General features: G+C 43.0%; 4 protein-coding genes and 2 long non-coding RNA genes across 18 annotated transcripts; 3 read left to right on the top strand and 3 right to left on the bottom strand.

Annotated features, from left to right (window-relative positions):
• Positions 1-46,623: 46,623 nt before the first annotated feature.
• Positions 46,624-84,758, bottom strand: LOC143832098 (uncharacterized). Its single transcript, XR_013229089.1, has 4 exons — positions 84,454-84,758; positions 49,845-49,874; positions 47,897-48,045; positions 46,624-47,764 (listed from the first exon to the last, which is right to left on the bottom strand). It is a non-coding gene; the product is annotated as an uncharacterized LOC143832098 (long non-coding RNA).
• Positions 84,759-84,800: 42 nt separating this feature from the next.
• On the top strand, positions 84,801-377,300 carry DOCK3 (dedicator of cytokinesis 3). Of its 11 annotated transcripts, none has more exons than XM_077325925.1 (56): positions 84,801-85,274; positions 114,568-114,651; positions 122,110-122,150; positions 128,510-128,565; positions 132,760-132,856; positions 147,920-148,068; positions 157,326-157,410; positions 162,281-162,322; positions 166,872-167,026; positions 168,077-168,158; positions 171,942-172,002; positions 176,585-176,732; positions 185,369-185,457; positions 193,707-193,832; positions 216,174-216,298; positions 218,265-218,427; positions 225,556-225,662; positions 234,391-234,562; positions 237,033-237,130; positions 239,201-239,284; positions 246,112-246,212; positions 251,062-251,143; positions 257,203-257,373; positions 259,577-259,663; positions 267,152-267,344; positions 273,827-273,954; positions 275,343-275,447; positions 277,596-277,694; positions 280,999-281,093; positions 283,216-283,291; positions 290,152-290,252; positions 292,369-292,427; positions 295,150-295,298; positions 299,034-299,119; positions 300,906-300,932; positions 301,054-301,149; positions 301,780-301,840; positions 307,806-307,899; positions 311,003-311,151; positions 313,920-314,006; positions 316,115-316,219; positions 318,513-318,654; positions 323,962-324,128; positions 324,781-324,867; positions 328,455-328,634; positions 331,112-331,195; positions 333,357-333,473; positions 334,032-334,153; positions 335,695-335,830; positions 338,930-339,011; positions 352,149-352,301; positions 356,583-356,701; positions 360,381-360,468; positions 367,903-368,025; positions 369,757-369,839; positions 370,739-377,300. In XM_077325925.1, exons 1-56 carry the CDS (start codon positions 85,238-85,240, stop codon positions 371,243-371,245), a joined length of 6,342 nt encoding a protein of 2,113 aa, XP_077182040.1. In that variant the 5' UTR covers positions 84,801-85,237; the 3' UTR covers positions 371,246-377,300. The 11 variants fall into 11 exon arrangements, with proteins under 11 accessions (XP_077182040.1, XP_077182038.1, XP_077182039.1 ...); XM_077325923.1 differs by having other exon boundaries at positions 275,343-275,489; positions 356,601-356,701; positions 370,739-377,299; XM_077325933.1 differs by having other exon boundaries at positions 84,933-85,274; positions 275,343-275,489.
• LOC143832097 (uncharacterized) lies at positions 321,818-332,413 on the bottom strand. The gene is made up of 3 exons (XR_013229088.1): positions 332,206-332,413; positions 324,365-324,464; positions 321,818-323,248 (listed from the first exon to the last, which is right to left on the bottom strand). It is a non-coding gene; the product is annotated as an uncharacterized LOC143832097 (long non-coding RNA).
• A 5,272-nt stretch (positions 377,301-382,572) lies between the features above and the next one.
• Positions 382,573-392,905, top strand: MANF (mesencephalic astrocyte derived neurotrophic factor). Its single transcript, XM_077325922.1, has 4 exons — positions 382,573-382,819; positions 386,304-386,431; positions 388,157-388,298; positions 392,487-392,905. Exons 1-4 carry the CDS (start codon positions 382,588-382,590, stop codon positions 392,669-392,671), a joined length of 687 nt encoding a protein of 228 aa, XP_077182037.1. The 5' UTR covers positions 382,573-382,587; the 3' UTR covers positions 392,672-392,905.
• A 1,535-nt stretch (positions 392,906-394,440) lies between these two features.
• Positions 394,441-397,815, top strand: RBM15B (RNA binding motif protein 15B). The gene has a single exon (XM_077325921.1). The coding sequence runs from the start codon at positions 394,755-394,757 to the stop codon at positions 397,548-397,550; it is 2,796 nt and encodes a 931-aa protein (XP_077182036.1). The 5' UTR covers positions 394,441-394,754; the 3' UTR covers positions 397,551-397,815.
• A 4,663-nt stretch (positions 397,816-402,478) lies between these two features.
• On the bottom strand, positions 402,479-458,320 carry DCAF1 (DDB1 and CUL4 associated factor 1). Of its 3 annotated transcripts, none has more exons than XM_077325920.1 (24): positions 458,129-458,320; positions 448,577-448,694; positions 447,653-447,729; positions 446,272-446,345; positions 444,065-444,178; positions 442,819-442,956; positions 442,101-442,574; positions 441,557-441,658; positions 439,166-439,324; positions 438,095-438,274; positions 436,788-436,997; positions 436,368-436,537; positions 434,089-434,213; positions 431,492-432,752; positions 430,949-431,147; positions 429,051-429,133; positions 428,450-428,534; positions 424,571-424,804; positions 423,598-423,691; positions 422,619-422,723; positions 422,393-422,466; positions 422,068-422,172; positions 410,260-410,383; positions 402,479-403,447 (listed from the first exon to the last, which is right to left on the bottom strand). In XM_077325920.1, exons 2-24 carry the CDS (start codon positions 448,684-448,686, stop codon positions 403,389-403,391), a joined length of 4,356 nt encoding a protein of 1,451 aa, XP_077182035.1. In that variant the 5' UTR covers positions 448,687-448,694; positions 458,129-458,320; the 3' UTR covers positions 402,479-403,388. The 3 variants fall into 3 exon arrangements, with proteins under 3 accessions (XP_077182035.1, XP_077182034.1, XP_077182033.1); XM_077325919.1 differs by having other exon boundaries at positions 410,131-410,383; positions 458,129-458,317; XM_077325918.1 differs by lacking the exon at positions 402,479-403,447 and adding an exon at positions 403,454-406,872 and having other exon boundaries at positions 410,131-410,383; positions 458,129-458,319.
• Positions 458,321-463,316: the final 4,996 nt, after the last annotated feature.

Here is a 463,316-nt window from a genome sequence, read left to right as displayed (position 1 = left end):
GAAGCCACAACAGAGAATGCAGTAGAATGCAGGAGCATTCAGAGTGAACCAGACTGGGACAGTATCCATTAAAGGGATACACACTGTGTGTGTATAATTTCCATAATGTTTTAGTACTTTGAGAAAAAGTAGTAGTCTTGGAAACAACCATTGAATAATTTAAATACATGATGTTCGGTGGTTTTTGCTTTTCAAAGATGCTAGTTCCCCCCCCCCCTTTAAAAATCATCTGTGTGGCTTACTAAAGCTCTCAAGGTGTGTGGTGTGTATGTGTGTGGGTCTCTGGCCTCATCAGAGGTATGGTTCAAACTGATGTTTAAAACTGTGCTTCCCAAATGCATTTTCAGTGGATCCCTGAAGTTTCCACAAAACTAATACAAGGAAATGATAAATACCCAGATATTTCTTTCTGAAGATTTATCAGACTACTTTAACAGTGCAAATAGCTACAATGAAATAAAACAACAAAATGGCTGCTTGCCATAGATACGCAGCATTTTTAATTCCTGAAATCTCTGAACACACTCGTGTGGTCCAAACTGTGATGTTCTATAAACAAGCAAAACAAAATAACCTCAACACAATTTTAAAAACGTTTTGACCAATTACACACATGCCACTTTGAGTGCTTTTAAGCCTCTCTCCCACAGTGATATTCAAGTACGAAAGACAGAAATGAAGTTATAAATGAGCTTGTATCGATTTATAAATCGATCAATGGCCATGAACAAAGAAAGATTTACAGCTGCATATCAAATTCCCTGCATTTTTGGAGTAGCTTGTACTGAAACTTGATGGAAAGGTCAGTCCCAAATGCTTTGCATAAAGTTCATCTGTGGGCTTTTTCGCATGTTCTTCTCCTTGTACAGAACTATCTCCTTAATGAGAATTCACAGGTGCAGCATAATTCCCACACCCAGTTTTTTCTCCTTTTTCATGACTGTGCACATCTGCCACAAAAAATACAGCACCCACTCTCTGCCAATTTCATTTACAGAAATTACAGCAAAAAGTATGAAAAAAGTTATTGGCTCCAGAGGATCTAAATAACTACAGGGCAACTGCTGATATCCTCTTAAGGCAAAGGTGCTTGAGTGGGTGTGGTTATTTAAACCAATTTGGATGGAACCAATTAGCCAGACCCATTTCAACATTCAAGCCTGGCTTTGGGATTGAAACGGATTTGGACCCCTTGAGGGATAACCTCTGTGGAGAGTTTTATGTTGCCTGTGATACACCTTGACTAACAGACTTGTTGCTATAGGTAGACTAATCCTCTTCAAGGACAGCCTCTCATATTGTGGATCACAGCAAACCATTGAACCTCATATGAGTGAGGGGAAGGGAAATGACATATTTTCAGTGACTTGGAGGAGGAGCATGTCTTAAGTGCTACTCAGCGTTTAACACCCACTCAGGGTAGCTGTCCCGCCCCTGAGTGCCTCCTCCTCCAACCGGCTTTCTTGTCTGTCCAACAGCCAGCCAATCACCTTCCATCCCTCAGCCGTGACCACCCCCTCCTCCTTCCACTTCCCTCTGAGGCTACAGGTCCCTGCCGCATGAGAGCTGCCCCTGCCGGTGAGTTCCGTTCTCGGGGGCCCTCCAGCCTGCAGCCTTTTCAGGTCCTGGGCGGAGGGAGAGGCCATCCACAGAGTTCTTCCACACACCCCACCCCCCATCTAACGCCCCTTGTATTCCCTAGTTAAATATATGTTCAGATCCATGACTGGGAAGAGAGTGTCATCACATTAGCTCACAGGAACATTCATGCCCAGGCCACTAGGCCTAAACTGTGTACCACTGAGAACCCTGGCAAACACATCTGCGACAGACTTTCTCCTCCAAATGCATTCAAACTCTGATGAAGATGGTGGGCACATAACTGAGCTCCATCTCAAAAAATATGCTATAGATATCATGAAGATAACTCTTCCAAGCAGGTCTTGGTGGTACAAACCATGTCGGCCCCTTCATCCCAGACCAAACATAAGGTAAGAATAGATTTAGATTTAGCTAACCTGCTATTTAGTGGCAGCATCTCTTGACTTACTTGTGGCAAAAACATAGTTGTCAGGATATGGAAGAGGAAGACCAGAATAAGAGACAAGCACCAAACTTTGTTTCCCCACTGCCTTGTCCCCATTCTACCTCAATATAACCATCTGCCCTGGATAACTGCAACAGAGATGCCACAACCTCCTATTCCTAAACCCAAATACATTCAGTAACCCCCCCCACACACACACACACACAATATTATGCTGTGCTAATTCTATTTCTGGGGACCACCCTTCCACTCTGGGACCTGTTATTCCAGTCCCAGAGCAGTTCATCTGGGCCCAGAGACATTAATTGAAAATCCACTCTGCATTTTCATTGCAATTATTTTGGACTGTAATGTATTTCAATTGAGCCCACACACATCTCAAGCCTCTCCCATGGTTTCCAGTGAGCAATTGTGTCATTACTTTTAGTACATCCCTCTTCTGGGCACTAGTACATTGCAAGAATTACATCAGGCCTGCAAAAACCTTGTGTCTACTGAGAAATTCACTGGTTTGACCCTAATCTATTGGAAACAATGGGGGACGTGATGCCTTCTTGGGGGGAGGTATCAGTCCAATCCTCACTAAACTTGGAGGGCAGGTAGAGAAGAATCAGTTGGAGATCCCCTGAGGGTTTGGTGCCTCTAGCATGCTGATGGGGTTCTACCACATCACAAACGATGCCAGCTAGTTTTGCAAACCGAGCACGCCATGAACCGAAACAAGCCACACTTTCCTGGTCCATGCCTATCCCGAAACACACAGCCTGGCTGACTAGCTTTTTAATTTATGGGGAAATTTCCCAGCTGGCCTCTGCTGTGCCCAGACACAACCAGACCCAAGGCCCAGGAGCTTTCCCAGTGCTAGGTTGCCGGGAGGGAGAGGGGGCACTTGCCTTGGACCTTTAAGCAGTAATGGGAAGCATTATCAGCTTGCCAGCTACCAATGGCAGGTGATCTGAAGCCTGTTGCTTATGTTTATGTGGTGCTGATTTATGACAATGAAGGGTCACTCAGTCTGGCTGGCTCCAGAGCCAGTTGAACTCTCCTGAATACACATTACATTCAGTGAGTAAGAGCAAAATGGCCCGTGGGTTAGCATCACAATATACACCCAATATAGATATAATTGTACCTATAATGCAACGTGATGATATTCCTTATTTGCCTTTGCTGCAGAAATGAAGCCCTGTGTGTATAATTCTCTTGCCAGGGCCTGTTCTAATGACTGCGGAGCCTTGGAGACACCTGCCTTCCCTCCTGCCGCTCTCCACTCCTGTGTCTCTGCTGAGCAGCCTCCAGCTTGGTCACAATTCGTTGCTCCCTCAGCTTTCTTCCTATACCTCACATCTATGAAAAATACACTATGACAACCCTTTCTCTTGACATGGTACACTTCAAATCTAGTTTTAATTATAAACCACTGTCTTGCTGCTTCATTTCCTAATTGAGGAAGCGCAGCAGGCAGTCATGAGACTAGATTTCTCTTAACTCCTTATTGCCCCAGGGGTCGGCTGTCCAATTAAAGAACCACTCCTGACTTGCCCAGATACTGAAATAATAGGATGATCATACTGCCTGTTCTGTGTTAGTTTAACATCCTGTCCTCATTTCAGGGAGGGGAAAAATTAATTTAGTGTTACATCAACCCTTGATGGAGAGATGCCTTCAGAAAGTGGGTAGTTATGGAATGATACTAGACTGATATTTAAAAATCTGCTGGACGGTTTCATAGTGTCCTATTTACTGGTGATTTGAGTCTTTATGCGCCAAGCTATTTTAATGTATTTGAAAAGGTTTGTGTCATTCAGAAGTTCAGCATGGTCATTTGTAACTCCTGCAGAGCATAAGCTTGGTCTATGCTCCAAGGAAGAAACACCCCTTTGGGGCTACATTGTGAAATCCCTGGGGTTTATAATCCCAAACCTGATCTGAGACTTCTGTGACTTGCAAGCTTGATGAGTCAGGAAACAACAATTGCCCAAGAGCTATCTCACACCCATTGTCCCTTTAGTCACAACACTTTCCACATGGATAAGTACCCAGTAAGTCTCAAGGTAGGTAGTTAATCTTTTCCTGTCACATTTGCCTTGTGACAACTTGCGACAACTTGTGACATGTGCACCAATTAAAATTGATCTCCAGCTTTGCTCATACAAAGACAACCACATTCTTCCACTGCTCTCAGCCTTTGAAGGTTTCTGTGGGTCCTATGTGACATTAGAGAGAGGTTTAATTGATCGCTGATTTCTGTATTTTAATGGAATTTTCCCTCCTTGTCAGCATGTCAGGGATGTGTATCTGATAGGAACTAGCCCCACCCTATACCTATTAAAGCCTATCAAGCTTCCTATAAAATAAAAGCCAAAAGGCCTTAATACCATGGCCTGAAATATGTGGTTCTCTTCCCACTTTGGGGTATGTGTGTGTTAAAATCAAAACTGATGAAGAGTTCACAATAAGTCAAAAGCACACACTGTACTGTGTCATATAGGTTGACCTTCATAAATTGTATTATAGGCCTTTGTTTATGGCTTTTGCTCTGAACCAATGCAACTGCTCAAAATCTTGTTCTACAAATTTAGAGTCCAGTGGCACCTTTAAGACCAACCAAGTTAAAGGTATGGGCTTTCGTGTGCACACACAGTCCCTCAGATACACACACACGAAAGCTCATAACTTGAACAAAACTTGGTTGGTCTTAAAGGTGCCACTGAATTCTAAATGGTGATCCCAGAGACCCTAGCTAGATTCACAGTGGTTCCTACAACTAAAAGAAAATGTTTTCATTTCAGTCAGGTAGGCAAGGTAATCAAATACATGTATTCTTGTGGAAATTTCATCCTTCAGGCCCATCATTCATTCTCAGTCCTGCCCACTTCCTTATTTCTGCTTCCTCTGTGTAGTAAGGAGGAAATGTTTAGCAAAAACAGCAACATAAAATGTTGGTTTGAATCCAATCATCTAAGTCCAGAAGCATAGCTTCTGCTTCTCAGAAAGATAATTCCTGGAGTTATGGGATCCATGCAGAGGATGGATCATACAATTCTCTAGGAATTCCCCAAATTTCTATGATAAAAGGGAATTTTTAGAACATCTCCAGACACTGGATTTTCCCCCTATTTTTGTTCCAACTGTTCCATAGACCAGTAGCAGGAGGCCAAAAGTTGAATGTTGCCCACTATAGCAGACAACATGACCTGCAATCTACATGCTCTGTCCTATGACCCTAAGAATGATATTTCAGGATTTGTAAGGGGCTACAGAAAAACAGAAACGCAAGGAAGTGTCATGTTTCATGCATTAGAAGTGAATGACAGTGAAATGCCTCTGTGAACCAACAACACCAGTCCTATACAGGTGGCAGTAGAGTTCATAAGTTGAAAAGGGTGCTTTCTGAATTCACAGCTTAATGTTGAATCTCACTGAATGAATAGGTTCACATGCATGCAGGTGATGCCAAAAATGAAAGTATTTTTTTCCAAATTTGTGACACAAAGCATGCCACTCTAAAGTCCCCCCTCCCCAAAAAAATCAGGAACAAGATTAATGTTTAAAAGTATGTAAAAACTCCTGATTCCATAAGGGGTGGCGTTCAAAAAGCACTATGAACCTATGATTAGATGCATAGGTGTTTAAATGGAGAAGTGTTATTTTTTAAAAAAATTAGTGGACATCGCAGGATCTTTAAAAAATGTTAGCTAAATTCAGCTGGCATAATGATATTTTTACTGATGTGCGGAAATGCCCTCAGAGGTATAACTCTGAATGCTAATGAGACAAAATGGATTGCTGTCTTTCTTTCTTTCTTTCTTTCTTTCTTTCTTTCTTTCTTTCTTTCTTTCTTTCTTTCTTTCTTTCTTTCTTTTTTCTTTCTTTCTTTCTTAAGCTTTCCTTACAATTTCAAAAGGCACCCCTACCTGAAATTGACCAATGAGCAGAGACTGTGGCTCAATGTCAGTGGGGGAGGTTGGCTTCTTGCAAGGAGTTGTTACTGTCCCATGGAGTTGTTACTGCATTTGCTCTAGGAGGACTATGTGATGAGCATGCATTTTTCGGGGGGGGGGGACTGGTAAAATCTACTCAGATGTTCCAGGGGTGGGGGAGAGGGCTGACTCTGTGGTAGAGTTTGAAATTCAGGAAAACAGTGCAGATTTTTTTAAAAAGCAAAACACATCCAAGTAGAAAGTGGCATCAGATGCAGACCAACACAAAAAATCAACTTTTAACCAAGGTAGAATTCCTATGGAACCTTCCTCTTATCTATTCTGCTATATCTTTGACCTCATATTGCTATTCTTAGGTATTTCCTTCCTTCTGGCTACCTCTCTCTCTCTTTGTCCTCTCTCTCCAGCCTCAAAAGGAACAACTTGTGCTCTCTGAATCTCTCTCCACCCTCAAGCTAGATTGATAGCCTGAATGCCTATCTTTCTTTCCCTGTCACAGTATGTATTTCTTTAACAATAAAGAATACCCAAGCTTCCTGTTTATCCTAAAATATCCCCCCCGCCATACACACACACTACTGCACAGAATGGTTGGGTCTATGGCATCCAGCTGACTTTCTAATTATGACCTTTAGGGAGACTCCCTGCCCTTTCCCTGTCTTAGCTTGCAATCTTATACACACACACAAACACACCCACCTACCCAAGCTGCACAAGATTGCTGTTTAAGTCCTATCAGTACAACACTGGTGAAGCAAACTCAAAATGTTACTTATTTATGTAGTTATTAATTTTTGTTTTTATGCCTCCGCTAAGAGCTCAGGATAGCTTACATCATAAGCACTGGCAATAGAAATAAAAGCTGCCCACTGGGGGGCATTGCCAGCAGCAGCTGAGCAGTGCCACGCCAAGGGGGAGCCCCAGCCATGGCAGCCTCTGGAGAGCACCAAAGGTGAGCCAGCGGCAGAGTGGCAGGGCAGCCCCAGCCATGGCAGCCAGGGAGGAGGACGGGGAGAAGCCACGGCCCGGTACCGACTGATCCACGGTCCAGTACTGGTCTCCAGACCGGGGGTTGGGGACCACTGATTTATAGGACATTAACCTGGCTGTGATCCAGTCTGTGCCCAGTCATGAATTTGATAGGTGGCCTCAGTTATCATTTTTGTTCTAAGAATCAGCACACCTAGTTATTGGAAGGCTAAATAATAAAAAGATCACAAAACACTTTGAATTCCATTAAGGGAATAAAACTGAACCTTCCCAAAACTGAACAGAAGGAGAAGCAAGAAGCATCAGAAATTGACCAAACTTGGCATAGATGAGGGAGGCAGAGCACATCTCCCTTCTGTCCTCATTCACTTCCTGGTTAATTGTGTCCTACCTACTAATCTGCTTTGCCTTCTCAAGGGGCACAAAGCTGCCCAGAAACCAGCTTAAGTAGCTTGCTAAGGTTTTGTCTCTAATGGGTGGGTATTCCCACAGGTCACAGAGGCTTCAGCAGCAGAAATTACCTTTCTATCTACCTCACATGGGAATTGTTTTGGTCTTCAAAAAGGACACCATCATCTTCTGTTAGAAGCTCTAATGACCCCAGAGAGCCTCAGGAAGAACTCTGTGCTGTTTTAAGAACAACCCAAGGGCCCAACACCACGATTAATTGATCCCTGGTGGGAAAAGCCCCCCTGTGCCTTTCTCTTCCCAGGCCTTCAACCAAGCCCAGTTGCAAACTGCTTAATGTATTTGCAGCAGGCAAGGAATCTTTCTCTTCTTGCCTGGGTTTTGTCCAGGGGTTGCCAATTACAGGAGAGCTGGAGGTTGAAATAACTAAATCAATGAGCTTAAAAAGCTTTCTTGTAATGTGTGCAATTGAAAAATTGATTTCTGCTAAATCCCATTAATTAGATGGGTTTTATTTCTTTTGTGATAATTGCCACTCTGAACTGTCTTTGCATATGACATCTCTTTATTTGTCAAGAGAGTCATGGAAGCTCTCCAGTTGTTTCCATAGCTCACCAGTTTTATGCAGGTCCATTCAATTAAATAGAATGTGTGTTTAGTTCACAGCAGATTTCCTAAAATTCTCTTCCTTGTGTCTCTGGGAAGCTTGGAAGGCTGTTCACAGAGGGGGTGTTGCTTGGTATTGCTTAGCGACCAAAATGCCTGCTGTCTTAAAACCTGGAATGTAATTTAAATGTGAAAAGGGGTGGGTAAACCTGGAAAAGATGCTTCTTGAAAGGCTAAAATTAGACTATAGTGTGTTAGAGGAAACATGTAGCTGAAGCAAGTTAATTTTTTTTCCAGTGAAAAGGTACTGTTAGAACCAATTTATAAAGAAAAAACTGTCTGCAACCCCCCTAATGCTTGTATTTAATAAACATGTGTTCTAAGAATACATGTGCTTTCGAACACACACATGAGAATTCAAATGCTTTTCATTTCTTTAACAATCCTTCCTGTTGTCCAAGGTTTGTCTAAAATGTGTTTCCAGTAACATCTGCCAACTCTCATTTTAACATTAGAACTTTATTGTTGGGCTACATATTTATGACGATTTATTTTCATTTATTGGATTTTAGCCAGAATATTTTATGCCCCCCCCCCGCAAAGAGCAACCCCACTCCCCCAATAAAAACTGGCTGGTGATCCTGGCCCTATAGAGAAGTATGTCTGGCCCCAACCAGGGCCAGGACCTTTTCAGTCCTGGTCCCTACCTGGTGAAATGAGTTTCCGGAAGAGCTGCAGGCCCTACAAGAAATTTCTCAGTTTCATAGGGCCTGCAAAATGGAGCTCTTCCACTAGGCTTATCATTGGGGCCAGTGAATGACTGAATTTGATACCATCACCTGGGGCCCTCCTTAAAGCAACCCACCTCCTTAGAGAAAGATGGGGAAGTAGAAGCCAAGGCCCATAGCTGGGGCAATTATGGATTTTTCATCTTTTAACTGGTTTTATTTGTAATGTGTACATGGCAGTGAAGCGTCCCAATGGCAGTGAAGCGTCCCAGGATTGGAAATCCTGAAAGGGGCATTATATAAATTAAATAAATTAAAATGATAATCACCCGTTTCCAAAGTATATATAGAACACATCCACATAATATCAGAGAAGAGTCCTCTTTTAAATACAAGGAACTTTACCTATCTTTTGTTCCTGAATGCTATTATTGTAAACTTTGCATTTCCCCAAGCTGTGAGAACTTCTAGGGTCAACATTTCCTGGGTTTACTCTTCTTCAGACAATAAATTACTAGAGACAAATAATGTCTGCTTTTTCAGGTAAAGCATCCACAGAAGTAAAAGTACTTGTACAGGCAGCAGATCCAGTATTCCACATTTCTAGAATCAGAGAAATCTTGCACTCCAAACTGCTTGATTTTCAACCAACTGATTCTGAGATTGCCATTCCTAATTCAATCTCATGTTCCTTCACCTGAATATTTACTCCTTCCCTTTACCTTCTCAATGCTATGATTCAGAAAGAAAAGTTGATCATTATCATCACTGTCACTAAAAATAATAAAGCTCAAGTTGACGACTCATTCCCTACCTGATTAGCCCTCCCACCAATAGAGAGAGAGCACTCTGCCAATGAGGGCTAATCAGTTCAAATTGCACTATGCCAATGAGGGTCAATCAGATCAAATTGCACTCTGCCAAGGAGAGTCAATCAGCTCAAATTGCATGGAGACAACTCACTCCCTGATTGGCCTCCCCTGGAAATATTCCCCCAATAGGAGATGGCCCTCATCAAGGAATGGCCTACCCTGGTACCCAATCAGGAGGGAGTACTCAGCCAGGAAGGGCTAATAAGGAGCAACTCTCTTCCTTCAACTTCCTGCCAGTTTCAGAAGTTTGCTGGGTGAAAGAGGAGACAACCTCAGAGCATGCCCTACTGCAATAGGTTGCCCTGGCCTCTTTCAAATCAGAGTACGTAGGCAGAGAGCAAGCCACCTCCTGGTACAGCCTCTGTGTGCCTTCTGGAGGGGGGAGGCTGTGGGAGGCCCAGAAACACCCCCCTGCTGGCCCTTTGGGACTCAGGACAGACAGAAAAACCTCTGCCTTGGGAATATCTACTCATGAGTAAGTAATGTGAGGCTTGCAATTTGTAATCTGAGAAGGGTGGGACGCTTTGGGAGTAACCATCACAGGCAATTGCAGCAAGGAAAATAATGCTGATGTGGGTGGGACTGGGAAGATGTAGACTTTTCCATTCAATATGGATACTACCTTGGTCTTGCTGGAATCTTTCCAAGACCATCACAACAAGCAAATTTGAGGCCAATGGCATGGAAGATAGGGAAACTGTAGATGAGGCACAGAAGCACCATGAGGCCATAGGGACATGTGGAGGGATGGAGACACTGTTTCTGTGGTTTTCACTGATCAAAAAGACTCTCAGAGTGGCTTATAATAGCCTTGTCTTCCTCTTCCCACAACAGACACCCTATGAGGTAGGTGCGGCTGAGAGAGATCTGAGAGACACTGCTCTGTGATAAAAATTTCTAAGAGGACCATGACTATTTCAAGGTTATCCAGCATGTGGAGGAACAGGGAATCAAATCCAATTTGCCACATTAGAAGCCACTGTTTTAACCACAACACCAAGCTGTACAAATTGCCATTGCCTTAAAGAGATGTAGCTAGAACACAGGCAGAAGAAGCTGTTGCAGAAGGATGGTGACTTGCTCATTGACTGTTATGGGATTCTTTTCTTTTAAATTTGGACCTTCTATCCAACTCTGACATGTTTATGAATTATTTGTTGTTTATTGTTATCAGCAATTACTGCCACACAGCATTTCTTTTTGTTTCCCACTTGGAGACTGGCATCCCTGCACCTCCATGGAACGATGAGTTGTCATTGCAGAGCCCCGCCAAAACACCCTTTTTTCCCCCTGGAGTGTGATATTTTAGGCCTTAAACCCTGAATCACCTGTTTGCCCACACCTCCTTTCCTGACATTCTGTGTTGCTTTGGTTAGTCCTAATATATGGCTTTTATATTGGGACTCTACTTTGGACCATCACGGCTTTCTAAAAATTCTGCCCAAGCACTGATGGGTCTTTGACAGTGCTATCAGAAGTCTATCTCAAGTATTACCACCAGGACCCATTATGCACGGGGGTTTTAGCGCACATTCGGGGTGGAATGGCGGCGACTAAAATCACGGATAACGCACGGAGCCGGCTGCAACCGGCTGCAGCTTCGGTGCATGCCGCCGAAAAAGCCGCGTCAGTGAAACGCGGAAGAAAGCGCAGCTTCCGGGTGAGCGGGGCGCAACCAGAAGCGGCGCCCGGATCGGCGCGTGCATAATCGGTTACTCTGGGTTTTGCCGCCGTCGCGCCCCGCCCCGTGTATAACCGGTATGCGTCGCGTCTTCCCCCTCCGCGTTTTCCATGTGACCCGAAATCGCCGTTGCGGCGGCCGTGCATAATGGGCCCAGCTGAGGAAACATGTATAGCCATTATAGAACATTCTTTTGTCAAACGACTTGACTGGTATCATGCAAGTTTAGGAACTTATCGTAAGTACATAGAAAAACCATAATGCTACCTTTGTATACAGTTGAGCAGAACCCAAACATCAAGCATGGCTATTTGGTATCTAGACTAAGCATGATGGATGTAACCCAAAATTGACATCTAGAAGGGAAAAGAAGTGTGATGCATGCTGTCCTTAGGTATAGCCAGTAGTATCAATAATGCAGGATAATTTTTTAAATCGTGTTTTTCTCCAATCTGTCTTCTAAGTTGCATAGGACAGCAGACATGGAATTATCCCATGTTTACCCTAATAAAAGAATGCAGAGAGCTCATGGTCCTGGAAATAAATTCCCTTTGCTTTAGCCAAACTTATTTACCAGTGCTTTGCTTTATTCATAAAAGTATCGATTTAGAGGTTCCAGCACAGCTTTCCTGCAGAAGAATGGAAAAGACTTCCCAAACTCAGGAACAAGGTTGTGCAGCAAATCCACGTCTTGACCTCATTCCATTATATTAGAAATATGTGGTGTAACATAAAGGAATAATGTTTATTTTCCTCCCTGGGATTTTTCATTTTTTTCTCCTAGTTTCTAATCATCCTCTTGAGCCCATTTCATCTAACCTTCTCGTGCTTTCACCTAATTAGATCTTCACATTTGCTACATTGCATCTGAGGAATAATCAGACATTAAGCTGCCTACGCCCAACCAATTTCTAAACCAGCATCTTGGCACTGAGCTTTCTTAATGTATCCCAGTCTGAATGAAGCTCCTAAGCATTGCATCACTGAATGAAGATATGTTTTTATGTATCTCAGAATTAATTCCACTTGTTTTCTCTTTTGGGATCCATAATTTTTGAAAAATGTACTTGTAAGAGCTAAAAACAACATCAGAGGCTGATCTACAGTATATCCAAAAAGGCTGCAGAGGGGGTTTTTTTGGTCCATTTCAGGATTTAAATAGTCACAGATGCACCTACATCTTTGTTACATAATGGACTGTCTGTACCCCAGATACATCAGTCGTTGGCTCTATATAGACTCTCCAAGTATTTTCTTGATTAATTTGTCATTCTTACTCTCCCTCAATTCCTAAGCTGTTTCTCAAGAGGACACAAACCAGCTAACAAAACTCCAGCACTGGAGGCAAATGCCTTCCTGTCAGGAGGCATCTGGAGACCTCCCTCCTCTCCCATTATGAAGCCAATATGTATTCAGCTGACAGGCATTTCAGAGTAATAACAACAGGAACCTGTTGTAGTTTGTATTTCATTTGGGCTTTTCTTCCAATTGCCCCAGATTCAAATAAAATCATGTATTATTGCTGCAGAAGTGCCAAGTTACTATTTACTGCAGAAAAGCAAGTTCATTATAGCTACAGGACTGGCCCCACCCTGTCACACAGACTGAGCGTGCTCTAGCAGCACTTCTTGAGCTGCAGCATAGAATCTGTCCCTTTGTAGTTACACAAAAGCATAACATTTGATTAAGTGTCTTGGAAAGGAAACATCACTGAATCTGTTACTCCATCCAGGCAGCTGAATGACACAGACTTTGTTGGGAATGTTAATCACCCTCTTATACAAACACTTGCTGTTCAGTTCTAAAGCACATTTTTCGCAGCCAAAAAAATGTGGCATAGGCCTCGACATTGCCTGTGCAAGAGTGGCACTATGACATTTTACAACATGGCAGTCAGGTTTCATTATCAAAAATACAACTTTGCAACTGATGGCATGGTTACTGGGAGCTCTTCGGCACATGTACATCTACAGCCCTAATCTGTCCCCTCTTAATAAAACAGTAAGGGGTGTTGGGGTGGGCTCAGTCTGTGATGGGGGGGCCAACAATTGGCCCCTTGGCCCTGGACTGACAAGCGGAGGGACCAATCGGAAGGCGCGAAGCACCTTCCGATTGGTCCCTCACCAGGACAGACCAAAATTCCATCCAGCCACGGGCAATCAGGAGACATGGCTGCCAGTCTGCTCCTGACCACCAAAGGGAGAGGGGGGTCAGTCGGGCTGCCGAAGGGGGTGAGGCTTGGACAGGCTGTGCCAGCCCTTTTCGCCCCAAGGCTGTCCTAACTGTCCTGTCCAACTGTAAATTACCTCAGAACCCTGACAGAGCTGGCAGGAGGCTGCAGAGTGCTCCCCCTCCCCCCTCCCTCCAGGCCTGCTGCGAAGGAGCCTCTGACAGGCCCTGACTGAGGGGAGGGGGAGGCATTTTCCTTCAGAGAGCAACGCAGGGGAGCCTGAGGGCCTTCCTTTTGAGGCGGGGGGGGGAAGTATTCCTTTCTGCCGAACAGTTGGCTGACAGGGAGGTCACAGAAAAGCCCCTTCTCACTTAAAATACTGCTCTGGCCGGGGGTTAGACACAGCCAAGCCATGTGTCTTTCTTCTTTGCAACTCTCTGCAGATTTGAGGCCACTGCACAGCGCTATTCTACAGACAAAACTGGTTCTTTTGTCTCCTGTTTCATCTGCACAACAACCCTGTGCAGTAGGCCTCAAGTATTTCAATTCAACAACAACCTGTGTGGGAAGCCTTAAATGTTTCTTCTCTACCACAACCCTGTCCAAAGTAGCCCTTTCTGCCTGGGGAGCTGATCTTTATACTCTGCAGTAGAGCTGTTATTCCAGGAGCTCTCTAGGCCCCACCTGGAGGTTGGCTACCCCTGGGTTGGAAATATTCCTGGAGGTTTGGAGGTGGGACTTCAAAATTGTACAATGCCTCAGAGTCCAGCCTTCAAAGGAGCCATTTTTGCCTGCAGTTGGCAGGAGGTGGTGCAGGTGTGTCCCTCCTGGGCTATGGCCAGCCCTTACCAGCAACTGTTTTTATTCTGGGGCACAGACAAGCAGACCAGCATCAGTCCTGTGAGTCTGGAAAGTGCATGAAGATCTAAATACATATTTACAGCCTGAAACTGTAAATAGTGAACAAGTAAATGACTTTTTTTCAACCTTGGCCTGGCAAACAAAAAACCAGTATAAAAAACCTTACTAAGGTCAAGACTGCTGTGCACAGAGAGTCTTCCTCTTATGGTTGCCAGCTTCTCTGTGAGGCTCTCTACCCCACCTCCCTCATGGGGAGTCTGCTATGGGGAGAGAAAGGGAAGACGATTGGAAAATGCTTTGAGACACCTGAGGCCTGCTGGGTCGCTGTGGCCCATTCCCAGTTCTCTCAGATCTCTCACAACCCCACATACCTCACAGGTTGACTGTTGTGGGGAGACAAATGGAAAAGGTGTTTGCGACTCCTTTGGGTAGTAACAACAGGATACAAAAATCTGTTCTTCTAAGGAGCAACCATGAAAGTAGCATGTGGGCACATAACATTTTATCAACAGTGAAAACATGAAAAAGAAGGAACAGGGTGGACACCTGTGTACTATGACTACCCGATGTGTATTAGGGCAGAGGGGCATTTCTGTGTCTGTGGCCTAATTCCCACAAGAAGGGAAATGACACAGAACTGGGGGGAATTGGTTGCCATGTAATCTTCCCCTAAGAAGAGTCTCCAGTCTGATTTTCCCTTCACATATCTGAAGACATGGCTCTGGAAAGCTCATCTGTAACCACTATGCCACAATTCCCAAAGGTCAGTCCTCTTCCACACTCAACGAACATTCCAAACCACAGGTTCCTGACACTGATATCTCCACACCCATGCCCTCATTTGCCACCACAACCTCCCACACAACACACACATTCAACCCCATGCTCTTACAGACTGGACAACTCCTCCCCTTCCTCTTCCCACTGCCAAGCTCTAGCACCTGTTGTATACTTGGACACAACAGCTTTGCCCCTAGTTAGTACATAAGAACGCAAATGCATGCAGTTTGACACATTCCATGTAGAGATGGGCATGAATCAGCTCATGAACTAAAGTTTGTGGTGAATTTTGGCCAGTTCATGAAGTCAAATTTGTGGCAGGTCAACTGGCATGAGTTTTACTTGGATTTTAGTAAAGCTTTTGATAAGGTTCCCCATGATGTTCTGATGGATAAGTTGAAGGACTGCAATCTGGATTTTCAGATAGTTAGGTGGATAGGGAATTGGTTAGAGAACCGCACTCAAAGAGTTGTTGTCAATGGTGTTTCATCAGACTGGAGAGAGGTGAGTAGCGGGGTACCTCAGGGCTCGGTGCTCGGCCCGGTACTTTTTAACATATTTATTAATGATCTAGATGAGGGGGTAGAGGGACTACTCATCAAGTTTACAGATGACACAAAATTGGGAGGACTGACAAATACTCCAGAAGATAGAGACAGAGTTCAATGAGATCTGAACACAATAGAAAAATGGGCAAATGAGAACAAGATGCAGTTTAATAAAGATAAGTGTAAAGTTCTGCATCTGGGTCAGAAAAATGAAAAGCATGCCTACTGGATGGAGGATACGCTTCTAGGTAACACTGTGTGTGAACGAGACCTTGGGGTACTTGTGGATTGTAAACTAAACATAAGCAGGCAGTGTGATGCAGTGGTAAAAAAGGCAAATGCCATTTTGGGCTGTATCAACAGGGGCATCACATCAAAATCACAAGATGTCATAGTCCCATTGTATACGGCACTGGTCAGACCACACCTGGAGTTCTGTGTGCAGTTCTGGAGGCCTCACTTCAAGAAGGACGTAGATAAAATTGAAAGGGTACAGAGGAGAGCGACGAGGATGATCTGGGGCCAAGGGACCAAGCCCTATGAAGATAGGTTGAGGGACTTGGGAATGTTCAGCCTGGAGAAAAGGAGGTTGAGAGGGGACATGATAGCCCTCTTTAAGTATTTGAAAGGTTGTCACTTGGAGGAGGGCAGGATGCTGTTTCTGTTGGCTGCAGAGGAGAGGACACGCAGTAATGGGTTTAAACTACAAGTACAATGATACAGGCTAGATATCAGGAAAAAAATTTTCACAGTCAGTGTAGTTCAGCAGTGGAATAGGCTGCCTAAGGAGGTGGTGAACTCCCCCTCACTGGCAGTCTTCAAGCAAAGGTTGGATACACACTTTTCTTGGATGGTTTAGGACAGTGGTCCCCAACCTTTCTGAGGCTGGGGACCGGCAGGGCATCGGGCCGTGCCCGCGCGGGCCGCACCCGTTCATCGGACTGCGCCCGCGGGCTCCGCCCGCGCATTGGGCCGCGCCCACGGGCCCGCATTGGGCCGCGCCCGCACAGGCCTGATTCCCTCTCCCAGCCCTCCCGCAGTAAGAAGCTTCCCAGGCCGCAAGCTTGCCGCGCGGCCCAGCCCTGATTCCCTCTCCCCGCCCTCCCGCAGTAAGAAGCTTCCCGGGCCGCAAGCTTGCGGCCTGGGAAGTTTTTTACTGCGGGGGGGGGGGAGAGGGAGCCGCGGCCCGGCGCCATGGCCTTCGCGGCCCGCAGGTTGGGAACCACTGGTTTAGGATGCTTAGGGCTGATCCTGCGTTGAGCAGGGGGTTGAACTAGATGGCCTGTATGGCCCCTTCCTGCTCTATGATTCTATGATTCCATGGACTTTCAAGCTGATCCTGGTAGATTGTGCCATTTGTGAGAAGAGACTTTTATAGACAATCTCTGGTCAAGCAAAATGTTTACAAAACCAAAGCATGTAGAGGAGCAGGGGGGGTCTGCTGCATGTAGAGGAGCAGGGGGGTCTGCTGCATGTTGGGGTAGCAGGGTGGAATCTGTTGCATCTAGAGGGGCAGGGAGCATCTGCTGCATGAATTATTATTATTATTGTTGTTGTTGTTGTTATTGTTATTATTATTATTATTATTTGGTTTATTTCCCGCCACTCCCTACAGGCTCGTGGCGGGTAACAGTAGTCTTAAAATCCCCCGTTAAAACCACCGCTAAAAGACTATAAAAATACCCAACACGATGGAAAATACCACTCTCCCCTACCCAAACAAGGGCATTGGGGGATGGAGGGTAATGATGACTACTTCAAACCCCCAGGGGGGGCAATGTTCTTCCTCGCCAATCCCAGCCTCAACCATAGACCTGGCGGAAGAGCTCCGTTTTACAGGCCCTGTGGAACGCTGACAGCTCCCGCTGGGCCTGCAGCTCATCTGGGAGCTCATTCCACCAGGTAGGGGCCAGGCAGAGAAAGCCCTGGCCCTGGTTGAGGCTAGGCACACTTCTCTGGGGCTGGAAATGACCAGTAGGTTTTCTCCCGCAGAGCGTAAAGGCCTGCGGGGCACATAGGGTGATAGGCGGTCCCTCAGGTATGTGGGTCCCAACCCTTGTAAAGCCTTAAAGGTTAGAACCAAAACCTTGAACAGGATCCGGACAGCAATTGGCAACCAGTGCAGCTGCCTCAGCACCGGCTGGATGTGGGCCCTCCAAGGTGTGCCAGTGAGAACCCTTGAAGCTGCATTTTGCACTAGCTGAAGTTGCTGGATCAAGGACAAGGGCAAGTTACAGAAATCTAATCTGGAGTTGACTGTCGCATGGATCACTGTGGCCAAGTGGTCAGGGGACAGGTAGGGCGCTAGTAGCTGGGCCTGGCGAAGGTGGAAGAATGCCTGGCCCGCTACTCTCTTGACCTGTGCCTCCATAGTCAGGGAGGCGTCGATGGTCACCCCCAAATTCCTGGCTTGGGGCATGATGGTGAGTTGCGCTCCCGCCAAGGTGGGTAAACACACTTCCTGTTCCTGCCCCCTTCTTCCCAGCCACAGGACCTCCGACTTGGAGGGGTTGAGTTTCAGGCGACTCTGCTCAAACCATTCTGTCACTACTTCCAAACATTTGGCAAATGGTTCTGGGGGAGAGTTTGGGTGGCTGTCCATTAGGAGATAGAGCTGTGTGTCATCAACGTACTGATGGCAACCCAGCCCGAAGCTCCACACCAGCTGGGCCAGAGGGCGCATAAAGATGTTGAACAAGGTGGGGGAGAGAACCGCGCCCTGAGGGACCCCGCAAGGAAGTCTATAAGGACACGAGAACTCTTCCCCCACTGCAACCCTCTGGGTCCGGTCTTGGAGGAAGGAGCGTATCTTGCGCAAGGCTGTGCTCCCTATCCCTGTGCTGGCAAGGCGGTGGACCAGGATCTCATGGTCCACGATGTCAAAGGCCGCTGACAGGTCCAAGAGGACTAGCACAGCCAACCCGCCTCTATCCAGCTGGCGACGGAAAACATCCAGCAGGGTGACCAATACCATCTCCACCCTGTGGCCAAGATGGAAGCCAGACTAATATGGATCGAGTGCCGAAGTTTCTTCCCAGAAAGCCAGGAGCTGGTCTGCTGCGGCCCTTTCCACCACCTTCCCCAGGAACGCTAGGTGCGATATTGGACGGTAGTTGGCAGGGTCCCGCAGGTCCAGCTTTGGTTTTTTCAGGAGAGGGCGAACCACTGCCTCCTTCAGCCTCTCAGGGAACTCCCCGGAACTCAGGGAGCAGTTGATAATGTCTCTGAGTTGGCCTCCTAGAATATCCGGGGTAGTCTGCTGCATACAGAGGAGGGGGGGGGAGAGTTGATGTAAGTTTGATGTCTCTAGCTTGCTGAGGATCTATTCTATACACTCCTGATTTCTTCCCTCTGATAGTATAGAAATAATGCAGGGTGAGTAAATTCTTGTATTGAAAATATTTTTATTACGTCCTTCTCAAAGGCTAATCATGGCAAAGAAGACCTTAAAGACAAGCATCATAAGTTAAACATTTACACATACCCATTTATTATCACAGATTTAAAAGCCTCAACTACCACGAATAAATACAAAACATGTGAGACAAAATGATTTGAATCGGAAATGTAATGGTTTAATATTGGATATTGATTTTGGATAAAACACTGTGGAATAACTAAGTGTGCAGGCCTTACCAGAGGACAACAGAGAAGGGAACTGGTTGTCTGCTTCTTCAGGCAATTTGATTCACAAGAAGAGGACTAAGTTTGAGAAAACCCAGTTGTTTATAGACATTAACCAGGCTTATCAAGAAATGGGGTCATTAACAGGAAATGTGAGCAGATATAAACAAGTGTATGGGTCTGTGCCAGGATAGGTGGTCATTAAGGTAGGTGAACCTCATGTCATGAGAAGCTTTAAAAATGAGAGTGGATAATATGTCCTGTAAAGGTGTCAATGGTGGCGACACTGTGCCCCCTCCAGAAATACATCTTCCTTTGCCATCCTCCTTTCACCTGCTCCATGCTATGAGGGAGCCTTTGAGAGGAACCAGCCCATGAACTGTTCTTTCTTTCCACTCTTCCTCCACTTCCTCCCAATCCCTTCTCTCCTCAGCCACTCCAACAAAGCTTGCTATGGCAGCAGAGTTTGGGATGTTCTTCAGAAAGAGCAGGAAAGGAAAGAGAATGTGGAAACAGGGAGGCCAATGGCAAGAGTGCTTAGGGAACACAAGGAATTCTGAGCTGACAAGAGGTTCATCCACTTGGTTCAGAATCCTGGCCAACCAGCACTGGCCAACCTGTTGCCATGAATGGTCAACACACAGGGCACAGAGGGGTGTGGCCAAGATGTCGTCCTGAGAGGATTGCATCGCAATCACTGAAGCCTGACAGGGGCCAATTGTGGAAGCAATTGGCAGAAAAGAGGAGGGGTACGCAAACCTCACCTCACCTTTCTACCCAGGAAGTCCTAGGGAACTCTTGGGGCCGTTTCCAATCCTTTAGGGAGTTTATCTCCCCAGATTACAGGCTGTCAGCGTTTTGGGTCAAGAGGACGACCGCCATATTTTATCTTGGACTAATTTTCTTTTCTTTTTTTATCAATTTTTTAATTGTTATTTGTTCTTATAAAAAGCATTTACAGAAAAATAAAAAACAAAAAAGCGACCAGCTGATAAGTATCATCAATACACGTATATCATACTTAATGTAGTCTGATATTATCTCAAGAGATATATAGTCAGTTTGGACTAATTTTCTAAGCTTTGAACGACCAGCTAATAAAAGCCTGCATTTTTCCTAGAGCATCTTTTTTTTTTCTTCTCCAGCTTGAAGAGAGCAGAAGTCTGAGGAACGCAAAAAATGTGAGTGTTTTGCTTGGTCTCCACTCCTTCAAAGATAGGCATTCCAATCCCCTCCCCCCCGCTTTTCGCCTAAACTAGTTTACAAGAGAATTCTTTCTTCAGCCGGGAGGCAAGCCAGCTAAATACACTCGCTAAAACGGACAATGAAAGAGCTTGAGAATTTGTTAATGAGAGCTCAGGGGAAGTTTCTGAAAGAACACGGAGATTTTGCAAATTGATAACGTCTAAGCATCCGAACTCTCGCGAGACGAGACTTTATTACATACTGCGTACAGAAATGGAAAATCTAACACACACACAGAGGTTTTATTTGTTAAACAAAAGCAACTTAGAGATACTGAAATCAGTTAAAAAGATTGAAAAAGAAATTCAAGATACCAGGAAAGAGCTCTCAGATAGAATCGACAGTTTGAAGAAAACAGCTGATGAAAACACAAATCAGCTGGCTACATACCAAAATCCAGATGCCAGACAACAGAAGTGGGAGACAACATTGGAAGCAGAACCACAAGCTAGGAGCACTAAAATTAAAGACGTCCCAGAAGAACTTGGGAAAACAGATCTAAGGAAGGAAATTACAAAAAGCCTGGAACACTACATACAGGAGGAAGAGATCCGGACTGATAAAGTATACAGAGCATATTCAAAGGCGACTGCAAGCAAGAATCAAGCAAGAGACTTTTTTGGCCCTGACAGAAAGGCGACCAGAAATACTCTATACAGGAACCATCAGGTGACACTGCTGAGTGGGGTGGATCAAGAAACACAAATACTTTGAGACCCGCAAGCAGATATATCATGGAAAAGAACACAATTTCATTTTCTGCGACCACCTGAAGAATGTGATGAACAGTGGAGCATCCACTTGGTTTCCTGTGGGAAAGACAGCAGCAGTAACTCTTAGGTCAGGGCCAACATATGAAGGGAACTGACTTTATACTACCTAAGACAATAATAGAATATATTCTTATAATATAATATATTCTTATAACAGATTATACTCTCATATGTATCAACAATTACTTTGTTAAGAAAGATGGTAATAACTTCTAGATTAGAAGAAGAAGAAGAAGAGTTGGTTCTTATATGCCGCTTTTCCCTACCTGAAGGAGGCTCAAAGCGGCTTACAGTCGCCTTCCCATTCCTCTCCCCACAACAGACACCCTGTGAGGTGGGTGAGGCTGAGAGAGCCCTGATATCACTGCCCGGTCAGAACAGTTTTATCAGTGCCGTGGCGAGCCCAAGGTCACCCAGCTGGCTGCATGTGGGGGAGTGCAGAATCGAACCCGGCATGCCAGATTAGAAGTCCGCACTCCTAACCACTACACCAAACTGGATTAATATGTGATGGGAACTGAATATGTATGTTAAAAGAGGATGGCAAACTATACTTTCATATGTATCAATAATTATTGGGTTAGTTGATTGTCTTTTTTTCTTTATAATTTAAGCAATGGGAATTGAGCACGTACGTTTCAAGATAAGAATGGATTGTGTTTTTATATAGATTAATGATTACTCTGCTAGACGGCTGTTTCCTTTTTTTCCTCTCCATTTTTTTGTAAACTTAAGAAAGACAGCAGTAACTTAGGTTAGGACTAACAAGCAATAGGTGACTATATATTTTTTGAGATAATATCAGAATATACTATGTATGGTATACACGCATAGACGATGTATAGACTGTGTACTAATAATTATTTATTAGCTGGTCGTTTTTCTTTTTCTCTCTTTTACCTTTCTGTAAATGCTTTACATAATAACAAACAATAAAATTTCAGAAACATCAAAAAAAAAAAAAAAAGACGGAGGGAGGGAGCTGTGAAGGAGCCTTTTACTCTGCCGCGACCTCCTTGGAGCAAGTGTGAGATTTTTTATCAATCAATCAACCTTTATTTACAGTCATTTAGACCAAAATTTCAGATGCAGTGAGATTTTTTTAAAAAATGAATAATATGAGGCAGGTTTTTATGCTTCACTAGAATGTGAAAATGCCCATGGGAAAAAAACCCTAGCTCTGAAATCTGCCTGGGATTCTCCCTCTAAGGCCCAGCTGAGTAAGAAAGGCATCCCTTTGCACATGTCCAGAGACCCTGTCTTCCTTTTATTGCTTACTGCAAGCTGTAAACTGACCTTGAAAAGATCTTCTGAAATAAAGGCCTGGCTCAGAAAAAAAAAAAACACACACACACACACACAGGGCACAGACGTCAAAGTCTTTTCCTGATGTTGTGTCTGTATAGTGATAGTCAGAGGCTTTCTGCCTCCGCTGCCAACTGCTGGTTGATACATGTTTAACAGCGGTGACAGGTCTAACTTGCCATGATGCTTGCTTGTTCTATTACCCAAATCAGTCGCCTGTCATATATGGAGTATTCCCTACACATATAGAATCACACAGGAGTTCTAAGGTGAACAGTTGCACCCAATTGTATACATGGATCCCTCCCTACCACAATACTCTTAGAAACACAGAGGGAGAGAATTTTGAAGAATCTTTATTCAATAACAACATGCAAAGCTAGAAAAATGAAATGCAAGGGGAATCAAAAGCAGCAGATAGGTTTGGGCTGGTTCAACAATGAACAGTAGCTTGATTATACCGTATAGGATTGGGATTGAGTTACCTGAAGCAGGTGTCACCCAAATTAGATTACACTAAGCATTCACACAAGAGGAAAGAGGTGAGATGGTGCGACAGGAGAGTATTAAGGGGGGGGGAAGAGAAAACTATAGCTGCCTTCATGTCATGCAGAAGTCCAAGGAGATATCTGCAAAATGACCAGAAAGAGGAGACAGGTCCACACAGATGAAGTGTGCAAAGAATCCCAGAGAACACACACAGAGAGTGGGGTTCTGCTGTTATGTCTTAAATAGCCAGATTGGTCTATGGAGGTTAAGGTTGTGCTCTGTAGCTCCTAGAATTAGGTGACCAGATTTTATCATTGGTAAAGTGGGACACAATTGACCGGGGGGGCGGGGGTCTTGATTAAAAATTTGGTCTATATGGAGCAACCAAAAGGTGCATAGAACACAAAAATAGTATTGTAATATATATATATTTAATTTCAACATAAGTACAATTTGCCTGATATCCCTCCAAAAGTGGGACAATCTGGACACCTTATCCTAGGACAAAGGGGTTCATGATTGCCTGTGCACAATAAAGAAATCTAGAAGGTAGGTGATATTCTTGTCTGGTGTAGACAAAACATGGGGCAAGGTCCCGGAGGTATTCCAGAACAGAGATAATACCTGTGATTTTTCTGGGTAGTCCCTTGATATGTTTCTCAGGCAAGGATGTGGCTATATCAACTGAACAGGCAAAATGAAAATAGTGTCTTGACAATCCTGGGATTAGAGGACAGGAAATGGATGGGATGTGGTAGGTATGTTAATTTTGACTAATGATATTCTGTAGGTGTGGTGAGAAGGAAAAAGCACTTAAGGGGTGATAAGAATAAGCTACACTCTTAGGTACACCATTGACCTGCAAACAACATTGTTTCTAGATAGGGGAGAGAAAAGCCAGTGGTTGAGTACCCTGGAGGACCCATAAAGATGTCACTCAAGGAAGCCAGGCAACTCCTGGAAAACATGGCCTTCTGGCTGGAGAGTACATTTATTGTTTCCTGAGGGAATACAGATATTGCTGGTCAGCCTTTAGTGAAACGGACACACATTTATACATTTCCAGCACAGAGATGGGATTGCAGAAAATATAATTGTGAGGTGCAAGCAACATTGACGAAGGGTGTTTGCGGGCAGACTCCCCCTCAAAGCAAGGAGGGGTCTGAGTGCTAACATAGGATGTATTGTGAAAAAAGCTTGAGGGCCTCAAGTTCTTGTCAAGCAAGCGGGAGTCAATTACTCAGCTATGGCCATGAGGGAGATATGGAGGCTTTAGGCAAAAGGCCTTTAATCCAGGTCCTCTCTGGAGCATTCCCTACTTGAGCTACTCTAATGAGTGTATCCAGTGACAGTCTTACTATTTTCAGGGGGTCCTCCTTTCATATTAAACTAGGTATTTTATCCAAACCTTTGGCAGTCAAGTCATATCTTTTTTAGGAGAGGAACACACATAAAAGAAAAGCATAAGTTGTTAGTCCCCGAGAGGCTGCTGTAAACTTATAAAATATAACAGCTTCAAAATTATAGTTAAGCTGATTTCTCCCATTCAATGAAAAATTCCATTTGTACACAACGCCTTTCGACAATAATCACTATAGCTGTGCCACATCCTATTTCAATGGGGATATAGTTTCAGGAAGCTCTCAGACTTGATTAGGGAGGTGCCATAGCTGCGCCATAGCTAATGGTGAGATTTACACTTTAAGCAGGGATTAAACCACTTGTTATGTATAGCGTCTGTCTGCTCTTCAGGCTTATAGCATTTACTCAGAGTGCAGAATAAATTTTCTGGGAATGTTGAAGTAAATCTTTTAATTAGGTTATGAGCTAAAAGCATTTAACATGTGAGCACTTCTTACATATTTTAGAGTTTAATCTTTATTTTCCTCAATATCCTTTTAGCAAATAAAGGTCTTATCTTTTCCATAGAGTCCCAAGTTGACATACTGTTTAGCATGTTATTGCTAAATACATTATGCCATTTTACAATAGTTTAAGATCACTAAAATGGTTTTCATATTTTGCATTAATTAAATTTACTATGAAGTTTGACTACCACTGTGATGGGGGTGCGCATGCTGTATCTTGTGTGAAGCCGTAGATTGCGCAGTATGTTGCCTAAAGCGGCAAACGACAACCTGGAAATCAGTTCCTCTATCTCCACTCAGCTAGCTAGTCCATCTGCACTACTGATTAATCTGTTTAAGGGTTCTGATAGGATTATTTTGCAACACAGGAATGAATTACAAGAGTGTTAGTGCGACTTTGAACTGTAACAAGAACAAAAGCTTTCTGTGGAAATAACTTAGACCACAATCCTATGCATACCTGCCTGGGAGTCTATTGAAATCCATGGGGTTTATTTCCAAGATGACCTGCTTAGTGTTTCTTCTTTGAAGTGCAATCCTAAACAGCTCTACTCCAAAACTTATTCAGGCATATTCAAGCAGGGTTTTCATTCATGAAGGTATTCTTATTGGGAATGTCCACTGTGGGGTGCTTATTTCCAACCCTACAGTTATGGCCATCAAAAGTTGTCACAACTGGCACAGAAGCTATAGTCCATTGTTGCATTAATCTTGCAGATGGAATGATTTTCCTATTACTATGCTCCCCCCTCCCCTTTTTGGCTTCATTCTATCTATTACTTTTTGTACTAAATGTGACAAAAATATTTGTCTCTGTTACAGCAATTTTGAAATATTTTGAAACATCCAGTTCTGCCATTGTCTAGAGTTCATTCTTGCATTCTTTTTTTGTTCATTTCTTCTCATAGAATCATAGAGTTGGAAGGGGCCATACAGGCCATCTAGTCCAACCCCCTGCTCAACCCAGGATCAGCCCAAAGCATCCAAGAAAAGTGTGTATCCAACCTTTGCTTGAGGACTGCCAGTGAGGGGAAGTTCACCACCTCCTTAGGCAGCCTATTCCACTGCTGAACTACTCTAACTGTGAAAATTTTTTTCCTGATATCTAGCCTATATCGTTGTTTTTTAAACCCATTACTACATGTCCTTTCCTTTGCAGTCAACAGGAACAGCATCCTGCCCTCCTCCAAATGACAACCTTTCAAATACTTAAAGAGGGCTATCATGTCCCTTCTCTACCTCCTTTTCTCCAGGCTGAACATTCCCAAGTCCCTCAACCTATCTTTATAGGGCTTGGTTCCTTGGCCCCAGATCATCCTCGTCACTCTCCTCTGTACCTTTTCAATTTTATCTACGTCCTTCTTGAAGTGAGGCCTCCAGAACTGCACACAGTACTCCAGGTGTGGCCTGACCAGTATACAATGGGACTATGACATCTTGTGATTTTGATGTGATGCCCCTGTTGATATAGCCCAAAATGGCATTTGCCTTTTTTACCGCTGCATCACACTGCCTGCTCATGTTTAGCTTACAATCCACAAATACCCCAAGGTCTCGTTCACACACCGTGTTACCTAGAAGCGTATCCCCCATCCAGTAGGTATGCTTTTCATTTTTCTGACCCAGATGCAGAACTTTACACTTTATGTTAAAAAGTACTGGGCTGAGCACCAAGCCCTGAGGTACCCCGCTACTCACCTCCCTCCAGTCTGATGAAACACCATTGACAACAACTCTTTGAGTGCGGTTCTCTAACCAATTCCCTATCCACCTAACTATCTGAAAATCCAGATTGCAGTCCTTCAATTTATCCATCAGAACATCATGGGGAACCTTATCAAAAGCTTTACTAAAATCCAAGTAAACGACATCAACCAAATTTCCACAATCCAGCAAACCTGTTATTTGGTCAAAAAAGGAAACCAGGTTGGTCTGACAGGACCTGTTGGAGACAAATCCATGCTGACTTCCTTGGATCACCAAATTGTCCTCCAGATGTTTGCAGATTGCTCCCTTTAATATCTGCTCCATTATCTTCCCCACAACAGAGGTCAGACTCACTGGTCTGTAGTTTCCCGGGTCATCCTTCCTCCCTTTTTTGAAGATTGGAATAACATTTGCTCTCTTCCAGTCCTCCGGGACATCTCCAGTTCTTAAAGAGGTCCCGAAGATGATGGACAAGGGTTCTGCAAGTTCTCCAGAAAGTTCTTTGAGCACTCTCAGGTGCATTTCATCCGGCCCAGGGGATGAACTCATCCAGTGCAGCTAAATGCCTCTCGACAACCTCTCTGTCCATGTCAATCTGCCACCCAGACACTATCTCTTGGCTACAGCCATCTCTAGATGTGCCTAAACCCTTTGACAGATGTAAAATAGGCGCTGAGCCTTTCTGCTCTCTCTGCATCCTCCGTTAGAGTCCGCACCCAACAGTGGGCCTATTGCCTCCTTTACTTTATGTTTGCACCTCACATAACTGAAAAATCTTTTCTTGTTACAGTGGGCTTCCATGGCCAATCTTAGCTCACTCAGCTTTGGCCTTTATGATGATTGATCTACAGTGCCTAGTAACCTGTAGGTACTCTTCTTTAGAGCTCTGTCCTTCCCTCCATTTCCTGAACATTTCCCTTTTCTTTCTTAGTTCCTCTTGAAGTTCTCTGTTTATCCAAATAGGTTTCTTAGAGCTCCTGCAGTGTTTTCATCTTTCTGGGATAGTCATTGATTGAGCATGCAATAGCTCTTGTTTGAGTAGTGCCCACGCTTCACATGCTCCCTTCCCTTCCAGCATTCTCGTCCATGGTATGACACTCATCATGTCTCTGAGTTTATTAAAGTTTGCCCTACGAAAATCCAATATCTGCGTCTGGCTACAAGCTTCCTTGGCTCCCCATCTCAAAAGGAATTCTATGAGGACATGGTCACTTCCTCCTAGGATCCCCACCTCCTTCATCTCATCCACCAACTCTTGCCTGTTAGTCAGTATTAAGTTCAGTATGGCTCATATCTGTCACTCTACCAAGATGGAGATGTTGATGATGATGATGAGTTTGATTTATTCCCCGCCACTTCCAAATCAGCTCGTGGTGGGTTACAAAGTCTTATAAAATCCCCATGAAGAACCCCATTAAAAAGATTAAAAAGATTCCAACATGGCAGAACCCCCCCCCCCGCCCTTACTACAAGAAGGGTGAGGAAGGAGGTAGATGAGGGAATGAGGGCTCAGGTCCCGCTGGGCAGGGCTCTGTGTGTCTCTCTCTGTCTCTAGTATGTCTGAGAGGAAGGTGGCTAGCATCCAGGGAGGGAGAGCGGGAGCTGTAGCGGCAGAGCCAATGATTGGCTCTGTTCCATCTTGGACAGACACATTCCACCCCCCAGGCTGTTTCACAAATATATAGAGGAACCATGGATAAGGATATGTATGTATGTATGTATGTATGTATGTATATTTCACAAATATACAACAGAATAACATATAATCAAAAATTCCAATTTGTCCAAGTTTTGGAAAAGGAAGAAAAAAAACTGGTTGTTTTTCCCCCTGTTATCGTCTTTGTATGACACTGTTGATTGAAGACTCAGTGAAATAAAGGTATGCTGAGCAAATGCAACACACCGTATTCGTTACAACTGGATTTGTGCAGAACCGGTGAGCAGATTCTCTCAAACTCTTGACTAGTCTTCTTGTTGACTTTTCAGTGGTTTCCCCCCTTTTAAAAATGTCCCAAACCTGCCCCTATAATTTTCAGTGATTCATAGCCAAATCAATTGAATATTCAAAGCAACCCAAAACTAACATTTCTGTGTCACATCTTTGAGCTGTGATGTACAATCTTTTGTTTTTTTGTTTTATATTTTGTTTTATATTTTTTGTTTTATATTTTGTTTGTCTTTTGTTTTATATTTTAACAGCTTTACAAGTTTTATTGCTTTTATGGCTCATTTTATCCTTGTAAAATAGTCAACGGCAGTTAATTCTTCTAAATGTTGGCTTTTATGGTGGAGAAGTTTTAAGTTTTATTGTTGATGCATTTTTAACCTTTTAATGTATTACCTTCCCTTTTACAAACTGCTATTGTATAGTAGTGCATCTAAAATTTTGGTCTAAATGATCGTAAATAAAGATAAAGAAGAGCTGTGATGTATTTTTGATCTGCTTGTAACACTAACTCTTTCTGACAGCACAATTGTCCAGCTAATTAACCTCCCATTTGTATTTTATAGTTTTTTTCCCATGGATACCTGCTACATAATAATTATCTTGCCCAAATTCCATTTAAAAGTTATTTGTAGCATAAAGCATTTGACAGCCCCATTCTTCTACCTTCTGTCCTCTTGGCCTCATCCTTTTAACTCTTGGGTATTCCTTTATGTAACTGAGATCCTTCCACAAAGACACAGGATTTGAATGGCACAGTGAACTTGGCAAATTTCCCTTTTGATTGGGGACCCTTACCATATTCCTGCCATTATGCTGGAAAGAGGAATGAGACTAGACTGTCCACACGAATATGATTCCAACGAACCACTTTTGTACCTAACTTCCAGATGACTCCTAGTACAGCTGAAATGTTCTGATCTTATTATGTACAGCTGTTGAAGGAATTCTATGGTTCTTATGATGATCATGCTGGGAGTAACTATTAATTTACTAAATCAATATTAACTATATTATAAATATAAAATATATTTTGCACATTCCCTGAAAGACAGATGCTGGAGGTGCTCAGGTAACAGTTTGTCAGCTGCAACCATCCCTGAAGAAAATAGACTTCACCATTCTTACAGATGCTTCAATGCAATCTACATGGAGTTGTCTTTGAATACAAGTTATGGAATTTACTTTTCCTGGTGCTGTGTTCTGGAAAGCCACTGAAAACATGCCAGTGATTTATAGCTGTATAATCTGTGAGACACTAAGACAATCCATATGCCATATCATACTGAAAATGTCTGTAGAAAACAGTTGGGCATTGATTCCATGCCAACACAATCCCTTTTTGAAGGACAGCAACATTGGCAGGGGAAATGACCACATCAGATACCTCATCTACAGAATGGCTTCCTGCAGGTGTGACTAGAGTGGTGTTTGTGGTTCTGTTAATGATTCTGCCAAGGACCCAAATTGAGGTTTGAGGCAAGATTGAAGCAGGCAATGGAATTGACCAATGTGGTGCTAGATCCCTGTTTCAGGATCTGGTCCATTTAAGCTGAACTTGGCCAATAGTGAGCACTAACAGGAAGATCCATTGTTTGTACATAAATTGTGGTTCTTGAGGGGCTTCTCAGTTCAGTTTTGCCTCTTATAACATCATGCTAAGATCACAATAAAGAGCTGATTGAACTCCCTGTCATCCTAGCTTCCTTAGACACAGCAGAATTCTTGCAGAAAACTCCATATTGCTTTGATAACATATAAACTGGCTCAGTTATCTCAACTAGTCAAGCCAATGTAGCCTGTGGCTCCTTTGACTAGTTCAGTCAAAGTTGTGGATTTAGGGCTCTTCCAAAGTATCCTATTTCTTTAACTTGGCTCTGCCCATTTATGACCTTTATCTTGCCGTCTGCTAATGGATTAGCTCATCCTAGTGAATTTCCATGTAGAATTCTACTTCCATCTGTGTCTCTGTTTCACTGTTTTAAGAAAGGCTATTTTACTAGGCAACCCTTTATCTTCTAAGGCACAGACCTTGTTTATAATCCCATCTCCTTACACCAAGTAGTGTTCAGAATCACATGACTAGTACTATGCACTGCTTACAGGTTTAGTGTACTGGTGAACATCAGCGAAAAGGGTCTGTAGTCTCCTGCCATGTCTGTGGGCTTCTCTGAATCATCTGGCTAGTCACTGTTAGGAACAAAATGCTGGGCCAAAGGGACTTTACTCTAATGTAGCAGCTCCCTGACTTAAGAGCATCCCTGGACTGTTCGATTTAATCTCTAGCAGGATCATGAAATCTGTTCTTGGCCAGAGTTAGATAATGTTTCATTCTGAAGCAGCAATTAGAATGAATTAGATCTGCAATAGCCATGGTGGCTAATGTTTGGTCCGCTTAACATGACAGGCGTGCATTTTGAAAAGGGTCAAACCCCATCAGAAGACAGGCAGCCCCCCAAAAATGCGTCTCCTAGGCAATTTCTCTGTCTATCACCTAGGCAACAACTGAGGGTACTGGTCAGACTCCTCCAGAGAAGTGCCAGGTAGATATTCTATCCATCCAGTTGAGATTCTAACGATCTTGTTGCCAGGTGGAGATAAGTTTGCTCAGCCTGGATGTACTATGTCACTCATGTCTTGTCCCACTCAAACTGGCTTTTCATAAGCCTTGCTTCTGGCATGTTTGTAAGCTACTGACTGGTGCAGGAACCAGTCTGTGTGGGTGACCTTCCTTGAAAAAAAGGACAGGAGGGAAGCCATCATTTGCACTTCCTTCTTTCTCTCCCTGTTGACTGAGCAGAAGTAGCTTTACTGAAGTTGCTATAAAATAGGAGGTAGCCTGACAGCCACATAGCTGAAGCATTTAGAAAGAACGAAATCAAGGAAGTTTGGAACACATCAGATCTGGTAGTTCTATGCTAAGCAGAACTGCATCCTTCTAAGCCCATAGTCATCAGGATGGCACTGTAAACATGGACAAATGGATTTAAATTATGCACTTACCTGTTTAACTGCCCTGCCAGGATACATATATACTATCACTACATATGGGTTTTATGAAAGGTGAGCACACATCCCAAGTACTTAAGAGAAGGAACAAAAGGATTCTAAAGGACTGTAGATGTCAGTTGAAACCTGTGTCAACAGGTTTTGACCTTTAATGGAACTAGCAGGGGGCACATGGTTGAGATCTCCCCCCAAAAAACACTCTTTGATCATGTACTATCCCCCAAAAATGTTGTACATTCACTAGGAAAGTAAATAGTGAAGGCAGAAATAAAAAGGATTCACCTTTGTTAGAATATGCAAGATCTGAAGTATGCATGGTTCAAAAGCATATGAAAAATATTCTACAAGGAGCATCAGAGAGGTGTATTTAGCAGTTAGAATACGAACTTCCTGATGTTTTTCAAATAATCTTTTCCAGGGTCCTAATAGGATTATTTGGAGATTCTTCGATCCTTAGAGCATACTTCCTCCCTGCTTGGTTACAGAAAGAATGGATGTAGAACAATAGTTAGACAGTTAATTGGGTCTCTCTCTCTCTCTCTCTACAAAGTTGTTTCTCTTCTAAATAAAACTATTTTATTTTTTGAAGCAACTTGGTGTTTTGCCCCTGCTTTGTATATTTATACTCTGCCAACAATCTTAAGTAGGAAGTACAACCAAATGTTGCAGATGGTTCCAGAAGCCCAGGGGGTTTCCTGCAAAGCTAATCCTTATTTCCCTGTTTTGCAAGCATTCTTGAGCCAAGGGCACATGGGAGCCATTCTCCTGCATCCATCGTGTAGCACCCCTGTCACTTCCACAATTCATCCACAAAAATATTTAAGACTGAGTACTGTGGCTTTGAGATACCATTTAATGTTCTGGTCATCTAGAAATTTGGGGGATTTTTGTTCTCCCTTTCAGCTTTGAGCAGAAGGGAAGCAAATAGTTTTTCAAATAGTTTTGTCAGCCCATTTCTGGAACATATTTCATACACATCAGGGTCTTTCTTGAAGTCCCCCTACCTTTTTGGTTAATTTCTGTATATTTCTTGGGTTCGCAGATAACCCTTTCTTGACTGTGAGTGTCCCTCTCAACATGTGCACCAGAGAGAAGGACTTAGCCACATTACTGTTTTTCTTTTGGTTAATTTCCAAACTCACATATTTCTGCACTCTCAGAAAGTTCTCTGAGTAGGTATGGACACCTATCTTGTATATGAATGGGTCCTTCGAGTGGCTTACAATATCAGTTCAAGGCCAGCCACTATACCATTCAATACAGCGATGATTAACTTGTTTTCTCTCTTTTCTGAATTAATGAAATGACTCATCAGTATAATTAATGCATATGAGAAGCAAAAAACTGGATGTGGGATGCATACTCAGGACATTGTTTTCCCCTCCTTCCAATCTTGCATATACTTATCATCATATTATTTCTTATATAATGTGGTAGAATATGATTTTATGCCAATTAAATTTTAACACCTCAATAATTTCTTTCATTTGTTACACAGAAACTTGGTATTAGCTACACAGAAAAACTCCCTCAGATTCTGAGATTGACGCAACTCAAGAATCTTCATTTCTAGGAAACATGTAAAACTGACTGGCAAAAAGAAATAATCTATGAGTTGCTTCCACACTGAACAAAAATGTGTGTTTGTGTGCCCCCCCCCAACAACAAGCAGTGTGAAAGTGGGCAGGAACAGCATTCACACACCCTGTCTCCACAGCATTTGCTCTTTTTACCTTCCCCACCTCACAGATACACCCCTTTTCTTCATTATTTCAGCACAGAAGCACCACTATAACAACCATTATGCCATGGGCCACATGGCCCAGCAGTCCCCCCTTCCCCCCCTTTCTTCTTCACAGATGAGCCACTGTATAAAAGTACAGCATAGCTCAGCTGGAAAAGTTGGCATTTTATATAAGTAGTAAACTACAGTCCTTGATCTTAATTGTAACTGTTATGTGCTGAAAGAACATAAAGGATAAGTGATATAGATATTATGTTCCTGCGCTAAAATTCAAGCATACTGGAAGGAAATAAGGAGGATCCTAATCTCAGCTAAATTGATAGCAGGGGTTCTACATGATAAAGCTGCAGAATGGCCATTGCAGTAGTGAGAGCAAAATGCACAATACTGGGGAATGAATCCTTGTGCCCACAGTAACCTCCAGCCCCTCTAAGTTAACCTCCAGCTGAGAGACTGAGGGATGAGACCTCCAGCCCTACCAGGTATTAATCAAGAAGTCAGTCCTGCAAGGTAGGACACGTGCAGGTTGAGTTCCACAAACAAGTACTTAGTAGCTGTAGACAAAATAGGTCAAGGCACTGGGTTTTGATTGAAGCCCCAAACCCAAAATAATGTCACAGGAGTTTAACTAATAATATTTCTTAAAAGAAATGTGTAAAAGTATATAAATATAAACAAGTGTGAAGCAGGGAAGAAAATGGTAAAACTAAATGTCTATACTAGAATACTTATTCCGGCTTTAGACCTCCAGCCCAGATGTCACCAAGTCTGATTGGAGAGTGAACAAAATCTAATAAACAGTTGTTCTGGCTGCACAAGGCCTAACCTAAAATCAAAAGAAGAGCAAGAAGGACCTCAGACCTGAAGGAACATCCAAACTAGCATGGATGGTGTTGTTTTGTGCCAGACTGCATATAGCTGGCCTGATCCTGTTTAGTCACTCAGGTGTGTTGCTAAGACAGGTGATCATGTACCTCTGCAGCTGGTACAAACTCATAGTCAAGCAATTTACCCACTCCCAGGGTTCCTTGTGTTAAGGACATGGAATGTGAGTGTGAAAGGCCCTTTAGGTCTCTGGCCTTGAAGCTCCCAGGCCCATGAGCTCATTTGCACCTGTACCTGATTACCTCTTATCCCTTATCTCTCTTGAAACTGTCAGTCATTTTGACCTTAATTCCCCAGTAAGGAGCCATCAGTAACATGACTAGGCTGAAAAGCCTGAACCAAAATTTGAAAGACCAAGAAAACTTTTTCATACTTGAGGTCGGGTATACATAGTTGCTAGTAGACTAAAGTGCAGAGTTGGAAGGATAGACATTTATATTTTCCAAGGAAGGAGATGTTTTTCACAGGGAACAGAACATCTGACATATCTAAAGCAGGTTGGATATAGCAGATCTGATATCCTTAGGTAATATTTTATCCCTTTGCTACTGAGGTATAGTGACGAGATCTACAGCTTTTGGCAGGACAGCCCCGACTTTGGGGCATCTGCCCCACATCTCTTGATGTTCTCCAAATGTCCCAATTTTTATTTTTGGGTCGCTGCGCACTGCGCGGCAGTTCAGCAGGCAGGCTGGGCTCAAGAGGCCGCCGTGCAGGTGCCCGGGCTTCAGGGTGGGGCTTGTGCACACCGCCTTTCCTGCCGGCTGCAGAGATAGGCTGGTGATGGAGGCGGCTGCGGGGCCCTAGAGGGCAGCGCAGAGGGTCAAGTGGGCAATGGCGCTACCTCATGGCCTCCCTGAAGCTGTCCTGTTGGGCTGGCCCCCGAGGCACAAGCACAGACCCGCATCAAAGACCCCCCCTCTGCCGCCCATTGGTAGAGGTGCGGTGCTGCTGGGAAGGGGTGAAGAAGCCATGGGGTCAGCCCGTCGGCACAGGTTTGAGCGCTCCCGCTCTGGTGCTCTGAGGCTTGTGGGGCTCGCTGGGTTTGTGCCGAGTGCGCCCTGGCCAAGCCTGGCCTCGGCCAGACGGGACCTGCCTCAGCTGCCAGCAAGCCTCTTGTGGCGCTTGGGACGGGCAGCTCCAGATGGGTCCCGCAAGCCACTCTTTCCCCTTCACCGCCGCCAGCAGCTGCCCTGTATGAAGGGCCCGCGACAGCCCGGACTGGCCCGCACCAACTTAACCCGAATGGCCGGCGTCCCGCAACCAGGGAACTTGCTGGGGGGGTGCTGCTGCTGCCGTGGTGCATCCCACCTTTTGGTGGGGAAATCCGGGTCACATTATACTGAGGGGTAACCTACAAAGTTATTATGTGAATAAGACTTCTTTCTCTCCCACTTCAGCCTTCTCATTCCACTCCCTCCCCTTTCTTGTTTCTATTTAATAGGGGACAGAAACCCATTAATGAAGAGTATATGTAAAGGTTGTTAGCCCTTAAATTGCCAAAAGACTATTTTTGTTTAAAGGTTTCAGTATGGATCTTTGATACAATTGAGATAACTAATGGCTGAGGAAACCAATGATTAGAGAAAAATATGTACAATATTATATCAGTTGATTTTGCCATTTTAACTCAAAAAATCAATACATAAAGTTGCTGTGGGGATTAGTTTATTCTAAAAGTGAAATGCAGAATAGAGGCGCACAGGGAAAGGTTAGAAAGAATTAAATTAATTTAGTGAAATGTAAACAAACATGAAAATAAAGGGAGAGGGTATCTGGATTCTGTTGAAATACTGCTGTGGCTGACCTCTTAATATAACTTGTTACAGTCAAATCAAAATTTGACATTGTTAAGGTGTAAGCCTGAATAAAGCAATGTTATCCTTTCAATGCAATGCTATCCTTTCAACTCAAAAGACCAAAAGACAGTTTCTAAAATTAGGCATGAATGAGCTGAATATCTGTTGTTAGCTTCAATAGCAGTAATCAGGCTCACTTTAGACACATGCTGCACTCTTAAGGAAACTTTTCTTGGAGTAAGGTCCATTGAATAAAATGGAGCTTACTTCTGCTTAGGGTTGCTGTGATTTTGATGTGATGCCTCTATAAAGGTAAAGGTATCCCCTGTGCAAGCACCGAATCATGTCTGACCCTCTAGTGTTTTCATGGCAGACTCAATACGGGGTGGTTTGCCAGTGCCTTCCCCAATCATTACCATTTACCCCCCAGCAAGCTGAGTACTCATTTCACTGACCTCGGAAGGATGGAAGGCTGAGTCAACCTTGAGCCGGCTGCTGGGATCGAACTCCCAGCCTCATGGGCAGAGCTTTCAGACTGCATATCTGCTGCCTTACCACTCTGCGCCACAAGAGGCTCTGATGCAGTCTAAGACTGCATTTGCATTACCACCACATCACACTATCTGCTCATATTTAGCAAGTGCCACAGGATTGGATTCTCACACACAAATACCCAGAAATGTATCTCCCATCCAATATGCATGCATCTCATTTGTGTGACCCAGATGTAGAACTCTGCACTTCTCCTTACTGAATTGTGATTTGCAAATTTAATGACTCAACAAAAATGTTGAAAAGTACTGGACCGAGTACATCTGGCATCCAACTGCTCACCTCCCTCCAATCTGATGAAATAGCACTGACAACTGCTCTTGGGTATAATTTTCTAGCCAGTTCCTATCCACCTAACCATCCAAAAATTCAGTCTACAACCCCACAGTTTACCCATCAGAACCTTGTCAAAAGCCCTAACGGTAAAGGTAAAGGTATCCCCTGTGCAAGCACCGAGTCATGTCTGACCCTTGGGGTGACGCCCTCTAGCGTTTTCTTGGCAGACTCAATACGGGGTGGTTTGCCAGTGCCTTCCCCAGTCATTACCGTTTACCCCCCAGCAAGCTGGGTACTCATTTTACCGACCTCGGAAGGATGGAAGGCTGAGTCAACCTTGAGCCGGCTGCTGGGATTGAACTCCCAGCCTTATGGGCAAAGCTGTCAGACGGCTGCCTTACCACTCTGCGCCACAAGAGGCTCATTTCAAAAGCCCTACTGAAATCCAAATAAACATCAGCTGAGTTTCCGTGATTTAATAAGCCCATCACTCAGTCAAAGAAGGAAAACAGGTTGGTCTGGCAGAACCTGTTGGAGACAAATCCGTGATGACTTCCCTGGATCAGCAAATTGTTCTTTAGCTGTTTACAGATAGCCCCTTTAAAATCTGCTCCATTATCTTCCTTACACTTGTGGTCAGATTCACTGGTCTGTAGTTTCCCAGGTCATCTCTCCTCCCTTTTTTTAAGATTGGGATAATATTCGTTCTCCTTTAGTCTTCTAGAATCATAGAGTTGGGACCTCCTGAGTCATCTAGTCCAACCCCCTGCAATGTGCAGGACAGTCACAACCCTATTGCTCATCCACTGTAACCTGCCACCTCCCTAAGCCTTCACAGAATCAGTCTCCATCAGATGGCTATCCTGCCTCTGTTCAGAAATTTCCAAAGATGGAGAACCCACCAACTTCCTAGGAAGCCAGTTCCACTGAGAAACTGCTATATACCGAATTTCTTTTGAATTAATTTTATCCCATTGGTTCAGGTCCGTCCCTCCAGGGCAAGAGATTCTGTCCATCCTCTACCAGGCAGCCTTTTAAATACCTGAAGATGGTTATCAGATCCTGATATGGTTATCAGAATTTGACACCTTTCCAGTCCTCCAAAAAGTCCTAAAGATGATGGCAAGGGTTCCACAAGTTCTTCAGAAAGTTATTTGAGAGTTTTCAAAATAAATGGAATAGAGCGGAAGATGACCCTATTTATTATTTATTTATATTTATATACCACTTTCCCCTGAGGCTCAGCTGAAGGTTAACTTAGAGAGGCTGTAGGTGGTTCATTACTCTGGGCATCAGGATTCACTCTCCAGTATTGTGCTTTTCTTTTCTTTTTTTTTACCCAAGCAATGGAAGCTAGCCTTAAAGACTGTAACTGCTCTGTCTATGGAATTTAAGATGAGACTTATTCAGCAAAATAATTATTTTAGGATATCCTGGATATCACAGTGACTCTTTAGCAAAGGATTGAATAGTGTTGTTGTTGTTGCTATTATTATTATTATTTATATACCGCCCTCCCTGAGGGCTCAGACCTATGGGCCCAGGGAGGTGGCAGGCAACAAAAGGGGCGGTGTGGGCGTACCAGTGACCCTCTCAGGCGCAAAGGGAGGGAACGGGCAAAAGGAAGGGACCCCCCTCAACAGCACCGCTGAAGAGGCAGTGGCCCCCTCAGGCACACTGCAGGGAGAGGGCTTTGCGTCGGAAAGGGAGAGAAGGGACCCCCCAGTACTTTGGCTGAAGCGGCAGCATCCCTTGCGGGTCATAGAATCATAGAGTTGGAAGGGGCCATACAGGCCATCTAGTCCTACCACCTGCTCAACGTAGAATCAGCCCTAAGCAACCTAAAGCATCCAAGAAAAGTGTGTATCCAACCTTTGCTTGAAGACTGCCAGTGAGGGGGGAGCTCACCACCTCCTTAGGCAGCCTATTCCACTGCTGAACTACTCTGACTGTGAACATTTTTTTCCTGATATCTAGCCTATATTGTTGTACTTGTAGTTTAAACCCATTACTGCGTGTCCTTTCCTCTGCAGCCAACGGGAACAGCATCCTGCCCCCCTCCAAGTGACAACCTTTCAAATACTTAAAGAGGGCTATCATGTCCCCTCTCAACCTCCTTTTCTCCAGGCTGAATATTCCCAAGTCCCTCAACCTATCTTCATAGGGCTCAGTCCCTTGGCCCCAGATCATCTTCATCGCTCTCCTCTGTACCCTTTCAATTTTATCTACGTCCTTCTTGAAGTGAGGCCTCCAGAACTGCACACAGTACTCCAGGTGTGGCCTGACCAGTGCCGTATACAATGGGACTATGACATCTTGTGATTTTGTTGTGATGCCCCTGTTGATACAGCCCAAAATGGCATTCGCCTTTTTTACCGCTGCATCACACTGCCTGCTCATGTTTAGTTTACAATCCACAAGTATCCCAAGGTCTCGTTCATCTAGATCATTAATAAATATGTTAAAAAATACCGGGCCTGAGATACCCCACTACTCACCTCCCTCCAGTCTGATGAAACACCACTGACAACAATTCTTTGAGTGCGGTTCTCTAACCAATTCCCTATCCACCTAACTATCTGAAAATCCAGATTGCAGTCCTTCAACTTATCCATCAGAACATCATGGGAAATCTTATCAAAAGCTTTACTAAAATCCAAGTAAACAACATCAACCAAATTTCCACAATCCAGCAAACCTGTTACTTGGTCAAAAAAGGAAACCAGGTTGGTCTGACAGGATCTGTTGGAGACAAATCCATGCTGACTTCCTTGGATCACCAAATTGTCCTCCAGATGTTTGCAGATCGCTCCCTTTAATATCTGCTCCATTATCTTCCCCACAGTTCTAGTACTGACCTTTAAGGTCATTCATGGTCTGGGCTCCACACACTTGTGGTAACACCTAGAAGAAGAAGAGTTGGTTCTTATATGCCGCTTTTCTCTATCAGATGGAGTCTCTACCACTCACCTTCCCTTTCCACTCCCCACAACAAATACCCTGTGAGTTGTTGAGGCTGATATCACTCTGATATTACTGCTCAGTCAGAGCAATATCAGAGCTATGATAAGCCCAAGGTCACCCAGCTGGCTGCATGTGGAAGAGCAGGGAATCCAACCTGGCTCACCAGTTTAGATGCTGCCACTGTTAACCAAGCTAGCCTATTTTCTTATGCTCTTCACTCTGCATGTGCAAACTTGTCCTGGCCTGTGGGAAGTACACCTAGCCTCAACCCGGGCCAGGGCCTTTTCGGTCCTGGCCCTGATCTGGTTGAAAGAGTTCCTGGGAATGCTGATGGCCCTGTCAGAGCTTTCTCAGTTCTGCAGGGGCTGGAAGATGGAGCTCTTCCACCAGGTCTTTGGTTAAGGCCATGGCAGTTAAGATCTGGGCACCCCAAAGGGGCTAGAACAACTGCCCACCCCTTTCCAACTGTTCCCCTGAGGCACAAAGTTATTAGGAGTCCATAAAACTGGGGTGAGGGGATTTTTTTTCACTGGGGAGGAATAACTGTTTTATTCTTTTATGAGGAGTTTTATTGTGGGGATTTTGTGTTACTAGCCACGAGCCAGCTTGTCTGGGAGTGTCGGGCTATCAGAGGGAAGGCAGGAAGGAAGGAAGGAAGGAAGGAAGGGCCATGTTACTAAATAAATCTTAACATGACTAAGGCTACATGTACATCTTTGCACCAGATGACAGCCAACTATGTGTATGATTCCACTGAACTGCCTCTGAGGTCACCTGAACATTTTACCTGTGGGTGCTATGGTTGATTAACACATGTAGTTCATCAGGCATGGAGTATGTTTAAATGACATATAAATAGAAGATGAGTCAGAATCCAACCTGAACATACTCGGGAAGTCATTCTTCTGTCAGCATCTCAGCCCTATCGCCCAAGGGAAAGAATGCCAATTATTTTCTCACAATTCTAAAAGAGCCAGCTCAGAAATAAAGTATTCACAGTACGTCATGATTTCCCAGTCCTACAGGCTGCTGATGTCATGCACTTGTTACTAATTTGTTTATATAAGAAATATGAATAAAACACATAATATATTATAAATATGCTGGCCCACCTTTTTTCTTGAAGGAAAGCTCTAAACCATTTCCTAATGGTATATTAAATTAGTGAAGTAAAAGATTTAAGGTTGTTGAGAATGATTAATGTGATGGACAGTTTCAAGCTGTGCCCTTCAGGAGCCTTCACTAAATGCTGCTACTGCCCTTAACAAATGGCAGCCATTGCTGGGTGGAGGGGCGAGGCGGCAAAGGAACCCAGCAGCACCTGAAATGGGAGTATGCGGTTGGAGTGCAAGCACCAGCCAGGTGCTGCAGAGGGGGCGGTGCAAGGTGGCAGATTGAAAGGGAGGCCAGCCGACCACACAGTCTGTTTGCTGCCCACCACCTCGGCATTGTTTTTCAAGTTGAGGCCCTGTTTAGGCCACATGGAGTTCATCTGTCAGATTGGGGTCTGGATATTTGGCTGAGTGATGTCAGGACAGCCTTGTTGAGGCTTAAGTGGGTATAAGCATTGGCAGGAGTGGGGTCAGGGTCAAAGGCGCCTCCCCTGCAGCTGGCAGTTGGCAATGGGGGGATCCTATGGAGGAACAACCTGTACCTACGAGCCAGGTTTTGCAAAATTTGGGAGCTTCTTTAAGAAGTGCCTCATGTGATAAGATGATAAGGCTGGACTCTGAGGCATTGTACAATTTTGAAGTTCCACCTCCAAACTTCCAGGAATATTTCCAACCCAGGGGTAGACAACCTCCAGGTGGGGCCTGGAGAACTCCTGGAATTACAGCTCATCTGCAGAGTATAAAGATCAGCTCCCCAGGCAGAAAGGGCTACCTTGGACAGGGTTGTGGTAGAGGAGAAACATTTAAGGCCTCTCATACAAGTTGTTGAATTGAAAGACTTGAGGCCCACTGCACAGCGTTGTTGTGCAGATGAAACAGGAAACAAAAGATCCTCCGCAACAACATCCAGTTTCATCTGCAGAATAACGCTGTGCAGTAGGCCTCAAATCTGCAGAGAGTTGCGAAGAAGAAATACACATGGCTTCGCTGTGTCTAACCCCCCGGACAGAGCAGTATTTTAAGTGGGAAGGGGCTTTTCTGTGGCCTCCCTGTCAGCCAACTGTTAGGCAGAATGGGAAAGGTCACCACCCTCAAAAGGAAGGCCCTCAGACTCCCCTGGGTTGCTCTCAGAAATACCTCCTTCCCCTCATCCAAGGGCTGTTAAAGGCTCCTTTGCAGCAGGCCTGAAGGGAGGTGGGGAGGGAGCGCACTCACCAGCCTCCTGCCAGCTCTCTCAGGGTTCTGAGGCAAAGGGAGGGAAGTTACAGTTGGACATGACAGTTAGGGCTGCCTTGGGGTGAAAAGGGCTGTCCAAGCCTCTGTTCTCACCCCCCTTGGCAGCCCTACTGGCCTCCTCTCTCTGCAGTGGTCAGGGGCAGACCGGCAGCGATGTCTCCAGATTGCCCCTGGCTGGGCTGGGTGGGTGGGCCCTTTCAGAATTTTGACCAAATGACTGGGCCAAAGTCCTGAGTGGGCGTGACCTGTCTGAGGCAGGGCCCAATCGGGATGTGCTTCATGTGCCCCAATTGGGCCCTGCCTCTGACTGGCCACGCCCACTCTCCGCCAACTTAGCCCTTAGCAAATTATTATAAACAGCTCCCGCTGTTACAGATTTTATGAATATTATACTGTCAACCACAGTGAGACAGCTTGTTGGGAGCGGCGGTATACACATTCAATTACAAAGAAATAAATTACATAATTTCATAGTATGGTGCAGGCAAAAGTGATTTAAAAATTAGACCAGATTTACCACTCAAGTGAAATTTCATTTGTTCTTATACTAAAGTAAATTCTTTGCTGATTCACATAAAAACAGTTTGTTCAGATGATTCCTGAGAAGGATACATTTGTAGAGAAAGTGGTTGAAACAATAGAAAGAGAAGGCCAAGGACAGTGTTAATCCAAATCAGGAACCTGGAAATTTAAATTGGTATTGGTCAGAACATAAAAGGAGGCCACTGTTAAGAGAAAAATGAATTGGACAAAGAGACTGCTTTCGGAGCAAAGGAACTGGAACTAACCCAAAAAGAAAGGGGAAAGGATCAGGCAATTGAGCTCCAGAAATTAAAACTTGAGGAATTAAGATTTAGGCGTGAAAGGGGACAGAGAATGCCACAAGATTTATCTCAGACTGACACAAAATTTGGGAAGTATGGAAAAGGAGATGATATAAGGAATTTCTTCATTAGTTTTAAAAGGGCATGTAAGGATTTTGGTGTGTCTGAAGATAAGAGAATGCTTTACCTCAGATATGCTCTGGGTTAAATGAACTTTACTTAGCAACTAGTCTTCAGGAGTCTGCAGATTATGATTTATTTAAAGAAAGGGCAAAGAAGCATTATGGCCTCTCAGCAGAACTGTACAGAAGCGATTTTAGAGGTTTACATAAATTGCCTGGAGAATCTTACAGTGAAGCTGGCTGTAAATTACTTAAGCTTCTTAATAGATGGCTAGAAGGGAATAAAGTTAAATCTCAAGCAAATCTGGAGCCACTCATAGATTTGAAACAATTTTATAAATTGCTGCCAAAAATACATTTGAATAATTAAATATAAGAAACCTATAGTATATATCGGGGGTCATCAACCCCCGATCCGCAGCCCGCTGGCGGGCCACGAGAGCTTCGGCAGTGGGCTGCGGCTCTCTCTATCCGTCCCCCCGCAGCGAGAAGCTTGCCAGGCCCGGCGAGCTTCTTGCTTAGGGAGGGCAGGGACAGGGAAGCACGGCCACCGGCACACAGCCTCTCGCAAAGCGCATGCACGGAGCTGCTGTGCATGCACGTTTGCATCCACCGGTTGTGTGCATGCGCGGAACTGCCGTGCGCGTGTGTTTGCGCCCCCGCCGGGATACGGAAAAGTCCAATATGGAAAAGTCCGGTATGCAAATGTTGTCGCTAGAAGCTATAGTGAAGCAGAGGCAAATCTCTAGCCCTAGGTCGCAGCAGAAGCAGAGACTTGGCACACCTTGCCAATGGAAATTCTGCTACCAAGCCAACAAGAACACCCAGAGAAAGCAAGAAACACATGTGGAAGCAGATGATATGTTGTAGCCACCACTGGAATAAGCATAAAGGGAAACTCAAGAAGCTATTCCACAACAGCATCTTTAATTTTTATTATAAAAGCAGAGACTGTGCAGTCAGAGGGTTAGATGAATATATGGGTATATATGGAAGAGAAGTGAACAGTTAGTAGCACTCTCCCTGTACAGAATGTAACTGCTTCAGTCAGCCCATGAAAGTGATGGGGAGTCACCTTTACATCCTGTGCCTGTCATCTTAACACCTTTCTCACAAGTAGCCCTGGACATCATGAGACCTCTTCCACAGACAATGAACAGAAAGAATAAATATCTTCTGATGTTGATGCACGGCAAGGTATGCAGAGGCGATTCCCAACACTGGGGGAAGCACTACAGCAAATGCATTTTTGCCATGTGGGATTCCCAGCTGAAGTCATCATGGATTTGGGCAGCAACTTTATGACACCACTAAAGCAAAGACTAAGCTAGTGTGTAGCATGAAGCATTTAACTGTGTCAGCATACCATCAATAGATAAATAGCTTGCTGGAGAGATTTTATTATACCTTAAGTCACATATTGAGCACTCACATCATTGGGCATCCAGGTGACTTGGGTGTAAACATCCAGTACCTTTTCTTTGCTTATTGAAAAATGTCTCAAGGAAGTACAGGTTTTATTTCTTTTGAGTGCCTTATGGCAGAACAGCTTGGGGGCTACCAGACATCATTAAAAAAGGACTGGCAGGAGACAACTCAAAATGACACCTATGAACATCATGGAGTTCATACAATAGTTGCAGAACACTCTGAGGAAAACCTTGGAAGCAAAGCACTCGAAGTTAATAGAAATTCGGTTATGACCCCAAAGTGAGGAAGATAATCTATGCGCTGGGAGATAAGGAGTTAGTCCTCAATCCTTAAGAAAGGACAGACATTCCATACAACACAGGAAGAACCTTTCCCAATTGTGACTGTGTTTGTATCTGAAGAAGTGTGCATGCACCTTGACTCAAACTTTGCTGGTCTTAAAGGTACCACTGGACTAAAACCTTGTTCTGGGTTATCCAGTGTAATGTACAAGGTAGAGATCAACCCAGTGGACTATGTGAGGAAGATCCTTCCATTATAACATGCCTAAGGCTTTCCATGACAGGAACAAATTCATAATACATAGGTGTGAGAAACAAACTGAGTACATGTTGGAAGGACAAGGAGATTATATGTGTAAATGGCATTGTGATTCCACCTAAAGTAACTGAATATGAGATGAGAGAGATGACAGAATTATTTAAAAGGGATAGCTAAGTATTGTCTGCTGTGTTAAGGAAAATCAAATTAGCAACATATATAATGGACCTGGGTGATTCCTCTCCATAGACAATAGACCCTATGGAGTGACTGGAGATATGGCAGATGCAATGGACAGGGAATGAAGAAAAATGCTGGAAATGGAAGCCACAATATACACAGAGAGTTCCTGGGTTGCACTCATGGTTCTTGTTAATAAACAGTCAATCAAGGTCTGTATTGGCTACAGGGTGCTGAACCACGTGGCAATACCTGTATCTCCATGGTTTATAAACAACTACTAAATTAGACACCCAAGAGAGCCAGCGTGGTTTAGTGGTTAAGAGAGGTGGCTTCTAATCTGGCAAACTGAGTTTGATTCCCTGCTTCTCCACATGCAGCCATCTGGGTGACCTTGGCCTAATCACAGTCCTGATAGAGCTGTTCTCACAGAGTAGTCTTATCAGAGCCCTCTCAGCCCCACCTACCTCACAGAGTATCTGTTGCAGAGAGAGGAAGGGAAGGCAACTCCTGGTAGTGGAAAGTGGGGCATAAAAACCAACTGTTTAAGAATAAGACCCATGAAAGTCAGTTTAGTATAGTGAATAGTGGGTGGAACTTGGATCAGGGAAAGCTGTGTTTAGACTCCTATTCAACCTTAAAGTTCATTGACTGACCTTGAGTCAAACGCTCTCTTTCTGTTGGCCTAACCTGTCTCACAAGCTTACTGTGAGACAAAAGGGATAACTCCCACACATGCCAGTCTGATCTCTCTGGAGCTCATGCAAGATAGAAATATGAATCAATAAATGCCTTAATATCCAGCTAATAGTTCCCCCAACAAACGCATGTGGAGTTTCACAAACAGCTTTTATATCAAATTCATTAAGAACAAAATTATCTGTTTTGTAACTTACACAAGTAACACAAACCTTTGGCATAGATCTGCTGCTAGATATCTCCTTAGCCTGCAAGGGGATGATAGTGTTCTCTATCCTCCTCTTTTTTGCTGCAATGTACTGCTCATCACCACATTTTTTCCCATTGCCCAAATGTTGCAAAGCATAGTACACTCTTCATGTTCCAGCCTCCACTTCCCTCCCACAAAGAAATCCACAAAGCAAATTCAGTTTCCACTTTCCCCTGCCTGTTTAGTAATTTTAAATGTTCATTTGATTTAGCTGCTAGTGGCAAGAATCTTTTGAATCATTAAAAGCAAGATCAAAGTGTTAAAAAATTACTGCCCAAATTTTGTTGGCTTTTGGCTGCTACTTTTTTCTCTCTACATTCAAAATCAAAAAGTTGGAAATCAACACTTCTAGCAAACAAGGACCTTTCCAATTTTTTTGTCCACTAACAGTTATTTAAAATTTTATTCAAGGTGTAAGCTTTTGTGTGAATGCACATACAAAGAAATAGGAATTACAAGTCTACACATGCAGGCAGAGTGAGCAATACATTAGTACCCAGCATAATGAAGATGTTTAACAAATTCAAGGGCCTTACAGACTTGGATTCAACTGTAGGGGAGAAACATGGCAAGGAAATAAACGTCAAGATTGGAGACTACTGGACAGATGCATTTCAAATTGTGGAAGGATAATTAGCTGAGGCCACCTTTTGAACTCTGCTGAATATTGTACAACTTATTTTACTCTTTATTGTTCCTTTTCTCTCCTGGAGGATGTGGCATGTTTATCATGCAATTCTAAGGAATTAATGGTGGTGGGCATGGCTCTCATCCCTTCCACTGTATGCTCACAAAAGAGATTAGGCTGAGAGGTTAGGCTGAGAGATAGTATTAGTGACTGCCCCAAAATCACCTGACAAGCTTGATGGAGACCTGGGAATTTGAACATGGGTCTCATTGATACTAATCTAGCATTACACTACCCTGGCTCATGCCACCTTCCTCAATTATTACTAACCCAACTGTGCTGTCTGAAGTACTAGCTGTTCACTGCTGAACACAATCTCATACCATTTAATCTTTCTCCATCATGTATGTACTAAGTCAGGGAAGATATACACACCTATAAAAGCAATACTATATTAGATGGTTGTTGATTCAACAAGACCTGTCTCTCTGTACAGGTCCTGTGCCAGGTGTCATGCCTTCAGTCATTGTAGAGGTGCCAGCAAGTTCATCAGTTGCTGATTCATTTCCATGGGGAAGAGGATGGCAGCTATAGTATTCCATTAATCCCAGAGGAAACAGTGCTGGAATTGGGGAAATCACAAAGCTTAATAATTGCACAGCTGCACATTGTGTCATGCAAGCGTTGATTTTCTTTGTTTCTCTGATTTCCTGTGTACTTCTTTAACAAGGACATAGCCCGCCAAAGTGGATGTTTTTTATACTTGCCGATGTACAAGACTGCATTCATCTACAAAACTGGCAATTTGGGCCAGTCATTATGTCGCAATCCAACCTTATTCACAGGGAGGCTGGGAAAACAGAATTGGGATTATCCAACAAAATATGCCACCATGATAAGGTGCAATGTCCACTGTGAGCAACTGGAAGGAGGAGAAGATTATAAATAAATTAATCAAATAAACTGCTAACCAATATACAGTTGAGAGCAGATATCATTTTTGCCTCTCATTATTCTTGAAATCCTATGGAACCCAAAACTTCAAAACTCTTACCTATAGAAGTTATCATTCTCAGCATAAGTTGTTGACTTAAGCCTTCCTTCTCATAATAGCTTTCACATCCTTTAAGACACTTTTAATCAAAGGTGGGTGGGTGTTTATAAATAGGCATATAGGCTGAATCTGCTGAGTCATCCTGGAAACTAGAATAGGTAGATATCATTAATTCTCATCCAGCAGAGATAAAAGATTTGAGGATTTCTCTGGAAAAAGTAATATAGAATGTGAGCCAGGAAAATTCACTGAATAAAGGTCTAGCAGTAACAGCCAAGAAGAAAAAGACTTTCAGGGTCTCTCAACCTATCCTTTAGAACAGTTATCTGCAAAGAAAGTTAAACCAGTCACACCAAAAGAGGACTAAAGCTTTTAAAAATGCAGACTTTTTGGTTCTTATTATATTGCCTATCTTTCTTTGCTGTATTGAGAGCATCTATATTTCACAAGAAAATCTTTTGTAGAAACAATGCACTTGGCTGACAATTCCTCCAGCCTATTCAAAGGTGAAAAAGGGAAGTTGCTCAGTTGTATCATGTGCTATGTATCCCTATTAAAATTAATTGGGGCATGTCTGGAGCCTAAGGACAGCCAGCAACTAGTTCAAGATTAATTCCAGTTTCCCATGTCCTTGCCACTGTTTCAGAAGTAGAAATGAGAACTATATCTAAGACAGATTTGAAAGCATTATGTGTAGTGCTTTCCTGCTTTCTTTTTTGGAAGGAAAGTTGTGCCTTCATTATTATCTCTCCAGTAACATTCTAAAATCAGAGAAAAGGCCAGCTAAAGCCTTGAAGTACAATTCAGAGGCTTCATATTGTGGACAACTGAAGGCTGGCTCCCTGCATGAGAGCCTTATCCTCCCCTCTCTAAGTACTGCAGTAGGTCTTTTCAGGTCTGGACTCACAATGTTGCTCAGTCAAGATGTTCTCAGGAATAAGTAGAAACCTCTAAGAAAGGTACGGTTGCCAACTTCCAGGTGGTGGCTGGAAGTGACCTACCTAGCCTATTTGGTACCTGGGGCAGATAATTTGTAATGCTCCCTTCTGCTATTTTTTTTTATTTTGCTGTTAAGTCAATTGATTTATGGCAACCCATAGGGCAGTGGCACGCCTAGTATATTTAACATCCAGAGCAGATCATTTTTAAACAACCCCCTCCTCTATATAACAAAAATGTTTTCAGTAATAACCATGAAATAAATACACCTGTATTAAATTTTACTAACACTACCCGCAGCATCACAAAATAGTGATCACAAGCTTCATCTGACTGGATGTTAAAAAACATACCAAACTGCAAAGAAGGTGCTCCCATCCTCCATTTTTCCAAAGGACTAAACTCAAACCAGATAATAAAGGGATGAGGATATTGAAAAATTAGGTGAAGGAAGACAGAAATAAATGAGAAATATGTGAAAAAGAGGGGGAGAAAATAAGAGAGATAAAGGTTGGTTTATCTTGCTGCAACACTCTACTGTTTTGCAAGCTCTAGTTGAGTGGAGTGCAAGTAAAGGAAGAAAAAAAGGCAAGACTATTGGAGAAAATTACCTGCAGGCTGACAATTACTGTAACAACTCTCAGCATGTATGATCTCTTAAGCAAGTTTGCTTCAGACTTGGAGAAAGGGAAGTCTGACGGATCCTAGAGTACTTTTGCTATACACAGACTTTCCTGAACTCCTAGAAGCTCCAGCAAGAACTGCACTTTAAAATAAGGTGGCCAGATTTTAAATGTGTTAAAGAGGGGGTTGCCAACCTCCAGGCATGGCCTGGAGACTAGCTTCAAAGCCCATTTATGGGGGTTGCCAACCTCCAGGCATGGCCTGGAGACCAGCATCAAAGCCCATTTATGGGGTTGCCCATTTATGGGATAGCTTCAAAGCCCATTTATGGAAAATGGGCTTTGAAAGGGAATAAGGGGTAAGGAGCCCCCCCCCCGCAGCTTACCTGGCAGGTCCTGGCAGCTGGAGAGGCAGCCTGGAGAAAAACCCAGAAACAGGAGGAGTAAAGGTCAATGCCATGTGAATGGTCTCAAAAATAGCACTGTGCAACAGAACCCTAAGACAGAGCAAAAGATCCCAGTCAGGAGTGGCACTCGGCTCAAGGCAGCGGTGGCAAGGCAGGCATCAGGTGCTGCCACAGCCGGCCGGTCCCAACCATGTATGGAGCAGCAGCGCGTCCTCCTCGAAGAGATCAGTCTGAGCACCTGCCTAAGCTTCCCAGGCCACCGCCACCGCCACCCTTGGGCCTCTGGGCCACTGCCTCTGCGCCACTTCTGACGCGCTCCCCATCGGCCATGAGGCTGGCTTGACGCTGCCGTTGGGAGCTGCCACCAGAGGAGACCGGGAGCTGGACAAAAAGTGGTGCGGGATCGAGAAGTGGATGCCGCCAAGCCAAGCCAATCGGCTCCGAGCCGGGTCACCGGTCGTCACCTGCCTTTGTTTGCGCTGCTGCAGTCGCAGCGGGCACACTCGCAGTGCCCCTGCTTGCCTTCGCCTCCCAGAGGACGCCACAGGACATTCTTGCAACAGCCCGGGATGCGGGACTTTGGGGGGAGGGGGAATCCCGGGGAGGTCCCGCCATTTGCTGGAAGTATGGCCACTATACTTTAAAAATGAAAAATGGATGTAGCATGATACTAGCTTCAAGGCCCCCCCCCCCTTCAAGAGCTTTCCTCAAGCTCTTTCCTCAACCTCCCCACCCACCCTTGGTAGATCGCTGGTAGATAGATATCTTCTGGGATTAGAACTAATCTCAAGAAGACAGAGATCAGTTCACCTGAAGAAAATGGCTGCTTTGGAAGGTGGACTGCATGGTATTATACCCCATTGAAACCCCTAGCCTCACAAATCCCATCCTCCTCAACCTAAAATCTCCATGTATTTCTCAGCCCAGAGCTAGCAACTCTAAAGGGAGGGATAATGGTGAGTCAGGACCCCTCTGCAGACAGCTTGGTTAATCGTTATCACTTCATCTATGAGTCTTGATATTTAACTAATGTTTAATAAAATTTTATTCAAAGGGTAGTTCATATGCATATATGACTAATGCTAGAAATTGAAGCCTGTCTCCAACCAGCTACCTTAAAGCAGTAAGCAAAGGAAGACAAGGACAGAAATAATCCATCTTTCAGGTTATTCTAGAAAAATATAAACAAAATATTTTAATGCATATCTAAAAAATGTAGTTAAGAAGATGCCCCTATAAGGTAAATGTGTCCATGATACAATCTCTAATTACATTTTCAAGTGAGGCAATACTTCCTGCCTCCCCAGAGCTGATCTGCTTATTTGCTATTATGAGAAGTTGTCAAAGATCCAGTATCGGTTGCCAGATTTCCAGATAATTCACCAGTAAATGCCACTAGCTACCTAGATTGAAGGCAGAAAAACCAGACACAATTTTTCTAACTGTGGAATTCTAAAAACACTTAACTGGGAGACCAGCCCATTCATTCATTCATTCAATTATATTTATTTAATTATTATATTTATATAATAATATTTATATAATAATTTATATTAATATAATAGTTTAACAGGCCTGAGTAGGATTCTGAGTAGACCTGCTTAGAATTGTTCTGTAAAATGTAAAGCTGGGATTGTGGCCATTTTATTACACTGCATAAATGAACAAACAACATGAAAAATACAAGAGAAATATGTGTGACTGGAAGAAGTACTAGCTTGAAAAGATTTAGCTGGTTTGGTGTGATTCCCAGACTTCATATTACAGAACATGTCTTAAAGTGGGCTGATGGTACCAATCATGTTCTTTCCATATAAAGAAAATGTTGTCAAATGAAAGTGTCTGTAATCTCATGGCAAATTCCTTCTTCAATAAATTAGCTTTAAAGCTAGAGCAATAAATTATGTATTTGTGCTGAAGTTGTTAAACTAAATGACATACTTAAAAAGCCTCACCACTGTTACATGTGTGTGTGTGTTCCACTTAATATTTCTGGTAAGGCCTAGGAGGAGAAGCTGGCCTCATGGCTTAAGTGCCACTCAGTGCTTAACACCCACTCGGGGCAGCTGTCCCACCCCTGAGTGCCTCTTCCTCCAACGGCTTGCATGTCTGTACAGTGGCCAGTCAATCGCCTTCCATCCCCCACCCCTGACCACCTCTTTCTATTTCCTTCTGAGGCTCAGAGGTTGTAGATCCCTGTTGGTGAGTTCTCTGCCTTCCATGTCCTGGGGGTAGGGAGAGGCCATCTGCAGAGTTCTTCCACCCTACCCCCCTCCCCAATCTAGCACCCATTGTATTTCTGAATGCAACGGGCTTTGTCTATCTGTCTATCTCTCTATCTACACACATACATAGATACATAGATACATAGATACATACATACATACATACATACATACATACATACATACATACATACATACATACATACATACATACCTTTCAATGCATCTGAGAAACAAAAAGAAGCTAGTCAAGCATAATAATTGCATAAAATTTTGAATTTTTATCTCTCCCAATGCTTAAATGACCAAGAGGATATACATAAGGTAACAGTCCATATTGTGTGACGATAAAAGATACTCCTTTCTGAAATGCATGTTATTTTCCAGCTGAATTTGGACTGGACTAATCACCGAGGATAAGGTCATATGTTTATCCTTTCACTGGTACTCCAATTCATCCAATTTGTTCATCACATTTTTAAAGTTTTATTTGATTTATCTGGACTGAGTATTCACCTTACAGTTTATAGCATTATGAATGTGCCATTGTCACAGCTGATTCAACTAACTACTGACCTATAACTATGTTAAGACACTGAAAATTTCTCTATGGAAAGTTTTGTATGCTGCTTTAGATTAGGATTCTGTTTCATAATGATGGGTGTCTGTTGTGGGGAGAGGGATGGGAAGGCGACTGTGAGCCACTTTGAGCCTCCTTTGGGTAGGGAAAAGCGGCATATAAGAACCAAGTCTTCTTCTTCATATGCCAGAGTGGAAGAGCAAACATTCCTTCCTATTATCATCAAACATGTTGAATCAGGTACCCATGTTAAATCCATAGTCACGATCACCATATGTTGCCCATAATGGTCTGTCCATTTGCCTCACTTGAAGCTGACCAGAAGCTGACCAGAAGCTGACCAGGAAACTCACTTTGGTTAATTGTCTGAGTACAAAGCTAGACCCATTCTACCAATTTGTTTATCAGAGGTAGGGAGTGTCTGTTCTTGATTGTGATTTGATTTTAGGTTCTGTAAGCATGACAAAGTTGAAGCTTCCCTCCTTTCTTCTTTACAGAGGACAGGGGTGGATGTAGGAGCTGTGGATAGTCATATGGAGCTGCATTGCAAGTTTTTGTCCAAAAACTCCTGAAGCACCTGATGTTCTGGTTCCAAAAGTGCATACAGTCACTTAACCAGAAGAGAGGCACCTGGATTCAAGTTGATGTGGTAATCATACTCTCAGTGAGGGGAAACCCGATCTGCCCCCTTTTCTTCAGACACATTTCAGAAGTCAACATATGGTGCTAGAAGGCTGGGTATAGAAGCTCCCTGACTGCTTGACAATTCCCCTTCCATTGTTGATTCATGGCAGCCCTTGGGGAAACGAAGTTCCAGATGCACCCAGTACCAGTTGGTTGTGGCACAGTCAATTCATTGAAGGGGAACCTGGGGCATGAGAGCAACATCCAATATCAGGGACTTAGTAGGTTGCTGGATCTTTACCATGAGTGGCTCCATTTCCCACTTTACTGAACCACATGGAAGGAGCCAGCCATCAATGACCTCCACTTGTACTGGCTTCACTCCTTCTCAGTGGGGGTGAGCCTTGGAACTGACGTGTCAGTCTCCTCAGATGCAGGAACCTAGACAGATCTGGATTCCAGTCCTCATCCAATTCATGGTTCTGAGCTCAGGACTGGTGGTGCTCCTCTAGGTGCATGTTGATGTGCAGACAGAGTTGTTCCATGTCCATGAGAACTTGAGGCTGATTCATTCAAGCCAGCTCAACTAGCACCTCCTCGGGTAACCCGGTCACATACTGCTTGATGGGGCCCAGCTCATTCTAGTCCAGGGAATGCACTAGGAACTGAAATTTGGCAGTGTAATCTGCCATCGGATGAGACCCTTGTCAGAGGTGATGGATCCAGCACCCTGCTTGCACTACTTTTCACTTTCTCACTTTCTCAAACTCACCTTGGTGCATATTGTTAGGAAACTCTCTTGCACAATTAATAATTTTACTGGGCCAGGAAAGTTGGGTAGTCTTCCTGGTGCCCATCAAACTTTTCCAGAGCCTTGAGGGGACAGGGCAGCAGAGCAGGCAGCAGCACATTAGGGTATTCCCAGTACTGTTGAAGCATGGCCACAGCTGCCATTGGTTGTTGCACCTGTGCAGCCAGCACCTGGTTTTGGGTCACCAGATCCACCAGCATTTGCTCCATAGTGGCCAGAAAGATATGGGTATTGGTAGGTTCAAACGGTGCTACCCTGCTGGGCTTCACTTAATCAGAATCTCTGCACTTGTGGCCAAGGAGCCGCAATCCAAATCACAAACCACTTGTCGTAGTCGAGCAGGTCAAGGTTGTACAGGGAGAACCGACAGTTCAGGTCTGGTTAGAGAGTACAGAGACTTAAAGCCAAGCCAAGTCATCACTGGGAACTCCATCCAACAGTGGTGGTGGTGGGAGAGGTGAGGATGTGGAAGAGGAACAGCGAGGCAGGTGGGGAACTGGAGTAGAGCAGAAGAGCCAGGAAGCAAGGAGCCAGGTCAAGAGAGCAGTTTACTGGAACAAGTCAGCGGGAGTCCAGAGAACAAGCTGAGGTCAGAACTGTTAGTCAATCCAGCAGAGTTTCATTGACATGAACCAGGTGGATGGGCAGGGAATGTGTAGGTTGCACCTACAAATGTCCACAGCTCATGTTCTTCCTTAAGTATAACTAAAACAATCTTACCTAGCCACACCCCAAACTACCTGCAGCAGGGCTTAATCCTAAATGGAGGGAGGACCTGCAGCTGTGTCTGATCTTGCCTGACAGCAAGCTGTCAAATGCGCACTCCACCAGCACGTTGTCATTCCAGCTTGCCATCATTGCCTCCAGTGAGCCCTTGGGACTGAACAAGTCCTCCTGGATGGGTTCTGGTATATTGAACACAAGGTCTGGGACTGGCATGTGGCATGTGCCTGGCAGCTCCAAATCCATGGGTCCTGGATGCACGTCTCCTTCAGAATCAGTGTCTGTGCTCAACCGTTCTGGCTCTAGAGGCAAGGTACTTGGTCCCACCTCATCACAGAGTCCTGTTCCAGAGTCTGGTGACTCTTCTGACTGGGGCATGACAATAGAGCTTGTACTTTATGGATTAGTTGATCCAATATTCTTGTTTTCCCAGGCTTCAGCCTAAACAGGCAGAGAGGTAATTGACCCAGCTGTACTGCAAGGAGATGCTGGAGATCCTGTGGCAGCACTGTGTTCAGGCCAGGATCCTGAAAGGGAGTGTTATCATCCAGACATTTTTCTAGCTGGGTTGCATGCCTCCTCTGTATAACCTCATCTGGGCCCTTTTGTTACCACTGTTCCTGTGGGGTAGGAGAGGATCCTGGAAAGGCTACAGGGCCATGTTCAAGTTTTGCATGGTGATGGTTTGTTGGATGCTCAGGGCCTGGTGGTGACGTTTCTCTTGCAAGCACTGGCAGGGTGGTTCTTGGTGCTGATTGTTCATTGTTAGCTAGGGGCTCTGTAGTGCTGGACCCTCCCTGGTTCCTCTGAATGTCCTCAGCCAAAAACCTTGGTTCCTATGACTCAGAAGACTCTGGGTTATAGTTGCTCAACTGGTCTGAGTCATGACAATAATAAGTTAGCAACACATACCAGCTTCAAATCGGGAAATACCTGGGAATTTGGGGGATGGAGCTTGAGGAAGGTGCAGTTTAGTAATGCTCCCTGCTTTCATTCTGAATAAGTGCATATTTTAGTAACATTTTATAAACATGTCCCCCATTAATGAGAGGAGTTGATGTTCTCACAAAACATTATGGGTATTTGGGTTCAACCAACAAAACACCAGAAGTAAATAAATATATAAGTTCAAAAATAAATAAATACATACATACATAAATAAATATATAAATAAATAAATATAATTAAGGGCAATAGGCATAATTTCAATGCTGACGTCTGTTTCTGATCATGCACAATAATACAGTTATAATTCTATCAAGCCACTTAATACTATTCAGCTGCCTTTACCGACTTAGCAGGCTGTTTCTGTATCAATGATACAGGCAACTAGTGGGTTGCAAGTTATGATGTTGATGTTCTCAAACTGTTAAAATGCTGATGTTGTTAAAATCTGTTCTCTCTGTTATCACTGTTACTACCAAGATATACTGTATTATTCTTTGTTGTCCCATGTAAACCACCCTGAGCCATAGAGGAGGGCAGTTTATAAATAAACAAACAAACAAACAAACAAACAAATGATGGACTGCACTTTAAAATCTTAGTAAAAGTACTAAGAAGGTTGGCAGAAGGAGTGGGTAGTTAGGTGAAGACTTCCATTTTAGCCAGAATAGGGTATAGATCTTATAGACCCATTATGCATGGGCCAGAACACCCGTGCTGGCGTCAGCAAGGTATTGGGGAAAATTTCCAATTATACACGCCCCCACCGCCAGCGTGGGCATGGCCCAGCCCAGGGCCACAGAAGGCCTGCATTATCGGAATGCGGGAACTTCCGCAGTCCTTGGGATACTGCAGGCGCCAGCAGGGGATGGGGCGGGCCAGCGCTGAGCAAAATTGCCAGCACCGGGTCTTTTGGCCTGCCTGGACCACGCCCCTGTGAGCTCTGGTGTCCCCCTGCCTCCACCGTAGTGTGTAGTGGAAGCCCAGCCCCTCCCCGCTCCCCCCAGCCCCTCTCCACTCCTCCCCCCTGCACCTGCCACTTACACCGCCCAGCACCGTCATGGGCTTCCTGGCCCTGGCGTACAGCTTGTGTGCGTGCGCTACGCTGGGGCATCCCCATATGCCGGGGGAGCCCCGCCTCCGTGTGTAGACGGGGAATGACGGGGCATCCTACTCCGCCGCAATGGCACAGTGGCAGCACAGAGTAGCTGCCATCGTGCATAATGGGTCTTAGTGAGAGAAGAATTTCCCTACCCAGTTAATAGGGAAATTGAATAATGGAGAGATCCCTTGTCAGATGTCTTTGGAAACTGCCTTTTAAATCCTGAGAAGTCAGTTAAAACTCAAGAAGAATACTGGTGTGTGTTTAGGGAAGGAGAACTGGGCAGAGTATCCCTGCCTTTTGGAAGCCAAAAGAGTCAAATTCACCCAAATTATAATGTAAGTATACTGGAGTATTTAAGAAACACTGAAACAAAAGCTTCTCATCTAAGTAACTAAGTAACTATGAAAAGGTTAAGAAATTCTTAGCTGCTTAAAAGATATGAACTGTAGTCTTACACTGATTTACCTCAGAAATTTTACCCTTGATTTCACCTGATGGCTCCCCTCTACATTGAATAAAATATTTTATTTTTGAACTTTTAAAAAGCCTCAAATGCCATTTCAGTGAGTTAAGGGGGATCCTGACCCTTCCCTCAGGTTACTAGGCTGAGCCAATAGCAAAATATCATTCTGTGACAGCTATACTTCTTCAGAAAAGAAGGAATTAAATAAATGGGGCTGCTCAGTCAGAAAGGGGGAGGAAATCTTGCCTCTGAGGAAAGTGGATAAGGTTGCCATACAAATCTCCAGAATACAATGTGTGCTGGAGCCCAAATAAGAATTAAAAAGTAATGTCCAGCCCCATTATCTTTCCAAGTAATACTGTTTTCATGATATTGTGACATTATCAGAGGATTCTGGCTAGCTATTCTTAGAAACAGGATGTTGGATTAGGTGGAGCTTTGTTCTTACCTACAAGTATTCATTACATTTTCTTCTTAAGATGTCTGGTAAAAGAAGACATCCAGATGTATAAAGGCTTAAGTTTCTTGTTTGCCAAATATTTGTTGATAGTGGGTTAGACTATGGATATAACCCTTCTCTTAAAAATCTTACCAAGGAAAGGGTATATGGGAAACGTTTGTGGACAATTTTGCTTACGCCAGGAAAAAATATGTTCTTACTGTTGCATTACTCTGCAAAATGATGTAAGAAAAAACTCTGAGTAGTGCATGGCTGCTCAGCAACAGAATATGTAATAGACAGGGCACTGGGGCAATATTTCTCTTATATAGTTGTCTTAGAGGAAATAGTGCCACCTGCTGAATCACAACCATGTTTTACCTGAGTGCAACTACTATCCAGGTGTTAACCAGTTTAGCTAATAAAATTGTAATGGCAGCAGAAAATGAGACTCATTCACCCCATTCATGTCTCCTGGACCCCTACAATCTGTACACATATTGGTATAATAATGAATGGATTTCATTGTTCTGCACTGATCATGATGGAATAAAGGTGTCCTTGGCTTAACGTACTCCAAATTTACAACACGTCAGAAGATGAAGATCTTTTTAAAATCTGTATTATTCTGGCCAGTGACAAGACATGGATGATGGGCACTCTTTCTAGCATTTCAGTTGCCAAACATGCTAGTCCAGAAATAAGCTCTGAGAATAATGTGTCTCATGAGTGCAATTTCACCTGCCATGCCATCACAATATCAAAGGCAGGGATGTTATGATGATGTGACATGTACACTGAAAACTGTTAGCATCAGAGTGTAAATGTGGCAAATTATCACTTGCTGAAACACTTTTCAAATTATTACTTACAACAGGAATTTTGGTCATAGAAAAAATAAATTATGTATCATTAAATTATATATTTCAATCTACCTAAAGATCAATTTGAATCCAGTTGTAGATAGCTGTTTATGAATTCAAAAAAATGGTCTTATACTGAATCAGACTATTGATCCGTCAAGGCCAGTATTGTCAACTTTGACAGACAGTGGTTTTCCAGGGCTTCAGAAAGATACCTTTCATATACTACCAGATTCTTTTAACAAGAGATTGTTAAACCTAAGACCAAACAAGGATACAATCTACATGCAAAGCAGAATCACTCCCCATGAACATTATGAAATTTTAAATTTGAAAACACGTAAACATGCCATATAACCCATGAAAGAACCTAGCACTCATGTCTTAGTTGGGGATACCTGGCTTGGCAGTACATAGGAAAAGAATATTGGTTACAAGATGTTATAGTTCCATTCTAATTTGCACCAGTCAGACTTTATCAGAAGCACTCTGTCCATTTCTGGGAGATGCAACTTAAGATTACACAAGGAACAGGTTCAGAGAAGGGCAATAAAGGGGGTCTAGAAAGTTTGAAGGAACTGGATATTTTTAGCCTGAAAAAGTCTAAAGGGCAACATGACTATAATCTTCAAATACCTGTAGGACTGTCACATGGAAGAAGGCAAACACATATTATCTCCTGCTTTACAGCACAGGACTGTAGCGAAAAGACTTAAGTTACAGGACAGCCGATTTTGGTTTAAAACTAGGAAAAACTTGCTACTGGTGGTTCTGTTGACTTCACCACAATACTTCTTCAGGTGAACAGTAGATGCTTATACAAAGAGAAATGTCATTCAATACCTGAATTGAAATGGAAGTTTTTACTCCAATACTGTTTAGCTTAAAGCTTTTAACTTATGGGTTAGTTCTTTGAGACCATTAAATGACTGCAGAATTCACTGCAGTGCAATCCTAAACAGAGTTATACCTTTTAAAGCCCACTGACTTTGAAGGATTAAAAAGAGCATAACACTGCTTCAGACTAATTATCTAGGAATCATTTCCCTTGCCTTCTTAGTTTTTCTGATCAACTATTCACCTTTCCAAACTTTTCAAAGCTGGCATCCTTGAAATTATTTAAAGAGATTGAAGGGCATATGAACACTGTTGTTATTGTTGTTGTTGTTAATTCAATTTATTAACCGTCACTCCCAGGTAGCTCGTGGCAGTTTACAAAAGTCCAGCTAAAAACCCATTAAAACCCCCATTAAAATCGACTATCACAACATCCACAACACAACAATCACAGCAGCAAAATGGCAGAACTCTCAACCCCCCCCCCCCCACCCTTCTATGAGAGGGAGGAGAAAGGAGAGACAAGTCAGAAATGATATTCGTTGTTGGCATTAGGGGGAACCCAATTGCTCTTCTTGCACTAACCCGGCCTCAACCATAGACCTGGTGGAAGACTATGCTGTGGACTATGCTGCCTGGGAACACACAATCCCTGCTCTGCATCTGTGCTTCTCTATACAGTTGCAGTGAGCTTTTATAATAAAATGAAATATATTGCCTTAATTAGGCTGTCAGTTAGTATGTATGTTTTGTGCGTGTTCTGTTTATTAAAAATCTTCCATTAAAGTGTTTTAGTGAATAAATGCATAAATGAACATCAGATAAATTTTTCAATAATTATATTTAGAAATCTTAAAAATACAAAACTATAAATATTTTAATGAATACTGGAAGTTTTATAAAATTCGTAACCAGTTTTTAAAATGATGATAGCATAAGTAATAGCTATATATCCATTCATCAAAACCATAAAAGATACAAATAATATCCACTGCTGCTCATAAACTCTGATACTATAAACAGAATTAGCTAAAATAATTAGCATTAAATATTCAGATTCAGACACAATAAAATGCTGTTAAGTGTTTTATGCTACAGCATTAAATGCCTAATTCTGCTCTCAGGCAACATTGATCTCACTGGCTTTTGTTTTTGGTTTGAAGTTCTTGTCCTTTATACCTTCCTATTCTTTGCTTGTCAGATGTGCCTTTATCATTTTACATCACTGCAATAGGCAATATAAATGAATTTCAATCACTATCTATAACAGCTTTGTAGAATATAATTTTGCAACATGTATAACTACAGAAATGTTTTTGCATGAACTACCGCATCTGTTCCACCTGGTCTTTCACATTCAAGAAAGATACCCAAAGATAAGGAACTGAAAAATTCCCCTTGTAATAGCAATCATTGCAACATTTGTTTTCAGTGCATGTGTAAAAATCACACTGATGAATACTAATTTGACTAGAGCATTCCCAGATGCTGATATTGTGGCATGTCTCTTGGCTTATATTTTTGCCTCCATTCCTCTCCATTTTGGTTCAGATTCTCTCATCCATTTCAACAGCAAGTGTGAAATGAAATTAAAAGGGAAGTTCTTTAAAACAGAAGGTTAGTTCATGCTACTGTTCACACTAGCTTGCCTTAATTAAGGGTGAGACTTCTGGGGAGCTCTTTAATTCAAGCAAGCTTTGTATGCTTCCATTGGGTTAACTTCTGTGATTGCCTAACCCTGCCAGGAAATCCTGGCTCTGTCTTTAGAGCAGTGATGCAAAAAAGAAATTGGCCAGAACTTCCCCGTACTGATGGCAGTCCCACAAAGAACGCCTGTAGATTTAATGATGTACCATGTTAAGAATGACCCTCAACAGCAATGTTTGATTTTGCCACCATAAAAGAATTGTCATTGGGTTTGGAAAGGGAGAGTTGGTGCAAGGGCATTAAACCTTGGTGTTGTTCCATTCTTCAAAATATGTATTGTGGGTTTTTAAAGCAATGTTTAGAAGAGGAAATACATCATCATCATATAATAATGTCCACTATGCATTATGCCATCATACAGCAGTTCACCCTCAGCACTGTGAATGGCCAATACAGCACATTTAATAGAGTTTTGATAACAGACTTTTGGGAGAGTGACATGAGACCAGGGCGGATTCTGCACTTACTTTGTTCTTTCCTTTGTGGCTCCTGCTGAGTTCAGATCGATTTGAACTTGGGTCTTCCTCAATCCCCCATAATTTAAGCAGAACATGTTCTGCATCCAATTGGGGAAGCTCAGAAAGGGGGGAGGAGCCAAGCACAACAGGAGCCTCTTTCTTTTCTTGAATGGGAGGGGGGAGAGAATTGGAGACAGCAAAGGAGGGGGGAAAAACCAAGAGGCAAATCTCTGCTGAGAGAAGTTCGGGCTTCTGGAGCGCAGTCACTTTAAGAAAAGGCTTGCAACCAGGACCCAGGTAGACTTTGCACTGCTGCCCTAGCCAATCAGGGAAGACTGCTTTGCTACTGCATTGGAGTCACAAGGCAGCAAGTTAATTCACAAAAAGCAGAGAGTTGCACATTTACTCATGGCGGTTTTTGAAATATCAAGGCCTATATCCACTCCAGGCGGAAAAGGTATGGTCACCATGAATCAGTGATGCATGTTGCAGAGGGAAAATTTAAAGTGCCCCAAATCAAAATGCAAATTGAATTCAGTGTAGACAGGAGGGATTCATTCAAACTGGGATTGGGTAAAAAGCCCTGTGCAGATTACACCCAGGATACCTATTAGAAGCATGTCAAAAAGAGGAAATCTGGGGATTGAGGACACATGTGGGAGAACTATGGTTCCTTTTCTCACATTGTCTCTTTTGTTTAATATAGAGGGATGATAGTGTTATCAGCAGCAGCAGAGAGTTTGATCACTGCCCCCAAACCATCTAAAGGAGTGGATATAATAGGGGAAGTCAGAGTCAGAGATTTCATCTTCCCCCGAAAGCATCTTTTTCAAGAGAAAATGATTCATCTGCAGATTTTAATCTCAGATGTACATAATAATTCAGAAGCAACTGTACAAATGTACGGTCCAACATTATAAAATGGGTCCCAGGATTTAGTTAGTGTCTTGCTGGCTGATTCCACATGGTGATGGCTGCACTGCCAGCTGCCAGTGCAGTGCTGTGGAGCATAAAATTCTGCAATTTACTCTGTCCCCGCAGGGGACACATTTCAGTGGCAAATCCGCTCCGGTGCCAAAATGTGTACTTGCAGGGGACACATTTCCATGGGGCACCTGGCATCCCATGGAAATGTGTCCCACTGGGAAAAGCAGCAGCAGAATGGTTCTGCCACATGGCGGGGAGGGAGGTTATTTTTCAAGAAGGTGGGACATGGGACAGGCCCTGTTGGCCCCTGCAGCAGGCTAAGGGAACTCGGAAGAATCTGTGTCCCCTTAGTCCAGGGCAACTGAGGGCCCAATCCACGGCAGGCCCCGGAGGTGCCTGCCAGGCAACTAAGTCATATAGAAGCAGGGATAAGTCCTGCTTCCATATGACTGCCCTCTCGTCCTTTTCTGTCTGCCCTCTCCCAGTCAATGGGAGACTACTTGAGAAGCCCATATATTATGCCTTGAGCTCCATAGAGCAAGGAAGGTAAAGCACAAATGTAATAATAAATAATACATTAAAAATAATAAATTTGGCATTATATCCTTCAGGTTTTTTTTGTTGTTGCATGTATATTTCCTTGTTTAACTTGAAAGCCAAGATGGGATATTAAGCAGGTGATGAAGGAATTATTTAGCGGTGTTAAGTAGAGATGTAATACTAATTGACTAGAGTATTTAACACACAAAATGGAAAGCTGTAATACTGATTGGTAATTAGTTCCAAATCAGGTTAGAGATAAAAATATCAAGCTAATTGGCTTGCTGAACCATGTATAGAGGGATGGCCCTGTTGGATACCTCAAGTACTGGATTCCTGGGGTTTTGCAGCATGACAGTGAGGCATTCATTTATATGAAAAATACCAGTAGGAATTCTGATTTTAAAAATGGGGTATAGAAGATAGAAAGAAATCAATCAAAAAAGCAATATGATATGTACAGTTTATGACAAGGTAAGAATTATCTTCAGCACAACGATGTAGTGGGAATTATTTTAGCAAAGGCATAAGTTTTATGACACAAAAAGTATCAGAGGGGAAATTCCATAAAATAAATCACTTGTTGAGACTTCAGGCTTATGCTGAAATATGGACTCCGAAGAAAAAAGCAAATCACGAGGCACAATGATGTAGTAGTCTTCTCTATGTTTATAAGTGAAAAGGTTATAACATAAAGTCTAAATGGTCAAACATATGATCAAACATAAAGAGTCAACCAAAACGGGATCCTAGGTTAAGTAGCCCGCTTTCTGTTCTATCTTGGTCAGTGGTTGCTCTGCAAAATGGATAGACAAGTAGAAAATATATGCATGTAAAATTTCCAAAACATAGTTCATAATTTTACAAAGCAGCGCTGCTTTGTAAAATTATGAACTATGTTTTAGAAATTTTACATGCATATTATTTTCTACTTGTCTATCCATTTTGCAGAGCAACCACTGACCAAGATAGAACAGAAAGCAGGCTACTTAACCTAGGATCCCGTTTTGGTTGACTCTTTATGTTTGATCATATGTTTGACCATTTAGACTTTATGTTATAACCTTTTCACTTATAAACGTAGAGAAGACTACTACATCATTGTGCCTCGTGATTTGCTTTTTTCTTCGGAGTCCACATTGAGGAATCCACGGTTCCATACTTGATTTTATGCTGAAATATGACCTGAGGTTCCATGCTCTAGAAAGGAAAGACTCATGGTCAACCTAGATGTGATAGTGCTCTTATGTCCATTACAAGGACACCATTGTCATTTTTAAGTGATTTTGAAATGTCACAAGTGCCCACGACACAGTATTTTTGTTTTCCATTGGACCTTTTCAAATTCTATAAAAACTGGGGTGTTCAGCCCTTTCTAAGGGAGGGGGCCAAGATTGTCTCAGCCTGTTGTGCCTTCGGCCCAATCCTGATTAGTCCCTCACAGCAATTTAAAATGCCTTTATAATGGTGGCCTCATCTAGTTTGGCACTCAGACACTAAGACAATACTAAAATTTTGCAAGCCTTCAGAATGAGGATGCACATGGCTGAATATCTGAGTGTTTTGACATCTAAAACTTCAAAATACCTTTCTCTCCATGCAATTTATTTTTTTCATTTTGACAGCTTTATTCCACCCCAGGGATGCATTGACAGAGGACAAACAATTGCCCTGCAGCCCCCAGCTTCATCCTCTCTCCCATGGCTGTACACTCTATTAACTGCTCCCTTCCCTAGAACAACTTTAAAAAGAAATCTGTCCATAGAGCCTATAATCTGAGTAGCTTTGTTTCCTGCTAAGGCAGAAAAGCAGCACAAAAATGGTGGGGATGGTGGCTGTGAAATTGTTAGGCCCTCTCTCCCTGTGGTAATTTCTTAGTTCACACTAAAATTCTAACGCAGAGCAAATTCAGAATAGCAGTAGTGAGGATGTTATAGTAACACAGCCGAAGAGACTTTTGTGGATGTAGTCTGAGCATTTTTTAGTGGGAGCTCACTTTGACTCCGTGTCTGGTGTTTTCAAGCAGTTCAAGTTTTATTTTATTCCCCCAAGGATAGTCATACACTGAAGCCTCCAGATTCAGATTAACTGAGATTTTGCATGTTTGAATCATAGAGTCTTATTAGCTAAATTTCTATCTATTAACTGAGGCAAAATACCAAATTTCCAGCAATCGGCATTCCAATGACTGAACACTTCCATCTGTTCTTCCCCAACCCTCTGTACGTGGGACTTTCAGAACTACCATTAAACAGGAGCAGCCCCTGGTGTCTCTGAAAACTGAAATCTTTAAATTCTTCATATCTACTTAACGGAGTCATCCTCTAACAAAGGAGGAATTTCCACTTAACTGACTCCTTCCTCCATCTCTTCCCCTCTCTTTTTTCCTGTTGGTCCAGTATTGATTTCTGTTATTATATATTTTTCTCACCTTTCATCATAAACCAGGACTATGTTAAATCCCTCTCTGAATCCACCAAATACAACAAAACCTACAACTAAACAAATCTCTGGAGATAATGGCTTAATATGAAACTGCTACAGACCAGCAGAAGGAGTCCCAAAGGATGGAGCTACCTCCAGCCTCTACTCCCAACGATGCAACCCTTCCCTTATGCTTTGAATCAGCACCATCAGCAGTCCAGGAGGATACTTCTCCCTGTGACCAGCAATCCTAGCAGCAGCAAGAGGCATTTTGAACCCACCGCAGTACATTGATCAGGAGCACTTCCCCTTTAGCATTTATTTCTGGGGGAGCAAGGCCTGAAGATACTCACTTCACATAAAACTATTTAAGCTTTCTTTCTATTCCAGTCTTCTGCTTGTACATCACACCAGGTTCCCTGCATGTGGTACCTGGAGATCTCCTGAGATTAAAATCGTTCTCCAGGTGTCAGAGATCAGGTAACATGGATAAAATGGCCAATTTGGAAGTTAAACTCTATGGCATTCTACCCCACTGAAGTCTCTCCCCTCCCCAAACTCTGCCCTTGTCAAGCTCCATGCCCATAATGTCAGGTATTTCCCAACCTGGAGCTGGCAACTTTGTAACATGAGTGCACTTCCTAAATTTCTGATTGGCTGTGAATTCACTTGAGCTCTTGCCTTTCCTCTCTGGGTGTCAGTCCTAGACAGGACATCTTCCTGATGGTCTGGACTCTTCCAGGAATCACATGGAGAGCCGCACTCCTGGAGAGACAGAGATTGCTAAAGAAATGGATAGAGCTGAGACTATAAGCCACCCAGAGTTTGCAAGAATGAAAAGAGTAGCTCATTTAGCATGCATTCAGGGACATGTTTGCTTCTTATTCTAACTGGGAAAGGTTGACTAAAGTGGGAAAGAATAGAAAAATTGCTCCTGTAATGTCCTGGGAGAAATCCAGTACTCTGTATGATTGTGCCAGGAGTCTGAATGGCTTTGAAATACTGGGCAATCACCCAAGCATTATCACTGTGCATCCCGGATTCAACCTAACTGGGGTTGTACAAGAACAGCACTTGATGGATTGCACCTATAATGTACTGAACTATCTCATGGGATGGTTGTGTGGAACCGTTAAAATGTAAATAATGTTTAACCAACCTTGTGAGAGTAAAAGGAAGAAAACAAACATTCATTATGTTTGTCAGTTGTTGGCCTACTTTCATTAGATATTTAGAAAATTCAAAATAGTACATCATTTAATGTGCTCTGCATATTTAAATTATTTAAATTTATTTTTTATATTTTTGTTTCCATATTTATATACTTGAAAATGAACAATTGTTTGGTATATGTGTGTGTGTATGTGCATGTGTGTATATGTACACAAATACACCTGGAATTGTAACAACATTTATTTATTTATTTATTTAATTAATTTCTATACCGCTGTTCCATATGGCTCAGGTTGGTTTACAACATCATAGGGGGATACATGAAATGAGTCAACATACAACATAACAATAACAATCCAACAGTGGTTCTAAACAACACAACTTCAGTGATCCCAACAATAACAACATAACAAGAACAGAAACATAGCTAAACCCCCTAGAGAGGTCAAACTGCTTCAGGCCATGGAAATGATATTCCAACATTAGGGATAATTTTCAGGTAGATAAGTAGCTTATTGGTACCCACATTGTGGTCTTTTGAGACAGTAATTCAATGCATACCCTTGGCTTGTAGTCTAAGTACCATATCTGCCGCAGAAGGGCATATAGGAAGAGTCCTTGAGATATGTGAGTCCTAGGCCGTGGGTCTTTAGAGGTTATAACCAGAACCATGAATTGAACTTGTAAACAAATTGGCAGTCAAAGTAGCTGTTTTAAGACAGCCATGATAAGTCATGATTCCCCTCCAACTAGCTCAGAGTCCTCAGAGGAAGCACTGGCAGAGCCAAGGCTACCAGACAAGGAGGATCAGCAGGACCAGGGAAAGCCTAAAATGGCCAAAGTGTTTGCTGACAATAGTCCTGCAGCACCAGAAGCCATCCTCCCTGAAATAGCAGCCTTGCCATTGACCCCTGAAATAGTCCTCAGGCCTCCATTGGACATGGATCCAGGGGCATAGCTGCACAGGGGGCACTCTTAAACAGTGGGAATAATGGTAACAGAAAGCCTGGCCCAAGGAAGTAAAACACTCATCTGATTCCATGCAACCCCATCCCAGAGCCAGGCAGTAAGAACTCAGCCAAAGCATGGAGTAGCCTCAGAAACTCAACATCTGAATTTAACACCTGGAGATCAGCATAAAATCTTAATCCAAATTTAAGGTTAAAAGCATGGATCTATAGTCTGGGCAGCTGGATCCTAAGCAAAGAGTTGGTGAACCAAATGCTGCTGACAGAAACACTTTCAGTGGCAACACCAACCTGCTTTTCAAACAACAAGGCTGAGTCCATGAGCAGCCTCAGCTCTGAACCTGGTCTGCAAATGCTACATTACTCTGAATGCTACAAAGGGGTCTGCTTCTTCTGAAATACCAGTTTTTCTGAAAAGCATAACCTCTTATCATGCATGTAGGACTGTCACAATTTGTATATCTCAATACATCCGGGTTCTAATAAAACAAATGTACTTCTAAGCATATTGAAGTAGGAACTTCAGCTATTGTGTCCTTCCGCTCTGTTTCCATAATAGCTCTGGACACAAGCTTCTCTGTCCTAGGCTCATTTAAACCTTAGAAAATTACTCTCTTGAACTGCCAGCTACTCTGGATTCATACTGGCTGCATATTCCAGGAGATTACTATGCTTGCTGCTGTATAAAAATGTATTCTAGTGTCCTTTTAGTGATCTAATTTAATCTATTTGAAGCTTCTGTAGAAATGCAGATAATCCTAGCAAATAACTCAGGGACCATAATACAGCCTACACTGTTTGAAAACAGAACACCTGTCATCTTCCCTTTGTTGATGCATTGAAGCTACAACTTCACTGCTATGGATTAGCTCTCCTTCGAGAACTGCACAAGGGAATGTTCTTTGTGCAGGGAAGGTTTATTTTTTTAAAATTTGTACAAATTAGTGAATGCACACCATGTGCCACTTCTTGAAGCAGATACACCTCATAAGGACAATTAATGTACTGTTTCTTTTCCCCGTGCAAACAAATCAGAGGGAAATATTCAGTCCCTCCTGTACAGTCCCTATATGCTATAAAATTGCCATACATTCTGTCAGGAAATGTCTAGTCACCTTCCTGCTCATGGGTAATGTTTGATGCAGGTCCAAAAATAGTAGGAAGTGGAGGTGGGGCTTCTGTTCATAGTTGATAAAGTGGTGAAAAAGGTGCTAGAACTAGGGATTGGCTCATGTTGTCTGACAGACACATCTTAATGCACTATTTCTTAAAATATTTAGACCCAGTCTTTCCTGCTGTCATCTACATTGGTACAAAAGAGGTGCAAGAAAGAGCATGTGTAAGGATATGTGGCCCTGTTATTATGTAAATAAAAGCGTTAAGCAGGTTTTCTGAAGATAATTTATTACGGCTGACAAATCACAGATCAAACCTGGGTGGCTGGATTACAGAACAATTACACTTCTGGGTCCATTAGTCCATGATCATAGAAGGTTTTAATTCTATTCAGGATCGCACTGTAGTTCACAAAGAAACACTGGGGAACATATTCTTTTACCCTGTATTCTGAAGTACGGTTGACCCTGTTAGAATGGTCCCATCCTCAGTACTCACTCCGTTTTGGTTTTCTCATATTTTTACAAAATCACATTTCATTGGCTATGTAATAATGCTATGAAGCCAAAACAAAGACAGCTCAATGTGTGTTTTTTGCCATCATTTTGTTCTGGCTTTGTCATAACCTTTAATATGTTAGAACATGCAAGTTCTGTAGAATGCATGATTCAAAAGTTAGAATAAGAACTTCCAGGTATTTTTCAAATAATCTCCTCCAGTGTCCTGAATGGCTCCCTTGGAGACTTCTTGCTCCTTTGAGCACCCTTCCTCCCTGCTTGCCCACAAAAAGAATGCATGCAGAACAAGAGTTAGGCAGCTCTCCATCCTCTTTCTAAACAACATTCTTCCTCTTCTAAATAAAACTATTTGCATATTTAAACCCTTCCAACATACTAGCCAGTGAGATTCAGTGATATTACGCAGCCAGTGGAATTTAGCTAAATTAGGAAATCTGAAGGTAAAACACAGTGAGGGCAGTGCTGCCTGTGCTTCTTTGGTAAAACATAAGGGAAAATTTTATGCTCAGCACAACTAAGAATAAGACTGCAGCTATTAATAACTGGACTGAATACTGTGGTGAATATTTTGTCCTTGTTCTGTGATCACTGTAAAAATTGCACTGGGTTTGCAAATTGCAAGCAGGGCAGATAAGCTGGGAGGGGGGGATTTTGCCTTAACACTGAAGCACATTTCTGTACACAGGGGAAACTGGCTGAAGCTAATTAACTCCTTCTTGCTTGGAATTGCTCTGCTTCATATAAGCTTCCACCACACTGTGAGGAATGAGGAAGCCAACAGTAATATAGTGAACTTGTATAATAACAATGACTATAATAACCACAAAACTGCAATGGTAGTTATAGGAAAGGATGACATGGTCACGTGGAACTATCCAGGGCCATGTCTTGGGCAAAATGAAATATATGGCCCATGAACAGCAAATGTTGCCTGGGTGTGATTCCCATTCCATGAATGGCAATCTTGTCTTCTTCCCTCCCTCACACTTTCCCTTTCTCCCTTCTTTCTTGCTAAGCAGCCCCTATATCTATTTTCTTAATATTTGTTGCTTTATGGTTATCCCATCCTGTATTTGTTGCTTTATGGTTGTCCCATGCTGCCACATTATTATGTATTTTGATGCTGGCCCAAAGACTTGAGAGAAGAGACAAAATCACCTGCCAATATTCTACTTGTGTAATGGCACACAAGAGGTTTTTGGTAAATGTAAGGAAGAATGGATATATTTTCACTAAATAATAATATAGATATCTTAGCCTTTGGTTTAAAAAGAGGAATTATTATGACTGTTCATAATGACTAGTAGTTACAGCCTGTCCCCTGATTGCAGAAAAACTGAACAGCAATTTCTGCACATGTGACAATTGACACATACTGCAAACTGTTCTCTAAGGACAACTAGCTTCTCTTGAGGTAAATTAAAGTTTGACAGGATGAAACATGTTTAAGATTTGTGAAAGATTACCTATCAGCTAAAATAATTCTTAGAACTGCCCCCAATCATCTGTTTTATATTTCAAACCTCACATTTCCCTTGAATGATGGAATTGTGGATGGCCTTCTTTACAAGGTGACAAGGACCAGCTGTTACAAGTTGGACTCAGGCTAATAAGGTCAAGTAATCTCCCGAACAAACTGACATCTTCACCTTGCTCCAAGGGCCAAGTTGTTTTAGACACAGGGAAAATCTAACAAGGAAATCTAATGTTCTTTTTTAGCAATGAAATCTCTGCTGTTATGTTTCCCCCCCCCCCCCCATTTTTTTATGTTTCTCTATGGCCCATTATGCACGGCCGCCGAAACGGCGATTTCGGGTCACGTGGAAAACGCGGAGGGGGAAGACGCGACGCATACCGGTTATGCACGGGGCGGGGCGCGACGGCGGCAAAACCCAGAGTAACCGATTATGCACGCGCCGATCCGGGCGCCGCTTCTGGTTGCGCCCCGCTCACCCGGAAGCTGCGCTTTCTTCCGCGTTTCACTGACGCGGCTTTTTCGGCGGCATGCACCGAAGCTGCAGCCGGTTGCAGCCGGCTCCGTGCGTTATCCGTGATTTTAGTCGCCACCATTCCACCCCGAATGTGCGCTAAACCCCCCGTGCATAATGGGAGTTCGACAAACGTTGAGCTGAATCCAATTAACAAGCTTGCAATATGGGACTTGCTTGATTTCCTCTATTTGCTAAAATTTTGCTATTGGGGTCCAAGGGACACTCATGAAAAGGATGGGGCCATAGTGGAAGTCTACACTAAGAAGAAAAATTGGCAAAAAACTATATAAGGCTGCTACAGCAAAAAGGAGAAAAAAGTAGTAACTTCACACATTTTGTCAGAGTTACCAAAGCCAAGGTAGTTTTACAAAGTCATTTCAATCCAAAGTCACGGTCTCAGAGGTCAGTCAAAGCACAGGGTCCAGTCCAAGGGTCAAGATTCTTTGAATTCAGGCAAAAGGTGTCGGCGAGTCAGTGTCTACTGCTTACATTGTATCTATGTCCCACAGTTTTTCTCAGGAGGTTTTATATCTCAATGCCAACTTGTCAGGTACAGTTCTTCAATGACTATCATAGTCAGCAGGTAGCTGGCATCTAGCCAGGAGGTGTGCACTTCTTCTTTTAGCTTGGAGCCCTGCTTGAAGCCTCCTCCTGAATTTCTCTAATGGTGCAGGAAATCTCAGAGGGCTGGAAACAGGCAACCAGCTTTCAGCTGCTGGATCAGAGCTGGGAGGTGGAGGTGATTCTCTACCTCTACCTTGCTAAACTTTGGCTGAACTATGACATAGTCCAAGGGGATGGGGGTAACCCATGGGCAGAATCTCAGGCTCAGTCATAACATACATGCTTTGCATGCAGTGGGTCCCAGGACAGGTTCTGTTCCTGATATCTCCATTTGAGATAGCCCAGGTAGTAGGCGTTGTAAATTTTTTTTCCTGCAGGGTGGTGGCTACAGAAGGCCCTGTTCAGATTAGCAGAATTGTCATGGAAGAGCACATGGTAGTCCATCAGATAAGAACAATTGATTTTTATATCCCCCTTTTCACTATCTGATGGTCTCAAAGTGGCTTACAATTCCCTTTCCTTCCTCTTCCCACAACAGCCATCCTGTGAGGTAGCTGGGGCTGAGAGAACTCTGAAAGAGCTTCTCTAATAGGACTGACTAGTCCAAGGTCTGGCTGCATGTGGAAGAGTAGGGAATCAAACCCAGCTCTCCAGATTAGAAACCACCACTCCTAATCACTACACCAAGCTAGCTATTTATGAGAGCTCAAGGCCATGTCATTATGTAATATCTCATACCTTGAACTGAACCAAATAACTGATGAGTAGCTGAGGGAATAACTGTAGAATGGGTGTGATATGCATGTGTTGCCTAGCTCATGATAATAACTGAGCTGCAACATTCTGTCACAACTGGGGTTTATGAATTTACTTCAGGCACAGACTCATATAGAGAGCATTAAAATTAATATTATTGTATCATAAATCAAGTTTAGGTAGCCTTCTGAGCTAAATAAAGCCAAGTCAAGGTAGCCTTCTGGGCTAAGTAAAATGTGAAGAAAGGTTTTTTTTCTGGGTGCATATGCTGCTGGTTTCCCCACAAACTCTTATTTAATTATTTTGTCTTATGTAATCCCACGTTCTCTGTGTCTGAGATGATGTGCATGTAAATATGCTATTATAAACAAGAATTAAAGAACAAGGACTTGTTTTTACTTTCAGTTTCTTGTCACTAAAGTCTGCAAGCCAAAGTTTTCAAATGTCAACTTTTCACACCACAGATGGTGCAAATGAATGCTCATCACAGTTGAAATAAAATTGAGCAGAAATTAATATTCTGCAGCATTTCATTTCAGAGCTTAACTTAGAATTTCAAACCTTTTCAGATTTTGAAATTTGAGATGTACTTTTTAAAAACCTACCTTAAGTGAAAGCCACACTGTCAAAACCTCAAGCTGTCTCTTTTTAAAATTTCCTTTCTCCATAAAATCTGTGAAATATAAATTTCCATAATTGATTGTGTTGAAGGAAATTCAAATTCAGGAAAAAAATTCAAGTATTTACAGACAGATTTGAAGTAGTTTGAAATTTTTTAATCAAATGTTTCAGCTCTGGTACTAAAATACACTTAGAATCATAGAATCATAGAGTTGGAAGGGGCCATGCAGGCCATCTAGTCCAACCACCTGCTCAACACAGGATTAGCCCAAAGCTTCCTGAGCCCCTGTTGATACAGCCCAAAATGGGCATTTGCCTTTTTTACTGCTGCTCATGTTTAGCTTACAATCCACAAGTACCCCAAGGTCTCATTCACACACAGCGTTACGTAGAAGCGTATCCCCCATCCAGTAGGCATGCTTTTCATTTTTCTGACCCAGATGTAGAACTTTACACTTATCTTTATTAAATTGCATCTTGTTCTCATTTTCCCATTTTCCCACTGTGTTCAGATCTTGTTGAACTCTGTCTCTGTCTTCTGGGGTATTTGCCAGTCCTCCCAATTTGGTGTCATCTGCAAACTTAATGAGTAATCCCTCCACCCCCTCATCTAGATCATTAATAAATATGTTAAAAAGTACCGGACCAAGCACCGAGCCCTGAGGTACCCCGCTACTTACCTCCCTCCAGTCTGATGAAACACCATTGACAACAACTCTTTGAGTGCGGTTCTCTAACCAATTCCCTATCCACCTAACTATCTGAAAATCCAGATTGTAGTCCTTCAACTTATCCATCAGGACATCATGGGGAACATTATCAAAAGCTTTACTAAAATCCAAGTAAACGACATCAACTGAATTTCCACAATCCAGCAAACCTGTCACTTGGTCAAAGAAGGAAAACAGGTTGGTCTGACAGGACCTGTTGGAGACAAATCCATGCTGACTTCCCTGGATCACCAAATTGTCCTCCAGATGTTTGCAGATCACTCCCTTTAATATCTGCTCCATTATCTTTCCCACAATAGAGGTCAGACTCACTGGTCTGTAGTTTCCCGGTCATCCTTTCTCCTGTTTTTTGAAGATCAGAATAACGTTCGCTCTCTTCCAGTCCTCCAGTCCTTAAAGAGGTCCCAAAGATGATGGACAAAGGTTCTGCAAGTTCTCCAGAAAGTTCTTTAAGCACTCTTGGGTGCATTTCATCCGGCCCTGGATTTGAACTCATCCAGTGCAGCTAAATGCCTCTCGACAACCTCTCTGTCCATGTTAACCTGCCACCCAGACGCTATCCCTTGACTACTGCCATCTCTAGATGTGCCTAAACCCTTTGACCTGTGGGGAAAAACAGCTGTAAAATAGGTGCTGTGCCTTTCTGCTTTCTCTGCATCCTCCGTTAGAGTTTGTCCATCTGCACCCAACAGTGGGCCTATTGCCTCCTTTACTTTACATTTGCTCCTCACATAACTGAAAGAACTTTTCTTGTTACAATGGGCTTCCCTGGCCAATTTTAGCTCACTCTCAGCTTTGGCCGTTCTGATGATTGAAAGCAGTCTTGTAAAAAGAGGCGTATGATTGTACAACAAAGTTTCTAAAATCTGTTATTTGGACTGTGCAAAATAGGGATGACTTCTAGGTAGTGTAGTGAGTCAAATGACATCCCAGGAGTGGAGAAACAGTACTCCACCCCACACTACACAGCCATGAAGCTCCTTTGCCAAATGTCACAACTATGTCACAAGAACATTTCTACAATTCCTGTTGATATTTCCAGACTAAAGTCTGGTTATCTGTAATTTCAAGTTTTGTGTTCAAGGATTACATAAATATTTTGCTGACAAATGGTGACACTGAGGCTGCATTATTATATTACCTCCTCCTGTTGACTGATGGATCAGTTATGTGTACTATTGTTGCATGCTTTATGGTTTGGTTGAGGTAAACTATAGCTTCCCTATCTTTCTGTGTTAAAGATAAAGGACAAACGAACTATCAAATAGCATGTGCCATTTCTAAGGAAAGGGTGAATTGGTGGATGAGTGTTTCCCCATGAGTGTTATTAATCAGTAGGACTCCAAGTACAGTATTTGCTGGCGTATAAGACTACTTTTGCCCCCTGAAAAACATGCCTCCAAATGGGGGGTCGTCTTATATGCCGGGTGCAAATCAGCTGGGATAGACATAGTTGCCCATAGTGGCCCATAGTACTGTATTTTGAGTGGAAATGTTGAGGGGTCGTCTTATACGCCCAGTCGTCTTATACGCCGGCAAATATAGTACATCTGTTTTTCCCCACTGGACAGGTGTTAAGTGCCATCTTGATTGTATATTGAAAATTCAATCTGATTAGTTTATAATTCACAGGGAGAGGGAATCCCATGTCCCTACCCCATCAATTAGCCATTGTGTCTAGGCCTCATCTTGGAATTCAGCCAGAGTAGCAGTGGTGCCTGGGAGCTGCTCATAGCCTGGAGCAGCTCCCAGCATCTACCACTACTATGGCAGGGGCCAGAGTGGGTCCCAGCATCTGCCTGCAGCCAGCATCACTGCTGTTGACTGCTAGAGTTATGTGTGTTCTCTGCACTCACTGCTACAGTTTGGAGGGATTTCACCCCACTGTGTATTTTTTTAAACATTTCACCTGTATACCTGAGGACTCCCCCAAGGATGCAGAAAAATCTGTTTCACCTCTGTGTGGTCCCAAACTGTGGATTTAGCTATGATGGGGGCCACATGCAGCTAGCAGAATATAAGATCATACAAGGATTTGGAAGATGGTATAGCTGGAGACAAAAGCACTCAGTAAATACTTGTTTAATATTTTATTATTACTTATTCTTATTGTGAGTTCCTTATATTCTTCTGTGGATAATTCTTTTTAAAAAATCTAAATCTATGATCCCCATCTTTCCTGTTATCAGTTTCTACCTGTTTCTCCTTTTCTCTCCTTTTGGTCAACTGTGTGCTGACTTAGATGGAGAAAACCTACAGGGCTGATATGTGAATTGTCCTGTCTCATAACAGAGGGTTGACTATAATGCCCCTTTGGTCTTTTTCAAGCCCTTGGTCCTATTACATTCTGTACAATAATATTAAATGAGTGATTGCTTATTATGTATGCTACAAAACCAGACTGGGCTGGATTATATGAAAACACTACTGGAAGCAGGCATCTCCTGCCTTTCTCATACACTAGCATCCCCTTGTAACAGCCCCCCCCCCAACCTGATGCTGTGGGATGCAAGAGGCTGAGTGAAGAGGTGAGAAAACTGGAAAAAATAACCCCTTACGGCCTTCTTCCACCAATGGATCCTCTTGTAAAAGTGAAAGTTCTGCAGGAGGAAGAAGCTGGGTAAACTCTGTGGATTCTGAGCAGTTGTTTTTAGGAATCAAAATGGGCTTCTGGATGAAAGGGAAGGAGGAAAGAATCCATTTCCAGGAGTGCCCTTGCACTTATAGTATGGATATATGAAAACAGCAGAGGAATACTTATGTCGGTGTTTGGCATTTAAACAAAAAAGTAATTTTCCTAATTATAGGTTTATGTACCCTACTTATTGCACTTTGCCAGTTCATTAATAGTTGGGATGGAATGGCCTACACTCCCTCTGCCTTGATGGTCTGACTGGATCTTGTTTTCATCTGTGGTATGCTATGTAATGTAACTTAACTATGCTTCATAAGGCAAGAACATCTGGCCTCTCTTTGTCATAACTCTCCCTATGTTGCAATTTGTAGTACTGGATATAAATCTTACTGCCACTTGATTGAAACATATCTTACATCCAGCAAAGTACGATCTGGGTCATAAAAGCTTATGCCACAGTACAGTAATTGTTAAGGTGGCACAAAAGCTTTTAAAATATATTTATGCATATATATTTAGACCATTTAACAGTAGTTTGCATATGACAGGATATAGAAAAACACGAGAGGATTGTAGGAATACATTGATAATTGTTACACACTTCTATTTAATAACAAAAATAATATATAGGAGAATTTCATTTTACTAACTGTATTTTCATTAATGAGGTCATTAACGAGCACAGCACAGATCTGTAACATGGGTAAGTTATGGGCACATGAAAAAAGCTAGAAGTTTATTTCATCCCAGAACCATGGACAGCTCCTTGCCATTTCTCTTATATTGCTCTATAGAGAACAATTGCACATCTCTTTCAGAAAAAGCATGTGAAGTTACTGTAATACCCTGCAAAGATTTATGCAAGGACAGTTTTCTTTTAGTAGTCTAGCACATGCCTTATAGAGTGGTTTCTGTGTTCACTGTATCAGCTAGAATAATGAAGGATCTCTCTAAAAATAACTCCCATGGAATGTTTAATTTGATAGCAAGGCTGCTGTGACTAACACATGAAACAGAGAAGCACTGTGGTGTGGTAGCACAATACTGGGGAAGTATTATTATATGACCTTTGCACCCATTGCAAAGTGAAATACACCTGCAGCATCTTTGCAGAACAGCTCAGTGCTGTCTTTCTAAATAACAAAATGCTAGGCTACACAGCTCAGAGTCCTTTGAGATGAGTTGATTCTGTGCTGACAGCCAAATTAATTTCTGTGCTCTCTCTTGTGATTCACATGTGTTGCATGCTCCTGAATCAATATGAAAGAATTGTGATAGAACTTCCCCTCATTTTAACTGATCCTCTAACCCGTGGAAACAGGACTAATGAAAACACTTTCAGAACACATTCTGTTTTAAATGATAGAAAGTGATGACAGAATTAGAAACAGGTATCAAGTGACCTTGTGGAATGTGCACATTCATTGACTTTTTCACAAGCCTGAAACCAACAGCATAAGGCTTGCTTCCAACTAAATGGATTTCAAGAAACTGCAACCTTTTAGAACAGCAAACAGTGCATGAGGAGTTAACAAAAATTAATATTCCATGGTCATTTCTAAACCTTGGACAAACAAGAAAAGAGCCATACCCCCAGCAACTTTCTAGAATGTAGAGAGTATCTCCAGAATGGTAGAAAACCATTCATATCAAAAATAAGAAAAATAATGTATTGTTTTGGTGAAAATTGGATAATAAAATCATAATAACAGAAATATAAAATAAAGCCTTGGAAATTCAGGGTTCGTCATAATGAGAGTACATTTCAATCAACAGAAAAGCTGCATCACTATGGGACTATGAGTTTTACTACTTATCTCTATTGGATAATACTCAAAACCTTAATGCTATAAGGGCATCATAGACTGTGGAATCAGAGTAGCACAAAGATTCAGAATAGGTTTCCACAGCAACCTGACTGAGCTCTGCAACCTTCATTCTGCTTCATTACATAAACACAGAACATATATGCAGTGAAAATAAAAGGCGATGTCTATACACCCAAGTGCCTTATGAAATAGCTGCTGCACAAATGTTTCAGTATTACAACATTGAGAAGGAGAAGCTAAGTAGGGAACACACCTGTTAGAACTGTCGGGGTCCTGGACTATAATATTAACTATAAAGTCTAACTCAAATGCCAATAACCACTTACAGTCTAACTCTGCATTTTTATAGGAAATAAAGAATTCAAATAGGTTAAAAATTAAATTAGGAGTCAGCATTCAAAGCTGACATTTATTATTAAATGGGTACTTTGTCTTTTCTCAATGAAGTAACTATTGAGAATTTAAGATCCTTTTCCTTGTGCCTAACCCCAGTTAAATAATTTCTAAAATAATTTAAATAATAAATCATACGAGAGGACTTTCCGGATTGCAGTTTTGGAATTCAAGTCAGACTGCCTAGTGCTCTGGCCATATGCCTGTTCAATAGCTATTTATTAAATGTGTGTTCTGCCTTTCTTCAGCAAAACTCATGGTTGCTTACACGGGGTTCCCATCTAGATGGTGATCCATACTTCTCCAGCATCAACAATGTGCAATACCAAAACATCGAATTGCATTTTTATACTTTTGAAATAACACATTTTCAGGCTTAGTGCTAAAATTAGGCTTTTACAGATGATGTGAAAAATACAAATGTATCGCAGAAATGAACACAGAACTTTTAAAGTAATTTTCATCATCAGTCAAATTAGTTTATTTTGTTAAATAGCACTAGTATTTGTATTGAATCAAGTTTGGCAATAGCTGCAATTCAAAGAAAAAGAAAAGCAAGATTAATAAAAACATTGCCTGTAATGCCCTTATATACATTGAGATACATGAGATAACATATAGTAACAAATTAAACTGGAGTGAATACTTCAAATCACTTCAAATGGGTAGCCGTGTTGGTCTGAAGTAGCACAATAAAATCAGAGTCCAGTAGCACTTTTAAGACCAAGAAAGATTTATTCCAGGCGTGAGCTTTGAAGTGCAAGTATTCTTTCCTCATACTATGAACTTCCATCATGACAGTGGCAATATAAAGCAAAAATTAATTCTGCTAAATTAGTAAAATGTGTCACACATCCAAATACAGCCATAGGATAATTCTTTGCCAAAACAATCAGTCCCTTCGAATTCAGTTGTAGTTAACAAAAACATAGGAGAAATAAAACTGTCAGTGATCAATGGCTCTCACCTCACCATATGAGGAATGTGGACACAAGAGTTAAACAAGGTTAGCATGCATAGTGAGATTAAAAATCTATGTCCTTGTTGAGTCCAGGGTATGTCATAGTTTTGAGTGTTGTAATAACTTGCATTTCTGCAATCTCCCTCTCTAGCCTGTTCTTGGTTCCTTTGTAATAAAAACAGCTACTTTCAAGTCCCTCATTGAATGTCCTGGAAGGTTGAAGTGTTCCCCTACAGGTTTTTCAATGTTGTGGTTTTTGATGTCAGAACTTCAAGAACAGGCTAGAAAGGAAACCGCTCTGGCATCAACCATATGCCTGGCAGAAAAGCTCTGCCTTGCAGGTCCTGCAGAAAGCTAACAAATCCCGCAGGGCCTGTAGCTCTTCCGGGAGCTCATTCAATCAGATTGGGGTCAGGGCCGAAAAAGCCCTGGCCCTGGGCGAGGCCAGGCGTATATCCCAGGGGAAGAGCCCTGTGGTGGTGGGGGGGGCATAAGCAGCTAAGCAGGACCCAGGCTGCGTATAGCCTTAAAGGTTAAAACCCAAACCTTAAACTTGATCCAGAAGCAGACTGGTAACCAGTACAGATGACATAGCACTGGCTGAATATGTACCCTCCATGATGTTCCAGTGAGGACCCTTGCAGCCGTGTTCTGTACCAGCTGCAATTTCCAGGTCAGAGCCAAGGGTAGGCCTGCATTGAGCAAGTTACAGTAGTAACTAGTCTGAAAGTGACCGTTGCATGGATTACTGTCGCCAAGTGTTTGGAGGGCAGGTAGGGCACTAGTAGCCGTGCTTGGCGCAAATGAAAGAACGCTGTTTGGGCTACTTTCATGGCCTGAACCTCCATGGAAAGGGAGGCATCAAGGTCACATCCAAGTTCTTGGTTTCCGGTACCGGTGTTAATTGCACCCCATCCAGGCATGGGAGATGCGCTTCCTGATCCTGCCCCCTTCTACCCAGCCATAGGACCTCTGCCTTGGAGGGGTTGAGTTTCAGGCAACTCTGCTTGAGCCATCCAACCACTGCCTCTCAACATCTGGGAAATGTATCTGTGGGGGGGGGAGTCTAGCCGGCCATCCATTAGGAAGTAGACTGTCCATTAGGAAGTATCAGGACGGTGACTAGCTCAAAGTTACTCAGCTGGCTGCATGTGGAGGAGGAGTTGAGAATCAACCCCTCTCCAGATTAGAGGCCACTGCTATTAATCACTGCACCAAGCTGGCTCTATAATTATAATTCTAAACACAGTTAGGAAGCAAGTACCATTGAACTCAGGGGGACTAATTTTCGACATGCATATGGTGTAAGGAAACATATGTTCAAATTTGCATTACTTGGATAAATTGCCCATGCTGTTTGCTTATGTAAGGTGAAACAGCTCAGAAACTATGGTGCAAAATCTCTGTGGGTTGCTGCTTGTCCAGTCAACTAATGCAGTCAGCACACGTCTTTGATTCGCTTCTTCCCCATCAGCAGTATTGTACGGCCGCTATTTGCAATGTTAGGCTGCAGCTAAAGAGACAGAAAAAGGCTGCTGCAAGGATGCCATGTGGCTTTTCATCTGGAGAAACCATTTGGGGAAATGTATACCTGTCCATATTGTGCCCTTGTAAGGGTATATACCTGCCCTAGTGTGGAAATGAAAGCCATTGCTGAGGAACATTGATGTTCCTCAACACTCCATTATTCCTAATGCTTCCACGGTGCCCTCTATATACCACAAGAGAAAATAAATGAGGCAATAGTGTTTTTCTCTCCTCTGTTTCCCCATAAAATGCATTCAGCATATGTCTCCTTCACTAGGCAAGATCTGTTTTTCTTTGTTGTGCACTCTCAAAGATGGCAAACAACATCCAAGAAATATTGATGCTGACCTTGTGAAAATGCTCAGCAACTCTTAAACTGAGCCAACCTACAAGAAGAGCAACAATCATTATAATCTGGTAAATGTGATGGTGATTTGATGCCAAATGTTGAGAGCTATTCTGGACAGATTATCAAAGTACTCAGCTCTGGGAGTGTTGATTAACTGTTTGGGGGTGGGGTGGACTGATAAAATTCAGCATATTCACATACACTTCCAGGAACTGATCAATGTTACAGGATCTCAGCATCAGCACCAAAATTTCTGTTGATAAACTGAAATCTGAATATTCATAGTCTACTAGATATGAGAAAATATTTCAGTTTCCTCCTCTCAAAAAATCTATTAATGTTTTCCTTCCTGCCTTTATAATTTTTGGAAATTGTAAGCTGTGGATACACTCTAGAAAACTGAATAGGTCATACGTTCATATGTATGAGTCTGATTACAACTGGATTTTGACATACGTAACTTTCTCCATATTATGCCCAATTAATGTTTCATTCACACATACACCCCAGAATGGCATGCACTGACAACTGCAGCTAAATTTGTTTTCAGATGTTTATGTTTTTAGGATTTCATGTGGAGGTAGGAAAGAGCCTTCTTCCACAATCCCCTATGTAGTTGCATTAATAAGAACCATGATATAAGTTACAGCTTAGAAGCACATCAAGACAATTTCTCTGTAATCATACTTGTAAAGTATATGAAGCTTTTAATGCAAGCAACAACTCATGCCGTATCTGACAGGTGATCACAGTAAAAGGTCCTTTAGTTGTTTTCCCTGCATTTTTACTTATTACTACAGAATTCCGCTAGGAAATATGCAACAGCAAGGGGGAATAATTACGAAGGTGATATTACAGCCAAGAATCATTGTGAGAGCCTGCTCAGAGCTTCCAAAAGTGAATTGCTTTAGTCCTAAGTATTTTTACTTCAGTGTGTACTTCTAATTCAGGCTTCTTCAATTAGGGTTTTGTGAAACCCTGGGGTTTCTTGATGGCACTGGAAGGGTTTCCTGAATGGATAGGAGGTAATTAATTTTTTTCTGTATTCTTTTGAGTTTGTTAAGCATTTATCAGGTGATATCACCATATATGGTCATATTGACTTGCCCCCCCCCTCCAAAAATGGCCAATGAGGGGTCAATGATGGCCTGGAGGGGGTGGGGAGGGGAGGGGCCCTGGATCGGCATGTCAACACGACTATGCTTCCCAACCATATTCTGCACTATTGTGCCACTTCTGGGGTTTCTCAATGGTAAAAAAGTTGAGAAAGGCTCTTCTGACTAAATAAAGATGTATATGACAAACCAGCATGGATATTATCCTTCAGCACCACAACCCAAGAGGCACATAAAAGAGTAGTTGTCTAAAATTTTAGTTATTTTAAATGTTATGTTTTCTAAATCTACTCAAAATTCAACATCAGTTCCCATCATTCTGTTCTACAACTCATTCTACAGCTGTTTCTCCTGACCTTGTCAATCTACTTATGATCCTTTCCACTTATTGCTGTCCAATTAATAATTTCTAAATCATGCCATTCCATTGCAGCCATTGTTACTGTGGTATCATTCTACTTTGCGTTATTCTACTCTACTCGTTTCTTTTGTGTGCTGTCGGCCACTATTCTTATTTCATGCTAAGCATTCACATTCTGCTGATAGTCAGTCTCTTCATATTGATGTAGATATTGGCCAGTCAGGTTTGCAGTCTCAGTTTTCAATGGCATTCCGATCAGTAGCATTATGTCATTTCCTTCTGTTGAAGGATATCTACCTACATGTAGAAAGAGCTATTTCATATCTTACAGGCAATGTTTCATGGTACAGCTTGTTAGCATAGCAAAGTTATTTCATTGATATGCAGACGCTGTTTAGCTTAGAAAGGAAAGTTTTATTTACGGAAGGACATTCCGGATAGGAAAGGTGAGGCGGAGGATAGAGCTCCTACATCTAGCTGGCTCAAGAGAAGAAGGCAGACTGGAAGCATCCGGGAAGAAAGAGGAAATTGCCCTAAGAGTAGCAATCTAGGGACAGACAAAAGGCACACTTAAAAGATAGAAAGGTCCTGAACTCTCTGATCTATCTAACAGCCTTCTTGCTGCCCCCATCAGGGTCTTCCTCTTCCTGGTTAACTTTGTACACCAGACATTGCATACTCCAACACAGCTATGGTTCATTTATTTATTTAATCAATTTGTATGCTGCTTTTTCACCTGATCAGAGTCCCTAGGGAGGTGCACATAATTCAATAAAAACACATAAACAGAACCAGGGAAGATGGTCAATAACTGTTATTGGGGGTGTACTAACTGAAATAAAAGAGATGAAAGGCACTGATGGAGGGAGTCAGATTAATATCCCTGGGGAGGAAGGTCCTAGGTTTTGGTGTCAGGACAGGGAAAACCCTTCCTTCACCCAACTAGCATTATATGGCAGGGGCAACTGAAGATGACTAAAATGAATGTGTAGGTTCATATAGGAGAAGACAGTCCTTAAGGCATGTTGGTCTCAGGCCATAGCGGGCTTTAAAGGTCAATAACAACACCTCAAACTGAGCCCAGAAGAAAATGGGAAGCCAGTGAAGGTAGTACAAGACTGGGGTGATATGGTCCCTACAACTCATTCCCCTCCACATCTAGACTGCCGCATTCTTCACCAAAGGAAGTTTCGGAACACCTTTTAAGGATGGCCCCACCTACAGTGCACTGCAGTAATCTAGTCGAGATGTAATCAGGGCATACGCCGCAACGAAATCGAGCTGAGCTTAGATCTCTGGATGAACTCACCCAGCAGTTTCATGTCGACGATGAAAAGCACGTCTTATGGAAGTTCTTTCACACACCCCTGGCTCTAAAGGCTGTCCCTTTGCCTCCACGCTTTCGAGCGTAAGGAAGAAGGGCAGAAGCAGAGACATCTTAACGCACTATCCACTTCGCAGATGAAGGTAGGCGCCATAAGGAAAGAGGCTCCAGCAACCCCGGCGCCTTCTTTGCCCTCCCGCCCCGGCTGAGCCTCGGCAATACGTGTTCATCGGGTTGGCCGACGAGGCCGCGCGGGAAGGCTAGGAGCGAAGATCGTTCGCGCATGCGCCGGACCGCTAAGTGGGTGGGCGCGCGAGTCCTTCAGCAGCAGCAGCAGCGGCGACAACAACAGCAGCGGCGGCGGCTGAAGAAGGGCTGTCGGGGTTACTACTTCGGTCCCCGTCGGGGAGACGGCCGGGAACAGGCCCTGGCGGCTGGATTAAGGCGAGCACTTTGAGGCAGCTGGGAGGGCTGCGGGGACGCCTCGCTCGACGCTGGGGAACCTGCCGCTGCTTCTGCTGCTGCTGCTCTCCGGGGGAAGGAAGCCTCGTCTCTCCGTCCTCCCGCTACCCAGCTCACCTGTCGGCCTCGGCAAGCGGGGAAGACGTCGCCGCCGCCGCAACCGCGGTGCCCGGGGGGCTGTGCGGAGCAGCGGCCCCGGGCTCACCCGGACAAGCCTCCTCCGCTCGCCCATGAGCACCATGGCTCCAGCGCGCCCCACTGGCAGGGGCCGGCCGGCTGCAGAAGCGGCGCCGGCGGCGGGAGCAGCATGTGGACCCCCACCGAGGAGGAGAAATACGGCGTGGGTAAGTCGGCCCATCTCTTCCCCGGGCGCGCAGGCATGGCCGGCGAAGGGGAGGGCTGCACCCCAGGGCGTGTGTGTGTGTGTGAATTTTTTTTGGGGGGGGGTCTTCTTGTGGCGCATGTTGCCGGTGCCTCTCACTTTGAGAGGGTCTCCCGGCGAGCCACAACTTGCTTCTTTGTCAGAAAATGGCGTTTTGGAATGCTGTCATATTTTTTGCAGGAGGGTGTTTGGGGGAAGTGCGGGGGGCGGTGATGTTGCTGCTGTTGGGTGGTGAACTGCAAGCCGCCTCTTCTTTTCGGGAACCGTGGCGTGCGCAATGTTGTTAGCATCGCTGCTGCTGCTGCAGCCCAGCCCTCCCCCTCCCCGTTAGCCTCCTTTCCTCGCCCATCGCAGGAGAGAAAGCGAAGGAGGTGGGGGGCGCGGGGAGGCCGGTGTTGATTTTTAACAGGTTGTGTCCCTGAAATTAAATTGTGTGCTTAGCCAATGCAAGGATTCTATTCGTCTTTTGGATCCCGGACTGTGGATCGCTAGGGCGGATTTGAAATCTATCTAAGCGAATAATATTTTGATCAATATATTTGTTGAGAGGTTGAAGCACGGTTTTCCGGAGCCCGCGTACCGGATCGGCCTACGCAAATAGATAGAAATCGAGTCTCATCGTTTTAATCTACTTATTTGTGCAGTGCCTTTCTCTCAGTCTGTCGTCTATGATGATCTTGTTGTGGTTGAAGAGATGAAATCATTGCTGTAGCATCGTTAGGGGGCGTCAGTGATGCACATGCTTTCGGTCAGTATCTTTCCAAGAAGAAGAGTAATCAAAACGCAACGTGATTGCCTGGAGTCACTACACCGTTCAACAAAACATTTGTGGCAATCTACAGGAATCAGAGCTATAAATAATACAATATTTGTGTCTTGTCTCATCAGCCAGCATGAATTTCCATTTCTCTGTAAAATTATGCAACTGTCGGATTCTTATTTAGGTGCAAATTTAATTTTAGAAGTTAGTGTGGCCAGTCCCAGTTATTTGCCTTTTAGTTAATATTTTAGTTATGTAGCTGACTTTTCATTATATTTGTGTTCCAAATACAAAAGGTTAAAAAGTATCAAAGCTGTTAAAACAGAGATAACAGTAAGCCACTAATCTCTTTGTACTATGTTACTTTTCAAAATGATCAGAGCTATAGTCTGGGTTAATTTTCCTTTTTCCCAATAATTTTGTTTTACTTTTTCTGAATGGTTTAAAACAGCTTAGATAAATTATGAATTGTGACACTACATTCATTGCCCAATCGGTGTTTGTTCTCAGGTAGTGTAGTCTTTTATATATATAAAATATTTATATTTAAATATCATTTTTGTAATAATTGAAAAATGCAGGCTATAGACATATCAGTGGAAGATATTACGGAGCTTTATTATAGCAGTATGCATTTCACAGTGTGGCAATATGGAATTAGTCAGCATTCTAATATCTCATTGGAGAAAAAACCTGTCTGTGAATTAAAGACTGAAAACAAAGGAAATGTGAGTGAGCAGTTGCTATATTTAATAGTCAGCTTAGCTTTTACTGCCCTGACATCATCATCTCCAACTGAATTAAAGGTCTGTACATCCAGCCTCATAATCAACCCATACATTGAATTCCGTAACTGATAGTGGCTAATTTAAATGTATGCAACTTATTTCCAACCCAGATGAATACACCTCAAATATAAAATGTTAGTCCAGTTGGCTATATGAACAGTTTGCTCATCTTTGATGTGCAGATGTCTTCTGAATTTTGGTGTCCATTCTTTTTTCTACATCATGTTGCAGTGCAGTGTTGATGTTTCATGGCGGCCTGAAATTCTCAATTTTGCATTTCCTTGGTTTTAATCTTTAAAAAGGTAAAGGTATCCCCTGTGCAAGCACCAGGTCATGTCTGACCTTGGGGTGATGCCCTCTAGCGTTTTCATGGCAGACTCAATACGGGGTGGTTTGCCAGTGCCTTCCCCAGTCATTACCGTTTACCCCCCCCCCCCCCGCCAGCTGGGTACTCATTTCACCGACCTCGGAAGGATGGAAGGCTGAGTCAACCTTGAGCCGGCTGCTGGAATTGAACTCCCAGCCTCGTGGGCAGAGCTTTCAGACTGCATGTCTGCTGTCTTACCAATCTTTACGTGACCTCAAATTGGTGTCTAAGGATAACATTAGTTATCCAGATAGAATTTTAATTCCTTCACACCCTTTCCCTATTTACAAAGCATTTACTTACCCTAAGAAATTTCTGTTTTGAAACAGCATTAAAATGGCCAATAATTTTGAAAATTACTACCATAAGCAAGGAGAGTACAGTAAAATGTGTATATTCTATATGAATTAACTGCTTCTGATTTTTTTCATAGTAAAGTTAACTTGATTGGTTGTTCTACTCATCTCTGTCCATGGTCATGATTAGCCTGGAACTTTAACACTTGGCTTTTTCATTATAAGTATATCTGTTGACAGTACCTTATAAAGAACAGTGTTAAAAATAAACATAAATATTATGTTGTGAAACATAAAAGTATAAACAAGAAATCTCCAAACACAATTTTCTACTGCTAACAAAGAACTGGCTGGCACAATTGGCAAACTTAAATGGTGCAACTTTTACTGGACTGTATTATTTGAGACTGCAGATGTGGAAACCACATGGTTAAATGATATGCTATGTTAAAAGATCCACTGTGTACATTTTTATATCATAAAGCATGTACATTTCACATGGACTGAAGAAAGGTTTGCACACAATGTCTATAAAGAGGGGTTGTCTAAGATTTTTCTCTGTGGTACTAGGAAATTACTGGAACCTTAGGTGTAGCTCAGGGACACAGATCCCTTGGCCAGGATCCAAGGAGTCACTTAGTATCATGCAGAAAGCTTGCAGTAGCCCAGTCATTAAAAAAAACTTTTATATATATATATATATATATATATATATATATATATATATATATATATATATATATATATATATATATATATATATATATTATAATGTTCACAAGGGGACATACGGAAACATGGAACTGATTGGATGTCTTGATTGTGACCTTTGTTCTGAATGCTCATGAACTAGATTAAAATGTATGCAATAAGGTAAAGGTAAAGGTATCCCCTGTGCAAGCACCGAGTCATGTCTGACCCTTGGGGTGACGCCCTCTAGCGTTTTCATGGCAGACTCAATACAGGGTGGTTTGCCAGTGCCTTCCCCAGTCATGACAGTTTACCCCCCAGCAAGCTGGGTACTCATTTTACCGACCTCGGAAGGATGGAAGGCTGAGTCAACCTTGAGCCGGCTGCTGGGATTGAACTCCCAACCTCATGGGCAAAGCTTTCAGGCGGCTGCCTTACCACTCTGCGCCACAAGAGGCTCTTATGTATGCAATACTGATGCCTTAAAGACAGCTCTTTGGGTTTTCTGGCAGAGTTCATTTTGAGTAGGGTAGAAACTGTGTAGAAACTGGATAGAAAAATCACTCAAACTTTGATTTTTACATCATTTGCATACCTGTACAGGAAATGCATTTTTCCATAACCACTTGTTTGATTCTAGGAATATATTGCTTGGGGTATATATACCCATTTATGTTTACTGCTTCATATAATTATAATTGAATGGGCTAGTGATTGAGCAACTTGCAAAAGAGCAATTATTGGCACTTCTGGATGAAACATCTATCCTTGACCCTTTCCAGTCTTGTTTCAGGCCAGGGTTTGATACAGCATTATTGGCCTTGGTAGATAATCTATAGGTACAATTGAATCACTTGCTGTTGATATTATGGACCCTTATTAGGTAGAAAGTGTCATAAAATGTTTTAACACCGGTTCACATATAAACCGACCAGCATATAAGCCGAGGCACCTAATTTTACCACAAAATCTGGGCAAATTTATTGACTCTCATTTAAGCCGAAGGTGGGAAATGCTGCAGTTACTGGTAAATTTACATTAATTGAGGCACCGTAGGTTAAATGTTTTTGAATACTTATTTCAAAGAAAAAACAGTAAACTACTTCTGTAAGTGCAAAAGAGGGCCAGCAAACCAGAGCAGAACAACAGTACCCAAAGTTGGCAACCTCCTACAACAAATACTACAGCTACCAAACTTGGAGAATGGACTACTCTAACTACCACTACAGTGCCCCCCCCCCCCCGGACGAAACACTGAAATAAAGAACTGTAAAACTCAACGCTGGAAAAAAGAAATGTAAAAATCAACTATTAAAAGAAACACCCCAAGAAGAAAAGGTAAACAATGCTGCCCCTCAGAAAAAGAAAATAAATAAACATTAGGAGAAACAGTAAATCCCAAAGCACCGCCAAAACCCACCTCACACACAGAAACCAAAAGAATAGTTAGGAAGAAGTGAAGGCAAAAGGAAAAAAAAGATCAGAGTCCCTCAGTCAAACCGTTGCTGTCCTACAAGCAGCCACAGCAATCAAGCTTCAGGTTGCAGGAGGTTTGCAGAAGCAATGTAAGGATTGGCTGGCTGGAGCAGGCTGTTATTTCAATTACCGTATATACCCACGTATAAACCGATGAGCACTCTTTCAGTGTGAATACTGTGCTTATACACAAGTATATATGGTAAATAAATATTATTGGATTAATCAGCAACATTTTATATGGTCAACCATATAAATGACAATTAAAATATTTTAAATAAGAGTCAGTCTTCGGTTGACTTCATTGTTTTCTTTTTGCAGGAAACAGAGTTTCTATAGGAGATAGTTTGCACCTGATGTCTCGAGTGGCCTGGGGTTTATTTTAACCCCAGTGTTCTTTAAACTTTAGGTTAAACCTATGGTTGAGGTCAAGAGCCTCTTGTGGCGCAGAGTGGTAAGGCAGCCATCTGAAAGCTTTGCCCATGACGCTGGGAGTTCAATCCCAGCAGCCGGCTCAAGGTTGACTCAGCCTTCCATCCTTCCGAGGTCGGTAAAATGAGTACCCAGCTTGCTGGGGGGTAAACGGTAATGACTGGGGAAGGCACTGGCAAACCACCCCATATTGAGTCTGCCATGAAAACGCTGGAGGGCGTCACCCCAAGGGTCAGACATGACTCGGTGCTTGCACAGGGAATACCTTTACCTTTTATGGTTGAGGTCAGGAGCTTCAAGGGGGTTGTCTCCATTATGCAGATGACGTCCAGATTTACATCTGAATATCTAAACTTCTAGAGTCAGCTATGAAGCTCCTGAGTCAGTAACTTAAGTCTGGTACAGTGACCAAAGGCAAACCAAGGCAAGACTGGTTAGGAAGTCAGAATGTTTGGATGGCACTGATCTACCAGACCTAGATGGAGTAAAATTCTCTATAGCAGAGCAAATTAAGATCTTGTGTGCTCTTAGATCCTGCATTGTTGATGGATAAATAGGTTGATGCTGTAGCTAGGAGTGCCTTCATTTAGTTGCATCTTGCTTGTAAGCTGGTCCCTTAACTTTATTTTCAGTCTTGGGTTTACTACTCAGAACATGTAATATCAGTGCTGTATCTATTGCAGAAATTACCTATTTCTTTCCAGGCCCAGTTCAAAGTACTTGTACCTTTGTAGCTCTTCATAGCCTGTCTTTCATAATTATTAATCTGCATCTCCCAGTATACTGTCAGCCATGGTTTACATTATTCAGACAGCTTTCTCCTTTAAGAACATAAGAAGAACTGTACTGGATTAGACCAATGGTCTATCTAGTCCATCATCCTTCCTCACACAATAGCCAACCAGTTCCTCTGGAGGGCCAACCACAGGGCACAGATTCTGAGATCTTCCCCTGATGTTGCTACATGGCTCCAGGATTCAGAATTTTAGTGCCTTTGAATATGGAGGTTCCCCTCAGTCAGCATGGCTGGTAGCTACTGATAAGACTTATTCTCCATGAATCTATCTAATCCTCCTTTAAAGCTGTTTATTCCTATTCCACTATATCCACTGGCTGTGAATTCCACAGTCTTAATCATTCTCTGTATAAAGTATGTACTTTTGTCCATCCTGCATCTTCTGCCCATCATCTTAAATGGATGCCCTCAAGTTCTAGTATTTTGGGAGTGCAAGAAAATTTTATCTTTGTCAATTCTACCCCATGCATAATTTTATAAACCTTTATCATGTCCCCCCTTATTCTTCTTATTGATAAAAAGAAAAGTCCCAGACTCTTCAGCATTTCCTCATAGGGAAAGTGTTTCAGTTCCCTAATCATCTTGGTCTCCCTCCCTTGTACTTTTTCTAGCTCTGCAATGTCTTTTTGAGATAGTGACCTTATGATGCCCTCCCTCAGGATTGTCTATACAACAGTGGTTAGGTCAAGGGATTTTTATCCATGTTAGACCTAGTGCTTTAGAACTGCCTATAAGAATGAGTACAGAAAGTGCACTGACTTGCTGCATTTTCAAAGGTTTTGTTGAATTTTTATTTATTTACATTTAATTTAATTTCTTTTTGAATCTGTGTTTTTTTTAAACTTGGTAATCAACCGTTAAGTTGTTCTTGTGTTCTTTAAACTTATTGTTTTCCTAACGATTTTGAGTCCAAGGAGAAACGTGGATGAAAACATTTAAAATAAATAAACTTGTGGAATGTATTGCAACAAAATGTGGTGATGGTCATTAAGACAGCTTTAAAAGCTGGTTAACACCCCACGTTTACCTTTTCCTAAGGTCACAGATGGTAGGACTCTTGAATTGCTGCTTATTGATAATTGCTCGGAGACCACTGAACGGGTAGCCAAGTTTTTATCTCTAGTAATGACCCACAGACCAAAGAAGTAAAGGTCACTGGTTTTAGTTTTTTGTATTTGCTGCTCCCTTGCCTGCTGTAATTATTCTTACAGCTTTATAGATCTGTATTTGCAGAACTGTTTTGTATACTGTTTTATTATGGATGCCATTAAAGCTTTTTGTGTTGTATTGTTGTAAGCTGATTAAAACATTCATGGAAGATGGGTGTTTTAGTCACTATAGGTGTATTAGTGACTTCCTAATGACTATGAAGAGCCTCTTGTGGCGCAGAGTGGCAAGGCAGCAGACATGCAGTCTGAAAGCTCTGCCCATGAGGCTGGGAGTTCGATCTCAGCAGCTGGCTGAAGGTTGACTCAGCCTTCCATCCTTCCGAGGTCGGTAAAATGAGTACCCAGCTTGCTGGGGGGTAAATGGTAATGACTGGGGAAGGCACTGGCAAACCACCCCAGTAAGAAAAAACTCAGCGGTGCTGGGGAGAGAACTGTAAGGGTTGGGAGAACCCCTTACAGGCGGGATCTCACCCTTGCAGCATAGCCTGTACCCACTAGCTGCGAGTTAGAGTAGGGTGGGGGGAGGGAGGGTTGGGTGGTGATAGTTAAATAGGGTAGGGAGGGTTAGGGTGGGTTAGTGCAGCCAGGTGGGGGAGTAGATAGGATATTAGTGGTTATTCTCTCTGGGGAGCAGGACTATGGAGAGGGAGGCCCAAACAGGGGGGGGGCTTGTGCTGGGGCCGGGATTCAAACGATCATGGGCCAGGGGCGTTATGGTCGGGGGAGGAGGTTGGACAAGAGAAGGGGTGGGAGCACTAGTGCCCCGTATAGGGCCCGGCCGTGGAGACACGGCCGACGTCCTGGGTGTGCTCGATCCCCTTCTAACCTCCGGCCCATCCCCAGGAATGTGAGGGTGGAGGCTAGGGTACAGGGTCCAACATTGGTCTTGTGCAATGCAAGGTCGATTAAGAACAAGGCCTCGACTCTGCAACATTTCATCGCAGAGTCGAAGGCGGACCTTGCTTGTGTGACCGAGACCTGGGTGAGGGAAGGCGAGACAGCGGCCTTGAAAGAACTGGCCCCACCAGGTTACTCGGACCTTCACCAATCTTGGACCCACAAGAGGGGAGGGGGGGTGGCTATTGTGGTCCGGGAGGTCCTCACCCACAGGGCTCTCCCGGCGCCGGGAATCGAGGGGGTGGAGTGTGTCGGTATTGGTTGGGACTCGGTCGAGAGTGTGGCTATCTGGTTGGTATACTGTCCGCCTAACGCGCCGCCAGATGTCCTGCCCCGCTTGCTGGAGGCGGCGGCCGCCTGGGCGTTGCAGTACCCCAGGCTTCTGATCCTGGGCGACTTCAACGTTCACGCGGACGCGCCCTCTCCAGTCCATGGTGGAGACCTGGTGTCATCCATGGCGACACTAGGACTCTCGCAATTTGTTGCTGGGCCCACCCATCACGCCGGCCACACACTCGACTTGATTTTCAGCACTGGGATAGAAGTGGAGCTGGATACAGCATTAGCTGTGCCGTGGTCAGACCACTACGCCCTGCGGGCCCGGCTCAAGATGCCACCCCCTCCGCAGTTGGGCGGCGGGGCGTATTTTAGCCCGCCCGCGGAGACTCATGGATCCAATTGGATTCCGGAAAGCTCTGCGGGACCCGATGCCTCCTGGCGACTCACTAGCGGCCTTGGTGGCGGACTGGCAGTCACGCCTATCGGCTACTATAGATGAGATCGCCCCTAAATGTCCTCTCTGCCCTCGAGTCAAACGGGCTCCCTGGTGTACCAGGGAGCTCCGGGAGAGGAAAAGGGAAGTGAGACGACTGGAGCAAGTGTGGCGGAAGACTCGTGACGAAGCTACGAGAACATCTCATTGCACGCTTATGAGGGCGTATGAGATGGCGGTGAAAGTGGCAAACCGGGAGTATTTTGCCGCGGAAATCGCGTCCGCAAGCTCTCGCCCGGCCCAACTATTTAGGACAGTTAGATCTCTTACCGCCCTTGAGGGGCGCCAAAATAGTAGTAAATTGGAACTAGGCTGCGAGGCTTTAGCGAGCCATTTTGCGGACAAAGTCTCGTTACTCCGCCGCGCTCTTCCCGCCACAGTTAATACAGTAAATGAACTGGAGACCCATTGGCCACCTTTGGAGGTGACGTTCGATGGCTTCAGATGGCTCTCTTTACCCGAAGTGGACAAGTTGCTAGGTTTGGTTAGGGCGACCACTTGCCCCCTTGATCCCTGTCCATCCTGGCTCCTCAAGGGAGGTGGCCAGAGGATAGGAGGCCAGCTCAGGGATATCATCAATCTCTCCCTGGATTCCGGGGAGTTCCCTGGGCAGCTGAAGGGGGCAGTGGTTCACCCTCTCCTGAAAAGATCCACGCTGGACCCGCGGGACCCAGACAGCTACCGCCCGGTGTCGCATTTGGCATTCCTGGGCAAGGTAGTTGAAAGGGCCGTGGCAGACCAGCTCCTGGCATTCTTGGAAGAAACTTTGGCACTCGATCCATATCAGTCTGGCTTCCGACCTGGCCACGGGGTGGAGACGGTGTTGGTCGCCCTGTTGGATGACCTCCGTCGCCAGCTGGATAGAGGCGGGTCGGCAGTGCTGGTTCTTCTGGACCTGTCGGCCGCTTTTGACACCGTGGACCACGAACTACTGGTCCACCGCCTCGCCGAAACGGGGATACGGGGCACAGCTTTACGCTGGATACGCTCCTTTCTCCAGGACCGGACCCAGAGGGTAGCAGTGGGAGATGAGCTCTCACGCCCCTACAGACTTCCTTGTGGAGTCCCACAGGGCGCGGTCCTCTCTCCCACATTGTTCAACGTCTTTATGCGCCCTCTGGCCCAGCTGGTGCGAAGTGTTGGGCTGGGTTGCCACCAGTACGCTGATGACACCCAGCTCTATCTCCTCATGGACGGCTGCCCGGACTCTCCCCCGGAACCATTTGCCAGATGTTTGGAAGCGGTGACAGAATGGTTCGAGCAGAGTCGCCTTAAATTCAACCCCTCCAAGACGGAGGTCCTGTGGTTGGGACGTAGGGGGCGGGAACAGGAAGCGCGTTTACCCACACTGGGAGGGACGCACCTTACCATCGCGTCCCAGGCCAGGAATTTGGGTGTGATCATTGACACCTCCCTGACCTTGGAGGCGCAGGTCAAAAGAGTAGCGGGCCAGGCATTTTTCCAGCTTCACCAGGCCCAACTACTAGCGCCCTACCTGTCCCCTGAACACCTAGCCACAGTGATCCATGCAACGGTCACCTCCAGAATAGATTTCTGTAACTCGCTCTACGCGGGCCTTCCCTTGTCCTTTGTCCGGAAACTCCAGCTAGTGCAAAATGCAGCTGCCAGGGTCCTCACTGGTACACCTTGGAGGGCCCACATTCAGCCAGTGCTGAGGCAGCTGCACTGGTTGCCAATTGCTGCCCGGATCCGGTTCAAGGTTTTGGTTTTAACCTTCAAGGCTTTACGCGAGTTGGGACCCACATACCTGAGGGACCGCCTATCGCCCTATGCCCCCCGCAGAGCCTTACGTTCTGCGGGAGAAAATCTGCTGGTCGTTCCCGGCCCCAGGGAAGCACGCCTGGCCTCGACCAGGGCCAGGGCCTTTTCGGTCCTGGCCCCTACCTGGTGGAATGAGCTCCCGGGAGAGCTGCGGGCCCTGCGAGATCTTCCATCATTCCGCAGGGCCTGCAAGACGGAGCTCTTCCGCCAGGTTTACGGTTGAGGACGAGGCTAACATCTATGCCCCCCCCCAGGGACCCGGGACCCGGGACCTGGGATTGAGATTGGGGATTAGTACCATCAGTATCCCCTCTCCACCTGCTTGTAGTAGGAGGGGGAGGTTGATTAGCCTATCTTGCCAGGTTAGCTTGCTAACCGATAATGTTATATTGTAATTGTTGCTGAGGGTTTTTAATGGATTTTATTGGGGGTTTTAAGATGTTGTAACCCGTCACGAGCCGTAAGGGAGTGGCGGGCAATAAATCGAAAGATAATAATAATAATAATAATAATAATAATAATAATAATAATAATAATAATAATAATAATAATAATAATAATAATAATGAGTCTGCCATGAAAATGCTAGAGGGCGTCACCCCAAGGGTCAGAAATGACTTGGTGCTTGCACAGGGGATATCTTTACCTTTACCTTTTAATGACTATGAAGGGAACTTCTTCGATTCAGAATCAATACATAGACTACTGAGAGCACGCAAGTAGCAGTGTGTGGGAGGGTACTGTCTCCATGGTCTGCTTGTGGGAAACAACTGGTTGGCTAGTATTAGAAGCAGCATGTTGGCTGCGTGACTATGTGGGTTCCAGAAGGGGTCTGTGTATGCAAAGCAAAAGTATTTTCTAGAAATTTGCAACATTAGTGTATAATATACTATTATTCATCAAGCCTAAATTTCCTAGCCTTATCTTTGTTGAAATTGTGTAAATTCATTTATCTTAGATTCTGCTCTCTGAAAAGTAGGGAAAATAAATGTTACAATATAAACTATTGTGTAGTGCACACACTATTTCTTATCTAGATTTGTAAACAACAGTGGTATAGTGAATTTTATGCACTAAATATAGTTTTAGACATTGAATTAAACTCAATAACACAGATACAGACCTTTTAATTTGCACTAGGGGTGATCTGTTATGAGATCTGAATTGGCTTGTGTAAGTCATCTGAGCCAAGTGTATCATAAATTAGTGCAAGAAACATACTGATTTAATATTAACCTAGTATTAATTTGTATTAATCATTTTACTAGCATCACTTAATTAACCATGCTGAGTCAAGGGCAAAGGCAGGAATTAAATATTTTAATATATAAATAAATCCTATATTTTCTGTCTTTATTCTGGAACTTCGCTGCACCATCTTTTTAATAAACATATAAATTTTATATAGAATTTTGCTACCCCAGCATTTGTTTTTAAGTGTTGCAAAACATTTAATTTAAACTTTTACTTAAGGTTACTAGCTGCTCTGTCAATAGACTGAGGGGGGAGGTCAAATGGGCAGTTAGCAGGAAACATGAAAAGGTCTTTCCAGATTTTTATTCTGTTATAATTAAGCTACCATCCTAAGCACCTCTGCAGAAGATCCTTACTGAGAAGCATATGCCCTTCAAAAAAACAATTCCAGATGACCATGTGCCCCCCCCCTCTCAGCAGGGAGAGCAGATTCAGCTCCATTAGAGCTCAGCCTGCTGGTGATTCCTTTCTTGTTTCTGCATTTATCTCTCCAGACCTCCCTTTCTCCATCTGCACTAATGCCCTGCTTCTGACTGGATTCTTCTTCACTTTACCTGAACTAGAGAGCATCTCACTACCCCACTCACAAGCACTCCTGCCTGTCCTTTGAGGAGTGTATGCTCTTGTTGCACCATCACCAAGGAGACTGCATACCACCAAGGAGTAGCCCGAGTACTGGGGCAAGGGGTATCTTATTAGTTATGAACACTGTTGGCTTGTTTGACACCCCCCATATAAACTGTGGCGCAGGGTGGTAAGGCAGCAGAAATGCTGTCTGAAGCTGTCTGCCCATGAGGCTGGGAGTTCAATCCCAGTAGATTCCATCCTTCTGAGGTCGGTGAAATGAGTACCCAGCTTGCTGCTGGGGGGTAAACGGTAATGACTGGGGAAGGCACTGGCAAACCACCCCGTATTGAGTCTGCCATGAAAACGCTAGAGGGTGTCACCCCAAGGGTCAGGCATGACCTGATGCTTGCAACAGGGGATACCTTTATCTTTTTTAATATAAACTGATGATGGTGGAAAATGCCATCTATTAGCCACATTTAAACAGTAATTACACCCTTTAAATTGTATGTGTTATACAAAGAAAAGTATTTATTTATTTATTATATTTATATACCGCCCTCCCTGGAGGCTCAGGGCGTTTTACATAAAATGTAGAAATGATACATGAAACAATCCATAATTGATTGGAGGTGGGCAAATGTTGTCCCCATCATCAAGAAAGAGTGACAAGTGGAGTGCTCTGTCCTGGATCTGACCTGGGCCTGTGTTGTTCAACATATTTATAAATGATGATTTGGATAAGGGACTAAAGGGGGTACTTATTAAATTTGCAGACGATACTAAATTCGGAGGGATAGAAAACACAACAGAAGACCAAAGCAGAATACAGGATGATCTTGATAGGCTCGAGAAGTGGCCTAAAGTAAATAAAATGAAATTCAGTAGGGACAAATGTGAAATTCTGCATTTAGGTAGGAAAAACCAACACCAGTATAGGATGGGGGAGACCTCTTGGCAGTAGTAAATGCAAAAAGGATATTAGTAGTCCATACATTAAACATGAGTCAGCAGTGTGACTCAGTGGCTAAAAAGGCAAATGATATTTGGGGCTGTATCATTTGGGGAGTATCATTTATAGATCACGGGAGGTGATGGTACCACTTTACTCTGCTCTGGTTCGGCCTCATTTGAAGTGCATTTCAGTTTTGTCCTTCCCAGTTGAAAAGGGATGTAGACAAACTTGAGCGTGTCCAGAGGAGGGCAACAAAAATGGTAAGAGGTTTTGGAGACCAAGATGTATGAGAGAAGGTAGGGGGAGCTTGGTCTGTTTAGCCTGGAGAGGAGACAACTTCGAGGGGAACTGATAACCATCTTCACGTATTTAAAAGGCTGCCATGTAGAGGATGGAGCAGAGTTGTTCTCTCTTGCCCCGGAGGGATGGACCAGAACCAGTGGGATGAAATTAATTCAAAAGAAATTCCATCTAATCATCCGGAAGAAGTTCCTGACAGTTAGAGCGGTTTCTCAGTGGGACAGGCTTCCTTTGGAAGTGGTGGATTCTCCACCTTTGGAAATTTTTAAACAGAGGCTGGATAGCCATCTGATAGAGAGGCTGATTTTGTGAAGGTGCAAGGGGGTGGCAGGTTACAGTAGATCAGCGATTGGGATGTGAGTGTCCTGCAGAGTGGGAGTGAGTGTCCTGCAGGGTTGGACTAGATGACCCAGGATGTACCTTCCAACTCTATGATTCTAGGTGTTTTTACTGATTTAATTCAGACTGTATTTTAAATATGCTGTATTGACTGTACTGTTTTAATGTTGAAATGTTTTCATGGTTTGATGTTTGCCACCAGAAGACCCTATTTGGAGGTAGAAGTGGCAAAGAAATGTTTTAAATAAATATAAAAATATATTTGTTCAATAGACTCCTTTTGACTCCTTTATTTCTCTAAAATAAAATTTAAAAATGAAAGTGCTTATAGATCACCAATATTCTTACTGCAGTTACAACTACTACCACCACCACCTTTCCTGGCATGTAAAATATATACAGAATATATAATAAGACAACCAGGATAGAACCAGTCAGGTCTGAAGCTTCCGAAGCCTAATAGCTAACTGCAAGAATTTTGCCACCGTATTGATTATATAAGGATCCTGATTGGGGAGAAAAAGTGATCTTGTGATTATCGAAGAAACCATTCCATTTAAATGGAGCTACATTGAGGACTTCGGCCCAGATAGTACATAGGGCTGCATAGAAAAATAAGTTGTTCTTGTAGCCATATTATTCTTATGGACAATGTTTTTTCTTTTAAAAAACAGAATAAAGAGCAAGGGGAAAACATTTAAAATCCAGGAAATAAGGTTTATAAAATGAAAGAAAAAGAAAAAATACATAAAGACAAGACAAAATTATTACAGTAGTGGTGGATCTATGTCAAATTTTCTATAAACGTTTTCCAGATATCATCTATGGGTGCCTCGTAATATTTGGGAAACTGGCCAGGTGGGTGGGTCATGTACAGCCCCTGGCAAGTGTCCAGACTGAAATCCAGCTGAACCCTGATTGGGCCGGCCCCTACTGAGACTGCCCTCCATGGCCGGCTGCTCACCGCTCAGCCACGGTGCCCCATAGATGCACCTGGCCCCCAGAGCCTCTGCGTCTCTACCTCTCTACCGCTCCACCCAGGCAGTGGCGCCAGCGGAGCACAGCAGCCAGCTGCTGCGGCGAGGAGGGGCCCTCTGCAGTAGTGCCACCGAGGAGGCGCCCGCACTGCCATTGATGAGCTGCCTGTGGCAGAGAGCGCCACCATGCACCACTGCTGGCGAGGAGGCAGCAGCAGCGAACCCACTGCACCACCCAGCACAGCCACAAGGTGCCGCCAATGCCGGCTAATGGTCGCTGCCACTGCTGCGCAGTGCATGTGGGAGGAGCCACCATTCTCGGAAAGCCCTTCAAGGGGGCACTGCCACCCCCAATAATGAGGACACAGCAGGCCCACTGTCACCTTACAGGTGAGATGATAGCTCCCCAAAGCTGGCACAGCGCCCACCAGCCCAGAGGCTGAGGTGCCCCTGCCCCACCACAGTTGGGAGGGAGGTGTGCGACGGCCCAGGAGGACTCTCTGCGCCTCCGAAAGACTGTCTCCCTCCCCCCCTTTCTGATGCTAGCATCCATTGCATTTTTAGCCTGGGCTTTAAGATTAGTCTAAATATAAGTCCATACCTCTTTGACATCTATGAGTTCAGATGTAGATAGAATTGTAAGTTCCTCAATCCATTGATTTACTGGTGGTGGACATTTAATTTTTCCAATATGTAATATGTATCTTTAAGGTCCATTTATGTTGACTATCAGTTAACCTACATGAGACTGGCAGATAGTTCAAGAATCCTCAGAAATTAACATTCCAATACGTAACTGACATGCATAATAAGTCCCCCCCCCCAAACCAACTGATTGGACATGTCCAAAGCCTATGATTAGGTCTCTCCTTAAAATCCATAGACATAGCAGTTACAGTCTTTAAGGCTATCTTCCATTTCTTTGGTTAAAAAAGGGAGTCATCTACCTCCCTATTCCATTTATTTTGAAAACTCTCAAAGAACTTTCTTGAGAGCTTGTGGAACACTTGCCATCAACTTTAGGAATTCTTGGAGGACTGGAGAGTTGTCAGAAGACTGGAGGAGAACAAATATTATCCTAATCTTCAAAAAAAGGGAGGAGAGATGACCAGGGAAACTACAGACCAGTGAGTCTTACCTCAATTGCAGCGAAGATAATGGAGCAGATTTTAAAGGGGCGATCTGTAAACATCTAAAGGACAATTTGCTGATCCAGGGAAGTTAGCACGATTTGTCTCCAACAGGTTCTGCCAGACCAACCTGTTTTCCTTCCTTGACTGAGTGATGGGCTTATTAGATCACAGAAACTCAGTTGATGTTGTTTATTTGGATTTCAGTAAGGCTTTTGACAAGGTTCCCCATGATGTTCTGATGGGTAAACTGGGGGGTTGTAGACTGATTTTTTGGATGGTTAGGTGGATAGGAACTGGCTAGAAAATCACACCCAAGAGAAGTTGTCAGTGCTATTTCATTAGATTGGAGGGAGGTGAGCACTTAGGTGCCAAAGGTACTTGGTCCAGTACTTTTCAACATTTTTGTTGACTCATTAAATTTGCAGATGACACCAAATTGGGAGGAGTAGCAAACATCCCAGAAGATATAGAGTTCAACGAGATCTGAACATGCTGGAAAAGTGGGCAAATGAGAACAAGATTCAATTCAGTAAGGAGGAGTGCAGAGTTCTACATCTGGGTCACACAAATGAGATGCATGCATACTGGATGGGAGATACCTCTGGGTATCTGTGTGAGAATCTTGGGGTACTTGCTAAATGTAGTCTTGGACTGTATCTATAGAGGCATCACATCAAAATCACAAGATGTCAGAGTCCCATTGCATTCCACATTGGTCAGACCCCACCTGGAGGACTGTGTGCAGTTCTGGAGGCCTCACTTCTGGAGGCCTCACTTCACACACACACACACACCTTCCATAAGAAGGAGGAGTTTAGTGGAGTTGGCTGCTGATTCTTGCTGTTCCCTTTCTTCTTCCCAAGAAATGAGTTGGCCATGTCCAAGCGTTGCAGTGAAGGAGAGAATGTAAATGAGGGCTGGGAGACAGTTACTGCACCTAGATGCCACTTACCTGTAGGCCACTTGAGCAAGTGGCAAATAACACCAGCCATGACAGCACTGATGCTCTTTTTTGCCATCTGCAACTTTTTCATTCACTCTCTGGGTGGTTCTCCAGTCAGGGGCCTGCAGAACTAAGCTCCTTACAGCTCTGCCAGTACTGATGGGACCTAAATTAGCATGAAAGTCATGCTTTGTTGCCTCTTGTAGAGACTATGGTCTGGCTTCCCTGGGGATTTTTGTGGATGGAAGAGTTTTCTCTTTGCATAATAGAACCTCCCTGCCTCCCACTTCCTGCAGTGGCTGAAAAATCTCTTGAAATGTTGCTCCTAGGAATAAGACTCCCCATCCCCAGTAATAGCTTAGAGGTTTATCCCCAGCTCTGCAGTGTGTGTGTGTGTGGGGGGGGATGAATATTTACCACCTCTTCTGTTCACAGAAATCTCTCTGCTGCATCCAAAGTCCTGTGTTCATATATTAGTAGGCATACTGTGCATAAGGAAACAGTGCACTGTACGGGGCTAGAAGGCAATTTGCCCAATCCCCCAAGCCTAGGACTGGCTCTGATTTCCACAGAATGTTGACTTATATGTAGGCAGTATTGTCAACATTTTCTGCAGGATCCAATCCAAGTTCTTCATTCTACAATGTTATTTAGTTGACAAATTTATGATATATAGAGTTTATGTCAGGGGTAGTCAAACTGCAGCCCTCCAGATGTCCATGGACTACAATTCCCATGAGCACCTGCATTTGTTGGCCGGGGCTCATGGGAATTGTAGTTCATGGACATCTTCAGGGCTGCAGTTTGACTACCCCTGGTCTATGTAGTGATGTTTTGGTATGCAGAATTCCTAGTATTTATAATCAGAAATATTTAGACTTGTGTAGTTCAAAAAGTCCATTTGAGTTTTGCACCAGCTGTAGAACAGTGCTGTGATTGAGTGCCAGGGAGAGGGTTTGGCTAATATATCTACAGACTGATCCTAATGCATGTCCTAAAGTATTACAAGCTTTTTGTTTTTATCGCTTATGTTTCTGTACCCTGACCTATGACCGTACAATTAAATAAATAAAATTTTGAAACCACAAAAATTATTTTAAGATTGTCTATAAAATTATATATATATCCCCTCTCTTTTCCATTCTTTCAGTACTGCCAATTATAATACCCACTAATCTTTGGAATAGATAATCTGACTTCCTCTTTCTTTCCAATCATTACTTTATTAGATTCTCTGGGGTGTTTATTATGTCATATAAACCCACAGGTTAATTTCTGCAGTGAATTTATCTGTGAATTATTTATTTCAAAGTGTAGTTCATAAATAAAAATGAAATGTTTGGTAATATATTCATTTTTGATATGTGCGTTTGCTCCTAAACATAATAGTTTAAATAATTTCCAAAGGCTAGGATTTTTTTCAAGTTCTTCATACAGTTTCTTATAATTCACATTCTCTATAAATTCAGTATTCTGATAAATCAAGATATTTGATCAAAAGAGTTTTAATCCGATGAAAGGAAAGGAAATTTTACAAAGTATCCCACAGAAGTTTGTGAATTAAATAGATATGGAGAGATTAATTTCCAACCACCCAGATTTTTTAAAATATTGATTTTAGAACCCAGATACCTTATTATACTTGTGAATGGTTCTTATTAGTCTTAGTATTTAGTAGTGTTAATGTTGTAGCATCTGCATAAAATAAAATGTGTGATTCAATGGACCCAAAGTTGTTGTTTTGGTTGACCACTGGAGTGAGAAAATGACCCAGGTGGTTACCTGATTGCTCCCAGATGTCCTCTCTCAAGTGTTTGAGTCCAGATAGCATCTTGGTTTGCTGAGGGGTGGAGGGAGGGCAATGGAGACTGCAAGAGCAACCGTGAAAGAAGATTCAGAATGAATCCAATAAGACATTGGCAAAATGTACTTTGAAGTCAGCAACACCTTTGCATTACTGTTGCAACTGTACACTATAGGCCTGCAAAACCATTCTGGGATCTGGCCAGCTGGAGGAGATGGACTGCTCAGTGGCTCACTATGCCCTTTTTGCTCAGACTTTGCAGATAAATCTCCTGTATTCATTCCCATATGTATGTTAGCAGTGACAGGATCAGATGGTGCCAAGGTGGGTGCTGACTTGTGCAATTACTTGAGATACTAGATTGGGCCTGCCAGTTGGGTGGCATGGTAGCTGAGTTTAGCTGTACTCCAGGAAGAGCACTTCTGTCTTATTTTAACTTTTATTTTAATTATTCTTTTTAGTAGTAGTTTATATCAGAGAAGATTCATCTTATCTGAAGGTGATTAAACTCCATTTTTGAAAGTACCCGAACTGCCTGAGAGCATGCAGATACCTGGAAAAGAAGTTTTGGTTTAAGGAGAAAAATAATTGCAGTGTTTTGAAGAGTTGAAAGAGTATACATGGATATGAGGCTGTAAACCTCTTGGAAAGTTAGTATGTCAGAGCAAAATAAGGCAAAATAAAGCTTCAATTGAAACCTCTACATGCAGCAAAATTGATGAGAGCTATTTACTTACCATTTATATATACTGATATTATGGGGAATAAAAATGTACTCATATATGCTCTGGTTCTTCCTCCTAGCTAAAAGCTGCTAGGCAACTTAAGTTAGACAAAAAGAGGACTCCAGAGACTTGGTAGATATATTTTCATCCACAGATGCCAGACAAATATCACTGTAGTTTGAAGAACTCTCCTCAGTTGCTAGTGTTTTTTCACAGGGATAATTCTTTCTGTCTGGAGTCCTTTAGGGATAAATTGGAGAGTCTGTTAAATGAAAATGTTGGGTCAACAGCAGCTGCCTCCTGTGACAGAAACTGTTACTGATTTTATGGCAAAACAGTGCTTATTAACAGCCAAAACAGTAATACAAATTTATGAACAATTCTGTAAACAATAGAGTTGCTACTGTTAGCTTTTAAAATTGTCAAGCAGAAATATTTCGAGGAATTATTTCTGCAATTAAATCCTTGGCTTCCAATCCTAAGAGTAAAAGGCACATGGTCTGGCTGGTCCTGTTAAATCACAAAAGCAGACACCTGTGCCCTTGAGAGTTAGTCACAGCTGGGGCTGAAGAACTAGTTACACAAAACAATAATCAAATTTTAAAATTAAATCAGGCTACATTTCGTATCAATCTGATTTATGACAATACATAACTTCAGCAATCCTGCAGATTCATTAAGCCAACAACTTAAGCCAACTGTTAAAAATTGAGCCTCAGTTTGTTGATCTTCTATTAATTGGTTACCCACCATATTGGCTGTAAAGTATTATTGACTTTTAAATATCCTACTCTGCCATTTATGCTGTTTACATCATTCTACGGAGCAAGGGTGCGTGTGTGTGGAAGGGACTGCACATCCATGTGGATGGATGGTCCATCCATGGTGCATGTCCTTGACCAACCTATAGGCAGGTGGATGATCCTACTTCTGTGGCTCTGGGATGGTTTCAGGTGGTTGGGACCTGTCTTGGCACACATAGTGATGGTGTTAACCTTCATAGTAGCCATCAAGCAGGCAAGTAATTTGATGGAGTGATGCACATATTGACCATAGGGCCTTTTATTTTTGCTATTGACAGCTATGGTTGCCCAGTAGATGCTGCTATGTGCCTGGAACAGCCAGGATCCAGATAGTCATGTGAAGACTATTTTTGCTCAGCTGCACAGTATGCTATTTACAAAGCCTTAAACCAACAGTATAATTTCCACAGTGGTTCCTGCATGAGTCATCAGTGATTGGGGACCACCACCAGGACCAATCCATTAGCGGGCACCCATGGTATTTACATCTGTGTTCACTGCCATGGCAGTATGTCTTCCCCTGAGTTGACCCCCCATCCACTCTTGGGGGTGATGGTTGGGGGGGGTGGAGTTGGTTGTGATTTCTTCCGTCGCTATATCTTGGTCTTATATGGATTTGTATGGATTGATGTACATTTGATAGTGAGTTTTAGAGGTAATTTTTATTGGGGATTTTATGTACCTGTGTAACACGCCACAAGCCTTTTAGGGAGTGGTGGGCTAGAAATTTAATAATAATAATATTAATAAACTTATTTGACATGGTTCATGGGGTGGCCCTGCAGCTTCCATGTGGTCTGTGCTTCTGGCTGGGAGAATAGTTGTCTGCCCAACTCTTGCTGGGCAAAAACTCCACCTAACCCCACCCATTTTCTAAAAATACTTGGCAGGTGCCCGGAAATATGTCAGTGGACACAATAGCATCCATGGACACCATGTTGGGGACCCCTGCCCTAGGCTCGTCACAGAATTAGCTTGACCTAGTGCAGGGGTTGTCATACTGTGGTTCTCCAAATGTCCATCGACTACAATTTCCATGAGCCTCTGCCAGCATCTGAAGAGCCACAGTTTGGCCATCCCTGAACCCCATCAAATGTAGGTAGTGTTATCTCATCTTTTTCCCTAGGGATGGGCATGATGGGATGGAAACATAAAAATCCCAGCCCCCAAACTGAATCCTGAATCAAAACAAGCCCTATATGCCCCAAACGAAACCAGCCAGTTTACACAAAACATTGTGCAAACCTAAACTCACTATAACATTTAATTAAGCTAGATATTAAAATAATTAAAAGATAGAAAGCCTGTTAAAGGGCAGTTTCTACTATTAACACAGAGCCAGTTTGGTGTAGTGGTTAGGAGTGTGGACTTCCAATCTGGCGAGCTTAGTTCGATTCTGTGCTCCCCCATATGCAGTCAGCTGGGTGACCTTGGGCTCACCACAGCACTGATAAATCTTTTCTGACTGAACAGTAATATCAGGGCTCTCTCAGTCTCATCTACCTCACAGGGTGGCACATGTTGTGGGGAGAGGAAAGGGAAGGCTACAGTAAGGTGCTTTGAGACTAGGGTTGTGCAGGGAGGCCCCAATTTGGACCGTTTCGTATCCGAATCGGCCGATTCGGACCGATCTGAATCGATTCGGGGCCAATGCAAGTCAATGGAGGCCATTGACTTGCATTGGAAAGGCTCCCAAATCGATTCGGAGCTGTCCGAGTCGATTCGGTGCCAATGCAAGTCAATGGAGGCCATTGACTTGCATTGGAAGCCTCCCGAATCATTTCGGACGATTCGGGGCCAATGCAAGTCAATGTCTCCATTGACTTGCATTGGAAATCCATCCCCCTTCAGAACAAGGAAATTGGCAATTTACCTGCTGAAATCATTTATTTCTCACACTTTTGGGAGCCCCTAGGTCCCATCCCCTTGGTCCAATCTTCTTGAAACATGCAGGGGAGCTCTGGGGGGACTTCCCTCAGGGACTTCCCTGAAAGTTTCAGGAAGATTGCACCAGGGGGTCCCATCCTGGGGGCTCCCAAGGAACATTCCCCATAGAAGTCTATGGAGAAACATATTCAGCCTAAAGAATCTGACACTCCATTGTAACCAATGGAGCGGATAGGGGCACCCTCTTTGGGAGCCCCTAGGATTGGACCCCTTGGTCCAATCTTCTTGAAACTTTTAGGGAACTCAGGGAAGACCCTCCCTGGGCTTCCCAAGAAGTTTCAGGGGTGCAACTTACACCCCCTTCCCCCAACCCCCGGGGAAGGCAGGGGAAGGATTTCCAATGCAAGTCAATGGAGACATTGACTTGCATTGGCTCCAAACAGAGCAGGCCAGGAAAGGACTCTCTCTCCCAGGTTCAGGGGAACCTGTGGCTGGCAGCCTAAGCAGCCTCCAGGTGAGAACTGCAGAACCAATGTCCACTGAGTTCTCACCTGGGTTCTTCTGAAGAGCAGAGGGGGGCCCTGCACTGGCCTGTGGGGGGGGGGGAATATCCCTGCACCACTAGGAACACTAGTGGTTCAGGGATGTCAACCTCCAGGGGAGACCTGGAGATCCCCCCAGAAACCCCCAGTGAACCTGTAAAGCTTCACGGCGCCTACGCACTAACCCGGGAGAGCCTCAGAAAGCAAATGGAGGAGCTCAGAGGCGAATCTGGATGCTCCATCCATGCTGTGGACTCATCACTGGCTCTCCCATCCAGCCTCCCCCCTCTAACAAATACAAAGCAAGAGGAAGACTTGCTTTTCACAACCCAAAGGTGTATCAAAGCAGTTTCCAGTCACCTTTCCCTTCCTACGCTTGGGCCACTGCCCTCAAACACCACAAATCCAACCGCTCTACTCAGGCCACATCCTGAGAGAGCCCTGACAGAGCTGTTCTGGCAGCAACAAAAAGACAGATCCCCCCCCCCCAGAAGTCCACACACAGCGCAGTGGACACTGGTGGGGAATCCAACAGCCTAACAGGCCACTGCCTTCAACCACCTCTAATCCAACCGCTCTACTCAGGCCACATACTGAGAGAGCCCTGACAGAGCTGTTCTGGGAGAACAGCCCTGGCAGCAGCAAAAAGACAAATTGGCGTGTGCACAACAACAAACTCCTCCTGGGCATCCACTGAGAAATGCTCAGTTACTTCTTGGGTTTAACATGAGCTCTAAGGCTCACTTTGGGACTGGGAAAAGTTTTCCAAATGGGTGGCATGACTGAGGGACCCAGATTTAATCTCTGGTGATTGCAGAATTTCTGTGTGTGGGGTGGGGGAGCAATTTAGATTGGCTAGGGAACTGGTCCTGTCTGAATTTTTACCTTGGGTGAGCGTTTTTCATCTCCGCCACCCAGAACAGACTCAGAGAGGATGCAGTCACAGCAATTCTGTGCTCACCTCAGTTCTCCTCCAAGAATAGTTCTGGATGGCCAAGAGCCGGCAAGTTGACCTTGAGGAAGACCAATTGCTGGACTCTTTCGGGAGCCAGGTGGGAGCGATACTTGCAGACAGTGCTGCTTGCATGAGAAAATGCCCACTCGCTCTGGACACTCGTTGGCGGGGTAGACATGGGCCAGGCAGGAGAGGGCCAGCCAGACCGCTTCCATCCTGGCCCAGTATCTCAAGGGACAGGCGTTTTCGGACTCCTGGGGCTCACCGAGGTAAGCCCTCACTATCCCAGATGCACTGTCCTCCCTCGGGCACCCGCTGCCCTCAAGAGAAGGAGTGGGCTGGAGGAACCCCAGCAAGAAGTTGCCCTGCTCAGCTCAGTCTTCTCGCTGGGGTGGCCCACAGTGGCTGATGTGCCAGCAGAGGCGGGGGGGGGAGGAGCAGCGGACATGCTGGCTCCTTCCTCCCCTGCCTGGCCTGACACCTCAGCCTCCTTGGACTTCCACCAGGCAAGCCTCTGAATGAGCAGCTCGCGCCATTCAGGAAGGCCCCTCTCCCTCTCTGCTAAGCTGCCCTTGATGCGCGTATCACACATGGCGGTGAACCTGTATGTCACAGACTTGCAGAGGGGTTCAAAGTGGCTGTCAAGCCCTCTCAGAAGCCTCCTAACAAGCGCGCGCATGGCTGGTACAGTGTCTGCACGTCCTCGAGCCGGGTCCAGGAAGGGGGCCAGCACCACACGGGCCTTGTGGACCATGGGTACGACCAGACCCAAACTCGCCATGTCAGACGAGAGCATCTCCGTGAAAGTCTTGAAGGGCCCAAGCACTTCCACGGTCTGAGAAATGAATTCCCACTCTCGGTGGGTGAGCCACTCCCCAGGCATAAACATCCTCGTCTCCTGGACAAGGGCGTCTAAGGCTCTCCTCTGCTCCACCAAGCGCTCAAGCGTGGCGCGGGTGGATTTCCAGCGCGTGCTGACGTCTCTGATAAGGCAGTGCTGCAGCACGCCCATCAGGACCTGCCTTCTCTCCAGCCTCGAGACGTCGTACGAGCTGTGAGAGAAATGCGCCACGAGGTGGAGGTCCCAGGTAGACTCTCCAGCCCCGTGCTGGTAGGTTGTGCCTGTGCAGGCACCCCACTGCCAGCCTGTCTCTCCCCCTGAAGCAGGACAGCCTGGTGGTGCCTCTTCAGGTGGTTCATGAGGCCGCTAGTCATGTAGTGACGCTCTTGCCTTCCACAACTAACCCTCTGCCTACAGAGCTGACACTGTGCTAGGTGGGTTCCCTCCACTGTCTGGAAGTAATTCCAGACTTTGGAGCCTTTGGATGACGCAGGCTGGCTTGCAGACTGCAAAGTCCTCTGAGCTGCCTCCTGTGAGGAGTTCGGGCCGGACACACTGTGTCCTGAGGTGGGGACAGAAGGAGGTGAGAGAGGTGGAAGGGGTCGAGATGGTGGGGCAGGGGGTGCCACCTCCATCTCTCCCTCTTGCACCACCTCTACCATCTGCTCCTGTTCCCCCCCCCCAACTGAAGCCTGCTGGATCCTGGAGGAGAAAGGGGAGTAGACTGGCGGGCCAGTCCCTCACCCATCTCCTCCAGGGCTCTCTGCACCCCCGAGGTGATGCCTGGGGAGATGAAGGACAAGTCACTCATGTCCCCAAGGCTCACCCCTTGGGAGAGATCAGGCAACTCCTCCTGACGCCCCCATGCCTCGCTAGCAAAAGGAGCGACACGAGGGGCTGCCTGATCAGCAGGCCCCGCAGAAGTACCAGCAAAGACCCCTGCCTGATGCACCTTAGAAGGGGGCGCCCCAGCAGTCGCCTCAATAAAGAGACCCTTGCGGACACTCTTTATTGCACCACTCCGGCCAGAGGTCAGAGTGGTGGAAGGTCGACCCAAGACAGGCCTCTTCTCAGGTGGGGGGAAGGACGCTTCCTTCCCCCTCTCACTCCCCTCCACCCCTCTAGTTTTCTGTAGGGCCTTTTCCCCAGGGCCCCTAGCCTGACCTTCTTTCTTCCCACTCATGTTCCCTTGGACAAACTTTTCCTACTAACTGTCTGTAATCTAAGAGACAGGGAAATTTGAGGCCCTACCACTAATTGTCCTAACACCTTTTTCCAAATAAACCTTGAAACTTATAAAACCCTCCCACCAGCTACCTGTTTAGTTTTTTTAGACCCTAAGCTGACCTAACTTCTATGGAGTTTTCCTGTTCTCTCTCTCTCTCTCTCTCTCTTTTGTTAAACTAAAGGAACCTGTCTGGTCCTAGCTAAGTTTAACTGGCCCTACCTAACCTACAGCAGGGAAAAATTAGAAAAAAAAATCTTTTTAGACTTTTAAAGTGTTTTAAACTACCTGAGTGTTACTAGCTAGAAGGAAGGTTGGAGCAGATTTGTGCACCGAGCCCCCACCTGATCTGCTAAGAAGAACCCCTAAACCTGTTGGCCTCTAAATCAATTCCTGTCTCTACCAGGAAAGCTGGCCTTCAATAAGGCACAGCCCCTGCTGGTTTAAAGTTTTTTATATTAAGAAAGTACTACTATTTTAACCTAAAAGCCAAATCACTGTTCTCTTATAAAAATCCTATCTGGCTACTTAGGAAAGAAACTATCTATTCTAAAAAATTATTTGCACTTTATAATTTCTCCTAACACTATGGATTTTACTGCCTATTTAAAGGGTCACTAATTGGGCACCCCAAGAAGAACGCAGCAATTCCCCCCAGGAAGGAAACAAACAATCTCTAAAACACCAACCAGCTGCCAGCCACCCAGGGCACTCCCCCAAAGGTGGCAACCAAGCAAAAGTGGCCCTGCAAGGCCCAAACTGCCAAACCAAGCCTAGCCTAGCCTAGGCCAACCAAACAGTTTCTACAAACAAACAACCAGCAGCCACCCCAAAGGTGGCTACCAAGAAAAACTTGCCCTGCAGGGCCCTAACCAAACAAGCTAACTCTACCTAGGCTAACCAAAGAGACAGCTTCAACAAACAAGCAGCAGCCATCCAGGGCACTCCCCCAAAGGTGGCTGGCAAAACCTGGCCGTGCAAGGCCCTAAGCTAAACCAACCTAAGAACAAACACAACCCCCCTAAACTGAAACTAGCCCCCCACCAAAAAACACCTACAACTATCAAACAACCAGCTGCCACCCAGGGCACGAAGCCCAAAGTTGGCAACTGAGGAAACCCGCTAAAAAGAAAACAAAACAATCAAACAACCCCCCCCCAAAAAACAACAACAACCAGAAACAGAACAACTTCAAACCCCCACCCCCAAAATAGATAATAATAAATAATAAATAATTAAAACACAAACAATAAACTTAAACACACTAAAAAGCAAATATAGTTCCCTAACCCCCCCACCTCCAGGCCCCCACCCCCAGAAACCCAAAGGCACATTAAACTTTTGAAAAGAGGAGGGAGAGAGAGGGAGAAGAGGGAGGGGAAAAAGAGAAAAATAGGAAAGAAGAGAGAAAAAAACCCTAAAACAAACTTTTGCAGGCAGGCAAGCGGCTCTACCAAGCAGGGAGCTTAGGAGCAGCACAGCCAGCCAGACAGAGCTCAAAGTGAGCTCCAGCAAGTAGCCCCTTGCTTTAAGTAGCCTCCTCCTGGGCAGGCTACAAAGCAAGGGGATTTAAAAAATAAAAACCCTTCTGTGAGTGGCCAGAATGCCTGAGCTGAAAAGCTACAGGCATTCTGGTTGGCCACTCACTCCCCCCCTCCCCCCCGCTGCCATTTTAGGTGGCAAAAAGTAAAGTAAAAAAAAAAAAAGGCAGCCAGAGAGTCTTCAGGCAACGGCTGCCTGAAGCCTCCAACTCAGTCGAATCGATTTGGTCCTGAATTGATTCGGCAGTCCGAATCGCCGAATCTCAGCGATTTGGACCGCTAGAGGGAGCCAGAGGGCCCATTTGGACCGTTTCCTGCTCGGAAACGTCCGAATCGGCCCCGATTCGGGTGATTCGGGCGTTTCGGGCGTTTCCGAACCCGAATCGCCCATCCCCATTTGAGACTCCCTTCGGGTAGAGAAACACAGCATATAAGAACCAACCGTCTTCTTCTTCTTAAAATCATGTCAGTATTTTAGCAACTGAATCACACTGCTAACATGTTTAGCTTGTGATCTGTTGAAATTTTTAAAAACTTTTTCCTAAGGGTCCAATTTTAAAGTATCACAAGAAAGCTGATTTATTATGTAAATAATGACTTCTAATAGGTACAGTATAATAGGCCTTAACAAATCTTCTATGACTTTAGGAGCCAACTTGAAATTTAGGACTCAAATTTATTTTTGTTTTAATGATTATATTCTAATTATTGCTAAAAGCCTAATTCTAATATCTTAATAGTTGCTCATAATTTTATTAGTTTTCACAGAACCACTTCTGTGCGAAGACCATCACTTTGGTTTTTTCGAAGGTGATTGATAGATGTTAGGTTTTTAAATGTGCATGTCTAGATGGAATAGAATTTGTTAAAGCTTTAATAAAGTAAGGGTTTGATTCTTACTATCAAAGCCCTAAATGGTCTGGGACCCTTGTATCTACAAGATCGCCTCTTCTCATATATCCCCTGATATATGAGCCCTGAATAAGGAAAACTAGCCCTGAATAAGGAAAACTAGCCTTGACCAGGGCTAGCTTTTTTGGACTTGGCTTCAATCTGGTAGAATGCTCTTTCTGATGAGATCAGTGTCCTCCAGGACTTTAAACAGGTCTGGAAGACAGAACTATTCCACCAGACCTATAGTTGAGGTCATGAAATAAGATAAAATAGATGCTGGTTTCCCTATGTGGAAATCCATCCACCTAAAGCAGTTTTTCTCAACCTTTTTATTGTTCAGATACCCCTGAAACACTCCAAGAGACTCTAGAAGTTGTGCCATCATGCAGAATATGGTTGAGAAGCACAGCTGTGTACACGTCCACCAGGACCCCCTACAGGCTCATCATTGGCCGTTTTGGTGGGGGTCAACATGACCATATATGGTCATATCATCTGATAAATACATTAAAAATTAATCAACCCCCACCCATTTGGGAAATCTTCCAGGGCCATCATGAAACTCTGCCCTAAAAGAAAACTTCAACATAGTGTTCACCACCACGATGCACTTAATTGAATAAAAAGCGACTTAAAGATTTTAAAACCTAAATTTAATCTGATTTCTGATTTTACTATATGATTATTTTTATATAAATCTGTATTGATTGTTTTAAACTCTATTATTATCTGAGCCATTTAGTGGAGGACAGTTTATAAAAATAAAATAATAATAATTATTATTATTACTGCTGTTCAATTGTGTGTGACATCTCATTGGAACAGTCTGAACTGTTGCTTTAATTAATCAACCAACAATGTATGGAGTAATGTTGTTTACATATTATTTTTATTTATTCATTTGATTTCTATACCACCCTTCCATATGTCTCAGAGCGGTTTACATACAACATACAATATACAACATACAAATTAATATTACTTATTAATAAATAATTAAAAGAATTTCAAAGTGTCATACAACAAAATTCTGATGTGAAATGACAAAGAAGACTTCTACTTCCACTGAGAATTTATGAGACATGCTGCAGTAAAAACACTGCTGAAACTAGGTACCACAATTAAACTTTTAGGTATTGTGGTGACCTGATTTGTTGAGTCTTGCATTATCCTTACCATTTTTGTCTTTTCATAAACAGCTGGTGATTTATATAACTTTAGCTTTCTTTTTGTTTTTATGCATATACAGTAGGATAAGTTTACAGGTTGTTTTACATTCAGTTTTTATGTAACTTTTATGAATTGGATATATTCTCTGACTTTTTAATTTGATATTTTCCTCTAGTTATATGCAGCTTCCGAGGGACTGTGGTACAAGGCTTGGCACTAGAACTAGGAGAAACTGTCCAAATTCTGGAAAAATGTGAAGGTGAGTATGATGTACTGAGATTTGTTTTTTTGGGGGTATGGTTTTTACCAACTTTTTGAGTCCTCCCCCTTACACTTACTTTGCTATTTGGAACGTTTCAATCTAGTAGTAACATCTGTGTGGTGGCATGAGTGCATGAATAGGTTATTTCAGTGTTCTCTAAAATTATCTGTTTTTCCATTGGAAATAAAATAGGGAAAGATCTCTTTTTCAGGCTTTCACATATAGGCTGCAAACTGTTCAGATATTATCAGCATCTTTAATGTAGCATTGAACTGTTCACAAATATTCATAAAGTAATTGATGGATGAAATTATGTGTGGTATGATTATTTTTATTTAATCATGCAACATTAGACGATAGTAATTTCTGTACACACTGTATGTGTTTCAGGACATTCTTAGGGTTTAAATATGACTAATTTTGTCATTAATATAACATGATGTATATTATGATAGAACCAAACTGAAAAATTCAGTATTTTCATTAATATAAAGTTTACCTTATGATGGTAGTCCTATTGTAGCTCTTTGAGCCTGTGTCTGTCAAAGCAAACTCATTCATTTACTAAAAAAAATTATATCTGTTTTCAGCTTCTGTTTTTTCCTGCCTTGCATATGGCAAAAACTAAGGCACCATATATACTTGCATATAAGCTGGCCTGCATATAAGCCAAGGCACCTCATTTTACCACAAAATCTGTATGAAGTTATTGACTTGCATATAAGCCAAGGGTGGGAAATGCTCCATCATCACAGGCTCTCCCATCCAGTCTCCCCCCCAACAAATACAGAAAAGTCAATAGCTGCTGGTTTTTGTACCCCGCTTTTCATTAACCAAAGGAGTCTCAAAGCAGTTTACAATTGCATTCCCTTACTCTCTTGATGCCAGACACCCCGAGAGAGCTCTGACCGAACTAGCAGGAAAACCAAACAGTGCCCCCTAGGCCAGCAAACCAGAGCAGAACAACAGTACCCAAAGTTGGCAACTTACTACAAGTACAACAGCTACCAAACTGGGAGAATGGACTACTCTAACTACAGCTACAGTGCCCCCCAGAACAAAACACTGGAAGAAAGAACTGTAAAATCAACTTTTAAAAGAAACACAAACCCAAGAAGAAAAGGCAAGCTGCCCCTCAGATAAAAGAACAAAGAAGCACTAGGAGAAAAAAACAATAAACCCCAAAGCACCCCAAAACCCTTCCCACCCTCACTGCGGGAGGGCGGGGAGAGGGAATCAGGGCCAGGCCGCGCATTGCGCGGGCGCGGCATGATGCGCGGTCCTGGCCCGCGCGGGCGCGGCCCGATGCCCTGCCGGTCCCCAGCCTCAGAAAGGTTGGGGACCACTGTGTTAAATGATAGTTTTATTTGCTAATGTATAAATTATGTATTTTATATTGCTGAAGTAGTAAACTAAATAATTTTGATAAATAAAAAGTGCTGCATATATTTCGGTTTTCCCCAAAGTTTCTAGATTCCCCTCCCCCTGAAAAATGCTTCCCCCCATGGAATCATAATTTCCTGAATTTTACATCTAATCTTATGCGTACTTACTGTTCAAGGGGAGTGCCATTAAATAAGCACATGTACAGGGATAGGGAAGAAATATTAATTTAATTGTTGCTTGGATTCTGTTTGAGAAGATCAAGGAGAAAGAACAGTGGTAGCTACTGCTGCCTGAATTTAGCCTCATTTCATATTGATAAACCTTGTTATAGTTCAGCGCCAGTGCCCCACATGGAAGCACAACCATGGGGGTATGGGATTTTTCCAGCTCTACATGCATAACTCTGGGGGGGGGGTAGAGTAAAAAGAGGCTTGTAGCTTGGCATTATAAGGTGTAACCATTTGGCCTTCTGTAAATGTAGAAGTTATCTATGATCATATTTCTTAATTCCATTAACATCTGCTTCTGCTTTTCTTGAAAGATCTTTCCCTCTAGCACCCCTCATCATACATCACTTTTCTCTGGCTGCAGTGAAAGTCATGAACTAAAAGGAAGTTCAAATTTCTCTTGTTTCCCCTATTACTTATTCCTTTTCTCTATAAAGCTGAACAGAGAAGAGGATGTCAAAATGGAAGATAAATGCATAAAGATCTATTTAATGATTCCTGATCTTGGCTAACACCTAAACCAGAAAAGCAGATACTTTGTGATGCCTTATCAGGAGAAGCTTCCATGTCCCTAGGTTTGTTCTACTGCATCCTCTTGAAGTCCCTTCCTCCAACATACATTTTAATCTGTAGGTAGAAAAGGAAACAGAATCTGCTTTTGTTTTCCAGTAGGAAGGGAGAAGCTAGTGCTCACCGGTAACCCTGTTGTACCCTATTGGAGATGTTATCGCTCAACCCCCCTTCCCCAGGGAAAAGAGGGATCCCACAGATGGGGAACCTATATTGTAATTAATCATTTGGGAACTTTGATGATTCAAATGCTTGCTAAAACCTAATCTAACCTAGTTTCTGTAAGAGTGACTGTAGCATTATTGGAAGTAATCCACTCAGAAAGGGGGTCAGCATGTTTATTAACCATCTGTCTAGAAATATGTGAACCTTGACCTCATTATCTTCTGGTAACGGTGTTTCATAAATATATTTTCCAAAAAGTTAACCTGAAAAAGCTAGCCACATTAATTACTGAAGTATGTTACATTTTTGGTAGTCACATGCTGTATTTTCCGGTAACACATCACCTTATAAATTCTTCTAAATTCCTGAAAAAAATTAAATGAGGTCTAGTAGGGTCAATGATTAACAGAGCATGTTGATATTTCTCCTCCTATTTCCCCTATATGCAGTTTACTTATATAGTAAAATTTCATAAAATATATTTACTTTATTGCATTTTAAAGCCCCTACAAAAATTTTATAAATACATTTCATAATCTGTTAAACTGAATCTAAAAGTTTTTTCTTTAGGTGTAAATGATTTCTGCCAGAATTTTTGCTGTTTTTGCTGTTTTTCCCCATTTATCTTAATAAGAGAAGTTTCTTGTGAGTTTATGGAACTAACTATACGAGGAGAAAACTAGCAGCCCACTTGCAAGTTGGGAAAAACTCTGCTTCACAATAGCATCCAATCAGTGCAAGCTACTATTGTATAAGTTACCTCTATTTTTGAATGAAGGTGGCTAATTATCCAGGAAATTTCACCCACAGAAAGAAAAGGAACAGAATAATGAATACACATCTTCATTTCGCATTTGTTATTGACTTGCATATCTCATTCTGCATTTAGTGAAAGTTTCTTTGGTGGGAGGGTAATTTTTTTTCTTTTTTGGAAGGTAGTAAGGGCGAGTAAATGGACAATGCTGGGTACATGGTTAGAAGACAATATGGCAGAAACATATAGATTTGGGGATATATATTTCAACCAGAGCTTTTGTCTGTATTGCATTCCAGTGCTTGGAGCCCACCATAGCCAGCATGAAAGGAGTTTGCCTGCTCCTTCCAAAGAAACCTAGTTTTCACTGTCTATTTTCCTGTAAAGTTAACTACACTTGAAATTCTGTGCCACTTATGCCTTTGAGTTCGTTGTTGTTGTTGTTGTTGTTGTTATTGTTGTTGTTAGGTGCAAAGTCACGTCCAACCCATCGCGACCCCATGGACAATGATCCTCCAGGCCTTCCTGTCTTTTACCATTCCCCGGAGTCCATTTAAGTTTGCACCTACTGCTTCAGTGACTCCATCCAGCCACCTCATTCTCTGTCGTCCCCTTCTTCTTTTGCCCTCAATTGCTCCCAGCATTAGGCTCTTCTCCAGGGAGTCCTTCCTTCTCTGAGGTGGCCAAAGTATTTGAGTTTCATCTTCAGGATCTGGCCTTCTAACGAGCAGTCAGGGCTGATCTCCTCTAGGACTGACCGGTTTGTTCGCCTTGCAGTCCAAGGCAGTGGTCCCCAACCCCTGGTCCAGGGACCGGGACCGGTCCGTGGATCAGTCGGTACCGGGCCGCAGCTCCTCCTCGTTCTCCTCCCCGGCTGCCGCCTCGGGGGCTGCCCTGCCACTTTGCTGCCAGCTCACCTTTGGTGCTCTCCAGCGGCCACCATGGCTGGGGCTCCCCTTCAGTGTGGCACTATGCGGCTATTACTGGCAGCGCCCCCCAGAGGGTGGCAGGAAGTCAGGGGTGCTAGCAGGAAAGCAAGTGGAGCAGGGGCTCAGGCAGTGGCGGTGACTGATTACCACCCCCGGGCCTCAGTAAAATTGTCAAGCATTGACAAAAAGGTTGGGGACCACTGGTCCAAGGGACTCGCAAGAGTCTTCTCCAGCACCAGAGTTCAAAAGCCTCAATTCTTTGATGCTTGGCCTTCCTTGTGGTCCAACTTTCACAGCCATACATTGCAGCTGGGAAGACCATAGCCTTGACTAGACGCACTTTCGTTGGCAGAGTGATGTGTCTGCTTTTTGAGGATGCTGTCTAGATTTGCCATAGCTTTCCTCCCCAGGAGCAAGCGTCTTTTAATTTCTTTGCTGCAGTCCCCATCTGCAGTGATCTTGGAGCCCAGGAAAATAAAATCTGTCACTACTCCCATTTCTTCCCCACCTATTTGCCAGGAATTGAGAGGGCTGGATGCCATGATCTTTGTTTTCTTGATAGTTAGTTTCAAGCCAACTTTTGGACTCTCCTCCTTCACCCGCATCAAAAGGGTCTTAAGTTCCTCTTCACTTTCTGCCATTAGCGTGGTATCATCTGCATATCTGAGGTTGTTGATATTTCTCCCTGCAATCTTGATCCCAATTTGTGACTCATCTAACCCAGCCTTTCTCATGATGTGCTCCGCATACAAGTTAAATAGGTATACAGTTAAATAGGTATACAGCCTTGCCATACTCCTTTCTCAATTTTGAACCAATTAATGATTCTATTCCCGGTTCTCACTGTTGCCTCTTGACTTGCATATAGGTTTCTCAAGAGACAGATAAGATGCTCTGGTATTCCCATCTCTTTAAGAACTTGCCACAATTTGTTGTGCTCCACACAATCAAAGGCTTTAGCATAGTCAATGAAGCAGAAGTAGATGTTTTTCTGGAACTCCCTAACTTTCTCCATGATCCAGCGTATGGTGGCAATTTGATCTCTAGTTCCTCTGCCTCTTCGAAATCCTGCCTGTACTTCTGGAAATTCACGGTCCACATATTGCTGGAGCCTAGCTTGTAGGATTTTGAGCATAACTTTACTAGCATGAGAAATGAGTGCAGTGGTGCGGTAATTTGAACATTCTTTGCCATTGCCCTTCTTTGGGATTGGAATGTAAACTGACCTTTTCCAATCCTGTGGCCATTGCTGAGTTTTCCAATTTTGAGTCTGCGTTCATAGGAGTCTTTATTTACCAGGCCAAGCATGAAAAAAGTCACTTCAATTCCCATGTCAATCCAGCCATTTACTTGTTCACTATTTACAGTTTCAGCCTGTAAATATTCTTTATTTAGATCTTCCTGAACTTTCCAGGATGGATATTGGTCTCTCTGTCTGTCTCTCTGCACCCCAAAATTCAAACATTTGCTGGTAAGGGCTAGCCAAAGCCCATAGCCCAGGAGGGACACACCCATAACCACTCCACCCCATCCACAGTCTGTGAACCTCTACCTTCCTCTTTAGATCGATGCTCATCTCTAGATTATAATGATCAGCTCTGCAGGCAAAAATGGCTACTTTGGAGGCCGGACTCTGAGGCATTGTACGATTTTAAGGCCCTCCTCCAAATCTACCTGCGGGGGACCGCTTGGTTGCTTATGCCCCCCGCAGGGCACTCCGCTCTGTTGGTATGAATTTACTGGTTGTCCCGGGCCCACGGGATGTTTGCCTGGCCTCGACCCGGGCCAGGGCCTTTTCAGTTCTGGCCCCAACCTGGTGGAATGAGCTCCCAGAAGAGCTAAGGGCCCTGCAGGATCTACCAGCTTTCCGCAGGGCCTGTAAAAAGGAGCTCTTCCGCCAGGCATATGGTTGAGGCCATGGCAGCTCTCCCACAAATCCATCAGAGGATCCCCTCCAATATTGAGATCTCTAACATTGAGATCATTGTTAGATCTATTGTATTGGTGCCACCCTCTTCTGAATATTATTCTCCCCACCAGGCTGAACTTGGGGGGAAGTCGGGTAACTAGGATCAGAATTGTGACCACCGCTGCTTATATGTAACTTGTTGTTAATGTTAATTGGGGTTTTTATGGGGATTTTATTGTGTTTTAACTGTTTATATTGTAAACCGCCCTGAGACCTATTTGGAGAAGGGCGGTCTAAAATTAAATAATAATAATAATAATCTCCAGGAATATCTCAAACCCAGGGCTAGCCAACCTCCAGGTGGAACTTGGAGAGCTCCTGGAATTACAGCTTATTTGTAGAGTATAAAGATCAGCTCCCCAGGCAGAAAGGGCTCCTATGGAGTTTGGACACGGTTGAGGAGAAGAAACATTTAAGGCCTCCTACACAGGTTGTTGGGGAGTTGAAACACTTGAGGCCTACTGCACATGGTTGTTGTGCAGATGAAACAGGAGGCAAGAGAACCTCTGCAACAGCTTCCAGTTTCACCTGCACAACAACCCTGTGTTGTAGGTCTCAAATCTGCAGAGAGTTGCTTAGCTGTTTCTTCCCTCCAGCAGCATGGCCGTCCACAGCAGTATTTTAAGTGGGAAGAAGCTTTTCTGTGGCCTCCTTGTCATTCCACTGTTTGGCAGAAGGGGAAAGTTCCCCCCCCCCAAAAAAAAGAAGGCCCTCACCCATGCCCTCAGACTCCCTTGCGTTGCTCTAGGAAACACCTCCCACCCCTCAGTCAGGGGCTGTCAGAGGCTCCTTCCCAGCAGGCCTGAAGAGAGGGGAGAGGGAGCGCACTCACCAGCCTCCTGCCAGCTCTGTCAGCTCTGAGGCAAGTTGCAGTTGGGCGAAGAGGGCTGGCGCAGGCTGTCCAAGCCTGTGTTCTCATCCCCCTTGGCAGCCCTACTGACCTCCTCCTTCCTGCAGTGGTCAGAGGCTGACTGGCAGTGATGTCTCCAGATTACCCATGGCTGGGCCGGGTGGGCAGGCCCTGTCAGAACTTTGGCCCAGTGTTTGGGCCAAAGTCCTGAGTGCACATGACCTGTCTGAGGCTTTGTGCGTCCTGACTGGGTAGAGCTCTGGCCTGTCCTGGTGAGGGCCCTCACCTGGACCAGCCCCGCCTACTCTCCACCCACTTAGCCCTTAACCAATTATGTGTACTGCTTCCCGAGCGGTTACAGAACTGCAGCCTGCCACTGCTCCCCAGCAGGAAGGGCTACAATATCCCCTGTCTGACAATATTACTGCAGCAATTTATTTTTCCTTTGTGCAAATCTTAGTAGTAATTTCAGAACTTTATTTTAAACACAGAAATGCATACAGGAAGGTAGACAGCCACAAATCTACAGGCTCGAACAGCCTTCTAGCAGCAGTAAACAAGAAAAGGGCCTGAATCTGCTACTCATTTTGATTCTTGTATTTCAGGATGGTACAGAGGAATATCACTTAAGAAGCCCAATATAAAGGTAAAGAAGAATTCTCTGCTTAATAACTATCTTTACAGTTATGCTGCTTTGCAATTGACTACACAAAAATATTTAAACATGCTAACACATATACTTTCAAGGTATTCATGGCATCTATCTATCAATTAACTACCGTATTTGCCGGCGTATAAGACTACTGGGCCTATAAGACGACCCCCCCAACATTTCCACTCAAAATATAGAGTTTGTTATATACCCGGCCCACCCCTGCATCTTCCTGTGACCGGCACTAGTGCGCAAGTGTGCATGTGTGAGCTCTGCGTAGACAAGGGGCGGGCCGGAGCGCCGCTGCTTCCCGTTGAGCAGAACGGCCCGGTCACACCGTAAAGGCTGGCACCCCTGTCTCGCTGCTGATGCTCACCGCAGCCATGCTGATGACCCGCCACAGCCGCGCTGGATGCCGCGCGATACTGGATGGTATGTAGAATGAGGTGGGAGGCCACTATGGGCACCAGGCGAGCATCGGGAGGCCCCTATGGGCAGCTATGTCTATCCCAACTGAAGTGCACCCTGCGTATAGGATGACCCCCCCCCCCACTTGGAGGCATGTTTTTCAGGGGGGGGGAAGTAATCTTATACGCCAGCAAATACAGTAACTAACTAACTAACTAGTGGGGTGATTCTTCTTAGCTGCATGCTATCAGTCAGCAGTTACAGGCATGGATTGATGGTTTTCTGTTATGCTATAGAAACTCTGATATATCTCCATACTTTTATATCTAACTCTTGCAGTACTTTTTTAGTTTACAAGTCTGGATTATTTCACTTCTGAATTGAGCAAATTTGAACATGTGGGAATAAATAACTAATACTTTACATTAAAAAAATCCTTTGAACCTTATGTTCAGCATTCTAGAATTTTTTCATAGTTTTAAAGTAAGATATTGAATTATTAAAATATTACACCAGTTTTTAAGAACAATTTCTTGGTTTATTGTATACTAGTAATATAGCCCGCTGCACTTGAAATACAGCGGGCGCTAGCGGGCGTCAGGCCGCTCGCGGTGCGGCTTGGATCCCTACCGCAGCAACTTGCAGGCAGAAGTGCAACAGGGGTGGCTTCCCATGCCACACCGGCTGCCTAGAGAAGGGACCTCAGGCAGCTTCTCCTCTGGCCAGATCACCTGCCCGTGATAGCCTTGGGGGGGTGCCCCAAGAACTCGGCAAGCTCTGCTCCTCTTTGGGTGGGTAATGGTGCTCAGCCGTGGGATCCTGGGGGAAGGGAGGGGGGCCTGGCACAGAAAACACAGAGGGAGGCAGGTCACAGTTGTAGGGATCACAGTACCGTGGGTAGGCTGCGTCCCGTTGTTGGTGGAGCGGCTGGTGGGCGTCCAGTGGCCGGGGCCGCATCTTGCTGCGCCGCATCTTCCTGCAGCGTGTACCCCGAGGCAAAAAATGGCGGCGGGTGGCTGGCAGTTGTCGAGCTGGTGCGTCCTGTCGGCTGGGGGGCCACCGCTTGTCTCAGCGTCGAGTTAAGTGAAGCGGCAAGTCCAAGGCTAGGCAAGGGAGCCCCCGGCAGTCGTGCGGAGCCGGCTGGCGGGGGCTCCCTCGGGCGGCGGCCTGACGCAGCGAGAGGTGCTTTGCGCCTCTCGCCACATCAGGCCGCCGGGCAGGGAGCCCCCGGCAGCCGCACTCTGCGCGACTGCCGGGGGCTTCCTCGGGCGGCAGCCTGACGCGGCGAGAGGGGCTTTGCGCCTCTCCCCGCGTCAGGTTGCTGGGCAGGGAGTCTGCGCGGCTGCCGGGGGCTCCCTTGTGGGTGGCCTGACACGTCAGGCCGGTGGCAAAGGAGCAACTGCGAGCCGCGCTGCGCACGGTTCGCAGTTGCTGGGGCTGGGAATCGGAGGGACCAATCGGCAGGCACTGTGCGCCTGCCGATTGGTCCCTCCGATTGTCTGTCCGGAGGAAGGGTCCAATCCGGACCCTTCCTCATCCCGGACACATCCCGCCCCAGAACGCCTTATCCTTTTATTTAGTCCGGTGTAAAGATTTAAGGAACAATATATTGTGGTAATAACTAGCATTGCTTACTTTTATTCAGTTGCGAGGCATGTTGCTATCTTGTGATGTTAATGTTTTTATTTGACATGGGGTTTTATTCTGTAATCCTGCATGAGATGTTTTACGAGAGCAGCAGGTAAAAAATCTAATAAATAACAATAATAATGTGTTTTATACTGTTACTAGATTCAAAGCCCATTGTATGTGGAAATACAATAGGTGCTAGCTTCCCGCGGCCTGGGACCAGGCAGCTTGCAGGCCTCCCGTCCCCCCCGGTGCCCCCCCCTCCCCACGAATGCTTCCCAAGTGGCGTTCAGGGCAACAGGAAGGGGAAAAAAGAGGAGAAAATGACGGCAGCAAAGGCCGACAGAAACAATCAGGAGCGGGCTCTCCAGAAGGAAATGGCAAGGACCAGCGGGCACGAAAATGCCACGGCCTCCACCTGCATGGACAGGGGAAGGCAATACGGTCAAAGTGAAGAAGCAGAAGCCAAACACAGTAAACCCAGGAAGAAGATCCCCAGTGGCCGCGACAGGGGCCACGGCCGCGAAAAAGCCTCAGCCTGCACCTGGCCCTGAAGCACGGGGCGACGGCAGGGGAATGGCAAAAAGGGACAGTGGGCTGCCCGTGTCAGGAGTGTTCCCAGAGCTGCAGGTAGCCTATCGTGGCCGCCCCCCTTCCCGGCAGTGAAGGTTGGGGGGTGGGCAGCTTCGCATCTCCCAACTGGTCAGACCTGGGCCAAAGGGGCCAATCGTTGGCCCCCCCCATGCTGGACAATGCTCACCCCCACAGCCCTTACTGCTTTATTTATGCTGCTTCCGGAGCAGTGTAAAGATTAGTATCAATACCTAGTCACAAAGTCCCTCCCGCTGCAACCAGGCCCCTGGCATGGGATGGATTGGTGAACAACCTACCTACCCCAGATCTCCCCCACGGCAGCAAGCTTGGCAGCAAAATGCCTCCAGCCCTGCTGCCTTTCTGCCATGGAGGACAGGCAGTGGTCTGAGCTTCAGCCAGGAGGAGGTGGAAGCAGAAGGTGCGAAACACCCCAACCCAGCCCACCCATGGAACCAGGCCTCAAAGAAGACCCAGATCCTAATCCACCTTCTGGGGCCAGACCTCTCCCCCCCTTATCAGCTGCAGCACAGTGGCAAAGCACCTCCAGCTCCCACCACCTTTCTGGCCAAAGAGGATAGGCAGAGGTCTGAGTCATGGCCAGAAAGAAGAGGCAGAGGGCACTTAACACCCCAGTCTACCCCACCCCCATGAACAGGCCTCAAGGAGAGTTGGTGCGGGATGGATTGTGGTATAAGCTGCCTCCCAGGACTAGACCTCGCCCCCTACCCCTTACCAGTGACTGCTTGGGGATGGGATGGATAGAAAGAGTTGGGTCCAGGCCCCAATGGGTGTTTCTGCATGGAGCAGGGCCACAGAGTGGGGACAGCCGTCTTCCCGCTCTCCTGTGGCCATGTTGGGCTCTGAGAAGTGGGCCAGCGGTGTGATGACAGCTGATAAGAAGGCAGGAATCTGGGGCCAATCCTCCTCCCACTCACATGCCTTACCAGCAACTGCTTGGGGTTGGGGTAGGCAGAGAGAGCCGCCTCCAGGCCCTGACAGGCATTCAGCATGTAACAGAGTTGTCAGTTCTATTGCATTTCCTACAATGTCAGGAAGGAGGGGAAGAGGGAAAGGAAGGGCCAAGGAATGAACAGCCGTGATTGATCCCGAGTGGGGCCTCTCCCTATTGAGTGCATGTCTTCCACTGAGGGCCAATCGGGGCGAGTTTTACCTAGTGCATTGTCTGTCCAACAAACTGGGCATTAGTAGGGAGAGATTAGTGTTACAATGAAACAATAAGGGTTTAAATAACTACTGTTGTCATGTATGCATGTATGTACCTTGTGTCCACGAAAATAAGACATTCCCATAAAATAAGCCATAGCAGAATTTCTAAGCATTGCGCAATATACACCATAGAAGTAAAGCTGCTATTTTACTGTTGATTATATTGATCCAGAAATTTTAAATTGATTAGTCATTGGAATTAGCCAGCTGTAAACTGCACTGCGGGAGCGGTAGTAATAATGCAGTAAGGGCAATGTGCGAGGAGAAAGGGGTGGGGTGAGTCCAGGATAAACACTTGAGGGGCCAAGGCCAAGGAGCCAGTCGGGAGCTGCTCAGCGCATGGCTCCCGATTGGCCCCTTGGCCCGTCCCGTACTCGAAGGTGAGGGGGCCAGGGAAGAGCCTTCACTGCCAGGAAAGGATCAGGGCTGCTGCGTTGAAGACGCGGCGGCCCTGCTCCTTTCCCGGTGCCAAAGCCGGGACCTGGGGGGGTAGGGGAAAGACTTCGGCGCAGCGAAAGCAGCACGCGTGCTCCTTTCGCCGCGCCGAAGACGGGACCTTGGGTGGGGGAGGGGGGAAAGGCTTTGCCGCGGCAAGACGAGCAGAGCCTGCTACTTTTGCCGCGCCGAAGCTGGGACCTTGGGGGGGGGATGGGGGAAGGGCTTCGGCATAGCGACAGGAGCAGGTCCGCCGCATCAGGGACGCGGTGGGGCTGCTCCTTTCGCTGTGGCGAAGCCGGGACCTCGGGGGAGGGGTGTGTGGGAAAGGCTTCGCTGTGGCGATACGAGCAGAGCCTGCTCCTTTCACCGTGCCGAAGCCAGGCCCTCAGGGGGGAGTCAACGCAGCCAGTGCGGTGGAAGGGATCCACCAGGAGCCCTGCAAGGCCGCTGGGGCCAGCAGCGCCCAGGCTAGCGCCCATTGTATTAGAAAATACCTCTAGTAATGTACATATTACACATATTACACTGTATCAGTTGTCTGTTTGCTTCTGGGTCAATTTCAAGATGCTGGTTATTACATATATAGCTCTTCATGCTCTGAGACTCACATGTCTGGAAGACTGCTTCTCTTAGGATGGTTCTACACAGAAGCTCCATTCCTCAGTCATGCAGGTTGAAAGCCAGTCATGTGTGGAGAGTATGTATTTATGGCTGTGTGGATGAGATGGTGGTGCTGGAAGGAAAAGTTTGGATATTTTAAGCACTGGTGAATGTTTTGTGACAGAGACACCACTTAAACTAAAATGCAACCTGAATGCTGGCACAATATCATAAAGTGGCCAAGTAGCTTTTTGGCGAACTCCTGAGGAAAGTTGGCAGGAATTGTAAGACATCTTATTTCAGAAACATGTTGGTTTTGGTAAAATCAGAAGAATCCCACTCTAGATGTAAGTTATCTAGTAATGATGGGGAAGGATACATTAGGGGTCGAGTGGCCACATGTCAGAGTGTACATGTTGCAATGAGGGATATTTATAACAGTTTATACTTAAAGCAAGATGATGGGGAAGGATACATTAGGGGTCGAGTGGCCACATGTCAGAGTGTACATGTTGCAATGAGGGATATTTATAACAGTTTATACTTAAAGCAAGATTCTCCTTTTTGTTCTGACTTTCTATCACTGAAGTCTTCCATTAATGTTCTAAATTGTGCAAAATGAGGACTACAGAGGTGTAACCTCATAAAACAATGTATTCTGAGATATAGTGGTCTAGCTGATTTTATATAGTGCTTTGGAGTTTTATATATTGCTTTGAAGAGCTATGATTGATTATAGATGTAATTATACATTAAGCTGTACTATAGGTTTGTAGGCAGAAGAGGGAGGGGGTATTTGTCACTCTCATTGTGTTCAGTGGGAATTTTCGTATTTATTGCTCTTTTTTTAGTATTGTAACCTATGGGGACTTGATGGGACTTCTAATGCCCGTACAGTGTCGCTTCTTCCCTAGTTGGGAAATCCATTTATAAATTGTAGTGGAAGTGGGCAGGGTGATGATTCTTTCATGTCTCTATCCAGTTTCTGATCCAACAAGGGAATTAGTGCATGAAAGTTGCTTCCATGTGTTGATCAACCATGCCAATACTGATCAAGTGTGCCATAAATGATAAGGCTGCTGTTTTAACTGGCAAACTAGATTATATGTATTAAGTTCCCAGTGCTGATTCTGCATTTAAAAAAAATGTCCAGTTTACATATTAAAAAAAAGCAAAAGTGAATATAAAACTCCATGTTCAAACAGTTTGGCTATTGAACAGAACAGTGATTGTTATGGTAAATATTTGGTCACATTTTTAGCCATTTTAAATTATGAGAGGTCATAATTTTAATGTTTGTTAAAGTGATTATTACTTTCATAAAAGAAACTTGAAGTACATGTGTTGATTTCAGAGTTTTTGATCGGTTATCAGCTAGCATATTTTTACTTGAATATCTGCTGCTAAGCTACACTTGTACTGTGTGTCCAGGATTAAAATTGTTTTTTTTTTTACAGGGGATCTTTCCTGCTAACTATATTCACCTGAAAAAGGCTGTTGTCAATAACAGAGGGTGAGTATCCCCTTTGGTTTTTAAGAACTTGTGATGTTTGCAATAGATAAAAGAATTGTTTAAATATAGTCCTGACTGAATGATATCTTTGGATGGAATTAAGAAATATGTTCTATCTGATATGAAGAAATGCGACAGGAAGAAAGTTAAATTAATTTGAAATGTGGCGTTAGAGGAAATTTTTATGAATATCATGTACCTCTAAAAAGACAAATAAATGGTTTGTAGGTCAAAACAAGCTTGAATTCTCCCTATAAGAATAAAACCGAGACTATCGTACTTTGGTCACATTATGATAAGACTTACTGGAAAAAACAATAATGCTAGGAAAAGTTTAACAGAGCAGTAAAAGAAGAAGACCTAGCATGAGATGGATTGACTCACTAAAGAAAGCCTTGTCCTTTGGTTTACAAGAGGGGAGCAAGGTTATTAACAATAGGACATTTTGGAGTTCATAATTTCATAGGATGTCCATAAATTGGAAGCATTTTTGTTGTCATTTACCACAGAGCAAGACTCTTGACACTTGTGGGATTTCTGTACCCTTTAAAAATGGTGAAATGCTTACCTTAAGGAGTTGTTATATTCTGGCCCCTCCACATGATATCGCCAACATGCAGCATCTGGGCAGTATCTGGCTGGCTACATCCTCCATTTTAAATCTAAAAAGTGGATTCACCAACATATGTAGCACTATCTAATGGAGAGCAGCCAGCAGCCTACCAGCCAAATGAAGGTATGGAGGCAAAGAAGCTCTGTCTCTGCCTCCAATATCCTGCCCTTTCACCTGCCTCCCTCTCCCTTCTCCTAGGGACAGGAGTTTTTTTTTTAAAGCAAACTGCCTGGAGCAACAAATAGACATACAAGCATGCAGGCAAAGGCAAAAAAAAATTCCCCAAATCATGTGGCACAAAGCATGGCTTTTTAAGCCCCCCTCCCTCCAATCAGGAATGAGATTCATTTTTAAAAAAAGCAAGACTGGTAATTCCATAAGGGGCGGCAATATAGGAGCATTATGCATCTATGATTAGATGCATAGGCATTTCAATGGAGAAGTATTGAATTAAAAAAAAATTAGTGGGCATCGCAGGCCCTTTAAAACTTGGAGAAAGGGGACTGGCTGCCTGGCTTGATTGACAGATGGAAGAGCATCACATATAAACCACGTTGCTCTCTTCCGCCATTTCAAGCAGCACATTTGGAGGGGGAGAAGCGCAAAATGGCGGCAGAGAAGAGCGAGACAGCAAAAAAGGTGAGGAGGGGCCGGGAGGTGAGATTATATGTAGTGTTACACCACTCAGCTGGCATAATGCTATTTTTGACAATGTGTGGAAATGACCTTGGTTCTCATGGCTAATCGTATCAATAGTAAAAAAAAATTAAATAAAACTCCTGTGTGGGGGAAAAAAAGACCTATAGCCAGCCTTGAACTCATAAAGTTGTGGTTGCAAGGCAAATAGCTTACTAACTGTATTCACATTATCTACTGCTTTTTTTTTTAAGAATGAAATGAAGTGCCTCTATACAGTTGTTTTTTAAACAAGGAAATCCCAGTGTAAAACATCCCCTTCACTTTTTAAAAAAAGACCAAGAAGGTAGATAGCCCAATCTCCTTGGTAGTACTGCTACCACCTCTGAATGGGTCCCTAAGGTGTCCAAGACTCAGAGGCAGTCTTGAAGTCTATCAGGGGTTTACCAGGGAACCTGTCCCACAAATCAAAAGGCTTAGTTGGTAGTATGGTACGAGTTAGGTAGGCGAGGCTTCGACTTAGCTTGTCCCAAAATCAAATCACAAGGTTCTAAAACATTAATTTATATTTATTAAGGTGCACAAATATAAGTTATACACTAGCAGTGAGAAAATAAGAATGTTGTGCAACATTTCTTGCTAACACACGATACTCACAAGAATGGTAGGATGACAAGACAGAATTTCAATGTTGTAGGTTCACAAGGCACAGACAAGGGTTCCCCCAAAATTTGAACAACAATATGTTACAATAGAAAACCTTTATGGTTTATTCCCACATGGGTCTTTGGTACAGAAACCAATCGTATCCAAATTAACAATTTATCAATTAACCAATGGGGTTACTAATGTCAGGGTAGATGAGCCAATTCTGAAACAGATGATGTAATGCCGACTCATCTAAATCAAGGCCAGTTCTCATAACAAGCTAATTGGGAACATCTGAAGCCAATTGTCTTATCTGTAGGTGTGGACAGTGTTTGGCTTCTCAAGGGCACAGGTGCAACTAATTGGTGCTACATTCTTACACTATGAGGAGCAAAACACTTTTTTAGCGGCCCACTAAAGATTTTGCAGGGCCAATGCCTGGACCAAAGTTTCATGAACAAGATTTGAAGCCACTATTTCACTACAGTAAAATCAGAGTCCAGTAGCACCTTTAAGACCAACATAGATTTATTCAGGGTTTGAGCTTTCGAGTGCAAGCACTCTTCGTCAGACTATGAACTCCTTACACGCCCTGAATAAATCTTTGTTGGTCTTTAAGGTGCTACTGGACTCTGATTTTCTTGTGCTACTTCAGACCAACACAGCTACCCATTTGAATATTTCACTACAGGGGACTGAAAAAAGTCTCTGTGATCAGCTTCTGTGAAAACTGGGGGCCATTCCGCACAAGGAAAATGTAACACAATTATCACCTGATGCTGATGCTTTAAATTCAGGGTTTCAGACGACACCGTCAGCCTCCCACTCCCTCCCAGCACTAATGTCGTTACATCTGCCGATTTGTAGCAATAGCAGTGTAATTGGGAAAAGTGCATTCACCTGGCATAAATCCCATCAGATGCCTCAAGTACCCGGCAAGTTAAAAAGTGAAGAGGCGACAACAGTATTCGTAACGCTAGGGAGTTGTCCCTCCCCTCCTCCATTGTTTCCGGGGATGGGACTGTTTTTTAAAAATGGGGAATGCCTTGTAGCAACGAATACTTGCTAGTAACTGCTGGAGGAGGGCAGAGACCTCGGGTAGAATGCCACTAAATCAACTCTCCAAGGTATAACTTTTTCCCAGGGGAAACAATCCCTCTAGTCAGCAAGTGAGCTGTAATTCCAGGGGATGAGGGAGATGATTTCCACCTGGAGGCTGCCATCCCTAATTCCTTCACATTGTGTGGATATGAGAGAGATTAAGGTATTGGGAGAAAAAAGCAAAAGTGGATTTTTTAAAGATTATCTGTGCAATTGTGAATGAATGAATATTTGTTGTAACGATTAATTCTGGTTTTAAAAAAATTAAGGGGGGTTGCCACTAGTCTGTGCGCACACAAGTGATGCTGATTGGTTGTCAGAAGTGATTGGCATGCTCAAGCTGGGGGCGGCACTGCAAGTTTGTAGCGTACTCATTGTTCCTTGGCCATAAACTGGAAGCAGGTGAGGAATGCTAGAAAATTAACGATAACACTACTAAAACGGAGATAAACGTTAGGTGTGAAATGACGGTAAGACGCTACAAAGAATAGTGCTGGACCAAACAGCTCTGATCACGGTTTTCTCCCAGCTGTGTGGAATGGCCCTGAGTTTTCCAGTTTCCAGGAAGAAGAGTCTATTTGGGTGCAGATTATAGCACCTGGGTTAACGCTCTTTTCAGTCAGGGGAAATGGTTGTTATAGACCTCTGGCGAAATCAGAGTCTGAATTGAACAGAAATCAGCAAGACCGAGAATGAAAAAAACATGCGAGTGCAGACTCAGCCCTGGTTAACTGGTAAGCCATCCTTGATCATAAGTTCTCTTTAATGTGGTATAATGAAGATTATTCTTTCTGTCTCAGTAGAAACTGAAGCCCCCCAGAATACAGTTGTGAGCAGAGCATATGTAGAGGAGCACATTGCTCTCCCAGTCAAGACAAATGCAAATGCTGACTCATTATGAAGATGTGACTGATTGGTTTCTTTTCAGAGAGAACGCCTCTGATCCTCCTTGATATAAGTTAACTAGACAGGGGAAATTATTTAGGAATGACATTTCTCTTCTGACTTACATGTTCTACATTGAAGTAAGTAAGTCTGTGTTCAGTAAAGGAGTCCTTATATAAATGACTGGATCATCCTGGTTACTCATCAAATCCAGGGGACAATAAATGTAATTTTGTACCTTTTCCTGTCAAAATGTCGTTTAGCCTTCTAAAAATATCATGAAGATTTTAAAGAAAATTTTCATTTTACAGGCAGTATGAAACAGTTGTTCCACTTGAAGATTCTGTTATCACTGAAGTTACAGCAACCCTCCAGGAATGGGCTGGCCTCTGGAAGCAGTTATATGTGGTAGGTTCATTGAAAATAAGGATAACATTTATAGAAGTAGTAATGGCATAGTAATTACATGCAGTTTACTGTCTTATGTGTGAGGGTTGTAAATGTTACAGAAGATCAGCTGCCAGGTATTGAGCTAGTGTGATGTAACGTTTAGCATGTTGAGCTTGGACTGGGAAGGCTTGAATGTAAATCCTCATTCAAGCTGTGAAATATAGTGGGTTGCTGTGTGCTAGTTAGTTTCTTTCAGTTTAACTTAGCTCACAGTGTTATTGTGTGGTGAAAAATGAGAGCACCCAACTATGTAATACTGTTCAGAGCTCCTTAGAGGAAGTATGGGACATAAATGTGAAGGATAAGTGATCCATGTTGATACATTTAGATCATTTGTAACTTTTGTGAAAAGACCAATATAAATGCAGTTATACAGAAGTATCCTAAAATGTTTGTCTTACGTGTGACGAAATGCCCCCTTGCTATTTCAAAAGGACAGTTTTTCCCCCCTCTGTGCTGGGAAGAGAGGTAGAGGGGCTGCGATCCCCTGTTCACCTCCCCCTTCACATGTTAATTGACCTGGCCAGGAAGGAAATACCTGGGGGGGGGGGGAAAGAGCTTCTTCTCCCCAGAATTCCTAGGTGAAGGGCTTCCTGTAGGAGGGGACAGAGGAGTATATCTGATCCTGAGCACAGGAAGGAAGGGGCTTTGTCTTTGGGGCTTTTGGCTGGTGGTCTTTGCCTGCTGATCATGAGAGAAGGAGTCTGCTCTTGGAAGAAGAGGTGAGCAGCCATCTTGGACATGTGAGCAAGTCAAGGAGACTTTGGAACCTCTATAAGTGAAGGTACCTGCCAACACCTGATAGGGTATGTTTAGCAGGCGGACAGAAGGACTGTGTTTCATCCAGTTTCTTTTGGTCTCGTTTGCTTAATTCTGTGCTCTACTAAAGATCTGCTGTTTAAACGTTGCTGTTTAAACGTTGAGAGAGCCAGTTTGGTGTAGTGGTTAGGAGTGCGGACTTCTAATCTGGCATGCCAGGTTCGATTCTGCACTCCCCCACATGCAACCAGCTGGGTGACCTTGGGCTCGCCATGGCACTGATAAAACTCTTCTGACCAGGCAGTGATATCAGGGCTCTCTCAGCCTCACCCACCCCACAGGGTGTCTGTTGTGGGGAGAGGAATGGGAAGGGGAATGTAAGCCGCTTTGAGCCTCCTTTGGGTAGGGAAAAGCGGCATATAAGAACCAACTCTTCTTCTTCTTCTTCTTTTAATTGTTGTTGTTGTTGTTGTTGTTGTTGTTGTTGTTGTTGTTATTATTATTATTATTATTAATTAGATTTATTTCCCGCCTCTCCCGACAGGCTCAAGGCGGGTCACAACAACTAACCCCATTAAAATTCCCATTAAAACTTCAATCTACTAACATGACGGCTAAAAATTCCATCCCTCCCCCAATTATTAAAGAGGTGAAGAGGAAAGGATAGGGGAGTAGCGTACACTCCAACTCCTAGGGGGGGAGCGATATCCCTGATTCGCTGACCCCAGCTTCAACCATAGACCTGGTGGAAGAGCTCCGTTTTACAGGCCCTGCGGAAAGCTGACAAATCCCGCAGGGCCTGCAGATCACCCGGGAGCTCATTCCACCAGGTAGGGGCCAGGACTGAAAAAGCCCTGGCCCTGGTCGAGGCTAGGCGCGCTACCTTTGGGCCGGGGACGACCAACAGGTTCTCACCCGCAGAGCATAAGGCCCTGCAGGGGGCATAGAGCGGTAGGCGGTCCCTCAGGTATGTGGGTCCCAACCCGCGTGTGGCCTTGAAGGTTAAAACCAAAACCTTGAACCGGATCCGGGCAGCAATTGGCAGCCAATGCAGCTGCCTCAGCACCAGCTGGATGTGGGCCCTCCAAGATGTTCCAGTGAGGACCCTCGCAGCTGCATTTTGCACCAGCTGTAGTTTCCGGGTCAGGGACAAGGGTAGGCCTGTGTAGAGCGAGTTACAGAAATCTATTCTGGAGGTGACTGTCACATGGATCACTGTGGCCAAGTGGTCAGGGGACAGGTAGGGCGCTAGTAGCCGAGCCTGGTAAAGTTAGAAAAATGCCTGTCCCGCTACTCTCTTGACCTGAGCCCCCATAGTCAGGGAGGCATCAATGGTCACACCCAAATTCCTAGCTTGGGGCACGATGGTAAGTTGCACCCCTGCCAGGGTGGGTAAACGCGCTGCCTGTTCCCGCCCCTTTCCCCCAGCCACAGGACCTCCGTCTTGGAGGGGTTGAGTTTCAGGCGACTCTGCTCGAACCATTCAGACACTGCTTTGCCAGACAAACATCTGGCAAATGGTTCTGGGGGGGAGTTCGGGTGACCGTCCATTAGGAGATAGAGCTGGGTGTCATCAACGTACTGATGGCAACCCAGCCCAAAGCTCCGTACCAGCTGAGCCAGAGGGAGCATAAAGATGTTAAACAATGTGGGGGAGAGGACCCCGCAAGGGAGACTATAGGGCCGCAAGAGCTCTTCCCCCACAGCAACCCTCTGGGACCAGTTCTGGAGGAAGGAGCGTATCCAGCACAAGGCTGTGCCCCGTATCCCCGTACCGGCCAGGCGATGGACCAACAGTTCGTGGTCCACGATGTCAAAGGCCACCGATAGGTCTAAAAGGACCAACACGGCTGACTGTACCAATGGCAGCCAACAGGTCTCTAGTTCATTCACTGTATTAATTGTGGCGGGAAGGTCGCGGCGGAGTGACAAGACTTTATCTGCAAAATAGCTCGCAAATGCCTCGCAGCCGATTTCCAATTGTCAAGTATTTTGGTGCCCCTCTAGGGCGGTGAGTGATCTAACTACCCTGAATAATTGTGCCGGGTGAGAGCTTGCGGATGCGATTTCCATGGCAAAAAACTCACGTTTAGCCACTTTCACTGCCATCTCATACGCCCTCATAAGCGTGCGATAAGATGTTCTTGTAGCCTCGTCACAAGTCTTCCGCCACACTTGCTCCAGTCGTCTCACTTCCCTTTTCTTCTCCCGAAGCACCCCCGTGTACCAGGGGGCCCATTTGAGTTGAGGGCAGAGAGGACGTTTAGGGGTGATCTTATCTATGGCGGCCATCAGGCGGGACTGCCAATCCCCCACCATGGCTGCAAGTGAGTCGCCAGGAGGCATCGGGTCCCGCAGAACATTCTGGAAACGAGCAGATCCATGAGTCTCCGCGGGCAGGTGAAAATATGCCCGCCGCCCAACTGGGGAGGGAGTGGTATCTCGAGCCGGGCCCACAGGACATAGTGGTCTAACCACGGCACAGCCAAAGCTATGTCCAGATCCACCTCTATCCTGGCGCCAAAAATCAAGTCGAGCGTGTGGCCGGCATAATGGGTGGGCCCAGTAACAAATTGCGAGAGCCCCAGTGTCGCCATGGATGACACCAGGTCCCCGTCAACGTCCACGTGGACGTTGAAGTCATCCAGGATTAGAAGCCTGGGGAACTGCAACACCCAGGTGGCTGCCACCTCCAGCAGGCAGGCGGGCGATATACCAGCCAGATAGCCAAGCTCTCGACTGAGCCCAACTCAATACTGACACACTCCACCCCACCGATTTCTGGCCCCGGGAGAGCCCTGTAGGAGAAAGCCTCCTGGACCAAGATTGCCACCCCCCCTCCTCTCTTGTGAGTCTGGGATTGGTGAAGAACGGAGTAACCTGCTGGGGCCTGTTCTCTCAAGGCGACCTACTCTCCATCTCTCAGCCAGGTCTCCGTTATTCATGCAAGGTCAGCCTTCGACTCCGCAAAGTGTTGCAGAGTCACAACCTTGTTCTTGATTGACCTTGCATTGCACAAGACCAATGTCTTTCCCCTTAGCCTCCACCTTCACATCCCTGGGGATGGGACGGAGGTTAGAAGGGAATCGAGCACACCCAGAGCGCCGGTCGTGTTTCCACGGCCGGGCCCTATATGGGACACCAGTGCTCCCAACCTTTCTCTTGTCCAACCTCCTCCCCCAGCCATAGCGCCCCTGGCCCGTGATCGTCGGGATCCCAGCCCCTCTATATGCTCCCCCCCTGACCAGAACTCCCCCTCCATAATCCCTCCCACCTACCCCCCCAGGAGAGGGCACTAATACACCTAAGCTAGGTCCTTCTCCGTACAACTACATCCCACCCTGGCCCGCCCAGCCCACTTACACTATCACCCGCCCAACCCCACCTCCCCCCCACCCACCAATTCTAGCAGCTAGTGAGAGGGGTCCGATCGCAGGTCGAGATCCCGCCTATCTCAGGGGTTCTCTCTGTCCTCCGGCCAATCCTCTCTACTTAGCTGACCTAACCTAATCTCAAGCCTTTCTTGGTGAAGATCTCAGAAATCACCCCTCCATCCACAGCAAGTCAGTATTGACAGCAATAAGAAAGGAGCAGGTCCAAATGATGGCCAGAGCTACTGGGTGGAAACCAAGAGGGCAAAGCTAAACCCAGAGACCAAGCTCTGGGAGATATTCCGGTTGTTTCTGGGTGGCAGTCTGGGGACCAAATTCTCCTCTCCTCGAGTCTTGGCTTCGCTCTTAAAGTGAAAGCACCAAAGGCTTTCCCATCCTCCAGGTCGTACTTCCACCGGTGAGGGATCTCCTTAATGACCGCGCAGGGCCCTGGGCAAGCAGAACTCCGCCAGGGAGCCTCCTCCCGTTCCTGCGCTGGTCCAAGGACTGAGGCACGACCCCCGACTCTTACAGCAGGCTCCCCAGACTCCAAAATGCTCCGCCGCTGCCGCATTCTGCCGCTACGCCAGCCAGAAACCAAGCCGGAGCCCAGAGAGACCTGCCGCGAGTAGTTCTTTCATCGTGTTACCCTCCTCTCCCAGCAAGCACCGATTTTCCTCTTCTCCCCCACTGCAGCTGGATGGGGGGGGATACTCTGGGGGCTCCAAGCTTAGGGAAAGGGGTGTGCAGCCCAACAGATGGAGAGAAGATCTTTCGCAGGGCCCCGTACCGTCCTGGGACCCTGTGCTGCAGTCTGGCACTAGCTCGAATCGCCCCCCAAGGCTCGCGTCGGTCCCCTTCCCCCAGCACAGCTGACTCACGCTGGGGTGGCCTCCGATGCGAGCTCGGTGATGTAATTGGCGTGCTAGGCCGCTGTTATCTCCTTCTTTGCGCCGCTGCCTCCTTGAGGTTGCTGCCAAGCCAACTCCGCGAAAGGGAAAGGGGGGGGAAACTAACCCCAGTCCCCCAAAAATTGCCAGGGGGAGAGTGTCTGGTAGTTTCCAGGCACTCATAACCAGTGGTGCCGGGTGGAGCTCTAAACTCCTGCATCCGGCATGGCCGCCACGTTAATAAATCTTTAATAATTTTGAAGTGGGCCATGGTTCTCTTTTCCATGTAAAGCTCCCCTGCCTCAGAAACGCAAAGGGAAAACCCAGAGGGGTGGACCCTTGCAGTATCTCATCCCTCACAGCAGTGGTCCCCAACCTTTTTATCACCGGGGACCACTCAACGCTGGGGACCACTCACCGGGGACCATTCAACGCCTGTTACTGAGGCCTGGTGGGGGGCTAGTTTACTCCTCTACTCTCAACCACTGCCCTAGCGCTCTCTGATCACTATTGCTCAGGAGCTGGGGCTGTGGGAGACCACAGTGGCAAGGCCTCAGGTGTGTAAGGGGCAGCTGGGGGCCCTGGCTCCCCCAGCTGTGACCCTGTACTTTAGCCAGGTGGTGGTAGAGTTTTACCACCTGCCTGGAGTTGGCAACTGGCCGCATCAGGAGGCGGGCAAGGACGAAACTGGGTCTGCGAGGCAGAATTGGGCCTGTTCCACCACATTAAGTTAAAGCAAATAATTTTTAGGTTTAAAGGTAAAGGTAAAGGTATCCCCTGTGCAAGCACCGAGTCATGAGTCATGTTTGACCCTTGGGGTGACGCTCTCAAGCGTTTTCATGGCAGACTCAATACAGGGTGGTTTGCCAGTGCCTTCCCCAGTCATTACCATTTACCCCTCAGCAGCAATCTGGGTACTCATTTTACCGACCTCAGAAGGATGGAAGGCTGAGTCAACCTTGAGCCGGCTGCTGGGATTGAACTCCCAGCCTCATGGGCGGAGCTTTCAGACTGCATGTCTGCTGCCTTACCACTCTGCACCACAGGAGGCTCTTTTTTTAGGTTTATGTTCTCTTATCTCCTTAATGGAATATCATTTTAGATAACATGAACCCTTTAACTTCTTTATAGTTAGATGGAAGCTATTGTTATTTCACAGGTTGAATCGCACATCCCATCCCAAATACTCTGTTATAATAGACTAATTTTGGTAGGAAGGCAATATTGCAGTATATTGTGCTTCATAATTCTGTTATCTTATTGCTTAGATTTTATAACTAACTAAGGTTGCTGGGGGCCTTGTCTTTCAACAACAGAGAGGTATTATAAACTTAAGGGCGTGGGATACTTCTGTATCTATTCTTGCACCTTTTCTACTATTGCACCCTTTCTAATTTTCATCCCAACCCACAGTATGAAGGTGGGGGGGGGGGGGGACAAGCAAGACTAATCTTTCTCTAACATTTCTCTGTGGGATCTGATGCTTCCCAGTGATTCAGTCGATACGCTGGTGGAGGATTAGCATTGCCCATATAAAGCCATTGCTGAAATCACCCCTGGTGCCCTCTTCGCTTCCAAACCAAGTGAGCTCATTGGTATACCTAGGAGTTGTTGAATGGAAACAGTAACTGAGATGGCTACAGTGAGTTTGGCAAAAAAACCTGTGATGAAGCTGCAAAAATAGCTTACAGGATGCTTACAAATGCTTATGAGAGGGCAGTGAAAGCCATAAAAAATGAGTACTTTGCAGCCTCTATTGCCTCTGTTAGCTCTCGCCCAGCACAATTATTCAAAACAGTTCAGTCTTCTCTAGTGAGTGGACTGTCAGAAATTTCCAAATTGGTTATCAGCTGTGAGGCATTTGTGAGCTTATTTGCAGAGAAAATCTTGATGCTATGCCAGGACTTTCTCACTGACATTGATGCAGTTAGTAAACTTGGCCATCACAAGGTCTTATTTTGGACCGCTTCAGTATGCTCTCCTTAACCAATGTGGACAGAGCTCTGACAGCTGTTTGGTCAACCACTTGTCCCTTGGACCTATGCCCCTCCTGGTTGGTGAAGTCTGGCAATGAGAGGGAGTGGGCCCCTCTCCAGGACATTATCAACTTATCCCTGATTTCAAGGACTTTCTCAGAGAAGCTGAAATATTCCTTGAAGGAATCTGTCATCCTTTTATTTCTATTCTTATCTGTTAATATATTTCCATATTGATCTTTCAACATGCCTAACCATGCTTTAGATGTCTTTTAGACTTCTTGGATCTTGTAGAACAGATTTCTTGTTTGTTGTTCTCTTCTTTCTTTACCCTGGTAATAATAATAGGAAAGCTGGAAAGCTGAGTTAAGCTTTTGATTCTGTCACCTTTTATTTGTGCTTCTCATCTATCTTTAGCTGTGTTAAGAGTTTCATCAGTCATATGCTGAGCTTTTTATTTTGGTTGAAGGAATAGTCTTTATGCATGCTTCCTTGATAATGCATAGCTCTTTGGGTTCATGTTGACTTGAATTTAGGAATGCATGGTCTTTAAACTTTTCAGGAATGTTGTTTAAAAATCAATATTGACTGCCTGACAAGGTCTAAAGGCCAGAGAAGGAAGGTTGCAGGCCTAACATGTCTGAGGAATGATAGATGTTTATATACAAATGCTAGAAGTGTCTAAGGTAAAATGGGGACGCTGGAATGCTAAGTGTCAGAGGAGAAAATAGACTTTGTATGGATTTCAGAAACCTCAGGGAAAGGTGCATCAGTGGGATGCAGTGATTCCAGGATAAAATATACTGGAAGGATAGGGAGGGATGAGTCAAAGATGGAGAGAGTGGTTCTAGATGTCAGAAAGGATAAACAGTCCAGCAAGTGCCCAGCAGATTATACTATGTCGTCTACTCAGGGCAGAAGGGCTGAGGGACCATTGTACTAGTACTTGGCTGCAGATCTATGTTTAGCTTCTCAGGGACCACTTCCTCAGAAGAGTCCTCTGTATCACTTTGTTCTGCTGGAGCTGGCTGGTCCATGACATGGGGATGAAGTGCCTCCCAGGGGCATTTCACCCCCTCCTTTCTGCTGGCTGTGACTTTCCCCAAAGCCAGCAGAAAGGAGGGAGTGAAATGTCCCCTGGAAGGCAGTTAACCCTTCCTATCTTGTACCTGTGGTTAGCCGCAACCAGCAGAAAGATAGTTATGAAGGAGTTATGAGGAGGGGACTTAATCTCTTCCTTTGTGTTGGCCTAGTTGTCTTGGCCCTGCTTCATCAGTCCATTTCAGTGGGCTGTACTAGGCAACCAAGCTGGCAGGTAAAGACTTCTCCACACACCAGCTGTGTGGTCCCTCCGATCGGTCCCTCCGATTCCCAGCCGATTGCCCGCGGAGCGCGGCTGCCGGGGGCTCCCTGCCCGGCGGCCTGACGCGGCGAGAGGCGCTTCGCGCTTCTTGCCGCATCAGGCCGCCGCCCGAGGGAGCCCCATGCAGTCACACGGAGCGTGGCTGCCAGGGGCTCCCTTGCCTAGCACCCGCTGTATTTATTTTACAGCGGGTTTGATCACTAGTATATAAAATTAGAAGCCTGTACTATAAAAACTGAGTTGTCTCCAACATGAGACTAGATTCGAATTTAGCTCTTCTCCTGCATCCCAACTCCTGCAAATTTAAAATAATAGTCATTGTACTATGACTCACCATTCTATAGAAGTAGGATAATTATGTAACTGCTGCCCCCTTCATGTATTTTTCCCACCACTGAAGGGGAAATCATATCAACGTTTAACTTGTTAAACATTTTATGTTTCTTTTGTGAATCTTTGATTTTAATATTTTGTACCATATGGCAGTAGAGAATGTATGTTTTACTTTGCTCCATTGGTTGTTTCACTAAAGGTAAAGGTAAAGGTATCCCCTGTGCAAGCACCGAGTCATGTCTGACCCTTGGGGTGACGCCCTCCAGCGTTTTCTTGGCAGACTCAATACGGGGTGGTTTGCCAGTGCCTTCCCCAGTCATTACCGTTTACCCCCCAGCAAGCTGGGTACTCATTTTACCGACCTCGGAAGGATGGAAGGCTGAGTCAACCTTGAGCCGGCTGCTGGGATTGAACTCCCAGCCTCATGGGCAAAGCTTTCAGACAGCTGCCTTACCACTCTGCGCCACAAGAGGCTCTGCTTGTTTCACTAAATGTTTATTAATAGAAAAATATTTTTCTTGCATCTTGCTTGCTATCCAGATTTCCTTAGCTTTATAGGAGATTATATAATTCATCTTTAAGACTATTCTCATGGCCTTTCTTAGGAGCTGTTCATATAAATCTGAGCATGTCATGTCAAACCTGGATGTAAGATTCCCTAGGAGCAATATTTGTTCTATTCAGGGAGTAAGAAGATTCAAAGGCAACAAATGATATGCAAATAAGGACTGATATCAGAAAGGTTGGTGAATTGTGTAATACCACAAGCTTCTGAGTAGTTCTCAAGGCAGCCTCATATAGAATGACTGCAGAAAATTAGAAAGAAATAGATGTAGATTATCAAGTGAAAGAACCTCAACAGAATGCTTCTGGTCATTGCCATGTCTTCATTAGTTTGTAAATCACTATTAGATACTTATTAAAGACCACATGTTGTTTACAGATTACCACCACTTCCAACTTCGATTAAAAGCATTAATACAAATCTTGGACACCCACGTCCCACATGAATTCATGGTATTATCCAGGATTATAGGGATGTCACTGGTTTTAACCCCAAACTTCCTGAATAGTGGAAGAACAAAAGCTGTGTTAGATCTTATCTATTTTACTCTGTATGCTTTTCCCTCCCCCCAGTCAACATGGTTCATATTATCTTACAGTACTAAATCATTATCTATCTATACAAACTTCTCACAATGTGCTGAATGTTCGAAAGGCTCCAGAGTGAGCCTCGCCCACCAGCTCCCTGGCCCCAGCGCCACCCTCACAAGGTACAGACAGGTTTCTTTCTGCACCCCACAGGAGCCAGGAAGCACCTCTCCCGATGAGGAAATATGCTGCCCGGCTCCTTGAGTCCCCCACCACCTAAGGGAGAAGCCTTTCTGTACCTCGTGGGGATGGTGCTGGAGCCAGGGAGCCGGGCTGGCCCTCTCCCAATGGGGAGACACACTGCCTGGTTCCTTGACTCCCCTGACCCATCTGGGTTTAGAGAGAATGCTCTCTGCACCCACCCAAGCCCCTAGCTAGTGCCTGGTGCATTTCCTTCTAGTTTTAAATATTATCTGTTGACTGGCATGTTTGTTCCAATCAGAAACACAACCAGTGAGGTTTCTGAAGGGAGCAGAAAAACTATTCAAACAAATGGGAACCCTCAAAAGCCTGAATCCCAAAGAACAAGTGAAGTCACAAGCTTTTTATAATCATGCCCAAACAACCTTGATGGAGCATTATTAAATAAACCATGGGATGATGCTTTCTTTATCCCGTGCTGTGCTTAAGCAGTTCAGAGAATAAGATAAAACTGAATTCTGACCAGACAGAAGTGATACTGGTCAGTAAGGTGTTTGCACTGGCTGGGATTTAGCATTAGCTGATTGACATTGTGAAGAGCATAGGTGTTCCACTGTATTCAGCTCTGTTATTCAAGAAGCGGGCAATTGCAGTGACCAAGAGAAGTATTAACTAATTATATTTGGCCTGTAAACCCTTCCCCTTACCTGAAATGATCATCCATCCATCCATCAATTCTACAGCATGGGTGTAATATAGCCAGGAGTTCCTAAAATTGTCTGGCTGTCAGGCAAGGGATGTTCTGAGGTGAATTCGCCTTTGTTTGTCCCTCTGTCATGACCCTGGTATTTCTTTGAGGTTACCCATTCAAGTTTTGGCCAGGACTGACCCTGCTTAGCTTCTGAGATCTGATGGGATTGGCTTTGCCTGGACTATCCAGAGCCCATTCTGCAGTAAAATGCACTTTTAGTGTGCTTTTGCAGCTGGATTTCCCTATGCAGAACAGGAAAATCTGTTTCTAAAGTGCATTGAAAGCACATTTTTGAATGTGTGCAGAAAGGTCAAGTTGCCTACCTGGAGACTACTGTTGCCAATAAATGCAAAAGTAACCTTGAGACTAACTATTATAACATGATTTATTTGGGGCGCCCTTGAAGATGATTCAGAAATTGCAGTTTGCACAAAATGCTGCAACGCATTCCTTGACAGGAGGTGGCTGCATTGCTCATTAGCTGCTTTTGAGCCCCAAATGGAGGGATATAAAAAGTATAAAGGTAAAGGTAAAGGTAAAGGTATCCCCTGTGCAAAGCACCGAGTCATGTCTGACCCTTGGGGTGACGCCCTCTAGCATTTTCATGGCAGACTCAATACGGGGTGGTTTGCCAGTGCCTTCCCCAGTCATTACCGTTTACCCCCCAGCAAGCTGGGTACTCATTTTACCGACCTCGGAAGGATGGAAGGCTGAGTCAACCTTGAGCCGGCTGCTGGGATTGAACTCCCAGCCTCATGGGCAAAGTTTTCAGACGGCTGCCTTACCACTCTGCGCCACAAGAGGTTCTTATAAAAAGTATATAAATACATAATGTTATGCTTATTTTATTATCATTGGCTGCGTGTTGGTTTCCAAGTCCATTTGAAAGTCTTTAAAATGGTCCACGGACCTGAAAGATCATTTTTCCCAGTATACCCCTGCAATGCCTTCTAAATTATTCTGTCCGCTGTGAGTGTACTAGCAGGCCTTTTCAGTAGCTACTCTCATGCTTTGGAACAATCTCACAGAGGACATTGGGACATATACATCATTTCCATAGTTTCAAAGTAGATGCATAAACTTTAGGAGGGATCTGGCTTACCTGGATAAGTGCTTGTATCACAACTTTGTATTTTGCAACTGCTTGGATTTTGTTTCATATTCATTATTGTTGCTTTGTTTTATGGTTATTTTGATGTTCATGAAATTGTTTTTAGAATTGTTACCTGTCTTCAGTCTCAGGTGTCTAGGAGAAAGGTGATTGATAAATGTCTTAAATAAATAATGTGTGTGTGTATAGAAAAATATTTGTAAAGCTTCTCTTCCCCTGCTCAAGTGGAGTAAGCTCTAAAGACTGAACAAAAACTAGTGCAAAGAGTGAATGAAAAAACAGTGCATTTATTTTGTCAAGATTAGAAAGAACATGCCAATCTGAGTAAGAATATTGTATGTGAAGGTCTGACTCTGAAGTCATTGGATGTGTCCATTATGTTCAGACAGATTCACACAGTGGCAGAGAATATAAAACCTCAGTTGTCTGAATCTACATATCTATATTTCTTGGTGGCTAAAGAACTATATGTGTAGTTCCTCAAACTGATAAGTTGATTCCATGCTAAATATTGTGTGTGCTGCATTTAGACTGAGAACATTACCACTAAATTTTGTATTCAGATGATGTGGGCAAACAGTCAATACCTCTGCTCTGTCTTGCCTCCCTACGACAGGCAATCAATGCTGTTGGTGGTGACATGGCTGGGATTTCATACATGTAGTCCTGGCTCCTGGATTGGGGTTTTCACCCCAAGAAGATGCATACCTTGCGCTGTACTGCTTTCAAACTGTTGCATTTATCTATTTCTCAATTTTATATCCCTATTTTTTGCTGTCATCAGAGTCATCAAGATGGCCCTGAACCCTTATGTCATTGTGCTTTGAAGCTCCTTATCTAAAAATACATAAAAAGAAAAAAGAAATTGACAGTTCAGTTGTCATGTCCCATCACTAACGCTTTGGAATGGATGAGAAAAACAAGCCAAGGTGATCCGGGGATACAAATCTAAGCATTTATTACACATCCATAGGAGAGTATAGGAAGGGTTAAACATGAGCAGACATTATATTGAAGACAAAGAGCAAGGCTATTACACTATTTCTTATACCATAGGAAGCCCCACCCAGGAGCACAATTGAACACATCAGAGTTACATTAAGAATAAGGTGGTGCAAAAGGCCTTCGTACCTAATATGCAGATGAGTATGGCTAGAGCATTCTGGGATCAAAGCATTCTCACCCTTTGTAAAACAATTGTCCATAAGACATAACACGTCCTGGAAACCATGGCAGAGACTTAATCATATCAAAGACTTAGTTTCAAAGTAAGCAGGCAGCTGGCATTTCTAGGATTAATATAAGACTTTAGCAAAAGTTAGCAACTTATACATAATGACAGGAATCCAAGCAATAGGCACTTACCTAAGGGCCATGAGAAATTAAGACACTGTTTAGCTACAGTGTCCAGTCCTGGAGATTTCCAGGGGAAACCTGGAGATTCCAAGATCTCTCTGTTCCAATCCTTTGAGGCTCTCTCTGTTCATGGGCAAACAAACAGGCTCATTTGCCTTAAGGCAAGATTTACAACTTGCATGCAGTTCCTTCAAGAGGGCAATTAGCACAAAAACCAGAGTACACTTCGAAGAAAAACCAACAGGCACTCCACAGAATATGGCTTGAGAACCAAATGTCACAGGAAATACATCACGCGCACATTTCAGAATGCCGCCAAGATTGCTACAGTGCAAGATGGCCTTGCACACACTCCAATAGACAATAGGCTTGTTGAGTGAACTTGAGTCAGTCACACACTCTCATTCTAGCCAACCTCATAAGAACAAAGTTTGAGTCTAATGGTACCTTTAAGACCTACAAAGTTTAATTCTGGGTATAAGCTTTTGTGTGTACACATACCTTGAGAAGTGTGTAGGCACATGAAACCTTATAACCAGAACAAAATTTTGTTGATCTTAAGGGTACCATGGAATTCAAACTTTGTTCTGTTGCTTCACACCAACAAGGTTATCCACTTGAATCTACTCCATAGGGTCACTGACAGGATAAAATGGAAAACAGAATGATGAAAGCTACTTTGGCTTCCCATTGCCTTAAAAAGTTGGGGTATTGGTGGTGTAAATGAATACAATAAAAAGGAGAGTAAGTCAAACTTTAGGACTTCTGTAGGATTCTGAGTAGACTGCTTAGAATTGTAACAGATGGATAGTTAGAACAATGGATTAAAGCTACATTGGCCCATTATTGGAAATTGCTGCATAGAGCTCATTGGCAACTGGACTTTCTTGTATAGACAAGACAATTAAGGATTTGCCAATGATCTTAGAGTAGTGTTAATGCAACATCCAATCATGTATGAGTGCAGTCCAAATGTGTCAAAATATTTTGCGGCTTTGTTTATTTGAATAAAGGTAAAAGGTAAAGGTATCCCCTGTGCAAGCACCGAGTCATGTCTGACCCTTGGGGTGACGCCCTCTAGCGTTTTCATGGCAGACTCAATATGGGGTGGTTTGCCAGTGCCTTCCCCAGTCATTACCGTTTACCCCCCAGCAAGCTGGGTACTCATTTTACTGACCTCGGAAGGATGGAAGGCTGAGTCAACCTTGAGCTGGCTGCTGGGATTGAACTCCCAGCCTCATGGGCAAAGCTTTCAGATGGCTGCCTTACCACTCTGCGCCACAAGAGGCTCTGTTTATTTGAATACTGGGTTCAAAATCTTTGTCTAAAGATAAGTAACAAGAATTGAAGGCTTGGTCAGGTTATTAATTCAGACAGTTTTTAATCCCTCTGTATTCTGCAAAAACACCAAAAATCTCAGTTGCTTGCTGCATCGAATAGAAGGTGAACAGCAAAATCAATTCACTCCTCAAAATAAATCCCTTTTGATCCAGTTGATTTCCAGTTTCAGGTGCTATTGAATATGCTTTTACCTGATCTGTTTTCCTGAACTGACATTTTTGTGTGTTTTATCTATATTTTATTATAGATTTAGCTGGAAACTAGCTTTACTTGGGAACTTAATGATAGGCTTTCTTCACAGCATATCTTTAAGTGATTTAACTAAGATATAAATAGGTGCTCCATTTATATAGAAATTCTTAGATAGGATAAATTTTGCTTCAACAGGTATCAGGTAATTCAACAGTTTAAATTAATGTAACTAAATTTTTCAATTCTTTCCCCTCATTCTCTCTACTCCTAAATAAAACTTCACAGAAACATAAAGTAGATCTTTTCTACAAACTGCGTCATGTGATGAATGAACTAATTGATCTCCGCAGACAGCTACTGTCAGGCCATTTGACCCAAGACCAAGTGAGAGAGGTTAAGAGGCACCTCACTGTACGATTGGATTGGGGTAATGAGTAAGTATGCGTTTGTTTAATTTATGAAGTCATCATAACTGCTGCTGAACACAACTGGAACCTGCTTGCTGATATCCAATTATGGATTTTAATAATAATTTCCCTATTTCTAAGTTTATAGGTGAAGAAAAGATATTATTAAAAATGTTAATACTGTACATCTGCTTGTTTTACCCTAAACTGAAGATTGGTGAGTCCAAAAACTTGAGTACAGCAGATGCATACTCAGGGTGTGTAAAATTGGGTTTCTTTCCTGGTTTGGGTCTATTGGACCCGGTATTTCCAAAAACTCCCAGATCCCAATGGTATTTGGATCTAGGATTTTTGAGAAACTTCATTTTTGGGAGAGTCTGAGAAGAAAAAGAAAAGTAAAAATTGCCAGCCTGACCTGGGGCTGATTTGGCTTCTCCTCTCAGGATGGTTCCTCTTGTAGTAGTAGGAGTAACCCAGCCCCAGCCAAGGCAGTGCAAAGCTCTCCTGCTGCTCCAGCTGATCCTAGCAAAGAGCTGCAGGGAGATCTTTGTTGGGCAGCCTGATTTAAACTAGACAGCCTAACAGAACCTGTCCAAGAGCTGATCCTGTGGGGAGAGTTCTCCTTGCAGGCTCTGCTGTGTTTCTGCTAGGCAGCCAGTTTCAGACTGGAATATCCAATAGAGCTCTCCAAGCAACTGTTCCTTCCAGAAGAGTTGTCCCTGCGGGCTTTGCTGGGCAGCCCAGTTTAAACTGAGCCAGCCAAGTGAACTCCACAGGCATTTAAAGGGTTTAAATAACTTCTGCAAGCAGCAAGTTTAATCAGAAGGCATGTAAAGTGACAGCAATCCCTAAATGGCTTTTAAATCCAACTATCTGGCCATCCCAAAAATCATGCATATTTTTCGGCTATCTTGGGAGGGCATCCATTTCAGATAGGTAAAATTCAACCCCAATGTACATCTGCCTGAAAGAATAGCCAGAAAATATTTTTGGCTATTTTTTCATCTTGGATATACTAAGTGCATACCCCTACTATACACAAAGAATGAATCTTCTAATCTTAATTGAAATAAATGTGAGTTTAAAGATAACTAAACTGTCACAGGAATTTTTCTAATACCTGTGTAATGGTTATAAAAAATCATAACCTTCTCATTGAAAATTTAAAAGATTATTGACAAAGTAGCTGTGTAATAGTGTTGCTGTGGAACGTTAGAAATGATGGCAGGAAATTAGAGCTAATTTATTCCCCAAAACTGTACTTTTTCATATCTGTTATTTATTTCACTTTGCCTTTGATTTTCTCCACAAAATTGTGATCTCAAAAGCAGTGTACAAATAAATAAAGCTATGTACAACTTTACCTTAAAAAGTAACTACCATAAGTAATTTTAATTGTCCCTCTTCTGTATATGCTAATAAAGGTATTGAATTTGAATTCATTTTAATAACCCAGAATTCATTACTGTACATCTGCATTGCTACAGTTTCTCAAAGCGAGTTTACTTTTGAGCAATAAATAGGTTGTGCTCCATTTTAGAACTCAGGTGTGATCTGAGACAAATCATTCAGTCAAGTTTCATAATGTGACTACATTTGATATCCTTTAACTGTTTGTTTCTGTCCACACTCATTCTGGTTTATTTAATTAAAAAGTTGGCATGGATCCTACCCCTATACCCCACAATTCAGTTTGTATCAAATTTGAAACCTTTCTCCAGTCGAAGACAGGCTTTCTTGACAGCCTGGGAAGGTTTCCTGAATAGGTGGGAGTTAATTTGTACATATATATATATATGTACTGTGTGTATGTGTGTATATATATATATCTTTAACCCGCGGAGCGGATTAAATGTTTCGTTAAGGGCCCCGAGGGTGGGCCCTGTCCGTGATGGGGAAGGGTGCCCATAGGCCCCTTCCCCCAGACTGACAATTGCAGGGCCCAATCGGCAGGCGCGAAGTGCCTGCCGATTAGGCCCTCCAATTGTCAGTCCGGCGCCAAGGAACCAATTGCGAGCCGCGCGCAGCGCACCTCGCAATTGGCCCCTTGCTGCTGGACTGCCTAATCCGGAGGTACGAAGCACCTCCCAATCCGCCCCTCTTCCACCTTGCCTCCAGCCGCACGCACGCCACCATTACCTACGTCGCCTCACCCATGGCTGGTTGCTCCCTCGCCACGCCGCCGCCTCCTCCTCTGTGACAACTGTCCCCGCCACACGCGCCTGGGAGCGGCCCACGCAGCCACCCACCGCTGCAGCGCCTGCCCGTGGTGCTCCGAAGACGCCCCCTTGACTGCACAGACATGCCCCGCCTGGTCATGGCAACCCCCGCCGCATCACGCTCCTCCAGGAGGAACCCCCTGGGGGGGTCCGGCCCGAGCCTCACCCCGATGACTCCGGCCGCTGGGGGGAAGGGGCCAAGGAGAGCCTCCCCCCCCACACAGTAAGCCGCTACGCGCCCAGCCCCTGAAGGGGGGAGGGGGGACGGGGATACACACACACGTAGATATTGATGCACAGGGACAGAGCACCAGACAGAAAGACAACACCAGCGGACACGGATTAAAACAAACAAGCAAGGCTGCCTGGGAGGATACAAGAAGATATGCCAGGAACTCACCAAGACACACACACCGATTGAGAGATACAGGCGGTCTGAGCGACACAGAGACAGACACCAGAGACAGAAGGACAGGGAACATGCAAGGAAAATACGAAGGAAGGAAGGAGACAGAGGGAGATACCGGGCCGGGGGAAATACAGGCGGGAGGACAGACAGTACGCCACTTAGCACGCATTGCCATGGATGGGAGACACACAGGACATACAGGCATGGCTGGGTGACTGGGTCGAAGGATCAGGGGCAGCCAGACAGACAGACCGGGAGCGCTGAAACTTTGCAAGATCAAAGCCGAAACCGACAGACACAGACAGAAAGGAGATTCCGGTAGACGACAAGGGAGACACACTACAAACTCACTTGCTACCCCACCCTTCCTAGCACCTCTGCTCTGTACACATCGCTGTCCCTGCTCCCAGGGCTGGAGGAAGCCATGCCCACTCCCCGCCCCCCATACCTGCTGGGGCAACAGAGCCCAGGAGGCTTTCTTCTAGCGCCCGCTGTCTGGCAGCCACAGCGGGCTTAAGTTCTAGTATATATATACATTTGATAAACATTTAGTGGATGATATGACCATATATGGTCATACTGAACTGCCCATCCTCCCAAAATGGCCAGTGATGGACCCGGAGAAGGTGGGAAGGGGAGAGGGGGCATGTACGCACCTATGCTTCCCAACCATATTCTGCATGATCGTACCACTTCTGGGATTTCTCAACAGTAAAAAAGTTGTGAAAAGCTGGTCTAAGGAGCTTACTTCCACCTTAAGTGGCTCTTTGTTCAGCAGGAGGAACGCTAGAGGAAAGCTAATTATCCTGTTATTTTGAAAAGTGCAAGATTTTTCCTACTTGGAGGGGAAAGCTTGCATTGTCCCTATGATTTTCTGTCCTTGTCTTTCTAACCATCTTTTTAAATGTCAGCACTGAATTTGACCTGCTGCACCCTTGCATTCACTGTTTTATATAGGTTGGATGGATGGGTAGATTCTATAGTGTTCGAATGGGAAATGTTCAAAATATTATTACTGGGACACTGAGGTGTAGAAGTGAAGTGAAATGTGACAATAGTGCTGGTTTGTGCAGAACCATTGCTGCCTCTTGTTAAATTTAAATAGCATTCTTGGTGGAAAGAACAAGGCTCTTGAGAAATAAGCTGACAGATTGGTGCTAAGTGATTTTCAGTGCCATCCTTACTAAAGTCACACCCTTCTATGGCAGTTGAAGTCAGTACACTACAACTCAGGATGGCTGTGTTTTTATATCTGCTGCTTAGATAAATAGCTGGTGCTTAACTTCTACTAACATAATCAATGTCTGCTAGGGCAGAAATCCAATATATTACTATAGTTGAATAAAATTTGTCTGTAGAAATAGAGTTATTATTGCACCTAAACTTAAGAAGCAAATACCAACTTGAATCCAAAATAGATGCACAGTCAACAGTGTGTCACTTATAGCTGGTGAGATGCTGATCATCTCTTGGAAGAGGACAAAAAGATTAGCAGCCCTGTCAAAAGTGACAAAACTGGAACTTGTATGTACCTTTGGCTGCTGGATGTGGTTGCCCAGCCTTGGGAACCAAATTCATATTTGTGTTTTTTTTGCAGTCTAGTTCATCAGGGATATATGTTCCACTTGTGCACTGTTCTGCTTACACTAGGACAACTAGGTAATATTTTAAAAAATAGCTTTGCTAAAATTCTATAGACTGTAAAGAAAAATTAAGTACATAATTAAGTTAACATTTCATTTATTAGGATTTGTTCAGTCTTGTTTTGAGTGGATTTTATATTCATGGTTTGATTAGAATTAAGAGACCTCTTAGAAAGATTTATACTGAACAACTGATGACAGGATAGGGTTGGATTCATTGCTAATTATGAAAATAAGGATTGCAACTCTGTCTTCTCTTTGATTCCCTGGGGTCTCAGGACTCATGTGGGCTAATAGCTATGCTGACTTGGGGGGAGGGGGTTAAATGGCCTTCAATTGATGGAAGAGTAGGAAAGGTGTTTCTCACTCTTTCTACTAGTCATTGTGACTATCTCATTTATGTAGCTGCCTACACTAGGACAACTAGGTCCTACAACCTCAGGAATCAATTTTTATTGGGTAGGAAAGATGGTAGGAGATGACAGGTTGCTTTATATGTTTCTGTTTGCTGTGTGGGAACACCTTAGGGATTGTTTAGTGTCATCCCCTTCAAACTGGATTAGGAATATTGCCCAAGAGTCAACTTACAATACAATTTCATGACTACTCTGAAAGTCCGAACTAGAGAAGGAACCTAATGAGTACATGCAGTAACTAAAGGAGAGGCTACTTTCATCATCTCTAGATTAAGCCCCCATCCACCTACAGCAAGCCTAGGGATGCCAAAACACTTTCTATGACTAGGGGACATGGAAGAGAAAGTTCAAGATTGGGAACTAGATGCTGGTGCTAACAATTATTCTGTTTAATGCACTTTTTTAGCTGAAAAGAATTTGAGGCTCTATGAAATTTGAATGGAGAAGGCACTCAGGATCATGGCAGCCAAATAAAAACTGCCTGAAAGGAATGCAACCTTCAGTTTCTGAGGTTTGTGAGGTGGTGGAATGCCCCCCTGATGAATTAAAGACACTGAACTTGCATGGGATCTCTGACTGACATGTCCCCCTCCCTGCTTAGATCTTGAAGACATTTTGTTCCACAGGGAATCTGGCACCTGGGAGGAGAAAGCATGCCCCCCCCACTCAGATCATGAATGTGACTTCTTCTTCTGGGCACCAGGCACTCCGGGAGAGGAAGGCTCATGCCAGCCAGGATCTAAGCAGGGAGGATGATATGCTCATCTCAGATACTGAAGGGACCTTCTTCCCAGGTTCCTTGCAGGGTCTCTCCCCCCCCCCCCCCCACCACACACACACATACACACAGAGACCAAGGGGATAGCTTCTGCTCCCAGGTGGCTCACAGTGCCTGGGAATAGAAACCTCCTAGGAACTGGGTTGGAGTGGGGAGGGGGACATATCTTCTCCCCCACTTAGATTGGGGAGACGGGTTCTGCTCCTGGAAGCTATTCTGGTGCATCATTTCACTTCCCCTTACATTTAAGCAGAGAGAAGTAAAAAGGACTTGTTCTTTTTTGGGGGATTGAGTAACTGAGGTTCAGGATTCAGAAATATCCAAAATCTTGAATCAAACTTGAATTTTCTGGTCTATGCCCATCCCTAGTTATGAAGGTAAAATTAAAGAAAGGTGAATAATGTAAGGTGCTTTGAGTGCCTACTGGAATAAAGGTAGGATATAAAGGATTTAAATAAATAAATAAAAGTGGTTTTCTCTGTTTTTGCTCCTGTTTTTATCTTATTTTACTCTAAGAATGTTTATTATCGTAAGCCAAGTTACACATTTATATGAAGTGGCAGGATTTAGATGTTATAAATATTAATATTAGCATGGGTAGAGAAGCTAATTAGCTTGTGCTTCTGCATGCAAAATACCCTGGATCTATAATTTCCTACAAATGTGTATTTAGATATTCCTTTTTTTAATGACAAGGGGATTCTACATACTATGTAATCAGTATGTTGTATAACTATTGAATCTTGTTTTTTGGTATGACATCCAAACAGGTAGGATGCCTGGGGTTAGTTATTATGAAAGATTAAGAGGGAATTAGCAAATGAGAGCTGGAAATCCATGGTGTTAGAGGATTTTAACTAAATTTAGTATATCAGATTAGGTTCAAAAGTAATCATTGCTGAGTGTTTTCCTGACCTTTGGCACTGAATGCTATTAATTTGTGGATATCATTCCACATAAACCATAATATTACTGAGAATCATCATATAATATAACTGAGAATCTTTAAAACAACGAGATGTGCAAGCTGATTTTCATAAGTATTTCTTTTTCCACACTAATTCTCAGTGTCCAGGATAGAGTGCCTTACGATTTTCCATGAAGCAACCTCTTCTGTACTAGTAGTAGTTTTCATATGCTCACCAAAAAACACTCACCAGTAATTATAGCATTAAGATTACAGTTATGTACCCATTAATTTGTAATATGTCTTAAAGATGAACTTGCTTCTGTGTGGGGCTGAGATGTAAATGTTGGATTACTAGAAGATTACTGGAAGATTGATGTCAAAAATAGATATTAAATTGTACTAGAATTAATTGAAAAACTAAATAGTAAGGGATATTCACCCGAGAGTTCTGGAGAATCTCAAATGTGAGCTTATAAAACTTTAAAATATAGCCTGGGAAAAAATCTGCTTTCTGTCCCATTTTAAAAGGCAAAGTAGCAGCAAATGTATTTGTGTGTGTGTGTGTGGGGGGGGAATTAAAAATATGGCTTTTGTAATGGGGAATCAGGCCTTCCCAGAATACTGGAATTCTTTGGAGGCATCTATAGTCACAATCTATTGGTTATAACATGCCTGGAGTTTTTTTTTTTATGCTGCTGTGTTAGAGGCTCTTGCAGGAATTCATCAGCCATTCCATAAGATAATTATTTTATTTCTTTATTATATGACATTTATATCCCTTCTTTCCTCTTGGTTTAAGTTAGGAAGTGAAATCTCTTTTACATTTAGATTTAGTAATAAACAAAGTAAATAAATGTATGGCTTTCTAAAGGCAGATAGGTTAATAAAAAGTTATAGTAGCAATGTATTGCCAGCAGGTTTAGGACAATTTAAGGGAACAAATGAAGAAGTCTTGATTCTAGAGCTCCTAACACTGGGTGCGAAAATTGTCATAATGCCAAACAGATGATTCTAGAAGCTAGTCTACTTATTGTCTTGCATGGCTATTTGCCTGTTGTCTTTTACAGCAGTACAACAGAGCAACAATACAGAGCAACAATACTTGTGTTGTGCTGTGCTTCAGTAAGAGGGTTGTAAAATTGTGGATCTTCTGCTTTATTCACCATATTTTTGGCAATTTGCCTGTTCAGATCCCTAGAAGTCATTATAGTCTTACATGTTCCAAATTAAATTGTTTATAAGACAATTTGTGTATCATAGTATCTGCATTTTATGCCCCCAAAAGCAGTGGTCCCCAACCGCGGTACCGGGCCGTGGCTCCTCCTCGTCCTCCTCCCCGGCTGCTGCCTCGGGGGCTGCCCTGCCACTCTGCTGCCGGCTCACCTTTGGTGTTCTCCAGCGGCTGCCATGGCTGGGGCTCCCCCTCAGCGTGGCACTGCGCAGCAGGAAGTGGGCAGCAGGAAGTCAGGGGTGCGGGTGGGGAAGCAAGTGGAGCAGGCGGTGGCAAAGACTACTCTCCCCCCCCCTCCGGGCCTCAGTAAAATTGTCAAGCGTTGACCGGTCCCTGGTGATAAAAAGGTTGGGGACCATTGCCCAAAAGGATCAGACTTAGGATCAGGCTGTTAGCTTGATTTTCATCTGTTTCTCACACATGACTGTGCTTTTGTGAACTATTCTTCATATTGATTTAAGCAGGGCCATGTGGAAATGTCCATAGAGGTGGTCCATGTAGCTGTCATCAAGAAACTTCTTTCATGAATTAGTATTAAGCCCTTCATACATTGCTTTTAAAGAATTCTATTAACATGGATTTACATGGCCTAGTGCATGGCAAATGCTTTTTAAACGAAAGAGTACCCACAAGGAACACTTCTCCAGATAAGTACTTTTCCGTGTAGCACTATGTTTTTTTTCCAATTAGAACTCATTTCTCATTCAGACTAACAGTGGTGGGTGGCAGTTCTTTCTTTTTCTGGAGAAGAATGTATTGGGACTAAAACCCATACCATAGAATTGTAATGGCTTGTGCCCTCTTCATTTTGACTTCTAGACAGTGCACTCCCATGAAGAATTACACCTAAGCAGAGTTAATAGGATGAGGTGGTACAACAGTGTTTTAGGTCACTCTACAGGTGTGCTGGAATGGGCACGAACTGGAAAATTCCAGTTCTGTTTGAGATGCACCTGAACTGCATTCCTGAACCAAAAACTCCAAAATGAACTGGTTAGTTCAGGTTAATCCCTCCTTGCTTAGAAGCAGGGAGAAGGCAAACAGATCACTGAAATGGCTGACAGCCATTTAAATCTAACAGTTTGGCAGGGCCACTCATTAGCTGTTATGTTTAAATGGCTAGCAGCTACTTCACCACTCGATTTTACTGGCAGCCATTTGAACCTAACAGCTGATTGGCAGACTGTCTTGCTCAGCTGCTAGATTTAAATGACTTGAATTCCCAAACTGAACTGGACAGAAGTCCAGGTAATGTTCAGGGAAGACACCTCCCCTGAGCCTTGCTTCAAGGGGCATAACCCAGGCTAAATTTATAATGAATTTTGACTTGTGAACAGGTTTGTGCCCATCCCTGATGCTGTTATCTGATAATTTGTTATATTTGTGGCATATTTTAAATGTCATGTCACTGGCTGTATTGGATGCTATACTTATGGTAGAAAACTGGAGTATAATATACTTCATAACTGAATATTTTTGTTAATTTAAAATCCAAGGAGGAAGGCAATAGATTGTCTCAGAACATATTGTTTTGGTGAGAAAAGTCTGTATCTTCTTTGCTCCTTGAGTCCTACGGTTTTCCAGTCTTTCTCAAACTAAGTGTGACCTTTACTCACAATGCAATGTGACAATGCAAAATGTGTTTTACTGTTGATCAAAACATACTTTTCTCCCACAGACATCTAGGTTTGGATCTTGTTCCACGGAAAGACTTTGAGGTGGTGGATTCAGATCAAATCAGTGTCTCTGATCTATACAAAATGGTAAGATGTCTTGAGGTAAATCCCTGCAATAAATGGAGGTGCTTTTATATTCTATTGATGCCAATCTCAGTTAACTGTAGTCCAGTATTCTGTACTTTAAACACAACTATAGGTATAATCTAACTAGTTAGAGACTATTTTGCAGATGTGATAGATGAACTGCAGATTTTTTTTCCTACTCATTTACCCATTGAGTGTGGGGACAATTTCTAATCACATAGGAAGATTTCTGCACACAAAGATTGTGGCCATGTTTCAATATTTACTGATTTGAAATGTCTGTGCTTACATTTGACTGTATCTACAACTAGTATCAAAGCCAGTTTTAATTGTGATAGATATTTATTATATAGTAAGTCTTTTTTTTTAATGGGATTTGAAAGGGGCAGCAGGCAGGAGGGTGCCCACGGAGTGTGGCAGCCCAGCCAGTGAGCCAGCTGCCCAGGCTGGTGTGGTGCTGCGGAGTGCAGCTGTCTAGGCTCCCCTAGGAGGCCTGGGAGCATGGTGGCTCAGCCACAGGGGCAGGGCTGTCAGGGTGGGCTCTGTGCCTGCAGTGCTGTGGTGCATGGCCACCCAACCTCTCCCACTCACCAACAGGCAAGAGGCTTTGGAGTGTGGTGGCCCTGCCATGGGAGCTGGGCTGCCAGGTGGCCACTGTGCTTCTGGTGCCATGACATGCAGGGACCTGGACTCCCCCATTCACCAGTGGGCAAGAGGCCAGCATGGTTGGCCTCCTCCTCCCTGGCTTACCTGCTGCTAGCTTTTTCTCCTTCCAAGTGTCCAGAAGGTGTAAGGAGGGAAGACATGCAGTTGGCCCCTATTGGGGGCATATTCCTCATTGAGGGCCAATCAGGTTGGATGTGTGTTGTCTACACACCAATCAAACATTTTCTTGGCTAAAGATGATTTCAATCCAAAGTTGATTAGATACCACCCCACAAAAACGAATCAGGTTGCTCACCTGTAACTGTTGATCTTTAAGAGAAGAGGTCTTTTGTGCATTTACACTGATGGAATTCACCTGTACAAAGAGCAATGATCTGGAAACCTATATAGAGAACTTTCAGGTATGAAGTCTCTCCTTATAACCTTCGACTGCACATATCCCAAGGGAATAAGTCTCTACTTCATCCAGCTTTCAAAACATAAAAGCCAGTCAAAGAACCTAGCATACTGTTTTATGAAAGCTATTGGTTGTGCCCCAGTAGCCACTTTGATCATGGTGTGCTTGTGGCAGAGACTAAACATGTTTCTATTACCCTCATTTCTATTGCCCTCATAGTGAATCTCTTAAGAGAGCCTTTTTTTGCAATTTGTAATGAAATTGATAGTTTGAACCACCTATTGACTGAATCTCTCAGAGGAAACCGGTTCACCTTTGTTTCAGCTGGAATATCAAATAAACTATCTGTTACCTTGTTTGTAGAAAGTTGTTCTTTTTCTGAATTTAAAAGGCAAGAATTTGTTGGACCTTTTCCACACCGGGGGGGGGGTGGGGGACCAAGCCAGTACTCATGTGGTGATGGGGCTCATCCCTGCTTCCACATGATGTTAACGCTGTCCCAGGTCTGGCCTGAATCAGCCCCCCCCCCATTGCTCTTTGTTTCGCTGTGGGCACCAGCAGGGCCAATCTCATGCTGTGTAGAAGGATACGAATTGGGCCTTCCAGGCCTGGCTCCTCCCCCTCCTACCACATCCCAGAAGGGATAAACAGTGCCCCAGTCAGCTCCACTGCACTTCGCAGTGGCGCAGAGTCAACTGGGGCATTAAATTTTTTTTCATGAAGGTGGCATTGTGTTGTAACACAATCCCACCTTCATGATTAGAATCATAGAGTTGGAAGGGACCATAGAGGCCATCTAGTCTAACCCCCTGCTCAACGCAGGATCAGCCCAAAGCTTCCTAAAGCATCCAAGTGTGTATCCAACCTTTGCTTGAAGACTGCCAGTGGGAAAAGAAAAATCCACAGCCATGAAGTGCAGCGGAATCTTTCCACCCTGGCTGCCCATGTCAAGGCAGTAATCCAGGGGAGACCAGGTCTGGTGGGGAAAATCTTCTACTGTGAGGACCTGAGAAACAACAGGGCAAGGTGCCCTGTTGCAGACCCCTGGCATCAGCCCAGCTTGGCCACCACCATGCAGAAAAGTTATTAGGGACTTTTCCCCTGATGTTTTCTAACTTATTGGGTTCGACTCCTTCTTTGTTGTACAATGCAACACCAACAACAACCTGATCCTCTTTGTCCTGCCTATAATTTATACCCAGGAATGACTGTATCCCATAGATTTTCCCTGTTCTACCATATTTCTGAAGTACCTATTATATCTAAACTAGTAATCAAGCCCGCTGTACCTGGAATACAGCAGGCGCTAGCGGGGCCGCATGTGGCCCCCGAGTCGGCAGGCCGCAATTGCTGGCGTGGCGGCAGCCTGACGCGTTGGAGGCGCGAAGCACCTCCCGACGCGTCAGGCTGCCAGCATGGGAGCAACTGCGAGCCACGTGGCTTGCAATTGCTCCCTTGGCGGCGGGGTGGCAATCGGAGAGCCCAATCGGCAGGCTCTTCGCTCCTGCCGATTGGGCCCTCCCATTGTCAGTCCGGAGGAAGGGGCCAATCGGCACTCTTCCTCATCCCGGACAGAGCCCGCCCTAACTCCTCCCCCCAAGGCCTTATTGCATTATTTATTCTGCGGCGCCTGTGGCACTGCGGGCGGTGTTAAGATTGTCATTGAACACCAAGCACTTCTGTTCCCCCACTGGCTTGGATACTTTTAGCATCAGCATATAGACACTACATCCCTTTGGACTGACTTGTCCGAAACTGGAGATTCCCCAGCTCCTGTTCACTTTCCCACTGGGATTTTACCAATGTTTCATCAGGGGAATCTGTAATATATAATAATAACATTTGAGTTTACATAAATGCAGTTAAAATAATACAAAAGATTATATTAAAAGTTAAAATCCAATACAAATTTAAAAAATGAAAGGGTTTTTAAACCCCTCAGAAGACCTTTATCAGTACTGCAGTTACTCCAAGAACAACTCCATTAGCCCAACCTCATCCCTCCTTCTCAGGGCTGGCATTTGTGAGAGATGAAGGGGGGAGCCATGGCCACTGCACAAGACAGGCAAGTAGAGACAGTGATACTGCATGTGAGTGGGAGAACAGTAATTCCCATCATATGAGCCAGACAGGTGGCAGCAGTGGTGTTGCAGGCAGGCAGGCTGGTGGCCAATGAGTCAGCAGGCCAGTGATGCTGTGTGTGGGAGAGGAAAAGCTAATGGGACCGCCCCCCATCAAGTCTTACAAGTCTTACAAGTCTCAGGCATGTTAGTCTAAATTTCTCAGAAATGTATTACTATTTTGAGATATCTCTCTCTTTTCTTTTTACCGCTAGTACTGCCTGCCAGTCAATAACAGCTTGTACTCGATGTTTGAGAGTTTTATGACACATGTAGCTTTTTTAAAGCCCTTCTTGCATTTAAGGCATAAGATTGACAACCTAAATATTCAAGATGGCTCTAACAGCTGCACACTTATTGTATGAAGCTCTGAAGTATATATTCAATAGAATCCATTGTAATACCTTTTCCAATTATGTTTTTGTATAATTGTTACTTTGTTTTGAAAAAAATATTTTTTTGGAAAACTAACCATTTATGGAACAACAAACTCCAACTACACCCATTTATGTACAGAATATAGTATTGATACTGGAGTGGCACTACTATAAATATACCAGTAAGAGAAAGATGGTATATGAAAAGTTTGTTATATATAATCTTGCATTTCTGATTTATAAATAACAAAATAATGTGGCTTAGATCTTGAGATCCCTTCCTCCAACAGAGGAGAGGAAGGAGATTTTTGCTAGTGTCCCCTACACTGTTCCTGGGAGTCTATTGATCCTTAGGAGTACAACCGGGAGGGGAGACATAGATGGCTGCAGTGAGAGAGGGAGGCAGGGAATCCTGTGGCATGGCTTTGTTGGGGTTGTCAACTTCCAGATAATTCTGGAGTTTTTCCAGAATTACTTGATCTCCCAGGAACAGAGATCAGTTTCCCTTGACGATGGACTTTACAGTATCTAGGGGTATGCATTCAGGTCTACCTGAACCAAAAATATATCTTCTGAAAAATGGTTCTCCTCACAGGATCAGCTGGCTTTAAAGGGATTGCCCAAAAGAACCCCAGCTGAGCCGCTTCTCAGTGGCTTTTTGCAGCTTTGCTGCTGCTTTTCTCTCTCTCTTTCTTTTGATTTGGTCTATTGAGAGGAAGATCCTGAATTTTTTTTTTAGTCCTGAAGATCTGAACCGAAAAATATTGAGAAAAAATTGCACACTCCTAACAGCCTGACATCCTCATGGAACTCCCTTCCCAGGTGCCACATGCAAATTTGCAGGAGTTTCCCAATCTGTAGTCAGATAACCCTATATTCATACTTCTTAGAATCCATGCTTGTATTATAAAATGTCATTCTAAATATTATGCCTATGCCAGTTTTGTCCTAGTCAACTCTGGTGGCTGAAATGCTTTTCAGGATGCTTTACTTTGTGTAAGATTGGTGTTCCAAATTTGAATTGAGATGGCAGTTCCTGGCATAGCAATACTTTTCATGGCGCTTACTCTAGTGTTCTATCCTAGTATGTAACACCTGCACGGTGCTATATTTTGATGTGACAAGAAGCTGGTATCAATATTTAGGTCATTTTCATGTCAAATAATGTCAAATAATAAAACAAAGTGTTTAGGAAAAGTACATTGCTATTTAAATGAGAATAGTTTGAAAATCCAAATTATGTTCACTACTATGAGCAAACAGTTAAAAAGCATCCTTATACATTAACAACTTTTTTTTAATCTTTGCAGCATTTATCCAGTAGGCATAGTGTACAGCAGAGCACATCACAGGTAAGAAGCTACAGGAGCCTTGTTCTGTTCTCACTGAAGCAACTCATAACTGAAGAAATGATAAATTGTGTCTTACAATTAGAGTAGCTACTTTTGCATCTTGCACTCTTTGCATTAGAATGATATGTTCAGTGTTGTCATGTTGCAAGTTTTGTTTTGCCTTTTGCTTGAAGCAGTTTAATAAAGGGATCGTTGTATTTTTAAAATGAGGCCGCTATAATGCCTTTTGTACTGAATGTGGCTCTGTTCAGATGAAGCAATAGGGAGTTGTGTGCATTTCATTTTCCTACCTCCTTCCAGAATATATAAATACTAGAAAATAAGCTCGCTGCAGGAAAAATGCAGCGGGCACTAGCAGGGCGCGCTATGAGGGTGGCGGGGCTGTGCGGCGGGGCTTGGGAAGTCCGGGGTCGTCCGGGAGTGGTGGGACCTCGCGGCTTACCTGGTGTCCTGGGGGGCAAGCGGCGGGCGAGCTGGAGGGCAGGAGGAAGTGGACGGGCTGTAGTGACTTGCGCAGGATTCCCGAGCTGCGGCTGGAAAGCTGGCTGGGCACTCCGGCTGTGTCCCATGGGTGGCGGCGCGGGCGGCGCTTGGGTGGCAGGCGTGAGCGGCTGCGTGTGGCGCTGCTGGAGGTGGGCAGGTTGGGCCGCATGGTGGAGTGCGGCGCCGCCGCTGCCAGGTGCCCCGAAGCTTCCTCCGCCGGCCGCTGCTGGTGGGCTGTTCCGGCGGGCGAGTAGTTATGGGCGGCAGCAGGGCGTCCTGCCCGTGCACGGCAGGCGGGAGCAGCCTCAGCCGGCGTCGCGGGAGCTGGCTGGCTGGCACTCCGTGGTGGGTCGCCTCAGCGGCGGAGGCGGCCCCGAAGCATCCCCCGGCGGCTGCTGCTGGCTTGCTGGGCCAGGGGGGGGGTGATGTGTTGGCAGCGGCAGCGGCGACCTGCGGCCTTGCAAGGCTTGCAGATAATGGCGGCGGTCGAACGGCTGTTTCGGAGTGCGGAGGGGGGCGGATCGGGAGGCGCTTCAGTCTGGGGGAAGGGGCCAACCAGCACCCTTCCTCATCCCGGACAGGGCCTGCCGACGGAGCCCTTACTCTTTTATTTAATCTTTTATTTAAAGTTAAAGATGTTTACAAGTGTAGATTTGAGAACGAGGAAATATCTGAAATGTTAGATGAAGTCTAGTTTGATGACCTGTGTTGTTCCTGGCTATGGTACTCATTAGTTGATGCTCTGTCTACACTACATTCTTCATGTACAGTGCTTTTTCTTCCTTGTCATCTCTTTTCATCCACGCATATGGATTTATTTGGATTCCTCTAGATCTAAATGCTTATAAGTGGCACCAAGAATCCCATTCTTGTATATAAGGTACTTCCTTTTGTTTCTGTTCCTGCTTGGTTTCCTTTTCACCACTACAGTAGCTCCATTGCTGGAAATTGTCTCTTTATCAAGAGAAGATTAGATCTTTTCTTTCTTTCTTACTGCTCCGATCAGGATTGCTCCAATTCTATCACATTTCTGAATGCATGACAACTATTGGGCCTTGGTACTAGTCTCCCAAAAGGTCAACATCAGAACCATATCTACAAGTTCTGCATGGATCAACACCAGTATTTTTAGGGATGGAAATCTGCCACTGAATACTTTTAGATTTTTATTTCTCTGGTTTCACATTCTCAAGAAAGATGATGGTTTAGGTCTCATAATTAACCTCCATTGTCAACATCTATATCACTTCCATTAGGTTTTATGTGATGTTTTTGTAAACTGTCTTTCTAGTCTTGAGCAAAGGAGCCTGGTTTGCCACAAGAGATCTGAACAATGCATACTTCCATATATCCATATGACCCCATCATAATGAATACTTCCACTTAGTAATAGTCTACATATACTTCTTATACGTCTTATTCTTCAGCTTTTCAATAACTGAGTGTTTGTAAAGATACATATGTGCTTTCAGTTGGTGACTGGGAAACAAAGATGGCCCTGGAAAGGGTCCTGACCACTATCCTGATCAAATACATGTACCTTCAGTTGAGGTCAGGAAAGAACAAAAGGCTCTCTTGTTGTTGATTCATGTAAGCCAGCTGCCCATCCCCATGCAGGGTGGACAAGCCATCACTGCTATGAGCAAGTTGGCTGACCAGTACCTATGCAGCTTGCTGCCCTGAATAGAACCGGAGCAGCTAGTTTCCTTGTGGTGACAGCAGTTCCTCAGCTCTGCATGGGACCATTCCTGTCTGCTCACCACAGCAGTTGCTGTGGGAACTTTCGGCATTCTGCAGGGCCTGCAAAATGGATCTCTTCCGCCAGGTTTATGGTTGAGGCTGGGGTCGGTGAGGTAGATCAATGCCCTCCCCCCACCATGGATATGAGTAGTACATCGTTGACCTCCTTCCTCACCCCTCCTGTAGTAAGGGATGGGGGGGGGGTTCTGCCATGTTGGAATGTATCGGGGTTTTATAAGACTTTGTAACCTGCCACAAGCCGATTCAGAAGTGGCGGGGAATAAATCAAGATGATGATGATGATGATAATGGCTGCCTAGGATTTTCCTGGTGGCCTTAATGGGCCATCCATCCCTGAGGGTATTGCCTTTAAATATTTTTTCCACATTCAGACACATTTTCTGTGGAATCCAAACCCAACATTCAGCATTGTTTGTTTGTTTGTTTATTTATTATATTTATATACCGCCCGCCCCGAGGGCTCAGGGTGGTTTACAGAAAACAGGGAGGATACAATTAACACATGGTAACAGGTAACAATGCCAGCAGTAATATTATAACAATAATAATTTAACATGATAATAACAATGATACATAAAATAGAAATTGTAAGAGCCTCAGCTCAATGGGACCCTGTGGGCAACGATTAATGTTGGTCGTAGAGGGGGGGGGGAGCTTGAGGGCCAACTGGAAGCGGTGGTTTGGTTGATCTCAACCAAATGCCTGGCGGAGGAGCTCCCTTTTGCAGGCCCTGTGGAACTGTTTAGGTTCTGCATTTTAAAAGTACATATTTAAGATTAATTAGGATTAATAAAATTTGTATTTTGTAGTTTTCACACACTGGATAAAAGAGATGTTAACATTTATGTTTTTAAAAAAGTGAGAATTTATCTGTACCAAGGAGTTTTGATTAATCTGGATCAAGTCATCTGGAGTACTTCTTTAGTAAATGAATTAACATATATTGCCTGATTTGTTTCTTACCCAATTTGGAACTTACTAGATTTCATCACCCTATATCCTGAGTTTGATCACTGCATGCTTGAGAGGAGACAGCAATTCCTCTTCTGTAGTGGTTTCTCAGTACTATTAAATGGATCCTAATTATAGCCAGCCAAGATGGACCATCTTGAAGAAAGCAAGAAATTTTGCTTCTTGACCCATGTATTTTGTTCTTATTGAAAGACCTGAATTAGCTGTAGTGCTGAGGCTGGCGAGATGCAGGTTAATTTATTACCAGAACATGTCTCAAACATGTCTCAGTGGTCCTTGATTAGTGCCTCTGCCTAGATTCAGACAAATTGTTACAGGCCATTTACTAGACAGAACAATGTTTCAATATGTGTTGCATTGATAAAGTGTTTTTAAAAAAGAGCTTCAAGCTGTTTTCACTGTCACCTATTCAACCTTCAAACAGAGATCTCTGGGGTATTTTTATTAAACAGGTCATCTGTCCTCAAACGTGTGACTGTGTGTCATTTTGGTCTTTGAACCAAACAGGCTTGTGGTCAGAGCCAGGGGGAAGGTGGTGGCTAGGTTGCTGAACCACTGTATGGATTAAAGAGAATGGATATGTTCATTGGAAGCTTCTCTCTGAGAGAACCTACAGGCAGTTGTGGAATGCAAACTGCAGCAGATGGTCAAATACTGTTTTTTTCATGGGAAAAATCTGGAAACTATGGGACTATAAACTTGCTGATAACAGGGAATAGGAAAAATGCGATAGACTAGTTTGCAACCCTGTTCTGTTTACGTGAGATTGCCATAGTGCATAAGATATGCACATCTTTTATAACGAGTTGTTAACAGTGTATCCTTCTACTAGATGGTAGGTGATTTCTTAAAGAATGCTTTATTTTAACAAATAAATGTAGTCACCCTTCTGTCAGATAGAATCATGTAGATATTAGCTTAGCAATTGTAAAGGAGACATGAATCTTTACACTTTATGACATGGTCAAAAGTATATTTTCCCATTTCTAAATAAATGGATATATAGATATATAATGTATATAATGGGGAGAGGGAGGGAGGGAGGAAATTCTATGATATCTAGCAGAGAATCTAAATATGAAATATTTCCACACAAAAATAAAGCATTTGGGTTAGATTACACACAAAAAAAGTCTTTCACTTAAAGAGATTTCCATCAGTGGAGTATTATTTCTCCCCTTCCCCAAATGCTGCAGCTCAAAATGTCCTCCATGCTGCTCCTGATGACAGGGAGGAGGCAATAGTCTGCTGTGGGAAGAGGAAACTGACCAAAAAATTACCTCCCTTTCTATCAATAGAAATTTCTACTGAATCCAATCCTATATCTTTTTAGGTAGATACAATTCGCCCACGACATGGAGAAGCCTGCCGTTTACCAATTCCTCACCACTTCTTTTTGAGTCTAAAGAGTTTCACTTATAATACAATTGGAGAAGATGCAGATGTCTTCTTTTTTTTATATGATGTTCGAGAAGGCAAGCAGATCAGGTAAGTCCAAATCAGCCTTTTTCATTTTGCAGATTAGAGTACTGTATTCACAGTTTACAGTAGTCAGAATAAAGTGCCTCTATATTACAGCTCCATGGCATTTTGTCTATTAGCTTGGTTCAGATAATTACATGCCCCTAGTGCGGCCTTAAAAATGCTTTCCTAGGAGTAAGGCCACTGAGTACAGCTGAAAAGGTTTCTAAGTAGACCTGCTTGGGATCTCACTGTTCTTTATATAAGACATCAGAGAATACAGGAATGTATATGAGCAGAACTCTCAACAGCCCTTTGGAAGGGGCCATACAGGCCATCTAGTCTAACCCCCTACTCAATGCAGGATCAGCTTATGGACTTTTGATAGGTCAGTCTTTAAATCTAAATAAAATAGTTGATAAGTAGAACACATTGCCTAAAACTATGGTGGGAATCTTCTTCAGAACTTTGAAAAGTAGTTAGATAAATTATTACAAATGTTTAAATTAGTGTCTGAGCACAAAAGATATGGTTATGTGAATTGTTTTTTATCTCTGTTGTTCTGTCATCAGACCAAGATAATTTTATTAACCAAAATGTGCACAGAGCCAGAGATATTATGCTTGCTGTTGTCAGGTTTGGACTCTTGTCTAACTCATCATGTAGCTTTATTCACCTTAGCTGAAATGAAATTTAGGAATAGATTTGCAACAGATTTGATTTTATTTGATTTGGTTAATTTTTTTCTAACTGATAATACTGATTTTATATTGTATCTTGAAACTGTATTGTTTGCTTAGTTGTTCAGATGATCAGTTGCTTGTGTATTTATTTTAAGTGGCCTTTGGCTATACGCAATAAATTTGACTGACTGAAGAAAAATGTGTAATTTCAAATGATAAATAATTATATGTGCACTAATATCATGTATTAATTCATCCTCTTTATCTGTAGGGAGCAGGTAGGGGAGAGTATTGGCTGAACTAGTCCCAATATCTTATGAACGTAGCTATAATTTCCATATTTCCATATTTCTTGTGTTTAAGTCATTTTTGTTGTTGTTCTTTTGCCTTTCAGTGAAAGGTTTCTGGTAAGGTTAAACAAGAATGGGGGCCCCAAAAATCCAGACAAGATTGACCGAATGTGTGCAGTTTTCACAGTATGTAACACACATGATTTTTTTGAAACAAAACTTTTCCAATGAGAATTCTTTTTTTAGGTGAAAATTTGCAGTTCTGTTGTGTTCTGAGAATCATTTCTGTCTGCTTGATTTGAACAAATCACTGACACAAAGGGTCTTTCTAGGGTTACTTGTATTGTACTAGAGGAGAGTAATAATTAAAGTGGATGTGGAAATACTGTTTCCTGCCACATTTGTCTTTCATTAGGCATTTGTTTTGTCCATTGCTTCCAATGAAGCATAAAATTTGAATTGTCTTTTGGTTTGCTGCATATGTTTGTAGACAAACACCATTTGAAAATGCCAGCATGGTGATGGGAGTAATTTGTTAGCCCATATTTACTGCAGAGCAAGTACTAGTACCAGTATTTGGATTTGGGTCTCATATACATTTAAGGATTGTCTGTGTGTTTGGTGTCTTATAGTGTCTAAGGCTCAGGAATAGGCAGGGTTATGCAGCTTGTCTTGCTGATATGTATAACTCAATCCTTCTGAATGGTGTCTCAATCTATAACTCAATCCTTCTGAATGGTGTCCATACAATAAATCAAATAAGATAAAATTGAAGCAGACATGTTGCTGATACTAGAATGCTAAAGATAGCTTTGGTATTGACCTTTAAAGCCAAAGATATTCTCCAGAGAGCACCATGACCCTTAAATGGCAAGTTGTTGGTGATCTCTGGCCCCAAAGATGTCTGTCTTGCCTTGACAAGAGCCAGGGTCTTTTCAGCCCTGGCCCCAACCTGGTGGAATGAGTTGCCAGTTGAAATACAGGCCCTGACAGAGCTGTCAAAGTTATGGTTGAGGCCATGGTAGACAGAAATAATAGGGGCCTTCCTCCTCTCCTTGGCTCCCCACCCCCAGAAGGTGACAGAGGATTAGTTCAGTAGTTTATTCTTTTAATTTTTAACCGTGTTTTTATTCCTTTATTTATTTATAAATCAAATTATAAATAAATAAGTTCTGATCAGGTTCAGGAATTTCTTTATCAAATGAATGATAAAGCTATTTTTAAAGAGGATTCTAACTGAAAAATAATTTTCTGCAGAAATGTCAGTAGTGATGTTTAAAGAAGTGATATCCAACATTACTTCTTAGAAGGACAAAATGTTCCATTTATGTAAGAGAAATTTGTCTAAGGTGTTGCTCACTTTTATCATAGCTAGGTTAATACTTTACCTATTGATTTCTACAATGTCTACTCTTTCTCAGCTAGTGTAGTGTAGAGAGGAAATCCTGAAGTTTGCTGAGTAATCACTCTCCCTTTATCAGCCTAATATACTTTACAGGGTTGTTTGGAAGATAAAAAGTAAGAGGGAAAGCACATGGATATTGTTCTGAGCTTCTTGGATAAAGAGTGGAACAAAATGGTTAAAAGATCCTTCAGTAGCTCATGGATGGACACTGAGGACTTTTCTGCATTCTCATTTTTCATGCTTGTGTATGCTAGTTGCTTCAGGGTCCCCCCCCGTCCCCCCCGTTTTGCATATATTTTGCTCCCTCTAGTGGTTTATTTGATACTACATTGCTTTATGTCTGGCATGAAAACCTGCAGGTTTAAACTGCAGGTTTTTATGCTGGAAATAAGGTGATATAATAATATCAAATAAACTGCTAGAGGGAACAAAACATGCAGAACAAAAAAAAGTCCTCTGATGTAGCAGGTACACACAAGCAAGGAAAATAAGAATGTGGAAAAAATCTGTTGTTCTATACCAGCTGAATTTGTTTATTCCAACAGATTTGTATTCTCAGTTACAGGGCAGAACAGGATGGAAAGGGTTGGCTCCGTTCTCCGGATGATGGCACAGCCATCTTATAGTGCCAGCATTTTGATTGAGGACAACTTATTAAAATTCAGTTGTTTTCGTATATCTTCCTCTGAAAAGCAAGATCCCATTACTTTTCTTGTGCTTCTCATGAGTGAAGTCACAAACTCATCTCAGGATATGCTATTTCCTCTAAATATCTTGCCTCTTTTGAGTTAGTAAGGGAGGATGAGATAAAAGTCTCCTACAGCCATGATGACTGCTTTTACAAAGTCCCACTTTTTCGCTGTGAGGAACTCCTGTATTTGTGGGGGGGGGGGGCTTCTTTTTATCTAATAGTAGGAAAGGAGCAGAGCATCTGAAGAAATTTTCTAAAATCCTCCCATTCAATTTACTTGCACCTATCTAGCCCTTAGCCTAGTAAAGGAAGCATAGTTACTTACTGTGATGGAGTCTCATATGAGTATTGATGTAATGGTTCCTGCTGAAGTGATCACTGATGGCCTCATGGAATGAGCTCATTTGGCTCTCCCTTATTTTTAAAAAAGTTATGCCCTTTAGCTGCTGTGCAGCTGCAGGGAATCTGAGTTCAGTCTGGGGACCTGGACCCAACTTGTTAAAAACCTGTATAGTCCTGTATAGTAATCAAAATGGAAACAGTTTCCGCTTCATTTATTAACATCCTTACCAAACATGACTGCCACCTCTATCAGTTTGATACAGAAGATTTTATTTATTTATTTATTTATTTATTCATAAACATTTATACTGCTGTTCTGCACAGTGTGCATATTGCACAATGTGCATTCTCAAAGCAATTTACAGTGATATGTATCACTGTAAATTGCTTTGAGAATGTATCATTCTCATGTATCATTTGAGAATGTATCACCACGGCAGTGGCAAAGGAAAAAATAAAGGAAATCTATCTAGAAATGGGTGATATGAGGTGAATACCACTGTTAACAGCCATTCTCTTTCCAGGCACAAGGGATCACTGTTACTAATGTGACCCATCAGAGAAGATCTTCAGAGTATATAGTGCTGAACAGGATTACCAGCAAACAGCCATAGGCCAAAGGCCTTTTGACTTTGACCTTCTGATATGCAAAATGTCCATGCCTCTGGCATGGTCTGGATTTTTCACATTACCTGGAAAAGGGTAGGTCAGTGGTTCTCAACCTGGGGGTCGTGATCCCTTTGAGGGTTGAACGACCCTTTCACAGAGGTCACAGCAGGGCAAGCAGCTTGCCAGGGGGTGCCATCCACACAACAGCCTTGCGGGGTAGATCGAGATAGAGTGTTCATCTGTCTGGAGCAGTGGAAAAGAGCGAGATTGGCATGGTAGGACAAGAGGCAGAACTGAACTGAGAAACCCTGGAAAAAAACCCAATCTATATACAGTCATGAATAATGGATCTTCACGGCATTGGTCCGTTTTGGTTTAATTTCTGTGAAAGAACAGTTGCATAATTTTATGGTTGGGTGTCACCACAACATAAGGAACTGTATTAAAGGGTTACGGCATTAGGAAGGTTGAGAACCACTGGCTTAGGTGAACCTTTCCTCTCTCGATCAGGGTCCCAAACTCCTTTTATTTTCACCAACTGAAACATTACTGATGAGCAAGTTTTCCAGTTGTATTGTATTTTATCTTCATAAGCTAGGAAAGGGTGTATTTATTCAGGACCACGTTAATATATCCTAATATTCTTTCAGACTATGCAGCCATATATTTCTTTCCTTCTGCCTCTTAGGATCTGTATTTATGAATAGGAAGGAGAAAGAAACATATGAAATAAGTTAGAACTAAACAAGTCTTACTTGTTTAAAACATAGGTGATGCCTCTTTCTAAATAAATGATAAACATATGAAATTATATTATTGCTTGAGATTGTTATATGTGATGAGACACATAGGGATGACTTTATATTTTAATGCACAGTAAACATAAATAATTTTTACTTAATTTTTTTCTCTGTTCTGTTAGGACCTCAGTAGCAAGGACATGAAGAAAGATCTGTACATTGTTGCTCATGTAATCCGGATAGGTACAGTATCTTTTACTGAATATGAACTCAATCAAACTAAAGAGTATTTCTATATATCTTATACTATTCTGTATACCATTAGGAAGCCAGAAGGGCTGTGGCTTAGTTGTAGTGAATCTGTTTGGCACACAAAATGCCCCACTCTCAGTCCCTGGAATCTCCAGCTAAAAGGATCAGATAGCAGGTGATATGAAAGCCCTCTGCCTGGGACCCAGTCTGAGTGGATAATACAGGCCTTGATATACAAGTGGTCTGATGCAGGAATGCAACTTACGATCATGCCCCCGTCCAGGAACTTGGGGGTGACCATTGATGCTTGACTAAGTTTGGAGGCACAGGTTGAGAGGGTAGCTGGCCAGGCATTTTTCCACCTAGCCAGGCATGGATAAAAGTGCCCTACCTGTCCTCTGAACACTTGGCCACGGTGATCCATGTGATTGTAACCTCCAGAATATATTTCTGTAACTCGCTCTATGAGGACCTGCCCTTGAGCTTGATCCAGAAATTGGAGCTGGTTCAAAATGCAACTGCTAGGGTCCTCACAGAAACATCTTGGAGGGCCCACATCCAGCTTGTTCTCAAGCAGCTGCATTGGCTGCCAGTTCCTGCCCAGACCTGGTTCAAGGTCTTGACCTTTAAGGCCCTACACGGTCTAGGACCACATAACTGATGGACTGCCTATCGCTCTATGCCCCCCGCAGAGCCTTATGCTCTGTGGATACCAACTTGTTGGTCATTCTTGGCCTGAAAGATGTGTGCCTGGCCTTAGCCAGGGCCTTTTCGGTCCTGGCCCCCAACTGATGGAATGAGCTTCCAGAAGAGCTGCAGACCCTGCAGGAACTTTCAATGTTCTGCAGGGCCTGCAAAATGAAGCTATTCCGCCAGGTCTATGGTTGAGGCCAGTGTGGCAAGGAAGATCTGATTGGTCCCCTTGGTGTTAAATGGTGTTAAGCAGCAGCTTGGCTATATGTCATCTGTGCCCCCTAATCCCACTTCCTCCATTAAATATTGTGGGGGGGGGGCGATAGGAGATTGTGTTACACCAACTATGTTTTCTGGGATTGTTGTTCTTGTTGTATGTTTTTTATGTCCTGATCGGTTTAAATGGGGTTTTATTGGGGTTTTTTATTATGGACAATTGTACCCCACCACGAGCCAGTTCAGGAGTGGTGGGAAATAAATCAAAATAATAAATAAGGCAGCTTCATGAGAAGTTTAGCTTAAGAGAGCACTAGGTAACTTTGTATCATTACATATAAATGTAATCTGAACACAGTCCACGGTGCCGCGGACTAAATAAAGCTGTAAAGGCTTTGTGGGAGGAGTTAGAGCGGGCTCGGTCCGGGATGAGGAAGGATGCCGATTGGCCCCTTCCTCCGGACTGACCATCGTCCGGGCCAATCGCGCCTGCCGATTGGCCTGGCCGATTCCCGCCCTGCTAACAAGGAAGCAACTGCGAGCCGCGCAGAGCGCAGCTCACAGTTGCTCCTTTGCCGGCAGCCTGACGCGTCAGGCCGCTGCCCAAGGGTGCCCCCAGCAGCCCCGCTCCGTGCGACTGCCGGGGGCTCCCATGCCTAGCGCCCGCTGTATTTTAGGTACAGCGGGCTTGATTATTAGTTTCTATATAATTTAAAGCCTTGTCCACTCCAAATAGCAAAGTCGCAGTTTGTAGTGAACTGTGTACTCATGGAGGTGAAAAAACCCAACATTCCCAAATATTTAATATATCAAAATATTGTGTTGGGATTCGGGAATATCAGGAAATACCGAAAAATATTGGGTTTGTTAGAGCGGGCTCGGTCCCTATTGATAAATTCAAATGAGTGGGAACTGGGATGATTACAGATTGAAACCAGAGATTTTATCAAGAAAGAATACAGAAAGATTATTCCCATAATCCAGCCATTCTCAACCTTTTTACCTTTGAGAAACCCCTGAAACATTCTTCAGGCTTCGAGAAACTACCGAAGTGATGTCAGCAGGCCACACAGATTGGAACAATACATTGTAAAACCATACAGAAGAGAAGAAAGGCTGAAAGATCCCTTCCAACATAATGAATCCGTTGGAGAAAAAACTGCAGTTTTAGAAAGTGAAGTAACAATTGGGAGAAATAAATAATCAGGAATATATAGGATATCAGTAGAGCTATTCCAAGCCACAAAAAAGGGAGTCCATCAAAATCTTAACAAGATTGTGCCAAAAATGTAGAAAATAAAACAATAGCTCACAAACAGAAAGCACTGAGTCTACATTTGCATTCTAAAAAAGGAGACTGTGAAGACTGCAGCAACTTTTGAACCATTGCATTAATTTCTCACATGAGTAAATTAACGGTCAAAATCTTATAACAAACATTCTTACCATCTAGAGAATGATAAGGGCCAGAAGTTCAAGCTGCATTAAGAAGAGGAGGCACAAAAGTTCATATTGCAAATTAACATTAGTTACTGGAGCATATGAAAAAATAAGCTTCTATTTCATATTTTACAACCAAAATTTTGTCTGAGAATCATTAAAAATTATAATTGTTTGTAAAAAGAAATTGGTTTGCCAGAATGTGATTGCTTTGATGTGCAATCTGTACTCTAGAAAGAGGCTACTCTTAGGACAGAATCTGAATACATCATAAGGAAAGATGGATTAGTTTTAGATGAAGGACAAGTGAAAATTTGCAAAAGGAATATAAACAATTTGACATATATAAATGATACCACATTACTGGCAGAATAGAGTGAAAACTTGAAACAACTACTGATGGTTAAAGCAGGAAATACCAAATTAGGATTATATCTGAACATCAAGAAGTCAAAAGTAATGTCTGCTGAAAAGTTTATACAACTTTAAGGTTGATGATTAAGAAAAATTGAAATTGTTCAATATTTTCTATTCCTTGGTTCCATCATCAACTAAAAGGGAGACTGCAACTAAGAAATCAGAACAAGATTGAGTCTAGGAAGGGCAGCCATAAAGAAACTAGATAAGATTCTTAGGTGCAAGGCTGTGTTGCTGGCAACCAAGATCAAGATAACTCATACTACAGTATTCTTTATTACAGTATTACTTTATTACTATATCATGGGTGTGAAAGTTGAAGAAAGTAAATTAATTTTCAATGTGACGTTGGAGGAAAATTTTACCAATATCGTGTACGGCTAAAACGACAAATAAATGGTTTCTAGATCAAAACAAGCTTGAATTCTCCCTGGAAGCTGAAATGACTGAGGCTATCATACTTTGGTCACATTATAAGAAGACAAGAGTTACTGGAAAAAACAATAATGCTAGGTAAAGTTTAAGGCAGCAGGAAAAGAGAAAGACCCAACATGAGATGGACTAACTCAATAAAGGAAGCCATGTCCTTTAGTTTACAAGATGGAAGGAAGGTAATTAACAATAGGACATTTTGGAGGTCATTAATTCATAGGATGTCCATAAGTTGTAAGCACATGTCACATAACACAGAGAGACACACTATCACCCAGATAGTGATTCTGTTCATTGAGGAAAGGGGTTGGGGCAAGTGAACATTGTCATTGAAGGAAGATAATATAATGAATCATGCTTATAATCTTGGGGTGATCCTGTGTAATCTCTTTGCCTGGAATTTCAAATGGAGGAGAGAAATATTTTTAACAGATTCAGAAACCATAGGAACATATAACCTGGATCCAAGATATGTCCTTGTTAGAAATCATTCTTACCTTCTTTGTGGCTTGGCCTCTGCTTTAAAAATCCTTCATAATAAGAATTAATCTATTCCCTTGTAGCTATCAACATTTTCCAAAGCAAACTATTAGGACCTATAGACTCAATCCTATCAATTTTTGCAAGTGGGTCATAGCATTAAGAATTCCAGTTGCAGATAATCCTTGTATTCTACAGGGACCATCAGTGAAATTAATTTGTGGAACCAACTGTCATCTCTTGTGAAGGAAAGATTTTTTTAAAAAGAGAAAATTATTCATGATTTTTTTAAATTTTAGGGTTTAAAAAAAGATTTTAGGACCATAAGCCTAATTTTTGCAAAATTGTCCTAGAAAAATATTCCAAAATTGCTGACATAGTTGCTAAATTTGATTTAACTGTCTCTCAGAGAAAATTCTCAAATGATGGTCCAATATTTATAATTGTACCCTTTGTGTGATAAAGGTTTAAGGTATAGTGTAGTAGTGTAGTGTTTGTGCTAGAGTAAGGAGGTCATGTTTTATGGCAAATGAGTTAACAAAGATCTTAATGTAACCAAAGGGTTTTGTGACACCTTAAATGTATTATGGCATCAGCTTTTAAAATCAGTACTTACTTTGTCATACTTCTGCCAAAGTAGATTGTGGCTCACAAAAATGTCTTAATATATGTCATAATAATTTTGTCAATTTTATGTAGCAAGACTCTTGTTGTTTTGGCTGCAGCAGGCTGACATGCCTCTCCCTTTGGAATTAGCTCTTTATGGACTTAGTTATTTATGAACCAGAAGAGCAAGGTTAATTTTTATATTTGTTTTATGCCAAATACATTTATACATGCATGACAGATGTTTAGGAGAAGCTAAATTGTAATTATAATAACTCTTTGTTTTTAGGACGCATGTTATTAAATGATTCAAGGAAGGGTCCTTCTCATCTGCATTATCGACGTCCGTATGGTTGTGCTGTATTGAGTATCATGGATGTTATTCCATCAATCTCTGAATTAAAAGAAGAAAAAGATTTTGTTCTCAAAGTTTACACGTAAGTTATTTATTATGCCAACATAGGAAAAACCGCCCAAATTGTTTGTAAGGTCAGATAACTGAATGTTATATAAAATATATATGGGTGAAGTCTTCTTGACCTAATGAACAATGTAGAGTCATTCACAGTTAAGTGTTTTTGTATCTCTTGACAGGCTATGCCAATGGATTTTCCTTTCATTTTCTCCAAGTAACTAAATAGATATTCTTCAGGGGTGTGCACCTCTATTCTTTGCACTCAGTCTCCTACGTTCTTTGCTTCGGTTTGACAGTGCCAATGCACAGTTCTTTAAATAAAATTTGTGACTTGACAATTCTGTGGGAAAGCAAAGCACAGGGTAGAAGCTACAGCTGTCACTAACATTTTTCAGCAGTTCTAAGCAGCTTGAGAGCCTCATTTGTAATCACTTACAGAGTTGTGATTTCCAGCTGACTATATGTGAGCCAAGCTATTTAGAAGCTTACTGAGTATCAGATCACTGGTTAGGATTTATAGGCTTCTTTTTTATTATTGATGGCACAGATAGTGCTGCTGTGCTTGGCTTTTAAAATTTTGAAAATTGAATAAAATACTGTTCCCCAACTTAGGGTGGGTTCCCTGAGAAGGCAGCAAAGGAAAGCAGCAGTGGGCCTAGAGAAGCTGAATGGCCCTGCAACTACTCTTGATTCCATTTGCAATGGTGTAGCTGTGAGTGAAGCAGCAGGTGAGAAAAACCACCTTCCTCCATTGCCTCCATTAGCTCTCACCAGGCACAATTATTCAACACAAATCCATCTTTGATCTCCCTAGTTAGTGGAACAACAAAAATTCCATGACTGGCTTTTAGTGGTGAGGTGTTTGCAAGCTCATTTGCAGAGAAAATTTTGTTACTCCACCACAAATTTCCTGCTGAGATTGATGCACTCAGTGAACTGGAGGCCCCTTGGCCATCTCAAGGTCTGAATTTGGACTACTTCAGCACACTCCTTGACTGATGCGGACATAACTATGACCGATCACTTGCCCCCTGGAACCATGTCCCTCTTGGATAGTGAAAGCTGGCGAAAGAGGGTAAGGGCTCTTTGCCAGAGAGACTGAAGGAGGTGGTGGTCAAGCTGCTTTTGGAAACACCAACACTGGATTCAGCCACCCCAGCCAACTGCAGACTGGTTTTGCATTTGTCGTTCCTGGGTAAGGTGGTTGAGCATCTGGTCATGGTACATCTACAGAGTTTTCTGGAGGAAACCTCAGCCCTGTATCCTTTCCATTCTAGCTTAAGACCTGGCCATGGGGTGAGGGTGGCTCTGGTCACCCTCAGAGATGATATCCAGAGGAAGCTGGACCTAGGCAAGTCAGTGCTGCTGATTCTATTAGATCTTACAGCAGCATTAGACACTGTAGACCAGGGGTAGTCAACCTGTGATCCTCCACATGTCCATGGACTACAATTCCCATGAGCTCCTGCCAGCATTTTCTGGCAGGGGCTCGTGGGAATTGTAGTCCATGAACATCTGGAGGATCACAGGTTGACTACCCCTGCTGTAGACAATTGGCTACTTGCCAAAGGCTAGCCAATGCAGGGATATAGGGCACAGCCCTAAAATGGCTGCAGTCCTTTCTCCAGGGTTGTAGAATGAGGGTGGTAATAGGGCAGAATACCTCCCAGCAATATGCCCTAACTTGTTGGGTCCCACAAGGAGAAATTTTCTCCCCAGTGCTGTTCAACATTTATATGTGCCACTTCATCCAGCTAATCTGGAGTTTCAGGATGGAATACAATCAAAATCTGATGACACCCAGCTATATCTGTTGGTGGACAGCCGTCCATCCCCCCCCCCCAAGTGTACTGACCAGTTGCCTAGAAGTGGTGGTGAGTTGACTGAAGCTGAATCCAGTTAAGACAGAAGTCCTCTGGCTAGGTTGGTGAGCCCCAGATGTGGTGCTTCAACTTCCAGCTCTTGATGAGATCCAGCTAGCAAATTTGACCGCCATCAGAAGTCTGGATGTGATCTTGGACTTCTCCTTATTGATGGAGGCCCAAGTCACAAATGCCGCCCACCAGACTTTTAACCATCTTCACCAGGGATGGCAGCTACTGCTATCTATTGGCATCCAACCTGATCACTGAGATCCATGCAATGGACACTCTGTGCAGGGCTACCATTCTCTCTGATCTGGAAACTTCACCTGGTCCAGAATGTAGTGGTCAGGTTCCTTACAGGAACCAGATAGAGAGAGCCATTTGACCAGTGCTCACACAATTGCATTAGCTCCAGATTTAAAGACCAAATCTGGTTTAAGGCCCTAAAAGGTCTGGGACCTTCATACGTGCAGGACAGCCTCCCCCCCATTATTCCACTCAGTGAAGCTTATGATAGAGTACACAAAATCTGCTCAAGATCTCAAGCCTCAAATAACTTAAATTAGCTTTGACCAGAGCCAGGGCTTTCTGAGCTCTGGCACTGGCCTGGTGGAATGATCTCCCAAGTGAGATCAGGGCCTTGTGGAAACTAAAACGGTTCCACAGGACCTGTAAGACAGAGCTGTTCCACCGGTCCTAAGGTTGAGGCCTATAGAATACCATCAATAGCTGGCCTCCCTATGAACAAACAAACTTAGGGATATGTGGAAATAACCACCTGTATGCCACTTATGGGCAACACTGCAGCACTCCCTCACTCCTAACTGGCATGGAAAATGAAATTATATGAGCTCCTAGAATTTAAATGTTAACTGCTTTTAATGTGAGATGTTAACTACTTTTAATGTGAAAACCACATGCCCCCTAGACCCTTGTCCTTCTTGATTACTCAAATCAGGTGACAGAAGGATAGAAGATTTCCTCCTGGAGGTTGTTAACCTCTCCTTGACTTCAGGAGAAAGCGGTGGTTTGCCTCATACAGAAGAAGAATTATTATTTTTAAATGCCATTTTTCTCTACCAGGAGTCTCAAAGTGGCTTATAATCGTCTTCCCTTTCCTCTCCCCACAACACTCTGTGAGGTAGATGAGGCTACGAGAGCCTTGATATTACTGCTTGGTCAGAACAGCTTTATCATGGCCATGATGAGCCCAAGGTCACCCAGGTGGCTGCATGTAGGGGAGTGGGGAATCAAATCCGGATCACCAGATTAGAAGCCACTGCTATTAACAACTACACCAAGCTGGCTCTCTGGGGGGAAAAAATCTCTTGATCCACGTGACCTGGCCAGTTATTGCCCCATCTGAGGCGGAAGGGGAAGATGATTGAAAGGGCCAGGGTGGGTCAGTTCTTAGCATACTTGGAGGAAACTTTGGTCCTTGATCCATTCCATTTGGGCTTTTGTCCTGGCCATGGAGTGGAGACAGTCCTGGTCGCCCTGGTGAATGACCTCCAGCGCCAGCTGGATAGAGGTGGTTCAGCATTCCTTCAGATGTTAGAACTGTCAACAGCATTTTATGTTGTTGACCACATGTTGTTAGCTCATTGCCTTTCTGGGGATGGAATTTGGAGGACAGCTCTTCAATGGCTGGTCTCTCTCCTCCAGAACCAGAGCCAGAGAGTCACAGTGGGGAAGAATTAATATCAGCTTCCTTGTGATTGGTCCAAGGGGTCCATGTCTTGGGTACTGAAGAGGATGCCCCCATCCTTCCATCATATCCAATGGGAGAGTCGTCTCCATTGGATATAATGGAGGGATGGGGCACTCTCTTCGGGAGCCCCTAGACATGGACTGCTTGGACCAAAAATTTTGAAATTTGGAGGGGAGTCAGGGAAGAGCTTCCCAGAGCTACCCTGGATGTTTGGAGGCTGTACTTCAAACCCCCACTCCCTCAGGCCACGGGAAAGGCAGGAATGCCAATATTCCCATTATAGTCTATAGCGCCATTGACTTCATGGGTACCAGTGCTGGTGCTGAAGCCGAAGTGGCCAAGTCCTTTGATAAATTAGTAAATTGGTAAAGAAAACTTTCGAGAGGCATGCTCTTATTTCTGGCATTGCCTACATGCGTGTCCACCTATTCGCTCCAGGAATATTGCCATTTAAAAAAAAGGAATTCTTGTCCCCGGGAACAAGGGAGTGGGAAGCAGGAGCAAGACCAGGATGCTGCAGACGACTTTAGTTTGTTTGAGCCTCCATAGCTTCCTTCTGCTGGTTGCCTGCTGGTTCCTCTCCGGTTGCTAGCTAGCGCTTTTTAGGGTGGTGAATCCACTTTTTGGCATTCCCAGAGAAGTGCTTAAAAATGGAGGATGCAGTGAGCAGTCAGCGGGCCAGACGCTGGATGTGGGCGATGTCATGTGAAGGGGCCAGAATATTCAGCTTGCATTTGACTGGCATGACGCTACATTTAAAGGGTACTGAAATCCCTGAAAGCTGTGGAATTACCATGGCATGGCCTAGGAATAACCATAAAGGGCATCCATTTCTTAAAACTGCAGATTCTGCTTGTGTTATTTTGTGATTTTAAAATCCCCCATGTATTTATTTATTGGTTTTCAATTTTGTGCTGCAAACCTTGGGGCATTTTTCAGGTTCATGGAAAGATCTGTCTTGTCTGTTCCTGGCTTCAGTCTCCAGTTGTTGTTGTTTTAAAGTATTCTTTAGTTTCATCATAACAGGCTTTCCAAGTCATTTTGATAAGTTGATTCTGTAAATGAGAGGAAAGCTGAAAATGTATTGTATTGTTGTTGATCTGTGGATTGATAGGTCTTTGAAAAGCACTGTTTGCTAAAAGACTTATCACATAGAGTGACAGATTGATAGTCATGAGAGCAAACAAGTTAAAGTGTTCAGATATTTTGGAGTTGTGCTCAATAAGGAAATGAAACAATTTGTGGTACCCAAGCCAGCTGGACCAGGAAGAAACGAGATTGAAACAAGAATCTACTTTTGAAGTCCATGGGAAAGTCTGTGAAAAGAGATTTGTCTTAGCCTGTTGTAACCTGCTTCATATGAATGCTCTCAGAATCTAATGATGCTCTATAGATAAGAACCAATTAATGTGTTATATGTCATCTGCAGCCATTAGATGACCAATAGAAAGTGCCAAAGAGCAGGAAGTAGTATAAAACTCTGTGCCAACATTGCTGGACACAGATCAGTAAGAGTCATGTTCCTGTTGGTCTTTCTGTTTGCACAAATAAAATAATGTTTTGCTTTATCTTTTGACCTCATGTCTAATTCTTGGACTGGATGTTGAATTGGACAAGGTGTTTGGCCCCTTAGATTGGTTTAGTATTTTAATAATTTTATCCTATCCTTAGTTGTAGGAATTCTGTATATGTTTATGTATCCAATGTGGGTTTTTTTGATAGCTGATTGTGGATCATAATAATAATAAACTATGGATAAAAGGCACAATGGTACAGGCTTCTTATAACTTTTTTTTTACACCATGCAGAGAATTTACAGAGCTGTCTTGTATTGTCAGATCCTTGGCTCATCTTGTCCAGTATGGTCTCCTCTCACTGTTAGCAATTTTTTAGATCCTGTTCGGAAGTTTTCCAGCCCTGTTTCCTGAGATAGTTTAACTAAAAGTGCCAGGAATTGTACTTCTAATCATAAGCATGCCGTCTGTTAGATGGCTTTGAATATCTCTGTGCAAGGGAAGGCTTGAGGACAGAATGTGTGCTGCTTTCTGTGATTTTTTAAGAGGCCTGGAACACTTCCCCTTACACAGGTAGCAAGTGGATATGTGGATGTCAACTCCTATTTGAATATCCAGCATTCCAGTAGTTAAGTAAGCTTGATGAATAAGATAAGAAACAGACACACACTTTGCAGAAGCAGATGAGATGGGCTAATTTTAAAATGTCTGTGTTGTTCTATCAGTGTTCTATAACGACAGACCCAAACTAGGCCTTTATTGCCATTTCTGTACTACTTCAGTGTTTGCTGAGTTCAGCCTTTAGACAGATCTGATTGGTTAGGTTCTTATACCAATGCCTTTGCTTTAGTCAATGAGTTCTTCTTTCTCAAGACTGTGGAGGTGGTCCTCTACTGTGAAATTTGCTTTAGTTAATTTTGCTTGCACAAGTCTGGTGCTTTTTCAAGAAACTCTAAGGTACCTAGTATAAGAGAAACGTGCCCCACAGTGGAGGACTATGTCCACATCACTCAGAGAGAGAGACACATGGAACAAGGGCATAGGTTATAGAAATCTATATCTTCTCTATATATTTATATTTAGACTAGATTAATAGCCCGTTGTAGTCCAAAATACAACGGGCGCTAGCATTGGGGGAGGTCAGAGAAATGAGTGAGAGAAAGGAAAGTAGTTAAGATAAAAAGGAAGCAAGAATGGGAGGAAAAAGGAGAAAGACAGGAGAGAAAGTGAAATATGGGGAGAAAGAGAGGGTGAGAAAGGCAGGGAGAGAATGACATGGAAAGAGAGAAATGGAGAGAGGGAGAGAGAGAGAGAGAGCAATGCCCCCCACCCCCAGTGACCCAAGCAGGGGCAGGGAGAGTTGGAGAGGAGGTGGCATGTTTTCTTCGAGCAGGGGTGAGGGTTGGCATTTGTTGGAGGGAGGGTAGTCCCTGCAGGCAGTTCCTAGTGGCAGGAGAAGGCGTGGCTCGCCATCTCCAAGCCTGCCTTCCCTGCATGACTTGCCCTCTCCATAGGCTGCTTGTCTTTGAGCAAAGTGAAAGCAAATTTCTCCTCCCATGCCTGGTGGTCTGTCTGTGTACCTGTCTTGTCCTGTGTGAGGTTTGTGTCTTTCTCTCTCTGTTGAACTGAGCTGTGCCTGTGTAGCTGGGTGAAAATCCCTGTCTCCCGGCAGCCCTCTCTTTCTCCTGCCCCCACCAGTAAGTGTCCCCTGGGTCTTAAAGCCCCGCGAGTTCTGCAGTTGGTGTAAATATGTCCTGCTCTCTCGCTTTCTGCGTGCAGCTCAGCCTTGTGCCTCTGAAGCAGGGTGAGTCATGCTGTGGATCTCTGGGCACGGATCTCTGCCTCGAGGGGGGGGGGGATTCTAGCAGCCCTGCCTGTCTGGGAAGTCGGACAGCAGGGGCTGGGCATGGCTTTCCAAGAGAGTATCTCCCCCCCCCGTCTCCTGGGTCTGACAGCCCATCCTCGTCAGGCATGGGGCCACGTGCGTTCTGTCGCTGCGCACCTCAGGCTGGAGCCTGTGGAGCAGGGGAAATAAACGGGCGTGAAAAGGGCCCTCCCTCGGCACGGAGCACACCTAGGGAGGGGGCGGTTGTGCTGTGGGAGCATGGGGAAGCTATCCCCGGGACTCTCCCCCCCCCCCCCCGGGAAGCAGTGTCGCGTCTCTTGCCGCCTCAGGGCACCGGGCAGGGAGCCCCCGCCAGCCACAGGAACCACAGGCAGCCGAGCTGGAGGGCAGGAGAGAGCTGGTTGGTGGAGTGTTGAGGCGCTCAGCGCAGCTCCCCCGGCGCGGCTGGGGCAGGTTCGGACGTCGGGTGGACAGGGTGGGCGGAGGCGCCGCTCCAGCGCGATGTCGAGGCTGCCACTTGCAGCTCGGTGGGACGGGGTGAGCTGAGCGTTGCGCAGCCGGCATGGCTCCTCTCGCGCGGCTTCGGCAGCTTGTGGTGTCAGGTGGGCGTCGCCGCTGCCCCACGGTACTCAGGCTGGCTGTCCCGGCTCCGTGCAGGCGGGGCGGGCGGCGGCTGCAGCGAGGCGGGGGGGGCGTCTTGTGGCGGCGGGTGGCGGCGCAGGCTGGCGGGGGCTCCCTTGCAGCTGGCCTGCTCCAGGCCAGCCCCAGCAACTGCGAGCCGCGCTGCGCGCGGCTCACAGTTGCTGGGGCTGGGAATCGGAGGGACCAATCGGCAGGCGCTGCGCGCCTGCCGATTGATCCCTCCGATTGTCTGTCAGGAGGAAGGTTCCAATCCGGACCCTTCCTCATCACGGACACATCCCGCCCTAGAACCCCTTACCCTTTTATTTAGTCCGTGGCGCCCGCGGCGCCACGGGCGGTTTAAAGATATAAAATGTGATATTATGTATGCTCAGCAAAGAACTATTTTCCAGTATGGCCCATTATGCACGGCCGCCGAAATGGCGATTTCAGGTCACATGGAAAACGTGGAGGGGGAAGAAGCGAAGCAAACCGCTTATGCACGGGACGGGACGCAACAGCAACGAAACCCAGAGTATAACCGATTATGTACGAGGCGACCCTGGCGCCGCTTCTGGTTGCGCCCCGGTCACCCTGAAGCTGCGCTTTCTTCCGCGTTTCGCTAACGCGGCTTTTTCAGCGGCATGCACCGAATCTGCGGCCGGTTGCAGCCAGCTCCATGCATTATCAATGATTTTAGTCGCCGCCATTCCACCCCGAATGCGCGCTATCCCCCTCGTGCATAATGGGCCAAAGAGACAATATTTTTCTACACCCCTGCATTTCACATGTCACAGCAATTTTTCTATTGATTTATACTACTAGTATGTTAGTATATGCTGCCTAAGCAAGTAGAATTTAAAAGAGAGAGGTGCATATCCAAGTAAACAGTTCACCAAGGTGTTATCATCATTGCAGATAGTATTTCAGAGATTCTTAATTTGAAAAGGCCTGTCTTATTTTATATAACATTTCAGATTTCACTGTTCTTAAACAGAATTTGTCAAACATGCACATTTTTTCTTCTTTGTTGTGTGTGTGGTGAACACATGCACTTAAGTCTATGTAAAGCAGCAAGTAAAGTTGGTTATATTTTTGCAGGTGCAACAATGAGAATGAATGGTATCAGATCCATGAAAACATCATTCGCAAGTCCAGCACCAAATATACAGCACCCAGCTCAAACTATGGTAATATTTAATTTTGCCTATATTAAAAACTTGCATAGTTTCTCTGTGGTAGGGAATTGGATGTACAGCATAATACATTTGTTTCTGGACTGTTCAGTACATGTCAAGTGAATAGCCTGTACATAGGTTTTGCTTTGCTTTTCATTTGCTTCAATGGAGCACTAAAGGGCCAATCTTGATGTCTCCGTGTCTTTGTGGGCACTGCAGGGATACAGTGATGTTACAGTGATTTAAAAATCCTATGAGTGTTGCAGGCTCAGGCGCTCTTAAGTTGCTACCCTCACCAGCCCCTTATCAAGTTCCACAGTGGCTACACACAAACACAGCTATTCTGTCTCTTGAAAGGGCATCAGGGGACAGAAGTGCTACACTGTGAGCCCACTCAGCGTCAGGCCCTCAGAAACACTTTACAATGGCAGCAGTGTCCTCAGGACAGCTGTTAAGGATGCATTTAGTTTGGCCATTACGGGACAGTCTTAAATACAGTTACATGTTTCTAAAACCGTTGACTTCATAGGTTTAGGATTATACTCTGAGTCTGTCTGTCTGTTTGATGTTTGTGAGAGCTCTGAGCTACAATTGTAAGAGCATTAAAATGTTGTCCCCAAATATGCATATAAACACACCTTTTAGAAAATCCTACTATATTAGTTTCTTAACACAGACGGCTAATAAAAAGGTGAATGGAAGAATAATCTAACACCAGATCTCATTTCTCCATCTTTTATGATAGAATGAAAAAAAGACAGCAGTCCCTTGCACATTCTTGAAAAGGGTAAATCTCACTATTCTGCCTTTATTTCTAAACACACAGACATAATACATAGCCCATCCCCTTTTCAAGTTTTACACAGTACATTGGTATTAAAGGCCTTAGTTAAAGGATGTATCTAGTACATTTTTGCTGTAATTTGAGGAACAAAAAGAATAACATCATTTATGAGCTTCTATGGATTTGCAATTTAAAATTTATACTTATATTGTATGCACTTGCTTAGCATTACAGTAAAGGTATGAATTGCCATTGGGGCAAATATAAACTGCAAAAAAATCAAACTGATCATACATGTCAAAAAAGGTTCTTTGTTCCAAACATAAAAATATATATTTCATTGGAAGCAATATCGAGGTGGCCATGATCAAAGCACTCTCCTATATTCAGATGAGCATCAAGTGGTTATTTGAGAAACGGAGGGACTGATTCTTTCAGATCTCAATTACCATTATAATAATACGACAAACATTATCGAAAACCCATAAAAGTGAAACTATATGTTTAAATGAAGTTTGCAGTCTTTATGCCACAACATGATAAAATTGGAGGATATTAATTACAAAATATGTTTTATGTACATATTTTGAGATTTTATTTCACTTTAGAGAAAGAAATTACAATTGATGTAGCTGTATAAGAGAAAATCTATGATCACAAGAACTGCACAGTAACCAACTGCAGTGGATTCATAGCTCTATTGCCCGTGGCTATTACAAAAAAGAGGATTTAGAGATTCTGAATGAAGTATGAAAAACTATTAATATAATAAAAAGTTGCAGCTTCTTTGCCAAGTGGGTGAAATGGACCCTGAAGCCAAATGAGACCAATCACATAATTCAGAATTAGGATTAGAAATGGAGGAAGGGAAAAAAGAGGAAGAGGAAATCTCTTGACTCTGATGCTGCCAGAATATTTTTTGTGTGGTTCCTGTGCTTATAAGGCATTGCCATCCAGATAGCAACAACTAGGAACAATTGGATACGTGGTCCCAAACATTACAATAACATCATATCATTCCTCTGAATGTATCTTACATTTGGATAGCCTTATACATGTTGCCCAAAAAAGAGAAATATTATTTATTAAACTCTTTAATTGAAAGGTCAACTGGTTTCCTTGCATACACAAGGAGCCTCTTCCCTTGGAATGGAGTTTCAGAAGTGGAAAGTGCCATTAAAATATGTCTGCTGAATTAGTAGTCAGCTTTACTTTGATTATTGCCACTCTCACTGATCTAAAAGAAGAAATGCATTCTGTCATGTGTGGTCATTCAGAAGAGACAGGCATTAGCTACGATTCTGGCATAGCAGGGATGAGTTTATGCCATAGTAAAAATGTTGTTTTTACATTGATAGAACTGGAAATATTATAGAAGTTGTCAAGACTTTAAATATTATAGAAATCAGTCATAAACTCTTCCTTTAAAGACTGCTGTAACTGAAGGTAGCTGAAGGCAAAAATATTGACATATGAGTTAGTTACTTAATGTATCAGCATGGCTGCAAAATATAATAAAAGGAGCTGTTATTGTTGGATGCATTAATATTAGTTTAGGTTTCTGCTTTATTTTGACACTAGGGGCAAAGCCCGTTGTATCCAAGAATACAACGGGCGCTAGAGCTTGGCAGTGGGAAGAGGAAGGGGAGGAGTTGTCCAGTCTGTAAGGGCATGGGGTTGAATGTGTGTGTTGTGTGGGAGGTTGTGGTGGCACGGTGGCAAATGAGGGCATGGGTGTGGAGATATGGGTGTCAAGAACCTGTGGTGTGGAATGTTCGTTGAGTGTGGGAGAGGACTGACCTTTGGGAATTTTGGCGTAGTGGTTACAGATGAGCTTTCCAGAGCCATGTCCTCAGATATGTGAAGAGAAAATCAGACTGGAGACTCTTCTTAGGGGAAGATTACATGGCAACCAATTCCCCCCAGTTCTGCATCATTTCCCTTCTTGTGTGAATTAGGCCACATTCACCGAAATGCCCCTCTGCCCTAATACACATGGGGTAGTCACAGCACACATGTGTCCACCCTGTTCCTTCCTTTCCATTTTTTCACTGTTGATAAAATGTTATGTACCCACATGCTTCTTTCATGAGAGAACTGGGAATGGGCCGCAGTGACCCAGCAGGCTTCAGATGTCTCAAAGCATTTTCCAGTCGTCTTCCCTTTCTATCCCCATAGCAGACTCCCCATGAGGGAGGTGGGGTAGCGAGCCTCACAGGGAAGCTGGCAACCCTAAGAGGAAGACTCTCTGTGCACAGCAGTCTTGACCTTAGTAAGGTTTTTTATACTGTTTTTTTTTATTTGCAAGGCCAAGGTTATTTGCCAGGCCAATAAGTCATTTCAATTACTATGTGTCTCCAGACATTTACTTGTTCTCTATTTACAGTTTCAGGCTGTAAATATTTATTTAGATCTTCCTGCACTTTTCAGACTCACAGGACTGATGCTGGTCTGCCTGTCTATGCCCCAGAATACAAACAGTTGCTGGTAAGGGCTGGCCATAATCCATAGGCCAGAAGGGACACCCCTGCACCACTCCCTACCAACTGCAGGCAAAAATGGCTCCTTTGAAGGCTGGACTCTGAAGGCATTGTACGATTTTGAAGTCCCACCTCCAAGCCTCCAGGAATATTTCCATCCCACAGGTAGCCAACCTCCAGGTGGGGCCTGAAGAACTCCTGGAATTACAGCTCACCTGCAGAGTATAAAGATCAGCTCCCGAGGCAGAAAGGGCTACTTTGGACAGGGTTGTGGTAGAGAAGAAACATTTAAGGCCTCCCACACAGGTTGTTGTTGAATTGAAATACTTGAGGCCTACTGCACAGGGTTGTTGTGCAGATGAAACAGGAGACAAAAGAGCCAGTTTCTTCTGCAGAATAATGCTGTGCAGTGACCTCAAATCTGCAGAGAGTTGCAAAGAAGAAAGACACATGGTTTGGCTGTGTCTAACCTCTGGGCAGAGCAGTATTTTAAGTAAGAAGGGGCTTTTCTGTGGCCTCCCAGTCAGGCAGCTGTTTGGCAGAAGGGGAAAGTCCCCCCTCAAAAGGAAGGCCCTCAGGCTCCCCTGCATTGCTCTCTGAAGGAAAATGCCTTCCTCCTTTCAGTCAGGGGCTGTCAGAGGCTCATTCACAGCAGGCCTGAAGGGAGGGGGGAGGGGGAGCACTCTGCAGCCTCCTGCCAGCTCTGTCAGGGTTCTGAGGCAATTTGCAGTTGGACATGACAGTTAGGACAGCCTTGGGGAAAAAAGGGCTGGCGCAGCCTCTGTTCTCATCCCCCTTGGCAGCCCTACTGACCTCCTCTCCCTGAGGTGGTTAGGAGCAGACTGGCAGCCAGACTGGGCTGGGTGAATGGAATTTTGGTCTGTCCTGGCGAGGGGCCAATTGGAAAGCGCTTTGTGCGCCTCCCCATTGGCCGCTTGGCCCTTATCACGGACAGAGCCCGCCCTAACTCCTCCCCAATAGCCCTTAGGGCTTTATTTAACCGCAGGAGTGGTTAAAGATGTGTGGAACCTGTTCTATCATGATTTCTCAACCTTCTAGTCATTTTATAATACAAAGGCATGAGAGACCTCTGGATCCCTCTGGAAAATATGTATTTTATAATTTTAATTATCTCATGCTCAGAAGGGGAGGGGATGTTTGATTGCATAGCAAAGGGAGAGTTCCTGGGGCAGAATGATGACACACACAACCATACTTTGGCAACAAATTGGCTGCAACCTTTACTGATATGCAAAGAAATGTGGGCAGAATCATGGGCAGATCCAGCCGCCTTGCAGCCAGCTGACTGCATGGAAGCCACACCACCAGCTGCTGGGCCTGGAAACACATAGACATATGCATGTGCCATCCCACAAACCTAAAGCTTGCTGGGCCCCTGGAAGGCAACAGGTAAGGTGATGTCCTGTGGGCATCTGCCTCCAGTAGGAAACCCTGCTACCTGCCAGAAGCCATACCACTCTCCAGCAATACAGGGTATTCCATGTTTGCTCTGCTGCTTTCCCCATCATCCATCCTGCTGCCAGCCACCAGATTAGATTTGCCCGCCCTCCAACAAGCCCACCACAACCTCCCCTGCCTGCCACCACCCTCTGCGGCCTCCCCAATGCCTTTCCTTTCCCTTCAAACAGGCCACTGCCGACTTCCTCTACCACTTTGCTGGCAGTGAGGCTGGGATGGACAGCTACCTCCTCCACAGATGCCCACCTGGCCTTTCCATCCCCAGCAGCCGCCAGGAGGTAGTGGGGCATGCATGCATGAGGCACCCCCTCCTTCCAAGCCACTTGTGAGAATCACTCGGCACACCTCATCCGACACATCACCTGCCTCCTCCTTGCCATTGATGGTGGTACAAGCAGCCCACTTCCCTGCTGAAGCTCCACCAATCTTTACTGCTTCAGTGCCACTGATGGAGGCTGGGGCCATGACTTCTACCCCACTCCTGCCATGTCCTCCAGGCTCATGCAGCAAGAGCTTGGGGGCAAAAATGCCACCCCACTTTTTAAGTGGACTAAGCAGCTATGTTTGCCAATCATTTCCAAATATATTTGGGATTTTTTTCCATTTTTCCCATGGGAAAAAAAGATTCAAGCTAGCCTTGGGATATTTTCCAGCATCACACTTAACAACATATAGTCAGGATACATAGGAAATTTTATATTCAGGATTGTGTGTAATATAGAATGAATCTTAATCCAAAATTTCCTTTTTTTTTTTACAATTACACCACACGTGATAGAAAGATCCAATACTTTCTTTGCACCTCCAGCACTTAGGATCATATTCTTTAGACATTTTACTGATAACTTTAGGTATAATATACCATCTATAAAACAACATCTGTGATTTTTTAAAGTTTTAGATCATAACCATTCCCACACATCAAAAGTAATATTTACGCCCCAAGTTCTACATCTATTTAATCATACACACCTTAACTTGTTCATCATTAGTTTAATTTTTTAACAGTAACTTATAAAGTTGCCTCTGTAAATGAGGAATTTGTTTTGGAAAAAAAACATATTTTTTAACTCTGTTAACGTGTGTCCCGTATCTACATATCTTGGTAGCTCAGCTTTGAATCTTGATATAATCTGATAATACCCCAACCAATGAATGTCTATACCCATGCTCATAAGGTCCACAAAAGAATTTAATTTCCAGGTTGGGAAATATTTGAGACAACCCAGTCTTCTCTGTTGGGATTTATCAAAATAAGCCTCTATTGGAGATTTCAATAAAGATGAATCAGCTGTTATTCTTGATTTGTACTTTTTTCATATAGTTAACAAATTAGAGGACCATGAATTGAGTTCTATTGACCACTTTATTTTCGATCCTGGACATAAAAAACTGTGACAACTTTAATCCATACCATTTTTTCTAAAATACTAAATCCCTTGAATTTGGATCAGAAATCCAATCAGCTAAGATAGAGCTGCCGCATATATGTAAAGTTTTAGGTTCAGAACACCCTGGCCATCTCTTTTCTTTTCATCTTGTAAAGTTTTAAAAGCAATTCTTGGCTTTTTATAGTTCCATATGAATTTGTTGATTTCAGCTTGCCATTTTTGTAAAATCTTATCCTTAACTCCCAATGGAATTACTTGAAATAAAAAGTTGAACTTAGGTAATATGACAATGGCCAGCCTAGCTGACCAAGAACATTTCATTTTAGTCCATCCTTTGTAGATCCTGCTGGATTTTAGACCATAGTAAAGTATAATTACTTTAATATAATTTAGTCTGGTCCTTATCTGTGGTCACACCAACATACTTGACTCAATCTGGGTTAATTTCACATCCAGAATTATTCCTTACATTTGTCACAGCTTGATCTGAAGCTCCAAAAAACATTATCTTAATTTTTTGTCTGTTTATTTTATAACCTGAATAATGACCAAAGCCAGAACAAAATCAGAGTCCTATGGCACCAACAAAGATTCATTCAAGACGTGAGCTTTCAAGTGTTCTGCTACTTCAGACCAACATGGCTACACACTTGAAAGTAACCAAAGTTCTTCAGGATATCTAACAATATTGGCAGCTTAACTTCAGGTTTTATTAATATCACAACAACATCATCAGCATAACTTCTCAACTTGACCTCCTCACCGTCCACCGACAGCCCAGAAAGTTCGGCTATAGACCTGATCTTTGAGGCTAGTGTTTCCAAAACCAGATTAAACAAAAGTGGACATAATGGGCATCCTTGCCTATAATTCTTCTTGATATTAATCGTATTGCCTGTAAGCATACAATTAACCAACATTCTGACTTCCTTGCAAAAGTAGATTTATAGGATTGAGTTCAGAAACTTTTCACCACATTCCATAGTTTCTAATGTTGTTCGTAAAAAATTCCAAGAAACATTATTAAAAACTTTCTCAGCATCTAGGAACATAAAGGCTACAGATTGCTGCGATCTGTGTACATGTTCCATTACATTTAAAACAACACGTATAGCTTCATATAGCTTTTATGCAGAAAACATGATTGGTCAGAGACTAAGTAATTTCTTATCTGTTCCATAATATGACAGGGACCAACTACTGTCAACTACTATCAATCTTGTTTTGTGAACATTTCAGTCATTTTGACAGTTTTTAAACTCTGTCTTAAAATTTGGTATGTGTTTTAAATTTTGTCCTGTTACAGACAAATGGGTATGCTACACCTTCCTAAGGTTCAGAAATGCAGGGGATTCCTCCTGATTATCAGTGAGCTACCCACTTATTATTTCTGTTTAATAACAGTGGTAGTCCCAGTGCCAATCACAGTTCTCTGGCAGCTATTAATAATTAAAGGAGGAATTAGCTTCCCAAAATCCTAGAGAATTTATAAAAGGAGGGTGTTCACTAATTCTTGCCTCCTGTGCTTGTTTGTGGGCATCCAATTTGTTACTATATGGGCTAACAATATAATCAATAGGCCCATGTTAATTCTATAATCAGGCCACACTCTTGGGAGAATTCCCAGAAAAATATGGCTTTGTAAATTAACCAAAAAGAGGTGTGGTGGGAAATTGACCTGATGAGGACTACATCTGCTCCAGGAGTACAAAATGTTGACAATCTGTCAAATGAGGAATGGCTGAGGGGAAATCAGCCAGGTCAATCCTCCAAAGCTTTATGGAACCTGGAAGGGAGAAACAGAAGTGAGATTATTTTTCAAATTCTTCCCCTCTTCTGCTGTTTCTCATGCCTCTCTATATTATTTGCTCAAATTCAGGTTGGTATTTCAGGTTGGTATTTGATATTTAGGTAAATTTGGAGGTTTCAGCTTCTCTGCCACCAAAAGGTTAGGTTAGGTTAGAAATGAAACTGTATGCCATATTACTATCCCAGAAATAAATTCATATAATAAGAATTTCCAGTGTTTAACAATAGTATACTTTCCCCATATAAACTAGCAAACAGGTTTTTTTATCAACCAGAGGCTGATGTTTTCAGAAAAATAGTTGTATTTCTTTCTTGTAGGACTTATAATTTCTCTTCAGCTACTTCGTGGAGAAATGGAGCAAATTCGCAGGGAATATCCCATGATCTTCAACAGAGGGGTGGCTATTACGAGGAAAATAGGTTTCCCAGATGTCATCATGCCTGGTAAGTAGATTACCACTAACTGGGGGGTTGAATGCTCCATCCAGCTGTTCACTCAGCTTTTTAATAATGATAATTGTAATTCATGATAGGTAAGCAATAAGCAATATTTTCCTTCTGTATTTCCTGATAACAATTCAGTGATTTAACTGCAAATCATGTTTACTTTTAATGAATAAGAATACTTTGACAAAAGCAATATTTTTTAAAAGGCTCTTTTTAAAAATTCAAGTTTCATTTAAGATCTTAGGTCTAGCAGTACCAACTCCAATTATTTTGACTCTCCAGAGGTGCTTCCAATACAGAAACTCCAGGGTTTCCAGACATAATAACATTCCTGAATAGATCCAGATTCAACACCAGGCCATCACCAGCATAGGAAGGTGGCCGGGCGCCAGCCGGGCGCAGGGCAGCTGGCGGGGGCTCATTGGGCTGTGGCCTGACGCGGCGGGCTGCCGAGCAGGGAGCAGCTGCGCTACGCGAAGCGCCTCCTGATGCGTCAGCCTGCCAGCAAAGGAGCAACTACGAGCCGCGCTGCGTGCGGCTCGCAGTTGCTCTGGGGCAGAAATCAGAGGGACCAATCGGCAGGCGCTTTGCGCCTACCAATTGGTTCCTCCGATGGTCTGTCCGGAGGAAGGGTCCAATCCGGACCCTTCCTCATCCCGGACACATCCCGCCCCTAAAGCCCTTACACTTTTATTTAGTCCGTAGTGCCCGCGGCGCTGTGGGCGGTGTTCAGATACCATTGCCACCCATCCAAAGAATGTGAGTTGTTCCAAGAATCTATGCCATCTTGTCTGTTGTGCTCAGGGATAACGCTGACTACAGAGCAATCATAGATTTATAGCAGCTCAATAAACTAGGAGAGGGAGATTCTTCACTGAGACTCTCCAGTCAATTATCTCCAAGCAGGAGATGTTTGGACTTCCAATGATCTAAAGTACCCATCTACCTGCTCACTTCAGCTCCAAGCCGTACATGCGTCCCCTATTTGGATATCCTCCTAATCAGATCAATGAATCTTTTAGTCTCCCAAATGATTATGCACGTCTTCCAGGCCCATGGGTTCCTGGTGATTTGCCAGAAGAGCAGCCACCTTTGGAGAAACAATTACTACAATCCTACATGTGACTTCAACAGCCCTGAGGATCCAGAAATGCGTCCTGGGTCTCATAATCTCCTGTATGGACACTGTTTCTCCTCTTGTCCTCTCCAGTGACTCTTGTCATTATATCTGAGGGTTATTCTTTAGCATGATCACAGGCAGATACCTATACCATGCAGGGTACTTTCTTCCTGTTGTTGGTAGTTCAGGGACTCCAATCTGCAGAGAGGCATCCCCTTTTCCAGAGCCATGCGAAGGTTCAGAAATGGAAACCTTTTTCTGAGGTGATAAGAAATGAGGTGATAAGTGCTGGCTTTGTCATGTTCCCTGCCATTTTAAGGGCTAGACCAGGGCACAGCCTGGTAAGGGGGTTCCTCACGTGAGTGTTCCTATCAAACTTCCATTCAACACTATTTCCCATCTTTAGACTTACATAAAGTTTTGTGAGTTATCCAGGAACCCCCTTTGGATCTTTATAAGAATCCTTCCCTTGAGAATACTGTCCCCCAGTTAACCTTCCTCATAAACACCACTTATCAAGAAGGGTCCCAGAATTCTTGCTTCTCTTGGTTAGGGAGCATCTTCTTTCTTCCAGAAACTTGTTATTTTGAGGGCAGCCTGTATCCCAGTAAGCACTGAACTGCTTTTCAGTTCTTGGAATCCTTATTGTTTCCTTTCCCCCTACTGACAGAGGAGGAAGGCATTCAAAACAACCATAACCATCTGATCGAAGCATGCATATGCCTGGCATATGAGGTAAAGTACCTCCCATTGCCCTCAAGAGTCATCACACACTCCACCTGAATTACTGCTATGTCAGCAGCACTCTCCATCAATGCCTCTATTGAAGAAGTCCTTTGGGCAGAAAATCAGGGATCAGACTTAGACTTCATGAGGCATTACCAGCTACTTTTATTTGTTGCAGCCACAGCGGCATTTGACAGCAGAATTCTTCAGTGGACGGTTCCCAGATGCTTGGCCCATCTTGGATAGTAGAGCTTTTCAATATTGCACTATAACAATACCTTCCTCCACTGATAAAGAATGAAACATTGTAAGTGTTTCTTCTCATAAGTGGCTTAAAAGGTATCCTTCCCAACTCTTGTGTCAAAGAAGGAACTGTGGAACTCACCCATACCTCTGGGTGGGGTACTGACAGCATACTCATTTGTCTTTTAGTTCTTAGGCTATCTGTAATTACAAGTCTTAATTTGAGTATCCTCCTCTTATTTGTGGCTACAACGCTGCGGGACTGCCTGCCCACCCCCCAAAAAATTTAGGATCCCCAACCTGAAAGAGATCAGACTGACCTCAACAAGAACCACTTTTGGCCCTGACTCCAGCTTGGTGGAATGCTCTTCCAAAGGAGATCAGAGCCCTGCTGAAACTTAAATGGTTCTGCAGGGCTTATAATACTATTCCACCAGGCCTATGGTTGAGGCTTATAACATGTCTGAGTTAAGCTGGCCTGTCTATCAAAGCCCCAACTGCACATCACCTGGGGCCAGTAAGACTCCTCTTCCCCCTCTCTCCTTACTTTCCACTGAAATTTAGAATAGGCAATTATGAATGGAACTGTTTTTAGATGTTTTAGACTTTTAATTATTTATTGTACGCATTTATGTTTTATTATTCTGTATGTTTTTATTATGATGTACCCTGCCCTGAGTCCAAAGAGAAAGGGCAAGTAATAAATATTATTATTATTATTATTATTATTATTATTATTATTATTATTATTATTATTATTATTATTATTATTGATAATAAAGATGGACATCTTCCTTGGTAGCTTGGCAAGACATGAACTGGGAAGCTGCCTCCTAAAATAGTGTAAGTCTTTGCAAAAAAATAAAATTGCATATGCCCTGCTCATTGTAAGAAACCTTCCAGTCCACTGATGAGAAGAACGTTACCAATAATGTTTCATTCTAAATTTTAATACAGTTTTTCCCCATAAAGGACAAAGTGACTTTACCATAAGCCTAACTGATAATCTGTGTCTTTTTAGGAGGATCTTGTATGTATTTAAAAGATTAATGAAACATGTGAGCTATTGACAACTGGACTTTAAATATGGAGTATAAAGTTGTTTATTTCTTTTAAAAACCTGATAAACCCTGGTTCTATCCATCTTCTCTGGAATTTAATAAGTAATAGATGAAAATATTCCTGTGGCATCTCAAAACTGTCTGCTCAAGCTACATGTTGTGGAATGGAATTGAAAGATAATATTGTGGATTTAACATTTTTGATGGTATTTTGCACAAAATAACAGTATTTCTACTTCAAAATTGTAAACTACTACTTTAAATCCCAATTTCATAGTTTAAAAAGTCAAAATATTTTGGGTACTTTTGACAATATTGCTTCCTTCTGAAAGAATTGGTGTGAGAAGATTATACTTCCTAACAATTTGGATGGAGATTATTTTGGTTTGCAACAATTGAGAATAGTATGTTATGTTAACATATATTTCAAACTAAATCTCCCCCCCCTATAGTATCTTAGTTTGAAAAGTTTAACAATGTTTTTTGTTAAATATAGAAATTCTAAGATTATCATTATTTTCATTGTGATGGGTCAATAAAAGAAGGCCCAAAATAAATTGACAATATTATTGGTAATACTGAGCAGTTGTGACATAGTAAGCACAGTTCTCGGGTGAGCATTTCTCCTTTTGTGGCATGCCTGGTCTAGACACCTAAGGATGCAATTCTGTATATAGCTGTTTATACCCTTTTGAATTCAGTATGGGTTGAACAGCCCTAACTGTGCACAGAATAAATAATTAGAAACTTTATGCACAGAGCTCTGCAGAAACCTCTTAGAAATAAACCCCTTTGGCAACTTTTAAATCTCAAAAATTTATTTATTGTTGTTTAGTAATCAATGAAGACCATGATAAGGGTAATGTTGTTCTTTTCATGTTTAGGATTCATTTTTTTCCTTTTAAAATCCTAATAAATAAGAGTATATTTGTTATTTAAAACAACTGGGAAAGATGCATGTTCTGCTTGCTTCCAAACTCTGCATTGAATCAAAGAAATCTTGCAGCTGGTTCTCTGTGTGGAAGGGTATATTTTACGTTTGTGTTTAGGACAGAATCAGCCCTTGCTGCATGGAAAATTACTTTAAAAATGAGAGACATTTATAAACATCTTTGTCATGTGACACAGTAATCTACTATTCAAAGAAAATAAAGGGAGAAAACTCCTCAAGGAATGAGTCTAAGCTCATGGGGTTGCCTAAAGCAATGCTTTGGTTCTGGGTCTATGCTAAATGAATAGCAGTCTGCTAAGCTAGCAAGTTTGTCTGTTGTCTCAAAAACATCCCTTCTTTTTACCTCATTCTGAGTATTCAGTCTTTTATTTTGAGTGTCTGATGAAAAGTGCATTTATCATCTTTTAACTGTGAGTTTTATTTCTTGTCTAAATTTTTCTGGCTGTTTGTTTACTTTCCCTTCATTCTCTCTCCTTCCTTAATGGCTCAGAGACGAAGATAGTTGGGTGTAAGTTTTTGCTTTACTGTGTTCTGTCCATTTATTGCTTGCTTGATTGCTCATCCGTGTGTCATGTTTTTCATGGAATGTTGGAGGTTAATAAAGACAATAAGTCATACAATGAGGGTACTTTAGGTACCACTCTCTGAGGGGAAGCGGGGTTAGGATAGCATTGAACAAGCATCTCTCTCTTCAGCTTGCCTCTATCCACTGCATGTAGATGAGTAACATACAGTGCTGGTAGGCACACATAGTAACATGGAACTTGCAGCAGTAAAAACTGTATGGAGCATTTCAATCAGTACATCTATTTTTAATGATAAACCACAGGGAGAAATAGGCATTAAACAGTCAGATCAGAAAGACAGCGAACAGGCAAAATCTACTGTACTTGAGCTCTATGTTTATATAGTACTGTCTATAGTTTATAGTACTGTCCTGAGCTGGTTCTCAGTTTTAAAAAGCTGTTGCTAGATGGGATTTATTTATTTAAATTTTTTATTAACCACCTTTCTCCCTCTTGGAACTAGGGAGGGCAGTTTATAATATAATACTAATAAAATATAAAAACAAAATAAACTGTTCTAAAAACCATAAAGCACTGAAAACTCCAATTAGGACTGCCAGTAATAAAAACTAAATCAATCAAATGCTGGCCTAAATAAAACTGCCTTTAACTGCCTCCTGAAGATTGACAGGGGAAATTATTCCATAATTTAGGGAAATTGTTCCATAATTGTGGGAAAGGCATAGCCACCAAACAAGCATCTTTAATTGGTGGGACCGTCAGTGGGGCATCTCTTCACTATTTTTATTCAGGTTTAGAAACATATGGAATAAGGTGGTCCTTCAGTTATCCCAGTCTCAAACTATGTAAGGATTTAAAATACTAACTCAGAGAACCTCTGTCTTGTCAGGATTCAGTTTCACCTTGTTCATCCTCATCCAGCCCAACAGCATCCTCATAATTTGGTGGAAAACAATGGCAGAGCTATCATTTGCATATTGGTGACATTGGAGCCCATATCTCCTGATGACCTCTCCCAGTGGTTTCATATAGATATTAAACGGCATGGTGGATAAGATGTAAACCTGCAGCACCCCATGGGTTAAGGGATATTTGGCAAAGCAGGAATATCTCAACAGTATCTTCTGAGACCCTCCCTCCATAGGACTCAAACCACCATAATACGATGTCCTTTAGTTCCAGTGCTGAGAAGTAGCTCAGTGGGATGCTGTGGTCGATAGTATCAAAGGCCATTGAGAAATACAGCAGACCTAGTAGAGTTACACCTCCCCTTTCTTATTCTTGATAGAGGTCATCAACCAGATTGAAATGGGTCCATAGTCTTTTGCAAAAAACCCTGGAGCTGAGAAGCTGCAACCCATTCTAGCACCTTGCCCAAGAATGGAAGATCAGAGATTGGAAATTTTCTAACATAGTAGAGTTCAGGGTTTTTTGGGTTAGGCTCGTCATTATTTTAAAAATTGAATTATTATTCCAATAAAGGAATTTTATCTGTCTGGGTTAGACACCGTATAATCTGTACCTTAGATAAAAGGCCTTTTCTCCCTCCCCCCCAAAAAGATGCTAGAATATTTTAAAGTTGGAATTTTGGCCTAATTTACAACTCAGGGTAGAAGTGACACCAAGGGTCCCATGTCAATCTCAGATCAACCAATGATTTCCTATGATCAAATAAGTATTAATGTTTTTTTTTTGTATTTCCTGTTAAGCTGTGATTTGATGGGCTCACAATTCCCCAATTTAATTTTTTGTACAACATTATACCTAGCAGGCAGCTGGATACCACTTCAAATAAACAGATGACATATCAAAATAATTATTCCTAAAATGTAATGGTCATTTGCTGTTGGCAAAACATCTGAAACAAATAATATCACAGATAAAGGGAACATTTACAGCTAAGAGGAATTCATATTCCCTTAGGATCTGTCACTGATCAGATGGTAATAGACAATAGATATTGTTTGCTTTGAAACAGTTATTTACCATAAAGTGTGCTTATAGAAGGACATTTATAGCTTCTTGCTTACATCTTTCATACAGCACTTTTAAGAGTATGATAGAATTTTATATTTCAATATTTGTAAAGTTCGCAACTTTAATTACTTATTAACTTGTTCTTTTTTAGTTACAGTCTTTCTCATTGAGACTCCAGGCAGATTATACTGTGTTAATTAATGTTGCTAATAGGATGGAACACCCAATGAGCACTGTATTAGGATCAGGATTGCAGCAATCTGAAAGAAAGCTCAGACAAAACTGAAACAAAACATACATGTTTTGGATGTATTAAATAATGCAGAAATTACATAATTTCCTCATTGCAAATAACATTTAAGCCATTGAAAGTATGGCATAAATAATTATCTGCTTGCAGGCATATTATTTAAGGAGTGTTTACAACAGTGAGAGAACACATCATTTCCTAATTCTTTTTACAACAAATAAGTAAACCAAATTGTTAGCAATGAACAACTAAGACTCTTTATTTGTATTTAGCTTCCTGTATCCTAAGTATTCACAACTTTTTCAGTGTAAAAGATAAATGAAAAATTTTCAGGGAAAGTTTTACAATTATAAAAATTAGTTTTCATGTTCAAAGTCAATCACTCATGTCAAAGATAGTTTAGGATTTAAGATGATTGATTTGCATTCTAGATTGCAGTTGTAGTAAACTCAGATTTTCATAATCTACAGCAGGGGTAGTCAACCTGTGGTCCTTCAGATGTTCATGGACTACAATTCCCATGAGCCATTGCCACAGGTTGACCACCCCTGACCTACAGTACTACAGTACTTATCATTTTGCTATCATTATTGTTCTTCAAGGGTTCTTTGAATCTCCCTTATGCGCTTTCTTCTTGCACAAAAGTTAGATTCCGGAAAAGCAGGAGCCAATTTTTAAGTGTGAAAGTCCTCTCCCCTCAGAGGTTCAGTCTGTACTGTGCAAGCATGCTCAAGCAGTATGAGTCTCCTTCCTACTCAGTTCTTCCTCATCTGCTATGACAGCATTTTAGAAGACACTCTTCAATGCATTAACACATGAAGCTGTCTTATACTGAATCAGGCCATCAATGTCAGTCCATCAAGGTCAGTATTGTGTACTCAGACTGACAGCAGCTCTCCAGGTTCTCAGGTGGAGGTTTTTCACATCACCAACTTCCCAATTATTTTAACTGGAGATGGAGATGGATGGAGATCCCAAGGACTGAATGTAGGACCTTCTGCATTCTAGGTAGATGCTCTGCCAATGAGCCAAGGACCATCCCCTTCAGAAACTCTCTTATGCAATAGTTGGTGGATCAGAATCCTATCTTTCAGTATCTACATTCTGATGCCAGAGCTGTCAGTACTAAATTCTTCAGTACCAAGTCAACAATATGCCAATTACAATATGCCAATAACAATTACTTTACCCTAAAGTAAAGTTATCAGGCATTATTAGACCCGAAGAAGAAGAATCATGAAAAAAATACAACATCAACCCAACCTATCCCATCATTCATAGCCCTAAACTATAGGGTAGATTTTCATAATTCTGATCCCAGAACAACTAGAACTGATCTTGCAGATGATTCAAGAACACCACTGACTTACTTTTTAGTTTAGGATTATAATGATCTTTGGGCACTTGCAAATACTACTACTGCTTACAAGATACAAACTTCAAACATCCAACAATTAGGTTCCTTTTCTGTTGCCATGAGGATCACCTCATGTCAGGTGCCCACTAATGATATCCAGACTTCCTAATGCATGTCATCAAATTCTTGGTGCCAGCATTGACTTTCTTGTTATCATAAATACAGTTAAGATTGATGGTATTGAGTTCAAGCCATTTCCTCTTGCTTCTTACTACTTGGGAGCATGAGCAGTGCTATTACAGAGAGTAACTACACTGGCTTCTTACAGGCTTCATTCAGCACATACCACCATGAACTATTTATGAACTTGCAATGAGCCCCAGTGAATGACATCAACAAATGGTCCCATTAGCTGTAGTCACCACAACTTTCTACATTTGGCCAAGGAGACCCTGGTTCTCATAATGGGTGCTGAAGGTGCAGCAACCACTATGGATCATCATAACTGTCTATGATATCCTCCTACAAGTTCCTCTTCCTCTCTATCCAGGATGGCTCAGTCTCTACATGGAGTCAAAAGGAGAAGGACAGCAACATGTCTATCCAAAAAATAATTGGCAAGGAACTCCTTTGGACAAGAAGTGAGACTGTCAGATTTGTTTCCTCACCTTTTCTTCAGCCTTACAGTATCTCCAGTTGCATGTTTCCAGAGAGAATTCCATATTCATCTGTGATAGCTACGCTAGAGGTGAATAGGTGGATTTGTCTTCCGCTGAAGCTTGACAAGAGATGAACGGGGATAGCAAAAGGATAGCAATTTGCAAAACAAATTGCATATGCCTTGCCTATAGAACGAGGAGGAGTCAGAACCCATTCATGGATATTTTCTAATCCACTGATGAGAAGATTCTGTCTTTAGCCAATTCAAATAGGGACAAAGAATAGATGCTACTTTTCTGCACTTACTACCTCTATAAATATCCTCTAGCTCTAATCAAGCTGATTACATTTTGCACTGAACCTATGCATCCTGACTCCAACTGGCCATTCTTTACAATAATCCTTCCATCTTCTGACCTGGATATAGGGTTGATGGCATGCCATTATTATTATTATTATTAGTATTATTATTAGTATTAGTATTAGTATTAGTATTAGTATTATTAGTACTACTACTACTACTACTACTACTACTACTACTATTATTATTATTATTATTATTATTATTATTATTATTATTATTATTATTATTATTATAGCCCGCCACTCCCTTGCGGCTCGTGGCAGGTAACAATATCACAAATACCCATTAAAACCCCATAAAAACAATAATAACATTGCCAATATTGCCGGCATGGCAAGAACGGCAGCTCAACTTCCCCCCCCCCCCCACTACTAGCGGGTGGAGAGGAGGTCCTGATGATGTTTTGCTTCGGGTCCAGAACCTGAGTCCCCGGGGGAGGCATAGATGTATTATCAGCCCCGGCCTCAACCATAAACCTGGTGGAAGAGCTCCGTCTTGCAGGCCCTGCGGAATGTTGAAAGATCCCGCAGGGCCCGCAGCTCTCCCGGGAGCTCATTCCACCAGGTCGGGGCCAGGACCGAAAAGGCCCTGGCCCTGGTCGAGGCCAGGCGTGCTTCCCTAGGGCCGGGAACGACCAACAGGTTTTCACCCGCAGAGCGCAAGGCCTTCGAGGGGCATAGGGCGATAGGCGGTCCCTCAGGTATGTGGGTCCCAACTCGTGTAAAGCCTTGAAGGTTAGAACCAGAACCTTGAACCGGATCCGGGCAGCAATTGGCAACCAGTGCAGCTGCCTCAGCACTGGCTGGATGTGGGCCCTCCAAGATGTGCCAGTGAGGACCCTAGCAGCTGCGTTTTGCACTAGCTGAAGTTTCCGGATCAAGGACAAGGGAAGGCCCGCGTAGAGCGAGTTACAGAAATGTATTCTGGAGGTGACCGTTGCATGGATCACTGTGGCTAAGTGTTCGGGGGACAGGTAGGGTGCTAGTAGTCGGGCCTGGCGAAGGTGGGAAAACGCCTGGCCCACTTTTTTGACCTGCGTCTCCAAAGTCAGGGAGGCGTCAATGGTCACACCCAAGTTCCTGGCCTGGGACGTGATGGTGAGTTGCGTCCCTGCCATGGTGGGTAAGCGCGCTTCCTGGTCCTGCCCCCTACGTCCCAGCCACAGGACCTCCGTCTTGGAGGGGTTGAGTTTCAGGCGACTCTGCTCGAACCATTCTGTCACCGCTTCCAAACATCTGGCAAATGGTTCCGGGGGAGAGTCCGGGCGGCCGTCCATGAGGAGATAGAGCTGGGTGTCATCAGCGTACTGATGGCAACCCAGTCCAAAACTCCATACCAGCTGGGCCAGAGGGCGCATAAAGTTGTTGAATAATGTGTGGGAGAGGACCGCGCCCTGAGGGACCCCACAAGGGAGTCTATAGGAAAGCGAGAACTCATCTCCCACTGCAACCCTCTGGGTCCGGTCCTGGAGAAAGGAGCGTATGCAGCGTAACGCTGTGCTCTGTATCCCCGTGCCGGCAAGGCGGTGGACCAACAGCTTGTGGTCCACAATGTCGAAAGCGGCCGACAAGTCCAGAAGAACCAGCACTGCCGACCTGCCCCTATCCAGCTGGCGACGGAGGTCATCTAACAGGGCGACCAGCACCGTCTCCACCCCGTGGCCAGGTCGAAAGCCAGACTGATATGGATCAAGTGCCGAAGTTTCTTCCAAGAATGCCAGGAGCTGGTCTGCCGCGGCCCTTTCAACCATCTTGCCCAGGAACGCCAAGTGCGACACTGGGCGATAGCTGGCGGGGTCCCGCGGATCCAGCGTAGATTTCTTCAGGAGAGGGTGAACCACTGCCCCCTTCAGCTGCTCAGGGAACTCCCCGGGCTCCAGGGAGAGGTTGATAATGTCCCTGAGCTGGCCTCCTATCTTCTGGCCACCTCCTTTGAGGAGCCATGATGGACAGGGGTCAAGGGGGCAAGTGGTCGCCCTAACTGAGCCTAACAACTTGTCCACTTCGGATAAAGAGAGCAGTCTGAAGCCATCCAACGTCACCTCCAAAGGTGGCCAACAGGCCTCCAGTTCGTTTACTGTATTAACTGTGGCGGGAAGATCGTGGCGGAGAGACGAGATTTTGTCCGCAAAATAGCTCACAAATGCCTCACGGCCGAGTTCCAATTTGCTATTATTTTGGCGCCCCTCAAGGGCGGTAAAGGATCTAACTACCCTAAATAATTGGGCTGGGCGAGAGCTTGCGGATGCAATTTCCGTGGCAAAAAATTCACGTTTTGCCACTTTCACTGCCATCTCATACGCCCTCATAAGCGTGCGATAAGATGTTCTCGTAGCTTCGTCGCGAGTCTTCCGCCACACTCGCTCCAGTCGTCTCACTTCCCTTTTCTTCTCCCGTAGCTCCCCGGTGTACCAGGGAGCCCGTTTGAGTAGAGGGCAGAGAGGACGTTTAGGGGCGATCTCATCTATAGCAGCTGTCAGGCTGGACTGCCAGTCCGCCACCAAAGCCGCTAGTGAGTCGCAGGAGGCATCGGGTCCTGCAGAGCATTCCGGAATCCAATTGGATCCATAAGTCTCCGTGGGCGGGCTAGAATGCATTACATTTGTATCTGATGAAGCAAGCTTTAACTCATGACACCTGATGCCCTGGAAAATTGTATGTGCTACTGAACTTGAATTTAGTTCTATTACTACTAGCACAGCTACCTACTTGTTCTGTTGCTCTGAGGTGCCACAACTAGCAGTGCTGCATTGAACTGATCCTATTGTTTAAACTATTAAATAATAAGGATTAATTTATCATTTATGTGAACATGTTTTTCAAGGTTCAGAAAATGAACAAAGGATTTTTGTGCTTGTCAGAGGTCCCCCCACCCCACCTTGCAGGCCTTACTTTTAATCATCTATGCATAAGAATGACAGTGGAGCTGATTCCATGAAAGGATATGAAAATTTTGGTTACATATATTGTTATAGTTTAAATTATAATTCAAATGGTAAACAAAACTTACATCTTTAATGAAGACTGTCCAAAAGCTAAAATTAGCTACTCATTATTACCACTGAAAGCTAGAAACAGAAGCAGTTTCTATCACAAGCTCCTTTTGTTAGACCAGGACATTTTACTGTTCCTTGGGTCAGTCTTTGTAACACAGACATATATTTGCTACAGTGTGCAAACTCTTCTTCCTCAAGTCACAGTTTACCTCTCAGTGCAGTAAGTCATCCGGAATCTTCAAATAAAATCTTTGAATTCAACCTGCCTTTCCCTCTTCCAGTTGTTTGGAATGCTTCGGATTTCGCTTAACAGTTGAGTTTACCTGGTTCAGAGACTTTGCTCAGGCAGAGTGGATTTGTTTACCTTCATGGCAAACAGCTCATTTGTCTTGCAAGCAAGTTCCAGATGTATACTAGGTGTAGGCATGCTAACTTTGAGTTGCTTGAGCACATAAAGACAGCTAAACTAAGCTGTTTGAAGTAATTCGTCAATGGCCTTAGCAGGCTTCACACACCAGCTAAACCACCTTCAGGACCTAATCAAGTTAATGGAGAAGCTGTTTGAACCTCTGGCTACCCATGATGAAATTCAGGTTGGATGCTGGAGTTGTAATCTGTCAAGCAGGGAGGTCTAGTGAAATTCGTGCTCAAACCTCTCCTATTTGTAACCTCTAGGGACAAAGCACCCCTACACCCAAACTTCTCTTTCCTGTCAACAGCTGTTGCTGAATTCCACTTGAATTAGAATCTGATCTTCCACACTTGCTTCCCTAACCCCATCTGAGGAAGAGGAGGGTATGTAGTTCTTGAATACTTGTAGAATATTGTCCTTCTACCTGGACAGGCCTGCACCATGCAGGAAACACCAGGACTTCTTCATATGTTACCCAAGCCCTGCAAAAGGCTAAAAAAGAGTCATCCCAGTGGTTTAATCACTGGGTCACAACTTCTGACATATTCTGAACAGAATTAGCTCCTGAGGCGCTACTGGGACAGCCAGAGTTCATTCCACAAGAGCTTTTACCACATCATCAGCCTTTAGCAGGGGAATCCTTTCTCTGTGCTGTGCAGAGCAGCCATCTGGATCCAACCTTCATGAAAGACTATGCCAGAACATATTATTAATATTATTATTTGGATTTATAGCCCGCAGGTAACAGCATATATAACAGGTAACAGCATATAAAACCCCATAAAACCCCTAATACATAAAAACACCCTAACATACAATCATATCATCTAACCCAACAATGGCAACATTACCCAAGGAGGAGACCAGGGATCACTGCATATGTAACCCAGAGAAGAGAAGAGAAGAGAAGAGAAGAGAAGAGAAGAGAAGAGAAGAGAAGAGAAGAGAAGAGAAGAGAAGAGAAGAGAAGAGAAGAGAAGAGAAGAGAAGAGAAGAGAAGAGAAGAGAAGAGAAGAGAAGAGGGGGGGCGATCTTACCAGGAGGCACTGGTCTCAGACGTAGGCCTGGTGGAAGAGCTCCATTTTGCAGGCCCTGCAGAAAGCTGATAAATCCTGCAGGGCCCACAGCTCTTCCGGAAGCTCATTCCACCAGGTAGGGACTAGGACTAGGACCGAGAAGGCCCTGGCCCTGGTTGAGGCCAGACGTGCCTCCCGGGGGCCGGGAATCACCAACAAGTTTGTCCCCGCAGAGCATAAGGCCCTGCGGGGGGACATGGGGCATTAGGCGGTCCCTCAAGTATGTGGGTCCCAGACTGTGGAGGGCCTTAAGGAGCAGCATGTCCTCAGCAGCAGCAGCAGTCCCCAACCTTTTTCAGGCTGGGGACTGGGGGGGAGGGAGGCGCAGGTGCCGGCGCCCGCAAACCAGCAGTTGCACCTCCTCCCCCCCGTGGTGTGGTGCTTGCCGCGCCAGGAGCACACTGAGGGGGGGAGGTGCCTGCGGGCTGGTGGGTGCAAACGCTCAGGCGCGGACCTCCCCCCCCCGCAGTGCGGACGATCTCTCTCAGCACAGTGCGTGCGTGCTGCAGGGGGGGTAGGGAGGCACACCTGCTGGCGCTCCAGTGCCCGCGCCTCCCTCCCCCCCACCGTGGCCCGGTACCGAGGCTTCCACAGCCAGGCTGCGGTCCAGAGCACCATACAGCAGGGCCATGCTCAGTGCTCTCTTCTACAAGATGTACATGTACCCATTTTGGATGAGTTAACTTGCTGTCCTTTGTCACTGTAATATGCAAAGCCCACAAAGAACAAAGAGAAGTTGTCTTCAATGCATTTATGTGATCTACCCTCCTTCCCTGCACATGTGCTTTTAACTTTGTGTGGTTTCTTAGGGGGGATGGATGTGAGTTGAAAGATGTCACTCATTCCCCTTGGACTGAGACTGCCTCTAAATGGGGAGAAAGATTATTGTGCCTAGAAGTGTCTGAATCAAAGATCTGTGGAGTTGCAAATACCTCAGCATACTTTGGAGAAAGGCTGGCTCCTATAGGACACTCACTGGGCACTGGTAGGCCAGGGCCTGCTTTAGGAACATAAAGAGACCTCAAAAATTTTTATCCAGCTTTCTGGTCTATAGAATCTATTAAGGTCTTTAGTGTCCTACTACTTAACATATTAAATTAAATCACTGTATATAAAGGAGCCAACTGTATATTTAACGTTGCTGTTCTTGTATTTTATGTATATTATTTTATTTATTTATGCCTGACCATTGTTAAAGTAAGGGATGCCAAAATGCGTCTGGTCAGTGGTGGCATTAGCCTGAATGTATATTTGGATTTTAATGAGGTTATATTTCAAGCCTTGGGTTTCAAATTTTAATAAATATTAATATTTAACTTTACAATATGTTTTACCCTACAGTTGCTTGAGCATATGTTCCCTATTTTCACCCTTTTTGGGGGATGGATTCTTGACTTGGGTCAGGGTATTTTCTTTTTGTTGTGGGCATCTGTATTATAGTTGCAATTTTGTGACATTTTACATACCCAGAATTGTAACAGGCAAAATAAATTTTCACTTATTAACTCTTTATGTGTAAAAGCTAATTCTTCATATCTCACAGTATGTTCCAATGGACAATAATATGTGGCTCCATTTTAGCAGGGAAATTGGTTAAAAAACAGCGCCTGCCTTGTTATGAGTCACTGAATAACTGTTATTAACTTATAGTATGGTAAGGTAGACAAATGATCAGAAAGTCATTGTAGAATCTCCATATCAACGTTCTTAGGATTGCTTAGATTTTGTTACTAGTTCTTTGCATTTGCCGCATTCTGGACATGAGATATTATAGGACTGAGACTTCTCATGAAGCTACACAGTAGGAATGAGGGTAGTGAAGCAAGCCTATATGTCAGGTTCCTATTAAGAAATTATCCCCAACATGCCAGTAAAGTATAGTGCTTTTAACATAATACAGAACAAAGGAGTTGTACTTATTCTCCTCCTGGGGCGAGGACATCTTGCTGGGTGAGATTCCACCATCGGGTCAAGGGAGGCAGGAACTTAACAGTTCTTCTTCCGGTCCCTAGGTGGCACTCACCTGGCCTCTTCAGTTCGGTTTCTGCCTCGGAAGGAGAGCAGTTGAGCTGGAAGATCCGAATAGATTTTACCCTCAAATCTTACCTATTTCTATGTATCTACCTATTTCTATCTACCTTACCTTGTGTGTGACTACCTAAGTGTGTGTCAGTCTCCGTTTGTCTCTCATCTTAAAAAAAAAAAAAAAAAAAAAAACCTCCCCCCCTGCCCTGTTGAAGACTCGGCTCTGGGAAAGGCCGTTAAAGGCAAACCTCCCAGCGAAGCCCCATTGCCGGCTCCGCTCAAATCAATGGCAGACGACCTCCTGTCCGAAGGAGAACTGGAGGCACCGATGGAGCCAACGGAGCAGGAGCCAGGAAAGCTGGATGGCGCGCCACAGGCCGTCCCTAAACCAGCCAATGTGGAGCCAAGCCGCCAAGCGGCAAAACGCTGCAAGAAGACCGAAGCGTGGGAAAAAGGCAAGGAGAAGACGCGCGGCGGCCATTTTGAGGAAAATCGGGCGGGCGGCTCCGCAACTGCGGCTCGGTCCACGCTTGCTCGCGAGGAGACCGGAGCCGTGGAGGAGGGAGAGGAGAGCCAATCGAGGAGTACAGTAAGGCCCAGTGGGCAACATTTTTTATCTAAAGAATTGATTGCATGTATTTCGGAGGTGGTGCAAGCGCAGCTAGAAAAAAGGGACAGAGGGCCTGAGGGGCATAGATGCAGGCCTCCCCTGACTCAGAAAGGGAGGAATATGGGGACTTGGCCGAGCAAAGACCCTCCTGGCCCACTAAAGCAGCGCGCAAAAGACCCCATTGGAGCCCTGATAGGGAGGATTATCCTTCTACAGCAGATGAGTCCTCAGTAAAGGAAGATGAGGAATTTTTATCTGATGAAGTGATTGAAATTATGGAATTACCTGAGGTGTCCAAAAGATTTTTTAAACCAGAAGACTATCAGTATATGCTATCAAAATGCCTTAATGCATTGGACCTAAAATGGAAACAGGAGACGGAGGATCCAGAGGATCAGGACCCTAGAAGGCCTTATGGCAATAAAGAATATTTTCCCCCAGAGGAGGATGTTCCTAGAAACTTTCCACTACCAGTATTTTTTGAGAAAAAATTCAGAGCAGAATGGGAAAAGCCCATGGCAAACAGGCAGTTACCAGCGTATGCAAAAAAGCTGTATACTATGCCTGATTACGCAGAGGAAATCTTAAGAACCCCGATTGTGGATACCCCGGTAGTAGGGCTGCAATCCTATGGTCTTCTCTCGGAAGATGGCCAGGGATCTGTAAGGGATATAATGGATAGGAAGGCGGATTTTGCCTTACGCAAAACTCATGAAACCTTAGCAATGTCTCTAAGAGCATCTTCAATAGCGTCAATTGTATCCAGAGCCACAATCATGTGGGTCAAGAAGCTAATTCAGCTGTTGCCGGAACCAGATAAGAGAGTGGCAGAAGGAATGAACAGAGTGCTAAAAGCAGCTTGTTTTTCAGCAGACGCCACCCTGGACGCATCCATCTTCAACGCCAGAGCCATGGCCACAGCGGCAGCTGCGAGAAGGACACTGTGGATGAGAGCATGGCAGGCAGACGCAAAAGCGAAATCAATCGTCACTGCTTATCCATTTCATGGATCCAAACTGTTTGGGGAGTCTTTGGACAAGGTCCTGGTGGAGACACGTGATAAAAGGCGCGTAATGCCAAGGAACTTGAGAAGAACAGATAGACGGTTCTCCCAACTTGCAGGTAACTCCTTTCGTGCCTTCGGCTCATATAACAGGCAAAGACAAGACAGGAGATCTAGCTGGTCCAACACCAGACAGAACTTCAGGGGTGGCTACTCCAACAGGTTCCAGAGAGGAAACCATCCTCCAAAGCAGGAAAGAGATGGAAAGCCTCACAAGGTGTGACTCCCTCATCCTGGTGGGAGGAAGACTAGCTCTATTCTTGGAGCAGTGGACAAGGTACCAGGCAGACAGCTGGTCGTTGGAAATCATAGAAAAGGGCTACGCCATAGAATTCCTCAAGTTCCCACCAAACCACTTCGTCCAATCACCCTTCCCAAAATCAAGACCAAAGCTGGAAAGAGCCCAAGCCGCCATACAACATCTGATCGACATCGGGGCCATAGAACCCGTACCTCATGGCGAGGAAAGGACGGGAGTGTACTCGGTGTTCTTCACAGTACCCAAATCCAACGGGGATTGGCGAGCTGTGTTAGACCTAAAGTTCCTGAATCGCTTCATCAAGCTTCGCCACTTCAGGATGGAAACTCTCAAATCCATCTCGGAGGTGATACAAAAAGGAGAGTACCTTACATCGCTAGACCTCACGGAAGCGTACCTGCACATTCCGATACGAAGCGGACACAAGAAGTTCCTCAGGTTCTGCATGGGTCAGAACCACTATCAGTACAGGGCTTTACCGTTTGGACTCTCGACAGCACCCAGAGTTTTCTCGAAGCTGTTAATCACCCCGGTAGCCTACTTACAGAAGCAAGGAATTCACCTGCATCCATATTTAGACGACCTGTTACTGGGGGCCCAGTCCCTCCAGCAAGCAAACAGCCACACCGCAATCGCGTTGCAAATCCTTCAAGACTTTGGGTTCATCGTGAACCTTCAGAAGAGCTCACTAATCCCGTCCCAGTCCCTTCAGCATCTGGGGGTACTGATCGACACGGTGACATCCAGACTCTTCATGACAGAAGGGAAAATACAAAAAACCAAAAACCTGGCAAATCAGATAATAAGAGGAAGAACATCGTCCCTAATGATGCTGGCAAGTATGATGGGCGTCTTGGTGTCGAACCTCTGCACATTGGAATGGGGAAGACTGCATTCTCGCCAGCTTCAGAGCTTGTTACGACCATTCCAACACCAGATCTCCATAAAACTGGACAAGAAAGTGAAGGTACCACAAGCCGTCAAAACCAGCCTGGCCTGGTGGACCAAGAAGGTCAACCTGTCAAAAGGAAAGCTATTCGGTCCCAGACGGGAAAAGCAACTGTTCACGGACGCGAGTCTGAGAGGTTGGGGAGCCACGCTGGAAGGCCACTCAGCCCAGGGAAAATGGTCCTCAGAAGAGTCAAAACTCCCAATAAATGTCCTGGAAATGAAGGCGGTCTCCAGAGCTCTACAACACTTCCGATGTCGAATAAGAAACACTCATGTGTTGGTGAGAACGGACAACGTAGCAACCAAAGCCTACCTGAACAACCAGGGCGGATCCAGGTCCTCAAGCCTTCACAGGGAAGCCATGCAGGCCTTGTGTTGGGCGGAGACCAACCTGTTATCAATAAGGGCAGAATACATAAACGGAAAAGAAAACATCCAAGCAGACTGGCTGAGCAGAGCGACGGTGTCCGCAGCGGAATGGCGTCTGAAGCCGGAAATCTTCGCCTGGATAACGTCAATCTTTGGTCAGCCCAAGCTGGACCTGTTTGCGACAATGGAGAACAGCCAGATGCCCAGGTTCTTTTCCAGATACTTCCATCCGTCAGCGGAAAAGACGGATGCTCTGCTGGCCAGTAGCCAAAGGGCTTGCTCTACGCCTTTCCACCGTTTCCGGTGATCACACGCCTACTCGCAAGGATAAAAGAACTCAAGGCGGAGGTGATACTAATAGCTCCGAAGTGGCCTCGTCGGCCGTGGTTTTCAACCCTGGTGTGCCTGTCAGTGCGGGAGCCACTGCAGATTCCAGTACAGCCGGACATGCTCCAACAAGGTCCCATTTGGCATCCAGACCCGGAATGGCTCCAACTGACCGCCTGGAGGTTGAGCGGGGCCGTTTAGTCATGGAAGGCTACAGTACGGAAGTAGTGGAGACGATTATGGCTTCCAGGCGCCAGTCCACTAACAGAATCTACAATGCCTCATGGAAGGCATTCGTTCGCTGGTGCCGACGGAAGAAGGTGGATCACCTGGCTCCAAGGTTGCGAGACGTATTGCAGTTCCTCCAAGATGGTCTGGCACAAAGACTGAAGGTGGCGACTCTTCGGCGACAAGTGGCAGCCTTAGTATCTGTCCTTCCAAATTTTAAAGGCAAGCCGATTTCTAAGCACCCTCACATTATCCGCTTCCTCAAAGGGGCCACCCAAATCCAAGGCCCAATTACCCATAGATTCCCCACTTGGAATCTGAATAAAGTTTTAACGGGAATGACGAGACACCCCTTTGAGCCCATAATGGATATTTCATTAAAACATCTGAGGATGAAGACTATTCCTTACAGCAGTGACTTCAGCCAGAAGGATATCAGAACTGGCAGCTTTATCGGTCAGGAAAGAACTCTGCATCTTTCACAAGGATAAAGTGGTACTAAGAACAGATCCAGCCTTCAAACCGAAGGTGCTGTCCAATTTTCATCTTAACCAAGATTTGGTCTTACCGTCCTTTTGTCCAAACCCGGTCCATCTGAAGGAGATAACTTGGCACACCCTAGATGTGCGACGCTCTTTAAAAGCTTATATTATCAGAACAGAGAACATAAGAAGGTCTGACTTGTTATTTGTGTCCATTGCAGCCCCAAACCAGGGCTCGAAGCTGTCCAGCAGGGCTATCAGTAGTTGCCTCAGGACGGCCATTGCGGAAGCGTACGTAGCTCCACCACCTGGTGTCACGGCTCACTCAGTAAGGAGTACGGCAACGTCAGCGGCCTTGTTCGGTAGAGCATCAATTCTCGAAATTTGCAGAGCAGCAACATGGGCCAACGCCTCGACATTCATTCGCCATTACAAGATAGACGCTTACAGCTCAGCGGAAGCTGCATTTGGTCGAAGAGTGCTGCAAAACGTGATTAATGCGGATGACGATGGCCCACCCTGATTCTACGGACTGCTATGGGAGGTCCCAGCAAGATGTCCTCGTCCCAGGAGGAGAATGACCATTGAATACATACCGAGAAGGGTCCTTCTTTCCTGGGGTATAAGAGGACATCTTGATCCCTCCCTTCCATCGTCAAATTAAAGAAAAGGATACTTAGGCGTAAGGCGTTTGGAAGTTGCCTCAGAGCAGAGTTTTCGACATGTCATAACGTGTTTCTTCCATGTTTTTGATTGTGATGTGTCTTTAGTTCTTCTTCTGTTTAGGAGGTTCCTAGGTTATAAGTTGTGGTTATATATGCCTAAAATGCGAACAGCTATGGCAGTGGGCGAACTGAAGAGGCCGGGTGAGTGCCACCTAGGGACCGGAAGAAGAACTGTTAAGTTCCTGCCTCCCTTGACCCGACGGTGGAATCTCACCCAGCAAGATGTCCTCTTATACCCCAGGAGAGAAGGACCCTTCTCGGTATGTATTCAATGGTCATTATCCACAAAGACTGCAACTGGAAAACCTTCAAGCCAACTAAATACACTCTACAAGGAAAGAAAATGCATTTGTGATACAAACAATTTTTTTTTTGTCTGGGAACAAATGCTTTAACTTATTTGCTAGTTGATAAACACATTAAAATTCCTCAGTTGTTTTGAGTGCTGGAGTAGAAAATGATTGTTGCCTCAAGTAGGCCAGGTAATACTATCCCATTATTTTGTGTTGAATCATTTTTTGCCAGTAATATGTTATTCACCACAGGGTTGACAGATTGCCACATTGTGCGCTTAGCTGATGATTCTCTAGTATATAATAATCTCTTCTGAGTGTTATTGAAAAGTGGGTCAGCATTCCCCATTGTCCCTGCTTTGATATGCCCTGTGCAAGATATGTAAGTCAGCTTGGAATCTAGCTAAGTAGGAAGTTATTTTCATTCAATTCAGAAAAAAATACTAATATTAATTTTGCATACAAGTATGTGAAAAGAGAATTTAATGTTAAGTGTTAAGGTTTTTTCCTCCTCCAAATTAACTGACAATCACTTTAACTGACAGACCTTGAGTCACTGGACTGAGAGCATGTTCTCTGTCCATTTTCTCAACACCACCTATCATTTTGGAAGCCTTTGCTATGCTATCCATATATTAGTCCATTTTTAGAAACTAAAATATTCCAAGCACTTTAGCTTCTTCTCAGAGGGAAAGTGATATGACCCCTTAATTGTTTTGGTTGCCCCTTTCTGCACCCTTTGTAGCTTTACAGTATACTTTTTTGAGGTGTAATGGCCACAAGTATATGCAGTATGCCTAATCTAGCTGTACCATTGATTTAAATAACAGCAAAGTCAGCAAGTTTTTTCTTCTCCTGAATTCTCGCCTAATAATCTCTACTGTAGAATTTACCTTTTTTTTTTTTACTGCTACTCACTCAGTCTTATTCAGAGGTCCACCAAAATCTCTTTCCCAGTCACCAGCCAACCAGTTTAAATCTTACCAATATATATGTATATGCTGAATGATTGTAAACCACTTAATTTAGCAAAATAATATGAAAATATTATCCCAGTTCCTTCCCGTATCTCATAACAGATTATGTAGTGGAGGCTTCATAATGCATTACTAACAACCATCTGATTTAATAGTGTCAAAATGTTCATCTTTATTAACTTATTTATTTTATATTTGGAATGAGTTGGATTCCCATCAAAACCGTGAACAAAAGCCACTGGTCTTCACAGAGGCGTAGCGTTCTTTATAATGTCCTTTGAAATGTAAATTTTCTCTCTGTTTATTTAGGTGATATACGCAATGACTTGTACCTGACTTTAGAGAAGGGAGACTTTGAGAGAGGTGGAAAAAGTGTCCAGAAGAACATTGAAGTTACTATGTATGTTCTTTATGCAGATGGAGAGATTTTAAAGGTAATGATATGAAGTTCCGTTTGGTTTTTGTTTTGTCTTGTAGATTTTTTTTAGGGGACAGATGTGTAACGAAGGAAGGAAGGAATTTTCTTGACTCGTTCTGTGATGAGCTTTAGGTATGATTTATATATCACATTTCCTATGTGGAAAGTGAGCTGTCGCCATAGAAAGAATTGTGTAAAAGTGTTTCCACATGCCTGAACTTTGAAATTCTATATACAGTTACTCTTGAATGTAAAAAATATACATGTGAGCCCTTAGCTATTAAGTCCTCTGACCAAATAACTGACATTAACAAGCTGTCAGACTTTCTCATTCAACATTCTCATCATTGTCTCACAGTGTTGCTGTTGCTGTGGTCAGAATTATTTTGACACTGTCAAACAGAGGATTTTGTCTAAAATAATTATGTTAGTGTCTGCACCTAAAATATTCATCCCTTTTAATTTCTGAAACAGATCATGTTAAAATTCGCATATTGCATTTGACAATCAAAAGCAATTCTTAATTCAATTAAATGCCTAGTAATAATGTAAACCAAAGTCCTGTTATAAGAGGAGGACTTATTTGTGAAAACAATTATGATACATCTTTCTCCAACCAGGCTCAAAGCAGCTTAGAAACAAGGAAACCCTACTTTATTTATAAAATGCGGGTTTCCAAGAAATCAATGCAATGTGAAGACTATTGCATGCAATTTGGATCCTGTCTTATGATAGTTGATGAAAACCAGCTGGAATGAACTAAAAGGGCTGCTGACTAGACATATTAATGCTTCACTGGAGAAGTACAGAGTGATAATCCACCTGCACCTTTGAGAATCATCATTAATTACTGAGAATCTAGACAGCTTTAGAACTGTATCCAACCTTTATTTTGTTTTTAGGAAGTTTCAACTAGTGCCAACAATTGCTCCATGCCTCTTAATTTGGGGGAGGGATCAGCATGTTCAGTCTGTTGTTATGGCTTCCTGTCTGCTTCTAAGCCTGTGCTGAGGTACTAGTGTAATATTTGAAACCCTCATGCTCAGGAACACAAGTCAACTACCGGCTTCTGTTATCCCACACTTGCTGTATCCTGCAAACTGCATTGGATACCTTTGCTGTTTGAGATGAGAACAGCTGTTATCAGAAACAAACAGTTGTTGCAGTTGTAAAGCCTTTTGTTATAAGAAGCTGTTTCTTTTCCTGTTTTTAAGAAGCCTGGAAGAATGTACTTTTTTGTTTATATTTGATATCTAGGTTAATGTGGTTTTAGAATAAAATAACAGAATTGGAGGTTGTGTGGTGAACAGAGCAACTTCTCTCTCTAAACACTTTATTCATGAAAGCTATTCTTGGTCTTAATTTGTCATCTCCAAGTACAAATGAAAATTTATGAACACTGCATGACATTTAAATTTGGTTTTTGTTCCTTTTTCATCACTTACGTTAGATGTTGAAAAAGTCCTGGTGCATTATAGTAATTCACAGAGGAAAGTCGGTTGCTATGTTATTTAGGGTGTTAATTATTCACCTAGGAGTCTTTTCTTACTGCTAATTAAAGAATTAGGACATTATGTTCTAAGTATGCCACCTTCTCACTTAAAGAGGTCTGAATAGGAAGTGCTTCAAGAGTAAAAAAAATATTAAGGCGTTTAGTGTTGTATATTAGTAAGTTTCTGATGTCTGAAACTAGGTATAAATTAAAAACTTGATTGCCTAATTCAAAAATTGAACTTAGAAGGAATAAGAAAGATTTCGTATATCTCACTCAAACAACCCCCAGATCTTCAGAATGAACACAATCAAAATGCATCCTTTCAGCTCTTTATTATTCCATAAATTGTAGAAGGTATAAATTGTGTTTATAAAAATAACATTTCTGCATCCTTTACATAAGAATCTGTCAGCATTATTATCCAACTTCTATAATATTTAATATTATTTTGTTCTTATTTTGTGTTCTTTTTCTTTCCCCCCCCTAGGACTGTATCGGCTTGGGCTCAGGAGAACAATGCAGAAGTGTATATCATTCCTTTGTCCTTTATCATAGCAATAGCCCTCGCTGGGGAGAAATCATCAAATTGCCTATTCCCATAGACAGATTCCGTGGTTCTCACCTCCGTTTTGAGTTCAGGCATTGTTCTAGTGAGTGTAATATGATTCTGTGACTGCAAGTGACCTGATTTACATAAACTATCTTTCCTTTGTAGATTTGTGCTGCACTAATTTTGCAAAGGAGCAGCTCAGAAACATAATTATTGTGATGTGATTTCATGACCAGTTCAGCACATGGCAGCTGCAGTAAAACCAGTTTGCTGATTACCAGTAGCAACAGCCTTCAGCAAGGTGCCCATTTGGGGTGGTTTTGATGGTTTGCTGTAGACAAATCCTATATGCGCTAGGGTTAGGGTTAGGGTTTCTGAGCTCGTCATCGATAACTATCACAATTGAAAGTCAGCATACATTTGATTTTTCCTACGGCTGCCATAGGAAGTCTCTGACTTTTCTTGTCAGAAATAAGATTGAGGTGGGCAGCCATGTTGGTTTTAAAGGTCCCACTGAACTCAAACTTTTTTTCCTGAAATTAGTTGAATTTGTTTAAGAATAGTTCTGTATAGCTATGTATTAATAAATTAGAGATAACCATTGTTGATTAAGGAACATAACGCAAACATAATCAATATATTATTTTCTCTTTCTGTAAATTTATATATTTGTTGTAATCTCTGTTTTCTCTTCCCCCTCCCCCATGCACACAGGAGTTATGGGCTTTTTGAATGCTTGAAACTTTGGTTCTCTGAATGTGATGTACAATCTAAACTCTTTGGTACTTGACATGTTGGTTACTGCAGCAAAAAGTCCATATTGCTGTCAAAGTATGCTTTCATACTGTTCCGAAATGTGATAGAGTAATTTGGGAAAATGGTACCCTTTTTGTCTGCGATAGCCTCTTCTGCCCATTCCATCCCCTTCCAAACCATTTAAATATTAGCATGATTTTTGTGATTTTTGTGTTCATGTATACCTGGGCAAACACCAAAAACACCCACCAAATATGGGTGCCCCCAGTCATCCTTCATTTTTTCCTATGAAGGGGGAAACAAACAAACCCTGCAAACTGTTTCCAGGACAAAAAGCCATGCCTGCAAGTAGCAATCACTGAGTGTCATGGGTGAGCCAGGACTCAGTGATAGTGAGGACTCCTCAGAGGAAGAAAGGTCTAGCATAGGCAGACCAGAGGCAGTAGAAGCTAACAAACAAGAGGAGGTGCAATCATGCCAAGACTTACAGCCAAAAGTTTGTACAAAGTCACTTCCACCACTACCCCATCTCTGATCTAACAGATAAAAGCCAGCTGCCTATTTCCAACCCTCCAGGATCACCTTATATGATTAGAGAAGTAAAGGTGCAGACTTAGAGCAGAGCTGCAGGCTAAAAGGAAAAGCACTTACCTTATTGGCTAGACAAATGCTACCTGCTGAGTGTAATTATGAGTTGTTGTAGGAGCCAATCTGAGCAGCTGACATTTAACTATAAAACCTCTTGAGGGACATTGTGGGGATGTGGATGTAATGTATGCTATATGCTGACAAGTTGACACTTCACTGCTTGAATCATGAAAGCCTTGACTTGTTGGACAGGAGTATTGTACTTTTAAGACCTCTGGAATCCTGAACATTGGACTGAAACAACTTTGTATTGTGTCTCCTCCATTGGCTTCGAAAGAACTGTTGTTTCTGTGATGTGACACCAGCATCTGGCCAGATCATTACACTGAGAATAAACTGCAAGTCCAAGCGGGCCATTGCAGAACCCAGTAATTCCAGCAGAACCACAAGCAAATGTGCCAAACCAAACAGAACCAAAATCAAAACAGAGAATCTCTGTAGTAGAAGCAAAGGTGGGAAAGGAGCATTTTTGCAAGCGCAGCACAACTAGTTGCAATGTACCGAATGTCCAGCAGAACCAGTGCCACTATGACAGTGCAAACCCAACAAGACCAATGTCAAACCAGACAATCTCCGTAGTAGAAAGAATCACAACAAATCCGAGTGGGGGGTGGGTTTGCAAGCACTATACAAAAAACTCAGAAGGGGGCACAAATTCTGGTAACGAGAGGGGAAAAAACCTCTTAAAATTGACAAGATAAATTTGAAATTAACAAAAGCAGTTTGGGAAGCCCCTAGAAACCCCCAAGTCACATAAATAAAAGGGAAGAGGAAAAGCTATCCCGAGAAGCCTGCAAATGTTGGCGCCTGATCTTCCCAATAATTCATGATTATTTCTATGAATTTTAATTACAATTTTTTCAATTTTTCAAAAAAATCCTAGATATACTTGAGATGCCGAATATACAACCCCCCCCCCTCAATATGGTGTTTTGGGATATATTTTTACTTGGGTATATCTGAATGCACACCTCCACATTTGATAGGTACTCATGAGGATGTAAATGCACACCTGCATGAGTACATATTAAGTTTCTATGAAAGGACAAATAGTAGTTTCCCAGAACCATTTCAGGTTCAGGAAATTGGCTGAGAGAGAAGATTGAACCCCTTCTCCATGTGCACCATAGTCCTGGTTTGAATTGGGTCCTATATGCATAAAACCGAACTGCATCCATCAACCTGACCTAGGGATAGATCTAGGAATGATGTAATATATAGTTAGGCTCTGATTTGCTAGACTGAAGAAGAAATGTGCTGCATCCAGCAATGTGCCTACAAAAACAAAAAGACAAAAATGTCAGGTAATGGATTATTGATTTTTTATTTTACAAAGTCCCTACACATTTCACCATGTAGGCTTTGTCAGGATGGGCCATAGCACTGATTGCACAGTTTTATAGCACTTGCAATCCACCTTACATCCCAGCAACAAAGGTGGGCTATGAATGAAAATAAACACACACTGTTATGTCTAGCAAATCAGGGCCAACAGAACAAAAAGGGGAAAATTTCAAGTGATAGATGATTGATTTTTTATTTTACAAGTTTCTTATTCATTTTGCCATTCAGGCATGGATGAAAAATCAGAGCATTTACCTAGTGCTGGAACAAAACCTTGAGAGCACCAAGTAAATGCACTGATTCTCCATGACAAAGCCTGCATGGCAAAACACGTAGGAACTTCATAAAATAAAAAATCTATCATGTGGCATTTTAGCCTTTCTGTTCTGTTGGCCTTGAATTGCTAGACATAGCTGTGATTTTTTTATTTAGCTAGGACTGAAAGAGCTGTAATAGAACTGTGCAGCAACAGCACTAACAAAACTTTGACTAGCCCAAGGTCACCCAACTGGCTGCATGTGGAGGAGGAATGGGGAATCAAACCTTGCTCTCCAGATTAGAGGCCACCGCTCTTAATCAATACAGCTACGCCAAGTTGGCTCTCCCTTTTATTTTTAAAATGCAGTTCTGTCTGAAGCCACTAGACACACAGGAAAGTCTGAGCATCTCTAAGAGGTCTAGAATTGGCTACACTTCCCTTCTCATCAATCCTTATACTTTCATAACAGATTGTGCTGCTGCAGTAATTGCTGGCCTGCAGGTTGTTTTCTCTCTTTCCTTGTACCCAGCCTGGCCAGATCCTGTAAAACATTAGAGTGTTTCAGCAAGATAAAACAACTTTTCCCTCTCTTAATATACCTAGTGTTTTTTCATTCATTTCTACCTCCACCTAATTTTTCCGTGTCTCCCTCCCCTTTATTTTCATGTCTTATTTTATTTATTTATTATTTATTTGTTTATTTATTTATATACTGCCCTCCTCGGGGGCTCAAGGTGGTTTACATAATAACATAGGAACAATACATGGAACAGTCTATAAAACGTTTGAATAACTGTGCAATAATAACTGATAATTGATAATTGTAAACATATAACAGTATAGTAGTATAACCAATAAAAAATACAACAGTGTAACAATACAAACAGGTCCAGAGTATATAGGTGGTGTTCTGAGGGGTGGGCGGGGGGAGCAGGGGCCCTTTGGTCGCTGTTGGTTATGTCTGGTCTCATCCAAATGCCTGGCAGAAGAGCTCCTCCTTGCAGGCCCTGCGGAACTGTTTAAGCTCTGTCAGGGCCCTTATCTCCTCCGGGTACTCGTTCCACCAGGTGGGGGCCAGAACAGAGAATGCTCTGGCCCTGGTCGAGACCAGGCGAACATCTTTAGGGCCAGGGACCCTTAGCTGGTTGGTAGAAGTGGAGTGTAGGGCTCTTTTGGGGGCGTAGGCAGGGAGGCGATCCCTTAGGTACACTGGGCCCTGACCGCATATGGCCTTGAAGGTAATTACCAGAACCTTTAGTCTGATCCGGAATTCAACTGGCAACCATTGCAGTTGATGGAGAATGGGCCGGATGTGGGACCTCCATGGTGTTGCAGTGAGGATCCTGGCTGCTGCATTTTGAACCAGCTGTAGTTTCCGGGTCAAGACTAAGGGCAGGCCTGCATAGAGCGAGTTACAAAAATCCAGTCTAGAGGTGACCGTCGCATGGATCACTGTGGCTAGGTGTTCCGGGGCCAGGTAGGGCGCTAGTAGCTTGGCTTGGCGGATGTGGTAGAATGCCAGCCACGCTACCTTTGTAATCTGGGCTTCAATTGTGAGGGAAGTGTCCAGAATCACGCCTAGGTTCCTGGCAGAGTAAGCCGTAGAGAGCCGCACACCATTCAGGGCAGGCAGACGCGCTTCCTCACATGGGCCCTTCCTACCCAGCCACAGGACCTCCGTCTTTGAAGGATTGAGCTTCAGATGACTCTGCTTGAGCCATCTCATCACTGCTTCTAGGCAGCTGGCTAATGCTTCTGGGGGAGAGTCAGGGCGGCCATCCATCAGGAGGAGGAGCTGGGTGTCATCTGCATATTGATGGCAACCCAGCCCAAACTTCCGTACCAGTTGTGCAAGAGGGCTCATGAAGATGTTGAATAGGATAGGAGAGAGGACCACTCTTTGTGGGACTCCACAAGTAAGTTGTCAGCGGTCTGATGTTCTCTCTCCTATTGCTACCCTCTGTCCACGATCCCGGAGGAAGGAGATCAGCCATTGAAGGGCTGTCCCACGTATTCTGGCATCGATGAGGTGGTGAGCTAGTAGCTCATGATTGACTGTGTCGAACGCTGCTGAGAGGTCTAGTTATATCAGCAGTGCCGACCCGCCTCGGTCCAACTGATGACGGAGGTCGTCCATCAGGGCAATTAGCATTGTCTCTACCCCATGGCCAGGCCGGAAACCTGACTGGGATGGGTCTAGGACCAAAGCTTCTTCCAGGTATTCCATCAGTTGGTTTGCGACTGCCCTTTCTATTATCTTCCCCAGAAACGCTAAATGCGAGACGGGTCGATAATTATTAGGCTCTCGTGGATCTAGAGATGTTTTTTTCAGCAGTGGGCGTATCACAGCCTCTTTTAATTCTCCCGTTGTGAGAGATAGGTTGATTATCTCTCAGAGGGGACCCTTTATCCTTATGCTAGCTGTTCTTAAGAGCCAGGATGGGCAAGGGTCCAGTGGGCATGTGATTGGCCTTGATGTTGCTAGTATCTTGTCCACTTCGGTCAGCGTGAGTCGTCTGAAGTTACTCAGGGTTTTCTTCAAAGACGGCCAAGGGGCCTCTAGTTCACTTTTTGTATCTAAAGTTGGAGGAAGGTCGTGGTCTCAAGACTTTCTCATCCTTATCATACTTGAAGACAGAATGTATTTAAGAGTAGTATAGTAGCAAACATTTGTTAATATTATGTTGGGAACTCTGTACATTGCACTGGTTCTGCTGGGCTTGCAAGAATGCCCCCATTCAGTTTCTACTGTAAAGATTCTCTGGTTTGACTTTAATCCTTTGGAAAGAATGGAGGATGGGGGTACCTTCTTTGGGGGGGTAGTGTGTTTCTTAGCATCCAGTCTGATGAAGCTTATGATCACTATTTTCTCATGATTAGGCTAATGTTAGTAAAAGTTAATTCAAAGGCAGACTCCTAGCTCTCAAAAGAGTCTTGTAGATGTTTGGGATGGTCAATTCTTGGGCTTCAAAATGGAGAACAGAAGCCTTCCCAAGTGCCTGTTCAGAATACAAGTGGCATGATAGAAGTTTTTTTCCCTGTCAAGTAACAACTGACTCATTGTATCTAAAGTTGGAGGGAGGTTGTGGTCTCAAGACTTTCTCATCCCTATCATACTTGAAGACAGAATGTATGTCAGCCCTCCATAGCTTCTGAGGTCTGATAAGATCAGACTATCCTGGGTTTATCCAGGTGAGGGCTAGGCTGAGAGTAATGTGATTGGCCCAAGGTCACCCACCAAGCTTCCATGGCATGAGTGGAGATTCTAACTTATTAGTTTTTTTCAGATCCTAGTCAACACTTTAAGCACTTCTCTACATTGGACCTTGTGATGGAACAGCATGTTGACATTTGATTTTTTAAATTGACATTATTATATGGAAAGTTAAAAACAAGAAATCTTTTACTGTCTGCATTTCTTTTCTGGACACTGAATACAAAGTTTGAGTCCAGTGGAATCTTTAAGACCAAACTTTGTTCTACTGCTTCAGACCAACATGGCAACCCACCTGAATCTGCTTTCTGGCCATTATTATTCATTTTATTTCATGAGTATTACTGGAAGTAATTGTATTGTATAGAAAATGGGCCTTGACCTGAGAGCCCCAGCTTAGCCTGAGTTAATCCAATCGCATAAGTTAAACAGAGCCAAGGTGGAGACAGGCAATGGCAAACCACCTATAAATGCCTCTTGCCTTGAAAACCCTAGGGGTTGCCGTCAACTTGATGGCAAAAAAATAAATTAAAAGGGTATGTGTGTTAAAAAATTACCCACACTGGGTGCCAAATAGGCTAGGTATGCCACTACCCATAAGGAACAACTGAAACAAATATTCTTGGCTAGTTGGGGCTCCTCAGACATCTCAATATTGGGTATATGTTAGAGGGATGAACTGTGATTTAGGGGAGTTGCTAAGATCATAAATAAGTCAGGCTAGAAGAATTACCTGGGGATTTCAGTGGAAGGATTCAAAACCCATCTCTCGGACTCAATGCCTCTCTGCTAGAATTTAACTACTGGTTTATAATAGTTTGGCTCAGCCTACATTTCAAGACATATGTCTGTAGTTGTAGAATCTAATAAAACTACTGAAAACTACAATCTGAATTAGGACAATGCAAACTAGGCATAATGAAAGGGTTTTCTCGGTTTCTTAGATACATACAAGCTAAAATCACAGTTTTTCCTTTAACCATGCAAATATGTGATTTTTATTGCAGCAAAAGATAAAGGAGAAAAGAAGCTTTTTGGTTTTGCTTTTACACCATTAATGAGAGATGATGGTACCACCCTTTCAGATGATATTCATGAGCTTTATGTTTATAAGGTACCCCAGTTCATTACTAATCATATATAGTTTATCCCTACTCGTAACCCAGTATCAATTTATTCCATACTTGACTGTAATTGTGCATGAGTAGATGTGTAATGGCTTACATTATGTCAGTAACAGGTACCTGGATGAACCATGTGTTCTCTATTGAGGGGAGGAGGACACTCTGATACATTTGGGTTCCTCTTCCCATATTCCCTGGAGGCAGGAAATTTATTGTACTTTCCATTTTTGTGGGGAAAAGGACCCCACCCTCAGTCTTTTTCCTGCTTCTGACTGAGAGAGCAGTGGGTTTAGAGAACTCCTGAGATTTTCCTTTAAAGACCTTTGTTTGCACTTTATTTTTCTCTTTCTAAGTGCCTTTCTTCATGCCTTTCCCTTTCTTTAGTAAACACACTTTGTTCTTCTGGCCATATCTCCCTTGAGGCTGTTTACCTTTGGCCTGCTGCTTCAGTCATGGTGATATCACAGCTGAGGTCTCTGACGATGGAACCTCCTCCAAAGGAGAGCTGGGGGAGGTGAACCCCAGGTAGTGGAGTAAGAAATTCCTGCTTACTCACTTGCCCAGTCATCCCACCATAGTAAAATTCATGGAGAGAGCCACAGGCTGTGAATTGATTGGCTTGGATTGTGAAGAAGCAGGTTCTATTTTTGCTGCTAAAATTGCACCCTCTGCTGATCAGCTGGGACAGTCTGTATGGGCCCATCAGGCTTGCTTAATGCAGCCTTCTGTAGCCATCAGAGTAATGAGTTGAAGAAAGATAATAGCTCCCAACTGTGAAGGAAGCCAGGAAGGGGGAAGCTCTTTATTGTCCTTGCAGGCTTCCAAGACTGGCTAGAATAATTTGTTCAAAGTCAGAGAAGAAAAAAGTTTCTTTACCCTCCCTCCCGGGAAAGGCAACACTAGGCCTTTTTCCACCCTCAGCCCTCCTGTTCCAATCAAACACCTTTAAAAAATTAGCTACTTCAAGGCCTCTAGAACAGTGGTCCCCAACCTTTTTATCACCGGGGACCGGTCAACGCTTGATAATTTTACTGAGTCCCGGGAGGGGGGGGGGAGTTCAGTCTTTTGCCAAGGGACGCCACTGGCGCCTAAGCCCCCGCTCTGCTTGCTTTCCTGCTGGCACCCCTGACTTCCCGCTGCCCGCTGTGGGAAGTGGAGCCCCAGCCATGGCGGCCACTGGAGAGCACCAAAGGTGAGCCAGCAGTAGAGTGGCAGGGCAGCCACCGAGGCAGCAGCCAGGGAGGAGGATGAGGAGGAGCCGCAGCCCAGTACTGACTGATCCACAGACCGGTACCGGTCTCTGGACCAGGGGTTGGGGTCCACTGCTGTAGAAGAAGAAGAGTTGGTTTTTATACCCTGCTTTTCACTGCCTGAAGGAGTTCCAAAGTGACTTACAGTAGCTTTCCCTTCCTCTCCCCACAACAGATATACCCTGTGTGGTAGGTGGGGCTGAGAGAACTGTGAGAGAGTAGGGAATGAAACCCAGCTCTCTAGGTTAGAAGCCACCACTCTTTACCACTACACCAAGGTGGCTCACGCTAGACACAGAGAAATGCCAGGGCTTCTCTTGGCCAAGAAGGCTGACTGTAAAAAGCACTTTTCCTATTAGGAACAATTATTAAAATTTCTCAAACTACAGATCTGAAAATAGTGAATCCCCCTTAGGCCCTGAGGATTTTGATGAAGATATGTATAAAGAGGAAGGCCAGTTGTCTAAGAATGAAGTCTGTCAACAGAGTAAGTCAACTGCCTTGTTTCTCATGAGGCACTTACAGCTCTATTAAATAAAGCATTAAACCTCCTACCGCTTTCTGCCCCTAAGGTAGAAATCCCCAAGAAAAATCAGGATGATGATGATGTGCCTGTGAGGTTTTTTCGAGGGTTAGAAAGCTAGGTTAAACTTTCCCTTCTTTTTTAAAACTGAAATAAACTGTTTACATTCTGGACAGGCTAAAAGAATACTCTTTTCCTCCCAAGGTAACCAACTTATTGAAAGTTCAGTGGTAGATGCTTCTGTGGTTAGCTTAGCATTAGGGGTGGCACTTGGAGAGGGCACCCTTAAAGATCCCAATGATCAAAAAAGTGATTCACCTCAGAGCCCATGATGCCATTGCTTTCTGCTGGCACTTCTTTAATAGCAAGAGCCTCATACATGTGGCTTTGTAAATTGTCCCCAGAATAACCAGTTTGAAATCAATACCTGTAAGGTTAACATGGACAATCTAGAAAGGGCAACAGACTTCATTACTGATGCTAGCCTTGACACAGTCAAATTTTCAGCGAGGGCCATGACTTCCACAGTGGTAATCAGAAGACATCTCTAGATCAAGTCCTGGAATGTGGACATCCTAAGTCTCATGTGGCACCTTGGCCTTTCTTGGGTAGCAAAGTATTTGGGAATAGCCTAGAGCAGGGGTAGTCAACCTGTGGTCCTCCAGATGTTCATGGACTACAATTCCCATGAGCCCCTGCCAGCAAATGCTGGCAGGGGCTCATGGGAATAGTAGTCCATGGACATCTGGAGGACCACAGGTTGATTACAGGTTGGCCTAGAGGACATCTTGATTAAGACCAAGGACAAGAAGAAGGTTATGCCATTCACCTATAAAAGGGAGGACAGATGTCCAAAATATATGATTCATAGTCCTTTCATTCTTACAGAGTGCTTGCACAATTCAGATCAGACTCCAAAAAGCCATCATGGACCAAATCCAAGCCTAACTTCAGAGCCACAAGTCAGTTCTACTGTTCTGCCCAAGCACCAGCCTCTAGTAAGACATGAAAACAGTGGCAACAAAAGTTACACCAGGCCAACTTCCATGGGGCAGAAGAGCTTCAGAAATTCAATCAAGCTTGGAATTTATCAACCACCAACAAATACGTAAAAGAAACCATAACCCACAGCTATTCAATAGAATTGTCACCCCACCTGACAGTAGATTTCTGAACTCACTAGTTCTTCACTGCCCCATAAAGAGAAATTACACATGGATATTGGAGATCTCCGCCATCGAACCTGTGCCATTGCTGCAAAAGTTCTTAGACATCTATTCTGTTTTTTCATTGTTGTTGTTGTTGTTGTTGTTGTTGTTGTTGTTGTTGTTATTATATTTATTTCCCGCCTCTCCCGAAAGGCTCGAGGCAGGTCACAACAACTAATCCCATTAAAATTCCCATTAAAACATCAATCTACTAACATGACGGCTAAAAATCCCATTCCTCCCCCAATTATGAAAGAGGTGAAGAGGAAAGGATAGGGGAGTAGCGTACACTCCAACTCCTAGGGGGGGAGCCATGTCCCTGATTCGCTGACCCCAGCCTCAACCATAGACTGAAAAAGCCCTGGCCCTGGTCAAGGCTAGGCACGCTTCCTTCGGGCCAGGGACGACCAACAGGTTCTCACCCACAGAGCGTAAGGCCCTGCGGGGGGCATAGAGGGGCATAGAGCAGTAGGCAGGTATGTGGGTCCCCTTCCCCCCAGCCACAGGACCTCCGTCTTGGAGGGGTTGAGTTTCAGGCGACTCTGCTCGAACCATTCTGTCACCACTTCCAAACATCTGGCAAATGGTTCCGGGGGGAGTTCAGGTGACCGTCCATTAGGAGATAGAGCTGGGTGTCATCAGCGTACTGATGGCAACCCAGCCCAAATCTCCGTACCAGCTGGGCCAGAGGGCGCATAAAGATGTTAAACAATGTGGGGGAGAGGACTGCACCCTGAGGGACCCCGCAAGGGAGTCTATAGGGCCGCAAAAGCTCTTCCCTCACAGCAACCCTCAGGGACCGGTTCTGGAGGAAGGAGCGTATCCAGCACAAGGCTGTGCCCCGTATCCCCGTACCGGCCAGGCGATGGACCAACAGTTCGTGGTCCACGATGTCAAAGGCCGCCGATAGGTCTAAAAGGACCAACACGGCTGACCCGCCTCTATCCAGCTGGCGACGGAGGTCATCCAGCAGGGCGACCAAAACCGTCTCCACCCCGTGGCCAGGGCGGAAGCCAGACTGATATGGATCGAATGCTGAAGTTTCCTCCAAGAATGCCAGGAGCTGGTCTGCTGCCGCCCTCTCCACCACCTTGCCCAGGAACGCTAAATGCGACACTGGGCGGTAGTTAGCAGGGTCCAGCGGGTCCAGCGATGGTTTCTTCAGGAGAGGGTGGACCACCGCCTCCTTGAGCCGCTCAGGAAAATCTCCCGTACTCAGGGAGGAGTTGATGATGTCTCTGAGCTGGCCTCCTATCTTCTGGCCACCTCCCTTGAGGAGCCAAGAAGTACAGGGGTCGAGGGGGCAGGTGGTCGCCCTGACCGAACCTAGCAACTTGTCCACTTCAGAAGAAGAGAGCCGCCTGAAGCCATCAAACCTCACTACTAGTTCCCAAAAAGAACAGGGACTGGAAGTGCATCTTCAACCACAAATTTCTGAACAGGTTTATAAGGTACAGGAAGTTCATAATGGAGACCTTGAAGACCATTTATGGAAGGTGTGCAGTTGGACAACTTAATGGCCCCCACTGACTTCCTTTGGTGGACAACCAAGGAACACTTGTAGGCAAATTTATTTTATTAATTGTATTTACACATCACAACAGATTTATTTGTTTGTTTGTTTGTTTGTTTGTTTATTTATTTATTTATTTATTTGATTTCTATACCGCCCTTCCATATGTCTCAGGGTGGTTTACATACAACATCATAGATGCCAGCCTGATGGGTTGAGAAGCCCATTGCACACTGGGCCGCATACTGAGGACCTGGTCCCAACAAGAGGCTTCCCTCAGCATCAGTCTTTTGGAACTGTGTCCAGGGGAGTGATCCCTCTGCCAGGAAACATTCCAGTCCCTGGCTCTACATTTCTGCTTACCATGCATAGATCTCTTTTCCTCTCTGATCAATACCAAGACACCTAGACTTTTTTAGAGACACTATTGTCAATAAGCAGAACATATGGATTCTCTGATGTACCCTTGGCCATTGGACCTTCTTTATGTTTATCCTTCCATAGCTTTGCTTCTAAACAAAATGAAACGGGAGAAGGCAGAATTGATTAGCCTGGCCCTGGCCAACTGAAATCATCAGTTCAACCTCAATGCGAACTTTCATTGTTACCCAGTATGCTAACCAAGGGTCCTATCTGTCATCCAGACCCAGCTTGGTTTTGCAAGAAGGTGGGATTGTGTTCCCATGCAAACCCACCTTCCTGGGGGGAAAATGCCGACCCCCCACTGTGCAGTGGAACCTGTTGGCAGTGGCTGCATCCCCCTGAAGACACTTTTCAGTGGCAGACCAGGTGCCCCATTGAAATGTGTCCCCCATGGGGAAACAGAAAGCTGTGGAGCATCCAGCTATGCACTGCTGGCAGCCCAGAGTGTAATTGAACTCAGGGAGGTTTCTCTGAGGTTCCTTAACCTGAAGGTACTTTTCCTGGTAGCTGTTACATCAGCAAAATAGGTCTCAGAGAAAGGTGCTCTTTCCGTCACAAAGTGCTTATGCATCTTCCATAAGGATATCGTGGTTCTGTGCACAGATCCCTCCTTCATTCCCAAAGTCAACACACCCTTTCACAGCTCACAGGAGTTATTTGCCATACTTCTGCCTGAAGCCATCTAATCCTAGGAAGAATAATTGGCACAAGCATGACCTTTGCAGAGCATTTCACATTTATAGCAGTAGGACCAAGGCATTTAGGAAGTTGAATCCCTTTTTTATGGCTTTTCCTCCAGCCGTCAAAGGGAAAAGGGTTTCTAGGCTACAGTAAGCAGGGCTACTTCTTGACATTTGAATCTCAGGGCCTTTGTCCCAAAGTGGTCACAAGTCATTCAGCTAGAAGTGCTTCTGCATCAGCAGCATTCAACACAAATGCATTTATTGCAAATATCTGTGTCAACATTTATCAGGCATTACAAAATGGACTCTATCACCATGGCTGAGGTAGCATTTTGAGAGACAGTCCCACAGCAGGTGGACTAGTCCTACTCCTATCTATGTGCTTGGCAGTCACTTTTCCTTCCCTGGATCAAATGAGCTTTGTAACATCCCAAAGTATCAGAGTATTCTCCTCTCCTTGAGAAAGAATGGAACATTGGACTGGCCGTGAAGGTTCCTTCTTTTCGATGGCAAGGAGGTCACTCTGGACCCATCCAAGTTAGTGGGTCTTTTGGTCAATCTATTATGCCTATTAAAGGGTGAATGACTCCATGCTCATTGTTCTTTTGCTGTTCTAATAATTTATCTTTACCATATGGTTTGTTTCATTCTGTAAGCCTTATTCTCTGTCCGTTTGGCACATATTGTGGATTGTTATCAGCTGCAGAAGTCTGCAGACTGAGTGTGGGTTCCTCCTCCTCCCAGAGATGGAAAGTGCAATCAATTTCCTACCTCCAGGGACTGTGGGAAGAGGAACCCAAACATATCAGAGTGTCCTCCTTGCCCTCAAGAGGAAGGAATCTTTCCAGTAACATTCATTTACAATGCATGAAAAATCATAGAATTTTCAGGGATGAGAACCATTATAGGTATCTGGGATCATTGTTTTAATTAATTTCTTATTCATTTTATATATCTGCTGCTTTACATAGGACTAAATATAGAGGATGCATGTGTTTGGATACCTTAATTTTTATAGAAGAAAATACTCATAACTTTAAATTAGCAATGGTTTTAGTCAATGGCTCCCAGACCTCTTGCATATAAGGAACCCCCATGAACAGCACAGAATTTGGCTGATCTCTACATGATAGAAGTTGTACCGTTAATATCCATTCATTGAGAAAATACATAGGTCATACCCAAGCCTCTAATGAGGAGTGGTTCTCCTCAGAGGTAGGCAAACAGCCCTGACAGGCCTGATACACAGTTGGGGCCTCTGGATGAAGGTTGTGTGAAGCCACCTGCATGGATAGTGGCTCGCAGCATTAAGTGGCTCTCCAGTTAAGGAGAAGTGGCTGTTGTGTGGCATGTTGGCAGGCTGATGAAGCTCAGGCAGTAATATGGCTACCATGGAAATGAGAAGGCACCAAAACTTGGGAAGGCACCAGTGGAGGAAGGTAGAACCTGCCCAAGCTGGATGATGCATGGATCTCTTGCAATCATTCCATAGACCTCTAGGGAGCCATTAGTTTTAGGATTTAGGAACATAATTTTATCAAGGGGAAAAAATCATTATAATACAAAATTTAGATCATTTCCACACGAGGAATATGTTCCTGGACAGACTTTGAATGTTGGTAGCTTTTAGAGCCCCCTCCACATGATGTTGCCTGCATCCCGAGGCTGTCCAGTAGCCAGGTCGTGATTTGGCCATTTTTACCTTGCAATTTTGGGAATTGCCAAAACTGGATTTACCACCCTAAATCTCGGGTTCCATCAGTGAGCAACCAGTGAACAACTAGAGATAAGACCATATGGAGGGGAAAAGGCATGATGGTCTCGGCAGCTTTGTCCCGCTCTTCCACCTCCCTCCCCTCTCCATTTCCTGCTCCGAGTAATTTTTTTTTTAGTGACACAGTCCATGTTGCAGTGTTACTGCAAACCTACATTGTCAAATGTGAAATAAAATCTTCTTTAATTGTCCATGGTCTTTTTGGGATCAGGCCAGCAAAACGCAACCGCTTTCCAGTTTTCTGGAGTTGGGGGATGACCTGGGAAAGATGGGGGGGGGGCAGGTGATCAGGCTGCCTTCTCTCAATCATACAGGGGTCAGAGCGCTCTGTTTTAAAGCCAACCATTAGCACAAAATGTCTTTTGGGGCTCCAGGGACCATGTTCAGCATCTTAGAAATCCACCCAGTGAGGAATAAACTGCAAAAGAACACAAATTCCAAAATTGGGGGGAATGCTGTATTGTTCTGGCATTACAGCATTACAGCAGTATTCATTTTTATTACAAATGCTTCTGTGTTCTGGCATTACCACAGAGCAACGCAGAAGTGCCTTAAAAAAATAATTTCATGACTGGGGGGTTGGAATTTCAATCCATGAGGGAACTGCTGTTCTGTGATTGGTGGCTTGCTGTGATTGACAAGCTAAGGAGTGGAGGAAGAAATTCAGCTTGTTTTCCCTTGCAGCCTTGTCAAGAGGCAAAATGCCACGATGGGGCAGAGGGAAAACGTGTGAGGGGTCTCCCTATGAGGAGGGCTGCAAAGACGAGATTTATCATCCCGCATTTGCAAGCAGGAAGCCACTTGCGTTTTACCCCTCCATGAGGAAATGGTCTTATTACACAGAAATTATGTGGAAAGTCTTGACCCCATTCACAAGTCCACCCTGACATAATCCCTTCCATACACAACTGCTGAGAAAAGCAGTTATTTTCCTCACTCTCTTAGGAAATCTTATTCTTGTTATAGAAAGATAGAACCAAATGTCACACAGAGCCCCAATGATCAACACAACAAACAAATCCCCTTTATTTTAATCTGTTTACATAGAGTACTACTTAGAAGCGTTCTTGTTGATAGGAATGCTTATGCTCTAGGATCATGTTTAACAGAAGGTATTTAATATCCTAGGGATATTTCAGAAGAGATGTTTTATTCTTCCTAGGTGTACTCTAATGGTTTATGAAGAGATTACTTTGAATAAAAATATGTTTATATTTTTAATTATCATATTTTCAAAAGTAATCTTTGTGTAGAAAACTTTTTTCTAAATGTGTACTGAATAAACATGTCTGTCTTTAGTATATTTTTTCTGTGCATTCATAATTTCCTTTTTTATGTCTGCAGTGTGATGAAAACAGCACATTCAATAACCATGCATTGTACCTTGGTTTGCCATGCTGCAAAGAAGACTATAATGGTTGTCCCAACATCCCTTCAAGCCTTATTTTCCAGCGCAGTGCCAAGGAGTCTTTTTCAGTCTCTACCCAGCTCTCTTCAACAAAACTCACACAGAATGGTACAGTACTTTTCATTTCAAGGAATCATGGAATAAAAGAAGGTTCAAGGATATTCAATTTTTTAAAAAAGATTCCTGTGCCTTTAGCCATGGAAATGGTATTTTTCTCTCTTCACTCTTTGGATTCTGCTCCTTAAAATTCTGCAGAATTGATAAAACCCCAAGAGCGAATAAATCTCAGTATTAATGGAGTTCTGAGAATGTGCTCATCCCTGTTCATCATAATTATATTTTAGTGTGCATGTTTTACACACCACAAACATAGTACTTAAAATATTTGTCAGGTTGTTGTTGTTGTTATGTGCGAAGTCGTGTCCGACCCATCGCGACCCCATGGACAATGATCCTCCAGGCCTTCCTGTCCTCTACCATTCCCCGGAGTCCATTTAAGTTTGCACCTACTGCTTCAGTGACTCCATCCAGCCACCTCATTCTCTGTCGTCCCCTTCTTCTTTTGCCCTCGATCGCTCCCAGCATTAGGCTCTTCTCCAGGGAGTCCTTCCTTCTCATGAGGTGGCCAAAGTATTTGAGTTTCATCTTCAGGATGTGGCCTTCTAAAGAGCAGTCTGGTACAGATTCATATTCTAGGGAAACCCTGACTGTGTTTCCTTGCAGAATACATTTGTTCTAGTTGTGCATGGCTACTGTGAGTGACTTGTGAAGTAGTCCTGAAATATAAGTTTGAAAGTAGATTCAAGGACTAGAGAAAAATATATTTTTAATTTAAGTACTGTCAATTATTAGTGGGGAAGTAAAGATGACTGTTGCCTTTTTTGCCATCAGCGTGCAGGTGATTTATGGCAATCCCATGGAATGTTCAAGACAAGAGATGTACAGAGATGGTTGGTCATTGCCTGCCTCTGCATAGCAAACCTAGTAGTCCTTGGTGATCTCCCATCCAAATACTGACCAGGGCCCAACCTGCATAGTTTCCAAGATCTGATTAGACTGAGCTAGCCTGAGTTATTCAGTTTAGGGCCTATGGCCATAGATCATAACATACCAAGTATACAGATGCAACAAAGTACACATTCCCAAGATGCTTGCAAAAAAGTCTATAACAAATCTGATACAACAATTTATTACGATTCTGCTATCATGCTGTGCAGTCCCACATTGGTACTGTTTCTACTCAAGCCAGCCACTGACAAGATTTCTAAAGCTTTCTAGTAGACAAGGAAAGCCACTACTCGCTTTGGTGATTTCTCACCAAAATGATCACACAACCAGGAGGAAAGGTGCTACTCCCTCAGTTCTCTTTTTACTGCTGTGAACAGAGGATTTCCAGTGCTGTCCTATTATTTGTTTTTCCTCACCTAATTCTTGAGGCTAAAGAGATTTCTTTGAATAATTTTCTTTTGTCATGAATACTCATTCTACTGGAGAATAAACTATATTTAAAGGAGAATTTTCTAGATTTCTAGGTTCCCACTGTACCATTATACCTCAAAAAGGACCTTCTCATTATTGTGTTGCCTGTTGCTTTAAAATTTTGCTGAAGATGGAATGGGGAGAAAATTTTGCAGGGAAATCAGATCCCTGCTGCTTGTGAGTCCTTTGTTTGTAGCCTCTTGTTTTGGGAAATAGCCTGATCCTATACATATCTGATACATATTTAGTCACAAGTAAGTCTCATCAAGCTGAAAGGAAGTTACTCACAAGTAATAGTGCATAGGGTTGCAGTTCTAATAGAAGTAAAGCACAACAAAACAAAATCTCATCAATTGTCCAGATGGATTGCCAAGGGTATTAGGGATTGTTATGAGAGGGCCAGACTATCATGCCCACTGATCATTCAGGCACATTCTACTAGAGCAATAGCTTCTTCTGCAGCTTTCTTAGATGGAAAACCTTTGACAGAAATATGCAGAGCGGCTATCTGGTCATCGTTTATATGGCACTATTCATTGGTTCTACAGGTGAGACATGAGGTGCAAGGCAGTTCTTCATTTCTTGTTCAAGTGATGAGAACATGGACAACTGCCTGTGGAGTAGCTTGCTGGAATCCCCTTGTGGGACTGCACAGAAGATCAATGATGAAAACAAGGCTATACTTAACAGTTGTCCATCAAGTACCTTTTGTGCAGGCACACATACTTTACCCCTTGCCCTGCTGTATGCTCTGCTTTGGCAGTGCTAGAAGTACTGAGGGTAAAGGTGAATGCTGCTGTGCAGAAGCAAATGGTCCCTGGGCAAGAACCAGCTTCTGGCTCCAGCATGCAACCCTTCCTGGAGGCTTTTACTGTAAAGTCCGATCCAATGGCAGGCCTACGCATGCACAGTCCCCATGTAAGTCTGCCTGTATGTAGTTATGTATGTTACTAATGTACAGTCTTGTCTCTGAGGAAATAAATATTTAGTATTGTTATTTGTTTTTCAAAGACTTCTTATATTTTGCCTTACCTTCTTTTGTAACTAGTGCATTTCATATATTATAAGTATATCCATTGTTTCTTTTAATAATTTACAGTGGACCTGCTTGCTCTCTTAAAATGGAAAGCTTATCCAGATCGAATAATGGATATCTTGGGAAGACTGAGGCATGTCAGTGGTGAAGAAATTGTTAAGGTACTGAATCAACTCTGAGCTATTGTTATATGTGGCAATTTTTTAGTAAATCATAGCCTTTGAAGATGCCAAAATTATTACTTCCTCTGATTGCCTTTTGTCAATTGGCAGAAGTCCAGTTGTAATCATCTTAAATCTTAAATGTACAATAAATGTAACAAAAGAATCATAACATACAAACCTCTTATTCTGTCAATGATAAGATAAAAGACCCAAATGCTTTTTGACAAGCTCACTTTATCAGTGGCCAGCCATACAAAATTGTTTCTGACAAATACAGCTGATTCCTATGTCAAGAATTTATGCAAAACATCCACAGTAACCTAAAAATCCATACACAAATTAATTAGTCCAATTTTGCCATGGTTTCAACATTTCCTTAAAAGCTACATTTCTAGCTCTGATCATGATGATGCCATATTTCCCATTTTGTACTATTAGTTATTATTGGAAGAAAGATGAGGACATGTAAGGATGAGTTTGTGGAGGGAGCTACACATTCTGTGTTTCTAGTTCTAGATACAGTCATTCGCTTTTATGAAAATAACTAGCTTCAAAACCTGTTCCTAAGAATGGGCCTTGAAAGCGTCCCCTCCCCTGGCCCCTTGCCAGGCAGCTTAAGGTGGCTTTGGGCTGCAGCTCGAAGCCAAATCAAGTGGGGTGGGCGGGGGCTGGGCAGCTCGCTAGCAGGCCCAAGACAGAGCTCCTTAGCAGGCAGTCAACAGGCCCAGCCTAGCAGGCCAGGAGGCCCTCGTTAGCAAGCCCTCCACCACGACCCTTTGCCCAGGGCCCTCTCACCTGCTGCTGGCTCCAGGCACTGAGGCGTCTGAGAGCAGAGAGGCTAGAGTCCAGGGCTGGAGAGCAGGAGCCGCAGGGACAGAGCCAATCAGGACAAAGCTGGCTGGACCCTGATTGGCCCTATTCCAACTTGGACAGCCAGACATGTCCCACCCCCTAGGCTGTTTCAGAAATATATATAAGGATGATAACATGATCTAATAAAATATTACAGTATTTTTAAAATCTAAATTCAGAATTCAATTGTAAAGTAGTTATACTTTATATTACATTTGCTATAAAATATCCTTAATTGAGTTTTAGATTATTGTATGATTTTTAAAATTAGTAAGTTCTTATACAGAAGTATTAATTATTCATTAATATATCATCAGTGAATTAGGCGGCCGAGAGAAATCTGAAAAGCAATTTTTTACTTTCTCCAATAAACTATATTTAGAATAGATTCATGAAAGATGGACAAATCCTGTTTTGAAAATTCTTAGAAATTCTTTAGATTATTTGAATGTGATAAATTGTGTTATTAGAGTTGCTTACATCATAAACCCTATGAATTAAGTGAGCAACCAAACAAAGGGCAATCCAGAGGAGGTCTACTCAAAAACAACTCCCATTTTATTCAGTGGAGCTTATTCCCTGACACTCATTAATATTGTAGCCTTTGTGCTCTCTTTTCACAAGGTATGTAAGTGATGCTGATTAAGCAGGTTACTGAATAGACACGGAAAACAAAAGATCTGCAGAAGATAGTTACTGTTTCCTGAAGATCTGCAGCTGTTTCCATTACATTTTATGTCTTCTGAAAATTGCAGCTGTTCAGATAATTTCCCATTCTAAACTGAAATAGTACCATGTAAAGTAATGATAGTTTTAATATGTTCTAATAATTTTCCTTTTTTTGAGTTTGGGGGAACAGAGCCTTGAATGTACTTTTTTTTATACATATGAGTAAAACCCCTAACTGATCTAGTTATGACAGAAACCGGAAGAAGTTCGTGACAGAGCGGTTTCTCAGTGGGACAGGCTTCCTTGGGAGGTGGTGGGTTCTCCATCTTTGGAAATTTTTAAACAGAGGCTGGATAGCCGTCTGACGGAGAGGCTGATTCTGTGAAGGCTTAAGGGGGTGGCAGGTTACAGTGGATGAGCGATAGGGTTGTGAGTGTCCTGCATAGTGCAGGGGGTTGGACTAGATGACCCATGAGGTCCATTCCAACTCTATGATTCTATGATTTATATTAAATGGCATATTATGTGGATTTTATGCCTTTCCAGTTCCTTCAGGATATTTTGGATACCTTATTTGTTATTTTGGATGACAATACAGAAAAATATGGACTGCTGGTCTTTCAGTCTCTGGTAAGCATGATCATTTCTGATACTTGATCACGTTCATTTTTCCTTTATCCAGTATTTTTCATGTTTGTTATGATGCAACTAATTTTTCCACAGGTTACAAAAATTGTGAGAAGAAGGTAGCTGGCAAATCATTACCCTTTTTTCTCCTCCATTTTAACAAAAAATGTAGAGAATTATTTTCTTTCACCCATATCTTGCACTATCACTCTTTTGTGTAAACGAGTCACAGTTTTGCTCAGTTGTTATTTCAGTGAACCCAGACTTTCTTCAATTTTCATGTCTGGTACGCCTTTTGCATGTTAAACCATATGATAAAACTTTGCCTTTGGTCGAAAGGAGATACAGTATTCAGTAACCAGCAAGGAAGTAAACTCCTTCAGTATCATATATGTGTATTAAAATCTTTCCAAGGATTCTTGACTTATGTTCATGACTATGTCTTTTTGCAAATGGTTATCTGACAGGCTTTCCATGGGTGAAACGTTAAGCAACTGAACTATTGAACTGTTATTTATGGATTGATTATAATAATATAATAATATAATTGTATCCTTTTAGGCATACATTATGGATTGATTATAATAATATAATTGTATCCTTTTAGGCAGTCATACCTAGTATAATGTGATCTGAAAGAAATTTTTAAAAGAAATGTGTTCATAATTCAGGGGTACTATAAACTATAAACAGCTGCCAATTTGGTTTCCAAAAATATTCCAGGGGGAATGTGTGCTATACAGCAGGAGTAGTCAACCTGTGGTCCTTCAGATGTCCATGGACTACAATTCCCATGAGCCCCTGCCAACATTTGCTGGCAGGGGCTCATGGGAATTTTAGTCCATGGACATCTGGAGGACCACAGGTTGACTACCCCTGCTATACAGATCAGTAAACAAGAGCAACAGTGCTAGTGGTCCATCTAGTCCAGCATTCTTTTTCACATAGCAACAAGCCAGATGCCATCGGAAGACTTACAAGCAGAGCATAAATGTGTCTCCCTTTTATTGCTTCCTAGATCTGTTATTCATAGGACTGCTACCTAAACATGAAGGTTCCATTTCATCATTGTGACTTATTATCCTTTGAGCCAACCAGAGACCCACAGGTTCTAGTCAGTGGCTGGAGGGTTTCATCCAGCTCATTTGAGAGTAAAAACCCAGCTGGAAGGAGCATGCTGCCACCAATGGGAAGGCATATTCTGTCCGGGCAGCCGAAGAGTTTAAAAGCTGCCAGGGAAGTCAGCAGACTGGGGAGAACAGCAGCAACAAGGAAAAAGTTACCACAGTTGGGAGGGCCAGCATGTCAGCAGCTGGAGGAGTGGAGTAAAGAACCAGCACAGTGAAGTCCATCCTTGAAGCAGCCTTGAGCCCACAGGAGTGTATGACAGCAGGGGAAGGAAAAGCAGCATCTGCAAGAACTTTTAGGGTTGCTCCAGTAGTGCAGGGAAATAAAGACATAGGAACAGACAGTGAAGTTCTACAGAGGCATGTCTGTAATACAGGAAAGTAACACAGCAGCATCCATAAGAAAAATGACAGGTTAAGGCAGACAAGAGGAGACCCAGCAGAGAAGCCAACCTCTTGTAATCTGGAAGAATTGGAGGTCATCTGGAAGTATTGGAGGGCAGCTCTGAGATGACAAGGGAAGGGACAAGGGAGCTGGTAGCTACAAGCCCTGAGGCAAAACTTTGGTAGAAGGACTGAGAACCTTAAGCTCAGTGGCCCTGAACAATATAAAGCTGTGGGAGAACTCAAAAGGACTGGGAACAGAGGTAGGGCCAAGACTGAACTGGGGATTTGGCTTAAAGGTGGGACAAAGGGGGAAGGTACAGCAGTTCCAGTGCATGGACCTGATATCTTGTAAATAAAGGGACACAAAAGAAGACCATAGGAGGGAGTGCAACAAATTAAGGGGGCAATCCCTAGTCTGAGGCTACCTGGTCTGAACCCATTTAATTAATTCCATTACATTACTTGATGAGTAATTAAATTGTGGAATTCACTACTGGTGGATATAGGGATGGGCATGACTGTACATGACTTTAAAAGGAGTTTAGGTAGGTTCATGGAGGATATGTTCATCAATGACTAGTAGATATGGTGACAAAGGGAACAGATTTTGTTAGGGATTAATTCTTCAAAGAGAGTAAAATATCTTTTAAGTATTTAATCTATTCCATGACTGAATGTTTCAAAGCATACTCATTTTTTAATTTTTTTTTTTTTAAAATTGAAATTTTTTGAAATCTTGAAATTTATGTTTCTTGTGACCCCCGTCAACATGAGAGTAGTTGAAGTCACCCATCTGAAACCATGATCGTCATCGTCATCTAAATAAAAGCAGTAAAGCACCCTGGGAGGAGTTAGTGTTAATGGTTATGGGCCAATCAGATCCATCATTGGTGCCTGCAGGCCTTGATTGGCCGTCCAACCACTGGCTGCCCAATCAGATTAGAACTCATGCCCCTAAAGGTCTTCCCACAATTCTGCCACTTCTTTGTAGTCTCTGGCTCCTTAGACATGTTTCCTGAGGTGAGTGAGCTGCCAGGGGAGCCTGGAGGCTCTTCGGCTTCATCTTCCTGAGGCAATGGCTCCTGCCTACAGAACTTAGGAAAGCCATCCTATGTCTTCACTGAAGGAAAGCACCCGCCTCACTCCCACACAACCACCATCTTCCCTCTCTTACAGACCCTGGGGCACACTGGCCTCTAAGCCGTCCCTCCCACCCACCTGACATGGAGGCTGCCAGAACCTACCTCCATGCTGCCTCCTGCAACTCTGAGGCATGCCTGCAGGCTGAGAAAAGCCCAATGGCCCTGGCCTAAACCACAAAAAACAGAGGTGAGGGCCAGGGGGGAATGTAAGAGAGAAGGGAGGGCCCCCCAGGATTACAGCTCCAGACTAATGAGATTAGATCCCCTAGAGAAAATGGATGTTTTGAAGGGTGAACTCTCTGGTACTATAATTGGGGATGCCAGTCTCCAGGTGGGACCTGGAGATACCCTAGAATTACAGCTAAATTACAGACTAAAGAGATCAGTTCCCTTAGAGAAAAAGGATGTTTTGAAGGGAGAACTCTCCGGTACTGTAATTGGGGATGCCAGTCTCCAGGTGGGACCTGGAGATCCCATAGAATTACAGCATGCATCCTTGCCCCAGTGTCTTCCTAGTTGTTCTAGGGCAGGGGTGGCCAAACTTTGGCTCTCTAGATCAGGAGTAGTCAACCTGTGGTCCTCCAGATGTTCGTGGACTACAATTCCCATGAGCCTCTGCCAGCAAACGCTGGCAATGGCTCATGGGAATTGTAGTCCACAGACATCTGGAGGACCACAGGTTGACTACCCTTGCTCTAGATGTCTATGGACCACAATTCCCATGAGCCCCTGCTAGCCCCTTCCAACAGTTAATGAATGGTGGCCTCTAAACTGGAGAGCTTTCTCAGTCCCACCTCCCTCACAGTATGTCTGTTATGGGGAGAGGAATGCCTTCCCCCCTTTCCATCCACCCCCCCCCCCGAAACCAACCCAAGTCCGACTTGCATCCCCCCCAAAACCTTACCCAACCAAGCTCACCTGCAACACAGCTAATGTGACCAGGCCCCAGGCCCCTTTCTCGAACAAAATGCTGCCATGGCCTCCCAGACGGACACCTTGGCAGCCACACACTGCACTGCCCTGCTGTCCTACTCTCTGCAAAAGCCCTCCCCACCACCCTCTGCCACCCATTTCCTTTGAAACCAGCAGCCATTCCCATCCAACCTTCCCTATTACACTTTCTTCACACCCATGTCACCACTACCATATCCCGATTTGCCACCACGCAACCATAAGCCTCCCACACAAAACACCCCTTCATCCCCATGCCCTTGCATGCAGGACAATCCTCCTCGTCTTTCTCTTTCCACCACCAAGCTCTAGTGCCTATTGTATTCCTGGATACAATGGACTTTAACCCTAGTTACATAACTTCCCCTTTCTTTTAATTTTCTTCATTTCAAGATCACTCTTTAGAGTTTTGGTCAGATGAGAAGTAGTAGCTTTCCAATATTAAGTTGGCATTAAGAATCTATATGTCCATGAGTATATTCCTCTTAAACTTTCTTATTTATTGATGTTCTTTCAGGCAGAAGTTTTTTCCTATTTTTCTTACATTGCTTAATATCTGGGGATACCCTTACTATCTGGGGATACCCAACTGGTTTTCTATATTTCTATGTTTTTGAAATAACTGTTGTATTTGTATTCTCACTTATCACCAAGCACTTTGGTCTTGACTCATAGGCTTTCTTTCACTTGCATATAACACCTGTACTTCATTGCATTCTTCAAGCATTATCAGCATGGCACATGTCCCCATATTGCCCTTCATTCTCCTTAATTAGCTGTTATTTCCTGACACAGTCAAGATCAGGTTCTATTCTATCCCCATTTCTATTACGCAGATCCTGAGGAGTAAGTCAACCCATATCAGATTCTCTCCAGCTCCTGTCTGCTTCTCCCAGGTGTTAACTGAAAAGCTGCTTGGTGATCCTTTTTGATACTAAGCATCAGCAGTCTGGTTTAGTTAATGTGGTCATCAACTGAGTGGGACTAAAAAAAGAGCGAATGAGACAGCAATATGATGTTAAGAGTCCAGATGAGCTGAACCAATGAGCTCAAAGGAAGGAGGGAGAAGTAGGCCACGAACAACTAGGAAGGAGAAGGGACCAAATGAAGGGAATATAGGACAGGACTAGAGAGAGAGAATGGAAAGAAACTAAAATCATAATAATTCTCTTATTTAGCAACTATCATTTTTACCAGCAATTTCTTCTATGTATGTATGTATCATGTCCCTAACAAAGATGGAAAAAACAGTGGACGGAATATATGGTGAATTTCCTGGGACTTTGAAGAGATGAAGAAAATGTAGCTCAAATTGCAGTGACAGATAGGAGGGAGGGTTTTTTGGTGGGAAATATGAAAAGGAGAAATTAGCTGCAAGGGAATAACTGGAAGGCATTTGGAATGGAATTCTGAGAGAAAGAATGAATACTGAATCTTTACAAAATAGGAGAGAAGAAAGGATTCCGGATATTGTTCCACTTTTCTGGTGGTAGAGTGACAACTTGTAGGGAGGGGGAAGAACAAACACCTTACTGGATTGAAAACTTTAAATTTGTTATTTCTTGATTGTGTGGTTGTGAGGTGAGAACTACCTCATCCAAAGCTGTTGCAAGGGATATGAGATGCTTTCCTTCTTTGCTAAGACTCACTTTTGTCCTAATCTTCATGTTCCTTTAAAATGCTTTCCAAATATATAAAACATATATTTATTTATTTATTTATTTAATTTTATTTATTTAGATTTACATACCGCCCTCCCCGAAGGCTCAGGTTCTGAATGCAAATAACTTATCATTGGGATTCTTTTTTAGCAGGATTTTAAAATTATTATTAAATGTCTATGGAAAGTTTTGAATTCAATACTATAAGGAATTTTTTTTAAATGAGCAATTGAAAGACATTGGCCATTGTATGCAGATATTGAAAGGAGGACAACTGACAGCATCATATGAGATTATAACAGGGCCTAGTTTATTTATCTTTACATTGAATGAAGAAGGCAAGATTGTCAGCACCCACAGGCCGGTCCCTACAGTCATCACCTCTGGTAAATTTTTATTACCTCCATATAATGGCTGTCCCCCCCCCACCACTGAAGGTAATGTCTCCACACTGCAATGCCCTCCCTCATTTTTCATTCCCACAACCCACCAGTAAATCTTGCCAAAGAGTTGGGCCTGCCACTTCTGAGGTGAAGTGGCAGGCCCAATTCTGAAGGAACATGTCCCAAAGAAGATGGTTGAAGTCCCACAGAGGCAAGTGCAGTCGGGAATACTGCACATAACTTGAAACCGAGTAAGGGGATGATGGTATAGCTGCATTAGCAAAGTATCATGCCCTTCTGAGCATATGTTGAGTAATGAACTGGCAACTTTTATTGGACCAGACAATGGAGATGGGTAAAGATATAAACTGTTCCCATGCCTCACAGTCAGGGATGACTTATTAATCCAGAGGACCAGTGTGCCCCCTTTGAGCAACATTCTGTCACAGGACAACTCCCAACCAGAAGTGTCTGAATGGAAGACCATCATCTGTTCTTCTACCCTAAGAGTCCCAAGGAAAGTAAGGCAAAAAGCTGCTTTGAATAACTTTGCTTTGTGTAGTGATCAGGATACATCAGAGGTGGCCGAGTTCCATAAGAAACACAGTACATTGTTTCGCAAATGACTTGAGGTTGGGCCAGCAGGGGATGCCTGTACATACCTACCTGTTTCCTACTCCATTGAAGTCTCTCCCCTCCCCCAGCCCCACTTTTCTCAGGCTTCACTGCCCAAATCTCCAGGTATTTCCCAAACCAGAGCTGGCAACCCTACCCCCTCCATCTAACCAAGCATAAATAACGCTCCATAGATAGGAGCTAGGGTTGTTTGTAATTTTTTCATAAATGTTTTCAGCTACAAGGGTCTGATTTTGAAGGAATTTCTTCGTAAGAGACTAGAATTTTCCTGCTGTTTGTATGTGGGAAGACACCAAACACAGATAAAATATGTTTATCTCTGAATTTTAGTATATTTATAAATCTCTAAGAAATTAAAAAATTTCCCTTGCAGAAAACCCATTCACAGGTTCCTGAAGTTTCCCTTTCTTGCTGGAAGACAGGGATAAGAAAAGTTATAATGAACCACAGTAGATTTATGGGAATGTTTATGTCTGCTTATTAACATGCTATATTTTTAACTTTGTCTTACTATTTAAGCATACTTGTCTCTAAATCCTGCAGGTTTTTATCATAAATCTCCTACGTGACAGTAAATATTTTCATTTTCGACCTGTGATGGACACCTATATTCAAAAACATTTTGCAGGAGCATTGGCATACAAGTAGGTCCTGCTTTCTAAGCTTATCACACATGGTAACACTTTGAGATGTAAACTTGAATGTAAAGTTCTAATCTGAGTAGTTATTGAGGCTTCCCATATATTAGGTATTGATATACATATATGCTTCCCATATATTAGGTACTTTTGAAGTAGAAAAACAAGTAAAAGAAGGGGAACAAGTAAATACTTCAAATCAGTGTTCACGTTTTCCCTTACATTTCGAGGATGACAGTCTTGTGGAATTACTGTCACTGCTTTGAGGCAGATTGAAATTCCTAACCTTTCCTTTTCTCTGCTTCTGGGGTGCTTCAGGAGGTCTGGTCACAAATGGGTCCATGCTGGGGACTCCAGGCCTCAGACCCCTGCTTGCTCAGGGGGCAGTATTGATGCTGTCTCAGGGTCCCTTCTGGAAAGCCATGAGACCCCAACCTCACAGGAAGGATCTGTCAGGGCAAGACTTGGAACAGATTGACCATCTCTTCTTCCAATGAGGAATCATCCTCCCATGCTCCACTGGGTTGGTCCATGTCAGTAGTGCAGTTTGGAAATTGATGGTGCTGAGCAGTGCAACAATAGGTGGCATCTCTGTTTTTAAATGACATTTGGCATAATCTTCACTTCTCCATCACTATCTATGGTTTTCTATGTAAATCACCACTGTACGTTCTGGACCCACTTCTGTTGGTTCTCCAGTCAACTCTGAAGTAACCCACCTCAGTTTTACTATTTTACTTTTTTAAGTGCCACCAATGGATTTCTCATCTTCCATTCTACTACAAACAACCTGACCACTTTCCATTAATAAAGGGATGCCTTTTAAAATTGTTTTTACCATCAGCTTCTAGCTTGGAAACTGTTTTATGATACTTGTTTTAAGATGCTAAATGTTTTGTGCTGCTGTAATGATTTAGCTGTTTCTTTCTCGTTTTTTGAGGGGATATGCACTTATTTTGTGTCACTGCATAAAGAATTTCTCCCCCTTTTCAGGGAGATCTATATAGTCAGTCAGTCAGTAACCTTTTATTGGCATAAAATATGTATAAGACATATCAAAATATGGTTTAAAATTTCAACAAAATAATAAAATAGGGTTACACAACCAAACAGATCTTAAAATGATTAAATAAACTATAAAAGATAAAATACAAGGTAGGCAGCATATTATAAAAGCATCTTAGTTAAAACTCTGGCAACTAAAATGGTTACCTCTGGGTCTTTGTCAGAGAGCAGAAATTGCAAGGTCATAGATTTACTTACAGAAGGCTTGTTTCCCAGCAAAGCAACAAAGCTATCATCCCGACACTGCTCATATTTATTTATTTATTTATTTATTTATATTTATATTTTTATACCGCCCTTCCCTACGGCTCTGGGCGGTTTACATAAAACATTTTTCAACATTCACATAGAACACTATCAAAATCAATATCAAAATCAATATAACAATATAACAATATAACAATAACAACAACATATAAACTGAAACAATTAGAACAGCACTTCAACAATAACTTAACAATCCCTCAGTAGGTTCGGTCCCTCAGTCTGGGGGGCACCTGTAGGTGTTGTGGCTCAGTCGGCCCCACCAAATGCCTGGTGGAAGAGCTCCTTTTTGCAGGCCCTGCGGAATTGTGGAAGTTCCGGCAGGGCCCTGATCTCTTCGGGGAGCTCATTCCACCAGGTGGGGGCCAGGACCGAGAAGGCTCTGGCCCTTGTTGAGGCCAGACGTGCCTCTTTAGGGCCAGGGATCCGTAGCCAGTTGGAAGTGGCGGAGCGTATAGCTTTTCTGGGGGTATAGGCAGGGAGGCGGTCTCTCAGATACACTGGGCCCAGATCGCGTATGGCCTTAAAGGGGCAATCTAACAAAATGTGTGAGACAGAGTCAGGGCAGCCAGAACCACACGGACAGAGTCTCGCATGGTATGGGATACGGTGGAATCTTCCCTCTAAGACCTTTGAGGGGAAAGCATTCATTCGTGCCAGGAGAAAAGCTCTTCTCAGGGGTGGGACATCAAGGAGATGCAAATATGTAGGCATAATATTTCTCTGCATAATGATGCCAAAGAATGCTGGTGAGCAGACTCGAGGCTGGGTAGGTATGAGTTCCTGCTGCTCATGGTCTAATATTCTCTGTTTAATAATCCGGAATATACATTTTTCTTCCAGAGGTAGTAGGGAGTTCAGATCGATGCCAATGGAGATTAATTTTTGTTCAATAGCCTGGAACCATTGAAATTTAAGAGGGTCACTTTTTAGACAAGTTAAAAGGCTGCCAGTTTCTATTCTAAAAAACAGTCTGACCCAAAATTTAAAAGTAGCTATCCAGGCCCTTGTTTCTACCCTAATTTGGCCAAATTCTGCGCAAATGGCATGGTAGGAGACACAATTGGGAACCCCTGCAATTTGCCTATAGAAAGCAGATTGAACACCCTCAATAGATTTATTAAAAGCAGGAACCCATAAGGGGCATCCAAACAGGAGCTGGGACATTACTTTGGCATTAAAAGTTTTAATTGCTGCAGGAATAAATTGGTTACCTTTCGCAGAGAAATAGAACTGTTTTATCAAGGAAGATGAGGATTTGGCCAGATTGATAGCTCGTTGGCAGTGGGAGCTCCATTTCTGGTTATATTGGAAGGTAACACCTAGATACTTAAATGTTTCGACTTGTTCTATTGAAGTGCCTCCAATAGACCAAGTCATTGCATGCCAGCTCTTAGAGAAAACCAAAACTTTTGTTTTACCATAATTAATTACTAACTTATTATCTTGGCAATATTGGTAAAAGGTGGATAAGTATCGTTGTAAGCCAACCCTTGTATATGAGAGTATTGTAGTATCGTCGGCATACAACAACAAAGGAATATGCTGGGAACCAAGTTTTGGGGGATGACCATTAATAGATTCCAGTTTTTGCGCTAAATCATTAATGAATAAATTAAACAACAAGGGGGCCAGAATACAGCCTTGCTTAACTCCAGTGGTCGTTTGAGATCTTAGAGGTTAAGTCTCTCTTTGAAGAATACCGGACTTGACAGGAGGTGGACACATAAAGTTTTTGGATGAGAAACACAAGTCTCGGTTCCATACCCATTAATCGCAATTTATTCCAGAGCATATCCCTATCTATCTTATCAAAGGCACTTTTAAGGTCTATAAAAGCTGTGTATAGCCTCTTACCATTTTGGGACGTATATTTCTCGGCCAGGCATGAGAGAGTTAAACAATGATCTGTAGTAGAGTTACCCTGCAAGAAACCAATCTGTTCAGGACCTATAATTCTTTGAGAGCGAGCCCAATCAGTTAGGCGCTGTTCAAGATGTTTTACATAAATCTTAGCTATAATTGATAATAAACTAATAGGTCTAAAATTATTAGGGTCATTATGGTCACCATTTTTCAACATGGGAACGATTGAATTCAACCAAGAACTTGGGACAATCCCATGTAAGTCAATTAAGGTAAATAAGTTGGCCAAGGGTGGAGCCCACCATTTAGGGTTGTTTTTTAGAAGTTCAGCTGATAGGGCATCCTGGCCTGGGGCTTTGCCTATCTTAAGGCTCAGAATTAGTTCCTCTACTTCGTCAGGCAAAACTGGGGACCATCTAGGGACATTAGTTGGGATGGAGTCATTCAGCAGATTTTCTGGGACATTAAATAGAGCAGAAAAATTATCAACCCAAACTTAGGGGGCAATAATAAGTTCTAAATTACCAGTCTGCTCACTCAAGGGTCCTCTTACAGCTGACCAGAATGCTTTGGAATTTTTGGATTTAACAATGTCAAATAGGCGAGCCCAATTATCGTGAGAATAAAGCCGTTTTTTCTCTCAGATAAGATAATTATACTGGTTTTTTTTGTTCAAAGTAACTGTGGATAATAGTCTGATCCTCTGACGATTGGGCCTGTCTAAATAGCTCTCTCAGTTTTGTTTTGTTTTTGAGATATGACATTCTTAGTCAAACCAGGAGGAATTGCTGCGTTTGTTACAGACTGGTTGTGCTTTAAGGCCCAAAGGTCAACTGTCTGAGAATACAGCTCTACAGCAGTCATAGGTGAGCTTGAGTTAATTAATGTCTCCCGAAGTTCTCTCATTCTTTCAGATTCCAAAAGAGATGTAATCTCTTTCTCCATCTATATAAACAGTTTGGTACTCCAATGCCAACATAGCTTCTTCCTCAGATATATCAGTTCTGAAGAAAGATGGGAGATTTGCCAATCCCAGGGATGTGAGCAAATTTATTTCTCACAAAAAAGAAGAAAAGAATGAGCACCATTCTCCTATGGTTTGATGCATGATTCACATCTGTAGATCTTCAGGATGGATCCATGCATCAAGCACATACTGATAAGTTCTGCTGGTAGACAGATAACATATGAAACATTGGATAGCCCTGACTTTTGTGGTGACTTTCCACCTTTGTGACTAGTTTTGTCATTTCAAGCTGTTGTGGTTAAAGATAGGGGTTATGCTGCTTCATGTTCTGGGAATGATCAAGTATAGTGCATTGAATTCTTCACTATGATGCCACAAGACCTTGATTCTGGCATCCTTCCCCCTCCCCAGTATTTGACTGTCCGTTTTCATCATAGTTTTAAGGGGAAATATTATTTTCCAACCAATATCTGTTAAAATCGCTAATCTGTTTTGTCTGCCTCTATTAATATGACAAAACTGTTTTGAGATTATAGCAATTACATTGTTCCATTTATTTTCTAACATCTCTAGTATACAGAAATGAAAAATAAACTTAATAAAAAATATTGCTAGCAGAGGTGATGTTTCAGGAGATTGTGCTTGATAACTTCAAATCTGGTGCCCAATATCATTCTGTCGTTTTTTACTCAGAGAACTTATCCGGTGTTTAAAGTGGTATATGGACCGATCAGCTGAACTTGTGCGACAGGACCATATTCAGGAGGCAATGAGGGTATGTCTTTTATATAATTACCATTGTGTTCAAAATAACATTTGTTGGGGAAATTTACTACTTGGCAGAAACAATGTCTTTAATGAAATTTTCTTATTTACCTAGATAAAATGTGGGGGGTTTTTTTGTGGTGAACTGTGGGTAATCTTAGAGTAAAACTTCTCTCCTATTCTTTGATCTAAACCACCCTGTCTCGAGATTTTTACCATTGAGAAACCCCTGAAACATTCTTCAGGCTTCAAGAAACTCCATAAGTGGCACAATAATGCAGAATATGGTTGGGAAGCCCCTTTCCTTTCCACTCCCTACAGATCTAACATAGGCCATTTTGAGAGGGGGCAGTCAGATTGATATGACAATATATAGACATATCACCTGATAAATGTTTAACAGAATTTTAAAATGTATAAAATATTTTTTAAATGTATAAAAGATTTTTAAAATGTATAAAAGATTAATTACTGCCCAACCATTTGGGAAACCCTTCTGGGGCTGTCACAAAATTCTGATTGAGAAAGCCTGATCTAATCTGTAATGTAGGTGTCACAAAAAACTCCCTGCAGTTCATTGAAATAAACACTGCTTTCTTATCTCTCCTTGAATACATTTAAACGAATATTGCTTAATCATTAAAAGTGGATAGTTTTCAAATTGCTGCCTTCATGCTGAGTTTGTTTTATTTTATTTATTTTCAATTTTTATACTGCTGCTCTCCGAAGGTTTTGCGGCGGTTCACAAGATAATAAAATACAGTAAATCCCATTTCAAAAACCCTTATCACAATTAAACATATGGCAATCTCTTCCTAAAGAGAATTCTAATCTCCCAGTCCCCTCCCCATTCAGCCCGAGGGCCAAGTTTTCTTCCGATGGGAGCAGGGAGCCAGATTATATTGTCCTGTATTACATTGTATCATTACATCAGGGGATCCTCTGATGGTAATACTGAGACTCCACCCTGGCTTCAACCATATGCCTGGTGGAAGAGCTCCGTCTTGCAGGCCCTGCAGAAAGCTGGTAACTCCTGCAGGGCCCTCAGCTCTTCCAGGAGCTCATTCCACCAGGTTGGGGCCAGGACTGAAAAGGCTACTTGTGAGGCTACTTTCAAATTTTCTCAGATAGAAATAAAATGTTACTTCATATTGAAGCTGTTTTCTCTCAGTCATTTATATGAAGAAAGGTCTGAAAAAAATACCACACATGTAAAACCAATATATTTTTCCTTATATTTTACTGATGAATTCCAAATTATAACAGGAATTCAGTTAGTGGCTTGTCACAGGCTTTCCCTGATCTTTCAACCTTGAAACCTTCAAGCATTAAGTAAAGTGAAACTAACTGCCACAACATCAGCTCTGGTTCCCCTAGTGAGTAACTACGGGCTGTTGGTGTCTGTGTGTTCATATGTTCAGAGAGTTTCACAAGAGGAAGGGATTTGCTTCGTATACAGAGCAATATATGCATGCCAGAGGAGTGGATAGTCTATTGCCATCCTGTTCGTCTGCCAGAAAATTATTCTGGTCCAGCCAATCCTGAAGTTTCCACTGAAGATGTTTTGCATAGAGTTTGCTTATTACGCTTAGTAGTCTTATCGGTGTATAATTGGCTGGGTCATTCAGATTCCCTTTTTTATGTATGGGTACAATAATTGCCACCTCCCAACCCTTTGGAATTTTCCCTGTCTTATCAATTATCGTGAATAAATTGGCCAATACCGGTGCCCACCATTCTGCATTTCTTTTAATTAGGTCTGGGGGGACTAAATCAAATCCAGCTGCCTTACCCGGCCGCAGTGTACCTATCAAATATTTGATCTCAGAAAGTTGAACAGTAGGCCATAGGGGAAGATTATCCAGACTTCGTGAGTTTACTTGGCATGTTTCAGAGATGTCCAGAGCCGCATAAAGTTCTTGATAGTGTTTTTCCCAAATCTCTGGTAGTATGGTTGAACTTGGATAGGATTTACTTGTACAACCAGAAACTAGTCTCCAGAATTGCAATGTGTTATTTTGTTTATTGCTTGCCTTAGCAGCTCCCATGTTTTGTATGTATCCTCTAACTTTTTGCGTTTAATTAATGCTTTGTAATAAGATTTCTTTTCCTTTAGTTCTTCCCATAGGTTTTGTGTAGGGTTATAGCTGGAATGTTTTTAAATTTTATAATATTTTAGTTATCAATGACTCTTTTATCTTGTTAATGCCAGTTGCTTTTATGTATTTTGTAATTTGACTACTGGTCTAGTACCGTAATAAATTTATCTATCTATTGCCATCCTACCCATTTTGTTCCCAGATAGGGACACAGTAATAGAGTATTTCTAGTTACTTACATATACCAAAGCTTTCTTTGGTTTCAACTGAACAAAGAAAAATGTGATTCTCCATCCGCAGAGGAAGGTATCCTTGTAATAGGTTACACTCTTCACTGATTCTATAGGCAGGACATACAGAAATTTAATTGCAACTCCCTTCCACCTTTGGCTAGAAAGGGACACACTTTTACCGTTCCTCTTCTCCTTTCTTTCTAGCATCTTTCCTAACTGAATAAGAGTGCTAAGAATGTCAAAATAATGAAAAAGTGTTCTGCTTTTTCAAACACCTCACGCCTGCTATAAGCCACAGGGCAGGGGGAAAAAAGACTGCCTGAATGCTCCAGGAGAATATGGGGTTGCAACTCCAACCTGCTGTCCTGTGCTGTGTGAGTGGCTGGTGATTCACTGGCCATGCTGAGCCCGTCTACAGTGGTATCCCCTGCCACAGCTTTAGCAGTGGTGAGAAATGCTCCAGTGGCCTTGCACCATGTTGAGGCTACGGCCTTGCCCATCTTTTATTTAAACAGCCAGTGGATGGAAAGATTGTGCTCCTCCTCAGTGGTAACATAGCAATGAAGGTGCACATGAATCAGCAAGGAGGCTCAGCATCCCACTGACTTTAACATCAAGCCCTCCAGATGCTTCTTTGGGTGGAAGATCACATGGCAATGGTTTAAGCATAGCCTCTCCAAGGCCTATTAAATCTGATGGCTGACTGGATCAGTTTTTGGGACCAGGGCCCAATTGTTCTCTCCTGCCTGCTCATATGCACATTACCAGTCAACCACAGTTCCTGTTGAGATTCCTATAAGAAGGAAAAAGAAGACAATGACACCATTCAGTAGTCCCAGGGTTTCTCCCAACTTCCGTTCAGACCATTTCTACAGTGCAGTCTAACCTCGTTTTAACATTGAGTTGAAGCTCCATTTGATGCCTTTAATTTGTGATATGCATTCTGCAACAGGGATTTTCAGCAAGGATCAGACCTGCTTAATATGTTCCATAGTTTACATCAGAAATGCTCTGTGTCACCTCCTGACATGCATGTCATCTTACATTTTTGTGTGTATGCTCTCTAAGGTAACAATGTACTTGCAATGAAAAATATGGATGCACACTTTGTAATAAAGTTTGATAAGGGCAGTCCCTCCCATGCTTTCTCCCCCTGCTGCCCCAGGCAGCACCCTGTTGCCCTACCCCTGCAGAGCTCCAGTGTCCCCAGTGCCCCATCAGACCATGTGCTGGGCACTTCTCTCTGCTTTTCCCATGCTGTTGCTGAAGACTGCGTTGTGGTTTCTTTTCCTGCTCCCCGCAGTGAGCAGAATAATAGGCTTCAAGTGAAGGAAAAGAGGCATCCAGATAAGGCATGCCACGGGCAGCTGTGGCACCACCTAAACTGGAGAGGGGAGGCTGGTGAAGCCGGCAGGCAAATCATAGGGGCTTTACGCACCGGGATCTTTGTAGCAAATTGGTCACTGAATGAAAAATCGCCATTTAAAATAGTGGAATTTGTCGTTATGCATACCTGCCTTTGTAGTGGAATCCAGTTGCGTTTTGTAGCGTTTCCCACAGGCTTCCGGTCTCGGCAGAAATCGCTAGAAAGGAAGCGCTATTGCCGAGCTCGTCCCGCCCCTGGCCGTCAAGCAGCCAATGGGCAGCCGTTAGCATGCTCCCAAACAGCCCCTTTCCCTTTAAGAAAGGTTTTTTTTTTAAAAAAAAAAACAGACCCATTGCAACGAATCTGTGTTAATTTGTTGCAACGGAGAGACCCATCCAGCTGCCTGGTGTGTTTGAGCTGTCGTTTGATAGTTGCCACACTCCCTCCGAGTGAAAAAAAAAATCCCCCCCCCTCTCACGGGCCCGATTTTCGGCTGAATGAATGTGTAAAAAATAAAGGGAAAATACATCAGCAAACGGGCTTCTCTGTTCTTTGTGCTTAGTGACTGAAGGGGAGGGACTGAAGCCGGGGAAGCCTCTAAACTGAAAGAGGCTCGCTGGTGCGTTTATCCCCGCTCGCTCGGAGGAAAAAAAAATGGCGATCGCTTCGCCGGAAGATCAGAGAAGAGAGCCAGGGGGAGGGACTTTGTAGAAACCGCAACAATGTTAACGCACAGGTCGTTTTCGCTAGTGTTGCAGATTGGTTGCAGGAGTGTATCGCTTTCCGGAGGGTGAATCCACTTTTGGGGATTTCCCTGAAAGCGCTACAAGGAAGCGCTTTTTGCAGATTGGTTTCAGGTGTGTGGCAGATTGTCGACGACGTTGTGCAAAACAGCAAATCAGTAGCGTTTTCAATTGGCAACCATTGTGCTATTTTGAAGGCGTGCAAAAAGCCCCATAGTCTCCAATACTAAACAAACAGCACAAGTGTGTGTGCCTGTGTATGATTTAGGTTAAATACATGTCACATGTATGTCACAAGAAGAAACCATCCAGCAATCATTATGCAGTTTGTCTCGCAACACAATAACAAATCAATGTAATATTTATCTGAGCACGTTGCAACACAGTAAACAGGATATTTTGTTTAAATGCTGGCTATTACAGAAACAACTTTGTGGGGGCCAAATGGAGGGGGGGGGTCTGATCCAGAAGCACTCTTGTTACAGTTTTATGTGATGTCAGAATCCATGTTTGTAGTTTGTAGTTTGTTGCTTTTTGGTACTTCAGGTTGTCTTGGTGCTGGAAGACCAAATAAAGATTTCCCAATTAGACCTTTTTGCCCATGAGCTGTAGTACCTTGCTGTTTTGGGGATTATGTTAATAAATGCATAATAAATGATTAATTGTTACACAAGCCAGCTGTCAAACAAATCAAAGCTTGGTGTCTAGAAATTATTCTATGGAATTATATTATGCAGCACTCATTAATGTAGATTGGATAATTATTAAATGATTTGTTTATTAATAATTCAAATCTGTATCATTATATTTATATTTAATGTTCTTCAATCAGCTCATTAAAACCATCTGGGGTAAAACAGGATTTTAAGTAGCTCCCCATAGCTGTCTTGCTATTCGGACTGTGCCTTCTTGAACTAAGTAGCTCTTTTGACCATCACTATTGGCACTTTTACAGTTTGACTGTTTCTGTACACAGTGGGACCAATATTGATTTCTTTTTGTTAATTCATATACCTTCTCAGCAACAAATATCTTTAACTGACTGTGGAATACTTTTGCAGTTTGTAACTAATTGAGCAACAAGTGGCAACCCCATTGTATATGAACAGTCTGAATTGCACCTCTGAACAAAGAGGACTTTTGTACCTGATGCAAGCTCTAGAAGTTTGCAAATAGAAGCCCAGTACAGTTATAAACCCATCATTGTTAATACACTGTTGACAACTTGACAACGATTGCAATTAAGCAATGTGTCCTTAAGGAAAAAGATGAAACATCCATCTCTCACTGATATCTGGGATTAGTAAATAGTAGGGAATAACAAGTTTTGCATGCTGTTTCAAAAATTTGCAGAAGATATTAGTAAAAAACCTTGCCACAAGGTGCAAAGTATGACAATAACTCTTAACTCTTTCCTAGATGTATTTACACTGAATCTGTATTTAAGTTTTTTTGCATTCACAAGAAAGTACATTTTAAATAACTTTTAACTAATAATATGTATGGTCTATTTTGAAAATAAAGGATCTGTTTGTTAATCATCTACCTAATTTTCCCCCTCTGGCTTTTTCTAAAGCTCCTTTACTTTTCTTTTTCTTTGTTGTACTGTCCTTTTTCTGCTCCTTAAGGCCTTGGAATATCTCTTTAAGTTTATTGTGCAGTCTCGGATCCTTTACTCTAGAGCAACTTGTGGAATGGAGGAGGAACAATTCAGAGCCAGCATCCAAGAACTTTTCCAGTCCATCAGATTTGTGCTCAGCCTGGACAGCAGGAGCTCAGAAACTCTCATCTTTACACAGGTTAAAAATATTCTACATTTCAATTCTACTCTGAAGATGCATACAAGTTTTTGCAAGAGTGTGTGATTTTGAGGAGTAACCATGCAATTCCTCAGTACTTTAAAACAACGGTCCGCAAGCTTCTGCTTGCCGCGGACCGCTGCGGAATGGTGAGCGGAGAGGGCGGCCCGGGGGCCCGCGCACGCGCGGCAGTCCCAGCACAAACGCGCATGCGCAGACTGCCGCACACGCGCGTTTGCACTGCCGCCATGCCGGCGGCCGCGGCTTCCCCTCCCGGCCCCTCCGGGCCACGAGCAATTCGTCCGCTAAAGCGGCCAATTAGCTTGCGGCTCGGCATGCTTCTCTTCCCTCTCCTCCCGAAGTGAGAAGCTTGCCGGGCCGCGAGCTAATCGGCCGCGGTGCCAGGCCGCGGCCCGTGGGTTGGGGACCACTGCCTTAAAATATTTAAACATAGTTGGTTTACAACTAGAGATTAAAAAGCTGATATTTAATGTTGGGTTAGATATATCTTTTGCATTCCCTTGACTTTTTTCTTTAAAATGCCAGTTTAAGCCACAAATTGTACAAATTGTAGACATCAATTGCTAGTTATATTGTTTGCTACTCCAACGCTTGCCTTTTAAATTTCTACTTGGGAGGAGTTCAACTCTCTGAACCATGTTACTGTTTGGTGAGACCTTACAACCTGAGAGGTCCTGTGTAGAGAGAAGGCAGAGGGAGGGAAGGAGGGATCATCTTTAGAAAACACCATCAACAACTAAATACAGTTTTCTGCAGATCTGTACTTTATCTGTACAATAGCATTGTCCTCTTAACTGTCTGCACTCACAGGAGGTTTCTTCATTCAGGTGTCACAACAGGCCACAGTTAGTACAAATCATAGAGAACAAACCAAGTACAAAATGTGGTTTAGAATCCCAGTTTAGCATTCACCAATAAACCACTTTGTTGGACAATTCACATTCAACTTAACACAAAGTCGTCTTCATCTTCCCTCCCCATTACTTTAATCACACTGTGGTTTATAAATTATAGTTTATCGTGATGTCCGAATTCAGTCATAATATCCGATACTGCTATATAGCTGTGATCCAAGACAGTGCATGTACACAACTGGAATGAACATGTTCATGCTTTATCAAATAAAACTCACTGCATATACAAAATGCATTTCTATGTCAGAAAGGGGCTCTTCCAGTAGTTGCAGTCTGGCATCTTCACTGGATCGCCATCAGTATTTGTAAAAATGTTTATATATATGTATCGAAAGAAGACTAAAGCGGCTATTCAAAACAAGTGCCTTATCAAGGCAAGTTATTTCATGCTCATTAAACCTAGATGTTTTAAGATAACAGTCTACAGAGTAATGAAGGATTAATCATGCAGTTGGAGATAACTTATTGTTGGTACTCATCAATACAAGAGCTTCTGTTTACATAAAATGTATATGATTATTTCAACTGTATTTAAAATTGTACTGCATTACTTCATGAAAGAAAGCTATATAGCAAATATGTGTTGTAGTGATTTAAAAACTAAGTAAGTACACTGCACTTAAATATAGTTGCTCAGTGTATTGATGTTTGTCACTTTCAGAAACTAGATATTAGTCATGAAGACAGGCCCCTTTAATAATTGTCTTAGGTAAATATTTCTATGTTAAGGGTTTCCTAACAAACTTTGATATTTTATCTCAATAAAATTGGTCAGTCACAGTGCAATATAAGGCATCCAACAATGAAATTTCTGATTACTGCTTCCACAATCAGGTATTTCAGAAATAGCCTCATTAATAGAACCTTAGCCAAGAAGTTCCCTAATACTGCTACATATATAGGAAATATTTGTGAAAGAATGTAAAAATCAGTAAATATTTTTTCTCAAAAATGTTCATTAAATGTGCAGTAGTGTTAGGCTGTTCTTGGTTCTGGCCTTGGTAATGAGCCTGTGATTGAATCACTTGATTAAGGAAGTAATTAGCCAAGATTCTAAGAAGTTAGCTGTTCTGTTTTGATATTATGCGGGGGGAAATGGGCTTGATTGCAGTATTCTCTAACCACTGACTTTGATTTGTTCACAATTGACCTTGGTTACTTGAGGAGATTATATATTTATACGATATGAACTGTTTAATACTTCAATAGTTTACCTTTTTGTTTCCCATTTGCCACTGTGTTGCCCCTTGATCCTAACTGCCCCATAGGCCCCTCAGCCTGGAGGACAGGTGAGCGGAGCTGGGACATGTGCCCCACAAAAATGTGGTGGTACTTCAAGGCCATCGTTTAATTCTGTAAGTAATTAACCCCATATCCTGCACAAATTTTCATCATAGATGTACCCAGTGACTGTACTCCCCTACCTCATCCATTTTTCTGCACATAGAATGGAAATACACCACACAACATGTTTGCAACTATGAAATTATTTTCAGAGCACTCAAATAAACAGGCTACTCTGCATGTATCAGCTTGACTATGAGAATTGTGATTAGAGAGAATTTGTTGGGCATCATTCTGTAGCCAAAGAATGTTTAATAATGACATAGTAATATAAAGCCGCACTAAATGTAAAAGAATATTGAAAAATCAGAGACATTGATTCTGTTTCAGATGTCATTCTTGGTGATAACTATATATCCAATTAACACAAGATTCAATAAGGAAAAGATTTTGGACTGGTTTAATTCTTTCTTATTATAATCTGATTTTCCTTGATGATAGCCAAAAACAACATTGTGTTCTCTCTAAACACATATATCACTGAAGATAATGTCACTGTATAATAGCTGCCGTCTATTATACCAATATGAACTAAATCTAACTGAGGTTTCACAAAATGTATCAATGATAATTTAAATAAGACAATGAGGCTGAAATGACAGTGATTGTATATTAAGATATTGACCTATTTTACTATAGATATGTTTTTAATATACTGCTTCTGAATATTCAAGTTATTTTAAAGCAATATAAAGCAAATAATATTGCAGCCCTAAGCAGAGCTACACTAAGTTCACTGAAAGCAGTGGATATAGAGGGGTGTAACTCTGTGATAGAGTGGATATGGAAGGGTGTAACTCAACCTAGTGAAATAGGTTTTCCCCACTTTCTTTAGGTAACCCAAAATAAATTTAACATTATTTGCTATGTTCAAAATATCATTTTCCAAGAGCTTGAGAGGACCAAATAAGATGGTTTTCATTATGAGAGTTACTGTGAACAGTTATAAAACCCCAGCCTTTTTGAACCTGCAGGCACCTTTGGAATTCCTATTCAAGGTGATGGGCAAAACCACAGCATGGCTGCTGCAAGAGGTAGAAACAAGCACAAAGTGTCAGGGCGCAAGATTATATATCATTGTAATAGTAACTCTTTAACTTTTTAAGAAGAAGTTCTGTTTAACAAGATGCCTTTTAATCTGCACAGCCAATCAGATGCACTTCTGGGCAGATGCCCAATTATCCCCTCCCACTTTCTAAAAGCACTTGGCAGGGCACCTGGAAAGGTGTCAGTGGGATTCCTGGTATAAGGATTGCAAATAAGCTTCCATTGTTTTATATAAAGGACAGTGAGCATTAACTTTTGATGCAAATGCCCTCCAACATGACATATTTTATTGACCTGATTTGTAGTCTACATTTCTCACACAGTCTTAAGGAAGAGTACATTATTTAAAAAAATAAATAAAAACTAACGAAAATTTTTCCACAAACATTGAAATTTATTTTTAAAACTTACAAAAGATGTTCCTTAAAAATATGACCTCCTGATCTAGTTTTTTGTTGTTGCTGTTTGTTTTGCATTCTGTGGAATAATAGTTGAGTGTCAACCTTCCTTACCTCTTCAGGAAGACCATTTTTCTAAAAAGTGACCACAAGAAAATGCTCTGGCATTATTTTAACTGTTTAGAGCAGGCTTTCTCAATAGGGGTTTCATGATGGTCCCGGAAGGGTTTCTCCAATTAGTTGGGAGTTAATTAATTTTGATATAATTTTTTAAAAAAATTATCCAGTGATATGACATATATGGTTATGTTAACCCTCTCCCCCTTCCCAAAATGGCCTATGATGAGCTTGGAGGGGGTGAAAAAGAGAGGTGCCCTGGCCATAAAAATTGAGGGGGAGGGGTGAAAGGGGCTATGAAGTGGTGGATGCCTCTCAGCCTTGTTCCTGACGCAGTGGAGTAGGTTGCTGGGTCGTTTCAGACATTTTGGGGGGGAAGGAACAGAGCATGATGTCACATCTGGTGGGAGTGTCTGGGTGATGTCACTTCATGACATGTGACTTCCAGGAGCCTGGGAGGGAGGTGTGACTTGCTAACTTTACTTTTGGGGTTTCTTAAAGCCTGGAAAATAGATGCCTTGAATTGTGGATTAATTGGCATTGTACCCCAGTCTCTTCCCCAAACCTCTATCATGCCCCTCCTCAGTCACCTCTTCTTCTTAGCATAGGATTTTTTTCAAGGAATAATAACAAAGGAAGGCAGTACAAAGCCTCTGAATATGGCTCTGAAACTTCTGTTTAAAAATGGATGTCTTTGTGGCCAAAAGTCTTCACTCTGCAAACCTAAAAAACTTTTCTGCCTTGATGAGCATCACAATATCTTCTGATGCTCTCTTTCTAAACAGCTCATACCAAAGGTGCGATTTAATGAGACCTCCTACCTTAAAGCCGCTTTAGGTCAGAAAGCTCTATCTGTTTCTAAAAGCCATCCTAACCCAGCATGTATCCAGACCCCTGAGAGACAGGCACACTTCTTGCTGTTCCATGACTAGATCCAACATCTTTGAGTTGATCCTGAGCTCCAACCAAGACCTCATCCAGTTCCAGCTGCTCTCAGTCACAGCATTTCAATGCCACTTCTGAAGAAAGTGTGTCATACAAACAAACATCAAAATAAGTCAGGTGCTCCAAACGCCAACAATCTGCCATTGATTCTAACACTTCCTCAGCCCTAGGATGCAGCTCTGGATTGGACCCTTATGATGTCTGGATGTCATACCAATTCCAAGGATATGTTTAACTTCAGGACAGTTTCCCATCTCTTTGCCCAATATCAGAGGGCAAGCTTTTCAAACCCAAGCCACAATTTCAACTCTGGCCCTTTGTTCAGCTTCTCCCTTTGCATCTTATGGATGCAGTTGGTTTTAAACACAGGTTTTCTGCAGGATACCCATATCAATATTTATTGTTATTCATCACAAGCTACTGTGTGGAGTGGTGGGATATAAATATAAATATATAAGTTATCATTAGTAAACTAGCTTTCCCCTTATGGCATTAATGAAGAGGACCTTTTTGGATCTTATCAAGCCTGGGATCCATATACTCTTTGTCATTTGGATATAACTGAACTTTTATGAAGCACTACTCCATGAATGATGATGTGACAGTAGATGCAGAAGTTGGAAGTGTGATACTTCAGTCTTTGTTCAACTAGAACTAAAGCCTGCCTTCCATTTTCTAGTAAGCCAGTGTGCTTTCCTCCCATGTAGGACTGCACAGGTACCACAACAATGAAAATAGAGTTACACTTACCTGTAACTGGTTCATTGAATGGTCACCTCCACAGTGGTGGAGCAAGCCACAGCGGACAAGCTCCTGGACTTTTTGGAGGAAACATCGGCTCTGGATCCATACCAGTCTGGATTCCATCCTGGCTAAGGGGTGGAGACTGTGCTGGTCACACTAGCAGAATAGAGGCAGCCAGCCAACCAGTTAGCACCAGATGGATAGAAGCAGTTCAACTATTCTCGTTCTTTTAGATCCGTCGGCCGTATTTGATGTAGTTGACTATGAGTTGGTGGCATGCTGCCTTGTTGAGATTGGAGTGAGGGGGGCTGCGCTGAAATGGCTGGTCTCCTTCCTCCAGAATCAGACCCAGAAGGTTGCTCTGAGAGAAGAGTTATCAGACCTCATGGTGCTTCCTTGGAGTGCCTCAGGAGGCGATACTCTCTCACACACTTTTCTAACATCTATACGTGCCCTCTGGCCCAGCTGGTCTGGGGCTGGGCTGGGTCATCACCAATATGCGAATGACTCCCAGCTCTACCTTCTGCTGGATGGATGGACTCCCCCCGGATACGTTTGCTAGATATTTCGAAGCAGTGACTGGATGGCTCAGGTAGAGTTGTCTGAAACTCAACCCCTCCAAGATGGAGGTCCCGTAGCTGGGTGGGAAGGGGCAGGAACAGCAGCGCCCCTCCCATGCCTGAATGGGGGTGCAATTAACACCTGCATCTGCAGCCAGAAACTTGGGGGTGATCTTTGATGCCTCTGTTTCCATGGAGGCTCAGATCACTGATGGCATTTTTCCATCTTTGCCAAGCACGGCTACTAGCGCCGTACTTGTCCTCAGTCAGTCAGTCAGTCAGTCAGTCAGTCAATAACCTTTTATTGGCATAAAATATGTATAGGACATATAAAAATAGGGTTTAAAACTTCAACAAAATAATAAAATAGGCCATGGGGTTACATAACCAAACAGATCTTAAAATGATTAAATAAACTATAAAAGATAAAATACAAAGTAGGCAGCATATTATAAAAGCATCTTAGTTAAAACTCTGGCAACTAAAATGATTACCTCTGGGTCTCTGTCAGAGAGCAGAAATTGCAAGGTCATAGATTTACTTACAGAAGGCTTGTTTCCCAGCAAAGCGACATAGATGTCATCCTGACACTGCTCATATAAGGGGCAATCTAACAAAATGTGTGAGACAGAATCAGGGCAGCCAGAACCACACGGACAGAGTCTCGCATGGTATGGGATACGATGGAATCTTCCCTCTAAGACCTTTGAGGGGAAAGCATTCATTCATGCCAGGAGAAAAGCTCTTCTCAGGGGTGGGACATCAAGAAGATGCAAATATGTAGGCATAATATTTCTCTGCATAGTGATGCCAAAGAATGCTGGTGAGCAGACTCGAGGCTGGGTAGGTATGAGTTCTTGCTGCTCATGGTCTAATATTCTCTGTTTAATAATTTGGAATATACATTTTTCTTCCAGAGGTAGTAGGGAGTTCAGATTGATGCCAATGGAGACTAATTTTTGTTCAATAGCCTGGAATAATCGAAATTTAATAGGGTCACTTTTTAGACAAGTTAAAAGGCTGCCAGTTTCTATTCTAAAAAATAGTCTGACCCAAAGGGTTTGGCCAGATTGATAGCTCGTTGGCAGTGGGAGCACCAGTTCTGGTTATATTGGAAGGTAACACCTAGATACTTAAATGTTTTGACTTGTTCTATTGAGGTGCCTCCAATAGACCAAGTCATTGCATGCCAGCTCTTAGAGAAAACCAAAACTTTTGTTTTACCATAGTTAATTACTAACTTATTATCTTGGCAATATTGGTAAAAGGTGGATAAGTATCGTTGTAAGCCAACCCTTGTATATGAGAGTATTGTAGTATCGTCGGCATATAACAACAAAGGAATATGCTGGGAACCAAGTTTTGGGGGATGACCATTAATAGGTTCCAGTTTTTGCGCTAAATCATTAATGAATAAATTAAACAACTCCAATGGTCATTGAGATCTTAGAGGTTAAGTCTCCCTTTGAAGAATACCAGACTTTACAGGAGGTGGACACATAAAGTTTTTAGATGGGAAACACAAGTCTCGGTTCCATACCCATTAATCGCAATTTATTCCAGAGCATATCCCTATCTATCTTATCAAAGGCACTTTTAAGGTCTATAAAAGCTGTGTGTAGCCTCTTACCATTTTGGGACGTATATTTCTCGGCCAGGCATGAGAGAGTTAAACAATGATCTATTGTAGAGTTACCCTGCAAGAAACCAATCTGTTCAGGACCTATAATTCTTTGAGAGCGAGCCCAATCAGTTAGGCGCCGTTCAAGATGTTTTGCATAAATCTTACCTATAATTGATAATAAACTAATAGGTCTAAAATTATTAGGGTCATTATCGTCACCATTTTTAAACATGGGAATTGTCCTCAGAACACTTGGCCACTGTGATCCATTTAATGGTCACTTCCATGTTAGACTTCTGTAATTTGCTCTATGCAGGCCTACCCTTGTCTTTGATCCAGAAACTGGAGCTGGTACAAAATGTGGCTGCAAGGATCCTCACTAGAACACCTTGGAGGACCCATATTCAGCCGGTGCTACAACACCTGCACTGGTTACCAGTCTGCTTCCGGGTCAAGTTCAAGGTCCTCGTTCTAACCTTTTAGGCTATATGTGACCTGGGTCCTGCCTATCTGTGGGACCACTTATCTGTTTATGTCCCCCGCAGAGCATTTCACTCTGCGAGTATGAATCTGCTGGTTGTCCTGGGCCCCTGGGACATTTGCCTAGCCTCGACCCAGGGACAGAGCCTTTTCAGCACTGGCCCCAGCCTGATGGAATGCGCTCCCAGGAGAGCTACAGGCCCTGACGGTGCTATCAGTGTTTCACAGAGCCTGTAAAATGGAGCTCTTTCGCCAGGCTTTTGGTTGAGCTTGGGGAGGAAAGCTGTCTCAGGATTTATGGAGGTCCTGCCTAGTGGAAAGCACTGTGATTAGCTCTTCCTGGCTATATCAGAGAGAGGATGCAGTTGAGGAATGTGATCTACTAACTGGAATAGGGGAAGAATGTTGTTCCTCCATCTGTTAGATTGTTGGATTGTAATATTGTATTTATTGGGGATTAATTGAAGGGGTTTTTATTGAAGTTGTATTATATTTTATTTGTATCAGATTGTAAACTGCCTCTTAATGCCCCATCAGGAGAGGCAGGGTATAAATTAAATTATAAATACATATCTTTTGAATGGTTCAACAGGTCATCTGGGATGAAATAACGTGACAAAATGTTATTTAAAAATCTGGAGCAAGTAGGATCTTTGGTCATCCAAAGCAGTGGTCCCCAACCTTTTTATCACCGGGGACCACTCAACACTTGACAATTTTACTGAGGCCCGTGGGGGGGGGGGTAGTTTACTCCTCTACTCTCAACCATTGCCCTAATGCTCTCTGATTGCTATGGTAATGTTTAAACATCCCTTCAAAATAAGATACAGACACGCCACAACAATGAACATAAGGAACATTTTATTTTCATGGAAATTTTAACTCATGACAATGACAAATCAATGGAAACCTTGAGCTTGTTTCTCTGCAACGAGATAGTTCCATCTGGGAGTGATGAGAGACAATGACACCCAAAGTGTGTTGTAAAGGGCTGGGGGGGTGAAGTAAAGGGCCGGGGGGGGGGGGTAGAAGGCATCCTTCGCGGCCCACCTCCAATTAGTCAACGGACCACATGTGGTCTGCAGCCCACAGATTGGGGATCGCTAATCCAAAGCATTTGGTTGAGGCCAGGCCAGGAAGATCGGGTACCTCCCTATATAGGCCCTGTAGAGAACTGTAGAGCCATCAAGATATTGTTGAGATTTGTTGTTGTTTTATTATATTATATTGTATCTTTGTTTTTACTGTAAACCGCCACAAGCGGGACTGGCTCCAGGAGTGTACCTTTTAAAAAGATACTGTACTCATATTATTATGTATTATTACTGTGGCAAGGCTACAAGATGGGTCCATGAGACCTTATGCCAGATGTGTTTTATGTCCTACAGTCAGCAAGGTGTTGTATTTGTGTATGTATTTGTGACCTACCCTGGGACCTTTGGGTGAAGATGCGAGATATAAATTTTCTGTTTTTTCCGAATGTACCATTATTTATTTGTGTTTCACACAAACCTGTGAATTTATATTCCTGCTGCAACAACACATATCCCAGTGGTCTAATATTTCTTCATGTTCTTTCTCTAGGCTGCTCTGTTGAACTCTTTCCCTGCAATTTTTGATGAGCTATTACAGATGTTTACAGTGCAAGAGGTAGCAGAATTTGTACGGGGAACTCTTGGGAGCATGCCCAGTACCGTACATATTGGACAATCTATGGACGTAGTTAAACTCCAGTCTATAGCTCGTACTGTAGATAGTCGTCTATTTTCTTTCCCAGGTAAGAGGCAATACATCTACATGTACAAAAATGTGGTAAAATGAGAACATGACCCACATTACATTTTTGAGATACTACAGCAGAAAACTATACAGTGAAAAGTAATGTAGGAAGATTGTTAAGATAGTTAATGTACAAATAAGTGATAATAGAATGTGGCTAATAAGGCTGAATTTATTATTCTAGTCTAACTGGGCCACACATAGACCGTTTATGCACTTGGAACTTCACTGCCCCAGCTCCCATACAGGAGCACAAATTGGGGGCAGATGAGGCGCACCAGGCCAAATGCTCCCCCGTGTGGGTGCAGGAAGAGGTGGGGCAACCTGCCATGACTAAAACTCCAGCCTGTAGCCCAGCATGAAACCTCCAGTGCATAAACAGTCATAGAGTGTAATTGAAAGAAGGAATGTTTCTAAATATATATATTTCTATCCTGGTTTTATATGGGACTCCTAGCATTTTCCCATGCTGTTTTCAGATCAATTCTGTAGCATCAAGTGCTCCCAGACTATGGACTGAATCACAGGAATTTGTAGGTGATTATTGTTGGTGCAACAAATAAGCACATACTGCAAGCAGTAGCTAGAACCCTTCTCTTACTATTGCTCAAAACCTCTTATGTTGGCTTCTCCTACCATTTCTGCTAGCTTGGGCAGTTTTTTCCTATTTCTCCACTCCCATGGAAGACTCCTGATTCTACCCCCTCCCCCAATAAAGGTATTTCTAGGATCCCCTGACGCTCATAAACAGCATTTTGAGGGAGCATTTGGGGCCGGAGGGATGGGGGGAGTCATGCTTACTGCAGTCTTTCCATTAGTGAAAATTTTATGTAGGATCCAAAATGAGCCTCCGGGGGAGGGCGGTATATAAATATAATAAATAAATAAATATTTTATTATTTATTTATTTATTTATTTATTTATATTTTTATACCGCCCTTCCCTACGACTCTGGGCGGTTTACATAAAACATTTTTGAACATTCACATAGAATCAAAATCAATATAACAGTATAACAATAACAACAACACATCAACTGGAACAATTAGAATGGCACTTCAACAATAACTTGACAATCCCTCAGTAGGTTCGGTCCCTCAATCTGGGGGGCACCTGTAGGTGTTATGGCTCAGTCGGCCCCACCAAATACCTGGTGAAAGAACTCCCTTTTGCAGGCCCTGCAGAATTGTGGAAATTCCGGCAGGGCCCTGATCTCTTCCCCAGCTTATTCCACCAGGTGGGGGCCAGGACCGAGAAGGCTCTGGCCCTTGTTGAGGCCCGACGTGCCTCTTTAGGGCCAGGGATCCGTAGCCAGTTGGAGGTGGTGGAACGTAGAGCTCTTCTGGGGGTATAGGCAGGGTGGAGGTCTCTCAGAAACACTGGGCACAGACCGCGTATGGCCTTAAAGGTGATTACCAAACCCTTAAGCTTAATCCGGAATTCAACTGGGAGCCAACCGAGTTCTTGGAGTACCGGCCAGTACTCCAGTCTGTTGGAGTCTATTTACTCCAGTAAATTGAGAGTATTTACTCAAATACTCTCCTGCTACTAGAAAACAATTAGTGCAGAACCCAAATAATAATAGATGTTTAGAATGATAACAAAGTAGAAAGCATCCGATGATCTCTAATTCTCAAGTTTATATTTGCCAAAAATATATTTCCCATTCTGAGCACCCATATCTATTAGCAATCATCTGTTTGGTGAATAGTTTTTTAAAGTTCTGTGGATTTGGGAAAACATGCAGGAGATCTCAGATTTAGTCCCCAGCACCTCCAGTTAAAAGGATCAGTGGCATTCTATTACCTCAGTTGCGTATGTGTTATCAGTAGTTGAAAAGGGCTACCACCTTTTCAGTAACCCCAATTAAAATCCATGGCCATTACAATTGACAACACTTTCTGTGCACAGTTTCAGAGTAACAATTCTATTAGATAACTAGGAGAAAGCCTGCTGCAGGCTAAAATGCAGCGGGCACTAGTGGAACGACGGTTGGAGTGGGAGGCAACGATGTTGAGAGGCAGAGAGGGCTGGCATCCCCCCGCACACCTCCCCCTCCCAAGGCAGGGGGGAGTGCAGGGCGGCCTTGGGGCTGGGGGGCCTCGGGCCAGCTGCTGGAGCCTGCTCCATTACTGTGGCACGGTGCCATTCCCTTCTCCACGTTCCCTGCAGCCTCTGCTGCCTCCTTGAGGGAGAGGCTCCCCCTGCTCTGTTGTGAACATAGAACAAAAAGTTAGAAATCTGAATGGAAGGCTTGCACACAGGTGCAGTCCCATGTGTGCCCTCACAGAGACACATAGTTACCGGTAGGTACAATACTGTTTTCCTTGTTTGAGCTTCTAGTGTGAGGGACAAACACTCTAGAGCTCCGAATGGAATTCCATGCATATAATTTAGCCCTACAAAAGCAGCTGCAGGGAGGGACTGATCTAGATCAGGGCTGTGGTGCAGTTATCCTACCTACCCATGTCATTTTCTTGATGAGAAGATTGTTGCTGTTGGGTTGGTTTTATATTGTGTGTGTGTGTGTGTGTGTGTGGTGGGGAGGGCAAATACAGAAGGCATAGGTACATGAATTTTTATCCTATTGGGACTTAGAACAGCTGTGAGACATTTTTTATAAATAAAAGAACACAAGGAAAATAAATCCCTTATTCCCAGCCTGTGACCCCAGTCCCTTTTCAGCGACCCCATGGTTGCATTGTAGGACCAGATTTCATCTCTGAAGTTTAAGTTGTGGAATTCTAGCATCATGTAGTCATTTTGCTCCTAAAGGAAAGAGACAAAGTTAATATGCATTTTCCTATATTGAAAATAGCAGTAAGGATTCCGTTGCCAACACTGTAGTCCTATGCTGAGTTATCCTAGTCTAAATCTGTTGATTTCAGTGAATTTAGATTGAAGTAACTCTGCACAGGATTGCATTGTAAGTTATCAACAACCTAAATTAATTCATAAAATGAGCTCTGATTTCCTGTCTTAATTACCATTACTATTTGTGGCCCAATAGTCATTTTCCAATGCTGCTTTTTATACCAATGCATTTAAGGATTAGCAAACAACCTCAAATGCAGATGACCTTTGGATCACTCAAGCTGCTGCAGGAAGCAACATTAATCATTTAATAAAGTGCAACAGAATATTAATGCTAGTAAAAGGCGAAAGATTTATGCGATCTGAAGAGAAACCAGAGAAACACTACAATAAGGAAAAGAAAGGAAAAGACTCTGAGTGAAATAAAAGAAAAATTGCAACAGACAGAAAGGCAACACCAAGAACATCAAACTAGAGGATTAGCAAAACAAATAAAATTATTAAGAATACAGAGAGATAATCTAGAGGCGGAGGAAATGAGGAAGAAACTTGACTATCTCAAACAAAAAAACTTTGAATGGGCAGATAAACCAGGGAGATGGCTAGCTCAAAGACTGAGGAAGAGCTATCAGAAGCACAGTATCACAAAGTTATCACATGAAGGCCTGAATTATAATAATGAAGCAAAAATTCATTCATGTCTTACCCAATTTTTTCAGAACATATATACAAAAAAAGAACAAAATATAGACCCTGGAACATTCTGTCAAAAAATATCAATGAGCAAATTCACAGATCATCACAGGAAAATTCTTAATCAAAGAATTACAGTGCAAGAAATAAATGATGCAATAATGGCAACAAAAGCTCAAAAAGCCCCAGGGACAGATGGATTGAGTGCAATATATTACAAGAAGATGAGCCATGATGTCTCTCCACATTTACTTCAACTATTGAATGAGATTATAGACAATCCTGGAAAATCCCTCCCAAAATCACGGCAACAGGCCTCAATAACACTTATTCATAAAGAAGGAGGAGATACGAACTCACCCAACTCGTATAGACCGATTTCTCTGCTAAACGTGGACTATAAAATTTTGGCAAAAATCTTAGCAGAAAGACTGAAAAAATGTATCGGAGACGTTATACACCAAGATCAAACTGGATTTATGCCAAGAAGACTAATGAGGAACAACATAAGATTTGTTCTGAATGTGGCAGACTATGTGCATAAAGAAAAGTTGCAGGCTGCTTTCATGTTCTTGGATGCGGAGAAAGCTTTTGATAACGTTAGTTGGGACTTCCTGTTTGAAACACTGAAAGCAACCGATTGTGGTGGTACCTTTCTGGAATTTATCAGACAAATATACTCTGAACAAGAAGCTAGAATATTAATAAATGGAATGCTCACAAAACAATCCATCAAAATAGGTAAAGGCACCAGACAAGGATGCCCTTTGTCTCCACTGTTATTCAATCTGGTACTAGAAATGCTGACAACTAAGATAAGAGCTACAGATGAGATCATGGGAATCAAAATCGATGATCAGGAATTTAAACTAAAATGTTATGCAGATGATGTAGTTTGTATTGTTATGAATCCAAAAGCGTCAATTCCTCCTCTCCTGGAACTACTGAAAGACTTTGGGCATTACTCAGGGTATAGAATAAATAAGGATAAAACAAAAATTGTTCTACAGGGAACCACAGATCTTGATGTGCAAAATATCAACCGAAAAACTGGATGTGAGACAAATCCCAAATGGGTGAAATATCTGGGAATTTACCTAGACAAAGACTTCTGAGAACTCTTCACTGGTAACTATGAAAGACTATGCAACTGGATATCAAAAGATGGAACGAGTCAAAACTGTCCTGGTCGGCTCGAATGGCCATGGTCAAGATGAACTTGTTGCCTAAATTTAACTTTTTGTTCCAAATGTTACCAATAGAGATCCAGGAGAAAATGCTGAGAAAATGGCATTGCCATTAAAAGCAATGGGTTGCTTTTAAAATACTTCAAGATGTGAAGGAGAGAGGAGGTCAAGGTGTTCCTAATCTAAAACTATATAAAGACGCAGCAGCACTTACATATATAGTGGACTGGATTCGGGAACCGCATTCAAGATAATTGGTATTTGAAAGAAAAACCTTGGGTAATAGCTTCCATGAAAGACTATGGCCAGCAGGAAAACAAAACCAAAAAGCAGTAGCAAACACCTGGATTAGTGGGCTCTTGAACGTATGGTCAAGATATAATAAGAGACTATCCCCAGCACCATCAATATTGAAATCGCCAATTGAGGCATATTTTGGGAAAGCTCAACAGAAAAGGCTGACTTGTCTCCAGTACAAAGACTTAATATCAAAGACCGGCAAGTTCAAGGATATACAAACAATAAAGAAAGAAGGAGTAGAAATTCAATGGTTAGAGTATAACCAATTAATATATAGATTTAAAGTAGAGTTTCAGCAACTGTTAAATCTAGAGGCTCCAATACCAGAGTTTGAAAACTTAGTAATCCAAGACAAACCACACTTACAGGGCCAAATATATAAATTGTTATTAAGGTATGAGACAGAAATGGAACTGGTTAAGCCATGTATGATCAAATGGATGCAAAATATTGAGACTAATGTGACAATGGAACAATGGGAGCTAGTATGGTCTAGAATACCAAAGTATACTAATAGTCAAATACTTAAAGAAAATTGGTATAAAATATTTTACAGGTGGTATGTAACACCAAAAGTGATCGCCAAAATTGCCAAAAACTGTAATAATAAATGCTGGAAATGTGATGATAAAATAGGCTCTTTTTTTCATATGTGGTGGAGATGTGAAAAAGTTTATAAGTTCTGGGCAAAAATATATACTATTATGCAGAAAATGTGGGGTCTTAGATTTCCTATGAAAGCTGAAGCTATGTTATTAAGTGTTCCTCCGCAGTGCCTCCCAACCCACACACAAAGTTTATTCTTCTACGCGACGACGGCAGCAAGACTAGAATCGGCCAAGAAATGGAAAACGCAAGAACTACCCTCGATAGAAGACTGGCTGAATAAATTAGCTGACTTTGCCAAGGTGACTAAACTGACACTGATAGTCAACGGAAGAACAGAAGAGGCTTTTCAAGAACAATGGAGCCCTTACCTGAACTATCTAAGAAAATAATACAAAAGGGGATTGAAATGGGGAACTAAATGTATTAAATGAAGAGCATAACCTTTCTTTTTTCTGTATTAATAATGAGGATTACATGTATTCTATTATCTTTAATCTTGGAAAATAAAAATTAAAATCTTTTAAAAAAGAATATTAATGCTAGTAAATTAAATTCCACACACATTGTAATTTCATTCATATAAGTGAAAAAATTATACATACCTTTTCAGCTTACAACAACATGTAAATTAATGCTTTAGAATTAGAAACCGTTTGACTGTCAATAGTTTGTACTCAAAATCTCTTACCCGGCAAACTTTAATCTGGCTGGCATACTGCTTACTAAGAACTCAGTTGAGAATTTTACAGCATCACTTTATTTATTTATGATAGCAATTCAACTTTCATGGGCATGCTGTTGAATGAAATCAAGACCTATAGTAATAATTTCAATGTAGCTGCCAAATAACATTGTGTTTCTGATATTCCTCTTCTAGAATCTCGACGTATCTTGTTACCTGTGGTACTTCATCATATTCATCTTCACCTGAGACAGCAAAAAGAGTTGCTGATTTGCTCTGGGATTCTGAGCAGTATCTTCTCCATCATCAAAACAAGCTCTTTGGTAATCTATGTCTATTTACTCATTACAATGCCTTATCCAAGCAATGAATTATATTTGCTAGGCAGGATGGCAGATTCCGGTGTGCTAAGAACCCAGACACACACAAGTGTGTAATTTTTTGGCATAAACCTGGCCACAGATTTATTTGATAACTTGAATGAGCGAGGGCACACCGAAGGTGAGAGGGCAGATCCGTACTGCCCCTCCCAATGCTGCAGCCAGTGGATCGCAGCCCCCCATGGGAAGGGAAAACCATCAGCAAGCCTGCCTGCAGGGACTGAGCGACACCCCTGTTAGGCTCCCCCTCTCCATCAGGCCTGCTGGACCTGGGAAGGTAAGCATAGGAAGCTCCATGGGTGGCCACCTCTATTGGAACTCCCCAGCCACCTTGCCATGTGTGGCAACAGACTCCCCAGCTTGCAAGTCAGCCATTGTGCACATGTGCAGCCCCTTAAAGGGGCTCCTGAAACAGACAATTGAACCCAGCCGGATGGCACTGGTTCTGCCCAGGGGATCCTCCCCCACTGTAAACCACCAGGTGTGATGTACATAAGCAATATTCAAAAAAACAGACCAATCGCATAACAGGGAGGGAGGGAGGGAAGCAGCACAAGTGGACGCGGCCAGGAACAAAGAGGGCTGGCCTCTGCCCAGCACTCCTTTTACACTCACCGCCTCACCAGCCCATCCAATCACACAACGCCTAGCCTGACAACACCTCCCACAGCATACTTGGGCACATGCACAGGGGAGCCGCTGTGGCAGCTGTGTGCTTAAGGCAGCAGCAGTACATATCAACACATAGCAAAACTGTTTGTTACAAATCTGGCACAGATATGGATATAGATTGAATTTTTAATTGGAATTGGTCATATAATCATTAGATCTGGCAGCTGCTGAGTCACACCACAGAAATTAGCATTAGAGTGTATAGACATTTAGGTATTTGCATAGCATATAGATCTCTAACTGAGATAGGAGGTTGGGTTTGTTGGGAGTTTATAAGTGCATTTACAGAGAAAATTTATGTCTTACAAACTTTCTAACATTAATCAAATCATAAATATCGGTAAAATTTTAGATATACAGGATTTTGAGTATCAAATGTTAATAGAGCATTGCAGTGGCATTTGATCCTGTTGAATTTTGAAACACTCAGGATCCCAAACTATGGTTTTAAATCTTTTAAAAGGATATTTATTTTTGAAAAGTAAGTTTATGTAGTTCAACAATCCATTATTATTTTTATATCTTTCTATGAATTCCATATTCAATTATTTTTTGCTAAGAGCTAATGCTTGATTTCTCCTGCGATATGTGAAAGATACTTGCCTTTGCATTCAGTTCCATGGAGTGATAACTGTCTGTGTTCTAACTACTTACTACAGGAGACAGATGTAGTTGAGGAAGTAGAGATGATGGTGGAGAGCCTCCTGGATGTACTTTTACAGACATTACTTACTATTATGAGTAAATCGCAATCTCAGGAGGCGGTAAGAGGACAGCGTTGCCCACAATGCACAGCTGAAATCACTGTTAGTAACTAACAATCAGGTTCTATTTCCTGCTTATCTAACCTCTTCCCCCCCCCCCCAATCTTCATAGTCCCCTTATTACCATATCTTGAATGAACTTTGTCTCCTTTAAAATTTAGAAGCTGGAAACTTACATTCTCAGGTAAATTTGGGCACAGTAGTTAGGTTGCTCAAAAAGCCTAGCTTCCTTGATCATATAATTTTTGCTTTGCAGAAAACATGTTCTCATAATTAAAAATTATCAGTTGGTGTCTAAATAATTATTACTGAATATTCCTAACCACACAATTCTACCCGTAAATATTCTGCTCAGTTAAGTTCCGCCATCTCACTCTGTTGAAACTGTGAACGATTTCTAGATAAGGGGTTGCATGCTTCTTAGGATATAGAAGTATATATATATATAGAGAGAGACTGGGCTATTTCTATTTTGCCTGAGTGAAAAAGAACTGACATTCCTTAATCTATGAAAGGAGACAAAGCAAGTTCTCACACTATTTTTTTCTCTCTTGAACTTTCAGTTTTCATGTTTTTTGTCTCAAAACTTTTTTTATCTTGAGCTTACAGTTTTCATGCTTTCATACAGTATTAATTTACAAAATAGGTGTTCTGTATTGACATAAACAAGAACTAACTAGGACTGCCATGTTTTCTTTGGGTCCTGTTTTATGTGTTTAACATCACCCAAAACTTAAAGCAGGTGCTGTTTTTCCTTATGTGAAAAGGTGACAGGAAAGGCTGCTTTTAAGATTGAAGTGATAAGGCCATGGCCAGAAACAGGTGACAATCCTAAAACAGAACCTTTTATTTATTAAAATATTAATATGCTACCTTTCTTGCTGACCATGTACATAGTCTGCAAAAGCATAAAAATAATTTCATCACCTTGTGTGATATATTCCTCAAGTTCTTTATAATGACAAAGGTATGTTTAGTCTATCTATTTGAATTAGACTGAAGCATGTGGAGAAGGTAGATTCAATATCCTGTTGTCATGACAGTAGAAATAGCATCTGCTTCAGCTTTCTAAGGAAGATAGGCATTGGAAAACATTCATGGGCCTCAAGGACAGGGTTGGGCAGTCTTTCCTAGTACCAAATAAAATTGAACTAACTCTGAAGATGTTTGTGTGCTGGCAGACAAAAGTGTGTATGGAAAGACCTGATGGTTTCCACCAAAAGGATGGGGTGATAGTGATGGCTTCCATTTTGCAGAGAGGCAGCAGCACTTTATATGCACAAGAATCCTCTGTATACTCTTATAAAATGATTCACATCAGCACAGTACAACACCAGTCATTGGGGTGGTGGGCCAAAAGATATGTTGGTTGATGGCATCTCCACACCAGACTTTTAAAAAGTCAGTTCAGACTGGTTCTAAAACTTCCCTGCTGCGGGGTTGGAAAAAGGGAGTTATGCTGAGTGAAATGCTCTGACATGCACACATTTGGCACAAATGCTGGCGGTTGCCTAATTACGTCAGAGGAGCTTTCCACAATACACCAAGTTCCTCTTGTGTATCAGTATTTAATCACAAAAGCTCTTACTTCAAGGACACATTGACTCCTGCCACCAGTTTTCTTTTAGTAAACTGTTGTTCGACCTCAGTCACATCAAGCTACCAATTGCTGTTTCACAAATATTATTCTGTGAACTGACTGTTGTGCGAGCATGGTAGAATCTGCATATACTGATGGATGCTGATGGTAATATAGTGTGTTCACTTATATAATTATCACAGTATCACAGTATTCTTTGTATGTAGTTCTGTACTTATTATTAGTTTGACAACTTGCTGGAAGCTAAAATATTTCTGAAGCTAAAATATTACAAAAGCTAAAATATTTCTGCATAATTTTATTGCATTAGCATACTGTAGTGAGACCTTGAGAACACCTTTGCTATTTATTATATGCAGATGGAAACATCCTAGCCTTTTCAGTTGCTTACAGCTATATCATTTTAAAAATCAAAATTTATGTTTTCCTTTCATAGACGTTGAAACATTTTCAAACCCTGTTCCTTTTCCCTCTACCCTAAAATTCGGTTTTATGTGAATTGTGCCTGTGATAGTTCTACTGAAATAGTTCTTCATTGGGATTGACAGGGAGAATATGTGTCCTGTCTTTTATCTCTACTTCGTCAAATGTCTGACACTCATTTCCAACATTTACTGGACAATTTCCAGAGCAAGGATGAGCTAAAGGTGAGAGAAAAAGCAGACTTAGAATTCTATTTCATAGCTATATACAGTTCCTTTCCATTACAAGGCTAAAATTTATCTCCATGTGGTGAAAGTCTTCTATGGCTGTATTGTTTACAAATACTTGTCACACAAATCATCTCTGTCATATTTAGCAATGGAGGCTTGTTAGATAAATTCTTAAATATATTATTACTCAGAAGGATTCATGTCATAAGGAAACTGTTTTCAGTGCTACCTTTAAAATCATCATGATATGCACATCAGACATTATGTTCAAGTATATGTAAATACAAATCCATCATAGGTCCTTTGTTTTAGTGTCAAAGTAGATGTGATTTTGGGAGATCCATAAATCAAGATTTATCTAGCTTAAATAACTGTGTGGTGGTTTTCAGGCTTAAAAGCAGCTGGGAGGGGAAATTAGAACAGGATCATAGCATGCAATGTAAGAGATCTAGTGAGAAACATTCAGACTCCATGTGATGTCTACATGATTTCTCCCACATAACAGTTTTAGGAGGGAAATGTATTCAGTAAAATGGTGCAGGAGAATAAAATAAACACTGTAATGGCAGCAGCCGTTGCTGAAATTTTAATCTGCATAGCCAATCAGATATTCAGTAACCAGTCGGAAGCCCTGTTGGGCAAGAGCTCCATATGGCCCACCCACCTTCTAAAAACTCTTCGTGTTACCAATCACCATAGCACTCATGGCCACCGTGTTGGGGACTGTTACAGTAGGACTACATAATTAGAAGACAGTATGAAAACAAACGATCTGAATCAAGATAAACAGCAAATTATATGTTGATCACAAGAAGCTATGGGATACCATACATAAGTTGGAAGTGTCATCCCACTTGAACACCTCGTCAGTTCATTGTACACCGACCAGGAGGCCACAGAACAAGCAATATATGGAGACACTGATTGGTTCAAGGTCAGCCAAGGAATGAGACAAGGGTGTATCTTATCACCCATTCTTTTTAACCTTTATTCAGAGGTAATTATGCAGAAGCTTAATCTAGAAGAATCTACAATCGGAGTCAAAATTGGAGGTCATAATATCAATAATCTCCGCTATGCAGATGATACAACACTCCTTGCGGAATTGGAGCATGATCTGAAGACCCTGATAAAGAGACTAAAAAAAGAAAATGAAAAGATGAGACTATACCTAAATATCAAAAAGACCAAGATCACGACAACTACTGGCAGTAGCACCAAAGTCACGACTGACAAGAGAACATTGAATGTATTGATGATTTCATCTTTCTTGGCTCTATGATCACTCAAAGTGGTGGATGCAGCTGTGAAATTAAATGGCGAATAACACTGGGCCAGAACGCAATGTTAAGCATGAACCGAATATGGAAAAGTAAAGATATCAGCTTTAATACAAAATGCCGGCTAGTCAACGCCATTGTCTTCCCCATAACAACCTATGGATGTGAAAGCTGGACCCTGAAGGAGGAAGATAGGAGGAGACTAGATGCTTTTGAATTATGATGTTGGAGACGAATGCTGCGAATATAATGGACAGCCAAAGTTACCAACAAGATAGTTTTAGAGAGGAGCAAACCGACTTTGTCATTAGAAGGCAAGATATTATGGCTAAAGCTCACTTACTTTGCACACATCATGTGTTAAAACTCATTGGAGAAATCATTAATGCTCCGCATGGTCAGCGGCAAAAGGAAACGTGGTCGTCAAAGGATCCACTGGCTGGACACAATCAAAGCCGATACAGGGATGACCATGAACCAACTAAAAGAAGCAGTAATTGACAGAAATGAGCCTCTTGTGGTGCAGAGTGGTAAGGCAGCAGACATGCAGTCTGAAAGCTCTGCCCATGAGGCTGGGAGTTCGATCCCAGCAGCCGGCTCAAGGTTGACTCAGCCTTCCATCCTTCCGAGGTTGGTAAAATGAGTACCCAGTTTGCTGGGGGTTAAATGGTAATGACTGGGGAAGGCACTGGCAAACCACCCCGTATTGAGTTTGCCAAGAAAACGCTAGAGGGCGTCACCTCAAGGGTCAGACATGACCCGGTGCTTGCATAGGGGATATCTTTACCTTTAATTGACAGAAACATATGGCAAAAACTTTCCTATAGAATCGCCTAGGGTCGGACTCGAATGAACAGATAACATCATCATCATATGTCACTGTGGCTCTCCAGATGTCCATGCATGCTGGTAGGAACCCATAGGAATTGTATTCCATGGACACCTGCAGAGCTATGGTTTGGCCACCCCTGGAATAAGAGAATGAATAAAAGCAAGTGATATTGCCCTAATTATTGCAGTAGACTGCAATCCTTTCCTATTATATAAGTACACACTTTTAACTTTTTGATTCTACTGTACTACTTAACTGCATATGGGAATGCCCTTCTAAACATTTCTGTTCTGTACATTCTGTAGCATTATTAGCAATAAACTCCATAAGAAGCAAAATCTATAAGTTTTAAGCATACATCAGGTAACAGTTAAGTGACTGGAAATGCCATCTTAAGCACAGCTAAGCCCAGTGGCTTAGAAGGAGGTAACTTTGCTTAAGAGTGCATCTTTTGAGGGAGGCCTGTTTCTGAAGATATATTTAATTACTTCCCCACTACACTTTTCCAGTGCTGGCTTATCTTTTGGTGAATCTATCATGCCAATTCCATTATTTATGATAGTACCATTCTTTAGCATGCCAGAGAGCATATATGACCTCCTGAGTCTTGGCTTTGTGTCCAGTCTACTGAACTAAAAAAAGCAGGTTTCAGTGCTGTAACAGAAGATAAATAGCAGTATAGGCTATGTTACACCAAGCCCATAGACTCTCCTCCTGTGTAGAAATGCCATAAGTAGCTTCTCTTCTATAGGCTGGTCAACTTGTGCTACACACAGATAATCATAGAGTTGGAAGGGACCATAGAAGCCAGCTAGTTCCACTCCCTGCTCCATGCAGGATCAGCATATAGCATCTATGATAGGATCAGGATCAGCATATAGCATCTATTTGTCCAGCTGCTGCTTAAAGACTGCTGGTGAGGAGGAGCTCACCACCTCCTTAGACAACCTGTTCCACTACTGAACTATTCTGACTGTGAAAACTTCTTTTCCTGACATCTAGTCGGTACCATTCTGCACATAGTTTAAACCCATTACTGCGGGTCCTGTCCTATCCATTATCTACTAAGTACAAGTGACACAGAAGTTAAATAAGGAAGATATGTCTACTTTATGTTTGAGTTATTAAACAGGATGTGTATGTCTAGTATGTATCAATAAACACTGTTTTTTTTATTTTCTGCTAGGAATTTCTGTTGAAAATTTTCTGTGTATTTCGGAACTTGATGAAAATGAGTGTCTTTCCTCGAGATTGGATGGTGATGAGGTTGCTCACCAGCAAGTAAGTATAGACTCAATTTAGAACACTCCAAGTTTTTTTTCCTGAGGATGATGTGGTTTCTATGTACACATGCTTTTTCAATCCAAATTGTGCATGTTTATTTGTGTGTGTACTGGGGCATAGTTTCAAGTGCTATCAGTGTCTGAATTAAAATTTTCTCCCAAAGGGAGTACATTAAGTCTGTTCTGTTCAGAAATGTAAACATTCTTTGGGGCCAGATTTTTGAGCATTAGGAACTACTTGAAAGCATTGATATAGTGTTGATTTAAAAGTCCTTTGAGGACCCAAGGAGGAATGGAAAGTGGGATATGTATAAATAAAGAAGGCTTGTCTTTTGGTGTGTAAGCTAGAAATTATCTAACTTAATTTTAAAACCTGAAAAAATCCCTAAGAATTACATCTATATGCCAGATTGTAATGGCTTTTTAAAAGTTTTATTTTAAGCATCCCCTGAAAATATATCCAGAGGTTAGGATTGTTTTGGAAGTAGATGTCATGTCTGAATGAATACTGTAGGATGCATATCCCTTTTCTCTTATCTCCACTTTCCTTATCCTGCTTCCTAGTACACAATAACCATAGCTTCCCTGTAAACCACCATAATCTGGAGTGGGATTTTGACACTAATTTAGAGGCATACTGTGTTTAATAGTAGCCATTGGACCAAGCTAGACATGATAGTTTCCATGAGTTGGGTCAGAGATTCCAAATTTATAGACAAATGTGATGCGACTTATGTTCCCAAGTTTTTTGGGGTCCAGTTCAACTCAGGAGTGCAGCACAGGAGAGAAGGGCTTCAGCTTTTCATCCTGTGTTGCTTCCCCAAGCTGAAACAGCCGGGGGGGGGGGATTTGCTGTGATGTTGGGCTCCACATACACTGACTGTAACACATGCAGTTCCACAGTGGGGCAAACAGCAGTGGCCATTTCACCATGTTCCACAGCCAAATCAGGCCTTAGAGCATTTGGGAACATTAGTTCCCCAACATTATGTCTGCCTATAAGTCTCACTGGGGATTTGTGGCACACATCAAATCTAGGTCTGTAAACTTAGGCAGATTGTGAATGGGTGGGCAAGCAGATAGGGTTGTGTCAGAGCTTGGCTCTTATGGCCCATTCTTGCATGCCTAGGGAAATGCTGATCACCACTTTGGGGTCAGGAGGTAAATTTCCTCCAGGCCAGACTTGCCAGGGATTCTGTTTTTTTTGGGAGGGGCATCATCTGGGCATGAAATTGAGGTCACTGGGTAGGCAGGTAGTTATGAGTTTCCTGCATTGTTCAAGGAGTTGGATTAGATGACCCTAGAGGGTCCCTTCCAACTCCATGATTCTATAATTCTAGTTTACCCAAATTGAACACCATGGCAAATTACGGTTACTACAAATCAGAAAGAATAAATGTACATATGAGTTGGGGAGAGAGTAGAAGAATTTACAGTGCATTCCTAATGGCCTGACTGTGGTTTGGCCAAGGCATCTGAACAAGGATGGCCTCCTTCTCTCTTTGCGACAACCAACACATATTACAATAGCTGATTGTGAAGAATTGGAATCCACTTAACTACATACCTCTAATTTTTATTCCACCCTTTCTCAAAGTAGTCCAGAATGGCATACATATTTCCTTCTCTTGCATTTTATCCTCACAACTACCCTTTGAGGTACATTAGACTGAGAGACAGTTACTGGGCCAAGGTAATCAGTGAGCTTCATGACTTGGGCTTTGAATCCAGTTCTTCCCATGTTTTAACCACTATGCCACACTGATCCTCATAGTCATATCGATGTTTTGTGAAAATTTGCTTTGGAAGTTCAGGTGATAAATGTTAATGACAAGGGAAGTTCTTTAATAATGCTATTGTAAGTCACTAAGTTAAGGACTTTTTTACAAGGGAAAATAAATCCATGTAATAATAAAATATTTGGTTTTAGATAGCACTGTCTTATCAGTCTCTGCTAATATTATGAACTCTTCAATATCTTTTATAATGAAATAATGACAAAAGGTGTTCTTACATAGTTAGCATGACATTTGTAAAAAGAGAATGCAGTCTGCATTGCAAATTGAAATAATTCATGATGTGTATACAAAGATGCAATATAGTTTCTTCTGTTATTGCAGTATAATAGTTACAACTGTCCAATTTCTGGCCCCCGCATTACATAAGAACTTCACAGAAACAGATTTTGATTTTAAGGTAAGGAAAATATTAACAGATTCTAAAAATAGCATCTCTTTTCATAAACAGCATGGATTTTGAATATTTACTGTAACTTTGTTATCAAATTGTTAAATGTCAATATGATAAAAGCATTGGTTTAGCAACTCAGTGAAGCAAGATAGAAATTCCAATAAAAGAGATATTAATAAGAAAATATGGTAATGCCTCTTGCAGGGCATTATAGTTTCTAATATTTAACTGAAATTGAATATAAAAGTCTTTCCTCTACCAATACAGATCGTCATATTCCGTTTTAATTCAGTATGTACAATTTTTAGATCCATTGAACAATAGTGATTGATGAACTTAAAATTAAGAATATAAGAGGAGTCTTCTGGATCAGACCATGATCATATAGCCAGCTACTCAGGAGGACCAAACAAACAGAGCATAGAGGCAAAAGTCTCCCCCAAGACTGCCTTTTAGTGCTGGTATTCAGAGACTTGCTGCTATATATGGAAGTTAGTCACCAAGGTTAATAACCATTGATAGATCTTTCTTCCATGAACCTGTCAATCCCCTTTTAAAGCCATCTGTACTAATGGTAATCACTGCGGCAACTGGCACTGAGTTCCTAATTTTAATTGCTCTTTGAGGAAAGAAGAATTTCCATTTTTCTATCCTGAACTTGTTTTCCAACAACTTCAGTGAGTGCCCCAAATTCTAGTATTATGGGAGATAGAGAAAAAGATCTCTGTATCCACTTTCTCTACTCCATGCATATTTGTATGAGCAATTATCATGTCTCATCTTAGCCATTCCCCCCCCCCCAAACTGAGGCCTTTTAAGCACTGGTGTTTTTCCTGTGCTTTTGCCATGCATGTCCATCGGGTTTTCTTTTGTGTTCTGCATTGATTTCTCTCCCTCCAGTCACAGTTTCCTTGGGTTTTCTGTAAATGGTTTGTGGCGCTTTCCCCCATGATTCGCTCCCAAGCCAAAGGTAATTCAAAGGCATAATAATTCCCTTGGGTTTTACCCATCCTTCTTTTGCCCCCTCAGAGGATACTCCTCTACCACACTTCTAGTCTGCACCTTCCTCTACCCATCATCAATGTTTAATTTTCCCATTTTGTGATATATTTCTTTTTTAAGTGTGATTAGTCTATTGAAATGAGTTGATCACTAACTAAACTTTGAGCACTGGTCAAAAATTATTGAAAGGGGAAGTATTAAGAGGTAGCATTACCCTGTGCTTCTGCTTTCCAAGGATTTTCTTCAGTGAGTGGAAGGGGCCCAGCTCAGACCCCCGATGGGGCCTTCTTGAACCCCCTTTCTGCCCTATTCTGTTATTGATCATGTTTAAGCCTTGAGTCATTTCCCTTTATGAAGCAGTTTATAACTGTGTCACTTTTGGGGAAAAGAGAAATGTATATCTCTGACCATAAAGCATGGATGATGTTGCTGGGCCTACCAAGTCCCTTGGTAGCGCTGCCCTGATCCATTGCAGTCTCTGATTCCAGGAGCCAATGGATGAATCACGCCACGCAAATCCTGGTCATGAGCTTCTCCCATGAGAGCTGCATTACTGTACCAACACAAGGAATGCATACTGCTGCTGCTGCTTCTGCTAACTGCACTTGACACCAATCCACAAGGTGGATTGCAGGAGTTGGCCTGTCTGAGACCACCAAGGCTCTCCAGGGCCATTGGCAGAGAAACCCCCTTTCTCGCCCACACTCCCTAACTCCTCCACCAAAATTCATTCGGTGTAACCAAGTCTGCAAAGATGTATTGTACTGCAGATTGGTGCGAAATGCGGTCCGTGGCAGTGGAGGCATGCATCTGCACCACGGTGCATCTTTGCTGACTTGACTCTGCTGAGTAAATTTGGGCAGGAGGTTCAGGTAATGGGGCTTTCTCTGTTGGTGACCCTGGAGAGACTTGGCAATTCACAGTGGGCCATCTCCTGCAGCCCACCCTTGCAGATCAGTACCGAGTGCTGTCAGTGGTGGCATGCATTCTTTGTGCTGACAAAGCAGTGTAGCTCTCAAGGGAGATGCCCACAGCCAGGATCTGTGCAGCATGATGCATCAGCTGGGTCCCAAAACCAGTGATTACCACAGTTCAGGGCTGCCATATTAAAGGTCTTGTTCCTGTTTCCTGTTTGACCAGCAGTAAAAAAAAAAAAAACATACACATAAACATAAACATATACATACACATACACACAATGGACTGTCAGCCTTGTCCATGTTTTGTGGTCAGAGGCATACATTTCCTTCTCTTCCCCTGAAAAAACAAGTGACATGCTGTCTGATAACTCAGGGCTTAAACATGATCAATAATAGCATAGTGCAGAGGGGGGGAGATGCCAAAAGACCCCATGGGGGCCAAGCCAGGCCCCTCCCATCTGCCAAACAAGTTCCTCAGAGGACAGAAATATGGGGCAATGTTACTTCTTAAAAGTTTCCCTATCAATTCTTTGACCAGCACTCAGAGTTTAGCAATCAATTCATTTCACTAGATTCAACCACCACCTTAAAAAAATTCCATGGTGGGAAAAGTAAATAATAATGGAGCTTGTTCATTACCGAAGGAGGGAGAACACTAATATTCTGCTAAAATGGCTTGAAGAATCAATACTATTTTTAAAAACATGCCCTGTGCAAAATTGACCAATAAGGAGAGACCAACCACTCTACACACACACACACACACCGAGAAAGGATATTTCAGTGCCACAACACAGTATCCCATTTTTATCATGGGTATGCAGAATATATACTGTGCAGCTCCTACAAGAAAAACCATGGGGTGAGGTGTGGAGTGCATGCACAGCATTCGAAGTACAGCCCTACTGAATCTACTTTAGGGAAAATCAGAAGTAAGCTGGCAATAGTCGTTTAGAAGTCATTCTAGGTTCTAAATACTCAATGACCAGCAAAAATATATGTGGATATACATACAATTGCTCACCAAATACAAAACAGACTTTGATGACATAAATTAGTACAACATGCTATTAAAACTGGCAAATTTGATTAACTAAAATTTTCCTTTTCCTAGAGAAATAAGTGCAATATTTTTCTACATCACTTGAAACTTAATCCTGTCTCCCTGTAAAAATCTCACAAGATGCCCCTCTGCATGAGCCAAATAACTTTCCAAGGGCTTAAAGCGAGAAAGAGTGGGGATTATTAGTTTGTTCCTTTCATCCTTATATAGTGTACAATGCAGCAGTATATGGGATGAAATTAAGCTGGCATTCATAAAAGGCCTTAGTCCCAGATTCTGATTCCCATACGAAAGGTGCTCCAATTCATCAAATCACTTTGGTTGTCCTCCTTGGTGCTTTTTTTCAACTGTGCAATGTCCTACTTGAGGTGTGGTGACCAGAATTAAGCTTGCACTTTTAGCTATATGCAAGAGCATTCCAATAATGCCCATTTTATTTTCAGTCCCTTTCCTAATCATTCCTAGCATGGAGTTTGCCCTTTTCACTGCTGTCACACACTGCATCAACATTTTAACACTTTCATCAAACTTTCCTCACGACCCCTTTTTTCTTTCAGTCTTACTTGTTCCAGGCCTCACCAACATATATTTAAAACATATATATATATTTTATTCCAGTATGCATCATTTCCAACTTACCCATCTCAAAGTTCATTTATCTTGTTGTTGCCCACCCATCCAGTTTGGAGCGATTAACCTGTAACTTCACAATCCATCTTGGTTTTCACCAACGTCCATCATTTAGCATCATCCGCGAACTTGGCTATGGCTCTGCTTATCCCTCCAATTCCAAATAATTTATAAACAAATAAAATAGCACTAATTCCAATACCCACCCTTGTGGGACTCCACTGCTCACGTCCCTCCATTGCACGAATTGTCCATTTATTCCTACTCTCTGCTTCCTAACATTTAATAAGAGGGCCTTTATTTTTATTCTATGACTCTTAAACATATTTGGGAGACTGGTGAGGTGCCTTGTCAAAAGCCTTTTGGAAGTCCTCATATAAGATGTAGTGATGTGCAAAAAACAAATTCAGGTTTTTTTTGTTTGGGTCAATTCAACCCCAACCCAACCTGGCATATCCCAAATCACTCGAATCCCAGTCTTGGGTTCACCCATGTCCACTTAAACGCCTCCAGAGCGGCCAAACAACTGATCCATGCAGAGGCTTCTCTCCATGGATCAGCTGTTTTTTGGGGTATGTGGGAGGCAGGTGGTTCAAACTGGCACTCCCTGCAGTCCACCAAATAGCTGATCCCTGGAGAGGCTTCTCCAGAGATTCCTTGAACTGTGTTGGGAGGGCCGATTCTTGCTGCTTCCCCCTCACAGCCTCCAAACAGTCAGCTCTCTGAAGAATCAGGCTGGAGTCTGCTGGGCTGCCTGTCTTGAACCAGGCAGTCCAACAGACCCCGCTAAACAGCCCTGGACTGGATCCTCAGACTTGCTGCTGGGTAAACCCAACTGCCAGTTGGAGAAGCTGGCCCCAGCAGGGTCAGGGAGCGGAGACACGGAAATGACCTGTCAGCTCTTACCTGCCCCCACCCCCCCATTCTGGTCTAGCTTTTCCAACTGACAGTTGGGGTTTCTTAACTGATTGATAGAAATCGCAGTGTGCCTTCCAAACTCAACATTTGGATAGGCAAATATCCCTGAGGTTTAGATGGACCAAGCAAGCCTCCTTAGAGGAAAGTTCTCTGAAATTGACCATTTTCACTTAGCTGCACACAATGATGCCCACCAAGCCACAACTTGGTGGCAACCCCTACATTTTTAGTGTGGTGGTTCCTGCATGGGTTATCAGCCTATGCTGACCATGTGGGTCCAAGGAGCTCTGCCAAGGCTGATCCATTAGTATATGCCTATGGTATTTGCACTTGCTGCCAAGCTGGTCCATCTGCTTGTGAGACATTCCCAACTGATTTGTGATGATTAATGGGGCAACCATGATGTTTTTGAGTGTGCAGACTTTGCTTTTGGATGATGAGCCAGTTGCCTCTCATGTAGTCTTCCTCTCCCACACATCTGTGTTTGCTTCTGTGGCAGCATCATTTTCATAATGAGCCCCAGAGCTTGCATTGCACATCCTATGAACTCGCATTTCCCACAGTCCACAGCAGCCATCAATACCTGGGATGGACACAATAGAGAGCTGTATTGGAGGGAACTTGGTAAGGATGGGATCACAACAATGACATCCAGACCCCCACTTGGTCCTGGTGCTGGGTGCACCTCCCCAATGGCCACCTGTAGCGAAGGGCTAGGAGACTGGATGACTCCATGTGCTCCTGAGGATCAGCTTCTGGTGAAGGGGAGGGCACATGGCAGGGTTTTGGCTTCATTGGTAATGTGATAGCTCTTCCTGTTGGATCAGCACCTGCATGCAGGAAAACACATGGTCAAACAGCCACAAGCATTCATTGTTGCTAGCTTGGGCATTTGGCAGTCATGGATGCACCATCTGACACTCTGATGTGACCACGAGGACCAGCAGGCAGCAAAATCCAAATCATCAACACCTGATCCCGTGTTCTGTCAGGACCTCCATGTATCTGGAGATGCACTTTGTCAGCAGTGACCGGGCAATCTGCACCTGCAAGGGAAGGTTTTGGCAATCAGGTGGAAGTTCTCAGCACTCAAATTGGAGGGGATTATCACTTGCCAACATAATTTGTGCATGGGGTGCTCTGCCAATGGGCAGGACATGTGCTTGGTGTTATGGTGCTGCCTTTGACCCCTCCCAACAGCTTCTTCTGACAGCTCCCAACATGCCAGCTTGCTTGGTGCACTGTGGCTATGGCCATTGAGGGGGAGTGCTCCTGGCCCCCAAGCTGCCAGGTTCGAGAGTGAAAGATGTTGTGTTTAGTGTGACACAATGCTGTTGTGGGAGAACAGGGTTGGGGAACGTCTTTGCTTCATGAGGTGCTGCCCCTTGGGATCCTGGTGGACAAGCTGCAGTTTCTATGGGGTCTGTAATCAGGGAGAGGTCTGGCACGAAGTGTGGACTTTGCTCTCCCAGTGGTTTCTTCCCCACAAGTGCTTGCCCAGCAGGGCCAGGTGCCCTGTCTGCGTTGTGCCTGCCACCAAGGTGCATATGCACTTGCTCTAAGTTCCCATATCAGGAGCCGTCAGGCAGCATCCCTGTCTTGTGGGATGACCTCCAGGACCATTTGTAGGGCAGAGTGGGCTGTCACTAGGTGTCAGGAAGGGGTGGGGATAGCGTGGGGGAATGTGCTGATTGGTGTATGGGGGATGCTGATTGAGTTAACATGAGCTGCTTGAGTTCCCAGAGGTGTGGCCACAGATATGTAGAGAGCAGTGAACAGGGATTTACCATGGGTGTCAATGGGTTGCATCACCATTTTTACCAGAGCAATTTGTGCCTGTACTTGGAGGCATCCCCATGCTGAAAGTGCTTAGGGAGCTAACTGGCTGGCCTCAAGCCCTCTGGCATGCCCACATTTCCACCAGTGTTCAGGGTTCATGCCATTACTCTGCCAGTGTGTGGCCACAGTGCAACTGTATCAGTGCAAGCATGCCACACAGCACCATTCATGCCCTTCTCTGGCATAAATGCCACTTACACTGGTGTATCTCTTAGTTACTCCAATATAGGACTCAGTTGACTCCCTATTCTGATTCCCAGCCCCCCAAGAATTGTTCTGATAGTCACAATGTCAAGTCACTTGAAGCATTATTGCATATGATCTACACTTACAGAGGTCTTTATAGGCATTTTGTGAATTTTTGTTTTCCCCAATCACTATTAAAAATATAAGTAAATTTCAGATGTGAAATGACTTCATGATATATTTATGGAACATAATATACCTGATGGATAACTTTGTTTTTGTTGCTTAATTGTTTTTTTGCTTTCTAGGTCTGGAACTCCTATTTCAGTTTATCAGTTTTGTTTATAAACCAGCCTAGTCTCCAGATGGAAACCGTAACTCCAGCCAAGCGTAAAAAGATTATGGATAAGTAAGAATGAGTTTTTATCTATTTTATCTATTTCACTTATTTCTTATATATTACATGAATTCAAAAAGTAATGAAGGATAATCTTAGATGCCATAAAATGTAGCCTCTCTGTTCAAATATTAGTGTTGTTGTTGTTAGGTGCGAAGTCATGTCCGACCCATCGCGACCCCATGGACAATGATCCTCCAGGCCTTCCTGTCATCTACCATTCCCCAGAGTCCATTTAAGATTGCACCTACTGCTTCAGTGACTCCATCCAGCCACCTCATTCTCTGTCATCCCCTTCTTCTTTTGCCCTCGATCACTCCCAGCATTAGGCTCTTCTCCAGGGAGTCCTTCCTTCTCATGAGGTGGCCAAAGTATTTGAGTTTCATCTTCAGGATCTGGCCTTCTAAGGGGCAATCAGGGCTGATCTCCTCTAGGACTGACCGGTTTGTTCGCCTTGCAGTCCAAGGGACTCGCAAGAGTCTTCTCCAGCACCAGAGTTCAAAAGCCTTAATTCTTTGACGCTCGGCCTTCCTTATGGTCCAACTTTCACAGCCATACATTGCAACTGGGAAGACCATAGCCTTGACTAGGCACACTTTAGTTTACAGGGTAATGTCTCTGCTTTTTAGAATGCTGTCAAGATTTGCCATAGCTTTCCTCCCCAGGAGCAAGCGTCTTTTAATTTCTTTGCTGCAGTCCCCATCTGCAGTAATCTTGGAGCCCAGGAAAACAAAATCTGTCACTACCTCCATTTCTTCCCCATCTATTTGCCAGGAATTGAGAGGGCCGGATGCCATGATCTGATTCAGATACATTTATTAGCATAAGATTTGATATACATACAACAAATTTTAAAACAGAAACAAATTCCAGACATAGACAACAGTAATAAGGCCTTATGCCATATAGCCTAGTGATCCCCAACCTGTGGCCTGCAGACCACATGTGGTCCTTCGATTAATTGGAGGTGGGCCCCGAAGGACGCCTTCTCTCCCCCCCCCCCCGGCCCTTTACTTCATCCCCCCCCCAGCCCTTTACAACACACTTCATTGTTGTGGCGTGTCTGTATCTTATTTTGAAGGGGTCTTTAAACATTACCATAGCGATCAGAGAGCGTTAGGGCAGTGGTTGAGAGTAAAGGAGTAAACTACCCCCCCCCACCGGGCCTCAGTAAAAGGCGTTGAGTGGTTCCCGGTGAGTGGTCCCCGGCGTTGAGTGGTCCCTGGTGATAAAAAGGTTGGGGACCACTGATATAGCCGATCTGCAGCATAGATAGATTAGTTCTCAAGATAGTTGACAGGATTTTTGCAAGGTCTACTATCTCAGAAGGCTCCTTTACACTCAGCAACATCTTCACTAGATGTTTCTCATCGATGCACAGATACTTCAGTTTTCCCATAAAACCCTCCAGATAATGATGGAACATCTGAAATTTGGGGCAGTTGAATAATGTCTAAGGGAATCTGGTACATTGCACCTGTGCAGACAGCTTCTCTCATTTTGTGGGATTTGAAGGAAGCGTCCTCTTGATAGGTTTGAAGGGAAGATGTTTAGGCGCGCAAGGAGAAAGGCCCTTTCACCGTGATCTTAGTTTTCTTGATGTTGAGTTTCAAGCCAACTTTTGCACTCTCCTCCTTCACCTGCATAAAGTGGCTCAAATATTAGTATTGTTCCTTAAAGCAGTGGTCCCCAACCTTTTTGTCACTGGGGACCGGTCAACGCTTGACAATTTTACTGAGGCCCAAGGGACACCGCCGCTGCTTGAGCCCCTGCTCCACTTGCTCTCCCGCTGGTGCCCCTAACTTCCCACCACCTGCTGGGGGGTGCTGCCAGCAGCAGCTGTGCAGTGCCACGCCAGAGGGGAGCCCCAGCCATGGTGGCCGCTGGAGAGCACCAAAGGCGAGCTGGCAGCAGAGTGGCAGGGTAGCCCCGAGGCAGCAGCTGGGGAGGAGGACAAGGAAGAGTCGCGGCCCAGTACCAACTGATCTACGGACTGGTACAGGTCCCCGGACTGGGTGTTGGGGACCACTGCCTTAAAGAAAACTTTAAAATGGCCAATTTAATTTAAACTATTGCCTTGTTATATTTCATACATGTAATGGAATAATATCTGTGCTCTCTGTTCCAGATATGGGGATATGCGTGTAATGATGGCATATGAACTGTTCAGCATGTGGCAGAATCTTGGTATGACAGTTAGTTTTTTCAAGTGTTTTTTTTTATTTGATTGTGAAATAGTATGAAGTTGGTGGAGTTTCATATGCTGAAACAAACTTTTAACGATCAACCAGCTTTGCATTTGCCTATCCCATAAAACCTTGCGAATTTACACTATGTATTATAATTTCTCCTATTTTATAATATCTCATATTTAATATAATACATGATCTCATTGTTTGGAGTGTTCGTTAAATCTTTAATTTTATAACATCTCAGAGGCTACTAAATCAGACAGGCAATTAGGCACCAGCTTTTTATTTTCTGCTTGTTTTAATAGCTAGCAAATCAAGTATTTTTATTTATCTTAACTTTGTTCTACCTATTTATTATAATAAAACGATTTGAAAAGCTCAGAAGCTGGAGCAATACCTAAAGTATTATGTAGTACAGTTTTAGAAATTACTCCGCTTCATCTAAATAAACTTGACATTTATGTCACCTACATCACAGTGTTAGGAAAAATACCAATTTAATATACTCATAGGCTCATTCTTAAAACTTATTATACATGTAATAATTTCTTCTACTAAGAAAGCAATGCATACATCATGTTTTAAAATGCATATCTTATATTTTAAAATTACAGGCTTATTTAACAAAGTTCTGTGTATTTAGAACTGTATACAACCGTGGCAATCATTTTAGCCACACCAGAAAATCTGTGAGGGTGCACATCAAATGCAACTATTAGTACAGTGACACAAAATAAGAATTTGGGTGGTATGATTTTAAACAGATGGATCAACATTTCAGATCTTCGTTCATATTTCCAGTTAATTTATTACTGATACTAATAACCATGCTCTCTGTATTCCTGCTTACCTAGTGTCTGAAGTTTACTATATAATTTTATATAACAGATGCAAATTGTTTTTCTCTAATTTCTATTCATTGACATTTAAACTGACCTTGCACATAGAGGCACTTCTGAATAATTGTAATGGTCTAAGCGCTTAATGTTACAGTTAAATCAAAATTGACTTTTGCAATGTATTCAGCCTGGAACTGCCTTTGAAGACTGTCCATAAACTACAACTGGTTGAAAATACTTTGAATTCTTTAGAGGGGAGGGTGATTAAATATGGCATAGATATATTAAAAAGATATAATATTGTCACCAATCTTTGCTGATAATAATCCATAATAATAAGGATCTGTTGCAGGAAGAGGAAATTAGTAGGAATTACTCCATCCCTTTACTTGTTGGAAAATGCAGTCTGCATCCAAAATTTTCAGGGTTATTTTCACTTCCAAAGATGCTAAAGAATTTTGTTCCTAGAACAGTATTATGCATTCTACTAATGAGTGGTAGAACGTTTCCACCATTGTCAAGGTGTTCCTTGCACTAAATCATAGTTTTCTTGCCATCAAACAATAGAACTTTTAAAACCATTAAGATTGTATAGTATTTGAATTATCTTCATGGTCCAGATGAGGGTCATTTTGCTTTGCTAAGTGAGTAATGTTCTAAAATTTCCTAAAATAAGAAATATGCCACTGTTTTTATACAATACTTCGTATTGTACTACATCTCCATTCTTATCTAATAATTCTCCAGCCATAAACATGTTTAATAGGATTGGACTGTTTCCTCCCAGCCACCAGCAGTGTTGATACTGCTACTTAGTGAACAAATAACATTCTTATCATTACCCCTCCCTAAGAAGCTCACAGACTCCTTAACTTCCATTGCTTTCCTTTCTCTCAGAATCAAGATAAGTTTAGGAAATTAATAACTTCCAATTACTTTCACCATCCTTCAGAAATAGGGAGGGTGGGAGGGGTCTGCTTCAGTGGCTGCAGGTGAAAAGGCCGGGACCAGCATGAAGCGCCAATCAACTAGTGCTGCTGGCCTCACCCCTTGCCCACAGAGCATGCCGCCGCAGCTGCAGCCGTCCTTACCCACATCGCGTCCTCTTTGCCTGCCCTCCATCCTACCAAACGGTTGCTCCAGTAGGCTTTGCTGCCCATTATTTCCTATTACAATCTTCTCCTTTGTTTCTTAAATTGTTAGTCCTTTATCAAAGCAAAACTATTCCTTCCTTAAGATATTCTGTGTTCTTTTATCTTCCTTTATGCGTGTATATGCATTCACACACACACAGACCGATATACATACATGCATATGTGTTGGGACATGGTCACTCATATGCAGTTTCCAAGTCAAAGTTCTTTTTACTTCATCATAAGCCAAAATCTCTATTCATAAGTGCAGAGTAGGAAAGCAGTTGGCAAAGATTAGGATATAACTAATTCAGTAGAACAGAGAAGGATCTGAATGGGATAATAACTCTGGGAATGCTCAAGAGCACATTTCAGTGCCAGGATGTGTATAGTCAATTACGAATTATGTCAAAAAGAGTAATCACAAGAAATCTGAAAAACATGAAACCACAGCACAGAAAATATGGGAGTGCAATAGGTTGATTGCAGTGTCATCTGAATTGTCTACAGAAAATTAGTGAATAAATCATAGCAATTCCAGGTTAAGTAGTCTGGAAAGGAAGCAACATTAACAATCCTTTAAAAGTCCAATATGATGTTCTTTTAAAACAAAGCGAGACACATTATCTGCCTGAGTTCTGAAGACTGAATATTTGAAATTGGCATTTGATGATCAGTTTTAAAAAATGACAAGACGATATGCAAATGGAGTATTTTGAATAAATATGTATTTTTTTTAACCTAGGTGAACATAAGATTAATTTTATTCCTGGAATGATTGGTCCCTTTCTTGGTGTTACACTGGTCCCACAGCCAGAGGTCAGAAACATCATGATCCCCATTTTTCATGACATGATGGACTGGGAGCAGAGAAAAAATGGCAACTTCAAACAGGTAAAGATTTATTAGAAGTTATAACAATATTGCTCTTCTCTCTCTCTCTCTCTCTCTCTCTCTCTCTCTCTCTCTCTCTCCCTCTCTCCCTCCCTCCCTCCCTCCCTCCCTCCCTCCCTCCCCTAAAAGTACTTTGACATCCGCAAAGCAGCATCTCATGTAGCAGCATCTCAGACATCCTGGAAAGTTGTTGGGATACTACTTGACTCAAATTTTGTTCTACATCTAGAAAAAAATAAGCATGTTTCATCTGAATTATTACACAAGTATCTGACTTGTTTACCTAATATAGTTCTCACAATGTAAGACCCATCATATCATTGTGAGCCCCCCCCCCAAATAATTTGAGATTACCTTGTGGTGTTCATAATACCTGTTTTATTGGCCCATTCCTATTACTTTGAAGGAACAACTGAGGCCAGCACAGATAAATCTGATGCGGGAGTGAGATTACGGGTTTATCTGCACTGGGCTTTTAAAACTTATTGGGTTCAGTGTTTAAAAAGCCAACTGCACCTGACCCCAATTTCTACTCTTGATACTGCTCAGTTTTTTCTTCATCTGGACAGCCATGCTATTTAATCTCCGGCATATCCATGAGTGGATTTTCTCCGCTTCAGTGAGAAAATGCGGGCCCACAGTATGCTCTTCCAAGTGCAGGTGCCTTTGGCATTTCTTACCCCACACCCCACTCACGCCTTCATCATGGACATTGTGCTGAGGTCTCTGTTGATTGGTTGACTCCCAAAGAGAAATAACAGAATGTCCATTGATCTGAAGAAAGCCAAAATGAAGAATAAGATTGACTCTGGGTCCAATAATAGAATTATAAAATGGATCCTCCACTTACAGAGAGCTGTGGGCCAAGGTATATTATAAGAAAAACAGAGATAGATTGAACAGAATTGGAACTTAATGAAATATTATGAAGCTACAAGCCACTAAGAAAGAAATGGTTGGAAAATTGGCTATAGCTTACATGGGACCTATTTTGACTTTACCAGTTGAATTAAATTAAAATTATAAGAGATTGGTTGGCTCCCAGCAGCAGCAACCCCTTTCCTTTCTGGTGTCCCCTAAAATCTCTCTGAGCTCATTAAGTAATGTGAGAAGCACTCACACAAGAAAGAGTTAAAGATCAGCGGACAAGTACTTCACAGGGAGGGAGGAGGAGAAATGGATTGCTCTCTCTTTCTAAGCTTGCCAATTAGTTTCTTCAACTGAGGAGAAGACAATGGGGGGGGGGTGAGTGAGAGAAAACACCTGAAAACGGTATGCTCATAAGTAGACTTTTGAAAAGTGTTTCCCTCCCCCCCACGCTTAAAATCATTTTTAAAGAAAGTGTTAAGCATCCCCTTAACAAGAAGCACTAAAGTGTACAACGCAAAGTCTGAAACTGAAAGCCCTGCTGGTGCCAGAAACCAATCAACAGACAAATTAACAGCTGGCTAGAGCTTCACACAACCTCTGCTGCCCCCGCCCAGGCTCTAGCTAAAAGGTGCCTGTAGGTGCTAGCATGCACCTGGCCATCCCCCCCCCCCCCGTCAAGTAAGGAGGAGAGAGAAGACTGACAATTGGAACGATTCAAGTGCAGAAGGCAGTGTTTGAGTGAAGTCAGTTTTCTGTTTTGAGTCAGAAAAAAGGAATGTTGCAGATCGGCTGCAAAACCCATGTTCAAATCAATCAGAATTCAGCAGGATTGAGAGCAGAATTTTTAAAAAAAGTGAGTGCAGTCAGTGCCCAGGAGAACAACTATCACTCAGTTGTCTCTTCACACATTAAGGAGTGTGAAGCTGGGTCTGAGTCCTCACTCTGTCAAATATAACACAATAATAGAAGTTGTAGATTCTCTTCACTTCTTATGCATGCAGTGCTGAATTAGGATCAAAACATTGATGTTCATAGAGAAGTCTTTCTAGTCTGCATAAGTATTCCCTTGATTCAAATATGTGAGGTAGAGTTTGTTTTTCTAGCCTGTTGCATCCAGTGAGCCAGTGATACTTCATGATCTGTCTGAAATCCTCTGTGTCTGAGCTACACAGAAAATTGAATCCACTGACCTGTATCCTTCCTCTTTTCTTCTTCTAATTTAATTTGGAAGAAAATTTCAGACTTGACTGAGAATATATTAGAATATTAGAATTATTGACTGAGAATATATTAGAATATTAGAATATATTAGAGTATTAGAATATAAGTTACCAAAACAAATATTTTCTGGTTATTTTGCAGTAGGTTGATGGTTGTTACAGTGTCTATTGCTTTGAATGGCCCATTATGCACAGCCGCCGAAACAGTGATTTCGGGTCACATGGAAAACGCGGAGGGGGAAGAAGCGAAGCAAACCGCTTATGCATGGGACGCAACGGCGGCAAAACCCAGAGTAACCGATTATGCACACGGCGACCCCGGCGCCGCTTCTGGTTGCACTCTGGTCACCCGGAAGCTGCGCTTTCTTCTGCATTTCGCTAACGCGACTTTTTCGGCGGCATGCACCGAATCTGCAGCCTGTTGCAGCCGGCACCGTGCGTTATTGGTGATTTTAGTCGCCGCCATTCCACCCCGAATGTGCGCTGTTCCCCCCGTACATAATGGGCCAAGTTGTTTATGCTGTATAGCTAGCAAAATGTGGCTTTAGTACAGAATAATATGCTGAGTATATCTTTACCATTATATTGATTTTCCAGAAAACTACTAAAAAAAATCAGGAAATTGGAGAAATGTAAGATTTCAAAAGCAAAACTTGCCCATTCTACCTTTTTCAACTTTATTCTACCTGGAGCAATGTGGGGCAATTTTCCAGAAGTACTTTTGTTTATTGAAAACTAAATTGGGTCAATTCAGCCTTGAGAACCTTTTCTATGTAGATAAAAATCATTCATAAATCTATATACATAAAATTGTGATCCTGACAAAATACTGAAGGTTCCAAAACCTCCTATTGGTGGAATCTCTTCCCCCTCAGGGCCAATTGCTGCTCTTGCTCAGGATTCCGCACCCTCTCCTCCCTTCAGGCCTGCTATGAAGGAAGCCTCTAACAGCCACTGACTGAGGTGAGGGATACATTTCCGAGAGCAACACAGGGAATCTGTGGGCATGGGTGTGCTTTCCTTTTGAGGGGGGAAAGCTTTCCCTTTCTGCCTAACTGTTGTGGGAGGCCTCAAATGTTTCTTTTGCACAACAGCCCTGTCTATCCCCCAAAACAGCTAATTCTGCCTGGAGAACTGATCTTTATAGTCTGGAGATGAGCTGTAATTCCAGGAGATCTCCAGGCCCCACCTGAAGATTGGCTACCCCTGGGTTAGAAATATCCTTTGAGGTTTGAAAGTGGAGCCTCAAAAGGGTATAATGCCTCTGCAGCCACCCAACCAGCGAGATAATGCCCCAGCCTATTTCAGGTCAAGAAAACATTGCAGAGAGGAAGTAAGGTTGCCAGATAGGTGTAGATTTATGTTCTGAAACATGTTCCTAGGTGTGCTTAAACCTGACTTGGCTTAGGACTGCTGTGCACACAGAGACCTCCTCTTAGGGTTGTCAGCTTTCAAGTGAGGCAGAAAATCCACACCAAACCATGAGCTAGTGCCCGTTGTATTACAGCACACAACGGGCTTTACTACTAGTGCTTTCATTTAGGGTGGAACATCCTTACCATAAAATATAATTTTCCCAACCTCACTAATGTTTGGGATTTACAAAGATAAATCTGATTTTATGGATTATTTCTCTTTGATTAAGGTGGAAGCAGAGTTGATTGATAAATTGGACAGCTTGGTATCAGAAGGAAAAGGCGATGAGAACTATCGGGAGCTCTTCAGTCTGCTGTAAGCCTTATTCTTAATATTACAGGAAACCTTTTAATAAACACATGCAAAATATTAGCATGGTGATTAAAATCTTTCTCCAAAAAGCACTAAAAAAGAACTCAGGTCACAGCATAAAGTTCATTTCAGAAAGAAAAGTCAGAAAATTGTTGAGTTTTTCAATATGAAAAATACATTAGATTGTACAAGAAATTAGTATTAATACTGTTTATAAGTTGTATACATTGTGTATACTAGCACTTAAGAAGGAAGCCATTATTGTAATAGCTTTTTGGATAGCGGTACAGTGACAAATATACAGAACAATTAGTCCACAGAACAATTCAATCTCCAATGGCTTTCTTCTTTTTTTATAAATGCATTTAAAGATTCTTTTGTCAGCTGTTTTGGGGGAGGGATCCTTTTGATCTCAGTTACTGTTCCATAGTCAGTATTTGAGGGATGTACGACTGAATTTAGCCAATTTAGTAAAATGCCTGATATTTTTTGGACTGGATTTACAATAGCCAAGAGTAGAAAGCCGCCGCCCCCACCACCCCTAACTATTCTTTATTCTAGTATTTCCACTTCTGATAATATTGAAATTGAGAATAGCTGAGGACGCAGCAGGAATGGATAGGGAGAAGAGAGCACACTCCAGATGATTTGCAGAGCTTCTGACCTTTAAACTTTAAAGGGACATTAGTTTCTATAAGAAGACTTGGCCTCTGGATATAATCACCCTAAATTATTAAATTAATTTATGTATGAGAAGATAAAAATTATAATGAAAATAAATTAGTACAGCAATGTTGAAAACTAAATAATTCCCCCCACCCAAAATAAACCCTATACCCCTATAGCCTGGTGAAGATTCTCCTACAAATGCGGTTTTGTCTTTGGACAGCAGGTGAGATGAGTTTAGTGCATTTGAGGAATAAAAATTTAAAAAAAATTAAAAGTAAGTAGCAATATTAAATAGCAAGGTTGAATCTATAGAAAATAAGATTAATGAAAAAAGCCTGAATTAATTTTACAAAGTTTAGGAGAAATGCAGGATCAAAAAATGTGGTTGAGGAACTGGAGAACAAACTTAAGATGTTAGAAACAAAATATACCATCAATGAGGCCATCAGCCAAATAAATGTATCCAAAATTATTGGACTACCTAAACAGGTCAGACGAGAACCACCACGTAATAGTTCTGTTGGTCTGTGACAATAATAAGCAACAACTAGTTCTACCACAAAATGGTTCTTCCCAATCCCAGGCCAGAAAGGTGGGCCAGAAGGATGCCATGACTGAAGATATCTAAAGCTGCTGAGATGCCCAGGAGAATCAATAGAGATGCACTCCCTCTATTAATCTCTTAGAGCAGGGCATCACCAAAGCAACTAAGGCTGGTGATTTAGTATTTAGACCCTGTGAACAAGAGAGGATCAGTGCCCATATTTGTCTTGTATAAGATGCCAGTGCTTGTATACAATCCTTCTCGCATTATATGATAGCTGATGGGCTTCCATGGACCAAAATAGTTGGTGAGAGGTAGATGATGAACCAACAGTTGTCACAGAAAGAAGGCCAATACAAATTTATTTTTTCATAATGGCCAAAATAAGGAAATGTGGGAATGAATTTTGCATATATATGATTACATTGTGTTAAAGAGAAATATGTTTGAATATTTAGGGTTCCATAAAAAGAGTGGAGGCAGACTCTTGTCTGGCATAATGTTCCCTTAGTATGAAGTAGAGATAATGTATCAGATAGTAATCTCCTTGTCTTTACTTCATGCAACATGGATCAGAACTCAGCTCTTTGGGCCATATCCCAGGTAAGATGATGATTGTTTGAGTTTTGTGTGGAAGTATTATAAGTACTAAAATTGCTTCCAGGAATTTCCAGGCATTATAATATTTCTAAGGAATATTTATATACTATTTAATTTCACACAGCCTGCTGGAAAAGATTGAGCAGGAGACTTGGCGGGAGACTGGCATCTCTTTTGTTACATCAGTTACTCGTCTGATGGAACGCCTCCTTGACTACAGGTAACAAGATTGTTGAGCATTTGCAGGTACCTATTGCATAGTTCTTGTGATATATGTGCTAATGAGACACATCTTTTTCCCATTATGTTTATGCAATATTTTATCAATTTTAAAAAAAGCACTACCATTTTAACTTGGGTTCCAGGGCTAGTATCCCGTTGAGTGTTTCTGTTGGTGGAAGGATTTCTGCCTGCACAATAAATCTTCTAATTTTCCCCTTTCTTCTGTACCCCAAAAAGCTGCTTCTGGGGAACAAGAGAACCCCAGGAACAGCATTTCAAAGAACATTTGGGGTTTCAGTAGAAAAGGGAGATGAGAAAGTGATATTCGAGGAAAAATCCATCAGCCTATGGAAACAGTTGGCTGGATTCAAATACATACCAATAATGGTTTTGTGTTAAGTATATTTCTCTTTTTAGGGGTTTATGTCATTGCTTCTCTAATCTGTAGCCTGAGTACTTTATTTAGAACTGCTGCCAATCTAACACCTCTCCCACAGCAAAAATAACAACATTTTGATTTTTGTTTGTGTGCTTATTCTCCTCCCAACCGCATACGTGCTATTTTTATTTCTGAAACATAATTTTGAAATATACATATTCCAACTATTGCCACCCCCTTTTTCCACAGGGACTGTATGAAGGGAGATGAAACAGAGAACAAGAAAATAGGCTGCACTGTTAACCTTATGGTAAGAATAGTGTGTATTTTTCTGTTTGATTTGTGTATATATATTGACCATTCTTAAAGTTCTTTATACAACATTTAGAAGAGAAATTCAGAGAATTTCTGTAGAATTACTAATATTTAGTTTCCCCAAATGGCTTACTTTTATTGTGTTGAATCTAGTGAACGACAAGTTCTACCCTGCTCATGATATTACTAGGAATTTTGTGGGACTTGATGGGGAAAGAAAAAAATCCATAAAAATCTCCCTTCTCTGACAGCAAATGTGTCCTTAGACCAGTGAAAAACAGGCTTTAAAAATAACTCATTTGAAAACATTAGAGTCTTTGAGCTGCTTCTAGGTGTAAGCTCTGATACAGATAAGGCATTGAGCATTCTGCATGTGTTTTCTTCTTGAGGAGAAAAAATAAACAATTCTCATTTTATTCTGAGTGCCACAATATAAGTGGTCAAAATTCTCATTTATTTAATGTATACTTGCTTTTATTGTTATAGAAACATTTGTTAAGATAACACTTATTTGGAAGTGCAAAACAGATTTTTCTGGAATTTTTTCCCTATTTCCTCTTTTCCTGCTGCCTTCAAACTTTCCTAGCACTATTGTTGTTTCCAGTGACTCTTGCCCTCTCATAATGTATCCAAGTGCAATAGACTTGGTTTAGCTTCTAGGGAGCGTTCAGACTTTATTTGACCTAGAACCCACTTACTTGTCTTTTCAGCAGTCAATGCTTTCCTCCAACACTTCATTTCAAATGAATCACTATTCTTCCTATCAGTTTTCTTCATTGTCCAATTTTCACATCCATATAGAAGAAGAAGAATTGGTTCTTATATGCCTCTTTACCCAAAGGAATCTCAAAGAGGCTTACAATCTCCTTCCCTTTCCTCTCCCCACAACAGACACCTTGTGAGGGAGGGAAGGCTGAGAGAGCCCTGATATTACTGTTCAGTCAGAACAGGTTTATCTGTGCTGTGGTGAGCCCAAGGACACTCAAGTGGCTGTATGTGGGGGAGTGCAGAATCAAACCCGGCTCACCGGATTAGAAGTCTGCACTCCTAACCACTCCACCAAGCTGGAGTAATGGGGAGTAATATAGTATAAGTTACCTTGATCTTGGTCATCAGCAACTTATCCTTACATTTACGGACCTTCTCTAGTTCCTTTAATTCTGCCCTTCCCAGTTTCAGTCTCCCGATTTCTTAGTTGCAGTCTCTCTTTAGTTTGATGACTGAGGCAAGGAATGGGAAATCTTTAGCAGTTTCACTTTCTTCACAGCCAATCTTAAGGTTGTATAATTCCTCAGTAGTCTTTACTTCTGGCTTCTTGATGTTCAGCACTATTTTCTGCCAGTAATATGACAACATCTGCAAATCTCAAATTGTCAATGTTTCTTCCTTCAGTTTTAACTTACCTCCATCTAAATCCAGTCCAGCTTTCTTTATTATATATTCTGCATTTAGATTGAACAGATAGGGACATAAAATACGTCCTTATCTATCATTTCCATATTCTAACCTAATAGTAGCCTCTTGTTGAGAGAATAGGTTGTACTTCAGAACAATCAGATGACGTGGGACACCCATTTATTAAAACATTAACTAGAGTTTTTCTTGATCCACATAGTCAAAAGCTTTGCTGTAATTCAGGGGTTCTCAATCTTTGTTGCTCATGGCCCCATTCTGAGCGTCATTTACTTCTGTGGCCTGTATCATAGTTGCTGTTAGCTGGGGAAAAAGCAATCAGCATTGTTTATTGTTCTAAACCAAATAACATACAAACAAAGTATTTGTAGTAGCTAACAATAACAATTTATTCTTTGTGGATATAATTGTGTAATAGCAAACAATATTCTTAAGGGCATAAAACATAACAAACATAAAAATTAGACTAATCGGTACTTTATTCCTAAATAGAAGATGAAATTCTTAAAGACATCAATATATAGTAGCAGCATAAGACCTGTTAAAATATTTTTATAATTGGCACTTGATTCAGTGTGATAGTTAGGACTGATGCAAACTTGCAAGTTTTACCATATCTGGCTGCAGCATTGTTAGTGACAAACTAAGATCACCTCTTTTCACGCTATCAAGGTAGTTACGAAGTTTTTATAGTAAATAAAACCAACAAGATAAGAAGTGGGAAAATCAATAAAGTACAACTTCATTTTCTTCCAGAGCAGTGGATGCTTCCTATCCATTTTATCTGTTTATCCATGAATTATGTTTGCCATGTTTGAATCTAGCTGGAGCTGTTATATCACTTGTTATCTCAATGAGAATTTCTTCTATTGTAATGTCAACATCAACTGCATTTAACCAAATGGATCCATCACCCAATCTGGAGTATTCATCTCATTGAACCAAACTTGTAGATCACTGTACAAATGCTTCAGATGCTCAACACACACAGAAAGATCATTGTCTTGCAAGTTTGATGTCCACCGTGGCTAATGAAGGAAACTGCATGAATGTGCAATATCCAGTATTAATTCAGTATAATTTATTTTCCAGGGAAAGCAATAACGACCTCTTTGCAAGACATAAGATTACAATTTTTTCTTTGTAACTATTGGTTGAACAAATTCAGCTTTTCAAATAGATCTGATAGGCAGAATGCATCATGCTTGGCAGAATCATCTGTTCTCTAAGCTGCTTACCACTCAGAAATAACACAATACTGCCCCAAAGTGCAACAAAGTGAGGAAGACAATGTATCAATAGGCACTCTTCTTTATGTTCTAATCAAAGCTGTCAGAAAAGAAGATATTGAAGTGCATTAGTTTTGATAAGGTTGACAGCATTTATTACAACTCCAAGGGCATTGAATGGGCATCCTCCAATTGTTTTTCTTTTTGCAATCAGATATTCATGGTGGATCAAGCAGTGAATGCAAAAAGCAAACAAACAGAAAAACAGGCACAGTATTTTTTTATATGAGGAATGAATCCACTATATCTGCCTATCATAGAAGCAGTGCCAACAGTTGCACAAGCCAATATATTCTCAAGTGGAATATTGTTTTTGTTGAAATCTCAATTTCTTGAAAAATTGTTTGACCTTTTGTCTGTCATAAGCTTTTTGACAAAAAGCATTTGTTCACAGACCTGATTATCATCCAAAACCTAACATGTAAAGTGGATTCATTAATCTGCAGGACAAACTTTTTCATTTGCAATTGTGCAGCTAGTTGTTTTTCTATGCCATCTGCCATTTGATCAATGCATCTTGATACTGAAGGATTGCTCAAAGGGATGACCTCGGTAACTTCATCTGCACTCTGATTCATGACAGTTAAAATCACAACAGCCACTGCAGGCAGAATCAACGATTCACCAATATTATGTAGCTTTCCAGCTTTTGCAATTAACTTGGAAATCTTAAAGGATGCAAGTAAACTCTTGTCTACTTTGGCTACACTTTTACTGAATGTTTTATTTATCATTGGCCTTGCCTGAATATCAACGCACAGTTTTTAAAACTAATCTAGTGATTTGTCCTTCTTGTCTCTAAATGTTCATCTTTGTTGTCCTATGCAGTCCCACATGGGACCTGCACATGCACAGGCCAACCACCAGAAGATTTTAAGCTAGCATAATAGGAGAAGTCCCTCCTACCTGAAGGTGTTGGAGCTGTTTCCCTCCTAACAGTCACATGCTCCAGTGAGGGGTTTCACATACTCCCTCAGTTCTTCTTTTGATGAGAAGAACATGTGCAAGCCAACTGCCCTGTTGAAAAGAAAAAAGAAAGCATGTTTAAAAATATACCTCAATCATGATGACAAAAACTGATGAGCACCAGGTATGTCTCATCTGTTTGGGGGAAGGACATAACATTGTGGCATGTTCCATCTGCCAATGATTCACCTCAAAAGCCAGGGCTGACAAAGTCTCATGGCTAAAAGCTGCACTTTGGGGGGGAAAATCCCTTTCCATTTACGTGGCCTGAATCTGTACGGAGGTTTTATTACAATCCCAGGTCAATTAAATACCTGCTGTCTACACTGAATGCGATTTCCATTTTTATTTTGGGTAGTTTAAATTTCCTATCTGCAACCAATCTGATTGAGCCACTATGATCCTAACTTTCCACCGCAGTATCCAGGAGCGGAGAAAAATTGGTATAATTGATCAAGCCGCTTTAAGGGCTCCCAGTATTAAAGTGCAGAACTGTGTTTTCCTGGAATAACGTCCTCCCTGCTGACATAAAGAAACAGTCTGTCTTCGATTATCTGGGCACCAGTTCTAAGACTGTTTGCAAGATTTTCCTCCCAAGATTCATTTTTAAAAGGTTTAGGGTGACTGTGCTCCAGAATCCACACTTCTCAAAGCAGAGATTTGCCTCATTCTCACTTGGAAAGTAACCTCCACGGAATACCAGAGTTGTGACATGGGGGCAGACAGTGGCCAACCACCTCTGAATTTCTCTTGCCTGATAGCCAGATAATCTTGGTGCCTTCTGGTTATCTTACACACATGACATATGTTAAGTAAATACACACTCTTTGGAGAAGGTCTCTTGTGCTCCATCAGTGAGATTGGCACAATCAGTCCCTTGCTTGGATCTGGCCCAAACAAGGCTGCAAACACCAGAGTGTTGTATTATTTCTGAGTGGTAAGCCACCTGCAAAAACCCAAAACTCAAAGCATAACTCTTGATCCAAATTCTCAGATCCAAAGACTTCAGTTCTGACACCTAAAACATCTATGGTTCCAAAGTATGGCAAGATTCGGAGGGCCTGTTTGGTGCCCCTCATACCATCTCCAGTGTATATCTCTCTCACCAGATCTCCTTCAGTGTGCAAAATATCTCCATCACAGTCAGAACATTAGTCCCACATGGAACCATGGGGCCAGAACCTTGTTGATGAGATCAGCTCTGATCCATCTGGTCAGAACCATCAGAACATATGGTGGAACCAATGCTACATGCCATGGAAGGACCTCATACTTCTGTCTCCTGGTTCAGCCATCTGGCCCCTTATGATGTTGAAGATGATTAAGATGCAATTTCTGTCCCTGATGGTGTCCATCGGGGAGCCAGAACTAGTGTTACCAATTGAGGATCTGTGCTTATACACGTAACTGATGATGTGTGTGGCAAGTAAACTTGACATTAAAGTTACACCCATCAGTGCCAAGCCATGTTCCATGTATTGTTCTTATGTTATTATGTAAACCGCCCTGAGCCCCTGGAGAGGGTGGTATATAAATATAATAAATAAATAAATAAATAAATAAGACAAGATCCTTGGCAAACTGTACCTGGATTCCCTACAATTGATGGTATTGTTGACATGGTTACTTATTTGCGGTCCAACTCTTCTTCAGCTCTGGCCACTTTGAGATTCATAGAAAACATGTATAGTGTGCAACAGGATATGTGCCCCTATTTATTTAACCATCCAGCTCCATCTTCCATCATTGGTGAGGAGATGCAAATCAGATATTGGACTGTGCATATTCTTCCCTAGCTGATGAGGGGGAAAAGATTGACACTATCAGTCACAAAGTATATGCCTCCTCATCTCTGAACCTTTCCATTGCCAGCTATCAAGCCTATTCTTATGGGAGAAACTCACTCCTTACTTGGATCAGCTCCCTGAATATCAAAGGCCTCTGACTAGGATTATACAGACAAAGGCTATTCATCTCTCAAAACAGCAACTGAACACCAGCAAACACCCAGAAGATGCCTCTATAGGAGGAGCCCAAATTCCAAACCAAAACTGGGTCAGAACCAACCCCAGGGTTCAAAGGGTTATAAACCTAAGGGTTTATAAAAGGGTATATAAACCCAGGGTTATAAACCTAATTTTTGACAAGCATTACAGAAAAACAGTTAAAAATAAAACCAGAATTAAGAACCCTTTATATTTTAAGTGCATTTGTATAAATCATCAACTTAGATAACTAAAAATATTTTCACCTAGGCAAGTTACTAAATATTCATTGTTTTCTTTTCTACAGAATTTTTATAAATCTGAAATTAACAAAGAGGAGATGTATATCCGCTATATCCACAAGTTGTGTGACATGCATTTGCAGGCTGAAAACTACACAGGTATGTAAAAAATGACACTGCAGGGAAAGGAGACTTGCAAACTTTAAAGATGCATTTAAGAAGATTTCTAAACAAGTAACAAGCTACACAGTTTTATGTGGGTAGGTATGTTGGTCTGAAACAATAGAAAGAAGTTTGAGTCCAGTGGCAGCTTAAGACCAACAAAGATTAATTCTGGGTATGCAGAATTATACTTCATTGGTCTTAAAGGTGGTATCTGATGAACTGTATGTGCACATAAAAGCTTATAACCAGAATTAAATTTGGTGGGTCTCAAAAGTGTCACTGGACTCAAGTTACATAGCTGTTTAAAAAAAAAAAATACAGATCTATTAATCAAGTATTACAGCCCAATGGCATATAGTACCATAGAGTAACATATTATCTAAATGACATCACAGTTTAGGATGCTTGAACTCTTGTGGGTTCAGATTGTTTCATGATCACCACTTGCAAATAAGCCCTCTATTTACCAGCAGTCAGATCAGTGATTGCTGAGCGGTTCATAGGAGTTCATTACACAACAGCATACATGCACTCACTAGGTTTTTACAGATGTCTGTGGTCTCTTACACAGTCGAATGACACTGCTGCAGCACAGGTATAATTATTTTCTCTGCAAACAAGCTTAGTCATGACTTTCTTGCATATGGAGTTTTGCAAAGTTTTCCATAGAGCACAAAATGGATCAAGAGAAGCAATGGAATAGATCATAGCCCATCTAGTTATTTTGTTTATTTCATTTATACCCTGCTTTTCTCACCAGTGGGACCCAAAGCAGCTTCTCTTCTCTCCCATTTTATCCCCACAACAACTCTGGGAATTAAGTTATACTGAGACCTTTTATGAATGCTTCAGTTAATCCTGATATTTGGAGGAGTCAATCCACAAGCATTGGGATCAGTTTTGGCAGGGTTCTTCCGCACGTCTGCCCTCACATGCATTTTTCCAGTAGCAAATCCAGGTTGTTTATTCCATACATGGACTTTATCATTAGTGTCATTTTTGATGGCATCAGAGGATCCACCCTTATATTTTTTTAGAAAGGAAGAGAATTCATTGTTTGGGGGGATGATGACAACTCAGTCATTGAAAAGTGGACTGGAGGTGGGTGGGACAAAGAAAAGGAATATTACACGCTATAAAAAAGCTGACTCAAAATCAGCTTTCAGAAAAAAGATTTGGGTGAAAGTGGTCTCCAAAGAGTGGTAAAACAAACAAAACTGAAGTGAAAGCTAAAGACAGAAAAATGTATGCAGAAATCGGGGGATAAACTGAAACAATATGGGGCCAGAACTAATAAATAACACCCATGCAGAAAAGAGTTGAGAGTGTGTGACTGTTAACTTAAACAACTGAAATCTTATTTGACCCAGAGCCCTTCTTGGAAAATATCATATTCCTAATATCGAAAACCTCCTTTGTATGTAGAAACACCTCTCTTCACCCTCGTGCTTCCTTTTCTGAGGAACAAATCAATAACTCTCCTACAGTAATTTCTACATGACCAACACTACCCTTCACAATATGGAAATCAAAATTCATTTCTAGGCTTAGTGGTTCAGCCTAATGCATGGCATGCCATCATATCTAGAGCCATCAGCATTGAGAAGATTCTGAAGGAGCTTGATATCGAGAGGATTTATATTACGGAGACACTAGATCTAGATAGCAACCTGGTGTTCTTGATTCAGGAAGACCAGTTCATCTGGAGTCCCAGTATTGAGAAGAGCCATGATTCCAACAGAAGTCAACCCTATTGATACGTCAGTATCAATAGGGCAGGCACAGAAAAGCTTGTTGCTGCTTCAGTCTCCTTTGCCTTTTTGTGTTGGGGATGATTGTTAATTGACTCCATAAAACAGCTAATGTGCAGATCATCACTCTGCTTCCAGGATTATTGTCTTTTCCAGTGAGTCTTGTCTTCTGACAATGTGTCCAGAACACAATAGCAACAGTTTGATCATTTTAGTCTTCAGGCTTGATTTGATCTAGAACCTACTTAGTTGCTTTTTGGCCATCCATGGTAGCTGTGAAACTACCTTCAACATCACATTTAAAATGAATCAGCTTCCTGTCAGGTTTATTCACTGTCCAACTTTCATATGAGTTACCTTAATCCTTATCACTGGCAACAGATCCTTAGGAATCTTTGCTGGCTCCTTCATGGCTGCCTTTGCCAGTCTCAATCTATTTCTGAATTCTTAGTTGCTCAGTTTAGGTTGGTGATTGAGCCAAAGAATAGAAAATCTCTAAATCTTAATATATCATAAATTGGAGATGTGTTTGGCACTCCCTTTGTTGATCTTCAGCAGGCAATTAAAGGCAGTTTTATTTAGGACTGGATTTGATTGATTTAGGTTTTATTATTGGCTGTCCTACCTGGAGATGTTAAATTGTGACTGACTTTTTATGAATTTTATCATTGCTGTTTTATAATAATGTTGTATTTATATTGCAAGCTGCCTTGAGTTGTGCGAGGAAGAAAGGGAGTTAATAAATGTTTAAAATAAATGAATTAAAAATAATATAATATAATAAATAAAATTTAAGATCCTAACTTTATGTTTGTTCCATAGGGTGTAGAACTTCTTGCCATACTGAGACAATTTTATTAATTTTTTTAAGGCAAAAAGTTTTATATGCATGTAAAAGAACTGGCCTTTGTTTTAGGAAAGTTCTCCTTACTGTTATTTTCTTCAGCTTCCACATTTTAGCTTATGTTAAACTACTGACTACATTGACACAGAATTTTATCTTCTGAATTTTTCTTGAAATAGCAGCTACATCATTTAACAGTAGTAACTTAGGTATACTTATTATGCCCATTTTCTTTTGATAGCATTATTGGCTAAGGGAACTTTGACTCTCAAAAATTTTGTTGGTCTCTAAACTCTAATCTCTATACTCAAATCTAGCTATTATAATTAATATTTTCCAGTATTTAATAGCTGTATGTGTGCATGAAATCAGGTTCATTGCAATAACTACAGCAATTGTTTTCTCTTCCTCAAACCTTAGAGATTGTGTGTACCTGTTTAAGCTGTTTAAACTTACAGAAACTTTTTGTTCAGTGTTCACAGCTTTCTCTTCCTTTCAACAGAAGCTGCTTTTACATTGTTGTTGTATTGTGAGCTTCTTCAGTGGGAAGATAGGCCTCTTCGGGAGTTCCTGCACTATCCATCCCAGACAGAGTGGCAGCGAAAGGAGAGTCTTTGTCGGAAGATTATTCACTATTTTAATAAAGGGAAGGTATGCAAAAAAGATCAATATTATGACACAGAACAGGCTTTCTCAACCAGGATTTCTTGGTGGCCCTGGGGTTTCTTGATGGCCCTGGAAGGGTTTCCTGAATGGGTGGGAGTTAATTAATTTAAATATTTTTTAAAGGTGTTAAATATTTGTTGGCTGATATGACCATGTATGGTCATGTTGACCCGCCTCCCCTCCCAAGATGGCCAATGATGGGCTTGGAGGAGGTGAGAAGGGGAGAGGCCCCAGGGGGATACATACACAGCTATGCTTCCCAACCATATTCTGCATGATCACGTCACTTCTGGGGTTTCTGTCAAAGCCTGAAGTATGTTTCAGGGGTTTTTCAACATTTAAAAAGTTGAGAAAGGCTGGCATAGAATCACAGAATCATAGACTAAATTTAGGCTCTAGTACTAGTATCACAGGGAAAGTTAATAAAGCTAGGGAAGGGTGAAGGCAGTAGGAAAAGAGCCAGTAAGGGAACAGCAGCATACAAAAATAAAATAATAATAATTACCCAACATGAGATGGAGTGACTAAATGAAGGAAACCACAGTCTTCAGGTTGCAGGACCTGACAAGACTGTTAATGTTAAGCCTGTTCTGGACATCATTAATTCACAGAGCTGCCATATGTCAGAAGTGCCTTGACATATCACACATACCCACATCTTTTTAATTAGAAGAAGAAGAAGAAGAAGAAGAAGAAGAAGAAGAAGAAGAAGAAGAAGAAGAAGAAGAGTTGGTTCTTATATGCCGCTTTTCCCTACCTGAAGGAGGCTCAAAGCGGCTTACAGTCACCTTCCCATTCCTCTCCCCACAACAGACACCCTGTGAGGTGGGTGAGGCTGAGAGAGCCCTGATATCACTGCTCGGCCACTGCTGTGGCGAGCCCAAGGTCACCCAGCTGGATGTATGTGGAGGAGCACAGAATCGAACCTGGTATGCCAGATTAGAAGTCCGCACTCCTAACCACTACACCAAACTGGCTCTCAGCAATTAGCTTTGCTGTTGCCTAAAAACAGAACTAGATATTACAAAAGGTGTGTAGCTGCCACTGAAAACATCACCACTGCATCTTGTTATTCCTCTGTTCTCAGTTAATACAAAATGTGTGATTCCATCCCAGTGAGTTTCCTCATTCCCATAACAGCCAACAAAATTGAGAGAGCAGGAGAGAGCACAGGAAACTTTAGAGCATAAATCTATGAGCCCACTATGGACAGAAAGGCTAGAACCAGTACTTTGGACATGATGCTGCAGTCATGATAAATCATCTTTTCATAAATCTTCCAGTTACTCCTTCCTACACCATTCCTACCAAGCTCTATACAAACAATGAAAGGCACAACTGAAGAATGGTAATTCCATCAATATGAATCCTGTCAGATCCTCACACATTCAAACTGCTCTGAAATTCCCCAGCCAAGTAAATGCAAAGATCATGTAAAACAGCTGGGCACCATTCCAATTAGTAACCATATCCTATTATTACCAGCAGCTGAATAGTACACATGCAAGTCAGGAAAGTTATCTGGGTCAATGGTCATCTAAGAAGGAATGAGCTTGGGGTAGTTTTTTCTTTCACTGCAGGATCCTATTAAATATCTTCAGCAGAGCTGACGACCATGACCCTTGCCAATGATTCCGTTGAAGTGTCAACTTACTAAGGAATAACTGTGATCTAGAGCCATGAATTTTATAAATATGGTTTCTAAGGATATATCAGTCTCCATCTTGTCTTGTAGAAACAGTTCTGTCATGACTGAAGGAATCTATTTTCCTTGGGATGAGGCCATGGGTCAGTGGCAGAGCACTTTTTTTTTATGCAGAAAGGCCCTAGGCCTAATCACAGTCGTTTCCAGTTAAAAGGAGCTGTGGTGGCAGCCAGTACTGAGAAAGACCTGTCTGAGGCCTGCCCTTGGTGACTACTCAGTTATCTAATTCAGTATATGGTAGCTCCAGAAATTAGGGTTTCCTAGACATCCATCCTGCTTTGCCAATTTTTTGGAGCCTCCTTTCTGGTACATGGGTATTCCCACCACAAAATGAAAGATAAACTCAAAGGGAAAATCAGAGCACTAGAAGGTTTTATTTATGTTTAATTGCAATTTTAATAGTACACATGTATATATATTTTGTGTGATGTGTGATGTGAGCTGCCCTGAGGGAGGGGTTGTCTATAACCCAATACAGAAATAAATAAACAAAATAATATGGTCTAATTGCTATCTTCTTGGACATTTTCTTTCTTTATTTAATTGTTCAGCAATTTGGGGTCCAAGTACTAGACATGATTAATGATACTGCTGGGTCCTGGATTATTAACATTTTTTCTCTGTAGATTTATGTACAGTGTAGAAACTGCAAATATATTTTGAAAATGTTTCAGAATATTCTCATTGCTGCTAAGAAGGCCATAACATACCACTGATGTGGTGTAGTGGTTAAGAGTGGTGACTTCTAATCTGGTGAGCCAGGTTTGATTCCCCAGTTCTCTACATGCAGACAGCTGGGTGATCTTGGGCTTGTCAGAGTCCTGATAGTGCTGCTCTCACAGAGCAGTCTCTCAGAGCTCTCTCAAGAGCTCTCTCAACCTCAGCTACTTCACAGGGTGTTTGTTATGGGGAGAGGAGTATGGTCTATGGAGAAGGGTATGATCTTATCTGTTCATCCTTTGAGATCACATGGTTATAACTAATATAATGTGCATCTTAACTTTGGTATGTTTAAAAATCCCACCTGTTCTGGATCTTTGTTTTTCAGAGCTGGGAATTTGGAATCCCATTGTGCAGAGAGTTGGCCATTCAGTATGAAAGTTTATATGATTACCAGAGCCTCAGCTGGATTCGGGTATGTGCAATGAGCCTGTTTGTGTCTTTGTTTTACAACGCATATTCAGTCACATGTGGTACCTTAGAAATGTGAAATGTACTTATTCTTTCTTGATAAATAAATGAGCAATTATTTGCATGTTTACTCCATGATTATAAGCAGAATCCATATTGCAATCATAGGGGTAAGGATCAAGCACTTCAAGATTCATTGTTTCTCTTCACATACTGCAAACTATTCCACTATTCTGTCTTCTGTAGACAATGAGGTCAGTCTTTTGGCCCTATTCTCTGAAAGGAAAGAGCTCTTAAAGGCACAGTTCACACATTACAATGTTCTTCTGCTCACCACAAGGACTTTGTATCATAAATGCATAAGGATTTCTGTGCCTTTCAGGCCATATTCCAATAGTAACTGCCTCATGCATGAAGAAGCAGCTTCAGACTTTCCTCTGTACTATTTTCACAAACTAAAATGGCTTCAAGGGGATGTTATTTGTTCTATTTGGAAACGTATATGTAATGATTGTTCAGACCCAAGATCTTCCCCATCTCTCTTGGGGGAGGGGCTGACTATCTCCCATTAATTAGATTATTCAATTCAGTGCTATCCATGGGATAGAAAAAAGGGTGCAATTTAAAATTATCCTTATGTGTTATGGTGTGCACTTGAAGAGACCTATGATCAGGCGTAGATCATGTGGCATATAGTCTACACTTTTGCTTATCTGTCTTGTTCATTGACCTCTCTACCTTCCTGTATACAGTCCCCAATAACACTTTATTTTTTGCATTTCCCTGGTGTTTCATTTAGAACTTTTTAGTATGCAGCAGTTCCAACAGTAGAATGGGGGCATTGGGGGTTCTAATCTATGCCTTCTTCATTTACTAAGTTGATGCCCTGGACAGGATTCCCTACCAGGGATTGTCTCTCAATCCTCATGTTGTACATGATCAGTGTCCTCACACAACCCATCCTTGTGGGTCAGTAGATGGTATCACACTCAATCCTGAATGCTTGGCTGTTCAATACCACTTTATGTATCATGGCTTTCTTCAAAAGAGTGCTGGGTTTTTTCTTTGCCAAGTTCCTGCATGTGTCTCAGTTGTGACACTTGTAGAGCACTCCCTGTTCCATTATAAGATAGTTGTGGGTGAGGGTCAATATGTGATGCTAAATAACTGTTGAGAAGGCAGCCCTTTGTGGTCTCTTCCTTTGATAGATTCATATCCACTTCCTTCACTCTGTGAGCTTACTAGTCTCGTAATATGAGACTGCACAGAAACCAGAAAGATAAAAACGGGGTTGAACTTACATGTAACAGTTATTCATCAAGTGGACTTCTATGCAGGCATGTATCCATCCTTCCTGCTACACTGTGAGCTCTCTGAAACCTTAGTTTTTTGGGTTACCCAGTGGTGGCATGAAGAGAACTGAAGAAGTAGCATCCCTCCTCCTAGTCATGTGATTGTTTTGGTAAGAAAGTGCCAGGAGGAGCTAGGGCTTTCCTAGTCTACTAGAAAACTTTGAAAATCTTTTTCTGCAACTGGCCTGCACACACACAGATTATGTGTGTGCCTGCACAGAATACCACTCAATCAAAAATGATTACACGTAATGCAGTCCTGTTTTCTGTATGCTGATTGATTGCTGGATCCAACTCTGTTTATTTGTTGTATTTTACCTTACAAGAAGTTTCAATTATTTAAATAAAAAGTACTTGCATACCATGTCCTCCTAGCAGTAGCAGGGTGCCCCATTTTCTAGGAACTTAGTAGGATCTTTGTCCAGTTTCTGTTAAATTTCTTAACACAATAGGAAATTATTTGGTGATGAATAGCAGGTGGCTTTTCCTCTCATACCATTCTCCTCTCTCTTAGGAGTAGCACGTGGGGGGCACTTTGAGTTACAGAAGTGGGGAGAAGGTAGACAATTTTTACATTAGTGATGGAAGTGCTGTCTGTCAAGGGTGATCTTCACTAGATCCAATCTCATTTTTGAAATTATATCATGGTTGGCACTATATAAAGGCAAAGTTTTATTTTTCAGGCCTTAAGTTCTACAGAGGTCTTCCATTATAACATTATAACAGTATTTGAGCCCATTGTTTTTCTTTCCATCTTCAGAAAATGGAAGCTACCTATTTTGATAACATAATGGAACAGCAGCGGTTGGAACCAGAATTTTTCAGAGTCGGTTTTTATGGAAGGAAATTTCCCTTCTTTCTTCGGGTAAGCTATTCAGAGTAAGAATTAATGCATGAATTACTATGATGGTTTACAATGAAGGGGGTTGGGTTATTTTTTTGAGAGTTTTTCTGTTCATTTTGGTGACAAAATAAGTGCTAATTTAGAAAGAATACTACTGCTGAATACAAAGTAAAATATTTTCCACAGGACTTGTTAATTATTTAATATTAATGCTATTTTGTAACTGTTAGGGCAGGAGGGTGAAGTCATGTTGACCTCTTTGAGGTACACAAAGATGCTCAAGAGGTTGTTGGGGAAAATGTTTCACTGCATTGTCACTTGTGGCTCTAGAAGACTATATAATGCCAGAATTCATCTATTATACATATTTAATGAATAAATAAACATTTTATTTGTATAACAACCTTGTTGGCTCAGGGTAGTTACCAACATAATAAATAATAAAACAATGGTACATAAGTAATAAAACAATGAAAATAATTTAAACCATTAACATAAAAATGGTGCATATTCTTTCTCTATAATAAAACTTGTCTTGGAGCAGCTGGCATTTACCTGTAAAACATCTTGAGAGGTGCTGTGGGATGAAACATAGCTTATCTGTTGATACTCCTCTTAGAAAGACAGTGGCAAAGCTGGGTTGTTGATGTGTGCATAGGAAAGTGTGGATCTTTCATTACTGGCATTTTTCCTGCCAAACTCCACAGCTACCTTTTACCATTCACACCCAAGGGCTTTTTAGTATTATAGCAGTCCATTGCAGCAATGTACTAGTTCCTAGCTTTGCATTTCAGCATGTGTTTCTAGACCTTTTTGTTGTAGTGCTATATAATATTTTCCACCTGACAACTGCACACAAGTGCTAGAGAATTGGGAAGGGGGGCAATGAAAGCTGGAAACTAGGAGATTGTAGCAGTTGATCACCATTTTATAGTGCTATAGCAATCTGGTGAAACTCAAGGGTTTGGTTGTTTTTTAAAACCTTTAGTGTCAGGGTTGAAAGTATAGCTACAGAGGCCAGGGCCAGGGTAAATTCAGGGAAACATGTGGAAGCTTTGTTCCTGCTGCAATGTTTGGCAACAGCACCAGCAGTAGAAATTCCAGGAAATTATCTTTGTGCAGAAAACCCCATTATTATACCAGCATTTTCTACAATTGACCAGAATTGAAACATAATAATTTATGTACATAATTTATGGTCTGCCTTTCTGACAGGGTCTCAAGGTAGATTATACAAAGGGAGTCTGACTAGTCAGCAAAATGGGACATGCAATAATCAATACATTTGAATTTTAAAAGTCTGGAGCCATCAGAAAGAACTGAAGCGCTGCATAAGTATTAACATCATACATTAAACAGTACAGAAATGACTTACAATAAGCTTTACGCAGAAGTAGAGGCCACAGTCTCAATCATTTATCCAAATAAATTTGTGAACTGTTTTGTACAGTGCAACCCTATCACCTGTACAGAAAAGCCCTCTTGAATACTTCAGTTTTGCATAGTTTATAAACTCTGGGAGACTGGGAGCTTTCCTGACTTCCTTGGACAGACCATTCCACAAGGTGGGAGTCATACTAGGCAGTTGTTGATTTTGCAGAAGCCGTTACTGATGTGAGCGAAGATGTCATGGCAGAGTATGAAGAGAAAAGTATTCTTGCAAATAAGAGGGGACAAAACCATAAAGGGCTTTGTATGTGATAACCAATACCTCAAAATGAGCTCAGTAACAAACAGACAGCCAATGAAGCATCTGCAGAATGAGAATAATATGCATGTTTTGTCTGGCTCCTGCTAATATTCAAGCTATGGCCTTCTGGATCAGCTGGAGTGTCCAAGTACAGTTCCTTTCAGAAGATAAGCAGTAGAAACAGTTATATTGGACTACAGTAGCACCTTAAAAACCAATAAGATTTTTGGGAAATGAGCTTTTGAGAGTCAAAGCTTCCTTCATCATTAACAACATCTGCATCCGTATTTATTCTGTAATGCAGCTTTATTGTAATTTTTCTTATACTGGTAATTAATAAAATTAACCACCACATAAAGCTTCATCCTTCGGCTTTGTTTAATGATCCAGTAAACAGACATTTCTGAGATTGGATTCTTTAACTAAAGTATTTTCCAGGCTGAGAATTTGATGTTGGAGAATCAACAATAGTATTATTTTCTTTGATAGTTGTGAAGAAATTAATAAGTGGGCATTTTAATGATAATCCCCCTAAGGGACATTTATTTTGAGAGGAATTTCTGTCCGTAATGATGAGAAAACACTTCAGGTTCCACACTTTTTTCATCTTTTTTTCCTCTCCAGAACAAAGAGTATGTTTGTCGAGGACATGATTATGAGAGGTTGGAGGCCTTCCAACAAAGGATGCTTAGTGAGTTTCCACAGGCCATTGCAATGCAGCACCCAAATCACCCAGATGACAGCATCCTACAGTGCGATGCCCAGTGTATCCTTTACTGCAGAACTGGTCTAATGTTAATCAGACTGCTGTAAGCCGGAAATGAGCTTATGGTTGAGACATATCAATAAGAATTTGGATCTTTTATATTTCCATATATATATGTATGTAAATGGATAACTCCTTGAAGGAATTCATTGTGCAAATTCCTAACTGCGTATTTCTTCAAACATTAATGTTTTGTTTTATTATTTTTATATTTTGTAAGTTGCCTTGTACAAGTTCCTGGAAATGTGGTATAAACATTATTTAAAATCTAAAAGAAAGAAATAATCAGTGCATTTTAATTTTCTGTAGTCAGACAGTGAGACTTTTCCTGTAACTCTGACAGAAAAATGTATTTGTGTTCCATCATCTTCAGCCTGATCATGCTATATAGACTGCAGGGTACCCACAAGGATAGATCTGCAGAATCTTCTCCATAGACAGTGATGGATGTGAAAGGATGTCAAGGAATGTGGATGCAGAGCTGCCTCTTTTATTAAGGAAAAAGGGAATATCCGCACATAGCGGGTGCACATTGCATTCTGGATCAGCTGGAGTTTGTGTGTGAATATTTCATGCTCAATATTTGTAGCTTTTGTACATTCCATTTCATTTTAATCATGCACTAATGATTAAATTGCTTTATACTGCTATTTACTTACTTGAGACCAAAAACTAAAAAAACAAACAAACAGTAGAGTATGCAAGATAAAATAGTAAACACTGTTAGTAGAAACCAGCCATACAATTGTTGAGAAAACCTTCATGGAGGGGCAATTTTTTCAGAACTTAAAGCAATAGTATAAAACAGAAATTGTCATTAAAATCAACACTATGCAGGCCATGAAAACAAATGGCTACATATAATCAACTGCAGTTATAAGTCTGAGTTAATGAGAGATGTTTTGGCCTGGCACCTAAATGACTGCAGGATAGGTGCCAGGTAGGTCTCATATTGGAGAGCATTCCAAAGGCAAGGTGCAACACTGTAAATGCTAGCAGCTTCACCTGTATGCTTATACAGAGATCAGGGCTTGAGAAGGTGGTCTTAACGAAAGGGCCTGGGTTGAACCCATGTTTCCAGTTAAACAAACCAAACAAAAAAAATGAATCATGTGAAGGTGATTTGGAAGGGAACTTCTGAGATGCTGGAAAGTCCTTGCCAGTCAGAGAAGATGATACTGACCTTCATAGAGTGATGGTCTAATATAGTAACCCTGTTTACATGTTATAGAGAATGTACACACATTATTCTTGTATGGGTATATATCTGTTTTAAGAGCAAGCCAGTGTGTGGTCCCCTTATAAATGAAACCAGGCACTAGGATTTATTTTTATATATTTATTTTTGGATTTTTATTTCCCGCCACTCCTGGAACCGGCTCGTGGTGGGTTACAAATAGTCCATCAGTAAAAAAAAACCCAATAAAACCCCATTAAAATCTCAGAACAGGACATAAAAATTACAGCATTAAATAAGAAAATCTGGTAAATGTGGAGTTTAAATCACATGTTCAGTTGAATGCAACTTGAGAATTATTCAATGTTTGTATAAAGCAAAATTAAGTGTATGCTGTACACAAATTGTACATGCATTAACTTTAATTTGTGAATAGGACTAATATAAGGCTACTTTGTGTGTTCATGTGTCACTGAATATAGTACATTCCTGCATTTACCTTTGTTTCTAGGCTGCCAGGATAATTAACAGCACAATCCTAAAAAGCCAGGCAGATCTGCCCAGGGAGCTGACTGACCCTTACAATAACTCTCAATTATGCCAGTGTAAGGGCCACTTACAAAGGCACAGGATATTAGACTGCCGCACTTCTGAGCTGTACCAGCACAGCTCCAGCACAAAGCCTTGCATATGCACTTACGTGGGCATTTAGAAGGGCATGACCGCATTTAGGTGGCTCTCCAGGCAGTTTCAGCATGGGAACACCACCTTAAACAGGTGTCAGATTGCACCATCCAAAATGGTTATGTAGTCCCTAGGCAGCCATTGTACATGAAAAGTAATTCCCCTTGCACAGCTCCAGCTCCAGCCACATCCACAGGATCCCTAGCAATTCAGGAAACTAATTAAAGGTGCACCCAATTATTACCTACCCCTTGGCTGCCCTCACACACCTCCCAGCACCCAATCATGGCCTCTCTGTCCTACAAATGCTTCTGGAAGGTCACCCAACATTCATGAGGTAGGGCATACAACAGCTTCCTAGTCTGCAGACTTAGAATGAGCGGCAAAGCACCTTGGTGGCAGAAAATGCCCAGGGCAGAAAATGGCGCCACTGGAAAAGCACTTGCTGGGAATATCGAGTGCAAAGTCCACACTTCATGGCTCATGCCTCCCAGTTTTCAACCCAAACATGTTCCTTGTCTCCTCTATCAGGAACCAAAGGGGTGGCTGCACTCTGAACAGTAAGCAAGACATCCTTCCCCAAACCCCTTTTCCTTCATCACCATCAACAGTAGGAGCAAGCCAACCTGTCAACAGTGCCTCCCACTTCCAACTCTGCCAGGCCAGGGAGCCATAGGAGCCCAGAGCCCCACCTTTGGCCTTGCACAAAAAGGGGCTTGGTGCATGAGGAATGGCCAGGGACCACTGCTGGGGGCAGGGGATGAAGCTGTTAACTGTGCATTGGGCTGTCTGCCTCCCTACAGAATGCAAGGGGTGCTAAGTGATTCCCCAGAACCTCAATCCTTCTTGAGGTGCTAAGTGATTCCCCAGAATCCTTGAACAGCATCCCTCGATACAGCTGTCAGAGTGCTCCTTCCATTTGCTGTTGGTTTGGACATGAGTGCCACAAAGGTGAGAGAGATTAGGATAGCCTGAGCCAGTGGGGAAGCATGATGGCAGCTTTTATGCCACCAAGTGTACTGCAAGAAGGCCCCTGTAGGACCTTTCTGTGCTTGCTAAGCACTTAACGAAGTATAGTTGTGGATGCTCCTCCATGTGTTTATTCATCCCTCAGGTGCAACAGGGAGAGCTTGGACCCTAGGTGCTGATTCTAAAGCACACTCTGTACCCAGTCTGCAGCAGAAGACTCACAAGGCCACATAGATATCCAACCTGCTGGCATTTTGGACCCCTGCCCCATTTGGAATCCGTTCCTGAGGGAGCCCTACAATGAGTTCAGTCCATGTCTGCATCTGTGGCTATGTGTGTTTTTGTTGGGGTGTGATTGGAGGGAGGCTGTGGAGGTTGATTCATGATGCAGACCATTTTTGGCAGAACAGACGCATAGGTCTCATCCTGCCAACAACAGGCACATGAGAAAGGAAGCGTGAATACTGCTTAGACATTGCCAGACTGAAAATAAATTAAAGATGAGGAAAAGGATTTATGAGCATGCCAGGAATAGAATTTATGATTCCATTTAAGAATCTGACTGCCAGATTTATGTGTTTCCATTAACCAACCAAATGTGGAGGATCAAAACTGTTTTAAATAGAACTGTTTGGTTGCAAGATAGAACTAGTTTTCTGTTTCTAAAGCAGTGTTTCTTGATGTTTTCTGCAGGAATTATGGTCTTCAGTGAAAGTAATAATTACATTACATTGGAATAATGAGAAGAAAGTTCAGTTTTGTGTAAACTCAGCTTAAGGGAAATGGTACTTTATTTGGAGATCACATTTAAGGGCACTTTGCACATTGTATTTTTTATCAGTTATGTGTTACATACATTATCTGCTAGAATTGTGTAATTTGAATAAGTATATGGACTCAAATGTCAAGGACATACTGGAAACCGCAGTTGACCTACTGCATCAGTCTATCACATATACATGCTTTTAAAAGACATATCTTCAGATGTTACAGCTTTAATAGGTATTGCCATGCCCCACCTGCATGCTTGGGAGCACACCAGTATTGGCTCATCTACTGGGATGCTCCAGAGACCTAAAAAAGTGGAAGGGAGGGGGTTAGGCTCATCCCAATCCTCCTCCCAGCCATCAGCTGTCATGCTACCAGCACTTCCTGGCTATAGCTTTTCCCTCCCTACCTCATTCTTGGAGCCTCCTTTTATCCTCTCCCTTCCCAGCTTGATCTCACCACCATTTACCCTGATGGTGGGGTTTGGCCCATCAGCTCAGGATTCCCTCTATTGGCCCAGGCCTCATTCTTCCTATCCGCTGGGCCTACCCCTGGGTATCCATTCCCTCAAATGGGGCATTCCCGCCCCTTTTATCATGACTCTCTGTCCATCGGTGGTCCGGCCTCCTGCAGCTTGAGGGCAATGAGCCCCTGGTGTGGGTGGGGTACAGCCGTGACTTCCTGTCATCCCTTTGTCTGTGTCCCCTCACTGGGATCATTGGGTTCTCCACCCATCATACTGCCCCTGCCACTGGTCTTCTCATCACCACTGCACCTGTCATTGTGAGTTGGGTTTGTGCAGCAACAGGCCAGGCTGCTTGCATGGGGACCAGTATTTTCCACCTCTCGGCAGGGCAAGGCCAGCCACAGCAGGTGGGATGACTCTAGAAGTGGCTCGATTGTCCCTGGATACACACCCTCTACAGGACACTCATGCTGGGGCCCTCGAGAAGCCAGGAGATATAGTCCATGTTGTCAGGATGATGCTGAATCAAGCTAAAGGAAAGTAAAGAGAGGTACCAACTCAATGCTTGGGGATTATGTTCCTTTAATCAGGACAATCACAGCAATATCCATCACCAACAGAAAGCAGTGGTTTCCCAGGTAGTAAAGGAGGGCCCCCACTAGACATTTATAGGGCATTCTGTACCATTTTGTTCCACTGCTTGCAATTTGCAGCTGATGAATAGTATGGGCTGGTCTTACCCTTCTATGTTATGGGACAGCATACTCCAGCATGACCATGTCCCCTTTATACCCCAATGGCAATTCCTGTGCTCATAAGCCCTGGACTCACTCCATTTGCCCAGGCCTCATTCTTTCTATTCCTTGGGCCTTCCTCTGGGTCTCTGTTCCCTCAGAATGGCGCATGCCCACCTCCTTGACTGTGACTCTTTGTCTGTAGTTTTGCCTCCTGCAGTTGTGTCATGCTGCCACATCTGGAGGGTGATGAGCTCTGGCTGGCCTTTGTCCACCTCTCCCATGCCAGGCTCATTGGATCCTCCCACCCATCATGCTGCCATTGCACTCATCTTGCCCATTTTGCTTTGAATCTCCAGCTGGGCTGAGTCAGGTTTGCATGATGGTAAAGTGTGGGTTGCTAATTCAAGTGTGGCATATGCCAGTGAAAAGTGTAATGTGTGCAACTGACCTGGCTTATCTTGTTGGGTGCTACATATTGTTTTTTCTTTGACTTAAGTCTTTCACAGATTTGCAGATCTATGCAGTGACTCCCATTCCAGATAATATTGATGTGCTACAAATGGACCGTGTTCCTGATCGTATAAAGAGCTTTTATCGTGTTAACAACATCAGAAAGTTTCGTTATGACAGACCATTCCATAAAGGTCCAAAAGACAAGGAAAATGAATTTAAGGTTTGATTGCTTAGAAGTATTCTGTTTATCCCGGATGCATTTGTATCCCATAAACAGTAGCCTTAGGTGATTATAGTGTATATTTAGATTTAGATAGTAAAGAATCAAGGAAATAAAAGTAAATTTAGGATGCTATGGGCTGATCCTGCGTAGACTAGATGGCCTGTATGGCCCCTTCCAACTCTATGATTCTAAATTGCACTAAAATGTAATGATTGAAATGAATTGAATCCCACCATTCTGTCCAGCTGAATGCAGGGTCTTCTTCCAGCAGAAGCTTTTCTCTGGCAGAAGATCCTGCAGAGAGTTTCCTTGCTCTGCATGTCTCTTCTGTATCTGAAAGAAGGAGTTGGACCCAACACGTTGAACAGATTTAATAGGAAAATATTATGATTAGAGCTTTTTTCTTGTGCAAATTATTCACAATAAAATAATAAAAACACAATAAAATCCCATAATTTTCCTTAAGAATATTACTACAACTACTAAGGCGTCAGGTGAAAAAACCCATTAACTATCTCATCCCCTCGTCCAGCCAAGGGCCAATCCAGCAGGGATTTTCTTTTGTTCTTATGTTTTTACCTCTGCATGTACTCCAATTGTGTGGTTTATTCAGACTTGAAATTTGCTTGTTCTATGTTTTCCTTCGCAGAGCTTATGGATTGAACGCACTACTCTTACCCTGACTCACAGTTTACCTGGTATCTCTCGGTGGTTTGAAGTGGAGAGGAGAGAACTGGTAACATGGATTATGTTTGTTGCTTAAGCAGTGAATAGATATTTACAGCAAAAGTGCATCTATATAATTTGTTGTTGTTATGTGCGAAGTCGTGTCCGACCCATCGTGACCCCATGGACAATGATCCTCCAGGCCTTCCTGTCCTCTACCATTCCCCGGAGTCCATTTAAGCTTGCACCTACTGCTTCAGTGACTCCATCCAGCCACCTCATTCTCTGTCGTCCCCTTCTTCTTTTGCCCTCAATAGCTCCCAGCATTAGGCTCTTCTCCAGGGAGTCCTTCCTTCTCATGAGGTGGCCAAAGTATTTGAGTTTCATCTTCAGGATCTGGCCTTCTAAAGAGCAGTCAGGGCTGATCTCCTCTAGGACTGACCGGTTTGTTCGCCTTGCAGTCCAAGGGACTCGCAAGAGTCTTCTCCAGCACCAGAGTTCAAAAGCCTCAATTCTTTGACGCTCGGCCTTCCTTATGGTCCAACTTTTGCAGCCATACATTGCAACTGGGAATACCATAGCCTTGACTAAACGCACTTTTGTTGGCAAGGTGATGTCTCTGCTTTTTAGGATGCTGTCTAGATTTGCCATAGCTTTCCTCCCCAGGAGCAAGCGTCTTTTAATTTCTTTGCTGCAGTCCCCATCTGCAGTGATCTTGGAGCCCAGGAAAATAAAATCTGTCACTATCTCCATTTCTTCCCCATCTATTTGCCAGGAATTGAGAGGGCCGGATGCCATGATCTTTGTTTTCTTGATGTTGAGTTTCAAGCCAACTTTTGCACTCTCCTCCTTCACCCGCATCAACAGGCTCTTTAGTTCCTCTTCACTTTCTGCCATTAGAGTGGTATCATCTGCATATCTGAGGTTGTTGATATTTCTCCCTGCAATCTTGATCCCAATTTGTGACTCCTCTAATCCCGCATTTCTCATGATGTGCTCCGCATACAAGTTAAATAGGCAAGGCGACAGTATACAGCCTTGCCGAACTCCTTTCTCAATTTTGAACCAGTCAGTGATTCCATGTTCAGTTCTCACTGTTGCTTCTTGACCTGCATATAAATTTCTCAAGAGACAAATAAGATGCTCTGGTATTCCCATCTCTTTAAGAACTTGCCACAATTTGTTGTGCTCCACACAATCAAAGGCTTTAGCATAGTCAATGAAGCAGAAGTATACATTCTTCTGGTACTCCCTAGCTTTCTCCATGATCCAGCGTATGTTGGCAATTTGATCTCTAGTTCCTCTGCTTCTTCGAAATCCTGCCTGTACTTCTGGAAGTTCTCGGTCCACATATTGCTGGAGCCTAGCTTGTAGGATTTTGAGCATAACTTTGCTAGCATGAGAAATGAGAGCAATGGTGCGGTAGTTTGAACAGTCTTTGGCATTGCCCTTCTTTGGGATTGGAATGTAAACTGACCTTTTCCAATCATGTGGCCATTGTTGAGTTTTCCAAATTTGCTGGCATATTGAGTGTAGCACTTTTACTGCATCGTCCTTTAAGATTTTGAATAGTTCAACTGGAATGCTGTCACCACCACTAGCTTTATTGTTGCTCAGACTTCCTAAGGCACATTTGACTTCACATTCCAGGATGTCTGGCTCCAGGTCAGTAACTACCCCATTGTGGTTATCAGGGATGTTAAGCTCGCTCTTGTATAGTTGTTCTGTATAATTTTGCCACCTTTGTTTAATCTCTTCTGCTTCTGTGAGGTCCCTACCATTTTGATCCCTTATCATACCCAACTTTGCATGAAACGTTCTCTTCATATCTCCAATTTTCTTGAAAAGATCTCTGGTCCTCCCCATTCTATTGTTTTCTTCTATTTGTTTGCACTGTTCATTTAAGAAGGCATTCTTATCTCTTCTAGCTTTTCTCTGGAATTCTGCATTCAATTGGGTGTATCTTTCTCTTTCTCCCTTGCCTTTCACTTCCCTTCTCTCCTTAGCTATTTGTAAAGCTTCCTCAGACAGCCATTTTGATTTCTTGCATTTCTTTTTCTTTGGGATGGTTTTAGTTGCTACCTCTTGTACAATATTGCGAACCTCCGTCCATAGTTCTTCAGGCACTCTATCTATCAGATCTAATTCCTTAAATCTATTTGTCACCTCTACTGTGTATTCTTCGGGGATATGATTTAGTTCATGCCTGAGTGGCCTAGTGCTTTTCCCTACTTTCTTCAATTTAAGCCTAAATTTTGCAACAAGAAGCTCATGATCTGAACCACAATCAGCTCCTGGTCTTCTTTTTATTGACTGGATAGAACTTTTCCATCTTTGGCTGCAGAGCACATAGTCAATCTGATTTCTGTGTTGACCGTCTGGTGATGTCCATGTGTAGAGTCGTCTCTTGGGTTGTTGGAAAAGAGTGTTTGCTATGACCATTGTATTCTTTTGACAAAATTCTACCAGCCTGTGCCCTGCTTCATTTTGTACTCCAAGGCCAAACTTGCCTGTTATCCCGGTTATCTTTTGGCTTCCTACTTTAGCATTCCAATCCCCCATGATGATAAGCACATCATTTTTTGGCGTTGCTTCTAGACGGTGTTGTAGGGCTTCATAGAACTGATCAACTTCATCCTCTTCCGCAGCAGTGGTTGGGGCATAGACCTGGATCACTGTGATGTTGAATGGTTTGCCTTGGATTCGAACTGAGATCATTCTGTCATTTTGGGGATTGTATCCCAAGACTGCTTTTCCTAATCTCTTATTGATTATGAAGGCTACTCCATTTCTTCTGCGAGATTCTTGTCCACAGTAGTATACCTGATGGTCATCTGAATTAAATTCACCCATTCCTGTCCATTTTAGTTCACTGATTCCTAAAATGTCGATGTTCATATAATATGTTCATATAATAATCTATATAATAATTATATATAAATGTGCCTGTTTTTCCTTCCCCTGGCAGCCCCCATGATCTCCCAAAAAGCTGATCCTAAGATTCTGGGCACTCCAAGTGTAATTACCCCTACAGTTCTTATGAATGTATAGGATCAAACCCATGATCATTAACTCTAGCTAGAGGAGCCATACTGAGTGATTAAGGAGAGCCCATTAGTGGGAGCCTGCCACATTGTAGGTGTTCTGTTTTGTTTTTCTCAATCATATATGACTGCTGTTGTAACTGCTAACCAAAATCAGCTGAAATGTTATGCTGCCAGTCTGGGTTTTTTTTCCAGGTATGCCATCAAAACAAGAGAGAGGGTCAGCTTAAATCTGTATAAAATTTAAAGTTATGACTACCAATTTTAGGGGGTTATCTTACATTTAGGGTCACAAGAAAGTGTAAAAGAATGGCATTACTACAATAAGAGCCTCCTTACATGATACCCGAAATGTGAGTCAGGCTGGGAATTCCACCAGCCTGATTTGCATTTCCTGTCTGACCAGGATGCACTTTCAAAACAGTGGGGGGATGGGGTGAGGCTGAGTCTGGAGCATGGCACATCAGCAGGAGAGGCTTCATCCTTCCCTCCCTTCCACCACATGCTATTTTCAACAGGAAAAAAAATAGCATAAGAGGGGGGCTGTTTTTCATGCTCCCATTTCCATGTATGTGCCCAGGATGTTATTGAAGTGTCCTCTGTTACCTTGCAGGTTGAGGTAAGCCCCTTGGAAAATGCCATTCAAGTAGTGGAGAACAAAAACCAGGAATTAAGGACGCTGATAAGCCAGTATCAACACAAACAAATGCACGGTAACATCAACCTACTCAGTATGTGCCTGAATGGAGTTATTGATGCAGCTGTGAATGGTGGCATAGCACGATATCAGGAGGTAAACAGAGACTGTTTATTATTTGTGGCAACTCTTTTGAATACCAGTTTTCTAGCTAAATTGAATTTTTAATTTTGAATACCGCAAGGAATTGTGTCAGATGCTTATAACAGAAATTGAACAATATTAAACTTGTTCCATTTAATCAAAATGTATGTTCAACTAAGCATTTCTATAAGCATTTTATATTGGAGATTTTGGGTTTTTGAATAATTTAAGTATTCTAATTATGGAAGTAATGATAGTATAAAGCAGCTGTCCCCAACCCCTGGTCCGAAGACCAGGACCGGTCTGTGGATCAGTCAGTACAGGGCTGTGGCTCCTCCTCGTCCTCCTCCCCGGCTGCTACCTTGGGGCTGACCTGCCACTCTGCCGTCGGTCACCTTTGGTGCTCTCCGGTGGCCACCATGGCTGGGGCTCCCCCTCGGAGTGGCACTGTGCACTTGCTGCTGACAGCGCCCTCCAGTGGTCGGCGGGAAGTCAGGGGCGCTCACAGGAAAGCCAGCAGAGCAGAGGCTCAGGCGGCAGTGATGACGTCCCTCGGCAAAAGACTACCCCCCCCCCGGGCCTCAGTAAAATTGTCAAGCATTGACTGGTCCCCGGTGCTAAAAAGGTTGGGGACCACTGGTATAAAGTACTTCAGTCCCAGTTAGTGAATTGCATGGGGGGAGGGGGGAACTGACTTGGGAGCTAGCGTGTTGCAGTGGTTAAGAATGGCAGCTTCTAATCTGTTGAGCTGGGTTTGATTCCCCACCCTGCAGCAGGGTATAAAAACTTGTCACAGCCCTGATAGTGCTGCTCTCTCAGAGCAGTAACATCAGGGCTCTCTCACCGCCACCTACCTCACCGGGTGCCTTTTGTGAGAAGAGCAAGGAAAGGCAGTTGTAAGATACTTTGAGACTCCTGGTAGAGAAAAGCAGGATAAAAAACAACTCTTCCTCTGGTTATACTGTCTTTAGAAAGACCATTGCTAACCACATAGTACAAATTATTTCCTGTACTAATGCTAAATGCAAGCATTAAAATATTTTCTTGGTGGAGAAAAGAATTGTCTTTGGCCTCATTAAAATTCAACACAGCCATATCCCCAAAGGTATCCATTCTACTATTTTGTGAATCAGGAGTTAGATATATATTTCTTTAAAAACTTATGTCAAATTGCTATGGTGATCCACATTTGGGTCATGTGTGCCCTACAGAGAATGGCAAAACACACTCCCTCTTTTTACACTATTAATTTTTAAGTTGCTCATTTCCCACATCGCTTATTTCCACCGTTTCTTGTACTATAGAAATAAGAGATTTTAAAAAATAATTGAAGGTATAGTCAAAAGTGATAATGATTAAGACATGTTTGGATCAAATTTATGAGGGACCGCCTCCCTGCCTATGCCCCCAAAAGACCTCTGCGCTCCACCACCACCAACCGGCTAATGGTCCCTGGCCCTAAAGAAGTCCGCCTGGTCTCAACCAGGGCCAGAGCATTCTCTGTTGTGGCCCCCACCTGGTGGAACAAGCTCCTGGAGGAGATCAGGGCCCTGACGGAGCTTAAACAGTTCCACCGGGCCTGCAAAAAGGAGCTCTTCCGCCAGGCATTTGGTTGAGACCAGGCACAACCAACAGCAAATGAAGGGCCCCCACTCCCCCCTTCCTCCCAGAACTCCACCAGAGCGCTCTGGACCTGTTGTGGTATTGCAAAGTTGCATCGTTATACTATTTATTATATTGTTATACTGTTATACTGTTATTAATTACTGTATGTTTTTAACAAAGACTGTTTAATGTAAACCGCCCTGAGCCTTCGGGGAGGGCGGTATATAAATCTAAAAAATAAAAATAAATAAATAAATGAGTGCCCTGGATTATTCAATGGGGATTCTTTTATGTAAAGAAAAATTCTCCATACTATTGGATGTCAGCTGCAGGGCTGAACTATGACTGTAAGCTTTTGAGTGCAAGCACTTTTCTTCAGACTATGAACTGACCATCAAGGGCAAGGCAGTAGGAATATATATATTCCCACTGTCATGATGGTCAGTTCATAGTCTGAGGAAGAGTGCTTGTACTCGAAAGCTCACGCCTTGAATAAATCTTTGTTGATCTTAAAGGTGCCACAGGACTCTGATTTTGTTTTGTGCTGCTTCAGACCAACACAGCTACCCACTTGAATCTATGACTGTAAGGTGTAGAATATTAGCCTGTAACACCACCATTACTTTTGTGTCCTGTTTAAGGCCTTTTAAACATGAAAAGAGGAGAAAATGGGACTGGACAAAAGAAGTAGAACAGGAAAAGCAGAGGGGGGAGGATTAACATATCCAAAATTAGGGCAAGAGTTCAGAACTGTATATGCATGCATGTTCTAAAACACCTAGGTGATACCAGGGTAAAAACAGGACTGCTGGAGTCTTTTCTGCCTTCTTCACGGTATTTAAGAAACATTCTGTTCCTAATCAAAATCTGTTATTTCTCCCCAGGCTTTTTTTGATAGAGATTATATCACCACTCATCCTGGAGATGCAGAAAAAATCGCACAACTAAAAGAGCTGATGCATGAACAGGTATCCCTGTGCTTTTAAAGATGAAGAAAAAGTACCGTGATTGGATTTGATATAGCAATATAGTCAGTAGCTGTGGGTAAAGTAATCGGTCAGAGCCTTATCTAGTTTTTTAGACAGAAATGTTTACTTTTATTTAATGAAAGTGATTTTCTTAAGGCTTTTTTACTGCTAATCTTACATCAACCCAACTTAGTCTAGCAATTGTTCCACAATAAATACATTTCCATGTAGATTATAGAAGTATGCTTTCACTGACTTTTCCTTCAGCAGAGTCTGGAAAGATTAGATAACCAATTTGTCACAAGTTTGGATTAAATTTTTAAAAACCTAATTGTATCAACTGTCACTTTACCACCATTACACAATGCTTGCTTTCATTGAAGGTTTAGCATCAAGAACATCCTAAGAGCCCTGCTAGATCAGACTAGTGATGCAGCTAGTAGTTCAACATCCTGTCTCAAACAGTGGTCAACCAGCTCCTCTGGAGGCATAACAACAGGATAGAGGCTGAGACTTTTCCTGATATTGTCTCTGGGCTTCAGAGCTTTAGTATCTCTGAATGTGGAGGTTATTCACAGTCCCCATAGCTAGTAGACACTGATAGACCTATCCTCCATGGATCAATCTAATTCACTTTTAAAGCTGTTTATTATTATGGCCATCACTACATCCTCTGCTAGCAAATTCCACATTTTACTCTTTGCATAAAGCAGTATTTCCTTTAGTCTCTACTGAACTTACAGTCCATCAGCTTCATTGGATACCCTCAAGTTCTAGGATTGTGGGATAAACATTTATCTTTGTCAATACTCTCCACCCCATCCATAATTTTATAAATGTCTACTATATCTCTCTCTCATCCCTGTGAGTTCTTGAGTTTTAATACATACAAATAAAGCAGATATTTTAAAAGTATATAAAGGGTTTTTAAAGATAACACTATGCAGTCCAGCTTCCATAGCTTAGTTATAGAGAAATAAAAAAGCTGTCATATCAAATATATTTGGTACCTGGCATCATATGGCGTATTTTCTTGTAGCACAAGAATCCAAGCTGTAGCTTAAAACGTTCTATGCACTGCAGAAGAATAAGCTACATTTAAAAAATAAATGTGTCTGGATTTCCTCAGGATTGGGCCAACTGTTGCTTTAGGATGGTGCTGTTAAATGGGCCATTCTCTGGGCCTAAATTACCTAGGGGTTCACACAACAGAACTGCCTGCTCTTTCTGAAGACATTATTTAGTACAGCTGAATTCAAAAGAGCTCTTTTTAAAAGGTTTTGTCTGTATGCTAGCCTAAATAAAGGCACATTCCCCCACCTTGGCTTTGCCTGCTCTGAGGAAACCTGGAAGTGTTGCCTTACAGAGCCTCCAATTCTGAATGGCTCTTTTCTAGGGTCCAACTGACTAAAATAATCTCTTCCCCTCCCTGGCTTATCTCAAATCCAAGAGCCTTGGGAATGTCATAGAAGAAAGATAATGAGGGAACTACAGAACAGAAGATGCAGTGACAGATTGGCAGCACAGCATCAGCTCCCCATCAGCAATAAGGATGAGTGTTTGCAGGAGCACGACTGATGCAGCTGACAGGTGCTTAGTGAGATGCTTAAAGGTTTCTTGTCACCAGCAAGGTAGCTGCCTCCCTTCTCTTCCATTTTAACTATATTTTAAGTAGCACAAGCTGGGCAGCTGGCTAGGGGAACTTTGATTGCAAATTTATAAGCAAAAGTACCGGGCACATGTTTCTCATAACTCAGCAGCTAGTGGCCAGGTGGCACCCATGGAGCATTGAGACAACGAAAGTGCAGGGAAAACTTCCATGTGGATGCTCAGTGGTCACCATAAATATCTCTGCATTCTCAGCAGCGATGAGAGTTAACTAGAAAGCAGTCTCAGCATGGAAGCAAACCTGGAAACAAGGAACAGGATTAGACAAAACCCTGATCTGATCTATAAAGAGAGCTCTTGAATTGCTAAAATTATTTGCCACGTGCCAGCAGTTTGTGTCCTATTCCCTGTTGCTCATTGATGCAAACTGAAATCTAGATATAGTAATCATAAGCAATCTGACAAATTGACAAATTTACAAACCATTCTCCTTCAATGAATGAGAAGTGCACAGCTCATAAGTACAAAGCATTTCTGATTTTATTCTTACCAGGTACATATCCTAGGAGTAGGTCTGGCAGTGCATGAGAAGTTTGTACATCCGGAGATGCGCCCACTACATAAAAAATTAATTGACCAGTTCCAGATGATGCGATCCAGTTTGTATCATGTAAGTTGATAATCATGAAGGGTTTTCTTTTTAATCAATATTTTGAAATATTTTACTGTGTCATAAAATAATAGGCAAGGAAGAAGCTGAATATACACATGGTTCATCTACTAGAAATCAGACATTAAGAAAATTATGGAGAAATGAACAACATTTTTCTTCTGTTTCTCCATTCATTTAATCTGCATCACAGATGTTCTAGAAAGAGATTTGCTACAAGTATTTAGTATATACCTTAACAGGAAATCATAAACCAAATTGGGGGGGGGGGCTTTGATAGCTTATTATTAACTATTCGAACATACTTGTAATACTGGTACATTATTATTTATGGTAAACTTCTACTGTGAGTTTTGTAGTACAATCTTATGCAGAATTACTCCCATCTAAACCCATTGATTTCAATTGGATTTGATCATGGATACTTGGATCTGTTACCACAAAGAGGAGACTTTTTAAAAGTAGATTTATAAATGTATTCATGTGGACTGTTCAGCTCCATAAACAATAGCAATGTCCAGATTTTAAGCACAACTTTTTTCTCTTCTCCCTTAACAGGAGTTGCCTGCTTTGGATAAACTGAGTCCAGTCTGCTCAGGTACCAGCACACCACGCAGCAATATGCTTGCATCACATAGTCCTATGAGTCCAGAGAGCATCAAATTGGTGCATCGTCATAGGTATTTGCTTTGACTAATTTATTTATAAGGAAGAACTTTATGTAGCAACCTTTTGTTGAATAAAATCTAGAATGAACTAACAGCTGCATAGCTACCAGGTACAATTGCAGAGAGAGACCTTAGAATTAAATCCAGTATTTTTCAATTGAAATTGTTTTGGGAAGAAAAGATTCTTTGCATAAGAACAGTTATTTAATGGTTGCCTTTGCAAAATTATTAAGGACAATATGATATAGTGAATGGAGCAATTAGGATCAATAGAAATCTATCAAGCAGCCTCTTGCATAAAGTGAGGAAATGCTATACAAGAGATGGATACAGGTGTTTCTAATCAATTTTCCTTCTGGCTGCAGTCCTCCCCAATGCCACATCCTATTTAATTTCCAGGGTTCACTGAAGATGTGGGGGAAAGTCATTTCTGCAAACTTGCTCCATTTGTGGTAGCCTGGGATCCAAACCAATGAATATATATTATACTACAAAAATTGCAGTCTTCCTTCAAACAGAAGGCTGAAAAAGCCCTGGCCCTGGTCAAGGCCAGTTGGACCTCTCTAGAGCCGGGGACTAACAGGCAATTTGTGGTTGCTGAAAGTAGTGCTCTCCAGGATAAATATTCAGACATGCGATCCCTCAGATATGCCAGCCCAGATCATGTATGGCCTTAAAGATAAAACCAGGACTTTGAAGCAAATCTGGAACTCTCCTAGGAGCCAATGCAGCTGCCACAATACCAGTCTTATATGGACCCCCCCCCCCATGGTGTTCTAGTGAGGACCCATGTTTTGGACCCTTGACCCTAATCCAGAATTTCTATAGTAGTTTGACCTGGCGGAGGTGGAAAAAAGCCTTCCTTGTTACTCTTGTTTATTTATTCATTTTATATACTGCCCCTCACTATACACTTGGTCTTAGCCAAAAGGCTGAGAAGCCATACCACCCCTTACTAATAAGATATTGATACTTTTTTTTGTTAAATACAAAGCACCAGAGTGAGAGTAGATGATGAAGTTCTACTGGCCTAATGTGTGTTCTGTTGATTTGAGTGTGGAAAATATATCCTAGACTGCTGTTTTTAAGTAACAGATTAGTGTTTACTATGGACAGAACCGAATAGACACAGGGACCATTATTTAGCTCATTGTGGTTTTATTGTTTGATTTGCACATGAAAAATAAGGGTGTCTTCTGTAATGTATTCTAGCATTTTTGTTTTTCTGATGATGTTCCATGGATGCTGATCCTGCGTTGAGCAAGGGGTTGGACTAGATGGCTTGTATGGCCCCTTCCACCTCTATGGTTCTATTATTCTATCTCCAACTGGGCAAAATTTGAAGATTCCTATTTAATATAGTAACATTTTTGGTATGAAATGAAAATGTGCAAGCATGTAAAAACTTTCACCAGTACATTATTTCAAGATTATAAAAAGCACTGTGCTACAGCTTTCAAGTGGAAGATGCAGTTTTCTACATTTTTAAAAATCTGTGTCCCTGATCAAAGCAAGCATTAAAAATTATTTGATTTCTTTTTCTGTCTCTCTAGCCCATTGAACATGCTGGGTACAGTCCGACACTCATCCTCTTCTCTTTCTTCTCATACATCAAGTGAAGCTGGAAATCTAGTTATCCTAACAGACAGTTCAATTGGAGAAAATGCAGAGGACATGTATCACATGCAGGTATGCCATGCTACACTTCCAGTGCAAGGAATATGATGTATAGGGTGTTTTAATGAAAGTTGTTGCATCTACAGTAAGCAGCTGTAGAAACTATATGTAATATTTAGGCTTATAAATAATGCAAAGTTATGAGAATGATGAACATTCCCAGTACTACGTAAGATATTAAAAGGATGTTAGTTGATGTGGGTATCTCCAAGGTATTGAGAGCCATAATGTATAGATGTAGAATGTTGGACTAGAACAGGACACCTGGGTTCCAATGCCCACTTTGGGAAAGAGCATGATCAGTAGTTGACTCCTTAGGGAAGACCATCCCTCACACTTCTCCGAAAGATTCCCCAAGAGCACTTCCTCAGCAACCACTCCTGTCAACACCAGTCCCCCCTTCAGTTAAGTTTATCCCCAGTGGCTTTTGCTTTAACTCCAAACCACCTGGCTTCCTGTACTGAAAAAAAAATGCTTCCTCCTATACCTTCCACAGTGATTATGCCACTGGTTCCAACATCTACAATTGTTCCATCCTGAATTCTGCTATTCCTTCCTCAAGATCTTCTACATTGTCTTAGTCTTCTTCACATCTTTGTGCTCAGCCCTTGAGCTGGAAGAACTTTCAGCTTAATTCCCTGTGGATGCATTCTAAGAGCATTTGCAGTCTTCTCCAGTAGATAATTTAATAATCTATTCAGATCAAGTGGTCTGTATAGGTGCAACTCTCAGTACAGATGTTAGGTGACCAACTTGACAATTAGACGATTTCCTCTCGGGCATTGTACACTTTGGTGTGGTACACTATGGTATTCCCCTTCTTACCTGTGCTCTTGGACATGACAAAGGAATATTGGACAAAGCCTGTATCAACCGCCTCCCCTTCCAGAGAAGTTAGAAATGTTTATTTCTTAGGAAGGCATTTCACCCTCATAGATGAAAACCAAAGCTAGATGCCCTTGGTAGAAATATCTACGTCTCAGCAGCTATGACAATTTAAGTGGCTGTCCTATTTGCAGACACAGGAGGCAGACAAAGGTAGTAGCTCACCATCAATTTGGTAGAATGCCTATCCAAAATTCAAAAACCAATTACTCCAAACTCATGACTTCCAAGTCCAAAGGGGAATCCAATAGAAGAGTTCAGGAACACACATCAGAGTCCAAGATAAGGGAATAAGTTCAGAATACTGGCTGCAAGGTCAGTAACTAACAAACACATCACTTTCACTCAGCCACTCCCTTGCTCGCTGATGTTAACATCATGCTAAGCACCTGCCAGCCACCTCAGCCCTGCCCCTGCAAATTCTCATCCCTTGAGCTGCATCTTCTGTCTTGCAACTCCCTTCTTACCATCATCCTACACTGTCCCCAGTGTGACAGTTGATCTGACAGAGGAGTTGATCTGACTGGCAGATGATTGTTCCCAACTCAGGGCTGGGGGTTAAGGGGCCATTGTACTGGGACTTGGTTAAGGATCCATGTCTGGCTCCTCAGAGACTGAAAAATTAATATGTCTTTTATTTTAGTGCACTACATAGTCATGGAATGTACTGTAATTACATTCTCATTGACTACCGGAGACCAACACCCAGATACTCTGATTGGAGGCTTGGGCTGCTTGGCCTTACCCTACAATTAAATATTCCATACCCTGCCTTTTTTTGCTTCTTTTCTGACAGGACCTCTGTCTTCAGTGAATGCTCTTCTAATCACTTAGCACTTAGTCTCTACTGAGGCTGCACTGGATTTGGATACTGTTTCTCATTCAGTTGATTATGTTTTGGCCACTGTTAGGACTCAAACTCTCTAAACTTTGATCTTCCCTATTAGATTTCTAAAGAAATTACAAACCGAAGTAACCCCTTATTTTACTTTTTAAAATTGCCCTAGTGTTTCATTTTTTAAAGTATGTAGCACTTCCAGCTGTGGAATGATGACATGATGGTTCTAACCTCTGCCTTGTCCATTCATGAAGCTTCACAAGGTTAAGGTGTCTAATGCCCTTGCCAGAATCCCCTACCAAGGATTGTCTGTCAGTCTTCATGTTGCACAATGCTATCCTTGCACTTGTCATGGATGTTAAACATCTGTGCATTCCTTACATTGAATGTGACTTTTATTGGGTTTTGATCTGCTAGGGATCTAGTATTACTTTAGTCTCTCAGACTCCAACACACATTGATCAGTGTCCTCACATAACCTGTCCCCTTGGGTTGGTAGAGTCTGTCACTCTGTGTCTTTACATGACTGTTCAATGTCACTTTACATGTCATAGTTTTCTCCAATGGAGTCACATTCCCTGCGCTTTTATAAGACAGTTCTGGGTAAATGTCAATATGGCAGTTTGGAAGGTGGTCCTCTTTGATCTTTCCCTTTGGAAGTTTCACACCCACCTCTTTCACTCAGTGAGTTTATTAATCTCCGAGTGTAAAGCTACATCGAAGCAATGATGATGAAAACAGAGTTGCATTAACTGTAACTGTTGTTCATCAAGTGGCCTTCTGTGCAGGTACATATCCCTCCATGCCACCATCCTGCCCCATTGTGAATTCTCTGGAACCTTCATTTCTTGCAGACTTTGGTAGTAGCATGAAGAGAACTGGGGAGTGGCTTCCCTCTTCCTGGTTATATGATTGTTTTGATGGTACACCAGAGGGAGGAGTCTACTCTGAATTAGAAAACTTTGGAAATCTTTTCTGCACCTGGCCTGTGTACATGCTGTCTCAATGCGTGCCTACAAAGAAAACCGCTTAATGAAACACAGTAAACAGTAACTACAGCCCTATTTTCTGCTTTTAGCTTTTTAAAGTTCCATGTTGTGGCCTAAATGTGTGATTGTAAAGAAAATCACTTTAAGCGTAAACTTATGGGGTTGCAAACTTTTGGATAATGGGGAAAGTGTTCAGTTAGCAGCACCTTAAGCTTACAAGTTTTGATAAACAATATATGAATTGTACAAGTGACATTTGATATCAAGCAGATAAGCCTGTAAAGCCCAGTTTCCCTCAGTCATTTCTTTTGTTAACTTATATCGTTCTTCATATCTAGTGTTCTTTAAATACCAGAATTTATAACATCAGAACTGATATTTGTGTTGTCTTCTTCCTAGGCCAGCCCTTCCACTTCAAGCCTGAGCTCTACCCATTCTGCTCCATCACAGATGATTAACTCTGCTCCTTCTAGTGCACGAGGTAAGAAGTAGTAGGAAGCTCATTATATTAATCAGTATTCTAGATTGTACTGTTTCCTCTCTTGGCACATGGAATAGCTTCATTATTACAAAAGCAAATTATTCCAAGATTCCTTTTATAGTTATCCCATATAGCATGCCATCATCTCTGATCCCTTTTGATATATTTCTGTGACATACATAATCTCTTAAGCAGACGAACCATCTGTCTCCAGTGTACCAACGAAACTTTCAGCCTGTCCACTTGTACAAATATGACCTTGGCTGATTCTGCACTTACTTTGTTTATTCCTTTGTGGATCCTGCTGAATTCAGATTGATTTGAACTCAGGTCTTCCTCTATACCCCCCTCCCCATTGAAACAGAAAGTGTTCTGCATGTTATTAGGGAAACTCAGAAGGGGGGGAGCCAAGCGCAGCAGGAGCCGTCTTTTTTTTTTTTAACAGGGCGGGGGGAGAGGATTGGAGACAGCAGAGGAGGGGGGAATAAATCCAAGAGAAAAATCTCTGCTGAGATAAGTTAGGGCTTCCCCTTTAAGGGAAGCCTTGAAACCTGGGAACCAGGAACTGACGCCCTGTCCAATCAGTGTTGGAGGTTTGACAGAAAGTTATTTTGGGGAAAGCAGACAGCTGCTCGCTTACTCATGCCGATTTTTCAAATTCCGAGGGGTATAGCCACTTCAGGATATTGCGGGGAAAAGGTAAGATTACTCCAGATCAATCATGCTTGTTGCAGATGAAAACTTTAAATAGCCCAAAATCAAAATGGAAATTGCATTCATTGTAGCCAGCAGGGATTAAATTAACCTGGGATTGGAATAAAAGCTCCATGCAGATTCAGCTCTTGTTTCAGTTCCAAGAGAAACAGCCTAAAAGTAACAACTTGAGGTTGAAAATTAATGCCAGGCTTCTATTTTTAAAAAATTAATCAGAACAAAGGAGTTAAGAGAACAAGTATCATGAAGTGTCTACTTCTGGGGAGGGGCAGTATAAAAATCTAATAAATAAATAAAATCTTTATAAAAGCTTGACATAAGATATGCAAAACTGAACTTTGCATACATTGTTTTGGTGGGAAAGCACAAGAGGGAGGAGTCTACCAAAGGGTGGGGGGAGGATAAGCGACACCAAGAGGGTGGAGACACTCAATGGAACCACATTCCATACAGTCTTATTGATAGCAATGGCTCTTGTAGCTCAGGGAAGAATTACATTTTCTCAGTAACAAAATGTTGTTGCCTTAAGTGCCAGGAAAATACAATAACCCTGCAACAGAATTGTTGTCATAAAAGTAAATGTCTGGTTTTCTCTAATAAGAAAATAAGAAGAGGTTCAGACCAAAGGCCATCTAATACAGTATTTTGTTCACACAGTGGCCAACCAGCTACCTCTGTGAATCCCGCAAAAAGGAAGAGTGCAGCAGCAGCATCTTGCCTGTGTTCCCCATAAACTTATTTAAGGAGGGAAGTAGATAACCATTCTGATTAGTTGTTATTAACAGTCCAGGCCTACATGAATTTGTCATCTCCCCTTTTAAAGCCTTCCAAGTTGCTAGCCATGACCACATCTGTGGCATCGAGTTCTACAAATTAACTATACACTTTGTGAAGAAATACTTCCTTCTGTCTGTCCTGAATCTCCCATCCTTCAGCTTCAGTGGATGACCTAGTAATATGGAAGGAAAAAAGGTTCTCCCTGTCTTCTTGTTCCATGCCAAGCATCATTTTATAATCCTCCCTCATGTCCCCCTTTATTCACCTTCTTTAACCTTGAACAAACCTAAAAGTTCTCAACAGGCAGCTGCTGTGGCCCCTGCTCATTTTGGTTGCTCTTTTCTGTACCTTTTCAAACTCTACAATATCCTTTTTTCTAGTTTAGTTACCAGAACTGAACACAGTGTTCCAAGCGTGGTCTCACCATAGATTTGGATAAGGGCAATATGATGCCAGCGGTTTTATTTTCTATTCCTGTTCTAAATAGCAGCCAACGTGGAATTTGCATTTTTTCCCCACAGCATTGCACACTGGGTCAACATTTTCATCAAGCTAACTACTATCACCCAATGTCCTTTTCTTGGTCTGTTACTGCCAGCTTAGATCCCATCAATGTATATGTGAATCTTTTTTTGGCCCTAGTATGTGCACTTGCTCACTAGAAACGTATGTTTAGTTAAGCTGAGCCAAAAAATATATAGTATTATTTAAGCCAATACAGATTCTCTGACCTGATCAGCTACCAGTATGGTTGAGCATGAATAAAAGCCAATTTTTCTGGCTTTTGCTCAGGGTATTCAGATATACCAATAAGCTGGGGCAGCAGGAACTGAGAGCCCCATCCTGCATCCGCTGGGGCTGATTCCTCTCGCAGCTCGGTTTAAACTGAGCTGCAAGAGGAGCAAACCCAAGAAGGGCAAGCTGGAGCTCTCAGATCTCACTGCCACAGCTGATACTCTGAGCTAATTCCTTTCTCCATGTTCATTGAATACTTATTTATAAGTCTGTGTGGGCCTACTTATGGAGAGTGCAGTCATGGAGACCTGAATATGGGAAGATTCTAAAGTTTTGAGAGGCTAAGAAGCTTGCAGGCATACTTCCTCTATCTATACACTCTTTACTGACTGTTGGGGCTGTGAATTGGGAAGACCATGATGTTCCAAACGTGGCTAAACTCAGCATACGGCAAAGTCCATTTCTAGAGATTTATTAGTTGTGGAATTAAAGTTCCACCACAGGCAACCATTTCATTAGCTTTTTCTGCAGGAAGTACTCATCATCAAATGTGCAGAGACCATCAGTGTTGCTACTCACTCATGCTGCTTTACTGTAGACAAGGTTTTGGTGTCCGCATTTCTGTCCCGTTGCTACTAAAAAATTCTCTTACAGGTGGACCTAAGAGTGAAATGTTGACTCTGCTGCAGCTGGTACCCTGTTGAGTTATAATAAATGAAAGTCATCCTCTCCTTAGAGGTTACTGACCAGGAAGCAAAAGATCTACTGGGCCATAAACATCTAAACAGAAAAATACTTCAAAAATAAAAGGGTACTGACCTTGAAGTTCTTTGACCTCTGGTGCCACTTGGCATTGAGAGCAAAGCTACTTGGAGAATCAAGGTGGGATAGATCAGATTTTCTCCCAGTTCTCTGAGGCACCCAGTGTAAATTCCATGTGAAAATATGTTCAGAAAATTATGGGAGCTTTCTTACTCAAGTATAACAAGCCTTTTGGTATAACTTGCCTGGTTTGTGTTCTTAGCCTTTCTATTTATAGCTCAGTTTCCCAACATTGAAATATGGGAAGGAAACAATATACACATTGGAAAACATAATTTTACATTTCAGGTTTGACCCTACCTCCATATGCTTTTCAGGCTGGCCTGAAAAACAATGTGTTGTGATAGAAAATGAAACTTTGAATGTACATTTATGATACATTTCTCCATTTCAGGTTTAGGCATCAGTTGACATGCTTATTGATGTTCTTAGAGAGATGAAAAATGTATTCTGATATTTGAAACAGGTCTTCAAACATTTTACTTTGCATTTTCAAATCTATGTAGCAAACTGTGCTAGTGGGCATTTATTTTTTCTCTCAGTTTTGGAAGTCTGTAATTTTTAATCACTGATTTGTATTGTGATGGCTTTATAGCTAAAACAACAAAAATTGTCATAACCTGGGGCAGGAATGTCTAGTGAACCAGAGAAGCTGGATGATAATTCCTGTGAACCAGAGGAGTTTAATCATAATTCTACATAATTAGGGAGAAAGAATTGTCATCCTTAAGTTATCCAGACTATGGGGGTGCTCTGCTCTCTGTACAATAGGTAGCAGGTTCTCTTTGAAGAAGAAGAATTGGCTCAGGGCTGGGCCCCCTCCCCTGTAAAGCCAGTCTTCATTGTGCCTCTGCAGTGAACAGACACAGGTTCACCCTTATCTGTGTGCTGCTTCCATTTTCAGGACCTTGCTTTTCTGCAAACCAGGATTTAAGACAGAAGATAAGGAAAAAGAAGACCTTAGTGCTGTTACTGCAAGTCAGAGCTTTTGCTCGGAAGTGACACTAAGACAGCTTTAGAGTTGTTCCTCACCTCTCTTGTACCTTTTCATTTGGAGAACGATGCAGGGATGAGTCCTTTATCTTTGTGGCCATGCCTTATATTTATTTATTAATTTATTATTTTGATTTGTATCCCACCACTCTCCATGGACTCGTGGTGGGTTACAAACCCCCATGAAATCAATCACAAATCCCCTAATACCATTAAAAACCAATAAAACAGCGGTATAATCCCCAATATTCCCTGAACTTCAGTCCAACAAACATCACAGGTGTAGGATTCACAGAATAGCATAGTGTTGGCCAGAGGAAGGGCCCCAGTTGTCCCTGAAATCCAGCCTCAATCAAAGACCTGGTGGAAGAACTCTGTTTTTCAGGTCCTGCAGAACGAGATATCTCCATCAGGGTCCTCAGCTCTTCTGGGAGCTCATTCCACTAGGCTGGGGCCAGGACTCAAAAGGTTCTGGTCCAGATTGAGGCCAGATGGACTTTTCTGGGGCTAGTGTCCACAAGCAGATTTGTACCTGCAGAGTGAAGAACCCTGTGGGAAGCATAAGCAGACAAGCAGTCCCTCAGATAGACAGGGCTCAAGCCGCAGATAGTCTTAAAAGTTAATACTGAAACCTTGAATCTAATCTGTGCCACAACTGGCAACCAATGCAGCTAGCTGCTTCAAGACAGGCTGAATATGAGCCCTCCAAGATGTACCAGTGATGTGATAGCATCACTATAGTTATATAGCTATAGTTATAGCATCCGCCCTTCTAAAGCCAGCTTCTTCTGTAGTAGTGTTGGAACACAAAGTGAGCATTAAAAGTGTCAGTCTGTTTTGCTCAAAAGAAAGTTGGGGTGCTGAATCTGTTTTTAATGTACGCAAAGTCAGGTGAAGGCTGTAACCTGGCTCTCTGCTTCTCTTGGTCTCAGTGTGTCTGTCTGCAGGCATAATGTTTGACAGGTTTTGCCACTCAGCCCTCACAAAGCTGCCACCATCTCATTCTGTAACTTAAAACTTTTGTGTTTTTTTCCCTTGGGCTATATGGCATTCTGCCTTTGGGCAGTGTCTGCTGGGTAAGGAGCGCTCTCCCTCCTGTTCTTCCTCTTGCCTGAGCTTTTGTCCCTCCCTCTTGCCTCCTCCATGTAGTAGTGGGAGAAAGGGCCCACTTTGCCAGGCTTCCCGGGACAAAGAAAGAGGGATATAATGGTTGAATAATGTAGCTATAAACAGTCCCTCCTGTTTATAGAGACCATTGTCCTTGAGAGCATCTCTACAAATACTGGGCAACCCATTACTCCACATACATTTTAACATACATTTCCATTTAGACTTACCATTTTGCTGAGGCAGTTTTCCAAGGATCTTGTCACAATCATCTACATTGTTCCAAATGGTGTAGAGCTTCAACATGAGCCTTTAAAGACATATTGTAGACTAGAAACTAAGCCCGCTGTACTCTAAATACAGCGGGCGCTATCGGGGTTCACGAGTTGGGCTTCCCGAGCCCCGTCCCCGCACCCGAGGGCGGCCGTGGGCCGCCTGTGAGGTGGCGCCACCTCGTCCGTTGGCCCTCCCGCGCTGCGGCCTACCTCAGTTGGTGTGTCCGGAGCCTTTCTCGGCGGGCAGCAGTGTGGCAAGGCGGCAGGGGCCGTGCAGGCGGTTTGCGCCGTGGTCGTGGCGGCAGGGGTGGGAATGTGGCCCTGGAGGGGTGGCCGCAACGCGGTCATCGCGACAGCGCGGGTGGCTCAGCGTGGCGTCCTGGGGGCGCGGGCCGTGGCGCATCCAGGGCTCAGGGGTGGTGTGGGCGCGACGGAGGCCGCAACCACGCAGGCGCGAAACTGGACGCATGAGTGGATCCTCCAGTCTTTTTCCTCCCTGGCCATTTTAGGAGGTTTCCCTATTTAATGGGCGAGTGGTCCCCTATCCCTTTCTCTCAGGGATCCAATAAGATCTTTTCTCCCAGGTTCCCCTTTTCATTAATTCCCTCATGCTCTAGCCCCACCCCCATTGTCCTTACCTCTGTCCCATTTATATTTGTCCCATGAGCTCCTAGATAGGTCAGCCAGCTGTACAGTCACAATATACACCCTTTCTGTCTGTATTAGCTCACTAAGTCTTGGGCCTGTTTGCATAGTCGGTATAGTTGGGGCCAACATCTTGACAAGTTCCTACCACAATGTGTTTCCTGGCAAGCCTTGCCTGACGACTGGTTTGGCTACATTGGCATTTAGAGGTGCTCTGTGCCTGGCGGTGCTTGGAGGTATGCTCAGCCATCTTACTCCCCCCACAGCAGTTGCCCCTACTCTCCGAGGTAAGCAGAAGAACGCTGCCTTAAAAAAAATTCAAGGTGTCCAGCAACCCCAGACAGCATATGTCCAGGTCAGACCAACTATTTTTAGAAACAGAGTTCTGACTTATTGGGGAAATTAAAAACCCATACGTCTTGGGATCCTAATGGCATATACCCAAGAGTTCTTAGGAACTCAAATATGGAATTGTTAAATCTACTAACCAATATATAGAACTTGAAGAGTAGCAGATGTTAAACTTATTTTTTAAAAGGGATTCAGTGGAACGATGAAAATCCAGTGAGCCTAATATCTGTCCCAAACAAATTAGTAGAAATTGTGATCAAAGATAGAATTATTAGGCACCCAGAGGAATAAAGCCTGCTGAAGACAATTAGTGTGGCTTCCGAAGAGGGAACAAGCATGTAGATAATGGTGACCTGGTAGACACTACATACTTGAACTTTCAAAAGACCTTTTGACAAAGAACCTTACCAAAGAATGCTGAGCAAGCTTAACTGTCATGGGATAAGTGGATGGGCCTTTTTATGGATTAAAAACTGGCTCAATGAAAGGAAGCAAAAGTTAGACATAAATGGACAGTTCTCTTAGTGAAGGGAAATAAACAGAAGAATCCTTCAAGGATCAGCATTTGGGCCAGTGCTATTTAATTTGTTTATAAATGATTGGGAACTATGAGTGGGCCATAGACCAAAATGACACAAAATTGTTCAGGATGGTGAAAAACAATTTTACAAATCTTTATCATGTCCACACTTAGTTCTCTGTTTTCTAACCTGAAAAGTTTCCATATTCTTCAGCCTTTCCTCCCATCCAGCCTCATCTGTACATTTTTAGCAGAAGAGTTCCAGTGGAATGTTCACAAAATGGGTGTGGGGGCAAAAATGTGGCAAACAAGGTTCAGTGTAGGTAAATGGAAGGTGATGAACACTAGAACATAAAATCCCAATTTTAAGTGCACAGTAATGGGGTTTGAACTTTCTGAGACCCAAACAGAGAGATACCCTGGGACTGTAGTGCAAAACTCAATGTAAATGTCAGAGTGGGCGTCAGCAGTGGCAAAAGCAAAGGTTATATTAAAGATTATTAGGAACAAGATTGAAAATAAAGTAGCCAATATTATAATGCCCCTGTATAGTTCTGTAGGACAGCTCATTTGGAATGTGCAGTTCTGCTCACCAAAAAGTATCTCCAAAAAGATATTGCAGAGCTGGAACAAGTACAGAAGATGGCAACCAAGATGATTAAGGGGCTGAAGCACCTCGCCAGTGAGGAAAGGCTGGAGAATCAGGGACTTTTCAATTTAGAAAAGAGACAACTAAGGGGGAACATGATAGAGGTTTGTAAAAATTTTGCCTAGGGTGGAGAAAGTGGGCAAAGATTCAGTCATCTGTCCCTCTTAATAAAACAGTAAGGTGTGTTGGGGTGGGGTGAGTCCAGGATCAAAATTCCTGGATTGGCTCCTTGGCCCCAGACTGACAAGCGGAGGGGCCAGTCGGAAGGCACAAAGCACCTTCCAATTGAGCCCTCACCAGGATCAGAGTTCCATCCAGTCAGCCCAGCTAGGGGCAATCTGGAGACATGGCTGCTAGTCCGCCCCTGACCACCGCAGGGAGAGGAGGTCAGTAGGGCTGCCAAGGGGGGTGAGAACAGAGGCTTGGACAGGCTTCGCCAGCCCTTTTCGCCCCAAGGCTGTCCAGACTGTCATGTCCAACTGCAAATTGCCTCAGAACCCTGACAGAGCTGGCAGGAGGCTGCAGAGTGCTCCCCTCCCCCCTTCAGGCCTGCTGCAAAGGAGCCTTTAACAGCCCCTGGATGAGGGGAAGGAGGTATTTCCAAGAGCAACGCAGGGGAGCCTGAGGACATTCCTTTTGAGGGTGGGGAACTTTCCCCTTCTGCCAAACAGCTGGCTGACAGGGAGGCCACAGAAAAGCCCCTTCTCACTTAAAATACTGCTCTGGCCGGGGGTTAGACACAGCCAAGCCATGTGTCTTTCTTCTTTGCAACTCTCTGCAGATTTGAGGCCTACTGCACAGCGTTATTCTGCAGACGAAACTGGTTCTTTAGTCTCCTGTTTCATCCGCACAACAACCCTGTGTAGTAGGCCACAAGTCTTTCAATTCAACAACAACCAGTGTGGGAGGCCTTAAATGTTTCTCCTCTACCACAACCCTGTCCAAAGTAGCACTTTCTACCTGGGGAGCTGATCTTTATACTCTGCAGGTGAGCTGTAATTCCAGGAGCTCTCCAGGCCCCACCTGGAGGTTGGCTACATCTGGTTTGGAAATATTCCTGGAGGTTTGGAGGTAGAACTTCAAAATCATACAATGCCTCAGAGTCCAGCCTTCAAAGGAGCCATTCTTGCCTGCAGTTGGGAGGGAGTGGTGCAGATGTGTCCCTCCTGGGCTATGGGTTATGGCCAGCCCTTACTAGCAACAGTTTTATTCTGGGGCGCAGACAGGCAGACCAGCATCAGTCCTGTGAGTCTGGAAAGTGCAGGAAGATGTAAATAAATATTTACAGACTGAAACAGTAAATCGTGAACAAGTAAATGGCTGGAGGGACATGGAAACTAAAATGACATTTTACAACCTTGGCCTGGCAAATAAACAATATTAAAAACCTTACTAAGGTCAAGACTGCTGTGCACAGAGTCTTCCTCTTAGGGTTGGCAACTTCCATGTGAGGCTCTCTACCTCTCTACCTCATGGGGAGTCTGCTATAGGGAGAGGAAGGGAAGACGATTGGATAATGCTTTGAGACACCTGAGGCCTGCTGGATCACTGCAGCCCATTCCCAGTTCTCTCAGACCTCTCACAGCCCCACATACCTCACAGGTTTACTATTGTGGGGAGACAAATGGTAAAGGTCTTTGTAAACCTCTTTGAGAGCCTCTTGTGGCGCAGAGTGGTAAGGCATCAGATATGCACTCTGAAGCTCTGCCCATGAGGCTGGGAGTTAAATCCCAGCAGCCGGCTCAAGGTTGACTCAGCCTTCCATCCTTCTGAGGTCGGTAAAATGAGTACCCAGCTTGCTGGGGGGTAAACGGTAATGACTGGGGAAGGCACTGGCAAACCACTCTGTATTGAGTCTGACATGAAAACGCTAGAAGGCGTCACCCCAAGGGTCAGATATGACCCAGTGCTTGCACAGGGGATACCTTTACCTTAAACCGCTTTGAGACTCCTTTGGGTAGTAAACAATAGGGTACAAAAATTCTTCTAAGGAGCAACCATGAAAGAAGCATGTGGGCACATAACATTTTATCAACAGTGAAAAAATGGAGAAGAAGGAACAGGGTGGACACCTGTGTACTGTGACTACCCTATGTGTATTAGGGCAGAGGCGCATTTCGGTGTCTGTGGCCTAATTCATACAAGAAGGGAAATGACGCAGAACTGGGAGGAATTGGTTGCCATGTAATCTTCCCCTAAGAAGAGTCTCCGGTCTGATTTTCCCTTCACATATCTGACAACATGGCTCTAGAAAGCTCGTCTGTAACCACTATGCCACAATTCCCAAAGGTCAGTCCTCTCCCACAATCAACGAACATTCCACACCACAGGTTCTTGACACCCATATCTCCACACCCATGCCCTCATTTGCCACCATACCACCACAACCTCCCACACAACAGACACATTCAACCCCATGCCCTTACAGACTGGACAACTCCTCCCCTTCCTCTTCCCACTGCCAAGCTCTAGCGCCCGTTGTATTCTTGGATACAATGGGCTTTGCCCCTAGTCTCCTATAATACTAGAATTCGAGAGCACTTAAACTTGTTGGGAAACAGGTTCAGAATGGACAAAAGGCATGGGACCAGTAGACCTGAAGGATTCTCTACTCCCTAATAAACCTACTTGTCTGCTATAGTAATTTGCCAAGACCCTTTTTCAAGTGCTTCTGCTTCTGAGATTGGGTTGGTAACAATACAAGAGAGGGCCTTCTCTATCTTTTATCTTTTTTATACTTAATTAAATCTGTTTTTGCCAAATATGTGATAGCTGATAGCATATTTCTTTCTGAATTGAAATTGGCAGCATATACTCAAAAAGAGTTTCTTTTTAGTATGTGCAAGAATAAAAATTATTTGACCACAAAGGACCTGCTTTTATAAAGAGAGGGCCTTTTGAGTCATGGCACCAAAAGCCCAAAGAGACTCAGCTGTCCCCTACTGTTGCTGCATTCCACCATCGGGTGAAGCCTTTTTAAATCTGGCATTCCCTCAATGATACCTCCTCCTTCCCTATGTTTTAATTGTTGTTTTTATGTATGTGCATTTGATGATTTTATTGAAAGTGCATTCTAACTTGGTTTTAATTGCTTGAGTAACATATTTTTCTTTGGGGTTTACCATATTTGCCGGTGTATAAGACGACTGGGCGTATAAGACGACCCCCAACATTTCCACTCAAAATATAGAGTTTGTTACATTACATTACAGTACTATGGGCTACTATGGGCAGCTATGTCTATCCCAACTGAAGTGCACCTGGCGTATAGGACGACCCCCACTTGGAGGCATGTTTTTCAGGGGGGGAAGTAGTCTTCTATGCCAGCAAATACTGTAATTGTTTTAAATATGTATTTGTATTAAGTATGTCTTGGTGGCCCTCATTGAGGTAGAAAGTGGAGTGTACATTTTGTAATTAAATAAAAGAGAGGGGAACATATTCCCTCTCCCAAAATACTAAAACGTGGGGGCATCCAATAAGTTGATGGGCATTCAGGACAAGCAAAAGAAAATTGTACTTAACATATTTTTAAATGTGGAATTCACTGCCATAGAATGTAATGACAGTCACAGATATAGATAGCTTTAAAGGGGAATTAATTGATGGAAAACAGTTTGATCTGTGACTACAAGCTATGGTGACTATAGAGTACCTCATCTAGAGACAGTGGAGACAACATCAGAGAACGGTCTTGGCTTCTATAACTTTGTGTTGACCCTCCAGTAACTGAATGGTTATGATGTGAAACAGGATGCTAAACCAGATGGACTACTGGTCTGATCCAGCAGGGCTGTTCTGACACGCTTATCAGGAACATTCACTTTGATTGGCCTCAGGCAGCTGAGACATCCCTGATTAAAGAGCTCATCATACTCCTACTGCCTCAAACAAAATTTTCTTAACATGCTAAGAAGAGACCGGGAGTTCTTAGGCAGAAAGGTCCTTAAGGTTTACCTGCAAAAGCATTAAACTTTTTAGAAGATGTTTCCTTTTTTTGTAACTTGTGTAGTGAGACCAAGAGGCAGTAAGGCTTCTGCTACCCTCCCACAGCTTAGAGTGTGTATTTGCCTGTTGGCAGCATCACTCCATCATTCTCTCTCTTTCTCAGCAGACAGTGACTTCCTGAGCAATCAGATCTTGTACTTTCAGTGGCCCACTCCTGTACAGCAGTAGCCTAGTCCTCTGCATATATTTACCAGACACTATAGATTTAACATTTTTGCTTCAGGAGGGTTCTTCAATGTGCTAATGAGCTCTAGCACTTCCAAACTCCTTCCCTCTATTTCTTTTCCTTCCTGAGACTGCACACACTGCTTTTTGACACCCTGTGCTTTTAAGCCTTTTAACCCTTTTTAAAAGATGTGTCCATTTTTTACCTTTCTTCAGTTTCTGCTGAACATACAGTTGTAAAGACATCCTGAGTATTTTTGTCTCCTCTGTAGTCAAAACTGATAAGGAAGTACTTTGAGGTTATAATAACCTATAATCTTCAGCTGCTTTCCCTCAAACTAGCACACCTGGAAGTAATAACTTCAGAAAGAGGGTCAAATGAATATTAATTTCTGAGGTGCAGCCCTTTGTGTCTCAAGAAGTAATTCTGAAGCCATTCCTCCTGCCCTAAATTATATTTATGACTATTACGTTAGTCATGATAATGTTCTTCCTTTATAGTATCAGAGATAAGTTTTTATGCTTATTCCAATTTTTTTCACCACCAGCTGCTGGTGATCAGTCGAATTATTCATACTTAAATGCACTACGACACACACCCTTTATCTATAGGTATTATTTAATAAAAGGCTAAGTTAATAATTAGTAAATGGTATAAAGGTGATAATTGCAATGGAAATAATAATAATAATTGTTTTGATATATTGTCATGGTTTTAGTCTGTAGGAAGTATATATCTTTGGGAATGAGGCGCACCACTGAGTAGTCACTCTTAGTTTTTCATAAATTCAGCACTCACAGCCACAGACATCTCTTTCTGAACTGCCGTTTTGTTTAACTTCTCATTATTTTTACATCCCTATGTAAAACAATAGCCTCTTCCTTTGAAAATAGATTACTCACAGAATATAAGATATGAAATTGCAAAGAATTCTCATTTTTAAACTGTTTTAAACACCCTCTGTCATATTTACTTATGGTTTCAATTCTTGCTGTTTCTGATAATTTTCAGAACACTGTTATTTCTTCTTGACTCTTTTGCTCAAATAAGCTGGAAATCTATTTGAAATTTCATGGGAGGCAAGTTAAAAGAAAAATCCCAAAATCTTTCTCTATCTCTACAAATTATTGTGTCGTAAAATCTCCACCTGGAATTAAATTGTCTAGCAGAAAAGAAACTTCATGGTATTGGGAAAAAATATGGGGTCTGTTTTTTATTTATTCATTTTTGTATACTTTTAATGAATTTTATATTTACAAAAATGAGAGATGAATAAGCATTGGCACTACAGCAAGGTGCTGTGCAAAATTTCACGTGCCTAGCTCTGCCATTATGCTTCGGTCCTTTATATTTATTTATATTCTTTTTAATTTAGTGCTGATGAAAGGTGCTGGATTGACAACACTGGAGGCTGAAGCCCTCTATTTATCCACAGAACAGATTCAGCATGGGCGGCAGCAGTGCAAGCTTCCCCACACTGCCCCCACCAATGTGCCTCATCTTTGTCCTGGAGGGACCACCTCTAGAGGTGAGAGGATAGATCAGTCTCCATGACCCATTTAGTCCTTGGCTTTTCTGTTGAGATTGACAGCAAAGTTAGTCACCAACCGAGATGGAATGCTTTGGGACCCTTCAGTCAGCAAGTACATTTCACTGTCCCTAATTTCCTCTCATAGATTCCACAGTGATTTTAAAAGTTATAGTGAAACCTTGGTTTACTGGATGATTAATATATCTTTCAATATTCACAGTCTGATAGAGACATAAAAATACTTCTCCCAAATTACAACACCCATGCAGCAAGCCACATCTCTGTGTAATCTTAAGTATTCTTATTGGCCATTTCTTGAGAACCAAGAAACAGCTAAAATTAGCTGAGATTCAGCTAAAATTTGATACCCCCCATTTCTAACATTTGAAATATAATGATATCAATGAATAACATAGCAAAACTTATTTCATACACAATTTCCAGTAACACTTCAATATAGTAGATTTTAAAGAAAATGTAATCAGAATAACATGGAAATCCTGAAATTCGTGCTTCCTGAAAGAGAATAATAAGAATGCTACATTGTTAAGTCTGTACTGCAGTGTATCATAAATCTGTGTTTGAGATGAGTAGACACATTTAGTGCTGTACTATTGGGCTGAACTTATTAAGACCAATTCAAATTTGCCATTAACAATTCTTATGGATATGAAAATAGAATGCATCCTTCCATCTTTCCCAATATAACTTCTTAATTAAATCCTTATCATGGACAAAGTATGGGTGTTATTTCAGAGACAGTAATCTCAACATCTGTAGACTATAAGTACCATATCCCTGGGCTTAAGCCCCACTGAATAGATCTGCGTAGGTTTCTGAGTAACCTGTTTGGCACTGTATATCAGAATCTTCAGTCGGTTACAACATAATAAAGGATTCTATGTTTACAATCTGAACATCTCACAAGTAAGTATATTCAAAATTAATGTCTTAAAGCTATATTTAGCATATGCTTGTTGGATTTTGAAGGCAGCTCCCTACTATGTAGTTACACTCTTGTGGCTGTATTTTGTTTGTTCTGCTGAGTCACAGCTGTTTAATCAGTTCTACATAGGAGAAATGCAAGTAAATTATTTAGTAACATGAGCAACACAATCAATTACATTCGTACGCCATTTATTCTAAGTTCTTGAAACACTTCACGTATAGTATCTCAAGTCTATTAAATATATACATCAGAATGAGGTGGTAGAATGGGTATCTTTCTTAAAGCTGTACTTTTGTTCAGTAACATTACATTTTTCCCACATCAAAATTTAGCTAAATATATGTGTGACTTTTGATTCCATGTAAAAAACATCGAAGTCCCAGCTGCAGATGATACCACTTTACAAGCCATATCCAACAATAGCTGTTGCCCTTGTGAATCTTTCAGGAGTCTCCCAATATTTGTTTTGTTCTGCAGGACTGTGTTTGCAGATATAGGTCACTGAGATATCCATTATAATAGCGAGTACTATGTAGCAGGCAGTTGCACAAGATTCAGGAGCATCTACTGGATAATTCCATTTGTTACTGCTGATGGGTATAGAATATAACTGTTATACATAAACCTTTCTTCATCCAGTCTGTAAACTATTTTGTCCTCACCCAATTGTTATACTATTTTGTGACCTTTTTATATTTCGTGTTTTAGAGACTGAGCACTTCTTTGCTTTGCCATTTGTATGTTGCAGTGCTGCTTTTTGGTTATAAATCACTTTTATCATGTTACTTGCTGAAACCAACACTTTATATGATATACGTATATATACTGAATAGTGGACTTTCAGCAGGTTAAATACATTGGTGAAGTTCCTTGTAGGTATTAGTAGAAGCTCAGAAATAGTAGGCACTTCAGCCTTTAAATGCCCTAGTTGAAACACACTCACACGTTCACCAGAAATAATTATGGGTAGGATTTCTCTCTCCCCCCCTCCCCATTAATAGAATATATGTAAAGACACGCAGTAATGGGTTTAAACTACAAGTACAACAATATAGGCTAGATATCAGGGAAAAAATTTTCAGTCAGAGTAGTTCAGCAGTGGAATAGGCTGCCTAAGGAGGTGGTGAGCTCCCCCTCACTGGCAGTCTTCAAGCAAAGGTTGGATACACACTTTTCTTGGATGCTTTGGTCTGATCCTGTGTTGAGCAGGGGGTTGGACTAGATGGTCTGTGTGGCCCCTTCCAACTCTATGATTCTAGGATTCTAAAGGCATGACTGAGCCTATTAGTTGCTTTACAGAACCCCAAAAACAAGGAAACAATGAGTGTCATATTGTTTCTTAAGTTTTATAAATCGTTTGGGGAAAATGCTGCCCTCTGTTGATTCTTTCCAGGTGCAGAATAAATCACAGAAAACAGGGCTTAATCTGACTATGTTGCCAAACACCACCAAGGGCTAGTTCTAGTCATGCCAAAGCTATTTTAGAGCCATGTCTTTTCCTAGATTAATGGATCACCTAGCCACATTCCTTAGATGACATCAGGAATACATTATTTTAAAAAAGGAGAGATGTCTGTAATGTGTTTAGTGCCTTTGCACAGTTATTGGTGCTCCTAAAAGATCAGTGTTTTATATTTTGTCATGCAGAGATAGGAGTATCTTTGAAAAGTATGTGAGTAAATGAAACAGCATAAAATATTAAGTGAATACTGTTTATGACAGGAAGTTCTGATTATTTGTTTGTGTTCTGTCGCAAAAAGAATTATTGGAAATTAGGAAACAATGTTTAATCATATAATAGAATAGGTATTTCTTTGGGCTTATAATAACATAAAAGAAACAACACTAAACGTAGGATGCTTTATTGCTGTGCTAACCATATTGTTTCACTCTGTGCCAAGTCTCACTCTACAATCTGCATGCCATGCTTCTGTTGATGTGAAAGCCTTATCCGCTGGGTATAATATCTGTATCGTTGTGGTATTCAGATTCTACTTGTGTGATTGTGAAAAGCTTGCAAAGAGGAGCATGCCATCCTCAGTAGCAAGCATGGTGATACAACATGCTGTTTGTACCTGTCCAATGAACTCATTTGTGGCACGAATAAATAGCAAATTAGAAGAGAAGAGCTGGTTTCTTATCCTCCACTTTTCACTACCTAAAGGAGTCCCAGAGTGGCTTGCAAGCACCTTCCCCTTCCTCTCCCCACAACAGTCACTTTGTGAGGTAGGTGGGTCTGAGAGCTCTGAGAGAACTGTGACTGGCCCAAGATCACCCAAACTGGTTGCATGCAGGGGAGTGGGGACTCAAACCCGATTCTCCAGATTAGAGTCCACTACTCCTAACCACTACACCACATTGACTCAGTAGCTTTACCAACAGTTTTAAAATGTGTGTCAGGCTCTGTAGAACATGAGTCATGGTATTTTTTGTTTCTCTTTGATCAATACAATGTTTAAACAGATGTACATTAATCAAGTACTTTAATGTTAGAACTTCACACAAGAAAGTATAGTTCAGTGATAAACCAGTCAGTCAGTCAGTCAGTATACCTTTATAATGACATTAAAAGAACAGTGAAACTTACAGCGAGTAACCTTCATAACAGTCAGTGGTAAACCATGAAGTGCCCCAATAAGTCCCAAAATGGAGAAGAAAATGTCTCACTGAACTCAGAACAGAAGCCTTGTAGTACAGGGATATGTTGACTAATATCCTGTTTTCACATTTCTGAGTGAAATGCACTGCTTTTTAACTGCACAATATCTAGTAAACCTGAAAAGCTGTGCCTGTCATTTTTCCCTGTCAAGTCGCACCAGATTTATTGCTATCCAGTATGGTTTTCAAGGCAAGTGACATTCAGAGGTGGGTTGTCATTGCCTGCCTCTGCATAGCAACCACAGACCAATGACTGACTAAGGCTAATCCTGCTTAATTTCCAAGTTCCAATAAGATTGCACATCAGGTCAAGGAATATGCAGTCAACTGTAAAAGTGCACTTTTTAAAAGCATACACACCTAAGGTGACCTAGCGAAGGCCTAGTAAACAAATAGCAGGATCTTCCAGATGTACTTTTATTTTCATAAGAAGTTTGCATTACGTATTCATTGACTTGCTGTGCTATATGCCATAAACCCAACAGCGTGCGTGTGTGTGTGTTACCTTTTTGCTATGGGAGGAACACTAGTGCTGTGATTCCTATGAACTGTTATCTGTCAATTGGGTTCATTATAAATGCTTCATATTTGCTGTTTATCAGATAATTAGGCCACAAAGTAGTCCTGCTATGTTTTGTCATATATACGTGATTATTCTCACTTGTTTACAGGCTCTCCCTCTCTACCAGATAAATATCGCCACAATCGGGAACTGATGATGCTACTGCCAGCTCACCGAGACCGACCCAGCAGTGCCCTGTATCCTGCAGCTATCATGGAAAATGGACAAGTAAGGATTTCAGGGTTTTCTTGAATATACCATCTGTAATATACAAATCCATTTTCCCATACAAGTGTGTTTCGAGAATACCATTGGAAGATTTAAAAAAAAAACAGTTTTTCAAGCAAACAAAGCAATGAATTTGAAGATGATCTTTCTAAAATATTCATTATTTTAAATAATTGTAATTTTGCTTGCTAGCCAAATGACTTTGGGGACAATATACACAAAACTATATTAATAATAACACAAGTTGTAAAATAACAATCATATTACACATGGTGCAATTGATAATACTATCAATAAAACAACTAAAAATGCAATTTACAGTCTTAAAAATTAAATTAGCTAAAGGCTTGGGTAAATGAGAACACATGATACCTATTCTACAACAGCTGCACAACTTACTAGGCCTTGAAATGCTCTAGGCCAAAGTATTTAAGATATTACTATCTTTAATATTATATGCTACTTTTATTTCAACATCATATAAAACCCTGACTTTCACATGCTCCCTATAATTAGATACCTCATGCCTATTTTACTATGTGTAGGTCACCAGGATTATAATGCTTATCCAAGTAGTAGCATTTTGAAGTAACTGAAGTATCTGCATTGTCCTCAAGGGCAATCACGTGGAGAGCATTACAGGAGCATAATCTGGAAGTTCCCAATGTTTGTGTTATTGTGGCTAGGTCTCAGTGTTTCACTCGTGGGAATAGCTAGGAAACCACCAAACTGTAGGACTCCGTAAGCAAGGGGAGCTCAAGAGGTACATCCAGTCTGTGAATCTGATTCTTCAGGAAGAATGCGACCCCTGGCCTAACAGATGTTCTTCCAGCAAACATTTGTTTTGTTTTTATAGTTATTGATAAGGGCGTTATGCATACCATAGTGATCCCAATTAGTATTCACTGCACTGATGATGATGTTATCCATTCAATCGTGACCGACCCTCGATGATTCTATAGGAAAGTCTTCGCCATGCACCCCTGTATCAGCTTTGATTGTGTCCAGCCAGTGGATACTTTGGCAACCACGTTTCCTTTTGCCGCTGACCATGCTGAGCATTAATGATTTTTCTAGCGAGTTTGATCGCATGACGTGTCCAAAATAAGTGAGCTTTAGCCGTAATATCTTCCCTTCTAATGACATAGTTGGGATGCTCCTCTCTAAAACTATCTTGTTGGTAACTTTGGCCCTCCATGGTTTTTGCAGCATTCGTCTCCAACACCATAATTTGAAAGCATCTAGTCTCCTCCTATCTTCCTCCTTCAGGGTCCAGCTTTCACATCCATAGGTTGTTATGGGGAAGACAACAGTGTTGACTAGCTGGCACTTTGTATTAAGGCTGATATTCTTACTCTTCCGTATTCAGTTTATGCCTAACATTGTGTTCTGGCCCAGTGTTATTCACTGTTTGATTTCATGGCTGCATCCACCACTTTGATTGATCATAGTGCCAAGAAAGATAAAATCATCAATACATTCAATATTCTCATTGTCAATCGTAATTTTAGTGCTACTGCCAGTAGTTGTTGTGATCTTGGTCTTTTTGATATTTAGGTATAGTCCCATCTTTTCACTTTCTTCATTTAGTCTCTTTATCAGCGGAGATTATTGATGTTACGACCTCCAATTTTGACTCCAATCATAGATTCTTCCAGATTAAGCTTCCACATAATTACCTCTACTTAAAGGTTAAAAAGAAAGGATGAGCCAAGGAGTGAGACACCCTTGTCTCACTCCTTGGCTGACCTTGAACCAATCAGTGTCTCCATATATTGTTCATACTGAGGCCTCCTGGTGGGTGTACAATGAACTGATGAGGTGGGTTAAGTGGGACGACACTCCCAATTCATGTAAGGCATCCCATAGCTTCTTGTGATCAATATAGTCAAATGCTTTAGAATAATCAATAAAGCATAGATAGATGGCCTTTTGATAATCATATGTTTTTTCAAGAATGTAGCACAAATTTGCAATGTGGTCTTGGGTGCCGCGACCATGTCGAAAACCAGCCTGGACATCTGGTAGCTGAGCATCAATGGTTGATTCAAGACAGTTCTGGATGATCTTCAATAATATTTTACTTGCACGGGAGATCAGGGCTATAGTTCAAAAGTGTGAGCAGATGTGAGCATCACCTTTCTTTAATAATGGGATAAAAACAGACCTTTTCCAGTCTATTGGCCACGTGCCAGTTTCCCAGACTTTTTGGCATAATGCTGTGATTACTGCTGGTGGAACAGATCTGAGTAGTTCCACTGGAATGTTATCTATGACAGGAGCCTTATTATTTGGGAGCAGTTTCAGAGCCCAGATCATTTCTTCCAGTATGTTGTTGTTAGTTACGAAGTCGTGTCCAACCCATCACGACCCCATGGACAATGATCCTCCAGGCCTTCCTGTCCTCTACCATTCCCCAGAGTACATTTAAGCTCGCACCAACTGCTTCAGTGGCTCCATCCAGTCACCTCATTCTCTGTCGTCCCCTTCTTCTTTTGCCCTCAATTGCTCCCAGCATTAGGCTCTTCTCCAGGGAGTCCTTCCTTCTCATGAGGTGGCCAAAGTATTTGAGTTTCATCTTCGGGATCTGGCCTTCTAAGGAGCAGTCAAGGCTGATCTCCTCTAGGACTGACCGGTTTGTTCGCCTTGCAGTCCAAGGGACTTGCAAGAGTCTTCTCCAGCACCAGAGTTCCAAAGCCTCAATTCTTTGATGCTTGGCCTTCCTTATGGTCCAAGTTTCACAGCCATACATTGCAACTGGTAAGACCATCGCCTTGACTAGATGCACTTTGGTTGGCAGGGTGATGTCTCTGCTTTTTAAGATGCTGTCTTCCAGTACAGGCAGTTCCAATTCGTGTTGGGTGTTATTGCCTGGTGATTGAGGCACCTTGGTGTTTGCATATAATTCTTCTGCATATTGTAGCCATCGAACCTGGATGTTGGTTTGGTCAGTCAAGTCTTTTCCATTCTTGTCTTTGAAGGTTTCTTTACGAGCAGTGAAGGTGCTCCAAACTTGTTTCACCTGAGCAAAGAGGCTTCTGGTGTGGCCTCTAGTACCCTTCCAGTCACTTGCATCATTGTGACCAATACGCTTCCTTATCTTGTCTAGCAGCACATTGAAAATCTGCATTTAGCCTCCTGAATTTGTATCTCTTGTCAGCAGTTTTTACTGCTCTTCATTTTTCAGCAATTTTGGTGGTGTCAGATGTTAACCAATTGCATCTTCTTTCCGGCTTTTTGTATGGTATATGTTCTAAAGCAGCTTCTATGACATTAGACTGAAATTCTTGCCACAATTCCTCAGGCAGCTTCTCAGTAGTATCAAGCAGTTTGAATTTGTTCTTCACTTCTATGGCACATGTTGGCGGAATCTTGGTGACATCAAACTTCTTTGGGGGTACAATTTTCTTGATATTACACAATCTGACTTTCAACTTGGCCACCAACAGTTTGTGCACTAGAGAAATAAAATAATAGCTCCATCCTGTAAGAAACTTTATAAAGTAGCTAAACAACCAAGTTGAGTGACAATTACATAAAAACGAAACATGCTTCATGTCCATGTATGTATTAATGAGATCTTCCATTTCTATAAAGAAAATCAATAATTTTAAGATTCTGTTTGGCAGGTCTATAATGTTTGCTCTTAATTTCCTATGCTTTCTTTCCTTTCTTCTAGCACCCAAATTTCCAGAGAGCCTTGCTTCAGCAAGTGATAGGACCATGCAAACCCTGCAGTGATCCCAACCTGTCTGTTGCTGAGAAAGGTATTATTTGACTCTACTTAATATTGTGGATTAATTACTCACCCAGACAAGAGCTGCACCCAAACAAGGTTGAGAAAGGTCACTTTGCTATCGAAGTATCAGTGAGAAGGATGGAGGCATGCAAGGACACCATCCAGTTGCCCCATCCTCATGCTTGCTGCTGACTGTGACCCTCCCCACACCTGCTCTTCAACTTGACAGAGAAGTGCCTCACCCCTAACAGTTCCCCCATGCACAGCTGAACCATGGCTCTCAGCTGAGGTGTAGCTTGTTTTTAGAGAATATAAGAATGTAAAAGAGCTAATGGGAGAAGGAATGCTGGAGTTTAGTGCCATCATTCTGAAGATGGAACTATATCCTGTCCATTAGCTTTAGGTAGACCTTTCACAAGGATACTCTGCCTGCAAGCCAGCACACCACTTTTCCTTTAAGTCAGAGCAAAGACATTTTTCTCTGCTCTGGCTTAAAAGGGAAAGCCGTGGGAGCCCTGAAAGAAGTTCACAAATAAAGTGGGGGGCATGCTGTGTATTACCCAGGAAGGCACCACAGTTTACTCCTCATGGTTTACTCCTTGAGTGCAGTAAACTGTGATGCCTGCACTCGGATAATTAATTGGATCTTAATCAAACTGGCAATTTGTGCCAAGCTTAAGGTGACCAGATTTTAACATTGGTAAAGCAGGACACCATTGACCGGGGGGGGGGGGGGTTCTTGATTAAAAATTTGGTCTATATGGAACAGCAAAAAGTTGCATAGAATGCATAGAACACAAAAATAGTGTTCTATTATATATTTTTAATTTCAGCATAGGTACAATTTGCCACGTGCCCCCAGATGTCCCTCCTTAGAATGCAAAAATGGGACAATCTGGTCACCTTAGCCAAGCTCCATGCTCTAAATTATGTTCATGGCCAATCAGAATATAATTGCAGCTTCTTGTGATGTCTTTTTTTCATTTTCTGCATTGATTTTTCTTGAATAACACAGAAAATAAAGGAAAAATGACTTCCCTATTGGTATCTCTTAAGTGCATACTCATGTAGCAAATGGATTGACCACCACAGGGTAATATGAACTTTCATAATGGCTTACCCTTCAGCTGATTATTGAGATGGGACAAAAATAATTACAAGTCATTTAACATCAGGATTGCATTTATAGTCTAACAGTATAAACTTAGGGGAAGACAGATAAGTCAGGAAAGATACTGCATATTTTATTTTGGGTTTTCATTTGTGTTTTGTAGCAAATATTATTAAACATTTCCAGACAGACCAAACAAAAGGAAACAAAATTGAGACAAAGTTTGTTGTTATCCTTCTGCTGAATACGGTACTAGTATGACAGTTTTGGTTCAATTAAGAAAACATTTTTATTGATCAAGAGGGAAATGTTGTAAAAGTTCACATCTTGAGTTTTATTCTCTGCTTGCTAGCTACCATCATATTTGCTAAGGGTTCTGTAAGACAGAAAGTGGGACTCTGTGGAAGAATTAGAGAATTTGTGTGATCAAGCTGGAGTACAGTTGCCAGCCTCCAGAAGGTGGCTGGAGATCTCCTGCTATTACAACTGATCTTCAGGTGACAGAGATCGGTTCCCCTGGAGGAACTGGCTGCTTTGCAAGGTGGATTCAATGTTATGATGCTCCATTGAAATCTGCACTCTCCTCAGGTTCCACCCGCAGTATTTCCCAAACCCAGATGTGGGAACCGTGAGCTGGAGTTAGTGTGTCCACGCAAAGTCAGCAAAAACTGGCATAGAGAGAAATGACCCAGTGAGCAGGAGCTAGAAAAAGGGAAGTTGATACTTCTGGGATTAAGGCAAAAGAACAAAGTCACCAAGCAGAATCACAAGATGGCCACTGGCCTTTTCTGAGGTCCTGGACAAAAAAGGAGTGGGGCTTGCAAGCCCCTTCCCTCACAATTAATATACTGTAGCAGAGACATCACCCTGCCAACAAAAGTGCCTTTAGTCAAGGCTATGGTATTCCCAGTTGCAATGTATGGCTGTGAAAGTTGGACCACAAGGAAGGCTGAGCATTAAAGAATTGAGGCTTTTGAACTCTGGTGCTGGAGAAGACTCTTGCGAGTCCCTTGGACTGCAAGGCGAACAAACCGGTCAGTCTTAGAGGAGATCAGCCCTGACTGCTCTTTAGAAGGCTAGATCTTGAAGATGAAACTCAAATACTTCGGCCACCTCATAAGGAGGAAGGACTCCCTGGAGAAGAGCCTAATGCTGTGAGCGATTGGGGGCTAAAGAAGAAGGGGACGGCAGAGAATGAGGTGGCTGGATGGAGTCACTGAAGCAGTAGGTGCAAACTTAAATGGACTCTGGGGAATGGTAGAGGACAGGAAGGCCTGGAGGATCATTGTCCATGAGGTCGCGATGGGTCAGACACGACTTTGCACCTAACAACAACAACAAGCCGTTAAAATCAGTGCCCTAAAATGTCTAGTAGTGAAGAAGTTATACTAACTCTCTGAACTAAAATCAGTCAGTAAAGAAATACGAATTTTCTAAAAGTGGTATTTTTAGCTGCACAGCTTGATGGACCCAGGCCTGAACAAACAATATAGTTAGGACCTCAGTCCATGGTACATTGTTCTTATCCTCAAGGACTCAGTTTTGCTGAGTTAATGATACACATTTAGGCATCAGGAGCTTCCATGGACACTAGCTCCTTTTACCTATGTGTTAGTGTATAGCAATAAACAATCTTAAGGAAAAGCAATCCTTATCCATTGTTGCTCCTCTATATATTTATGAAACAGCCTGGGGGGTGAGATGTGTCCAGCTGTCCAAGTTATAATAGGGCCAATCAGAGTGCAGCCAGCTTTGCCCTGATTGGCCCTGCCCCTGCAGCTTCTGCCCTCCATCCCTGGACTCTAGCCTCTTTGCTCTCAGACGCCTCAGTGCCTGGAGCCAGCAGCAGGTAAGGGGAGAGGGCCCTGGCTAAAGTGTCATGGTGGAGGGCTTGCTAATGAGGGCTTCTTGGCTTGCTAGCCTGGGCCTGCTGACGAGGACCTCCCAGCCTGCTGACTGCCTGATAAGAAGCTCTGTCCGGGCCCTACTAACAAGCTGCCCAGCCCCCGCCTGCCTTACTAGATCTGGCTGCGAGCTGCAGCCCGAAGCCACCTTAAGCTGCCTGGCCAGGGGCCAGAGGAGGGGGCCTTTTCATGGCCCATTCTTAGGAACGGGCTTTGAAGCTAGTTAGCATATAAACATCAAAAGAGTAATTCTAGGGTAAAGAAGGCTGCAAGAACATGTTATTAAAAAAACTAACTCAAATGCTCATCAAGGAAGGATTTAATCAAAGCAGGGCAGAATGATGCCACTACTCAAGAAAGAGAGACAACTAATGGACTGCAATGAAATAGTTCAACACCTGAATCTGAAAGTAGAAGTTAAACAATCAGGAATTATCAGGTACTATCTTGGAGTACAAATAGAGTCAGAGGAAGATGGGAGCTATCTTCTCAAACAGAAGCAAAAATCCTAGAATTTCTAGACTACAGGAATATTCCTATGGAAAATTATGTGAAACAGCAAGGAAATGGTGAACCTATGCTACGCAAGAAATAGAGAAGAAATTGCAACGCTGTTTTATGTAAGTACAGTTACATGGCTCAACATCAGAGTAGCTGGGTTGGAAGTTGGATGGGACCTCTAGGGTCATCTAGTCCAACCCCCTGTAGAATGCAGGAAACCCACAACTACCTGCCCACCCACAGTGACCCCAATTCCATGTTCAGATGATGCCCCCCACAAAAAAAACCCAGAATCTCTGACCAGTCTGGTCAAGAGGAAATTTACCTTCTGACCCCCAAGTGGTGATCAGCATTTCTTTGGACATGAAAGAAAGGGCCACATGAGCCAAACTCAGACATAACCCCTTCTGCCTACCCATTTACAATCTACCTAAATTCACAGAATCAACATTTCTGTCAGGTGGCTATCTAGCCTCTGTTTAAAAACTTCCAAAGAAGGAGAACTCACCACCTCCCAAGGAAGCCTGTTCTACTGAGGAACCACTCTAATTGTCAGGAACTTCTTCGGATGTTAAGCCAAAACTTTTTTAAAATTAATTTCATCCCATTGGTTCTAGTCCGACCCTCTGGGGCACAGAAAACAATTCTACTCATCCTGTATGTGACAGCCCTTCAGGTATTTGAAGATGGTTATCATATCACCTGTTAGTCGCCTTCTCTCCAAGCTCAGCAGATCAAGCTCCCTCATCCTTTCCTCATACATCTTGGTCTCTAAACTCCTCACCATATTATGCAGAAAAACTAAATCAGCCAAACAAAAATGCCTGGAATGTAATCAAGAGACTGGTAAAGTATCTCAGTGGAACAACAAACATGAAATAAAAGTTACCAGTAATCAGCAGCTGCACACTAAATGAATACATGGATGCAGATTGGGCAGGAGATAGAAAGTCCACCAACTAAAAAGTGGCAAGAAGCAAGAAACTATAGCAGTGTTTTCTACTGAAGCTAAATTATACAAACACTTGTTTCTAAGTCTTTTATCTAAGACTTCTATGCTTGTGAAGAGGCAATGCAGGCATAGCATTCTATGCTGTTTTGCAGAGGGGTAATCAATGAGAGAACATCCCAGAGAAACCACAGCAACATCCACCAATCACAGAGCAATGTGCCATCAATGCCTCAATGAGTAGTACGGACATCACAGTCTGCTCATGATACCACAATCCCTGACATCAGGAAGTTACCATCCACATGCAGAGTACCAGAAGGAAGGGGGGGGGCTGACCCCTTGAGTCCCAAGGAGGCTGGTGATCTACTCCAGGGAACTCAGCAGGTGCAGATTTAAGTCCCTTTCCTGCTGGAGATTTCCCTTTTGCCAGGCAGATGAACAAACAGAGGAGGAAACATTGTCATTCCAGTCAGTGTGTTCTCAAGCTCCCATAGCTTACTAAGCCCAGGCAACTACAGTGGATCATTCAGAAAGTACTGTCATCAGGCTGATGATACATAACTCTACTGTTACTTTGTTTCCAATTCCAGGGAGGTGGTAAAAGCACATTCCACTTGGTTTTAAGCCCAATTAAAGTGCTGGTTTCAACCCTTTAAAACCATATCGGCTGCTCAGCTCCAAAGTATCTGAAAGATAGCCTTCATCCAGTCTGGATTTTGAAGTCATCTACTAGGGCGTTTCTGTAGGAATTCATGCATTTGAAAGTACATCTGCTAGGGACCTTCCTGTCTACTGCTCCTGAACTCTGGAATTCTGAAATTCACATTTAGAGCTGTCTTCACAGCTTTCTAGCAGCACTTGAAGACTCTTGTTCCAGAAGGCCGTTGTGGAGATTTGGTTATTCCTGGGGTTTCAAATGTTGTCAGTTGCAATTTATTTTACATTTTTAAAAATGTTTTACCTTGTGAATGACCTTGGGCAATTTTGAATGGAAAAGCAGGATAGACATTGTCTAAATCTTTAACACTTTGCTCTCTATATATAATTGTGAAAGGTCTCCTGGGCGGAGATTGTCCATGCCCTGTCCGGACTCTGCTTTTGGCCACCAGGCCAATCTGGACATGCCCAGCCCCACTGGCATCCACTCTCAATGACCCAGCCAGGAGCAGTCGGCAAAGTCTGCCCCTGGCCACCATTGGGAGAGGAGATAAGTGCTCACGTGCGGAGGGTACCCGGCAGCCCTGCTGGGCACTGCCTCCCTGGGTCTTGGTGGCCCCTGAGGCTCCGCTAGGCCACTCTAGCCCTTCGCAACACCTGAGGGAGGGAGGATGGAGGGCGGATGTTCACTGGGGAACATCCGGCCAAGCTCACAACTGCCTCGACAAGCCTTGCCACACCTTTCCTGCTTCTCCCCCATGCTGCCCGGCCACCTGACAGGGAGTCCGGGGCATGCCCGGCCATCCTTGCCCCCACCACCCCAGCCTTCCCCCATCCTCCATGCCATTGCTCTGCCACCTGCCAGAGTAGCCAGAGAGTTGCCTACCCATCCTCGCCCCGCCTTGCTGCACCTTCCCACACTGCCTCTTATTTCATCACAGGAGACGAGGCGGAGAAGGGCCACCCACTGGCTGTCTGAGGCCAGTCACTGCAGGGCAGAATCCCACTTCCATGTCCCCACCCGACGGCACAGCCGCCATTCTGTTGCCAGCCCCCGCTGTCAAGCAACATGCTCATACAGAAATATCTCCTTGCTGTGGGCTATCTCAGCTGGTAGCAGGTTCCCCTGGACATTTTGTGCACCTTCTTCCACCTTCACTGCTCTCCAGTGACCAATAACTCACCATCTCACATACATCCAAATCACTGAGGGGAAAAGGTCACTACACCTTTATGAAGAATGCACAGTTTGTGCATGGAGGGAAGTCCCTTTGGGAGGTGGCTGTAAAGGTTGAACTTGCCACATGTGTTTTCCCAGCTGCCTCACTCCCCACGTTTGTGTCCCTTTATGGTAGATGGCATGCCTAGCGGGAAGCCAGCAAGGTGCAGGGGGCATCCCTCTGGATGACCAGATTGTCCACAGAGACTCGGCGGGGCCCATCATGCACGTTAAAATGAGGGGCAAAGCAGGGTGGTGGGGAGGAGAGGGGGAGGATGCGTGCATCAATGAGAGCCTCTTCTGGACAATCCTGGAGCAGCCTCAGATCCAGCAGGAGGAGCTGGAGGCCGAGCACAGCTGGCCCTGGCCATGAAGAACCCAAGAAAGAAAAGACAACTCTTCTAGGTGAGCGCCTAGGGAACGAGGAAGCCAGCGAGGCAGGCTCTGTGATAAGAAACAACAAGGGCAGCAGCTATGCCCCAGTTCCTGCACCTTTCTTGGAAGATCAAGTGCAGAAGGCAGCTGCGAATCCATACCCTGTTAAAGATGCCTGCCAATTTCAGCTTACTTCCCCCCCCCCGAAATACTACCTTCTACATATATTTCTTCCTAGCACCCCCTTTCCCTCTCTCTTCTCTCTCTCTTTCTTTTTTCTTCTTTTTCTATCCTCTCTCTCTCGCTCTACCTCTACCTCTCTCAGTTTGCTGTTTTTCCCGTTCCTCCATGCTAGCGCCCAGTGTATCACCTACAACTGTCTTTAATTCTAGTAAATAAATACTTTTAAAACTTCATCTTGGTAATCGCGGCACAGTAACAGGCTCTTTTGTGCATATTGAAGTTTCTTTGATACAGTTTACTTTGATTTTGCTTGTTTAAAAAAAATCATAGAAACTTTTCTTATTTCTCCTGATCATGTTAGTCCCTAGAAGCTGTTCCATTCTTAGTACTGAAAAAAACATAATTGCCTATCACTCACTGCCTTCATGGCAGCACATATCTACCATCATGGGGCCAGTTGCAAAATATTCCATTCGAAGAATCTGAAAAGTCAGTCCATCAAGTCCCAGTGAAGTTTGTACTATAGTATTATCCAAATTCCATCTGTTTCCATCCTTCAGCTGTTCCAGCAGCACCAAGCAGCTGGAGTCTGGACAGCGGAACCAGAGAGACTTTGCCATTCCTGTCTGCTCATGTTGGGAGCATCCTGGCTCCACCAGTACCTCCCCGAAGCCTACCCCATGGTAAGGAAATGGCTAGTAGGACTGCAGCAAAAATTCTGCATTAGTACCCAGATAAATGTGAATACCAACTACTGGCATTTGTTTTCCTTTTGAAAAAAAACAAGAACAAAGAGAAGAAAAGTATTTCCTGATTCTTGTGCCTGGCCGTTAGCAATATTAAAAACTTCAGCAGTTCTATGAATGTGCTTTGGGACCGGAATTAGGTTTGTGAGTGATATAAACTAACCTCATGCTTAGCTATCCTGCAAAGAAGGAGTTATTAATCATCAGTTGCTGAAAAGAAATTGAGGTTTCAGATGTTTAATGCTGAAGAGCCTGTTGTCTTGCCACGGGAGCCTTGATACAGTCCTTGGAGTGGGTAAATTTTGGTATGATTTATTTCTTTGTTAATGTGAATTTTAGTTTATACCGTGAAAGAGCTGTTTTCTAAGAAACTGGCACTGGGTTTTACAGGATTTACATTTGTCTAACATCACAGAAAACTTGTGAACAAATACTACAAGGCCTATTATACATGTACAGCTTACTGCAGACAATCCAAGCAGGCCCTTAAACTTGACTTCAGATTATGTGCCTGCCATACATAGCAGTATTTATTTGCCAGTGTATTTATTCTGCAGCTACAACCAAAACCTACAGTTTTTCTCAATTGGGGGGAATGTCACATGACAGGGGGAAGGGGTTGTGTCCAGAGTTTGTTTTAAATTTATGTCATTGCCCTATAGCAGCTATGCAGAAACATCAAGTAAGCATCTTCCATTTAAAACTTCGTAGCTGAGTTCCTTGAATGAAAGGGATCACAAAGGAACTAAAATGAAGTAAAATCCTGAAATAGATCAGACTATTTTTGAAACTGACCAGTGCAGCTGCAAAGCTCCCTTTTATTATCTTCAAGGTCAAGTGGTTTCTCTTTTGGGTTATCAGCCACTGTGAAAAATGAAAAAGAGTGACCCCTGTCCACCACCCTTTCATTGCCACATTTCCCTATTTGCTGGATTTAAAATACATAAATTCCATTTGCAACAAAAATGAAAAGAATGAGCTGATGACCAAAGCATTTGGGAAACGGGCTATTTTGGGTTAAAGCTTTTCCATTTCTTTTAGGGTCACCAGCTGTGCATTGGCTGCAGCTGTGGTGCTTGCTGCTGTGCTTAATTCATGGCACATTACCCAACGCCAGTTTTTCCTCTCTCCCCCCTTTCAGAGCTAGTGAAGAGGATTCTCAGAGAGCTGCCTGATTTTTCCTTGCCATTTTTCCCCTCAGTCTAGCAATATTCTAATAATGCTAGCAATAATCTAATAATGCTAGACCCATGCCACTTGTAAAAAGTTTAAAATGCAAAACAAGGGTAAAGAAATCAATGGATCTTGCACACAGAGTAACCATCAGTAAATGCAGATTAGGCACAGCAACCTCAATGTGTGGTGGGGAGCAACCCTTGAGAAGCAGCAAAGAAGTGAGGGGAAAAATCTGAAGGAATATATATAATTTTGAATTACTGTTGACTCAAAAGTAAAACAATGGGGAAATTGGCACAAAACCACTCTCAGAAAACCCAGGGAAATAGTAACTGGAAAGTGAGCTGAGAGCTGAAGGGGGGAAAATCAATGCAGAATGAAAAAGAAAACTCAACAGAGATGTATGACAAAACCGAAGGAAAAGACCCATGCATAATTGGCCCAACTCTGATCTTCAGTTCTTTGGTAACGCCTTCATTTATCTTGTTTAAGGTCACTACTCCTTGCATTTTGATGCCTTTCATCACCACCTTAATGATACACCTCCGGCACTCCCTGCACGGACACTTCGCAAGGTAAAATGATTGTTCAGGCTGCAGAGCCATCCACATAATTCAAGGAGAACGTTTTGGACAACCCCATCTGTTTGCTATTAATACTGGTTTGCGTCAACATTTGTCATGAGAGATTAACATGAAATCTATTACTCTCCTAGAAACTGCTATATCCTACACCAGGGATCTGCAACATGATGGCCATAGGTGCCATGGTACCTACCTACATGGGTGACATGGTATCTCATGATGCCCGCCAAGCACTCTTAAAAAGTGTGAAGGGCCGGATCGCTTCCATTTGGCCACTGGAGATTTTATTGGCTGTGCAGAACATTTTTAAATGTTGGTTGACACCAAGCTGCCTCCACAGCACAAAGATCTTCCATTGTGTGGCTGAAGGGAGGCAATCAGCTGTTTCCTGCTGTGTCAGAATTCCAAAGGTTCCCTCAATGACATTTCTGTCCTGAAGCTTCTTAGAGTAATTAGTTCTTAAAATTAGAATAATTTGAAACTATCAGTATAAGATCACAATATTTTAAAATGCAGGTAGAATAAAGAGAGCAGAAATGAAGACATGCATGCACAGTTTACTCTTCATTTTCTTGGGACTTGATCTACCAGCACTGGAAATTGTTTGGGCATAGGTCTTCCTCACATCTGCTCTCCTTGTGCATTTTCACACTTGTGAAATCAGTTTTCTTCCTCACCTTCAGTAATGAGGATTTTCTGTGTGGGGGAGTGTTGTCATTATCAGTGATATCATTGGCATCAAAATATTTGGAAAGCTAGACAATATGGGTGAGCATTCACAAAAATCTATGTTTCATAATCCATGTAGCATAATTTCAGCACAGAGGTATAGAAACAGCTCTTTGTATATGTTGACATGCATTTATATATTTGTTTTCTTTTTCTAATAGTCACCTCTTCACCCAATCCCTGCCTCACCCACAAGTCCTCAGTCTGGCCTGGATGGAAGCAACTCCACTCTTTCAGGCAGTGCCAGTAGTGGAGTGTCCTCATTAAGTGAAAGTAACTTTGGGCACTCATCTGAGCCCCCTCCTCGAACAGACACAATGGATTCTGTCCCTAGTCAGGCCTGGAATACTGATGAAGACTTAGAGACACCCTACCTCCCAGTCAGGTACAGTCTCTCAGAACCTGATGTCCTGGAAACTCTTAAATCCCAGCCATGCCGAAGTCACTCTGCTCCAACTGGAGTCATTCCTCAGGACACTATGGATCCTCCAGCTCTGCCCCCTAAACCATATCACTCTCGCCTCCCAAATATGGAGAATGAGGAAGTAATGAGAATGGAAGAGGATGAAAAACACCGGGCACTTCATCGCAAAATCTCCCAGCCAACTGGTGGTACAAAAGAAGAACAAGCCAGAGTAGCATGGGAACATGGCATCAGTGAGCAGTAGGCAAAATTATGTGATAGGACAGTTTGCATGATCATTCCAGCTCAAAGGGATCAGAAGAGAGACATATAAGTCTTCAGAAAAGGAAAAAAGTGAACTAATTTATTCTCTGCTGCTGTGAGTTAATGTCTGGAACCAGAGATTGGGCCAGAATGTGCAGTTGCTGCTTTCCTTTTTATTTAATTTTATACTTTCCAAATTTTTAGTGGTTTTGGGGTTTTGTCTATTTTTTGCAGTGGGTGCTTTGTTCCTTCTACAGGTGATCAGAACACAGGAAGTAATGTATATAATATTAGCTGTAGACACTTGGAGAAAGGAAGGATTAGAATTTTGAGGGGGGGATGTGACATGGAATTTTTATAAGCTTTTGTCCTAGTTTTGAGATGCGCACAAGTTGAAGCAGTTGCACTAGAAATATGTTTCTTTGCTCATTTTTAATTCAGGGATGCCATGTAGTGTCACTTGAAGGTGCACGGTAAGGAGGCACTGAAAATTTGTTGAAGAAGAAACTAGCTCTTCCAGGTTTGTGGGCTATAAATTTCTTTACAGTGATTTCCCTGCATTGGCTCAGGTGTGCTCAAGCAATCCAACCAGAGCTAACAGGCTTCTGTGTTGCTTTAAAGCAAAATTTCAAATTAAGTGTTCCTGACAGACTATTTGATTTCTCTTTTTCCCATTGACATTTTCACCAGCATTTACCAGTCCTACTGTTTAAAAGGGAATTGCATAATCATGGTTCCTGGTCTTTCTATGTTGATGCCTAGTTAGGCTGCTATACCCAGTTCAGGAGAGGCAACAGTTTATCCTGGAGCTGCTAATTAGCAGAATAAAATGGGAAGATATGAGCTCACAGCTATCTGTTGGTTCAAGGCTGAGTATTTGCACAGTCAAAACCATTATTAAAGTATATTATTTGTTACTATACTATCTTTTCTACCCCAAATCTCCCTATTCCTGGAAAAAGCGCTTCCATCTATTACAGTGTCATAGAGACACCATAGCCTTTAAGAAATATCCATGAAGCTCCAGTGTGAAAATGTATTCCCCACTAAAAAGAAAAAAAAATCTCTTTTGCTTCTTTTTATTTAAAAGTCCTGAAAGGTTAAGGATGGGAAAAGGTGCAGTATAGGTATATAAAATCATGAATGAATGTGTGTAAGAATGGAGCTATTGTATTTATATACAGTAACTAGATAGTAGCCAATTAATAGCTATAATTGTACCATTTTAATCAAAAGAACCAGTGAAAAATTGACTTGTTAAATGTACTGTCATGGGCTATGTGGATTCTAGCCAAGTAATCTTGAAAGGAGAATAGAAAGCCTATGAAGAAAAGAAATATTAATATGTATTATCAGGATGATACCAGTTAGTGGATTAAAGATTGATAATGTAAGGTAAGAAAATTAACTTGTTTTCATATTCCTATTTTTTTTTCAACAACAGCTTCCGACATTTAAGAAATAATTGTACAAGATGCAGATTATCTTTTCTCTGACTGCTTAAATGAAAAGAGTAATTCTCCCAGCAAACTCAAAAGCACATTATAATTTTTAATACTGAAAGAGAGATTGAAGAATCTAGTAGGAGAGACTGACATCATTTTCAGAATAGTCAGTGACAGAAATAGAAATAGAACCTAGAAGTATTAATTGCTTTATTTAGGCTTCACCATATATACTCTAAATACAAATTTTTGTCCTAAATAAATAAAAGTTGCACATTGTTACCCCCCCCCAAAAAAAAAACTGGTTCTGCATGGAAAATGCATTTGCATTCACTGTTCTTGCCACACACCAGCACAACATTTATCCGACTAGAATTGGTAGCTTTTCAATGCCATCTTAGACATCTCCTGCCAAGCACAATTTGAATAAGTAGGAACTTAACAATGGTTATTTCTATGTGTAGAGACATACTTCAGGTTAACGTTACAATGTCAAACATCTAGGTAGCATAAATGTTACCCATATAAAGCTCCTGGAAGACACTTAATGCACTTCAATATTTCAGGAGTTTGAAAGATTGGCAACAGAACAGATTTATTTAGAAGTAAGTCCCATCTGGGAGTTATGGAACTCATTTCTACCCAATGCCTCATGCATTGTTTTTGTGGCTTTTAAAAGGGGGGACTGTGTGTGTGTGAGTGAGAGAGAGAGACAGGAGATTTTCAGTGTATTTCAGCTGATGAGTGTGGAATTAAGCATTATATAAATCACGGGCCCACTAAGTATAGTGTAAATAATATCTTGGGGTCTATGAATGGAATCCCAGTGCTAAAATGTTTGGATTTTCAGACTTCACCAGGACATGTACCATTGCATGGGGTTTATGCTAATAGGCTTTGAAAACCATAGTTATACATTATTTGGACACATAAATATTAAAGGAAGAAAACATAATTCAGGTACATGGATAGCACACATAATCATGGTGCCTTGGGAAAAGATTGTTGTGTGCTCCAAAATATCTGTGAGTTTTGCTCTTAATCTAGGGGATAATAAAGGGTCAAAGATGTTGGAGGAAGGGAATCAACAGGAAAAAATAATTCCATCCTGCATTGGATTATAATTGAATTCTTTTGCAACAGGATGACAAAGTAAGGATTTCTTCACCAATAAACATCCCCACACTTTTTTTTTCTTATTTCTCTCTGTAAAAGAGGACTAAGTCATATCTTACCTAAGGAAGAAGGAGACAGCAGAAATTTGGATAGGGGTAATCATGTTGCTTAAATTTTCTTCCTGTCCTGCTTCTGTGTAAATAGCCCATTTGAATGCTGTGTATTTGTACAGGAAATTGAGCAAAAAATGTATAGATTGTGATGTCTGACTGGTACTCTGCCATGTAAATGTGTTTTTAACCTTGGCAATCTGTTACTATTTTAAAAACAAAAAAAATCCCCCTCTAACCCATTCTCTTTTGTGTATTTATGTTCAGAAAACTATATTAACTGTAAGGAATAGCAAATTTAAAGGGAAAAAAATTTGTATCAGAATCCTAAAGATATTTCATTGTATATATTGTGATAGCATGCTTCTTGAATCAAAAAATAAGTGGTGTGGATTTCAGGTGTAAATATCTGCTGTTTTGTTTGGGGATTTTTCCCTTCCTTTTCCATTCACTCAACTGCTGTGATGTGGAATTAAAGATTAATACATAATATTAAAGCAATGAGTTGATATACTCTCTGAAGTACCAATGACATTTATTCAAATGCCCCAATTCATCTTACCAAATCCCACAGGTAAAATAGATGCACTTTGTATCCTGTTGACCTCATTCTCCCTTTACTATGTAGTTTATATCAAATGAAGTTATACAGCAGTAAGTTAGAGGGTAGGAAGGCTGCTGGTGTCGCTTACATAAGAAACTGTATCTTATCTGCTTTACTCAGCTGTGCTAAGCCATCCTAAAAATTCAGTCCCCAAGATTTGTATCAGTTTCAGTTTCTACTAATTGTCACCTGTAATCTCTTTTTTGGGGGGAAGGGAAATTCTTGAAGGCAGCCTGAAGTTCACTGCCAATTGGAACAGGTTTGGCTTTGAACAGTCCAGATAGAGGTGGAATAACCTGGGCCATTCCACATGACTTTAATGAAGCAGAAGGCTTGCAAATTGTAAATGCTACTAATTTGCAGTTCCGCAAAACTTCGCACACAATCTGCCACACTCCTGAAACAGTCCCGCAAAAAGCGATTTGTTGTAGCGCTTAAAGGGAAATAGGGAAAAGTGGATTCACCCTCCGAAAAGCGCTACACTCTTGCAAACAATCTGCAACAGTAGCAAAAAAGACCTGTGCGTTCCCATTGTTGTGGTTCCAACAAAGTCCCTCCCCCTGGCTCTCTCCTCCGAACTTCCGGCGAAACAATCACCATTTTTTTCCCTCAGAGTGAGCAGAAAGCAACGAACCAGCGAGCCTTCATTCATCCAGCGAGGCTTTCCCAGCTAGAGTCCCTCCACAGAAGTGCTTTAAAGCTCCCCTAAGTCCCCAAGCACAACACACCCCTATTTGCAAGTTCCCTTTATTTTCGGCCGAAAATTGCGCCCATGCAACGTTGCAACGTGTTTTTCTTTTTCTTTTTAAACCCGTTCTTAAAGGGAAAGGGGCTTTCCCGGGGCATGATAACAACCGCCCATTGGCTGTATGTTTGATTGACAGCCAGGGGCGGGACAAAGCACAGAAAAAATCGCTTCCTGTCTAGCGATTTTTGCGAGACCAGAAACCTGTGGGAAACGAATGAAACGCTACTGAATTCCACTAAAAAGGCAGGTATGCATAACGCCAAGATTGCACTTTTAAAAATAGCGTTTCTGTTTTGCGGGACCAATTGGCAACATTGATCCTTGTGCGGAAAGGCCCCCTGTCTTGGTGAAATGAGGATCCTTATCATAATACTTTTATGAATATCTTAACTAGTTTTTGTCATGCTACAGCACTCTGCTGGGGGCAACTAACACCATAACTCCAGACTAATTGGAACAGCTTGGCCATTCCCCCATCCATTGCCTATCATCAGCAGAGTCCGTTCAGCTCACTCATTTTCATCAGTCCAGAAATGTGTTCTGTATCTGAACTGTAGCTATATTGTCCATTTCCAGCAACCCAGGAAACAGCTTCTGGAGATGAGGTTATGATGTAAGCAGGATGTTTACTACCCATTTTAGAGAAGAAATGAATACGTGCTGGATACCAGAATATAAGAGCTCCCTGTCATATGCATAGAGAATTTCAATTTCATAACATCACATACAAAAAACAGCAGGTGGAAAATAGCTTTACTTGTTACACAGTTACTTTTCAAGGCACTCAAATTGAATGATGGTACGGGATGGGGAAAACTAATATCTCAACCAATAAAGGGCAACTATGATGGCATAATATGGGATTAATTTAGGATCTGTGTTTGAATATTTTACCTTTCATTACGCTTTAGTGGAAAAATTAGTGCAGGTAGAATATAATTGGTATTAGGACAAAAGTCTCTTGAGGTTTGTAAGCACCTTTTCGGACAATCACTGCATTGAACAATAAATGTGCAGTAGGTTAATTGCACAGTACCAAATACCTTGTCCTCCATTAGCACGTTTGTTATATGGGAAATATATTTCCACAGCGCAAGCACAGCAGTCTTTGGTGACTGGGAAAATTTTACTAGACGCAGACAAATCTCCCAGTATAGTATTGGTGCTTTGTGGGATGTGCTTGGTACATGTAACAAAATCCCTTCAGGCAGCCTATATCATCATTGGTGATAAGTAACTCCACACTCATGGCTGAACCATACTGTAATCTTTAAGAGGGTTTTTTTCAGTCAGCAAGGGTTGAGCAATGCACTCCTCTTCTGTATTATTCAAACACAAATGTACTCATGAAGCCCTTTAAAAACAAACAAAAGTGTTATTTTTGTCCTTGGTTATTTATTTCAATATGGATTATCAGAACAGAGACACATTTGCATTTGTATATTATTACTGACTTGTTAATACTGGCTATTTTAATGCTGTTGAATGTATAGATTATTTGACCATATATAACTGTAATTCTGTTGATATTACAAATTAATAAAAGATTCAAAGGGACAACAGGTACAATAAGAACTCTGCTTCCCTTAGTAATACCCAACCCCTTTTGAAAATGTTCTTTCTTATTTCATATTTTTTCTCCTTCTGCTGAGTTTTTAGAGACTGCGCTTTACCCATCTTTTTGGCACCAGACTTACATCTCCAATAAAGCAGCCGAAGAGTGACTACCTCACATATCTATAAATTCCAGCAGAGGTTTTTGTCTAGAAAAGCTGAGTAATAAGAATTGTGGAACATTTCAAAAAATATATGATTTTTGCAATAACTGATCTAGGAATTATCACCTATGTAGTTGAGGCTATGTGTGCCTGAGATGCATCTGCATACTGGGGAAAGAGATACAACCGCAGTGAATGTCTACATTTCAGTGGATATAGATCAACCAGAATATGGTGTGCCTTCTCACATTTGTTCTCCCAGCCCCTGCATTCTTTTGGTTCTCAGATCCTCACCTATCCTATTCACATATAAATTCTCATGCCTTTTGAGGTCATTGCATACAGCTCTCCCCCACCCATCACTCATGAAGGACACTTTGTTCTTGTACCTCTGAATATGGTAAAGGTAAAGGTAAAGGTATCCCCTGTGCAAGCACCGAGTCATGTCCGACCCTTGGGGTGACGCCCTCTAGCGTTTTCATGGCAGACTCAATACAGGGTGGTTTGCCAGTGCCTTCCCCAGTCATTACCGTTTACCCCCCAGCAAGCTGGGTACTCATTTTACCGACCTCGGAAGGATGGAAGGCTGAGTCAACCTTGAGTCGGCTGCTGGGATCGAACTCCCAGCCTCATGGGCAAAGTTTTCAGACGGCTGCCTTACCACTCTGCGCCACAAGAGGCTCTTTCTGAATATGAGCCAGTTACTATTTGTCTCTTTTCAAAGTGAGGCAGTTAGTACAATGCAGTTTTTACCAAGTAGACCCTACAATGATTTGTACAGCAGCCTCCTGCAATTTCACTACTGGCATATGGTGGACTCAGAGTACAAGGCAAGTCCTGCATTACAAAGCGTCTATTCTGATTACCAGGCAGAACAACATTCCAACAAGAAGGATGACTATGTTATCTGCAAGACACAAATTCAATAAGTTAACGTTCATGTGATTCTTGGAAGGAGGCCGTTTCCCCAAAGCAGAGCCCTTAAGAAAACACTGATTTTTGTTGTGGGTGGAAATAAGCAGCCATTCAGGCCTTCTGACTTTTGTTCCTGCTAGGGCAGGTCAGTGACTTGTGAACCACACCAGGGCAACTGCTTGTGATTTGTAGCTTCTCTAACTACCAAAATCATCAAAGTATCTGTTCAGCTGTTACTGGAATGCTTAGGTTTTTCAAGTACCTTCCCATCCTGAGTTACCAGAATAGGAAAAAATATTCATCTAAATGAAGTCCTATATTGTGCTGCCTTCTTCAAAAGTTAATAAACGAGTTATGTTGTGCTCTGGGCGTGCTATGTCATGCATCTCTGAGGTGTAAGCTCCTTACAAAATGCCTTAAATAAACTAATCCTTTAAAAATGAGTCTAAATGGCAATTTTTCAGTGATCACAAAAATAACGGTGAAATAGGAAATAATAAAAGAGTCTGGTATTAAGAAACAGCTGTTGATTTGAAAACCATAGGGCCAAGATAACGAGTCCAGTCCTTATTGGAGATATCCTATTGTTTGGGCTGAAGGCTTTCAGAGCTCTAATTTCTGAGTTCTCATCTATACTACAGTCTTCGTATTTGTTGGGAACATGATCATTTTTGTGTCTTCCAGTCATACACCAGCTCTGTTTGTGACCACAACAGGGAGGGAGAAGCAGCTTCAGAGCTCCCACCATCATTCATATTGTTTTTGTGCTCTCAAATTGCCCTAGGGAGCTACTTCTGTAAGTAGCCTACATCAAGACACGTAAGTAACATGTTTGGTTTTTTTTACAACAGAACCAATAAAGCTCCATGGACTCTGGAGCATCTTGAGGACATGAAAACAGCATGTGAGGAGAGTCAAAAGCCATTATCCCTAGTGTTTTGTTCACAAAGAGAGACACATGTGGGTGGCAGAAAACTCCCATCACACAAGGTACAGGTCCTTATGTTGTTGCCCAGGACTCTAATTTTAGATGGAGCTTTAGTGACTGCTCAGCTGCTAGAAAACTGGATATCTCATACTGGTGTTTAAAATGTTTAAAAATCTGCAATTCAGTTGGTGGAAATTGTTTTCTTCAAGAGTGGCAGAACTCAGCTATCTTATTCCATCTAGCCCTTAGCAACATCTGCATGTTTTCTGATACATCACACTGGGCTATGTGAAGCAGACTCAAGAAGGCTTTCTGAGACAGAAATTTAAAACGTGGGTGAAGCTAAAATACTTCAACTGAACCAGAAGCTGCTATGTAGAACCTGTCTCCAAATTAAACTTGTCTGAGCCCGCCTGGGAGGCCGGGCGGGAGTCCGGACGTTTCAAGCCCAAGAGCCCCTGTCTCCTTCCCGCAAGGCGAGACGCCGAATCCCATACAGACCGCAGAAGTCAATGTCCAGCCCCCTCAAGAGCAAGCAGCTGCGGCGCCCACATCGCGGAAGCAACGCCTACAAGGAGACAGCCGAGGCTACGAGGGAGGGAGGGAGGGACGAGCCGCTGCCCCTCTCGACAGCCGAGTACTCCAGCGAACCCGACCCTGAGGAAGACGAGCCAGCCGCACTCCCACGGCGGCCTGCGCGAGGGACCAGAGGGACGCCCACACAGCAGAGAAGCCTCGGGCTGGGCCTGATGAAGCCTCGGGGGCGGGGGAAGGGAAGGGGAACCGGGATAAAAGGCGGCGGGGGGGGGAAGGGGGGGGGAGGAGAGAGGACTAGAGGATGACTGTAAATGAATAAAGGATTGAATAACAAAGGAATGTGTGTGAGTGGGGGACAGAGAGGGGGAATTGAGACGAAGCCTCTCTGCGCCTAGGGCTGATGGCGCCATGGCTGAACAGGAGGCCAAAGGTGGGTCTGACTCCAGCAGCTCGGGTCCAGAGTGGGATAACCCCTCACCCCCGGCTCTCTGGCATGGTGGCTCTGGTATCCTAGACCTTTTTAAGGCTGTGTGTTCTGGCGGTGGTGGGGAGGGTGATCTCGCGGCCCTTGCGGTTGGTCTGCGCATGCGTGTTTGTGCCATGCGCGGTCGCACATGCACAAAACTGCTGCGCATGCGTGTTTGCGGCTGCACATGGTGCAAACATGCATGCGCGGCCCTGCTTCCCTCCCCCCTTCCCACAAAACGAAGCTTGCCGGGTCGCAAGCTAATTGGCTGCTTTTGTGGCCGATTTGCTTGCGGCCTGGGAAATTGCTTACTGCGGGGGGGGGGGCTGCGGCCCGGCACCCGGCCGCAGCCTGGCAGTTGGGGACCACCGTCCTAGACAAAGCTCAAGCAGAGGGGCCGACTTCAGGCCCAGGAACAGCGGGCTCCAGCACACCCTGGCCTAACAAAAATATTGGATTAGAGTTGTCTGAGACGACACCATAGGTGGTAAATCTGAACAAGGAAAAGTGTTTTTTTCTTTTCCCTCCATTTCACATTCTGCTTCACCTGATCAGTGGTGAGAAAAACTAAGGGGCTTTTTGCACGCCTTCAAAATAGCACAATGGTTGCCAATTGAAAACACTACTGATTTGCTGTTTTGCACAACGTCGTCGACAATCTGCCACACACCTGAAACCAATCTGCAAAAAGCGCTTCCTTGTAGCGCTTTCAGGGAAATCCCCAAAAGTGGATTCACCCTCCGGAAAGCGATACACTCCTGCAACCAATCTGCAACACTAGCGAAAAAGACCTGTGCGTTAACATTGTTGCGGTTTCTACAAAGTCCCTCCCCCTGGCTCTCTTTTCTGATCTTCCGGCGAAGCGATCGCCATTTTTTTTTCTCCGAGCGAGCGGGGATAAACGCACCAGCGAGCCTCTTTCTGTTTAGAGGCTTCCCTGGCTTCAGTCCTTCCCCTTTAGTCACTAAGCACAAACCACAGAAAAGCCCGTTTGCTGATGTATTTTCCCATTAATTTTTACACATTCATTCAGCCGAAAATTGGGCCCGTGAGAGGGGGGGGGATTTTTTTTTTTCACTCGGAGGAAGCGTGGCAACGATCAAACGACAGCTCAAACACATTAGGCAGCTGGATGGGTCTCTCCGTTGCAACGAATCTACACAGATTCGTTACAATGGGTCTGTTTTTTTTAAAAAAAAAACCTTTCTTAAAGGGAAAGGGGCTGTTTGGGAGCATGCTAACGGCTGCCCATTGGCTGCTTGACGGCCAGGGGCGGGACGAGCTTGGCAATAGCGCTTCCTTTCTAGCGATTTCTGCCGAGACCAGAAGCCTGTGGGAAATGCTACAAAACGCAACTGGATTCCACTACAAAGGCAGGTATGCATAACGACGAATTCCACTATTTTAAATGGCGATTTTTCATTCAGTGACCAATTTGCTACAAAGATCCCGGTGCGTAAAGCCCCTAAGATCGTTCCCCAAATCCCAGCTCTAATGCTTCCAAAAAACCAACAGAATGTCCATCTTTATCCTTAACTATATATAAAGCAACCCAGACCCTCAGCTGGGAAATTAACTGTACGAAAATCCCTATTAATTTACCACTTTTTTACAAGTAAAAAAATGTGAATAAATATTTATACATCCCATGGCCTAACGCTTCCAGTAAACCAACAGACTGCCCATCCTGAACCATATATAAAGCAACCCTAAACTTACGTAGAGAACTTTACCGTACGAAAATCCGTATTAATTTACCTCATTTTTACAAGTTAAAAAATTTTAAAAAATATTTATACATCCCATGGCCTTTCCCAAAAATGACAGTTCTTCCCCAGGTCTAATGCTTCCCAAAAACCAACAGACTGCCCACCCTGAACCTTATATAAAGAAATCTACAATCACGCCATGTAGAAACATCTTGAAAAAGTGGGCAGCTGTGTTAGTCTGAAGCAGCAGAATATATTTAGAGTCCAGGGGCATCTTTAAGGCCAACAAGGTTTTATTCAAGGTGTGAGCCGTCCTGTGCACGCACACTTCCTCAGATATATTGTCATGAATGCAATAAGAACTTAGGTAGAAACCAAGACCAAACTTGGTTGGTCTTAAGGTGCTGTTGGACTGGAATTTTGTTCTTTCTGTTAACTATTCTGTTAATAAGGGAAGGTCCCTTATTAACACGGGACCTTCTTTGCTGAAACACACACACACCCTGCCTGGAAGACACCGCTGTCAAGCACAGCCCAGACAGACGTCTCCGGTCCTTCGTTCAGAAGCAGTTAACGTCCCGACGAAGATGCCTGCGAGGCGGCGCGGCGTACCCGGACAGCCCCCCCCTCCCGGACGTGTGACTTGAAGGTTTGCGTTATAAGCCGGCCCGTCGCTCTGCCAGACATTCCGCCCGAGGGGGATGATGCCCTTTAGAAGCAGGTGTCCCTGTTATGCACAGGGAAGTCCACATTGGAAGTTGACATTCGCGGCCCGGCATGAGACGTGGGCGCAAATCTGACGGTGTTTATTGAGGCACGTCGCCCTCTTCTTGTGCGCATCTCCGGCGGATCTATGCCCCAAACAAAGATGGCAGCACCTCCTTCGCCCTCAATTAATATGGCTGCGTTACAGTTCCCGGAAAAAATGCCTCTCCTTCGGCTCATTCAGAGGCCACTCAGCCAATCGGCGGCCGCCAACTCTCCTGTCCCGAAAGCAGCTGGGCCAACCAAGAAATGTAGCGTGGAGCCTTCGAGCGAAGTGGACCAATGGCTGCCCGAGATGTAGGGCAAGGGTCGGAACGGCAGCCAATGAGCCGGCGAGTGGGCGGTGAGCGTTGTTGCCCGGGTGCCGGCGGCGACGGGGCGCAGTGCGAGCCGAGCGAGCGGCCGAGGCAGGCGTTGAGAGGGAGGATGCGGGCAGCCAACGGGCTCTGGGCTGCGCTGGCTTTAATCCTGCTCCCGGGCCACGGCCGGGCGCTGCGCGAGGGCGACTGCGAAGGTGAGGCGACGGGCGCGAGCTCGGCTAGGGTGGCCCCAAGAGAGCAGCGGGGCTGGAGCCTCTCTGCCGGCGCTTCGCTTTCCGACCGGGGTGTCTTGTTAGTCCACCTGACAGGGTTGTTATGGGCGAGAGGCCTTGCAGAAGAAGAAGAAGGCGAAGCAACTGGGAGCCCCGGTGGGCGGGAGCCTGTTACCCAGGTTCCGGGGAAAGTTCCTGGGGGGCGCACGAGGAGGGCCGCCGGGGGGGGGGGGGGATGGAGGGCAGCCGGCTGGCCGGGCAAAACTTAGTGCGTGGTGAAGAAGCGTCGCCCCCCGGCTAAAGTAACTGCTTTATCTTGGAACATGGTTATGTTCCTTGTTCAGCCCTTAGCATATGAACAAGGTAAGATGCTTCGTGTGACAGATCATAGAATCATAGAGTTGGAAGGGGCCTCATGGGTCATCTAGTCCAACCCTCTGCACTATGCAGGACACTCACTACCCTATCGCTTATCTACTGTAACCTGCCACCCCCTTGAGCTCCTAATGTATTCGATTTACTCAAGTATATTTGGGTCAAAGGCAACTGAAGATTCACTAGAATTTAGTAATGGGAAACTTCTATAGAAGGCATGAAAACTATAATCCCTAATTATGGAATTATAACAGTTCCCCACACAACTGGGATTTGAAATATGGGCTTCTGGGGCAAAGTCTTGTCATGGCCAGGCAACATGACACACTTTTATTTTAGGAGCTGACCGCTGCTCCACTACAGTCATATTGAGTTGTGGAAGATTAAGAGTGGATGCAGCTAGTGCTGACTGATAGATTTCATACAGCCAAGCTAAGCATGTGAGAATTAACATGAGGGCCATACAAATTGACAAATCATATCTTAACAAGTGAGGGAGGAACTATGAGAGATAAAGGCTTGGGGACATCATGATTGTAGTGAGCCTGCTGGGCTTGAGGGCTTGGGGACTGACTACTGTGGTCCACTAGCACTGACCTTTGGCAGGCAAACACTGCAGCACATTAGTACACTAATACAGGGTTTGTGGACAAAGTCACTTAAAGCAGTATATTGCAGATGTGTGCATGGCATCTTTATTTCTCCTTGGGAGAGTTTGATAAGCATTTGGTATTGGAGAGTGTGTGTTGTTTCCTCCACACTTTTCCATAGAAGGATTACTATTACCCTCTACTCAGCCCCTGTATTTCTTTTTTCCATTCCCTTTTGGCATGAGGCATTTCATTGTGGTCAATTTCTCCCCTCCATTCTTCCTTTTAATTACCCCTTCAGCTTTCTGCTCCACATAGAAAGTATATTTATTTATTTGTTTGTTTGTTTAAAACACATTTTTGCCACCTATCCACTCAATCAGGGCTCATGAGGCTGTAAATGAGCATGCTCAGTCATTGAGCCATTGTGTTTTTTTCCATTTTTTAAATTGCGTGCGCCCCATCAGAAATCTCTGCTGATGGAAAGGATTTCCATTAGCCGAGTGTGATCTCTCTGCCTCCCTCTTCCTGCCTCAGGCCTGGGTCAATGTGAATCAGAGGCCTCTGTTAAAATCCTCTTTCCTACTAAGGGAGAAGTATGGTCAGGATCCAACCCAGTTTGCCTATTTAGCATGGTAAAGGTAAAGGTATCCCCTGTGCAAGCACCGAGTCATGTCTGACCCTTGGGGTGACGCCCTCTAGCGTTTTCTTGGCAGACTCAGTACAGGGTGGTTTGCCAGTGCCTTCCCCAGTCATTACCGCTTACCCCCCAGCAAGCTGGGTACTCATTTTACCGACCTTGGAAGGATGGAAGGCTGAGTCAACCTTGAGCCAGCTGCTGGGATTGAACTCCCAGCCTCATGGACAGACAGCTTCAGCTAGCATTTCTGCTGCCTTACCACTCTGCGCCAAAAGAAGCTCTTATTTAGCGTGTTATAGGCTGCTTTTTTCATGCAGAGGGTCATGAAGGAAACATACATGTTTAGATATGAAATAATTAGGATAAAGTCACAATGAAATCGTTTTAAACCATGATAGAGGTGTAACCACAAGTGTCATCAAGTTGAAGCCCTTCCAGAAAAGAAAAGTGTTTAAATCACTCTGTAAGACTTTCAGGGATGTAGTAATCTTACATAAATAGTTTCCTGTGTCTCCCAAGTATACAGAACTTGCTCTACTGATGACTGAAAGACTACCACAGTTGATGAATTCAAGCCAAATACCGGAGTGGTTATGTAGGGATATTTTATCTCACTATTGTGGCTTCTGGGACAGGAGTGTTGCTAGTGACTTGACTGCGTGCATAGTTGCTGAATGAAATGAGGGGGAAATGCATACTTTTCTTATTCAACCATTGTGGATTTGGAAAGTAATTGTCTGCTTTTAAAGCAGCTGCATTTTCTGTTGCTGGCATTACCTCTGCTACTTCTCCAGCAAAGAGAGGGAAGATGCCCAATGGGTTGGGGAGAGAGTGGCTCCTCAATAGTAATGCCTCAAAATTCCTCGGTTAAAGGAGCATTGTGGCCAGCCTAACATTAATTTTGAAAATTAGAGAGTTTCTACTATCCACTTTTAGTGTTCCTAAAAGGAGTTAAATACAGGGCTGCCATCTTAACGAGTTCTCTGTGCTATAGCTATAGTTACTATGCACATATGTACAATATAGTGTTCTATTGTTGACATAGGCTCCATTTTGGAGTATTGTGCTGTCCTCACATTAGTCCCCCAGTATAACACAGGGATCCTACAGCTGGGCTTCTACCTGTGCCACCTTCACGCTCTGGAACCTGAGAAAATGATGTTCTGGTATCTTTCCATGTGGCCTTGGGTTTTGTGCATTGTACCAGCAGCACAGAAACAAGCAGAGGCCTCCACATTGCCAGTGTTTGGGGCAAGGGCGTCTCTGCCATTGAACAAACACATCTTAATAACCCAGACCTTCGTAATGCCTCATACAGGTAGATAAGTCCCAGTTGCATCAAATGTTTGTGAGTGTGTGTAATGTTTGCCCCTGGTGTGGGCAAGAGGGAGGTGTCCTAAAATTCAAATCTGCAGGAAAGTGAAACCCCAAGAAAATGATAAGGTGATGTGTTTCACCTGTTCAATATGAGTGGAAACTAATTGGGCTTTTGGCAATGTGACACATATTGCCTCTACTTACTGACTGGGAAGAGGAAGTACCTGCCATTCTTCATGCAAGCTGTAGTGACTTGCAGTTAACCATTTATAGTATTTGTCTCCAATGAACTCTAGTCGGTGGGCATATGTTAACACCAACTGTTGCTATTCTAGTATGTTAAGTGTATAGTGTCTCTTTACAGTTCTTTTCCTCATTAGAGGTTGTGACTTGATGAGTTCATCATTCATATCAGTGAATTATTTCATGATCTTTGTAAGCTATGCTCTATTTAACCTATAGGAGACATGGCTTCATCCATTCAGTTTGCAGATTACAAAATATTCTGTGTTACAAGCCTGTCCATCTTTTCTCCCCTTCACAGTATGTGTGTCATTCATGGGAAGATTCTACCAGAGCTTAAAGGACAAAAATATTGACTTTACACCTACCAGTATTGAAAAAGAGCTTTTGATATCCTGTAAAGAGGCAAAAGGCAAAGAGAACCGGTTGGTAAGTGCAACGGCACTGAGATTCAGGTTCTGACACCAATCTAATGGAAAACAACAAAAGAGCAAAGTTTTTTCAAGACCTTGACTTAGTTGCTTGATTGAAGCACTGCTGAAAGTGTAGAGGACTATATTTTAAAGTGGGCCTTGAATAGAAACTAGTTTAATGGTGTAAATCAGCGGTTCTCAACCACCATCAGGCTGCAACCCGAACTGTGGCAGCAAGGCAGGGGCGGCAGGCGCAGAACAATCTGGAGGCAGCCAGTGCTATGGCTCCACCACTGCCAGCCATGGCAGCCACTAACCTAGTGACCCTGCAGAAGGGGCCAGGCAACCCCCGTTGGGGTTAGGACCCCAGGGTTGAGAACCACTGGTCTAAACCAAACAGGTAGTTCTGTCAGGCAACTAGGTCTCCAAGCTCACACAGACTTGACGGTCATGGATGCATTTGCACAAGAAGTCTCTTTATACCAAGTGTGTGAACAATAGCTTGGGGCTAGATGTAGCTCTAGAATTGTTGATGTGTGATGTGAAGGTTAGTGTCTGGGAGTGAGCAGGGTGTCCCCCATTGGTACTTACATTTACAATGGTGAGGTCCTGTGGTTGGTTGCCCCAGAGGGTTTTACAAGCAATCCCAGAATGGTAGGGACATGGCCCAACAACAACCAAACACTGGTGCCTTTCCCATAGCTCTGCAGACCGCTGGAGGTTTAGCTGGAATGCCTGACTATGTCAGTCACACCTCTACACTCCAACTGGTCAGCATGAATGATCAGGTGAGTCAAGCCAACCTAGCCAAGGGGTTGAAAACAAGGCGCTGAATAGTGAGGAGAAGATGAGAGGGGAATCTCGGAGGAAGCCTTTAAGAGCCAGTTGGCCAGCAATAAGGAGTGGAGCATGTAAAGTCTGTGAGGGCCTATGTAAATCATCTCTGTCTCAGACAAATGAGGAGGAGGTGGTTGGGTTGGCTCTTTTCTCAACGTTGGTACAGTGAGAGGCCAGATACAAGACAGTAGGATGAGGACCCAGGTGAGAGCTGAAGGGCTTGAAGGGTCATACTCCATCTCCAGATGGGAACCAGGTTGCAGCTGCTGGGTTCAGCTCCTCCATTCCCCACATCAGTACCTGCTTGGCTGTGATAAGCCACCTTTCTATAGCTGCCTTTCACTGCAGCAGTCCAGCAGAGCCCAAGCCTCTCACAGAACAGAAGTTCACTTTCCTCCCCCCTCACAAAACTGTGCTTGGGCAAACAGTGGTAAAAGAAATGGCACAAATAGAGTGGGAGTTTGCAGTGGTACAGCAGTTAGGTTTTCTGATTTTCTGATTCAGACATTAATAGTTTGATTCTTGAAACTGTAACAAAGTCAGAAACAACATCTGTCAGAGGCTGAAGAAAGAAGCCATGAACAGGTAGTCACTTTGATCCATTTTCACTGTCATTGACGACAACATGTCTGGCTCGGTGGCTGAAGCTCCAGATTGCACATTCCTCATTTAATGGGAACAATATCTTGACCTATATATACTGGGTGAATGCAGTATTGTATTGGCATTGTCACTTGGGTTGTTGTTGTTGTTTTTTGAGAGAAAGCAGAAATCTTCAAAGATGTATACCCTTTTATATTCAGTTTTGTGAGACAAATTTGACAAAATGCTAGAAAAAAACTGCAGCCAAAGAAAAACATCTTAAATAACTCCAGACACTCCATTTCTTTGTTTCTTCTCCTAGTGCTATTATATTGGAGCAACCAGTGATGCAGCCACTAAAATAATTAATGAGGTGTCAAAACCTTTGAGTAATCACATTCCTGTTGAAAAGATTTGTGAAAAGCTGAAGAAGAAAGATAGCCAGATCTGTGAACTGAAGTATGGTGAGTAAAAGCATCATATAATAAAGGGTTTATGGGATGTATTTCACTCCATTTTATATATTTATATACCACCCTTCCCTGAGGCTCAGGGCAGTTTACATAAAACGGAAACAATGCAGATCACTCAGTAGTTATAAACAATAACAATAGATAACAAATAGAACAATATAATCAAACAGTAGAACAATGGTGAGAACATTAATTTAATTACAGCATACTGATGGCCCCATGGGTTGGATGAATTGGTGGTGGTTTTCATGGAAGCGATGCTCAGGGGATAATGGAAGGTGATTGATTCAGGTCAGTCTCAACCAAATGCCTGGTGGAGGAGCTCCCATTTACAGGATCTGCAGAACTGTTCAAGTTCCGTTAGGGCTCTGATCGCCTCTGGAAGCTCATTCCACCAGGTTGGGCCAGGATGGAGAAAGCTATGGCCCTGGTTCAGGTCAAGCGGGCTTCCTTGGAGCCAGGGATCACCAGGCAGTTGGAGATAGCATCGGCGAAGTGGTGAGCTAGATGCTCATGGTCAACTGTGTCGAATACTGCTGAGAGGTTTAATAACACAAGCAGCGCTGACCTGCCGCGGACTAGCTGGTGACAGAAGTCATCCATGAGGGCGACTAATACTGTTTCTACCCCATGGCCAGGCCAGAGGTCTGACTGGGATGGGTCAAAGACTGAAGCTTTAGTTGGCCCGTGACAGCTCTTTCAAGCATCTTCTCCAGAAACATTAAGTGTGAGGTGAGATGGGACAATAGCTGATAGGTTGTTGTGGGTCCAGAGACGGTTTTTGGAACAGCGAGCTACCACTTTAGCTGCTCCCCATTGGCTGCTGGACCTGGCCTCGCCTCAGCCGGCAGGGGACTTACCACACAGAAGTAGAAGCAGCCTTCCACCACGGTGAGTCCTTCCCGCCCACCAAACACGCACGCACAATCACACGGACCCATCCACCCACTGCCAACTACCCCCCTCGCCCCCCAGATCCGTTCCTGCGCCAATGCCGCTTGCTGCACACGAAACACATGCACCCAACTACCCGCCCCCCAGAACACTTTCCATGCTTGCGCCCCGCCACCACGGCCCGACGGCCACCAGACGCCTCTCGACCCGCCGCCGTCCCTGACCGTCACTTTCCCCGACTGCTCACCGCTCACCTACTTCCTTCCCAACGTCCTCTGCTTTGCCGCCCCTTTCCTTGCGTTCCCACCAGCGCCGCAGCTAGGCTGTACAACCCGTGCGGCCGCCGCCACTGTGCTGGACTGAATCAAGCATGCGCGGAGTCCCGCGCATGCCTGGTAGCCCTGCCTGGCGTGCCAATGCAGGCCCGCCCCACCCTACACCACGCATGTGCTAATTCCCACACATGTGTTTGCCGTCCCCGTCGCCCGCCCCCCCCTCACAGCCACGCCGCTGACTGCAATTGCCCCAGCCGCCACCACGATACTGTGTCCCCCTGCCTACACGCCTGCGCCCGACGCCCTTACTCTGCCCTTTTTTACAAATGGGCTTTATTCTTAGTCCTAAATAAATGCGTTGGCCGTTTTGGTATTCAGCTCTCTTTGTATGTCACATGTTCTGAAGTGGTTGTGTTTGGCTTATGCTGATAGCTGTTGCAGTTCATATTTGTGTATAGAGAAAGGTTTCTAGTTCTGTATGAGTCATTGTGCTGAGTTTTCCTTTGTTAACAGGACCCAGTTGTAGGTGAAAGGGACACAGCTTCAGCCAGGTTACTATATATGAAGGGTGGACAAACTGCTGCAGGGGCTTATGGGAATAGTAGTCCATGGAAATCTGGAGAGTCACAGCTTGGCCACCCCTACTATATATGATCAGTGCACTGAATGAAAGATCTCCAGCATCCTTTTGTACTCTTCCGTAAGTTCTGTTATGGAATAAAGGATGAATGTAAATATATCTAGTAATGTAATGGTCAGGCAACATAGCTCTTGGCAATTAAGGTTACAGTGCTGAAGTAGGGCTGTTTTGGCTTATGCATTATGGCTTATGTACCATAATGGTCAAAATGTTTGGCCTGTAGAATAAAGCCTTTGTCTCATTCATATGCACTTGTGAGGTTTCAACTCTATGAATTATTAATTTTTATTTGATTTGATTAGTAGACTGCCCCTTTCTGGCAACAATCTCAGGGTAGTTAACAGTATGTTGGGGCAACCATCACTGTAATGTCAAATATAACACCTTAGAATACATTTCTGGAAGGGAAATGGTAAACTTGTAGAAGTCACCTTTTGGGAAAATCAACTTTAACATGCACAAAGGATTGCTAGAAGAAGATGGCACCATGAAGTCATAAGCTAAGCAAACTGAGTATAACAAGTAAGGCAAGACAAGGAAACAATAACTATTGGGACTTACATTGCTGAATAATGTATCTTTTATGTCCAGATGTGTCCTTTGAGTAGAGTTGTCCTATTTAAGGAAATGAACAGAATCATGCCCTTATTATTAGCATTTCTGTTTGTTTGTTCCTTTAATCTACTCTCCCTTGCAATCTTTTCTAATAACCAGGGGTAGTTTTGAGTTGTCATTATGTTGTTAAGTTGTGGAAATGAAGTTAGCCTCTACAAATATTCCTGTTGCCATAACTTCATTTGTCAGATGTTTTACTCCATACTGTTCCATCCTGTACAGTGGGGGGGGGGGGAGTTGTATCAATAACAAATAGTGGTTAGCCTGGAGATAGGTGGAATTACTTTTCTGGAATCTTCAAATCCATATTCACTAGTCACTTAAATGAACCTTATAAGCTTCTTGGCACACACCACCTTGTTTATATTGTTTATTAGAGGCAAAGCTTATTGCACCCAGGGAAACAATGGGATGCACACCTGCACTGTGGCCTTCCTGAAAGCTGGCTTAATGGCAAATGTTCCTGCCCACCATTGGACTCTTGAGGTCCCACGTCCAAACCTCAAGGAGGGCATGCTTTGAGGCTGTCTCCTTTCCCACCCTGCAAACTTCTGAAACTGACAGAAAGTTGGAGGTGGAGATCTGATCTCTTATTAGCCTTTCCTGGCTGAGAGCTTCCTCCTGGTTGGGGCTAAACTGTCAGGGTGGGCCATTCCTAGCTGAGGGCCATCTCCTATTAGGGAAATATTGAGGGGTGGGGCAATCAGGTATGTAGTGAGTTGTCTGCATGAAAGGTGAGCTTGGCACAATGCAATTTGAACTGATTGGCCTTCCCTGGGAGTGTGCCACCAAGAGAGCGTACTTTGCCAATGAGGGCCAATCAGGTAGGGAGTGAGTTGTCAACGAGGTTTATTATGTTTAGTGATGATAGCTGGTTCTGCTTTTTTCCTTTTCCAGTGACTTCATGCATGCAGGAAATATGCCTTCAAGTTCTCTTTTGAATCTTTTCAGCTTTTCATTTTGGGCAATTTGCTAGTTCATAGTTATTTGTTCCAATTTGCAAGCTTCTGAAAAGCTAGTAAGAAGAAATAAGTTTGCCAATTTCAATAAAATACAATTGTGCTTGGTGGTATAAAAACAATCAACCTCACCCAAAGCTTTCTTAAAGGGGTCAGTAGGTTTTTATAACTGGAGTCAAACTGTGTCAAGATAAGCAACAAGCCCAAGCCACTATAAGAAAACTTAATTTGCACAGCTGAAAATATATATTTGTGATAATTGACATTGCTTAATGATAAAATGTCTGTAGCCCAAACACTGCTTATTGTGAGTCTTTTCATTTGAAGTAGCACACATAAGGTCTCTCCTTGTGTAATTATTTTAGCATTATTTCCCATTCTTTAAGCATCTCTAATCTTTTTCTGACATGTACTGGTTATTCTGGGGTCTGTTTTACTCCCCCAATATACCTTGGCCTTAAAAGCTCTCATTTTCTTTTGAAAGCACTTGCAGACCTCTCTTGTATTTGGTGTAGAAGTTTCAGCTATTGTAAAATAGAAGTTAAGTGTTCTAGCTCTTTCTTTTTCAAATGTCATGATGGAGATATATTAACTATGCTGCTTTTCTTTCAATGAAAGATAACATGCACAACAGAGGAAGTTGAATAAATATGGCTTTAAAGATGTTTCCTCAAGACTTTATGGCTATAAACTATCCACAACTGGGATCAAGTCCCACTGGAATCTGCGTAGGAGTGTTAAGGATTGTGCTGCTATATGAGGCATTGTATTTACCAGTACTCTATCCTCCCATCAGATAAACAGATTGACTTGAGCACTGTGGACCTGAAGAAGTTGAGAGTCAAAGAACTGAAGAAAATTCTAGATGACTGGGGTGAAACATGTAAAGGCTGTGCTGAAAAATCGGACTACATTCGCAAAATCAATGAACTGATGCCTAAATATGCACCAAAGGCAGCCAGTTCGCGGACAGACCTCTGACCACTGTAGTGGCCTCTAGCATTAGCACGTCACAAAAACTATGTTAATCTTTCTATTTTCTTTACGGAAAACTGTTTTTGTAACTTATTTAACTGAGTTTAAAATGTCAAAATGAAGCGGTTCTTGCAATGCTGGTTCAACTGCCTCATGTCTTTAGTAATTTCTCGTCTCTGATTTATGCTAAGACATCAACATATGTATGGAATTTTTAAAATAAAGTTAAGAAATCCAGTATGTCCACTTTGATATGAGATGGTTTCAATTTAGTGCAAATGTTGGAAGTCACTTGTATGTCTTCAAGTTCACACATCTCTTGACTGATAGAAGAGAGGGTACCTTTTCATTGTTTGAGGCTTCATTGGTTTAAGATGCTACACGTAAGACAAAGAAGACTGCTCTACTCTCATTTTGGTTGTGAAGGTGTGCTGCTTTGTACCTCCTGCATTTGGTTATTTCTTATCCAGATGGCCTAAACATGTATAGAATGTCAGACATTTGAGCGAGTGGGTATGTTCTATTTGAACAGGCCTGTGACATGATCTAAATGAAACCTGATATTCCATGGGGATTAGCTGAAATTAGGAACAGTGGCATTGTATTCTTTCTATATAGGTATAGCGCACAGACCTGAACAACTATAATTCTAGTGTGTAAGCTGACCCTTGTCCAGACCCCCTGTTCTTGCACTCATGGATGTAAGAGCTCACACTTGCATTTTTTAGCTGGAAATGCAGATGAGATGTCTCTCCCATAAGCATACACTGGAATAAATGAAAAAAAATGTCCTGTGTGATAGTTTCAATGTTAAGATGAGTTTGAAGTAGTAATCCAGTATGTACTGATGCAGAAAGAAGGAAAGGGAAGAAACTGCTCTGTCAGGAACCTCTTCCAGATGTTTAGATGGATAGTGATAAACCATGCTGGACCAGACCTGTGGTTCATCTTGTCAAACATTCTGTCTCACACAGTCTGGGTATCTCCCCTTAGATATCTTCTGGAGACTTTATGTTGACACAGTGTGATCATGAACATAGTGATGGATAGGAGAGACATGCCTACACTCCCTTCAAGAATACTTTAGCAATTCCAGTTCTCGAGTTCTGTACTGGCTCTTGAAAATGTCAAAACATTTTTAAAGACAGCTGCTACCATTAAAAATGTATAAATTGCCACTCTGACATACTTCAAGAATATATTTTGCTGTAATATGGAAAAGATACCTGGATTAAAAGACAGGACTGTCAGTGTAGTGTTACTTTACTGTTGAAGTGAATAACACTGAACTAGGCACAATCTACTAGGACAAGGAAATTGGGAAAAATGAAAAAGTGCTTTGTTAATACAGCAAAATTAAAATGGAAGTAAGTCCTCTGCAAGAAAAAAAGCTGGTAACCATATTATGCATTTTAATAACATATTTACACAGAAGTAGCCATTGTGCAAAGGTGTGAAAATGGTGTTCGTTGTGGCATTTTTGTCTGTAGCGTGAAAGTCTATTTTGGTGTGTTTTACTGCATTGGGCGGAGAGTTGCACGCCAGGCACGGTCTTACAGAGTTCCTTACTTCGCAGCCGCAAATGGGCTCCAAAACATGTGGACGGCAGGTTGCGAACGTCCTCTGCTTATCGTCGCTCATGTGCCTCTCAGGCTGACAGGGAGCAATGAGGCAGGACAGCGAAAGCTCCGCCCGCCTGCCTGCCTGCCTGCCGTGTGGGGTGGGACCTCCGCTTTTCCCGCGCGCCATGAGGAGGGCCCTTGAAAGCTGGCGGGCGCCTGGCAGCCTCGTCACCCTGACCCAGCGACGCAGGCGGCGCTTCCTCCCCGCCCTTGCCACGGAGGGAGGCGAGCGTGGCGCGCTGGCCGCCGCCTGCCGCGGGAGCCTTTGCAGGCGCGGGGCCCGTCGGCCGCTCTCTCTCTCTCTCTCGCTGGCTGTCTCGCTCGCTCGCTCGCGGCGGGGACGCGGCTTGATGACGTGGGGTGCGCGCTCGGCGCGGCAACTGGGCAGAGCCGCCTTCGTTCGTTCCCTTTTGTCCAAGATGGCAGCTGCCGCCGGAGGCGCCTCCTGAGCGGCGGGGCCCGGAGCCATGAAGCGGGGAAGCGAGCGGGATTCCAGCCCAGCCGGGTCGGGGGCCACGCGGGGCGCCTCCTCCGCCAAGAGGCCCCGCGAGCGCGAGCGCGAGAGCAGCACCAGCGGCGGCAGCAGCAGCAGCAGCCGGCGGGGCCCGCACCGGAGCTCGGCCGCCGCCGCCGCCGCCGCCTCCTCCTCATCGCGCAGCAGTCGGGACAAGTCCGCGCCGGGCGGCTCCAGCTCGCGCAGCCACCGGGGAGAGGAGCGGCCTGGCGGAGGCGGCGGCAGCAGCAGCGCCGATTCCAACCACCGCGCCGCCTCGTCCAGCGCCAGGAGCAGCAGCAGCGCCAGCAGCCAGGCCGCCTCCGCCGCGCCGCCTCCGCCGCCGCCGCCGCCGTCTTCCTCCTCGACTTCGCGGGCCCTGGGGGCGGCCAAGGCCAAGGCGCCTCCGGCAGCAGTGGTGGCGCCCTCGCTGCTGCTGGGCGGGCCCTCGCCGGTTGCCGCACCGTCCTTGCTGTTGGCGTCCGGGCTGGGACTGGCCGCTGGGGTGGGGCTGACAGGAGAGCCCCCGGGCTCCAGTGAGTACAAGACTCTGCTGGTGAGCGGCCTCAGCCCGGCTCTGCCGGATCAGCTGCTGGAGGACGGACTCTTCCGCCAGTTCCAGAGGTTTGCCAGTGGCGGTGCCAGTGATATTAGCGTGAAACTCTCCCATACTCCCGATCTTGGCCGGGTTGCCTACGTCAACTTCAGGCACCCGGCCGATGCCCGAGATGCCCGACGGCATGCCAGAGCCCGACAGCTTCTCCTCTTTGATCGCCCCCTCAAGGTGGAGCCCGTGTACCTACGAGGGGGGCGACGAAGCCGCACCCCCCCACCCACCCCATCCCCTGAACCATTGGCATTTCTGCCCCCCATCCATAGTGTATATCCCTATAAGCAGCGATCCCTGTCCCCTGTTGCCAGCCCTTTGCTCAGGGAGCCCAGGCCACGACATGCTCAAGCTGCTGCAGCAGCCTTTGCCTTGGAGGCAGTTGCTCTGGGACTCTCCAGGGAGCGGGAGAGGGTGCTGGATTACTATGGGTTGTATGATGAACGCGGCCGCCCCTATGGTTACCCCATAGTGGCTGAGGAAGATCTCATGCCTGAGGATGATCAGAGAGCCACCCGGAATCTCTTCATTGGTAATCTAGACCACAATGTTTCCGAAGCGGAACTGAGACGGGCTTTTGAAAAATATGGCATGATTGAGGAAGTGGTGATCAAGCGCCCTGCACGGGGCCAAGGTGGAGCCTATGCTTTCCTTAAGTTCCAAAACTTGGACATGGCGCATCGGGCTAAGGTTGCCATGTCTGGCCGGCTTCTTGGCAGGAACCCTATTAAAATTGGCTATGGGAAAGTTAACCCCACTACTCGACTCTGGGTGGGTGGCCTTGGTCCTAGTACTTCCCTCGCTGCCCTTGCCCGGGAATTTGACCGCTTTGGTAGCATTAGGACTATTGACTATGTGAAGGGGGACAATTTTGCCTATATTCAGTATGAGAGTTTGGATGCTGCCCAGGCTGCCTGTGCACAGATGAGGGGTTTCCCTTTGGGTGGGCCAGATAGAAGGCTTCGAGTGGACTTTGCCAAAGCAGAGGAGGCACGATATCCTCAGCAGTACCAACCTGCGCCACTGCCTGTACACTATGAATTGCTTCCTGAAGGCTACAGCAGACACAGGAGCCTAGAGCAAGACTTAAGGGTCAGAGACAGGACTCCTCCACATCTCCTCTACTCGGACAGGGAAAGGAGCTTTCTAGAGGCGGATTGGGCCAGCCCTGTGAAAAATGCTGAGCGTAGAAACAACTTGGAGACGTACAGCCACTCAGTGCGCAGCCGCAGTGGAGAACGTTGGGGCAGTGATAGTGACCGCAGCGTGCTCAAGCCTTGGGAGGAAAGGCGTAAGCGCCGTAGCCTTTCCAATGACCGTGGGAGGACTGGCCATTCACCTTATGAAGACAAAGGCAAGACAAAGACTGGTGGGCCAGCTTCAGATCGCAGCCCAGAGAGGGTTCGGAAGGAGAACCACACGTCAGAGTCTGCTGTGGAGAAAGAGCAAAACAACTCCCTTCAGAACAACCGGCATGCATCAGAGGAGAAGCCCCATCGGGAATTATCTGATCCTCCTCAACCTAAGAAAAGGGAAGGCGAACGCAATCATCGAACTGGTGAGTCTGAATCAAAGACTCCTGAAGAGTCAAAATCTGAAACAAAAAAATTAAAAAGCTTGTCAGATTATGCCCAGACATTGCAGCTTGCCTGGAATGGGCTACTTGTGCTGAAAAACAGCTGCTTTCCTACATCTATGCATATCCTTGAAGGGGACTTGGGAGTCATCAATGGACTTCTGAAAGACCACTTGTCTGGTGGCAAGCTAACTCAGCTCAAGATCGCCCAGAGACTTCGGCTTGACCAGCCCAAGCTGGATGAAGTAACTCGACGTATCAAGCAAGGAAGCCCTAATGGGTATGCTGTACTGCTGGCTACCCAGGCTGCCCAAGGAGGGGCAGGCGCTGAAGGGACCTTCCCTGTAGCGGAGCCTGGCTTGCAAAGACGGCTTCTCAGGAACCTGGTCTCTTACTTGAAACAGAAACAGGCTGCTGGGGTGATCAGCCTTCCTGTGGGAGGGGCAAAGGGCAGAGACAGCACTGGCATGCTTTATGCTTTCCCTCCTTGTGAATTCTCTCAGCAGTATCTCCAGTCTGCACTAAGAACATTGGGAAAGCTAGAGGAAGAACATATGGTGATAGTGATAGTCAAAGACACTGCCTAGCATTTACTCTCTTTCTCTCTCTGATTCCATGTTTTCTTTCTCTCTCTCCCCACCTGGTTGCTTTTAAGGCCAATTATTTTGGTGGGGCCCCAAAAGACCTCCAAGAAAATTATACGATTTTATTAGTTTCTAATTAATTTTAATACCATTTTAATGAATCCCATTTTATTTGTTTTTAATAATACGTGACACTGTCTGCTGTGTTCTTATTTTCTAAATGTATGGGAAGTTGTCAGTAAAGCCTTGTTCACTGATGGATTTTTAACTTTGTGCAGTGTCCTGGTTTCTGTGGTCTGGCTTTGGCTGGTTCTGTATTCCAGTAGATACAAGTAATTGTTTTAACCTACTTGAGTTCATTACAGCCCTTTCTTCTACTGTTTGATATTATTATAGTGGTTGTGAGATCTTTTGATTTCTTTAACAGTTGGAAGCCAGGTTGCTTCATTCCTCATTGGTTAGCTAGCTAGCCACATATCCTTTATTGGACCAACTTACTCTTGAAGAAGAGTTTTTGAAGTCTTTGTAAGACCAAAGAGAATAGTGAAGCTTAGTTAAAGGCCTCAACAAACCTTGGTGCAATAAAAGAGGACAGGTACTTTGTCCCCATTGTGCTTATTTTTGGGATAAATGTAATATTGTAAATTCAAAGCTGTTTTTAGCTGTCCTGTTCAGTAATAAATGTAGGCTTCTCAGAAAGACAGATAACTAGGCATATCATACAAAATTTAAACGATTCTGTTTCTCAATTCCTTTTAAATAAATGGAAAAAATGCTTTGCGAACCCACGTATACTAAATTGTAGTAAGATTCCCAAGTGGTTATCTCCCTTATGCACAATAGTCAGGTACATGTAGGATTCTGCTAAAAGGAGAGGCTCTTATGTACAGTCTTCTTCCTCAGTCCCTTACTTGGAATCATTGCAAGCTATATTGCATGACCCTCCTTCATGAAGGCCACATTACAAACTATTAGCCTGTCCTTAGTGCACCAGATACTGAGTAATGTACCAAAAAAGAGTTTTTTTGTATACAGCAGAAAAACAGCATTGGCTTATAATAGGTACATGAGGGTTGAATATATTAAAATAAGGATGGGATTTTCCTGTGTTTGATAAATACCTTTTGTGAAGTAGTGTGGATTTTAGAAAGATTTCACCCAGTACAAGAAGTAGGCATGGTAAACATATATCACATTCTGCAGCACAGACCCCACCACCATTTGTGTCTAAATCATGCTATTAATACATTAACTAGCATAATTGTCTTAAGAATTTGTAATGTTTTATAAAAGGGACTAAGAAAATTTGGAAAGCTGGGTACCACAGAGCCATGAAACTAGGCAGTGCATAAGGCCACAGTTCTGACTGCTGAGATTTCAGCACACCAGTTCACCAGCTTTATGTCAGTTATTAAGCTAATAATATAATACAAATTTTTTGAAAAAATCTTGAGAATTTTAAGATAACATATTATTTTATTCATATTAAAATTATGGGGGAAAATACAGAATACTCATTAAAACTGAAATCCAGTAGCACTGTATAGATACAGACTAACAAGTTTTAATGACAGAGTTCAGTTTATCGGATGAACTCTCACAAAAGTTTATCCCAGCATGGATTTTGTTGTTAAAGTGCTGCTGGACTTCTGTTTCACTTTGTTGCTACAGATTTACACAATTACTAATCTTGAATTATAATAACCTGTGTTGGTAAATTGCTGATTTGAATGGGGGGATTTAACAGTATTTAAACTATTGTTGATACACCTCTCTGAAAATGCTTGATCCACAGGTCTTTCCCTTTTCCCGGAATCCCATAGGCCTGGCTTCACTTGTAACAGTATTTAGGTTTGGTTTTATGTGCTTACTGCAAGACCCTGAAACAATTCCATTTGATACTGCCACTCCTCATTTGTTTTAAGCCAGAACCCATGAGAAAAAGAAGCAATAATAAATTATAAATTCCATTAAGGTCATTGTGTCAAAACTTACTAAAGCATTTGTTTATATTCCATTAGATAATTGGATAGCTTGAGTCTCCCTTCACTCTACTGGAAAGGGGGCCTTGAGCATTGTGTTAGGAATTAAAGGGCATCGCTTTCTCTGCTCCTACCCACTAATAACTTTAAAATTTGTTTCTATGTATTTGTTCAGTTACTTTCTAAAGATCTGATGTGACAGGACTTGTAAGAAATAGTACATAAATTGCTTTAAGAGGAGTTTTCTCTAGATTTCTAACCTCTTCTGAAGAGTAAGTAGACCAGGTAGCAGCAGTTTACCTACTTTAAAAATGCTATTGTAACTAACTTTTAAATGCACACTTGGTTTTCCTGTTTGTAAATATCACATCACATTTATTTACAGCACCTTATGTGTAAGAAACTTATGTGTATGAGCCTCTTGTGGCGCAGAGTGGTAAGGCAGCAGAAATGCAGTCTGAAGCTCTGCCCATGAGGTTGGGAGTTCAATCCCAGCAGCCGGCTCAGGGTTGACTCAAGCCTTCCATCCTTCCGAGGTCGGTAAAATGAGTACCCAGCTTGTTGGGGGGTAAACGATAATGACTGAGGAAGGCACTGGCAAACCACCCCGTATTGAGTCTGCCATGAAAACGCTGGAGGGCGTCACCCCAAGGGTCACACATGACCCGGTGCTTGCACAGAAGAAACCTTTACCTTTTTATGTTTAAGAAAAATGTGGAACACAAAATTTTGTTGCAGCATCAGTGAACTAATTGTGTGTAATCATAAATGTGGTCAAATCCAGGAACCACAGGTACGGTAAAAGGGCGAGAAATCCCAACTCAATAAAGAGCTCACAATGGCACTTTACTCAAAGTATATTAGGTACCCTATTAAAAGCAATACATTCACCACCCATGGCCAGTCCTCTTTCCAATGACTCACTGCTTAATCATAAAGGGCAGGTGTGCCTAAAACATATTCATCTCAGATTTAATCCTAAATGTGTGTTGGGGCGGGGGAATCAAGTAGCTGGGGCCAAAATGCAAGGGCTTGAGTAAATCTGCACTAGACTGAATCTTGCAGCATGAACAGGCTGTTAGCATTTCATGTTGGTATCTGTACCTAGGTCTTGTAGCATCAGTGGCCACCTTTTTGCCTTGGGTGTTAGCATCACTGATACAAAAATGAAGCTTTCTCTCAATCTAGCATTTTTATAAACTTGGCAAACTACCTCTTGCAGCAGTGGGAGGTTGGAAGCAGCTGACCAGAGCTGTTTTCTTGCAATGTAGATGGTTTCTAGGTTCTGCTTAGTTAATGTGTAATTTATCTATAGTTGGTTGATAGGGTCACAAATAATTATTGGAACAGGTGCAGTGGTCATAACCCATCATTTCTAAGACTTTGTATACAAAAACTCCTAGTTAGAAGATACACCAATTACATAGTTGATGCTCGCATCCTGTGTTCCAATTCCAGAAATGCTGTTATTCAATAACCAAATTTAGATTCTGCTGCTCAGCTTAAACCAACTGATAAGTATATTGAAACAAGCCACAAATCTCTATTCCAAAGAGTGTAATGTTTAAATGTGAGCAGTAAGTACCCAGTTCCACTGTCACCTCAGCCACCACCTATGAAGATGCTTGATAAGTACCAGTTTCCTCAGCCTCCACCCCATTTCGGCATCATGGGAATAATATAGACCTGGCATAAAAATGATGACTAGGAGAAAACACGAAGCACTGGGAATACTCCAAAAAATTACTCTAGGAAGGCTAAGATAAGGTTTGTGGTGGTGGTGGTGGTGAGAGGTTAAAACATCCTTTCCATGTTATTGGAGAGGGCTTGGCATTTCAGCTGGTCACTTGCACTGCCATCCTATTTCACCTCCACCAAATGGCAACACCCAAAGTGTGCTGTCTTAGAAAGAAATGGGCATGCTCAGATCTCATGGATTGGGAGAGTATACAGTTGTTTATATGTTCATTGACGTGTGCTTATTTTAAACCAATGAAGTAATCCCTGCCCACCCCCAGTACTGTGCTTTTTTGCCCTGGAGCATCCATTTCAGTATTAGAAGGAACAAGGTTCAGCCATGCAAAATCATGGGGGCAGGATTTCATCCTGAGGTTTGGAGTAATCCTGAAAACTATTTGAAGCTCAAGCAGACCATTCCCCTTTGGGTTCTTATGTAAAATTGAGACTCAACTGCCCTCAATTGTCCTTGGGTCTGGGAGGGTGAAGAACATATGTACACACTTGGGCTTTCTGATGGGAAGTTTTTTCTTTTTAAAATTCACAATACACACCTACATCCCTAAGCTCTGTGTTGCTGTATTTTACTGCCTTCCCACTGGCAGGCACTTAATCATGAACTTCAGTATTACAGGAAGAACATCTTATCAACAAGCATCAGTTATGCCAAACAGTAAAGACATTTCTGGCAGAAGAAACCTTTCACCACAATGGAAAGAGCCCGGGTTAAGACTGGGTGATATTGGGGTCAGCTACCCGCATACTTAACACTGGTCACATAATTGATTACCTTTACAAACACATGAAGTCCTTAACAATGCTGAACACATTCTACATGTGTTTTCAGAAGAACATGGAAGCAACACAGTAAGCAGAAGTCTTCAGAAAAAAAGGGAGAGGAATAATATCTTCCTTCGTCACTCTTGAACAGGAGTGGGGATCCCCTCTTTCCTTTCCCAGCGTGTCTCCATCACAGGGCATTTAGTGTGAGAAGCAGACTGTAGAACAAGTCTGGAGGATTACCTTCATGTGATCTGACTGAACTAGATCCTCTTGGGAGAAGCCTCACAAAAATGTGTTAACAGTACCAGATAACCATCCTCCAGAAATGCCTAATGCTGTCAGTTATCTTCACGTGAATGCAGTCAGGTCCTGAATAAATAATCCCACTTTTGTCTCTCATTTCAGGGCAAAGCACAGGTGCAGCAGCTCTAAATTATAAACAGACAGGGCTTGCATTTTATTTATTTTTTAATAAATACAATTTACATTAAAGAAAAAGGCCTTGTTCATAGTTCGCACATAGAGGGCAAAAGGGAAGGAAAAAAGATTTAAAATTGCAGTCACACACAAAAAAAGGGTCATTTGGGTGAGGAGGAGCTTAACAGACTAGAGTCCTTCATCTCCAGCGATGGCAGGTTCTAAATAGGGCAGCACCCAATCTCCAGTTATTTGCTATGGCTACTGCAGCAGGAACTCTCCTTGGGCTTCTGAAAGGATAATAGACATCTGACCACCCCCACCCTCCAAATGAACATCTTCACAGCAGGTGGCAACACCTCCGTTACAAAATTATATTCAAAATAAAAATATCGCTCATCCACAGCTTTACAAACCATGATTCACTTACTCCCCTGCCCCACCCTTTTTCAGTAAAAATGCCCTTTTATTTTTAAACTTTCTTTTCCCCCCAAAAAAACTCACCATGGTGACTAAGTATTCGAAAGATACAAGCATATTTTTTTTGTAACACCTGCCTGTTTTTTTTTAATCTTTTTTGTTTCATATAAAACTATTCTGTTCTTTAGGAAAGAACTTTATACAAAGAAAATATATTGTGAAATATCTTCAGAGATCTCCACAGAGAGGAGAGTCATGTCTCAGCCTAAAAACCAAAAAAGAAGAAGGCAGAGAAAATAAAGTCCGATCCACTGGTCTGTCAGAAGGCCCTGGATGCTCCAGGACCCTGCATCTGTCCACAGCAAGAACTGAAGGGCTGCAAACTCTTTAGATGTTCTCCCGAAACTCAGGATCTGAGAGGCTGCTCAATATCACCTCCTGATTTGGTCTCCTCGCTTCTGAGGAGATTTCCTGCTGCCAACATCCTGTGGATGGTTACTCCTCACTCATTCAAAGACAAGATTATGTCATCTTCCAAATCTGAATTATCTGAGCTGTCAGCTGGAAAAGGGACAAATTGGTTATTCGTTTGATCCAAATGTTGAGATGACAAGCAAGGCAACCTGTTTCAAATCAAATATGTAACGCCATACCCACAATAATACCGAACAGACACACAGCCTTCCCTCTGAGCAGTATTTCATCCAGAAAACCACGTATCAGCAGGTGCTTTGATGGCAAAGCCCATTTTGGAAAGAAATCGGTCCATCTGGGCTCTTCTGCCACAAGCCAGGTGTAATTTTCCAGTGTGATAAGTCATCACAATGAGATGCCATTGTAACTTACTGTAAACTCATCAGAAAAAAAATTAGGGCGACTTCTAAATCCTCTGTATTGTAAATTCAAGAATGAAGTGACACAGAGCAGGGGAAGAATCCAGACAGACATCAGGATCACAAGACCTTGTTCAATAAATGAACCATATATTAAACATTTGTATAGGAAAGTATGCACAAGATCCTTTGTGGTGTACTGGTTAGAAGGGTGCCCTTCAGAGAGTCCTAGGTTCAAATCCTCTTTAAGTCTTAAAACTTTAAATTGGACAACATTAAACCATTCAATGACCACCCGAGTCAAGAGGCATGAGTGGAAGTGAGAGCCAGTTTGGTGTAGTGGTTAGAAGTGTGGACTTCTAATCTAGCATGCCAGGTTCGATTCTGCGCTCCCCCACATGCAACCAGCTGGGTAACCTTGGGCTTGCCACAGCACTGATAAAACTGTTCTGACCGGGCAGTGATATCAGGGCTCTCTCAGTCTCACCCACCCCACAGGGTGTCTGTTGTGGGGAGAGGAATGGGAAGGCGACTGTAAGCTGCTTTGAGCCTCCTTCGGGTAGGGAAAAGTGGCATATAAGAACCAACTCTTCTTCTCCCAAATGCACCCTATTGTGATTACTGAAACTGGGGGACCTCAGAAACAGCCCCCCCCCTACTGGCAGAAATCCCTTCCTGTGGTCAGCATATGGGTACCTGGCTAAGAACAGGGACACAGCTGAAGAGATGGAAGAGATTGTTAACCACTGCACCTCTTATATATCATGTCTGGGATCATTCCTATTGCATGCTTTTAAATTTTGTGACCTGCTTTACATTTCATACAACCTACTTCTGAGACATGCATGTATGAGTCTGCCCAGGACCAAGAAATTCTTCATCACTGCAGTGCTCAGAAATACATTAGCAAGTCATTATTAAGTATGCCTACTTAATATGCCTACTTAATTTTATGTGCCCCTCTTATGCTAGAAAGGAGGCAGCCCTTCTGGAGTCGTTTGATTTTTAACTTACAGTAAATTATTGGTATTTTAGGTTTTTATATGTCAATTGTATTGTTTTTATGGTTTATTGTTATATGATTGTTGTGCCCTGAGCTCTTGGGGAAGAATGGTATATAAATGCAAAAATGAAATTCAGTAAAGACAGCAAAGCACATGCCTCCCAGAACAACAACAAAAGAAGAATCGGGGGCCACACATATCAGAGATTTTCTCCAAGACTGTTTGACAAATAAATGAAATAAATGCCAAGAAAACTCCACAGAAAAAATATTCCCCCCAGAAGTATGCTTTGCAAATATAGGTGCAGAAATAGAGTAATATGAGTAAGAGGAAAGAGGATTTCTGTTTTTTGGCACAGTGGTGTTGAAGTGAGAGGGGGAGAACCATTCACTATTCTATCACTGGCGCCTTACTCAAAGCAAGAAGATGAGTGTTTTTGTAAGAATGATAGAAACTCACTTTAACTGTGCAATGGGGTTAAAGTACTGACGAAACTCAAGACACGTATTAAGATATTTATGTAGAGATTTCAAACTGAAGGTCAAATTTAGAGCAACATCACAATGCATGGAACATGTGGAAGTTTCTGGCATGAAAGTAAATGAAATGTCTTACTGGTACTCTGTCTCAGCTCATCCCATCTTACTTTCAGCCCTGTATAGATATGTTTCAATACCGGCCACATATGCAATCATTTTTCTGAAGGTACGCCTCTTCCTTCAATAAGCTTTACGATAAAACAGTGAAGGATAAGGTGGAATGCAGCTCCATTGTGCATCATGATGAACTATTGTGCCTCCCTTCTTTCAGTGCTCTCTTGTAAGCACATTAAAAGAATTCCTCTGCTTCTCTCCTTCTGTTTTTCCAATTACCAGTCCTAGCTTTAGGTAGCAATTTTTAAAGTGAGCCATGTTGATTATCCACATGGTCTGTCCTTGAAGAACTAGTCATAGCCCTGCAGCCTTCAGTAGCTTAATTCATCCAAATAATGTGACTACTCTGTATTGTACTGCATGTCTGTCAGGTGACCTCTCTTCCACCAAATCACCCCCACACAGAATCTGTGACGATGGATATTTGAGAGACTCTAGGCACCATGTAGCAAACTACTGGAGAAAGCGAAATAAAAATAAAAAAGAGGCCAGAAGCCGTAGGCCCTGTCAAGCAAAAACATTTGGCTATTAAACATCCATAGAGAACAGTCCAGCTATAAACCGTTCCCATGAAACCTGTTTGGAAGTGCTGTCTTGTGGGATTCTCCATTGGGGGTCATAGTAGATGGAGGAGAACTATTGAAATTTGATTCTTTTGCAGTGTTCAATAGCATGGCATCTGGGGGCAATAAGTACCTTGATGCCACCACTGTTTCTTCTCCAAGGGCCAATGATCTGATCCAGTTCTGGATAGCCAAAGCCATGACTGCTGGAGCTTCCTTACAGTTTCTTCCACGCATATCCTCCCTCCCACCACGCTCAGTCAATCACTGCTCCACTTCCCCGACCACTCCCACTTCCGGCAAATATTTCCCTTCACCTCAAAATTTTTCTGGATGCTTTCCAGCACTGTCTGCATGTACAGAAGGTACTTGGAAGAACAATGGCAAACAAAGACTTTCCTTGTGCAGGACAAGCACGGGTAAGAAGCAAACTCAAGGGACATTTGTCTTTGTGAGATAGTGCAGCAGCTGCACAGAACTTAGCTTTCCAAATAAATACACAGACAGGCAGGAGAAGGAACCAAGTTTTATATATTGTGGTATATAGACAGAAACTGCCTACAGCCTGTGGGAGCCAGCAAAATGGACATGCAGTAAAAATATTCTAAATGATTTCAGTCACCTTTCCTTCCCTCATCCTTCTCCTTGGCTGCCGAGGCAAAGTGAATTTCAGGTGCAATCTGGAACCACAAACTAATTTCCCCCAGTAATGTACGAAAAGGAAGAATAACTACTACAAAATGTCCATCAAGGTACAATTCATTCTTTTTTTTTAATTCAATCTGTGTAACATCTCCTGATGGATTGGACAAAATACCTACCACCTTTAAGAACACAGTGGGCTGACAGACAAATATACAAGAAAATCCCTGGAGACCTGACAGGTTAGTGCCCCCTGGTTGAGGAGCCTGATTGCAGAGAAGCAGTGCTGCACTACAACAAAACAAGAGAAGAAGAGCACGGATGAGTCTGCTAGCAAGATGAGTCTACGGCTCCAGACAAAATCTAGGACGACATGCATGGGACACAGAATGGCATTTTTAAAATAGTGCCTGTTCTTCTTCCATGGAGCTTACACACACACACAAAAACCAGGTAGATATTCTTCCTCTGCTGAAGTCCAGCAAATGAAGAGGGCCCAGATTTCATCCTAGACCAGTCCCCCCCCCCCGATACACTGCCCCCCACTATATTTCATTTTCCAAGACTCCCTTTCTGGAAGAACTCCACTTTATCATCATCTAATGATGAGCAATTTTTAATTTGTGACGATATATGGAAACAGTCTCACCCTTAACCGTTGCCTGTTTTGAAGCACATGGAATTAAGGAGAGGGGAAGAAGGATTACAGGCAGGACTTCATGGCTCTAATACAGGCTGAGCTCTACCACTTCTCATGGTTTTCAGCACAGCCCACTTCCCTTTGCCAGTCTTCCAGGAACTGGAAACAACACTACATTCCCTGCACTCCACTTTCCCCACTCACTCCATCCCCCCCCCCCAACTCCATCACCCTTCCAGCCAGTCCTTAACAATGCTTTTTCTCCACTCCAAATAGAATTCATGACTTTCTGCTGCCGGGGTAGAATGTGACCACCACATAACGGTCTGGCTCATGAGGGTTAAGCCCTGGATTACATGATGAGATAATTCAGGAAACCATTATCTGGGCACACGTCAGAGGATGTCTTTCCATCTTCACTGAGCAACCAATGCCTGCTCACACACACATATACCATTAAGAGGAATGGTTTAGGGTAGCGATCCCCAACCTGTGGGCTGCGGACCACATATGGTCCATCGACTAATTGGAGGTGGGCCCCGAAGGACACCTTCTTCCCCCCCCCCGGCCCTTTACTTCATCCCCCCCAGCCCTTTACAACACACTTCAATATTGTGGCGTGTCTGTATCTTATTTTGAAGGGATGTTTAAACATTACCATAGTGATCAGAGAGCGCTAGGGCAGTGGTTGAGAGCAGAGGAGTAAACTACCCCCCAACCGGGTCTCAGTAAAAGGCGTTGAGTGGTCCCCGGTGAGTGGTCCCCAGCATTGAGTGGTCCCCGGTGATAAAAAGGTTGGGGACCACTGGTTTAGGGCATTCAGGGCACAGTTCCAATACAAGTAAAACCCACTATTTCTCTTGGCATAATTCTGTACTATAGAACAAAGTCTATTCCCTACCACAAAAAATCCATGTCAGGTGTCCCCCATCCCCCCACCTTCCACGCATTCCTTTTTTTACTCACACCCCCTCTCCCCCCATAAGGATAGATTCAAATGAGTAGCCGTGTTGGTCTGAAGTAGCACAATAAAATCAGAGTCCAGTAGCACCTTTAAGACCAACAAAGATTTATTCCAGGTGTGAGCTTTCGAGTGCAAGCACTCTTTGTCAGACTCAAAACTGACCATCATAACAGTAGGAATATATAAGCAAAAGTTAATCCTGTTACATTAGTAAACTGTGTCACATCATCCACACACAGCGACGTGATAACTCTCTGCCAAATCAGCCAATCAAACCCCTCGAACCCATTTGTAGTTCACAAAGACATATCAGAAATAAAACTGTCAAAGCCAGTGATCCACAGCTCACACCCTACTATTTACTGCCGGGCCCCATCTGTCTCCATACCAGTGTGAAACTTTCTTACAAGTAGAAGCTAAGCTGGCAGCTATCTTGTCCTGGGACCAGAAAGTAGAATTCAAAATAACATTATATATTACTAACAGTCACATAATCCCAATTAAAATAAATTGTGAGGAATGTGGATATACAAGTTACATAAGGTTAGCATGCACACTGGTATGGAGACAGATGGGGCTGTCAGTAAATAGTAGGGTGTGAGCCGTGGATCACTGGCTTTGACAGTTTTATTTCTGATATGTCTTTGTGAACTACAAATGGGTTCGTGGGGTTTGATTGGCTGGTTTGGCAGAGAGTTATCATGTGGCTATGTGTGGATGCTGTGACACAGTTTACTAATGTAACAGGATTAACTTTTCTTTATATATTCCTACTGTTATGATGGTCAGTTTTTAGTCTGACGAAGAGTGCTTGCACTCGAAAGCTCATGCCTTGAATAAATCTTTGTTGGTCTTAAAGGTGCTACTGGACTCTGATTTTATTGTACCTCTCCCCCCATAATATTCCTTAACCCAACTGCCCATCTCATGTTCAGGCTTCAACAAAATAGAGAGTACATTGAAACCACTAAGGCAGATGGACTCCCGAGGCACAGGTGGAGGCAGGGGTTCTAGCACTGGGCAATGACACCTGAAATGGATCTGCAGGTAGAGCTTGAACATCAAGCATATGATGTAACCTCACAGCTCTATCATTTACTTACTGCTGATTTCCTCAAAACTGAATGAACATGCTCTATCCCTGATTCTTAAAGGGGTGGTTGGTGACTGTCATGTATTTGCATGCCTGACTTTGCAAAGCCAACAAAAGATGAGCAAGCGGTTGTCAGTGTGGGCTAAATCAAGTACCCTTCCATTGTGTTGGCTAGGAACTAATTTTGGAGGATTACTGCCACTTGAGCCTACAAGCATATTTATTCACAAATAAGCCCCATGGAGTCTAATGTAACCACTACCCCATAAGCAAAGACTGAGAAGCTACATCACCGTTACTGAATCTCAGCAATTTCCATTCAGCAATTATTTCTACCTGACACTGGTAGGGGTGGGGATTAAACATACTCCTATTTGGTACTCAGGCAACCAATGCAAGGGAAGTACTGTCAGCTCTACAATCTACATGGACAATCCACTGCTGCAAGGGACAAGTGTTACATGCTACGAGTAAAGTGCAAACATGTGTACATTGTCAAACAGCCACCCAAATAGGGTTCCCAGAAAGGTTTCTTTTACAGATGACTATGTTGAACAAACTTTACTTGTTTTCTGTGGGGAAACAGCCATATACACACAGCTAATGGCTGACAAGCCAGATTATGGAACTGCCCTAAATAGGTTGGTCCATTTAACTCAGGAATCTGAATGACAGGCTTTCCTATGAGCCTCTGAATAAGACAAAAGACAGAATGGAAGCTGACACACTGGCCTGGGCTTATTTATGCAAAGCAGTTCCTGTTTCTGAGATGTTAGAGGTACCTTAAGCATACTTTGCACTTGCACCTTGCACTGATTCAAGAGTGGCTTCCTCAGGACTATATATACTTACTATCACCAAGGATGAGCTCAACTTCCTCATCTGCATCAGAATCTTCATCCTCTCCTTCATCCCCCTCTTCCAGCAGGTTGGCCAATTCCTCATCATCAGAAGGAGAGAAGTCATTTTCTCCATCCTCACCCGCATTCTCATTGGTTTCCTCTTCCTCCAAATCAGCCTCCAACAGCTGGTCAGTGTCCAGTTCATCAAGATCATCTGTGTCATCATCATCCTCATCATCATCCTCTTCCTGTTCTTCCTCCTCCTAGAGAAAAAGAGAGATCAAAACAGCCATAATAACAACAAAGTCTGAAGGGATGATGTGTAGATGCATTGTTATTCACATCTTCCAAGTAATGGGTTGGGTCTTCCAAGCAGCAAGTGCGCTCACAAGCATAGGTTCTTCCTTCTTCCACCAGCAGCCTCTTGAGGCATTCAAAAAGCTGGTGTGTGAAGTTATGAGAAAGACGATAAACAAATTACAGTATGGGGCTGCTCTGAAAAGGGGGAAATTGGAATACATTGTCCCTGCTTACCTTTCCATTGGTGTTTTTAAAGACTCAAGAGGACCCATCAGCATGAGAGGGAAATGGGAGTGGTCACCTGATCCTTTCTCTTTACAACTGTCATGCACACCATGATTCCCATGGCAGCAAGCTTCACCTTTTTCACAGGTCTATTAGGGAAGTGGAGAGATCTGTGACTACGTGTTGCCTGCTTGTAGAAGCCAACCCAGTGAATATCAGAGTTTAGAACTGCTTTGCTCTACTTTCCATGGAACATGATTGGAGTTCTTACCCATAAAGGTAACATCACTGAAGGCCAATACTCAGTTGGGAAAGTCTAAATGGCAGCATACTCTCCATTATATTGTCAGTGGCTTTAGAATGCTACACAGGCTGTTGAACAGGCAGTAGTAATAGCAAATGGCTCTGGTTACTATCAACATAGCTAATATCAGAGGTCATACATAAGGTTTCAGTCTCAGCCTGATGACTCTGAATTAGTCAATACAATGTTTTAAAACACTTATGTCGGGCTGTTGTCTGTCTAAGCTTCTTATGCAGCACTCTTTGTCTTGCATTTCAAAGTGTGGCAAACAAAACCACTTCCTCCCCTATGTCCTCCGACAGAGCACAAGATCTAGTGAGCAGAATTTGCTCAAGATTCCTGGCCCCAGATATGACAAACTGGCCTTGACCAGGACCAGGGCCTTTTTGGTCATGGCCTTGGCCTAGTGGAATGCTCTACCTGGCGAAATCAGGGCCCTGCAGAACTTTTCAGACTGTTCCACAGAACCTGCAAAACAGAGTTGTCCCATCAGGCCTACATTTGAGGACAGGAAGAATATCAAAATTCTGGACTCACTGCTCAAAACGTCAGCCAAACTATCACCAGACTACAAACTAATCCTTATGTTGCCCCTCCCATCAGAGGACTGATGATAGAAAAAGAGTTGTTTTTTAATACCCTACTGCTTGCTACCTGAAACGGCATGTAATTGCCTTCCCTTCCTCTTCCTACAACAAACACCCTGCGAAATAGGTGAGACTGAGAAAGTTCTGACAGAACTACTGTGAGAACAGTTCTAACAGAATGGTGACTATTCCAAAGTCACTTGGCTGGCTGTATGTGGAGTAGTGGGGAATCAAACCTGGCTCTCCAGATTAGAAGCCACCACTCTTAACCACGGCGCCAAGCTGGTTCCCTTGGACTGCTGTGAAATGGGCTGATTTTAATATATCTTTTAGTAATATGATCATAATGATTATTGTGTTATTTTATTGTTATTACATATGTTGGTACCCGCCCTGAGCCATATTATTATCCTCTTAATATTTGTAAACCCACCCTGGGGGTGGAGAGTGTCCTGGCTATCCAAGATGGAATAGGGTCAATGAGAGTGCTGGCCACACCCTGATTGGCCCTCCCTCTCCAGCTCCTGCCCTCCTTCCCTGGAAGCTAGCCACTTTGCTGCCAGACCCCTGAGAGAGAGACACAGAGAGCCCTGCCAAACCGCAAATGACCCCTAATTACCTGCTATGGCTCCTGCTGTGAGGGAAAGAGACAGACAGAGATAAATTGCAAATGACCCGACCCTTGATTCCCTGCTAGGAGAGAGATCTGCACCTGCCTGTGTCCCCTGAGTCCTAGCGCCCATTGCATTCCAGGTTGCAATGGGCTTTCTTGATAGTAATAATATAAAAAACAGCCCTATACAAACTGAATTACCATCAAGCCAAAACTATATGGTGGGTTTCATTAGCAGTCCAGTGATGTTAGAGAAGCAAATGCAACTCTGGACACTTGGAAGTCCTGCAGAATTTATTTATGGCCTGTAATTCAAATCTCATGGGCCTTTAAATAATTTACATAGTTTGCAAATAACTCTGGGAAACACTTCCTGGTCAGATTTTCTAGGTATTTTTTTTATCAAGACCATCTGGGTCAGACTTTCATAGACCAAGAGGAAAAACAAACTCGCATCAACTTTATATGATGAAGCATTCAGCTCACAGCACATGAAAATCCAGAACAGCTCTAGCAAAGACGTGTGTTTGGGGGGGGGGATCTCCAAATACTGTTGTCTTCCTGAAATTTCACTTCCACCTGTACAAAGAGCTGATGACAAGGCAAAAAGGCATGTGTCCTAGTGGAAAGTTAACAGAACAACTTTTAACCAAAGGCAAGGAGCAGCTTAGTTGCAACAATGACTGTCACATTGAAGAAACAGGCTGTCTGAGTCCTTATTCTGAGGGCACAAGAACTAATCACCTGAAAAAAAATTATATTAGGATCCACAGACTACCTTGAACCACAATGCATGAGTTGAAACACCGGCTTTGGGCAACATATATAATACTTAACATTAAAAATGCTTTTGTAACATCATGCATTTCCAAAAGCACACCATGCCTATTTTCATGGGACTAGCAGGAATTCTTTATTCAAGCATCCCAAATGGTCAGTTTTGTCACAATCAATATACCCCCCCCCCAAATCTTCTTTCAGGTCCATATAACCTTCAGAATCTATTATGAATGCAGGATAGAAGCTCGGCATACAGCATTTAATTTCCAAATCCATTTTAAAATTCATCCTTTCAAGCAGCCCAAGCACAACCCTAGAACTGATGAGAGCTAAACAAACTTCCACTCTGCTGCGAGTGATCTTGGACCAGTCACCCAGCCAATCCTGCTTCACAGTGGTGACACACAGGAAGCAAGAGCTATGCACTTCACCCTGAGCCAACTCGAATGAAATGTAAAAGGGATCCTGATAAAGCTTGTGACTTCATCGTTCATCACCTGCACTACACTTGCATCACCTGATCATATCCTCTAACCTACATTAATTCTTTTACTAGCTTACAGAAGTATGTGATGGTACCCAGCCCCTTCACCTCCCCTTTCTCTTCTTTCTCTAACGCCAAGGAGGCCATGAAAGTGCACAATCAGTATCTGGAGGCAGTGGGATACTGCAGAAGGGTGAGCAAACAAACTGAATTGAGACAAAAGAGAAATGATGTAGGTCACGAGGAGGACTGTGGTGGTGGAGGAAAGTACCATCAAGCTGCAGCCGACTTACGGAGGAAGATTTTCACGGTAAGAGACAGACATAGGTTGTCCTGTCCCCTGAAAAAGCAGACATGCAATATGGAGGTTCTGTTGTGCTCCTCACAGGTTCTGGATAGATTGGTAACAAATATGATAACATGCTTTACTCTAAATGAGGCTGGTTTACCAAATGAGGCTGTTTCTGGACCTGTTTGTTACATCCAGATTGTACCACTGTAATGCATTCTATACGCAGTCACTTCTGCAGTGTTCAGAAACCCAATCTGGTCGCATACACAGTGGCTACAGCATACGGTTAGCAGGGCCCACCGGAGAGGTCTCTCAGGTGCCATCCCTAAATTATGGAGCTCTCCTCCTTCAGTGTGGCAATTAGTACCAATGTTACGAGGCTTCTGGTTCCAAAAAGTCTTTGAAGAAACCTGATTATTACGTCTGACGTTTCAATGTATTTTTATTCATTGCTATTGCGTATGTTGCTGTAACCACTTTAAAAATCTGGAAATCACTGTGAGTGTTCTATGAATGGGAAGAACTTCTACTCATTGCAGTGTTGTGGTCCCCTTGTGAAAGGCATGGGGGGGGGCAGAGGAGGAGGCTGCAGTTTAGCAGTGAAATGTATCACTTCGCCTTTGTTCAGCACATGTTTTCTGATTGTATTACGTATTCCTATGGCAGCATTTTCCATCTGAAGTCATCTACATAAACTCTCTCTTCAAACAGCTTCATTTTCACTAATATCAACTGCACTGGCATCACCACTGCTGGCCCTATTTATAATTTTCCCCTCAGTGCCTTTAAAAAGTAACCCAAATGACTTTTAGGACCCACTATTCTCCACCATGGGTAAACTTTGGACAATGTATCTCTTGTTCTTTAAGTCTTCCTTTCACCCTTTGGTAATGTACCTCAGTGGACATTCTACTTCGGACCTCAAAGTCATGGCACTCAGGAAAAAGAATGTCTCAAGGACAGACAGAGGGTGATGTTGCTAAAATGGAGTTCACCAACAGAACTGACTGTTTCTTCTGCATTGAACTGAGAGCCTAGATGGCTTAAGTCAGCGTAAATGGCAATTCTCTCACGTGCTCTGCCATGCAAACTGATTCCTAAACTGCAAACATTGGGCGTGTCTGCTCATTTCTATATCTGTGGACTTTTGGACCCCCAATCAGTAAGTGACTCACTGATTAATCCAATGTTGCTCTCAGTAGGCGATCATTGCTTTTTTAGCCTGATATATTACTCAGGCCCATGTACTCTATCAATCCAAGGCTAAACCAGTGTTTCCCAACCAGGGTTACATGTAACCGCAGGGAGGGACAAGATACTGGGAAGTGGGGAGACTCCAGGGACTCAGGGTCCTCCTCCTCAGACAGTTCCACTGGAGTGTGAAAGAGTGCCCCCTAGCCCCTACTGACTTACCTGTTGTAGTCTGCCTGCTCTCTTCAACAAAACTCTGTGAGTCAGAAGGTGTACAAACAGTACCTATGAGTCCCGCCTCTTCTGTACTGGGGGGAGTCAAGGAACCTCAGTGCCAAGGGGCACTGTACACCCTTCACACTGGCTCAGTAAAGCAGGCTGCTGGGCTGCTTTGGGTGGTGGGTGGGAACTGGGGCCTAGCTCCCACCCACCGCCTGTGGCCTGGTATTTCAGTCCCAGCAATGGGCAGAGCAGGCCACCACCCTCCAGTCAAATGAGTCCTCTTGGGGTTGGTGGGGGGAGGTGCTGTTTCACTTGGAAGGAGAGGGGGGTGATGTGTCTGGGGGCGTGGCAGGGAGGCACGGCCAGCTGACATCACTTCAAGGTTACCTCAAACCCTGTAAAACCTTTCAGGAGCTACTCCACAATTAAAAAATTGAAAAAGGCTGGACTAAACAATGTACTTCAGCCATATAACTACTCATGAAATTACCTGTATGACACACATTTGCTTATACATCTTTATCTCACTCAGACTCTGCATTTTTAGTACATTTAACATGTCAAGTGTATATTAATCACTCAACATGCAGACAATTCCCCTCTCTTCTGCCTTTGTGTGTGCTTCTCAGCCTAACTTCAAGTGTAGTATAGTCTGTATGTGATAAACTGATAAGCTTATGGAATTTCATACCACACAACATTTGTTAACTTTTAAATTGCTACAAGATTTTGCTGCTTTTGATGTAACAAACTAACACAGCTACTGATTTTAGCTGGTGAGATTTCTAATGAAATATACAATGACTAATAGTTTACTTTTGGAAGATCTTTTGTGGCCAAGGCAATGTCCTTAAATACCCATTCTACTCCAAAGCACAAAAATGGATTAGAAAGACATTTTATCAAGCTGCTATAGTCAAGCAAACAACAAACAAATCTGCTATAGTTGATTTGGTTCCCATTTGACCATCTATTGTATGCTATGGATATAATGACTTTTTAAAAAGCCTGTCTACTGCTATGTCATTCTCTGCTGGAGCAAGAATTCTGACTTAGCAGGAGGGGTTAATTTGATCCCAGTAGTATATAAAAAAGTAAAGGTAAAGGTATCCCCCTGTGCAAGCGCCGGGTCATGCCTGACCCTTGGGGTGACGCCCTCTAGCGTTTTCATGGCAGACTCAATACGGGGTGGTTTGCCAGTGCCTTCCCCAGTCATTACCGTTTACCCCCCAGCAAGCTGGGTACTCATTTTACCGACCTCGGAAGGATGGAAGGCTGAGTCGACCTTGAGCTGGCTGCTGGGATTGAACTCCCAGCCTCATAGGCAGACAGCTTCAGGCAGCATTTCTGCTGCCTTACCACCCTGTGCCACAAGAGGCTCATTAGTAGTATATACTAAGTCCTTATTTTCATGCTTCAAATAGAGATTGTTGCAGGCTTGTTAACTTCCCTGTTTTGAAATCAAGTTCTGCAATTATAGATTGCAATATGCACCCACTGTTGACAGACCATGCAACAGAGAGACAATACACACTGGCCAGCAAATTATATGACAGCTGCAGAATGGATGAGGACCAGAGCTCAGCAACCCACTTTCCCATAAATCTCAACACACACCCTCCATTTCCCCCCTTTTTATATACACACACATTGTGTTATAGCACATCTATAAATTAAACAGATGAATGCTATTTATTCTATTTATTCTGAAAATTCCCCACCTTCTTTTGTTATGCTTAGTTTAACCATTAACCTATCTCCATGTAATTGCCACTTGCCAAATCTTTAACTGAATGGCACAGATTGCTTCTGTAATTTCTCCCCTCTATCAGCAGCATCCACTGATCCTCACAAGCTCCTCTCTGGTGATGGCACAGTGGGCCACAGGAGGGCAATAGGAAGGTAAGAATGCAACTCCACTTGCCTTTGTTTGGATCCCACCCACAGACTTCAGCATAAGTGGACACAGTTATGCTTGCTTTGACTCCCAGGGTCATCCAGCTCATAATACCAAACTCTGACTAGGTAGATTAGCTCACAAAAGGCAAAGTTCTTACCATAGGCTTCTGTGTAGACCCAGAAGACATGGATACACGGAATACATGTAACACAGCAACAATTTGTCATACATGTCAAATTAGAGCAAAGAAATAAAAAACAGTTATTGCCATTCTATAATTTTAGGCAGCTAATACAAGTACCTACATTAACTATGACACTCGGTAATAGTATTTCAAATACTCTGAGTTTGGTGTATAACCACATATTGCTTTTCCTCTTAATTTTAATGCTATGCTAAATTGACTGATAAAAAGTCAATACTAGGAAATTGCTACATTAAATAAGAGACCAGACAATTAATTACAGCTCATGCTATGTATATTATACATGGGTTTCTATTAAAGCTACAGGGAGAATCTGTACATCCAATTGTGCATTTCACCTAGACAAGATAAACTAAGTGCAAAGAGCTTAATCTTAGATGAATAATCTGTCCATAATGTTTAGCTGTGAACTGCTTTGCATGACAGTCTACAGAGCATAAATACTCCAATGGGAAAGATTAGGACACAGCTAAACAAAATGACTTTTCCTCTGGTAAAAATGGCTGGGTGAGTTGTTTAGTATTTTGTATTTAGTACTGATTAGCATTTGTTTTCATATGTGTTGTTATCTACCCTGAGCCTTTGGAGAACGGTGGGTCAGAAAAAGGTTATTATCATTTTAAATTTGTTCTGCAATGTAGGTCTAATGTTAGCTGGCCCCTTATGGAAGGGCTAAGGATGGGGCTTACATTTTTAACATTACATGTGCAATGCATTAATTTTTCAAGCACTTTTTAGAGGCTGCTTATGGATTCTTATTCAAGAACTGGACCAGATCAGCTCTGTGGAGGAAAATGTCCACGTTCACCATACTGAAAGTGGAAGGAACCCAATGGAAGGTCCTCGTAGCACTCCTAACCAAGTGTTTAAACCATCCTCACCGATAACCATGTGGGGGAGACAACATTTCCTTTAACTGCACTTCTATAATGATGATGGGATAAAAAAGCTTGCCGCCTGTTACTCAGCCTTTCATTTAAGATGACTGCCTGTCTCAAAAGAGAACTCAAAATCCCCCTGCAGTTAGCCATGTGAATATTGGAGCGTGCAAATAGTTTGCCTCTCTACATACTTATTAAATAATAGCTGAAATCAATATTTCTTTATTGCTGCTGCATAAGGAAGGAAAGCTGGGCTTATTTATTTTTTACTCTTACCAGCTCAAGAAATGAGAGAAATATGGCCGCATCATATTGCAACCCTTTGAGCTGAAGGAAAATGACTTCTAAAGCAGATTGCTTCCACACTAGTGCTTCAACACTCCGATGTTATGCAACTATTTCAGTAAAGCAGTGGTTCTGCCCAAGACTTTCTTCCCTTATACACTGTCCGTAAACAAAGAACTCCTGCCTGTATATCATCTGCCTGATTGACAGATGTGATTGCTCTTATTGGCAGCGGCCCCTCTGGACTGCGGAAGACTTGACACATGAAACAAGAGAATGTTTGGGCTGTCAACAGCCATTCCGCCAACTCCTGGCACTCTGAACATTTCCACAGTCAGGCTTCTGGTGTCAGAAGATTTGGGTCGGGCATGTGATAATTTTCTTGACCTATTCCCCTGCCTGTGTCACCTCAGCTATTGGGAACTGTCTACTGTGATTGGGAAATCATAGGTTTAACATCTTGGCAGAGTTGTTTAATTATTATTATTCATTACAGTTCTATGTTGCCCCCCCCCACCCCCACCTGGCTTGGGGTGGCTTAGAACGTTATTATGTAACAATTAAAACCTATAAATATTATTTAAAAATTGTTTAAATTTGTTTAAAAAAAATTCAGAGCAGCCCTCTTATATTCAATGGGATGGGGGAGTGCAGTGCTGGTATAGCTATCTGGTATCTAATGTTGATCCTGTATGGCGGTGGTCCCCAACCGCTGGGCCGCTGGGCCACTGCCCGGTGCCGGGCCGTGAAGGCCCTGGCACTGGGCAGCGGCTCCCTCTCCCCGCCCCCCCCCCACAGTAAGAAACTTCCCAGGCCGCAAGCTTGTGGCCCGGCAAGCTTCTCACTGTGGGTTCGGGGGGGGGGAGAGGGAAGCAGGGCCGCACATGCGCCATGCGTGGCCAAAAACGCGCATGTGCGGCACTTCCGCGCATGCACTTTTTCGGACATGCATGGTGCATGCGTGCATGTGCAGCCTGGTCGCACATGCACATTGCGCGTGCGCAGTCGTGCATGCCCGGCATGCACGGCCGGGCAATCGCCCTCCCTGCTGCCGCCAGTCCACAGCCTGTAAAAGGTTGCGGACCACTGCAGTATGGTATATGTGTAGGGAGGCCAGTTTTGTTGTTGATCTATCAATGGGCCCCAACCATAGGCCTGGTGGAACAGCTCTTTCTTACAGGGCCTGCTGAACTGTTGTAGATCTTTCAGAGCCCCAGTTTCTTTCAGAAGGGCATTCCACCAGGCTGGCACCAGGGCAGAGAAAGCCCTGGCTCTGCTTGAGGCCAGTTCCACTACTCTGGGGCCTGGGATCCTGAGCAGATTTTGTAAGCTTGGGCATAAGCTTCTTTGAGGGAACACTAGTATGGCTTTTCAACCAAGGAGTGTATAGGACAGAAAGAGCCAGTCATTCACCAAAGCCTAGAGTGGAGAGAAGACTTAAGGTGCTTCTAGGCCCAAGATTTTCCATATGACAGAAGCACTGATCCCTGCTATTCATCCCTGCTAATGCAAATGGCAAACCAAGGGCAAGCAGAATTGGCATACACAACACAGTCCCAAACTGTTATCAGAAAAAACTCACGCTCCACAGTTCCTCTGTTTTGTGTTGTTTCTTCCAGCTCACTGTCAGATAAACTCCACAACACATAACAAGCCATGGGGAAGGTGCTACCGAGACTATTACTAAAGAAACAATATGTCCACAACAGCAGAGGGAGAGAGCGCAATACATTAGCAGAGCTAAAGCAGCCTGCAAAACAATTCCTCACTGGTTCTATCACATATAGTCACAATAATTTTGCTACTTTTGCCCTTATTCTTCTACAATCCAAACCATACTGTAGGAAAAGTCCTAGGCAGATGAGAACCATGTTTTATTCCAGATCTGATTACTTAATGTACCTCCCTTTTTGCCCATTTTCTCATTCAGCAAGCCACTGTGCGGGTACTAAGGAAATTACTGAGACACAGCTCAGGAATTCACAGAAAGAATTGCCAGCTTCCTCAGCACTGGCTTAGACCATTTCTCTCTGTTCCATGCACAGCCATCAGGGAGTGGTATAAAGACTTCAAGGAACATAGAGAGAAAAGATCATATAGTTCTGTCTTAATTATACTACAAACCGAAAATTGTCTTTTGCCCTGCTCTCCATTGTGACTACCTGTAGTATTTCTACCCTGAAACAAGCGAGCATAAGCTAATCAATTAGGGATCTCAAATGTGGTCCCATGAAAAGTACCACAAGCTTCAAGAGCACACAAGTACAGACATGCAACTGTACTATAAACAGCCATATTAGTTCCTACAGCCCTAGGTAATAAAAACAGAAACCAACATTAAGATCCTCACAGTAAACGACAGCAAGCCAATCACATGAAAAAGTGGGCTCGTCCAGACACTAGAATGAAAGGCAGAGAAGACTGCATAAATAGATAGGTATTATTTTTCACAGTACACAATGAAAACTTTCACAGGAAAGTTCATTTTGTAGTTCATCACCAGAAGAGTAGACCATAGACACTGGATGAGTGCCATGGAAACCAAGAATCCTTGCAAGACATCTTAATTCCTACTTCTGTTTCTCTTCAAACTAACTGCTTTAGTGGTCTCGTTCAGATGAGCTATGAACTGATCACTTTCATCACATATTCTCAGAATAACACGGTCAGTAGTTAAAGACTATACCATACCATACCATTACTCTCAAGTCATCTCTGGTTAAATAGCTGGCAACCCATGAAACAGCATTCTTGATTGAGGCACCAAGATTATGGAATTCCCTCCCCAGCATGCTTCATTAGACTATTCTTCTATTGTTGCCTTCCCCCAGTAGGTGAATACTTTTCTAGTTTGTCTGGCATACCCTTATTGTTCTGCATTGATCCCTTTCCCAGTTCATGTGTTTACCTGCTTTGTTCCAACTGTTTTTAATGTTTTTTACCTAGTGTCTATGTGTGTTTGCAAGAGTATGTGTGTTTAATCTTGTTTCAATGTTTTTTATTGTTTGCCACTTGGGGGCTCTAAGTTGGGAGTCTAAAAATGTTTTAAATAAATATGTAATCATTCCAATATTGAAAAATGTATCACCAGGACTCAATGTAGTCTTTCTATGTAATATATATGCATACACACACACACACACACACACATATATATACATACCTACATGCATACACATACATATATATATATATTCTGGATAGAGACAGCCAAATGCTCTACTTTAAAGTCGATGGTGCCCCTGGCTGCTTCCATGCTTGGGGGTGGGAGGGGCAAGGAGGCAAAAGGGCAAGATCTCAGCTAACTACTGTCAGCAATTGACTATCTATTTGCTCATTTTCTCTTAATGTACACATTTGTATTTTTATTGTTGCCAAATGTATCCATGCAATTCAATCTCAAGTGAATACAAACTAATCCCAATTGCTGGTTTTCCCCTATTTATCTCTGGAACCTGCTAACCATTTTCATTACACTGTAAGTTAATTTAGTCTCACTCTCTACCTGTAAGTATAAACTGATTGCTTCCATTCCATGACATTGTATCTGAGGAAGTGTGCATGCACACGAAAGCTCGTATCTTGAATAATCTTGAAGGTGTGAGAGAAAAATTAATTTTTAAACTGTTCACCTGAACAGTTAGCTTGTGGCAGGCACAATGACACTACACTGCTCACCTGGTCTTCCTCTTCGTCCTCTTCATCTTCTGCCAAGCGCTGCCTTCCCACCTCATACAGCCTGCAAACCGTGTCCATATTCATGGCATCCATACTTCCTTGGTTCTGAAACAGGAACCACACACCCCAAAGAGAAGTGCGTAAGCTTTCACCCAGATATATTGTGCACGTGCACATGCAGCCACATCCCCAGTCTCATCATTTCCATCCATGGTACACATGCAGAACATGTTTGACAACTGGCCCAACTGCTTCATTTAACTTGGAAAGGGTGGTCACATGCCTAATGCTAACACATATCGTGCTGCTCGACAATCATATTTACCTCAATAACTGCCAAGTAACAGTCCTTTGAATCAGTACACAAGTCAAAGATGTTCCTTTTTACATCAATGGTGGCTGGAAAAAAACACATCAGAATCAACAGGGGACCCATATGCCTTAATCCACTCTTTGTGCCAACTCTGTGGGCATTTCCTCAGACAGGCAGAAAAAAATTGAAACACAAATACTTGTCCAACACCGTTTCAGATACAATAAACAGCCCTTACCGATTGGTTTGTAGTCTGTAGCATTGAATGTCCTGAAAGAAGATCCAAAGGGGCTTCGCATCCTTTCTTCCAGCAGGTCATCTTCATCATCGGCCTGTAACATGGCTGAGTGAGAACAAAGATTTGCTAAGTAGAGAACTGTTTCTGTTCCAACCAAACCCCAAGTGTAACTATCACACTGTAACTGTGAAATAACTTTTAATACACACTTGTCTCTAGAGGAGGACAACATGGAACAAAGAAAACCAGCAGGGCACATTCAGAAAGTCAAGTGTGAAGCATTTCTTTCAAGTACATTTACAAATTGTGATCTATTTTGTCTGGAATTTTTTTGATAGATTTTATTCATTTTAGAGCCTCTTGTAGCGCAGAGTGGTAAAGCAGCAGACATGCAGTCTGAAGCTCTGCCCATGAGGCTGGGAGTTCAATCCCAGCAGCCAGCTCAAGGTTGACTCAGCCTTCCATCCTTCCGAGGTCGGTAAAATGAGTACCCAGCTTGCTGGGGGGTAAATGGTAATGACTGGGGAAGGCACTGGCAAACCACCCCGTATTGAGTCTGCCATGAAAACACTAGAGGGCATCACCCCAAGGGTCAGATATGACCCAGTGCTTGCACAGGGGATACCTTTACAGAAAAGCATTATGTATAGCAAATCGTAACATTTAAAGATCACTATACATTGTTTAATACATTTTAAAAGATAAGCAGAAATCAAAAGAATTTTTCTTGCCAGAAATTCCGAGCTTTCTGCCGAGTTGCCTTTGATTGCAGGGAAGAGGAGAAAATACTGAGGGCAAAGGAAACTGTTCAGAAAGCAAAGGAAGAATTGCAGAAAGGGCCAAAGGACAGGAAAGTAACCTGGTCTATGGAAGTTATTGTTTTGCTCTTCACCACACACAGAGGCAAACGCTATGGCTCAGGTGTAAATACAAATACAAAGAATGACCAATATATCACTCATGCTAACCAGCGTCTTACCTCCATACATGACTGTTCCTGTGTGGTTGAAGACTACACGACACTGATCCAAAGCTGGCACTGTGTGCAACAAATGGAAAGTCCGCAGGTCCCACTGGAGAGTGTGTTATGGAAAATCAATAGAACCCTCTATCATTTACAGCAATGGTGGTCCAGTGTACTACTGTTGGCTGCAGCAATAAAGCTGGAGTCCAGCACAAGGATTCAGCTAATGCCACTAACATTGAGATCCCAAACTTTTCTCTAGCCCAACCGACTCATCTGGCTCCGAGGGTAACAGCAGCACTTGACCCACTCTTGCCCTCCCCCAAAACTGAGCTTCTTCTCTCAAGTCTCACCCTCACCCCTGACTCAAAATTGTGAGTCAGCCTAAAGAATCCATCTAACATGAGAATGTGTGACATTTACAAATGAGCTAACAAGAAGTCTGTGAATGTTTCCTCAATTTTTATAGTCTAATCACAGGACAAGAGTGCCGTGCTTCTATTTTTATACCAAAATGAAAGGGCCTTAGAACTAAGAAGGAATTTCTCAATGACATCAAGAATTCAGCTTTAAGAATTTCCATATTGTAAGTCCTCACCAGCAAGAAGCCTCAGCAATTTAAACACCCATCATATCATTAAAGGTGCACTTCCTCATCACCAAGGTGCACTTCCTCATCACACAACTAGGGCAAAATTCAAAGGGCTCCAAGAGCAATCAAACTAGATCTTGTGTGGATGTACCATCTTGGGTTTTATAACATTATCTGCACTTCCACTGTAGCCCCCGGCAATGCCAACCCAGAGAAATCTGCTGAAGAGTCAATCACTAAAAACTGCTGCTGATATCACAGATTAGAGAATCCTACCACTACATTTCCTCAGAACAAACAAGAACAGTTTCTCAAATGTTGCAATTAAATCATTTTCTTATCATACCAAGCTCTTTAAGTTATACAAATCACAGCTGAGGTTAAAAAAAAAGATACAATTTCTGTATTGACTATAACTTCCAGCCCATTGGGATGGAATACGCCACTGATGGTCATATTGAATTTGTCAAACTTATGTATAGCCTGGGCAGAGCGGACATCCCAGAGGACACCATCATTTAGGACAAGGTCATCTGTAGGGTTAAAGGTGGCACAATTCTTCTTGTAGTTGTTGGCAAGATCTGGGTTAAACAGAGTCAACAGCTTGTTGCCAGTCTGAATGTCATAGATCTTTTAAATTAAAAAGAAGAGAAAGAGATTACTCAAAATCTGCAAACTGTTAGTATCCAAAGAGAAATAAATAAACACCCTTATTTCAAAACAAAGAAAAACCCCTTCCTTGTGGACAATGATCTCCCCTTAATTGCTCATTAAACTTAAAAAAAATGCAATAGCTCACAACAAGAAGAAAAATTGTTGGTTTTTTGTACCCTGCTTTTTATTACCCAAAGGGGTCTCAAAGTGGCTTACAATTCCTCTCCCCACAAGAGGGAGGTATTTGAGGATGAGAGCTCTGAGAGAAATGTGAGTGGACCAAGGTCACCCAGCTCTTTGCCTGTGGAATCATAGAATAATAGAGTTGGAAGGGACCTCATGGGTCATCTAGTCCAATCCCCTGCACTATGCAGGACACTCACAACCCTATCGCTCATCTACTGTAACGTGCCACCCCTTTGCCTTCACAGAATCAGCCACTCAGTCTGATGGCTATCTAGCCTCTGTTTAAAAATTTCCAAAGATGGAGAACCCACCACCTCCCGAGGAAGCCTGTTCCACTGAGAAACCGCTCTGACTGTCAGGAACTTCTTCCGGATGTTTAGATGGAATTTCTTTTGAATTAATTTCATCCCATTCGTTCTGGTCTGTCCCTCTGGGGCAAGGGAGAACAATTCTGCTCTATCCTCCATATGGCACCCTTTTAAATACCTGAAGATGGTTATCAGATCCCCTCTCAGTTGTCTCCTCTCTAGGCTAAACAGATGAAGTTCCCCCAACCTTTCTTCATATGTCTTGGTCTCCAAACCCCTCACCATCTTTGTTACCCTCCTCTGGACACATTCGAGTTTGTCAACATCCCTCTTCAACTGGGGTGCACAAAACGGAACACAGTACTCCAAGTGAGGCCAAACCAGAGCAGAGTAAAGTGGTACCATCACCTCCCGTGATCTGGACATGATACTCCGTTTGATACACCCAAAAATCCCATTTGCCTTTTTAGCCACTGAGTCACACTGCTGACTCATGTTCAATGTATGGACTACTAAGACTCCTATATCTTTTTTGCACATACTACTGCCAAGACAAGTCTCCCCCATCTTATATTGGTGTATTTGGTTTTTCCTACCTAAATGCAGCACTTTACATTTGTCCCTATTGAATTTCATTTTATTCAGTTTAGCCCACTTCTCGAGCCTATCAGAGAAGAGTGGAGAATCAAACTGTTCTCCAGATTAGAGGCTGTCACTTTTAACCCCTACACCACACTGGCTCTCAAGTCAGCCTCTACAGGAGAACTAGAAATCATCACTGCAAATATTTTTGTAGTAGAAAACAATCACGTACATGTTGCTGTGTAGGCACTGAATACTACACTTGGTTTGATAGCTTATGAACAGAAAGGTAGTTTATACTACTTCCATCTTTCCTCTTAAAAATGCTAGAATGAGGAATATATTGTTAAAAATGTTGACAAATACTAACTCTTTCTGGACTGTCCTACTGTCAATCACTAGAAGCAAAGTGAAAGAGCCCCACCAATTTAAAAGAGCCACCTTCATTTCCTAACTCAAGAGTAAAGATCAACATTACACCTCTAATTGCTCTTATAACACTTGCACACTCCATGCGTTGCTCACCACATGGCTGATGCTAAATAGAGGCATGGGCACTTGGTATATATCTTTCCCTGGCAGAAATCTTAGCATAACATCTCCCAGTTTTGTAGCAGGCAACAAACAAGGCCCCTTTATGAATGAACCACACACATGAGCATTCTAGGGCAGTGTAGCCTAAGGAGAAAACTCACAGATGCTCATTGATCAGACCAGTGTTTTTGATTTCCCGAGCTAGGAGTTTTTCCTAAGCAAAGGGCCCGTGAATTATTGTAAATAGGTAGCTATAACAAGATTCTAGGCAATGCACGGTGGAGAATGCCCGTTTCTTTTAATAACTTTGTATACATGCTGAACTGGGAAGCCAGGCTATTTTTCATACTGGGAAGATTTGCCTTTTCTTGGATGCATTTCATTTACGTGTATTCCTGAAACGCCAATTTCCCTTTGGATCCTGTAGGATAGCTAAGAATAAACATTATTAGCTTGCTGCCTCACAAATGAGCAGATTCATGAGTGGAGATCAGATTTCCCTCGAAGGCTAGCAGAAGGAACAGCAAGGCAACAGGGAAAGGTGCTTTGTTTAAATGCAAATATCTATGGAAATGGATAAAAGGCCAGGGAAAATGGTCAACTATTTGAATATCTTTGTTGTCTGAAATGTTAACATTTGAAGAGGAAAAGAGTCCCTGCCATTAATTCTGCCAGAGGTTGCCACCTTCAAAATACCCCTATTGCTTTGGAATTGATGTTACGTTGGTGAGACAGTCTAACTACTGATTCGACATCTTTAATCCCACATCAAAGAGATATTAGGAAGAGAATGAAGCGGATAGATTCTCTCTTTAAAAACCTTTATTATTCTCGGACAGTAAGGCAAGCATTTAACGATCTACGACCAAAGTACTATTACCTGCCAGGAGAACAAGTTCTAAGAAACACCCCGGAGAAAACTGTCTTAAGTATTACTTGGTCAGGCTAGAAGCTGAGCCATTTCTCCAGCAAACAGCAAAATTTGCCTTTCGTACTCCTTTAAAAAAACACTCAAGAAGTGCGGGACTGTCAGGAACAGCTTGAAATTTGGCACATGCCCAAGGGATGGACAAAAAGGGGGAATTGGCAGAGTTCTTCCCTCTTTTCTGCACAAGTTTTTGTTCCATTCCCAAAGCTTGCTTTACTTTTGCAAGGATGGAGAAGGGATTCTGTCAACTCTCCCTTCCTGTTGTAGCCTCTACATTGTTCCTTAAGGTCCTACCTATCATCAAGAGTGGAGCTTTGGCGTGAGCAGGGAGCTGCAACTGGATGGGTGCAAAAACACTTCGTGAAGTCACTCTGTTCATAGAAGGATTTGATCCAATCCCGTAAATGCTCAAGGTAAATTACCTCAAGGAGGAACCTGTTAAGCTATTCAAGGCATTAAATCAGATGATGTAGTCCGGTCCTATAAAGCTCGCTCCATCTTCTGATCCTGCTAAAGAGTCTAACATTCCTGCTTGCCTTTCATGTTTGATCATACTGACAGCTGCCTCAAGCAATGCCCATGCCCAGACAGCGCTGCTCTGTCAGCACGCATCTTTTCCCTTCTCATTATGAGCCAGCTCATGCTGTGCCTTCTGCAAGCAGTCTCCCAGCTCTCAAGCGGTTAGTTTTGAAGGTGCAAAGGGCTGCAGCAGGAAAGATCTATTCTGTTCATGGCTGTTTGGATCCACAGTGGGCCACACAATTTAAACTATTTACAGCCCACCGTTTAAGTACCTCAAGTTCATCCAGTATGAACCGCATACTCTACACCAGGGGTAATCAAACTGCAGCCCTCCAGATGTCCATGGACTACAATTCCCAGGAGCCCCTGCCAGCAAATGCTGTCAGGGGCTCCTGGGAATTGTAGTCCATGGACATCTGGAGGGCCGCAGTTTGACTACCCCTGCTCTACACCATGTTTTGCCCCTATTTCCCATTAAGACGCAGGGCTAGTTGGCAAGCTGCTTTTGATGCCTCACCAAGAATAGTTCACCGCTTTAGTGATTTCACAAGTGATACTTACATGGGCGATGTCCCCCTTGGTGCCAATGACCCTGTCCTGAGAATGCTTGCTGAATTCCACATAATGGTCATCTGTGAAGGAGTGCCTGCACAGGAGAATCAAATGTCAAACAAAGCAACAGAACACCCTTTTTTCTAGGGTCATTTATCACGCTTCTCTGTAGAATTTCTAATGCCTCAGTGGGTCATGTAATGAATGCGGGTTACTGAACCAGAAGAAAGTGGTCAATTTCCTTGTATTTATTAATGTTTTTCCTCTAAGAGAATCTCCTACCTATTTATCAACAGCCAATCATATACTTAAACAACACTGGGCTGAACCCCAAACTTCATTTTCTACCAGCCAAGGAGGGTATGTGATTTTCCCCAATTCCGTCCTCCTGCTGCACAGCACCATCCAATGCCCAGACCTATTCCTGAGGATCCACTGGGAATGGGGAGCAGCATTCGGGGAACTGCCACAAGAGGCAGGAAAGATTTCCAATATATGAACAGTGCTGTGCTTCAGATCTAATCTATTTGGACGTTAGGATATTACAGCTCCTTAAAAGACTGCTTATTTTACACTAGTGTAGGGAGAACAAACTGAAAGGCACACCTACTTGATATCAAAGACAGACTTCATTCCCCACAGTGCAGACAGCGGCTGGCTCCACGTTGCAGACGTCAGCAATAAAGAGCCATCCTGTTGGATTGAAAGGGCAAAGGGTAATATTGTTTGGGGACCGAGGCAGCTCTATGCAGCATGATTCTAGACAGATTCTTTGCCTGCCATTTTGGATTGGGAATTCCACTTAAATGCACCACAAGGTAAACAACATTTTGGGTCACCAACAAAACCACCACCATGTGATAAGCTATCACTGGGTAGAATGATCATTCCCGATCAGTTCTTCAGCACCAAATTTGATCACTATGCACATTGGCATGAAAGGGTGAAGGAACAGAGAATTCTGACGCTTTTCAAAGATGGTCCCGTTAATTTGGACCAAGGAACACTGAAAATGAGCAGCACCTAGGGTTCTTTTTTTTCTCCTACAATACTTGAAAATATTTGGCATTCATTTATTTCCCCTCTTTTAATGCAGAATGCCCATTTCAGGAGCGCTCTTCCAGACATTTATTGTTTTGTTTTTACACACTGTTGTGATTCAGCTCCCTTGGACTACTCTTAAACAAGATACGAACCTGAAAGGGATTGACCAGTAACAATTTTAAAAATTTATTTTGGGATTTATAATGCAGGAAAGGAAAAATATCTCCATATGCTGAAGCTGGAGAGCTAGAGGTTTAAGGCAACTGACTGAAAACAATGGCTGCATTCAGCTTTCATGACGGGCTTGCACACTCGCCACTCCTCTTCCCCTCACATGGAGCATCATCAGTTGTTTCCCTATCTGGGAAGCCTTGAATCAGGCTCCAGTTTGCCACAATAGCTGAATGCCAACCACTGGACAAATTAACCTTTTTTTCTAATTCATAAACAAGGGTTTTAAACACAAGGTTTAAAATTTGATTTGTAGAGCGGAAACAAAACAAAACTGCTATTTTCCCAGGTCCCTACACTCAGATCAGATATCGCAAAGTTCAGACTGATTCAAGGATTACCAAAATCATAAGGCCTTCAATTGCACACTGCACACGGGGGTGGGGAAGAGGCAAGGGAATGTTCAAGCATGGCAGCAAGTTCTGTTCACACCCACAAGTATCCATTTGTCACAAGATCTGAACACAGCCTGTGAAGCAGGACACGATTCACAGTGACTAGTCTGTTGTATCATTTATTCAGACATAAAGACATCCTAAATTGAACATAGAGATGTAAGTTGTTGCATAAAGAAGCCTGAATACTGAGACGGAAGGATTTGCCCTCAAAGGTATGACCCCACTCCACCCCACCCCCAATCAGTTTAAATTAGTTTACTGGTGGCCATTATATAATTTTATAGGTATGTTTTGTGATTTTATGATGTGATTTTCTTCTGATGGACTGTATTTTATACTGTTACCCATCCCGAGCTTTTTAAGAGGGCGGGCTACAAAAATAAATATTTATTTATTTATTATATAGGAATAACAACACCTCTCACAAATCTTAGCTGGGGATTTCTGATTAAGTGCATTCTGACTCAGAGAAACTTATGCACAATAAATTCACCAGCTTTTAAAGGGGTCAGAAACCTCTTACCTAAAATATCATTCACAACAGCCACAAGTTATAGCGGACCAGAAATCCACTAGAGAGCTAGGAATCTAGAGAGCTGGGTTTCATTCCCCACTCCTCCATATGGAGCCAGCTGGGTGACCTTGTGCTAGTCATAGTCCTGTTAGAAGCAGCTTCTCTCAGAGCTCTCTCAGCTCTCACCCCGCACAGGGTGTCTGTTGTGGGGAGAGGAAGGAATGGCGATTATAAGCCTCTTTGAGACTCCTTTTGGCAGTGAAAACCGGGATATAAAAAAATCAATTCCTCTTCTTCTAATATTCATGATACTTTCCCTACCCTGGATGGCTCAAGGTGTGTGATGGCAGAGTTGTGGCAACTGTAACTGGCCTCCTCCTGCCCACTGAAGACATTGTACAACTTCAGATGCCCTGTGCAGGTACCCAGCATCAAGAACCGCTCCCGGGCAGAGAACGCACAACACGTGAAACCACTCTCATCTTCATTGGCTTCCCGGAACACGGAAATTGGACGGAACCTGGGAAATGAAAGAGCAACTAAGTAAGGACGTGAACTTTAAAGGGAAGGAGGGTGGCTTGGAAGCCACAAGCAAACTTTGAGGTTTGAAAACTGCATCAGAAAGTTTGCTAGGATGGGAGCATTCTTCTTAAAAGGAAGACAAGTTTCTGTACAACGCTCCAAACATGGAAGTTGCTGCAGATAGCTATCAGCAGAGCACGATGAAGAACGGCACGCAAAAGTCTTCCAAGGAAGTCACCATGGAACCTGAGGTTCTACTCACACTGCAACGTCCACAAGTGCACTGGTTTTTAGATGGGCTGGTCAAAAGAACCATAGGAATTCATTAAACATCTTCCTTACCTGCTGAATATAAGGTGTCTATCAAAGCATCCACCATCCACCCCGCCATACTTTGGAAAGGCTGCCCTGCGGGTCAGTCGTGAGGTAAAGTTAGTTGGCGCTTGGCGCCTCTGTTTTGGCTCTGGACACTGGTGGGGTGTAAAGAGAGAGAAGGGGGGGCAAGTAGCCACAGGGTTCTTGCAGCGAGCATGCTGCTCCCTAAGGTACTCTGTGATTATACTGTCCAGCGTGGGAGGGGAAGGGAGGTGCCTGTCCAACTGTTTTTTGATAGCTGGGCTCTGGCTGTAGGCGCCATGGTCTGACTTTTGCCGCAGCACTCTGATTTTCCTGCCATTGCAGGGAGACGGCCTCTCTCGGATGAAGCTAATCCTGCCAATCACAGGGGAGTTGTTGGCATGAGATGGACCCGGGAGGGCAAGTGAGCTCTGGGGGGCAGCCTGCTTTGGCTGGGCATGGACAGAGGTAGCACTCGAGGCCACAGAGGTATGGCCAGTCAACCGGGCTGAAATGCCATTTGCTATACGAGGGGTACGAGGCAGAGGCACGGGAGAAGCAGCAGCAGCAACAGGGGTGAAGGCGGAGGAATGAGAAGCTGCCGTCATGGGTAGGTCTGCCTCCTTGGTAAGGACTGTGGCGGTTTCTCCCAGCCCTTTAGAGATGAGATGGTTCCTGATCAGCAGAAGCAACTCTTTCTCAGGGAAGGAAATCCTTGACTGGGCCACCACGTCCGCTTTCTGCAGTCGAGCTAGTGAGACGTCCGTTCCGATCAGCAAGGGCTTTCCTGAGACGCGCTCTATCAGCTCAGCGGCGTACTTGCAGAACTTGACGTGCTCACTGCGCTTGTCCTGGAGAACGGGCTCCTTCATCAGCTGCTGGATCTGGCAGCTGCTGAAGAGGGGCAGCTTGCTGATGATCTGCCGGACCGTGCTGCTACGCGACAGCCCGACCAAGGCTTTGCACGCCAGGGCTCGTATCTGGTCTGCGTCCGTAATGGGCATTTTTACAGACAGCAGCGACAGCAGGACTTTGATGCCGTTGTTGGACTGCACCACATTCCACATCTTGGCCAACGTGTGCTCGCTACTCCTGGGTGCCTGGGGAAGCTTACGTCGAGGGGTGCCGGAGATGAATTTGCCGATGCTGGAGATGCGGTTGTCCGGGCCGCACACACAGTTAATGATGATCTGGAGGGCCGACTTCTGGATTTCTGCATCGTGGATGAAGAATTCACCTTCGGCAACTCCCAGGATGATGCTAATACCTAACCACAAAGGAAGCAATTAACGTACAAGGCAGGGCCACTTTTAACAATACAGAAACTGTGCAGTTCCAGCTCCCCCATACTGCCCTCTCACGTTAATCAATTAACACTAGAGCAACCAAGATCTCATAGGAGGGTGTACACATGGAGCTGCCTTACACAGAAAGATCCCACTGATCCATCAAAGCCATTACTGCCTACCCAGATTGGCTTTGGCTCCCTGGGGTCTCACACAGAGGTCTTTCATGTCACCTTCTGCCTGGTCTTTCAAACTGGGGATTGAACCTGAGACCTTCTGCATGCCTGTTCTATTATTTCCAAGTCCAGCATACCAACTTCTCTCTCCCTCCTAACGTCCTTCCACCATAATGTGGTAAACCACTAACAGCTCTCACATATAATCTCTCCTATTTTTAAAAAAAATTAACATCAGGAGAATCAGGGGAAGCAGCAGCCAAGTTACTTCTCTAAATATAAGAATTAGCCAGGGACTGCACACAAAAAAAGAACATACAGCTGAAAGATTCATTCCTGTTCTCTCAGAACTGTCTAATGATGCCCAGAGGCTCACCAAGAACTACATCTGAGCTAGAAGTACTAGCTCCCCCTGCCCTCCTGCACAGCATGGATCCAGAAGAAAGGCAAACCCAGTGTCTTCTACACTGTTGGTTTACAGCCAAGCAGTTTAGAAGCACATACTGTCCTGTGGGCCAGAAGAGAAATTCATCTGTTATCACTACAGAAGTAGGGTTTTCCACAAAATTAGACAGAAAGAAGCATGGCTAAAGTGTGCATGTCCTTAAACAAGGAGGACCATATACAACCTTAACTATGACCCAGATTAAAAAGAAGTTCTATATTTCAAACTTTGCTTTTTTGGGGAGGGAGGGAAGGCTTTTATTACTTCATTTTGCTTAAAACACAACAGTAGACACAACCAGACAAAAGAAACACTCAGGGTGTGCATAAATCACCTGTTCTTTACCAAACATAAAGGTAGGAACAGTTCTTTCCTCTGTCCCACCATACTCAGCATTTCTTGTTTTGATGGAGCCCAAAAACCAGCCAAGTCTAATTTTGTAGCTGTGACTCTATAGTGTGGCCAATAGAGGCTAAAAAATCAAGAAAAAGTAAAAATATCATAGCATTCAAACTTACGAACAGTTCTACATGTGCTCGCATGGATACTGTCATGCACTACTTGTCACAATGACAACTTGCCACAAATCATGCACCTCCTTGAATACTTTATGAAGCCTGACACTGAAAATTTCGGGAATTAGTAAAGCAATTCCAAGAACAATGGAGTCTAAGCAAGAAGCCAAACTGTACATACCCACAGTGGAAACAGTAGATCCTGCCTCATCCAGCACGTCCACAGGCTCTGCTAACTGCAACTGGATCTTCGGAACCACAGTAAGAATGGCCAAGACGTCCAAAGCATAACGTACTGTATCATTCCTAGAAATACAAAATATGCAATTCCTGGACAAATACTAACCATACAAGCCACTATACCCACACAGCTGTTTTCTGGCTGGGAGACAGTGCTGCCGTCTCACAGGCTGGGCACTCACCTGGAGCAATTTATTTATTTATTTATTTATTTATTTGATTTGTATGACCGCCGCTCTCGGAAACCGGCTCGCGGCGGTTCACAATGTTTTAATACAAATACAATATATTAACCATTAAAATTCCCCATTAAAACCCCATTAAAATAATGACTGAGTCACAATGATGGCGATTAAAAAACTATTCCCGTACAGGCCCACTGGATGAGCAGAAGGGAACGGATGGATAATTGGGCATAGGGTGGAACAATCTGGGGAACCAGGTCAGTCTAGTACTGGCCTCCCCCCTCCGGGGAGAGGGGTCCGATCTTAGCCCCGGGCCATCACCCGGCCTTAGACAAACGCCTGGCGGAAGAGCTCCGTTTTGCAGGCTCTGCGGAACTCAGAGAGCTCCGACAGGGCCCGCAGCTCTTCAGGGAGCTCGTTCCACCAGGTAGGGGCCAGGACCGAAAAGGCCCTGGCCCTTGTTGAGGCCAGCCGTGCCTCCCGGGGTCCTGGGATCATCAGCAGATTCTTACCCGCAGAGCGAAGTACCCTGCGGGGGGCATAAGGAGATAGGCGGTCCCTCAAGTATGCAGGACCCAAGCCGCGTATAGTCTTGAAGGTTAATACCAAAACCTTGAACCTAATCCGGAAACAAACTGGCAACCAGTGCAGCTGCTTCAGCAGAGGCTGAACATGGGACCTCCAAGATGATTTAGTGAGGACCCGTGCAGCTGCATTCTGTACCAGCTGTAACTTCCGGGTTAGAGACAAGGGTAGGCCCGCGTAGAGCGAGTTACAGAAGTCTAATCTAGAAGTAACCGTTGCATGGATCACAGTGGCCAGGTGTTCCGGGGGCAGGTAGGGCGCTAGTAGCCGAGCTTGGCGTAGATGGAGAAACGCCGTCCGAGCTACCTTAGTGACCTGGGCCTCCATGGAAAGTGAGGTATCCAGAATCACTCCCAAATTCCTGGCTTGGGGCACAGATGATAATTGTACCCCGTCCAGGCAGGGAAGACGCGCTTCCTGTTCCTGCTCCCTTCGGCCTAGCCAAAGGACCTCCGTCTTGGAGGGGTTGAGTCTCAGGCGGCTCCTCCTGATCCATCCAGCCACTGCTTCCAAACAACTGGCGAATTTTTCTGGGGGGAGATCTGGCCGGCCATCCATCAAGAGATAGAGCTGGGTATCATCAGCGTACTGATGACACCCAAGCCCATAACTCCATACCAGCTGAGCCAGGGGACGCATATAGATGTTAAATAATGTGGGGGGAGAGCACCACTCCCTGTGGCACCCCACATGGGAGTGCAAAGGAGTCGGATAACTCCTCCCCCACAGCGACCCTCTGTGACCTGTTCTCTAGAAAGGAGGATAGCCATTTAAGAGCCACCCTTCCAATCCCAGTATCAGCGAGGCGGTGAACCAAGAGCTCGTGGTCAACCACATCAAATGCGGCTGACAGGAGAATGGCCGACCCGCCCCGGTCTAGCTGGCGCCGGAGATCATCTGTCAGGGCGACCAGCACGGTCTCCACCCCATGGCCAGGACGGAAGCCAGACTGGTATGGATCAAGGGCCGAAGTTTCCTCCAAAAATGCTAGGAGCTGGTCCGCGGCGGCCCTCTCAACCACCTTGCCCAGGAATGCAAGATGCGATACCGGGCGGTAGCTGGCGGGGTCCCGCGGATTCAGCGATGGTTTTTTCAGAAGAGGGCGAACCACTGCCTCCTTGAGCCGCTGAGGGAATTCTCCCGATGTAAGGGAGAGGTTTATAATCTCCCTCAGGGGAACACCTATCCGTGGGTCGCTGGTCTTAAGCAACCACGACGGACAGGGATCAAGGGGGCAAGTGGTCGCCCTCACTGACCCTAGCAATTTGTCCACTTCGGATAAAGAGAGCCGCCTGAAGCCATCAAACCTGATCCCCCGTAACGGCCACGGAGCTTCTAGTTCACAAACTGTATCAACTGTGGCAGTAAGGTCACGACGGAGCGACAAGATCTTATCCGCAAATTGTCAACTCCAGGCACAAGAGTGTTTTAAACTTGATCATGTTCTCACCTGGCATAGTAGGTCTTCCAGTCGCATGCAATTGAAATAAGTTGGAGCATAAGTTGCACACAAGACAGTTTGAGAAAGACCTCTGCTGGCTCCCAATACAGTTGTGCAGGCCCATATTCTATTAGAAATTCCATCATTTCTACAATCTGTTCATGAGTGTAAGAACAAGCCTGCAAAGAGGAGAGGTAAGAAGACTTATGCTCCTTAGGAGATTTTATCCTTAAACGTTCCAATCTGTTTCCACAAAAGAAAAGCTCTTATACACTTAGTTAAAAGAGTATATGACAACAGTTAATCAGTGGAGCTACCAAGGCAGAAAAAACCATCAGCGAAGTCCTGTCTCTAATACTACTGATGAAAAGCACACCTGTGAAATTCCCAAGTACAGCAACAGCAAGCAGCTTCTCTATCTCTACTCACTTTGTAGGGAGGCTGTGGATGGACCAGAATGCCGCCCTCCGTGCGCTGAAGTGATTGTTTCACCTGCTCGACTTTGATAGCCAGGTGTGCCTCAAAATACCGGCGCATGGCCATGCAAGTGTGTTTCCCGGTCTGGCGGCTGGCAAAGATCTCATCATCGCTTAACAGCGCACCCTGGTCCTCTAGGTTTAAGATCTCAAGAGTGCTGATCTAAAAGGGGAAAAGAAGCATTTTTTTATTTTCTTGCTTCCAAAAAATATGGAATCCAAAAGCTCATCACCTTCCTATTTTATTCATAAAAGGCAAAAAGAGCTTTCTTCTTCCTTAGCAAAAACAACCTGCATGCCAATAGGACTATGTTAACTATGCTGTCAGAGAAGATTTAACCATATGAACTGACATAGGGAACTCACACAAAAGTAACCAGCTGTCATTTATTTACAATGATAAAAGAATCCATATTCAGTCAGAGAACATTTAACACAAGAATGCAGCACACCAAAGAAGAAAAACCCCAATGGTTGAGCAATGCTTATGTCTGCACCCAGAAAAATACACTGCAAAATGGTCAAAGAGCTGGGTTGGGGGCATTACGTCATTACAATTGGCTTTGACCTCTAAATTCAATGTGACAATGTTCTTTAGAAAGCTAAGATGCCTTCTTGCCTCTACTCCCCTTGATACTGAGAAGGACCTAGATTAAAGCCCCCAACCTTTTTGAGCCTGGGGGCATCTTTGGAATTCTGACACAGGCGGGTGGGCAAAACTGCAAAATGACTGCCACAGGAGGTGGAGCAAAACACAACATGGCTGCTGCAGAAGGCAGAAAATCACATGGCAGAAAAGCATAACATGATGCAGAGGAGCTAAGCTAGGATGACCAGAACATCCAACTTCACTTTTTTTTAAAAGGGAGTGGTGCCCCTACGGCTACTCAGAGGCAACACCTTAGAACAGGATTTTTCAACAAGGTTTCATGAAATCCTGGGGTTTCTTCATGGTGGAAGTTAATTAATTTTCTATATATTTTTCAAATTTGTTAAACGCTTGTCAGGTGAGATGGCCATATATGGAGACATTGAGCTGTTCCCCCCTCACAAAATGGCAAATGATGGGCCTGAAGAGGGTGGGAAGGGGAGGGGCCCCAGGTGGGTGTGTACACAGCTATGCTTCCCTACCGCATTCTGCACGATCATGCCACTTCTGGGGTTTCTCAAATCCTGTAGAATGGTTCAGGGGTTTCTCAACAGTAAGAAAGTTGAGAAAGGATGCCTTAGAATATTAAACAAAGCTGCTATTATGCTTACCAAGTTAACTAAGCGCCGTAAGCCATCATGCCTATCAAAAAGCTCCAAGACGGCCCGGAACGAGAAACAAATAGAGAAGAACATGGTAGCATGGCAGCAGCCTGAGGCATGAGAGCACTCCATCAGCCACAGGGTATAGTTCACAACATCGGATAATACGTTGTGAGGATGCATGCACACCTATGAAACAAGAAGATGTCATGGCAATCTTAACTTCCATTCGTACAAATAATATGCCAAGTCTGTGCTTTGCCCTCTCAGTAATTCCCACAGTGACTGTGGTAGCAGCAAGGCCAACTTAATAATTCAGCCAGTTGAAATACCAATGCTACCCACTACAAGCAGCTTGAACCTTATAGATTCCTGCATTAGAAGCCTATTAAAGAATATATTTGCAAAGACTGCTTATTTTTTAATCACCCCCACCAATTATATTCTCTCCTTAGAAGCCCCCCTGAAATACCTGCATGAAGCTTAGTCTACTCTCGACTGGTGTCAAACTAATCTAGCAAGAACATCAAACTGTAACTTGATAAATCATCTTATTAACAAATACAGCACAAACACCTTGAAAACAGTAAAATGCTCCCCAAAGAATGTTACACTCAGCAAATGCTAACTTGCTGGTGATTCCTGCCCCAGAGAGATCTGGCTGGCCTCAACCAAGGGAAACGGTATTCTTCCACCGGGCCTACGGTTGAGGCCATGGTGATCCAGAGGTATGTGGGCCTCCCTCCTCCCCTCTCCTATATTCCACAACCTTAGGCTCCCCCCCCCCCCTTGCTCAATTACTGAAACAATGCAAAATCGCCAGCAAGACAGTGGCAGTTAGTAGATTGGAGAAATAGTGTAGTACTATAATTTTATCATATTTTATTGTACTATGGTTTTAAATGTTTAACATTGCTGAAAACTGCCCCAAGCCCACTTGCAAGGACAGGCGGTCTAGAAATTAAATTATAAATAAATAAATTAAAAATAACATAAAGCCAACATATGGCAGAATAAACACATGTGGTTAAGTGAGATGATCTAATATGGAATCACAGCTTCATCTTTGTGGGATCTTACCCTCTCCATGGCATCCTGATTGTAAGACAAGTAATACAAGCACATGGAGACCCCAGTAGCTGCCATAGAAGGACGAGGAATCTCCAGCAACTTCTGTACCCCTCCATGAGCAACAAACTCTGTGGCAAACTTGTTGTGGAGAAGCAGGGATGCCAAGTGCTGTGAGCAGAAACACAAAAATTCAGTGTGGAAACCACGGCTCACCTTTCTGTGCTCTCCCAAACATATGAAATGTACTTCCATGTTCAAAAGAGTACTAAAGAATATAGAACTGCTTTGTTGTCAATGCCTCTGGCAGAACGACTTCCGAGACTGGTAATGAACATCTTCCAACTCAAATACCAAGAAAACAATGCATTTAAAGAAACTTTATCACGCAAATAATACACAACAGTTAGATACCGATTTAAAACAAACGTTCCAACAGCCATATTTCAAATACAAGTCAAATGCAAGAAATTCCAAGGACAGAGAAGCTCCCCTCTTTTGTAGTCCATTTGAAACACAAAGCAGCAATCTCATCTCAGTGAAGCATCCTATTCAGAACTCTGGAGAAGGCCATTTTGGGTCCTATTAGCTTCAGGAGCGAAGCTGAGTATAATGCTATGCATGAAGAACTTCAAGTACAGCAGCAGGGAACTGGCAGATCTATCTAGGCCATGGAACAGTGGATCCATCAGGAACTGCCCAACTTATCTCAGAAATAGTTCCCACAAGGCTTGGCATCACAGTGCACAAACTGATCACTACCAAATTTGCTTTCCTTTATGGCGTTGGTCGTTAGTAAAGGAGATGTGAAGGCTGCTTACCCCCCTCATTCCTGCAGCAGTTAGGGACAAGCCTAGCCAAACACAAACTTTTTCATAGTGGCCAGCAATTATAATTGCAGGCATCTGAAAACAGGATGTCCTGGCTTGGAGACATACTTTGCACAACCAACCTGTAAATATTGGCTTATTTTTTAACTGTTAATATTACTTTACTTAATTTGTTTTTTCATTTTTTTAGACCAGAAGAAACAAAGGAAAAAGGAAAGAAATCCGAAGCTGCAGGTGATTCTGGCATTCCAAGGTCAAACAGAAAAACTTCCTAGTGAATCATTCACTTTTACACAAGCCTTGATGTTATAATTTATCACATTCTGAAGCATTTCCATTGTTTCAACGTAGCAGTTCACTACCTTGTTTTCATTATTAGTTTAAGTATCAAACCTGCTGTTATCTTTTTGTGTTATTCTAATCAAGTTAATATTTGATCAACACCTGACAAACCCTTTTTTTTACTGTTTCTGTTGCGTAATTGCTAGGAGCTATAAATTAGAAGATCCTTCATGCAGTCTTAGCCTCTGACTGCAATATGGACAGAATGACACTGGCCAGAGGGATTTATTTATTTATTATTTGTTATTTATTTATTTTTATACCACCACTCTTGCGGCAGTTCACAACAGCATAAGATCAATAAAAATACAATAAAACCCCCCATAAAACACCCCTTACAACAATAGATGGCGATCCCTTAGTAAAAAACACTCCTGAACTCCCGATCCCTTCCTCCTCTGTTCAGCTGCATGAAATTTCCTTCTGCTGGGAGCAAGGAACCAGATCTAGTTATACTGGGAGGGATCCTCCGATGGAAACACCAAGACTCCACTCTGGCCTCAACCATACGCCTGGCGGAAGAGCTCTTTTTCGCAGGCCCTGTGGGAAGCTGACAATTCCGGCACAGCCCTCAGCTCTTCCGGGAAATCATTCCACCAGGTTGGGGCCAGGACTGAAAAGGCCCTGGCCCGGGTCGAGGCCAGGTGGATGTCCCAGGTGGCCCAGAACAATCAATAAATTCATACCCATAGAGCAAAGATCCCTGAGGGGAGGGGCATAAGCAATCAAGTGGTCCCGCAGATAAGTAAGACCCAGGCTACTTATAGCCTTAAAGGTCAATACCAATACCTTGAACTTGACCTGGAAGCAGACTGGTAACCAGTGCAGATGTTGGAGCACCAGCTGGATGTGGGCCCTCCATGGTGTTCTAGTGAGGACCTTAGTAGCTACATTTTGTATCAGTTGCAGTTTCTGGATCAAAGGCAAGGGCAGGCCCACATAGAGCGAGTTACAGAAGTCTAATCTGGAAGTGACTGTTGCATGGACTTGATTACAAGAAGATAACAATTGTGAAGAGATCTGAATGCCCCAGGCAACGAAAGGATTACCCAAAGCAATTCAGAGGGAAAATATTTTGCAGGAAATGACAACAGGAGCGTTTCTCAAACTCACTAAAACTTCTGCGGCAGCTAATCTATCGAAAGCCAGTCTCTTCAACTTAAGAGATACAGGTTGTAACTGGCTCAGTGCTGTCACCGGTGAATAAACAGCTTAATATATTATCATTTACCTTTAGGGCTTCAAAAGTGAGTAATACATCATTGGTCCTTTTCAAATCAATATAGAACATCATCAATTCTCTTGATCCAAGTTGCATGAAGATGGGCAGTAGCTGGCGGGAAAAAAGATTTGCTTAAAGCCTGAAAAATATATTAGAGATCTGCAGTCACCAACACTCCTTCCTCAGGATAACCGGAATCTCTGCTGAGATTTCCTTCCTCTTCAATTACCTGACTTTTTAGGAGCAAGGTGATGAGCCAAAAATATATAAGAATCATTCTCTGTTCAATCTCTGCAGTATTTCTCCTTTTTCAAATGACTAAGGCTCAAAGCATGTTCTAATTATTACAGAGGAACAGCTCCTTGCCGCAGTACAAACAAGTCACCAAGGGGCAATAAAGTTAAACAACAGTTTCATTTCAGGCCTTCTTACACTCGCAGACTCTTTACAAGATGCTCTGCATATCCTGAAGTGTTGTTCCTCTGTAACATAATTCAATTCACTCTTAAAAGGAAATAAGACCTCAACTATTTGTGCCACTCGCTGTACTCACCTCTTGGTACTCCCCTAGAGGAGTCAGGTACTGCAGAATTAATCTTTGTTCTATAGCAGGGGTCAAAGGGTACAAACTATAGTTTGTGCCAATCACCCATGGAGACATCTCTGACCAGCTGCTATTAGACAGTTCAACAAACATCTTTTCTGGCTCTGAAGAAAAGCCCAGTTTCTGTTTTGCTTTCCGGAAATTCTCTCTTTCATGTTGTTTCGCTGACTTTTTTGTGGCAGAATTCACTCGACTACTCGTCTTGTGACCTGAATCAAGATTAAACGAGATTTCCATGTCCCCCGTAACTTCCTCCTGCTCCCCATCCACAGCCATCTCTCCGTAGTCCATGTCCACAGCTTCTTCATCAAGAGGCAAAAGAGGGTCTGATGGCACTTTTCGGGGACTGAGTCGCTTGTTCTCCTGCTTTGCATTCATTTCATTGACCTGAAGCTCTCGTAAGCGCCGAAGTACAAATGCCACCTGCGGTAGAAAAAAAAAGACAAGTATGCTTCACTTCCCCATCAAGAAGCCACCCAATTCACTACAGATTTTGAGTTCCTTTGAAATGAACCACACTGAGCATATTTCTAGCTATCATTGAAGTAGTCTGAGGCATCCAAAAGACCAAATGAGAACCAGGCATTAAATATGCAATGTTTCAACATTTTATCAGGCAGAAAATAGTAACTGTGCGAGGGACAAATGCTATCCACATAGTTATTACCAGCTGAGAATTCTCATCTCTGTAGTTGGCTGCGATATCTTGGCTCTCCATGGCACCGCCCAGCAATCCAGTTGCATATGTTCGCAAAGGCTGATCAGCCTCTCGTGCCCACTTGAAAAGATTCTCAACAATGCCTTCCTACAGGAACCCAAAAACAAAACAAAAAACCCAGACAGGTATTAACATTTTCAATTATCTCACCATAGCCTGTAAGGTCACCATCTGTTCTATACCTAAAGCTGAGAAAGAAAAGTAATGAGAAGTCTAGGAGTCCTTGAAGCATTTTCCAGGAAGAGTTAATACTGCTTGTCATGGACACTTTACACAGGAACTCTGACTGGGTCCTCAAGCATACTTTTTGTTTTTCTTTACACTGTTTATCACTTCCCGGATGTATTATTAATCCAATGGTCCTTGTGTGATACAAACATACAAGAGAATTCTATCCATGGACGTAAAGTTCTTGGAGGTTTTTTTTTTTTTTTGCTATAGCAGCTCCCACTGGTCAATGAAAAGACCTTTTATACACCAAACCACCACCTGCTTCTTCAGCAATGGTACCTGCAAAAGTAAATGCATCAAATAATGCTCTAGCAGTGCACAGGTTCTCCCTGACATGTACATGTCTCTTTTTCGAATCTTGGATATCTGCTGTAACGCTATCTAAACCAACATATGAACACCAAGAGAGCAGAAGAAGCTACAATCTTGGAACCTATGGATAAAACAGGCTTCCTACATTTTACAAAACAATTTAATTTATAACACAGAATTGCCTCTGGTGGTCACCACTGGCAACCAGAAACTGATCCCCAGTGAACAAATGGTGAGAAAGAGCCTGTGACTCAAAGAACATTCCTAAGCACAAGTCTAGCCCAGTGAAAATCTCTCATATAACTATGGCCATAATTACTTCTGACGGGTGTTCTTCTGAAAGTTGCATCAATGTTTAATTCTCTTTTAAACATCTCCCACATGCCTTTTGTAGTTTTTCTTTTCTGCAGTGTTAAAAGAACTGGTTTTGTTTTTAAACGCAGACTTCGGGCTTCCTCACCCACTGTTTCATACTCAATACACTTCAACTACCTGGCAGGTAATGGTTTTTAAGAAAAAGCAAGTAAGCAAGCCTTTTAAAAATTTTAAAAACTACCATGTTTCTCTCACACACACAAATAAAACAGCAAGAAGAGAAGACTGTGGAATTGTTCAACTTGATGGCATTTATGTATCTTCTTATATACAATACCTTTTCCTGAAAGACAACAGCAGTCTCCAGCCCAGGCATGATGTCTAAAAGAAGTCGGCAGGCAGCAGTGTTCAAGGGTGGCTCTCTGCTTGTCATCACATAAGCATTCACCAGCTGAGAAAATATCAAGGATAGGATTAAACCAGTCCTCCTTTATATTTAAAAGTGTACCCTACCAAAAAGTAAATCAAGATTGCAGTCTGATATCCTACGATACTTTAAACAATTTACTGTGTCATTTACTGATAATTTTGTTGCTTGAATAATTCCTTAACAAAATGTTAAAAAAAACAGGAATTCCCTAACTTTATTGTTACCCTAAGGCTTGTAGGACTTTCAGAAGTGAAAATAATTGAGACGAAAGTAATATGGACTGAAGCCATGAACAGAACAAATTCAAGGAAGTGGTTTCTACCATCTTCACTTGCTGAGTACAAGGGACTATCCTGATCTGTATACCATGCAGCGCTGAAGGCAAGCCCAAAAGAGAGATTTAAGTGAGGAGAGGGACTCAATGGGCAAAAAGAATGACAGAAGGCAGATTCTGGTGAGTACCACTTCTTGCCACGAAGCCCACACAGAGCATGGTATATTTTTGTGGATTGTCCCCCAACCCTCAGCAGCAACTTTAAGTACTAGGTTGGGGGCTGCTGGGAAAATCGCTTCCATAACTTCACACCATTAACAGAAGCACTAAATATCATGTCTATAATTACAGCAAATCCTTGCAGAGGTAGGAGGCTTCCAACTCCACTGAAGCCCATGGGCTTAGAAGAGTACAACTCTGCTTAGGACTGCACTGTATGTTTGTGTTTCATTTCCAGCAAAGTAAAACTTTGCTAAATAATAATTTACCATATTAATTAAGCCAACATGGTACACCTGCACTCCTATAAATCCTTGGTAATAGAGAGGACAAGTAGGGACTTGCAAGAACTTGGGAGAGGCATCTCACTTCCCCCCTCTCACACTAGTTCCTCTTTTCTTTTTCTGAAAGCCTCCACAGTCTCTCTCATCTTCCCACTCCTGGAATCACAACACATCTCCCAAATACAGAGATCAGTTCTCAGTAGGGCTGTCAGATCAAGGTCAGGAAACCCCTGGAGATTTGGGGATGAAGCCTAGGGAGGACAGAAGTTTCAGTGGGATACAATGCCATGGTGCTAACCCTTCAAAGCAGCTGTTTTGTCCATAGGAACTGATCTCCATAATCCCCCTCCTCAGCACCCCCAGCCCAAATTTCTAGGAATTTTCTCAATTCTTTCTCTCTTCTTGGCAATCCCTATATCCTCTCCCTGCCATGTTCTCTCCTCAGCCATTCACCCATCTACCTTTATCTGTATCCCGTCTTCAGCTATACACACACATTCTCCACAATGGGGACCAAAGCAGATTACATTATTCTCTTTTCCCTTTTTATCATCACAATACAACAAACCTGTGAGGTAGATTAGGCTGAAAGTATGTGGCTGGTCAAAATCACCAAGATGGGGATCTGAACCTTGGTCTTACAGACCCTAATCTGAAGCTGTGCTACATCACACTGGCTTTCATAGAGTGGACACTGTTGAACAGAAGCAAGAAGCTAGGTCTAACTGAATAATGCAAGTCAGGTGATATCAAGTCACAGAGAGGATGCTCTCAGGCGTAGGACTGCCAGTGTTCAGGTGGGAACTGGAGATCCTCCAGAATTACAACTGCACTGCAGACAACAAATCTGTCCCCCGGGAGAAAATGGCTGCTTTGGAGGATGGCTTCTGAGGCATTATACAATGCTGAGGCCTCTTCCCTCCCCAAGCCCTGCACTCTTCAGACTTCATCACAAAATCTCCAGGTCTGGGCCCAACAAGCCCTCCCTCAAAGGCCCAAAAAAGGCTGGAAAGCCCCCCCCCCCCCCGCTCCTCCTGCCTTCTACCAACAGAGTTACGCATGGAATGCTGTGACTGCCTAGCAACAGCCACTGAGAGAATATGCTACTTAAAGCTACGAGTGCTTTTTCCCTAATTTCCAGATTTTTAAAAAAGCTGTCCAGTGTATTTTTTTTTAGATTTCACATTTTTATGCAAATCAAGGGCACTTTTCTGATTCATAGATAGATCTGTCTTGCCTGTTCACATCTCTAAAGATATCCAGACTTCACTATTAGAATATAAAATGATTGGCGACGAACTGCCCGCTACAAATCAATGGATAAACATTAAACCTACTGCATTCATGAAATCATCATTTTTGAACAGTATTCTCAGCAAATGGCCAAGCATGCAGTCTGGATCTGCTCGACCTACGAAAGAATGTTAAGAACATTAGATACTCACATGTAATAATTAGAACAAAATAAGCAACAGTAATCCAAAGAAAGTCAAGCATAAAATAATATCCAATACAGAATGGCTAATTGAAGCATATCATCATTTCAGTGTTTCTGATAACAATGAAAGGCTATTTCTAACATTATTTTTAATGTGGTGTTATAAGACATTTTCTATGCTGTACAAACAGTATACAAGCTCAAATATAACAACCACCAAAATGTGTGTATGTATGACTGTTGCAAACCATCCAAATGGGTGTATGTATGATTGTCGTAATTCATAGATGGAAATGTTGATCACAAAAAAGAGGGTAGAGTCGTGTCATGACATGTCACAGAGACATCAAGAGATAAAAATATGATTATGGAATTAGACAGTTTTCGTTCTTTCCATTTTTTATAGTCTGGCATTAAAAAGTTTCAAGAATCCAGTCAATAAAAATCCTTAATTTCAAATGGCTAAGCAAATACCGTTCTAATTGTTCTTTTAAAAAAAAGCATAGTGAATATTTAGATCATCAAGTGAGAAAGATCTCATGTTCAAACATCAATAAATGGATGCGGAGATATCAAATTTTGTAAAAGTACATTTTTTCTGGCGACTAATGCTGCCCAGCCCTTCCATAAATTCAGATGCAGCATGTCCTGACTGTGCCACCAATTTAACCTGCATGGTAACATCAGTGGAAAAGAAGTCCACTACTGTATAGTCCCGCATCATTGACATATCAGGCCTTGAACTGTATTCATATTGCCAGCAAAAAGAATTCCTTATTTTCACTGAACAATCTCTGATTTTCAGTATGAATATATCAGTCAGTTCTGGTGGCTCAAAGCTTATGAGCTGACAGAAATAGCTCTGGAACTGTAGCCCAATTCTTTGTTGTACACTTCTTATTATAAAATTAACTCCAGCTTCATTTTCTTTGTAATCTGCTTATATACTGTTGCTTCAATTTTTTTGTAAATGCCTTAAGAAGAGTTCCATTAGAACTGAATGCTCTGAGCAGGAAGGTTTTTGTCACTCTCCCAGTTAATCAGTCCAAATAATTAAATAAATTTTAAAATACTTTATTCACAATTTTCATTCTAAATGTATTCTTAAAAAGCATGCAGTGAAAGTATTTGTAAATCCACTTACACCATGAGTCAAAGATCAGATACAAGCCTAAAATATAGTAATAGCAGATAAGATTTGTGCAGTTTTTCAGATTTAAAAAAAATACTATTAAGAAGTAGCTCACACCACATTGGCATTCACTCTTATGACAACTTACCTGGATGCCTGTCATCAAACGGATCTGGATCTCCCTTGCGGTACTCTTCCGTCTCTTTCTCAATCAATTCTGACATTCTAGACGCAGAGAAAAAACAATGAACCCCTTGATATCCCCCTTCCAAGAAGCTCTTCCATAAATGATTCCAAACCCATTCCAATTGTACAGCAGAGGACCAAGATACACTAGAATGATTCAGCAAGGGACAGCAATAAGAGACTGAAGCACTGTACTCTGCTAAAACAACATCTATGCTGCTAAGAACCATGCAGTCTTCTACCAAGAACAGAGGCTGTCCCTGTCATATAGCTACCAACAGAGAGATACAAGTGTCAGCTGGAAAGAGCTGGTCTCTCAAGGGGCAGCTATTAAAGAAAATATCTTACAACTATTATACTTTATTATTATTAATAATTATTATTATTAGGACTGATAATAACACTCTCTTGGCTCCACCCTTCCCATCCATTTTTTTAAAATTATCTTAGCTCTTCTAATTTCCCCAAACCAGCTTTACTCAACTTTTTTCAACCGTTGAGAAACCCCTGAAAAATTCTTCAGTCTTCAAGAAACCCCAGAAATGGCGCAATTGTGCAGAATATGGTTGAAAAGTATAAAAGTGTACATACCCACTTAGAGCCCCTTCCCTTGCTACCCCTTCCAGGCTCATCAATGGCCATGGGGGGGGGGGGGTTGAAAAGACTACATATGGTCACATCACCCAATAAACACATTTTAAAAATACATAAAATATTAACTCCCACCCATCCTGGAAACCCTTTCAAGGCCATGAAGAAATTCCAGGGCTTCATCCCTGGTTGAGGAAGCCTGCCCCAAATTTTTAAAATTCAAGTTATACAGAGCATACCACCAAGTTTAGTAGACGAAGAATACTTATTTCAAATAAAACAGAATCATAGTTACCGAGTAAGTATGGGGACCATGTCCTGTCCACTGCCATGTTCTTTCTCCCACTGCTCTAGCAAAGCAGTAAGCTCAGCTTTGGAATCCAGATACCCAGAATTTGAAGTCATGACTCACCCTAAAGAGAAAGGAGACATGCAAAGACAAACATGAAAGTTATTCAATAATATAAAGTCATTCAATAAAACAGACAGCCAGTGAGACAGTCAGTGTGATGCAATGGTGAAAATATTGTATTAGGATTTCAGAGATGTGAACTCCAATCCTTACTGAGGCATTAAGCAAGTTGTTTTGTATCAGCCTAACCTGTTGTAAAGTTAAAACAGAAGGGAAGGACTAGAAGAAGCCTGTTCAATTGAGGAACTACTGTAACTGTCAGAAACTTCATCTGGATGTTTAGCTGAAATTTTTTTTCAATTAATTTCAACCCATTGGTTCTGGTCTGGCCCTCTGGGGCAACAGAAAACAACTCTGCTCCATCTTCTATATCAGTGGTCCCCAACCCCCAGTCCAGAGACTGGTCCCGGTCCCCAACCCTGGTTCGGAGACCGGTCCCGGCCCGTAGATCAATTGGTATCAGGCTGCAGCTCTTCCTCATCCTCCTACCCAGCTGCTGCCTCGGGGGCTGCCCTGCCACTCTGCTACCGGCTCACCTTTGGTGCTCTCCAGCGGCCGCCATGGCTGGGGCTCTCCCTCAGCGTGGCACTGAGCAGCTGCTGCTGGCAGTGCCCCCCCCCAGCAGGTAGTGGGAAGTCAGGGGCGCCAGTGGGTAAGCAAGTGGAGCAGGGGCTCAGGCGTCAACGTCCCTCAGCAAAATAGTACCCCCCCCGGGCCTCAGTAAAATTGTTAAGCGTTGACTGGTCCCTGGTGATAAAAAGGTTGGGGGCCACTGTTCTATATGACAGCCCTTCAAGTATTTGAAGATGGCTATCATATCACCTCTTAGTTGTTTGCTCTCTAGGCCAAACAGACCAATGTTCCTCAACCTTTCCTCATATGATTTGGTCTTCAAACCCCTCACCATCTTCATAGCCCTCTTCTGGACACGCTCCAGTTTCTCTACATCTTTCTTCACTTGTGGTGCACAAAACTGAACACAGTACTCCAAGTGAGGCTGAACCAGAGTGGAGTAAAGTGGTAAAATCACCTCACATGATCTGGACACTATATTTATTTTAATACAGCCCCAAATCCCATCTGCCTTTTTAGCCACCAAGTCACACTGCTGACACATGTTCAATGTCTGGTCTACTAAGACCCCCAGATCTTTTTCACATGTACTACTGCCAAGACACATCTTGCCCATCCTATAGTGATGCATTTGATTTGTCCTACCTAAATCAAGAACTGTACATGCAGCTCCACACACTCCCAGGTGCAGAAACCACAAGAGAATGTATCATGCTCGTGGGGCAGCAATGGCTGGTTCCCGAGCTTGCAGCTGAGTCCATCTAGGCAGGAGGTGAAAGGCTGTGGATCCCCTGCAAAGTTCCCATGGACCCCTGGGGGTCAATGGACCCCTGGCTGAGAATCCCTGCCCTAACCACACCACCATAACAACTCTCATTAATGAAGTATTATGTCAGTAATAACATTTGGAATCTCTCAACTCACAACAGGGAAGCAAGGACAAAAATAATGCATTTCTGCATGTCAATAAAGACCTCTGGAATGCCGAAATGACTAGTAAGTAGATACTTTTAGATGGGTGAAGGATATGGGGAGATTAAAAATAAAGGGAGGAGGACTCTCCCAAGGAATTTGTCAGAGTAAAAAAAACTGGGAAAGTTTGGGAGAAACTGAGAGGGGGAGAGCCTTATACAATATTTTCCCTTCTACAACTGTAAGTGAAATGCTTTAACATATTGCAGCTGTTCACATCACTGCAAAACTCCTAGATACAAAAGTAAAGATCATAATGTTGGTGAAGATAGTATTGTTGCTTTTGCCTTAATTACCAAAGAAACAACACTCTTAAAATGAGATACTGGAAAAAACAATTTTCAAAAGAACAGAATATGAGCCATTTTTAAACTGGGCACCTAGCAAGCTTATTGCCCTTATAGTAAGATGGTTAGATCCATCTCAACCTTCTTCATCATCAAATGGAACAAACCAATGTATGTGGAAAAAATTCACACACACGAAGAAATGCTGAAGATACAATACAATGAAAGAATGGCAATGTTTCTTTAAAGTCATGCAACCATTCCACTTTCTACAATCAATGATACTCAGAGGCAGAAGCTTTATGGAATCTTCCGATGGTTCCAATAAAAGAAGTTTGCATTACAACAGCACGACTTGCAAGAATGAAATTCAGGATAGACTGGCATGAATAGCAACCTCCTTCCACTTACTTTAACAGAACACACTGTTCCAAATTAAATATGCTCAAGACTACAACCTGTATCTAATGAAGACCATCGTTGCAAACAGGCTTGGAGAAAAGAGTCCTGTTCCCTTATTAGAGGCCAAACGTGTGGAAATGGGCAGTAAAAGCTTGTCATGTACTGCAAGTTCTTTGTCACATAGTATGTCTGAGCTCTCTCACTGAAAATTCTTCTTCAATTACTATATAACTTCTTCAATTACTATATATGCTGAGATATAGGCATCATTTCTGAGTCCAGATAATAAACCCTTTCTTCAAATCCATGACTATTGTAGTAGATACTTTTCAACTTTCTCCTACCATTTTCCCAACTGTTAAAACCTATGATACCACACACACTGTTTCTATGCATGTCTACTCAGAAGTAAATCCCATTAACGGCAGTTACTTCCAGGTAAGTAGATGTATGATCTCAGCATTACAATTCAGCAGATCCTATTTGAACAAACAGAAGCATCTCTACTTCTAAGATTTCATGTGCTGCTGCAGCTGTCCCAATCTCTGTTGGTGGCACTGCCATGGTTGGGCAAGCCTCCATCTTCTGGCGCACTCAGGGGTTGGGACTTATGGATGTTATGTCCACAAGTACTTCCGTTTCACTGAGCATACCAGAAGATGTGTTCCATATCAAAAACTCAATTTAATTGAATCTTAGAGCCAGTAATAATTACGAAATTATTTTAACCACCATCAGTGAAAGGTGTAATATTATGTGTACGTATAAATAAGCAATTATAAGAATGTCTTGTATAATATGTCATGCAACAAAATATTCTAGTATTAAATGATAATATTGTTCTTGCACTAACAAATGCTGAAGGACCCTAAAATACTGCTGAAAATACTAGGTGCTATTATGAAATTTCTAGGCACCATGGCAACATGGAATTGAAGATTTGTCTAGCCCTGGGTTAAAATTTAAAACTGGATGGACTAGATGATCTTCATACCTTCTCGCTTTCCAACCTGGGATTCATCAAAAATCTAACATCTACGTGCAAGTAACACTATATACCAGTGGTTCTCAACTTTCCTAATGCCGCAACTCTTTAATACAGTTCCTCATGTTGTGGTGATCCCCAACCAAAAAATTATGCAAGTATTTATTCACAGAAATTAAACCGAAACTGACCAATGGCATGAAGGTCCATTGTTCATGATTGTATATAAATTGTTTTTTTCTGGGGTTTCTCAGTTCAGCTCTGTCTCTTGTCCCAATCTCGCTCTTTTCCGCTGCTCCAGACAAACGAATGCTCTATCTCGCTCTACCCCGGCCAAGCTGCTCACCCTGTGAAAGGGTCGGTCGGCCCCAAAGTTGAGAACCACTGCTATATACTGATGCACAAAATATTCAAAGAAGATCCTAGTGATGGATGGGATTGGATCTATAGAATTATTGTCAACTGAACCCTAATTTAGGAGCAGAAAAGATTTAAATACTGGTCAAGGTACATCTAAGATAATGTTTGGAACAGCCTAACAAACAAGTTGGAAAAGCTGGTATCGTAATATTGCTGAAGTTAAATAATGCATACCAAATTTGTGACTATGAGTATTGATCATGGAAGCCCAAGAGTTTTTAAAGAAGCAGTGGGATTACTACGATGATGATGATGATGATGATGATTATTATTATTATTATTATTATTTGCCTCTACCCAGAGGCTCGAGGCAAGTTACAGTAGACAACCCCCCCCAAAAAAACCCATACAATAAAATCACAAAAAACATAAACATAGTAAATATAGTAAACCAAGATGTGGCAAAAACACATAAGCCTAAACTAACCCCCCTCTGATGTCCATCCTAAGTGGGGGGAGGAAGATTATATGTAAACATAAAATCTTATAGTGGGGTTCTGGCCTGGATGACCAAGGTTAGCCTGATCTCATCAGATCATGGAAGCTAAGCAGGGCTGACCCTAGTTACTACTTGGATAGGAGACTACCAAGGAACTTGGATAGGAGACTACCAAGGAACTTGGATAGGAGACTACCAAGAGGCAGGAAAGCCACCTCTAAACATCTGTTGCCTTGAAAACCCTGTAGGGTCATCACAAGTCAGATGCAATTTGATGGCCCTTTCCTCCACCAAATCATTACTTCTAATCCTTTAAATGGTAGCACATTTGCTTGAACTGTTTTTGCATCTTTACACTCACTGTTTGGGTGTGTGGCCATAACATTACTGTAAATAAACATAACCTATGTTGTTACAATTATGTTGATGATACTGCATTAATGACACAATTATCAAACTATGTTGCATTGTATTATGCAATTTATGTTCTTTGTAAACTGCCCTGAGCTGCATGGGTCTAGATTAAATGTATTTATTCTTTATTAATTACATTTGTATACCATCCTCCCCTGAGGCTCAGGGCACCAAATAAATAAATAATATTGTTAATTTTACCTAAATATGAAAAATATATAAACTATATTAAGTCTACATTTATTCATAAATGAATCCAAAAACATCAAATGGACATGACCTGGTACTCAATAGCAGGACAGCTCCTTAACAGAGGGTAATTCTAGCAATCATATGTTGCTCACACTAGGGGGGACAGGGATAATCTACTAAAATTCTGAAGAAAGCAGCAGAGCAAGTACTATCCTACACTGTAGACGTGCATTACTACTGCTGACTCCTGTGTGACGAAGCTCTTGCCAACAGACAGCACCTTAATACAAGGCAAAGCAGAGGACTGATTAAAATCAAATAATAACCAGTTCCCCAGTGGCTGAAGTATCCAACCAGCAAATGTCTGGCCTTGAAAAGTTGCTACTGTTGAAAAGGCTAGACAAAAGACTTCTCTTTTAACTTATGGGTAGTAAGACAGAGTCTGGCCTAAATTTCTCTCCACTACTTTCTCCTGAGGAGTTACAAAGGGCAGGCAGCTAGGCCATAGTATTTTAAAATCTCAAGGGCTGCCATGTCATGTTGTGAAGTAAATCCCATACAATTAATCATCCAAGTTGGAAGAAAATAGTTTGAAGCTCCAAAATAATTAATTCTGTCATTTCCAATAGAAGTGTTCCACTTGGCCAATCAAATGAAGTAAATTGGCCACTTTCCCAAACCTGCCCAGACCAGAAGGCCAGAAAGAGAAATCTTAACAGATTCCAGATGGTAGACATGGAAGTCTCTCGCAGTCAAGACAACAAAGAAAGATGTGGCACCTTAAAGACCAATGCATTCACCATGCCAAAGGCTTATAACGGATGAGGGGGCATCTTTTTTTTTGAAAACTTATTCTACTAAAATTAAGATGCCACAAGATCATGCATATGTGATGTGTCTATGTGTATGTGGGGGTGTCTTCTGTTTTAGTCTAAAGCCATACTCCAGTTTCACTAGGGTAAATAATCCTGAATCCTGCCTTCAGGGCTGCTTCCTTCCCTTTTTCAAACTTCCTGCTGCTGGCCTTTCTCATATTTAGTAAACAACAGTGATCTAATGTATTTCTATTCAGCACAATTCCTCTTTTCTCAAGTTGCGTGCAAATTTACTAGGCCTACCACATGTACATGCAAGCTGGTAGCTCGTACACAACAAGGTGAATAATACTGATAAACTATTAAGTTTCCACACAGCTGTTTTGAAATATGATTGGGTGTGCTGAATCCTGAGCTTTTAAATGTAACAAATATTCTCAGTGACTCTCACTTCCTGAGCTTTTAAATGTAACAAATATTCTCAGTGACTCTCACTTCCAAATTTAATGCTAAGGTTTTTATGTCATTGACACACTATAAGCAAAAGGACAATTTTCACTTTCTGGAGCTTTTCCCATTCATATACTATACTAAGCAGCAGAGAAGAAGGAAGTTGCAGCTATATTTGTGTAATAAATGAGAAAGACCAGGGAAAAGAACATATAACCCAGCGTTAACAAATATCTGGGGGGGGGGGGGAGCGGAATTAACTAAGCCCAAAAGCCTCTGTTTTCCTCATTTTGCCTCAAGGGGTGAATTCAGGCTGGGCAGTGGCACAGGAGAGAAGTTTTAAGCCATTCTTCCTCCCTATGACATGGTCCCAATACAAATCTTCAAAAGGGGGGAAACACGTGAGAGCTCATTCATGGAACATCTGGTTTGTCTCAAAATCACCAAGATGCTTTCTAGGAACAGGAGTATTTCTGTTGTTAACCATTTCTGATAAACTTTCATGTGCAGCAAGATTCATGACAACAAGATCTCTTCATACACTCTGTCAAGTGTTTTAACTGGTTATATTTTTGCAGTTATAGTTCCACATGTGTTTTAAAAAGCACTGTATGGATTAGCTTCAAAGAGCAACTTTTACAGAATCAAGCCAAAGCAAATAATGAAAAATCAACAGCAGTACAACAAAACTAGCACACAGAGATGAGCTCACCTCTGGGAGCCAAGTGTTAAACCCATAGCAAGACAATGCTTTGCTCAAAGTTATCATGTACTAACAGATAAAATGTACTTACTCTAATCCTTACACACCTTAGTCCAGAAGGTTCACTGTATCATCAAGTGAAATAAATCCCATGAGCTGCTGTTGACTGTTACAGGGGGGGAAAAAGCCTAACAATGGGACATTTAATATTGCAAGAGGTATCTATGCCTTCACTGCACACAAGTACTGCAGTGAATGGAAATCCCCTTTTATGTGCCTTAGCAAAGTGAAGATGGAAATACAACCACATTGATGAGGTGCTGCCATTTCAAATGGTAAACAAGAAGTACGTGTTTCTCAAGATGACCTACCTATCAAAAAGTTGTGAAAAAACGGTACCTAACAGAATTAAGTAGCCAATAAATCCCATATTTGATGTCAGTAAACTTTTGTTCAAAAAGGGCCCCAAACTTCTATGATCTAACAGAGGGTGTTACCAGGGAGGCCTTGATTCAGTTCCTAAATAGATTTGAATCCAGGGTTCTTTAGATGCTATTTTACTTGCTCTGTTCAATATGTTTCTTAACTACAAAAAATAAGTTTACAGTTGGTTCAAAGGTACAAAAGATAGACTAAAGTTTTTAGCACATTCATAGCACAAACGAGAAAATCTCTTCCAAACATTTCATCCCAGCACACTTCAAACATTGTGCCACACTGCTTCATGACAAGGCAGAGCTATGTAAAGAGGAGTCAGCTTTGTTTTCAAAGACTTCCACACAGTTCTATGCTGCCCCCTGGGCATTACTGGAAAACAAGGCATAAACAAGTGAAATGCTTTATTATGTTTTTATCATGTATTTTGTTTCATTTTGTTGTTGTGAGCTGCCTTGAGAAGGGCTGGAGAGGCAGCATACAAGTTTTCTACATAATCAAATGATGGACAAAGTAAAATGGGTTGCAATATGGGAATACTTCAGATTCAGCCTGCACTTCAAATGTGTGCATCTCTATGGGTTAACAGGAAGAGGAAGCTCTGTATACATTCGCCTGAATTCCTTGGTGGAAATGTGAAATAAAAACATAATATACCAGGCCACTCCTGACACTAGGCTGTCATTCACTCCTGTGAAAAAAGGCTTCTACTAGGGTAATGTTGCAACGAAGACAAGAACTGCTCATTTAGCTCTCCTGGGTCACCATGGACAGCCCCCTCCCCAGGAATTACGTTTCTAATACACACACATACTTCCACTCATCACACTTGGTAGGTTTTTAAGGAAGACAATGCATATTGAGAATGGGACACTTTTCAGTGGTTCCCATTGATTTCCATGGGACAGGCAAAAGGGCTATAACTCAGGACGCAAGGAATGAGAGTTTCGCCACAGATCCTAAGAATACTAGGAACATGAATGACTTCAGTCCCATCTCATCTGTGGATCAAAACCAACTATATTATTTTCCTTGTTATAAATAAATTAACACAATTCACATTTAGGGGCAACACTATACTGGAAGTAAAACCTACCTGCTCTATCTGCCACTGGGTGGCCGGACCTCTCATGAGCACATGAAGCTGCCTTACACTGAATCGGAAAACCGGTCCATCAAAGTCAGTTTTGTCTACTCAGACTGGCAGCAACTCTCCAGGATTTTCAGGCACAAATTCTTTCAGATTATTTACAACCTGATCTTTACTTGGAGATGCTGGGGATTGAACTTGGGACTTTCTACACGCCACGCTAATATTATGCCATGCTCCCCCCCCCCCAACAAGACCCAATGAAGAGGATTTCTGTATTAATTTGACTCTCCCCTAGGAATTTCTACAATATGCATTTAACTCTATTAGAATAGTGAACATTTGCTAATAACATGCAACTTCTTCCAAAATACAGAACAAAAAAGGAGAGACTGGGGCCATAAAGGGTGCCAAATGCATTGAAACAGCAGCCCTTCACTACCACCACTATTTCTCAGGCATTTCTTTTCTAAAACTAAAGATGCTAGGACAGGGACTTGACTGCAGCCTTGCCCAATGTCCAGGAAAGACGAGCTTGCTGCAGCCATTTAGGGGGAAGGAAAAGGACCTCTACAGGCACAGGCACCTTATCGTCCAGTTTATTTACATTCGAGGGGCAAATCCGAGTACTGATAGTACCCGCGGATGCTTTCTGGCTCGAATAAACAGAGTAAACACAGAATGAACGTGCAACAGAATGGACACAAGGGCAGGCAAAACGTCCCTGGAGAGTTTGCAGAAACCCGCTGGTCGACTGCCCCGGGGATGACAGCTAGGGCCGAAAGGAAGCCCGCGCTCCGCCGAAGAAAGGCGCGAATAAGCAGGCGAAAGGCGGGTGGGGGCCCTCCGACGGCCCTTCAGGCTCCGGGAAAATCGGGGGCGCAGCCGGTGCCGGCAGCGGCGAGCAGAGGGGAAGAGCGATTCCCCCAACTGGGAAGCCTTGTTCGCAGCCGGGACGCCGCCACCTCCGGGCGGGAGCAGCACCGCCCGGGAAAGAGAGAACCACCCAGGCTTCTCCTTCTCCCCCCCCCCCCCATGCCTGGCAAGGTGCTCCAGGGGCCAGGCGGGTCTTGTTCTGGGGCTGCTCGTCTTGCGACTCACACAGAGCCACACGGGGAGCCCCCCTCCGAGCCCCAGAGCAGCCGCCCCCCTTCCCCCTCAGCCTTTCTCTTGCCGGGGGGCTGGGCTCGGCCTGTCCCTCTCCGCGGCCTCGGCCCGCTCCGCTCCCTTCCCTCTACCTGCCAGGCCCGCGCCATACCTGCCCGGTGTGCCCCCGCCGCGGCTGCCCTGTCGGCCTCCTCCCGGCCCCGCACACGCACGCACGCACCACGGCCCGGCGGCAGCGGCGGCGGCTATCACTATGGCGGGCACACACTTTGCTCGTCACCGCGCCAGAGGACCGTCAGCCCTTACGCAATAGTCGCCCCCGGAGCCCGCACAGCGTGGCAGGCGGCCGGGAAATGTAGTTCGGTGGCAAAGGGCGCCAAAGCGCATGCGTCTTCGTTCCTCTCCGCCCTCGGCCTCTTCCTGTCTCAGGGCACCTTGGGGGCGGTAGAAGCCACAGTCTATGCCCGTGTTGTGTATTGAACAAAGTTTGAGTCCAGTGGAACCTTTACGAGCAGCAAAATCTTATGCAAGATGTAAAGTTTCGTGCGCACGCACACTAATTCAGACAGGTGAAGCTGTTGATTCTATGGACTATTGAGGGGACGGGGATTTGATTTATTTTATTATCCTGGGAAGTGTGGCGCGCAACTCTTTGTAATAAGTGAATACTTATTGACGCTTCCCATGACGTAAAAATAATTTTGCTGCGAACAGGAAAGCTAGAACGCATAAAACGAAAGAGTAATAGTTATGACTATATGAGTAATTCAGCATAAGATTAGGCAGTAAATTCCACTTGGTGAAAATCATGCAAGTTTACTAACACAAACCATTGAGTTCAATGGGGCATGCTCCCACATACATGTAAAAATGGCATACAAGTCTACTCTATATGGGCAATACATTTTGTAAAGGTTTAAATAATGACTTTCTACGAGGAAGCTTAGAAGAAGTCATTACATGTAGCTATGACTCTTAATGGAAGCCCTAAGCAAGCTATACACTCATTAGAGAAGAAGCAGAATTTCTACATTAGAATTTCAGTATGGATGAGTTTATTATTTTGTTAAAGGAATGAAAATACAAAATGCGCTACATTCTGTTCCATATCTTTAGCAGATGTTGTCAGCTGTTGACTGCTTCCACACACATACTGCCAGATTCTGTCAAATACTGCTTTGTTGTTGTTACATGCAAATTTATGTCTGACCCATCGCGACCCAATGGACAACGAACCTCCAGGCCTTCCTGTCCTCTACCATTCCTCGGAGCCCATTTAAGCTCGCACCGACTGTTGCAGTGGCTCCATCCAGCCACCTCATTCTCTGTCGTCCCCTTCTTCTTTTGCCCTCGATCGCTTCCAGCATTAGGCTCTTCTCCAGGGAGTCCTTCCTTCTCATGAGGTGGCCAAAGTATTTATTATTATTATTATTATTATTATTATTATTATTATTATTATTATTAGATTTATTCCCTGCCACTCCGTTGCGGCTCGTGGCGGGTTACAACATCTTAAAACCTCATTAAAATCCATTAAAACAACAACTACAGTTTCGGCCTTATTAATTAACTAACTAGCATGGCAAGATCAGCTAATCAACTTCCCCCTCCCACTACTGGCAGGTGGAGAGGGGATCCTGATGGTACCAGTCCCAATCCTAGCTCCAGATCCCGGATCCCAGGGGGGCATAGGTGTTAGCCTTGGCCTCAACCGTAAACCTGGCGGAAGAGCTCCGTCTTGCAGGCCCTGCGGAACGATGGAAGATCCTGCAGGGCCCACAGCTCTCCCGGGAGCTCATTCCACCAGGCAGGGGCCAGGACCGAAAAGGCCCTGGCCCTGGTCGAGGCCAGGCGTGCTTCCCTAGGGCTGGGAATGACCAACAGATTTTCACCCGCAGAACGTAAGGTTCTGCGGGGGGCACAGGGCGATAGGCGGTCCCTCAGGTATGTGGGTCCCAACTCGCGTAAAGCCTTGAAGGTTAGAACCAAAACCTTGAACCGGATCCGGGCAGCAATTGGCAACCAGTGCAGCTGCCTCAGCACTGGCTGAATGTGGGCCCTCCAAGGTGTACCAGTGAGGACCCTAGCAGCTGCGTTTTGCACTAGCTGAAGTTTCTGGATCAAGGACAAGGGAAGGCCCGCGTAGAGCGAGTTACAGAAATCTATTCTGGAGGTGACCGTTGCATGGATCACTGTGGCTAAGTGTTCGGGGGACAGGTAGGGCGCTAGTAGTCGGGCCTGGCGGAGGTGGAAAAATGCCTGGCCCGCTACTTTTTTGACCTGCGCCTTCAAAGTCAGGGAGGCGTCAATGATCACACCCAGGTTCCTGGCCTGGGACGCGATGGTAAGATGCGTCCCTCCCAGGGTGGGGAAGCGCGCTTCCTGATCCCGCCCCCTACGTCCCAGCCACAGGACCTCCGTCTTGGAGGGGTTGAGTTTCAGGTGACTCTGCTCGAACCATTCTGTCACTGCTTCCAAACATCTGGCAAATGGTTCCGGGGGAGAGTCCGGGTGGCCGTCCATGAGGAGATAGAGCTGGGTGTCATCAGCGTACTGGTGGCAACCCAGCCCAAAACTCCGCACCAGCTGGGCCAGAGGGCGCATGAAGACGTTAAACAGTGTGGGGGAGAGGACCGCGCCCTGTGGGACTCCACAAGGAAGTCTGTAGGAGCGCAAGAGCTCATCCCCCACTGCTACCCTCTGGGTCCGGTCCTGGAGAAGGGAGTGTATCCAGCGTAGAGCTGTGCCCCGTATCCCCGTACCAGCGAGGCAGTGAACCAACAGTTCGTGGTCCACGGTGTCAAAAGCGGCCGACAGGTCCAGTAGAACCAGCACTGCCGACCCGCCCCTATCCAGCTGGTGACGGAGGTCATCCAGCAGGGCGACCAACACCGTCTCCACCCCGTGACCAGGTTGGAAGCCAGACTGATATGGATCGAGCACCGAAGTTTCTTCCAAGAATGCCAGGAGCTGGTCTGCCGCGGCCCTTTCAACCACCTTGCCCAGAAACGCTAAATGCGACACTGGACGGTAGCTATCTGGGTCCCGCAGGTCCAGCGTGGGTCTTTTCAGGAGAGGGTGAACCACTGCCCCCTTCAGCTGCTCAGGGAACTCCCCGGAATCCAGGGAGAGGTTGATGATATCCCTGAGCTGGCCTCCTATCTCTGGCCACCTCCCTTGAGGAGCCATGACGGACAGGGATCAAGGGGGCAAGTGGTCGCCCTAACCAAACCTAGCAACTTGTCCACTTCGGGTAAGGAGAGCCGTCTGAAGCCATCGAACGTCACCCCCAAAGGCGGCCAAAAGGTCTCCAGTTCGTTTACTGTATTAACTGTGGCGGGAAGATCACGGCGGAGTGATGAGACTTTGTCCGCAAAATGGCTCGCTAAAGCCTCGCAGCCTAGTTCCAATTTACTACTATTTTGGCGCCCCTCAAGGGCGGTAAGAGATCTAACTATCCTAAATAGTTGGGCCGGGTGAGAGCTTGCGGACGTGATTTCCGCGGCAAAAAACTCACGTTTTGCCACTTTCACCACCATCTCATACGCCCTCATAAGCGTGCGATAAGATGTTCTCATAGCTTCAACGCTTGGCCTTCCTTATGGTCCAACTTTCACAGCCATGCATTGCAACTGGGAAGACCATAGCCTTGACTAGACGCACTTTTGTTGGCAGGGTGATGTCTCTACTTTTTAGGATGCTGTCTAGATTTGCCATAGCTTTCCTCTCCAGGAGCACGAGTCTTTTAATTTCTTTGCTTCAGTCTCCATCTGCAGTGATCTTGGAGCCACGGAAAATAAAATCTGTCACTACCTCCATTTCTTCCCCATCTGTTTGCCAGGAATTGAGAGGGCCGGATGCCATGATCTTTGTTTTCTTGATGTTGAGTTTCAAGCCAACTTTTGCACTCTCCTCCTTTACCCGCTTTCTGCCATTAGAGTGGTAAAGGTAAAGGTAAAGGTATCCCCTGTGCAAGCACCGAGTCATGTCTGACCCTTGGGGTGATGCCCTCTAGCGTTTTCATGGCAGACTCAATACGGGGTGGTTTGCCAGTGCCTTCCCCAGTCATTACCATTTACCCCCTAGCAGCAAGCTGGGTACTCATTTTACCGACCTCAGAAGGATGGAAGGCTGAGTCAACCTTGAGCCGGCTGCTGGGATTGAACTCCCAGCCTCATGGGCAAAGTTTTCAGACGGCTGCCTTACCATTCTGCGCCACAAGAGGCTCATCATTAGAGTGGTATCATCTGCATATCTGAGGTTGTTGATATTTCTCCCTGCAATCTTAATCCCAATTTGTGACTCATCTAACCCTGCCTTGCTCATGATGTGCTCCGCATACAAGTTAAATAGGCAAGGCGACAGTATACAGCCTTGCTGAACTCCTTTCTCAATTTTGAACCAGTCAGTGATTCCATGCCCGGTTCTCGCTGTTGCTTCTTGACCTGCATAAGAGACAGATAAGAGACAAATACTGTTACTGCGTGTCAATTGTAAAATCTTTTTAAAAGTTCATTTTTGTGTGTGATAGTAACAAAGAATTATTGCAACTATATATAAGATATTGTCTAATTTTGCAGGGGGAGATCCTTGCATCAAATGTCAATACCAAATAACAAATATATCTGACAATATTCTGAGTATATTCATATTGTGTTATCTTAAGATGGAGAAATGGGGGAACAACATTATTTCACCTCTGTGTTCTATATATACACTGCTGGAACAATACAAATTACTAATAGTGGTTGCATAATTGTATTTCAAGGCCTTTACAGTAGCTTGCAGGGGAGGGAGACAGGTTGCTGGCAGCAAGATAGTATTAACTGACTTCATTCTCCTTTCCTTGCACTTAAGAAAGTATTTTTAATTATACCCCTAAGCTGTGGGCCCTGCAGGAATGGTCCCAGTTCTGCAGGGCATGTAAGATGGAGCTTTCCTGCCAGATCTTCAGTTGAGGCCAGGGCATGAAAGATCTGAGCAGCCCCTCCAGGTCACGCAGTTACTGGATGATGGCACTCCTGGACTCTCCTCTGAGGCATAGGGGCGGGGGGGGGGCTGCAGGAAAATAGAGTGAAGAGGTTGGGGCTCTCTTTTTCACCACCAGATTCTGGTTTTGATCTTAATTTAACAGGCTTCCTTGGGAGGTGGTGGGTTCTCCATCTTTGGAAATTTGTAAACAGAGGCTGGGTAGCCATCTGACCGAGAGGTTGATCTTTGAAGGGGATTGCAGGTTACAGTGAATGAGCGATAGGGTTGTGAGCTGCACAATGCAGGGGGCTGGTCTAGATGACCCAGTAGTTCCCTTCCAATTCTATTATTCTATGATGATTCTATGA

Source organism: Paroedura picta, chromosome 3 (genome assembly GCF_049243985.1).
Source record: "Paroedura picta isolate Pp20150507F chromosome 3, Ppicta_v3.0, whole genome shotgun sequence".
In the NCBI taxonomy this organism is placed as follows: domain Eukaryota; kingdom Metazoa; phylum Chordata; class Lepidosauria; order Squamata; family Gekkonidae; genus Paroedura; species Paroedura picta.
This window is presented reverse-complemented; position numbering and strand designations above follow the sequence as displayed.

Excerpts from the sequence above, each read along its gene's own strand:
- DCAF1 (XM_077325918.1), bottom strand. The coding sequence starts at position 448,686 with ATGACTTCAAATTCTGGGTATCTGGATTCCAAAGCTGAGCTTACTGCT. Across the intron at positions 431,148-431,491 it reads AGACACCTTATATTCAGCAG|GTTCCGTCCAATTTCCGTGT; the intron begins GTAAGGAAGATG and ends TTCATTTCCCAG. Across the intron at positions 406,873-410,130 it reads TGAGCTCATCCTTGGTGATA|TGCAGCACTGCTTCTCTGCA; the intron begins GTAAGTATATAT and ends GTTTTGTTGTAG.
- RBM15B (XM_077325921.1), top strand. The coding sequence starts at position 394,755 with ATGAAGCGGGGAAGCGAGCGGGATTCCAGCCCAGCCGGGTCGGGGGCC.
- DOCK3 (XM_077325933.1), top strand. The coding sequence starts at position 85,238 with ATGTGGACCCCCACCGAGGAGGAGAAATACGGCGTGG. Across the intron at positions 299,120-300,905 it reads CGGGAGCTCTTCAGTCTGCT|AACTCAGCTCTTTGGGCCAT; the intron begins GTAAGCCTTATT and ends AACATGGATCAG. Across the intron at positions 334,154-335,694 it reads AAATTGGTGCATCGTCATAG|CCCATTGAACATGCTGGGTA; the intron begins GTATTTGCTTTG and ends CTGTCTCTCTAG.
- MANF (XM_077325922.1), top strand. The coding sequence starts at position 382,588 with ATGGCTGCCCGAGATGTAGGGCAAGGGTCGGAACGGCAGCCAATGAGC. Across the intron at positions 382,820-386,303 it reads GCGCGAGGGCGACTGCGAAG|TATGTGTGTCATTCATGGGA; the intron begins GTGAGGCGACGG and ends TCCCCTTCACAG. Across the intron at positions 386,432-388,156 it reads AAGGCAAAGAGAACCGGTTG|TGCTATTATATTGGAGCAAC; the intron begins GTAAGTGCAACG and ends TTCTTCTCCTAG.